This window comes from Melopsittacus undulatus, chromosome 3 (genome assembly GCF_012275295.1).
Source record: "Melopsittacus undulatus isolate bMelUnd1 chromosome 3, bMelUnd1.mat.Z, whole genome shotgun sequence".
NCBI lineage: Eukaryota > Metazoa > Chordata > Aves > Psittaciformes > Psittaculidae > Melopsittacus > Melopsittacus undulatus.
This window is the reverse complement of record NC_047529.1, coordinates 76,514,206-77,090,921: the sequence shown is the minus strand read 5'-3', so window position 1 is coordinate 77,090,921 and position 576,716 is coordinate 76,514,206. Positions and strand designations below refer to the sequence as shown.

General features: G+C 40.3%; 1 protein-coding gene across 3 annotated transcripts; it reads left to right on the top strand.

Moving 5' to 3' along the window:
- Positions 1–214,335: 214,335 nt before the first annotated feature.
- ARID1B (AT-rich interaction domain 1B) lies at positions 214,336–544,195 on the top strand. Of its 3 annotated transcripts, XM_034060376.1 has the most exons (21): positions 214,337–216,276; positions 247,398–247,592; positions 295,973–296,119; positions 315,847–315,957; positions 398,736–398,777; positions 443,869–444,112; positions 460,843–460,932; positions 476,498–476,677; positions 482,855–483,182; positions 500,799–500,944; positions 508,378–508,487; positions 509,231–509,389; positions 515,292–515,501; positions 518,893–519,097; positions 527,563–527,701; positions 528,712–528,884; positions 530,525–530,675; positions 534,039–534,135; positions 537,394–538,183; positions 538,992–539,122; positions 541,117–544,195. In XM_034060376.1, the coding sequence occupies exons 1-21, from the start codon at positions 214,513–214,515 to the stop codon at positions 542,827–542,829; spliced, it is 7,125 nt and encodes a 2,374-aa protein (XP_033916267.1). In that variant the 5' UTR covers positions 214,337–214,512; the 3' UTR covers positions 542,830–544,195. The 3 variants fall into 3 exon arrangements, with proteins under 3 accessions (XP_033916268.1, XP_033916269.1, XP_033916267.1); XM_034060377.1 differs by lacking the exon at positions 398,736–398,777 and having other exon boundaries at positions 214,336–216,276; positions 541,117–542,829; XM_034060378.1 differs by lacking the exon at positions 460,843–460,932 and having other exon boundaries at positions 214,336–216,276; positions 541,117–542,829.
- The last annotated feature ends 32,521 nt before the right edge of the window (positions 544,196–576,716 follow it).

The window sequence follows — 576,716 nt, the reverse complement described above, 5'->3', positions numbered from 1 at the left end:
AAGCTCAGGTAGGTACTAACACTTTTATCCCTTGAACATGTTTAGACAGGCTTTCAGTCCTTCATTCGTATTACTTTCAACTACTATACACAACTGTTCCAAATTTAGAAGTATCTGGAAATGTAATTAATGCTCTTTGTCCTTACTTCTAAACAGAAAAGACTAAATAAGACTACATAAGACCTAGATAACACAGAACCCTTATTTCTCAGTCACTCAGCATGTAGTTCATAAATTCCCTAAAACTACAGTTCAAGACTTTCCAGATAATGTGGAGCTTAACATATTTTCATTCTAAAGCTTCCCACTGCATAAAATTTACAAGAGCACCTAGCCCATCTATAAAATCAAGACTCTTCTAAAAGTTCCAGGTTAGATGCCACAAAATGAAGACACTCAAAACTTATTGTCAACACTGTTAAGTTTTTAGGACTTTATGCCTTCAAATTAAGTTAATGTATCTTTGTGTCTTATTATTTAGACTTCATCAAAAGTTTCTGCTATAGGAAAGCAGTTCCAAGGCTTTTAAGACTTTCTGCAAGGAACCATTCAGGAGCTAGGAGTAGGAGAAGACAAATAGAAGAGTGAGAAAATAAAATATGCAGCTGAACTCCTTCTGGGTATCTTGTGGCATCTTGTGCAGCTGAAGAAAAACAAGGCCATGTGTTGTCTTGGGAGGAAAGTTAGTCCAATGCCACCATAGGAGCTGCTGGAAACAGGCAAGCTGATAGGCTGCATTGCTGAAGTGCAGTCAGGTTCAGGATGTAAAACTGAATTCCTCATCTTTACATAGCTTGGTGTAAGATTTTTGAGTCTCTTCATCACACTCATTTTACATTATTTTATAATATCCATTATTTGGACATTATCCCAGACTGCTAATATTCAGGGTTTCTGTTGAAAGGACACTGGTGACAGTTTGTTTCATAAATTTAATTGTGAGGATGGACACAATGTCTTACTTCCCTCCACACACTGGGGATTGCCTGGTGAGGGCCAACTTGAGCCTCAGATAAAGGCCCAGTGTGTGCAGAAGGGTTTCCAGGAGCACTGTCTTGGGGCCACAGTCCTGACAATTCTTTTCTTGGCTTGTTGGTTTTCTGTTCCTATTTACCTTCCATCTCTTTCTTGGTGGCCAGAGAAACTTGAGCTCTTCACCCCAGTGAAACTGGGGAGAGGTCTATGCTCACAGAGCTTGGGGAAAACCCATTCAAACACATGATCTCAGCTTCTCTTCCAGTTTTGCCAAGCTGGGTGGTGATATAAGCATCAGTTCTAATAGCAGCTCCCGGCATTAAGCCAAGGGAAATTCAAGTGCTGTGAAAGGAAAACAGCAGCACTCCATCCAGACACTGACCAGTGAGAAAACCCACAGTCACTGGAAGCCCTTCAGCCTCCACTTGCCTCAGAGCTATTCCAAGAAGAGCACTGTCAGAGATCAGATCCAGAGTTCAAATTGTATCTTATCATAATCAAGCAACGTTATTGTGTAAATCTTATTCCAGCTCCATGTGGAAGATTAGTGGGGTAGCCAAACCCTCCCTGAAAATTTTCAGAGAATTTTGGAACATAAATGGGTCGAAAAACAAAATCTGTGTAACAGCTCACCATTTGTTCTCCACTTTTAAATTCTGCCTCAGCACACAGAGGGGAGTGACACAAAGAGATGAGGATTTGAACTCAGAGCCTCAGAGTACACCAACATTTTTTCTTGCTTGATTGTGTACTAAAACTTCCTGTAAAGTCAATAACTTCCTATGGCTTCACAGCAAAGTGGAAAGATTAAAAAAGAGCCATAGTCCTTTGAAGATGTGGAAGGCAGTAAGTGAACAGGCTGAATCCTCTTTAGATTTGAAAGTCTATGCAGTGCTAACAGTTCTGCTCTAAGGTGTCAAAATTGCCTTAAATCTTTACCTTTGTTATATCCTGCTGCTGCAGACATATAATAGAATAGACCTGACTATTCCAAACCATTTAGACAGCATCATTTTTCTTTCAACTTTTTTTGAAATGCATCTGATTAGCACCTTTTTTTATTATTATTATTTGTTTGGTTTTTAGTGTGCAAACACTTTTAATTACTTTAACGAGAACAGCATGGCAATGTAACATACAGTATGTAGAAACACACTTGAGTTTACTGTGGTTGGTAGCAACTCACAAATATGAAGTTCTAAACCAAACTAAATACTTGGCCCATTGTTAGGCTACAAACTTCCCATTATGTGGAAAGTGCAAAGTCAGGAGCCTAAGAAGGACTTAGGAGCTGAAATATTTTGCTACTGTGTGCTTGTAAAACCAGGCTGGTGCATTGGGCAGGGACTTGGTCTAGGTCTGCCCAGTAACTCAGTGCTTATAACACCAAAACTCCTCCATCTGGGAGCTGGAGACATGTCCTCAGTGGTGCAGCCCCTGGTGTTTCCAGGATAGCCGGGGAAATCTGAGAGCCTGCTACAGCAAGAGGAAATGTCCCTGGGCAGCCTGAGACCTGAACAGAAAGCACCTTCTGAAACAGTTTCTCCACCATAGTGAAGGGCTGCTAGCCCTTCCCTCATTTAAGTGCGAAGTCAAACAGGTTCATTAGGCCATCACCAAGGACCTAAACCAGCCCATTAGTTGTCAGGTTGAATAAAGGGGAATGTGAGATGGTAACTAATAACTGAGAGGTGGCCTAAGGAGTCCTTCCTTACTGCCTTTTCATGAGGAGGAGACTATCTGCTCTTCAGCCCAGACCAGAGGCTAGCCAAGCAGCTAATCAACCTCCAGGTGCAGTAGCAAGCCAGATACGCACTACGGACATTATAAGGTTTTGTTCCCTTTGGCATAATTTCTGCAGTGACAGTGTAACCACCTTTCTCTCCCCCTTGTCTACTTTTTTGTAAGGATTTTTCACAGAGCTGGTGAGCAAGGCTTTTAAACTATGCTAATATAGTTGCTATTAGTATTGATAAGAATTATTATTATACAGTCATTTGTTACATTCAAATAACAGAATGCATGGGCCCTTTCAGTAAACCAATTTTTCCCCATCACAGACGGCCTGGGCTAGTCCTACAGTTTTTCCAGCTTCCTTCTATGGCACCATAAAGAGCTATTCCAGGCTGCATAGACACATTCTTGGCACCTGGTATCTTCCTTAAGAAACCCCCACTGCCTTGTGGGAATTGTTGAATTAGTTTGAAGTATAGCCTGAGTGTTGCCCCTGTGCAGACTCCCATAAGTTTCTATCACAGATTAAACTGTGCTTTAAGCTCCAGTCAGCTAACTTAATGGAGGGCAAGGGATGGTAGATTGAAGCTCAAGTGTAGCTGACCTTCTAGCTCATAAAGCAGGGAAGACTTGACTATCCAGTGTTAACACAAACACTCCTGCTGATAGCACAGAACTGGAGCTGCTGGCGTATGGCTGCAGAGGCAGAAGATGGCTTGACTTGGAATGCTGGCAGGGACCCTCTCACTTACTGACCATCTACATCACACTGTGCAAGCACCTGAGCTGTAGAACAGAGAGGTCCCGAGAGTCAGCAAGTAAAAGTGCACTTTCTGGGCTAAATCATCACCAATTTTATCTTGTCTTTAAATGTGGAGTCATTACTTATTTATACTAAGCTTTTCTTTTTTTCTTGGTCTGAGCTTTAAGCTAACCTGTTTTGAAACAATATTCAGTGTGGCTACTCAAGCTAGCACTGCAATGAAGATGAAGCTATGGCAAAACTTGAAATGTTTTGCAGGGAGACAGTGAATGTAACAGCTCTTGTATAAGTGTAACTATGTAACATTTATTATATAAATATTTTCCTTCTAACTTTTCTCATAGGTTTCTTAAAGGAATAAGACACAGCTCATTGGATCTCTTCAGCCTCCTGTCTGTCTATTTCCCTTCCTCAGCAACTTTTATACATAGTAAAGTAACTTCAGACATATTTGAAAATTGCATAAATGTCTTTGGGACTTGGCAGGCAAGGTAAGAGAGATCTTCTTGGAAACCTAACCATGAAAGAAACTGAAATAAGAGCTCAATTCTTAACAGAAGCCAGCAGACCCAAGTCCAAAACAAGTGGGAATTCAAACTTAGTGATTTCTGCTTTTCACATAATTATTTGCTAGCATTATAATTGACACACTGTTGTGGTTTAAACCCAGCCACGCAGCTTGTTCACTCACTCCCCCACCTTTCTCCCCCAACTCCTGGAGCTCCCATGGGTTGAGATAAAAACAGTTTAATAACTAAGGCAAAACACAAACAACTGCTGCTACTACCAATAATAATAATAATGATAAAGAAAATAACAAGTGAAGAGAATATAACACCTCACCACCCGCTGACCAATAACTCACCCTGCCCTGCCTGAATGAGCACTGACCGATACCTCCTCCAACTTCCCCAGGGCACTAGCCCTTCTGGGTAACTCTCATTTACATCCCGGGCTTGACGTGCTATGGTATGGAATACCTCTGGCTAGCCTGGGTCAGGTGTCCTGCCTCTGCTTCCTCCTGGCCTCTCCTCCTCCCTGGCAGAGCATGAGGCTCAGAAAGTCCTTGGCCAGAGTAAACATTTGAGCAGTAACTAAAAACATACGTGCTATCAGCACTGTTCCCAGGCCAAAAGTCAAAACACAGCACTGCACCAGCTACCAAGAAGGAGAAAAAAATGACTGCCACTGCTGAATCCAGGACACACACATTGGGATGCATGAGGGAAGATTAGTAAGAGTTAAGCATCTTCTGAAGCACATGGAGCTGGAAAAAACAGCAAGCAGGGAGCAGGATGCAATAAATGCATACAGGTATCTAAAGCTTTCAAATAACAATGCAGGAGAGAAATTGTGATCACTGTGGCTAGTGGCTGGTCAAGTATGAACTCTTAATAGCAATCTACATAAACTTCCACACCCCTCTGTGAAGCTGTCATCTCAGTAGTGAAGCACACACGTTTCACACAAGCAGGAGAAGAGCCCAGCCTAATAGCTACTACCAGTACTAAAATTCACATCTGAAAGGGATCAGGATGACCAGATACTTCACATCCTGGTCTGAAGTCTGCTCACTTTGTGAGACACCCCTCCTTCACCCTAAAAGCATCATCTACTGTGAGGTTTAAGCAGTAAAAAAAAAGTTAAGCACTCAAATGCCACAGAAAGATGCGGTATTAAACCTTGAAAGCACAAAAAGTGACAGCTTCAACCTTCCTAGGGAAAGTTCCAGCTCCCCTCAGCTCTGTGACTTACTCCTGATATGTAGAGCCGAGCCACTCAATCCCTTCCTAGGTACTAATTTTGATTCATAATAAACCTTCAATCCTAAAAGACAACACGTTGCACATACAAATATTTTTCACCCACTTCCACTCCTCCTCACCAGATTTATTCTCTTCAAATACTTCTGCCCAAGTTCCACTCTAGACATCTGCACGCTAGCCTTGTTTTATCTGCCTGAGGTTAACTTTCTTAGTGCTCTCTAGTCTTCATGCAGTCCAGGAATATAATCAGCAACGATTTCAGGATCTCTTTGCTATAGTGGCATTTCCAGTTTCTGACTGTGGAAGAAATATTGATGTGAGTTCCTTGAAACCTCTTCCCTATGAAGTGTCAATAATTACCATCTTGGCTTACAGAAAGGAGTCTTTGGCAGGTTGCCCAGTAACATCAAACAGGTCTGTAATAATCACAAGAGCTCAGCTTTCTGTAACAGTACCTGACATGATTGTAAGAAATCACATAATTGACTTCTAGGAATTTGAAGAAAATATATATTCCTTGCTTAATTTTGATCATCAGCATAAGAACTAGCCTTTTGACACTGGGTTGCCAGAATTCAAACATAAACTATGAGTTCTCTCACTACCCATTTAACTGATATTTCAGTTATGAAAGCATGTTTTTTCAATCAGTTATATTCATAAAAATGCCCCGACCAGAGCATTCCTGTTTTAACTTTGTAGTTGTATATGATATGAAGTTTTAACCAAAGCTATACAAAACTTTCCTCAAACTCAGAGATTTTGTCTGAATGTTCTTTCCCATTTTGAGATTCACAGAAACCACAAATGCCAGAATTACATACTTGAAAAAAAAAAAAAAGGCAACTATCATCAGAATTAAATCTTATTGTAAGCCACAGGAATCATTTGATCCAAGCCATGTATGTCACTGCACACCAGTGAGAGGCACAAGAACTGTACTTAACCTGACCTCATTCAAAGGGCCAAATAGATTAACATTCACCATACCTCAATTCTTATCTATGCACCCATCAAGGCCTTAATTACATCCTTATTAAAAGTTCTTTAAATATCACCTTATTCACCCTCCCAAGGGAAAGCAGTTTATCCCACTTACTTCAGCACAATTCAGAGTAATCAGATAGGAAAATCCTGTGTTTGAGCAATCATGATTAAATCAAATTATCAAACATATGCAAGAAACTATCTCCCTCTATTTCTCAGTGTCAAAATGGCTCTGCTGTTCTTTTTATGTTTGCCTTTACTTTCTCAATGCACCTATTTTTATTTCTATATTCTCAATGTATCAGTTCCTAAGATCATAATGTAATCACTGAGTTCACAACAAATATTTGAAATTCCAAATTCAGCTTCACCAATGTGTTAGACAGGAGACCATATAATATGATAGAAACACAGAAAACAATGACATGAAGTAAAAGGATTCAATGCAGACTAGTTTACAATAACTCTATCATTTTATATGGAACTCAAATGCTAATGAGAAACAAATCTGGCCATAATCCACTGGTCACCTGGAAGGAGATTTTTTTCCACCTTAAGACCTTTCTAATGGCAGCTAGGGCAACTGATGAAAAAAAAAGAATCATAATTTTTAGACTGACCCATGAACTGTGCTATTTTATTTACAATGTTTCTTCTTTATGGTTGTTATAGTCATTCTGCACTAAATCGCAAAATTCATTCAAACTCCACAAGCACATAAAACTTGGTGTTACTAGCACTTAATCAGCCCTAAAATAGACATTACAAACCTACAGCTCAGCTAGAGAAATCAGCAAGGAACTGCAGAAAGATGCTGTGAGAAAAAGCAGGCAGAGCTGAAAACTGCTTTGTGACCCTCTGTGATGCCCCCTCCCATGGCCCTTATCAAGTAATTTCTAATCCTCTTCGCTCGGTTTATGCATCCTCCCATACACAATTCAGTAAACACACAAAAGCCCAATACGTAAATGCACAGCTGAAAACAAAGGTCTACCAGGAAGTAAGAAATCCCCAGCTGCCACAAATTATCGTTGTTTGACTGAAGTCACTTTACATTGGTGGATGAACCAACTCTGTATTTGTATTCAAGCAATCAAGTGATCCCATGATCCCACAACACTCTTTCCTATTTCTACTCATTGTATTGCTATCATATTATTGCCAAACGCTTCCTAGTAAGTACTATTGTTTATTGTAAAACATTAGTTATAACAATATCCTAATAAAATGTCTTAACAAAAGACCACTTTGGACATTCACTCATCACCTGTTAGGTTGTGAGGATTGATAGGGTGGATATACACATGCCATTCTAACTGCCACCCTTATTAGCCTGCCATGAATGCTGTGTTACATGTTGTATACACTCTCATTAGGTAAATGGTTGTCAGTGAATCCTAAAGATCAAAACAGAAGATGCAAGATACGAATCTGTTTATATACCTAACTTGGAGATCAGACACACAGGACTTTACAAGAAAACTGGTTTCCATCTAGCAGATTTGAAGTTGAATTTGTTTCTGTTATAGAGTTACAGAGATCTGAGAAAAGTATTACAGTACTTACCATGACTAGCAAACAACTTTTCTTTTTGAAATATTTTTTATCTATTAAAATATTTTGCTCCCCATCTTGTTTTCTCCCTTAGTTTTTACAAGAAAGACTCTACCCCAGTCAAGAAGGAAATGCTTTGCTGTAGTAATTAGACATTTTCCCCTAAAGCAGTTAGCATAATTGATTCTTCATATACCAGGATTACTCAGCAGGAAGCTGTACTCTAAAAGCTTTATGGTCAGAAGCAAGTGTCACAGCCTTCAACCTTTGTATTTCCTAGTCTGAGTCAACCTGTGTAATAGGAAGGAATGCACTAACAGGGACCTGCCAAATGCCAGTTATTCTGATGAAGAATCAGAGATGAAATAAATGGCTATGCCAATGTATGTGAAGCCTGTGCATTTCTCCGGTTTTTATCTGGAGCTGTGACAAGACTTGCAGTGCGTGGTACAGATGATTCCCAGCCTTTCTGGGCAGTTGTTCCTAGTCTGGTTCCTAGAGTCATAAAGATTATTTCTGAAGTCATAAAGATTATTTTCATCTCTAGAATAGATTTTTAGTTATGTCCAGGGCTGAAAGGGGACTAGGAACTCATGGGAAAAAAAAGCTTGTCTGATTCCTGACATGGAAGCACTATCTCTTAGGGTAAGGAAATCTTTCTGAACACATTCATTCCTATTTCTGTCTCTCTAACAAGAGTATCTGCAAGGAAAGCAATGTAAGTGGCCTATTCACAAGCCCAGAAGCATCTTTTAAAGGCTTCGCAAAGAAAGACTTATTAATTAATTGAGGATTTGGCAGAAGTGCAGGCACTCTTCAGGATTTGGGTACACTGTGGAGCAATGCAAACATGACATGCAGAAACACATCCATGTATAGTCTAAGAACAAACCACATTGGACCCAAATGGGAGGCCACAAAACATTTCTAGAGGTAGACCCTACAATTAAAACCTTTACTACCAAGAAGTCAGCTCCATTGAGACTCCTCAAGTCATTTCCTACCTGAATCACCCGCATCAGGGCCCATTTTATCTGTCCAACCGCTAGTCATTAGCAGTATCATTGCCTCTCCTCAGAGGTGTCCCTGCTTTCTGTTCCTCTCTCTGCTTTGGTCCAGAAACTCTCTGGGAATTTTGTCTTGAGCTCCACTTTCATCCATCATTTCCATCAGCAAGTGAAAACTACTGCTCTTAGGACTCATCTATTCACATGAGCTGTACCTAAATTATTATTTTTCTATATGTTTATTTTTTTGTAGAAACCACTATTTCTGCATAGTCCAATGACCTAGCCTTCGTACAATTCTACCAGGATAAAAAATACTTATGTGGGTTTTAGCTTATTCATGTATCTTTATCTGCAGCTCTATTTGCATGCAAAATGTGAGTGGGTGAATCCTTACTTCTGCAAGTACATCTTCTTCCACAGCACAGTCCATGGGTTTTGGGTTTTTTTTTCCCTTTTCATTTATTCATTCCTTTAAAAAAAAAATCTCCTTCTGGATACCAACTTCAGATTACCTCTGTTAATCCCATGTCAACTCCACTATTGCCACTTACCTTACACAAAATAGATTTTAACATGAGAAACAGAAATATTCATCATGCCATTTTATAACCCACCAATCACTTATTTAGACTAAAGCACTGATTTCAAAATCACAGCAAGCAACTGAAACATAATTAAACTTTCACCCCTGCAGATTTTGAGAGATATATTTCCTTTTTTAGTGTGAGGTGTCCCTGCCCATGGCAGGGGGGTTGGAACTAGATGATCTTGAGGTCCTTTCCAATCCTAACTATTCTATGATTCTATGATACTATGATTCTTTTTTTAAAAAAAAAAAGAAAAAGAAAAAGAAAGAAACAAAATCAACACCCATAGTAGGATATTTTAGTTTCATTTGAGCACGAAGAAATATTTTCTTACAAGTACTACACATGAAAGAGACAAAAATTAAGATGGAAAACAAGCTTTGTGTTGAGATTTTTATATTTGGGAGTGGGGGGGTTGCCTAACATCTTGGTATTTTTGCACACTTTATTTCATTTTCCCACTTCTGTATTAGAGTAAGAATAAAATTAACCTGCCTCTGCATTAAAGAAAAGGTTTTTTCCTTCTGGGTCCATTTGGTGGAATATATCTACCCGTCTTCCAGCACAATGGTCAGCTGCATAAATACCACTTTATCATATTTGAGCCACCTGCAACTTTTTCTCATGTTGCAGGCAGTACCAGTGGCTGAAGAGAATTGTATAATCATTCGAGAAAATAATTTTGTTACTGCTTAGAAGTGGCCTTTTCATTTCAAGATCCCTTAGCCTGAACTCACAGATAATTTAAGCACAAACCAGGTACCAAGAAACTGCTTCAAGGGTGCCTATGAGAAGTATGTTACTAAGTCCATGAGTCAAGGGCTTCCAAAGCCAGTTACAGGTATTTCCATTCTGCCCTTCATAGCCCTCCACTGATGATCTCCTCTTGGTCACTTCCCAGGCAAAAATGCATGGGTTTTTTTTTACCTTATTGCAGCTTTTAGGTGCAGAATCTATACAAACAAGGTCAGTGGTGGCCTCTGAAATTCCGAGCATCAGTTATGGCAGTAAAAACAGGAACTTTGAGCATAAACTAAATATTACTATTTGACAGAAACTAACTGTACTTAAAGAGTGCTTTCCGAGGCCTCAACCCTAATAAAGTGCTTTAAGCTCATTTGTACCAACACATGAAACCTCAGAATGCAAATTCCGTTCTTGGCCCCTCACCCTGCAGGACTTCCAGGCAATAACACAAAACCAGTGTATTGGAACCCTGTTACTGCTTACTCTGCTTCTGCGGGTGATAAAAAGAGCCAGAACTCAACTCCAAAGTAGTATTACCTCCTGATCAAGCTTTTTGAACATGAAGTTCATACATACATCTGGATGTTGCAGTTCTCTTCCCTAGGGGCATGGAACTAACTCATTTGCAAGAAGCATAAGCCTCCTTTTCCTTGAGCATGGGACATTCCTGAACAGTCAGCTAAGTGCTTGCAAGTAACACAGTTTAACTCAGCCCACTCTAATCCTCTTCAGACCTGTGCATGTTATTTCATCTCTCCTACTTTAAAAAGACCATTGAGAAGAATCCTCTGGAGCTGACTGCAGAGGTGGATCATAAAGGTAAACACTTAGGCCAAGACAAGGCTATCACCTGCCATGAGGACAGGCTGAATGCACAATAAAACATATGGATTGGATGAAACTCGACATGCTTCATTCCATATCTGATGCTCCATCCTTAACAGCATTTTTGTGCAGACACTGCCATGGACAAGTAAATCAAATACAAACCAGTTCGTGCTTATCCCCTTTCTGCCTAAATCTTGCTGTACTGTTGTGTCTCATCCTTTCCCGCTTTCACTACCTAGCATGTCTTATTGTTCTTATTTGTCAACTTATCTAATTAGTTTCGGGCCAGATCAACAGATTACTCATGATAGTAGGCTAAGCAAATCACCCAGGAATAAGTGTTTACTGGATCAAGCCCTTAGACTGTCAGCTTCTCAGAGCAGAGACTGTGCTTTATTATTCACATGCAGAATAGTCTGTACACCAAGTGTGTTATATACATAATTCATTTAAAAATAATAATGGTACACTAAGAATGAAAAACATGCCAGCAGGAAAGTTCACTGACAGCACTACCATCAGTAACTCAGAGATGCTTGCACATAATTCAGGCTTGGAAAGCCAAAAGGATGATATTTTGTTTAAGGCAAAGGAGCAAGAGTCAGAAGAGCTGCAGCACTAATCCCAGTGCTGCCACAAAAAATTTGTCAGGATAAATCTTTGGAAATATCTGTGCCCCAGATTCCCTTTCTGAAAATACAGTAACACAAAAGGGATATGTATTCTCGTACTCCTACTTGATATCCTCAAGGGTAAACAAGGACTCTGAAACAGATGCACAATATACAGCATATTAAACGTAAGTAATATGGAATTTCATAATAAAACATTTTTCAAAGTAAGGCATGATCATCTTATTGATTTTATTATTTATAAATGATGTCCCAAAATCTACAATACAGCATAAACCTATAGGAAACAGACACTTTTGCACACATATGCAGTGTATGTGTAACTGGCATGTAAGCTATGCATTGACACAGACAATTTACATTTACAGATCATGGACAGTACACTAAAACAGAAAATGGTTTATGATAAAGTGTAAACCTAGGATACTGGCCTGCCTGCTTCACCATTTAATCTAGCCTTGACCCTCCAGCAACTAAATATTCATGACTAGCATGACTTCCAGGCTTCTCTTCCACACCCAATTGTACCTAAGAGTCAGAGAATTAACCCTTTCACAAGCCAACATTTTCAGGTGGTTGTCTCATCTCCTTACTATCATGCCAGTGTCTTTTTTGTTTTATGTTGCCATGTGCACTAGCCTGGCTATTCTTCTTTTGTATTTAAAAACCTTTATGCAAATCAGGCTGGTAGCACAGCAACCTAAAGTTCTTGCTTTAATGCAGAGTATTATTCACATATAAAAATTCCATTTAAACCCCATTAAGGTTATGACATAAATCCAAACAAACTAGAAAATGCACAGTTAAGGTGGAAAAGTGACATATGTCTTCCAGTCTTTTAGCAGAAGAAAGCAGAATAAGAAACCATTAGAGTGTCACCCAGTTGGGGCTAGGCAGAGAAGAACATATGTTACCTTCCTGCCTTTTAACTGTTCATTCCATTGCATCTGGGATTGTTTTATTTTTACTTAATGCTTGTGTCCCAGTGTCAGTGGCCCTAGAAAACAGATTTTGTCTGTAAATACTTCTGAACAATATCCATTCTGTGGGACAAGACAGGCAGCCTCCTGTAAAACAGCTGTAAACTGGGGAAAAAAAAATCAGATTACCATTACACATTTTTCTGGAGGTGTTTCTGGGGGATATTAAAAACCAGTGACAGATATGACACTGTTTTGCAAGTGTCCCAATTAGCAGCACTGCTTCTAGAGTCTAGAGGCACCTACTTCCTCTCTCACGTGTTCCTCCTTTTGAATTCCTGACACTTCATAGTAATGATCTACACTGCAAGGTCTTGTGAAAGAGAAATACCAGAATTTTGTACCTACAGTACCTGAAACACTCGCAGGCACGGCTGAGCTGAAAGAATTGGTGTAGACACCACTTTCTTTTGAATAATCTCTTATTCTGCGGAGTACACCAGTGTTCCTGGGCACCTATAGCTAATGCTGCACATCCCTGCATGAGCAGACAGATCTCTCTGTTTATGCATGGATCTCTTATGCTCATGAATAAAGTGTGACCCTGTAGCCCAAAAACAATCAAAAGGGGAAAGAGGAGAGGTTTACTGAGTTTTACTTGCATTAATCAAGCTACAGATGCCATAGTAAGTTACAAAATTTCAAGCAGAATCAAGCCCAGAGCAGGCTCTTCTCTGTGTTTGTCACACAGGCTAATAATGCATAGTGGGTTGTTACTGGAAAGTGTAGGATTTATTCTTTTTCTTTGGAGTTGAATAAAACTTGATTGCAGTTTTCCTTCTTTTTGGTAATGATAAGAGTACAGAAACAAGATGGCTCAGGCAGTGAAGCTGTTATCCTGACTAGAATCCCAAAGTTTGATTTGAATTAGCCATTCGTAAGACAGACATACATATGCACACACACACAGGCACACACACAGAGCTTTGAAAGCAGTTCCATCTAGTATTTTTGGTAAGGCTGGGTCACAACTAAGAGTGGAGATATTTCATGTTCTGCATTTGTGACCTGACACATCTTCCTGTGTGTTGTCATTGAACTTTTCTGTCCTAAGCAGAACTGCTAATAATTGGGGATTCAGCAGAGCCAAGAATTAGGGTTTAAGGGTGGATGTTTTTTTTTTTAATTTAGAGTATATTTTCTTTCATTCTGCCTTGAAGAAGTTATTTTTCCCTTCCTCTGTTCTATGCAAACATTCTAGAAATTATACTTTGAATAAAATACATCATAGACTTCCATGGAAACAGCAGTCAGCATGAGAAAAGAGTGGAAAGTGCTCAAGGTAACAAGAATACCTTCTGCAGCGCCATCACAAGATAAAAGTTGAACCCTAGCAAGTACAGAAGCAGCTGACATGATAGTACAAAGCAAAACAAGATCACAATGTTTGGAAGAGGGAGGGAGGGACGGGACATATGTCCCAAAGACATCCTTTCTTGCTAATTATCAAATCCTTGACAAATGACAAACATTTAGGGTCTTTTTTGGATGGACCTTCAGGGAAGGTTGAGAGAACAGCTTAAATAGGGGGTGTCCAATGCCTTATTGGACATTTTACATTTCAGATTAATAAATAAGTGTAATTAGATGAATATCTGTGAAGGATGAGAGGTGCCTACAGGTACATACTATGCTGAAGTTTATAGGAGACACTTTTAGCCTGTGTCCTCAGAGTCCTCTTTCAAACAATGTTGAACTGCTGCCAAAATCAGGTCTTCTCTGGGTTGTGAAGAAAAATGGGTTACATATCAGATACTGAAAAATACAGATATTAAGTATATAAGGAGCTATCAGCTCTCTGGACAGATGTATTTTTCACAAGCCTTTCTTTACAAAGCAAGATTTTTTGTACTTACTGTATTCTTACTCTCTTCAACATCCAAGTGCTCAGTGACTCTTCTTCCATCTTTCCTTCTCCCATTTTAAATGTTTATGCATTCCTATCCAGAGGCTTGTCCCAAGCTCTGACACTGCAGATTTCTTTTTCACCCATGATTCCCAGCAGCACTCTTACCTCCACTCCATTTTATTCACAGCTCAGCTGCTGCAGTCATCTGTCTTTCTTTCCATGGCCCACACCTTCCCATCACAATATGTTCCTTCCTCATCAAATTTAAGATTGTTTTTTACAGTTGACATTTTCACTGTTGCTCATTCTAGGTGAGTATTTGCTACTCAAACCAAACGTTTTTTTCATTTGCTCCTTAGGTTTTCAATTCTTCCTTCTGCATCCTCAACTCTGCTCTTTATCTTTACCCAAATGTCCTCCCTTCTTGATATGTTTTACCAACAACATAGAGATGACTACAGTAAGCCAGTTTTGACCTTCCATTTGGAAGACTCAATGTGTTTAAATTATACATCTCTAAAATTTTTAAGGATATGTCTGTAGAGACAAGAACCAGACTCCTTTATTTTTCAGTGCCTGTAGCTCAAACTTCAGAATTAAAAGGATTAAGGCAGTATATTCATGCTCTCTCTAGGTACAGATAGGCTGACTTCAAAGGTTTTCAGCTCCTGCCATTCCAGCCTGGCTGTCATCCAAGCCACATGGTCAAGTTTGTCACCCCGTGAGATCTTCTACCTCAGCTTATCTTATACTTTCTCCCAAATCTGATTCAGCCCAAAGAAACTAGGTACCTTAAATATCAGGTTTCAGAGGTGGGGTGATTTTTAGCATGACTTATTTTGATTTAAATGGAGCAAGAAGCTCTTATTCACGAAGCTCAGCCAAAAGATGAAGTGGAATAAGCATGCCTGACAGAGGGACAGAGCGGTCTCTCTGGGAATGTGAGGCTCCTCAAGAAGAGGATGCTGTTTGCATGGCCTGTTGCAGTCCTCCACACCACCTCTGCATGTGAGTGGCTTTATTGACTTACCATACATCCAAGTGCAGGAGTAGTTCTATTTTTTTAAAGCAAGCAATTGCTGAGTGATTTGATCAAGGCCACAATTCAGCATGCCAGAAACAGGACTATTATAACATGCAAGTAAGACAGTCAGACTGAAAGCTTAAACTCTGGAGGGAGGAGTCACCTTTTATATATTTGAAGTGTGCACAGCATAATAGAACTCAGTCCTTGCCAGGGTCTCTGAGTCGCAGTTTAGTACAGACAAGCAAATGCTACACAGACCAATGTGCATGGGGATTTACACAGAGTTTGGGGTTTGTTTTTTTTATCTCTTGGGGTCATAAAAATTTCAAAGTTTCAACAGAATAAGGTGGGTATGCTTCTAAATGTCTCAAGCTACTTTCCTGGATCCAATCAAATAAAAACATACCCTGCCAGGAAAGGTTTCCCATATGGAAATTTTCCTTTCAGATTGTTTTGTTCCCTTTATAACTGCCAGTGACAGCATAGCATTTGAGGCATAAGGAGGAAGTTATATTCAGTAGCTATTGTGAGAGAAAATAAAGGTGGACTGAAGATGAAGAAAATATCCTGAGTAAACTTAAAATATGTATGAAATCTCTTCACCTGCGCTGACCCCAAAATTTTGCTAATTATGAGGATTAACATGCTTCCTGTACATAACAATAGGTTGCGTCAGCTGGTGGAGAGAGATGGTGTACCCACTCCAACATTAAAGTGCAGCCTACAGCTTTCTTATACATGGAGTCATGAAATAGATGCAGGTAAAAACACTAGTCTATCAGGCATAAGACATGTACAAGTCTCATGTCCAAGAAGGTACCTAAACTAAAACATATATCTTTGATAAGCTATAAAAGGAGCTTCATTTCTGTCATATCTGTTCATTTATAAAAAACTACATCAGTTGACCTTATTAGTTTCTGGATCAGCTGTTCCCACCCTCTCCACTACTTCCTTAACAGATATAAAAAATTTGTGGAAGGCATGTATGGGGTACAGTTCCTCCCGGACTACCCTCTACTTTGTATATCTCAGAGAAGGATTGATTGAGTGATAAAAAGGGTGACATAAATATGCATACATTTCCTGACAAGAAAGCTTCACAAATAGGTAGGCAAACCCTGTGTAGCCTTATCCTGCTGCCAGCTGTCCAAATATCACTTCATTTCTGAAGGACCAAGGCTCCGTATTGCTTGCTGGAACTTAGCCTCAAACACATAAAAAAAAAGTCTCAGTAAATGAAATTCAGCACACATTCTCTTGTTCTGACACTCTTTTAAGTAACACTGCCTCAGGATACATTAGTTTCATTATGTCTGTGCCTATAATAGGATCCTACAGCATGACAGCCAAAGATTGCCATTTATCCTTCCCACACTGACATGTTTCATCTTGGTTCGTGGAAAGGGTATGTTATGTGAGCCAAAGCCCTGTAATTCCAACTCATTGTCGTATCATGGACATGACATTTGGCCCTGAATCCTTCCCATGTGAGAAGGGCTATTGTACTAAGAACAAATATTGCTGTCTCCTTCAGCAAAAGTAAAGTTTCAGTTTTAGCTGAACCATTACACTTGGAAACTTTTTTTTGGGGGGGGAGGGGGGGGTATTTTGAAGAAAACTACATTTTTTATTTTTCACTTTTGAGAAGCAGGTTTTGATACAGATAAGCATCACATTGGAAAATTCTCAACAAGCTCTTCTTAGATCTAAGACATACATTTTGCAATAAGAACAAGTGATTGAGTACCAGCATATTACTGTGCACCAGTTCTGGCTTGGCTGAAACCTTAATCTTTATGATGAAGACCAAAGAATCTAGACTCAATTTCTCCATGCTCGATTTCCAAAACATTTATGAAGAGCGCTAAACTGAAGAAGAAGAAACAGAATGCTTACTCTAGACATCTGTGTTAAACACTACAGTATCTACAAAGAGATATTTAGCCCCAGCATTAACTAATTAATTAATTAATAAATTAATCCAACATTAGCATCTCTATACAAAGAGTGAAGAGATTTGGGTATCTCCAAAGAGACACTAAAAAACTTAGTGCTCACTGGGGAGTTTAATAAAGTGGTCAGTAAGAAATAGCAAGAGGGAGAATACCTGCTGTTTGTCTGAGGACATTTGGTGTCTGATTTAAGGCTACTTCAGCTAAATGCTTCCACCTAGAGTGAACCTAGACCTGAAGGCCTCCTCTAAGCACTCAGCAGTGGTGAGATATAAGGATCATGAGCTTGAAGTGGGAAATCTGCTGAGTACCTGCACTTTCTGATGACTCTTCACAGGCACCTGCACCTTTAGGGCACAAAAAGATCAGAAAAACATACTTTTAAGATTAAGCTGTTTCTTCTAATGGAAGGATTATAATATGTGGTTTTCTGAAATTTTATGGGAATGTGTTCAGTGAAGCAGTAGACTTTCTTCCTATACTGTGGGCTTGTGCTTCCTAGGATACCCTTGGCTTAATATCAACAATCCGTCACTGGAAAAAAACATTAAGACTTTAAAGTCTCTCCACCTACTTATTCAAGAGCACCACATGCATGTGAGCTACCTAGTTCAGCTTCACTGTTGAAGGGTATGTCTCTGCTCTCTGTGGAGGTGCAGCTACAGAAAACACAGCTACAGCCTAGCGAGCTCCATATAAATAGCAGAGTTTTGAGTGAAGCTACGCAGAGTACACAACGTCCAAAGACTCTATCTACTCTGGTAGGTAATCTGTGCTGAAATCCTTTCTGAAGTGATGTCTGTGAGTTACCATGTCTATGGCAGCCATGCTGGAATAGCATTACCAATCCCACCAACAGCACTGTCCCACCCAGAGGTAACTCATGTGCATGGATTCACTGGAGACACTATAATGATGATCTTCCACTCTTCTTTCTACATATTCCCTCAGTCTTTCTGGTGGGTATCAAAATGCATAACTAATGGTGTGTCATCAAAGAACATTTCAATGGGTACCAAAAGTTACGTAGTGAAGCATAGCACTCACATTCCTCTCAGATGTTTAAACACTGTTGAAGAAGACCGGGCAACTTGCATATTTTCTGCCAGCCACCCTAGCTTGGCAGAGCTTATTAAAAAATATCCCTTTTTCCTTGGAGAAGTTGGGAAAGAGTTGGCTATTCTTTTCATGGTGCACTGAGGAAACAAAGTGTCTCTTGTATGTTTATTTCAAAAATGTGAGTACCTTCATGCAAACCAACCTGTGATGCCATAGCTGATGCAAGATAAAATGAACAAAATATTAAGATCTCTGGTAAGGGAGAGGGAGATATTCTTCTGACTAAACATCACCATAAATGCAGCTACTTTTGATGAACCTCATTTTCATTGATGAGAATAATGAGGTCACAAATCATCTTACCCTGAAGACACCTAAAACCATTAAAAATAATCTCTCCCTGAAAATGCCTATTTCTCTCTGTAGAGCATAAAGGCATCCTACAGTGACTGTAATCCCTAAATGCTTACCACATAAATGTCTAAAGCTAGATGGAGGGAAACTCTATCTTAGCTCAGGTCAGCTAGCAAGAACTGCAAGTAATACTTTGACTCCCTCCCATGACTTTGTATAACTCTGTTCTCTTCCCACTGGCTCTTCAAGTGTCTGCAGATATTTCTTTTAGTCAAATAAAAAGAGAGCCTTTCTATAGCCTTTCATAATTACATCTTTGCTTATCAGTTCATCATGAGGTAACATAAAAGTATCATCTTTATTTGCTTGACCATTCATGAAATTGTGAAAGGACATAGTTGTATTTTATTATTATATTACCCTCAGGAGCAGAAAGGACTAACTCTTATGCAGACCCTGCTATCTGTACTGCTGTCAATCACACATTGGGTGAGACAGGACTCATGGTATTCTAACAGTTAAGCTGTTTCTTCTTAACCATTTATACATCACAACAGCTTGTTAACATACTGTTGTAAAGCATTAGGTAAGAATCTATATAATATCAAATACTTTGTTTCAGACACCTTGATTAAAATTTGTTTGATCATATTGATTACATTCCTAGTGAAAAGTGACAGCATGATTGAATTATATGCAATATATTGTGTCATATTGCCTGTGCAATGGAAATTACAGAAAAAAAATCGGGATAACTTGCATTTTTCCCTATGTAGTTTCTTAAATGTACTTCATCTAATCAGAATATTATACCTCACGATCCTGAAATAAACATTACAGGCTAATTTATTCTTTCCTCTTTTAGAAATGCAGGAGGATGAAGCAGGGATCTAACATGCTCCAGACAGCTATTCTGCCTCAGGAGAAGAGCATCAGTGTCTGTCTCTTAGAGGACTGACACCCCCCTGCTCAGCTCCACCACAGCTCCCACCGAGATCACTAGGTGTGAGCTGAGCTCTGGCCACATGCAAGTGAAGCAGTTGTATTACCCAGCTCCCCTTCCCAGCATCACAGTTCTCCCTGGTCATATCCTTTTCTTACGTTACGTCTGTATTTCCCCTAATTTGATAGACTGTTTTGTGGTTATATGCAGCATCATCACCTCTTCCCACCCTCCAGCAGCTCACTGTGTTCTAGCTCCAGGCTTCCTCAGCCCGTGGTTACCCTTAGTCCCACAGCACTTTCTCTCTCTGTGCCTTCACTCCCTTTTGTTGCTTCTTGCTCAGCCAGCAGAAAACATGACAGCTTTATTTGTCCAACAAGAACTAATTCTGCTTGTCCTGGCCAAGCAGATTTTTTTCTCATCTTGCTCTTGTCTCCACATATAGTAAATATTTGCATAATCTATTAAGTATGTTGGGAAATCTCAAAAGATTTGGTTCAATGCCTTTTGTATATGCACTTGAAAAGCATGGCTGTTTGTGCAAGCAGTCCAAACAGTGTGATTCTTAAGTTAATGGGCTGGAAATCTTATGAGAACAGGTTGCCTCCCAGTACAAGATTTCTCATAATTTTTGCTTCTTCTGTTGGAATGGGAGTACAATGAAAATAATCTCTTGTTTGATACCTCTTTTCAGTGTTCCAGGACAAGGGGGGGAAGAAAGTTACTCAGACTTTTCTGAGCCCTACAAAAGCATCAGTCAGTTTAAACTTCCTTTGGGTTTCAGGTTAGAACTCAGGATGGGAGATTACACCATCCAAGTCAATTCAGCTGTTCTTTTATAGCAGTGTTTACCCACTTTATTGATATGCATCAGGTATTGGTAAAATAATACACTACATACTCTGACTGACTGGCTAATAGGAATCTGTCAAACTATGAATGCTATAACAGTCACGTAATAATAACACAGCACTACACAAGGCAATAAATTATACATTTGCCACCATCCTTCACGTATTCTATACGGATCATGGAGTTATGGTTATTGGTTGCAGTGTGTATTACCAGGTCCCAGGGTCACCAGAACAGAGTTAAATGATGTAAGGGAGTAAGTAAAATGATGATCTATGTTCAAAAACAACACTAGCCTTGGTACCTATTTACTTCATGCAGTATGTTTATATACTGAGTGTGAATAATCAGGTTCCCTGAAAAAGGAGAGAAAATTGACAATGCCAGAGGCAGAACAGTGCTTTCCATTTATCAAGAATTTGGGATTGAAGACTTTATTTATTTGTGTAGCTGCTGCAGGTTGTGGGGATCGCTCAGAGTTGGCAAAGTTTCTCTCACAGATCTATAAGGCTCTGTACCCAGCAAGGTATTTATTTTCCTCACTGAAGTTCAGCTGCAACCATCATGTGGAAAGAAAGTATTCCAGGAGCTGCTGTGTGCCAATCTTAGATAACAACTGAGCCCAAAACCAAAGGTCACAATAATCCTGGCTTATTGTTACTGCTACTACTCCTACTTGAGCAAAAGGAGCAATTTCTTTCCATTTAGGCAATGCAGTATTTGTGCTTTAGTTTGAAGTATCATCCACTTACATTTTATTCATGCATCCTTTCAACTTCATTCCGTCTCCACTTTTCAGCGTATTGCATATCCGCAGATTCGGCAGACCTCTAAGACAATGCTGATATATCATAACATATACTCAAGGGAAGCACGAGGGCGGAATAAATAGTGAGTCTGTACAATCAGGGACTGCTTCCAGATTCACAAGGGAAGGTGGTTCTGGATAGGGAAAACCAAACATAATTATGCAAAGCTGTATTGCTAAAAATTCCCAATTACATAAATCAATGATATTTTATGCTGTACATGGATTTATAGACTATTCAGGATTGCCTGATACAGCCGTCAGACATGTACCGTCAGCAAGTTATGGATCTCATGGTGTCAGCAAAAAAATAAAAAAATAAGGGGGAGGGTGTTACTTTTACATCTGAGATGAAATTGTGTTGTATTTTCAAAGCAGATGTCATCTCAGGGAAAATTATGCTTAGGTAGGAGTTTTCATGTAAATAATTTTCTGCTGGGCAATCTATTGTCGTTGGGATTTTTTTAAAGTATCTATATAAGCCCAAAGGTTTCCAAGAGCAGCTATAGTTCTGGGGGAGAAAACAGGGAAGTGAAAGCAGTCTAGAACCCAAGCACCCCAACTTCAAGTATCCCTAACTCGAGATTTTGCTTGCTCTTTTACCTGTTTAGATAACGTTTAAACAGGTTAAACAAGCTATCTTCACTGTTCCTTCTGCACCCAGCTCCTCCCCAACAGATACATTATGTCTAATTACACCCCTAGAAACCATCATCAAGGCTATGTGAGAGTGACTGGACTAACTGGGTGATAGGATCCATTCTCTTTCTAGGCATTCAGTCTGCTGTGTATCTATTACACAGTGTGCTTTTAACCCTCTCTGTTTCTGCCCTGCTGTGTGTAACACTAGACACATCTCTGTACCAAATGCCAACCCAACTCACTTGTGTCCTCCCTCTGAAAACAATGAGGTGCTCAGGTGTAATTGTACAGAATTTGAACAATAATCCTGGCTTTCCCCTGAAAATGAACAGTAGTGCATGAAAGGTAATATACCCCTATTTTGCTGAGTGCAGGGCTCTGAAAGGTCACACTGAGAGAGAGAGACTGAATTGTTTGGAAAATAGCCAATTTGATTACAATGGGCAATTCTGAGCTTACAGTTTGCTTGTATCTATCCAGCCTAAAGTGGCATCATTTGCAATAACAACTGTATTGCAGAAATGCTGTGGAAGAGACCACAAGACCAATTTCTATTCTGCTGAAGTATCAGTAAGGGGACTTAAATATCGAAAGCAAGATGCAACCTATTCAATACTGTGCAATACAGACATTTAAGGCAAGTTCAGAAACATTAAATTAATATTAACATATACCTGTTAAACAGTCACAATTAACAGCAGCCTGGGGGTGAAGTGAACATTCAAAGCTACTGTCGAGTTTTGAAGGATCATTTGCATTTTTACAAGTGAAAATTCAAACCAGACAGAATCCAAGGCATTACTTTGATCTTACTGTCTAGGTCTAAGTTCCACCACACTCGTGGAACAGGAAAGCTGTGTGCTTTCCTGTTGACTCAGCCTCCAGTGGCTGATGTGACCAATTCGAATTCACACATGACAACACTGCCTTAGGTGATTCACAAATCTTCTTTGTCTTGCAAGAAATGGTGGGCTTCAAAAATCTCAGCTTCTCATGGGCAGACCCGGCCATTTGGTCAGTCTCATATGCAGACTGAAACACCATGTATCTTCTCATGACAATACTATTGGTTTTGCCTATAATCCCCTGATGTGAAGCATTGTTTAGGACCACTATAGATAAATGAGGTTTCCCATGCTCTGTTTGTTCTGGACATACTTCAGAATGTTTCTATATTTGCCTAGGGTTTGCAGTCATCTGGCAAGTCTGACACACATCCACATACAGTACATGTGCTCAGCAGGTCTGACATCTTTCAGAAATATGGTAGCCCTAATTATAGGTTCTTTCAGATGGGTTACCTACAGATTGAAGCTCCCTCTCCATTCCTTGCATATTTATAAGTATCTGATTAATGAATAACCATAGGTACTACAATAGGAACTGCAATGGATTTGCAAATGACCTGAGAAATTTAGAGACCTGCTCTAAATCCCCTAGTTTCACTGTTACAGTCTATTGTTTCAGGGGAAAAATAAAAAATAAAAAAATATTTCTTAGTACTTGATTTATGTAGGTACTTTCACCCAAACTACAGACACTGATCAAGACTGTTTGTCACTCCAGTTTTCTGGTATCTGAGCATTTTCTCTTAGTTTCATTCTTTTTTTCTGCTGTGGGTGTCTTTGATGCTTTTCATGAAAGATTCACCTACCTTAATTTCCAATGACAATAAGACAATAAAGAGTAAGGTGAAGAATTTCCACAAAGTGTTAAGGATCAGTGGCCTAGTTTTCAATTTTCAGTTCATTAAGAACTCCTCCCAGAAAAATTCATTTTGTGATGCTCTGGAGTCTTTGGTCTAGCAAAAGGCACTGGATTTAAAGAAGACTTTTCATGTGGGTCATTTAAAAACTATCATAAAATAAACAAAAAGAAAAAATATACAGAATTGTTACAAATGGAAAGCAGACTGAGCTGCAATTTTTCAGACTCTTTTTCAGCTATGGAGAGTTTTAATGCATATTTCCAGCATTTGAGCTTTTCTTTGCTACTGAAAACTGGAAGTTAAACATCACACCATGGTTCTTCACAAAGAAGTTCAAGGGGTTTGTGGGGGAAACACAAACATCTTTAACTGAGTTGCCAAATTTCTCTTTTTCATAAAGAAGTGCTAAAAATTTACTTATTTTAAGCTTTCTGAGAGAAATATCAAGACACTATTAGAAAGCAGGGCTAGGCAGCAAATAGTTTTCATATCCACAAAGTTTTGATATTTCAATTATTTTACCAGCCTCAAAAATGGAATCTCACAGAATCAGAGTATAGTGTAGATAGCAAAGAACCTCTTTTTGCAAACTGAAACAAACAAAAAAAAAGGAGTTTATTCAGTTGAAATGTTTCGTTTAACCCAGTTTCTCCTTTCTCAGTTTTCTCCTCTGTACAAGAAAGACAAGGAGCTGCTCTAGAGGGTCCAGCAGAGCACCACAAAGATAATAAGGGGTCTAGAGCATCTCTCTTATGAGGAGAGATTGAAGGAGCTGGGCCTGTTCAGCCTAGAGAAGACTGAGAGGAGATCTCATTAATGCATATGAATATCTCAAAGAAGGGTGCCAGGAGAATGGTGCCAGATTCTTTCCAGTAGTGCCCAGAGACAGTACAAGGAACAGTGGCCATAAACTAAACCAGAAGAAGTTTTACCTCAACATGAGGAAGAACTGCTTTGCATTGATGATGGCAGAGCACTGGAACAGGCTTCCTAGAGGGCTTGTGGAGTTCCCCTCTCTGGAGACATTCAAAACCCACCTGGACATGTTCCTGTGTCACCCTCTCTAGGTGGCTCTGGCTTGGCAGGGGGGTTGGACTGGATGATCTCCAAAAGTCCCTTCCAACCCTAACGATTCTGTGATTCTGCAATTCTATGCAAATTAAATTAAATTTCTAAAGAAATGTTTCTGACTGAAAGAAAAAAAAATCAATTTTTTAAATTTTTGTAAGTAGTAAAGTAGGTATTTCTTACTGCACATGTGATTTATTAACAGATAATTCGTTGAAATGAAACAGCTCATTTTCCAAATTTTTTTTTTAGCAAATCAGCATTTTTCATTGAAATAGATAACAAGTAATTCTTATCCAGTCACCCTGAAGAATGTGCCTCTACAGGTGACTTTTACCACCTACAACTTACCTTCATGTGTGTCTTAGGAAACCCTTCCACTGCTTTTTACCTAAGATACTACTGGAGCTTATGGATTTCTTGACACTTTCAAATAGTTAGAATTACCCAAACAGACCAGGAGACTATTTATTTCCTACAAATCACCTTTTTGAAATATCACGAGAAATAATGGGGAATCTCCTGATTGTAGGAGTGACATCCTCTGAATGTACAAAGTTGTATTTGTGTAGATAAAAAAAAATAAAATAAAAAAACCCAAATTCCACCATCAGCTAACTAAAGCTATTATTGCAGCTGAACTGTTCCCACATAAATGTCAAGTGGTATCACAGTTCATCTGCTCTCTCACTCACTCGCAGCACATAGTATTTCTAATGCAGGAAACACACTTCATTTTCAATCTTAAATAAAAGAAAGGAGGGCAGAAGAATAAAGCCAGCTTCTTTTCCTCCTTTTTTGTAAGTAACCTTGAATGAGAGCTGTGCAGTTTATGCCTGTGTATCTCATCAAGAATATATGTCATTTCTCTAAGTAAGCATCATATATCTCAATAGTAGGGTCAGTTACCCACCCTTACCCTCACAGTAGCTGATCTATCAAGTTAAATCACAGGCTTTTCAATATGAGTGTCAATGTAGATCTGGCATTAAAAAAACTAACCCACAGTGGGGCAGAAGAACAGTAAACAATGTAGAAAAAGATTTAACTCTTTAAGATCTCAAGTCACTAAGATCCAGAGAGGTTGATATGCAGCATATGCTCTACTGCAGAGTATATTTTAGTTCAACTGTTTTGAATTCATAGACAATTTTCCATAAACTCATCTTCCCTTCTTTTTTCACACCTCTTGAACTACATGTTGCCTTTCTTTTCTTTTTCTTCTGCAAGATCTTTACTGCTCCAGCTTCCATACAACCTCTTTCTCTATGTAAGAAGGTGACACCTTACCTGCCACAGTCATTTGTTTCCCAAAATTAAATAAGCTTAAAATACATTTCACAGAGGCTTTTTAAAACCCCAACATCTGCTAAAACAGAGAAGACTTGTAGAATTAATAAGACTTAAACTAATATTTTACTTAATCAGGAGTTTTTCTCTTGGATGTTTTTTTCCAAAAAAATCTATGTTAATTTTTTTTAATGGGAACAAATGTACAAGTTTCAAGTGGCATAGAATTTTTAGTCAGAGAAAAGGAGAGCAAGGCTTCCTGCAGCCCAGTATTAGGGGATTCACATCTGTGTAATATAGTGAGGTTCACAGCCCCATTCCAGTGACTCATGGCCTGTACAGCTTGCAATAGTTCCTGCAGAAGAGGCTGAGACCCTGTATGAGACATAGTGGGGCATAGCCAACACCATGACTTTTGGGACATTTCCCTGGGACTTCTCTGGCCCTGAGAGACAGGAGAGAAGCAGCACAGCATCACTGGGTCCCAAAGGTCTCCATCTTCTTCTTCCCCCCACCCTGGATTTTACATAGCCTTATCTGTATGCCTGTGGGTGCAGATCCAAAACTGTGGCATCCACCAAACCTCACTGAGTGTAACTCAAGAACAGCTAGTGACTCAGGTCAAAACAGGGCCAGGAGCACATTCTTAATCCAGCAATATGGATGACCATGCACCAATATCCTAGCCCAGGCTCTGGCTTTTCCCATCAGCTGGTGAGGATGAGGTCATTTCTCTGATTCAAGCATCCTGATCTTTATACGCTCTATGGTGGGTCACCCTAGACAGAAAGGGGTTCCCAGGTGCACCTTTATTAGGTGCTTTCTGGGGAGCGTCTCAAGGAACAGATACTATTTCCAAAGACTGTCTATGTGTAGCATCTCAGGCTTTTGTTTCAAAAGATTCTGACTTTATCCCATTAAAAAGGAATGAGGGGGGATGTACATACACTTGAAAACTTTAAAGAAATCTTTTCTTGGTCATATTTAGTAATGTATATGTGCACTGCAAAGCTCTTCCTCTTGTGCATTTAAAACCCAGCCTGGCTTTCTTCAAAGTCAACACCTTCCTACTGACAGCAGCTAAAGACCACTGCACTGTAAAGCTGTGCCAAGAAGCAGTCTTACTTCAATACATGGAATATAAAATGCTACTGGCTTGGCAAAAGAGATGACAACACTCAGTTCATCTCTCAGTTACAGGATATCTCCCTACTCAGGAAGATGACAAAAGATGTGCTTATATAAAAGGTACATGAATGGAACAAAAAAAAGATTATTATTTATTTCAGCCTGAAAAAGACTGGGTTTTACTGTAGGAAAAAAAAAACCACAACACTTTTTCTTCGAAAAAATGTTGAGCTTGCAACTCTCACAGTGAAACCTTTACATCATGAGCTCTACTGCTGCTCTGCAGGAGGGGCTTACCTTACCCCCTGGATGGTAAATGAGGTGGGATGTGATGGACAGTGCAGCCACAAAGAGTCCTGCAATAGGGCAACAAGGAAAGAAAAGGACCTGAGAGCAAGTACGATGAAGGGGCACATGCTAAGCCTGCTTGACATATTTCTTTATGTTAACAGTAAGTGTTCTACTGGTTTTAGTGTTTATGTCCCAAATATTAACGGTTTTCCTACAAATAATGCAAAGGTAAGCAATGCAGTATACACAGACATATGAGAGGAAATGTATTAGCTTTAGATGCCAGGCCTTCAGTGGATGGTGAATTTTCCAGCTCAGGCCCCAGATATTGGTGGTCTGCAAGCATGGCTCTGGAGAACTCCCTCTGGTCTCACTATCCTGATCATTTTTCCTTCAGGCTTCTGCATTTCGGGAAGGTGCTCTTTGGGAAGCAGACGTTCATAGCATGCTGGTTTCCAATTTATTAGTTAGAACTAAATAACTGGGCAAAAGTGTAATATGCATATAAACAAACACAATTAGAATAAAATGTGGAAGTAGCAAATTCATCTAATGATCAGGTTGATTAAATTACTTCACATAAACCAACAATTCCTTATAAGCACTGTGCAATGGTTTAGGAAGGCTGCAGTCTTATTTAGCTCTCAGCCTGGAAAATAACAGGGCTTTTATCAACTCCCAGTGCCAAGTGGCATATTTAAGTTCCAGCCAAATAGCTGGTACAGGGAGTGTCAATCGCTCCCAGGGTGAAACTAGTGTTGAGAGTGCAGCCCTGCTGCCAGCTCCAAGAGCTCGTGCAGATTATTGGTTATCTAATGCCAACCTTTTCTCTCACTGCCCTTTCCCCCTCAAAACTCCCAACAATGGATTACAGTAGATTACATTGGAGATATTTCAATATTTTAACATGACACTGCTTCTTAAATTTAATATGCAGAAGATAAATTCCGTGAAATAGCATGATTTATCATGATTCAGCTGTAGATAGTTATTGCAAAAATCATTCTTTACTCATTGTGCTATGGGGACTTTTGCTTCACATGTACGTTAGCCAAAAGCTTGCATTTAAAAAGATGCGAGAATATTGAAGTAGATGTGATCCTTAACTTACAGAGACGGGAAAACAAACAGGTGATAAAGTAGAGACATAAAATCTTAGAGAAAGGTTAAGCCAGAAAAAATATACACATAAAGATTTTTCGCTTTAAAAAATTCATTTTGAGAGCTTAATTTTTACCTGCAGTAATACCTGCCTCATGACAGAAATGGCCACGGGATATTTGGTTTGTGTTTGGTTTTTCTGGACATTAGCTTCTTTTAAGATTCTTAGCACTTCGTTTTTACCAAAATCCTTTTCCTACTGAAACTGGGATTGCAGCCACTGTGCAAGGTGTAATTTCTGAAAGTGCAAACCACACAGAAGACTGGACCCAGACATACATTACAGAGCAGAACCAGGTGCTGTCCTCTGCATGCTCCCTAGAACGGTGCTTTAACTACCCCCAGTAGCAAAAAATTGAGTTTATATGACAGAACTAGTGATACCCCATTTAACATGAACCTAGGAATCCAAAAGATAGTTGCAGAATCTGGGCAAATCACACTAGATTAATGTATATCAGTTGGTGCCTGAAATGTTCAGATCAAAGTTTTTGGGCTTTTGGTGGGCTACTTTTTCCCCTTCAGACTGACAGCAGCCACAATACGTGCAGTTTATCTTTTCAAAGCATGAGAATTAGGCTTAGACTAATTGGAAGATTTATCTGTTTTTTAAATGAAACTTGTTTGCAGTTTCATCATCCATGTGGAATCCAGAAAAGCATCAGACTATCCCATCAATTTACTTAGAAAAGAATAAATGTATAAATAGGATGACAATTTTCTCCCTTGGGACTCACACTGTCACTGAATTGTTTCTCTATTATTAATTACCTATGTAAAAATAATTCACTGTACAGCAGTATATACTCCATGCTGTAAACGACTGGATCAGGTGTCTTTCTGTTTGTCATTATGTGCACTTAAATCTCTAGGTGTCAGCAAGTGATGCTCTATGGTGCATTCACTGAGGGAAGAAAGTGAAAATCAAGTTGCAGACATCAAAGGGTTTTACAGCCTATGGTTTTTGGATGCATGCAGTAATAGGGTTAGTTCTTTTCTATTTTGTATGAAAGGCTTATTTGCAACTGCTTCTGTGCTCCAGAGGTTTGAATTGTCTTGCAAGCAGTTTGTGTGCAAGGCTGAGATGTAATATGCTAGCAGATGTCACTGACAGGTCAAGGAGCCCTTCAGATGCTGGAAGCACATAGAGCCCCTAATATAAAAGGGACAGAAAAGAAGCAAACACATTTCTTTGAGTTAGAATGTTTTCACAAACCCTTTTCTTTGTTTCACATACAAAACTCTTGACACAATTTAGTGGAGAAAAAAGTTAAGAATCTATTTTCAATATGCCAATACTCTATAGGTTTATTGTACTGACCTAATAGAAGAGAGAGGGAAGTAAAAGGACAGTTGGGAGGACTTGGGACTTTCCTCTTATCAAACCAGATTGTCATCTGCCCTTCATGTGAGCACCAGAGGGAGAGGTAAATTCATCTGCATTCACTGCACTATTAGTTCTATCCAAAAATAAATATTTTTCTTACATGTCATCTGAATATATTTTTTTAGGATCATTCAAATAATGCCACATTTTATTTGTGCCCTACAGACTTTGCCATGTGCCTTCTATCTCCACCGCTGCAATATTATTAATCCTTTAAAACTTGCAAAAGCTACGTCAAAGCGTAAATTCAGTTTCCTCAGTCCTACATCCCGAAGGGGTCTCATAATTTCAGCTCCAGTTCTGTGTAATTTCAAAGCAACTTCACTGATTCTTCCAGGAAACAGTTCCTTCACAGGCAAAATTTTCGAAAGGGTTCAGACATCCAGCCTGCCTGAAAATGCTACCAGTAATCCAGGAGAAACACTCAGAGTAGTCCTCCGAGAATGAGAGAAGTTATTTTTTCTTATAGCACTCTCCTGTATTCTCTGCAAGAATGGTGCTGTCTTTAAAGCATTCTTCAGACAAAGATGTGGCTTTGGGGAACACAGCAGTAAAAATTTGTGTTCCCATTGGGTTTTTTGTGTAGCACAGTGCACTTTTCAGCATCTTGTATATTATCTGCTCCTTGCATAAAGGAATTCTAAACTAAATTCCTTGTGGAACTCCCTCCATATAATGCAAAACTTTAATTTGTGCCCTCTGCTTCTTGCATTTGACACAAATTCAAACTGTCTTGCATAAACCATTCTTTCTATTCCCTCAAGAATTTCATAGAGCAAAATGATCTCACTTCTCAGTTTCCTGTTTCATAGAGTAGAGCTCTAATTTCTTTGGTTTATTTGGGACAACTAGTGTCCCCCAATCCCTCCATTATTATGCTGCTTCTTGCTGCATCGTTTTCTATTGCTATAAAAATTCTTTAAAATAAGGTGATCAGAAATTGGGATGATGGTGCAAGTATGGTCTCTGCAGTACTAAAGGGGGATAATTTTTCAATACTTCTAAATACAAAACCCACTACATAAAATTTGCAAAGATTTCTATAGATTTCTGCATATGTATGCACCTGTTTTAATCCTTCACCTTCAGATTTCTTCAGCTACCCATGAACTATATTTTCCTGAACTGCATTTCTGCATAGTATGATCTTTCAGAGCCTGGTCCTCTGTTATGTCCAGCACCTCATTACTTTACTTTTATCTAGGTCATTCATCTTCCCATACACACATGTAGATTCTTTGTACTGACAGCACTCCCTATTTCTGCATTATCTGCAAATATTTTTGCTTTGTAGTATTTTCATCTTTCTCAGGCCTCAAACAAGTAGTATGAATAAGAGGAACAAATCTAGTCCAGTTCTCATCCATGTAATTCTCTGCTCTTTCATTCAGATCACACCAAAACAGTGTGATCTCTCTGTAGTCTATAGTGAGACCACCCCTTAATCCACACAAACACATCACCCCCTTGCAGGAGGCTTGAAGTTTCAGTGGTGTGCAGTGCCATACTGCTGACCCCACACATTAGCCTTTTTGTGGTCTTTGCTGTTGCAAAAACATCATGAAACCTACATAAATGGAGATAAATTATATCTCCAGCTTCCTCTTGCCAGTTCTTTGTGCTCTTGCCTAAAAATATTATTAGGTTATTAAGACAGGACCATCTCTCTGTTAACCCATGTGCATCCCAATTGATCAAATTATATCTCAGTAAGAGCCCCTCAGTTCTGCTTCTGATGAGCTTTAATAGCATTTTCTCCACCAGTGCTAGCCATATTGCTGTATGCTTCTTTCTGTCATCTCTGACATGGCAAAGCAATGGCTCAGCACTAAGCAATCTATGATACATGAATAGTTCTTCTCAAAACAACACAGCATGAGGATTTCAGAAATATTCAGAACAATGGCTCAATGATAAGAGATCCAGGGTACACATTACATAAATGCCACTTTTCAGGATGGCACAGCGGGAGGATTTCAGAAACACTTAGCTCCTCCTGCTCTTTGAGGATCAGTACAACATGCCCTGTTGATAGAGCAACTCAGCCAAGAAGAGCTTCATGTAAAGGAACTCTGAATTTTAACAGGTTCATTTACACATGCACACCACTGAAACTTCCAGCCTGCTGCAAGTATTTGCCACTCATAATCTCAGTTCATAAAACCCTATAAGAATCCTCTTTCAGTGCTTGCTACTTTTCTTCTTCTCCAGGCTGGGAGCATGCACACAAAGCACTTCTTATATGAGGATACTTTGAAACAGTAAGGGATGTGATGCACATTCCCATACAGTACAAAGGAGTTTTACAGCATGCAAAAAAGAGTAAAACCAAAACCCTCTCATATCCATCCTGGAGCAAAACTGGGAGAACAAACAAAACCTCTGGCAAGGCTCTCCTGGTCGTGCGGTGGCTTTTACTGAGCTGTTCTGCCTAGCTGCACAGGAAATCTGTGCAGGCCTCCAAATTTATAGTCCTGCCATCCTTAAAGGTGAGGCATAATGAGTCGTTGTCCATCCTGGTATAACTGTTGGGGCAGTAGATTCTACCTCTGAGTGAGGCCTGTGAGTTTAGCCTGTAAATTCTGATTCCTGGGAAAAGTTGTCTGAGCCATCTGAAAATACAAAAAAAAGCCTTGATTTGGTGGAAGAAACACAAGTGATGGGGAGTTTGTAACTCAGTTGCAATGCCCACATTCTCTTTGTATGACCAGTATTTCCCTCCAACTGCAGACTGGTCCCCCAGTCTGTTGAAAAATAGATGTGGTTTGCAGTAAGTTCTAGTCAACATGCTTCAAGGGTGTTTCTTATTGAGCACAGTACTGCTTTGACTGGCCTGTTCTTGCCTGCTATCATCTCTTCTTTTGCTGTACTGCTCTCCAGGAGCCAGGAATGGCTTAAAAAAAAAAGGCACACCAGAGTAGGGTAATTTCCCCAGGCTAAATACATTCAGGATGAGTCCCTGAACAACACAGTCTGATTAAAACTGCCCTAAGAATATTGTGTGATGTGATTAATTCAGAGAGTTTCCCAATGTTTATGACGCTGGGGTCCTGCATCTGAAACATACCCCTACTTTTATCTATTCATCACAGGGGGCTTTGTCTCTGACTATTGCTTTCTCTGTGTAGGTTTTATATTTTCCTACCACTATTAGCAGCAATGTCTGCACAGTTGTATTTAAAGTTGTATCAAAGATACCCAATAATGAGAGCACACTTACAGAGAATTTCAAAGTCATCTGTAAAATATAATTTGGGGCTGAATCTCAGCAAGTGAAATCTCATCCCAGAAGCAAATTCTTTTGTAACATTTAAGGGAACTGAGGGTGAGGAAGAGAGAAAATTACTGCAAAGGTGAACAAAAAAGTGCTTTGTGGGGAAGTGAAGAGACTTCCTTCAAAGAGCTCAGAATCCCAAATATTGAAAAGAATATGTGTGCAGACTTAAATGTGACAGACATTTTTCCTTTGAAAGTCAGTTCCTGCTCAAGTTCACATTGAGTGTCAAGTGTTTGCCCTTCAAATGAGGCTGAATACTTATTTTTGAAGGCCTGCTCTTCACCCCAAGCACTGACTTTTGCTCATAATCAGTTAATTGTGCGCAAACTCCCACCTATTAAATAAACCCATAAGTAGGCTCTGAGTAGAGCGTCCTGAGGTAGTTTTCCCAATCCCCACCTCTTCTGGAGCACCCCTGCATGAGGCTAGAGTACCTGATTTATCGAAGGTTTCTGATCAAGAAGCACTTGCTGGACTGGTGTGGACAATTAAGAAATGTGAATCTCTTCCCACTGTCATTTCTGAGGGGAAAAAATTAAACGCACTACAGTTCTTCTCCCTAGATTCCTTCTAATGGTTCAAAGACTAATGATATAGTACTTGTGTGAACCCAAATATGACCCTAACAAAACCACAGTAATTACCATGAACCTGTAAGTCCTTTCCCTTACTTTTAAAGCCATGGTTTATCAGAGAGAAACAAACCAAAAAGTGTAAGCCAGATTAATAATAGGAAGAAATGGAAATGCAAAGCTAAGCACTCAGTAAAGCTACACCAAGACACAGATGAACAGATAGCTACCAAGGGCTTTTACACTTTCTATGATGGATTGACTGGAAGAAGGGAAGGTTGTAAAGGTGCATCAGTTAACAGCAGCAGCAGATGACTAAACATTGTTGGCCAAGTAGTCAACTAGACTATACTTCCCATGCAGAGTGGTGTGTAGGAGAAGGCCCTCAGCAGGAGGTACTCTACCAGCAGAGACACAGGCAACAGGGAGGCAGATGGCTGTATACAGCCATGCCCACAGCAGAAGAACAGGAGCAGCCCTACCTATGCTTACCTGAGAACAGCACTTGCTGTGATTTAGCAAAGCAGTGATTTCTACATCCTTTGCTTCCTGCAAGTGCCAAGCACATTGTTACAGCTGTCCTGGACATGGAAGCAAAACAGGAAAAATATTGCTTTCCTCAACAGGACCCTTCTCCCATGAAAAAAATACAAAAAAAAAAAAGCAAACCAGAAAAAACCCCAAACCAACCAACCAAACGAACAAAAAAAACTCCAAAAACAGAAACAACATAATAAATCCACTGGACAGACTTCCCATCAATATTGACAAAAAAAGAGCAAACTCCTGAATAGGACCATTCCAGCCATCTCAAATGCACTTCCATGCACCTTCCAGTTTAGGATTAGAGCAAGGTACCATTGTTCAAGACCAGGTTGGATGAAGCCTTGGGTGATATGGTTTAGTGTGAGGTGTCCCTGCCCATGGCAGGGGGGTTGGAACTAGATGATCTTAAGGTCCTTTCCAATCCTAACTATTTTATGATTCTATGGTTCTATGATTGCTGCAACGGATGGCAGCATTTATCAGCTCCTGGCAGCCATAGTTCTGCTATGAGCTGAATCAGGCATCAGGCTACCCCTGCCTCTTCCCCATGGAGCTGCACTCCCTTACAGCTGCCAAAACCCTTTCCACATGCAGGGAATTAAGTTTCACAGATGCCTGTGAGTTCAGTATTGCATCTATTCTGAGAAATTGATTATATCCAGGCTGAGGAGAGCAGAGCAAGGCAAAAACATATCAGGAGATGTGCCCAAGGTCACATAGCTAATCTATTGGAGAGCTTGGAATGGAGGATAGATCTGTCTGCTGTCTTCTACTCCTTTGATTAATATCCAAACCAACATGTCCTCTCTTCCGCTCTGGTCTAAATCTAACTTAATTAAACTAACTTTGGGTGTGAACATCATTAAATCAGTCGAAACCTGGCTAATATCAGATTAACTTAACACCTGCAAATGTAGAACCACCAGTCAAACAGCCATAACCCGTTTTTAAACAAAAATACACAAATCCCCACAGTAGTTCCACCAGCCTGGCTGGGTTGGTGTAGAATCACACCTCTGTAGACCAACACTTTGACAGTGCTAAGAAAAGCTGTGCACAACAGACAAGAAGGGAAGAAAAATCAGGCTATGCTTAGCAAAGCAGAACTAATACAAGAGGATGTAACTGGCAGCTCTAAATTTTCAGTTGAAGCAGTGATCTCTACAATATATGTAATATTGCAGCTGTAATTATTAGGAATTGGGATTATCTATTCAAACAGCTGAGTAGCCTAGGGAAGTAAGCCATGGAGTCTCTAATTAAACCAGCTGACCTGGTTGGAAAAAAAAGACAAACTATGGCTCTCATAAGTCCTTCTTTGGGTCTAAAATGAAAGCCACAGATTTTGAGCGAAGAGCAGACTGGGAACAATTGCTCTGAGTGTTCGACCTTCTGCAAAGCTACTCAGCAAAGTCATGCCTTGCATGTGATACTTACTGTGTAAGCACAGTTATCTGAATCTCACTGTCCCTCTGTATTCCTTCTTTTTACATTGCATAAAGCACAAAAAAATGCAACAAAGCCCCTTCTTACTAGTCTCAAACATTACCATTTCATGGTGGCTGCTTGATCTTGACCATCACCACTTAGACCTATTAGGTCAATGTTTCCTGGCTACTCTGATGTGCCTTGTGGGTTAATTACAAAGGAAGCAGTGACTGCTTTAAAGAGAAGTTCCTGTGAGGAATCCAGTGGTGAAAGGAGCCTGGCTCATAGAAGCACTTGAAAGGAAATACCAGGTGCCAAGTGCTTTGGTCTAGAGGCTCTGTTTTCCTGGCTGTGGGCAAAACATAGGAGTGAAGCCAAGAGGAGAGTCACGTCAGTACTCAGCATCATTCTTTGCTCACTCCTTTACTCTGCAAAGATCCTTGTGGGTGGAAATTACATTCCCATCAGTGATAGATACTGCCAGAATTAGCAGCAAAAAAGTCTGGTCTTGCCACCAGAGGTTCATTAGCATACAAAACGTCTCTATAAGAAAAAATTGTATCAATCACTGATGCTCTGCTCCGTTGTCTTCAGTGTTGCTGTGCTCAGGCAGAACAGTTCACCCACCCTTACTCTGAGGCAATTCGCGCTCGGATGGAAGGAGAGAACAGAGAGTGAGGTGCTGTGTAGGAAGAAAGTGCTAAAACTCTATGCAAATTACACTTTACAAGCATGAAAAACAACTAGATGGAAGGAAAAAATCAAGATAAATAGGGGGAGGAGAATGGTTAATTACCTTGCACTTTGCAAGGACTGTGTTAGCTTCAGATAGGCTCCCTTCAGTGTGGGATAGATAATTCCCAACAGTATCACCACATTGCTCTCAGAAAGATAACACTGAAAAGGGAAACCAATTTTAAGGAGAATAATGTATTTAAGAAGAGAGAGATTTCACTGTATGGTCAGTTTGAAGTGGGCAAATTAACAATTAAAAAGCCTCACATGTACCATAATCTCTGATTGTTTTATTTTAATAGCTAGCTCAGTACAGAAGATTCCCTTCAGTAGCTAGAGATCTAATTTCTGTTAATTTTGTGCAAGACTAACAGAGCCACTGCTGTTCATTTGTAACTTGTCCCCCACCCTCTTCCCTGTCGTTACTTCTTCTAGGAATATATTTCTTGAAAGCATGATGATTATCAGCAGAATTTCTCTATTAACTACAAGTTATAGAGAGTTTGCAGTCCAAACCAAAACTGCTGACCAGTTCCAAAGTGGCCAGGAAAATGCATAACAAACATGACATCAGGAAACTAACCCCTTTTCCCAGTTGTGCTCCACACCATCTCACCATCTGGAAACACTGAGGAAGATGAAAATGCTCTCACAAACCCCACACCCTGACATCAGAGCTCAGGAGGAAAAAATGCAGCTTCTCTGACTTCCTAACACAGCATCTGAGGGCCTTGCTGCCCATAACACATTTTAATAAAAATCCTTTACTTGTTTACATGCTGCCTAGCCTAAGAGGAACAGAGAGACAAAGGCAGACCTTTACAGGTGTTAGCTGCTTCAGCAGAGTTGTGTGAGTCTGAATCAAGGTGTTTACTCATGATCACACACAACATCTGTGGTGCAATGAGAAATGGAGTATCTCCTGCCAGAAGAGTAAATTAACCAGTTAATATTAAAACATCTTTCTTTTCTAATGGTGAAAGCATCTACCACAAACCTTCTGCACCAGAGGAGCAAGAGAATGCTCCAGTAGCAGAGAGACACTGGGAACAAGACATTGCTTTAGCCCATCTAAAAAGATACATATTTCTAAAGAGTTAAAAGAGGGGGAAGACCCACTGCATCTTAAAATAAATACAGAAATCTACAGATACATCTACATACACACAGTACAGTACTGCGCATTTATGAACTTGATCACCAGCAGCAGAGATGACACAGCATCTGTTTTGAAACCAGTGCCAATGGGAAAGGTAGACAAGTCTAACATTTGGTTCAGAAATGGTCCCTTCACTTTTGCAATGAGCTAAATACGTTAAACGCTAAAGGGTTAAAGGAATAATAGAACTGTATAGCTTGCTAGGCTGGTAAGAGCTAACCCATACACACAATTTTGGGGGCCTACCCTTGCTTCCCACTTTGAAACCTGACCTCACAAGACTTGCTTCTGGGTTTCAGTGCTTTAGACAATGTTAGAGCAAGACAAAGTTTTATCTGAAACTTTTTAACATGAAAAATTAATCATTTCTTGTACCTTTTTCATTCTATATTTTTTTGTGTTTGTCAAGTAAAAGAATTTTTCTGTTTTCCAGCTTTGGGACTTCTTTTTTCCTTTTTTCCTCTCAATTTTTAATCTATAGGAGCAAGGAAAATTGGCAGATAAAATTAACATTTAAAAATGCTTAAAGGTGCATGAGAAAAACAGCTAATGAACATTCAAAAGCTAAAACAAATCAGTTTTCATTTTCTTTGCACATAATTTTAAGAAGCTGACTTACATATACATATATATATATGCTGCACACATTACCTTTTTTTGGCAGCTCTGATCACAGTATGCATTCTCCAGACTAGAAAAGCATTAAACCAGAGTTTCACTACAAAGCCTGTAACTGAGGACAGAGTGTGAGCTGTATGTTTCATAGCAATCCCACTGAGAGAATTATTTTTCTCCATTCTGAACAAAAGGATGTAGTCCATATGTCCACTGTAAATGTAGTATCTTTGTGTAGTTAACGAAAATAAATATATATTATTTGCTCATTTAATTTCTCTTTCAGAATTTAGTGTCAGAGGACTAGGAAAAGCAGAAAAATAATAAAAGATGCAAAATGAGCTCAGGATCTCAAAACACTTTACAGAAGTGCATCAGAATAACTTGATCTCCTCTACAAATGAAGCTGCTGAAGCACAAAGAAGAAAAGCAGTGCACTGGAGTCAGTGACAGAGCAGAAAATACTATCCATGTTCCCAATTCCTGCCATTATTTACTGTTTATAAAACCTTCACAGACAGGGTGTTCAGGAGAAGGTGAAAGAAGCATCCTTTGGCATTTTCCCTATATGGCCGGGTATGAAAAGAAGTTATGTCTCTTGGAAACTGCTTCCACTGGAAGAAGCATTTCCAAGTTGGAAGGAACAAAATATGATTGGGAATTTCAGCCAGAACAAGAATAGTCAACAAATCCAACACTGCTACAGACTTGGGCAACATTTTGCTGGCACTTGGAGTACATGACAAGTCCCCAGTGCTCATCTACAAACACGTCAGATCCCCAAATAAGAAGAGGCATGGGTTTGCCCAAGAGCTAGGATGACTTTGGGTGACTTTGGCATGACACTTCACATCTTACAGCTCCAATTCCACATAGAAAAGCTGTGGACAATAATAATTCTCATGTTAGTGAGAATATTTTGCAATTTCCAAAGCCAAGCCCAGAAGGAGAGCCAGGTATTACTAGCACCACTTGGTAGACTAAATTTACGTGCCTGCAAGTTCAAGAACAAGCAGTGATGCCAACAAACTACCATTTTTCCAAAACTCTCCAACTTTACTGAGCTCCTCTACCTAGAGAGAAATAAATTCAGAGAAAGAAGTATTTTGGCAAACTAGGGGAGGGTAGAATGTGCCCTAGTTCATCACATCCTAGTATCTAAGACAGTCCCTGATATACAGCCTAATTATATGATCTTCAGACACCCACACTCACGGTATATCAGAATCACCTGTTTGCAATGGGCACACACATTACCGTCAATAGGGAAAGTCAGACTTGTGTATCAGGTCATGCAAAGGTTTTAAAGCATTTCTTCCATCTCATTCAGAAATCCAGATACAAAAGCCAGCTCTCAAGGACATCACTTGGCTTTGAGATACACCCAAAGGGCTATATTAAGTCCAGAAATCAATGAGTAGCTTGAACTGCATCATCAACATGCTGTAGGCTTTCTTCACCTGCGACAGCTATATTGATGATAATTTCATATTGCTTAAGTGCTTCAGACAATCATGTGTGAGAGGATGCAATAATGTGAGAATCGTTTATACAAAACTGAGGAACAGATTTCAGCATTGTAGGATATGTGGCAGGTTTTTCTCTTTGCTGATGAGTAGTGCTGCAAGCCAAACAAAGCTGTAATTCCTTCAGCTATGTTGTATATCTATGTGTCAAGTAAACGGCACTGCTGGGAGTGATGGGTGGTTGCAGCAATGTGCAACAATTCCCCCCTTGCAGGGGGCAGGAGGTAATTTTGTGTCATTCAGAAGAAAGGAGAAAAATGGGAGAAACTGAAGAGCAGAACAAGGAGATGGACTTTACCTTCCCCTGGTGCTCCCACCTCTCATGTCAAGCAGGAATTTTCCATCTCTCCCCATCTGGGGGCAGATCTTAGAACCTGAAGGGTCACAGTACAACAGGACACTTCAAGGGATGGCCTCTGGGAAGTTTCAGCTCCCTTGGAAAAGCCAGCAGGATCTGATTAACTGAAAAAGAAGGGTGAAACTCTGTGTATCACTGGTGTTAACCTTGCTCATATATTTGTATCTCCTACATTCACTTATCAGCAGGAAATCTCTCTTGCTACTCTACAAAAGAAACTTATGTCTGCTTTGTGGTATATATGGCTTACAGCACTACAATTCTTCCTCATGCAATGACATAAACTCTTCCTAAACTGTATTGTTCTATAGAATACAAGCAAGACTGTGGTGGAGGCATTTCTATATCTGTGAAGTCTGAAAGGAAAATATATATATTTTTATATCTGTGGGATTTATAAGGTACAATTTGAGAATTTCTGTCCCTTGTTACCAGTCAGGATCCTAAACACACAGATAGTAAAAGCTGAACAAGGTTCCAGTAAGGCCTACAGCCCACTCCATAGTTTTGCAAAGGATATTATATCGATTTCACTTTTAAAATCCTACTAATTTATTTTTTATAAAGATATATGTTTCCACTCTTAGCTGTAGTTCAAAGGTTTTGTTCAAGAGTTTCTAACTACAAGAGAGGATGACTAGATGAGGCGCAGAAATTCATCGAGTCACTACTTCAAAATGCTTCTGTGGTGAAAAGCTGCATCCAGCTGCTCCTCAATCCAGAATCAGGCACACTAACCTGACAAGTATATGGTGCACACAGCAGTCCCTTATTGCTCAATTTCATTTCACTGTGGTTTCTGGTTAGCAAGCAATAGTCAGGAGATGCCATTGCCCTTAACTCACTATAAGTAGCGAAGCAAATTCTCCCCTTTTTATATCTTGTTTAAAAGCAAACTCCTTCGTCTCTGATCAAACTAACTGCTCACAAGACACTTTGATCCCCAGCATGTACTCCCAACATGGGCTGAGTAATGCCAAGTTTTGTTCCCACAGACAAATCCCAACAAGCGCCACTGCACTGTCTCCAGTCTTGTCTGACAGCAGTCAGTTCAGGCAGGAGCTGAGAAAGTCATTTCATTTAACACACAGCTCTCAGCAAATGCCACCATCTGCTTTTAGATGGTTCAACAACCCCTGCATCAGGTCTGAAATTTCCCATCAAATCCTGCAGCTTCTGACAAGGGATAATTTAAGCTTTCTGCTACACCAGCTTTTACAGACTGTGATAGGCTTGCTCTAGACTCACACAAAAGTCCCCAATCACAGACCCTCATGCCCTAAATTGCGCTGACAAAGTAAGAGAGGACATGATGACCTGGGGTGATGAGCTTACCCAAGTTTGCAAAAAATGCAAGGGACAAGGCAGAGCAGGGAATATTTAACCTCGATCAGTGTTGTCCCCACCACTTCAGCCTATAGCCTCAAAACTGCATTTGGACCATGGAGAAAATGACACAGAACAGCAAAGATGCAAAAACACTATTTATGAACTTCATACTATAAATTTGCCTTCATCCTCCTGAGAGTCCTTTGTAGACTTCCTCCTTCATAGTGCTTTATTCACCTCCTCAGACTTCTCCCCACCAAGCTGCTAAGCAGGACGGAGCTGAGTACCAGTTAAACCTTGTTCCTGCAGCCTTGCTTTCTGCTGGTTCAGAACAGATGCATGGTGAAAGGATTGCTATAGCATACTTGCTAAATCACCCTCTGGACATGCCACTCAAAAAGCGTACAACAGAGGAGACACCTGATTGACCAGCATGCAACTGAACACTGATGTCATCATACTTACCTTGTGATTAATTTGTATTTATTATTTTCCTGGTATATCCACAAGCACAGTACTGATGACAACTGGTTATCACATGCAAGGGCGAGGGACAACACATTCATAGGAACTCTGACATCACTCTCCAGAAATGCTAAAGAGTGAATAATTAAAAAGATGTCTGAGCATTAATATTCTCCAGGTGAAGAAATCACATAACATGTCCAAAACTAGGCTATTGCAGCAATCCTTAGGCTTTGCAGATCAGATTGGTGTTCTAAATATGCTTATTTTCCAGCTTTGTGCTACAGACAGGTGACAATAATTGCATGATCATAGTTACAACCCAGATGTGGTTGCTTGTGGAACTTCCCAGCAGATGCAAGGGACAGTTAGAGGTATTAACTTCACCCAGCAGAGCTCTTGAAATTAGAACTGCCTTCTCTGCAGGAATTTAGAGGATATAAATATCCATAGGCAATAAGTATTTATTTCTATGCCTGCAGGTAAAAGCACATAGTAATAGTAACTGCAAAGCAATACATTTCTAATTGCAACAGATCACACCCTTCAAGGCTAGACTTTGAGATTATTTTCTGAGTCCTTAAGCATACTAAACAGTTTTTCTAGTGAGATACAGTATACTTTCAGCAATATAAAAGAAAGAAGTGTAGGATACTTGGTTAAAATCTTTTAAGATTAGATAGGGAGGTATCTCTTTCTTACACGTGCAGATACACACACATGAAAATGAGCTTTGCACTTTCACATTGCAAACAAAGTATATAAGTTCCCTCTGACAAATCTATATGAAAGAAAAACAGGTATTTGCTCAACATATTGCTGACTATGAGGCATTGCCCACTGCACATCCATTTCATCACCAAGACTGGACATGGGACAGATTTGGCCTCCTGAAGCAATGGTACACAGAGAAACAGCAACCACACCAGTGCCCACCATCATCAGGAGGGCTGAAACAAGCAAACTTTGCTGACAGCTGCATAAGGATCGGAGCCCATTGCCAGCCAGAGTTCAGATCAGAAAGTAAGTGCCAAGCCAGAGCAATTCTATTGATCCCCCCAGAAAAAAATGAGACCCAAAGCATGACTGTTAACTTGTACAAGCTGCTTTTCCGGTTTTGCAAGTTATGATATAAGCAGTCCTTTTCTTGAAAACCCCAAGAGAAAGACTCTTTGAGAAAATATTTATTTTTTCAGTTTTATCCTACAACTGTATGCCTTATGTACCTTACCAAGACTCTCATCCAGGCTATCATTTGAGGCTTTCCTTTAAGTACTTCTCTGAATTAGAAAACAAAATCCTCTTTCTCCGCTGTTTGCATCCTCCCAATTTTCCCTTCATACCACTGCTTATTTAACCAGCTTAGCTGAATACTTTTGTCCACTTTTGGTTTTTTGCACTTCTTCAAACATTTTTTCCTGAAGAACGCATTGTCTAGAAAATTGGGATCTTGTACCAGCAATTAACTAATGGACAAGCGTGACTCAAACCCAGAATACTTTAATTTGGAGCACAAGCCTAATACCATATGGTCCCCTTCTCTTCCATAACTCGAGCTCTCTCACCAGATTGTGCCTCACATGGTGGGAGATTCCTGAGGTATGAGCTTTTTTTGAGAGAATGAATGGTGAATCACAGCAATCAGAGGCAGAGCCAGGAAACAGCTTAGCTGACAGGAGAAAACAAAAATCAACTGACCTTATCTCCCGGGAAGCACTGTCAGATGTGGACTTAAAGAAGACAAAGATGATAATAGAGGCTAAAGGGTTTTTACTGCCCTACTGGCTTCTGCCTTTGCCCTCTCCTGCTCTTCCCCTACCTCCTCCTGTTCCACCCTCCCTCTGATGTCTCACACTCCCTTGTTGCACACCATTGCAGCCGCTCACTGACTCCTCTGGCTCTAAAGGTGAATTGAGCACAATGCAACAGCTCTGCAAGAGAGTTTGTATCAACAAACATATGTATATTTGATATACCACATCTTCCCACCTTGAATGCCAGTGACACAGGCAATCCCCTGTTGCATGACTGTTGCAAAGGGTTTGTTCCTGAAGAAAGGAGCAAGACAAGGCTAAACCATCCTCTTCACTTCTGACTACATGAACAGAGCAGAGTATTTTCACCAAAAATGGCTCTATATTTAAGCATATTCTTCTTACAGTAAGCGCTGGAATTTCTATGTACACACAGCACAAAATAAAGGAGCACTTTATCAAAAATCCAGTTTTCCACTTAAGGACAAATTTTCACCCAGACCTATTCAGGTCTTGTTAACAGCTTTCAGACTAGGCTTTCGGCAAATCCCCTCAGGCTGTATATGCAAGGACTCTGTTTTCCCTGCCGAGTCAAAGAGCCCAGGTGTGTCCTCCAGCCCGTGTGCATGTAGGGGCTGCTCCGCAGCTTTCAGACACCCCAGGGGACCTGTGGTGGAGAAATAAGTGCTCTTCATCTCACTGATGACATTCAGAGAAATTAAGGGGGAAAAACTGGAGGGAAAGGAGAGGCCAAATCCTCCAGCAGGTTGGGTTGGACCAGGGTAGACAGCTGATGCAGCCAAGTTGTTTCAGTACCCCCAGGAGCCTCCCTTCCCTCTGAGCAATTCCACAGAAAATGGCAGCGGCTCCCAGCATGGGCAACATCCATCATTATCATGGGGCAGTCATGTACACCCTCCTGCTTCTCCTCCACATCCTCTTGGGCAGTGGGCATTACTCTTTCCTCACCCACCATGGCAATTTGCAGATGTTAAATTATACCCAAGAGGGCCTATAAAATACAAGAGAAGACAAATAAGAATTATAGCTCAGAAATTTATATTTAAAAAAAGAAACAAACAAACCACTATAAAGGCTAAGGAATTAAAACCATGTCTTTTCCCAGGTTCCTGCTGAGCTCTAGGTGCATGCAACATTTCATGCAAATCAGATGTAATTTACTGTGTGATTTGTTTCTTCAATAAAAATGTGAGAATATGGAGAACAATAATTTTCCTACATTTTAGCTACACATTTCTCCATAAATAGCATAACTATTATAATCACTTCTTGCATGTGCTTGTAGAGTGATTGCCTCTGTGTGAAATACAGGGAGATAGAATCATAGAATACTTAGGGCTGGAAAGGACCTTAAGATCATCTAGTTCCAACCCCCTTTCCATGGGCAGGGACAATTTTGTATTATGCCCAGGATGCTTCACAGAGTTTGGTCATATTTGTGTTTGTGCACACATGCACATGCATATATGTACATTACTAATAGTGCTATATACAAGTATATGTATAGTATACTATGCATGCTGTATGAGCTGCGTGTGTGTTTGTGTGTGCATCTGTGTGCACCTGTGTTTGTGTGTATGTATCAGCCATTTTGCTCTCACTGCTCCTCATGTCTTGGTATTTCCTCAGACAATATGGTAGTGAAACAACTGGTGACAAAAATCAAGCTACAGCTGCCATGGACTTCCTGAAAGTAAAGACTTTTCCACTGCAAATGAGAGATGTTTCATCAGTTGCTATGTGGGCAGGTATTAGTTACCAAATCAAAAATACATTCACAATTAGCAATACCTGGCAAGCAAATATAACAGTGTCAATATAACATTGCAGTGTTGTTGCTACTCAATGACATTCCAAGAGATAATTCTTTTCCCATACCTCCCAGTATTGCACAATATGAGAGGTAACAAGATGGTCAGAACTGTGAGTCCTTCAGTTCAAAAAGGCCTGATGAACAGTTATTCTCTGAGGTATAAAATGGGACTGTATGGTAAATAAGGCATTGTCACAATGTCACCTTCCAAGGGGAAAAGCAAAGCATTAGATGTTTTTTCTGAAGTGTATTTTATTCAAATCACTGGTTTTTAATTACCAAAACCAAAATGCTAAATTGGGGCTTGGGATAATGCAATTCCTGCACAGAAACACTTCTGTGAATACTTTCTAGAAGAAACATTTTCTACAATGTTGTAAAAACAGGTACGAAAGAGAACAACATGCAAGGTTATGAACTGCAGAAGATGCTTATTCCATCTGTAAAATGGACCAGTAACTTTAGAGACACATGCACACATAGACAATGTATAGGTGTGAAAATAAATTTTTAGAATAAGCCTATGTGGAATATAAAAGTGAGAAAGATAGGTGGATAATTTATAGTGAACTTCTGATATTATTCTATATTAAAGTATTTTATTATAAATAATTCTGTGGCACTTACTTAGAAAACCTAGTTTGGGTGTGTGGTTTGAAGGGGGAAGTTATTCTGGTAAAGTAGAGTAGCTATTTTCCCAGCTGAATAGTAATGGGAGAATAATAAATTCTTGATTGCATTTTCTTGCTTTTTGACATTGTGTTTTAGATTTGTCATTTGTATACATACATACATAATCAGCTTTGCAATAAATTCTGTTTGGGAAACCATTTCCTGATGGTCTTGATAGATTTGCACATAGAAACATAAAGGCAGACATCAATAAGAGAGGCTTATTCAAGATGTAAAAATTAAATAAGCAACCAAAAATACCGGGTTTATTTGTGAGTGTAGCAAAAAAAAAAAAAATAATAAAAGGAGGAATTTGGAGTTAAACAATGGATATAAAACATAAAAATCCCAAGTAGCATTTGCTTTCAACACAGTATTGCAGTATACTGAAAAGGAGACCATGCTTAGGCACCGCAGGAATATTTGTAACAATGTTTTCCATCTGGGAGAAGGAGGATAATGGTAAAGAGTTAGTGTAGTGCCAGGTCTGGAAAAGAGAATCACCAGCAGTATGAATGAAGGTCTGTATATCAATCTCAATTCCTAAGGCAAATCTGCTCTTTCCTGGCTCATTCACTTCCCTTTACCCTTCTCTTTCCAGCATTGGGACCCCTCAGACACAGACACAAGAGTTGCCCTGAATCTTTAGAGCTACTCCCATTGCCTGCTGCTCACAGTGTCTGATGCTATAACCTGACCCATACTACTCATAGGTATGAGGCACACAGAAACATTGCCTGTGTCCTTCCACTGACAAGCAAGACTTTTCCACTCCTTTATTCATCATAGCTCCAGCAAGTACAGCAAGTTTGCTCTCATGCCCAAGGTTGTCCACTTGTCAAAATTCTAGCTATTTCAGACTAGCAAAAGTCTGGGTTTCTCCACATCCCTACAGAATCACATTTCTTGATTGGAATCTTGAGAAAGCTCATCCAGATAAAGTCAAAGCTTCAAGTCAAGGCTTAAGAAGCTGCTATCTGCAGAAAGCCTAACTAAGAAACTTCAGATAGACACATAACTTTCAGATGACTAATCCAAAGCTGAATGTCTTCCTAAATGCTCAGTCTCTCAACAGAAAGATTCCTGCAGCCCTTGGAGATCTATTAAGGTGCTAGGAGATGTATAAAGCCTGGTCACAGGCACTCATGGCTGCTGGGAGGTGAGACAGTGATGAGAAATCTGTCTCGCCACTCCCCTATGCCAAGCAGGTCAGCACTCCTTTTTGCCTTCTTACTCCCTCAAACTGTTTTGAGTTCAAAGCAGGGCAGGGGATATCACTCTGGTTTGTTTCTGGGACAAATCCCCAGCATCAGGCATTTTCTCCTTCGCAATACTATGCTGTCAACTATGTAGTTTAATATCACTCAGAGCAGGACAAGCCTTTCACAGCCAGGAGCTGAGTCAGCTCTTCTCCTGTTCACACATTTTACAAACAGAAGATGATTTTCTTCAGTGTCTTTGGTATTTGAAAATTTTCACAAAAGCATTTTTATATGCAGTGCCTGTGCAAAGATTTTGTTGCATGTGTCAAAAAACCTGAAATTCCAGCTCTTACAATGGCGTACCCTGCACGCTGCATCTTCATAGCCTGATTGCAACAGTATGACTGTGAATTGTATTAACCTTGACAAGGGCCAAGTCAAAATTTGCTTCCTGCCAATAATTGAAAATGTGAGCTGAAAATTCACCACTTGTTGGAACATTTATGCCAGCAAATTGGTTTTCAGGTGTATTGCTGGTTTTCAAACGCTCCGGTAACGAGGAACATATTAAACATCTAGACTGATTTATAGGAAAAGAACCCAGAACAGGTGCTGTTACCTCAGCCCAGGATTATTTGCTAGCAGAATATGAATTGAAATGTTTTATACCAAACTTGAACAGTGTATGTGACAGGACACCTGAGCCCATCTCTCTCAACACAGATCGTTTTCTTAGGAAGCAATTTCTAGGTCTCAGGCTGAACTCTTTGTTTTCTGGAAAGAAAAAAAAATCAATTTGGGGACTCCAATAGCTGGTAGACATTTTTATGATAGCTACAATGCAAGTATGTATTCCAAGAGATTTTTTTAACACTCCTGGAGTAGCAGTAAACAACTTCTTTATTGCCTGATAATGCAGAGATACTTACTTTCATCAAAATAAATCTTGAACAGGTTTCAGTACTCCTCTGAAATGAGAGGTTCAGGGGCTGGAACAGGAAGACCTTGGGAGGGAATGATACTTTATTGATTTACTTAGGTAACTATTTTCTTGGCAGTACTTAGCATGTGTGCAAAACACCTATTATGTGTTGACTGTAATTTTTTATAGCCCTCATTTAAAATGATGAAGTGGTTATTCTATGCTTGATAGGGCTTTGTACGTTTTGTAAGACAGAAGCCTGCTTCCAAACATGGCACAAGCCCTGTGAGCATTTAGCCACATCTTTTCTGCTGCCTTTCAGACTGTCTGAAGTTTGTTTTATCTCGACACACCTGAAAAAGCACCCTCTCCCTTTGTATCCCCATGAAAAGGTGTCCCCATTCCACTCACTACCTTTGCAATTAGGAATAATATAATGATAACATATCCTCTATATTATATGCACTACAAAACAAATTCCTCCATTTTCCTTCCTACAGTGGATACAGGTCCCTCTTTCCTTACAATAAACCAGAAAGAGAAGGGATTTAGGAAGCAGCCTATTTACAGCAGACATCAAAATGTCCTCTTCACCTTCCATTTTCTCCAGAAATTATCCAGAAGGAAAAACTAGTATATGTCCAGGGGAAAAAGTCCTGAAAATAACCCCTTTTTAACTCTCCAGAAGGTCTGTCAAATCTTATCTAAATAATTTATTACTCTATCCCAAATACGAGTGTCATTAACTGTCACTAACTGAAAGAGAGGATGCATGTAGACACCTTTCAGATAGGTATCTCTCTCTGTGCTGTCCCCCCTGCCTCCCGAAGCTTGGAAGGGGACAGGGCCACAAGGGAACAACCTGTTCATCTATTGTAAAGTTAATATCCTAACTCATCTTCATGATAAGCTGAATCCCCCTTGCAAGCCTTTTCCATTGGCACAAAAGGGGCATTATTTAATGAGATCATGTATTATCACCTCCTGCAGTTTAGGGCGATCTCAGACTGCACCACAGGGACAGGAGACAAGCAGGAAGTTTTGCACTTAGGATTTTGAAACCTTCCCCTGGAATGCTATTGTAGGAGTGAAGGAAACAAATCACAGGGGAGACAAAGATCCGTCCCTTGTAACAAAGGGCCTGTCACTCCACCTCTGGTATACATCAGAAGTGCAGGTCTGACATATAAAGCCTGAAATCATTCCTTATTAGTGTCAGCCAAATATGTATGACAGTTGATTGTTCATCAGCACAAAGGCATCATCCTTGTCCCCTCATCACTGGTGAGAGGGGTGCCCACCAGGCATTGGCTATTTGGGGGAAGGTCTCAGGCTGGATCTGACCAAATTGTACCTAAGGTCAGTTAGGACTGCAATCATTTTGCATCCCCTCTTTTTTTCCAGCTTTGACCACCAATGCCACCATGAAGCTGAGAAAGATTTTGAATAAATTTTCTGCATCTCCACTAAAGAAGGTTTTGAGAGGTTATGGATTACCTCTGATCATCATCACTTTTGGCTCTATGAGTGAATACTTTTCTTTGTTTACTTTCTTGGAAACAGAAGAAAGGAAACAGAATGAAGAAATCAACATATGGGTTAAACATCTGGGTAGAGGAAGAAAGAATAGATTCTGCCCTATGCTTTGCCCTATAGCCAACCAAAGTCCACTTATGATGACACCAGTGAAAATAAAAGGAACCCAATAGTGGATCAAGTAAGATCTTACTCAGTAAGTATTGTACATTGCAAATGTTATATTGGAGGATAAATCACTTGATTAATTGATTCTGGCAGCCTGGCACACTACAAAAGAAATACTAATACATATTCTACAATCCTCAGCAATTACAGTGCACTTAATCTGGATTTTTTTATATATAATATAACTGTAAAAAATAATTTGAGAGTAGAATTATTAGCAACAAGACCACAGAATTATTAGCGAGCAAGGGGAAAGAGAACTGGTTGGTAGATACCATCGTTACACAGTCAGATGTTAGTAGAGGCTCCTTGGAATTACAGCTGATAGCACAAGGTTGAAGCTGATGCTATGGATAAAGTATCAATACACAGAGGAGTAGTTTCTCTATAGACTGTTTTTATACTTCTGTTAAGCCATGTCACTCAGCCTACCAAAAATGCTCAGCTTTGTGCCAGAGGGAGATACCCAGTGAGGCTGCCCCAACTTGGCCAGCTGCCCAGCCTTGTTCCCTGGGAGCAAGGAGCACCCTTTTGTGCCTTTTGGATGCCTTTTGTGGCACTGCAGAGATAACAGGCAGATATGCCTGAACCCAAGTCTGGTGTTTAGATGTCCTCTGAACCTGCTCAACTATGTGAAGCACCTGAAACCTTGCCCTCCTGTCATTTGTGAGGGGTGAAAGAAAGACAAACCTTTGCTGCATTCTGGGATGATGGAACTCAGCATGACACCTCCAGACCTGGAAATCATCTGTTCCTCCTGCAGGAATCATATGCCCCCGTGTAGTTAAAGAGTTAATACCAACCATATGGTTGATTACAGCAATTATTACAAACACAATGTCTAATGAAGGCAAAAGTATGGTAAAATAATTAGACTTAATTATGACATTCACGTTTCAAATTCTGTTTCCTTTATCCTGTGTGAAAGACAAAAAATTCCTCCTGAAATGGAGCAAGCTTAAACTTCCTCTGCATTTCCCAAAGGGAGGGCTCCTGCAGTATTGGAGAAAACAGGGGGATGTGTTTATGAAGCCCCAGAAGGTGAGACTACATAAGGCATCCAGGCTGGGTGTTTTGGCCCATCCACACCCTTTTCTTTTTGCAGAAAAAGGACTTTTCCTCCTGTCCCAGTGCTCTCACAAATGGCTGGAAGCCCCAGATGGGTTAGAAAGGCAACAAGAAACCTGAAAAAATCCCACAGCTCCTTCAGCCCCTGTGCTATTTCACACACTGGAACCTAACTCCTCACACCAGCATTGCTCAGGAGGGTCCCTTTGGTGTTCCTTCTAATGGCAAGCATGACCTGGATCTCCAAATAGCAGCCCCTTCTTTCACTACTTGAAGATTTCCTCCTTCTCCTTCTCTTCCCTAAGCCCACGCATCTGGCCCAAGTCACTTTCAATTTACAAATAGCAGTCTCATTTTAGAAGTTTGTAACACCTACTTGCACATAAAATATTGGCTGCAAGCAGAGAGGGGAGTTTTGTGTTGGTGCATTTGTCACAGTGCTCAAAATTCCAGCTGTATCGATCTGCTCAATTCGTTTTACAGGGCTATTTTCATTAGCTAATCCTGGGGAGTTCACTGCCCTATATCTATTAAGTACACACACATACACATACACATCCAGAGTGGGAGAGGACAGATTTCATTAAAGTACACCACAGACGGGAAGGTATCCAAGTCACTTCCAATACATTATATCAGCTCAACTGGAGGTTTTCCTTAGAGTTCACACAGTTCATGGTTAAAGCTTTTCTTTTTGATGGCCTGAGTCACACACTCCAGTATGTGCTTCATGATCACTGCCTGCTAGCTGAGAAATATTTATGCTGTGTAGCTTAAACTTCAGCAGGAAAATCATTTTGACAAAATACACAGTAAGAGCACTTGGTCTGCTCTACTTTATGTCAATATGAAAGTGCTTTTCATGTGGCCTCTTGCTTTATTCACTCTAACAGCTCAGTGGGAACCTGCAAGGTTAATCAAGAACCTGTGTATGAATGGATGCTCTTCATATAACCTGAAGCCATTTCTTCTGCATAAAGTCGCCAATCATGACTTAAGAATGCTACTGTAGTTGTTTACAAACCCTGGGAACATATACAGGCACATGGCACATTGTGAGAATGAAAATAACCTAACTTGAAACCGAAATTGTTTGGCACATAACTAGCAGGCTCCAGAGCCAGTGTCTGTGGTGGTGACCCAGCACTGTCCCCCACCAAAAGGCAATCAGCTCCAGCTCACTCACTGCCTCCCTGGGCAGCAGCAGGTCCCCTGTGTCCTGCCCCTGCTCTGGTTCCCCCCTTGTGCAATCCCTGCCTTTGAGATCTGGCAGTGAGGCACAGTCACAGCACCCCTCCAGGACTGCTGGTGTGTTTCATGTCTGATAACTCTTGTCAGGTGAAAAAACCACTCAGTGCAGGCAGGATTTGAAATCAGCAATATACATACGCAGATGGGAGTCATCCTCCTTTGCAAAGTAAATTCCAGCCAACATCCAATGCTACCTGTGTCTGAATAATGTAACATCTAAAGGAAAACTTGCCAGACCATTAGTTGTTCTGTGTAACAAATCACACCCTTTTGAAACTCTCTGGGTGCCATAGCAGGGTACCATACAAACTGCAGAAATCCCATCAAGGCCCCCAGGATAGCAGGATGGAGGGGGCAGCCCAGCATTCCATGCAAGTGTTTTTCTTTTTCAATATCCTCAGTGCCACATGTGATTCTCTTTATGGTGGCATTTCTGCACAGGCAGAGTCCTGCATCTATTGCCCACCTTAGGACTTCCTTGATCTGCTGCCAAACACCATCCATCTTGCATTGCCCCCATCAGCCTCCCCAGCCCCAAAACCACCAGGCTCCTAACTAGACAGCAGTCCTGAAGCCTCATCCCCAAGGAGCTCAAAGACACTTGTCCAAATTTCCCAGTGAGGAATTCCATGAACCCTTTAAATAAATCATGTGATGAAATTGTTTTCATTATTCAAGCAATTCTGTCTAGACATGACTGGCCCCACAAATTTACCTTGCTGTGCAAGGTACTTAAAGACAGCTGTAGTACATACAGCAGGATGCTCTCCTTGGTGGGAAGATCATAGAATCATAGAATAGTTAGGGTTGGAAAGGAGCTTAAGACCATCTAATTCCAACCCCCTACCATAGGCAAGGACACCTCACACTAAACCATGTCCCGCAACAGTCTCTCCAACCTGGCCTTGAACACCACCAGGGATGGAGCATTCACAACTTCCTTGGGCAACCCGGTCCAGTGCCTCACCCCCCTCACAGTAAAGAACTTCTTCCTTATATCTAACCTAAACTTCCCCTGCTTAAGCTTGAACCTGTTACCCCTTGCAGAGGGGAAGAGCCAGCTGGGAGGGCTTTGAAGCAAATACATTTTTCCCAAAAGGTGAATTAGTGTTTCTTTTTCAAAGTGACCTCAGCTGAATAAATCATCAACTCAAGAAGGGTACAAAGACTAAGCCATGGGATTTTCAAATGCTGCTCAGGCATGTGAAATACAGAAATGCATGTGTCTGCTTATAGGATCCATAGTACTACCAACTGGGCCAATGCACATAATTGTCACCGTAAAGTGGCTAAATTTTCCAGCAACCCACAGGTAGGAACTTTTGAGGATTTATGTTTATCCTATATGTAGAAAAAATAAGTACAGTCAACTCATAATACTCATAGGGAAATGTGGACTTTTTATTCATTCATAGTACTTGAAAGACTTTGCTCTTACAAAATCCACATTCACCTAGGGCAGTTTTCAGACCATTCACAGTTATCTGAGGTTGAAGCCTTGGAAAATTGCTACAGGGCAGAGAAGGAGCGAAGATACATAGGCTCCCTAACAGCCAAGATTCTGAATTACATCACTATTCCATAAATATATTCATTTTATTCATGTTCATTCCTGAAAAAATTTACTGCACCAAAGATGTCATCTCGACTATGTATCTTAGAATTGATCATTTCCCCAATTAAGCTGTTCGGTCCTCAGACTTAAAGAGCTGTCACAGCTGCTGCAAGCTGATTTATCTCCTGATGACGGGCAGAGCTCCTGACCAAAAATTATTAATGACAGAGGTTCTTTTTTTGAAATAACCTTAACCTGAGCATATATCTTTTTAGTCACATTAATATCTGAACATATACCCCCAATACTTAGCCAGGTATTAAATGGATGTAGAATCCTAAACCTTAGTGTTTTAATACAGAGCCTTTCAAATGAAGAATAAGAGATTAATCTAGCCCCATTCTGTGCCAGGCTGAACAGCAACTGCTGCTGTTTCATAGCAAATGTGGGCACTGAACAGGGCTTTGTTTTATATCACTCTGCTTCCCAGGCAGCTCTCACACCACAGTGCCCTCAAGCTCCTCGTTGTGAGACATGACTTCCACGGATTGGTCAGGGAAAATATTACCCCCAACAGAAGGTGGCCCAAAGATGAAATGACACAAGTGCCATTCACAGGTTAAGGACAGTTACTTCTTTTTAAGCCTTCTTTATGGTTTAACACCACTCTCACTGAAGCCAACGAGGGGTTCTGGCATTGGCATTAAGTAAGGCAAGAAATGGGCGCTTCATCAGCATGGTTTTGTGACCATCACTACAACAATTGGGGCCCGTTGCACTGCACTGGACAAGAGGACTTTATTGCATTTAATTGCTTAGCAAATTTTAACATAAAATAAATGTTATTGGGACTTTGTTTATGAGTGTTGTTGCATATACAAAATGAGTTGGGTCCAGATGAACACTTGGTCAGCAAGGTCCTGACCTGGTTGAGTTTTCTTGTACCATGAAAGCATAAAAGGATACAGCACAAACTCAAATCTAATTTCTTCTGATTTGAAGGGCCCAAAAAATCTTTTGCACCTTAAAATTCCCCCTCACAAATGCCAGTGAGTGTGAGATAATTCACACATTTAGCAGAGCAGTTCTACCATATTCCAGATTAATGTCAAAACTTCCACTTAAACTTTTTTTAATTAGTTTAAAAATTCATCCAAATGTTTCAGTTTTAAACAGCTAAGCGTCTTTCTTATTATTCAGTCCTCTTATTATTCATTTTCAAAAGCCCCTCTGACACCTATCAAATCTGATAGACGGAGCAGTGATTTCTCTCAGGCAAGTGTAAATCTTACACCACTTCCCACATGATATTACTTTCCACATGTCTGATGGCTCTGGAAACAAGTAATCAAATTAATAGGACTATTTAACTTTCATTCATATCTTAGCTGCCACCACGAATTTCAACCATCAGAAGATGGTAAAATGTTAGTTTTGCTTTATTTGGAGGAGATATTCATTTTCACAACTTCTGCCTTAATAAATCCAGCAGCTTATTTCTTGGGTAAGATGGTATGATTCACACTGACAGCAATTTCAATAACCACTCCAAACCTTTGCTATTTACATTTGGTTTTGTGAACAGGTCATATTCCCAGCATTAAAAGTTTATGATGATTTAATAAGGAGATTGTAAATATAATCTACCTGGGTCTGAAAACTTCAGTGGTTAGAAAAATACAATGGGAACCAAATGCAGCAACACAGTTGCTTAGCTGATCCCCTGACTTCTTTCTTGACAATATCCATTGTTAGGGAAATATCAGAACTGTCCTCTGCCTACTGTTCTGGCTTCTCACTGCCTATTGCAGTAGGTACATTATGTCATTATTCATCTGCAAAATGCATAGTAGTCTCAGCCCAGGATACGTAAGGGATCATGTTACTTTTCAGGAATAAGCTTTGCTGTTTTCTGTTCTGCTGTGGCTCAATGGAAACAGCACAGAAAGCTGCAGGTCCAGGGCTGAGGAACCAAGGGTATGATCAGGGCAATGCAAAAGTCATCAACAAATGTATGAGTTTTCACTCAGATGAAGTGTAGTAATAGCCTGTCTTGTGCTCTGAGTCCATCTCAATTGCAGACTGAGATTTCTTAATTGAAACCACCATGAATTGCACCACTTGTTCCTCACTGCCCATTCCAAGTGAAGGGTAGATTTTCAACCTGCTCATTGCCAGTAACAGCTCTTTGCACATTCCAGTAAAATATTATGCAAGGATCTTTTCCTCCTTTCCCCTTCAGCATCCATCCACACATGCAAACCATGCCCTCAAGAAGAAAAGCAAAAAAGAAATTGTAATGGTTGCTATCTACCACACTGCTTCACACAATTGAGTGGACAGCAGCTGAAAACTGTAGTGGGTCTGTGTGACATGCACAGTAGCATGAACAAAATAACATCCCGTCAGTTTTAGGCAAATGTCCTGAAACATGTAAAGTGGATATTGGTTGTAGTGAAGACCCTGCACAGTAACTAAATAGATCAAAACTCAGCACTCAGAGCTGGAAATTGCTTGAGCTGCTATGCATTCAGTCATAATAAACTGTTTGCAAAAAAGATTATCGGTCTTGTGACATGATAGTTTGGCATTTGCAACTTAAAATTACATTGGACATTTTGCAGCTTTATGATATTGCAAATTCAGGCTTGGTTGGCTATCCATTATCATCTTACTTCTTTCAGAATTACTGCTTCCCGGGTTTCTTCTTCCTCTTGGAGATATGTGTTTCAGATTATTTTCCCTCAGATTTATTATCCTGCAGTTTTCTAGGATGAATCTCAGTTTCTATAAAAACCCCTGCCTACCTTCATAATCTCTTTAGGTACCTTTTTATTATCTCATTTTCTCTCTAGTCCTCCTAATTCAATATCCTCTGAATTTTGTAATCATGCTCTTCTCGCTTTTTTCTTTCAGATCATTAATGATGGTATTTAATACAACCTCTCCTTATACCACTCCTAAAGTACTGCATGATCATAATAATGCTTAGCTTTTAGAAAGCACAATCTATCCATAACTCAAAAAGCATTTCATATGTCAGGAAAATGTTGTTACCCCATATTACAATCAAAGTGCCTGCAAATGGTGCAGGTGCCTATGAAAGCTGGATTCCTTTCCCTCGTTTCATCTGCAGACAAGGGACAGAGACATACAAACATCTCTAGAGCCCGGTTTGGAGTGGCTAAATGAGCTGTCTATTTTGAACAGCAGCTCAGAGGGTCCCAACCTCTCTATAAGGAGTCAGGGAGATTTTGGCAAGAACCTTTGGACAAGTGACCTTGACAAAAGACAGGTGGGATTCAAACCAAACTCGATTCACCCTTTGCCAGGTGGAGCACACTGCAGGTCTCCATCCCTTCTTAGCTCAAGGGAAATTTTCTGTGTTGGAAAACAAAAAGGAACTAATTCCCCAGTCAAGTTTTGAGCAAATCCTCAGTGGTTTTCCAAGATGAAAAACTGAAATTTATACTTCCCAATTTTCAAGAAAAAGCTGTATAATCATGAACTGAACGACCCAGTTCAATATGTCTTCACAGAGCACTCTCTGTGGCTTCCTGGACCATCAGTGGCCCGCTGGCCACAGCCTTGAAAGCATTGACAGAAGCTGGTGTTTTTTGTGATCTGCTCAGTTTTGGGGAATGGAGAAAGGGAGCAGAGAAACCCCATCCGCACCCACTGGTCCAAAGGCTAGTATTATCTACTCCAGAGTTACACCAAACTGGTCAGCCCTTCAGTCTTCTTCCACACAACCTCCTGTTAAGACCCTGTGGTGAACCAATATCTCAGACAATGCCTGCCCCACAGCACAGTTATTTTATATATGACACAGCGTGGATAAAAACGGGAAGGTAGGAGGAACAAGGCACATCCATAAGCACCAGGACTTTGCAGACCAGTAAAACCAACTTTGACTCCAGTCCCTGTCACTGGAAACTAAAGAGGAGAGGTCAAAAATAACAAAAGTGAATATGTGTAGATCATAGTTGCTGGGTTTCTTTCCCACATATCCATTAGAGTCTTACCTAAATGCCTCTTTTATTTCCCATGGAATAAACTGCAAGTGCTTTTACTGTGATCTAAGAAATTTACAGGCCACTGCCACCAGACCTCCACAGAACCCAAATCTAGAAGATCCTGAACCATTATGGGGCTGTCTGGGAGTGACCATATGAATATTAGTTGCAGCCCCGGAACAGCTATACAGTCTAGCTGGAAACATGGAAAGACACATCTGCCACTGCCTTTTGACCATGTGCTTTTCCATTCCCAGCTGCTACTCTTGCCAGGCACAGAGGCACAGCTGGTTGTCATTCCCCTTGGGGCTTCGTGCCTGGCTGAGGCACACAGATAATTGTGCAGTCCCATCCTGCCTCTGCCCCTTGAGGTGAAGGTGGTTTGCTAATCTGTGAACTAATGCCACTGTTTCAAACAACCTTTTGTTCTAAGCACCCCATGTTTTCAAATGGACTGTGTGTCTGCAGCTCCCACCAAAATTCAGCTGCGCTGCCTGCTTCCAAAAGGTTGTTATGGGGGGCAATCGATCAGCTGAAGACAGCCAAAATAAGAAACCTTGTTTTGAAAGTCACAACCCAGAAGTTCTTCTCCTGAGCACTATGTTTCACTCATAGTTTTGGGGACACTGTCTCAGACAGGCAAAGGATACATTCAGAGATTAATTTGTTTCCATCAGAAGTATCCTCTGGTGGTTAATGCCTGTTGGTATCTCCTTCACATAAATGAAACAAATAGTAAGATAATATTTTCAACAGTTTTCCAGCTAAAAGAAAATTTTAAAATCCCTCAAGAGATACAAAAATCCAGTGATCATTGTTACTTTGTGCTATTTATCAGTTTGGCCATGTCCTTCGATAAGCAGTAAGCTATTACTGACTCTCCAGTGTCAGGGTCATGCTGGTTAGCAGCAGTGATGTATTACTGGTGTTTTTCAAAGGTGGAGGGAGGTTTGCCTCACTTTTTTGGTCAAATTTCACTCTGAATAATTAGATTCTGAATGCCTTAAGTATTTGGGCAAGATATTAGCTTCTTGTCATAAAACTACAATGTAATTTTTTTTGCACTGTTAAACAGCTGCTCTTATCCCTATGAAGGGTAGCTCTATGTTGCTGATTGATGAAATCAATTATCACCTCATAACCCCATCACCGTATTTATGGAGGCAATGTCTATACTACTGATAGCAAGACCATAGGATAATTTTGTCATTTACTTCATTTAACATGACCCATGCTTGCAGTTTCCCCTGTCAGAAAGTTACTATAACATTCCAAGCCTACAAGGAGCTGCAAACATGCAGGAACTCCTCTGTGTTTAGCAAAATACCCTGTACAAATACATAAAGATTAGACAAAGTTTTCATTACCTGCTATGCTAATTATACAAAAATCTATAGGGAACAAAGCTGACCAGAAACCTCTTGTGGCAGAGACATGGCTAGAGCATGGGTTCTTTCCTTCTGTAAAAACCTAGACAACCAGCTCCCACTTGCAAGAGCATAACATGGGACTAGAGGATTATCCGTCACAATTCAAACGCAATTCTCTGATAATGGTAATAGTGTTCCAGTGTTAGAAGTGATAGACTTACATAATTAGCTGCAAGTGCTATTTCTGTGTGTGCAAAATCTTTTAATTATTTCCTTTTTAATTATTTTAAATTACCTAATAACTCTTTGGCAAAGAGGGATGTATGGGAGGGAGGTAGTACGAGCCCGCCATCATTATGAAAGCTTTTCAAGAGTTCCATTATGTGCTGTGAGCATCTGACTCTTTGTAGCATGAGTCACCCACAAAGTCTTGAGCCATCAAGTAATTAAGGTTCCTTAATACAGAGTGGGAGGGGAGGAAGTAATATCATTTGTCGTTATGATCAGTCACATTCCTACAAGTATATATCATAACTGGTTTATAAATGGATTATTAGCAAATCAGATTACAGCATTAATTATTTCTCCCAACATTTCTCTTACCCATGTGCTGTGGACTTATCCACTCCCCAGTACTACTGCACCTCTCTTCCTTCTGTTTGCTTCCCCCTTTGTGACCTCACACACATACAGAATCATTTACGTAAACTCATCCAGGACTGGAAGAACCCAACAATACCTGTTATCAACATTTCAAAGTAAAAAACATTGCTGGTTGTCCCTGGAAATCTGTCTGAATAAATAGCTTCCTGGTGACCTAGGTACAATATGGTGGCCATAACCCAGTTCTGAGCAGAGCTGCAAAAGAGGAATTTACAATACAAAGCCATTTCCATGCTTGTAAGCAATCTCAGAAGAAAGGAGAATCGGCAGGCCTGAAAAGAAAGTCATCTTTTTCACCTTTAGTGTGAAAAAAAAAAAAAAGAACTGTTAGGTAAGACATGTTAGGTAACATTTTTTCATTTCTAATGAAGATGGAGCCCAAGAGAGCTTGATTATTCCAGCAAACGAAATCAAGGGCAGGACAAAGTTAAATGAGAGCTGATGAAAGGAGCAAAGTGGAAGGTCAGGAATTAAAACAACCTAAAGGAAAACACAGGTGGAATCATAGGTCAAATTTACTACACACAACCAATGAAATCTGTTATAATTTTCAACAGCACCTACAGGATTTAACAGCCCTTAAGAATTGTAATCATTGTGCCAGTTGTAAATGTTCAGAAAAAGAACATAGATTTAGATGTTTCTGGTTTGCTTCTTTTATATAACCTAAAAAATCTGTTAAGGTCATCAAGCCAAAGCCTGAAATTATACAAAACATGGAACGTAAGGCAAAGCTGCTCCCCTTTGCAGCACTGTAAAACACGACTTCTGCTACAGATTTGCCAAAGAGTAGAGGAATGATTACAGAGTAAAAAATAATGGGTTGTAAGACCACCGTTATTCTGCCACTTCTCCAGTCTTGCTTTTTTCATTTCCAGAAGAAAAAGAAATTGAGAAGATGGTGTAATCTTTGCACAGATTCCTTTGCCAGCTAGCAGGGTGTGATTAACATTACCCCAAGTATTTGCTAGGAATGGATGAAGTGTTAAAAATGTCAGGTTTAGGTCCAGCAATACTGAAGAATTTTCAACAGACTTCTTCTTAATCTCTGCTTAATCTCTCCTGATCAGGGTACACACAACCAGTTCTTCTGTTGAAGCTGTTCCCTTACCAACCACAGCGCCTCTCCCCATCACCACCAAAGCACTGCATGTGCTGGATCTGTCCTCCTCCATATTGTCCTCACCTGAACTACATTATACATACATCAAAGCAAAAAAAACCCAGCATTTTCCCAGAAATAGAATTTCATTAGAAACTCTATTTTATAGAAAATAGAATAGAAATGTACATTTCAAGGCATAGTGATTAGCAACAAAAAAAAAAGAGGCACCAAAGGAGGAACATACGCCCATGTCCAGAAACGACTCTTGGTCTCCTCTTCGTAAACCTACATCTCCAGGCTGATGAAAGTTGTCCCATGTTCAGCTCTTCCACTAGAGCTGTAGGTGAATGGAATGAAAGCCTGACACAGCTTGATGCGCCAACCCCAACCACAAGGAAAGACCCGTGGACCCCACCAAGCTGGCATTTGCTTGGCACATGGCCCAGCAGCTTGTAGAGTTCTTTGTGAGGGGCACACCACCTGCAGGAGGGTGCTCAGTGCCTCAGTTAGCCTTCATAGACATCTTGCTTATGTTTTTGAGGTCTCTGGCTGAGTGGATTCACAAGTGTCAGCAACCCACATTTACCTCTCTGGGAGAATGTGACTCAGAAGTGTAATTACATCTCCTCTCTCCCATTCCAGTTAACCTGAAGATGACAGCTGAATTTCTGCTGGCTGAAAGGCATAAGCTCATCCACAAATACTTCCAGCAACACTGGCTCTATTTGTCAGTAGACCAAAGCTTGATTCTTTTTAAATATTGCTATGGTACCATTTTAATAAGTAATTACCCACAAAGCAGAGTCATAAACCCTTCTAAAGTGAGTCGCCCTCAGTGGTACTGAAACAATAGCATATGCCTATGGTATGGGCAAATGTCTCAACTCTACTCTCTCTAAGGTGTTGCTTCACAATGTTAAACCTATAAAACTCAATCATACTCTAGCCTGGGAGAAAAAATCAGAGAAAACTCTGGAGGAGTCAATTTATTTGGAAGTTAACCAGACATATTTCAATCTCGATTGGACATCTTGAGACACAACATAAATTTTTATATAGGTTATTTGATTCTCACACCTCATAAATTAAATAGAATGATCTCTGATATATCTAATGCCTGGTGGTAAAAAAACTGTAGAAGGATGGATTTCTGGTACATTTGTTTCCAGTGCCCTGCAGTTAGGTACTTCTGGGCATCAGTTAAGGTTAATGTGAAATAAGGGGCAATGACAGGAAACAGTCTCAAGTCCCAGGCAATTTGCAAAGGAAAGCCAGCTTGCTGGGACCAGCTTGCCAGCCACTCTGCACAGGAAAAAGCTATCAGTGGGTTAGGTATTGTTGCCAGGCTCTGTTCAAAATTGTCCCAAAACCTTAGAAAACTGGAGCATTGCTTGGCAAGTTGAAAACAAACATTCCTGGGAAAAAAACTATTTTCATAACATAGCTGGATGACTAATTTATTAGGTTCATTTATCTCGAGCAAAGTTGGTCACAGCTTTCCATGTGTTTGCCATTTGACTGAGCCAATAATAAAATTTGATTTTAAGCTGCAAATGGTATGAAAATCCAAATAAATCATACCTTTCAAATGTCTCAATTGAATATAGATGGGCTAGCCATCTCAGCCCCATGGCAGTTTTTTGTGTCTTTGATTGGACAACCAGAGATGAAGTAATGCAGCATGCTACAATTCAAAATTTGACCCATGTTGACTAGCTGCATGATTCATCCAGTCAGGAAGAGAAATAATGCCACTTATGGGCTTGTGCTCCATAACTAGACACAACACTAATAGTACAAATACACTTTGCCTCCAAATATACAGTTAAAAATTGCTTTTGTTAAAACTCAAGATAAAACACGGTTGTTTTTTTTTTTTTTAATTCCCCAGATAAAACTCTCATATTCCCAGGAAGCAAACACCATCAAGTGAAGATTCATATATAATACGACTACAAATACTTATACTGATAGGGAGATTGATCTAATTCTGAAGCAGAAACGTATGATCCTCTTCTACATGAAGTATATTATAGTAGTGATACATGTAGTAGTGATACTATACAATAGCAGTGACATTATGGAGGAAGTTATACTACAATCAGAAGTGGCATATGTCTCATATGCAATAACAAGACTTACAGCTGCCATCAGCAGCCATTAAGTCATTTTGATTACCACCAGCAAGAAATTATGCCTCTGAAGTGTTTTGGCCATTTGTTCCCTTTATTTTTTTTAATCTTGTTTCTCTAAAAAAAAAAAAAGTTTCTCTGTTTTTCACTATTTTCCTTCCCCTTTCCCTTGCTTGCTTCTTTCTTCCAGCCCTTTCTTGCTTCTGAATTTCCTTCCCATTAGCAAGCCCCACTTTCTCCTTCAGCTGCTTCATTTGTTTCTCAACTCATTACCAAACTAAGCATGACCAGTCATGTTATAGTAGGCTTATTGACAGTGACAGTAGAGAACTGCATTTGTTGATTTAGGAGGTGTCTTACAGTCTTATATTTCTTTCTTGTTCCTATCTCATTTCACAAAACCTGAACATTTTGACAGCGATTTGTGTCATTAAGTCCTTTCTAACCCTAACTATTGTATGATTCTATGATTATTAGGTTTCAGAGTGAACACCCCAGTGCACTGCAAAGGAGACAAAAATGGGAAGGTATTCGTTTTCCCCAAACTGCCATTTCACAGAAGGAAGGGAGCTCTTTATCTGTTATGCTTACCTTGTTTTTAAAGGTTATCTTTGTAGCCAGGTGGGTGAGCAGCATTTTATTCCCAAAGTAAGCATGCTTTCAAGCTTTGTGTGCCATATGGCCCACAAAGAAATAAAACTCCAGCCTATGGGCAGGGTGTTCAAGACCTCTGCTCTAGGCAGCTGGGTGCAGCTCTGAATTCTGAGTGTTTCTCAGAAAATTTGTTAATTTTTATGCATTGTAATTTAATTAAGTTCCTTCTCTTGGCAACTGGTCATTGTCAGACCCCTTTCTGATCAGCAGGAGACTAATACAACCTGGGAGCTGCAGCCCAGGCAGTGGAAAACATTACAGGCACAATGGAGGGCATGTTTGCAAGGAATATCTTCTGCACTTGGACTCCATTTATTAAGTTTGCAAAGGACAACTCCTGCCAAGAAGCCAGACACTCTGACCCTGTTTGAACCTGCCTGCTGCCTGCGGAGTGGGATCTGTAGCGAGCAGGAGCGAAGGAGGGGCAGGGGCCATACTGTTGCTCCTCAGGGACTCACTGCAATATACGGGGAGTTTATGTTCACAAAATGTTTTACTTTTAAAGCCTGTATTCTTTCATCTCGTCACAGGCTATAACTTTGCTATTGAGCTATATTGCTGTGTCTAGTCAGAGTGCGTGTTTCTATGCTGGTGTCAATCATTTTTTTTTTGTACCCTTCATCAGCTGCAGCTCATGGAGTGGCAGGTGGTTCTTGCTCTCCACTCTACCGATGCTGCTTGATTTCATTATATCACTTCTTCCCCTCCTCAAACTTTATAACTTATCAACGTCTAAAGTCTCTAATAAACAGAAAATTAAAAGGGGGATGAAATGCAAACATACAAAGTTAATACGGCTTAGATTCAACACTCAGCTCATCTTAAACAAGGCTCTAGCTTTCCCAATATGACATGAAATTCAACTTATCCCATAATGTGGTTCTCATTTAAGATTTAAAGATGTTAGCATTCCACACAAGTCTGGATGATCATGCTTGGCTCTCAGACACTGCAGAGATAAGTGTCCTGCAAATAGCTAAGCTGGGTAGATTCAGATAATGTTTTCCCTAATAAAAGCAAGATCCTTCAAAACAACTGATTACCTAAATAGAGTCTTACTTTTCCAAACAAATAAAATATTTACTTACTCCTTTTACAAAAGGGGGGAGGGAAACAACATAAGAACAAAAAAAAAATCTCCATCCCTGAGATGTTTACTACTTAAAACTCCTCTTTCCAGTCTGAAAGCAGCACAGTACTGAAGAGTAAGCTTAATTTGATGTCTGCTGGACAACTTCATTTAAAACTAGGTATACCCTTACACATCTTGCTGATTAGGGACTTTATTCGGCGCATTTCACACTCCAGTGTGGAATATTTTGGCTCTCTGCAAAGTCACTTCTGGGGCTGCAGCCCCATCAGGAAAAGCTTCTTCTAACCTGGGGCTCAGCCACAGAGCTATAGTGATCAGGCTGGCAGGGGAAGGGGACATTATGGCTGGAGGTGCCTTGGCTGCGGGTGCCAGTGGGTGCCAGGGAGGATGGTGACAGTGTTTGCATGAGCATATGGCCATTAGCAGGAATAAGGTATAAAGAAGAGCCCACTAATTTTACACTCCACAAAATTGGCCAGTTGCCATCCCAGGCTCTTTGTTATTGCTAATCTGGGCTGGATTTGAACAATTTAGATGGAAGTGAAACACCGTGTCCTATAATTAGTCCAAAGAGTCTCCCAGCTCCCAATTATGTCTACTTTAGCCATTTAGTACCAACCTGTAAAATTCATACACACTTTTACCTTTGTCTGGAAAAGCAAAAGGAAAACTCAACACAGTGTTCAAACGTATAAAGGTAAAAGATAACTAATTAGGTTTATTTATATAGGACTTGAGGAAGGTTAAAAACAGTGTCATTAAGAGCGTGAATAGTTGAACACTCACACTGTTTATGATCTAGACATGGAGATATGGTGGGGAAAAAGCCCTGAGACCTGAGGTACAAGCTTGTGCCCTGGCATAGTCTCAGGGCTCGGGCAGTTTCACTTCAGCACTGGTGGCTTCCCTGCCACCATGAGTAGTGGCCTGTGGTGGCCAAACTCCCTGGGGACACCTGCAGCAGAGACATCTCCCCTGGGGCTGCCTTGCCAGAGCCACGAACCTGCGCCTATCAGGGCATGGCCAATGCTGCAGACAAAGGACAGTCATTTTCCACCTGCTGGCAGCTGTCAGCAGTACGGAGCTGAACCTCCTGAGAGTGCTGGATAAGCAGGTGGGCTCCTTAGTGAGCGCAAAAGGGGCAGGGTGTGAGAGAATTTGGTAAAGTGGAAGGAACAGGCTGGAGATCCCCCAGGGAGGTGACATAAGGTTTCCACATCTGTAATTTGCCATGGTGGTTTATTCATTACCACCAACCCCCAAAAAATTCAGTGATATCTCAACAAGCTAAAACAATGGGAATAGATAACCTTGTGTTATCTTGTGTAATTCCACTCACAACCATTCCTGGGAAGAAAGAGGTAGAGGGGAAAGACTGCAATGATAGCCCAGCTTCCCACTGTACTGCTTCCAAGGAAGTAAGGCAAAATTTAGCCACTCAGAACACATTTTTGTGCCCAGAACACGGTTTGATAAAACTAAAACACCTTCCCAGGCTTGTATACAAAATCCAGCTCATGTTCTAGAACATTATTTCAGCAACCAAAAGATAAAGAAATATGTTAATATACTGCATAAACCAGGCAGAAGGATTGTAAGTCAAAACAGCCCAACAGAACTATTTGCACTAAATAACTGATCTGTTCATTTAAAAGCATTCATTAATAAAAGGAAGCCCATTTCATTTTACTGTACTTTCTAGATCATTTTAAAAGATGATTAAAATTTTGCTCTGCTGCAACACAAATATTGCTTTTTCTTATTACAACTGAGTTCCGCTTATTAACATAAGTACGAAAAGGCTCTCGGTGTTTGTTCAGGGAAAATTATGAAAGGAATTGAAACTTCATGGAAATATTTTTTCCTAAGCAAACCAGAAAGAAAGGGGGGGGAAACTTTGGTAAAAAGAGTTATTACCAACCCTTGTTTTGTGAGAAGTAAAAAAAAAAAAAAAATAAGAAACTACTCCTTTCCTGCTGAAAACAGGCTTTCTGGGTGGAAAAAAAAAAGCAGCAAAATGTCAATGTTCACTATGTTTTAACTTTGAATAGTTCATTCAGTCCTTCATTATACTCTATGACTGCCAGCCCCTGGCCAAAGATTACAAAGACCTGCTAGGCCAATGCACATTACAGATGTTTTAAATTAGTAAATGTTTCTACCTATAAATACTACTTCTTCCTAGAGCTATAGGAAACACCAATTCTATTGTCTCTGTTTCTTTGATGAGTACTATCATCTCATAAGTGGTCTGATTTCACAAGAAATAGAGCAAGCAAAAGCAGCTTTTAAAAACATAATTCTTTTTTCCAAATAAAGTTCAGTGGCTTGCTTCACTGGTGTTCCCACAGTTTGGCATAACTCCAAGCTGTGGGATCAGTAATGGAAAGCAAAAACTTCATAAATATCAGTTAAAACAAGCTTCTATAACATTACTAGCACCATGTAAGATTATTTCATTCCCAAGCAATAACAAATATTTCTGAATGCCCAGAACAAGGCAGAGATCAGTGTTTATAGCTGCAGACTGCCTAGTTATGGAGCAGGGACAGTAACATCAGAGTTCTGAGATTATTCCTATGCCATAAATCTTTAGCATCAACTCATCATAGCAGCTAATTATTTCATTAGCAGACTATTTATGCCCACAAATATATTAACAAATCTCAACAAATCTCAAAGTCATTTGTGGATAAATAATAAGCCATAAGAGGAAAAAAATAATTAAGTTAATCAAACAAAACCAGACCTGTCAAGCAATCCAGGCTGCTGTGCTCAGGGGTCAGATTTCTTGAGACCAATGCTGTTCACACTAGTAGTGATCAGAGGCTGCCTATGCCTTTGGACATTCCAGGTTTGCTTGGATTTAAATATATCCTAGCACAGGCACACCATTCCACTCTGTGTCATTTGGTCTTGAACGGTCACTATCTTGCTCATCTTGCTCATCTTCCTATCTACTCCTCTATGAAGTCTTCATAAAAGAAGGAATAGGATGAGTTATTTTTCTGACTTCATCCTCAAGCCCAGTTATGCCTTTCAATATTGACTAAGGTTCATATAGTATTATATGATTTTTTGTTAATGTTGGCTTTGATCCAGTTATACTTATTAGACTGGTATTTGTTTAGTTTTGAACAACTGAAATAATAACTTTGTGAAATTTATCTTTCTCTAAGGTCATTTTCCTTATTAATGTGGGAGGGAAGAATTGCCTTCCTCTCTTACTATGACCTTGCACAGATTCTAAAGAGCTCAAAAGCCCCTGAGTATTGAAATTCCCTGGAATTATTTACAGCAGGCTTTGTTTGAATTTGAATGGAAGTCTAGAATAATTTTTGGTTTACTTGAATTATACCATCATAGTAGATGCACAGGACCTGGACAATCTCAAACACAGATTTGATTCAAAAGCACTCAAAACCAGAGTAAAGAACTTTGGGGAAAATATAAGGAACAGAAACAGTGACAGAAAAGACAGTAATTCCTGGCAAGTTCTCAGATCAATCATGTCCCTATTTTAGCCCTAGGTTCCAAAGGTGAATTTAAATTTCTGCTCAAAACTTTAGCATCAATACTCAGAAGTAATCATCCAAGCCCATGTGTATTTTTGTACTCTTTCAGTCTGGCAGCACAGAACCAACAGAAAAGATTTCCAACCTGCAGGTCAAACAGGTGTTAGTCAAAGTCTTTCACAAAATATGTCTCTGCATGGTTTTAGAAAAGAAAAAAGAGAAGTACTAAGGAAAAAAAAGGCAGTAGACGAGACTCAGAAAAAAACAGCACCCATAAATCTAGTAGGCAGTTTAAGCTTGCATTTACAATATTAGAACATTAACATGTTATTGACTAATAATAGTCTTCAGTGAGAGAATTTGCTAATGTGAGTATTAACAAATTATCTGTGATTATAAACACAGAGATAGGGATATCTGATTTTGAATAGCAATGTGATATTTGTTGTAATTATCTTTTGTGGCAGAGGATGCTACTGAATTACATAAATTCACATTTCAGTGTATAAAAGTAAGTTTCAAGTAACATCTACAAGCAATTAAGCACACAGCATATTAATACTACTGCAAATGTTCTTATCCTTGAAGATGAAGAGCACCGCTATGGGTTCAAGCCAGCAAGAACAGAGAGGTGGCCAGGAGTCTAGCAGGACACCTTTGCTTCTGCTTGGAAGGAGAGAAGATTTACAAGCCTGGTAGCAGTAGGACTCTCTCTGTTGCTCTGCCATGCAGACCTGGCACAGGCAGAGCACGTTTCTGAGCCTGGAATGGCTCAAGGAGTTCAGCATGCTTAGGCACACCGCAGTTCAGCCTTGACACAAAAAAATACCTAAGCTAAATTCCCCAAATTTAGGTGTGTGCAGGCACACCAGACAAAAAAAATAAGTTGCCTGAACACAGGTGCCTGGCTATGTGAGCTGTCCTAGAGCATTTGAGACATTTGTACAGGGCTGTCAGAGACAATACAGCACTCACAGAGGCTCTGCACATTTCTCAAGCAGAATACCCCACAAAGTACTAACATTACCTAACACCAATGTTACCTAACACCAACGTTACCTAACACCAGCTGCAGCAATGTAATCGCACCACTGCTGCTTTGGCTTCCACCATTGTTGGTGGAAGAGAGACACCAAGACATTCAAGAGAGTTTAGACACCTAGCATGCATGTAAACCCTTGCATGTGGTGCATCAACCAGCAGCTCAATCTCCTACACCCTGTCTCATTATAGACAACCAGTTTCTTGTTCTTGCACCCCACCATCATCTGCCTCACTGCACCTGCAGCAGCACTAGCATGTTTGACTTGATGTGCATGTGGCACATCTACAGCAAGCCTTACTTGTTAGTGTCCATATTTGGAGAAAACCAAACACTTTCCAGGGCTAAAATACCCTATAACTAATTAAGTGAATTTGAGATGTATTTCAAAGCCTATTGAGCAGAAAGCTATGCTACTAAAAAATTTAAAGGGCTGACTTAGTTCCCCTAAGGCAACACTTTCAGCTTTGAAAGAATATAACTTTTTAGTCAATAGGATCTGAAATACATCTCAAAGTTTCTTAATTAGTCAGTTGTAGCTGAATTTAACTTAAAAAAGGGGGTGACGGGGGCAGTCATTGAACAACTATGATAGGTGTGACTATGCAAAAGTGATGCTATTATGTTGTTACAGGAGGGCCTCCAGCTAGTTTATGTGTTAATTCTCTGAGTGTGTGTGTAAAGAGCTAAATGTTTTCAGACAGCTAAGAAGAGCTCAGGTTATATTTGCACCTGAGTACTTAAATGAAAACCTTACATTGTATGTCCTGAAAATCTAAATTCCAAAAACCTGCCTAATGCTACGTGCCAGATTCTCATGTGGTGTAAAGTGGCTCTTTAGCTTGCCGCACAGCTTTCCCAGTTTACATCACCTAAAAGATGTGGCTAAGTGCCAAGATGGTTAGAAAAGCAGATCCTTTTCATTTGCACATACCTCTGTACTTCCTTTGCTCAGTTACACACCAAAAACAGAAGCAACAAAGTGCTCAGAATTAAAATGTGCATTTGCCCTATTTTCCTTCTCAAAGCAACAGAAACTCTGTGAGCTAGACAGTCCTCTGAGATATCCAGATCAGTCTGGCAAATTCCTGAGGTTTGGATAATAAAATTATGAGACAATTCCCACAGGTATATTTTTCACCTTTTTAAAATCTTTTATATGCTGTATTACTTTCATGTGATGTTTCCCACAGTTCTGGTCTGATGAAACATAGAAAATTCATTGAGTAACAGCTTCCTTACAAAAGCCAGCACTGCCACACTGTACATCTGCTGAGGATGAATCTGAGAATCTGCTTTAGCACAGTACAGAAACATAAGGTGCCATTTTTGGACTCTGTGACCTAAGACTTTGAAAACTTATGTCTTGCCTGCTGGAAACTCCTCCACCATGATCTGTGTTGCAAATAAACCTTGAAAATCCCAAACCCCATTCACCAGGTATTTACATCAACATACACTAAGAATGCCTCGGTTGCATTCTCTGACTCCAACACACGTGAGCTCAGCAGAAGACCACATCTGAAAAGCCTAATGTTCCCAAAAGAGCAGAGACATGATGACAGATACGGATTATTCTACTTCTGTCAGGGGCATGCAATAGGCTATCAAAAACAAAGAAGACATAAACTCATTTCTCGAAAGACCCACACGTCCCTGCAGCCCACAGTCTGCAAGGTGCCCCATCCTGGAGGCAGTTTGCCACATTGACATGAGTGCAAGTGGTACACAAGGACATGTACAACAGAAAGGGAAACATCCCAGACTGTGCGTTGCAAAACTAGACAGAAATGTGAGCGAAGCTGCCGCTGGCTAGCTGAAAGGGGGAAGGGGGGGTGGGGGGGTGGTGGAAAGAAGTATCTCTTTCTATTCATGGTCCTGCAGCATAGCTCAGACAATTTTCTGACCAAGCCATCTCCAGGAAAAAATGAAAGTGACATAAAGCATGTGACATATTACTGCCCTCTGTGAGAGCTTGGAGATCCTCAGTCTCATATATCTTCTCTTCCTGCACAAGCAGACCTGGGTACATCATCCTCTACAGCCATCAGAGAAGGAGCAAAGCAGGTAAGAGGCAAGACAGCAAAGGTTATTGCTGACCATTGCAGTGGGGTTGCCAAGTTGGGAGGCACTAGAGGAGCAACAACAATCTCAGAGAGGTGTTTAAGAACACAACATGCTTCTAACATGGGGACAGGACATGGGGGAGAGTGTGAAAGTGAAGCGTGTTAGTGCATTTGTGCCCCAAAAAAACTGGTAGACTGATAAATGAGCTAAAAGCAAAGGAATTGCAGTACAGATACACTGGATTTCCTGCATCTGCCCCTAACTGACATGTCCAAGCGCATGTAATGCCACATCACAATTCAACTGACCAACCCATATTCTTTATTATTTTGCAAGCAATTTCACTTGTTTCTTCCTTCTTATGGTGTATTTAAACAGTTAAGAAAACTGAAGAACCTTTTCCAGTTCCCGTGTATAAGTAACTTTTTGCATTAATTTATGCCATCATTAATTATTAAATGAAGATGATCATTAAATATTACAATGAAGAATATTATCAGTATTGCATCTGTCACATGAAAAATCTACATGTATGGATTAATGTAATCTATTCATTGGTTTATGAACTCAGAGTTCCCTGGAGCTGTCACTGGTGACACAATATCCCCAAATGCTGGATTTTGTATGTGATATATATGAAAGATGTGCAAAAACAGATGTAACCAGACAGCTCTCTTTGGTTACGTACATGAGGAAGCTTCAAAGTTATTTTAGCTAAGGCTGGCAATAATTTATTCTGAATAAATTGCTTCTATATCTGTTTCAGGCAGCAACGACATAGGAAGAATGTGAACTTTTTTGTTATATCAACTCATTTTTGAGCCAAATTATGCCTCTTTTTGAGTATCCGCCATTGCAAACATAGAAGACATGTGGATCTAGATATTAGCACCTTCTAAAAGTTGGCTCAATAAAAGCTGTTTAGCACTTAAACATGGAAGCTGTTGTCAGCTACACAGATAAGTAACTCATTCTAAATTTTGGAAATGGAAATTCTGATCTGATGTATACTTCAAGCTTATTAAGGAACTATATTTTCTAGGCCACAATTCAGTTAAAATTAACTCCAACCCCCACACTGTCACAATCTACACATGACTATGGAAGTCATAAAAAATTAACTGGAAGTGGGTCCTTCTACTGTATGTGGAGGAAAATGTCCCTTGGAGCCCAGACTCCTTGTTCCAGAGAGCAATGGGACAAAGGAAACAGCTAATCACACTGCCTTAGCTTGGAAATATGATTAAAAAGAAGAATGTGTTAGACTTTATCCTAAGAAACACCTTTCTTTTGTTCTTGTAAAGCCATCAAACACTGTAACAGACAGCAATAAAAAAACACTGTCATGCGTTTATCGATTCTGTATTTTCCTCTATCCTCTAGACTTTAAAAGGGAAATTGTAAGAAGGGGGAAAGAAAACCCCACCAAACTACTCCAGTGAACATAGCTTAAATCAGATTTGAGATGCTTATTTCTGGGATATTAAACTTGAGAATCTTTAATATATCTTCTTTTTTAATCTTCTTGTTGTTTTTGTTGTTGTTGCTTCCTGAAAATCAGCTCTGCTGAACATCTTCTGGTTGTTTTGAAAATGTGGGAATTACTTGTGCTATTCCTCCCTCTATGTCTTCTATTGGTCCAAAATTCACTTATTCTCTGTGGTCTCATCAGTACTGACACCATGCTTTTTTCCTAGTCACACCAACTAGAACAGCCTTGCTGTGTTTCTCTGCCTTCAAACCTCCTCTCTGAAATACCTGTTATTTTTTCTTAGCTTAGTTCTACACCTGTTTCTTATTTTTAACTTGAGGTTAACAGAATCCTAAAAAAGTCAACAAGAACGTTGGCTTGAGCTGGACCAGGTAAATGTGAACCTAAAACTTTAGAGAAGATTATTCAAGTCTTCTAGCACATGAACTTAGTGAAAGTCAATAAATTCACAGCTGAGGTGTCAGCCAAGAGATTTCTTGTCCTCAGCAAGTCATAGTCTCAGGGTCCCAGTCTCCATCTCTGTTAGACAGGATACTGGTTTATCACTATTACAAAAAGGCGGGGTGAGGACATGTACTTTAGAATACACCTGGGCAGCTGTCTGAAAATCTAAGGTTCTTTAGTGACTGAGTGGTAACAAAAAACATTTTTCATACTATCAGTAATTTATTGACAGTTGGCTGCCAGTCTCATGCTCATTCTGCTAATTTGCTCCAGATCTTTGCACGTTTTGGTGGACAAGGGCCAGGACAGAAAACAAAAAAGAATGAAGCAAACCTCATCCCTCTTGAACCCTCTGCCCTTTCCACTCCGAACATGATCGTGCTCCTCTCTTTGCTGGGAACTGATGTTCACAGCGTGACTAAGAAAATGATTCAGTCCTGAAAGCCACCATGTGATTTAGCAAGACAAAGGGCTGACCTCCCCAGCATCAGTAGCAGCAGCAGCACCAGCCGCTCTTGAAACGTCTAAAAGGCAAATGCATTAGTATGTTCAGCCACCATGCTGGCTAATGACTAGACGTTTTTGAACATATGGAATCATTATTCCAGCATATCATCAGTGAGCTTTCCAGAAAAGCTAATTAAAAGACTCTTTAAATGCTTACCACAAAGTTGGGTTTTATCACAGTTCCTCACTTGCATTTGAAGAATTAGCAGTTTTTATCTCCCCTGCTCTCACCCCTTTTCCATTTCCGGTGATCACTAAAGATGAGTACAGCTACTTAAACAGATCTTTAATTTTTTTAATCATAATTTACCTTTCATTTTATTTCCTATGCAGAAAGATTTCATTTCCCACTAACACAAAAAGGATTTAGAATGCACTGTGACCAGTGTCTACTGATGGCTCATCTTCTGAGCTACCTTCCTTCCTATACATCTCTTCCATAACTGCTTCTGTTCTTTAATGGTTATTGCAAATGACATTAAAAGGTAATTTATAGATTGCAGGAAAGAAAGGTCATTCTCCTGGCCAATAGCTCCTAACAAGGGGTAAATTCTCTGGACAACTCTTCCTGCTGATCAGAATAATTTGCTAGGAACTGTGTAGACGACCAAAATTTCCTGCAAGAGTCATTGTAGAAACAAGATTTTTCACTTCCTTGGGAAGCAATTTTGCTTTAAGGAAGTATCTTCTCAAGTTAAAAACAACAACTTGCAAACCTGAGGCAGGTTAAAAGACTATTATCTGCTTTGTGAATCTAAACCTGGGACATCTTGGAGGAGAAAAATCTCTCAGGACTTCAAACTGTGAATGTAGCACTGCCATTGTTGTGACATTTAAGTCCATAGAAAATGTTCATAATGTGAGCTATTGAAATAAATAAATCTATCAGTGATAATTTGCATCTTCATTGTTAGGTATACTACTGCTGCTTACTTCAGCAGAAGCACACATACTTAGTTATTGAGCTTGTTGGATGCACTGGAAGACACCAGGATGGGCAACAGGGTGGATGGCAAATGTGCCTTCACCAGCATGGTCTCACTGGAAAAGGTAATCAGGATGACTGATAAAAAAAGACATTTTCCCCACCTTCCTTTAAAAAAATCAAAATTCTCCTTTGGAAATTTAAAAAAAAAAAAAAAAACCCACAATATTATTTTGATAGTTCCATAAACATATTTTGATGGGTCCTTCTACATAGCAGTAACAGCTTCTTATAACATGCAGTTTGACATGGCTACTCAGTGATGTAAAGCAAATCCCAGAGTAAAATCTGAGCTTCATGACACAGATGAGAGGTTGCGATCCCTGGGTTTCCCACAGCATGCATGTCAGCTGTAGTCGGGTAAGGACATGTAGCAGGAGGCAACCACAGCTGTGTCCCCACCACCATGTACAGGCACATGGGGCTATTTGCATTACAAGCACACCTCTGACTCTGATGGTCCTGGCTACGTGCAGTAAGCCCCATGTCCTGTGAAATAAGCCATATTAAGATACAGCACTGGCTGGCCTGCACATGGAGGAAGAGTGGTGTCATATGAGCAACACGCAGCTCTGAGGGCACTGCCATGTAACCTCAAACTGCAACTGGCATCACCTGTGGAGCCATGCTAATGAGTGAGCAATGCTCCGCAAAGGAGCTAGTCCAGCAACAGAAAATGAAATGAACAAGAAGAACACTGTCTCTCAGAGTGTCAAGAAATGTATGTACTGCTTGCACTCCTCATTCAGCTATTAGCACAGAAATAGTTTAAATATCTTGCAGCTGGATCTCTTTCATTACATTTTTAAGTGGTAATAACTTTGAGTAGTTACCTTGGAATAATAAATGACCATTAAAACATGCAAGTTTAAGTGCTTCAACAAAAAAAAAAGAAGTAATCAGCTAGCCATTTATCTAAAACAATCTCTCTACATTTTAATTTTTGATAAAAGTAATAGTTTGAGAAACACTAAACCTTCAAACAAATATATATTTAGAGTTGGAAAAAAAACCACTTTATTCTGCAGTAATGCAATTTATATGAGCAGATGTATGCACACACACTGTGCTGGTTTTGGCTGGGATAATTTTCTTCACAGTAGCTGGTATGAGGCTATGTTTTGGATCTGTGCTGAAAACAGTGTTGATAACTCAGGGATGTTTTAGATATTGCTGAGCAGTGCACAGAGTCAAGGCCTTTTCTACTTCTCACCCATTTCACCAGTGAGCAGGCTGCGGGTGCACAAGAGGCTGGGAGGGGAAATAGCCAGAACAGCTGACTCCAACTGACCAAATGGATATCCTATACCATATGGCTTCATACTTAGTATATAAAGCTGGGGGAAGAAGGAAGAGAGGGGATGTTCAGAGTTATGATATTTATCTTCTCAAGTCACCATTACCCGTGATGGAGCCCTGCTGTCCTGGAGATGGCTGAACACCTGCCTGATGATGGGAAGTGGTAAATGAATTCCCTGTTTTGCTTTGCTTGCATTAGTGGCTTTTGTTTTACCTATGAAGCCAATCCATTAATTTTACTTTCCCCCCCCCCCCCCCCCCACAATTTTCTCTCCTATCCCATGTGGCATGGGGGAGCAAGCATCTACATGGTGCTTAGTTGCTGGCTGGAGTTAAACCACAGCAATGTGCTGAAGTGTTTATGGCACTGGGGACTAAATGTGTTTAAAAAAAACCCCACAAAACGATGGCATACGTGCAGCAGAAGATTTCAAATGTATTCATCCTGTGGAATAAACATCCCTGTGTGGAGCAGCATTGCAGAAAGCTGTGCTTGGCAGATGGCAAGTAGACTGGAACATAATTCCCCCTGCCCCCAACCACATGCACTGCCTAGTAAAACAACAATGCCAGCGTCCTGCCTCCTTCCACTTCAGATGAATGCAATCACCCAGTAGAAATATCAGCATCTTTCCCACCCAAAATATCTAGCTGAAGATCATAAGATGTTTTGACAGGAAGTCAAAACAGATTTAGTACCAGTCAGAAAGTAAAACACTAGGAAACACAATCCCTTCTTCCTTTTGTTGCATCTTTGCCTAGTTTGTTTCTCCCCAGTTCTCAGTCCTGTTTGCTTTGGCTTGCTCTGTCTCCTCCTTTCTGCCCTGGTCTGTCCAGGTCAGATAGAATTCTGGAAGTTTTCTCCTCTGGAGCAAGTGTGATTGCTCTGATATATGTCCTCGCGTGATGGCCTTCACATCCCCATGATGTCAGTCACATATGCATGTATGTCACTAAAGGTGTACAGAAGATCAAACTGGTTTGCTGCTTATAACTGTGAAAGTATTACCTATTCAAGACAGATCATCTAACAAATGAATGAGCCAGAGCAACACTTTGTAATATCAATATAGATCACATGACAGGAAAAAAATGTGTAGGAAAATACAAAATTCCTCAAATCTGTATCTCGATATAGATAAACAGAATAATCTCACAGGCTCAGCAGTCAGAAAAGACATAATCAAGGGAAATTATTTTCCTTGTGGATTGTCACACATTTTTCTGACCTGTCAAATATCCAATACCTGCTGTTTTCTGATAAGTAGTGAGCACACATCCTGATAAGGAACGATGTTAAAACCTCTATTACTCTGCAATGATCTGTGTATAATATGACTTTGCCTCCCAGACCAGGAGATTTGCTCCCATGAGGAAATGGAAACATGGTGACTCACAGCTACCCAGCCAGATTTTGACATGGGTATGGGTAGCTCACTACTTTTGTAGTTCTCAGGCCAGACTTCATCCAAGCTAGTAAAATGCAAAGTTTCTTTCTTTACTAATAATGAGGTTCTCAAATGCAAATAAACATGAATATAAATAAATTAATACTGTTGAATAACCTGATAGCTTACAGGTTGGGCAGGTATCAATGCGGCTTCCTAGCTTCTGCCTTCATGGAGTTAGCACTATGTACTATTCATATAAAGCTTCCCATGTCCCTCTGAGCATTCAGTAGCCAATCAAATATTAAATTGCAAATTAAATAATGGCATAAAATATTGGAGCTAATCCAATTCATACTACCTGAGGACTGTGCTCACTAACTGCCTGGAAAAATGGGGGAAAATTAAAATAACAGGAAACCAGGTCACAGACCATGAGTGCGAGCATGGGCAAAAGGAGCAACACAGTATCTGCAACCACACAGAGATCTGGACATCTTCTTTTAGTTGCCTTTTTATCTGAGAGGTCAAGATTAAGAGACCTGTATTTCAGTGTTTATATGAGCTGTGCTACAGGCATGCTATGGGCTCGACTGAGTTAATCAAAGATAGGCACTTAGTGCCTGGAAATATGAGGGATCCAGATGGGAGTCCAGAGAGGCAGAGATCTCCTACAGGTAATGTGGTAGCCAGTAGCCAGTACTTTACCACCCTCACACAACCTATGAGATTTGGAAATGAGGATGACACTAGAGGTTAAATTCTGGTTGTACTGATTTTGGTAGCCACTCTCACTGTCTCCTGGTCAGAATTTCACCAAAAGAGCTTTAAATGAACACAACTGGCATAGTTGAGGAACTCCTTTGTTTAGTTGAATAGTAGTCACTTCTGGCATCTTTTTTCCCTTTAAGAGTAAAATGAAAGACCTTTGGCATAGTTTTTTCCTGAGTCCTTCAGCAAGAATGCCACCAACTTACTTATAGACAGAAATCACAGTCAAAGAATCAAATGTTCCCACCTCAACCCACTAATTCCCTGGAAACTCTGTAGTGGGGAGAAGGTTACATGAAACCAAGGGTCTTGGGTGTCCAGCACCTCCCAGGAACTGCCCAATTACTCCGTGTACGAGTGTGTGTGTATAAATACATATATATATATACTCACATACTGTTTTAAATACCTAGTCCAGCAAGTCTTTTGTCCTGAATGTTCTGTTAAGCACTGATTCCAACATCTGACTGCAGTCCATCATGCACCTAGGTCTGCAGCATAAGAAAGAATGGACAATCAGTAATGAAAACCTTCTATCAATGAATTTTCTGTATCTAAGAACCCCTGTGGTTAAATAAAAGTCTATCTCTAGATATGGAAGTGTGAGAGAAACTATCTGTTAGAAGCAGATACTGCATGGAGGCCCTCATCAGTTGGCAGGAACAGAGCTACTCCATGAGGCACCTGGTGGGGGCTTTTGTTTTTCATTAAGAAGAATTCCAAGGAGTTCACTCAAAGGGAAAAATGAGGAGCAATGACACTTAAAATTGAGTACACAAAGAACACAAATGCATACGCAAAAACACAGGTGAAGTACTGAATGCAAACAAGTAGAGGAGGTCATGCAGTTTAGGTGGGTCACAGTAGCCCTGATAGAGCTCCTGGCCCAAAATTACCTCCATGAGAATTTCAGGGAGAAGTTGTGCTCACAAATATATCCAATCTTCCTCATTCATCTATGCATCTTCTTCTAATCTCTTCCCTCAGTTTCCAACAAGGCTTTTTCTTCCCATTTCATTCAACAGAGAATGACCTATGCAGCCAACAATAAAATCAGATGGAGATGAAACTTATTGTTAATGATGTGGAGGCCAAATTATTATTTAACTTTTAAATATGAACAATGCTTGGCTCCAAATCTCATTTAATCTTCATGGATATCAATTATATTTTGTAATTTCTAGACCTGTGAAAATTTCATTTCTCCAAATGAGCTCAATAACTAACCCTCAGCCACTTTAAAAAAAAACCTTCTATTCTCAGATTTTTTCAATATAGATTATGAAAACATTAGTTCAATGGGATTTATATGGCCTTTTTGACATTCTTTTCTCTTTAGTTGGATTTGAAATATTATTCAAAGCTGGGGCTCTTTCCAAATGCTAAAATATTTGCTCTCTGAATAAATCACCATATGTGTGAATAGATCAGACATGGGTACATCTTTTATATAGTGGCTGTTCGTTTACAATGCTATCAGTCTTGTGTTATATTATTACTATTTTTGTCGCAGTGTGCAGTTCATTGCTGTGGATGACACTGCAATGTTTCAATGCAAAGAGACCTCTAGGAAAAGAATGCAAACATTTCTAAATCTTGTTCGTTCACCATCAAACACTTGGGAATGGGAATAGTGGAGAATAAAAAGTAAATCTTCAGGAGCACTTCTTGGAGGAGGTACTCTACAGGAAGCTCTTTATCAGCCAGGCCCCATTTGCAAGGTACATGGAGAAGAGGCCGCTTTAGGTGCCCATATTCCTACTTGAAACCTGACACAAAGACTTGCAGTGGTGATAAACAAGACCTGTACCATAAGGATTATACTCTACCCTGATGCAGCCTATTACCTCAGCAGAAGCGCAAAAGACCTGCAGCCCTAACAAATCCATGGAAGATCTTAATTCTGACCAGCTCAACCTGCCTTGCTCTGAGCAGTAAAACAAATAGCCATTGAACATCAAGCAATAGCACCAGCTTCCATAGTCTCAGCTCTTGCTGGTTCCTGGCCCTGGGTTTTGCCTCACAACATTTGACTGGGATTAACTTCCCAGTGCAGCTGTACAGCTGAATTCCCAGCCCCAAGTTCTGACACGCACTGCCTGTTTTTAAGACTTTGCAGTGGCCCCATCTGGTGCAAAGAGGCGATGACTGGTTTTTTCCATCCATGGTCTGAATGAGCAGCTCTGAGTGAATAGCCTGTGCAGCAGCTGTACAGCCTGGGCCATCTCATAGGACAGGTTTTAATTTCCCCAGTCCCTCTTCATTCCACCCTCTTGGGTATTATGTGGGTGGAGTTTTATTTCAGCCTAAATGTCTAAATCTGCTGCCCGAGACATAGGTGCAATCTGAGCCCCTTCCTGTCTTACGTGTTCAAATTGCTGCCTGCAACCACAATAGGTTTCATGGTGTTAAGGGCCACCTGTTGAAAGTGTTCAACCCATCCATTTGCATTCCCCACCGCCTGTTTTCCTGTCTGTGACTCAAGCGTCTCTCTGTGAGCCACTTGCCCAGTGTGTCGGGCTGCAATCATTGCAGTGCTGAACCTATTCAACATCTTGAAAAAGCTAATTAACTTCATAAAAAATTCATATAGGCATGCAAATACTGTGGCCCAGATAAATAATTAACTGAACTCTTCCACACCAGCACCAGCATGCTCCAAGGCTGCCCTCTCTTGCCAGGCCTGCTCAACAATTATTCAAGACATGTATCTGATGATTCTCTTCAAGGTTTAAACCTACGCAGCAGCTTAATAAACAACATACATTGCACAGTCAACATTGATTTACACATCTTCTGAAGATATGATGCATGAAATGATCAGAAAAGTCAATAATGCAAGCAAAATGTATGGGCTTGAGATAAGTAACAGAAAACAAAATCAATGCCTTCCAGCTATTATCATCATGAAGTAGAGTTCATAATAGATAACATTAAGTTTGAACAAGTTGCATCATTCCAATACCTGCAATCAGCTGTCACTTCTGACAATAATTGCCAGAATGGTATTCATATACGTATATGCTATCTCTACCTCTGGTGCTAAATGCATTTAGCTGAACAATCAAGGCAAACAATCTGACGAGCCAGATATTTTATTATTCTGACATTAAAAAAAGGAGACTGTGAAGCCCATTAATCATGACCTGTATTGCCATGTGCATACAAATATTGCACTGAAGAAAGCCAAAAAGCTTGCTACAGACATACTAAAATAAGTACCAGAGGAAGATCTGAAGTGGTTTGATGGGATCACCCTAATTTGCTAGCTCTGAGGGATAAAATTCAGCAAAAGAAGGTAGCTGAAACTGTCAGAGCACCTGAGCAGTGACTCAGTCACACAGTGCAAGCAATGCTACACGTCAGCTTTGTATCCAGAGCTGTACAATGGACTTACTTATCATATGGCTTTACATCAATGATTTCTGATAGCCCCAGGATGCAATCAATAAGAAAGCATCATAAGAGAAAGCTCTGACCACTAAGGGCTTGTCAACACATGGAAGACCTTGTGAAACACAGAAGGGTGTGAATTCAGAGTACAAAGGCTCTGGCCATTTTGGAAGATGATCATACAACACAGAGTGAAGTAAACTCACACAAGACAGTCTGAGGGCGGAAGGCATGTCTGTATGGAGAGCTGGAGTTTAACATATACATCACAATAGCCTTCAGATCTACCTTTGAAAATATTTCGCATGGTATTTCAGTAGCAGTGCATGTAACCTGTGCCACTAAGTTAAACCAGGAGGAGCTGCCTTCAGTGCACGAGAGAGGCTGCCAAACACAAGCCTATTTGTGGAAGCAATCACTCTGTCTGCTGTGCAGAGGGCTGGTAATGACAAACAGAGCCCCTTCCCTCCAGCCAGGAGGATGAATTTGGCTTCATCTAATCACAATCCAGCTTCGACCAATTGATACTTATTCAATGGCAATAAAACATACATTGTCAGTCTCAACTGAGCTCCTAACAGAGCTGTAAAATGCTCACAAAAACACAACAATGTTGTGCCTTTTTTCTGAGCAGCAGAGACACAGAGAGGGAGATGTGTTCCTCCTCCTTCCTACAAGGCAAGAGCAAAGGTAGAGCCTTGCCAGGAGGTGGTGGTGTGGGGAATCTGTATCACTGTAACAGATAATGGTATTTCTTTCTCTAAGGGAAAGAACAATAAGGGTGATGAGGTGAAGGGAGCTTTGGGGAAACTGTTGCAGTGTCCCAGCTGAATGACCATCCCAACAAATTTATTTTCTAATGGCTTTGATTTGACCCACAGACAAGAAGATGATTTCAGCTGAGTCCTGTTTTCAGGGACCCATTCATCTCCCAGAACTAAAATCCAAGTTCATAAAGCACAAACCCACAAAAGCTAAAACCAATCAGTATCTTCCTCAAACCCCTGCAAAGCCAAACCATTCAGTGCCACACAGCTCTGCAAGTAATAGTAACAAGTAACACTATGCTCAGACTGTAATTTTTCATATCCAGTGTGCTGTTGTCATACGATTTACTGTACTAGCACTGAAAGCCATTGCCCAAGCCCTGTCTCTGCACTCCTCCTGATTTACTTAAATCTTTTTACTTTTATCAGCCATAGGGAATGGGGACACTTACATGTAACAACTGACAATTTGAACAGAAAATACGGAGAAAAGCTGTGTAAAGCAAGTGGCTGAGATTATAGCTGTTGACTTCTAATATTATTTGACAGATGAGACTGCTGCAATTATCCTCTGTTCATGGCTTCCATTACTGGAACAAGAAGCACACAAAATAAGGGCAATTTCCCAAACAATATATAGGGCCACTTAACTTTGTCAAGAGCCATTTCCGCATGTGAAGTCCTCTCTGGTTAAAGATACAAGTATAATGTGCTGGCAACTTCACACAAGCATTTAGTGCGTTCCACATTAACTGCCTTTTCAGTTGTTACTTTCTTGCTCTGTTTGAACCAAATAGGATATTATTTCTAAAGATATTTGTTTAAAGAGTATTGTGCTTACTGCTGCTCCCTCTCCCAGGAGCTCTTTTTTTAAAGACGGCATTTCAGAAAGTTTACATTTTTTTCTTTTATGAGATCATTCTGGATTTTTGCTGTGTCCTGTATCCCTCCCATCATCCTGTTCCCACGCCCCATCCACCTTCCTTCACTGGAAGTGAAAGCACCAGCCCCCCACAAAGCTTCCTGCTTTCTCCTTCCTCACTCTTTCTTCCAGTGCTCTGCTCCAGAAAGTTGCCCCAAGAGTCACACTCTATATCCTGCAGCCCACAGTGTTCCCTCTGCCTTGCCCCAGCCTGTTGACACCCTATGCTGGGTCCCAGTCCCAGCCAGCACAACTGGTGATGGGGAATGCTGGCAGGGGGAAGCAGATAACATGGCCTTGCAGTTCCTCAGCAGCAAAAAAATTGTCATTCTGGGGAGGGGGAATCTTGCATGCAGGCTACTCTGTATGCCAAAATGTGAGCATACATGTCAGTGCATAAGCAGATTTCAGAAGAAAGGTGCAGGTTCAAGGTTTCCCTAAAGTAATACACAATAAAGGGAACCATCCTCTGAAGATTCCTGTGCCACATCTGGCCACTGTATCTAATCACTGGAGTGTGAAAGAAGGAATATTAGTCCTGCTTTAAGTTCAAACCTCAACAAAACCTTAGCAAGAGTCACTACTTATGTCTCCATAATATATTGTTAAGGTTGCCCCATCACTTTGACTTGTGGAGCTATTTATTGATCAAAAGGAGCTTCTTTCTCTAGGAGGAAAAAAAGCAATGTATTTTCTGAAAGCAAAGGTGAAAAAAAGAGAATGAAATAAGAGGGAATAACCTGTGGTCTAGGCAGTAGTTATTAATTCTTCCTTCCAATGCGATCTGTGCTCAACCATGGTGGGAGTGCATAATTTTCAGTAGCCTTCCCCAGCCTTTCAGACACACTCCAGTATCTTCTCCCAGATGTGGCTGGGACCTGCTGCTGCAGACACAGGTGCAAGATAGCCTACAGAAGATCACTCCACAACCACTTCAGGCTAAACTCAAGTTCCTGACCAAACTTGGCTGGTGTTGATCCTCTTCCTTAGGGGATGAAGGCATTCAACAATTTGTATGAGATTTTTTTTTCCTATTCAACGTAATTTTGAAAGTTTTCAGCCAGGAAACAGATCTGGCTTTTCCTGAGGTATTACTGAACACTTCACTTCTGCTCTACCTCATGGCAGTGAGTTTCATGGTTCAGGCAAGGGCTGAGTCACAGATGATGGGACACACCTTGACCACAGACAGCAGTACACAGTTTCTCCCCATGTCCAACAGCATGATCACTTAAGGAAGAGATCTGGTGAGGGGAAAAATACTACCACTTTCTAGGCCCACCTCGAGAAACAGTCAGATCCCTCTTCCCCAAAACACATACCTTGGCCTTCACCAAGATGCTCCACCAAAAAGCATCCTTCAGGCTCTAATGTAAAATGCTATCATATATCTCGGAATAGGGATACAGTAATTCTGACACATTTCTATGAGGTGAATAAGATTTATGTCAATATTACAGAAAAGAAACTGAATCCCAGAAGTTGATGGGAGAGAGCAGACAAGATGAGAGCATTCAAATGCCAAACTTAGAGACCTCAATATACTCCAGCTTATACCATTTTTTTTTTAATTAATGACTCATGGCATCCAGAATGCAAAGAACAAAATATGTGCTACTTATGAGATTTTTGACTTTCCCTTTTCTCCCTTCACCACACCACTACAGTTTTCCAAGGGGTGAGTTGGCTCTTTCCTGGAAAATTACCTTTGCTGGAGGGCAGGCAGATGGCAGCAACCACAGACAAGCCCAGTTCTCCTCCTTAACCATGTGTCATTCAAAAGCCTTGAAGATTGCTGTGCTGGAGACCCAAAGTCTCCTCCTAAATCTGGGTCACTGGCAGCACAAAGCCCTGCTGAAGGCACCCATGCGTGACGCAGACCCACCATGGACCATTCCTCATCCCAGGGACACATCAAGAGCCAAGTCTGTACTGCATAATTACAAGTTTGGGGCTTTGGGGATTTTTTTTATTTTCATTTCTTGTTCAGCCCCTGCAGTCTTGGTCTCTTCAGCAAGGGTGTCCTCACAAAGGCAATCCCTGTACCAGAAAGCCTCAGATTTGCCCTCAGCTCTTCCATAGGCATTGATTAGGTGTCTTTTTTCTTTTCACCTTTTAGAAAAAAAAAATGAAAAAGAAAAGGGACATGATTCAAAACTAAAATAGAACGAAACACATTGTACAAAGGATTATTTCAAGTAATTCTCCTTGAAAGCGTAACAAAGGAATGTTTCCTGGGGATTAAATGGACTGTCAGGTAATCAGAAAAGTTGTTTTAGGTTTTCCTCAAGAAGAAAAGAAGCATTTTGGATGGATTTTGTTTCTGGTGCTTTGTGACACTTAACAGCTTATTCCCTCATGTCACACCAGTTTATTTCATTATTCATAAACACGCTGAATGCCAAAATGATCTCAGAAGCTATGGAGTTCTTACACGCTCAGCCATTAAGCCCTTTTCTCCCTGTCCCATTGCAAATGCAAGAACCCAGCCCTCCTGCTATCCTTCCATGGGGATTTTTATTTTAATCACTGCTCATGCTACTACCTCACTTTTAAGGGAGGGTAGGAGTCCTGGTATTTTGCCCACTGTGCAGAACTCCGAGATGGCCTTGACAGAGAAATCACATTCAAGAGAGAATGAATTTGTCCCTGGGGTTGAAATACAGAGCACCCAAAGAATATTGCATACATACTGGGTGTAGTCCTCATTGCTCTGCAAGGTCACTGGAGTGCTAACACCAAAGCTCACTCCCACCACCAGTCCCAGGACACCCTCCTAGAGCAGGTCTGAGCCCTCTCACCTCACTCCTAGTTCACTTGCTGCTGCAGGGGACAGTGTGTCCTTTCTCAGGGTCAAAGCACAAGCTCCTATTTCCAGCACAGGGGTCTCCGACCAAACAGCCACATGCTCCTGCCAGACCTAGTCCCTAATTCTTAGGGATGTCCTAAGATGGCCCAAGTCTTTCCTCCAGGCCCAGTACCAAAAGTTACTATGAGAAAATCCTCTTCAGCTGTTCCAGCCCACAACCACACCTGCAAGCTCATCCCTCCCCTCTCACCCTTCCCAAAGCCTTCAAGAGAGCAGGTGAGGCAACCTGGGGCACAGACATCCCTCATATCCACTACCCCACATCCAGCTCCACACCTATTTTATGCCAGGTGGAAAAAATCCCCCTCCTCCACTTGGCCAGGAGCATCCAGCAGCAAAGGTTAGCACAAGTGGCTGCAGCAAAGTGAGGCAGCCTGGACCAAAGACCAAAGGGAGAAGGAGTCAGAGATGCTCACCACCTCTGCAGGAGAGATCCCTACCAGCCAGGGCATCTGACATCAGTTTCTCTGTTGGCCCAGAGCGCTGATATCCTTTTGGACTACTCAGTGCTACTGGGCTCCCAAGCAGCAAAAGACACCCACATCCATCTGTGCTTAGGCAGCCAGTTTCTGCTGTAGCAGTCAATCTTGCTTTCAAAAAGGGCATGGGAAATGGGGGTTTAAAAAACACTATGTGCCTGGAATGGGGACAGGCATGGCCACCAGACCACACTAGCTTCCCACATGGAGGCACTGCCAGGTGTGACAAATCCCAGCCTCATTTGTGTGTTGCCAACCATAAACAGCCTCCACTTTCTATAGGCTCACAGGACATGGCTCTCCACATGCATTATGCTGAGCCCACTCCAATCTGAAACTGTTGCACCTTCATGTGTGTCTTAATTTTATCTGTAAGTAAAAGAGAGGAAGATTTGACACTGCTAATGGTCCTGGATATCAATTTTTGTTGTTATTGTTATTAGTACTTTTTTAATCTAAGAACAGAGTTTTCTTTTCCATGAACTGCTTCTTTCTAAAAGAATTGTGATTCCAATTATTCAGACACCTGCTGGTGTCCCAGCAGCCCCCCTGGCAGCAGGGAACCCTCTCGGGCTGAGCAGACGAAGGAAACAAAGCCCAGAACAATGCTGTACAGGAGAAACAGTACACACACCAGAAAGACAGAGAGCACAGCAGCAAATGTGTTATTAGACTAACATCACAAGGGTGTGCTTGTTTGTTTGCTTTCCGCTTTTATACCCCAATGCTCTCTCTAGCCATGCCACTTGTTGAATTTTTCTTGATTAAGTTGAGACTTTTATTATGCAGTGTCCCAGAAGAATTACAGAGGGGAAGGAGAAAACCCAACTGCATATGGCAAAGGCGGTAAGACAGATACTGGAGTCTTCCAGCTTGAAATGACAGGCAGTACAAATAAAGCTCTTTTGTGGTTGCTTTAAGACATAGCATGTACCAGCCCCTCTCAGCAAACATATCTCAGGAAAAGCCAAAAGTAGGATCAGAAAAACACAGCAAGGGAAATTTTAAAACTGGCAGTGCAAGTATGTTCAGACACAATATGTTTGGACAGTACTGAGCACCATGAGATGTCAATTCTGACTGTGTAGTAATAATAATTTCTTTATTTTCAATTATTGTTGTTGTCATTGTTATTTTTATATAATGACAACATCTCGTAGGCCTGTCCAAGTCTGTAACTTTAAAAACAATAGCAACTACTCAAACCATCCAAGCTTCCCTCAGCTCAGTGCACAATGAATGGGATTGACCTTTCTAGCCAGATTATTTGGGATACATCTTTCAGTCTCATTTTTCTCCTTCCAGTGATGGCTGGGTTTTGTAAGAGATAGACCATCCTCAAGACAGCATCAAAGTCACTATGGCAGGATTTCTCCACCTGGAAATAGGCTTTGAGCAGACCTGTAAACCTTGTTGAAGTTTACTTTATGGTGCCAGAGCAGCACAAAACAGCTCTAGCATCTGGCCTCAGGGGTTCAATCAGTTCTGTATGAATACTCATATGATGCAGTTATCATCAGCAAAGCTCATAGCTAAGCACCTCGCTACCAAGTCTCATGGCTTTGATTTAAGGAGCTCCCAGTAATCTGGGACACTACAATTAACATATTTAATAGAGTGACTAATGGGAAAGAAAGAGGGGGGAAACCTGCATACCACAGTTTATGCTGATGCTAGGGTGGGAAAGGAACAAAATCCAGAAGTTTTGTAGTTTTTCAGACTACAGAGGGGGCACATGGAACCTGGTTAGTTTTTCCCTTTTATTCTGCACAATGTAAGAGAAAGAAAAAAAACTCATAGAAATTAATTAATACTCAATAATCTTAAACACTTTGATTTATCATTTCAAAGGTAACATATGATATTTAAAAACTCACCTCAGGACTTTATAGCAGCCTTCCAGTACCTAAACGGGTGCTACAAGAAATCTGGAAAGGGACTTTTTACAAGGGCATGTAGTGACAAGATGAGGGGTATTGCTTAAAACCAAAAGACGGCAGATTTACACTAGATATAAGAAGGAAGTTCTTCACTATGAGGGTGGTGAGGCACTGGCACAGGCTGCCTAGAAAAGCTGTGGATGCCCCATTCCTGGAAGTGTTCAAGGTCAGGGTGGACTGAGCTTTGAGCAACCTGCTCTAGTGGAAGGTGTCCCTGCTTGTAGCAGGGGAGGAGGAACCAGATGATCTTAAAGGTGCCTTCCAACCCAAACCGTTCAATGAGTTCATGATTTTGACAAGCTTACTCATCAAAAGGGAGGTGATCTGCACTTCCTGAACACCAAATCCTTCCAGGGATCTCACATGGTGGCACACAAATTATACAGATTTATTTTATATACATACCTCTGTTCTGTAGCTGTAGGAGATGGCAAATTCTGCAGCTGGGTTATTAAAAGAGGCAACAGCTAAGGGTTCAATAAAGGCATCTACAGTTGCTCAGGTAAGAAAATGGTAATGAAATAAATCTATTTTATAAACAGGATATAAAGAAAAGTAGAAGCAATCCCCTTCTGAACAGACAACCTTATTGTAATTATGATAAATCAAACACAACTGTTCTGGTCAGCTGGGGACTTACTGCATTGATTTTGCTTGGAAACCAAGATCAGCATCAGCTGGCTTGGAGAAGCAGCCAGCAGTTCGTCTGATCAATGGCCAATAATATATTACATACCATAATGCTGAGTTACGGTTATTACAGTGCTGTAACAGTTGCCAGACAAAAACTGTAGCAAGATAGCTGTATGGCTAAATACATATTTATCTTTTACAGTGTCTTTCACATGGTTGCTTAACTACCTCCAAACCAAGTCTTCTAAACCCAAGAAATAGTTTCAAATTATATGCAAATGGACACCTAAATAACCTTAATTCTGCCTTGTTTTTACTGTATACATTATACCATGTAGCACAGTCATTGCATATGGTTATTATATCCAATAAACATAAAATTATGACAAAGTCACTGTAGCAGTTATGGTGCCAGATTAGATAAAATTACTCTTTGGGCAAAGCCTTCCAGCTTTCCAATATCACGTCTTCAGTTTATCCCCCACTGGAGAGTGAAGACAAGCTGTCCTTAGAGAAGAGGTTAAGCCACGTTCAAATGACAAAGAGAAGCAGTGGTCGTTTTTGCTTAAAGCACTCTGGGGTTCTATTCCTCCTAGAAACAATAGAGGAGGGAAGAGATGTTGAGAGATGGCAAGTCTTTAAGGAATTTCCTCCAGCAGAACATGATTTTTCTGTGTTGGCAAGAAACTATTTGGCAAATAATGACTCAAAATGGAAGATGATCATATTTCATTAAGAATGTAACCTACAGACAAGAGGGGTTTTTAAGTCATTAAAATAGGTCCAACATTGGGTGTTTACAGAATATGTTTATAATGAAGCTCATTAATGGATTTACTTGTAAACTTGGACAATACATTAACTATTTAAAGGGTAAGGGTAGCACTCATCTGAGTCACTTTAGCCATGTGAGATTAAGGCACTTGGGTCAGCTGGGCCTCTGGACTCCCTCATGGAGAACAGAAAGAGCAGCTCAGCAGTAGGAAGCTGATTTATTGAACAGGATAGGGCTCTTACTTTCCAGACATGACCAGTGCCCATATGCACACCTGTTTTTCAGCAACATTAGATGAATCCCATTCCTGTTATGCAGATTATGATGTTCCCAATCCTTTGGCAGCAGAACTGGTTAAGAAATTTCCACCGCTGACCCCACCACCCCTGTTCATCCCTGCCACCACCCATCCCCAGGAAGTGTTGGTTATCCCTCTCCTTTGCACCAGCTTAGCTAACAGACATATAAAATGATCTGATTCTAAAGAAGCACTTTTTTCCTATTCCACCTATTTTTCTATGGACTTCCTGCTATAATTTATTTTTTTATTTAACAACCTCATTTTCACCAGTCCTGAACACACCAGCAGTGGAACAGGCAGAGCAGCAGAGGCAGCAGCCCTTTGTGTGGGGGAAGAGAGGGCTGAGAGAGAGTATTTTTGTCCCATTGATGAAGGATCCATAACATGGAGCTACACCCCAGTTCTCAAGAGCATGCCACATTTTCGGGTTCATTTACACAACAAAAAGGCTACATGCAATACTCAACACTGCCTAGATTACAGAACCACAGCATTGTCTTCAGAGTGAGAACAGTTTGGTCAGCCTTCTTATTCAGTGTCCCCTTATTCCTCATCTTCAAGTACAAAAATGCTTGAGAGGCAGTCCACAAATATTCCTTGTCCAATCGATCAGCCATCAATGCGATGAGCTGCCACAGTACTCTGATCTGACCTGCACCATCCCTGTCTTCTCACTGCTGTTCATCACTTTTGCAAGGCAAACCATCCCTGGGAATCTCCAACCATCCTCCATCAGAAGTCCCTAAAAGCCCAGGGGACAGGACATGCACATTCTTTTAGCATTTCTGCATTGCTGCCTTGCTCTAGTGAACACTACCCAATTTGGATTTGTGTTGACCGAAGGCCAGAGGAGAAGGCCTTCTTGTACACCCCCTTCAGTCCCCTGCTTGGGTCAGATGGCTCTCCTGTCAGCTGTGTGTGGTCTTGTCCCACAAAGTTTTATCCTAAAAATTAAGTAGAAGAGCAAAATACCTCTTTGATACCTCAATGTTAACCACAATAGAGCTACTCCAGGGATCAGCTGAGTAGACTAAGAGAGGAAAAACTTAAAGTAAAAAATAGTAAATAATCTCTCTACAGATATTTAGACACATACATACACATACAGTGAGATTTTACAACTTAATTTGCTTGTGAATGGCACTGAACTGATTCACTGTGGTTGCTACAGTACAAGTGTCCCCTAAACAGTAACTCAGCGCACAGAGAATTATGTTTATTCGTGTATCAACATTTTTGAGTTAAGATGCTTCTTTATTCCAAAGATTGTTGATTAGCCCCCTTTCAAACTCAGTATCCGCTGTCTGTGCCTTACATGAATCATGTTCCACACAGGACATTGCTGACGCTCTGTCACAAACAACCTAGGAATAAAAGATCGTCATTTCAGTTTATTTTTCCTGCATCTTGTTAAAAAACAGAATTTTGAAGAAATCTAATGCATAAATACATATTTTGTCTGATTCAATAACATATACAATTCAAATGACAGTGCATTAGAAAACCAAGGGGCTGCTGTTATTCACCAACACTTTAAATATGAGCAATTTATTTCTTTACCTCGACATTACTTAGAGGGCCAAATCAGAAAATGATGTAACATCCTTTAACTGCCTGCCCGACCTTCCTCCCAACAAGCAACCAGAAAGCTACTGACCACTCTAACACAAAATGCTCTTTAATCTTATCACTCATCACGTCTTCTGAGCAGTGAGGACAATAACAGTTTGGTATTAGCAATCTCAGCCTTTCTCAGACAGTTGGAGGCTTGCATATCTTAAATGATGTGCCTAATTAGATACAGCAGTGATTCAGCCTTCAGCTGCGGTTCTGTGGTTTTGCTTACAGTGTGCATCAGCATGCTTCACATCACCCTGTGACTGAGGTGTTTACTCTTCATCACAATCACTGTTTTCTGTCAGAACTGATACCACTGGTTTCCAAAGAATACCACTCCTTCACTTATTTGTTCAGAAGTACTTTCACTGGAAGTCATAAGTTGTCTTTGACTGAATGCTGTTCCTGTGAAAGATAATAGCTTGGAAATCTCTGTTTCTTCCAGCCCTGGACAGAAAAGTCTGCTGAGCTTTACAGAGGTGTCATGGAGGATCACTTTGGCACGCTATTCAGCCTCCATGCCCACTCACTCCTCTTAGTCATGAGGAAAGCTCCATCTCAGTGGCTGTAGGCTTGTGAGTTCTTACTTGCCATGAACTGGATGAGATTTTTTTTTTTAGGTGAAATACCTTTCAGTAGCTAGCAGCATGAACTAGAAATGAACTGCTGCTTTGGAAAGGAAAAGGTCTGTATGTCATTAACTTTGTCACCCTCTGTTGACATAACAGAATGTAAGCAAAGAAAATGTATCCTGAAGAATGAAAAAACTGAATGCTAAGTGTTTTCTCAGGCTTTATCCTTAGTAGATTAGAACAGCAAGAATATTCTCTGCCAAGCTTCAAAAGTGTGAAAGCCATGGTAGATAACACATTATATTTCCAGATTTAAAATTACACCAGTCCACAGTTAGGCATACAAGAGCCACGTCTTCAGCTGTAGCGAAAAAACACAGCTCTGCTGAAGTTAGAAGACGACACCTACTTCTATCCGCTTAGGATATTGCTCCTCAATATCAAAGCTTACTATCACTTTCACTTACCTGCCAACTGTTACATTTAGTGCTCTGTTTTCCATTGCAATTGTAGATACTTAAGGGAAGCTAGAAAACACAATTCTCTATTGGCTATGTTTTCAGCTATAGTAGGAGATGTACAGGGCCCTGAACTCAGTTCTCTGTGAATAAAAAGGCTTTTAATTCATCTTTAAGGAAACAATTAGAGATCATCCTGAGCATATAAATTAATCTGATTTTTCTTTTCCTCTAGCAAGGCTATTATATATCTCTTTTCTTTCTCTTCCAGGTTGGCTTCTATTTTCTCTCAGGTGTAACTGCAGTTTCCTAGGGCAATGAACTGAAAAAGAATCAGAAACATCTGGAGTTATCTGCAGTTCTGCCAAATAAAATGAACAAGTCTGAAGAGGACAGTTTCTCAGAATGAAAAGGGAAGCAGTGACTAATAAGGAAGTGCAATTTACAAAAAACATCTAATTGAGCCTTTTCTTACATATATCAGCCTTGTAAGTCTCCTCAACCATCTAAAAGTGCTACTTGGATTATGAAAAACAAAGATTTTTCCAGAAAGAATAAATGTTTGGCAGTTTTGTTAGCTGTTTAGAGATGAATGCAAGTTTATGGATCACTTGATAGTACCTGATAAACCGTAGGCTTCCTATCTGAGTTAACTTCCCTCAATACCTTTTTCACCAATAGAAAGAAACAGGCAAGATAGGATTCATCATACATTTAAGCAGACATCTAAATTAGCTCAGCTGATCTGCACCCTAAAAGTAGCAGTTACTCTCCCTTGACTGAAAAGGAAGCTCAGGACACCTAGCTTATCTGTAGATGTCTATGTTAAATGAGATGAGGATCACCCCTAAAGCTGTCTTGTGGAATCAAGAACCCTTTGTGTTCCTCCTTATCTTAGTTTCTCCTTGTCACTGTAAACCCCCTGGAAAGGAGGAGACCATCCACAGACAAGAGAAGCTATTGCCATCCTGTTCAAGAACTTTTCTTTAGGGTCCTTAATTAAGGGTGATAGCATAAGCATTTACCTGTTACTTGGGTGTATTCAGCTTAACTTTCTTGTTCCTGCTTCTGACCTCTTACTCTTAGTCCTCTTTCTCATCAGGTTTCTTCTTGTCCAACCTTAAATCCCATTCTCTAGGAGCCATCCTTATTCAAGTGCCTCCAAAAAAATCATTCCTACTCACTTGGTTACAGTAATCCTGAGTTAATGTGCCTGGTTCTGACAGTTACCGGAACCATGCAAGTGTGCACCTTTCTTAAACAGCAATTATGGGATCTTATCACGTACAAATTCTCCTGTCCCAAGTTTCACTCATCACAGTGAATATGGGCTAGACTCACTCTTCCTGACCATAAGTACTTGGATAAGACACCTAAAGTTAGGTGTCTAGTCACTTGAGTCAATGCAAAAACAGTCCCCTCCGTGTGGCGGGTCTTAGGTCTTGTGGCATTTTAATTGCCCCATAAAGACACCCATTGATTTCTCTAGTTACATAAAAGAACACTTGGGTGGCAATATTCCTTATTTTGGGTTACCCATTATGCACCAAAAGATAGGCAGGGTGAACCTGAGCTTATATATTTTCCTCTTTTACATCTTAACATCTTTTTAATACTTGGACATAATACAAACAACTAGAAACACAGAATTTTTAGTAGCAATATATCTTCTCTGAAGCCTATTCTCTCCTTAAGTTTGGTGATTCTTCAGCTGCTATTGATGTTAAGCGGAGTGCCACATCTGACAAAATCAGGCCTGTTGACTTTACCAATGAACCTCACCAATCATCAGTGGAAAGAAGGAAAATTGTAACAATGATAAGGAAAACAGAAATAAAGCCAGGCTTTATACCTTTACCAAAAGCTTCTAATATCATCCCTCTATTGCTACAAAAGCCAAGAGATGCTGCGAATCTGGATATACTCTCTGGAATGCAATTTTCTTTTGTTTGTTGCTACTGATTCTGCTTGAAAGTAACCAAACCACAGCATTCTCCTCTCTTGGCCTTCAAAATATGTAAAGGGTGGGTGATGGAGCTAGGCTTTTTTCAGTGATATCCAGTGGTAGGACAAGAGGCAATGGGTGTAAACTGGAGCATAGGAGGTTCCACGTTAACATCAGGAAGAACTTCTTTACTGTAAGAGTGACAGAGCACTGGAACAGGTTGCCCAGGGAGGTTGTGGAGTCTCCTACATTGGAGATATTCAAGGCCCACCTGGACAAGTTCCTGTGTGATGTACTCTAGGTTACCCTGCTCTTGCAGGGGGGTTGGACCAGATGATCTTTCGAGGTCCCTTCCAACCCTTGGGATTCTGTGATTCTGTGATTCTGTGAAAGGGAGACAGCCCAGTATGAAACCTTGAGCAGTGCTTCAAACTGCCCCTCTCCTGCTAGCTACAGAGGGATGGGTGCTAAAAACAGGAAAGGTGATCCCTAAAGGTGGAAGGGGTTCAGAGTGAGGTGGGAGGTCTTGGGGAGAAAGCCAAGCAACCTTTTGGCAGCCCCCAAGGTCTTGGGGAGCAACCTTTTAGCAGCACCTCCCTTGGTGAGCAATGCAAAGCGCATGTCAGTGGCTGCCCCATCCTGGAGCAAACTTCTAGTCAGAAGGAAGACAAACCTGATAATTTTCTCTTTTGATTTTTTGCCATTTGAGGAATGAATGAGGACACCACATGATCCATTTAGCCTAACTCACATAAACTTAGAGAAGCATGCATCTTGAATTTATAGCTTTTTCTTATCATTAGTATTTTTCCTTCAAACCTCTGCATTTCTTTGGGCCCAAGGAACAGCAAGGCCTGTCCTGCAGCTAATTTGAGGCCTGCTGATTCCCTGTGACTGCAAACAAAGTCTGTAGCTTACTGGATAAAGTGTCTTCTTTGTGTTTCAGAAATAGTCAGCACAAATCCAATTAAAAATGTTTCTTTTCTCTCAAATATTATATTGTTCGTAGAGTTTCTGTGTAAGCAGGGAACCCTGGATTACATTCCTCTCCAGGGGATCCTAAATGTTTATACAAACCACAGTAGGCAGCATTACAACACTTCCAACTTTTGCCACATGCACTTTGTCTAAACTCAAACTTGGTCAGAAATCTGTCAGACTGCAAACTGTAAAAAAGAGAAATGAAAGGAAACAGTCTTATTTTTGTTTCTTTTGAGGATGTAAATCTATTAACAGTTCTGTACATCTTTCCCCCATCAATTTAATTACAGATTAATTAATTCTTAGCAGCTTTCTAAAGCCCAGCAAAATATCATCTGACCCAAAACATTTCACAGCAGGGAAAAAAGCTGACTTAGATAAAGAGAAAAACCATCCTTTGGAAAAAATGGTGTTTAGAAGAACAGGCAAGAGTAGAAAAAGATCAGCTTTCCCTTTTCATCAGCAAACACATGTCGCTGCATGTCTCACTCATTAGATTTCACTTCTTTCCATTCCTGTGCATCATGCCCCAGACTGATCTTATCTACAAACTGGTGACACTGTATCCAAGGACTTGCCATTATATGCTTTTCCTTGCTTGAAGATATCAACATCAAAGTGGTTGAGATACAGCCATGGCTGTGGCTTTGCCATTAATGTCATGCCACAGACATGGACCTCTTTTCAAACAGGCACACAAAGTCTGAATGTGCTTGGAGCTGCAACGCAAATTATTTAGCTTGTCTCTGACAATGAGACAACTTGGTAAGAAACAGAGTGGTCTACATTAGAAACAAGCAAACCCTGGCAAAGATTACATTTGTTGTTGGCTGAGATAACTCCAGGAAGGGGCTGAGTTTGCACCCTTTTCTGTGAGTTTGTGTGTTGCTTCTACCAGGCAGGTTGGGACTGCCATCTGCTTACATTTATATTTTTATAGGGCCTTTTATCACAGGGCTCCCAAAGCACTTTACACACTTACACCTTGATTCTCTACTGTAACAGGAGGTGAGTTTAAATTAAAATAATGTGCAGGTCATAATCTAGGAACTGGGCTTTAGAGCCTCCTTTTTCACCTCTCAAGTGAGGTTGTTACAAAGCAGGTACAAAAAGCCAGAGCCAGGCATTTCAAGCCACAGTATGAAAATCAAGATATTTCTGAGAATGGAGAAAACAGACTTAGAAGATGGAAGCCATGTTTTGTATGCACAGCTGGTAAATCCCACAATGTAAAAGAAAGAGCAGCACACCTGCACCTCTGGTCATTGATGTGCAGGGGGGCAATCCTTTTTGCCATGAAATAAAGGAAACACGGCTGAAACAAGCAGCCATCTCCTTGCCCTTACATACAATTACTGGAGATGATTGCTGTGTATAACAGGGAAGCACAAGAAAGGAGAAATCTTGCAGCAAACAGCTGCCCCATTTCAGCAAGCGTGAGCTTACGCAAAAGGTCACCATGACAGTCCACCAAAGGCACAAGATGTGACATGTCCCTTCCCATATGCACAACAGGGCTTGTGTGACATTGCCGTGCTGTCTCCCCAGGGAAGGGGGCAGAAGCCAAAGCCGTGCAAAAAGTGGAACGAGGAAAGCACAGGAGTGGAGGACAGGAGTTTGTCTTTGGAAGTGCTTCCACAGGGTTAGCAAGTTAATTAGCTGCACAGCACGGGCCCAACCACCACGCCATGAAGGTTTTTTATTAAATCTGCTTGTTTCTAGACCCGCTGTTGCTAGTCCGACTGCCACTTCCCAGGCCAACCAGAGAGAGCATGGAGCTCCTTTGGGCAAAGGTGGACACCCACATGGTGGATGCTTGCAGCTGAGCTAGCCACCCTGGGCTCCTTTACAGATAATGCAGAGAAACATTTTCCTTAGGGAAACACTTCTCTCTTCCTGGAACTGATGGAAAATAGGACAAGTGATTTGCACACAACAACTGCTCATTTCACTCCACTGAAGTCAGAAGAAAGTACATTTCTCACTCCCTTCGCCCTACAGAAAAGGTCAGTGAATCCCCTCTAGTAGAGCAATTCCAAAAGGAACCATTTTTTTCTAACATAGGGACTTAAAAATCAAACTTAAAAAAAATTCTAAACCCTGTGAAAATTGGAGCTGATGACATACAAATGGGTCTTCAAGACACACAGTGATATGTACGTATGCTCACCACCAGGAAACATAAGTAACCAGTTTACACACACCAACTCTATTTCCCAGATCAAAGCAACTGATCCACAGGGAAAGGCTAAGAAGCTGAAAAAGGACTTAGAATAAGAGGTGAGAAGGCACAGGGCAAAGGAAGAGGAAAGGCAGGGAGAGCAGTGGAAAAATAGTACCAGAGACTGAAAGAAAAAAAGCAGAAGTTGTAACATTGGAGACCTGGTTCATTCCCAACTCCTCTTTCCGCTCTTGAGTTAAATATTTTCCCCATTCTCACTGACCCTCACTGCTGCTCTTTGTGGCTCACTTCATGTGCCCATTGCAGCTCAGCTCACTCCTTCACCTGCACAGACTCATTACCACCCACAGAAAAATCTTCCAAACACCAAGCTGGGGTGCATTTTGGAGCAAAGAGGGGGCCTGAAATAGCTCCTGCTGACATCCTGCTAGTGCAGATAAATAACTCGGCACTCGCTGGAGCCATGACTGGATTCCAAGTCCTCTGGCAGTTTTATGAAACTCTAGCTGTTCCTTGCCTCTGCTTTTCAAAAAGTGCACAGAAAGAAACAGCTCGTTCTGGGGCAAATGACACAATGGTGCTAAACGGCATGATTTGTTTGTTTCATCCCAGGAGGGGAGGAGGAGGGAAGGAATGTATATGTGATCTGATCCAAACCATTTTGGTGGTGGTGTTGTTTCTGCTAAACTAAAAATAAACAAAACAAAAAATCAATGGTTCAAACTGCCCTACACAAAAGAAGTTTGAGGGGGAAAGACGAGACCCCATTTCTCTCTCCAGACTCATTTGACCCTCTGACACCCCAGCCTGGGAGGAACTCACAAAACCCAGTGTTCAGAAATTAATTTAAAAAATAGCCCAGGCTGCCCTGCATGCAGAAGAAAAGCTGTTTATTTACTTTGTCTTCTCTTGCAGTGCTTGTGTCAGAGTGTGCTCTGAATTGCCCACTGACCTACATTCCCCGGGATGCAAAGCTGTGCCTGCTTGCTCTGGGGCTCACCAGCACCCCTCGCCCCTGCCCTGCGCTCCCTCTCCAACATTGCACCGCTGTTACCAGCAGCATTATGCATAAATAGATAACATCTCAGGCCACCAAAGCGTACTTTTGAATGGATAGCCAGCCAAGTGTATATTAATTAAACTTAAAAGTTCTATTTATTGCCAAACACAGGGGGATTATGCAGACAACAAGTGACGGAAAGTACTCCAAAATGTTCTCACCCCTTTAATTACTGTGCTATAGTTAGCCCAGTGAGCTGATGTATAATCAACAGTGCTGTATGCACTGTTTACAGCAAGCACTCAGGAGAAGCAAACTTCTTACTTCACAGCCTCTCCAAGCGGCTGCAACATTTGGAGGTACAGAAGGAACCGAAGCATCCTTTCATTTATCTCCTCCTCTTGAGGCTGCTTGCCTCCAGCACCCTGCCATGCACACCAATGCCAGGGGCCCTGCCGCCTGCCCATATTCCCCTTAGCAGTGCTTTCAGTCCATCACACCAAAGCTCCCATAGCACCCAACGTGTACTGAAATAAGAGAGCTGCCATCATGGAAGTTAATTACCATTGCACCATGCTTTGCTGCTGGCAGTTTTTAGAGCTGGGCATCTCAGGAGTTTGAATTTATTTTATGCTTTGGTGTTCTCTGTGCTTACAGCTCTTGCATTTCACAGGCAAGCTGAGCAGCCAAGCGAAGAAGCCAGGCAGATCTGGACCTCTCAAGAGGCTGATCCTGTTCCCCTAAGTCTGTCACTAGGTCCAAACCCTTGAATTCAGCGAGATCAGCATGAGATCCTGCAGTGTGTTGACACTTGCTTCTTCTTAAAGGCAGCTTGCAAGCACTCACCAATAGTGTATATTCTTTATTAAAAAGAAGATGAAAAAATCTGCAAAATATGGTAAAAACTTAATAGCTCAGTTTGAAACAGCCCTACTCTCACTCACACATACAACACACAAGAGTTAATAGCGCTGACCTCTGTGCTCCACTCTTTCCCTGTCTCTCAACAGCAGTAGCATATTGTTGTCTCCTGCTACTCAACCTGGCTACCTTCAGCACTGGCAGCTCATTTTCCTTCCCTGAATCTTCAACCCCCCCGTTCATTTCCAGGTGTTTTCATTGCAATAACTTGAAGAAGGAAACACATACACCCACTAGCAAACAAGCAAAAAGAAAATCTTTCATCCTATTGCGTTTTCATAATGGACCACAACCCAAACAGCAACATGCATATTCCATGCAACCCTAGGCCTGGGTTCCAGGAGTCATACCCACACCCACGTATACAAATTTTCTGGTCTGGATAACCAGAACAGTATCAGGAACTGCAGGCAAATGAAGTTATGGTAAGCATAAGAAGCAGCTGAGTAAGTCATATTACAGCATCACTAAGTCTGCCACTACTACCACCCTTCTTACAAGCAGTCTGAGGCACCTTACGCATTTAGTACCTCCTCACTCACATATGTAGTGGCTCTTGGGGCAGCATTCATGTTTAAACTTCACTAAACCAGCCCAACCCTGTTAAGTGAGACTTTCCAGGACCGCAGAGTTTCTCCCCAGCAAGGCCCACCAAGTCTGTCTTCCACAAGGCAGAGTCAGGTGTGGGTATAAATACCCCCAGCGTCATGTTTTTGGCTTCTTAGTAAGTTAGATAAGGTGTCTCTGACTGGCTACAAACATCACGTGAGGAATCACCTGCAAGGCTAGAGCTACTAGCGCACAGAGTACTTTGGCCATGATTTGTCATCAGCAAACCAACTGTCATACTCTACCTCTAAAGTCTCTGATGCTCAGACAGAGACTAGGATGTTTAAGGACTTCAGGATAATTACACAAAGGGGATTCAGCAGCTGTCCTATTCCACAAATAAAATAATACCAAAGCCTTTTGAAATGAAGATGGTCAGAATTTTTCTGACTGAAAAATATCAATTTGTGCCTTCCCACAGAGTTGCTGCTTCCTGAGCCAACACCTCATCTCTCTGGGAACTTTACTTCCGTTTTTGGAGGTAAGCACTGGGGAGCTGGTTCAGCACTCACAGTCCCTTTCCTGCAGAGCTGCCCTGGAGCCAGGGATCCTGGGAGCTGCCTACAGAGCCTGGTAGAGCCCGTGGAGCTGCTGGAAATTTCTTTGGCCTTTCTTTTGGTTTGCTTGCTTTAATACACATCACATTTCAAAACAATGGCATTTCTTTCAAATTGAAATCCCAATTTGTAGCCAGCTTTACGGTCAGTGTCTATATTGATAATCTCTGGGCCAAAGGGAAAATTTATAAGCTTCCAAATTACTTTGAGATATACTAAGAATGCCCAAAGATTAATAGCTCGCAGATCAGCAAACTGAACAACCCCAAATTAAACTGAAGTTCATGCGTATGCATGCATGTGCATGTGCCGCCTCAGAAACTGTCAGCAAATGTTCCCTGTCATAGGACCAGTATTGCATAAGTGGTATTAACATGCAGAATTCCTTTGTGTCTGCAACTGGCACAGCTTTTGCTGGACAGATGACTCATATTCGTTCTGCTCTTAATTGCTGAGTCTTTTGATGAAAATTCTTATGCTGTTCCTTCTTTCTATAATGGGCAAAAGATTAATTTTGTTGTATATGGTGACACGTTTTCACATATCCCACTACAAGGTGTTGCTGTGAGCCAGGTGGCAGTCCATCCTGCTCTGAATCTTAACTGTTTCACAGGTTTGCTAGGACTGTGTCATGAAGACACTTTGGGATGCAGAAAGAATGGCAGTTTGCCTTTTCCTTAGAGACCAGCAAACACAAGTGCTGCCCAAAGAGTTGCTATATATGTGAGTGGTGATGTACTAAATGTACTCACTTGTCTCAGGGTCGCCTGCAGTGAGGGTGGTGGTTATGGTGGATGTTATCAGCCCCAGGGTGTGAAGCTGCAGATAGCCCCAGAAGACCTTCTTCAGACATTCAGGAGATTTCACTCCCCAGGCTCTAAGCTTGCCCAATATACCAAAGACAGAAGAAGGGCTCTTCATGCCTCATGAAAATCTTGTCCCAGGCACATTCCTGGGGCCTGCAAACCCCCAGAGCTGAACCCCCTTCTGACCATCACTGTGGAGTTACTCAGGAATCTGAACATGGCCTTTAGGTCTGCAGCCCTCCTGTTTCCCCTGCTATCACTGCTCCATTTGATGTCTCGTTCCTTCACAACCCATTCCCTGCTATTTGTGTCATCTTCCACACTGTTGTATCAACCATGGCACAGTGGCCAGCTCTTTGAACAGCCACCCCCAGACTCTGGATATCACCCCTCTTCCTCAGACCATTATGGAGGTGTCACCAACTGAACACTGAGTAGGGCAACATGTGAGTCATGCAGTGTTCCAGCAGTTCCTATGTGAGTGGTGGGCACTCTACAGTCCAAATAAACAGTCTTGTGTAAATATAACACACAATAATGCTGTCACTGATTTGCAGGTAAAATAGCTAAAGCACAGCTCTGCTTGTTTTGTAAGACTGAGGGGTGGCTTGAGATATGAGTAAGTTGCTGGTTTATTTCTGGCTTCACCCCTAGGACCAATGCTCCTTGATATTGATATTTAAAGAAGCACTTTCTTCAGCATGGCTACAATCCAGGGTGTGTGGTGTGGGGTTTTTTTTCCTATGCTGGCTTCAAACAAGCTGTAGGTGTCTGGGTGGGTGGGTTGAGTGACATATTAGTGAGGAAGCTTCCTCCCCTTTCAGAGCTACATGGAGAAGTCAGAAAGGCACTGTTTGAAAAAGTGACAGGCAGATCATGTCGGACTATTGCTAATGAAAAAGGGTTTAAATACATGAAGAATCTTGAATTTGGAACTGCACTGCTACAGAGAGTGGGGTGAAGTGAACTTCACTAACCTCTATAAATACTATGTGTCTTTTAATTTCAGATTTGCTCCTCGAAAAGACGTTCAAAATGCACGCTCCCTCCTTTCAGCTCCTGGCATCCAATCAAACTAGCTACCTAACAACAAGAAGTAGGGGAAGTCTGTCCTTCATCTCCATTTAGAAGTGAAAGATTCCCCCTTACCTCCCACCCACCCCACCCCCCCAACCCTGGCTCTGAAGGTCTTCCAATTATCTCCTTTACCTGCCACATTAAAAAGTAAAGCATATGAGTTGCCAAAGATACAGAGTCTGAGGACAAGCCACTGTGGCAAAGCCATGACATTAGAACAGATGGAAAACTTCTCGGGAACAAAATGTGCACAAAAAAATGGGTTCTGGCTTTGAAGTGTATATTCACGGTGGGTGCTTTCATGTCTTTTGAAAAGCCCTAGCTCAAATCTGACCTACTTAGGCAACATTCTTATTTATGTCTCCGACTAAGGAGCTGTATATTTAGCAAATGAGAGGAAATCATCCCCCTGTCATGTTTATAGATTGGAGCAAACTTTGCTGTTTAATTCTTCAACAGATTTGTCTCCATAAAAGTGGATGTAATTTAAACACTGTTAAAAAAATCAATAAATTTCAGAAACCTAGGATAAATGCAATCATAATTTCAAATATATATATAGATATTATATATGTACAGACATACATACAGAGAAAGAAAGAGAGAACATTTACTCAGTACACTGCAGTTAACCCATATTTATTTAACTGGTTCAACAGTAATGGGTAACGCTGAGCAAAGGTGGAGAGCCCATCATAAGAGTTTGCCATTTTAATTGATGCTAAATGCTAACAATATTCCGTAAGATATCAAAGAACAGAGAAAATATTAACTCTAGGTAGGCTTTTCTGGGCTAAAATTAAATTAAAATTAAATTAAAAGATTCTTAAGTTCAAGAAATTGAAGGTGAAAGGCACCTCAGGAGGTCATCTAGTCTGTCTCCATCTCCCAAAAGCAAGATGACTTAGACCCATGTTACTCCAGACTGGTATCTGTCCAACCTCCAAGGGTAGACATTTGGTAAGTTTCCAAGCATCCTATGTCCCCTTCTTGCAATTATCACTAGTAGAAGGATCTGGCTGGCATCTAAGCTAGTCTCTCACTGAGGTTAAAGCCCATTACCCCTTGTCCTAATAGACAAAGAGGACAGAATATTTCTTTCTGCTTTTCAGTCACCTTTCAAGACTTATCATGTTCTATCTCTTGTAGCCCAAACAAGAACCCTCTGCTTTCCACCATCCTACTTGTTACTGAAAACACTCTGTCCCAGCACAGATATCAAAGTGCCCCCCTCAAAATGCCCTTGCAGTTTCCCAGTTAACGTTGGTAACTGCTCTCTGATTACAGCTTGCCAGCCAGCTCTGCGCTGACCTAAGGCAATTGTTTCCTCTCATTCTGGTTTCTCTAGGTTGCTTATGACAATGTCATATAAAACAGTATAAAAAAAAAAACCACAGTTTTTTTACTAACCACAAGGTCTGTTGCTTTGTCTCAGAAGAAAAAGAGACTGCTTTCAGATTATTTGCTCCTGACAAATGGGTGCTGGCTGTTCTGCTCATATCCTTGTTACCTTCAAGGTGCTTACAATCTATTGTTTGATTGTTTTTTCCATGTATTGGCAGATAGCTGACTTGACTGCAAATCCCTCAATTCAGCTTTTTTCTCCTTGTTATGGATATACACTATCTCTGCCCTTTTTCCATCCTCCAGAACCTCTCCTGTCCTCCATGACTTCTGGGGATAAACACTAAACTTTCCCAGATTATTTCAGCCAGTTCTCTGTCTCTCTCTACCCCGGGTTGAATTTCATGAGACCAGATGAATTAGAAAACATTTAGTTTATGTCAGTATTTTCTGATTTCATTTTTCTGTACTACAGCCTGAACTATTATCCTGTAGTTACCAGCCATATTAAGCCTCCAGTCATAGTTGAGCTTCTTAATGAACATTGATTCCAAAGCTGCTAACAGTATTCATTTCAAATAACACCACTTATTTGGGGGGAATAACCTATCCTCTCGCAACCATTTCAGGCTAAACACTTCAGAAGTAAGCTCTTAAGTTGTTTCTCCACTAGCTCAAAGGATGCCTTCACCTCCTAAATGGGAAGGGGTGCTTAGTGTTCTACAAAACCAAGCCCCCAGTTGACATTCATACTTTGACAGAAATGGGGTATCCCAAGGCAACTGATTCTTCTTGATCAGAGCTCATCTGAAAATATCATAAAACTACTTTTTTGCTGTTCCTATTGAATACAGAAGGGCCACAGTAGGGCAGAAATGGAAGTGTGTCTTCAAAACCCTGCAAAACCCCATCCACATTTGCAATGAGAGCTCCAGAGCTTTCTGCTGCAACACAACAATCTGTCCTACCTTAAACTTTGCTTAATTTTCCCACCTCACCCTCCCAAGTCATAACATCATATTTATACTTGTCTCTTTAATACCCGTTTAGAGAACACCTACAAATTCACTGATGCAATTTAAAAACCCAAAAGATACACTCTCCCTTAAAACAGATTAAAACAGTGTCAGCTCCCTTGAAGTTAATGAATGAATACTATTCCTTAGAGCTCTTTTTATTCCTTCTGATAACCTAAATGATGCTGAAACAGAAAGGGTGAAGTAACTGAAATCCAGATATGTTAGTTTCTGCTCCATTAGGAAAAGGAAAAATCAATTTGGCAAACATAAAGGAAGAAAATCAATAGAAAAAGAAATTTTATTTTCAGCTGAGGACTAAGAATATATTACAAACAATGGTGAGTGAAAATTATTCATTGATTTGTATAACACCTTTTACAAGCCCAAAAGTGCTCCAAAGAGTTATAGATTATTTAAATCTAAGGATCACTTACTGCCAAAATGCGCCTATCTCTGGGGCCGTATGCAGCTGCTACAAAATTGCACTAGCAAACACTACACCACAGCTTTAGGGCACAAATGCTTTATCTGAAGATGCATCAAGGGAAGCTGAAAATGCAGAATGGAATTAACCAGGCTGGAATATGGCCACCCTGCAACTACATTGATTTCAGTTTAAGTTTAAACTCATGGAAGACATCCATCAGCCCATTATACAAATTTTAGCTCAAAAAATCCGTAAAACGCTCTTTGTCAGAAGCTAGGATATCGTGTCAGAGGATGGGTCATTTAATGCTTGCCCTATTCCTTCTGCTCTTTCCCTGGTCACTGTCGGAAACCTGATGACATTAGGCTAGGATGGACCTTTGGTCTGACCTAGCATAGCTGTTCATAAGTCATGAGCTAATATGCTGGGCTGTGAGCTACAGCAGTGCTGAAGCTAGCACACCCTTGCATCTGCTGACTCGGCAGCAGGGCAGCCATCTCTGGCAGAAGGGCAGGTGGTTCAGCCGACAATGCAGTCTTTTGTATTCTCTAGCATGAATCACCATACTCATCCAGAGGCACGCTAAATCCTCAATGTTAAGCGCACATTAAGTTGTTTCAGGATATGGGCCACATTTATAGCACTGTCATTAGTAGCAAGGGCTTGCACTGCATAAAATTACACAAAGTACCTTCTATACCTCAAGATGTACTTAGCAAGCAAACTCCTAGAGGCAGGGAATGTACAATCTTCTGTTTCTCTAAAGCACCTTATTCAATTACAGCAATATAAAAATGATTTATAACAATCTATTAAAAATACAGCTCACATGACTTATTACTCCTGGGGTCCTGGGAATATACTGTAGGATTTGCTACTTAATTGTAAATCAGATATAGTGGCCAGTAGCTCACATTTTAGAGAAAGATGAAAACTGTGTCACTTCACCAATTGCAACTGCACCATGTCTTGGGTGATACAAGTTTCTACTACTCCAGGGGCTGTGGCAGGGTAGGTAGAAAATGTTGAAAACATTTGCCATCACTGTCATCTCCCAAGGGTGTTTCTTTCTCTCTCTGTTTTCTCTGGAAAGGCTTCTTGGGAAATTCGAAGTCCAAAATAGCAGCAATGTAAAGCAAACAGCTTGCCTGAAAGGCCATAAGATGTTCTGGAAAGAGATCCACAGATCATCTTGCACATGTAGTCCTGAGCAACCTGCATTGCACAGGACAGCCCAGAGCCCTGGGACACAGCTGAGGCTATGCAGGGGCAGAAGCACAGCATCTGCTTCATCCAACCCAGTTCAACTCAAGTCTACCTGCTCCTGTTCTAAGACCAAGGAAATGTAATAAGAAAATCTCAAATTAGAAATCTGGCCCTCTCTTATCATCTTCAGAATAGCCAAGAGCTAGTACTGAAGTCTGCAGCAGCATCAAAATCAAAACACACATCATGTACATCAGAGGCATGCTCCATATCTGACAAAGATACTCCTAATTCTCACCATGAGCAGACAGGGATGGAAACACTTTGCACCCTGGAACTGCCAAACGTTGATAAAGCATGTTGATAAAGCTGTATTCATAGGAACGCCCAGGCCAGGAACTGACCTATTTGGCCAACAAATTCTTTCCTCTTCTTTTCCTGACAGTCATATCCAGCAGCTCTTCTCATGAGCTGATAATGCTGTACCTTGAAAACAATGTCAGAGCAGATGAGGGAGGTTCACTCCTTCTTAGAAAGCCACTGGGAGCTATCACACAGCAGGATGTGGAAATCCACAACACACAGCTAATCAGAGATGCCCTCACCAGCTAAAACTAGCCAAGCACACAATGCTTGTGAAAAAAAAATATTTTCATTTCAATGCAAAATTGGGTAGCATTGATAGATATTTCTGCACATGGAAAATGGCAGGAGCTTGTAAGAATACTAAATTTGTCTTTATTCTCACACTTTCATTGTACTAACCCTCAGCTTCATCTCTTGTTTCTGTCTTCCACTGCTACTTCCCCCAGTTAATAGGCTTTGTCTCCAGGGCTGGGAAAAGTCTTAAAATCTTCCCTTCTTAAGGAAGATGAAGGGCACTACTAGAACAAAATATGTTTCTTCTGCAACAAAATCAGCAGCAATGCATTACTTCCTAGGGGTCTCCTTGCCCAGTTTCCCAGGGATTAGCACACCACAAGTGAGTGGCAGGGGTCCTCACTCAGATTTTTGCATAGGATTCCTGTGTAAATCTCCTAGTGCCTAATATTAGCTCACATTGTACCTTTGCCTCCTTTTTCAGAAAGCTTTTTCTCTTGAGACAACCTGTTCTTTGGTTATATTTGGCTGAAGCTGGCCAACTAGTCCAAAAGTCACTGAGAGGACAGCTACACACCTCACCTCACCCACAGTGCAACATAGATGCCTCATTTTCTAAGGAAATGAGGCTAAAAAACAAACAGTGAAGCCAGAATCTTCTGGTCTCTCACTCCCTAAGAATCTAACGTTCATTTTTTTTCCAACCTCCTTCTGACAGGAATTGCCTTTACCTGTATTTTGTAAAGCTTTGAGGATATTGCCAGCACCTTAATAATAAAATATCATAAAGAACCATATATCTGAATATTATTATGCAGAAAATATGTGCATGTTCACACAGACAGCAGATGTATAAAAATATTGAATATGTAATTTAAGGCTGTATTTGTGTTTAAGTATGCAGGTCAACCGTAGGGCAAAGTCTTTTTTATTACACACAAAACCCACAAGTGCAGTGGACTGAAAGAAAGCACATAAACTCCTTTAATTCTGGATGCTAAAAGGCACAAGTTCTAACTAGCGTTTGGATGGGTGATTTCCCCAGGGAACCCCAGGTGTCCTGGGCACACGCCAAGCAGTTATTGCTGAGCACTGGGGTTGAGGTTCACCTCACCTAACCTTAGCCATCTGTCTCCCTGTGGAGACTCAGGCACCTCCAGAGGGTGATACCTGGGAGGATGGAATGAATCACCCTACCTGAGTCTCACCACTGACTACAGAGGTGGCCCAGACTACTCACTTAGATAAACGTGTAATTTCTGAGTAACTGCAGTTAGATGAGATGAATGTCAGACTTGGTGAATATTAGCCCGCAAAAACCAAGTGAGTGGGAAAACCACATCACGGCTGAAAGGGAATAAGAAAGAGCAAACCATAAACCCCAAATTCACAGCTTCTACGCAGAAGCAAGAACTGGTTTATAATACCCAGAAACTTCTGCAACTGCATGAAAGGGTCTTCATAAGAACCAAATAAATATTGCTAAGGCAACTAACATGAGCATTTTAAATACGTTTTCTGACAATGAAAGTTCAAAGTATTTTCCCTATAGCTTTCAGTTATGGGAAAATGATGATTACTGCCAGAAAATGGCAGAAGAACAATTTCTATCTTAGTACTGATTTGTGTAACTACCCTTTAGCCACCATGAAAATCAGAATGAAGATCTAAAGGGAAAAAGAAAACAAATCCACACAACCTGAGCTGGACGCTGCAGCAGAAGACTCTAATTGCTCTATCCCTGCCACATTTCAGGCATAAATGGTAACACACATGACCCATTAGGCAATGGGCTTAAAAATGGTTGGTTGTCCACTCATTTCTGCAGTTAAATATGTTGGCTTTAGTGTAATTCTATTGGTTTCAAAGTTCTACTTCCTATTAGTACTATTGACCATGAGATATTGTTAGAGGTTTCTTGTGTGCTTTTTTTTTTACCTTCACTAGCTGGAACACAGCTTATCCCTATGTCCATTAAATATACATTTGAACAGCATTTCCACCTGCACTCTGTCACCTTGGGTTCTCAAGGGGTGTACCTCCACTTGGCTCTGAGCTCAAGGGCGCCCTTGATATCAGCCTGTGAGTGCCAACAGGCATGCTAATGCCCATTTGAAATAGCTTTTCCTTTGCCTCAGATGTTTCCATGCACTCAACGAATAAAAAGTCTCTGCTTCACTCCGTCTGCAGTCCTGTAGGATGACCTCACCTCATTCTGTCAGTGAGCTACAGTTGCTTTCAGGCACATCCTAGACTTTGCTTCCCTTCCTGGGGTGTGTTGTCCCCCCACTTTAAGATCCAAGTTAGCAAAAGGTTGTGTGTGTATTGATCTAAGCTTACCTTCTTGTAGGCACTCACCACATTGCTGTTAATACTGTATTTCAAAATGTCCACGTCCCCTGGAAAAGTAGAAACGCTCTGCAATTATGACCTGCTTCTGAACAAGAAAGAATGTAAATTATGAAAGGGGAACAAAAAGCTGAATATTCTGCAAATGAAACTTCAGCAGTAAAGAAAATGTGTTCATCTGCTGTCAGTAAGAGGTGTGTCTATATGGGTCACTGAAGAGGTTCTTTACCGGGAATAAGTTAAATTCAGCATCTACCATCTTGTCCTGTGGGTGAAGCATGAGATCTCAAATACGCAATACAACCCAAACTGGGTGTCATCTTTTTTAAACTTTCTTTTTTTATGAATCACTTCCAAGACTTGGGGGTAGGACATCACGACAGACAGTTCCTCAACAAAGAACTGACATGAGAACAAAAGCTATTCCTGAAGAGTTCCCAAAATAAAAGTGAGACAGATGAGTGAAGAAAAGTTGCATGGGTGTTTCTTCAAACAAGAACATGGTCAGAAAATAGATATCAGAAAATGTAGATTCATTAAAACCAGAATGCCTCACAAAATTGTCAGTTTTGCAGAAATGTGTTTTATGGAAAAAAGAAAAAGCCACAAGAAGGCTGCAATGCTGTGAATATGTCAGGTTTGGACACCTTCAGAACTAACAGTGTCAGTGTTTCATCTTAAAATGACTTCTCATTTTAAATATACTTCTATATTTTACATTCTAGTACTGTATTGCATAGCAAAACCAGCAGAGTTGAGCTAAAGTGAATCCTTTCCAGCATCCTCCTGTGTCAGGAGGAGTTTCAAAATTTGGGACTTTCATTTATATTGATCCAAGTTAAATTTCAAAATCTTTAAACTGTTTGGAAAACAGAATTCCATTCCTTGTACAACACTGTTTTAAACCTCTGCCAACACCTAAGTCAAGCTTTGGGAGATGCTACTGTCCTTCTGAAAAATGGCTCCTGCTCAGCTTCCCTATTCAATGGCATCTGGTGAGGGCTGCCTTGCCATAAATCTAGACAAAAGCTGCTAAGCAGTTATCCTGAAAAACTACAGATAGTTAAGTACTTGGCCATATCCTGGACCCTGGGCAATATCTTTCCATATAATTATTTCTGTTGTTGTCATTAGCTCCGGCACTCTTACTATTTATTACCTTAGGTATTTCAAGACTCATAAAAATGTGATCTTACACAAGGCTTAAGCAACACATGAAATAAATCAGCAGCGCTGAACATTGGCTGACACTGGATGAAACCTGGCTGGGAACAGCTGGATTGCTCTCTTGACTAAATATTTACAAAAGCCATGATTATATCACTGAGTGACACTGTGTGAATGTAACAATTTATCAATCATCCTGTTTAACTCATCCCTGCAGGAGGTGATGGCATTCTCACTTAACAATAAGTATCTACTGTATGCTAATTAACTGACTTATTTTGCAGCTAAGGTTACTTCAGGGATATGTGAGCTTTTAAATACCCATTTCCTAAGCACTGCTATTACTTCAGAGGCACAGAAAACACAAGAGTTCAGCTGGGTTATCACTCGCTCTGGTACCCGTCCAGTAACACCACTGGAGTTACTAGTGGCACACACTGGAGCAAGGGCAAGCACAAACCAGTGCAATCTTTGTTTCGTTTTGTTTTCCACGTTCCTCCTGCTGTTCCCCTGCCCAGTGCAGGGTGCCACAGGCAGTGAGTACCACAGCAGCTACCCTGCCATCTCCTCCACTGCTTCCTCCCAGTCCCAGCCAGTTTGGTCTCCTGCCCTTGCACATCCTCTCCCAAGTATTTGGTGGTACTCACAGCACTGCCTAGCAGCCATACATCCGTGCTGAAATGTCCGTGTCCCAAGGAAAAGCTTCCTGAATTTTCTCACTCCAGACTCACTAGGTTGAGCACAGCTGGGTATTCGTTCGCCCTGAAACTGCCTGAAGTTCCACCACAGGGCTCTACAACACCAAACCCAACATTGCTGACAGCATCCACATGAGTCTGGCTGAACAGATAACCTGTCCCCCTCCCAGCAATGAAGCTAGCACTGCTTTCATCAGTTGGTCAGCACTGACTGGTAATCTTGAACCTGTACCTCCCAAAAGGGTCACTAGTCACCAAATACAAGCCTACCTGCTGCAAGGAGAGAAGGGCTGGAATGTGAAGAGGTGAGCTTTGCCAAACTGTGGCATTGCCAGGGAAAGTAAGGATCAAGTTCATACAGATCAGAGCAGCAAGTGGACCGATCAGGGCATCGGAGAGGAATGTCTCCTTGATGATAAAGCCAGCACGTCACACTGATAGGAAATGTGTATTTGGGCACCAGAAACCACTACCACATGGCAGAAGCTTTTTATAAAACCTTCCACCTTCTGCTTCATGCCAGATTAACTCTCTTGCACCAGCAATGGAGTGAGCAGTTCAGCTACCTTCCTGTCTCCTTCAGATTATAGATTTTAGCACAACACAAGAGAAAACACAAATCTCCCCTCTGTCAGTCCCACAGCACAGACACTTTAAAAAGCTCTTCTTCAAAATGCCACACAGGTACATGGACAGTGCAGCAGGTTTGTGTTGATCCTGTTCAAAATGAACAAGTGGCATCCATGGCTCACCTCTAGAAACTACTTTTAAACCATGTATTTCTTTCCAGAAATCTTTGTTCATAAAGAAGAAAGTTTGGGGTGATTAAGTCTCTACTCCCTTGAGAGCTTGAGAAGAAAGTTTCCCTCATACAGATCTTAGAGGTAGATTTTTCTTCCCATTTTGTACATGTTGAGAGTCTGCATAACAGTTGTATTTTGGCCTTTGGAGACATCTGCCACCAAAGGGAAAATTTCATCTTCTTTCTACCTACAGAGAGGTTTATAAATCAGTATGCATACAGACATGGGAGCATGGGACTTGGTTGCCCTTCCTGGAGCACTTAATGGCTCAATCACAGCAAGTGCTCTTTTCAGACACACAGGAAGGGGGGAGAGAAGTTACGATAAATTTAGTTTTCTTTTGAAGTTAATAACCTCCTACAAAGGCTTTTGGTAAAACACAGACACCTTAACATTTTTTTCCCTTTCAAACAATTTTTTCCTCTATTTTTCCTCAGACGGTAGAATCTGAGGAAACCTGTCTCTTCAGAAGTAACTGCTTTGTGCAAATGACATCAGCAGACCACGAGGTTACCACTGGTAAGTTGGCACCCTGAGGAGGATTAAATGAAATCTCTTATCAGCCTACTTGCTCCTCTTCTTTTCTACATTTGGTGCCTTTTGTAATACGCAAAGCAAAGGAAATGTTTTGCTCCCCTTGATTTTTTTTTGCCTTTTTTCTTTTTTTCTCAGGAGAAGGAACAATACATTTGATTGGTTTCTCCGAAGTCTCAGCTGCTGCTTCAGGTCTGTTTGGTACCTTATTCAGTGACTTAGACCCCCTCCTCTTTCTGCCTTGCATCAAACCTTTTCTCATCCACCACTGGGTTTTCCAGAGACTTGTTTCAAGCAGTTTGTAAAGCCAAGGAAGCTTGGGTCCAAGGTCTTCCCAGGGGAAGAAGACCTCTATAAATGTGGCTAATGTTAGCTTTTACAGTATCCTGTCACAGAAAAGGTACTGCTGTCTTGAATTCAAAACCACGGTAGATGCAAACCCTTTATCAGTTTCCCAGTGTGGATATCCTGTCATAACTCCTCTTCTTCAGGCTTCTCTTAGGTCAGAAGGTTTCAGAGGCAGAGACGGCTTGAGTGGAAGGGAGATGACAGGGAAGACACAATAGGTGAATGTATGGGAAAGTGTAACACAAGGATACTCCCTTCCCTGTGCATGAGATTTCCAACAGGTGGAGTCAGTACGACTACTACCTACAGAACAGGGAACTAACCTAAAAAAAAGCTCCAAGGGAAGATGGCAAAAGGGAGGGCCTAGGGTTTGTTGCAGAACATCTGAAATTATGAACCTGACACAGCTCACTTTGCCATGGAGGCATCTCCTGGTTTACCAGCCATTAGCCCCAGGAGAGGAAATGAGAGGTAGGGACTTTCTGCATATGCTTTTAATAAGACTTATTCTCCTGCCTCAATGCATCCAGCAAAATCAAACAGTTCATTAAAGGAAGAAACCAGGAAGGGCTAAACAGTAACAAACATGACTGTCCGTGGTGAAAATAGAAAAAAAAAAAAAAAAAAGCTAAGAACAGTTTAATCATTCCTAACCAAAGCTTAGAAACAAAGATGTTAAGTCACTGAGGATCCCAAGTCTGGAGTGCAACAGGGAGGACTGGATGTCATCAGGAGGACTGGTCATATAACATCACATGCAGCTCCTCAGGGGGTGAGGGAATACGTGGATCAGGGAGAAACTGCTAGCCCAAGGCGGGGTGGAGGAGAACATCCAAAAACCTGCAAGGGAAGATCAAAGGTTAAGGAGCAGAGCTACACACACAGACCTCTATTGCTTTTACAGAAGACACACTTTCATAAACTGTGTTAAAAAAGAAAACCTGTTTGAATAAAATAATAAGAACAATGCACATTTTCTTTTGGAAGATGCTATTTCTGAGTCACTACACCCACCTGACACCACTTGACACTTGTAGAGCAGAAGATGCCTGTATCCCCATGCGCACTCTTGAGAATATCCGGCAGTCCCCGTCTGGGAGAGGCACAGAAAGCCAGCCCTGTTTTAGGAGCTGTCAGTCAGCGAAGGACAAGAAAAGGTGTCAGCCACCTTGTAAGTGTGACAAGGGGAGGAAAGTGGGCTGAGAGGAGAACGGGTAACTTCAGCACATGACAAAGACATGATAGGAAGGCACAAGGGATGAGATAGTGAAGATACTGGGTTTTGAACGTTGACTCAATTTAAAACATAGTAAGCTTGGTCAAATGTTCATCATAGTCTCTCCAAAAACTTCTACTGCTCCTGTTTATTAATTTTAATGGGATGGTATCTGCAGCTCCCAGTCAGAACCAAGGCTCCCTGACACACACAGAACAAGAGGATGGGGCCATGCCATGTATAAAATACAGAAAAGGAAGATAAGTAAGTAGCACACCAAGAACAGAACAGCAGGGTAAAACTATCTACTTGAGTTTTGGAGCCTTTGAAAGTCCAAATTTTCTTTTGAAGGAAACTACTCTGTTTCAAAAACACTGTCTTCAATCCAAACCAAGCCAAATACCACAACTGAAATTTCCCAAGCAGAAAATAAAACCCACTATAGTGTTGGTTACTGTCATGGTTTGAGCATGTTTTGAGGGTGTTTTTGTTCAAGGTTTTTTCCAGCCAGGGGGAGTCTGGGAGGAAGGAGAGACAGGACACCTGACCCAGGCTAGCCAATGAGGTATTCCATACCATAGCAGGTGATGCCCAGGATGTATACTGGGAAGGAGAAAGCTGGAGGGGTAGGGCTCTGGAGAAAAATGGAGGAGGGAGCACATGGTGCTCGGCCAGGCAGGGTGGAGTGAGTTATGGGTCGGTGGCTGGTGGGGTGTTGTATTCTTTTCACTTGCTGTTTGCTGTATCATTATTATTTGTAGTAGTGAATGGCAGTAGGGGTTTTGTGTTATGCCTTAGCAATTAAACCGTTCTTATCTCAATCCGTGGGGGCTACATTCTTTGGATTCTCCTTCCTAACTCTCCGGGAGTTGGGGGACTTGGTTTAAACCACGACAGTTACAAATACAACATCAAACCAAGCACATCTCAGATTGAATTCTGAAAAGTGTAGGTTTCAATGAATCCCTGCATCCTGGCTCCCTGAGCATTTCTATGTACCTGCATCACACATCTGCAGTTTTTAAAAACATAAAGAGACATCCCCACCTGCCTCTCCATTTTGTTGCACCTTTGTCCTCTTTATGCTCCCCCAAGAAATCATGTTTTGACACAAAATGTTGCATGAGCCCAGCCTGCCTTGAGGCTGCAAAGAAACCCAAGGATGCAACAGGAATGAAGACAACAGCGTTCCAGAGACTTCTGGGAGAGGGACATAAGACCTACTCCTAAAATTTGGCATCTGCAGTGCTCACAAGCACAGATTTTCAGCCTGCCTCTGGCAGGTTTTAGCATTTCTGATGTCAACATACATGAGGACATAAAAATGTGGGACTGATCTCCCCTAGTTGTAACTCCCTGGAAGCCCAGGCAGCTAGAAGACAGCACTAGTCACCCAGGCTCCCTTTATACTGAAACAAGGGGAACACAAAATCACAAAATGGAATTTATAAACCTTTAGAATTAGTTTTAAGCAATGTTAAGTTCAATGGCTTTGTAACAGTAGCAGTGGAAAATTACTGAGGTGCATAATACATAGAAAAGATAGAGTACAGCTAGAGAACAGACTGGCACAAGATAAATCGTTATAGTTGATGTGGTCTTAAGAAAAACAGTCTAGAAAAACAGGACACAGGGATAAGGAGTATCTGGGAATAGCAGGTGTCCAGGATAGGCTACGGGTAAACTAACTGATAAGTAGGAGGATAGGAGGATTATTATGTTTCTGGTGCTAACGAACCAATTAAACTGGTATAAGCATCTACTGCGCGTGCTTCAAAGCCTGCCAGAAGTGATGAAGATTGTTGGAAGAAGTAAACGACCCTCAGAGACCACCACCACAGTTCTGTACGCATGCGGGGAGCTTTCTGGAAAGTGATGTAATCCATACGTAGCCTCATGAATATGTATGTATGCCCAGGGACTATATGAGGATGGCTTGCGTAGCACTAGAGAGACACACGTTAGGAGGAGTTATCCCCCGTGTCTCCCGGCACTGCTATAAAGAATACCTGCTTGTCAGCTTCAAAACTTTGTTGGCAAGTTTGTTCCTGGAGTTTTCTCCGAATCAATACTCAGTGGAGAGCAAGCGATACCTCCAGAAAGATATTCGTCCCTTCCTAGGGTACCCTACCTGGGGTAGACATGATGAATCACCTTCTGAAGGGGCTCTCTCTCCAGAGTCACCCTGCCTCTGTAGAGGGGCCTCAGACCACAAGCCTGGATTTGATGCCTGTTACAAGCCAGATGAGAGGAATCACTCCTAAAGCAGCGCCAGTATCATCTAAGGATGACCCAACTCAGTCCTCTATTCCACCATGTGCTTTACCTTCCTGGCTCATTAGTTTATACCAGCTGGCAGGGAATGGGTTAGTTTACAGCACTGGGAAGTTCAGTGCCTCTACTGAAAAACTGCTTGTGCCAAAACTGAACCCCATTCTTGCAAGATTAATTACTGAGCTTTTTCTTCTAGTTACTATAATACCAAGAAGTCATATTCTGCCCCAAAACACTTCACCTATGTTTAAACCTACAAGACAGCTTCCTCATTTTAACTTGAAAGCTGTGCTAAACATGCTGGGGTTTCAGTGTAGTGTCACCATTTATTACTATATATCAGGTGCTGGCATATCCTTGTGGTAAGAAGTAAGATCATTCCCTTTTTTCTCCCATCCTTCGCCTTAAGTCTGTCACACATCTGGAAATGCTGGCAAGGGAACCAGGGTTACTGTGTTTCTTTATAGAGGTATAAGCTGCTAGGAATACATTAAATAACCCAACATAATTTTACAAGTGCTGGTTGTGTTATTTGATATTTTCCACTTCAGGGACCATCTGCTTTCCTCAAGTCCAGTAAAGTAATTATTTTTAATCTTCATGAATGCCAAAGGATTAAAAGATGAATTCAGAGATTAAGAGGCAGGTAACTGTAGTGGATATGGCACCAGAAATCCTGTCTTCCGCAGTGAGCCCTGCCAGTGAACTGCTCTGTGGCCTTGAAAAAAATCATTTCACCTCTCTTGTACTTCTGTTTTCCTGTCAATATTTTGCTTAAGTGGCTTCTGAGGCAACTCCTGTGGGTTTGTATAACGCCACCAGTATAGGATCCCGGGATCGAGCAGAGGGACACCATAGTACAAAAATGAGGACAGAAAATTGGGAAGTACAGGGGTCCGAAAGGAAGTATCTGCAAAACTTTTTTAAACCCATGATGCTCTCCCGGTGTTCAGATCTCCAGGCTCTAAAGGGGTAGCAGTTTTTTAAACGAATAAGTACCTGTTGCACATCATAATGGGGAAAATGTAGTCATCCATGTTTTTATGACTGGTCTCTATTCTGCTTGGCTTGGTTATGTTTAATACCTGTGGAGCAGGTAATTTTAATAAACAGAAAAAGAGAGAAAGGGAGAAAGTGTCAGCATGAAGCTGGGTATGGAATTATTGAGAACAGGAGTGTAAATGTGTCAAGGAAATCCCCAGTGATCCAAAAGGGAATGCAAGTAGCTTTGCAAACAGCAGAAGCAAGCTGCAATAACTGTACAGGGGTCTTAGCTTTGCAGAAAGATTTTCATTTTTCAAACTATAAATCAAAACAAATTAAATCAAGCCTACATTTCTATAGCACCTTTCATACCGGGATCCCAAGGCACTTCACACAGAAAGCAAAGCCACTCAAGTGTTTACAAATGCAGCAGGTCACCAAAGCGTGCCTTGAGCCAAGGTGTAAAGGCTGGGAGTGCAGGAGCACCAAGATCTGAGAGGTCCCTGTGCCATGGGACCAGGCTTGACATTCCCACAGGCAGGGAAAAGCCAGGCGACACCAAGCTCAATAGAGCCACAGCACACAGGTCTCTATGTGAGGTGCAAGGTACTTGTAAGCTATACATGTGTTCCAATGGCCTTGTAAAAGACAAACTCAAGCAAGATGACAACAGAGGAGCTAGCTAATGGCTCCACAAGGACAAACACAGAGACACAGCAGAGGCATTTTGTTCCTCCTCCATTCTTTATCTACAGGGTACCGCATTGGTGCAAGAAAAGGATGCCCTAAAATTGCAGCAGCGTACACAGCCTGCTGACCGCAGCCAGCAGCTCCCAGGCAGCAGCCAAGTTTTGGGGTACACAGGCTGCCACCCACACAGCCCACTTAGAAGAAGCAGCAAACTTCCCAGCCCTTCCCTGGCACTACTCCAGGAAAGGCAGCAGACTGTCGTGTCCCCTCAGCCATATTCAGACAGCAGGATGCCTGCTAGACCAGACTGGATGGAAATACAGGTGCAGCACCACCAGGGCAATGAAACCTTCAGCTGCCCTGAAACAGCTCTTGTTGCACCAAGGTAAGTAACAAAAAAGCTCTTGGGTGCAAAACCTGCAAAACCACTGAAATCCTTTCACCAGTGACTCTAGGCAGGCTCACCTTTCTAAGGTAAATTTCATCTCTGCTAATCCTATCAGTTAATATTGAAATCAAATACTATGAAGTATTTGATATGACAGTCTCCTTCTTATGAAGTCAGCGGCAGCATTTTTTATTTGCATACGATTTAATTACATTTTTATTCCAGATCTTCTATTCCGTGCATTGTGGGCAAAAGCACATGAATTCTGTATGACTGCAATGGTGGGAGAGATGATAAAACTTTGAATAATGCTGCAATGTTAAGAAATAAGGAAGATAAGTATTGCTGGTTTAGGAATGAGACTTCAGGATGATGGGTAAAGTGAATAAACTGCACAGACCCATTACTGAAAGATACAGAGCAACATTTCAGCTGCCCATATAATTTTTAAGATAGCCACAGACTCTTTCTGCAAGATACCTTGTTCACAGGCTTGATCTAATCCAACACTTAAGGAGAAAAAGTTCAAAAACAGCAGAACAGCAGGGCACCTCAATTCCAGGCAACACATACCTACGGTGTTGCTAGGCTTAATCTCTGTGTTTTCAAGAGGTGGGCTGTGGATATAGGGCTTTCTTTGCCCTGGGCTCTCCAATATGTGTGTTTGTTCTGTAACACTCATGCTCCCAGATTAAAAAGGCACACTGGAGATCATAAAGATGTTCTCCATAGTCAGAGTGGAAAACACAACATTCATAATAAAAGGAAACAGCCAAGTAAACAGTTGGATTCTGTGCATCAGTAACCATTATTTATGGTCACTGGTTGTGGAAACCATTAAGACCTCTCAGAGCCAAACGCTTATTAGCTGAAGGCATGCACACAGCATTGAAGTGCAAAGTTATATCCCAAGCCACTTGTAAATAGTAGCACATAGTGTAGAATAACTTCACTCTTTGTCGTACCAATTGCAGCCATAAACTGGGAGCTTGATGGAACAGCTGCAGGAATGCAGTGATAAGGAGAAGCCCTTAGCTGTTTTGCACACATGGGGAAGGTTTTGTGCAGACTTGGATACAAAATTCCCAGACCCAGTCACTGATGTCCTCAAATCCTGATGTATAGATTTAGTACTCAACTACCTCTTCCTTTTAAAAAGGTCTGAACTTGGTGTATGACACACGTTACTCATTTGTCTGCCACATCAGAAATTGTTAAGAGAAGTAAAATGCCACATTCTTATGTATTCAATTGATACAGTGGAAGAAGCAATAGGAAATATTTCTGATACTTTAAGTGCAGAAGATTTTTTCTTGTTCCTGAATTTTGTTCCTAGTTCACGATTTCCCAGCATTTACTGCCCATCAGTAGTTTACCCATCAGTAGGCTGGGGATAATGACAGTGCTGCTTCTTAATTACAAGTTCATGTTTTCACAGTGAGTTGAGACAAGCGGAAGGTGCTTTACGAATGTAAAATATTGATCCTTTCCCCCCCCAAGTTTGCACAAGGTCTAGAACATTATACAGTAGATAACGTGATCCTTAAGCACAGCATAAACTTCCTTCCTTTATGCGGCAAAAGGACATTTAGAAAGGCAGAGATGTGCAGACAAAACCAATTCAAACAGGGTTGCCTGCTTATGAAGAATGGGGATCAAAAGCCAATTATGGTTATTTTATCATTAAAATGTTTCAGTCATGACAATTCTTTACTTACTGGCCATTGGTCAGCACCTGTTGGATGACATGGCACAGTTAAGCTTTCTGTCTTTCTAAAATTTAAAGGGAATACATTGTCTCCTAGTCCTCCATGATCACAAGGAATGTTTGTCTCTATTATCTTGGTTAACAAGAAGGTAAACTCATATTATGCACTCTCAAGTATTTATTCTTGAAAACAACTCTTTATTCATGCCAGAACTTAGAAATATTTAAACTCAGTGCTCCAATGTGCAAAGATTTCAGTGTTACTGTTTCACTAGTGCTAGGTGCATTTCTTTCAGTGTTGAAATTGTGAATACATGGAAAGAGAAACACAGACAACAGTTTTCTTTGGATTAGCCATTTCTACAATGCACATGAAGGCTTTAAAAAATTCAGGACCAAATTTGGAAAACTGCTGCTTCCTCTGAGGAGAAGGAAAGGACTGATTAAGACATAAATCTGGAATGATTCCAATTAATGATGTAGTTAAAAGATGTAAATAGCAGATTTCTAAGTGGTAAGTGGTTTTCTTCTTCGGAAGAAAAATCACGGTCTTGCAATTTTTCAACATCAGATCAGTTTTTCTTCCCATTCTGAACACTTCACATTCCTTTTCTGGAACTATAATTTTTAGCCTTCCATAGAGACAATATCAGAAAAGTCCTCTTTTCGTGCACACAAACATTTCAAAAGTCATATTCACCAAACAGATATGTGCAAAACACAGGCAAAGCAGCACAACCCTCTAATGCAAATATATGTATACATACACAAAGAGAAATATTTCAATGCAAAAGGTAAAGGAAATACTGATTTTACACAGTAAGCTGATAGACTAAACAGTTCATGCTCATTAGTACTCATGAGCTGGTTTTGCATTGTAACTGGAGGTAGGATAATAGTAAAGGGAGAAGTAACTAGGTTACGTACTATGAGAAGTGACTTTCCACAGCATGACAGGGTTATGCAAGCCCATCAGGGCCCTTATATGCATAATTGCATGGTTGAAGCCCATGTTCAAGGAGGCTTCACCGATCTCGGTACCCAAACCTTACAGAGAAATACTATATATGTTTCAATAAATGTTTCAATAAAGGTAGATAAAGTCTCACATGTGTGGACAAGATCAGCAAGATAAGTACTTGTTCTTCATTAATAAACCACGGTAAATAATAAACTGTCCTCCACTATGTAATTATCTCAATCTCTTTTTCCATGCAATGATTTTGCCAGATGAAAGTATTTCACAGGAACTGGATTTTCCCATAGATGCTTCAGTCTTATAACAAGGAACGATTAGTCCCATATTTCTCTTTCCCTGCTTCTCATACCCCAGGACAGCTCTGTTTTTTACGCTAATGTTGGCAGAGGGGTGTGAGTAGTTCTTGTAATTCAATCATCAAGCTTTAAGACTGCTTCCCAAGACTAAATGGAAGCCAAATCTCAACGCTGCATGCATCCTATGGCCTACTGGGATCTAAATACAACTAATTTCTGCTGGCTGAACTGTAATAATGAAGACTGTGAGTGCTCAGTGATAAAATTGGGGAGGCCATATTTAAGGCAATGGAAGTTACACCCTGTGCAAAATCCTATTCCCCAGACCAAGGTGGAAATGCTGTTGCTGAATGTTGCAAGGATAAGACAGAAGAAGAGTATAATTTATGCATTATAATTGAAATCAAGGAAGCATTTCCTGCTAATGCTGTCATGCCTGCTTTGCAAGGCTAACCCTAATGACCAACAACTGTACTTTTTAATACAATTTCTGAAGCTAGTGGTAGCTAGGGAATAGTCCCATTGGAACAGACACCACACATGCCTTCCCTACATTTCTTCATGTACAATTCACAGATGATTGCTTTGCAAGACTGTGGATGCATGACTTACTTTTTCATTCTGGAAGAGTGAAGAGTCCCATAAAAGCATTTACTAATAGACTCTCTGGCAGGAAACTCCACCTCAGCACAACTCCAAGCCACTCTAAACTTTTTTTTAATCACCTAATGAAGAGTATTTCCCTTTCACTGTTGGGAATGGACAGGCAGGTTTGGAAAAAAAATAACAACTAATCTAAATCACTGTCCACAGATGTGGTTGGACTTCTTTTGGGGGTTTGGTTGGTTTTTTTCAGTAAAAAGCCTGTGTCCTTCTAGTTTAAATAGGAGACAGAGACATTTCTTTTTATTTCTGACCCAGCAAAAAGTATGATAAGGAATGTGCTAAGAAAACCATACTGTCAAGATTCAGATCAAGGTTTACAGGTGCTCTAGCTCAAGGCTGAAGCTGTTCAGGCAGCTTGTTTTCTTTGGGGATAATCACATAAAGAGCCAAAACTCATCACTATTTGCTGAAGGAAAAAGAATGGTCATTTCTTACATGTACTAGGCAGGGTAGCTTTAGGGAATGGCCTCATTCAGCTATAACTTGTACAAACCCTTAAATATCATACAAATGGAGAAAAAATTAATCAAGAACAGCCTGAGACTTCCCGCTCACCTTTCTAACACTTTCAGGATGTTACAAACAAGAGGTTTTTACTGACTGTCTGACATTGGCTGCATTTGCCTGTGCTCAGACAAGCTCTCCTTTCCACTAGTAGGGTCAGACTATGAACATACATTTAGGCACAAGAACCATCACTGGTAAGAGCCACATCCTCACATTTCCTTCCTTCTTAACATTTCAGCTTAGCCTTTTCTTGTTACTCCATCTACTTACAGCAAGAATATTAGCAAATGATGTAGCAAATCAGTGATAAAAGCCACTGGTCATTAAAATGAGGAGGCATCCTGGGTTTAAGCACTAATAAGAGGGCATTAGCACTATAATAGCTGTCACATTAGACCACATTAGTGCCACATCCAATCTGTGCAAGCCAACTCTTAGAAAACCAAATCTTTTTTGTTAATTTTTTTCATAATGTTTTTGTCTTTTAGGTTTCTTCTGACTACAAGCCTAGCTAGTCAGGCTCTTCCCTCACTCAGAGATCTTATACAGAGAAATGTGCTGGCTCCTAGCAAAGAGAATGACCTGAACAGACACACACAAAAAAAATCCTAAATCTTCCCTAGTTCTTATCTGCCTGAAAAACACATACTGAAGATTCATGGATACATCCATACTAGTGTTGACATATCATAGAAAGCAATAAGACAGCTAAAAGAAATTAGCTTTTATGTGGCTGGGTCTGCCAAGACTAAAATCTTTTCCACCTCCAGTCTCTAAGGGTCTTCCTAGAGTAAAATCCTTTTTGGATCCTAAAGTAGACTGCTTTTGATTTATTCAGTCTAGTATAAGATCCTCTTTGCTCCTGAATGTAAAGATACAGGATCAATAATTTCATCATAGCAATAATTTCTACTTCGTGTCAGATAGGAACTGTTGACAGATGATGCTCCATCTGTCACAGTATTTTACAGTAACAAGCCAAAACACAGCAAAAAAAATATTGTAAACTATACTGTTAGGAATCATTGCAACAGAGCATCTTGGGGGTTTTGTAAATAAAATTTATTATAATGAAAAACCCCAATTCAAACCTTGGATACTGGGACAGGTATAGCTATTTAGCATCTTTACACAAAGGGTTTGAAACCTAATAGTGCTTAGCAAGGCACCATTTGAAGTAAATTTACATGGACAGACAACCACATGCCTGCTGTCCTTACAGTTGGAACTGGGCAGTGCAAGCTAAAGCCCATCTAGAAGCCGTGTTATGACACTCACACTGTGTGAAGCCCTAGCTACCACTCTAGTTATATATTGAGATTCCCCTGGATTGATGTTTAAATGGAGCATTCACATAATGGCCTGTGTCTACTTATTCCAGCATGCATAGGTCCACCTGTGTTCAACGGGGTTAAGCCAACAAGTGTGTGGGGTAGGGATGGCAGGTATAGAAACAGAATAAACTTTGGAAGGGCCAGACATGGGTGATCCCTACTGGCACCCACTAGCACACACTGGTGAGGAGATCCCATGGTTCTCACCTTCGCCCTTTCTCCTCCTTTTTCCATTAGGGTGGTGATAGCCACAAGCGATTCAGCATCCAGCTCCTCTGCAAGGGTACACTCTTTAAAATATATGCCTGGCTAACCTCAGAGTGTGGCCCACTCTTTAATTTCAGTCTCATTCAAGTTTCTAACCCCCATATGCTTCCCCTTCTTTCCCAGAACATCAGAAGGTTGAAGGCAGGAAAGATGGATGATCCTGCCCTCGAACTGGCACTCATTTTCCAAGTCAGATTTCTACCACAGGCTCCCTGCTAAAGCTGTTTCTCACTAAGGCATACAGATATGGACAGAAACAAAACAAAGCTTCTGATGCAGCAAAACATACTGCAACACAACACACAAATCAATAATTTCAAATTTAAAACTTCACGCAAGTCACACAAACCAGAATCACTCAGCTTTACACAGTCCTTGGTGCAGCTCTCTGTACAAAAAGAAACAGAGCAAGACAGAAAGGCAAAAAAAAAAAAAAAAGACCTGCATAGAAAAAACATAAAATTACATTAAACTTGATTTATTTTCTGTATTTGCCTGTGTATTCTGTGCTTAATTCTGCTTTTATCACAGCTCTTCTCCTCCTTTCCACCAAGCCCACTCCAGTGGCACAGCATCCTCAAAGTTTTCTCTGTGTTTGCTGGATGAGCAAAGCCTCTTCATTTCACACATCATTTACAGCTTGCTGCTGTGATTTCAGAAAGTCAGTGGGCTTTTACCAAGCTAACAAGTGAGATAAACATTTTGTGTGTCTGCTAATTCTAAAAGTTCTGCAGATTTTCTGACAGTCGGTACCCTGAGCAGTCAGGGAAATTCAGCAGTTTCAGTTCCACTTGCACCACATGGCAAACAAGTTTGCCCAGAAGTTAGTAAATAAATCAGGAAGAAAGTGAGGGAAATAACAGACTCTTCAAAGACATATCGTATTCCTATAATGCAAACCTAATTCCTCTCAGCTTTCAATGTATTTTACATGCCTCACTAAATTTATTCATTCACTCTTTATTTGAACCAATAGATGAAAAAGTTTCTTTCTCTCTTTACTGTCAGTGAGCCAGACCTAGCCATCTTCTCCTGGCATAAGAGAGTAACTGTTCACTCAGGGACAAATACTGGATAAATGCATCCAGCTGCCCAGTGTGTCCAAGTCAAGCTTGTATTTTAAAGATCACTGGACATGAAAGACATGAGAAACTGAATGTCTTATCTGTACATGTGGAATTTTACCTGATATTCACCAAATTCATTGGGAAACCTTGTATTTATTGTAAAGTTTTAAAGCTGGAGCCCTGTATATGCATATGTAAACTGGGCAAATATGTGTACAAATAACAATACAATTTAAAAAGGTAAATTACAGATGCAAGTTAGGTGAGGTTTTTATGTATGGCTAGGTGTATGTCCAAAGCTTTTAAAAGAGTGGTTCTATTTGAACAGAGAAACAGAAAAAGCACAACTAAACAGAAAATGTGTGATTCTTTCCAGAGGGATTTTTTCATGTGAGAACACCTGAGTCCATTCTTTTGTGCAGCCAGAGATATGATCAGTTACAGTCAATATATCACCTTATATTAAAACAACAGCAACACAAGGTATAAAAAAACCACATAAACATTTTACTATCTGTTTTGTTGAGGGTTTTTTTTCCCACATCACTAGTAGCACCCTCCTATGCACAGTGAGCTTTGGCACTGCAAAATGACTAATCCCTTCTGGATTCTTAGAAAGTCGCCACCATCAAACCTCAAGATCAAGATTATTAAATGAAAGAATTACATGTCTTATTTATTAACAACAAGAGAAAAAAAAGGAACAGTGAAACATTTCAACCTACAGGCCGGCAACAGACAAGCAAAGGTCTTCATTGGCTACTTTCATTTAACTTCCTTTAACAGCATAATAACACATGATCACAGCTAACAGAATTGGCAATAAAATGGCTATTCATATTTAATCAGTATGGGAGAATAAGGACTAAAAAAAGGATGAGGGAAAAAATGGATGGATGCCTTCATTCTGGCATCGCAGTCCGGAGAGACTGGAAAGTGATGATTGTCTCATGTTCCTTATTTCACACAGCAATATGTTGTAAAGAGGATGGAACCAGTCACATATGTTCTGGTCCTGGCTGGGATACGTCTGTTTTTTACGAGCATGAAAAGAATGTTTTTCAACATTAATAAGGACTTAAGGAAATACATAGCTACATCTTCCAAACCAAACAAGAGAAAGCCAGAGTGAACAAGATGCAACCTTCTGAAGTGAAGTTATGCTTAAGGCAAAACCTCAAAAAAATGGAAGTGAGAGGCCCCCCTGCTAAACTTTAGCCTCACATACCCTTTGCCCTGGCAGTGCTCAGAGAAATACCCATACTGCTGAGGGAAATCTCTTGCATATTAACCCTCAGGAAACTAAAGATCTAATTTAGGAAAATATTTAAAATCTCAGACCTTACACGTAAGCTCAAATTTAAGCATGTGCTTAAATGTGTTCCTGAAAGATGCTGTAGTTGTGTAGCTGGTTTATTTCAGCTGTCATCAACCCTAAATAGTTACAAATTGAACCATCAGCATTTTAGTTATATCACATCAGAGCTAATTTTTAAGTTTGTCTTTCGAAGGATGCTGACTGCTGTATCTAAAGCATCCAAGGCCTTTTTCTTTTGGAGAGAAGAAATTCAGCAGATCAGGCAGAAATGCACAGGGGTCTCTGAATATTTTTGCTGTAGATTGCTGTGCAAAACCAATTACTTCATCAATTAAAAAAAAAATATGCAAAGCAGGATATTTCAAACAGGAAAATAAGTAACACTGGTTATGAGAGAAATAATCATGTTATTGTGGAATACTAATCCAAGTAAGCTTCTTTATATTCCAAAATATTGTTTTATATGTGGCATTTTTGTATTCCTTTTTGGTGCGTCTTTTAAAAGGGACCCAGTATTTAGGAATTGAACTATTAGACCTCAGCAAGGCTGTTATCTCAGTAAGAGAAGGACTCATTGCAAGCACTTGAGAAAGACAACAAAACAGTGAACTGAAAAATGCCTCCAGTGCCAAAGATATTTTTAAGATATCTTGAACAATGTTAGCAAAATTAACACTTGCAAGGAAGTAGAAAAGGAGTGAGAAGCAGGGCTCAGGCAAATGCTAATTGGGGAGGTTTTTATATTCCTGTTCAGAGAGGCAAAACAGTCTCTTGGGTAGAGCTCCCCTGGGATTCTAGAGACAGGAGCTCTCTTCCCAGCCATCACTCTCTGAATCCCCAGGTGACCCTTCACATTCAAAGCCAAGATGCTCCCTGATCTGCAGAACAAAAGCCATGAACTTTGTGGAGCACTTTGAGATATGCCATTACAAAATTCTGTGCCTGGAACAGGAATTCCAAAATCTGCAATTAGTTGTATAGGAGGGTATCACATAAAGCAGATCAGACATTTCTACCATAAGATTTTCTTTTGATATCTGTTTAAAATTTAAGTGAGCAATAATAAGGTGCTGAGCTTTGCCTCCATTACAGCCTGGAAACAGCAGGAAGTTCTAGTGCTGAGATACTGCCTCTAATTTTTCATTTTACTTTATACCAAATTACCCATATTTTATTTCTTCTAAAGGCCAATATAATAATATTTTTAAATGACATTTATATGAAACATTTTCCCTCCAGATTCTTTTCAAGGTATTCACAAGTCATACCTCGTTACATCACTGGGAGGCAAATAACTGCAATGCCCATTAAAAGGGTCTGCACTACTTCAAGAGAAGTAGCTTGCCCATATCCCCCAAAGTAGTGGCCAATGCAAAAGTAGCTTCCATATCCCTGATATCTCCAGTGAAAGTGTTTGTGCAGTGACACATGGAAAAGCTCTGTGTCTTAGGGAAAAAAAAAACCCAAAGAATTAAGAAAGTAATTGTGGGTAAATTTGGGGTTGCAACTGTTAACAGCGGATAAGAAATAAATTACAGAGGCCTTCATTTCCACCATGCAGCTGCAGCTCATCAGTGGAAGCCTTCCACATACCTCGAGGACAGACTGATGAAAAACATCACACCTTCAAAAGCAGAGAAGCTGTTACTGGGCTTCTGGTATCCCAGCTGGGCACTTGTGAAAGTGCTACCCGTAACAACATTTCTGCCGATGTAATCACTTCATGCAAAATGTACAGGTTAATTTTCCTTCCTCTTAGGGGGATCAACAGTAGGTAACTTCTGAGAGTTCATAGTGGGGCAGAGAGAGACAAATGGCAAGTTCAAATTGCAGAAGAAACACTGTATTTTATTTCCTAATGTGAATGTGGCCTAAATGGTGATTCTTAGCTTTAGTGGAAAAGGTATTTTAAAGCTTGCCTACAAAAACAGTCTGGTTGCCTCCTTCTCCCTCACATCTTTCCAGCTGCACTGAAGTTATATGTATTAGAACAAAGGTATCACATATTTCTGGATTGAAAATTAATGTGGTCCCTCTCTTACACATTAATTGCCAGGAATGGAATCAGAAAGAAATACTGAGGTGAAGTCTAGATATAAGAGTGCTTACAATAAATTTTCCTCAGCTCTTTTGGTTCCATACATAAGATTAAATGTCCCTATAACTCTTGGCTTAATATCTCAGCCAAGCCTATAGCAGTGTCATAGGTTTACAGGCTGCTGCTTCAGTTTCTACTCTTCTTCACCACCCATTAGACTTTGGGGCTCTAAAATGGCCTTTGTTCCTGCCAGCAACATCCTCCCATCATCTAGATTAAGGATTCATGCACTTCGGTTAGTGTAACGTGACTTTTATATCCAAGATAATTTTCTGTCACTTGTGCACACCTGTTATAAAGGGGAGAGTTATTTTCCAATGTCTCTGTCAAATTATTAGTGTCATCTGTAATAAACTATTCTGATTTAATTGCAGAATTTGTCTCTGTTGTACTATGGAAAAAAAAGAAACACAATAGAGAGTTAATTTAAATAGCAAAACTAATATTCACAGCAATATAAAAAATACTCCAAAGCTGAAGGTACTTTTTCAATTTGTTCCATCCAATGAGGTCATTCTTTTGAGAAGACCATTAGGCTCATAAACCTGATGCATAGAGGGCTTAACACAGGAACAAATATGAGCATTCACACATTCATAAGCAAATGGCACACCTCTGAATTACAACACAGCAAGTAACTTCACATCCCAGGAATATGCTTGAGAGACAGTATTAGCTGTTCAGCCAATACACTTTATATCAAGTGATTTGGCAAAATCAAAAGTGGTATCTGTCTGGGAAGTGGTACCTGTCTGGGAAGTGGTACAATTTACATTTAGGGTAGCAGCGTGGGGAGGTTAAAACAATGTTCTCATTGGTTGCAGTGTACTTCTCTTGCACCTTGAAGTGAAAAAACATCATTTATGCTTCTTTCTTTTTTTATTTTTCCCTTTTTTTTTCTTCCCCTCAAATGCAGCTGCCATATGTGGGGACTAGATTTAGTGTGATTCCAGCCTGATTTTTCAACACTGGTCAATTCAAGTCTCTGGTGCCTTCAACAGTAGCTGTCAAGGAGCAAATTTAGACTTTTAGAGAGTACAAAAGTGTCCTGGGTTCAGCAGTAGCAATCATTTTTTCTCCTTGGTAGCTGGTGCAGTGCTGTGTTTTGACTTTCGGGCTGAGAACAGTTGCTGATAGCAAGTATGTTTTGAGTTACTGCCCAAATGTTTGGTTTGTCCAAGGACTTTGTGAGTCTCATGCTCTGCCAGGGAAGAAAGGGAGGCCAAGAGGAAGCAGAGACAGGACACCTGATTCAAGCTGGCCAAGGAGGTATTCCATACCACAGCACGTCATGCCCGGGGAGGCAACTGGGAGTTGGCTGGAAGGGCAGGAGCTAGCTCTCTTCTGGGTCGGGCTCGTTTCGGCGGGTGGTATTGTATCCTCTCTCCTTGTTTATTTCCTCTATCATTGTTTTTATTAGTGGTAGCAGCAGTGATTTGTGTTATACCTTAGTTACTGGACTGCTCTTATCTAAACCCATGGTAGTTGCTTTCTTTGGGTCTCCTCCCCATCCCTCGGGGGGGGGGGGGGGGGGGGGGGAGGGAGGGGGAGTGAGAGGGAGACTGAGGTGGGGTTTTAAACCATGACAGAAAGTTGGACACACAATACAACTGACAAATCTCCTATTGCCTCACGTTACTGATGTGCTTGGTAGATAGCCTGAACAATGTTTTACTTTCACACACACACACTCATTTTTCAGCCCTCTGCAAATAAGAAACCATTAAGATTAAAGAACATACTAAACTGAGCACAGAGAAAGGCTTTTGAAAACACTGCCTTAACTCTTCAGTGCTCCCTTTGTTAGTAAAATGGCCATAATCCTTGCATCACATTATCTAATTTTACATAATTCCCCTCTCTACAATATCCTGTAAGACCCAGGGATGACAAGGCCTATAAAACTATATTGCTACCTATTTCTCCTATTTATGGAGTACCACTTCTGTTTGTTTCCTGTCAGGAACCCTGCTGTACAATGACATGTATAATGCATTTCTATAGAATGCTGCTGAGCAGCTCTCTTCCACTGGCTCAGTCTTACTTTGGAGGGCACAACTTGCCAGAAACCACTAAGACCCTCCATACAAACAACCAGAAATTAAGGCTCCACAGGGGAGCACATTGCTGCCTTACAGCAAGGAAATAAGAAGCAGGCCTAAGGCAGCCCAGGAACTGATCATATTTTACAGCAGTTTAGCCGGCTACCCTCACAGCAGCTTTCCTACGCTTCCTATACTTGAATTGCCACCCAGTGAAAAGGCTCACATGGCTGAGGTACAAGGTCCTTGACACATCCTGTTAGTACTGTACCACAAACCTTCAGAAGCACCACTGGGTGTCTTGTTCTTCCACCACCACCAAAGCAGTAAAGGTGTCACTTTCACACACATCAGCAGCTGAGGTTAAGTGTTATATCTGTTTAATATCTCATGTACTTTCTATCCAAGACTCTCCTCTGGTGTCAGGGGATGAACTAACTACTCACTTGTGTCTCCAATGTGTGTAAATTAGCATTTACATGATATAATTCCCCATCTGCACACACATTAAAGAGACACGTATTTCAAAGCCACTCTTCCAGGATATATATTGGTTCATACCACACAAAGTCATCGCCTCTCAGGGCAAGGAGATTTGATTTACACATGACACCACGGTGCACAGAGACATGTCAAGCTACCATGAGCTATGATACTGCCTGAAACCTCCCTGGATGTGGAGGAATGGTGCTGGCAGGTTCCTCAGAGCCTTGCACCCACAGCCTGCTTCTGGGGAAGAGTGCAGTACAAGGTCACAGCAACACATCCCTTTCAGGGCAATCCCTCCCACTGCCTTGAGTGAAATGTCTCTCTGCTTCTCCATCTATGCAGTCTACCCCCTTCCATAAGACAAGGAGTTTCCTGAACTTTGCTTTTCTGACACAGCTTTTCTGACTTGCTGTATAGGTCAGTCACCACATGTCCCCCTCTAAGTAGAGAGGTTCAATAGTCCTGTCCTGACATCTTCTTTAACAAGCAGTCTGACAGGTTATGCAGCTTCCAGTCATTTTATTGCTAGGAGCTGGGTAAAAGCTAGTGGAAGATGGTGGGCGTAACACTTCATCCTTTCATTCAGAATAAATTCAGGGAAGCCATTAAGGTTCTTTATGAAGCCAGATGTTTGAAACACTAATGATCTCCACCCCAAACATAACTACATGCCGTCTCCCAAAACAAAGACACATGTGGACAGAGAGGTTTCACAGGCAATTATGTTGTGAGGGATTGTGCGTGACAGAAACAGCAAGATCAGAAAAGCTGAGGAAGAAGACAAAAAAAGACCCTGTCACTATTCTGACAAAACAGGAAAGAATAAGCATCTGGATGAGCAGGGGCTGGGGCAGAGAGACCTGACCCTGTGTGTAAATAGATTATCTCCTGCCTGAACCCCCCATGGGTTCAAGGGAGCAGTTCCTCGTGCATTCTTTATCATAATATAAGATTTCATCAAGACCACCTGATTGCCTCATCCATCTCTTCTCCTAACAAAAGAGCAGCAGTACCCTGAACTTTTGCTAACTTCTCAGGTCAGATATATGTAACATCTAACCTAAAGGACTTTTAGCATCAGTGCTCACACACACCATCTAATGAATGAATTAAATTCACACAGTAGTTTTAGAGGTTGGGGTTTTTTTAACCACTTCACAAGCTGTGCAAACTTCCACTGTCTACCCAGCACTGCACACAGAGCTCAGAGAAAAAACAACACCTGCCCATCAAGGGCACTCACGTCCAACATGGAAACCTGTTAAGGGTTTCGTGATTCCAGCTAATTTACAGCTGTGGTACTATTTTGCATTTGCTTCCACAAAACCAGTATGCACCGAGGGATATTCACATGTAATGACCACAGTCGGTAATATGCATATGGTTACCACTTAATTCACAGATATTAATGATGTTCATATACAGTATTTTAAGGGGAAAATGCAGAGGAAAGGGGAGAAAGGGGAACTGTCATTCTGCAAACATATACTGTATAGTGTTCATTAATTACTTGTTCTTATTTGCAGTACTTCTTTTAGCCATTGGATAGATCCACTGAGATTCAAAGCCATCATATGGCCACTTTTATTCTTCCTCTTCTTACAGCTCAAGTGAGTACAGTCTTAAGAAAGCAGTGCTTTGGACCACTTGTACTGATAACAAAAGGGAGAGCACCTCCCAGCTTTTGAGTGAACCATAGACAACAACTGTTGACCACCCTTACCTCTATCTCACTGTACTAAAGCAGCCAGCTTGCAAAGCATCTCTTCTTCAGATGCCCCAAAGCACCATGTCTTTCCCAATCCCTTCCTCCCTACATTAACCATCATGCTTGGCCTTTCTGCGTTTCTTCTACTTTCTTCAAACAGCTCTTAGGAAGAGGCAGAAGACTGCTCTCCTGCATTGATCGTGACAGCAATGTCCTCAGTCTCTGACTCCACTCAGGAAAAAACCTATAATCTTTTGCCATTTTCCTCAGCTTTTAACTTCCCAAACACTGTTCCCGCCTGCACCCTGCAGTTGTGTTTGTGCATCTCCTCGCTCTGCTCACTGTCTCCTTTCCCTGACTTCCCCAGCTGCAGCAGCTTAAAAAGGGAGTATGAGATTTTGTCTGCAATTGATTTTAATTCTTTCCCTCGTGCTGCCCCTGCAGGCACTAGTTTGCCAGCCCAGCTGTGGCACTGAGCTCAATCAGTTCTCCCTCACGCACAGCCTTCCCTCAACAAGCTGTGACTGATCAGAGAGGGACAAATGCACATGTACTTTCATATTCATTTCTTTGCACGCTCCAGAGTTTTCTTACAGTATGAGGCCTATCAGAAGAAAATATCTGCTTTTTTTGTTGTTGTTTTTAAGGCAATGGTTTCCTCCGCAGCCCTGAAAGCGCAAACACCCCAGCGCTTGGCCTACTGCAGGCAACCCAGAGAGGGGCTCTGAAATGAAAGTGAAATGGATGAAAGCAGCTTAAGTGTTCAAGCAAAATGAAAATACACAATGCTTGAGAGAACAAAAAGCAATGTTAGTGGGGCAGCTGATAGATTTTTTAATACTCTTTTTGTAATAAGGCTCTACTGTGCTGCTTTAAGGGCTGAATGGGAGGAAGAAATACAAAATTCTCCTTCCCACCACCAACTTTCTAGAAGAGTCACAATGATCATGGAATCACAGAATGGTTTGGGTTGGAAAGGACCTTAAGATCATCTAGTTCCACCCCCTGCCATGTGCAGGAACACCTCACACTGAACCACGTCACCCAAGACTGTCCAGCCTGGCCTTGAACACTGCCAGGGATGGAGCATTCACAGCTTCCTTGCACAGCCTGTTCCAGTGCCTCACCACCCTCACAGCAAAGAATTTCTTGATGCACAGTGAATCTGGCTTGGACAGACATCTCAGCTTTCTTCTCTTCTAATGCTTAACATTCCCCAAGTCCTCCTGTGTCACCTAATGGGTGAGAAGGCCACGGTGCTATATCTCACCTGGTAAAACATCTAGCATGATCATCTGCAAGATCAGTCCCAGTCACTATTTATTATTGGAGCCTCTCATTTTGTGACTCCCACACTCAGCCAGATTTTAACCTGAAGATCCTTTCACACGCTCGTAGCTTCCTGCAAAGCCAAGCATCAGGAGACAGGCTGCAAGTTATGCACCACATCTCAGAGGAGTGAGATACAGTGAACACAACAAAAATGTTGGTGGTATGTATCATACCTGATACATGAGATTTTACAGTGAAATTTGAATTATCTGGAAAAGATCTAGCTGTTATAAGATTTTGAGTAACACTGAAACTGCACCAAGACCACAAAAATGTAAGCTACAGGATAAAAACCCCTGCCATTTTACAATTAAAAAATATATCTTGATTACATGAGTATTACCCATGACAGAAGGAAATGGAGGCTAATACAGAGCAAGAACTACATCCCTGAAATTCTGATCTGATTATAAGTGTAGAGCTCTGGAGCGCTTGTCAGTCAGGGACTAACCAGTGGGAGAGCAAGAACCAGGAAAGGTGCTCAGGAGAGGGATACTGCAGTCCTTTGTGAAGCCAGAACTAAGAATAAACAGCAGGACAAAGCCTGCACAACAAAACCACGTGGGAGCAGCTGAAGGATGCCATTAAAAAACTATGGATAGATGCACAGATGTCCAAAACCCACTATATGTTCTAAAACCTGATGCACAATGGAAAAGAAAGTCAAATGTCTGGTGATCCTGAAGAGAGAAGTCCAGAAAGGTGAGTGGAATAGCATAGAACTTGCTTTTCAAAACACAAATGGGATGAGTGGAGTGGTGCTGAACCTGCTTTGTGAAGAATGTACTGTCTGTAACTGGATGTAGTAATTCACTAGTAAAAGCAATTATTCTGTAGGAACTGATGATTCCACCAGAAAATGCTGGTATGACAATCCATCATGTCCCAGATCAGTCCAAGACTTGGTCTTTTGGAAGTAAATCAAGGACATTGTTTTAGTATGGCTCTGATACTGACATCACACACAGCTTTACAAGTTGCTCAGTGCTCTTATTTATTGTTAAAATAAGGAGAGATCATAGGAGTTCATGGTGCTCAGCGTGTGGCACAATGGGGTGTACGCATTCTTTCAGTGCAAACAGTGATGTCTCCAAATAATAAATAAGAACAAGTAAATAATTTTGCTACTTCATCTCTTGATCTTGTCCTACAAAGGTGATCTTACGGAGTGATCCTGCCGGACACTTACAGATCACCGTTATTAATGTGATGTACCTTATTCAGCAATTTGTCCAAAGTCTCTTAAGAACCTTAAAATCTTTAAAAAAGGGAAACAGACTTTAAGCCTTGTTATGTAGCAACTGTAGTAATCTTTCTTTATTCCTTAAATCTTACTATTTGAGAGAGAAAAAATAAGAGACATTTTGGGGGAGAGACAGCAAAAACAACAATTTGCAAATCTTCTTGTTGAAATGCATTTAAATCACAGATGCTGACATTTTACTGAAACTACACTTTTGCAATAGAGGGAATGTAGAAAAAAGGAGGGCTGACCCTTCCTGTCTTGAATGATAAATATTAAATCTACTTGAACTCTAGTAATTTACATAAGCTGAAGCAACAAACAGAAAAGGGCTGGCTGAACCTAAAAGAACTGGAACATTTCTCAGTGCTCTGGGAGCCCTTTCTCATTTCAGTGTGTCTCTGCGTCCTTGGCTATATTTTCTAGCTTTCTGAAGATGAAATACTGAAGCTATTCAGCATTTTGCTATGGTTGCAGAAGAACATGGGAGGCAAGCAAGTGAAATTACAGGAGCAGAGATGCATTCTGTTATTATGCCTAAGTTCTACTGTCATTCGCTCCAATTTCAAAGAGCAGCATTTGTAGTTAAAAGCAAAACTCACTCCAGCACTTAAAACCAATCACAAATAAACAGAAAAACATTTAGGGGAAATGCACTGTCTTTATCACAGGAGCAATTACCAGCCTTAACTGCGGGGAAGACTGATAGGTGACCCCTCAAATAAGTGGCCATAAACCTTTCATCTGCTGAGAACAGTAATGACTGCCTGGATATGAATTAATCCTATTGCATGAAACTGAATTTTATGTTTACCATTGCCTAAGAATGAAAAAAGAATGAGTCCTTGGCATGTTCATCTAAGAAAGAAACTTCTCTCACTATGAAGAACCACACAGCAAGATTATAATTATTAAAGCAAAGGACCCAGTGAGTTGTACAGCAGTTGTCATTCCCACAGCAGTAATTTACTACAGGGCACTTAAGAGGGTCAGCATGTCCCTCAGGATTGGTCTCCGAATTAGAACACATAACTTCCTGATATCTTCTGCTAAATGGTTCCCAGGCAATTGGAGCATAGGGATATTTGTGTGCTAGGGAGATAGCTGGTATGGGAGTATCAGCTTGGTATTCCCCAGCTGTGAACTGGAAGGCCTGGAATAGCAGTTGGTGGCTTGCAGGGTGAAGGAGAATGTGGTTACCTTATCGTTATCCAAACTCTTCATTATCATTCTACATTCACAGTGTACCATACAGCTCCTGCCTGTCTACAAACACCAGTCTTATTTATGACACACCATAGAGCCCCTGAAGCAAGTGAGGTACTCTGGCCCTTAGTGGTTCATGAAAAACTGTCTTGTGCCACATTAGCATGCAAAATGAATGAGGCAGGAGCGCAGCTCCAACACCTCCCCAAAATAATATGTGACAATCTAATTAAACTTTATTGTAACTATACCAGCAAGGAAACAGAATTAAGGCCAAGCAGGCAAGCTCAATTTTGTCATTTCCTTAGCCTTTGAGTGTTTGCAGTTTGATAGTCTTTTCATGTAGGGTTTTTAATAGAATTTTGTTTATTCTTTTTCGAAAATAAATTAAGTGATGAACTTCTATGTGGTTCAGCTTCTGCTAGGCCAGCACAATAGATCAAGGCAGAAACCTGACAACCTGCTGGGCAAATTCACTGCTCCTTCCATGTCCATTGGAGGAGCTCACCTTTTTTCCTCAATGTCCTACTGGTCAAAGAGAGAGATTTCCTAAGGTAGAAATGCGAGCATGGTACCAGTGTAGTTTGGCACCTAGAAAGCAGAGTCTGAGTACATAGAAAACACCCTGTGAGCACCAGCCCATAACAGTTAATTGCATCAGAAGAAGCAAGAGATACCTCAGAACCAAACATCAATCCATTCCCACAGTTGGAAGCGTAATTTTTTAATAAATCTTTGTTCTTGTACCTATCTCATCTTACACTTTCCAATTAAAAACTTGCTTCTGGGCTTGATATCAAATGCTTAAAACTGCAGCCAGAAACATAAGCAACTCAAAATAACCCCCTTAGAATGGAAACTCTTGTACATCTTTCATACTTCTATGCTTGGAGTACTCTGCCAATAAGATGCCTAAAAAGAGGGAGAGAAACTCAGGGTGGGAGTGAAGGGAAGGGGAATTAGACCAAAAAGGAATGAAAGGGATTCCCACGGGGAGCCGGCAGAAAAGCTCCAGACATTCTTGCAGTTCTAAGAGTTTGTTCCAGGTGGCAAAATAGACACTCACTCGAGGGGGACTTTTGATGAAAAAGGGCTGGGGCCCTCAGGGCATGGACCTTAGGAGACTCTCTGCATCTCTGCTGTATTGTCTGCCACGGCATATGATTAGCTTCCTGTGCTGTAGCACATTGTAAAGTACTTTATAAAGCAATGAATTACACAGCTGAAGTGGAGTAACCACATGCAAGCAAATACAACAACCATTATGCTCTCAGCAACATCCCCCACACAGCCGCGAACATTTGCATTAGTGCCAATTAATCTGAGGAGGTACAAACTCAGCGAGGCATAGGATTTGTTCTTTGGTGTGAAGGAGGAAGGGAGGGGAGAAAAATATCCTTTTGTCTTCAGAGAGGAAACATCTGTAGGAGTTTTCAAGGGCTTCGGTGACTTTGTTAAGCGTGGCGCGGGGGAGCGTGCTATTGAGTACTTTGATCTCACCAGCAGGTGACACTGCAGCAAGTGGGAGCAGCTATAAAAAGTTTGCAGCGTTCTAGGGAGAAGTCGCACAACCGGCACACAAATGTGTTGTACGCGTGTGAGTCACAGTTGCCGAGAAGTGGGAACATGCAGCACAGGCTAGTCTTTTAGTTTCAGCCTCTCCTTGTGTACTAATGCCTCCCTTGTCCCCTCGCTGCCCCCCACCACTGCTTTCAAACAGCACAGAGTCAGGAAGGGCGCCGAGTCTTTTAACCCTGCCTCACGTGGAGATGCATATGACTAAAGCAACGCCAGGGAAAACTGTTTGAACAGCCCTACCGCTCGCTGAAGTCAGCAGGAAAGCCATATCCTTTCACGTCAGCGCTGAACACCAAGAGGAACCTACCAAGCATTAAATGAGGGGGTTTTGCTTTTCCAGCTCCACATTTCAGGCATTCTCCACAAGAAAATTATGAGAGCATTTGTGAAACATGAGTTCTCCTGTGATGTGTTTATTTAACTCTATGTTAATACAAAAGAAAGCAGATTAAATACTTGAGAATTAATAACAGATTTAACTCTCTTACCTCTCTGTTGTGGCTGGAACTACCAAGAGAACTGACCCTACATAACCCTGAGCTCTAGGATGTGTGTCACTGGGGATCTATTTCAACATGAAGCTCCAGTACCACTAAAGAAAAGTCTTCCTGCAGGTGACGCACAAAAAATTGTGCACATTACACAAAAAAATTCGTACGTGCTTACTGATCAAACCTTGCTCTGCACATGAGGTCCATGGCTACTGTATACTGCTATGGGCAGAGTGAAGTGGCTGTGATTTTTTTCACTCTGTACCACTCAGGTGCAAAGAGGATATAGGCAGAGCTGCCAAGTTTTGTTCAGCTGCCTGTGTGACATATTGATTTGGTAAATGGGTTAATGGACCGATTTACCACTTTCTAGAAAATTTGCATGAAGGCTTCAGTTTTATTTCCCAGTCAAGACATCCTGCTCCAAACAGCAGCAAGGATTTGTTCCCAAATCCTTGCTGCTGCACATAAGAAAAAGGGAAGGCTGGAATCCTTCTGAGAGAATCTCAAGAGACTCTAAACACTGTTTGCAAGAGATTATGGGAGGCTGCGGGGCACTGGCAGGCACAGGCGGGTACCCATGTAGGGTTTAATGCCAGAAGCATTTGTAGCAGCTTGCACTGTCAGCCCTGCCAATGCATGGCTGCTGTACTCCAGGTGTGTTTAGTACAGAGGGAGTGAGTACCTAGTGCTAGTACCTGGCACAGTGTGGCCAAAGTCAATACCTGTAATCTTCTTGAAGCTCATGTGAATGTGTTAAAAAACAGTTGGAACATGTCAGCTCATGACAGAGGTGCCAAAAACAAGTGCTGGGCAAGAAGCATGGTCACAGGCTGTTCCGAATGGCTCCAAAGGACTGAAAGAAGCACAAGAATTCAAGGCTCAAATAGCGTTTATATAATGCTTCTACTTAAGCCAGCAAACCAAAGGACATGAATAGCCCTCCCATAACATTTTACACACATCTTTGTATGTATTTTTTTCCACTATTATCTGAACTAGAATGCTGTAGAGCATCAAAAGGATGTTCTCTTTGGAGAGCCAAAAACAGTTTTAAATCTCATCACTTGAACAGAATAACAGAATACAGTTGCAGCACTACACCCCTTCCCATGTCCACTGGAAGTGCCCATGGTTTTACTTTCATGCCTTCCCATCTTTTCATTGACAGAGCAAAATGACAAGGATGAAGAAACTCAAGCTGAATTTGCAATGAAAGCAAACACCTAGCATAAATTAGTTGAGAAGCCACATGTTTTTCATCAGGTTTTTTTTTTGATTGGGAGCTCTTTAAGACATTATTTTTGAGGACAACATGTAAAAAGCCACATGTTGCCTAACGTGTGACTCTTCTACTGAACGTGTTCCCTCATCCACTATGAGATACAGTGATGGTTGATCTACTATGAGATATAGCCAGGTTGGACAGGGCCTTGGGAACATGACCTAGTGGGAGGTGTCCCTGCCTATGGTGGGGGGTTGGAACCAGCTAATCTTAAGGTCCTTTCCAACACTAAGCATTCTATGTATGATTCTATGATACTATGATGGACTGCAAACTGTTCAGCTTCCACAAAGCAGATGTGTCTTGCAATTCCTCATATGTGCATGAAGTAGACAGGTGAGTTTATATATGCCTTATATGTTACTTAACATACATTAAACTACCAGCATTTCAAAACTGCAGTGGAGATTGCCTGCTTTTCAAGACCCAGAAAGAGAAAAAAAGCGGCAAACAGCAAAAGGGCCAAGCAGTTTTTCTCTTCATCATTCCCACTTCCTACGTGAAAGACTCACTGGTAAAATTTGTTCCTAAATTGTGGGGTTTTTGGAACAACACTCTCTAGTCACACAAGCAACACTTTATTTTTCCAAGTGTAGTTATTTAGTTTCTTCACATTTGAATTTTCGTGTCACTTCTCTTCCTCTCTGTATTTTTTTAAACAGTGTGAACACGTTCTGTAATTATTGCTGACAGCCCAATGTTTAATGGTGCTGAGTGTCTTTTATGGCACAGGCAGACATGAGTTTGGGAGACAGCTGTCTCTGCTTAAAGTTGCTGCCCCTTAATCTCTGCCTCCACAACTCAAGAAGTGGCAACTGTCCGTACCTGCAAATAGTTGAAGCAAAGCCTGTTTCCCTCCACACTACAACAGCCTTGGAAAGCCCGTGGATTTGGTTACTGCACCTCAGCTGAGGGGCACAGGGACAAATAGCTGATCAAGCAGTAACTTGTTAAACAACCACAGCTGTTTCTCAAGCAAACATCCGACCGTGCCCTCAGAGGCAGCACTGCGCATGCGGTGCTGGAAGTAAAGAGGTTTCTGAAGCCAGGAGATGCTGTGGGAACCATCCCACATTCCTCCCCTGCCCCAGCTGAAAGCCAGCCACTGCACTGTGACCGCAGCTGCTCTGCACGCTCCATCTCCCAGCCTCCTCCTCGCCTTCAGTCTTTTTTTTCCCCTGGAAGCGCCAGAAGTACCATCATGTACTTAAAGCACGGCTGAACCTTTCTCGCTGCTGTTTTAGAGGAACGCAGTCGATATGGCACACTTCCCAGCTGTTTTCACAGAAGACTGGCCCAGGCAAGCACAGCTTTAGATAGCCTGGGTGTGACTGATTACCTGCTACACAAGTCAGGAGGTGATTTGATTGGCACCAGTCCCAAGTAATGTGAAGTAACACAAAACTCATCTATCACCATGCGGTACTTACCAAGTGAACCTTCATGAAGAAAACTTGCCTGACCTGATAATGCAGCATTACCCCCAATAATTATGTGATTTAACACAAGTGCCGATTTCCCACCGATGAATGGGAGGGAGGAGGGCAATTGCATCCATCTGTGTGTGTTTGCCTGCATGTTCCCATGAAAATGTTCTCAGCTACAGCATGTCCATAAGCAGCAGCCTTGAAAGGGCATCAGGAAACTATTTTGTGTGGCAGTGCTGTGCCAATCTGTGTGTTGTCAAACTATGGTGCGGACTCTGCCAAATTGTTGTATCTTGAGATTCTTGAACTATAGCAAAAGAGGAGATGTGGAGTGTGCGAGCAACACAGTCCCTTCCTTTGGTGAACAGAAAAAACTAATCCCTTGCCGCTCTTTTATATTGCAACAAAAGGAACTAATACATTTCTGTGTTATCTGTTCCCTTGCTCTGCACTTCAGTGAAGTTAGTTTAGAGCAATTAGTGACTTTCCTGCACTATCTGAAAGAGTAGGCACTTTCTAGCCCTCATTCAGCTTACTTACCAGAATTATTTTTTTAATTAATTCCCCCATTGTATCAGCACAGCAGAAGACAGGCCTAATACTCTCACCATTTGTAAGTCAGCATATGATTTTATACAATTTATACAATGCCCTGAGAAATGAAAGCATACCTGCCAAGAGTATCCTATGCAAATGCTTTGCAGGATTTTCCTTTATGACTAAGGCCAAAAAGGACCATTGTGATCATCTTACCAGTCTCACCTACCATACAGATGTAGCTTGAGTAAAGCAAGTGTTGAGCTAACAGCTCTAATGACAGAATATCCACTGCCTCCACTGCACTCTCTTAACATTTAAAAGGCATTTCTACCTCCAGCCTGCAAAAATTGAGAGAGTTCAAGAGGTATGTTTTAAACCCTGGAAATACTTTGTGCAAGATCATCTTTGTGTGTGATACAACAGAGGAACACATCTTTGCAACGGATTCCCCACTTTCCCCCACCTCCCATCACACTTGCCTCCAACCTTGATCTGGGAAGTGTTAAATTCAAAAGTATTATAATGGGTTTCTTTGACTCAACACTGATAAAAGTTTCACAGTGAAGACAATATTCAGCTTTTAAGAAATTGCTCCTAAAATACAGAGATGTAAAATTATGCTGGTCTCTTTTCATCTGGCTTTGAATCGTTCCAGAGGATTGTATGGTAGAGATGACATTTTGCTTTTCAATCTGTGGGATTTTTCCATTACGTTCTATTTAAGTTTTTCATCAGTTTGCTATGGCTAGAACCAAACTGCAGACATTTCTCCCTTCTGAAGCAGGAAATTAATACTTTTGTTTCATAAAATTGCCAAAGGAGATGCTAGGAAGTCTTCTCAAATATGATGAAATGCCCTAATAACATATACATTTATAACTGATGTTCCATTGTGAAAATTAACATTTGGAAACAAGACCATTTTAGAAATAAAATCCAGCAAGTAGAACTCTGCAACAAATCATCTTGAAAACCCTGATACCATGAAGTGCTCAGGGCAGGGACCCCAGGCTTCTGCTGCAGCAACTCTGTAGGTAGCATGTGATGTATATTAGTACCACTCTCAGCTGTGCCTGGCCATTTAGGAGTATTATCACAATAAAAATCACCAGCACCATCACAAACCTTTTTAAAACCCATAGGCTTCACAAAGGAAAAGCTAAAAAGCTCCGTGGGTATTCAGTTTATTCAGCACAACAGCTGATAACTGATCCTGCAGTCCTTATTCAGGAAAGAATCTAAGTCCTAAGGGGAATTCAAGTGAGCTCCATTAGCTCAAATGCTCTTCACCAAATAACCAGTAACCCCAGAAGACTGAAGACAGATAAAAATGTTCCTTCCTAAACTTAGTTGCCAAATGGAGCTGGCTGAAAATTTTCAAATGGATTTTCTATGAGGGCTTAAAATCAAAGGTGTTTTCATCTGCATGGGACAACAAAATCAGATCTCCGACAAGGCAAAGAGGCATAGCAACTTTAAAAGCATTATTATTATCTTTGTCTGAAAATCTCAGTATTGTTCAAGCCATTCTGCTTCCACTGTATGGGAATGCATTTTCAGAACTTGTGTTTTGCCAGGCTTAGTGCCTGGTCCAGAAACTAAATACCACACCAGAAGCAAATAAATTATAGACATTTCTTACTGTGTTATACACAATGTATTTCTGCAATATATGGAAAGATGACAGCAACAGCACTGCAGAGCATTTAGATTCATCAGTACGGTCAGCAAGGAGGCAAAAGGAGGCTACAGTTCAAACACAAAGATACTGTGGTTAAAGTAGCATGCCTCCCGCTTTACTGCTGTACCCACTCCTGCAATTCCCAGTCATGCAAGCAAGCTGCTGATTTCACCAGCTCCAACTGAACAGGTAAAGAGCAGTCTTTCCCCAAAAGTTGTGGGATTTAGCTAGAAAGCTGTTCTTCAGAGTCTGAATGAACTTTTTTTTTCCCCCAGTGCATCATCTTCAAAGTACAAATTAGTAGCAAAAAGTCATGTAGGCCAGCTAGAGATGGGAGAATTTCTCCAGACCTTACAAGGGTGTCAAGTGCAGTTCACAGAGAGCAAAATTAATGCCACTAGAGACGGCCAGAGTTCACCTATGAGCAATTCTCTGATGGGTGATTGCTTCTTCCATTTTGCTTTTACAGGCTTTAAGGTGCATAGGTAAAATAAGATCACAGAGTGACTGAGATGTTTTTATAAGTGTGGACAAAGAAGGCAATTTTAAATCTTTTCTGAGGTGTGTATAATTACAAGTGCATTTCAGATGTTGTTAATATGCTTAGGTGCTTAGGGAAAGCAATCTTATATGAAAGATAACCTTTTAATAGATTGCTTTATTACAGCAGCACTCAGCTTCACCACTCTATTCAGGGTTGAGTTAGCTTCCCATGTTTTCTACACATTTATAACCTAGCTGTAAAAAAATAATTTCAATTGAATATTCATGCCAGCTCATAAAATTTCTATGCTAATTGGCAAAAAATACAAAACTGGTTAATCTTTTACAGGTACGAACACCTACTGGCTAAGGAATTAAAGATTTTTCATATTTCTTCTTTTTCTTTCTTTTTTTGGCACTCACCTAACTCCATAACCATTCCTCTGTAAGAAATATATTTAGCAAACGATTAGCATATATTGATTAGTTATTACACAGGAGAACTGTTATTGCAGAGATTTTTTAAAAACTTAATCAAAGCTTGCATTAGACAACAGATTGCAACAGCTCCAAAGGGACCATTAATAAAAGCTTTTTTAAAAGAATAAGTTAATTTAGTGCATATGAAAACAAGAGATCCGTGGAGTTGGCCAGGGTCAGTGATGCACAGACTTCCTATGACATTTTGCCAATACATTGCCATCCTGTACTAAGACTTTCTTACTACTTCAGTCATGAATCCTCTCCGAGTAGGCACTGCTGCTTGCCATAAACTGCATGGCACACTAGTGACACTGGACAAACAGTTTATAGAATTACATTTCTAGTATGGGAACCAACCCTTACCTTAACTGTGCAGTTATTCCTGTGTGGTGCCAAAAGACCAGCACACGTGACCACAACTTGGCTCTTAATTTTTAGCTATGACTTCAGCTGTAGCTTGGAGCCAGCTTCCCAGGACAGTTTGGCAAGCATGCATGCAGTACATCATGTAGATTTTCAGTGGTGCAGCTGCAATATTTGATAATTCAGTTCTGCAGAAACACCCTGCTCACCTCTCTCCAAAGTAGTCTGTTTAAAATCAGTCAGGCTGCTGGCACAGGTAAAGTAAGCAGGATTTCCTTCTCAAGTCCTCTGCTTTCTGATGACATAGCTTGTCTTCTGCACTGTGTCAGGGAAACAAAGCCCACAGGACTTTTTTGTGAGCTCTTAAAAGCATTTTAGGTTTTTACTTTCTCTTTTCTATTCACATTGTGCATCACCTATTTAAGAAAACATGTCCCTGATGATGATCTCAATTTCTGCACCTGTGTTTTGAAGAGTTCAATGAAGACCACCAAAATGCTACTACTTAAACACTGGCTCCTGAACATACACATGCTTCCCCTGAGATAATATCTTAAATTTCCATAAAAACAGCAGCATTACCTGCCTACACTTAAGTAAATTAAGGATGGTGATCTGTTTAATGGCAATAGTGCAGGATGGGATAAATCTTGATCCCTCTGTCATATGCATGTGCCCTGTGATTTCTGCATGGTCTGTCTCTTTTTTAATCCCCACTTCTGAGGTAAGAATGAAAGTAACGTTTCTCTATCATCTTCCAGAGCCATTGCCATGACTGATGCTGTAAAACACTATTGTGTGATGCTCAGATACAATTACAAATACCAGATAAACATATAAGAACTTCACACAGACCTTTTTTCCCCCTACCTTTTCAGCAAAGAAAGAATAAGGCAGGTACAGCCCCTTGGAGCTTGTCCTTTCAGCTCCTTGCAAATATCTAAAAGAACCACTGCTGAGTAACTTCTTGGCTTCTTTACCTCAAGAAATGGGTCACATGTGTCAATACACATACTTACCTTAGGACTTCACACTAAGGCTTTTAACATATATCATTAGTGGCATCGTAAAGTTTTCATATGAGTAATGCAACATGTTAAATGGTACTCCAAAGGATCCATTACATTTCACCAGTACAAATTCACTTGCTACACAAAGGGTTGGCATGATTAATGATCTGTTATGGTCTATTGATTAAATATTACCTGTTATAAAATTGCTTAAATACGTATTTACAAGATAAACTGGAACAGCTAACAGGCATTACAGTCTTTGTGGTAATTAATAGGAATGTTATGTAAATACACATTTAAGTGATTTATATAATAGGGATCCAAATAAACTGTTATCATCTATCATACTGTAATGAATTAGCTCCTTTAATGTAGGTAGGTATCTGACCTCTACTGGAGTATGAAAGACCTGCTTATATGTCTTGCTTGTTCTTGCCTAGCTTCAATAGAAAAACATACCCAAAAAAATATTTTGGAGAACAAAAAGAGAAAAAAAGAGTGCATTAGATATGATGGTAGTAGTTAAACAGGCCCTAAAAAGCTTGGTAGTCAGCTTGGCTAGGGAATGAATGAACATCACTTTGCTTCAACTGCACTAGCAATGATCCCATGAAGCCTGCAAGAAAGATGCACATCAGTCATATGGGACCAGAGACACAAGAGTGAGCTTGACCTACATCTTCTGAGAAGTGTGAAGACCGTGAAGCTGGGCTGGACATGGGAACTGACCTGGGCCTGGAAACTCAAGTTGATAATACTCCATGGGGCATAGCTACACTGCAGTGCTGATGCTTATAATGCCAAACCATGGGGTAGCCTGCACTGCTCTCCCTCAGCTATACCAGATACAGGTAACTCAAACAGTACTTCTCAGGAAGGGCAGGGGAGAAACCATCTTTGGACAGGGACTAAATATTTGGATTTTCAGTCCCCCTCAGAAAAAGGAAATCTGAGGAAACCATTAGACATCACAGAATAGATGCAGGAATTCCTTTTTAACTCTAGGACTTGCCTTCAATTTGTAACTGTTATAGCTAATTGTCATTCTCCAGATTCTCAATCTGCAAATAAAATACTATGTTACTTCTGCTACTTTTGGAGTGTCTTCTTCACTTCAGTTTGGGAACAGTCTAACATGCAATGAGATAAATAAACCAGGCTCTCAGTTACAGCCACAGCTCATTAGGACCACCTTTTTCTTTGCTTTGTTCACAAAAGGTATAAAGTCAGTTGCGTATTCTAAAATTTCATATTATGGCTTTTAAAGCTTTCCCCTTAAAAATGTTCTGTCAACACATACTCCAGGCAAAGCAGTCAAGCTTCCCCTAACCTCACAGAATACAGACTCAATTCATCTATTATTTAGCTTGATGAGACTGCCTTTCATATGTTACTCAACATACTGAGCAGTCACTGGGCAAAATCATGAACATTATTTCCTAATGGAAATTGGACTTGGAGGGTCATTAGATATTCTTCACGGCTACAGGTGTCACAGGCACAGGCGATGAAGCATAAGCATGTTTTGGCACAGCAGAGACACTCCACCCCCCAAGAGAGTGAACCAAGGCCCTTTACCTGCATGATAATCTGGAAGAAGACCCTGAGAAGGCCCACGTGTCTTTGGGTGTGTGATGGAGCCCTGTTGCCATTTCTGCCTAATAAGAAGAAAGGAAAGATGAGCGAACACATGACTATGTGCATCCACTATCCACTGCCCTCACTGTGTTGTGGATGCAGGAGAACAGAAGATGTCTGCTTATGTCTTAGGGCTCCAGATGCAGCTCTTGGAGCAGCTCTGACATAGATAAGGGTGGTCCTCCACACAGCCACATCTGAACTCAACTGAGCTAACCCTGGTGGGGGCAGGTTTGAGCCCTCCGCCAGTAGGCAGGCACTAATGAAATCCATTAAACTGTCAACATTTAGGGAACACTGTTTTACAAAACCACTTAAACATACCATGCAACAGACAGCTGAATTAGGCCTGTCTGCCTGTGTGGAGTCAGAAAGAGCCATGTTACTCTTCAGGGGATTGAAAACTACTTTGCAAAGCAGAACCCTCTTTTTTCATTTTATTTTTAGCAATTATTCAAATGTACTTAGAATGGACAAGTGAGTTTTTACTTCCTTCACAGTAGAAAAAAAAAAATCCTGCTATGAAAGACAACCTTCTAAAAAGAAACTAAAAACCCAAGCCACTGGTACCAAATGGACTTTGAAGAGGTGATTTGAAAGCAGGGGGAGAGACACCAGCAAACAGGGTGGAATATCTGCATGCCATTGGAGCTACATGGCAGGGTGTTCTGAGATGCACAGAAAGAGGTCAGAGCTGATCACGGGTGAAAGACTACAATATAGGCAGCCAGCATGCAGGAAAAGTGAGATCAGAAGAGAAAAGAGGATCCCAAGCCCCCCAGGCCACTGGCAGCTGCTGTGAATGTGTGTGTATGTGCCACAGACTGGCAGAAATGACAAACTGAGTCATTGGAGAGAGGCCAGAGCAGCCCGAGTCACTCTTCAAGAAACCCTGTGGGGCAAGCAGTGGTGTGCTACCAGCATGGGCTACTAAAGGAGCAATCCAGTCACCTCCTGCTTTGCTGGAGGTGAGAGACTGCGACTTGACTGGTAGGTCACTTTCAGCAGGAGATACTCAAGGTGTAGGAAATGAGTTTGAGCATAAAGGAGAAAGAAAAGGTGAAAAGAGTTCTCAATGATGACTTTACAGTTCCTGCCCAGCAGCTGCATATATGAGATCCACTGTCTGAGTATGTTAAAGAAAGTTGGTTTCCCAAAGGCTGTCTCTCTTGCAGTCCATCTTCTACTGGAGAACATATGGGGTGCTTTCAAGGAACTTCCAACAGCTCCAGGAACATTTTGGAGCATTTGCTGTATTTAGATAGATCTTTCCTTCTTGTGCTGTGCTGTTTCTGTCACTTCTCATTCATACAGAACTATATACCAAAGGAAGATGTTTGTTTTCTTCCTGTTTGGTTAATCTCATTTTTGCTTATTCCTTGACCTGGAGCCATAGTTTCCCACGCTCTCCAAACCGGACTAAGGAAGTCTCATTTTCCTGAAAGGCTTCAAATTTGAAATGATGGAGACAGAGGTGACTATTTAGACAAAGAATAGATATGATATAGAAAACACAAGACAAACATCAGTGGACTCCTCATCTTCACATTAATCTGTGTCCTGAATAAGGATGACAAGTGAAACATATTCTCCCATGATCAGGAACACCTGGTTTTCTGCAGTGAAGTTTTCAGAAGAGCGGCCATTTTGTGACATGCACATAAAGGCAGTGACCATTATACATTGGCTTTAGGCTCCACATGAGAATGACAGCCATAAACTAGCAACAGCTGATGGCCCAAGATAAAGAAAGGTTTTATAGTCATTCCCAGTCGCAAAAAGCGTTCAGTCTTACAAACCGTAACTTCTGTGACATCACTGTCATCTCCCCAAGCAACGAGCAGTGATGTCACATGACAAGTGCAGATTTAAAATAAGCAGTCAAAGCAGGTAAATGTTGGGAAAAAACACACAATCAATTTTCATGCAAATTTCCTTGGTTATAACAAATGAAGGAAGGAGGAAAGCGGAAAAATAAATGATACATCTGCACAATTGTTTCTAAATGGAATGCTTTTCAAAGCTCACCAACAGACATCACCAACTCTTTAACATTTTCCTTCCCACTAATCTGTATCCTGTCAATTTACAAGCTATTTCAAACACCACTTTCATTTAATAAAAATGTGTGCACAATGGGGAATTTATGTAAACAAGGTTTGCAAAATATCTTTGTAGGACATGCTGATAGGAGTCAGGTAAAGAATGAATTAATGAATGAACACTTTAGTAGTTTGGTGTAACTGGGATATAGCCTAATTGAAACACTAGACCTGACGCTTTACTGTATACATATCCATAGAAGTGGACTTTGACAGAGTGAAACAGGCTGAAATCAACCCTCTGGTGAAAGGCCCCACACCTCCTAGACCTTAAAAAAAATAGCTAGTTGTTATTATTATTCAACAGCAGCATCATAAAAGACTTTTCACTCAATAATCATTAACCATTTTAAAAAAAAATGTATGGATCATTATTCTTAGGATATGAGTGGAATATTACAGTCTGGGTTTTGAAAAGCATCTACTAATTCAAAATGTCTTAGCCAAGTTAACATTTAAAGCTAAAATGACCTAACTGATCACAAGGCTTCTTGGAGTACAATAGAGAAAGAAACAAAATTGGATTTTCTCCATGATGGATGAGACTAGGAATGTCCCATGGGAGATATTGCCTAGAGTTTTTCAAAAGATTTGCTTTTTGATTTCATGATGGTGGACAAAGGAAGGCTATTCAAAGAACCTGTTTCCTTTCTCTGCCTGGTTAAGCTGTCCACAAAACTACAGTGCCCCATTATTTGTGTCCCCAAACTGAGATTCTTGTGCTGGATTGAAGTCAGCCCCAGCTGACTTCAGTTAGCAGCCATTTCAACCAAAGAATCCCTTCTATAAATGTATCACGGCCACACATGATGTTCTGGAGATAAAAACTGACAAACTATACTTTTATATTACAGAGGTCAAAAGTACATTAAAAGTGCACAAATGGGTGTACTACAGGGTATTTAAGTGGTATTTAAAAACATAAAACTTGTGGGGCATTGTAGCAACTGATCAGTCATTTATAGAAATAGTTACTAGTAATTTACTAGCCCTTTAGTAACATCGTATGCATAGTGTCCTAATATAAGCTGTAGTGTATGCAGCTTCAAATTTTAAAAAATGAACATCATAAATTGTGCTCCCAGTTCCATATATAATAAGCAAAAGGTCTCATTTTCCAGATTGCTGAGTAGTCTGTAATTCACTTCACTGGGAGCCATTGTAGACTCAGCATTTTCAAAGCAGGCTAATTATTTAGTTGCCCAAACATGATATAAGAAAACCAACTCACAGCTAGCTACTCCAAAAGTGGACAAATCCTGGTTCTTCACAGGAGAAGGGAAACAAAAAACCAAGGTCTCTGAGGTCAATAGGTATGTTCTAAGGTATTATCAAGACACAGGAGCTGGCTTGGCAAATAAATTAGCTGGTTTTATTGAGCTCTATGTTGCCACAGCCAGACTACTCCTTGTACCTGCACTGTTTACAAGTCACTTCAGGTGACTCCATTCCGTTGCTGCCTGCCAGCTCAGCACACTCAGTAAGGGAGTACTAGCACCCCGAGGGGTTGCTCTTCTCAAAGGGAACTGAAACAAGAGATTACTTTTCTCCCTCCCACATCAGCTAGTGCTGTGCAGGGAGTACATGGCAGAACTTTTTAAAGACCAGAGGGGATATTACTGGTTTGTTCATCCCATCACACCTGTAAGCTGCCTTTCTAATTCACAGACAAAATACCTTCATATATAACCTGTATTACACATTTGTATGCAAATGTATTTGTCCCTAAATTGGAGAGACATTGTCTCTATTTTGGAGAGACATCAGTTTGATAGGTGGACCACTCGGTGGATAAAGAACTGGATGGATGGCTGCATGCAAAGAGTTGTGGTCAATGGCTCAATGTCCACCTGGAGACCAGTAACGAGTGGTGTCCCCCAGGGATCGGTGTTGGGATCGGTCTTGTTCAACATCTTTGTCAGTGACACGGACAGTGGGATTGAGTGTGCCCTCAGCAAGTTTGCCAATGACACCAAGCTGTGTGGTTCTGTTGATACGCTGGAGGGAAAGAATGCCATCCAGAGGGACCTTGACACGCTTGTGAGGTGGGCTGATGCCAACCTCATGAAGTTTAACCATGACAAGTGCAAGGTCCTACACCTGGGTCGGAGCAATCCCAGGCACAGCTACAGGTTGGGCAGAGAAGAGATTCAGAGCAGCCCTGAGGAGAAGGACTTGGGGGTGTTGGTCGATGGGTAAGTGAACATGAGCTGACTTCAGTGTGCACTCACAGCCCAGAAAGCCAACCCTGTCCTGGGCTGCATCAAAAGGAGCATGACCAGCACGTCAAAGGAGGTGATCCTGCCCCTCTACTCTGCTCTTGTGAGACCTCACTTGGAGTATTGTGTGCAGTTCTGGTGTCCTCAACATAAAAAGGACATGGAACTGTTAGAACAAGTCCAGAGGAGGCCACGAGGATGATCAGGGGACTCGAGCACCTCCTGTATGAAGACAGGCTGAGAAAGTTGGGGCTGTTCAGCCTGGAGAAGAGAAGGCTGCGTGGAGACCTCATAGCAGCCTTCCAGTATCTGAAGGGGGCCTACAGGGATGCTGGTGAGGGACTATTCATTAGGGACTGTAGTGATAGGACAAGGGGTAATGGGTTGAAACTTAAACAGCAGAGGTTTAGACTGGATCTAAGGAAGAAATTCTTTACTGTAAGGGTGGTGAAGCACTGGAATGGGTTGCCCAGGGAAGTTGTGAATGCTCCATCCCTGGAAGTGTTCAGGACCAGGTTGGATGAAGCCTTGGGTGATATGGTTTAGTGTGAGGTGTCCCTGCCCATGGCAGGGGGGTTGGAACTAGATGATCTGAAGGTCCTCCAACCCTAACTATTCTATGATTCTATGACTCTATGATTTGCATACAGTGATATTAGGAGGAAGAATTTGGCTCCTAAGCAAGAAAGAAGGTGTTTGCAAGGGAGAGTTTTCATAGCAAAATTCTTGAAAGCCATCAAAGGACTGAAGAAGCCAAGTCTTAGTCGTCTTCAGATTAGTCTGAAACAGTCTCAAAAGAGCTCAAATCTCAGAGAACAAAATAAGGGACAGGTTTCCAATAACACTCAGTATGCTGAGCTAATTTTAAAAGTTCCTCATTTAATTTAGTGACTGGATCAGAGTCCAGCTCCTACTGAGAGACAATACCTATCAACCAAATAATTCAGCTTGCTAACTGCTTTGCAAGATCTTCCACAAATCTAGTTCCCTTCCCTTGTGCTACAATTACTTGTGGCTATAATGACAGGTAATTTCTGGAGGAGGGAAATTCCTCAGAAGAATAGAAAGAGTTTTTTTTCCATTAAAATGCAGTCCCATTCACAAAGGTAGAAGATATCCCAAGCTGTGTCACAAATTTACCATCTGCTCACACAGCACTGAAAAATATTCAGGACATGTTTAGTGGATGAGGGACACCCACTCTGCATTTGGGGGAAGGGAAGCAAGGAGAGCTGAGACTGAATGAAATAAATTATCACATTATATTGCTTGATATTACACCTAAAGTGTCTGCTGTCTAAGAAAATTCTGATAATTCTTACTGAAGCATACACGGGGTCAGCTTTAAAGCACCCTTTAAAGTGGAAGCCCTCCCTAATGGTCTTAAGGAAAACTCAGTACAGCAAAGTTCCAGATGTTTTTCAGAGACACAGGTATTTTGTTTCCTCATTTAGTGTCTATTTTAACACTGAGAGCGCTGATTAAAGTGAGAAACAGTATACTTCCAGCAACAACTTCCATGATATCCAGTTTCCTTTCAATATCTGAAACAGTGCGGACCACTTAGTCTCCACAGTTACTCTCTCCCATGCTATCTCAGAAGGCACAAAAGCAATGCATAGAATACAGCAGCTCAGATTACTGATATTTTAGATACCTGCCAAAGTGGAGCACGTCTGACAGACTGCTCAGGAGTATGGACAGCTGGCAAACAGCATGCCAGGCTTTTAATATAGATGCCCAGAAGAAGAGTGAGCCAGCACCACACAAGTCAAGTTCCGCATGCATTTCCCTGTTTCCCTGTAAATGCAGGAGCCCTGGCACTACCCCTGAACCAGGCCTCAGTGCCATCCTCGATTATAGTCAAGATCAACCCATAATCAACATCATCTACAACACGGACATACATTCTTCTATAGGCATTGGCTTCCAAGCGAGTATTAATTTATTCTGCATTCTGTCTGGCTTTGTCTGACTTTCATTTTTATTAAAGCTAACTGCATTAGATCCACCATATTTTAAGGTAATAGTTAACCAGACAGGTGAAGTCTCACTGAATGTTGTTGTTGAACTGGCTCGCTGAGACATGAGCAACCTCAATGAAAGTATTGAGCCTTGATGAAGACAGGGAAATGCCCTTCTGCCTAACTCTGATGATGGGGAGCCTTTCTTCCATACTTTCCTGACAGTAGACCCATGCTTGCTCTGTAAAGTTGACAAGTGCTGACCGACTATTAGCAGAAAATCTCAGAAATCACTTTATGTGTTTCCAAAGCCATGACGTAAACTTAGCTCTTCATATAGGAAAAACTAGCAAGCTCTATTCAGACCCAGACAAATGGTTAGCTAGGTGCATTAAGCAAACAAGTACTAACCTAGTCTTAGTATAATTATAACTTCACCTGTTATCTCCTTGTTTAACTATTTGAAGTTATGTTTTTTCTTTCTCTTTGTGAGAGGGAACTAATCCATGGAGGTTTGAAGCCTGGTTAGTCACTGCTTTCCTGGCTTCAGTGGGGCCACTCCAGTATAAAACTAGAATAAACAAATAGGATGTCAGATTTTGGGATACTTGCATGTTTCTGAAAACATTGTCTATTTGAAGAAGACTGCCCCAGGATGACCTGGAGGAGGAATGCAATAATAAAGCCTTTTTCTTGACTATAAATATAGTATAAGCCCCTTCCATATTACATTTCATACCTGGCACAACCCATAAAATCAAACTTTGTAAAGAATCTCTCTGGAATCTGAGCCACAATTAAAAGTGTGGCTACCATGTAGACACAACATCCCTGATTCTAAACTGAGGAGACATGGATCTGACAGATGGACCACTCAGTGGATAAATAATTGGCTGTATGGTCACATTCTAGGAGTTGCAGTAAATGGCTCAAAGTCCAGGTGGAGATCAGTGATGAGTGGTGACCCTCATGGGTCAGTACTGGGACCAGTGCTGTTCAACATCTTTGTTGGCAACATGGACAGTGGGATTGAGTGCGCCCTCAGCAAGTTTGCCGATGACACCAAGCTGTGTGGTTGGGTTGATAACGCTGGAGGGAAGGAATGCCATCCAGAGGGACCTGGTCACACTTGAGAAGTGGGCCAATGCCAACCTCAAGAAGTTCAACCAAGCAAAGTGCAAGGTCCTACAACTGGGTCAGGGCAATCCTAAGCACAGATACTTGTCTGGGCAGAGACTCAAAGGAGAGCAGCCCTGAGAAGAAAGAATTGGTGGTGCTGGCTAACAAGCTCAACATGAGCCAGCAGTGTGTGCCTGCAGCCCACAAAGCTAACTCTATCCTGGGCTGCATATAAAGAAGTGTGACCAGGAGGGGGAGGGAGGTGATTCTCCACCCTCTACTCCACTCTTGTGAGACACTACCTGCAATACTGTGTTCAGGTCTGTGGCCCCCAAACGTAAGGACATGGAGATTTTGGAGTGAGTCTAGAAGAGGGCCACAAAGATGATCAGAGGGCTGGAGCACCTCTTCTGTGAAAACAGGCTGAGAGAGTTGGGCTTGTTCAGCGTGAACAAGAAAAGGCTCTGGGAAGACTTCAGAGCAGCTTCCAGTACCTAAAGAGGACCTTCCAGAAAGCTGGAGAGGGACTTTTTACAAGGGTATATTGTGACAGGACAAGGGGGAATAGCTTTAAACTGAAAGAATAAAGATTTAGGTTACATATAAGAAAAAATTCTTCACTGTTAGGGTGGTGAAACACTGGCACAGGTTGCTTAGAGAAGTTGTGGCTGCCCCATTCCTGGCAGTGTTCAAGGCCAGGTTGGATGGGGCTTTGAGCAACCTGATCTAATGGAAGATGTCCCTGCCCATGGAAGGGGCTTTGGAACAAGATGATCTTTAAGGTCCCTTCTAACCCAAAGCATTTTATGATTCTATAATTCTATGTGAAGATAAGCTAAGCCTTAATCCCAATTAAAAACAAATTTCAGAAATATATCTGAGTACTTCAGAAAGTTCTTGGGTTAGTCAAGTAAGTGGAAAAACAAAGAAGCCTCAATGGCAGACTAGTTCTGTAACAATGAATAAAAGAGGATGGAGCTGAGCTCATTCTCAGTAACTAACCCAGGGATTGAATAAATGAGGAAGATGCCACATGTGAAAATAGGATGTCAACTGACTTCCATTCTAGCTCCTCTGGCCTAGCTGCATGTCCTACTGTGGTCACTTTCTACCCACACACTTCACTTGGAGCTACATCATACAACATCATGCAACAGAGTAGGTTGGGTTTTGTAAATTCACACCTTTTAGCACATGGAAATCATTCTCCAGGAGAAGTGCACACTTCTCCTTAGATAGGTCACTTGGATAGCTTTCCACCATAGAATTGGGATGAAGGTATAATTTTCTTCATCTGAAGAGTACGTTTTTAGCTGCAAGCACTTTGGGGCAGAACCTGTTGCTTTCACAATAGTTTAACATCTTAGCAAAATGGGGGCTCTACCAGCTACTGCCATACAAATGTCCACAAGACATAAGTTTGAAAGAACTTGTTTATGTTGGCAATGACAGAACTGTCAGAATAGATACATTGAGATGAATGTCCTCTGTGTCCATAACCGTCAATTTGAAAAACAATCCTAAATGATCCTACCTGTTGACAATCAAACTCATTACTGTTGTTAACCTGAGGTTTTTGTATCTTCACTGTCCTACAAGGTTCAAAAAAAAAAATATTTTACTTAATTTTGCTGTCTTTTTTTTTTTCCTCCTTAACATACTTCACCACTTTACCATTGCTGTTGCTGCCATGCAACTGTTTGCAACGAACTTGGGTGTCAAGAGAGCTGTGGGGCTGTTGGTTTCCAGTGTCCCTTGGGCTTTCACGGGGCATAACATGCATACAGCCCTCAGACTGGTATCAAATGGCACTAAGGTTTTGGCAAGTTATCTGTCCTTGCTCAAGCTCCATTATCTCTGTAAGTACAAAGTGTTGGAACTACGGAGGCTCTCACTTTCTTCCCCTGGGCAATCACCTATACAATCAGAAGGCACATTTGCCATTACTGTTACTGTACCTTCCAGAGTGCTGACACCCACCATGTAACTCTGGAGGAAAAGAGAAAGAAAGAAAGAAAAAAGAAAGAAAAGAAAAAATCCCACTCTACAGACAATACAAAGGCTTGAAAAGCTTGAAGCTGGAACCTAAGAACCCAGGAACTGCTGAGCTATTAATTTATCTGAAATGTTTCTGCCTTACAAAAAAAAACCCATATTCCATACATACAGAAGCAAAATATTTTTCGCAAGCTTCCCAAAGGAAGGATTCTTTTTTACTCTACCTCAACGTGGCTCCTTTTGTAAAACCCACATCACAGCCTGAATTAAAGAAAATTAAAAAGACAGAACAGCTTTTTTAGTTCAAAAATACACAAGTTGTTGTTAGTAGGAGAAAAACAAATGTTTGCATTCTTGACCTTTACAGAGGTAAGACAAAAAAACAACTACTTCTTTATACTAATAGCATTCTGTGCCTGTCCCTTGTATATTTTCTTTTAAACTTGCCATTTTGCTGTTACAGCTGGGCTTGTCAGTTTTCAGCACTAATGGGTTGTGATATGGTGTCAGGGGAAGTCAACAATCAATGCTGGAAAAAAGGGCTATCACTGCTGACACAGCTAAGGACGGAAACACAATGGCCTTCGTTTGGAGAGAAACAGAAGAAAAATCCTGAGTTATATCTTGCTTTGAAGATTAGGAGAGATTTAGCCCTCTCTGACCAAGCTATCACTTTCACCCCTTCCTGCTTCACCCTATCCTCCCACTGGCCTCTAACATCTACATCTCACCCAAAAGATAGGTTTTCAGTTTAATGAAAAAAGCAAAACATTTTATAACAAAGATTTTAAAGGACCATGGTTCACATTTTTGTTTTTAGCTGTTACAGTTATTAGCTTTCAAAAAGAGGAGTTAAAAAAAGGCTGGGCTGTGCAGTGAATGCTTGTGGAGCGGCATGGCAGAAAAACCCTTTGGGATGCCTTTTCTACTGCCTAGGCGTGAATCAGACCAGTGCTGAGCCTGTCAGCTTCAGATTAACTCAACGCATGCAATAGACACGCGGTAGGTGTTAAATCAGGTGCCACAGACAGAGTTATGAAAGATAGACAGTGTTCAGAGGCATTCAAAAAGAATAATGGCAACATTATTTATTTCCATAGCTTTGTGTCAGAAAACCTCACTAGCTCTAAGTCCCTCAGAGTCCTAGAGAGGTTATGACTGTTAAAGTTTCCAGATGGGGAAACTGTGACAAGTACATTCTTTAGGATCACACCAGGATCTTTCTTACACTCACAGGTAAGAATGGAAATCAACAGACATCAGCACAAATATGTTACCTCGCTCAAAACCTTAACTGTCCAGTATTACTATAGATCTTTTCAGTGGATAGAAGGTCAATCACAGATTTTCCTCTTCCTCTAATGAAAGAGACTGAGACTGATGTAAGAAAATTCAACATCTCCAAAGGAAACGGGAATCCTTTCTCTCCCCGGCCAAGAAATCAGCTTCTCAGAGATATTTAGATATGCCTGATTCTACAGATAGTCCCAGAATATCCTTTCCAAATATAATTTGTTCTTCTAGCAAGTCATGGCCCTAAACATGGACTAACATTTACTCTTCTATTAATTAAAAAGATAATTCTGGAATCACAGTCTATCTTCACCAAATGCCAGTTGCATGTAAGGGGTTCTTCAGGCAGGAGGACACTGCAGGGTCATGGCAATAGAAGCAAAGTGAGGGGAAAGAGTGGCTAAGAACAGAAAAGAGGAAAGCCAGCAGCAGTGAAATAGTGGAAGGAATCAGGTGAAACCTCATGAGAGGCTGAGGTTTTTAAGGTGAATTGTCCCTGTGGGAGGCATTTTTTCTGCAGCTACTTTCTTTGTCACTCATCAGAAAAAAAGTAGAGCCAGGGAAAAAAAAAATACATGAATGAAAACATTTTTCAGAGTGTTTCTCCTCATCCTCATGGGTCCCTTCCAACTCAAGATACTCTGCGATTCTGTGATTCTGATTTCTACCTCTTGCACTTCTCTCTGCAAGCCTTGCTGCCAAAACCTGTCCAACCATTAAATGTTGTTTGCAGGCAATCACTAGGTGCTAAATTCACGATGGCATTAGTAAGCCATGAAGCTCTTAGAACATTCCTAGTATAGCACAGTTCTGACACCAGCCTTTAAATAACAGCAAGAAACTGCTTCTCCAAGCCACTTGTTGGCACCACTCGTTTTGGCCAGCTGCTCCAGTGAAATACGGAGCAGCACCTAGGAACATGGCTGCCATAGGAGATCCTACAGGATACAGCAGACACTAAAGCACCTCAGAAGTAATTGTGAAAACCTCCTCTCTTCTTGGGTGTCACCACTGCACCAGGAGAGTTGGGACTTAAGGACCTGACCCCAAGCCCACTGAAGTGAATGAGTCTCTGCCCACTCCAGTGGGCTTTCAGAACATACTGCTTGAAGGAGAGTGAAAAGAAAGAAATGTTAGAAGCAGTTTCAAGAACACTCTGTACTCTATGATTTTTCATAATTAAAAATAAGTAAATAAACACAAACTGATTCATAGAGTTTATTTTACCTATATAATGGGGACATGGCCAGTCTCTGATGTTCAAACCTAGATGAAGTCTGTAAAGAAAAAAGAGCATCATCGTAAAACAAAGTGCCTAACTGATAACCAAATAAGGGAAAATTGTGGTGTTTGCAAACATGAGCTTGAGAGAAGCAACAAAGCTTCACCCATTAGTATACAAGGGAAGGAAAATTACAAGAACTTTAAAGAGCATAAATAAAAAAAATATGAACATTAGAAGACAATTTTGCATTCCAGGTTAATAAGCCAAAAGCAGTCATTTCTCTCCCCATATCACTACCTAATTCATTATTGCTATCTATCAAAACACAGGGAAGGAGCATCAGTCCTGCCTGTTCTATGAAGGAAAAGGAGAAAAGGTCATGGAGCTAAATCCTATAAAACATTTTAAAGAACTGAAATTAGTCTCTTACAAAAATCCAATTGAAATTGACTTGAAGCTGAGTCCTATGACCTGGATGGAAAAAGTGGTTGAAGGACTGTAAGCAGCTGGTAATCATGGGAAGTGATATACTGAGCTGGTTTGCTGCAGAGGTATGTTTTTGGTCTCTTCTTATTTAATATCTCAATTAATGATCTGGAAAAGGAGGTAAATAGCACATTAATGAAATTCACAAATGACAATAAACCAGGAGGCTTGCAAATGTCGGAGAGGATAGCAATAATATAAATGGATACTAACAAGGTAGATATGTAGGCAGACAATAAAATGAAATGCAACTTCAAAAAATGTAGACTAGTACACTGAGGAAAAATAATCAGAAACATGGATAGGCCATGAGAAAGCAAAACCTGGAAAGCATCTGTGCAGAAAGACATCTTCAGGTGACAGTGAACAACAAACTGAATACAAGTTCTCAATGAGATATATAATTTTTAAAAACTGATGCAATTTTGGGCTGTGCATACAGGGGAATAATGTCAGAAGAAGGAAATTATTGTCTATGCATCTGGGAAGACTTCTGGTGAATACTGCATCCACTTCTAGACACCTCTGTAACAGAAGAAAGCCAGCATGCTGGAAAGGACTTCCAAGAGAAATAAACCTTGATTAGACAAGGAAGGTGTCAAGGTATATATATATGTATGGTTTCAGCTGGAACAGAGATAGATTTTCTTCTCAGTAGCTGGTACAGTGCTGTGTTTTGAATTTAAGATAAGAATAATGTTGAAAACACACTGATGTTTTAGTTGTTGCTGAGCAGTGGTCAAAGACTTTACAGCTTCTCATACTGCCCTGTCAGCAAGTAGGCTGGGGGGCAAAAGAAGCTGGAAGGAGACAGCCAGGACAGCTGATCCCAACTGACCAAAGGATATTCCATACTGTATGACATCATGCTCGGTGTATAAACTGGGGGGAAAGCTTGGCAGGGGCTGCTGCTCAGACACTGACTGGGCATCAGTGCTGAGCAACTGCATTGTGCATCTATTATTTTTATAATTATTATTTCCCCTTCCTTTTCTGTCCTATTAAACTGTCTTTATCTCAACCTATGAATTTTACTTCTTTTTCCAATTCTCTCCCTCATGTCACTGGGGGAGGGGGAGTGAGCAAATGGCCTTGTGCTGTCTGCCTGCTGCCAGGTTAAACCACGACACAAGGGAAAGAAACAACTGCCTAGAAATATATGAAAGATGAACAGAGAGAATGGACAGGAATTTCTCGGGTGCTAACATGCAGTGGTACAGCTAAATGTAATGAGATGGAAATCAACATTTGGACAAAGTATCACACACCTTCTCAGAAACCACATGATTCAGTCGAGCAGGTGATTTTCAAATGGAGAATGAAAAGTCCCATCAAACAAAGCATTTGAAACTTGAGAGGGTAAAACACTCAAAAGGCAAACTGTAGTGAACAATTGTGCACTTGCAGGAAGTTGAACTACCTGGCCTAAGAGGTAAATTCCATGTTTAAATTCCCTGATTCTGCCTGCCCCAATATTCAGCCCCATTAGTGGGTTTGCCCTGTTACTGGGTTCCTACGCACAGTGATATTTTTTCAAGGGAATGCATATCACATATACTTCAGTCCTGATACAAAGTCTGCTGTAGAATAAGAGCTAACTGACTGCATATATTGAGTATTTAAAGTACTCAAAAACAAGCAGATGTGTGACCTGCTTTCATAAAAAAAGGTACTTTTTCAGCAGACACGGGTTTTTAGTGACATGATCCTTCAGTGTATTTTGTATATTAGAAGGAAAATGTGATTACATTATTTATTTGTTTATTCATGTCTACTATCTTTCCACTTCCACATTTTCTGTACTTTAGCATCTTTATTTGTTCTCATGTAATACACTGGAACTTGTCTAGTTACAGTAGAGGTCTATTCAAAGTGAAAAAGGAAGCTTTTAATGCTGAAGTGCGCTGTCATGCTCCAAGACCCTGGTGTTAAAAGGGGAAAGAAAGACTGAAAGTAGTATGTAAGTTAAGAAATACATAGATATAATTTTCCTTTTATAGAAAAAATGTGATTTTATCAATACAGTGATCTCTGTGTGTGCACCTGTATTTATATGTACATACCTTACCAAGTTTCCCATTTTTATACCACCCTGATAAGTCTCTTTTTATGACTGTCTACCTTGGTCTTTACAAAAACTGTTTCCACATTCTTCCAAAGAGAACAAAGAGGTGAAAGGTTTTTCAGAGTTTTCCTGTCCTTCTCACTTCCCCTAGGGGTTGTTGGAGAGGAAGGAGGAAAGCTTACTGAGAAGAAAGCTCCTGGTTTTACTGTAATAAAAGGTGGCAATCTTATCATGTATAGATGCTCAAATGATGTATAGACAAAGGAGTTCGCAGTGAAGATTGCCATAGGCAAAACAGCAGATCTAATCAAAAGCTCTACATGCATGGATGTAGCGAGCTGGTGGGAAAGGAAACACTCACAGCACAGAATCTGGAATTGCCCTTCTGTCTCTCCATGGCTACTTCACTGGAGAAGCCAGAACCCTTGGTATTTTGGACAGAGAGGAGCCTAGCCATTGCACTAACTCTGATTGTGTCACAGAAAGCTGTTACTATAATAGCAGGTTTACTTCTTTTTCTTTTTTTCCTTTGTTTTTTTTCTTGAATGGGAGCACATGCAGGCAGCTACCTGTCATCAACAGTCAGTGGAATGAGGTGGTGTTTGTATGGCAAGTGCTGTAAAAATAGTTCTATTGTACAAAACAAATTACAGACCAAACACATATGTAAAAAAAAAATACAATTAACCTTTAGAACACTATCATTTTCAAAACTGTCAGACATATAAATGTATATGTGTCCTCAGGCTCTCAAAGATTACTGAAAGTCAGGACACAAACCAAGAGAAGTAAAGCTTTCTCAAGCCAAAGCTACTGCAGAGATCCTCCTTCACCTCACTGTGAGTAATGTGCTAACCTAGGTGTCCCAGAATAGTCAGAGCTATTACACAATCTGTGTGCTCCATGTTCTGAGAACAATGACTGAGAACAATGAAGCACAGCTAAATGTGCTAAGGTACTGTGGCAGACACACCTCGTCATTTTTTCTGTTAGTTTTTGTTAATTTGCCTGGGGGAGGAGGGTGTTTTTATCTAGCAACACAGGCACTGTAAACCGTACTCTTTTCTGGAACTGTCAGAAAACAGACAGTCTGTAAGTCAACGCACGGGGTTTTTTGTTTGGTGGCTGGAGTTTTTTTCTGTATGCCTCTGCCTCATGTCCTTACCTGTCTTGTCTGTTTAGACTAAATTCTTTGGGTGGCAGGACACAGTACCACAGTTTTCCTGGTGCCAAGCACAGTGGGACCCAGTTTTTACTGGCCCACGTGAACTGCCATGAAGCAACAAGCAAATAATAATAACTTACCACACATCACTGTTGCAGAACCCTGCAGAAACCAAGGGCCAGACACTCCAAGCAGATAAGCTGGCAGGAGAAAACCTGCACTGCAGGCCTCTGCCTGAGTAGGTGATAGTATTTGATTGCAGACACTTCTCCTCCTCCCAGTGTCCTCATTCTTAACAGGCAACATAAAATGCATTCCTGGGCACAGACAGCAAAACTAACCCACCAGATCCACCTCAGGTCAACACAGCAGTAACTCCCTGCTCCTCCAGCCCTTCCAGCCCCTCCAGATGTCAGTCTGAAGAGTTGTGCTGTCTGCCTGGTGCAAGACAGGCAATGGGATGTTTAATGGTCTATGCTCCTATCCGAGCCAGACATAAGCTGAAACTCTGTCTCTCCACATGCAGCTTGGGTATCTGGCAAGCCTCAGTGAGACACGCTTTCCTCTTGGCCTCCTTTCTTTCTTTCTAGGCCCAGCGTTCACATTCAAGGGAGCAGAAGAGGGGAGGGGGGAAGAAGGAGAAATGATGGAAGGGCGCACGAAACAAAGAGCTGTAGCCGGCAGAGGCCCAAGGAAACCATAGGGAAGTGAAGATACATTCTCAGAAAATGTAAAACCTGAAGAAATGTTCTTGTATGCAGCATAAAAACAGATTTGGAAAGGGTGACAGAGACTGACTAGCACTCAGTATCACATCATCTGAGGCAGGGAAGAGATACCAGGCAGGGGGCTGGGAAGCAGCAACCAGCTGCCCCATATGGTCAGCTCTTGGTAGGCAATTTGATTTTCATTTTCTCCACTCATTGTGCTCATCCCTGTGGTATCTGGATGAAAAAACATTGGTGGAAATAATAGCACAGGTTTGCCTAGGGCATTTTTAAGGGCTTGAGAGCCATTCATTCATAGACCAAACCTAGACCAGGATGGAAGCAGGTAATCTGTTTTGTTGTCTTATATGAAATGTTCCAGTGGTATTTCACAAGTATCCACATAAAAATTGAATAATTCACAACTTTCTTAGCATTCTCAGCAGATAGCTCAGCCTCCGCAGCCTCTCAGGACTCCACAGCTTCTTAGCACTAATGACTTAGCTCTACAAATATATTTACGCACACAAGTCTATGCAAGTTCCAGGTGTAATTGTGGTCTATCCCAAAAATGGTTTGAGGCAGTGAAGAGTAAGGTAAGGTGTGGGAAAGATCCCATGATTGTACCTGTTCTGAGAATAAAAGGAGCTCTTCATTCTCCTAGGCTATTAATCTGGTACCTTCCATGAGCACAAACCTGGAAGACCTAATTTAGATACATGACCTTCCATTGTCTTCCATGTGTTTGCAGGATAATAAGTGACAATGGCAGCCCAGTACATCCCATATTCTATTGCAGTTTTTCTTGCAGAAACAAGAGAATTTATTATTGTTGTCATCATCATTTTAAAATAAATGAATTACATCTAATAGAAGAAATCCTCATACAGTTACAAAATAGCCATCCTCAAGTTGTCCTGCTAACTAACACTGCCTTTCCACCAGTTTTCTCCAAAGACCACCAAAATAAAGATTATTTAATATATATGGACAAACAACTAAAAATCCAATGAAAAAAAAATTCAGCCCCTAAAGCAGGGTTGTTAGGACCTTTTTGGTGTGTCTTGTCAGACACAAAAGAAAGGACATGATACAAACTCATTGATACCACACACCTATCTGTCAATGCCAAGCCTGGCTCTGGTACCTGTTTCATTCCTCTACAGAAAAAAAACTATTTTACAATGACCAGATCTCACAGTCATGTAAATAAATAATTAAGATGGAGGGAAATTATTATATTTATCGGAACACACAAAGATGTGCCCTGAAACATTTTTGTTTAAATAAACATTGGACAAAAACTATAGGGCTAGAAAGAAGTTATTCCTTTTTCTTATTCACTGCTACTGTAATTCAGCTGCTGCTAAGGATGTTCAAACACCACGTGGTGAGACAACAAGACCTACATTTACCTAGGAGTCAGGAGATCTCCACAGCCTTAAACAAACCATCAGTGCACCTTCCCACTCTGCCTCACCATTTGAAAAGCTGCCTGTCAGTGAGTATCTGCGTGAAGCTGGTACTGTGGTTCATGCTCTGCATGGGACCTTGTAGATGCTACTGTAACACAATTAGCAGCAACAGTTCTGAATTAAGCTGGAGAAGTCTCTAGCAGTAGCTAGGGTAAGCCAAGCCAGAAGGCAACCACGGAAGAAATGGTAACTCAGTGAGAAACTGAAACTGATAGGAAGGTTTCCCATTTGGATAAAAACATGACAACCCTGGACAAGCAATGCCCCCTTTCTATGATTACAGCCAACATATACTCCTCCCAAGAATGTTCAGCCTTCCAGGGGGTGGCTCTCCTCCCTGCTCATCAACTGCAATCCCCACTTGTGCATGTGCATGTGTACACGAGCACAAGCATAGAGGAGAGGCCAGATTTTATTGTAATGTGAGGGGCGGGTGATTCAAGTCTTTGTGTAGGAAGTTGAGTCACCTCCTTCTGAGCAAAAAAAATGGTCAACACTATTGTAATTCCCTCTTTCTCACGTAAAGTATACAGAACCTTCCAGCTCCGTATTTCCTAAACAGTGAAAACATGCATGGAAAGTTTAGCTTTAAAAACGTGTGGCTGCAACAAAACAGGTTTGCCCCTTCGTGTCGGGTATCATGAATCCCTGTGGCTCAGCAGCAAGGAAGGAAAAGTGTGTGTGTGTGGGAGAACAGGTTGGCTTTTGAGGAGGGGGGCGAGTGTTTTGGGCTCATTTAGTAAGGCGCTAGTAAACAGCTCAGGCAGAAAAATGCAGCGCGGTAAGAATCTGTGTCACCCTTTGGAGCCTAGTGCTTTAAATTTGCGCGCTGTAGCTTGAAGCATTGCACAAACTCTTGGTCTGCTGACTGCCTCCCTGGAACACAAACACACCGGTGATTGGGAAAGCTGTTTTCCAGCTTGCCCTCCCTCGTTTCTGCCGGGCTGCTTTTGGTGTTTATTTATTTTTAAACAAGTCTTGTACATGAAAAAAAAAAAAAAGAAAGAAAAAGGAAACCGAACCCCAACTACACAGCATTTTTAATCAACACCTATTTCCTTCCAGGACCCTATGATCCTCTATTGATTCCCTTTAAAACGCTTTTCTTTTTCTTTGCCCCCTCTGCTGATCGAATTTCAGATCAGCCAGGATACGCAACTAACCTTCCGGCACAACTGAACCCAACTGACTCACAGAGATCAAAAGGCTTGATGCATTCATTAAAACACAGCACAGCCCAAGCAGGATCTTTAACGCAAGCTCTCCCTTTGCATTGCAATTAACGTGGGGGAGAGGAATTCTTATTATTTTTATTTTTTGCAAATGTTCTTGCTTTTGATTTTCAGGCTGGGGGGGCGGGGGCAGGAGCGGTGGGAGGGAATGAGAACAAAAGAGGGATCTTTTTACCCGAGGATGACGTCAGTTTGATTCTACTGACAACTACTGATGCACGTGGAGCAGCCGCGGGCAGATCCCCCTGCCCACCCCCTCTCTCTCTCCCTCCCTCCCGTACGGCACGTCTCTGGGATACAGGATACGCCGACAGCCCCCGGGCCGAAACACGGGACCCCTCCAACTCCATGCGCTCCCGCCCGGGCCATCAGCTGCCCGCTGCCCCACAGGCGGCGAGCAGCGGAGGGAGGGGGCGGAACAGCCCGCGGGCAGGGAGCAGGGAGAAGGCTACAGCCCAAGAATGTTGCTCGTTACCGCGGCCTCCGCGGGGAAGCGGCCACAGAAAATAGTCCCCGTGCCCCGGCTCCCTCGAGGCTCTCGCTGCCCCACTCGGGGCCCCGCCAGCCCCAGGGACTGGGGGTCGGAGTTGCCCCGACCTGCCGTGAGGGGCGGGCCGTGACCGTTGGGCCCCCGCCCGCGCGGCCTCCGGCCGGCCCGCCTCCCGCGTCCCCGTTGCGGCCTGCAGCGGGGAGAGCGCCCCGCCGGCGAGGGGCCCGGCTGCGCGCAAAACCCGGCCTGGATCCGCGCGGAGCGAGGCACCGCGCCGGGGCGCGGAGGAGGGCGCTCACCGCCGGCTTCCGCGGTGCCGTGAAGGGAAGGTGGAGGTGTCCGTGTGGAAGCACGCTCCGTCGGTTAAAGGGAGGCACGCACCCTCCCGCGGCCAGCCTGCCACTTCAGAAAGTCACGGCTGAGGCAGGACTGAGGTTTGTCCCGCTCAGCCTCTCATGGAGCGCCCCGCTTCCTCACTGGCAGGAATCTTTTGCTCACCTCACCTGTCTTGAGCACCCCCGAGTTAGGACCGCTTTCTAGGTTCAGAACTAATTGCCAGGAAGGTTTAAAAGTGAACAGAGGGATCTCTATTTTGTGTTGTGTAAAGAATCTGAACAGACTGCCCGTGGGCAGGCTGGGCCTTGCAGGCTTGAGGACTGCTGGGTACCAAAGGACAATGGTCCCCCATTGCACAGCCCCCTCCAGATACCATCTCACAGACCTTCTGTTGGGACTAGGGGGTGAGGCAGTGCCTGCTGTTTTAAGCCTTGAGCTCCTTTCTGAAAATACATGCAAGTGTTTTCCTAAATGCTGTGAAACTCGCCCAAGCCCGTGAGGATTTGGGATTGTGCACAAACCAGCCTGTCTGTCTTGACGGAGCCAAGGAGACCTGTATACATTCTGCTTGCAGGGTTTCAGGTGAGCCAGCCAAAAGCTGTTCCTCAGTAGTCACCACTACCACTCAAATCCGTGTCTCTCCAGTTTAGAGACAAAGATACCGTGCAGGACAGTGCCAAAGAGTTTGTATAAATCCACATAGATTACATCAGTCACTGTTCCTTTATCCACCAATGCCGTAACCCTGTTGTAGAAGGCCACCAAATTTGTCAGGCACAACTAACCTTTAGTGAAGCCATGCTGGCTGTCAGCAATCACGTCCTTAATGTGCATGTGCTTTAGCATAGTCTCCACTAGGACCTAGTCCATGATGCTGCCAAGCACTGAGGTGAGACTGAGTTGCCTGTGGGTCCCCAGGTCTTCCTTTTTTTCCCCTTTTTAAAAATGGGTTTTCCAGTCAGTGGGAACTTCACCAGACTTCTGTTCATTCAAATATGATGGATAATGGCTTGGCAACTTTATCTGCCAGTTCCCTCAGGACCTGCGCATGCATCTCAGCAGGTCCCATGGACTTGTGCACCTTCAGGTTCTTTAGATGGTTTCAAACCTGATCTCCTGCAGTGGGTGGTTCTTCATTCTCCCAGTCCTGCCTATGCTTTCTGTGTTTCAGGCTTTGTCGTCAGAGAACTTGCTGGAGAAGATGAGGCAAGAAAGTCACTGAGTACCTCAGCCTTCTCCATATTCCAGGTAACCAGGTCACCCATTTCCTTATGGAGAAGGGCCCACATTTCCCCTAGGCTTCCTTTTATCCCCAGTGTACCTATAGAATCTTATCTGTGTGTCCTTGATATCCCTGTCCAGATTTAATTGTCAGAGTTTTAGCATTCCTAGCCTGATCCCTGGCTGCTCAGATCGTTTCTATTTCTCCTAGGCTACCTGCCCTTGGTTCCACCCTCTAGAGGCTTCCTTTTTGTGTCTGGCTTTGTCCAGGAGCTCCTTGTTCATCCACACAGGCCTCCTGGCCTTCTTGCCTGACTTCCTCTTTGTTGGGATGCATCATTCCTGATCTTGAAGGAAGTGATCCAACTTTCTTGAGCCCCTCTTCTCTCCAGGGCTATAACCCATTGTACTCTACCAAGCAGATCCCTCAAGAGGCCAAAGTCTGCTCTCCTGAAGTCCAGGGTAGCGAGTTTGCAGCGCTCTCTCCTCATGGTCTTAAGGATCTCAAACTCCACCATTTTGTGGTCACCGTGGCTAAGGCTGCCATTGAGCTTCATATTCACCACTAGCCCCTCCTTGTTGATAAGGATAGGGTCCAGCATGGCCCCTGTCCTCCTTGGTTCCTCTGTCTCTTGGAGAAGGAAGTTATTATCAGTGCATTCCAGGAACCTCCTGGATTGCTTCTGCTCCACTGTGTGGTCCCTCCAACACATACAGAGTTGGTTGAAGTTCTCCATGAGGACCAGGGTTTGTGAACCTATCTGTCTATAGGCCACACCTGTCTGTCTATAGAGGGCCTCATCCCTCAGTTTTCAATGTTTGGTGGCCTGTAGGAGACCTCCACTGTAATATCCCTTGTCCTGACCCGTAAGTTCTGGATTGGCTCCTCATCCATCCCTAGGCAGAGCTGTGCACACCCCAGCTGGCCAGTAACGTAGAGGGTGACACCCCTTCATTGTCTCCCTTGCCTGTCCTTCCAGAAGAGCCTATACCCTTCCATGTTACCCTTCCCTGAGCCATCTTCACTTCTGTGCAATATATTTCTTCCTTTACATGTTAAATTTCATCCACTAATTGACAAGTACACATCTTACTTGGAGTTCTGCCCATTTTTGACATTGAGCATGTGGCTCATTTTGAACAAGGTGTAGCTGCGATTCACACTGGTGTGCAATTTTTACTCATTTCATAAATGTACTTCTTGTAATACCATGTTGTCAGCTCTCGTTTTTTTTTTTTTTTGGCGATGCTGATGTTCTGTGGTATAAATTCTTTAAAACTCCAGTCCTCCAAGTCAAGGAAGAATTTTGGCTTTCATCTGAAAGGAAAAAAGTCTGTTTCTGGTCCTTTTATTTGCAGCAGAATCTTATATTATGTGCTGTAGCAGCTTTGGAACCAAAAAGAGAAGAAGCATAAATGTATTATTACGACCATCATTGGTATTGTTTTATTTTAGTTCTCTCGATACTTGCATCCCTGATTCTTTATAGCCTGGCCATACTTAATATGAGACAGGGATAAATAGATTTCTGCAGCTTACACAAGCCCTTACTTCTCTGCTTGGAGGTCTCAAATATATTTTAAGTTGAGATAAATAATTGTTATTACTTACTGCTTACACTGTTTACACTTACAACTGTGACACACAAGCGTGCAGAGTTTTTCTCTGCAAAATCAAGGTGTATATCTATTCTTTGTTGCTTTGAGGGAGTGTAGTTCTGGTAGCTGAGTATATTATTCTGTCTGGATGATTATTTCTCTGTAAAAATAAGTCATTTATGATTTTTACAGGTTAGTAACTCAGTAGAAAGCTGTGTTGTACTAGGACAGGGGCCATTTTCTCTAGCTGTGTGTAGCTTTTCACAGTTTGCCATGTGAGAGAGCTTCAGGAGTTTTCAGCCCTCTTTTTTTTTCTCACATTTTTCCATGCAGAATCTACAAGTGGAACAGATGATTGTTTGGAGAGATTTACTTTGTCTTATCTTAGTTCTCCATCATTGACAAGTAGCCTGTTACATCTTTCCATACCTAATAAGCAAAATTTCCCTCACTGTTTTTTTACCATGACAACATTCATCCATGTCTTAACAGTTTTGACTCCTCACCTTGTCACAGGCAGGGTAACAATCCCCACCTGCATGCACACACTCATGCACATGCTCTTCACCTTTCAGGAGATACTTGCCATGTGGTTTCAGAGGAATGGCCATTCTTTCTCAAGGGGCTGCATTGTCAGTGTCACAGTTTGGGGTACCCTTCCATTGACTGCCTGAATCTCTCTGCAGTTATATTCCTGTTTCCTACTCCCTTGTGCCCCTAGTTTGGCTGGTTGAAATATACACCTCATCACAGCTCCAAGTTTTATGGCAGAACGAGAGGAAGGGGTAGGTTCACTCCATTGCAACCATGGCAACACTTTCCAAAGATGCAGCCTACAGTCCCTGTGAGTCTTCCAGTTTTCCATGGCAGCCTTGCTTCTAGGAAGCTTACATCGACCCCAGGAATAAGCATGTTGCAAAATGCTTAAGTTGCTATTTGGTAAATTATATCCTTACCATGTACAAAAACAGGTCAGCTTTCAACTTCCTTTAAGAACTGAGCAAAAGGGAGAGGTGAAGAGGGTTGATTTAGCTTCTGTTTCAGAAAGACCATGTCCTATTAAATCAGCCAAATTTTTTAAAAGCCAAATCTCAGTTGTGTTCTCACTCATTGTTAAAGCAGCACAAGAAAAAAAGATCCTCCTTTGTCTTTATGCTGCCTGTTTCCTGAAGATACATGATTCCTCTGAGGCTTTAGACTTGGACACCTATTGACCTAGGGAGTTCAGAGGCAAATATTTTAGTTTGCTGTCCTATTGTTCTAAGCCAATTCAAATTCAGGCAGCTCCCCAATTTTAAGAATGTTAAAGTTGTCTTTCCATGCTTTAATAGGGCTTATTAACTCATGCATTAATACAAGAAATGCCAAGAGTTTGAAGAGAAGGGTGGACTAAAACATCGTAAGCCAGAAATTATTTTGTGGATGACAGTGATGGAGAATGAAACCAAACTTTTAATAGAAGCTTATAGCCTGTAGTATTAAAGTCAATAGAAGAGCTCCCACTGCCTGCAATAGCAGTGGATGTGGACACCAATGTCTGAGATCAAACTGTAGCCTGAAATAATACTGGATTCAGCAGTAGTATGTTTTTTACAATGCCTGTATAGATATTCATTTCCCAAATTTGAGGTCTTGACCCATATTTCTATTCTGAGTTCTTTTGAGTTGAGCAATGGAAAGACATCAGACAGCCTTTCTTCTAATACGCAGTCATGCCTGTCTCATGCAGCATCAGCACCATGCCACAGGTTTGTTCCACAGATACTACTGAGGTTTATCTTTCTTTTAACCAAGTTGTATCCACCGGAGTATTTCTGAATGAAAACACTTCTATCACAGTTAAGTTGGTAACAAGGTATTTGACACAGAGCCTAAATTTTGAGCTAAACATAGCAGGAGCCCTTTAAGCTTAGTTTATCTGACTTGTTACAAACTTCTGGAAAGATTTCTTTTTGTCTCACTCAGAATTTGTAGATCACCAGTTAGTTCAAGCAGAAGATGTCTTTTCAGCTGAAGAAGCCAATGCTGTTGCTGTCAAATTAACTGGGAGGACAGTTCTTCCGTGTGCTCACACTGATTGTATGTGGGATATCTCATTATATTGGCGGCAGTTTTGTTGTTTTAAATTACAAAGTAGCTTAGTCTTCTTACAGTGTCCAGATTCAACTCATTTGTCAACATGTTGCATTTCATTATCCTCATCAGCTCATTTGTTTTTCCTGAGGGGGGAAAAAAGCTGAACCTCATTTTATTTTATAAAGTCAGTATTCTTTCCAATTGGTAGAACTTCTGTTTAGCCAGTGCTGTGAAAGGTGCCCTTTCCACTGTACATGTATCTGCTGAAAAGGACTGCTACTCCAGTCCTTTTTCCCGTAGCATCCCTTTGTCTAAGAGGAAAACGATCCACTCATAAGTCCTGGACAAACAGACATGCTCCTAAAGGAGAAATTATGCTTTCAAGATATCCCCAAGAGCTGTATCCAGCCACAGCATACAGTAGATGTTACATTTTTTGTACACTGCAGCTTTGCGAATATTTGAATACATGCCATAATTCAGTGGGAGCATAAATAACTTCCACTTAGAAGATGGATGCTGTGGTAGCAGGCCAAATGGTAAGCCTTATCAGAGCCTGCTTTTTCACTTTATCAACCACACAGCATAATATTATGCTCCTTATTTAAATCCTCCTTGCAGATGTCATACTGGGTTAATTGACAAACAGCTGGATTTGATAATGTGTATAATACGAGCATCTATTGATTCTTGTGATAGTGAGGATGTGCATGTAGTGATCATGGGGTTATAACTCTCAGCAGTGGGAGATGAGTAAGTCTGTGGGTCACAATATAAATTTAAGCTGCTGAGGGGGCCAGCATTAACTTATATGCCAGTTCAGATTGATAATTCTTTATAGGTATGGAGCATGATTGGCTGTAAAAAGAGTTGTCCTTGTACCTGAATTGTTTTAGAGCAGCAGAGCTTTATGCTGAGTTAACAGCATGCTGTTAAGAATCAGTACCAATGTAAACACAGAGAATGATGGGTTTATGTTGGCTGTTATATCATACAGTATTTCACAGTTCCTGAAATCATTTCATTTTCAACTAAGTTGCTTTGGCTTTGCCACTCTATCAGCAAAGACTGAGCAAAGTTCAGCACTGTAAATGAAATGAAACTCCGAGCTCTCCAGATAGCAAATGATGGCTCTTCTGTTGAGCTGGAATTTTGTAACAGCACTTACTAATTCCAGCTTATATAATACAAAGTAATTTGCCGTTTCACTTTTTTCTCTGAAGTTCATCATTATATTGCTAAGCTTTCATATGAACTTATGCCACTCTAAGTCAGAGGGAGCAAAAAAAGGAGGGAAATACACTGAGGGAAAGAGGAAAACAGGACAGACAAAGACTATAATAAGATGAGAATAAGGAAGGAGAAATAGGGGGCATCAGAAGAGCAAAAGATTATGGAAGGAAAGGAACAGTATATCATAGGAGAGGCGGGAACAAAACCAAGGGAGACATTACAAGTGTAGAACAAAATAGGGGAAATTAATACAGAAGATGAAAAAAAAAAGAAAAGAAACTTCTTTCATTTCTTTCCGGAATATTTTAGACTCATTGCTAGCAATCCTACTTGCTGCAATTCACTGTGTTTGCCTCCTACCTCAGAAATACACCTCTGTATAATGAGTTTCCCCTTTCATTTTGGCACCTGGCTTGCTCTTGTATAGGACTAGGCCTCCAGAGGTCACTGAGGAGAATTGGTTTCTAATAAAGCTCCTCCATACCAGAGTTCAAAAGCTCTCTCGCAATGTAGTGCACAATGAAAATTGACACCACCAAATAGCTTTAGTTTCCTTCTTTTCTTTTTCTTTCCTCTTTTTTTTTTTGATGTTATGCACTTTTTTGGGTATCTGCATATCTGCTGAATATTGAGCATACGGCGTGAAGAAGTAAGCTATAATCACATATATATACCTAAAAACTACAGTGACATAGCTTTTTTTCTAATCGTGTGAGAATAAGCAGATGTGAGAGGCTTCCTCTGTTATGAACATTTATATGAGCTGTGTGGTCAGAGGTGCTTAGCAGTGAATTTGGCTCAGGGCAAGGGAACAACAGCAGTAATTTGAGGGGTGATTTACTCCTGTTAACACTTTTCAGAATTGGCAATAAAATCAGTTCAGTGCTCTTAAAATATGAAGGGCTGTATTTTAAGCAAAATATGGAAGATATATTATCAACCTGAAAAGTGGTCAAGTGAAAAACTGTTTATTATTAATAACTAAAAGCCCATATATGTAATTCCAACAAGTGAATGATAATGAGAGGGCTGCTCCCTTTTCCTAGAAGTGATTAAGTTTTCTTTGCCTTTCTGGTTTGGCTGCTTTTAGGCTATTGCTTATGTAAAACAGAACACCTCCTAAGCCCTCGTTTACTAAACAGAGTATCTGGCTTCTGATCTCATGCTACACAAGGAGGTAAATTGTATTCTGTGTGAGGAGTTTTACATATGAGCATAATGGAAGGGGAACAAAGACACTACTCCAGAAACAACAAAGACACTAAGTTTGAGATACTTAAATTTGAATTTTTATAGTTGAAAAGTTCAATTCAAACATGGAAACAAGAAAATAGTTTTCGTTAGCCTCACAGGTATTTATTTTAGCAATTTTCATTTGGTTTTCTCCTCTCTTGGGAAACCTGTGTGGCAGAGTTTGTTGAACAGTGTGGGACAGTTCTGCTCTGAAGTGATGGAATGCTTTTCTGAGGGATCAGCTTCCAAAGGTGACAGTCAGAGGGCACAGCAGGGATGCTGACTGCGTGCTCAGTCCTGAGTTTTCTCAGACAAGAGGGGATTCTCATAGTTGTGAGCAGTCAGTGATGATGACCATATTCAGCTGTGCTATCACTATGATAGGTTGCTCAGCTGCATTGCTGTACCTCTGCTATGTGAGTGCATAGGGTGCATGGCATAGGACTTTAGGGATATCCAGTCTTTCATGCACACTGATAAATTTGTACTTTGCTTCAAGGTGTGAGAATCTCATCTTCAGTCTGCAGACCAACTCCATGCAAAAGGAATATGGCTTATTAGATGGCGGTATCCATTCAGTGGTATGTCATGAAGCAGCAAATGCCAAAGTGTCTGTATACTTGTATATGGACAGAAGCAGTTCTTCTGCAACAGCCATCAGCTGAAAAAAGGAACCAGCTCAGTCCCAGGAAATACAGACAGAAATGTAAGTGCATTGCTTCTATAGACACAGATAGTTTATCTTGTCTGTCATATTAGACCTGCTGAGAATAGCTCCAAGCAAAGTGTTGCAATACAGGAATGACTCCAAGGAGTTACTGCAGTGGCATTTGACCCATGCTGATGCATTAGAGTTAAACATGCAAGACCAAATGAGAGAAAATCCACAGACAGTAGCATATGAGACTGGACATACTGTTGAATTGTTGGACACAGTTATATGAATTATGGTAAATTATTCTCTATATATGCATGCAGACATGGGATTAGGACAGGAATGTCAGAATGAATGGAGGTGGAGATAAAATGAGAGCATGAACAATGGGGTATTCTGTTTTAGATCCTGTGCTTTGGGGGTTGGCAATGATCCTAACTCATTCCAGCCTAATACATACAGGGTCATCACCAAAACCATGTGCTAAGCACACTGAATTACTCTGTGTTTGGGCGCCTGCAAGATGTGCAGAGCTCTGCCTACTGACTGAGGGCACAGGGACAGCAATAGCTCTGAAGGAGCTGTAAGAGCCTTCTCCCTTTCTTTACAGGTGGTAGAGGTTGTGTCATACACCTGGCATTTGCCTGGCAGCCATATAGAAGGTTTTAGTACTGTATGTCACAGCAGAGAACTACCTCCTTCAAGGAGTGCCTTTTATGATATTAGCCATTGGGATGTGCCAGAAACATGCTTAGCTTAGTCAGGGGTACTGGGTGGAGCAAAGGGAAAATCAGTAACTTTTACCAGAAATTATGAGGTAATTGCCTTTTCTCTCTGGAACCAGGCACACAAGTCTCTGGCAGCAATACCTGAGAAAGCTTTATAGTGAAAAAGCATTTGTGTTTCTTCCTGAAAACAAAACAGCTGGGGGAAAAAAAAAATCAGCCAAAGATGCTTCTTCTGAGGAACTCTGTGCAAATTTGCTTGACAATTAGACACTTGGAAGGCACCTAACAGGGTTGCCTGGAACCCATTTAAGAGAAGGACAGGAGGCTGCCTATTCTTTCCATGGCTGAGGAGGGAACTGGGGCTCTATCATAGGTGATTTGCAAACATCCAAAAGAGAGCCTTCCTTGTACTCTGGGGGGCTGGAGGCCCAGTTAATATTTGGTGTGGTGCTGTGTCTCCCAGAATATATTCTTCCTAGAGAGCCGTGCCTGGTACCTGCATTGTTTTCTTCATTCATCATACACCAGGCATGCATTAGTGACAGCACCATAGGAAATTGTATTCTTCATGCTAAATTGCATATATCTACCTGTCAGAAGTCTGCATGTTGTCCCAGTAAGGGCCAAGGCTTGACTGCTTCTTAGTAGTCTGGTGCAGAAGCGCACATTACACAACTACCCTGTGTTCAAATGAGCCAATACCTCAGATAGTAGCAGTTGCAAACCAGGATGGCAGCTGTCTGCGGATATAATCACAACTGAAGACATACTGCCAGGGCTTCTGTGTCCTGGTTGCACAGCTAGGGGCAGAGCACTCAAATATTTCTAAAGCTAGATATGCAAATGCCTCTGGAATGAAGCCTTTTACAGTTCTGCTCTCATTAACCTGATTTGCATACGTAAATGACCTCTTGCCACATGATAATGAGGTCTGCTCATGCAGAGATGTTCAGCATATAAGGAGAAGGTTTTCAGTGACAGAGCATTTTGGCCAAAGCAGCTGGTACAAGGACAGGACCAAGAAAGAAGTATGGGCAGGATCCAGGGACAACAGGGCAGAGAAGCAGAAGGAAGCAAAAGAAAATCAAATGCTGCAGATGACTCCTCCAAATGCCAAGGGCATCTGCAGTTCTAGTGCCTTATTGGAGCAATTTCATAGTGGAGTCTGACATGAGAGCAGCTGGAGGACACTGACAATTGGGAAGTGACCTGTGGCATGGAGCTACATCGAAGACAGTAGGTGTCTGGCTATCATGGAACAGCAAGCACGTGGCCTGGTTTAAACCAGCACTAGCTGGTTTAAAGCAGCCTCTTCCAGCTGTTCCTGTGAGTACCATCACAAAGAGCTGGACACATGGCAATGGGTCAGACCTTCTTCAAGAGCAGTTTAATAATTTCTCTGTGATTACCTCCTTGCCATTGGCACACTCATCCAAAGGTGACACTTCTCATTTCTCATCCCTCATATGTTGCTTAGCTTCTCATCAGGGATATTTCATACCTATGCCTCACTTAGTGCATGTGGAGGCAAGACAAAGTCCTTCCTATGTTTTCCTCCTTGGATATCATGCCCCTTTTAGAGAAGAAATGACTGCTCATATCCTGAGATATCTGTCTTCCTACTTGCCATGTTTAACGCTTGATTCCTGGTCCTGCTACAGAACATTCGGCTGCTGAGGATTTGCTGACTCAGAGCTCTTCAAAACCTACCAAATCGAGCACCATCTTTATCCAGTTCAGAAAGAGGGAATGATCAGTTCCACTCAGACTTGCCCAGCTGTCTGAGGTAGGAATACAGCCCTCCTTTCTTTGAAAGGAGGAAAAGGCTGTAGAAGATGGCAGTCAATATCTGTTATAGGGGAAAAAAAATAATAATTGTGGGCTAAGTCAGGATTTGCCTGCATAAAACCTTGTATTGGTACATGGGAAGTGGTTGGTCTCTTTTTGTCACTGGAAAAATAATAGTAGCCAGTATCAAATATCCAGAGCCCTATTCATAGCTGGTAAGGCACCAAACTGAGGTTAAAAAAAAATATAGTAGGGATGCACATCACAGTCAATAAATAAGAAGCTGTGTTGGTATCTTTGTGATCTAACCAGAGTTAGCTAAATTAACTTTAAAAAGTAGTGAAGACAAAGCAACTTTTTTATTAAATAAGCCTGTAAAGGAAATTAGTTCATCTCATGACTACTTTTGGTTCACTCCCACTCATACCGAAGGGAAGATAATGCATATGGGAGACAGAGAAACTTGACACACTTGTATTTCTTTACCTGTCCACTGCTGACAGAACCATGCAGTGTGACTACAAGTAATGGTTAACTTCAAAGCACTAAAAACTGATTGTCAAACATGCCCCATCCTTTCTGCACATCAGTAGACAGTTCCTGGAGAAGCCACTGGCCCAAGCCCAACTCATCTGTGTTCCACCTTTCACAATGTGGTCATTACATGAAGGAATGATGGTGTAATCCCTCCCCATCATGTCCACCAGCATAAACATGAGATTTAATTTTACTGTAGTCACACTGTCAGTACAGTATTTCCCAGTCAATAATATCATCCAGGCCCATGATTGTCCCTTCCTAAAAAGCCTTCAGGTGTGGACCCTAATTTTCTAAGCTTACATCCCAAAGCCCTCTCAACACTGAGTGCTTTTAACAAAAGCAACAGTCTTGCATATCTATGCTAATATTAACTTGTTTGGTGGTTGTAAGGGAAGTGTTGTAATGTGCAGAATGACCTAGAAATAAGTAGCATCTGAAGAGCATAGTCTGGGCCTGGTAGCCTATTCATATAAATAAATCAGAAGGATCAAGCGGAGCATGCAGGGTCTTTTGAGTGTTTCTGTATAGCCTGTCTGAGCAGCAAGGCCTTAACCACACACTCAAGCAACCTCTGGGAGCATTCAGTCAATTTGGGCAACTAACAACCTGTCCTAAAACTGAGCCTGCAAGCATTTGCCATTCAGAAAAGGCTGTCAGCTAACTAAGCCAAAAGCTTATGGAAATTCTCTCGCTTGTAAGGTGCCATCTTTAGAACACCTTTTGTTTAACTTTAGTTTTAGTTGTTTAGTAGGCAGGCATTTTTGTAGGAGCTTTAACCAGACAAGGGGTTTATGAGGCTATTCTGAGAGAAGGCATTTAATTAATTCCAGACTTTTCCTCCTTCTTTTGTTCAGCTTAGGTATACCATCTACATACCTATCTATAACAACTGAGGTAAAAATCCTATGAGATTTCTAAGAAGTTTGGTTCATCTTTCATTAGATTGCAGCAGAACTGAACCCTATCCTCTCACTGCTAGATATTTTTTGAACTAGGCTTTTCCCAGTCTCACTGGGGTATGTATGTGAGCTGGAAAGCTTCACAATGCATTAAGATTTCATGAGGGCCTAATTCTGTTTTCTCTTACACTGCCCTGAATCTTCAGCACACGGCGCTTTCGCTTCGATGTAACATAACTGAGAATACAGCAAGTCTCTGAGTAGCCAAGCTCCACTGCATGGACCATCTAAAAAAATGGTGTTCTAACCATGCAACTTGTGATTTTTATCTTGAAGAGATAAAAGTTTAGTGTCATTACTTCATTCCTATTAGATAAGTGTTTTGGAGACAGGAAAGACATTTTGGCTTATAGTAAAAACTATTATTCCAAATGCGCTCTTTTCTTTGTTTTAACAAAAAAAAAAGACATTTTGAGATTTTTTATTTTGTATTAAATGGTCAATGTCTCTTCATTATTTTGGCAGGGCTAGGTTGCATCTGGTGTTTCTGTATGAAGTCATGTAAGCAGGCACAGAATTCTCATCTTCTTCTGCCATATGTCAGGATCTAATTGCAGATTTCGTGCTTTCATGGGAGGTACAAACTCAGAACAGAACCTAGACATCTTGTAGACCTGGGACCAGCAAGCACTTTTGCTCAACATACCATTAGTAGAAGAGTACACAAGACAAAACATAACATCATAGAATCAGTTCCCTGCCCCCGCAAATAGCTGTGAGCACCTCAGTTTCTCCTATTCCTGTCTGTAGCATACAATTTAGTCACCAGGAAAATAAGCGCTGTGGTTTTAAGTAAAGTAGCTGATGAGAAACTGAGTAAATGGAGGAGTTCTTAATTAAGTAATTAGACAAATAAGAGGGGAGAGGATTATATGATACAAAATTATGAATAGAATAGAAAAAGTAGGTCAGGAATTTCTTTTCTCCCTGTATCGTGACGCAAGAACAAAATGACATGCAATGAAGTTCAGAAGTGAGAAATTCAAAGCTAATGAGGGAATGGTTTCATGTAACCCATAATTATCTAGTGGAAGCCTTTCGCTCCTGGAAGTTGTATATGCCAAGGATTTATCAGTTTTAGCTCTGAGACTAAACTATCCAGAATTATTCGAGATAACAACAGCTTTACAAAATAAATTAAACCTTGCTTTTGGTTTTAATCCAGTCTTAACTCTGAAAGTGAACTCCTTCAGCTCTGACACCTTCCTTTGAGCTATCTGGTAACGGCCACCACCTGAGATAGGCCATTGGCACAGAGAGATCTGAGTCAGCCTGGTGATTCTTGCACTTTTATATCCATAGTAAAGTCTCTTTTATATTTGGTCTGGGGTGTTGGACAAAGTCCCATCCCAAGGACATTTACATGCTAAGCTTGCTCAAAGAGCTACAGGTCCCTGCAAATGAACATAGTAATGAACACAATTTCTCAGCAGCCCTAGGAGATATCCAGCTGAAAGAGGATTCATCCCCTGCAACAACTATCAGCATTCTCAATGAGATTTTCAGAGGCATCCATGTTACCTGTCTTGGAAAATGGGCCATGTGTCTGCTGATCTTTAAGCCCCTGGGATCCTTCTCATGTCACCAGGAGCTCAAAGATCTGAGGCCTCATTATTACTGCTGTTCCATCAGAGCAGATCTGCTGCAAATGCACATTTTTTCTGCACCTTACATATTATTCCAGACATTCAAAGCCAACTCTCTCAACCTGACCCAGGTGTATTATGGTGCATTTAAATCTGATGTAAATAATAAATTTGCTGAGGACAAGCTGCTTTATATTTTCAATCAACTTTTGGCTCATGTGTTTTAAGTGTGCTTAGGAGTTTTACACACTTTCATCAAAACCAGATGATTCAATTATTTTCTGTATTCATAGTACACCATTGCTTTGCCTGCATATTTACAGCAGCTATTAAAACAGATGAAAGTCATCATGTGCTTCAGAAGGATCAGGGTAATCACATCCACCAGTGAAACACATTAATTTTCAGCCTATTCCAGTAAGATATGCAAGAAAAATATCATCAAGAACCAAAACTATTGGATATTGTTGGTTTACCTGGAGCATGGGATTGGAGGTCCCTTAAAGCCTGGTGGCACTTCTGTTGACCAAGGTGATGACAGAGACTCCTGTCATGTTTGAACTAGAGCTACCTGGTGAAACTGACAGTGCCAGTGACAGTTCAACTGGCACGTAAACCCAGAGATTATTTCTGTGTTCCTAAATAAACATATTGTCTTCACTCCAGGAGAGAGCCTTCAAGGCTGTGCAGCTCTGGAATTTACTTGCATGCACCTTCCTGACATGGGATGCTGAAATGTTACACGGTAAAAGAATCTGCATTCTGTATTAATATGAAAACATATTGTAGTAGCTTAATAGAGGATAAAGCAGAAAAAAAAAGCTTGAATGAAAACAACTCAAGATAAATCATGTCTTGGTAAAATACTTAAGTGTTGTTAAAACACAATGCCAGGTCAGGAAACAAACAGCAGCATAAAATTAGAAGGGCTGCAGCAGCTTAAGTAGAGACTCTCACAAGAATAGCAACTGTTGGAGCTCTTCAAACTAATACAGACATCTACAGACACATCTATAAAAATGTTACTTTAGCCTGCAGGGTGTCTTGCCCTGGTCTTACAATGAAACAAATGTATGCACTGATTTCTTGATACTTCAGCAACCAGTTATCTTAATTAAGTTTGTTCCTCCTGTGAAGCAAAAATAACAACTTTGGTTACCATCTTCTGCAATATCACAGACTTTCACTGGAAAAAGCTATAGTTACAGACTCAGTTGGGAAGGTGTCTGGCTAAGCACAACTAATATACATGGTGTGTCCCTGAATCCCACTTGGAAGATGCTAAATTTATGAGACCAGGTTTTTAAGTGCAGCAGTGAAAAGATTTCAGTCACTGCATATGCCAACTAGTTTTGCATTCCACAGTGACTTTGTTTCCAAACTTTGACCACACATGTAGTTCATGTAAGGTGTTTTCATGTAAGATGGTTCGTCTAAGAATTGGTTCCAGCAATTCATTTAATTAGCAAAGTTAAATATAACTTTGTCAGTGTAAAGTGATATCGTCAGTAAAATTCAGCCTGCTCTAGAAAAAAATACATAAAGGAAACCTGCTGTAGAAAAATAATCTGTGCTTTCTGAGAGGTTATGGCAACAAAGACACAACAGAGTGGTAAATAGAGCGCCACGACCATCTTCTATAACCCTAAGGTGAATTTCTGCCTTTCTGTATCCTCCTGAGTACATATTTGGTGATAACAGCTCTGTAAAATATTTGTAGTGTCTTTGCTTTGGGCATCACTGATGTTATGTGCATAGACAACCATCTGTACCTTTTATTTCGCAGAAGGCTCAAAAAAGGTAGTGCCTCTGTTGTGAGCTGCATTACTGGTAAACAGAAGACTCTCCCAGCATTTCATTTATGATTTCTAGTCCACATAGGATTCATTCATGTTTCCAGGATACCTTGGGACTATGTCTAGCCCCAGAAAATACAGTTTCACAAAATAGCTGCTTAAGCCTGTTTCTGCCAAGGAATAGGAAGCAATTAGCACAGTTAAGTGATATAGTAAAGCCACTCTAAACTTCAAATTGTGGCTCTTGGAAGATGTCTTGGAAAGAGGATGCTTAGCAGTGAGGAAAGTGTGTGTGCACATCTAGAAAAAAATTGTTAACAATAAATTGAAAAACTTCACTAAAACATCCTTATACAGAGGCTTTCTGTGGCTGTACAGAAATGCAAACACCCATATGCATACAGGGAAAGGGAGAAATCCCACAGCAGTTTGGGGAGTTCAATTGCTCATTCCAGTGCACTGCATTCACAGTTTTAACATGAAGTAATACAGTTTTGTAGAATTGCATTTCCACCGGTGTTTCAATGTCTTCAAATGAGAGTCATCTATAAGAATATATTTCTAGTTTCTGGACATGTTTAAGGAAGATTTTTGGAGTGAAGTAAAAAGGCAAAAACTTATTTTCTCTTGTTCACATGTAAGTGAAATCAGCTTTTCTCTCAGGTGCTACAGATAATCATGAACAGCTCAAAATCTCATTGATGGGCATGGGTTGTCCATTTCAAGAAAAGATGAAACAAAGGAGAGAGAGATGAGTGGGGCACAAATGTTTTATGTTGGTTTTGTTTTTTATTTTATTGCTGGAAACTTCTGTCTCTTTACATTTTATTCTCCTGAAAAAGAGGTTGAGTTCAGTGGCTAAATCTGTCCTCTCAAGGGAGCATGCATTACTACTGCAGCAGCAGAGGTGGAGGCAGCCCAAGCCCAGAGTCAGTCTCAGGCAGTAATCAACCCTTTTCTTAAGAACCCATTTCCAACTTCTTGTTTTATAGCTATCTCATAACAAGAAAAAATAAATGAAGTTACAAGAACTTAATGATAAATTATGATTGCTCATATAAAGCCAAGACAGAAATAATTAATTACTTATTTAAAGATCTGTGTAGCTCTGTGCAGCACTGTTTATGCTAACTTACACTGTTTTAATCTCCTTTGCTCTGATTCCAGGTCTGTAGCTTTGGAGTTCCCATAGGGTTTTGTTTTCCAGCAGGATGTGGTGACAACACCCATTTTTTCCTAGCACAGAAACTTCCATCAGTCTTTGTCCTTTAGCTTTGCCCTATTGTCTTTTTATTCTGCTCATCTTTTGTACCACTGTACAAGCTTGGCAGGGTACTGGGTATATGATTTAGAGACAGCTCTGGATTCTTCCATGCTTCCTTTATTAAATGGAGCAGGATATTGAATTAGTTCATCATAACTGGCCTGGATGCAGCCTTCATTGTTAAGTTTGTCAGCTGTTCACATCTGGAGGAGTACTCCAGTGGCATTGCTTCCAGGGTCTACCAGCCCACAGGCCATGTCTTTTATTATTCAGAGGCCTCATGTCTCTGTGCCAGTTCCCCTCTCTCTGTTCCCTGGAAGCTGTTACGTAAATGCAGTCTGAGCAGGTGCCCCAAAATGGAAAAGAAAATTTTAGTTTAAGTTTCAGAGACGGTCTCTTCTGGAAAGAGGCGTGAAATCAAACAATATAAGGAACTGGTAAGCAAATGCGGCCCACCTCCCAGTGCATAAGCATTTCATTTAGCTACAAATGCTATGGCACCCCAGTAAAATGATATGATAGAAATAAAAGCCTGGCCTTTGTCCAGTATTGAATAACTGCTAGCATTAGCTTAGTGTCATGTGTGCTTAGTGACATGCAGTACACATGGATGAACACAGTCCCAGCTCTGGAGACCTACAAATCTAGCAAAGTTTCAGACTTTTTGTTTAGACATCTATGTGGTTGAGTTTGATTTAAAAGTCTTTCAGGTCTCTTTTGGGGGAGAAGAAAGGGTGTTCTTTTGTGGTGCTGGAGGGATCAGAAATATCTTGCAATTCACTATTCTTACTGTGTTTTAGTAGTTGAACTTGCATTATTAGGCAGAACATGTAATTGGGAGAGTGGCTGAGGTAACAATACAAAATCTGGATTAAAAAAAGCGCCCACTAACGACAGTGGGTGGAACGGGTGGGCAGGTCTAACAACACTGACAGTCAGAACTCTGTATGCTGTCTCTCCTACCATCTATATTCATCACCCTCATAAAATGAGTCTAGCTAGCTGTGATGACAGCTGGGCAGCCCATCCTACAAGTACAGAAGTTGCAGCTTTTTAACAACTGCACTTTCCAAGAGTCATCACAGGGCTTGCATGGGTAAGGTGCAATCTATGTCACCCATTCCTGCTAATGACCTTAAGGACTGTGCTTTCCCAGCAGAAGAAGGGAAAATTAATCTTCACCACAATTGTTCCATTTCTCAAACTTCTTTTCAGCAAAGATATAAACTGTGCCAAATATCTATCAATTTTATGATGACAAGACCATCAAACTTGTTTCATTAAACACCCTCCCCCCTCTTACAACTGTCTAAACAAGATTTTTCCATTTAGTACCCTATCAATCCAGAGTTATGATTATTCAGTAACTGAGGGGATCTCTTGTATTTAAATATTAATGTTTGTGTAGTTATTAAAGTATTTGATGATTTGTCCAGGGGCACTGTAAAATTAAATATAGCATGTCATTTATGGTAATTCAGAGGAGAATAATAAAAAATCTTTTTCATTCTGGTTTTGTGTCTGGCTCTGCATGTTACTTTTACTGCTTATTTGATAGTTTGGGGAATTGTTGGTTTTAAACCATTTTAAATGTAGGATTTCAGAGCATATCGTTAGGATCATATAAAATATTATCTTCCAAGTTATGACTTTGTATTGCTGTGTATGAACTGTTGTCTGACAGTTACACTGCTAAAGGGGAAGGCAGTTTTCCAGCAAATATTTATCATCTATTGGGTGTAGCAGTACAGTAAGCCCATAAATATTTTGGGAAGCTCACTTTGGTCCATGCTGCATTTGCTTTCAGAAATCAGCTCAGCCTACCAGAGCAGAAATGTGTATATGTAATTAGGCTTTTCAAGTTATGTATGTTTAAAGAACATTACTTAGGCACTCCACTGTGAATCCCTCATGCTATAAAGAACAAGAGAGAGAGAACAGAGAGGAGAGAGGCAGAGCAGCTTATTTGAGGCAAGCACTGGACTGGCATTTGTATGTGTACAGGTGTGCAGCTTCCTCATGGATAGGTTTCTGAGGTGGGATAATGGAAAAAATGTGCCTATGTTTGGCCCATTCTGTGAGGAAACATCTTTCTGCCCATTTGAAAACAACAAGTGATAAAAATGACTTTCATAAGGTCACTCAGAGACAGAGCCAGGAATAGAAAGCAGGCCACATAAATCCAAGTCAGAGCACTTTCTATGAGACCAAACTGGTATTTCCCACTGAAAAAAAAAAAGAAAATGAGTTAAAATCTTGAATGACTGCTTTTACTGTACAACAGAAGGGATTTGATTGAGGTCTCCTTCAGCTTTTTCATATAGGTCAGTGTAAAACGATTCTGTGGGTAGTGATGGACAGCTGTCACGGGATACATCTCTTTTCGGTAAAAAGGTGTAGCGACCTATATTATTAAAAATATTCCTAGCAGACTGAGTTAATATAATTACAGTAGAAGCACTTGCTATATTATTCACATATATATATTCATTCTAAGCCTGTTTTTAAAGCTGATCATAACTTTCTGAGTATATATGTGTGTCATGTAGCAAAATTACAACAGCTTTGTTTGCAAATTGCAAGCATACAAAAGTCAGGACATTCTGTAGTTTTTTCAGTGTATCAGTAATTCACCTGTCTTCTGAATACTCAGTACAGAAAATTGCTGTAATCCATGTTAACTGTGATGATAAGTTACTAAGTATTTTTTTTTCCATCGGCTTAGCTGGAAACACTTCACAGGAGGTTTGGGATGCTCCTCATGTAACAGCAATATAGAGAATTTCAATTCAGGATGTATATGCATGTGAGACATCCAGATTACAGTTCCAATCCAGAGACCACTGCAGGCATTGGGAAGACTCCCTTCAAGTACGTGAATTGCTTGATCAAAACTCAAATGCTTGAACTGGAAATACCACACAAACTAGGGTTACCACCTCTTTCAAAGGACAGATTAATCTGCACAGACCTCAGTGCTACCACAAAGACACTGCTTTCCATTTAAAATAGGCTTGTATATGTTTACATTACACCTTGGTACACAGTGTGGATATGCACAACTCTCATGCACATGCTGTCTGAAAGGGCTGAAATGGCAATATAGCAAAGTATCTGCAGCCTCAGGAGTGGTGTGTGGAGAGGGCTTTACCATGAGCAGTGAAGAATGGAGACCACATCAATCAGAAACAAATGTGGTATGTAAGTCTTTGCTGCTTTTTTGCGTTTCAACTGGGTCTTAAGGCACATAGACAAACACAGTGAGTGTTTTACCTGAAGCCAGAGTGAAGCTGCTCATGCACAGGACAAAAACAGCTGCAAAGCACAGAATTGGGGTCCATGTATGGAGACCACAGAAAGTGTTAGGAGACCATCCTCACAACCTCCTGTAAAATAGCCAAGAGACACATGGCTTTCATCAGAGAGTTTGAAAAACAGATGCTCTTACAGACTTAGCACTGCAACATCTTCTACCAAACAGCTCTATCAAAACATACCTGTCATCTTCTGTCTTGGCACTTCACTCCTGTCACCTCACTTCACTGTCACCACATGCATTTCTCTTCAGAACCAAACCGACTTCAGTTTCTCTCTGCAGGGTTTATCCCTGTCTCATCCATCATGACTTCATATGGCAAATTAGAATCCTTAGCTCTAACCTCATTTTTACCAAAGGTGAAATGCTTTTCATCCTATTTTCTTATGAAGGTATTCTCCCTGTGCTTCCACAGCCACATATGAAGAAGACCTTAAAAAAGTCTGCCTAGTTATTTTGTCATCCTCCTTCAAATCATACTCTTGTTGTGATGACTAAAAAATTATATGAGAATGGTTAAACAGCTGGTGTGCTATGACCACCACTTCTTATAGTAATTGTAATCCTCTCACTGTAACCTCATGATGCCTCTGTCTCTTTGTTACATCCATCTGTTGTCTCTTATTGTATACTTGTACTGCAAAATATCAGGGATAGGAACCAGCCTTTTTCACTCACACAGAGGAATGAGCTCAGTGCCTTGCACCCCAGTATCCCAGCCACCATCACTGATGGGATCCCTGACAGTTACTTCAAGCACAGTTAAATGATAATAATTGTTTTAGAAAATGGACTGGAAGAGAATTATACAGACTTTAGTGATATATCTACTCTGTTTTCACGTAAGAAATTACTGATTTAGATGCATTTATGTCACTGTATAATATTCCAGATATATAGAGATACAGCTCATATATCAGACCTTAGTGTATTGTTAAAAACTTACGGAAAGTGGTACACCATTCTATACTTTTAATATTTGGATAATAATTCTCAAGGATGTTGCAAGAATTAGATAACAAACCGGTATTTATAAAGTGCTTTGAAGATTAAAAGAGAAAGAGCTATCTAAATGTGTGGTTTTATTATTAATAATAATAAACCATATTTATTCAAACGTCAGAATCACTAAATATGCAAAATTCATGCTTTTTTTTTTAATGTAGCAGTAGAGTTCTATGCATGCCAAGAAGGACTCTGTGATGTTTATTTTGGCAGAAGTGTTTCCTCATCAGCATGCACCTCTCCTCCTGCTACTTACATGTATATAAAATGATCAGCAGGCGTTACTCAAACTTTATATCATTCTCTTTGTAGCCTCTAGAAATGTCACCATGACCAAAGGTTACCAAAGAAGTACTGTCTTCTCTGTTGTAATTAGAGCTATACTAACCCCAAGGTGTGATTCAACAGGTACAGAAGAGATCTCCTATTTCAAGAACTCCTAGGAACAGGCAGGCAAAAAGTCATCATTCCAATGACATAATTTCAAGTTTAACAATGGGGGAATGATGGCATTGCAGCATGCATCATTCTAAGCTGAGGGTAGGTGATATAAAGTTAAATGGTACAAAGAAAACAAAGCAAAACAATTTATAGCAAAGTATGCCACGTCTCCAGAGGGAATTGCCCCCTTTGAGCCCTTTCCAGCTTCTGCCTCCTGCAACCTCTGCAGCCATGGTCTTGCAGCTCAAACTCCCAGGAGAGCTGTTACTCTCAGATGGACGTGTCCCCAAAGGGCAGTGACCCAAATGAGCTGTCCCTCTGCCTCTTCCATTCTGCAGTTCGGTGTACAGGCATAGGGAAGTTCTTTGTGAAAGATGTGCTTTTCCTTATCAGCCGCATTTAAGCTCTAAAATTGGTTTAGCACCCTTGATACTTCCAAAAAAATGCATATGACCATGGTATGCTGCTATGTAACTGGGTAGCAGTTGGCATTAGCAGACATAAGTTGTCTAGACTAAAGCTCAGCGATGAAATAAGCTAATGGAAATAAAATATATTGATTAAAATTACATGTTTTGCCCTACCACCATATTATCATGACAGGAACACTGTAGTAATTTCCATCCACAAACAGGACAAACACATCTACAGAGCCATAGAGGAAGTTACAACACACATATTGGTTATGAAGAAATGAGTTGATCAAACCAAATGTTGGAGTGAGGACAGATCAAATGATGCCACATGGAAAATTACAGTTTGGAATGAAGAAGTAGTCCATTTAACAGTACATAAAGTCTCTGTAATATGCATAAAATCAGCAGCTAGCAGATGTTTTCTGATACAGTGCATCTGCATGAAGCTGGGGTGTATTCGGTTCCATTGTAATGGCAATACACAGAGCAGATATAACAGCAGACCCTCCAGACAGATGAAGGCAGCCCTGCCCTTATTTAATAATAACAGTAAGTAATAACTTGTATTAATTAGCAATCAGGAATTAATGATGGACTCAGATGCAGTTGTGGGAGGTATCATTCAAAGAAAGGAAAAGCTCTCATCCATTGGTAACAGCTAAGATAAGAAAAACAATTTCATGACAGCTCCCTGTTTGATAAGATCTTGCTGAAAATACCACCTTGGGGTTGTTAAAACTCTCTATTCACACTCTGTGGCCAAAAGCAATTTCTTTTAAATCTTGGGGAAAATTTCTTTAGCCATTTTAAGTCTGCAGAAATTTAAAAATAATATTGTGCATTTTATTTCATAGAGATGAGTTTTGAGAAAGCATCTGTCCTGAGTGTGGTGCTTGATTTAAAGAACTGATACATCACAGACATTTTTCTTTCCTGAGTTTACTTGTAAGCTTGGAGCTAGTGGAGGAAATTATTAGCCTTCTGTGGTATCCTAAGTAGCCATTCATGCCTATCCATGACACAATACAGGCCACACACAGTAGGCAGTGCAGGTTTTCACAATTTGATCTTTGTTCTTCAGTGGTTTTACCAGAAGTAATATTTAATGACTGAGAGACTTAAAATATCAGAATTAATGCTTAATTGGTCATGATTACTATAACTGATGAAAATTCTCAATATTCTGAATTATTTTAGGTCATCTGCACACTCAGGCAGAGGCCAACATACCAGCATGATGGAGGTTATCTTAAAGTCCACCAGGACTTGTGACAATTTATTTCAATTCAGCATGTGAAGACTGAAGCCAGTTGAACAAAGCACTGCAGTTAAGAGCCTGGCTTGACCAAATCCAGTCAAGAAGCAGCTGGTCTTGGACACAGTCAGGCCATGTGTCTGTGGCTTCCAAGGATTGTCTGCATTAGGGAAGGAGACTTTAAAAGCTTCTGTCATGCAAAATATAGTTCTTCCACTGCAGACTAGAGGTTGTGTATCTTAAGTCACTGTATGTAATGATTTTGAAGATTCTCAGTTATTTTCAAAGCTGTTTGTGGGACAGCTCATAGTTAGGAATCTCTTCAGTCTACACTAACATGATGTCTCAAAGCACCTTTCTGAAACAATTGTCTGCGGCAAGAATAAGAGGTGTCTGTATAGGAAGGAAGCAGAAAGCTGAATATGCAACTATGTCTCTTGAAAACACTGGAACATTCACAGATCTTCCTGCCATGGATCCACTTTTTGTCCAAGAGGCACAATGGCAATACAGTATGATAAACAAATACAATGGTAACTGAAAATAAAAATAAAATTGGGTACCTCTGTGCATAATTGTTAAAGTATATTAGATACCATGGAGGTAAATTGGATGTAGCTGCCTTAACAGATATCATGGATTAAGTTTTACCTGACAGTTTCAGAGCAATAAAGAAAAAGCAGCTTTAAAATGAGGGACACACACCCTAGAAAAGGTTGTCAGAGCTAGCAGTGAAAAATTAGTATATGTAGAAAGCTTCTTACTAACTTTTTCTGGTTTAGACAACAATCCCTCACTTCTCCAGCAGTGTCTGCAGTGTTGCCATCGTTGCACTGGCTGCCAATTGCCAAGGACTTCTTTGTTAATAGAAAATGGAATTATTTTTTTCTCAGGACTCTTTATTCTTATTGAGTGTGATTTACTGTAGTGTTATTGAGAAGGTCTCATTGTCACCTGATCATATCTTTTCACAACCAGTGAGATTACTGTCAGGGAGAAAGCTGTTCATTCCAAGCAACATTTGGTAATAAATTGATTACTGGCTGAATGCTGATACTTTACAAAAAGAGCAATCAATGAAATATCTGCCATTGCTCAGAGACTTACATTAGAAAGGCACACAAAATAACTAATAAATGATTGCACACGGTGACTGGGCTGAACTGTGAAATCAACTTGGACACACATAGGACACACAACTTAGACACACACAGGGTTTTTCACACACTTTGAAAGCCACAGTCTAAACCACAATGATTGTGTGATGACCATGTATAGTAAGTGGGCTGTTAAGCAGCATCTTGCTCAGTCTCATTTTAAGCACAGCACACTCAGTACTGTTTGCACTCACAGAGTAATAGTTATTTTTAACAATCGCTAATGAGCTGAAACATCCCACCTCCCTATTTCACATTTAGTATTCTTTTTCAGATCTACTGTTTCACTGCCTTCACAAATTCAGGAGGCCCCTGGGAGATCTCTTTCTTGTCCTACAACAATGCCTGCAGGACATGCTGCTGCTCTTCCCCTGGCACTAATTCCACTAACATCAAGGGACATGCACATGGAAATGCACCAGGATATGAACTCCACAGCAAGAGAAATAAAGATGGTGTGAAAGATCTTGTCTTACCCCTGCCTCTCTCCCTAAGCCATTGAGAGCTTTGCTCAAACAGCACCTTCACTCCTGAATCACAAAACAGGCTGTGAGACCATCTGCCACCCCCTAAACCAGGAGCCTACAAGAAGAGTTCCCTGGTGAACATCCCAGGCATGGATCCAACTGCTGTATCAGGGCACAAGAGGAAAGACACAGTCTCTATCTGCTGCTGTGAGGATTCACTTGTTTACACTTCCCTTCCTGGAAGAAAGACTGCAGAAAAATTCCCACTTCTTTTTCCTCTCCCTTTTACTCTGGAAGTTGCAGTCAACGCCTCAATGTCCAAGTGGAGACCAGTAATGCGTGGTGTCCCCCAGGGATCAGTGTCGGGACCGATCCCATTCAACATCTTTGTCGGTGACGTGGACAAGTGGGATTGAGTGTGCCCTCAGGAAGGCTCCCAACAGCACTAGTTACGTGGTTCGGTTGATATGCTGGAGGGAAGTGATGCCATCCAGAGGGACCTTGACATGCTTGTGAGGTGGGGTAAACTTAATGAAGTTTAACCATGCCAAGTGCAAGGTCCTACACCTGGGTCAGAGCAATCCCAGGCACAGCTACAGGTTGGGCAGAGAAGAGATTCAGAGCAGCCCTGTGGAGAAGGACCTGGGGGTGTTGGTTGATGAGAAAATGAACATGAGCCAGCTGCAGTGTGCACTCGCAGCCCAGAAAGCCAACTGTATCCTGGGCTGCATCAATAGGAGCATGACCAGCAGGTCGAAGGAGGTGATCCTGCCCCTCTACTCTGCTCTTGTGAGACCTCACTTGGAGTATTGTGTACAGTTCTGGTGCCCTCAACATAAAAAGGACATGGAACTGTTGGAACAAGTCCAGAGGAGGACCATGAGGATGATCAGGGGACTGGAGCACCTCCTGTATGAAGACAGGCTGAGAAAGTTGGGGCTGTTCAGCCTGGAGAAGAGAAGGCTGCGTGGAGACCTCATAGCAGCCTTCCAGTATCTGAAGGGGGGCTACGGGGATGATGAGCAGGGACTGCATTAGGGACTGTAGTGACATGCAATGGGTTTAAACAGGGGAAGTTTTAGGAAGAAGTTCTTTACTGTCGGGTGGTGAAGCACTGGAACAGGCTGCCCAGACAAGTGGTAAATGCTCCATCCCTGGCAGTGTTCAAGACCAGGTTGGACAGAGCCTTGGGTAATATGGTCTAGAGTAAGGCATCCTTGCCCATGGCAGTTTAGCACTATGATCTTAAGGTGCTTTGCAACCCAAACCATTCTATGGGTCTATGAAGCAGGTTAAGAATCTAGGTCTGGCTGGTGCAAGTGAGGCATCCTAGTCCTCTCTTGCTCCACAAACACCAGTTATCCAGGAACAAGAAAAATCCCAGTCATCATGTGCTGCCAGAAGAGGTGATTGTTGAATGAGCCAAATTCACCCCTGCTACTGTGGCCACAAAACAAGTTCCATTCTGCATTATTATTTTCAATTTATTGCTGTTAATTTCCTCCCTTTTGTTCCCCATAACAAAAAATTAAGGATGTTTACTTTTTTTAAAAGTGACATTGCCTAGTACTTGTGAGAAATGAAGCCCACAGATTCCCCTCCTCCATAGAAATGGCAAAATCCATGCTGACTTGAGCTCTGGTTCATCATTGTTCAATGTTTAATTCCCCAATTTCCATACAACAGTGTACTCACCTCGGTTTTAGTTTGGTTTTATTTTTTAACTCTGGAAAAATCAGCTGGCTAACAGCAATTCAACTGATCAGGGGAAGTTACAAAAGGTGGGAGGGCTCACCACTGAAAGGAGTAATATAGAGTGCCTGGGGAGTGACCTGCAGGGAGTACCTGCAGACTGTAATGGGAATGGCTGCAGGAGAGGCAGGAAACTAAGGAAAGCTGAAGAGTTAGTTTCAGGGTTAGCAGGAGAGGATGGATTTGAAGAGTCCTAGAATCGCAAGGCACACTCAGATACTAGGATGGGTCCTAGTAAAGAGTTTGAAGAGAGAGTACATTCAATTTCTATACAGAGCTGTTCCTAACATGCCTCTGAAAAGAGGCAAGAGCAGGGTCAAAAGGTTGATGCAGCTTTTCATAGAGTATAACTGCTTATTTTAGGCCCCGTTTCCAGAAGTGATTTAACACTCAAGTGCACGCTTTTAAACTTTAAATGGAGACACACCATTCTCCAGGAAAAGAAAACTATCAACAAGCAAGGAACTCTAGCACAAGCTCTGATTAGCAAGAACAAAGACAAGGACAATGAGTCCAGTCAAAAGTTACCTGTAAAGACACTAATGACAGAGATGTACACACAGTGAAGATGGAAATAGAGAGGAAGAACGAGAGCTAGTCCAAGGGATATTCTTGGAGAAATCTGGAATAATCTTTAAATGAGTGATATATTATTGATTGTGAGTTCTGAAAGCACAACTGAAACTGTAATAGTAATAGTACAGCTTCTTTCTTCTAAGTTTTTTCTCCCAAATGTCTGTATTGTATATTGTCCTGATACGCTAGTAGAAATGGGGCACTAAGTCAAGTGATTAACCTGGTATCATGAACACCACTGACGAACACAGACTTTGTTTGACCCCTGTACACAGGACTCCTGGTGTCCTCCTCTGTCTGTCTAGCTATGGTGCTGCAACATGATGAGAGGCACTGTCTCTCAAGCTGTTGAATATATTGCCACTCAAAGCTGTGTATTTAAAATTCTGTGAATTTTTAGTTTCTTCTGTTTTGAAGAAAACCTATCCAGCAAGGCTTTACTTCTGCTAGATAAGGATTTCTTTAAAGTATCTGCCCTGAATCCAGGAAGTGCTGAAGCAGTAGATGGTATTTTTCTCAGAAGGAGCTGAAGGTGCTGCACAAGTCTCAGTGGCTCCAGCTGAAGCGCAGTGATACAAAAACCATGTGGCACTTCCAGCTACTTGATGACAGATATTCTCTTGTGTTTGACCATACACTTACAATATATTTATTCTTAGGATTATGTCATTGAGTATGAGCTGATTTCAGGCATTAGATCATACACCTTGTCCTTCCTCAAATGCTGTTTTAACCATTTGCTGAAAGCACCAGTTGAAAGGATGATTTGACTAAGTGACTAATTTGACTGAATGCCTGTAACACTTCCAAACTATTTTTAAGCCATTTAAAAAGCTTCATCTGATAGATTTGGGCAAAAGCTGCGTAAATTGTGGGTCAGCACAAAGCAGCAATTCACAGATGGGCCTCTGTAAAAAAAAAAAACAAACCAAAAAAGCAAAAAAAAAAAACCCGACATTATTTTTGGAGGCATTTCTTCCTGTACCAACTCAAACTAGTACTATATCCTTTCTTTGCTCTCATGGATAAAATAGGCAAGAACTTAAAAAGCAAATACATCAAAAAAACCCAAACAGGTAAGAATGGGAGGTTTTCAAAGGCACAAACTGGAGTTAGGTGCCTATGTGGCCTTTCTCAGGAATTAATACTTGCATTCTCTGCATTTACCGACTATGCAAATAACATAAGCACCTGGATGAAAACCTTTGAGTGGCTCTAAGTAACAGCAGTTTGTATGTACTCCCTCATTACTGCTTTCCTTCACCTGAAATACATTTCAGCCCATTTTTAACTTGGGGTAGTCACATCCTGCTCTGCAAGGGGATATAAGCTGCCATCAGTTCAGCATCTGCACTGTTTTACATAGATGTTAATATCCAACAGCTATTTTCCATTGGCTCTCTTTGGTTTACATAACTGGAGGAGATACAGAGTAACAAAGAACAAGGCACTCCATTTAAAAACAGGCACTCCATTTCTGGCAGCGGGCAGGATAGAAAGCCTTTAATTTGAGCCTTTGAGTGTATCCGTGCGACATAAAGTACAAGTGTGAGAGGAACACTTGTAGTTATAGGGATAGTTCTGCATTATCCCTAATGGCACTGAGATGCAACAAGAAGGAAAATCTAGCACAAGCTTATTTTACTAGAGAACGTTCCCATTACAGCCAACTGCAAGTGCCATTTTGGATAAGTTGGTCCAGTGAGCCCTTCCTGGATGGCCAATTTCCATAGCAAGTGAGCAAATTTGTTGCTTGTATTGTGTATTATTTATACCACAGTTGTGCACAAAGGAATTCAGAATGGTTTTACATGCTTGTATATGCAGTAATACCAAGTGTCTGAAATGCAGAAATGTATTGTTTCACAGAAGTATCAGCGAGTAAAATTTAAGAAGTGTCTATGTTTAGGGGCTAGATAGGGAACAAGTTACAGATGGCTTTAGACAATATGGATTGTGAAGTAATTGCAGAAAATTTCTATAAATATATTAATGTCATCTGCAGAAATAAACTTCCCTGCCCAAACTGTGCAGAGAAGAATAAACAGATGTATTTAGTTGAGAGTGATATTTATTCTTTCTGAGGAGTCCTATGTATTCAAAAGGTACGGATATATCTTATATACCTCAAAAGCAGCTGTGGGGCAATTGCAGCTCTTATGTTTTTGTTTCATTGAATGCAAGATACAGGGAGCCTTTATTTTTCTATTATTTCTCATCTTCAGAAACAATATAGAGTGAAAACAGTAGATTTTGTTCTTTGTGCAAGGGAAACATGGTAAAATCCAGGCTAAGCAGACAGCTTAAAAAGCTGTGTTAGTTTTTGAAGTGATTGTTCCTCCAAAGCAAGAAACAGGTGAGAAAAAAATTGGGTCTTGACAATGCAATAAGTAGATTTCTAAAAGGTTTTTCCTTCCAGCTCAAATATTTTATGGAACTGGAGAAACACCAGGCTCCACTTGTAAAAAGAATAAAATAAGAGGATAATGGATACAACAGTAAGAAAGGTTACTTTGAGACAGTGTCAGAAGAAAGACTCAAAACAAGAAGTATCCCAAGTTGACCCATCCATTATTTTCAAGATTCCACGAGCCCATGAGCCCCCAGGTGAGGCAGTTATCTTGAACCAAAAGTGAGCAGCAATGTTAATTTACCAGTTTTATTGTTCATTCAAACCATTAATCACTACAAATAACCCTCAAAAATATGGAGGATATAAAGAAACAGGACAGGACAGAGATTGTCTCAATACACAGATGACTGCTTGCTGTTTACCTGGCACCCCAGGTCCTTGTATCAGCTGCCTCAGAGAGTAAGTGGGCTTAGATTCTTGATGCAGTTGTACAAATCAGATTTTGTTTTGGTATTGTTTCCAGCTGAAAGCCTTTTCTTTATTCTAGTGGTAGGAGACTTTCTTCCTATTAAATGCTTCAGTGGTGGATTTAAATATTTAGAGGATCCACATTACAGGAGAACTGTCTGAAAGCATCACAAAGAAAGCATTAGTTAAATCCATTAAGGATCTACTTAAGTGGAATTCCCTGCTGTTATCTACATGATAGCCATATAAAATGACACTACACAAAGAAAATGCTGGGGAAAATATTCCTCCTCACATACTGTATCTGTGAAAAATCCAGTCTTACTGAAGGATTCCTTTTTGATTGTCTTGATTTCAGCTCAGAATTTATATTCCTCAGCTGAATTAGAGTACAGGGAACAGTATGGCTTGGTTTCAGTTGTGCATTTGCCCCTCTCCTTTTTAAGTACACTCAGTTCAGACAAAATCTTTTGTTAGAGCAGAAGGTACGGAAACTCTTTGTTTTGGACACAGCACAAACCATCAAAGTTGTATTCATTGTGCAAGACACATCAGGAATACACAGAACCGTTGTGTTGTATATTTTTAAATACAGGTAAGTGGTAGCAGTATGAATAAGATGTTCTTTCTTCCAGCTCCTAGAAAAAGGCACCTGAACCAAACGAATTATAAAACTTACACCATCTTTCAGGTTGGTCTTGTTTTTACATAGGAGGAAAAGCTTGAACTCCATGAACTTGTTTTTCCATTCTCTGCAATCATGGGTTTGACACACGCCCAAGAAGGCAGTTATATTCCTCTGAATATTTCTATTCTTTATCAGTTATGTAACATTTCCTATTTTTGAATGCTCAGGAATCTCTGATACTATTTAGGCTTATGGATAAGATGAAGTCACTACAGAGAGTATATACAATGCATAAACATCCATACTGGTTGTAATATTTATATCCCTAATCTATCTGTAAATCAGTCTATAGCGTCTCCCATCATTGATTTTCTCTCTGGCCCCCATTTTGAGTATATTTTATAAAACCCAAGGGAGAAAGCTCTGTTCTCTAGTCAGAGAAGTATAGAGTTATTCTGTAGAGGCAGAGATTTTTTTCTTTCTAAGACATTAAACAAAGTCTTTTCTATTGGAAGGTGAGATACTAAGAAGTCTTGGTTCATCCGTACATATAGATGTACATAGAGAGGACCACACAAAGCCAGTAAGCCCACTTTGTCTTCCCAATTAGACTGTACCTTAGAGGTCCAATGGAGAAAAAACACCTCAGCAAATCTGTTATTTCAAGGGTCAGCAGCCTGAAGGGAAGAAACGGCACATGGTAAGTTTACCAATGGCACAAAGCAGACACAGAAGTGTGAGCCCTGGTGATTTAAGAGAAGTGTCCTTGTTAAGCAGTGACTCCTGGCTTCAGAAGTCTGAACACTGGAGAGGCTGCCATGTCCTGGGAGGGAAGATACTATCATCAGGTGTCCAGAAACCACAAGACACTGTGAGCAACAGTATGCTCTCACATTACACTCCTGTTCACACACAGAGCTACTACACTAGGACAGAATCTGGTGTCAGGTGGTATGGCTAACCCAAGGAATTACAAAATCAGAAGTCAGACCCTTCCTCAGATCAGTATTATACTAACTATGGGACTGAAAAACAACATCTGTCTGGGTCTTCTGGCACTCCAGCCATTGAGGGATATACTTCAGCAGCATTTCCTAACCTTGACATCACACACATGGAAACTTACTTTACAGAAAAAAACTCAAAACAATATTTAATTTATCAAAAGAGTGCAGAACATCGGGTTGCTACAAAAGCATCACCTGTCAAGACTGTGATAATACCTTTACAACTAAGTTCATACAACACTGGCAACACGGGACAACACTGCCCTGTGGTGCAGCAGTACCATGACTTACTTCTTTGCCTTCTCCAGAGACTTGCATCAGGAAACAAGCAAGGGCCACCAAATGGGGAATGGAACAAAGATACACCACAGTTCTCCCACACCTTGGGCGAAAAAGGTTGCATTTTTGCAGAGCTGCACAATATTCTGAGAACTCTTACTATAGATTAATAAAAGGGTCCTGCTGTATATCTACAAATTGAGCATTCAAGGTGTGATAAAACCTCTAATGACTTTCCACTGGTATTTATAACCGTTTGAAAATGTAACTTATGTGCTCTTTGTGCCCCAAATAAAAAATTGTCTTTTGCTGTTTTCTCCATTTATAGTCCTTTCAGAGTAACTGCATGATTTATAATAATTCCTACTCCTACAAGCACTTCTCTGCAGACAATAGGTTTGCCAAGGCCCACGATGTGGAACTTAAATGGCCTATCTTTCAGAGAAACACTTCTGAGTAGAGCAAAGAGGTGTATGTACAGGTACGAGGGAAAACATTGCCCAAAAAAAACCCGACCCTGGAAGGCAGTGTTACCAGATCACCAGGGGGCATGAGGCACCACACCTCCCCGCAGCTCCAGTGGCACAGGCTGCCGGGCAGCGGCAGATGATCTGGCACAACACATGCAAACTATGAAAAGAAGACAAACATCCAGCACCCGTTAAGTGCGTTAGCTTTTATTTAGCCTAACGACAGTGGGACAGGTAAGCCTTAAGCAAGCAGAGCGCGACTCAAGTGGGCAACAGGACAGGTCTGATGTGGAAGCCCCTCCTCCCTCTTCCCACAGCGTGCGGTGCGCGACATGGCTGCCGCTCCCGGCAGGCACCGCGGCCGGTCCCTCCGCCGGGCACGGGGCGCCACAGGGCCCGTCAGACGGGCGGCCACAAGATGGCGCTGGGCAGAGGGGCGCCGCGGGGCGGTCGCGTGCCCGGTCAGCTCCTGTAGCTGGCACGGCAGTTGTTTCGGTTAATTTATTGGTTTTATAAAGTGTTCTGGGCTCATTATAAATAGCACCAGATTCGGAGCAGTTCTACTGCGCTGGGTTGAATTAAAGATACATGCTTATTTACCCACGAAACTTAGAATCTCATACAAATACTTATTCACATATTAAGTGTATTATGACAGTCTGGGATCTACATTGTTCACACTCCCCAAATCTTTGTGTTAAAATGTCATTTTTTCTGCAGCAAATTTGCAACACATGAGTAGAGTAGAAGTGATACTATTTCAGCCATTGTGGCTTTTTCTTCTTTTTAGTCACCCCCTCATATGCCAGCAAAAGCAAACACAGCGGTAGCCGGGCAGCACTTTCGTCTCTAACAGAGGCTTGTGAGTGTCCCAAAACCCACACCCAGCCCTGCTACCTCAGCGAGGGGCTGTGTCGTGCTTGCAGTCCATGCCGAAGTGAGCTAGGATCTGTGGCGCTGCTGGCTGGCAGCCGTGCCTTTATCCCCTGCCTGCGTGAGCCCAAACCCCCCAGACGGGGCAAGCCAGAACGTGCAGTGGCTGAAGTGAGGACAGCAGTTCACTATTCCCCAGGCTTCTGTTCCCGCATGTGTTCATCTCCTTGAGGTGGTCGTGCAGTTTTGAACACTTCATGGAAAGAAATTTACCACTTAAGTCTTCTCCAGGCTTCCCGTGTGCCAGTGCTGTTCTTTCCGAGGAGCAAGGCACAAACTTGGAGCAGAGGTTGTAATCTTTTTACCAGTCCTCTGCTTCTCCCTGTCCTCAGGTGTGCCTGCACCCCTCACAGCTCTCACTCCTTCTGCCCCACTGCCAGTCCTCCATGTGTTCCCAGAGGAGTGAAACAAAGCACCACGATGTGGGATGCCGGTGGTGCAGGTGAGACTAGGAGCTACGGCCATGGAGGTCAGACACCGGGGTGACAGTGGGATGAGTGAAGGAAGACTCAAGAGCTATGCTGCTGGAAATAAGGAGAACAAAAGCCCTGTGTAGGGCGAGCAGCACCATCAGGCATGAATGGTACAACAGTGCAAAAGGAAGAGAGACAAGAAACAGCCAGAGCACTTTGTTTCTCAAAACCCTACATCCGTAGCTCTCCACATACACTCACTTGTTTGAAAACTACAATCACCTCCAAATTGTTTCTGAATGCCCTGAAATTCAGCTTGCATGTTCCCTAATGAGGGGAAGGTCTGAGGTGAGAGTGGTGCAGAAGCAGTGAAAGCTTTAGCATGCAGCCACTCACCATGTTGACCAGGAGAATTGCTGCTAAAGCTGTAGAAGCAGTGAATGAGAAAAGCTGTGTCAGAGTACTTGAAGGCTTCAAGAAGTTTATTGGGAGAGGGGGGAAAACACATGGAATAATGCAAAACTTTGTAAAGGTGGAGTAAAGGTTGAACAGTGGTCATGCCCTTCCAACATAGGCAACACCTAGACATAAACTGTGAAAAGCAATTTTTGTGCTTTGGAGCACCAGCTCAGTACTGAATCTGCATCTGCCAGGCTGATACTAAAGCATGCCCGTGTCCTAGGAACTCCCTGGAAATGGAGTCTGGGAGCACTGTCGAATCAAGAGTAACACCCATACTTGACACAGGCAAAGCCTGAGAGTGGGTCGCACAGTCTAATCACGGATGGCGCATCTGGCCTCTGCTTACAGACCGAAGTAGTGATGTTCCCTCCTCATTCCCTGCTCCTGGATGGAGTGCTAACTGTTATCACCCTTCACCCTTTCCTCTAGGGTCTTTTTTGAGAGCTAGTTTACACCACAAAGAATTTTTCCAGTATAGCTGTAATTACTGAAACCATGGGGTCAGTGCAATTCATTCCAGTGCCATTTTTGCCAGTATTGTTAAACCTTTGCTTCAAATGACAGGAACTATTTCAGAAAAAAAAAGCAACTCTTTTTGCTACTTATTGTTTATTCTGACTTCATTCAGCCTCATCTTTTCACACTCCTCCCTGACAAAACTATTTGGCCAACAGATTTAGCCTGAACTTCTGAAACTGTTTCTGCGCTCTCCCCTTATTAAATGCTGTCATGTATGGTACCACAAAGCTGACAGTTGCCAAGGCCAGTTGCTTGCCCTTTCTCTGGCAGCACCAACAAAACTGATTGGTTTAGCAATCACTGAGGAGAGTGCTTTGCTGCGAATACTGAAATCCAAAGCAGTTTAGTGTGGATACATCTGTACTAGCAAACCAGTATTTTCTTCTAGCAGAATAAAACCAGCTCCCACAAATGGCATAAGATGTTATTGGTAAAAATACAGTTTTACTGGTACAACTGTGTCTCTACCAGAGGCTTCTGTTGACACAGCTACGCCTGTCAGGGCTGGCATCTCTTTACAGCTATGCTAGTAGATGTCAGTCCTGTAAGCGTGATCTCGGTCTCTCAGAACACACGTTCACTGCTTTTCAGCTCACAGTGACAACTCCATCCCACAACTGTATTCAGTACAGTTACTCTTAAGACAGTAAATGCAAATGAAGATGCAAATACATGTTGTAATTCAAATCAGTGAAACAACACCCTATTCTGCCGTTCCTTCCTTGCAGCTACTTAATGCAGATTCATAAAATTTAAGGTCAGAAGATACCTTTAGGTAATACAATCTGAGGTATAACACAGGTCAAGCAATTTTATGTAATTAAACCTCTTGATTCATAGATGAGCAGTCATCTTCTAGAAACCATCTTTAGGTCAAAGATACCAAGTGAAGAAATCACCATTTTCCTTAGTGGCTTGTAACATCTGCCTCACATTACTGAATACAGAGCCATAATAAGATGTTTTGACCCCTGTGTGGGGTTTCTCTTTATGAAGTTCCTCTTCTCTCTCATCCTTTTCCTTGATCATTCTTCTACTCCTTCTAGCTGCATTATTCTAGGTAACACTTTTCCAGCAGCAGACCTACCATCACCCTTCCAGAGCAGCATATGCCATTGCATTAAGACAACCTAACAACCTTCTGGTGTCCTCTGCAGGGAGCAGGTGAACACCCTTGTGTTCAGAATCATGCTCAGTGGGTACTGTCATCTCTGTGAGCAGGGTTGAAATACTGTGAGCTGGGTAGTGTATATTTTTATTTTACATTTTCTGGTGACCAAGTGTTTATACTGCACTGATATCCATGCTCTGCAAAGGTAAAAAGCATACTTGGGCAATAACAATTCTGCATTTGTTAGGTCTGTGGATATGTCACATATATAAATCTTAGTAAGTTTATTCCAAAATACAGAGAGTAAGGATTTTGACTGATATATATTTGTAGGTACAAAGATACACGTCATACTAAATTCATATTATTAAAGCCTTTACAAGAGAATCAGCCAAGCAGAAGATGACAAGCTTAAAAGAGATACCATTGTGATTACAGAAAGACAAGAAAAACAAACAAAATTCCTCCTTACTTTAATTTTTTTCTACCCCATAAAGTGTTTATGAGTAGCTGGGTTTAACTATTCCTATCTTCACTGAAGTAATCAATAGAGGAATACCTTCATAGAGAAGCATGCGTTTTCTTCAGTTATAGCTAAACAGAACAGATTTGAACAAATTCCTAAGGATCCACTTCCATTATTAAAGAAGAGTCTGAATTTTAGCTCTGCAAATAACCAGCTGAATAGCCTGTAACTTGATTTTTATTAACATCCAGTTGTCTGTCACATACCTCAAAGTCCAAGTGTCCCTATGTATAGTATTCCTGAGTACTTGACATCAGACAGCTGGCAATATTCTCAATATGATGTATAACAAGTGACTTTATTGGGGTAATTTAGGACAGACCCTGCAGAACATGTAAAAGAGTTTTTGTCTGGGAGCTGTTTCTCCAAATCTGTCTGAGAAATGGCTTGCAATCTTACTCATCTTCACAGGTGCTTGATGCCATTGATTTACAATTTTATATTGCAATTCTAACAGGTTAGCTGAAATAGAGCATACACGTATGAAGGACATTATTGAGTCCAATATCTCCAGTTCAAGAGAATGAGATAGTTCCCTTTCCCATTTAATCATAAATGTTTCTTTAGTGGGCAATAAAGAAAAAGCAATGGCTTTATACAATCATCCCACAATGTTCTGAGATTCATTGCTAAGGAATAAGATTTGCTCAGAGAAAAAGGATTCTCTAATACAAGTAGATTTAACATCAGACTGAATAAAGGAACTCCTGAACTGGAAGTAAAGAAGCAAAAAGGGAAGTCTAGCATGTTCCACCTTTATTGTATTTCTAGGTGAAACATGAATTTGTTTTACTGAAGAGTTAAGATAAATATTCCAAATAATTGAGATCAGGTTTTTTTCTGCAGTCTTTTGAGAAAATAGGAGAGCAAAATACACAATATACTTAAAGAGTCAGCTTACTTTTAAAGTTGGTACAGACATCACCCCAGGAACAGAGAACTTGGGTTCAGGTCTGGTCCATAAAAACCGCGGTTTTCACACCTGCCAACTCATGATCCCTCTCTTTCCAAAACATACCTAGAAAGTCAGTTCCCCTTAGCTGAGTAATGAGCTGGATTTATACATCTGTAACAGAACCCACCATACTCAAGAGGCTTGCATAGTGCTTTTAATGATTCCCTTTCCTGCCTAAGTAAAGTTAGTAAGAAGTGTTTTAAACAGGAAGAAACATTGAATGGGGTGAAGTTCACAATAGTGAACTTCAAAACAGACATAAAATAGAGATCACCTAATTCATCCATATTGAACCAACCTAATTAATTAGCAGGTCTCTTCAAATACATGGCTTCATTGAGCTGCGCCAAAAAAGTCCCTGTATAAAAATCATATGCATTAAAACTAAATCAGCAAAGTGTTTAGTACTGGCCTTAGTTTTCTCCTGATGAACTTTAATTCTTTTGTCACTTGTACTTTGAAAATTCACATTCAGTGGGACCAGCCCTTCAAGAACAGCAAAAGATACAAGACAATTTTTATGCTTTTCCTTTATGTGGCCTTTCCCAGAATGACTGCTGTCCCTGGTTTCTAGCTGGTGAGAATCACCATGGATAGTGGTTCCCAAATTAGGCTCCTTTCTTCTTGGTCATATGCATAGGAAGTTTACACCCAACACAGAATGATGTGGCAGTTTAAATTTAAATGTGGTTAAATTAAAATCACATTTGTCCAGTCCTCCAGATGAGAAGAAAACATCTGTAACATGGCAAAATGATATGCACACAGTTAATTTTTTTATGAAGTCCACTGAAAACACAAAATCAAGATTAGAAAAATTTTAATAGTGTTTGTATATTACTTTTTTAAAAGGAGAGAGAACCTGGCATTTTTCTGTCCACTTACAATTTTCCTAAATCCACCAAGAGAGATAAAATATTAGGGGTGGTCTGTTTGGAATGAAAAACAAATAGCAATAGATTAATTAGCATACAAAACGAGCCTATTGTCAGTCTCTGAGTCCTTGCTGCCTCTGACTATAGCATCTGGATTTGTTAATGCAGATGACTCACATTGTTAAGTCTTTGTTAAATAACTAGATTATATTTTGGATTAATAAAATGGTTGTTCAAATTTTAATAAAATTTCTTTTTAAATTTAAGAAGAAACAGATGTTTTAAACAGACCACGTGGTAGCTGCTCAGGTCTGTCACTAAGTTTCATGGCTTAACAGGAACAAGGACTACATGTTTGTAAACATTTCCAGGATCAGGTCCTCAACTAGTAATACACAGAGATTTTTTTTAGAGCTGTGTATTTTGAAGTAGTTCACATCCAGGATGTTTAAACACTCTTTTCTTAGGCTAGTTTAGCTCTTAGCTGAAGTAGGGAGCAAGTCACAGGGGATGTTTTTCTTGATAAATACTTTGCCTTCATAATGAAGATTTGATTGTGGCTTTGACAATCAGAAATGTTGTGGCAGAGAGGATGTGAAAGTGAAGTACCCAAATTGCAGCTGGTGGTGACGTCCTGTTTGCTGAGGACAGGAGCAAGCTCAACGAGTCCATGGGGACCATGTGCTTAACTGACAGCTACTGCACCACTCCAAAGTGCAGCCTTCTGCGCTGGCTCCCTGGGAACAAAGCTGTAGCTGCCCCTTTCCAGCTGGTGTGTGGAGCATCTTCATCCAAGTTAACTTCTCCCTGTGAATCTAGACATTGCAGACTTTTCAGATGCCTCCTGTGCAAGGAGCATTGCCACCTCACACACTGAGGCAAGAACTGCCAGCTCACTTTTGCAATTTAGAAGTTCCAGTGAGGCACTGTATGAGACCAGCAGCGGTAAACAAGTCTGAGACTCTGGAGATGTACATACAGTTCAGCGTATGCTTCGCAAACATACATCCCCATGATGCTGTCCTAGTAAAATAAATAAAAAATGGTAAACTCCACACCCTTGTGCTTTTACTACATTAAGCCAGACACCCCAAAAGTGGATAAACTCCGTTCATTGACATATAACTGTCTCTACATCACCATGACCAATATTAAGGACCTAAATGGATGGACTCCCTCAGTACATAAGAAGTTGTGCTTATCAAAAGAGGTTACTGCCACCTACCAGCTATTTATTGTCCCTCTGCTGGAGTCCACTGTCTCCTTAGATCTGTTGGCTCAATTTATCCTAATCTTATTTGGGCAAATGGATCTGAGCTAATGCAGATAGTTTAAATAGTAGTGTCTGGTAACCTGGTTCATTTAATCTGAAAAGGGCTGGGGAACACACACCAGCAGATGTGAGCAGCATTAATATGTGGTAGGGGTGATGCTGACAAAAAATAAGGATGGTAACTTTTTTCACTGGCTCAGCCGGGCTTTGGAAGAGAGTGCTTGTTTATAATCTTAGGACATCTCTTTTGGCAGTAGTGCTGGCTAAGCAGGTCCTCTTCATCTCCCCGCTGCTTCCAGACCTCTTTGGTCAAACAGTAAGAAGCGGGTAACGGTCTCATACTCTCTGCCCCGTCTCCCCTTCCTGTTATGCCAGTATTACTGGTTGGGCCGTTGGGTGAGTCAGTGCAAGGATCTGGATAAAAATAAGTTTTCTTTTTTCCCCCTTGGGTTACCATGCAGCTGCATAGACTGTTGCATCAGCACCCCCAAGATTCATGCCAGGTGCTTATGGCAGTCACCTGGAGCTGCTGAAGCTGGTGTTGCAGCTGGAAGAAATGTTCATGCAGTCATGGCATTCCTCCTTTGTGCCTCATTTCCTTGATGGTAAATGGAACTGACTAGACCTCTCAGTTTATAGGAGTGCTTAAAGGGTAAATGTATCAAAGCAACAGTTCTCAAACTAGGAGGTTGCCCTCTTGGGTACCAGGTAGGGATGGAGAAAGCTCTGGAAAAATTCATCTGGCCTTTCCCACCTCTCTCCTCCCTTACTCTCTTCCAGCCTTTACAGTTCTTCCTTCCCTTCCCTGAGAGCATTCACTTTGTGTCCCCTACACAAAGTGACTGAAAGAAATTGGCACTGGGGTGAACTTTGCTGTAAATTGGAGGGTAGGATTTGTTTGGAGAGAAAGCAACAATAAGAATGATATTTATGAGTGATACAATATGACTATGCTTCAGGAGGCTAAGGCAGCTGCAAGTTGGGCTGCAGGAATTTGGGGTTGCCAAGAGAACGAACGTGCATGTACGTGTAAAAGGGTGGGGAATGAAGATAAGGTGGGGAGAGGAGGGAATTACAAACTATTACAGCAAAGGAGAAAGGTGGGGCTCTGGCTAAAAGACTCAGAACTGCTGTATTACAGATTGTGAATGGTCAAATACTACAAAGATGGGTCAGAAATAGAGTGCGTTAAGCAAAATAACATTTTTTTCATCCTTGCAAATATTGAGAATTGCATATACACTATAGTCATGGAAAAGAAATTCAGTTTGCAAAGGAAAGAAATTGTGCCATCCATGCATTTCTGGCTATACATAAAAATATCCTATGGACAAATTATTTTTCTTGGTGAAGACGGGGGGCCACAGTAATCAATTTACTTTTACAATTAATTTATCAATCAAAACCTTCATGTAGCAATCAAAACCTTTATCAGTTGCTGTTCCCAGAAGCAGCAATTGATAAATACTGTGGGCTATAAGTATGTTTGTGTTGTGATATATAAATTGTGTAACTATGCAGTGGAAAAGTTTAGGGAAGAAAACTAGGGCTTTTGTTTGTTTGTTTTTTCTTGGAAGACCTAGCATGTTTACAGCTAGGGTACTGATCTCATTTATTTTATGAATGTGAAAGCTGTGTATTGTTAGTTTGACTGTTTCGTCAATCCTGCATGCTACAACTGAGGATAGAAAGGACCTCCGACCAACGTGTAGCTAACAGCAAATATTTCTTTTGGTTTCCCACATGTATCTTGCACATCAGCAAAGAAAAGATTTGTTAAAGGCAGGAGAATGGGAAAGAAACATTATCAGAGACCTCTACGATTATTCTTATACCGAATCTTTTCAAGTTTTGTAGTTTATAAATTAACAGGACCATAAATTAATAACGTAAAGGAAGGCTGGCCTTTTCCTAAATTGCCCAAAAATGCAGTGTTATTCTCAAACAATGATATAGGATCCAGAAATATTAGTGTCAGTTTAAAAGCTCAGATTTCACTGGTGGGTAAGCCCAGAAATCAACAACCCCTACTAAGACTGCCAAGTGGAAGATTTTGTTTTGATTTAGAAAATCAGTTGGGCTCCTATCTCACCGAAGTACAGACTCAAGAGCTGTTTTTCCTAGAGACCTCAGTCCACAGAAGCACTTAATCAGGGCTTAACTTTAAGGAAGTGAGTGATCTTACTGACTTCAGTGGATGATTCACATTTGTAAAATTGAGGTATTTAAACATTCTATTCAAGTGGTCTACATCCAGCAAGGGAAAAAAATGCTGATGTCGCATTTCCATAATAAAATCATGTAAGACATTCTAGAGATAGAGATGTAATGTTTTGAAATCCTTTTGTTTACACGTTGCCAGAAGAAATGCATTAAATTGACAGGGATTAGTGGCTGCTAAAGAATGGATTTTAATTAAAAGGTAGAATGTGTCACTCTCTACATGTTTTAGGCCATGATCTGTTGGTGTAAAACATGTTTTTTTCAAAGTTCTTTATGACCAGCTAAAATAAAATTGTTATGCTCACCTCCAAGCTTTATACCTAACAGAGCCTGGCTTATCAGCTGGATATCTACTGTAATAGTTTATATATTTCATTTGTGTCTGAAGTGTCAATATTACGTAATAAAGAAAACACTACTATTTTATATTTATATGTTGACCACATAAGGGTTCTCTTAAAAGCAAAATCCCGTTACTATAGCTCCAAACACCAAGCTAAAGCATAAAGCTAAAGCTCTGAACTGGCTGCTTACTTTTCTGTGATCTGATTTATGCCTTATTGAAATCAATTAAAAGATTTGCACTGACTTCAGAATGATTTCGATTGGATGTTTAACTAGTAAAAGAAGTGAAAATTTAATAAAAGCCCACATACTTTTCTCTTTTTTCCTCATTAAATCTAATGCCAATGTAGAAGAAGGAGATTGAGAATTACAGTGAATTCGACAACTGTTTCATCAAACTGCACAGTTGAATTTAAACATAAAGCACAACAACAAAAAGGGATTTTTTTTTTGTACGCAGGGTTTTTTCAGACTCTTGTGGCTACCCAGGTCAGACGCAACAGGTTCTTGAATCTCTGACTGGATTTTTATCTCACCAAAAAAAAAATAAAAGATTTCTCCCAGTACCTCTAAAATAAGACCTTGGGGCTGTTACCATATTGGTTTGTTTTCTATATCTCTCTTTAGCATTATTCTGCGTATGATTTAAGAGACACTGCTCTAACCAAATGGAAGGATAGCTGCTGTATTGCTGGGAAAGCCACATTGCTACCATGGGATTGAGCTACCCACGGGCGGCCTGCAGGGTCTGTTCTGATGTTGTAGCCAATGGAGTAAACAAATTGCCAACAGTAAGTTTAGAAAATGATGTTGCTTATCCTGGAAAGCGATCCCAGAGTCCCAGAGTTTATAATTTGCTAGGAAAAAGGCAAAAGAAAGAAACCATGCTTGGACAACATTGGTTTATAGGAAATAATTAAATCAAAGAAACAATGGAAATGGAGCTGAAGTTGAAACCATGCACTTGCAATATCAAATATCAATGCAATCATTTTGAAGCAGATAATATGCATGGCAATTAGAGCTTTTTTACATTATATTATAATAAATTCATAATTCATGCATACAATGAGAGCTTTTGGAAAGGAGCATTTGAATTTAACAAACACTACCACTCATCATCTGAGCAAAGATGGCAAAAGGAATCTCAACATTATTTGCAATCTAAAAAAATTGAACCATGGTTGTTGCTTTGTGTTGTGCTTCCCTTGCACAGACTGCAGTGCCTTCTGTCTGCTTTAGGGTGTGGCATCTGCCATTGGGGAGGAAAAACTGGCATGTGTCGCCTTTTATAGCAGACTGATTTCATTGTGCTGAGGGCCTCTATTTTATAGCCTCTTAGTTCCAATCTTGTAGCTAAGTTGCTGAAACAAATGGGAAGAAAGGAGTCAGTAGTATAAGCTCTTCATTTTAAAGCTTCATTCTTTTCTTCTTTCCCAGGGAAAACATTTCAAAGTAAATCTTTGTTAAACTTTGCAGGCTATTTTCCTGATCAGGAGTTGTGGAGCATGTCAAGAAGTATTCCATCCACAGCCAGGGCGCTATCAGCACATCTTATTGGATTTTAGATATATTTATTTTTGCTTGAATATAAATGTCTTGAAGTATAAATGTGTAATTGATTTTATATTTTATTTTAGAGTACACATGTAAATAAATACACTCCAGGAGACATCTATATTTATATTTGCATATGAAAGACTTCAAAAAATCAACTTATGTGGCTTAATGTGTATAATTAGCGTGCATTTGAATATAGAAAGGAAGAAAATCCAGGAGAAAATGTCAAAAAGGCTCACTAACAAAGATGTAGTATTCTCTTGGCAAAAGCTGATGAATGATTTGGCATGAATTCATCTTACAGTTCTGTTATTCTCTCTCCTACAAAGATGATATACCCCTTTCTAGCAGTTTGCATAGAATTGCAATTTGTTGTTGTTACAGGCTGTAATGACCCTTGGGTATGCACCTGATTCCCCCCAGTAGAATTACTCACCATTTTTTTCTCCTGCTCTGTGTTTTCTACTAGCCATATAATATTTTTGCACTTGCAAAGGGTACCAAAAAAAAAAAAGAGAAATACAATTGTAACAGAAGTATTAGCAAGATGTACTTGACAAGCACCAAGACTTTTCAAAACTAACTCCATCATGGAAATCAGATTACTTCTGACTTTTCAGACAGAACTAAAATTAACAGACACTGAAATCACACTGTTCATACATTTATCAATAATCTTTGCATGTAATGCAACATTATAGCATGAAGCTTTTGCTTTTAAATGCCTTCACAGTGGATTCAAAAAAGCCTACCTACTCATGACAGCATCTGTCTTGATAGGCTGCGGTTTTTTTCTACCATTATTACTGAATCTCAGATTTAAATTTCCATTTTGAAATTTGAAAACATGCTTGCCTTAACAGAGCGCATAAATATATTAATTTAAAACAGCATGGTTTAGACCGTTACTATATTGAAAATGTTCACTAATATTCCAGTTTGTTATATTCATAGCCAAGTATTTAATCACCCAAATGCTTTCATTAGTTGAAGGTAGTGTGCAACTGTTACGTTTTCTTCTACTAGGGTATAATTTGTATTAAGATAGTTCTAAAAACCCCTTCAAACCATTCTGAAAGATGATTAAAAAATGTAGGTCAGCAGCAGCAGCTTTCCATTCGGAGCAAGAGTTACATGGATTACATATTTTGGGTTTTGTGTTACTATGTTTTCATGAGTGTCTTGTGTGTACTGGAAATTATATTGTTTGGGGAAACAATTATGGGACTGAAAATGCTTCACTCTCCTTGATCAGTCTCTGTTGATCTGCAAATAAGTACACAGAACATATTGAAAACGGCCTTATATATAAAAGCATCATCAGTGAAAATGACCGTTAGAATTTGGAGACAGCTGGACGATATGGACAACTGCAAAGATGCTACCGCTGCACAATTTTAGGTTAAATTTTATATTTCGTGTGCAGACGGTTATAAATCTTCTGGGGGCTGGAGGGGAGGGGGGGGAACCAAACTGGAAAGAAAACACCTAATTATTTTCCCGTGAGATGGCAAACGTTTCCCTGCCCTCGGTGCACAACGAGGTGCCTTCTGACCATGACACGTGGGGCTGGGGGCAACGTGTGGTGCCCGAAACTTTGGCGGTTCCGCCTCCTCCAGCACACCTGGGCACAGGGCACCGCGTTTGCGGCCGCCTCGTCGCCTCTGTCCCGCCGCAGCGGTCCCGCGAGGCAGCGCCGCCGGAGGCACCCCTGGCTCCTGCTCCCCTCCCCACGCCGGGGCCCGCCGGGACCCTTCTCCTTCGGGCAGCCACCGCACGATTTGGGCCTGCGGCTGCCCCCTCTGCGGCGCCCGCTGGACACGCACGCGAGTGGAACCCGGTCAGAGGCGGCGGCGGGGCCGCGCTGCCCCCGGCCGCAGCCCGCCGCGCTCCTCCGGCGGCCCGGAGCGGGAGCCGGCGCCGTGCGGAGTCCAGTCCGCGTTTTGCGAGTGCGCGGGCGCGCTCGGGGCGGAGGGGGCGATGTCTGCCGGCGCTGGCTCGCTTGCTCGCTAGCTCGCTCACTCATGCCATGCTGGGCCAGCGCGGCTCCGCCAGACGTGTGTTCACCCATATCCGGGTTAGGGAGGAAAGGAGGGGGGAAAGGGGGGGAGAAAGGGGAAAAAAAGTTTCATTTAAACCTGAACAAAAAACTTTCAACATGAAATCACACAGCGGGAACAGGCGCGGACCGTAAGGAGTTCTTACCATTTCTAATCTCAACCACGGACTCGGGGAGGGAAATTTCTGTAACTCGGTGCGTGCGGAGGGGTCCGCAGGGGATACTCTTGGCTCAGTCAAGTCCCTGCCCCGGCCGCTTCTTTTTCTGCCCCTCTCCGCGCCCTCCCCCACTTCTGCTCGCCCCCCCCCTCTGGGGGTGAGGGTCGATATTTCCTTTTTTTAGTTGTTGCTTGTTTTTTTGTTTGTTTGTTTTTAGTAGTTAGTATTATCAGCACTAATTTCTCCGGACTCGCAATGTTGCGATGATCATGGCCGCGCAGGTCGCAGCGGCTCCGGCTGGTGCTAACAACAAGAGCAAAGCCCCGAGCCTGCCGGGCGGCCTGGGCCCGGATAAGGGCCCGGGGGTGGCCGGGGCCGCCGCTACTGCCGCTCCTGGGCCGGGCCCCGCGCTGGGGGTCGTTGAAGGGAGTCCGGCCGGCGGCAGCGTGAATAATTTAGATCACCATCTCCTCCACCACCACAGTGAGCCGCTGAACATGGCCAATAACGCGGCTCCCGCCGCTGCCGCCGGTAACAACAACAACAACGCCAGCGGCGGCGGCGGCTGCTCCTCCTCAGAGCCGGCTCTGAAGGAAGGTGGAAGCTCCTCGGCGTTATCTTCATCTTCTTCGTCTCCTTCCTCCTCCTCCTCCTCCTCCTCCAACCCGGGCTCGGCTATGGAGACGGGGCTGCTCCCCAACCACAAGCTGAAGAGCGTCGGAGGCGATCACCCCGCCGCGCCGCCCCACCACCACCACCATGCCCACCACCCGCATCACCATGCCCACCACCACCATGCCCACCACCCGCACCACCACCACCATGCACTACAGCAGCAGCTAAATCAATTCCCGCCGCCGCCGCCGCAGCAGCCGCCGCCTCAGCACCATCCCGTGCAGAATAACAACAGCAGCCTCGGCGGCGGCGGCGGCGGCAGCGGCAGCAACAACAACGGCGGTGGCGGTGGCGGCGCTGCTCAGCCCAGTGCAGACATGGAGCAGCAGCAACATGGAGGAAAAGACAGTGTTTTGGGCGCTCAGGCCGAGCCCCCCCAGCAGCAGCAGCAAATGCTGAATAAAGGCGCCGACGAGGAGGAGATGCCTGGCAAGATGGGCGAGCCCATCGGCGGCCGCTACGATCACCCCGGCTTGGGACCCCTGGGCGGACAGCAGCAGCCCCAGCAGCCGCCCCCGAGCGCTGGGAGCGGCGGCGGCGGCCTCGGCGGCGGCGGGAGCGGGGGAGGCGGCGGCGGCGGCCCCTCCGCGGTGGGTGTCTCGGAGTTCAATAGCTATTATGGCAACGCTGCCCCTGCCCCTGCCAGCAGCGCTACGGCGAGCCGCGCCGGGCCTTGCTTTGATCAACATGGCGGACAACAAAGCCCCGGGATGGGGATAATGCACCCCACGGCGGCCCCCAACAGCATGGACCCCCTGCAAAACTCCCACGAAGGTTACCCCAACAGCCAGTACAACCACTACTCGGGCTACGGCCGCGGCCCCGGCGGCGGCGCGGGCGGCGGCGCGGGAGCTGTGGCGGCAGCGGGCGCCGGAGCAGGCGGCGGCGGCGGCTACGGGAGCTCCACGGCGGGCTACGGGGTGCTGAGCTCCCCGAGGCAGCCGGGCGGCGGCATGATGATGGGCCCCGGCGGCGGGGCCGGCCTCGGCAAGGCTGCTGCCGGCGCGGCGGCGGCCGCCGGCGGCTTCGCGCGGCTCTCCGGACAGAACCAGCACCCGTCCGGGGCCACCCCTACCTTGAACCAGCTGCTCACATCCCCCAGCCCCATGATGCGGAGCTACGGCAGCAGCTACACCGACTACAGCAGCCCCAGCGCCCCGCCGCCGCCGCAGCCCCAGCCCCAGGCAGCGGCGGCCGCCCCGGGAAGCCAGCAGGCAGCGGCGGGCATGGGCATGGGCAAGGACATGGGCGCCCAGTACGGAGCGGCGAACCCGGCCTGGGCAGCGGCGCAACAAAGGAGTCACCCGGCGATGAGCCCCGGGAGCACCGGTCAGGCCATCAGCAGGACCCAGGTAACCCCCGCTCCCCATCGCTGGTGGCTCCGCGCCGCTCGTGTCGGGGTCGCAGTTTCTTTATAATTCACTTTTATCTTCCTCTCCCCCCCCCCCCCCCCCCCCCCCCCAACCGCCTCTCCTTTAAAAAAAAATAAATCTTTATTTTATTTTTCTTTTTTTTTTTTTTTCTTCCGGGCCAGTTCTGCTTCTCGGTGCCTCCGCAGCAAGGGAGAGAGGCGCACAATGCGCGGCCCCGTCGGGGCCAGGGGTAGCGGAGCGCGGCTCTGGCTGCCGAAACCAGGCTGCTCTCGGACCCGCTTCATATTTTTGCTCCTCCGCTCCGCAGGCAGCAGCGGTGGGACGCGGGGCCCGGGAGCAGGCGGCTCGGGACGGGGCCGGGTTTGGTCAAGGGGCTGCCGGGCTCGGGGGATATCGTCCATTATCGTTCACGGAGCCTTTTACTGTATTTTATTTTTTTTTCTTCCTCCTGTTTTTGTCCCCGTCTCTGTTTTTAACCTGTTATTTTTTGCTCGAGCAGAACCCATTGCGCGCTCTTAGCAAAGTAGTTTGTCCCTGGCGGAGTTACCGCAGTGAGATCCGCGCAGCGCGGCCGGGATCTTCTTTTTTTTTTTCTTTCCTCCCCCCCCCCCCCTTCCCGGTGGGAAGAGCGCGCGCGCGCGTGTGTGCGCGCGTGTGCCCGCGCCTCCTTCCGCGCGGCGCGGTGAGGGGTGCCCAGGGCCGGTGACCTTACGGGGGACTCGCCCCACCAGCGTTTAGCGCGCGTGGATGCGCAGAACTACGTTTGTGTCCCCGAGCACAGGCGGAAATTCAGACGAGAGGAGAGGGGGAAGGGTGGACGGGGGAGGGGGGCAGCGAAGAAAAATAAAGAGAAGGAAAAGTCCTTGGCGTCAGTAAAAGGGGCGCGGGCAACGGGCTGGCCGTCACAGCCACACGCACCCCCGTGTACCCCCCGCCCGGTAACTTCGCCGATCGATCGATGAGTGGATGGATCGATAGACGGATAGATGGGTGCGATGATCGCGGGCGGCGGGCCACCGCGCAGCGCCTTTCCGGTGCGTTGCGGGGAGCCGGTGTTCCGGGAGGCCGGTTCCCGCTGTAGGGCCGGTGCTGAGTGAGGAGCGGCCGGGTCTCCTCCGCCAGGTTCGGAATTTGAATTGTGGAGGTAAACTGGCTGCACCGTCTCCAGACAGCTGCCTCCGAGTTGACATCTAATCTGCCATCTGATTGGCTCCCCGCTCGCCATTGGGCACCTCGCGCCGCTGATGTAAATAGAAGTGCCGAGCGGCGCAGTCACACGAACCCCCGCCGCAAATAACACCGGGCAGCCGCGCCGCCGGGCTGGGGGAGCAGTCCCTTCTCCCGCTCCGGCTCCAGCATCAGCTCCGGCCCTGCCGGCCACCGGCGCCTCCAGGGCCCAGGGCAGGCCCTCGCCTTTTCCCCCCTTCTCTTCCTTCCTCCCTCCCTCCTGCAGTTCGGTTCCATGGCGTGCTTTTGCTGGGCATTGGTTTATTTATTCTTTCAGATTATTAATTCTCAGCTAATTGGAGGCGGTAGGGGAGTACCTAGCAATAACAGGGCTTGGGTGAGGATTTGGGCTTTCAAAGTGTGCTCGTGCCTTAGAAAACGTTTTGTAATGTTGCAGCTTATGGATATTATGCAAGGGATTAGTTTCTTACTTTATTTTTTATATAAATAATCCGAATGCTAATTTCATTACATTCCTCTTACCTTGATACCTAACCTGTGCATGCCTCTTAAAAACATCATCTCGTTTGCGTGTGGCTGCTGTAGGTGAGAAGACGCCGTGTATTGTACAAAGACGGGAAAAAGGAGCCGTTCTGCCAGAGGTTGCATTTGTCTCATCTCTGCAGCGCATCCAGATATTCGGGGGGAAAATGCGCTTTTGTGTTTGAATTGTGGTTAGAAGACTTAAAGAAGCATCGGGAGTTGTTGATCTCCTTATTTTTTCTACACTAATGTGACTTCAGGCTTGAATTGTCAGTAGAAAAGTGAATTGTGTTAAATGGAGTACTGCATTAGAATTTTACGGGTTTCTTTTCCCTTCGACAAGATCTTTTTATTAAGAACTGTTAAATCTTTTAATAGCTTTTAACAACAAGGACTGACAGGAACAAATGCAGGTGTATGCTTTTGGGATCCTCAAAGGCTGGATCTTTCCATAAAGTAATAAGCAGAACCTGGAGAAAACACCGTTTAATGTGGTAATTGGTATATTAATCCTGAAAAAAATTAATGCTAGAAACCCTGGATGGGCTGAATGCGTGTGTGTTTGTCTACTTCCATCAGACCACTCCTGTCATGTTTTTAGTTTTTGTTCCGTTTCCTTTCTGTTTCTTCTAGGGAAATAAGATTTTTCTTTTTTATGAGTGTTAATCTTACCTTTTTTAATTTGCACTGGTAAAAGGGTCACTGGAAGCCATAAGGTAATGAGGCCTTATATCCTATGACCTTTAATAATTAATTTTAAAAGATTTGCATTGTCTGCTTGCTTTTAAACACAGGTAGTTTGGAATTAATGGCTTTAAAAGCTAGGAAAATTGTCAGCAGATAGACATAGTACACGTTAGTTTAGAGTACTATTTCTTTACAGCAGGAATTATTTAAAGTATTTTATTTGTATTGGAGTGAGAGTAAATTCATCATGTCCTCAGTATGACCCTTAGAAATACTTCCTTCTATTTATGGGTTTATGTGCTCTTTCACAGGTTTTTGTTTTTGTGTGTGTGTGCACCATCAGAATTAAGATAGAACTTAGAAAGAATATTCTGGCAAGGGCATAGTTTGATTTTAAGGAAAATAATAATAATTTAAAAAAAATAATTCTCATAAAGGCAAGTTGTTAGTGTTCCTTATGTTACAATATTCCTATCTAACCAGTAAGTGATTAAGGAATTTTGTTAGATTTTAAATTAATTTTTTTCATGTGTAAAATAGGTTGTGTCAAATAAAAGATAAATTCTTACATTAACTTACAGAACACTTTTTAATTTTTTTTTAATGTCCATACGTCACTCTCCATGTATGTTGTGTCATTATGTAGAGAAATTAATTGCTTTTTTGAAGAAAAAAACAGAATATTCAGTCCAGCATTTGAATGGGAGGCTTGCTTTTTTTTTTTTAAATAATTATCTGTGTGTGTACTCTGTACACGTGTATGTGCACATTAGAATATACTCACTTATGATGTATCTTTGGAAAGCAAATGATGATTTAACCCTACACCTGTAAGAAACTGTTGTACTGCTAACAGAGAACAAGGACCTTCAGTAGGCTGCAATGTCTGAGATACTCGTTAAGGAAATTGTTGCCTCAGCATGGGTAATTTCTGTAATACGCAGAACTGTAGCATCCCACTCTGACCTGACTTCTGTGTTTGTCCAGCCTATTAAATTAAGAAAATTTTGTTTCCATTTCACTTAATAACCTTATCCGGTTGTGAGACAAGATGTAAGCTTGAAAAGGAGGCCTCCTGTTTCTGAAGAAACACGTTTTCAAAGCAGATGGATATAGCTCATGCAGATATATTGATTTGATTGTGGAGGAGACATGTGATGCTGGTACAGTACCTTTCAGTTATTTTGATTATTAAGTCCTTGACAATGTACAGCTATTTAGAGTCCTGAGGCTACTTTTATGCTTCTGATTTGTCCTGCCCTTTCTTAACACATTAGCTGGCCTCTGTGTGTGTGCTTTATACACTTTGTTCTCCTTGGTGCACTCATATAGGATTTACACACACCTACAGACAAAGAGAGAACCTGGGTCTTTTCAGCAGTACCTGTATAGCAAGTGTTAGGAAAAATTCTGTCGAGCTGCTCTGAATTAATGTGCATATCAGTCGTTTGTTTTGCAGTGGAGAAACTCGGAATATGCCTGATTCTGCAGCTCTTTCCATGCCAAATAGTTAACCCGTGCTGGGAGTCCTAAGCCAGGGCTGCAGAATCGTGTCCTGTGCCTGAAGGCCATTAAACAGCTGTTAGTGTGGTGAATAGCTTCTTGATGTCTCAATGGGAGAATAAAATATATTTTTCCCTGTGTGCTTTGGAATAAACAGTTTAGTATTCACATAGCTTCTATTTAGAAGTAGCAAATAGCAATATTCTCAGTTAGTAGCATCTATATATATATTACGACCATATATTTGACACTTTGTGGTTTGGTGTTCAGTTATGGGTTTGTGTAGTAGCGCTTATGCCTACATGTTGAACAGCAGGACCCTGTGTATGAGATCCAATAAAGAAAGAGAGATGCAAACCTGTCTGCTGTATTACTGCCTCCATCGTGTACTGATTCTACAACTAAGCAGTCGATTGCTGTCTTCTTGGCATTCTGATCCAAATCTGTGGGGATGAAAAGGCATGTTATCTGTCTCTAAATTTCCTAGATACATATGTGATGTGAAATTTTTGAAATTACTAAGCATGGTCTGTTAGGTGATGCTGTTTCATTTTGAAGTAGTATCTTAGTTAAAACTAGATTAAATTTGTGCAATAAAAACATGTTTGATTAGCTATTGATCTTTTTCTTTTGCTCATCAAATATTTTATTATAGGTATTTTGACATTCTTCTTGTTAACATGAGAATGGCTGTAGTTTATTTATCCTTGTGTCCTTAAGATTGTACCTTTGTCCTGCCTAGTTACATTTCAGTACTTTTTTTCAGAATATGCCATTTATCGGGAGGCTTTGAAGATTCTCTGTGGATATGTAAAGTAGTGTTGCCACAGTCACTGTGTATGCATGCTCAAGGCTGCAGAATTTCAGTAGCATGTGTTTGTGGTAGGCTAACTTGCTAGAATATATTTTAGAATTGTGATTATTAAGGTACTTGGGGGAAAAAAAAAGTTTTTCTTTCAATTTTGGGCTATTTACATAGTGCTAAATACATGTTTTGGTAGGACTGAATGAGGACTTTAATTAAACTTAAATTAAAAGTATACCTTAGTGGTTTTCAAATTTGTTTTGAAAACTAGTAATAGAAAAGCGCTACTAAGCAGTGTTGTTTTTGTACTGCTTGGTGCTGAGAGAAGCAAATAAGTGTGATGCATGCAAGTCTTGTGGAGCCAATTGAATTAAAGTAAAATGTATTTTAAGGAAGCCTTGCCTGTTAGTAAATTTAGATACTATTTTTTAGTAAAATTGAAAGCTTTCTCTGCAGTTGATGTGTGTTTTGCCATTCAGATCATAAGGTTACCTTTTGAATTTTTCTGTTATCCAGTCGTGCTTCTTTGTGCTCCGTTTTACACACAAATGTTGATGTGCTGGCACAGAACTACAGTGCTTGTGTTGCAGGTGGGCTGCAGGACGTCTGTTGTTGTGCTTCCATTTTGGGAGTGTGGCATCCAGTGATCCACCAGGAACACAGGTTGGCTCCAAAAGGACCAAACCCATCCAGGGCGATGTTCCACTGCAGTCAAGGAGTGTTCAGGGAGGAATGTATCCCAAGATACCAACGTAATTTGTGAACAGTGCATTTTAGGGACAGTAGATGGCTAATTTATACAGGACTACTTTTAACTGTCTTTATTTGCTCAGTAACAACATTCTTTATGTTACCTTTCTAGTGTGCTGTGCACTGGAGTAAGAAATGATTCTTCTTGTTGTACAGGGTGGAGAAACTGAGGTACATAACACACACCTTCCTTTAGACAGGCACACTTTGGCAGAACTGAAAACAGTTTTTAGAAATAAATAGGGTATCAGTGCCATAAACTTCAGCTTTTGCATAAATCCAGTTTTACTGTGAACACACTCTGTTGTGGGAGAATGTAAGCTTTACAGGCCTTTATTCAGACAACTGAGAAGACAAATGACTGAGCGAAATGAGGGATTTGTCTGCTGTGTCAATATAGTCACCTTAAACTAAAGGCACCATCATCTAAAATTCAAGTATTCCTTGCACTGTTTTATCGTTGCGCATTCAATGTCATCTATATAAAGTTACTGTATTTCTCCTAGAAATTAAGCTCTGAGGAAAATTGAGTTGAACAAGTGCCCAGGAGATTTGCTGGTGTTGCAGAACTTGCCTTCTGATGAATATGATGTACAGAGAACAAGTATGTGCTGGGGGTGTGTGGGGATGCATGCGCAGTCTTCCCTGCCACCAAGTCCAGTTGTTTTATCTGGCAGATAAATTGTCTTATTTTCTAAAATGAACAAATTTGAGGCAGAAATCACAATTGTTGTTTCTTGTTTAAAGATTGCTTTTCATAGGGGAATTATTCTTACTGCAAGTATAAAGTATGTTTTAGCAAACTTCGTATTCCCTTTATAGGATGGTTATTTCATCTGAAGGCACCTGCAACTATTTAGAAAATTCTGTAACCTGAGATCATTATCCTGATTATATTATCGAAATGTTTCGTTTATGTTTATTAAAATCTGTGTGGAATCTGTGTAAAAGTTTTCAGTGGATGTGATTGAAGCAATGTTGATGTATCATGCATTTATATTCCATGTGTAGTAGAAATGTTAATTTCCTTACAAACTATCAAGCCAAATCATGAGGCTGCTGAATTTCTGAATGGGTAGTGGCTAAATTGTGGATATAAAACAGAGTTTGGTGGTTCTGCAGTGTGTGTAAGGAATTGCTTTCAGTACAGAGCTATCAAGTTGATCTACTTGCATATTACTTCTTGCATTTGAGTCATGGTGAGATTAGTAACTTATGTCAGACTGAGCATGTGTAGAAGTATGTAACCTATTTATTATTTTCCTTTCTCCAATTTCAAGAACAGTTTAGTTAATCTTTTGCACCTGAACTTGCCCAGTTGCCAAATAGTGTTCTGCATTTAGGAATTCACTGCTGTGCCCTGCCCTCTCTTCCCACCTGCACTGTGGCCTTCTCAGACTTGAAAAAGTACTGAATTCAGGTGTGTGATCTGATAACTGTTTATGAAGACATCCATCTGAGTGATAGGCCATGTTCTGCTTCTAGTTGTAGGGCTGTGTTGTTGATCTCTTCCTGCCACCCCCACATCCCCCCCAGTCTTTCTTTGACCCCTGGGGGTGGGGAAGGAATTTTCTGCCAGTCTTTTTTTCTGTTGTTTTGTTTGTCTGTTTTTAAATTAGATGTATGTGGGATTTTTGTCTGTTACTTATTTTCTTAACTTGTTTGCTAAAAAACAATAATGGAAATGTCGAAAACTTGATGTATAACTTTGTTTTTTGTTGTTTTTTTTTAGGGGATAGTGTTACTTGTGTTACTAATAGGGTCTTGTAAGTTTCTGCTTTAAACTGTTATGTGTGTGGGTTTTTTCAGTGAGAGCTTTATTTGATGCTTACTTTAGGTATCTGTTTACTCAAAAAATAAATCTTGCGTAGCAGCGGGTTCTGTTGGATGTTAGTAATTTTTTTTACCTGTATTAATTACAAAATGGTTTTGATTCTGTGGAGTTACTGAATCAACTTACCTTTTGAAGACTGTCTGGCCAGATCCACTGAACTTTTGTTGTAGTTGAATAATTAGGTTCATGGAATTAATTGCATCCCTAATAGCTGTTGTGGCAAACCCCTTTGTATTTGGTTTACCGTTGGGGTGATAGTGTATCTGCACTGGCAAAATACGCTTTTATAAGGAGGCTCTCCTGAGGGGTTTACAGGTATGGCTGTTACAGTAGAGGTAACTTGCTGAATTTTCCACAAGGGTAGATGGTTCCACAACATGTTTTGGTTGTGTTTTCAAAGCAGGAAGTGTTCTATGTTATGCAGGTAAAAGAGGGTTGTTTTACTGTGGCACAGTCCCTGGTATAGCTGGCTTTCACAGAGGAGCCTGAAGTTTGAGCATGGTTGTTTTCTGTTTGTTTTACTGAAGAAAGAAAATTGGTTCAGAAAATCCCAAAAGGAGAGATCCTGTTTTAAAACATAATTGTAGTCATGTGTGCCATTCCCAGTGTGGACATGGCTTAATTTACAGATTGATTGAAGTGGAATAGTACCTTCTTTACACAAGCAGTGAATTCAGCTATGGTAAGTAAATTACGTGACTTCAGGAAAATGGTATTAGTTGGGGATTGGTGCAGGAGTTCTGGATAGTTGTCTGCTGACTGCATCATTTAAAGGTTGCTAGTTTCACTGTTGGATGCCTCAGTTTCTCTTTGTTAAAGTAAGTATAATATTTCCCTTATTTAAAAGTACACATCAAACTCAAATAATTAATTACAGTATCATCCAGAATAAAAAGGCAGCCTAAATACTTAGTGTGAAGATATCCAGTCTGCACTGTACCTTCCTCTCTGTTTGGATGGGATCTGAGACAAGGTGTTCCCAACACTGATCATGTTATTTAGTTAGCTTGTCAGGCTTACTTGTTTGTAAGCAAGGTACTGAAACATCAGCTGTGAAAATTTCTTTTGAAAGCACAAGCACAGGATTTGTAGTTCTTAAATTTTATTCTTTTAAAGTTAAAAATAAAGATAAGGAGGTTTGTTTTGACAGCATCAAAGGAATATGCTGGTTTATTTGCAGCCTTTGATTTGGGTGGAATTTATGGAGTTCTTTTTTTTTTTTGTGTAGCAATTCATGTTGTGAATATTTTGGATATTCTGTTTATATGAGATTGTAGTATTGATGTCTTACTTTCAGGCATGATTTATGGAAAATAATTGTGCTTTTGTGATTTTTTTTTTCCTACTTTAATTTACTGTTGCTTGAAATTCCCAAGTCAAGAAAAGTGTGTTCTTTAGAGGTGTTGCTGTTTTAAGGTATTTACAGATGGTCATAGATAGAGACTATTTAAAGAAATATTTCTGGAAAAATACAGGTAGGTGCATAGGAGGCTGCTTTAGCTGTGTACAAGCAATAGCAAAATAATTTTGTTGGCAGCTTTACTCTGATTTGACAGTGCTTGTTTCCTATAAACAGAAAGGTAGACTTCTGCGAGGCAATGACTTCTTGGTGCCTTGTGTTTAGTGGTTGTGAGAAGTGCCGGTAATATATAGATAGCTGTTAGTTGGTTGTATTCTGTTTTGGGTAATTTGTTTTAAACCGGAGTTCTGCTTGATTGAGGAATTTCCAACGTGCAGAAAGGCTGAACCTGGCGATTGAGGCTTCCTCGGGGAGGGGAGGGAATGGGCTGCGTTCTGGGGCCGGTTACAAACGTGGTATTTGTAAGCGTCTGTAAAAGTTTCACACATGAAGCAAACTAGTTAGCTTGTATAGAGTCACATGATCAAAATATTTTTCCCTTTGCCTCTGCCAGAAGCTATCTATTGCTTTTCAACAATCTCGCTTGTCGGGCAGCAGGCCAGGGTGTGCGAGGCGGCCCCTTACGTGAGCTGTTCCATTCTTCACCTCCCCGGCTGGAGTGCCCTGACCTTCACATATGGAGATTAGCCATGTGCTCCCGCAATTGAAACTTGCTGCCTCAGGAAGAAAGGGGGGTAGTGGTGCTGTGGTGGTGGTTTTTTTTTTGTGTGTGTGTGTGTTTTTTTGTTTTTTTTTTTTTTTTTTTCCCCCCTCTCCCCCCTTCTTTTTATTCCTCGGGGAATTTGACAGCCATTCATCCCTGACCTGGGCAAAGGTAATGCAAGGAAATTTGACTGCAGTGGCATACGGGAGGGAATGGGAGCATGGGCCCGCAGGTGGGCTGCTGTGGGAGGTGCTGGTGAAAAAGAGAAGTTTGGGGAATATCCTTGTTTATTTCAAACGGTAGTACTTGACTGCGTGCCACTGAGCTGCCTTTCAGAGGTTTTCTCCCGTGTGACCCTCTGCCTTCACATCTCCAAAACAACAGTTGCTAGGGGTTTTCTTTAAGTGATGCTCAGTTTACATTTATTTTGGTAGTTTTTGCTAATAAAGAGGTGTTCTGTTTTTTCATCTTGTATGTTGTATTTTGATACATATATAGTTTTTTTCTTTTAAATCCTGAAGCTAGCACACATCACTTGTGCCAGGTTGGGGGGACTACCACAAAACCATTTTTCCTGCTAATAAACTGTAGGAGCTACTGTTTCAGTGATGCTTTGGGGATTTTTAACTTTCTGTAGAATACCCTTTTTGTTGTTGAGCATGTGGTATGCAAATACAGGGGAAAGTAGTGCTACAAAGTATTTTGTTGTGGTTTCTTTTTTTAAAGCATTAAAAACACATTTTGCTTTTCTAATAAACCCCATAACCAGACCTTTTAATGTTTTGATATAAATAGCAATTACACTAACTGAGCTCCAACCACAACTAAAAAAAAGGCATTTAAAATCATTCAGAAGAACAGTTCCTAACTTAATTGAGCTCTTCCTTTAAAGAGGAAGGGCTGATGGGGCAGCATCCCAGACAAACTCACTTGGGTTTTAGAACAGTCTTCTTGAAGTACTCAATGTGTCAGTGTGGTTGCCAGCATTTAAAAATAAAGAAAAAGGTTTATCCAAGAATTAATTTGGGATCTGAGGGCTACTGCAGTCTGTGCTGTCAAGAGTTTTATGTGTGAATGCTGGTGACAGTCAGAATGTTTTCTGGATGAATTGAGACCCTCAAAAAGTATTAGATTTAGGGACATGGGCTGGTTGTCTCATACATTGGGATACTACTTAGGGATTTGGTTGTTCATGAGGAACTTGCCAAATGCAGCGCTTTGTGAACAAGCAGTGGAGAAGGATTGCCTGCCCCAGGAAGATATTACATACACCCCCCCACCCCATTCCTCCTCGGGTTCTTCACAGTGCATTTTAATAATACTAGTAATAAGAATAATATGCTTTGTTATTGAGAGAGGGAGGGTGAGTGTTATTTTGCTATGGAGGGTGGTTGGCAGAATGGTGAGTGGAAGAGTAGTGGAATCCACTACTTTTTCTGGAGATACTAATGCTTTTTGTGTGTCAGCACTGTTGTGGGATATGATTGCTCAGGGCTCTTCCTCTATGTTTTATTCTGCAGGGAGTTTGAGATTTATTTGTGGATCATTTACTTCTGTCTTCTTCCCAAATTTACACTACTTTCTTGTATCCGAATGTCATCATCCTTCTTTTTGCCCCTTTGTCTTGTGATACTTCTTTTTCTTTTAAGCTCTCTTAAATTTCTCTTTTTCCAAATCATTGGAGTGATGGAAAAAACATTCCTATTGTCTTCTGCCATTTTACAGTTGCTGGAGAGTAAGTAGTGTGGTCACATATACAGGGAGAAAATAGCTTTTGAGTGACCATCATACCAATCTCTCCCTTTTGCTTGTCTTTGCTCCTTTTTTTCTACCAGGGGGTCTGCACAAAAGTTGTTGGGGAAGGAGTGACAGTGGGGAAAGTGCCTTTACCAGCCAGCTTTCTGTGTAGGCTCTTCTAATGACCCGGGGTCAAGCTGCATTAAAAAAAAAAGCCATCAAAAACGTGATCAGGCAAGCCACAAATCCTGGTGGGATTTGGCATTGTTATAGGAGGAGTCATGGAAGTAGTTACCTGTGCTTGCTCGTGCCCTATTTTTTTAGGTTCTTCTAAGTAACAGCAGAGAAAAAAGGAAACAAAGGGCACAAAACCAAGCTGGAATGTAAATGTTGATGTGCACAGTTTCTTCACTTTTTACCTGGCATGGCAGCTGTAATTAAAAATTTCTCTTTCTATATTTGCTCAAAAGATATTTGAAAAGATGTCAGCGTGGAAATTTAAGTATGGTGTTGCTGTGTATGTGTGTAGAAAAGACAGGAACTGAGAAGAAACACCGCGTAATTATCTGTATTAAGTAATGAATGTGATAGGCTAGATGCAGTCTATGCAATTTTATAGTACCTGATACTTCATTTAATACATACGTTTTTCTTTTTAATTTTCTCTATAGAGAGTAGCAAGCTGCCAGTGATGGTTGTATTCCACTGTGTCATATTTTGTTTGGGGGGGGATGTATCAAGTTAAGATGGCGAATGAAGCCTTTTTCAAACGTTGAAGTTCTGTTGGAAAATACCTTAGCAATTTGAAGAAGAACAAAAGTCAATTTCTTTTTGCATGGTAGTCTCCAAATTCTATTGCTTTGCCTCTAAGAAGACCTAGATGTTTATCTGCAATAAACTTGTTCACTAAAAAAAAAAAAAAAAAAATCTCAGATGTAGCTGTAATAGTTACTTGTCTTTTAGGTTTGAAAAATTTGGGTCTGGCTTACCCTGTTTGTTCCCTCAGTCTACTCTGGCTTTTAACATTCAGTTTACATTTTTGTTTTGCTTGGGGTTGGTGTTGTCTTGAAGAGACGAAGGAAGAAAGTAGGGGCTTTTTGTTAAAGGCTGCAGCTGGTCATGGCATCATGACAGAAGGTTCAAATAATTAGGATTTCTGATGACATTTTTGCTTTCTTAAGTCCTTTAACTCACATATGGTTGTCTGTTTTATTCGAGCAAGTTGTCTCAGCCAGGGTGCCAGAATAGATAGAAACACAGTTTTGCCTTTTCAGAAGTGGGTGTATATATCCTATTGTAGACTGAAGGAGATGATGAACATGGCTTTTTTTAATTACTGAGGGCTTTCCCCCCTCACTTCTCCCTCCTGCCTCCTCTCCCCAGAAAAATGATACTCATCTGATGCTGAGCATTCAGTAAATTTTTTGGTGGTTTTAAATTAATGCTTGGAAATAAGCAAGGAGTATTTTTTTTTTAATTGAGCTCATTCTTCAGACATTTATCAGATGATCCAAGTGGGTTTTCCTCAGAAAGGCAGCTTTTTATTCTTGGCTTTTGAGGATCAGGGACTGAAACTAAGAGCAAATCGGTAGGAGAAAGGTTGTAACACGTAAAAATATAGGAAAATGCATTGAATTAAATGGACATGTGTCTTTTGTGTAGATACCAAGCCAGAATTTCTTCAGGGAAAACTGAAGAAAACTTGAAAAACCTAATTTGTTTACCTCTGTGTTTTTCTGTAGCCTTGTGTTATGCTCCTTGACTACTCTTTTATCGAGTTCTGCATTACTAAAAAATTTTACACCAAAGAGTGACTCTAAAGATCATCTGAAGCTGATCCAAGATTTCACTTCTGCTGAAAAGATCAGTCCCACCCTTTTATCAGCTCCCTGCTGCTTCGCTTGTGTCCTAAGGTGAGTCCCATCAGCTCACTGATTTGCCTGAAAACTAATCCTGCCAAACAAAACCCGTGAATGGTTATAGCTTTCAGCCAGGTCATTGAGCTGATCTGACTTTCAGCACAGCCATTCCAGCACAGAGAGAGGTAAGGCAAGGAACAGCCTGACAAGTCCCGGTGAGGGTCAGGGCAGGACAGGCCCTTTCTGGTGGTGGTACAAGTCTGTTATCAGCATAAACTCATAATGAGACTGTATTCTTGAGTGTAAAAATCACTCTGCAGATAGACAGATATTTCATTTCTCAGTGTTTCTCTAGAGCAGAGAATCATTGTTATCTTCCTCTTAAAAAGGAAAGAAGCTGACCCAGAGTGTAAAAGAGATTTATATTTTTTTTCTCACCAAGATGATAATTATACAGAATGTACTGATTGCAGTGGCTAAATAAGCCTTCAGTAGCTTTGAAATACTAGATCTCAAGGGTGGGACTCATCTAACCATATGTATTGTAGGCATTTATACCTGATCTTTTTGTGTCTCTTTGATGTAAAGAAATAGTCATTTCTTGGTGTGAATCATCTCATCTTGAAGTAGACATGTAATGCAGGTCTGATGAATCATGCTCCTAAAGTTACATGTTTTTTCCCTTCACTCTAAGGAAGGTCTAAGCCGATAAGCTCAGGTGTTCATGTCAAAGGGCAAAGTCAAATAGACAAACCTTCCTCTTATTATCTTGCTAACCCGTTAGAACTAATGGTTTTAGTACCCATTTCCTGTTAAGCTTGATACAATTTTTTGTTCTTTTTTATGATACCTATTCAAAGTTTGTCCTGCTGCTCCTTTTCTTGATATGTTAAATTTTTGCATATTTCTTTTCAAGTGTCTTTGCACGCGTGAGGCATACTGGCGAATTTGAAAATATCAGGATGTTTCCAGAACAGTTGACCTTAATGCTTAAGTACACAGTTTCCATAGAGAGGTGCAAGCTCTGGATTTGGAAATAGGGCAGCGGTTTCATTGTGTAGATGCTGCTTCAGTCCATTGAAAACTCTTTGCCCATTGCTGGCACTTCAGCTGTGGTGAAGTGGGTGCCTCTGGACAGGAGCTGCCATAGTGGTGGTCCTTCATTCCCAGCACTGGTGCTCTTTGCAGCTTGTCAGTCCAGGGGTCTATCTGTGGGGCATCCCATAGGGCAGTGAATGTGGTGAGTGCTTTGGCAGGGCTGAGACACTGTGGTGGGCGCAGGGAGGAAGGAAGGGGCAGCTTGAGGGAGTTAATGTCTATGGGAGCAAACAAGGTGTGTTTGGACTGCTATAGATATATTCCAAAACAAAGCAACAAAACCCAACCTAATGAGGATAGATGAAATTTGTCAGAAATACAAAAGAAAACACGGGGATGCCTTGTCTTGCCAAGAGCCCTTTTTGGCAATGCAATTCTATACAAAATTATTGAAGATGAAAAAAGGTATTTTTCAAAAGAGATTTACCTGTGTGGCCTGCAAAATGGTTTCAGTAATCCTTAATTCTCTCTAGGGTCACTTAACCTTTCTTAGTAGAGTGTTTAAAATGCCCAAACTGAAACATTGTTGCTATTAATAATTTAGCTGACATCTTTGTGGCAGGGTGTCCCTGCTTTCTACTTTTTGAAGCCTGGTGTAACCACTGTTTCCGTTTGCTCTCTTTGTTTTGTAAGGGATCTTTCTGAAACAGTGACAATTTGTTTGGCTTACCCTTGGGTTCTGAGGTTGGTATCCTCTAAAAAGTTACATGTTTTCAAAAGGTTCTGAGGATGTTTCTGTAGTTTTATAGTTTGTTTATCTTCTAGCCTTCTTTCTTACATTTTGAAGTTCAACTAGTGGTATGGTTTTTAGATGTACTTTTTGCCCCCCAGTGTGTACGAGGGGCAGAAGAGGAAATCTGGCTTCCTCAAGGTTGGCTGAGATGTTTTAACTTCTATAGCAAATGAGGTGAGAATGAAATTGTCAGAAGGATAGAGACTAAATTATTGAAGCACTTGACTGTTTAAAGTAGCTGGGGATGTACTGTAAAAGGTGCGAGTCTAACAGTCAAATGTGTAAACAGCACCTTCCCTACCTGATTTCTCACCACTTGCTTTATATGATGAGAACCTAAATCAGTGTGGGAGATATTGCAGTTGTTCTGAAAGTGTTAGTTTATGATCCCTCCACCAGAAGAATAATCTATTACCATATAGGATAGCAAAGAGAAAAGCATTTTCAAGGAAGATTAATTGAAGTAATTCATCACTTCAAAATGAAGAAGGTTTATCAAACAAAAATAAAAGCTAAGTATTTTATGTGCGTCTATTGGAATTTGATAACCATTTGTTTTGCTAGAAAAATATATGTGGACTGGGCAACCAGTGCTTGTCTACACAAGGAAATTTAACGGTACAACTATGTGCTATAATTATATGCTATAATTATACCAATATAACTCCCTATGGAGACACTCTTATACCAGAATAAGAGTTTACACGTTTTATCTTACTCTGCTTCCAAAGCACGTAAGCTTAAGTGGGAAAGGGTACTCTTATACTGGAGCAAGTTTCCACACTGAGCTAGTTATATTGGTATAATTATGCATTTTTTTCCCTTCAGTGTAGACAAGTCCCTAGTGCCTTTTCAGCTTTGAACTTTAGTTAAAAATTTCTTGGTTGTGATAAGTGTCTAAGCATTTTCATAGTATATATTTATAATGGGACTTGGGTATTTAAGCCAATTACTTTGGCCAATTAACAGCATCCTGTGTTGTGGATAACAATAGGATGTAAAAAGGGATCAAAATTTATGTTCCTAGCTGCTTGGGTATATCTGCATTTTTTTTCCCCCCTTTGTGGTTTTACAAGTATCCAGTGTACAACACAACAGGTGGAGAAGTCTGTGGCTGTCTAATGAATTCTGTATCGGACACTTTTTGTCTCCTGTTTCTCATTATTCCTCGAGTTTGGTTTTTTGGTTTTTTTTTTTTTGTGCTGTGACTGTAATTGCATATATCTCTGTGGATCACAGAAAGCAGCTTCCTTGATGAAGCTGGAAAAGAAATTCTTCAAAAAATGTTAATTGTTTGGAGAATTGCTGAAATTTATTGATCTTCATCTCAAGACAGTTAGGGCCATAACTGACTTTCTAGGCACATGTTGTTGCAAGGAGTAACTCAGATTGGTTGCAGAGAGAGGAGAGGGTGCAGGTGCATGTGATGTAGTCAGAGGAAGGATGATGTTTAGAAGGTGTGTTTGGTATGGGTGATTTCTTTATTCTCGTTCAGTCAGAAGTGGGTATGTAGAGAGGTATTTACAGGGATGTTGCTTTAAGTTAGCCATCTCCTCTGGTTCTCTTTGCTGCTTAAAATACAGCATGTCTCATCCTTCACACCTCCTCCAAAAGAGGAATATGTAAACACTTCTTTACAGTGTTTTAGCAGTTTTTGCAGATATCAACACAAATTCCTTATAAACGGTTTTTCTGTTGTATCTTTTTTACTCCTTAAGAAGTGACTGGTTTGAAAACATACTATTTCATCCTCTTAATTTTATTTTGTCAATATTTCTAGTACATATGTAGTGTTATAATGTTCATGTTGTCTCATTGTGTTAGAAATTGAGATTTATGACTTCAGATGAAAAGCAAATTGCAGAAATAAAAGTCTTAAAATAAAACAGAGGTGGTGTAATAACCTCCAAATCATAGAAGAGCAAGACAAGAGGGGACATCAGGAGGTCATTTAATCCATCCCTTTGCTCCGAGACAGGATAGCACAGACCTAAACCATTCATGACAGATGTTGCTCTATCCTGTAGTAGTAGCAGACTGAGCAAAAAAGAATTATTTATACATATGCTTCCACCTGCCCTCCCAAAGCTTTGTGCCAGCTGAACTTGCCATGAAATTGGTGTGAGAGGATATGTGGATTCATAGAGGATAATTTCAAGTGTCTTTGAGATGTTTCTGGGTTTTGGAAATGTAATGTCTTCTGTCCAAGTAGTCTAATGATGTTTGTGTAGTTCTGAGTGTAATGCTAATTTCTAATTTTATCTGGTTGTCTGTTTTTCAGATGTATTCCTTCCTGAAAAGATTCTTTCTCTGTGCTAGCTTTGTAATGGGTGTCTTATCTTCTTGGGCATTGAGCAGTTTAGTTTAAAAATGTGTGGCATTTTCTTTTTATACTTGACAGTATTTTTGGTATATAAATCAGTGTCGGTTTTACTTTATTTGTTTGGTTTCTTTTTGTGTGAAAGAGCTGAGCAAAAAAAAACCACAAAACCAACTATGGGTAGGAGTGTAAAGGGAGAAGGGGAAGAATACATTCAAGAAATCATAGTAGTTGGTAGAAGAGCTGAGTTTAGCTGAAATGCCAGGTTAGATATAGTGATTAACATGGCTTTAAGAAAAGGTCTTTTCTCTTTGAAGAATAAATAATATGTACATCTCTGAATTTTACACATGGTATATGCAGTTCTTTAGTCATAAATTGAAGTTTGCAAATGAGTGTCAGATGAATAACATCTTTCTAAATTGAACAACACCTAAAACTGGAGTTGCAGATACTCTGTTGCTAAAATGAGTCTTTGGGTTTGTTTGCACTATTTTACATTTTAGTTATATCAGCTGAGAAGCACCTGTCTTTGGCCTGGTCAGAAGAGGTCATTTAGTGCCAAGTTATTTGGACAGAATGAACTCTTTTCAGCCCTCATCAGCTGCAGGAAGAGGCTGCTGTAAGTTGGAGAAAGGAAAATATTAAATGTAAATAGACTCAAATTGCTGTTGCCCTCAGAAATAGCTTACTTGGACATATGGGAAAGATTCCCTATACCTGTACTGCTTCAGTGTTTTTTAGGAAGATAGTAATTTCCTTCTCTATTTTACCTTTTAATCTGATTGGTAATTTTAGGAAGTTGGGAATGCTGTATTTTGTGTTGAGCCCAAAGGGGGATCATTAATTCTGAATATCTTATCTAATAAATGAGGGGGTTTTTTTGAGTGTTTTTGGGAAAGCTGTGTTGCTGGTTTTGCACAAAGACTGATGTGGGCTCTCCTAAGGACTGGGAAATAGGAGGTGGTCATAAAAGTGGAAAGAAACCAAGAGTTTTCAGGGAGACAGAATTTAAAAATAATGGTTTCTGCTGTGGGAGGGGGGAGGAAATTCTATGAATATGACATAGTCAGGTTTCCTGTTAAATGATAGTTTTGGGATAATTTCTACTGAAGAGTTGAAATTGGGAGTATTTCTACTGAAGTGGATAGGCTTTCCTGCTTTCATATTTCATATCTCAGACCAGATATGTCTCATATGTTGATTTTTTAATTTAAGTTTAAATGGTGTGATATTAAAGAAAATTATGGTTGCATACTGAAAACATATGCCTTCTTTGTATAGAAGCTGAAAGTTCTGGATACTAGCTATAATAAAACTGTGCATTTAATTCTGAACACCCGGGATGATATGGTGCAGAGGTTTGAATCCATGATTAATCCCGCTTCCATATTTGTGCACTTATCCATGTGCATGTGTTACATGCCTGTGTTTCTTTGTGCTGAGATGCTCTAGGATGCTTCACAGTCTGCCAGTGTTTGTGGAAGAATTTGTCCCTTCTGTAGTGATTGTGAAAAGAGTAGTGAAAACATAGCAACTTTTGCTGGTTTTGAGTGAGAAGTAGGTGAAGGAAGTAGGGTTAAAAAAAGGTTTTGACTTGGTTTAAACCCAGGTCAGAGTTTTTTTTTTCTGAGTAAACCATAGGGAAATGTGTATTTATATCCAGATATGGTTTTGGAGGTCTGGTCCACAGATTTATTTGGGAATCATTCCCAAATCTCCATGAATTTTTAAGTTTGTTTAAAACCTGTAGGTATTAAAGCTGATAATCTTTTTTAATCAGTGGAGCTTTTAATTTTCTTGCTACAATTATTGATTTTGCTTACAAATATGTTTCTATAATTACATATATGTTGATCTAAAGAGCATTTTTTTCTTGTAGAAATTAAAGTTTAAATCTGAACAGATCCCTTAATACTTTGAGGTTTTGACTTGCTATGTGTCTCTTACTATAGCTGCTACATGCATTATAGTTCTGGAATTACTCTGATGCAGGATGTTCTTGCGACCACCACTTTTACAAGGAAATTTACAACTCCCGTAATATTTGTCCTTTTAATTCTAAGATCCAGATGAAGCATAATCCCAGGAGTGTTGTTTTGCTGTTGCAATGTAATCTTTTTGAGATGATACATGATTTAGTTGGAAACAAATTAGCAACTGTGCATGCCTAAAGAAAGCAATTTAATAAACAAGATTTTTGTAAGACCTAATCAGAATTGTAAAATGATACCTGGGAATCAGTTACATGAAACAAAAGAGCTGGTGTGAATGTAGGCATGTGTGTGAATTCATGGTTTCCAATCACCTTGTTCTCTCAAGTAATACAAGGTCTTTGACCTTCAGTCTACTGGTTTTTCTAATTTATTACTTAACTATTGAATGTTTTCAATCAGTAATGAAGATTTCCACTTGTTCTGGGGGTGGATTTTAATTTTTACTTTAACTCCTGATAAAAGCTGTTTAATAGATGCTTCAAATCACCTGCTGCTGATGGTGAATTTTTATTTGTTTTTATCCTTCCCAGAAACTTAGTTCCATGCCTCTGACAGTGTCTGTGTTGATGAGGAAGATCATTATAAATGCAAAATAATCATAGGCAGATACTCATCAAAATTATGTTGCTCCATCTCTCCATCTCCACAATGTGGGTGTCTAGCCCTAGATTGTCTGTTTCTAGTTGACCCTTGGACTGAGCTGATGCTGCTGGTATGTCTCTAACTGGGGCAGTGGATTTTTATGATGTTCAACCAACATGATACAGAGGCTGTTATGGAATGATTGTAAAAAAAGGGTGAACCAGTTGGTTTCCAGGTAACTATTAATATTTTGCACTATTTACAACCAAGATTTTTCAGCTTTTACAGGAACAGTTTTAATGTAGAGAATGTTACAAGAGAAGCAGCTTCTTGGCAATTAAAGAGATGACAAGGCTTCTGTTATAGAGATGAGTTTGCTTTCCCATTAATCCTGATCCTAAATATATCCTTTAGGAATTTTGCATATATTGTCTCTAGCTACAGGCTTTTCCCTGTTTTCTTATTTAATTAAGGCCATTTCTTACCTAATTAAAAAATAGTGTTGAAAAGAAAAAATACTAGATTAGCAAGTATGCTACCTGCTGTGAGGCTAGAAACCAAAAAAAAATACAGAAATTCAGTGGTTTTCACTGCTTTTTAATGTCCAAGTCTGCTATCACTTGGTGTGAGTAGCATGACTGATTTGTCTCCTTTTCCTGAGCTGCATTTCTTCCTGGTGTGGCAGTAGAATATAACTCTTACAACTCTTTGGCAACCATTTCTCAGTGTGGGCAGAACTTTCTGAGGTTTCCTTAGTTGCCATCTCATGGTATGGCTATTGAAAAAGAAAGACAACTAACTATTTTTGTTGCTCATGGTGGAGCTTTCCATTCTGTTACCTTTTATGCTTCTTTGTGCTTGTGTTCTATCCATTCTATAAGTGGATTGATTGGTTTTTGTTTGCTCTTGTTTGTGTGGTGTGGGGTTGTTTTTATTGTTGTTTTTTAGCATTTTTCTTCCTGATTTTATTCATCATGAGCTTGCACAGCTGCAAAAAGAGACCAAATTGCATTAGATTCTTCACCAAAGGAACTTGGGCTGTGTTCCTGGAAGAGGGTGATAGAGGGCACTTTGCAGAAAAGAATGCAAAAAATCCTTGATATATCAAAAGGATATGTTTCTTAGAGTATCCGCTAGATTTTAGTGTCATCTGAACTCTTGATTTATTCTGGAACTGCATTCTGGTGAGGTCCATTACAAATGCCAGCAGTGGTATAACTCAGTTTTTTAAGAGTTGACATTTGCTTTTTTTGTAATAGTGTAATCTCAGAGCATGGCCTAGAAATTTTAAATATGTTTCATTCGGGAGTACTTGATGAAATCTAGCGCATAAGGTTGAATTTGAGAAGTTGAGGGGCTTATTTTTGGACTTCTTAGAAATAGGTCATTTTCTCAAAGGCATTAATACTGTTCCAAGTGTTCTAGCAGAAATTTAAGGTAGGGATTTTTTTGTCCTTTTTTTTTTTCTTTCTTTTAACGTTTCCAGACACCCTTTTCCATCTGAAGGTAGGTTTCTGAAAGTTCAGAATACCATGTTACAGCCTGTGATGCTGTAACAACGTTCTCCTTTTGAAAACCTTCCAGAGGGTTTCTTTTTTTTTTCATTCACCCTTAGCCTACTCATTTCTGACTTTTAGTTCTGTTCCTTGTTAATCATAACTGACATCAGTCTCCCCAAAGTCTTCTTGTCTTTTTCCTTGTTAAAAGTGCATATAATACTTGTTATTAGTAGAGTGAAAACCCAGTCACAGAAAGGTGAAGTGTTGTGCTCATGTTTGCATAGCAGGTCAGCTGCTGAGCCAGGAATAGAAGTCCTGTCTTATGACTTGGTGCCCTAACCGCTGGCGTGCACTGCCTCGCTGAAGCACTGGTCTTTTCCAAGAATGTAGTGGTGATGGAGTGTAGAAGAAGGTACAGCAAGTATAGGAGCTCTGCTTCCAACTCCGGCAGGGCTTTGAGGCTTGTACATAGCTTAAAATACTGGGGAAGGAAAAAAGCTTTCTGAAGGAGCACCTAGATAAGTTCTGTAAAGTTACGGTTTGCTGTGCTCTGTTTAAAAATAAACAACAAAAACCAATTTGAAAATAGCTTTCCAGAAGGTTGTGGATGTGGGGAAAAAAAGTTCTGTGTGTTTGAAAGTCAAACTCTGCTCTACAAATAACCTTAAGAGCAGCCTGTGATTAAATCTTTTGTATATTCAACAACAAACTCATTTTATGCAACCACAACTATGATAAAATTGAATTAAATGAACCTGCCTCTAAGAAAAGAGACTGAATAGCTGAGTAGCGCATTATTCAATGAATGGGAAACGGGGAGGCTGGCTGGAACGGCTGGGAAATGGTTTTAACATTCTGTCGGACTAAAGAGCAATTCTGTGAAATCACTGTATTTGTTTCCCCCCTACCTCCCCGCCCTCAATTTTTAAATAGCAGTGCTCTTCATACTGTCAGAATTCAGTGTTGTGACACCCCTACTCAAAAGTTATGACAGCAGTGTAATGACAGCTACTGCCTCTTGAGAATCAATCAGGCAATTAATTTTGTAAATGAAATGCTGATTATACAAAGCTTCACATGAGAGGCCCAGTGATTAAAATCAATTTAACAAATTGTTTCAGGTGGGACTTGATTAATAATTTGCCATAAATGCTGAGGATATATGACCAGCATACCTTTTTGTGTGTGTGTGTTAATATAGAACTATATATAACACTTGGAGTGGAAAAAATCTGGAGCTAACTGTATGTACTTTTGGCTTGTGACCTAGATGCAATTGGTTATACCTTTTTGCGGCTACACTGTTATCCTAGGTGTCCATAATGCCACTTTCTCAGCTAGTGCTCTTTCCAGCAATTCCATACATCTAACTTTTCTTTTTGCTAATAAAGCCAAGTAACTGAGAAAATGTATTCAGATCTACTTGAATATTTATTAGGTTTAGGAGGATTTTTCTTCAAAATTTAAAGTGGATGTAGGATATCTTTCTTGTATATTCTCCCTACCTCCCTTCTGTCCCTTACTAGTTTTCAGGACTTTCTGCGGTTTTCCCCTCCTACTCCAGTACTTCTCTGCAGGAGCCTTCCTGCAGAGAACCCCTCTTTCCATTTGAGGCTGCTCTCTGCTCCTTGCCTGATGGACACTATTTTTAGTACATCCTTTTCTGTCCATCTAACCCTGTGTTTGTATAAGAGCTGTACAAAGTAGGTGAGGGAGGTGTTTTTTTTTTTTTTTGAGTTCCAGATGGCAGCCATGCAAAGGAAGTGAAGGTGTTTACTTGTCTAGGAAGCTGAGAACCTCATTGCCAGACAAAATAGAAGTAACTGGTATTCTGGGTGGGGCTTTTCTTTCTTTAACTTGCAGTTTTCTGGGTTTATGAATGAATTTTCTCTTGTTGCACCATAGTGTTGGCTTCTGAGAAGGCCTTAGGGCTATGAGACACCCTCTGGTGAATCTAGCCTGAGAACTTTGAGATGCTGTTTTCCCTCGCTATCTGCCTTGGTCTCCTGCCACGGGTTACTATTTCCGTAGCAGAAATGGTAGACTGAGCACTGTGCCCATGTCTCACATGTTCCACTGCCAAGGCTGTTTTATTGGTGCAAAACAACTCGGGCAGGTTTTGGGTTCAGATATTGGACTGTGGATGGAAGTAGCTAAAGCATGGTCGTGATCTGGCAGAAAGTGGGAAAAGCACTGGAATCATTGACAAGTTCTGTGGGTGCAGATAGGTTTACTAGAAGACATCTTTAAGAACCCCTAAATTCTGCTGCATTAGAAATTACAGCTAACTTGCAGGGGAGTGCTTTTGCTAGGAGAGTAGAGCTTGTGTATGCTTAAGATGGTCTACTCTATATGGAGTATCCAAATTGGAGAAAACAAGTATAAAGACAGGAATATAATTCTTGAGTACTACTTGAAGAGGTTTGGAATTGGTAAAGTGGGTTATAGAAGAAGGCTGAGTGTTCAGGTGTGTTACACCTTCTGTTGACTTCAGAACAATCAGGGTGTTAACTATATGTCAGTAATTGGTAGTGACAAAGACAACTGGCAGGGTAGCAGTTCTGAGCTGTATAGTTGTGTGAGCTTCTTAGAAACATAAGATTGTTTCAGCCATCATCTGTGATAATGTGTATAGTTGCTTTTTGATGTTGTTTTAACTATTGCGTGCACTTCTAGTGGCAACTGAAGAGGTTGGTTTGGTATACTTCATTAAAAACAGGTTTCTATGCTGTGGTTGTTTGCATTTGTTCTTTCAGTAGTCATTTAGGTTTATCTATCTACAAAATAATAACTAGAGAATGGTTGACTCACTGACCTTCCAATTTTCAGGATGTGTTCAAAAGGACCCAGAAGAAAATTGGAAAACAGGCATACCTGCATACATCCTTCTCCCCCACCTTGCAGAGACACTTGCATGTATAATTACTTGCAAATGTTCTAGTGGAGTAGTAGTTGATTTTTGGTGGGGCATAGCTTTGGTTTTCTCTCTTTCTGCTTCTTAATTACTTTGTTTTGAGTGGGACTATATCTTTCTGATGTTTCCTTGCAGTTGAAATCAGACAGTATGCAGAGCCTTTAAGACAAGGAAAATTGCTGTTATTGTTAAGTCTCTGCCAGTTTATGATTCTTCATTTACTGGCCTTCATTGTAGGCTTATGTTGAACTTGGTTCTTTGTTTTTGCTTATTCCTTGTTGTGTTTGTGCAACTGACTTTTTATAATTTTAATTTTAGTAAGGTACAGACAGTAGACTTTCTGTTTAGAAAAAAACTGGAAGCATGTTTGCCAGTCACTTCTCATATTTTAATATTAATGTCAGAATTTAATGATGTACATTAATACTGTTTTAATAGTTGTTTGTGTCTTTAAATAGATATTTAAAACACATGTAAGAAGTGTTGTGTTTTGAAACTCACGCTTTTGTCGTGTAAAAACGTTGGCTGAGGAGTCCTTGTACATGTTCATACAAATGATGGCATTATCTAGGAATGGATTATCTTTTCCCCAGTTTCGTCCTCATGCCAGCTGTGTCATTGTATTGTAGTGAATACTTGTGATTATCTCTAGAGATAAATTTGTAACTTGGTGCCTGACCTAGAGCTGAGAGCTCCATGCCCATCTTTCTTGGAATGTTGGTAATGGATTGTCAGCTGTCTTTATTATGAGGTTTCAAGGCTTTGGTATTAATGAAGAGGCTTTTTTTTTTTCTTTTTTTTTTTCTTTTTTCTTAATATGGAGACAGAAGCTTTGGCTGCAGATCAATGAATAAACAAAGAGTTATTGTATTCAGTAGCTCTAGGAGTTTGAGGGCAAGCCTACTTGAGAGTGTTGAGTTCATGTTGTTTTGTTATAGGCACAAATGATGTAGCATTAGTTGTTGCAATGTGCTGTGGCTTATAGTCCATTTAAATAGCAGCATTTGCTGTTGTCAGCCAAACCAATGCTGCTTTCAATCTTTTTTGTTTAAACAAACAAAAAAGCACACTTTCACTTGAAGAGTAGTTACATCTCATATGAATACTCTTCTCCTAGTGAATTGCTCTGTCTGCCTTGTGTAGGAGCTCTCCCATCACGTCTGAATCCCACTGTGAACTTCTGAAAGTGTTTCCTACTCCTCCCTGCCTCAAGATTTCAGTTCAGTAGGGTTCTTTGTAGCATCTTTAAATGGATATTATATTTTGGGACTGTGACTGGTGGTATTCATATTCGTAAATGACTTTTATATAAAGATTTTGGTGTTAGAAGTGAAGCTTTCATTAATAACTTCATGGTATATATATAATGCATATGTAACATTAGTAATGTCCTAAAAGGAAGAACTGATACAACTTGGTCAGACTGTTGCTCAAGATACTGCAGTGTGCATACTTTCTCAGATTCAAGCAGAGACAAGGTACCTGGGAAAACACTGGTTAAATGATGAGAGAAAACAGTAGTGGTTTGGTTTGGTTTTGGTTTTTTTTTCCCTCTCATTTTAGAAAATGTAAAATTGAATGTCAGGTACTTCAGGGTGAGGTGATTTATTTGTTTTGACTAGGAGGAGAGCAGAAGTGGTGGTGATACTGAGTTTACAAGTGGGTGTAGAATATTAATTTTTCCACTTCTGCTTATGGCAGGAATGCCAAATTTTAAATGTTCTTTTTCTGTTTCCTGCTCTTTCTTTCAATATCTTGTGTAAGAGGTTCTCAGTTACTATCTGTGGGCAGTGTAGGCTTTTCTGTGTCCTACCTTAATGGTTAGGCTGTCTGTCTAAAGACCAGGGTTGAAACCTTGGCCCTATTGAAATCATTAGCAAACCTTCCGTTGGTTGTTTTAATACACTCACAAGTCACATAATAGGCAAGAGCTCTTACGAAATGCTCTGTTCTTACAAAGACTGATAGTACATGTGCAAATGAATCAGATACTGACACAAGATAGGCACTGTAATAAAGGGGTTATAAATTATAATATTACTGTGGACTGAAGCAAGGAACAAAACTGAGGTATTTTGAGGAACTGCAGATCTATGCAAAGTTTAAATGAAATGTGGCAAGTTGAAGAGGAGGTGCAGAATCAGAAGTAAGAGGCAGAATTCATTCAGGCTTGCCTCGCAGAATATGGCAGTAAAAAATAGCATGAGCAAACACTAGCTAAACTGGTAAAGGGTAATGTGTATATTGGGAGTAAAATAGCACTAGAGAAAAATTGGACCCTTCTGTAAAGGAGGAGGGGAAAGGAAACAAATGGATATTGATGACTGACAATGACACTAAAATAAAATTTTAAAAGTAATTAAAACTTTGCGGTATGGCATGTAATAAAATTACCTAAAGGCATAGAAGATGTGAGAATACACACATCATCCATTCATGGTCATACCTGCCCACTGGGTTTTAGAAGCATGTGATACAGTTACAGTGATGCTGTCATTTTCAGTAAATGCTAGAGAGCAGATGTGGAGTGGTTGGTGGTTGATCCCTACAACATGAAGAGGCTAATACTCATCATGCTCATCCTGTCACCCAAAACTTGTCTTTGAAAACAGTTGAAGCTGATGTTAAAGAAAATATGAAAGTTTAATAAATGTTAAAGGAACCTTCAGATGAGATTATAATACGTATTTATCGACTAATTCCTAACTTTTCAAAATGGGTGACAGAAACTCTTGTTATCTTGTTATAAAAAATTAAGTTCAAAGGAATGCTAAAGCTAGAAACTGCACATGCATTGAAGTTGGACAAAGTTCTAATTTAATTTTTACGCACTGTATGGGACACAGTGCTTGATGAGCAGCTGTGTATGGCTCCAGGTCTTTCTCACCATGTGCTGGTCTGAAAACAAAACTTGCTCTTTTGTTAAAGAGTTTTCAATGGTATTCATGATGGTCATATTAAATTCTAAAATCACTCTGTAGTGAAGGGATTCTTCCTTTTTTACAGACGGAAAACTGAGGTAATTCATTGCTGTAGGAAGTTTGAGTGGCCTGTCCATGGTGGAAATAGGTTAAATTTTCTGAAATACAGAGCTTCTGAAACATCTTCAAAGCACATCTCTCATCAAATTCAACAGTAGTTGCAGTTGTAGATACACAGTATAACCTGCAATTTAAATCCTATTATTTCAAGTCAGGAAATGAGGGATGTGTTAAATCTTGAAACTTTTTAGTGAAAAACTGTGACAGATGCAGGGGTAGACTCTGGTTCCACCTGAGCAACATACAGCTACCTGAATGGTAAAACCATCTTCTGCTGCGTCTACTCCTCCTAGAGTAAGTGAAACAGTCTTCTGGCACACAACAGCTCCTTCACTCCATTGCTTTTGGCTGATCTCCTAGAGCAGGCCCATCCACTGCCTCTGCAGACAAAAGCGTAACTATGTATTTAAAAACAGATACAGTTGTATCTGTGAAAGAGACTCATTTAATGTTGCAAGTGCAAACTTAATTCTAGCTGGTCTTCTGCAGTGGTAATATTTGTTAAAGCAGGGGCAGAGCTAGCTGTTTGGTTTTGTTTTGCCTTGCAGAAATATGTTGACAGCCACTGAGTCTGGTAGATGTCTTCACCTTTAGCTGCACTGCACAGATGGTTGGGATCTAATCTAATGGGAGTAAGGAATAACAGTGGTAAATTGACACCATCTATAGGGACTGGCCAGAGCAGGGATGAGATGTACTTCCTCGCTGGATGTCTTCTCCAACTGTAAAGATGATCAGAGGACTCTACTGTTTTGTTTTCTCCCCAAGACCTTGGAGGGAGGAGGAAACAGGCACCACTGACAGCTAGGGTGGATCTCTCTGGGTTGTCCCAGTAATTTACCTAGAGATACTTACTGCTCTCTGTCTCTCCCTCTCGTATTCAGTATCTCCAGTCGTTGATCCTGATGCCTGACTTGCAGTGTCCACAGTAAGTTTGGGGTATGCCTGTATCCAGTGACCAAACCCTTGGTTTCAGAGTTGTGTGGGTCACTTACAGCCCCTGGTGACTTGAGTTACAGCAGTATCTCAGGCTCTTTATCCTTCCACCTCTCTGAAATAGATGGATGTCACCTGAGGGAAAGAGGAGCAGCTGACCTGGGGGAGAATATGGGGAAGTCAGGGGACAGCAGGCTGGTGAGGAGAAGGGAAGGGAGGGTAAAGTGGCAGTGAGGCTCAGCCTCCTAATACACACAATAAAAAACCCTCCACTGCTTGGAGGTCAGTAGTCCAGAGGACAGAGACTTTTCAGCCTGTATCCATATCACCTCCTGACCTTGTTTCCTCCTCTTCCTTTCAACTTTTCGTGCCTTGCTTCTGTTTCTGATGCTTTTTTTAACCCATTGTCCCTATTCCTTTGTCCAGCATATTCGAGGCTGCTTCTGTATACCTTGTAACTCCTCTCATGAAATCTCACTGTGCTGCTCTTCCTCCCCTGCTCCTCATGGCCTGGTGACATTCTGGTGCTCCCGTGTTGCCTTCACAAGCATCCAATGTCACCCTGGCAAATTAAAATTCCCTGCCCCTCTGGTATTTAAGAGGTATTTTGAAGTGTTTTATGTAAGAACATAAACGATGTATTTTTCTGTGACCTCATTCTAAGACATAGCTGAACTGTTTCTGCTGAATTTTCCAGAGAATTTCAGCCTCAGGCATACATATGGCCTGGAAAATTTCAGCCTAAATGCTTGAAGTTTGGCAAAGTTTATATGCACCTGAAATTAGTCTTGATAATGGAAAGTGTCAGACTTTTAGCTGTGTAGCTATCTGTATTGTTTATAATTATATTTAAGTACTGGATGTGCAATAGAAAATACTACAGTCAAAATTAATTAAAATTGAACTTGGATAAATGTTGTTACTGGAGTTGAGACCTAGAACTAATACCCTGAAAAGGAAGATGATGACAGTGAACAGTGCTGTTTGGTTTCATGAGAATCTTGTGGAGGAAAGACAGGACTTGCTTTGAACAAGGATTTATATTTGAGAAGATAAATATGACAGGCGATGCAGAGAATTAACATTAAAACACAGAAATAAATGTAGATAAAGTATCTTGGTCTATAGGAGGAAATTCAAGTTGCCCTCTGGGATCCTCTAAGAAGGAATCTCTAGTCCATCTGCTAAACCTTTGTGTTGCTTTTAGTTAAAAGTGTGGTGAGAGTGCTTGATTGCCTAAAGAAAAAAAAACAAAGAAAAGAAAAATGAGAGTGTTGTTACGGGTCAGGTGGCCTGGAGTGGTTGGGGAACCATTGATTTTGAAAAGTATGGAATATAAATAGTAAATTACCCAGGGACATTTAGTGGGGGAAAAATAGAAACTTCTGATCTGGCCACAGAACAGCCAAATAATAAAGGGAAAATTGCTGAGTAATACTTGCCAAAATTAGAAATGAATGTGCAGTTTGCTATGGTGGCAAAAAAGGGCAGTCCTCTTCTGAACTGAATGGAAGTATTGTGTGAGGAGGACGTGGTTATCATTTTACCTCTTCACATGTAGTGTGTCCATGTTTGGAATATTTTATCTGACTTGGGGTGACTTTCCTGGCAAATCAGTGTTGGTAAGGGTGTGGAGAGACAGTGAAAAAGTTGGAAGGTTTTGAGTTTTTTACTTGCAGGAAGGAAAGAGTAAGAACAACATGCAGTAGTTTGTTAAGTAGCAGCTAGTTTGGAGAGCATATACTTTGTGTGTAAAAAAACAAAACAAAACAAACAAACAACCAAAAGTCACACCAGTAATAAGAATCAGATGGGAAGGGGGGAAGTGTAGTTCATTGTCATAATAACTATTGCATCAGAATCTAATAGCCAGAAAGGACTTGTTAGAGGCTGTGTTGCATAGGGGGCTTTAAAATTAAACTGGTCACAGTACAGCGTAGGAAAACATGTACAAAATGTGCTACGGGAAGGAATCCTACTCCTGGCGGGGGGGTGCGGGCTGGCTGGGTGAATTAATAGATCTTTTTATTGGGAGGAGGAGGGGGTGTGGGATATGTCTCTTTCAGGAAGATGAGATTGTGATAGGTTTTTTAAAAGCTCCTCCCCTCCCCCCTTTCTTCCATGAATATAACCGACACTCGGGAATTAAAAACTGGATATCATATTAACAATACAGCGCTGCGCTTGACGAAGTACGATATCTTTTCTGGTTCAGTTAGTCCTCAGTAATAAAACATGAGAGTAATACCGCACAATGGTTGACACCTGTCCTGAAACTGTTACAGTGCTTGGTAAGTGCTGCCAAGAAGTCTAAAAATAAAACTTCCCTCCCTTGGCTCCCCTCCCCCTCCATCAGTGGCTGCTGTTTGGATTTTCTGAGGTCTATTAAGGAGGTGAATAAACTTCCATGTGAAATGTGGGTTATGACTTGCCTTTTGATCTGGAAACTTGCTAATGCACATGATAGCAATATGAAAGTGCTGAAATACAGTGTTCTGTATGCGTTGCACTTCTTGGAAGTTTTCTTTCCTTTCCACTTTCCTTTTTCTTTCCCCCCCCCCCCCCCCCCCCCAAGGTAAGAAAACAGATGTTTTCTCAAGGTTAAATGGCTTGTCCATTACTTCACTACTTGTGTCTCTTTTGATACACACAGTTTTATGTTTAAAGATTAAAGTCAGTTATGCTAATCAGTTTACAACAGCATACTTAATTATTTCTCAAGTTTATTGTGCATTTTTTTCTGCTTTTTTGTAGGTAAGAGAACTGTGAGTTTGAGTGCAAAATTATCATTATTTTTTTTTATTAATTATTGTATTTTAAATGCACTGGAAGTCCCAAACTCTCCATTCAGACCCTCACCTAATTAATATAAGAACCAGAGTATGATACTTTGCCTGTTTGTGTGTCTAGTCAGTATTTGATGTATAGAGCATTGAAAAAATGTATGTAGAGTCTGCCTGCAGTGAATGTAACTGTTCTGACCTTTTTCTTTCCACACCTTAAAATGTTTCTTGGCTTGTGTTTAACAACAGGGCAGCCCAATGGATCCGATGGTCATGAAGAGACCCCAGTTGTACGGCATGGGCAATAACCCCCACTCTCAGGCGCAGCAGAGCAGCCCCTACCCCGGGCAGTCCTACGGCCCTCCTGGCCCCCAACGCTATCCCGTGGGAATGCAGGGCCGGGCCGCGGCAGCCATGGGAGGAATGCAGTATCCACAGCAACAGGTTTGTGGAGGATTTTTCTCTGTTACTTTGGTTTCCCTCCTCTCCTTCTCTTCCCTTCTGACACTATGGTAATAGAGGGGGTGCAAGGAGAAGAAATCAGAAATAAGTATTTCTCCCACAGAAGGAGAGTGAAAGGCTGTTTTGAAAGGACATCTATTATGTGGAGAGTGTGAATGTGTTCTGAAACCCCATAGTCAGAAAAGAGTTTAGTTTGTTGCTGGTACTTTTTGGAGAGAGGAGTATGTCAAATGCAGTCAGTTTTCCTTTTTTCTAGTTGATGGTGTTTAGCTTTGTATATTTTTTTTGTTTTTACAATTCTCTTCCTCTCTGACTTAGATACCTTTAAATGCAAGATGAAAGCTAGAGCTGACACCAGTGCAGCAAGACTAGTGTTGTCCAGTATATACAGAAGTGGTACATCTTTATATCAGCTGTCTGTTGTTGTGGTGGACTTTTTTGTGTCTTATTCCTCTTTCCCCCTTACAGAAGGAGCCTGTAGCTTTTTCTACTTTTTCCCCTTTACCAATTCTTTAGAGTCAGGATATTTATTTATTTTATATCACAGGACAAAGAAATGTGAGAGTTTCCTTTTATCTACTTGGATTTCACTGTTGATGGTGACCTTTTCTGCCTTTTTCCTGCCTTTGTAAAAAAGGTCAATTCCTATGTTCATACCATATACTAAAAAAGATACAGTGCTCTTCTGGGGGAGAGAGGGTGTGGGTATGAATAAACCCAGATTATTAAGAATTTATGTTTTACTAATTTGGTTTTTAAAATTAGGAATGTGAATATAGGCAATGGAAGCTCTCTGCTTTTTTGTGAGCACAACAGAGTAATAACTTGAGCATTAGTGGGAAAGAACATTCATTTCGTGCAACTGACTAGTTGCAATTAGCTTTTTTAATGTCATTTTTGTTAAATATAGAGAAGATAAGAAAATCTTACATTCCCTGGCAGATAGGTGTCTGGCTAATTCTTGTTATCACCCATCTACCAGGGCAGGATATTAATCAAGCGGTTAATTAAATAACAGTATCCAATATAGTAGTTGAGTGAATAGTACCAACAGTCTTCATTTTTATTGTTTTCAGTTGTTAAATAGATACTTACAAGGGAGAGGTTGTTTAGTTTAGAAATGTGAATATATTTGGTTGCTGGATTCAGATAGCAAAGTGTTTTGTCAGTCATAAAAGGAGGAGAAATTGAAAAACGGAGGCTTTATTTTTCTCTGTGTGGCTGTAGCCAAAATGAAGTTATTAAAACGTATTTTTAATTTTCAAATGAGTTCTTGTGTGCTGTGTGGAGAGGGGTGTTGAATTTTCACTGCATTTGCTAATTGCTTGATAATTGTAAATTACCCGTCAGCAGGCAGTGACCTGGCACAGTGATTGGCTGCTGGCCCTATCCGTCTTCTCACAGCATTAATGTAATTGGCTGAGCAGCAGCACAGTTCTGAGCACTAATGCTCTTTGGGGAAAAAGTGAGAGGATAATTATGACATTGAATTTTTATTGAACGGACATCACCACCTAGGCATGATTTTGTTTTGGACAGCCTCCAAAGCTTCGTGTGTTTGGTTTGTGAACCTCTAATGATCTGAATCCAGTTCTTTTCATATTGCTCATATATTACCTTTTTACAAAGGATTAAAATGCAGGAATGCAGGTTTGTAAATTGAATTGCCAACTTACCAGCTGAGTGGTAAGTTGTCTTTGGCACAGGATGCCACAGTTTGATTCCTGGCTGGGTTTTTACTCCTGTGACATGAATATTAAATAAGGAGAGCCTAGCTACACTTGTTAAAATTGGCAGTGTAGCATGTACCTACTTCTAGATATAATGTATATAAAATAAATAAGATGGCCAGAAGTTTCAGAAGATGAATCTCAGCACTTTCTGGAAATTGGAGTCCTTTACAGTGTCGCATTGAATCTTTCAAAAGCGCAAGGCACTTCCGAAAAGTCAGTGGTTTAAAAAGTACTGGGCCTTAAACACGTACACCACTCAGATTTAAGTGTTGTGCAGAGACCGCACTGGGTAGATGGATTATGAGGGTGGAAGTGCCACACTGTAGGAAGGGTGGGAAACATCAATGGGAGGGGTTGTTCTTATTTTAAGCTCTAGTCTGCTGTTGCCCAAAGATAGCTGAGGGTGTCAGTTTTTTCAGTGGATGAAATGAGCAGACTTTGTTAGACGGTGAAGATATTTGAAGAAGACCTTGAAATGTTAAGTCTGGCTCTTTGTCAGTGAGTGTTGTGGCTTGAGGTTAGAGCTATGGGACTTACTTGACAATTTAACTTCCAGGCTCTGCTGTAGGATGCTGCAAATGAAGAAATAAAGATGAAAAACAACACCCTAAATATCCAGCTAAAATTAATGGAAATGGTAGAAATTAAGATGATTGCCTAGATGTAGATAGTTGGTCTGTGTCATATTGCAGCAGAGAAAAGTGTATTCCAGCCTGCTGCCCAGAGGTGAAAGAACTCACTCCTGGGAAGGGAGGCCTCTGGCATAAGCAGTGAAAGATTGAAGAGGCTGAAAAAGTGTTATCAGTTGCAGTCATTCTGCATATCTGCAGCACAGGTGTCAAGCGTCACCTGGTAACTTGATGCTTCATACCAAACATAAGGTGCAAATAAACCCCCAAATTTTCATAATATTCTTTGTAGAATTCTCAGGATATTGAAGAGAGAATGGAAAGTATGGGATATGTTCTGTGACATGACTGCAGAGGATGCTGTGAAGAGAGAAACCAGATCTCCTGAGCATTTGAGCTTGAAACTGATCTCTCAAGAGTTACCCATGACGACCCCTAGAACAAAACACTAAGCCTTATATAAGGGACAGAATTTGGAATGTCATCTTTTTGCATTACTCACTAATACAGCTAGAGATAAAAGGGTTGAAATATATATGTAGGCATGTCGGAAAGAGGTAAAACTGTGAAGAACCTAATGGTAACCTGAGTTTTTCTTGTTCTTCTCCAACACTTGACAACAGAGATCCAGATTTATCATGTGAAGATGGGTGATAGCTTGTTGTGACAAAATGCTAAGCAATTTGAAGAATGTAGCAGCATTTTGTCAGATATTAAGGGCATGCCCAGAGAACTCAGTATGTCAAACAAATATATAAAGCATTTGGGCTGATTTAGGTAAAATTATCTTAATGGGTTAGGAGATTAAAAATCACATTATTCTGTGTAATACACATCATTACCTGTGTAAAAGGGGAAATGTAAGAAAGAAAGGTGTTAGTAAAAGAGTTATATGCTTAATTTATAGGATTGCAGACATGACAGTTTGTCTCTTTTGTCAGTAGGCATAAATATGTATGGCGAATGAATTACTCAAAAAGAGATTGTTGTTTGGAAACTTTTGAGGTTTTGTCTCTTCCCTGTCATCTTTCAGTGGGAGGGGAGGAGGTAGGGAAAGCTGGGAGGAAGATGACCTGTGCCTGTGTTGTCAGTTTTCAGCATGATTGAAACACGAGTTGCAACAAGGCCAGTGGTTGCATCCCAAGGTTTTTAAATGCTGGTCTTGCACATAAAACTTAATACTGCTATCTCATCATCTCAAGTACTCTGTCTCCTGGTTTGCATGGGATGAATGTAATTTTAGATTTATTGACACTCCTTACCCAGGACTTCACAGAGGTGGCAGTGTGTATTTAAAAACAGCAGGAAAACACATTTTCAGGTTTAATTTTTGGCTTCTAATCTCTTAGATACTTCTTGGAATTACGAAGAGGTGATGTCAAAATTGAGAATCCTAATAAGCAGGAATACTTGGCACCTGCAGACTTCAGGCTTGATTTTGCAATACATTTCACTATAGTGTGAGTAATAAGAAGTGATTATAAAGACAATAATTACCTTTTCACTTAACTTTTCCCTTTCCCATCCACCCCCTGGCTTCGGGCCTCAGTCAAACAAGTGATGGTGCCCTGTTCAGTTTCTGGCTTCAGTTCAGTTGCCCTGCCAAGTGTTTCTGTGCTTTAGTGCTGTATGCTATAGGAAAACCTGCTACTTTGTAAAAACATTCTGCTAAAACTAGAAATATCTCAGAGTACCAATTAAAAGTGTTTTGTTTTGAGGTTTTTTTTCTGCTTTTGTCTAATGGTGTTGTTTTTTCATGTTAATAGCCTGAAATAGTTTATTTTGTGCTGAATTTCATTAAGCTTAAGAATCAGCTCCTTGAAATACCCACATACAGGTTTTGAAAGTTTTCAGTAAAGTCTGAAGGCTTGGATTTATGAATATGTTTGAAAGAATTGAATGCTGTGATGTGCCTGTTTAATCAGATGATCATTGCCTAATTGATTATTTTTTTTAGCATTCATTAAAATTCCTTGTGTACTTGATGGACTGGAACAACAACTTACTGTGTAAATAGAATTTGTGTTGCTATAATGCATAATAAATTCTTTATGAAAGATAGTTGTGTGGATATGTACAATAGCCATTTCTAATAGCTGTTCAAAATGGACTGTTTCAGTACTGATCATGCAGTTGTCTTAGTGCCTTGAGCCTGCTTGCAGTAAGTCAGTTGTGAGGCTTGAGCATCTGTTCTTTCGCATTTTTTTTTTGCTACAGAAATACCATAAGATGAAAGGCTGCTAATCACTTACCCCTTTAACATTATTTATATATATATATAAATATATATATATGTTCTTGTTTTGTGGAATTCAAAAATAAGCGTTGTCAGTGTCTTCATAGTTATACGAGTGGAACTGTAAGTATCCAGAGTAACACTCTTTCCCCCTCTCTCCCCTCCCCCTCTCTCCCCTCCCCCCCCCCCTTTTTTTTAATGTACAGATTATTTCAAGGATTAAGGAAAATATGCTGATTTTTTTTTTGCCTTACATGGCAGGTTTCAACTTGGAGTAACTATCTGTTAAGGTGACAGAGTTGTAAAACCTCTGGGAATGTTCAGCAAGGTTTTTTTTTGTAATGGAAACTGCAAGTCAACCAGAACTATAGCAGCATCAATGTGATTACCTCATTTAGGAAAGGGTTTACAGTGTTCGTACTGGGTAATGTCCCGGATTGGAAACATTGAATTTAGGCCAAAGAAATCAATTGGCTGTTGGTTTGGCAGGTAGAGTTTTAAAGCGAGCAAACACAAATGTGTGTTTACTATTGGTTGATTGGCTGATTTTGTGTGTGTCACTTTCTGAAATCATGTTAATTCTAGAAGATTGATGTATGCCAAGGAAGTGAGGCTTACTGTCATGTTTTGCTTTGAACCATTAACTTAAAATGTTGTGCATACAGTGAATGCTCCTCAATGTTTGCAGATTTTTGTGCTCCTAAGCAGCTTTTAGCATGGTTGATGTTAGTATTGGTTAAGGGAGCAGACACAGAAAATAAGCATCGTTTTCATTTCTTAGCCTATTTATTTTGCAGGAACAGAGAATCAGTCAATATGATTGAGTCTCAAAAACAACCAGTGGAGGACAAAACATTGAGATGTGTTGCTTTTTCTTAAAGATGGATAGACTCATTTTGTACACACACACATAAAAAAGGATCAGCACATGCATCAGAAGTGTGTTTTTCCAGAGGTTATTTTTGTTTGATTTAACTTGTTTTGTGTGTGTGTGTTTAATTTGAGTTTGGGTTAGTGGCATTTTGGTGGGGTTTGTTTGGTGGTTGGTTTTTTTTTTGGGGGGGGGGGGTTGGTCGGTTGGGTTTTTTTTGTTGGTTTTATTTTTTTGTGTATGTGTGTTTTATTTTGGGGCTTTTGTTTTGTTTTGCTTTTTTCCTCATGGCATTTATTTGGAGCTCTCTCTAGCAGATTATGGACTTATAATTCCTGGAAAGCAGAAAGGTTGAAACTCTTAAAGATTAGTATTTTTCTAACTACTTTTTCTATTAAAACCATGTAAATACTTTGAATTAAAATAATTCTTTCGTAAAATATTATTTGAATGGCATATCTGCTGTCCTGTTGAATTTCTATAAACCTGTGGGGGAGGGGAGGAATCACTTAAGTAGAAAAACTTCCTGGAGAGTGTGAAGTTTGAATCCTTCCTTTTATGAATCAGAAAAGGGATGAGAAGTCCCAGCTGTTTGTTTTCCTTGTAAGGTCATCTTTAAGAATGGATCTTTTGATGGTCAAGTCTTGATAATTGCAAAGAAAAGTTGCTGCTCTTTGTCATGTAAAGAAATGGGATTTTTAAATTTCAGATTTGGGAAAACGCTAAATAATGTTCATGTGCAGACTGTAGGAAAATGTTTAGCATGGTTCTTTCTTTGGCTATACTAAGCCTCATTGACTAAATTGAAAAAAAGGCTGCTACTTTAGTTCATGCCAGGATAAGGCTTTATATGCTGTATTGTCTCCTTTAGAATTATCCCTCCTATTGAGTGTAATTCACTCTATAGAGGGAGGTGTGCAGAGATTACGGATAATGACGGAATCAAATTTGACATAAGTTTGAGGTCTTTATGGTAGTTTATCTCTTCATCTTAATGCTGGTCATCTGAGATTGTTTACTGAAGAAAATCCCTAAAGTAGCAGAATTGCATTATTATGGAAAATAGAAACATTTCAGTAACTTATATCATTTCTTTGAAACTGTGGAAAAAATGTATGTTGAAAAAGAAGAACTGATCCTTCAGCTGGTGAGAGAAAGCTTGGAAATGAGACATTTGTATCTGTTGAATTACTATGTACTGACATTCAGTAAATGCTAATTTTTGCATCCATCCTGGAGCGAATGGCAGTCTAGATTTGTGTAGGAACTGTGTAAGAATCATCAACGTACTATGGTGAATAAAATGTATTTTTGATACTGCTAAATGATTGTACTTCAGTTAGAATATTTAATAGCTGTAATCACATTTGTTATTCTGCTTGGAAGTGGGGGCATGAGAGAAGAAAGCATGCAAACCGTGTGTGTTCGTGTTCTGGAATAGGTTGCTGTTAAGGAAGCAGCAGTTATTTTGTTGTTAAAAACTTGGTTTGCTAGCAGTATTAGCTGTCATTCTGCACTGGAGTTTAGGCATCAAATAGATTTTGGTGATCAGAAGTGGAGAACAGAGGGGCATTCGCTGCTTTGCTAGGAAGATACAAAATCATTTACTTATGAACAGCTCATTTTACATTGCAGCAGGAGACATGAGTTTATTTACATTTGAAGTAAAATAAGCATCTTGCTTTAAGAAAAGACTACTGTATTACTTTATTCAGCAGCTGCCATATAATGACTGTGCCAGGAGGGTTTTAAAGTGTAGGTAAGGAATAATTAACTGTTACTCCTAATATTATAGTCATAGTAGTTTTCTGTTAATAATATTCATCAAAGAATAATTGACACTTGAAACTACTGAAATGACATCCAGACCCATCATGTGCACGCACGGTAAGATTTTTGTAATCATACTTTCTGTACTGTTCCCCGGGGGCAACTCAGCATGTTTTTTAATTTCTTTTTTTTTTTTTTTAATTCTTGGTATAAGTTTCTCAGAAGATACTATCAATTGTCCATAAGTCTGATTTTACTCAGAGGAAGCAAGGAGGGAATGGAGTTTGCTTTTTTTAAAACCAGGGAGTGTGTTTCCCATGGCTGAAAATAGGGCTGAAGATAAGAAAGTGAAACCTGTCTGAAATCAGTGGGAAATTTGCTGTGACTTCGGTGGAGCTAGATTTCACTTGGGGGCCATGTTGTTGGGGTGGGTGGCATGTATTTAGTTGGCAGCAGCATAGGCAGGATCAGCTTTTGAAGTCAGTCGAGAACTTCAGAATGAGACAGATCAATGCCCTTTGCTTTGGTGACCTTGGGACAGGTAGCTTTCTTCTTGGAACAATAGACCTTTCAAGAAATATTTGATATCAGTATCTCAGGATTGGACTCCTATTGCTACCAGCAGCTTTTTTTTTCCTTTATTTTTAACTAAGAATTGCTAGATTCAGTTTCAGCAAAGCTTAAGTAAAAATTAGTTCTACAGTAGCATAGTAAGTACTGCAAAAAGTCAAAAGCATTTTCCACACCTTTTTAATGTAGTTAGTCTTAAAAGACATGGGTCCCATGCAGTTTAAACAAAGCTTTTGCGGCATCCTGCTTCAGTTTTGTGTGTTTTACGACCTGAAGCATTAGGATCTTTGTGGAAGTAGAGGAGTTGTTAAAAATACATATATATATATATATATATATATATATATGTATGAAAGTATTAAAATTTTTATGTTTCAGACTATTAACATTCTCTGCAGTTAGTTTTGTCTAAAACTCTAGTTTGCTTATATATATATATATATATATAATATATATATATTACATTGATCCTTACAACTATACTAACTGGGCACATATAAAGATCCTAATGTAAATACTTTAAGCTTTTAGTGTTTGGTTATTTTTCAAGATTGATGAAAGAAAGATTTAAAAACTCAATGAGTAACTGAAAGATATAGCTTATTTTATTTTTGTAGGCTTTTATTATCCTTCTACCTTGTGTGACCCCAATTTTGGGTGCTTCTCTGGTACTTGTGCTTATTCATTGCTTTGCCTAAAATAGAACAAATGTGTTAAATGCTTGCATCCTTGCTGATAAGTATTTAATCTCTGAATCTTATAATGTGTTTTGGGGGTGGGGAAGAGGAGTAAGGAGAAAATCAGTGTCTGTTTTATTTTTCTGCATGCTCCATCCTTTTATGAATGTTGTTTCTTAGTAATGCTTTTTACATTTCTGTGGTAAGAAGGTGGCACGTAAAGGGCATAAATGCACAATACTAAAAAGTATATTTGAATCTAAGTAAATTTTGAATTCAAATATACATTTCAGAAAGTGAGTGAATTTGGCTTTGGTATATATATCAAAGGCACAAATTACACTTGCTGTTGGTTTATTTCACAGAAGAGTGATGAAGAGATTTCTGCATATTTCTTGGCAAACTGTAATATAACTTGTCTTTTGAGACAAGAGTCCAATCAAAATAAGCAAGGATTATATAGCTACTTAGGGAAGATGTTGTTTTAATTACAGAAGTTTCATTAGTTATCTTGAGTCTATGTACATACATGTGTTTGACAGCCAGTGTTTTACAGGACAGGTTAGCAAAACTGACGTTTTCTTTTCACAAGGTTCTCTCTTTCTCCAAACTGTTTTGTGCTGTGCATGTGGTCCTCAGTAAAAACAGATACGTAAGAGTCTATGTGAAGAGCAGATTGAGCCTGTGCACAGAGGAAGCAAGCAGAGCTGCTCAGCAAGGACCTTTGCTTTTTGCTCCTCCTGCCCCTTTTTGAATAACTCCACTGCTCACCTCTGCTGTCCATCCCGACTTTCCCAGCTGGCAGAACTGAAAATTGGCACGTGCGTCAGCACTCCCACCATATTGGAGAGTATTTAAAAGGATGGGTACAAATTGAGTCATTTGTGTTTTTCATTGGTTTCATTTTATTGCTGGTTGGCAAAACTGAAAAAAGTCAGCAGCTAGATATCCCTCTTCAGGTTTGGGAAGTGTGTACTTAATAGATTTATGGCCCTTTTACATTTGGAGAGCTGTTCTAGGGAGGAAACCATTATTTCTAAAATGAACCTTAAGTTCTGCAGAAAATGATACTTGAGGCCTTGCGTTCACCAAGGAAAAAATCGTACCTGATGCTGGAGAGCAGACAGGTGGGGTTTCAGTCCTCTGAGGTTATGCTGTGGGAAATTCCATGTATCCTTCTCAAATTGAGATTGTTTTATGACCTGAGTAAATTTGCAGTCTTGCAGCAAGTAGTGAAGTATAGTATTCAGTAAATGGCAAGACTGTATAGGTACTTGGCCTTTCTTTTTGATTTTACACATTACAAGAAAAATAATGTTTCCTAATATTGCTTTAGGCCTGTATTATAGGGGTTACAACAGAGCATTACCACAAAAGTAATTGAAGAATATGCAGGAAGAGATCAGATATACTTTGCATGTATTCAGTGTAGGCTTTCTTCTATCTCTCTCCTGTTCTGTCATCCCATTTTTGTCTTCAGCATGTAGAACTGACTAAAAATACATTCCTATTCTTGGTGTGCATTAAGATCCTTTATAGCAGAATAAAAACCTGTCTAAATATCAGAGCCCTGTATACGTATGAGTTACTGCACTTTTACTGTAGTTGCTCTAGACCTGCTTGCAGGAACTTTGAGACTTCTGCTTTCTGTAAAGCTTTTTTTCTTTTGACCCCTTCCCCCACTTTTTTTTTTTTTGTGTGTGGGGAATAAAGCATTTTTTAGCCCAGAGGATAAAATTAATTATTGTTATGAAACCTGGTTGTAAGACTGTTGTTTATAAGAATGTGGAAAGTTGCACACTACATGTAGTGTTCTGCTTAGTGGAGAAAACATGTTTTTACTTGAAAAGTATTTTTGAAACGTGGACCCATTTTATGTATTCCACTTCCAACCATAGACAGGAGTGACTGTTTCCTGAATCCTTTCAGGTAATAAATTTTAAATTTCCTCATAATTTTTATATTTGCTGAAAGAAAGCACAACATGCTTTGTTACATGTTAATCCTGTAGTATTGAAATGCTACAAGTGATAGGGTTTTTCTTTATATTGTGGTTTTTACTGTCTCTGAGGTGCAAAATTTTACAGCTTATTTGGCATTTTCAGTAGCATCTCTGAAAAGAGGGTGATGCAAAGCCTTAATAAGAGTTTAGTAAAAGGCATGGAAAAGAGCATGGGACTAGTAGAAAAGCAGTATCAGCTAGCACTAATTTTACAAGGAGTGATCATCCGCTTCCCGCATGTCAATAAAAATGCAGGAGAGCACCTTTCTTGACACAGGGGTTGCTGAAACATCAAGTGCTGTCTTTTTTCGTAATACTCCTGTGGATGTTTTTTTACAAAGTGGTATCTGTCAGAGCTTGAAATATTCTTGCACAGTTCCCTTTGAACAGGTAGCACAGGACAAGTTCTAGCACATAGCTGCTTGACATGGGGCCGCCTACCGCGGGGAAGGAATGCCTTGCTTACATACATCTGAGTTGATGTGCTAAGAACTTTGCCAGTCATTCTGCCGATTACATACCGGGCTGTAAATTATTACTGAACTTCCATTTTGAATCATGGTTTCTTTTCTTTTTTCTTTTTTTTTTTTCTTTACCTCCCCCCCCCCCCCCCCAAGACAATAGCAGTTGGAAATATTGAGGATGCTATTACAGTTTGTGATTAGCCTGGAGATATTTTTACAGAGAATCTAACATAAATCTGTGCATTTTTATTGCTACACTGTCTTTGGTATTGCAACGCAATATTTGCTTTCTTGTGTTGCTTTAATAGTACTGTTCATCTAGTAATGCACATGGTGGAGTATGTCAAATTACAGTTGAAAACAGATACTGTGAATGGCTCACCTGGAGGATGCAATAAGAATACTAAGACTTAATATTTTCCTTGAAGATACGCCTTTCTTTGTTATTTTTGTATGCTTGGCAATAGATTGTAGCTGATATTTGAACAGGGGTCGAGAGAAGTATAGTCTTGTTTTTGTGCACTTGCTGGAGTTCTTTATCTATGCTGTTAACATCTTGTTTTGGAAATTGAGGTATTCAGACACGGGAATGAGATACACTGTGAAAATCCCAGTTGTGCTGAAAAAGGCAGAATGAATTGGGCAATAGGGTCCCATGAAAAGGATGTGAATTCACTCTTGTCCTGTAATTTTTCCTGTGGTTGAAGTCAGTGAAGCAGTTATTGGAGCAAACAACATACAACAGTATATTTGTATGCAGTTGCCTTGAGGGATTTTTCTTGTCTTTTCTTCCTTAAGATTCCCTATCTTGGGGGAGCTTTCTCTGTTTAGCTGCAGGTGAAATGAGCCTTGCAAATATATGTCAGCTGAGGTATATGTTTGCCCATATTGATATGTTAATATTGTTAGTTACACTATATTTGCTCATGGAAGAATAATGGAAGCCTGAAACTTGTTCTGGATAGAGGTGTTATGGATGCTTTGTTGGTTTTCTGTTTGCTCTCCCTTCTGGGTGAAGAAACTGTATTGCCATATCCATTTGAAATCCTGCTTGTGTTCAGGAAGGCCACCTCTAGCCATTTTCTCTCCCATTGGTTTACATGATTTTTCGTGAACTTTGCCTAAGGTTGTGTTATTCATGTTAATTTTGCTGTTCTGGCTGCAATTTCCAACTGGAGGCACATGAGGCTCCCTGTTCGGCATAGACTGCTGCTTTCATGGGCAGCAGGAGAAGCTACTAGCCCTTCCTGCGGTGACTTGTCCCTTCGTGGAGTTAGTGGAAAACTGCAGTCATTTTGAGCTGATCTGTCTCAAAGGTCTTCCTTCTGCTTGTGAGACAGCTGAAGTAAACATACTGACAGTAGGACTCTGGAAAAAATATGGACCTGTATTGTATATAATGTATCTTGATGAAGCAGTCATTTGGGTTGGAGGTATGTTTTGGTAACAATTGAAAAAAGGATTACCATGTGAAAATAAGTGTACAAATGCAAATTTTGCGAAAAAAAGAACAAAAAAACCCCTCAACCAACCAAGCCCAAAACAAAACCCCATGTTCATAATCTTTATCCTGAATGAAGCTCGTGATGGTACGTGGCTGGCTACTGTAGTTTAGTGTCTTCGGCTGGACTTCTTGTCATATCTTTATGTATGTACCTCTACAGTACCACTGGGAAGGGAGCCTGTTATTTGGCTGGGCTCCCTCTAGTAGCCCGAGATGCAATTTGTTGTGAGGTACTTCGGCTTGGGTGGGTGGAAGATCACTGAACTGGGGCAGTGGGGATGGAGGGTGAGATTACAGGAACATATAACTACACATTGAAATCTAAGTCATGGTTTTATGAGGAAAAGTGATCAAGGTATGCAGACATGATGGGAGGGTCATCCCCCCATTTTAATTGCCTGTACTCTAAAGCTGGCAGCCAGGGTAATAAACAAGAGGAACTGAAATTTCTCATTTACAATTATAAATTTCATCTACTTGGTATTACTTGAAATCTAGTGGGAAGGTTCACAGGGTTGCAATGTTAAAATAAATGGTTATAACCTATGTAGAGAGAATTGAATGGGTAAAAGGGGAGGGAAAGTGGTACTCTATATCAAGAGTGATATTATGTGTTTCTGAATCACTGAGTACTCAAAAGCAAATGATATTAAATATTTCTGAGTTACAGTCCTGGCAGAGAAGGCAGGAGATGAGGGTACCAGCTATTTGCTACTTGCTAGGTACTGCCAAAATAAAGTAGAAGCAGGATGACCAGTCCTTTGAGATGTTACTTACAGTGGTGAGAGTGGTGGGAGCAGGGACTGAAAACCTTCTGCTGATGTTGAAGCCCTTATGAATTTCTGTTAAAAACTCTGTGTGCGTAAACACAGGTAACAATTTGTCTGTAAAAGCGGTATATCAAACATTGAGGAATTCAAAGGCAAATGAAAAGCTGGTCACAAAAGTACCATAGCTTGATTTTAATTATGTTGCATGCAGGACAAAAATTGAGCTCAAATAAGTAAGAACAGAAAATCTATCACTATCATATACGTATGTGTCTGTTACTTTCTGAGGGATAGCAACACAAAGATGGGAAGGGTCATAAGCTAAATCAGTTGGGAGGATATTTTTTTCTGTAGAAGATGCTTGGAAATGGCTTAAAGGTTTTTTGGTGGTTTTCTTTTTACTAAATGAATAATTGAGGAAGAATTTAATTCTCTCCTGCTGTTTCTGTCTCCAGCATCTGTCAGAACTTAGAACTAGAAACTTGACTTTTTGAAGCTATTTCTTGTTTTGTTTAATACGAATGTTTTGAATGTGAATCAAGTTTTTTTTTAAAGTGGTTTCCTTAGCTAATGAAGACCCGTTTTAAAAGGACTCAAATTCCTTCAACTATAAATGAGCACTAATTATGAATTGAAAAAATGATCTGGTAAGAATAAAATGTTCTGTTTACCATTTCTCCAATGTAATAAGCATGTTAAATTTCAGAACTGAATAAATACTTGTTTAAGCACATAATTGCTTAAATAAGTGTGTGGACATTTAAACAGGTTTTTTTGGTTACCAGAAAGACTTGCCAAGTTTAGTGCGAAAACTAGAGCTAATAATAAGACAGAACAAAATAGTTACCAGTCAGTGAGACTAAACCTTTCTTAAAAATAATAACGAAAATAATTAATGCAACACGAGATTAAAATATATTATTCACACTAGATTTTCATTTTTGCCAATTTAAGTGAAGATAAGACCACAGTAATGTACAATACTTTGAGTAAATCCACTGTGTTCTAGGAACTAAAATGCATGTCTCACTTATGGGATATTGCTTTCTTCTGGAAAAGCAGTGACAGAGGCAGCTTTGGAGGTCATGGTAGATAATCAGTTGAGTGCAAGTTCCTGGTGCAATCCTGCAGTTTAAAAGCTTTAATATGATATTTGGCTGAGTAAAAGAAAGTGATACTGGAAAACTGAATCTGGTTTTTGGTGCCTCAAAATGGCTAGTGGAGATAGAGCTCAGATAAAGAATTAGGACGGCTGCAATGAACGGGAGTGCATGTTTGTAAGAATTCCCACAAGCAGAATAACCTTTTAGGTTATAAGGATGTGATTCGGGTGTCTTGGCCTGAATCTGTGTACAACTGAATATGTAAAACAGAAATCTTAAAGAAGAATTTTTCAGTCTAGTGTATAAGTATATAGATAGCATGAGCTGAACTTCCACAGACAAAGAAAGCACATTGACTGAAGAATTGCGGCCATGTGCGGATGCCATGTAAGGCTTCTGTCTCCCTCAGAAATGGCAGAATACCTTCAAACAATCAAAATAACCCCAAAAGATCTGAGAATTAACTTGGTCTTTGAAGTATTGAGTGACGTGAATGTGAAATCACTTTCCTTCTGGATTATTCCAGAGTATTTGCTTTTCTTTGTTGAGTGAATTTCATGTTCCAACAATGTGGTCAGTTTATTAATCCTGTAGCACATTGTTACGCCTTTGGACACTGGGAACTCTAATTACTAAAAATAACATAATGTGGTTCTTAATTTTGCAAAATTGAATGGTTTTTGTGGAGATGGGTTGTGTATGCATGAGATTGCTTGCTACCAGGTGAGCAATTTGAAATGCGTGTAGAAGATATGAAAACACCTTCTGGAGATGGAAGGCATTCTTTCTTCTTCTAAAAAAAGCCACGTGTAAACTGTAAAAGTTCAGAAGACACAGACATGCTGTTTTGTCTCTTGCTTGGAATCATGAGCAGGACAATTACCTACGTCCTCCAGAAAAAAACTGGCAGGCTGGTCTGTGGGCTACCATGGTCTCCACAGCATGCGCAGACGTGGCTGCGGAAAGCACTAACCATCTGTAGTTTATAGGGAAGATGTCTGAAGGGGAGACTCAGGGAATGGGGTATACACAAATTTTCCTCCTCAATTTGACTTGGTCCAGTTTTGTAAAGCCTGTTTAAACTCTGAAGCTTTTCTTTCTTTGAGCTGTTCTTTTTCTTTCCCAAACGTGCCCCACTATAGGTCATTCAGAGTTTCTCAGAGGAAATAGGTCAGGCGTGGGCTTATAGGGTTTACTGCGTTTGTATGAGGGACTTTTGGAGAATTTTTTTTCATTTTACAGTGGTTAGCCATGTGTCTTGATTCTCACTGCTTATTGTGAAATCAAAAACATACAAATAAAGAAAAGTTAAGTTTACCAAATTTCCATGGGAGAATGCGTGCAAGTGTATGCATCCTAAGCACCCCTCTGTATCTGTTCTCTGTCTTGGCGTGCTTTGGGATTAAGGGTTTTAATACTGTTTGATTAACAGTTTACTTTCCACAAGGAAGCAAGTTAAACAAATTCATAAAACTATAGAGTAGATTAAACTGTCACTTAATCATATCAGTTTAGTTTGGCTCTATTAATAGCTAAAAAATTGCTTTATATTTTTTAATGCCTGGGAGCTATGTTACAGTATACTCCAGTTATTTCAGATAATAACCTCTAGTTCTTCTAGACAAGGAGTAGACAGCTATTACTAATTTTTATATAAAATATAAATCTTCACTTTAGACCTTTTTGGGGTATTTTTGAGAATAAATTAAACTTAATTCACAATTTATTACAATTTTATACGTAAGTTTTGCTTTAAATGGTTCAGTTTTCTTGCAAATTTCTGTAAGCCTAATAAAAATGTGACTGTAGTTATATATTTATGATAATTTTAGTTGTGTGAGCTTTCAGTAATGCGTGTCTGCTACATACTAATGAGCAAATGAGATAACACGTTAGAGTTGGAATATAGAAAGAATCCTGATAATTAGGGTGCTTGGGTACAAATTTTGACTCTGCTGCTGAACTGTTATGCTAATTTATTATAAAATGCGTGATACTTGCAAATAAATGATAAAATACCTGCCTGGTGCTGCATATTAGTAGCGTTTTATCCAAATAATATTTGTTGAGCAGAAATGGAGTTCTTGCAAAATATGGAAGTGAAATCCAAGTTTTAAATGTGCTGGAGTTCTAGCATGCTTTGAACAAATGTGCTTTTACACATTAGGTGGAAACACTTATGCTGTAAATGTGGCAATTAATTGCTTTTATCTTGGCACTTTGACACTCCCCCTCCCCTCCCACTTAGTAAAGTCTGGTCTTGAAGTCTTTCCTTTTCAACATCAGGTCAAAATGTGCCTTGTTGCCATCATGAGAAACTGCCCTGCATGAGGGTTCTAGGTTAATTTTCATAGTAGTGGGGGTTTGATGTATTTAATGTGAATTTATCCTTAAGATGGTAGCATCATAGGAGGAGGTCTTGAGATGAGCGGGGAAAGCATTTAAAAAATGAGGATGAGCAGGGGGAGCAGAAACCAACAGGTATGCGTAGTGGACGATATGGCCAATGCAGAGAGTCAGGTAGGTGTCTACAGAAGTGTAAGACAGTGTCCTAACAAAACTGTTGTGACTATACCAGAGAGGAACGTTGCAGTGACTATGACATGAACTGAAAGGGCCATTGTTGGGATTCATAGCCGTGCAGGCAGAGGTAATTGTTAATTTTGGTGCTGTTGCTCTGGATGAAGCATCAAGGCTTTACAGTAATTAACGTCAGGATTATTGAGGTAAGAGTGTTCGGTGGTGTATGTGGGCGCAGTTAGTTCTATGTTTTCTTTCACAGTTTACTGACATAGTATGTTCCTGTAGCCATGGAATATCAGTCTACTGGAGTGGGCATGTGTATGTCTGTAGCTTGTTGGAATAGTATATGTAAAAGCAGTTGTAGAAGTTCTGTTTAGTTTAGAGGGCAAATCATTTTTCCTTGAGAACACAGCAACTTAAGCATAAAATTCATAGTGGCTTTCATTTAGCTGTCAGTGATAGGTTGTCATTTAGTCACCTTTTAGAAGAGGTGCCAGTCCTGGAGAGATGACCAGCAGAAAAACATCTTGGCTACGCTATAGATTGAGGAGAATAGGGAAAGACACGTGTGGGCATCCCCTTCTACCAGCCATACTGGTAGTTAGTAGGTAATTCACCATGTATTTCTGTGCTTTCTCTTCATCTTGTCCCAGTTCTATTAAGTTTTGCTTTTGACATTATATATACACACCCATATATATGTGTGTGTATATATATATACACACCCACACCTGTGCATAGATATATTATATGTATGCATACATATATATGGTGGTATATCTATTTCCTGATTCAGAAACATCCTGACAGCATGGATTCCTGAGCAGTGGTAGGGCACCACTCTTAGTAACGGCACTGTTCTTGGCTCTGTCAGCTGTAGTGATGCTTTAGATGTGGCATTTGCCATGACAATTAAATGCAGACCATGTATAGCTCACAAATCCACCTCTGCCATGACCCCAGATATTGATTTATTTGATTGGACAGTTGGAAAACTATGCAGAACTATCTGTGTAGCAAGCAGCATTTTGAAAGCAGTCTTTATTAATATTAAAATAATTTATTGTGTCTTATAATGAAAATAATTTGGAGTGAATAATTTGGAGGATGTATGTGATGTTGCATAAACGCTCTAGGTATGATGGGTGTTTGAACAAATTTTATGCAGTCTGCTTATTCACTTAAATTTTTCAAAAAAAGTATCCAAAAGCTGCTTCATTTGAAAAGACAGAGTTTTCACGGCTTAGCGGGCTGCACATTTAATACCAATGAACTTCAAAGCTTTAGCCAGGACAAGTGCATGCGTCTTTGTATTGCTCCACAATTTGGTGGTTTAGCTTAGAAATAAATTGTAAATGTCAGATCTGAAGAAGAGCTTGTGCGACTGTAAATTTGTTATGTGTGGTGGTAGGATTTTTTTTTTTCCCAGCTATGTTGGTTAGCCTCGTAAGACATTCTCTCCCCCTACACACACTTCGCTTTATTTATTCCATGTGTGCTGTTATTTGTTTATTTATGTATTTATTTTTAAGTATCGTTTGCATTCCGGTCTAAATGTGCTTGAAAATTACCATCTGCTCTCCTGCTATTTAGATAGGGCATGCTACAACTGAGGTGAAGAGCTGTCACATCAAATATTTTCATTCTAGCTTTCGCACCTTTGATATCGAGTTACATAATTGCAGTGCAGGACCATTTCCAGGGATTCCTTATTTTGTTTTTAACCCTCCCGTGCCTCCCCCCAGTCTTTACTAGATTTTGCTGCCTTTTGAGAGTGTTCCCAGTACAGATGCAAGTTTGTGGGTGCTAGGAGGCAAGGGTTCAGCCCATCAAGAAGGGCCTTTCCTTTTGGTTAAATGCTAAAATGTACTAGAATAAGCAGGAATAGAAAAAAAAATATTGCGCCTATTTACAGTGTAAAATGTTTTTAAACAGATAAAACACTGGGGGGTGGGGTGGTGATGGATGCGAGGTTGGTGTCTGTGTTTTGTTTTCCTTTGGTTATTTTTTTTTTCCATTTTCCACAATTTTCTTCTCTCAAAGTGAAATCTAAACATGTCAATAACATGTGCAGAATATATTTTCCGTAAGGCTGAGGTTGACTCTAGTAGCGTTTTGGTGGTGGTTTATTTGTTTATTTTTTTTTCCTTGGGTTTTTAGTCTTTTAAGTTTAAGGACTAGGGGAGATAGAAACTACTCTCAAAATTAGAGGATTATAAAAATGAACAGATCGTCTGTATTCACATTGACAGTCACTTTGAGTTGAATGGGAATAAACTGACAGAAGATGGTGTTTGGAAATGAAACATGACAGGAAAGCAGTTAGCACAAACTGCCCAATAATTTCTCATAGTCAGGAAAAGAGAGCCATTAGAGAGCGGGGGTTGTGCCAATAAAATAGCTGTAAGATAAATTAATGGTCTTGCAGTACCAGGCAGTAAATTGGGTGCATGTCATCTGCCCCCTCCCCGCTGGTTAATTCTGTAATGAGAAATGGAATGCATGCTGATCCAGGCACCAAATTCCAAGTGTTTCTATCTCCTGTGAGGTAGAGTCTGTTGTCTACTTTTTGATCCGCTGGGGCTCTGGTGGGACAGACCTCTGTTGACTGCCCTCTGGGTGAGACCCCATGTTCTCTCTGTGGGGTAGCAGGTGGTTCCTTGGTGTGCCTCCCAAGCCATCCTCTCATTCACTTCTTCAGTGGCAGTGGTCTTCTGCATGATACGGGGACTTTTATTTCTGCTGCTGAAGTAGTGGATGCAATAAATGTAATTAGTTTTACATGGTGGTTTGGGCATTTTTTTTTGTGGCTTACACTGGGGGGATTATTGCTTTAACTGGTGACTGAGTGCATCTTCTCTAGTGCTGCTGAACACCACGGAGGCTTTAGTGGCAGGATGGTGTTGCTAAAGCCTCTTTTGCCTACGTGATGCAGGTGTCCCTCTGCTCCATCTGTCAATGCACTCCTTCAGTTGCCTGAGCTTGGAGAGTGGGATTGAGGAGCCAGGCAGTGGGACAGAGCTGAGGTCACAAAACTCAACCAAACCATATGGTGGGAGTAAAATATTTTGCTCCAGCTATAACACCCTTTTTCTTCCCCATTTAAACTTCTGGAAAAACCATGCACCAGAGATGCTTCAACTGAAGTTGCACTCTGTTAGTCATAACTGTAATGTATTGTATGAAACTATGGTGGTAGCTGTGACCTCAGGTTTGGAGAGGGTGCATATGTCTCCATGGTGTCACCCATATATGTGCATGCTTGTGTGTACCATGTGCATACTTTCTTTTACAGCAGTCTGACAATTCACTGCCTGTAAAAGCTGCTCCTGGCTCTGAAGTGCTGGACCATGGGTATAGTTGTTAACCTGGAGGGAAGAAATGTGGGGTTTGTCCTGGTTTGGTCCTATTTCCTGAGCTACACCAGGAAGTTTTATTCCTGCTCACAGGTGTTACTTCATTACTTGGGCTTGAGTTTTTCTTTCTTCTGTTGGTCAGCTGAAGGATTTTGGGGTATAGTGGGAGCCGAGTAACACCCTTTTGCTCTGAGGTTGCTGTTTCAGTATATGGTTGTGTTGAATGCATTGCTAACATCCATTCCAAAGCCAGTTATGTATTTGCAGGATCAACTTGAGATTGTTCTTTCACAGGAAACCAAGAAATTGTTCAGTGCCTTTCAGTTGGTTAATTCCCTTTTTCTGCAAGAGGAATAGAGCATGGGGGAAGTACATGTCCAGCCACTACAAGCTGGGGACTGCGCAGCAGAACTAGGTTTATGTTTTCTTAAAAACAATCCACCTCCTCTTAGCAAGGACTCATGTACTTGTGGTAATTGAATGAGCTGCAGGGTACATCGGGAATTGTAGTTTTGCAGTGTTTTGTGCTCTGAAGATTAATAATCTTACAACCCTCTGAGGGAGATAAAGAGAAGATGTTCTCTGACAAATTGTTATCTTGTATTTCAGAAATGTGCTTTGAGCACTGAGCATACCTTCAATTCATCCCTTCAATTTTTACCTTGATATCCTTAGTAATGGCAATATTTTAAACATCTAAGCTTGTCTTTATCTGTCATCCCTCTTTGTTTTCTGCAACTGTTCTGGGTTGTTTCGTAGATGTTTCACTTACAAGACAGTTGTCTCTTTCAGAAGACTGTCCCTGAAATACAAACCAGGAAAAAGCATTAAAACCACTATTGTTTGGTTTTATAACCATCTAGAGCAGGGCTCAAATGGAACAAATGCCTGCCTTTTATATTTGAAGAGTGCTGGCAATATCCTAATGATCAGGGTTTAAAGAATGATTTGTATAGTTTCTAACTTTCAGGTAATTTTTGTCTTTTGTCTGACAGTGGTTTCAGCAAGTTTTTGTTATAATTTTGTTGAGATTGTTAAATAATGGGTTTGGTTTAGCCACTGAAGTAAGTTGTCACTGAAGAGCTTAAGCAGGCTGAACACCCGCATCCAGTTAGTAGTAAGAAGGTGACCGTCTTTCTTCCTTATCCTTTACCCTCTGCATGTACACCTGGGAGCTGCAGAGGTTTTCACGGCTTGCGGAAAAACTACAAATTCTTTATTGTTTCTGTGCTTTTAACACATACTTAAAAGCCTGTATGTACAAGTCCTTAGAAAAATGTAACTTTAGACTGGTTGGCTGAACCAAAAACTCTTGCTGCCTTATTTATTTTTCCTAACACCTTTCACATCCCTCAAGGCACGTTATGACTTTGAAAACTGGATTATATATGTGCATTGACTACCCAAGTGCTTAAAAAAACTGCAGTGTGCTAGACATGTTACAATGTATTTGGAAGAAAGGAAATGGGAAAAATACTCAGCAAACTAAATTGGTAGAAGATAAACAGGCAAAACGTAATTCTGTAGAGGGAGAGTTTGTTCCAGAGTGCTGAGAGTAAGTGGTGGGCTTTGTAGCACTGTCATAGATTTGAAATGAAGATTTAATATGGTGTCTCTACTGAGGTGATAATATCTGTCAGCTTCACCAATATATTTTATATATTGTTATGAATTGCTTAATGTTTTCAGATGAACAACTAATTACTGACAAAATTCAGTGAGGATGTCTGTGTTAAATATAGATGCATATATATGTATTTAATGTCTTTTGAATGCCAGAGTTTTGGGTTTTTTTTATGCTTCTGAGATTTTCTTACGCTTTTTATGCTTTGTGTGATGCAAAATACAGCATGCATCAATCACATCGTTGTTACTTGGTATTTTGCTGGTGTTACAAATCTGAGCCAGAATAAGGGAGATAGGGGAAATGATTTCCTTAATTTTGGACAGCTTTTTGTTACTTGTAGCATGCCCATCCAGTTTGTGTCTCCTGCTTTCCCTGTTGGTCAGTACAGTGCCTTGCTAATTTTCGTGAAGCTTAGCAGAGTTTCATTGAATGGGCAGGAGACTTTTTTTTTTTTTTTTTTTTTTTTTTTTTTTTTTTTTTGTAGGAGGAGGTTTAAACTAGGAGGTTCAGTTTCCTGGTTTAATGCACTGAAATGGCCCAGCTCAGGGCCAGGCTGGTGCCGGGGCCATGCAAAAAAAAGTAGGGAGTGTGTGCTGGGAGGATGGAGAGGAAGGAGGGTGAATCTCTGGCACTTAGCAGTTGGATTGGCTTGCTTTGCTGCATTGCTACAGTCAGGATAATCTGAAAATAAGCAGTAATTTGCTAATTAAGCCTCCTATCCTTGAACAAGGCATCTTGGTGGCTCTAGCTGGGTCTGCCAAATCTTGTGGTGATGCCTGGTGCTCCTCTGTCCAGCAGTTTCATCCTGGACCTAATAAATCTCTGAAAGAAATTGGTAAGTTTCCATTATTTTCTTCTGGTTAAGAGCAGCATTTTGTCAAGATGCTTTGTCTGGCTTCTCAAACCAGATGTATTAGAAGGATGACAACTGACTGGTAACTATTATAAAATACATTAGCATAGGATTTTTCTTCGACAGTCCCGTTTGTGAGAAGTAATGAGGTCACACTGCACAAGAAGTTTTGGATTTAATTTGGCATGTTTTGGCAGCTTGTTAGAAGAGCATTGTTTGGGTAGGCGCTAATAGAGAGACTAATAAATCTTTTTTCTTTTGTGAAGAGAATGTGTTGTCAGCGCACTCTTTCCACCTTATGAACTTGGTCTCTCTGCAGGAGATCCACTCACCAAAATGCTGTCTGCTCCATCCTGCTCTTTGAAATGCTAGGGTTTTTATTTCTCCTTAGTTCTGGTAGAGTGAAGAATGTGTATAACACTGATCACAAAGGTAAATAACAAGAATAAAAACCCTACCAGTTGGCCCTATTGCTGCTGTCTTTGTAGACATTGCTTCTGTACATGAAAAAAAACCCTGCAGAAATCACTCTTAACAACACAGCTCTCCTACCAGCTATGATTGCTCCTCTGTGCATAACAGCAATAGGTAAACACAGAGTTGTTTCATTAAATTAATGTATCTATCAATTTGCTTATGTTACATGCACTAGAACCTAAGTTCCTTAAGACTGTTTGGAAAGCTTAATTATTTTTTCTTCACATCTCCTAAATAAGCCTTGACAATCTAAACATCAGGCAGACTGTTATTTGACATGAATTTGTTGTCATATTCCAGATCTGCCTTGGATTGTGGCAGAATTTATTTCATAAAATCTTTTCCTACTTCTTATTTCTCTTTTTAAATGGCATCACATCAAAATCTGTCTAAAATCTGACTCACTGATGAATTAAGTCTTCAAAAAAGACAGATGGAGAAAGCAAATGTTGTTAAAATTTTGTCTCAAGTATTATAGCTGTGCTAATAGTAACTTTTTGATCATGATTGCTGTACAAGGTTTGACTGGTTTTAAATTCATTTCTTTTGTTCTTCACTGTTTCTTAGAGGAGAGGTAGCATATAGTTATACAATACTGTTGGTTTGGCAGTATTATAACCAATACATTCTCATTGAGTTTCTCAGTTAAGCAGTATAAAATGAGAAACTCTGTCTTGTGGGAGAATAGGTGAAATAAAAATTTGAGATTCTCTACTGGAATTTTTGCTTTTCGCTTTTTTCTTTTTTATTTATTTATTTATTTATTTTTTTACTGTAAGCCTACATAATTGCTTACTGAAATTTGTGGGTATCTTTAAACAGTTATAAAACTTCTTAACTAAATCACCTTATAGATGTGACCAGTGTGGTTTCTATTAAATTCACAATTCTGTGGGGAAAAACATGGTTGAGATTTCAAGTGTGTGTGTGGGAAGTTGGTACGACTTTTGTTCTTGTGGCAATTGTTTATTAGTTTTTTCCAGACTCTGTCTTATTCTATTGATTTTTAAAGGAAAGACGGTAAGATTTTTCTCTTACCCATCCAGATAGTGTTCTCAATCAGGAATATTTCTCAACATTGATGTCCTTTTCAATTATAAAATAGTATTTGCCTTTTATAGCTGAGTATTAAATAAATTTTAAAATAGGATCAGCCTGACTGAAATAAGATCTTTTTGTCAAGATTTATGTGTGTGCATACAGAAATACTACATTTCTGAGTATGGCAAATAATACATCAAATCTGAGCTACAAAATAGAAATGTAGATGGATCCTTGCAGTGCATGTATTTTATTGTTACTTTACCAGTGATTTTTCTTTCATGTAGATTGACATAAAGACAAATATGTACTTTCTTTTAGATATTAAGCCCACTATCTCACCTGTGAGGGATTGTAAAATTATATCCCTTTAAAAGAGAATACATCAATCTACAAAAAAAATGCGTCTTTAAGACAAGGTCTTTCTTATTTCTCTGTTCCTAAGTGTATTCAGAAAAAAAGACAAAGCTACAGGATTTAAGCCAGTTTGAAGCTTGCATCAAATACAGGGATTACTCTAATTTTGCTACAAGGTTATGTAGTATGATGACATTTTTTTCACACTTCTGTTGGGGTACAGCAAACATGCAGTTGTTTTGTGCGTATCTGTTCAACAAGTTTTTTTTAAAGGGCCTACATCAAAGGATCTTACAGCAAATTTGAAAGGATGTAGAGGTTTCTATGGTACCATAAACAGTATAACAAATAATTTGTTGTAGCTTCTAAAATTGGGTCTTTGGGGTGGGGAGAAGTGTTTAATCTGCGGATATAGCTGGTAGTTCTTAATGGTAATTAGTAGCTGTTGAAGAGTTTAGGTAGAACATTAATTAAAACAATCCTATCCAAGCCTTGCAGTAATAGGCACTGACTGCCTTCTATCCATGTGGATTTTTTTTTTAATCAGGTCTATCAAACTATCATTAACTTTCTGCCTACCCTGTATTTTCAGTGCAGTTTTACATCCTAATACTTGAAACCTTCCATCTTCTGGGTGAATGCTTAAGACTTAATTTATCTTGGTACAGGACTTTGCTGTTTGTCTTTTTGGCTCTGAAAGCAGAAATACGGATCATTTTTCCATGTATACCCCTAATCTAGAAACAGCTTTATAACTGAATACCGAAGTTTATGATAAACGAACAAAATATTTTTGAAGTATAGGAATCATTGCCCTGTTAATGTGCTTTCCCCTCTGGCCACCCATTCTCCAGTCGTTCTCTTTCAGTCACTCCATTAAGTACTGCTCAGTCATCAGTTGAAAAAGCACTGAAGGTGGAGTGAATGCAATCCTGACTTTGTTGTCTTTGTTAGCTAGATGAATGATGGGGACAGCTCTTCATTTCTACAGCTGGTCACAATGGTAGAGCTCTTACCATTTCCCTCCATTACACAAATTAGGTCAGGGAGTAGAAGGTAGATGTGAGTGATCAGATACTGTCCTTAAAACCTGAAAAAAGAAATTCTTCTGGATTTTAAGTGCGTGCTGGTGAGTGTTAGATGAGCTGTATTTATTTACTGCAGGAGTTCAGATGATATTCAGGCAGGGGCTTTGCTGCCCTGGGTGTGAGATGCAGTGTGTGAGGCTTCATTCCCCTTCGAACTCAGGGTTTGGTTGAAGTCCCATCTTTGAGAAACCCTCAAGCTGTGCAGCGCAAACATTAAGCATCCAAGCTATGTTACTTTCTGACCTGAAAACATTTCCAGTTCTGTTCAAGTCTTTGGTGCCTTTGTTTTCAGGCTAATTTTGGAAAGAGAGGATACCAGTCAATTTAGTGAAATTATAACTCCATTTTCATTAACTTTTTGAGAATGATTTTTTCATTTTATTGATGTCTAGTTGCTTGCATTCTAGAGAAACGGAGTTAGAAAAGGTCTGTCAATGTTTTGGAGCACTGTAGATGGGGAGAGTATTTTTCCATGTTAAAATTATCCTAATGTCCAAGAACATCATGTTCCTCTTGGACTTGCTTTAATGTGTATCTGCCGATAGATGCCTACAGATTTATGAGCACTACATTAAAAAACTATAATAATATGTATACATTTAACTCAGTATACTTGTCTTCATGCTATGTAAGTCTCTTGTAAGTCCATATTAATTTTGTTTTATTTATTAATGAGTGCTTATTACATTTGAGTGTACTTTTCCACACTTAACCAAAGTAGGAAGGTATACTGTGGTGCCTTAGTTACCATACTTGTAAGCTATTGGAATATGGGGTGAGAGTAGTTTTCTGTCAGGTAGTGAATTTCTGTCATAGTATCTTTGAAAGACAATTGATTTCAAAAGAAATATTGGGGCGGTGGGTGGGGGTGTTTGAAAAGTTCTGTGGGTTTGGTTCCCCCTTCCTCCCAAATGTTTTTATTTTCAGTGTTTCTTTGGGTTGTGGGTTTTTTTTTTTCGCAGTTGTAAGTTATAATTTGTCTGTTCTTGGCAGCTGTAGTCAAATCTAAATATTCAAATTTTGTAACTTTTTTGGTTTTCTGTTGTGACAGACTTTGATTTTTTTTTTCTTCCTCTTTTTCCTCCATGTGTGTGTGAATTTTTTTTTTTCATTCAGAGTTGAAACCTTCCAGAAATACTCTTAATTTCTGCCATGCTTTGGTACTGCATGTTACCTGAAGAAAAGACTTCAAACTGACCCTCAGGAGTTTTTGCATCTCCCTGTCAGGTGTTGAAATCTGCATCCATATAATGAAAAATTTTAACTTCTAAGAAAGAAGTGTTATGCCCATGTATTTTGATATCCTAGATGTCAATTCCCCCCCCCGAAGAGCCTGTTAATCTTCAGCTTTACTCATCTAATTTCCTAAGCTGTTTTGAAAGCTCCTGTGTTTTAGAATTGGGCATTCTGTCTCTGTTTGCCAGCTCCCCTTAGCATGGCAGAATAGGGAGAGATAATGGCAAGGGCAGAGATGCTCTGCCTAGGGCTTGGAGGGTTTCTCTCCATTAGCTCTGCTGCCTTCTTTCTCCTTGTCTGAGGTAGAGCGGGCTTTGATGGATCTTTTAATATGAGTATCATCTTCCAGCACAGAGCATGGGAATGGATTAGCCTAGAGGGTATGAGATATGTTCTCTAAAGACAGTATTTTAAGGAGGACATCACTGACAATTTGGCTTCATATCCACTTTTCTTGTGTTTTGCCAGCACTGCTCTCTGCGTGTATTGGTAGCTTTGAAATAATTCTCTATTGTTAGTTGTTAAAGTAACTAAGTAATACATTTAATAGTCTTTGATCCATTCGCTCTTTGTCTTACCCTTTCAGGTGGCATACTACTTGCTTATATGAAGAGTAATTAGGGAAATAATTAAATGCATTTGTTTCGGGGTTTTCCTGAGTCAGAGGGGCTTTATTTCACTATTTTGGTGTACATAGTCTTGAAATAGGTTCTTAGTAATTAACTACAAAATAGAAGGTGGGAGGGTAGTAGTTGCATTGCATGTGTTCAGGTGAAAGTTCTGCTGGAATATGGTGTTCTCAGGCAAAACAAATTAAGAAATTAAAAGATACTGCTGGGATAAGCCTTAGAATAAGCTTAATCTCTGAGATAGTCTACTGGTATCTACCAGGTGACATGTGTGAGATAGTGAAAAGAAATAAAAAGTGGAAGATGGTGGTGTCATGCTGAAATTTTTAAGAAAAATAATTGGTTTGTTGTTTTTCCTAACAGCTTTTTGTTGGCCTAAAAAGTGTTGCATGTCCCCCACCTTCCAAGAAAAAACAAACCAACTTTTTGCCAGTAAAGTACAAATTCAGCTACTTGAAAAATAAATTGTGTGTGACTAAATAGCTTTTAATGAAGATTATTGTGGATTGCTGCTCTTGTTGGGTAGTTTTTTCTTGGTCGGGAAGAGACTGTCGCTGACTTCTGAGTTGCAGTAAATAATAGGGACCCTTGATCTAAACAGATACTTTGTATGGATGCCTGATGATAATCTCCCTCCTGGTTGTTTCAGTTTATTGTTGGGGAGTGCTGGAAATCCCAGTGAGGTCTCCCAAGTCTTCTGCATAGACACAATGGTAAGTGGTAGTACTGAAAGGGTAAAACAAAAGTAAGGAGGAAAAAATGCAGTACAAACAGGAAGGGACCCTGGTATTATAACATAAATCTGAAGAGACCATGTCTAGAGAGATATGCAGGATAAAAACAGAGCACAGAAAGACCAAGAAGAATTCTCTGGCAGTCAGCGGAAGGCCCCATCTCTAGCACATTCCTGAGTTGGTAGGAGCTATGTGGAGGCTGCAGCTGACTGGGTGCAGGGATGAGGGTGCCCACTTCTCCTCACCCAAGAAGTTGCCTGTAAGCATGCAGGGTCTGTTAGGTGGCTCTTTCTTGGCTTTTGCAAACCATGCTTTGGTGGGGCAGTATTTGTTATGCATGATGATGGTGAACTTCTTAGCTCGTATTTATTATCCAAAGCCTGAAAACTGCTAATGCGATTCCTCCAAATTCCAAACCTTTCCTGAAGACAGGTGTCGTTGTGTGGCTTGGGCTACTCCGTTGCCTTGCACAGGGAGGGGACAGCTCATGTGTTAAGCAGCATTTGGTAATTTATGTGGCTTGGGCTTTGGTTTGTTCACAAAAAGGGATTTCAAAAGATGGCGAATTGCCAGTTGAAATCAGCCCTATGCCCTCTTGGTGTGTGCTCATCTGCAGTTCTTTGAAGGCTTTATTTGATTTTGTTGTGTTGTTTAGGCCCAAGTTGTTCAATATAATCTTTCTCCCTTAAGCCTGGCTGAACACACTTTTTTTGTTAATATTACTGAGGTGTTTTACTGCAGCAGCAGTGGTGATTACAAGACTACTACGTTTTGGCTAACAAATGCAATAAATGTGATGAAAATCCCCCTGTGTTTTACATTTCATTGCATAACATGTTTATATAACATGTTAAACACTTCTGTCTGAAGAGCAGCTTTCCACAAAGGTAAAATGTATTTTCCATGGCACTTTTTAGAATTACTGTGGGAAAAGGTAATTCCTGCTCGCTTCTCTCCCCACATATCTAAGTCTATCATTTCCTAGTGTGTTAGGAACACGCTTTTTCTTATTTCCCCACCTCCCTTTGAAGTATAATTTTTGAGCGTGCCTTTCAGTTTTATGAGGTGAGAGGCTGTTATCCAGAGGACATGGTTTTCCTGATGCCGGGGACCTGGCAGAGGCGCTGGGCGGGAGCAGCCAGGTCCCTGCCGGAGCGTGCCGTTGCGCGAGCGCTAATTTGGCTTTTTGTATTCTTGTCCTGTCTGTTTGTGGTATTTAATGTTCTAACATCTCTCTGGTTGGGTGAACCCATATGTCATTCAAATGGGAACCTGTGCCTTGCCATTGGCCTGACAGCCGCTCAGCCGTGGAGCACAAGGATAAAATTATGAAAACTGTGTCTCTGTTCATTGGACCAGTGGAATTTACAAGCATTTCTCCTCGATGTGCCTAAACGCTATCTTGCCGTGCCTTGGCTCACACAGCAGATTTTTCTGGATTATAAGCCTTGTCAGTAGTGTGAAAGCTCACTTGTGTCTTTTTTTTTTCCCCTCTACCCTCTTTTTGTTCTCCCCCTTTATTTGTAGATGCGTAATCACAGCCAGATCACAAGTCAGCTGCCTGCTTTGGTGGTTACAAAAATAAATGTTTATGTACTTAAAAGCACAGATATTTTTGTAAAAAGCAATATTTTGCTGCTGTTTGTTTCTGTCAAGGTATTTAACATTAAATATCAGAAATGTTATTTACATGCAGATTCTGTTTACTTCAGCATTATTTATAAAGCAATACTGTGTGATAGCAAAGCCATGCCTGTAAAGTCATGGTTTTGCTTCATGTCTCCCTTTTTTTGGTATGGTGTGCATTACAGATACATAATTCAAACATAAGTGTTATTTGACATAAGGGAATAAAACTGTTTTCAGCTAATGAAAAAACCCTGTTACTGTAAACTTCAAAATCACACTGTCAAACTGGTAACATGTTTCTACTGTAGTGTCACCTTACTTTTTTTGCCTGTGGTTGAAATGTCATGGTAGTAATCAATTCATCTTATAAAACTTAGTGGAATACGCTTGCTAATGCGTGGAAGTGAAACCAAACCCTGCAATCCTGATGTATTAGTAAGGTGTAATTTTGCTCAAATAGCCTTGGCTTCTGTTTCTGTATATCTTACTCGCTTTGTGTACCTTGTCATTGGTTGAGTTTAGAAATCCAAGACAAGTTCCTCAGTAATTAAAATTATCAAGGTTCTCCTGCACCCTTATATTACCAGAAAATTTGCTGCTCTTTCTGCATACAAAGGTTGAATTTACTGTTCGAGCCTAGAAATAGTGTTGAATGTCTATGGCTCTATGTATACTGAAATACCAGAGAAAAAAATCGTTGCTGGGTTAATTATTCCTTGGTTCTCTGATAGTGAGTTTGATAGTGTCTCTCTATGTGTTATATTTCCCCCTTATTTATCAACTGAATAAAGTTAACAATAGGAAAAATGGAGGGAATGGATGGTTAGTATAATTGAAACTGGTTTTGGTTTTTTATCTGTTCTTTGGGGGTTTTTGGGTTTTTTTTTTTTTTAGAAATAGTATAGTCTGTTCTTATTTTATTGGAACTCCTTTGCTTTTGACAACAGTAGAAAGACACCTGAGAACGGCTATCAGGGGGAATTAGTTCCTGATTAGTCTTCCAGTTAATCACAAATTTCTTGTATCATAGGTTGTGTATTACCTTTTGTGACTGTCATTATCAGACAAGAAGATTGTGGAGATCCTGCTAATCTGCATTGCAAAGCTTTTTTTGGGTTTTCTGCTGTCCTCTTTGGGCTTACTGTAATAGTGTAACAGTGGGGTTATGTTTTACGTTCATGATCTATGAAAATTTTAAAACAGAAATACATATTTTCTGTTTGCAAAATTATCTGCTGCTTTGTGAGTCATTGACAGATCCGTATTTCTTGCCCCAAGGATACTGCAGGGTAAATCCCTCAGCTCATATGTTCATATGTACATCTCTGGTTACGCTGGTAGCGTTGGTCCTGTTAAGCTCAGTGGCACTACTCATATGATGGAAATTTAAAAATGCAGTTTGTGGAGTTTGAATCTGAGTAGCATGTAATGGAGATAAATAAGGAAGTGGTTGGGAAAGACGTATAGAAAAGGTTGGAGATTTTGCTGAATTTGTAGGGCTTCTTTGGAAATGTGTGCGTTTCAACTGGGACCGACTTCCTGGTTTTATTTATAATACAAACTTTAATAAATTATAAGACCTATATAGCAAGTACTTTGAATTCATGTATTTCATGAATTCAGCTGTAATGTGCTTTGTAGGGCTCTGCAAAGCTCTGCGCTGCATTGTGTGTCTACGCTGTTCATGTGCTGAATTTCTTTCCTACTCCTTTTATATTATTGCACTTGAGAGAGTTTCCACTTGCTAGTTGGAACAGAAGCTGAAGGGGATCTTTAGGAAAGCGCAGTCAAGCAGACATAATAAATTTTGAAAGGCATAAAAACCTACCTCCCAATTGAGGCAGGTAAAGATTTACAATACATCATAGAAATACTGGGGTTTTTTTTTTTTAACTTGATAGAGCCGAAATCTTCTGACTTTGCAAAGCTTTTCTTACTGCAAGGCAGTGGAAGAGCCACTTGCAATGTAGCAAGTTGTTTTCTTTTTGACTTGATGAAATAAGATTATTTGCAGATCAGTTACAGGCAACAAAGTAGAAGAGGCAATGCTTTTAAGCAGGTGCTTGTCTAAGATTTTCTCTGATGCACAGAACAGTTACACTGGATGCTAATTATTTGATTAGATGCCTTCTGGAGAGATACAGCGATACACCACAGTGTATCAGCTTGTCTTTCTTCAAGGGAGCAGGTCCTCAATAAAGTGCATCCCAGAAAGAAAAAACAATGGTGAAACAAACTAGCATTTAGTTTAAAATAGCACCTAGTAGTGTATGCCTTGTATGACTTACAGTGTGAGGTTATAAAATTTGCTGGTTTTTAAGGGTCCTCAGTTGGCTGCTGCCTTCTAAAAATCTAAGCCCCAAACCTGCCAGAAAAAACACCACTAACTGAAAATGTTAAAACTCATGTTTCTTTAAACACAAATTTCCAGGCTAAATAGAACATACATCTTTAAGTTTGAAAGCAAGTTCTTCCCTTAGATTGATAATTTAATGACACTCACCACATATTGGAGCTGTTGAGAGAATTGGATTATAAAGATTTGTAGATTGCTTTTAACAACATAGACTATTAATTTATTTTACCTTTCTAACATTTCTGTTACTTTGAAATGTTTCTTTTTAAAGAGCTGTTATATTTTATCATAAAGCATTCCTGCTTTCACTGCAAAAGGGTATTTATTACTGCCTCTCTTCTAGGTGAAATGTGATGACATAGTCTTTTCCTATCTATTTTAAATGTAGTAAAAGGAATAGGTTTTGCAAGCGTGATACTATATGGGAGGAGAGGAAGAAAACAGGTGGATGTTGGAAGTGTTTTGTAATGGGGTCTTACCTAAAAGGAGCTTCCCTTATTGTAATACAGTATAGAAATTTACTTGTCTAAGTGAAAATCACTAATTTCACCTTTTTAATCCCCAAGTTGAATACTCTTCCTTAGTGCTACATTTTTATAGACTTCTGAAAGTATTTGTGGCTACTGTGTTTGTGTGGGTTGTTTGGCTATCATTGCTGTTTTGAATGTTGATCTTAGTTTCGAATGACAAATGTTTTGCAGCTTTCTTTAGCTTACTGAATTTCTTCAAACACTGTGATCTTGGTGAGTAAATAGTAACACATGCTGTAGTTCGTTCCTTGAATTTTACAGAAAATAGATAAAATAGTCTTGATAATTTTAAAATGAGGGGATTTAGTTTATTTTTACGTCTAAATGTGAAATAAAAGCAGAGCAGAAGCTGAAGGAAGGAGTAGATTGAAAAAGCACAGATTATTTATTGGGGATTTTAATTGTTGGTTGCTTTTAATTGGCAGTGCTCCTGTTCCTCTTCCCTGCTCAACCCCCATTCCCCAATTTCTGTGCTGAACATTTAAACCGGAGGTCAGTTTGGCTCTGTGTGTTGTTTTAAAATATGCTGCAACTGGACTGCTAAATGGAACAACAGCATCAGCATAAAATGCAGAGACCATATTAGGTCTGAGAGGGGTGGAAGTGCACATGGGTTATCAAGAAATACCCAAATCAAAGTGAGCTTACTCTATAGATGTATTTTTTCATAGTGAACTAACAATGTTTTGAGCTGCAGTCCTTTTCACATCACAGAGTAATAATCCCAGTTTGTGCTGTTCATGTTTTCTCCGTTTTCTTTCTTCTAACTCCCATAGCACAGCTTTTTCAATCCAGCATTCACTGCACATGTTCCAGTCATGAGGTTACAAAGCTGACATTGCAGTCTCAGCAGAGGTTATCTCTTTAAAATTCCCTAAAATTCCCCTTTGGCACATCCAGTTTGGCAGCTGGGTTTCTGTAGGAAACTGATGGAGCCACCCCCTCCCCTTATGTCCTTTATAAAAATAGAAATCTATTAAACCTCTGGCCAGAAGGGCAGATGGGTAAATACTCCCTCCAAAGCAGACAGTGCTGCTTCCTAAGCTTTTCTCCCTAGTTTTATACTCTCCAAAAAATCAGATCTATATACTTAAAAGACAAGTAAATAGTGACAATACCTTCTTTTAAAATTAAAATGCATCTTGCCTGTTGTTCTTCAGGACATGTGAACTCTGTGCTCTGGAGGATATGTACAGGTGCTGAGAAATGTTGACCTGCTGTTTGAAATATTTTAAATAGCTATGCAACTGCAAAATCAGAAGCTTAGTTTAATCTTAGAAGCACATGTCTCAACAGTGCTGTAGCTTGTAAAGTACAACTGGTACTCAGACGATCTGCCAACCAAATGGGAGGCTTACATACCTAGCTATCAGCATAGAAAAATGATAACTAACCTAATAATAGTAAAAAAAACCAAAATGGGCATTGCCTATTCACAAAGAGGCATTACTTCCATTGAAATATATCCCTGAAATGCATTAATAATTAGTTTCTGCTTCCTGCAAGGAAGAAAGGGAGAGAGTTGTGTGTGCATCCCCCTCCCCACATCACTGCTTTTCTTTTGGTGATATTTTGGCTGAGAGCTGCAGTGACTGCTTTCCTGCTTAAAGTGGGCTAAATTTTATGGCAGAATTTAAGTGTCTGAGTTTAAGATGAACTGAAAAGCCACTGTCCTCCCTGAAAGTCAAGGAGAGAGGCTCCTTTTGTAGCTTCGCTTTGTTGTGCAGCTTTCCTGTGGTATCTGTTTCTGCGGGCTCTGCATGTACTCTCTTTTGGAGAGCTGGAAGCTACTTCGTGTATGGGGTGCTTTTTTGGAAAGTGAGAATTGTGGATTTGGATTCACAGGGTGGGGAGAGCACAGGAAAACCAAAACCAAAGACTGCAGTTCAACAGCAGCCAAAGCCAACCCAACTGGTAGCTGCAGTGCTGCTTCTCTTACATCACCTCTTGGTTCATTTGACCATGTTGAGCTGTTTCTTTGCACTAAACCAGCAGAAGGCTGTTGGTTAACTTTCTGCTATGTTAGTTTGGTGGAATGGCTCGGTAGAGGAGCAAACCAGCTATGGGAGTGTCCTGGTTTTGACTGGGCTAGAGTTAATGTGGTATTTGGTAACCAGTTGGGTTTAAACCATGACAGGGGACTGATGGGTTGGCTAAAGAGAGAAGCCAGTGGGACTTCTGGGGCAACAGATTTGGAGCTGTACACTAGCTGTCTTGGTGCTTTGGCTTCTGGAGCATCATGCAAAAGGTGAACAGTCCCCACTCTGTTCTGCTTTCTTTCCAGAAGAGTCAGTCTTACTTTTTGTGGTGCCTGCTGTGAGGAGACCCCTTCTTTCTCCATCCTCCCTGTGTGCAGAGGTGGGCACTAGGCAGTTGTGAGGCAGGACCCTGCTCAGTGGATTCAGTGAGGAGCTGGGAAGCATTTCTGCATGGAGCTTCCTGTAGATCAGTTTTGAATAGCTCCCTCCTGAGAACGTATGCTTTTTCCATCACCTTTGGAAGAGCTTAGCACTCTGTGGGCTCCTCTGGAGAACTGCAACAGCAGCTGTTATTTTGACTTGCTCTGCCTGGTGCTTGTGATCTCTCTTTGAGGACTGTGACCCCTGAATAGACTCTTCTCATGTCTTTGTTGATGGTCAACAAACCTACATGGCTATTTATGACTACATTCACCTGACACATCATGCTAAATCCTGTATGAATTGCACAGAGCATTGTATTTTCTCACTATAAGTTAACCATGTCTATTTTCTTGGGTTTATTGAGGAAAATCTTTGCTAACATGGCATCACTGTTTAACCATCTTCTTCTAGTCAGCCTAAAGCCCTTTTCTTTGTATGTTGTTTTAATGCAGTGAAGCATCTGCCTTCTTGTTATGCTTTCTATTTTTACCATTCCTGATTTCCCCACCTCTTATTTACTGATAACTTGGTATGTGTTCGACATAGGAAACAACAAAAAAATTTTGCTCTTATTCTCTTCCAGAGTTTGGGGACACACACACACACACACACATACACACACATACAACACACTCAAAACCCCACCACTCTAAACTGTTCTAAGAAACTAAACAATGCAAGAATCTACAAGTTTATTACACATCCAGGTGAAAAAGCATAATGAATTGTATGAGCACTTGCAATCCATTTCAGTGCAAAGTCAGATGGATTAAGATGGATTTCCCTTCATCGCAAGTGCAGAGAAAATTACTTACATAACAAAAAAGTGTTGACAGTCACCTCCTGCAGCCCTTTTTGGAAAAGGCTGCTTCTTAACAGTGTTTTGTAAAGGAGAAGTGAGAACACAGAGGATAACATTCAAAAAGCATGTGTGGGGAGCTGCAGTTACCTTGGGAATGAAGTGAGGAAGGTGTAGGGTCCTCACTTGTGTGGTGCAGACATCCTTAATCACCTTTCTGAACAAGCTGAAGCCTGGGCCCCTTCTGTGCTTAGCACTATAAGACAAAGGTTATCTGGGACACCTTTATTACACAAAAGCAGAATGAACTGTTCAGTTTCCTGCTTGTCTGTTACTGTTGGCAAAGTGTGCTGGAGCAGATGGATCCCACCATTTTTTACAGTCTTGTTGTCTTGGAGTAAAAAAAATTGAAGTTGACTGGCTTCTTTGTTTTTAACTGAAAGATTTCCCCGTAATGCAGCTGCTTTGTCAAAAGACACTTCTCTAGTTTGGAGGTATTGAATGCTCCTGATAGATCCTTTAAAGTGTTTTAAAGTGCGTAATTGGAGCACTTGAGCATAAAACTACAATTATACACTTGTGTGTTAATTTTGTGTACAGATAGATATTACTTCAGTCTGGCCATAAATGAGAAGGAAGCATTTTATTGTGAGTGTAAGAATTTGTTTTGTGAATGCTTTAACAAAATAGGTGTTCAGATAATAACCCCAGATGATCAGACTGGGGGCAGCAGGGGGGAAGGAATGGTTTAGGCTTTCAAGAAAGGGAAGGAACATGTATGGGTGTATTGGAGATGCTTGGGTGCTTTGAAACAATAGTAGGTATTACAAAGATTAACTGATGGCACACAATATTTGGGTTAAGATTAGTTGCAATATTGATGAAAATTCTAGTAGGTTGGTGGAATGAATGAATGAGCTTGATAGTTGATTCTTTGTAAGATTTTAAGGGGGCTATTTTCAATTAATCGAAACAGCCATTTTTGATAAATGATGTTATTACTATAAAGGTTCTTGTTTCGTTTTCTGTTCCATTTTAAGGATAATGTTACATGAATTAGATTATGTTATTTACATACTTACACTGAGCAGATGTTTCTAAGACTTATTTGTGGTAACTGATTGGAAGAATAATTTACAATAATGATCTTATTTTGAGTATAATAAAACTGTAATTCTTTAAGAGATTACAATGTACTATATAGCTTCATCCATGAATATATAAGATTGATGTCTTTGATGTTCCTGTCAGGGTTCTTTTGATGTTTCCCAGCGCTAAGTAGTAGGTCAAATTAATAGAATTGGAGTAAATCAAATATATAAACTCTGTGACTATAGGGAGAGGGGTTGAAAGTTTTCTTTTAGAAATACTTGCAGCAATATTTGAAATCATAGCTGTGTTACGGTTGTAAGATACAGCGTTCAGGCCATTATGTAAGTACCCTTATTTAAGAGCCTGTCTTGTTTTTTATCTGTTCCAAATAGGGAAAGAAAAGCCAGCACAGAAAATATTTACATCTTTCTCTTTTTTTAATTTCTGATTCTGTTTGGTCAAACTCTTCTAAAGCAGGGGTTTGGATAGGGGTTGCTTTATATTTCTTATTTTTCTAAGCAAGCGTAAGCATTGCAGAGTGTCCTTCTCTGTTGGCTGGAATGTTGGTGTTGAGGGGCTGTACCACAAAATGGGATCCTGATCTTGAGTAGTTAATGCTATGCGTCAAGGTAATAAATTATGCTGGGCTGGTAGGAACATAATCACGTTTTCTTAATCCAGTTGGTTCAGCCAGTCATTCTGTTTGCCTCAGGATTCCTTGCTTTGGGGAGTTTTTAGTGTCCAGACTAAAAGTATGATTTTGAGTCTACTATAGTAGAAGCAGCTAGCAGAATTTGGGCTGTACAAATGACTGCATTTGTCACAGAAATTGCTGAACCTAAATGATAGCTGTGGGAGGTCATGCCTTTTTCTTTTGTGTGTTGACCTCCTATGCTGTGGACACTATTTGAGGATTGAAATCCATAATGAGAACACAAGGAGCTGTAAATCTGTTCTCCTGCTGCATGTGCATGGCAAGTTTTTAATGATTAAAAGTGTGATATCCCTTGGAAAAGTGAAGGATTGGTACTAGTGGAGATGGCTTGCTGTGTGTAATGGCAACCTACTGCTCTGCCGTTTCAGCCAGGCCCAGGAGGCCAAACTGTCGGGGCTAACTGGAAAGTGTCAATCTCATCAGAGGTGTCCGGGCCAGACCAGAGAGGTTCTCTGTCTAATACTAGAAATGGGGTGTGCCCCGTGGCTGTTAACTTTGTACTAAGAGAGTGAATTGGAGTATTGAATCATAGAATTAGTTGGAAGGGACCTTAAAGCTCAACTGGTTCCAGCCCCCTTGCCATGGGCAGGGGCAGCTTCCACTAGAACAGGTTCCTCAAAGCCCTGTCCAGTCCGGCCTGGAACACTGCCAGGGACGGAGCAGCCACAGCTTCTTTGGGCAACGTGTGCAGTGCCTCACCACTCTCACAGTAAAGAACTTCTTATGTCTAATCTAGATCTCCCCTCATTCAGTTTAAAGTCATTCCCCCTTGTCCTGTCACTACATGCCCTTGTAAAAAGTCCCTCTCCAGTATTCTTGGAGGCCCCCCTTAAATACTGAAAAGGCTGCTATAAAGTCTCCCTGGAGCCTCCTATTTTTCCAGTCTGATAAACAAGTCCAGATAGATGGCATCAGTTGCACTGCCCTTATCTAGCAGCACCGTAATCCCACTGTAGAAGGCCACCAAAATTACCAGGCATGATTTGCAGTATGGCAGATTGTCTGGTATGTTTAGAGCAGCTCCACATCATTAAATCACAAAATGTTTGAGGTTGGAAGGGACCTCTGGAAGTCATCTGGTCCAGCTCTCCAGCTCAAGCAGGGCAGTGTAGGGTGGGTTGCCCAGGACCATGTCCAAACAGTGTTCATGTATCACCAAGTGTAGAAATTCCATAACTTCTCTGGGCAACCTGTCCCAGTACTCCGTTACCCTCACAGTGAAAAAGTATTTTCTGATGTTCAGAAGGGGCCTCCTGTATTTCAGTTGGAGCCTACCACTTCTGGTCCTGTCACTGGGCATCACAGAAAAGAGCCTGGCTCTGCCCCCTTTCCACTGTCCCCTCACATATCTCTATACATTGGTGAGATCCCCCTGAGCCTTCTCTTCTTCAGGCTGAACATCCCCAGCTCTCTCAGCCTCTCCTCACACGTGAGGTGCACCAGCCCATTAATCATCTTTGTGGCCCTTTGTTGAACTCTTTCCAGCATGTCCATGTCTTTCTTACAGTGGAGCTCAGAACTGGACACGAGACTCCAGGTGTGGCCTCAGTGGTGCTGAGTGGAAGCACCTCCCTTGACCTGCTGTCAGGACTTTGTCTAATGAAGCCAAGGGTACCATTATCTCTTTTTGTGAGAAGGGCACATTGCTGGCTAATGTTCAACTTGGTGTCCACCAGGACCCCAGGGTCCTTCCCTGTCAAGCTGCTTTCCCGTTGAAGAATGGCCTCCAACACATATTGGTGCCTGGGGTTGTTCCTTCCTACATGTGGAAGAGGAATAAAGAAAGGAGAAGAAAAGCAACTGCTGGGGACAGAGGGTGTGCATTGGGAAGGGTCTGTGAAGGCTAACAGTCCAGTAGAACTGAACCATTTTGGATAAGAGGAGGAGAAAGGCATGGCTTGCTGAAGAGAAGGAGGGCTTTGAATGATCTCAAATGATTTAGTTCTGAAAGACGTCTAATTTAGGAGTGGTAAAGATAGTATTAATTGAGATTGATACCTTTGGGAGGGACACGTGAATGGATTAAAAACCACCCTTCTGTCTTGGAAGAGCCTGGAAGAAAGGAGAACTCAGTCATGTGCAAGAAGTTGGGGAAGTGATGCTAAACAGGGTGTTTGTGAATTCTAGCTTTTATCAGTACTGCAATAGAAGAATAATGTTTACATTTGTTCCAGCTACCAGGATTGTGTGCCAGAAGAAATGTAGAGTGAAAGACATTTTACAAAGGGATTTTTCAGTCTCCAGTATTTAAGCGTTGGGAGTCTCTCTATGTATAAATGCATAAAAATGGAGGATTACTCATGTGGTTAGATTACCTGCTATTCAAACTCAACCCATACCTCTCATTTGTGTTCCCTGCTTTAGGAGGTTTGAACAGCATTGCAGAACTTGTCTGAAGAAAAATGATTGTAGTTCCTTAACTGTTATTTCTTTTAACCACCATTTGAGAAATAATGGTCAAAACTGTTATCAATTTCCTAGAGAATAACGAGCAAATACAGGACTTGGGGAGCAAAGACTGTTGTGTAGTCCACTCATAGATGCAGAAGTGCCCTGTAATGAATTATTTGTTATATGATTAAAACTCAGGGGCTTTTGCATTTTTCTTTAAAGGCTGCCATTTTGTAGGTGAGTTTCATGCTGTTAGTGCAGTGAGAGATGAGGTTTCAGACAGGCTTTTTGCTGGAGCTCCAACCACTGGAGATACTATAGGGATCAAGGGGATCCTCCCATTGGTTGTGGCAGTTCTGATGTGCTTTTTCTTATGTTGGTTGGTGAAATGGAGATTTATTACTTTAAGCAGATTATATGCTCCCTGTTAATTGTTTTGATCACTTTAAAGAGAAAAAAAAAGGAAGGCTGAGTATAAGAATAGATGTTATCTGACTCATCATTTAAGTGTGTGTGTATATATATACATAGGCATTATGATTTCTCACTCTTTTTAATACAATGTATCAAAATAGCTCCCCTGAAAAAAATTCTGTTTCAAATTTCCAATCTTTTCTGTGGTGCTGGTCTGAGGGGATGGATATAACAACATGGAAATCTCTTCCTAGAGATTATCATATTTTCATCCCTTAATTTGCAGAAAGGACCAAATGTTGCATTAGTTCAAACTGTAATGCACTGTGCAAATCAACACTCTCAGGCTCTTGTGTAGAAGAAATTTCTTCCTATTGTTTCTAGCCTCAGCTGTTTACCTCTCCCTTGAAACTAATTTTAGCTCATCTAAAACATGCAAATTTTTTCTTTCTGTTTGTTTGCTGTTTTTAGGGGAAGGTGGGAGTGGGACATGGTTGTGATATTGGCATAGATTTAGCGTTTACAGCAGAGGTAGTTTTCATCAATTTCTGACAAGGGAATCGAAGTGTTCTTTTTTGGAAGGAGAGATATTGCTTTTCCTTATAAATGATTGACTATTTTGTGGTAGTAGTCTTTATTTATTTGGCTCTCATCATGAAGAATAGCAAACTTATTCAAAATCTCAGAACATCAAAAATATGTCAATACATAAAACATAAGTACTATTCCATACTACAGTCTATGCAAAAAACTATGTTAATAAGATGTGAAGGTTGCACAGCTAAGAAGTCAGAAAACATAAATGATAAGATTCTAGCAGCCACATTAACTGAGCCACATTTCACATCCTCTATATTTTATGAAATGCCTTTGACAACATAAATCAGAAAGAGAAGGTGCTATATATGTGCAGCATGGCTCAGTTAATGCTGCTTTTGGAACCTTAACATCTGTATTTTCTGGCTGGAGTTTTTTAATCATGTAATCTTAGTAGGTTTTTACAGGTTTTTGGTGGCTTTTTTTTTTTGTAGTTTCTCTTTTTAAAAAAGAGAGGAGAGTTGCCTGTGCTAATAATGGGTTAGCTCATGTTGCTTTGATTTAAGCTACAGTAAAAGGCAGTAGAGAGCACCTTGTGACAGGTACATATTTGATGCCATATACATTGCACTGACAACTGGTGTAATCATGCTGCTGTGTGCTTTTTGAGGAAAAGGGGCTACAGGCATGTGTTTGAAGTCCTGTCCTTTCTGTCCTATACTTGTAGCACAGGGCATGACTGCATTGCAGACTGCAGCATATTGTAAAGATGCTTGAGCTACCTTTTTAAACAAACTGGCTTGTGTACAAGAAGCAGCCTGTCTACAAGAGTGTGGATATCCCTCTGACCTAATTCACCCTTCTTCTGAGCACAGCAAATTAGCCTAGTATGGCTTTTGGTGTGGGCTCCTTCCAATACCTGAGCTAGTTTGCAGTTCTGTGTACTGCACTGCAGTCTTCAACATAGACATGCATTTAATGACTCTGCAAAATCCGCTATCTTGCGAGTTCTGTAATGGGGATTATTGTGCTGTGACACAGAAACATGCTTTTTATCCTTTTGCTTCCTTGCTCTGGGTCACAGGGTGAACCAGAATCAGGCCCAGTGTTAATATTTTAAAGGCTCTTAATAAGGTTTTAAAGTTCATACTTCAATGTAAAGGCAAGGAGTCTAGGAAAGACAGCAACATAGGTGAACCTTGTGACCAGTGTATTGTCAAAAGGTCACAGCCAAGTGATAAGAAGTAATAGAATTTATGTAATGTATGAATAAAATGCCTTAGCATCAGGATTTCTGATTTGCCTCTGATTAATAGCCTTGACATTAACACCCAGCTTTTTACTTGGTTTCCTTTTTGATCTTTTTTTTTTTTTTTTGTCATTCAGTGAGGAGGACTTGCAGGCTTTGTTGAGGTGGTGTGTGCACAAGCACTCTGGGGCTGGACATGGTGATTTGAGCTGGGAGACCATTGTGCACCAGCTACTAAACAGTCATCCACTGGATGTGTGCCAGTGTGTTTCCCATATTATATTTCTTTCTGTTAACCAGATAAATGTACAGGTGAAGACCTGGGCTTATGTGAACTAGAAAGTTCTAAATATGAACCAATTTTTTTTTAAGTATGTGAAAGCCAGAGGGCTTGGTTTTTTTGGGGTTTTTTTTTTTTGGTATTTCTAATTTTCTATTCAAAAGTATAGAGAAACACATGGCTTGAATGTTTGAGGGAAAGTATGTTCTGGCAGAGGTCTGGGCTTGGAAATCTAAGACTGAAGCAGTAGATGTTTCAGCAAATCACAGAAGTTTTATTTGAAGGTTTGATAGGAACTGTGTGACAGCTTTCTTTATAGCTATTACTGAAGTGACCACTGTAAAATTAAAAGAATTAGAATTAAATTTGGCTGTAATGTTTTGCTGGCTGGAAGAAGGTGCTGTTGTACTTCTGGTATGAAGTACAAGATGTAGTGGGTCTTTGGGTTTGGTGTGGGATTGGGTTGTTTTTTTGTCTGTTAGTTTTTCCCTGGGAATCCCACTCATTATACATTTTGTATTGTAATTTCTAGGCAATTACAGTGTTACAATTTCTAGGAAAGTGTGATGTTACTGATTATTACATTTCTGAGGTTGGTACTGGTTTCACAATGCTCAGGTCTGTTTCACTGTTTCTCAGCAAAGTAGGACACTGTATCAGGTAGTATCAGCTTTTTGTTACTGCCACCCCTGCCTCTGGAGTTCAGCTTTTCCTCTCTCTCTAAGTAGGGCTTAAAACTAATCAGGCCAGACACACCCTTGTTCTCCTAGGTTTTTATGTCATGACACTGTGGTCCAGGGTTTCTGAACTGTGCTATTGCCTGCTGCCAACAGGATCTGCCTTACCTTTTGGGTACCAAATAGATTGAAGGGAGAGGCAATGGCTGATGTTGCTAGGACTCTCTCCATACGGTGAGCATGTCATGGTGACTGACATGTTCAGGTGGGTCCCAGAGTGACTTGGCAGAGCTTTTTGTGATGGGGGACATGTAAAGTTTCTTCCATTATTGATCAGATGTAGCCATTATGATAGTTTAGAAATGCAGTAGCTGCATATTGCTGGTATTGTTAGTGTATCTGTGCTAACACACTAATTCTGTTATATTTTAATTTTAAAAATTATTATAATGACTGTAATGCTGCCTAATGATACTTTTCCTTTGACATTAGTTATGGATTATGCATGCAAAAATTGCTTAAAATTTCCATTACTGTGAAGGTATTACCTGGACAAAGAATGTCTGCCACAAGACCCCTTGTTTAAGAAAGAATTAAAGATAATGGGCTAAGTTATAGGTTTAATTGGACTTCTCCCACCTCTTCATTCTGGCTGCCAATTTTGTTCCTCTTTTATTCTCATCCTTTCTTTATTAGCTTTCAGAGTGGTTTAATCACTGATGGCCAGTCATACTTCCCCCAAAATAATGCTATTTGTACTGTGCAAGTAAGATAGGAGGCAAAGTAATTATTACCATTTCTGTGCTTGCCTAGAAATATATTCAAACTTGGGTCCATTTCTCTCTTGAACCTTCCCAAGAATGTGTGCATTACCACAGGCAAGCTGAAGTCGCCCAAATTTCATCCCCTGTGTTGTGTGGCCGGCCACAAAGAATGTGGGTATAAGGGAGAAAGGGAGGGAGGGTTTACCTTAAGAAGAAAGAGGATGCTTGGGTCATTCACTCCAAGCATTCTAAGTAATTGGCTTCAGATTTGTTTTGTTCTGGGGAGGTTTTAATGAAGTTTGTTTTTTTTTTTTTTTTACATGCTGTTTAATAAACATTTGTCCATAAGCGGTATCTTGTGATCTCCATCACTAAAGCAGGATTAATTTGCATGTTGTTGTTTGTTATTTATTTAAATACCCACAGAAATTACACTGAGTGTTCTGCTAAGGCAGCAGTGATGGGTCTCTGTGCTGGAGAGTACAGCATCTGAAGCTACATGTAGTAGTTATTGTTGTGTTTAGGGGTGGTTTTTTGATGCTTTTTTAATTGGGAGAAAATGGAGGAAAATTCCAAGATAACTAACAGAAGTTCAGGAGAAGAGCTCAGTACTCTGTTTTACAGGAGTGCCTGGAAGCAGATTGCTAGGGAAAACACTTAAGAAAATGGAGAAGTTGTCCAGTTTCTGGCAGTCAAGGTGTTATTGCCTCTTCAGGTTGCTTATGTTGTTTCCTAAGTTATCTCACAGGACACAAATATATATTGCAAAGAGGCAGTTAGAACATAGCCATGACTTATATCAGGTCAAATCAGGGATCATGTAGCCCCCATATCCTGCCTTCAGTGGGGCTTTATTTGAATGCCTAGAGAAGAGTCAGAGCAAAGCAGGCATGTGATACTTCCCCCCAGTACTCTCCAAGCCTCCAGCCATTTTCTCTTCAGGGACTTCCTGAGCCAGATGTGGCTCTGTATATTTGGTAACCCTCAGAGGATGTATCTCTTGTGAACTTGTCCAGTCGTTCTTTGGGACCACAAAAAACTTTCAGTTTTCAAAACATCATTTGGCAAGGAATTTCAAATATCTGCTACCTCTGTGACTGGAGAGCCTATCTCTCTTGTTTTGAAGTTTGATTCTTCCAATTTAATGCTTTTGTAGATGGTTTTGTAGCTTTTTATTGCATTCAACTTCCTGGTGTCTTTTCCATACTCAAAAGGTTATAGTTTCTTCATATGGAAACTGTTCATACCTTGATAATTCTTGCACTTCTCTGGGCCTTTGTGTTTGACCTTTCCTACTAAGTCCAAGAAAATTGTAGTGAAGAGACTTTTCTTTGAAAAAGCTGTGTTGATGTTTCCTAATTCTGATCTTTATTCTTACCTGTCCTGACTTATCCTGAACAGTCATCAGTCCTTCATAAATCACTGAAATGTCTGCCTTTTTCTTTTTTTAAAGCCATACTCCAATTCTCACCAAGTCAGCTCCAGGTTAGAGACTGTATACCATCGTTAGTAATTCACCTGTTTAATTCTTGAATTTGTTTAGACCTCTGCAGTGATGCTAAATGGTCAGTTTGTTCCATGCATAGTCCCATTAGATTCAGATGCATTCATCAAGTCCCTCACAAAGGAGGACTCCAGCATGGGAACCTCCCAAGATTTTTCCATAGTGCACAATAGTGCAAAAAATGTTTCAAGCTTCTCTGTGATGACAGTGTTTTCTCTGAATCTCCTTTTATACCTCAGTCCTCACTTTGGAGCTTCAGACTCGCTGGCAGACCTCCCGCTCCTGTTGTGTTTGAAGAAATAATTCATTAGTCATTTGGTTCCCTTTTCTAGCTGTTCTTCCAGTTCTTTCTGGGCTGCCTTACTACATTTGAAGTGCCAGAGTTTATAGTCTTTTCTGTTCTCCTCATTTGCACTTGGTGTTAGCTTATTGAAGGGTGCCTTTTTGCTTCTGGAAACCTGCGATGAGCCATGCTGATGTCCTTTTGCTCTTCTCAGGTCTTTCTGAATAGGCAGTGAATATTGGTTCTGTGCTTTCCATGTGGTTGTTGTTAAGCAGCTTTGATGCTGCCAGTGAGATTTTATTTCTCGCAGCTGTCTTTTAGAGCTTCCTTTTAACAAGCTTTCTGCTTTTTATGTAGTTACACTTTTTGAAGTTAAGCACAACAGTAGTAGATTCCTTGATTTTCACGGTTCCTATAGGGCTGCTTAATTTAACTGTGTTATGGTCACTGATGCATAGGTGGTTCTGCACTTGTAGGATGTAGAAATAGGTGATTCCTGCTGCTCAGGACTGAGCCAAAAGCAGTGGATCCTCATGCAAATTCCATAACCAGCAGCTCCATGGAACAACCTTTGTCACTTATCTGGTACTTTGGTCTCTGCTTTGTAGTCCACTTGTTCAGTCTATATGGGAGGTGCTGAAAAATCTCCCTCTATTACAGTCTTGCACTGTGCCTTTGCTGATCTTGGTCGGTGTACCGCTGTCAGCGTTGCCATAGTCTGGCCATGCCTGGTGATCCCTGCACTCACTGTTCCTGATCCAGCCAAGCTCCAGACTTTTGGTGCTTGCTTTAGTGGAGTTCTGGTTTGATTTGTTTCTAAACTCTATGTAGCACATATAATGTTACTTAATCAGTAGCTGTCTTCCCCATGTAGCCTCAGATCATGCAAAATAGTGACTCACAAATTGTTTCTCTTCTACCAGAATTCTGTTACAATTACTGCTAGTGCTTCTGTTTGAGGCTTGATGTTCCAGTGATCTGGTTTTTCTCTTACCCACACCCCAGCCCTTTTGTGTAGAAGGCAATGTATTGTCTGCTTGCCTGATGATATTATAGCACACCTGTTTTAGTTTGTGTTGTAACAACCTCATTTATGCGTCAGCAGGGAGAGGGTGTCAGAAGGGGTTGCTTTGGTCACAGAAACATCTAACTGCCTGTGAAATGATAGTGAAGGAAATAAAAGTGCAGGTGAAGAGAACAAATGCAGAAGTGGAGTTACACTGCTAACCTTGGAAGTTAGCAAGAAGTAGGACTTTCAACTTCTGGCAGAAGTAATAGGAGCAGGTCAAGCTGTGATAGTAAAGTCAGCCTAGGCAGGTGTTTAAATTTGACTCTGTGTTATTATCATTATTGTTATTATTGCCTAGGAAATACTACTGTATTGTTGAATGAATGTGATAAGTTAACTTTAGGTAGAACTGGTATGTGTTTACATGTTGAGTAAACAGATTTATCAGTGTATCAGAAACTCAGGAAACAGTTCAGAGATCAAAGCATTTCAAATGTGCTCAGGTATCTGAGACATTTGCAGGCGTGTGCAGGACCAACAGAAGATTCATTCTAGAAGGGAGAAATTCTGTGTTGCATCTGTCATTCATCTGAAATGGTACTAAATACCTGTATGCAGGGAAGAGCAGAGGTGCCTAAAATTGGGGCAATATAGACACAACATTAAGCGCTCGCTGAAAGTGTGCTCTTTCAAATAGCTCAAGAAAATGTCAGTGTCTATTGATACAAGGCTTATAGAGTGAACGATGCAGAAAATTCCTCTGTTTTAATTGTCTTGCTTTGGTTATAGCTTAAATTCTTCGTGTATATGTAGGTTCTCACTTGTATGCTGATTTGTCTATTAATAGCACCTGTAAGAGGTTATTTTGTGTTGCACTTAAGTTGTGTTTTGTTTTTTAAAACAAGAATGTATCTTAGCAGGAGGAGAGGAGACTTAGGTTGAACTGAACAAAACAAAAAACTTGCCAAACCCCAATTTTTTTGTGTAAGGATTAAACACACAAATGCTAAGGATTGTGGGCAGAGCACTTCACAAAAATTAGTATTTTCTTACTTATATATATGTGTGGATTAAAAAAAAAAAAAATATATATATATATATATATACATACATACATACTTTTGGGTCAGCACACCAGACTGATTCTTCTGTTGATTTGCCTCAGTAGTGTGCCCATGGAGAGCAAACATTTAAAATAACTGCTGCTGGACATTATGGGATTGTGATGTTCAGAAGCATAGCATTTTCCTTAGTAGCTCTTCTTGAAAAAGGTAACTATACAGAGCACTTGGGCTTGCTCTCTGCTGAGGCAATCTGTATCTAAGGGCTTGCATTAACTGCTGAGTGAAAGAGTAGGATTGTTGGGTCAGTTGTATAGCTGAGGATATCACTTCTGATTGGGTGCTGTACAGATGTGATATAGCTTGATTTTTATGTCCTGCCTCAACTCATGCATTTGCTTTGCTTGGCTTTTCCAACAGATACCGCCTCAGTATGGTCAGCAAGGTGTAAGTGGCTACTGCCAGCAGGGCCAGCAGCCCTACTACAACCAGCAGCCGCAGCCTCAGCATCTGCCACCCCAGGCACAATATCTGTCACAGGCCCAGCAGAGGTATCAGGCTCAGCAGGTAAGCTCTGTCCTTCAGTACTGACAGTTACCCTGGAGCTAGGAGTGTAGAAATGATCTGTGTGAATTGAACAAAACCCACTTGATTCCTTTTTGAGAGAACAGTGTTAAAAGCAAAACTAAATAAACATGGAATCAGACAACATCCTTCTGAAAAGTCTTTAGGGATATACACACAAATACATCTGCACATGCTTTAAGGCTTTATTTTATATCTTTTTATTTTTTAATAAAGCCAGCATACATACCCCAGCAACTATTAATTCTGCTTTTAAAAAGAAGTAACAGTTTCTTGGTCTGATGTTAGTGGAGATTTTCCTTGCATTTATTTTGTTTTGTTTTTTTCTCTCGCAAGACATTGTTGAGAGCTTCTGCATCTAACACGGTTACTACTGTTTTGGTTTTTGTGCGCTTTCATTTGACGATAGATGAGTTCCAGGCATTTTGGAACTGCTTTGCCAAGGGAGCTTCTTGACAGATATTTTTAATTGAGATTACAGCTATTAATTTGAATGTTGTCAGTTTGCACATCTAGTTATTGAAACTGCATAATTCAATATCCATTGCAGATCTTGAAGTGTGCTTTATATGTTAGCCAGTAAAATTAAGCGATTCTGTTTTTAACAAAGATCAAAATGGTAGTGTATGGGTCTCTTTCCCAGAGCTTGAGAAACACCTGGATTTTAGATGCTGAACAAAATGGATGTGCATAGCTGATGCAGCTGAATGTGTAGGCTCGGTTCTATCTGCAGTCTCAGCTCTGTTAATCACAGAGAGGTGATCTGGAAATGGAAGGATGAAACTAAAGCATACTTGCCATCCTGGGAAATCTAACAAAAGTGAGTTGCTGAAGACTGGGTATTAGTGGAAGCAACAGCATTTGCTACAAATCACTGGGGAATTCTGACAGGCATAGCTGATTAACATTTTGGGATAATGCTGGTGCAATGTAAAAACCTTAGCTTCACATAAAAATAGTGTGTAAAATAAACTAACAAAAGATGCCGTAAGTAGCACTGGTGCAGAAGGCTCCCCTCCTTTGATTTTAAAATAAAGCTATAATAATTTCACTGTGTAATTACGAGTTAATTTTTCTTCATCTACATTTTAAAATTCCATTGAGAATAAACTTTTTTTCATTAAAATGCTGGGTGGTTTATGAAATAGAATTCTTAATTGTATCTATGATGTTCTCTTAAATGTCACCACTTTCCGTCTTTTGGATTATATGTAACTGCCACTTTAAAGATTGCAGTTGTGTCTTTAAATTTAATTTTCTCCCTTTTTACTTTGGCATTAAATGCTTGATTTCTCTGATTTGAAAATACTATTCATAACCATCTTGGTAAAGTCTTAGCAGATAAAGTCCTAGTAATACAGCCTATGAGAGAGAAACACAGCTGCTCCAGTGTCTACATATCAGTCTGTGAAATAGAAATGGTTGTTTTGCTGCCTTGGACACGTCATAATATTTTAAATACCATCAGTTGAATGGATTTACTATTTTAGTTAAAAAAAAATACACAAAGCATACCAACTGTGCAGGACTTAGGAAATAACAAGTTGCAGATTCTCTGTTAATACATGTTCCAATTATATCATTTGATATCATAGCCAGTAACATGAGGGTTTGTGCAATGAAGTGAGGGGTATCATAGAAGAGGATAAAGGCAAACTGAGAGTAAAGCTTTACGTATATTATAGACTTCAGAGAACTGGGATGAAGAGAAAGGCAGGGACAGATTGACAAGTAGAAGACACTAGCCTCAGTGTAGCTAAGTTTCTTTTTTGAGGATTTGAGGATACAGTGGAGGTGTGTCTAAATCCAGGCTCCAAGGGTGATAAAGGCTTCTCATAGTCAGTAGGCATTTTTGCCTGAGTCTGCAAATTCAGATGGTACATTAGGTTCTCGCCAACTCAGCCTTGAAGTTGGTAACCCTTGGTGTGAGAATCGCACCTGAAATTCTTCATGGTTTGTGAACAGCTGTTTGGTTATCTTGCTCTTCAGTAGTGGTCAGCCTCTTCAGTTTTGAACTACGATCCCCTGTTCTGAATTATACATGCTTTTCCTGGAGTGTTTGTGTGTAGATGGGACTATTTCATGTAAGTCCTTAACACTTCGGGACTTGATCCTTTTCTCCATCTCAGGATTGGTTCCGTGGTTCCTCTTCCCGTGTCTCAAGAACAGTCATGAGGTGAATACCTCCTCTTTAACATTTCTCTGTAAAACCTCACCGTGTTCTTCCTCGTTCTTTGGGAACAGCAGTTCTAGAAATCTAGAAAACAAATACCTGATGCAAGAAGTTGAAGTCTGTACTTTTGGTACTTCCACAACAGTGTTCTTTCTCTGCTGATGATGCATTGTGAAGTAGCCATCAAGTAGTAGCCAGTGTACAATACAAAAATTGATACTAGGATAACAAAGTTGTGAATGTACATCAAACTGTGCTGCTGAGACAAAAATAAAAATTAACTGTGCACATTTATACATACATGTCTCTGCTTATATTAGGCTGATTATCTTTTGAAAACAATTTAAAAAATTAGAGTTGACTTGATTAAAGTTTTAGCAAGAGGAATAGGAGTAGATAGTTGTGTAGTTTTAGGAGTTTTAAGGGCAGAGTTCACTGAATTTGACCTGTTGGGCAGCTTTACAAATGGAAAGCTCTGGAGAGATCTTACTGCTGTTTACAGCTACCATATGGAAGGATGTGGGAGAGAGCTGGGCCAAACTCATCTCAGATACACTGGAAAGATAAGAGGCAGAACGGACAGACTGGCAGAAGGGACAGACTGGCACAAGGGAAGTTGCAACTTGGTAAAAACTCAAATCAAACCAACCAACCAAAAGACCAACAAACAAAAATCAAACGAAACCAAACAAACAACAAAAACACACACAAAAAAACCCAACCAACAAAAAATCCAGACACCAAACCCAAAATTACCACTAGGGTCTTCAAACACAGGAAGGAGTCCAGGGAGACTGTAATCTTTATCCTTGGAGATGCTCAAAAATCAGCTAGACAAAGTCCCCAAACACCATGTTGTCACCAGACTTGCTTTGAACTGGAGGTTTGACTACATGACCTTTCTCTGAAGGTCTCTTCAAACCTATGTGATGCTGTGTTGCTGTGATTTAATGTTGGCTTTACGTATTCTAAATAAAACTTTAAAATAGACTCCAAAATCCTATAATACCTGTTGCAACAGTTGGTGTATCTTTCTCATTTCTTCTCTTAAAAAATATCAGTACATCCTGTTTATACAATGCTGTCAATTAGAAAACTGAGGTAGTCTCAGTCATACAATCTGTTATCCTTTCTGTCTGTAATCTTTACTTTTGCTCTTTCTTTCCAGCTTGCAAATGAATTTCCTTCATGTTTTCTGTATTTTTCATTAACCATTTTGTTGTCTTTTTATATTGATTTCGTTGCACCAGTGCTGAGTGCAAAAAGCAGAGTCATAGTTTTGTATGGTCACGACTTTGAGAAATGTATAAAGGCAATTGATGTCAGGCTCAAGAAGAGAAGCTGGCCTCTGAAGATGTTCTTGCCTCGTGCTGGCTAGCTAGAAGTGCGGCAACTTTAAGACTATTGTGTCCTGGAGAGCATGCTTGGATCATGAAACAAGAAATCAGTAGTAATATTGAATTAGTTCATGGCAGCCCCAGCTGAGGATCAGGATGTTGTTATTCTGGTTGTTTAGCAAGTACGTAACAAAAAGGTGGTCTTTGCCCCAAGGAGTGTACAGGTTATTCTATACCTGAAGGGCTGAAATCTGTGAGATGGGTGAGAGGGGTGAAGGTGTGAGATGAAGAAGTTTCATGTTCTGATTTAATCTAAATAAGCTTGTCATGGTTTGAGCATGTTTTGAGGGTGTCTCCATAACTGCCACCTTTGTGTCTGTGATTCAAGACAGAGGAGAGAGATGCCAGATTGGAGAAAGGGGGCTTCTCAGTAATTTGCCTTCTTTTGCCTATGGTATTTTCTTTATTTCCCTTGTGGATTTATGTTGGTCTACTTACTTTGGAGATTATCAAGCTGAAAGTAGTGTTTATTCTGAATGGCTGATGGACTTGTTCTTGCCACCAATTTCGTTTTATGTAAAATCCTGTAATGTGATGTGCTGGGCATTCTATTATGAGGAGAAAACTGGTATGGAATTCAGTAATGATAATGTTCTGGTTTTGATCTTTTAGACGTTATGTGGGCAAGTTTCTGCAGTTAGGTGTAACTCTTAGTGTTGTGCCTTGGAACTGGTACTCATCTTCATTTCTGACATTTTTTTTTCTTGTGGAAGTGTGAAGCCATTGCTGCTTTTCCTTGACTCACTTGAATTCCATAGGCAATCTTGTCAATAAAAGTAAACAGATAATATAATTTCTGGGCCTGTTCAGTGACTTATGAGTTTCTGTTCTTTATAGAGGGGAGGGAGGAGAATGGGATTTATTTAAATATTTGAACTCTAAATTGTTTAGATCTTTGTTAAATTGATTGCATGGTGGGCAAAAAGGGAGTTTTGTAAGAGATGATTTGATAATAATAGTGGCATAGTTTAATACAGACCCATATTGTAAGCCAGTATCAGTCATCCCTTCTTCATATCAGGAACCTGCTGTGTAGAAACCGTTAAAGGAAAAGCTTTGTTTTAAGCAAATTTATTGCAATAGCAGATTCATTGATCATTAGATATTGCCCGTAGATGTAGCTACCACTTTGGTGGTTTTGTGTTTGCTTGTTTGAGGATTTTTTTGTTTGGTTGTTTTTGTTTTGGGGGGGGGGGGGTATTTTTATTTTTTAAAAACCTTCTTTTTACCTTTACTGCTCTTTAAAAGAAAAAAAAGAGAAAGATGTGCTATACTACCACAGTGTTGCCCTTGGCAGGGTTTTTCATCTTGAAATGGCATATAAATGAATAAATGCTTCAGTTGTTTTTGCAGTTTTAAATCTTTTGCCATAAGTAGAAGTGGCATTTTGCTCAAGAATGTCATGTAATTACAAACTTAAACTGTCACCATTAAACATTATTTTGTTAAGATAGCATGATGTATATTTTTGGTTATGATGATTTCCAACTGGCTTGTAAACAGCCATGTTTATACATTTTCTTGTTTTATATAATGTGCGTTTATATGTATTGAGAGAGGATCGTGCCTTTGAAGTTTATTGTGTTATTTTGAGTTGGGACAGTATCACTTTTTGACAGATGAAATGATCTGTAAAGTAGTTATGGCCTCACTGTTAGTTAAGCAAAAATAGTGGTTTTATTCTGCACCTGCTGCTGCAATCCTGAAGCCATCCTTTGGTTTACATGTTCCTTGCAAGTTTCCAGACTAGAGTGGGATTATGCTGATCCCTTTTCTCACATGCAGGCATGAGATTTTAAAATGAAGAAAAAGTGTGGCAGGTCTTTGCAGTGGAGTATGCATGTTCACTTTTCTGGTTGGTCCTCCTGGTAACAAGTGTGCAGGGAGAGGCTGTGTGTGTTTTTTTACATCGTTTCCCTTGTGGTTACTATGATTTTTATCTGTTTAAAATGCCTTGAAGGAATAGTCAGGTAATTCAGGCTCAGTCTTTGGTCTGCTTTTATTTAAAAAGAGAAAATGTTTTATAAACAAACAACCAGACAAGACTCCTTCACTGTCAGATTTTATTGAAATGTTCTAAAACCTGACCCAAACCTTGTTTCCCTGCCCACCAAGCTATGATACCATTCCTCCAGGTTGAAAGGCATCCCGAGCAGGAAGGTGGAGTGCCTGGTGTGGGCAGTATCTCTGGTCTCAGTCTGTCTCTGTGGGCAACTTAAGCTCCCCCAAGGGTCTGCAGCTTCTCTCTGTTTCCCTGAACTGGGATCAGTGAAAGCCACATGTGTCAGGTTTTGTTCCTGAACTGGTGACAGTGGTGTAAACTAGTCTGAGTTGCAAGCCTGAGATGATGATGAGATTGTTCTTGCACAGACGTCTGTTTTTAGTCTTGAGTCAGTGCAAGGTAGGACAGATAAAACATTACCCGATTTGAAACAATCTTTGAAAATGTGAACAAAATGTGAAACTAATTAATCCGTTTTCATGTCCAAGCTGTACAACTGTCATGAAAACAGAACAAATTGTATTGTGGCAAAATGCATCACATTATTAAAGTGATTTTGGTACAATGAGGATGAAGCCTTGTTTTTAAATTCAATGTGAGCTGCTGAAGTTTTTTTAGCAGTGTAATAAGCAGCACGTTAATTAACTTTGTCAAGCTGTTTTGGGGTGTAACACTGCAAAAATACTGTTGTAAGTTAGGAATTGTTACATGCAAATACCAAATTCATTAGTAAATAATAGACAATTCTCAATGAGTCCAAATTCAAGTTGTGTACCTCAATGCAATTACCCTTTTTAATAAAATCTTCACTCTTAAGTTAGTAGAAACTGGTACAGAATTAGCAGACAACTGTACAACTGTAGTTTAGTCTCAAATCCTGCAGAATTCAGTTTAAACTTCTTAAAGAAGTAACGCATAACTTCCCACAGCTTAAAGTTGTAATAAAAATTGCTTGTCCTTCTGCCCTTTTAGCTTCTATGTGTGTAATCATCTAGCACGAGATGAGTGGTTGCACTTAATATTTGTTGTGTTATGAACCACAGGAAATCTGGGAAAGAACAAGCTTGTATGTTAATCTGACATTTGCTGCCAGCCATATAGGAAAACATTTTTTGTGGAAGTTGGCTATTACAGTGGTACGAGAACTCATAATAAAACTTAATGTTCAGAAGAGATTGTTGCCTGCCATCATCAGTGGCTGACACCACTGCTTGTTGTGTATCATAAATCCTTCAAGGCTTCTGTCATTTCAGCAAGAGGTGTCCACTGTATATTCACACAGTCTTGAAATGCTGGGCGTGTTTTAGCTTAGAAGCAAGTATTTTCTTTCCAGCATGAAGAGGTACAAGGGGGAAGTGATTTAAACCATTCAACCCTAAATTTATTGCACTAAGAGCTTTAGTTTCTGAGGTGTGCTTGTTGGTTGGCTTTTAGAAATCAGGGCTGCTTGCATGTGAGCAATGCCTAACAAGAAGGCACCTGGGTGAAAATTCTCATATGGATATACATACTCCGACAGCTTTTCCAGGATCCTTTCTGCAAGATCTGAAATTAGAGACAAGGAAAACCAACAGTATAATCTTTATAAAAAGCATATGTTTTGGTAACCTGAACCTTTTGTTGCCAGCCGACTTCAGAGAGACCAGGTAGATACCAAAAGACAGAGTACAGTCTTGATTTTTTGCATCTGTAATAAAGCTTGACTGAACTTGGGAGAAGAGGGAAGGGGAGAAGGTTTTCAGCAACTGACTTCCAAACTCACACATTTAAATCCTGGCTTCTAGACAAGCCATCGGTGACCAGCACCTCTGAAAGTTATCAGCATACCTTGTTGTATGAAGTGATTTAAAAACAAACTGTTGAAGTACTTAGGAACCACACTGATCTTGTGCATAAAGCAATATATCCTTTTTGAGCCTTTCTTAAGCACATAATATTTTCAGGAAGGGCAAACAATGTTTGAACCTGTGTAGGTTCAGTGAAAGCTTAACTAATTGAAGTCTTTGCCAGGTAGAGTTCTGCTTTTATAAAGTCTTATTTCACAATCATGTTGCTTCTGTAATCAACTGATGCTTAAGTAAGTGTTAAACATGTGGCTATTTATTTGTGTGGTGGAGGTTACTTACTTAGCTCAGGAGTTCAGTGAAACCATCCGTGACCCCTGTTGTGCTGCAGCTTCTCCCATTAGTGGGAATAGCTGATTATTGTCCATTTGGGGAATGCTCTGTTTGCTCAGCATTGCTTATATCATTCCAGGAAGTGTGTCAAGCCTTTCTCTTTTTTACTCTGTGATTTATATCTGTATTTATAAGATTATAATAGGCGCTAGCCTGTCAGACTTGGAGAATGATCTTCCAGAGCCAAGTAGCTAGCAAGAATAGTCAGGCTGAAAAAGCAAGGATAATTGTCTGTAAACTCACACCTGAGCATGAACACAAAATTGAGGGCATAGCTCAGAGCAGCACTTAACAGCAGCACTGGCTCATTTTGCTGAAGGTTTATTTGACCAAACCAAAATCAACTGCATTCAGATTTTGAGAAAACTTTCTTCTCCCTGTTACTTTAAAGCAAACATTTACAAACATGGCAATCAGTTTAGCCAAATAAGAATCTACTCCAGTTTATTAGGTCTGAAGCCTTTAAAGTTAGCATGTGTAATTACCCTTTACACATATCGGTCTTTGTAGTAACTTGGATTTGTTAAGTGATGTTACTGGGGAAGAAGTATTTTATCTTGCAAAGTGGTACTACTGTTTATGTATAAAACCTAGAAAGCTTGTTTATGTTTCTGTTGTATAATCTTCCAAAGGGCTGTCAGTGAAAGTATTTGTTTGCCTCTGTGTTGTCTTAACAATTGTGTGGCACCTTCAGTTTAAAGTTACCTCATCATAGTTAAACGTTTTCCCAGTCTGTTCGTTCTTTTGCTTTATTCATCTATTGATGGTTTTCTGCTGAAAATAAGCTTTTCTATTTGCAGTTTGAAGGAGGAATTTTGAAGGTCAGCTTTTTTCTCCTGGGAAACCAGCAAGTGCACCTCTTCAGGCATCTGCTGCTGATGGGGGTTTGATGATATCTGGCTGGATAGTCAGAGGAGATGGGTCAGAGCACACTGCAAACCTGTTTGGCAGGAATGTTCATGACCACCTGTACCCCGCTGGTTTTTAATTTTTATTCCAGTGTTTTTGTATCATTCTAGACTGAGTACACGTATCGCAGTTCTTGCGCTTATAAAATGAGCAGGGCAGTCATAAGTTTTTTCCACGTAGTGAAGTAATGTTAGCATACAATATCAAAAAGAAACTTCGTAAATTTCATCTAAATTGGAAAGAGAGAAAATTTAGTTGGTGGAAGGAAGGGAAGACCTATTTTGTTGCTTTAAGTGATCAGTTACATAGATACCGTTAGTTTGTGGATTCAGCAGGCAATATCCCATGTCAGTAACAAAAATCTGCAGAGCATTCTAGTGCAAAAGGTGAGGATGCCAAATCATGTTTTCAAAGTAGAAACTTCAGTATTTCTAAGGAAATAATCCTGAAAGGAAACATTTTTCATCTCATCTACAGAAAATATATAAGATCTGTCATGGATTTAGTATGTTATACATTGAGAAAAATCTATTTAATGAGCTTAAATACAGTAAAATACATATGCTCGAATGTATTTCTCAAAGTTCTCAAATCAGTGGTTTGGCTTTAATCCACAAAGTATTATTATTGTTGTTGTTATGATGGTGGTGATATTTAAAGTTTCTAAATTCTGATTTCTCTCAGTAGTTAAATCATAGAAGGTTAATTAAAGCAGTTCTTTATTTTGCGATTGCTTGGGAATATTAACCTCACAAAGCCTGCATTAAATCAGTGAAGTGATAGAATTGCATTTGCTTTATAAAATAACTCTGCAAGAGCAAAGACAATGCCATTTATAGTTCAGTGCCATTAATTGCTTGGCATTTAGATATTAGTGTAGGAGTCTATTAATTAACTTGATAGTAAAACCATTGGAATGCAGGCTGATAAAAACTATTTTGTTTTAGGATATTAGTGATTATAACAATTGTTGCTCTCCTTACCACTCTCCTTATTACTTGATGTTTTTTTTTTACTGTTACTGTGAGAGCAAAATTAATATCCCAGAAATAATTTTATCTGTACTTTTGAAATTTAGCAGTAAGTTAAACAGAATAGTGAGTTTATCAAAGGATACCTAATCAGGTAATAGTTATTTACTTAACGAATCACCATCAGATTAATGAATCACAGGCAAAGTTGTCTGCACAAATGTTTTAGAGTATAAAGGCATAAATCCTATTGTAAGAAAATGTTTGAAATGCAAATGTGTAGTACTGTGAATTAAGCGATGAAGTTGTAAAGTCTGAAAAGTACTAATAAATCTGAGTAGTAGGTGGGGTTTGTTTTCTGGGGTTTTTTTTTTTTTTTTTTAGTTCTCAATTTTAGTGGTCTTGTAAATTACACCTCATGGCCAGTTGCAATACAGCAGTATTCTCTTATGGCCTTTAAATTAACACACATTATTTTCCTCAGTGGCAGGAAAAATAAGTTTGATAATATTTCCTGGCATTAAATTTACCACTGTATTTTTCTTTGGCTGCCCATATTTTCTTTAATAATTGAAGATTTTCAGTGTACATATATTTAGGTTTATTTTCAGTATTTTGAATTGAGATTTTGTTGTTTAGACAATGTATTATCTGAATATAGGTCAGCATATATTTTATAGGTATTCATTATCCTTTCCAGTGTTTCCCTTTTACTGCATTTCTTTCTTACTGTAGCAGGATTTAGAATAGGTTTTGGAGCATGCAGCTAAAACCTTACAGGGTGTTTTAGTTGTTGCAATCAAATATGGAAAACAAAGAGTGAAATACCAAATCAAATTAAATATGATACCACCTGAAAAACACGTTTACCTTTACCTGTTGGCAAAACTGCTTGGTGTTTTTGTTGTGGGAGAGAGAACAACTGTTGGTCTTGGTAAGCTCTCCCTAAATAAACCAAGCTCTGCAAGAGCACAGCCTCTCTTTTCATGTCTTCCTCGTGCTTCTCCGTGATACCCAATACAGGTGCTTGGCAGTCTTCCACATGCATGGGTTTAGGTAGAAAATGAAATAACTAGCTGTATGTGTTTTGGTTTTGGGGGTCTGCCTGCAGAATTCATAAAGATTGTGCTCTTTCACCATCACAAGAAAGGTGAGGTTTATTGTTGCTTCATTACCTAGCAACCCCTTACCAGCTTTTAATGAAAGACACTGGTTTTTCATTGCTATATTAAAGGGTAGTCATTGACCTGGTCTCAGAGCTTTAAGTTTTCATCACTTATTTCATTTGTTCTCCACCCTCCTCCCACCACTCCTGGTACCAGCCCAGCTGGGAATACTTTCTTTTGACAAAAATACCCCAACAACCGACCCAGAAGTGTTTGTGGTGTTGGTGATGAAGACTTTTTCTGTCTCAAAGATTAAAGGAATCATTTACCACAGTTGGTTTAAATTCTCGTATTGTGCAGTCTGTTGAATTGCCTCTGTTGGTGAGAGCTTCCTTCTGCAAATTATTGTTCTGTTCTGCAAATTATTGTTCTCTTTCCATTTTTTGGACAAAGGTATTTTTCCATGTGGTGGCTGCATTTAAAGATTGCTGCACAGATACTGTCTTCGCAGACCACAGAGCATGTTAATTCAGCTAATTCTCTTGTCTCCAGGAGCCCCTAATGTAACATGCTAACCCTCTCATGTACTGAAAAATTAGGTTAACCAAAACAGTAGAGACCAGCTGAGAAGGCCACCTTTACCAGAATTGGTAGAGACTTCTTTATATCTGAGCCTCAATTCTTTCTCCTGTGATTATGCTGTTGATAAAATAGTAGGTAAGCGTCATGTCAGTGATTTCAATAAAAATGTCATTTCCACCTCTGTGGTGGGTTATTAGGGAATAAGTTAACAGGGTTCACTGGGCTGTGATATAAATGTTGTCTGTACCGTAGCATAGCTTTGTATTTGGGAAGGGGGAAGAGAGAGCAAACAGACCCCCAAAACAAACCTCACCATTTTGCTTAGGGTTTTTCTGTTGTTTTACTTTTTTAATGTGACCTCAGTGGTGTTTTGGGTGTTGCTTGCAACCTTTCCTCACAGATCTGTGGATTTTTGTGAGCCTTTAGATGCCGTCCTGGCTTTTACCTTGAAGCACAGTTACAGACGTTCCCCTAAGAAAACACTGAAGAAATGTTTCCCAGTCTCAAGTGAGGAAGTCTCATCCTTGGGTACCTAGCCCGATTAGCCTAGAGGTAGCAGCTGCTCTCAGTCCAGCTTTTCTCTTTATTCTGTAAGCTGGCTTCAGGCTTTCAGCTCTGCTGTAAGCTGCGGGCAGTGCGCTGACCTCGTTTCTGCCAGCGAGCCGTATGCTTGGGAGAGCTTCCGCGGCGGCAGCAGGCAGTCTGGGGCAGGCTGCTGCCCTCGGGGCCACAGAGCCCCCAGCTCCCCGACTGCAGCAGCTGAGCTGAAAGAAATGGCAGGTTTTAAATCCTGCCCCTCTCCTGTGCCTGGTTGGGTTTAGCCATTTCTTCGGGGTGCAGAGCTGTTCCTCAGCCCAGCTTCACGTCACAGGTTGGCTGAAGAGGTGCGTTCCTCATGGAGTTTTAGGAAGGACTAGTGTGGCAGGGCAGGACGCTGGATGGCACAGAATCTGTAAGTCATCACATTAACATAGTAGTCTGTCCCAGGTGACTGTAGAGAGTAGGACATGTGAAAACTGTTAGGGATCTTTTTTTCTTTCTTTCTATATAGCTTTGTCAGTGAAAGGATGGGCAGGGAGAGGAAGGAGTGGGTGTAGAAAATGAAAGCATAGTTGGACTGCCTGGCCTTCTAGGGATTTTTAGGAAAAGTCCAAAAAGCTCTTATAAGCATGGGAAGATTCATGAAAATAAAATGCTTGGTCTACCCCTCATTTCCAAGTTCTGTTTCTCAGATTACCTCTTCAGGTTCTCTCTCATCTCTTCATTCACACTGGAACTTTACATCTGTAGAACAAAGAAGCTACCTTTTTTGCCTGTAAATGAAGAACCGACAGCTGTTTATCAGGCTGTGCAATGTGCAACAGTCACATTTTAATACAAACATCAAACTGGCCTATTTTTTTTTTATGTGGCATGTTACAAGTGTGAGAGAAGAAAACTAGAAGAAATATCTTGTTTCTGATTAAATCCACTATTGAGATGCTCTGTGATCCATGGAATGCAATAGCACTGGAAAGAGAATAGCAAGATAAGGGTTTCCGAGAATGATTTCATCTTGGAGCTTTTCCTGCATCACTTGCTTAACGTGGCTCCTGGAGGCCATATAGATGAGACACATGTGAAAAGGGGCTGGAGTGTTTAGGAAGAGAGACCCTTCTGTCTAGTTACTTGGCTCAGATTACGTGATATGTGACTAGAAGCTACCCTGTCCAAACAATGTTCTTCCTGTAAGATGGGGGGGGGTGTTTGGCCCTAACTGCATTTGAAATACTTTCAGAGCATTCTGCAGGGCAAAACCTTCCATAGTATGAGTTTCTAATAATTTCCTGTGAGTCTTGATGGACACAGCCTCAATAATGTATTTGCTTACCTGAGTTAACTATCTTTAGCATCAACTGCTGCCTGCTATGCAAAGTATATTTTTTCTTCCCCCTCTGGTGTCTTAAGACATAATTTAATGTCAGTCTGTGAACCTTTGGATCCTGACGGGAGAAAATGGTGTTCTCATTGTTAGAGTTGTTGTTTTGTTTTTAATTGAAGAGATCCAGGTAATAGTAAATTTTATAATGAAACTGTAGGTGTCTTGGAAAAGAAGTTATGAATAGCACTGAAGAAAATGATGAGATGTCTTACTGACAATGACTGGTTTACACCTGAGGCATCCAAACTGACAGGTGTTCTCCAGATTTCTCGAGGTACACAGTATTTGTCTCTGAGGAGTTAGGTATGATTTCTCTATGATGAATTTCCTCCTTTTGGAAAGAGAAAGGACTACTTCACTTTGCTGTTTCTCTGAAGCACTAGATGCCCTTTAGAACATGTACCAAAGATGAAAACTGAGATGACTTGGTAAGGCAAAGTATCATCCTTGGTTTTGAGGGCACAGTCATGCTGTGGCTTGACGGTGGGAAAATGATAACCACCTTGAAAGAAGAGCAGTCATTGCTTGCCAGTCCCACTGGAGAAACAGTCAACAAATAGCATCAGCACATGGAGGTAGACGCCAGCCTGTTGCTTGCTGTACCTCAGGACAGCTGCTTTTCTTATCTCCATTCAGGTTTTGTGGTGGTGTAAGGGCTTGGCTTGAAATGATTCACATATTCTGGTTGTAGCAGGGTTTATTCACTTCACATAAACACAGACTAGCATGGTTAAGAGGATTATCAGACTGCACTGGTAATCCACCTCCGGTGGTTAGCACTCTCTTCTTATATTGTTGGCATAATAGGTGCTGGGACCTACAAAACAGTATTTTCTCGTAGTCACCTGTTCCCTCTGCGCAGCAAGAGTCTTGCTTTGTGCACAGTGCTCTCCACCTGCAAGATACCAGCTTCCTTTTCTTCAGGGCTTTAGGGTTTTTATTTGTTTTGGCTTTCTCAACTTCTGATTCATAACATTAGAGGCACATTTATACGTATTTATTTTCTTGACCCAGGATCTTCTGCAGGAGTCCATCTGCATCCTGCATGAACTCTGCAGACCATCTGCCCAGGATTCAAGCAAACCTCTCTGCTCTTTTGTCCTTAGTGGATGATTCCCTACAGGGCTGCATTCTGTTGGCTGCTTGCATGAGACTCAGTGTTGCCTGTGCCCCTGGGCATAACATTTTTTCTGAGTGCAGCCTTACCTACAATAGTCTTCTAACAGGTTGGCTGTCCTTTGTTGTCAGTTTTGTGCTGACGGTATACAACTGGGGAGATGACATGTTAGATGTTATGGTTGGGCTAGAAGCTGTCTGTGTAGCGACACGGCACCATTTTGGTAAGGTTTTGTTGTTGTTGCAGGATTTTTTTTACATTATTTTTATTTTTTCATTGCAGCTTTTTACTGTAGAAGGTTAAAAGAAGGGAAATGTGTTGATACCTACGTGTTTACACAGAATAAACAGATACTTGGTTAAGTGGTAACAAGAAATGTCCTATAGCTCTTAACATATTTGCTTTCTTTCTGTTCCACAGTATCCCTTCAGAGATGAGTAAAATAATCTTGTATTGTAGGGCTGTGTGCTCTTCTTGGCTGCTGTACTGGGTCCTGACTTCCATTCTCAAGTGGTCTGGGGGGGGGGAAATTAACGTTTGCTTTCAATTTTGCTGTTGTCACATTGCTGTAGAATTCACTGTTCTCACACTTGAAGTCTTCTAAGGATCAACCAAGTGAATCAAGAACACGAGCTAAAATAGTTTTTAATGAGTTTTTCAAATTGAAGTCTAGTGTATTATTTACCTTCTATTTAATCATTATGGTGCTTATCTTCGTGGGTGGTCATGTTATCCCTCTGAAATTTGCTGCAGTAGAAGTGGATGAAGCCTGAATGATATTTCTCACCCAGCCCTTCTTTAAATGTGGTTTTCCTCCAAACATTAATGCTTTTACTATGCTTTCATTTTCCATTAAAAATAATTTAAACTATTTAATAGTTAGATCTTATCTTCTTCAGCAAAACTAATAACAAATGTGTATTTCATCCACATGGTTTCAAGGATTATCAGCATGATATTTATTCAGGTTTGCAGAGAACATGTAAATGTGGACAGGCTCACTTGTTTGAAACTAGGTCCAGCTAGAGGATGAAAGCATGACACTGATTAACATTGTACATCAAAAGGGAAAATGTTGTCCATCTGTGGCCTACTCCAAAGTGGTTGCAATGCAGTTGACTTGGGCTGCAGCTTGGTGGCTGTTGAAGCCAGGCTTGTGGCTGGCTGCCATTGAAGGAATGAGGTTTCCTCCCTCTATGCTCACCCAGCCCTTCCAGAGGCCAACTCTGCCAAGTAATAAAGCTGGAGGGAAAGGGGTTACTGTTCTTCCAGTTTTAAGTTGCACCATTTCAAAAAGTGGGCTAATAAAGACCACTATAGAAACTAAGGGGGAGGGGGGTGTCCAACTATGTGACTTGTGGGAGGCAGAAGCAAGGAGCCTTTGACTTTTTTGTAGGCTGATACATCTCCTTGATCGGTTTAAACCTCCATGGTAGTGAAATCCCACAGCAGAATTAGAGACTAGAAGTTTATGAGTACAGTAACAGAGAATAAGGGGGAAGAATATACCTGGTTTCCTTCTTCACTCCTCAGGCTACACAATTCTCAAGCTCCATATACTGCAGTTTGCACAGCAAGCTAAAGGTGTATACGAAACAGGGGTGGAGAAATAGTTTTGGCTCTGTGGATGATAAGCAGTTGGTAGTTATTATTACCCAATTCGAATATGGATTGATTTCTGAGCAGCTTATGCAATACATAGGTTTTAGGCTGTGTATACATAAGTAATATGTAGGCATAGTTTTTTCTTTTTTTTGCCTACCTTCTTTCACAGCATAAATGTTTCTTGCAAAGCCTCAGAAGTCTAAACTTCAGCTATTTTGAGTACATGTTTATGACTTGCTGATTATTTGTCCCTCTGCCTTTTCTAAAATCTGATGGGGGAAACCCTGATTTTAGTTATTTTACAACTTTGTTGACAGTTTGTGCTATAACAGCTATGATATGATTGGGTTTGTGCCAAGTTGGGAAGTTCTGAGTGGAAACTTGTAGCCGCCTGTTTATAAAAGGCTTGGATTTCTCTCTTACACACATGCTCTTCTTCTGTGAGGGGAAGGATTCTCAGTGATTCATAAAAATTCATAAGCTTTGCTTTGAAAGCTGATGACATTTGATGGATGAAATATTGGGAATCAAAAGAAAATAATCAAGGATCCTGGGAGAAAATTGTGCCACAGCATCAGTGGGGGACTTCTCAGCCATGACTGTCGCACAACACGTGGTAACATGCCTCTCTTCCCCTTATGTTCCCTCTGTTCAGCCCTCAATAAATCCATTCCTAGAGGCTAGAAAGAAAAACGACCTTTCAAACCTGAAAGTGAGAATTGCCAATTCCATGCATTTCTTCAGTGACAGACAATTTACCCTAATACTTCTGTCCTTATTTCTTACTTATAAAAATCTGTTGTATCTATTCTGTAATATGCTGTATGTTGAGAGAATTTCCTAGTGCAGAACTGAAGAAAGGCAGTAGGGATTTTCTCTCCTCTGTTTTTCAGTGAAAATTATACTAAGCACTGTTTTGGTTACAAAGCCAACCTCTTAGTGAAATATGCTATTATTTAATCATCATTATGTTTAGTATATAAATGGGCTGCTTTTACTGGACAATGCATATGTATAAACACATAGAATTATACACACAGCCCCATGCATATTTCATCTGGGAGATTCGCATGCCTGCAACTCACTGAGAGCAAACTGACTCTACTTCTCAAGAGCCGCCTTCCAAGTTTCCACTGACCCAAGTAGCTTAAACGGCTTTATGGAGAATATAAGGAGGTGTATGTGTCCCTGGCAGGGGGTTTGGAACTAAGTGATCTTTAAGATCCCTTCCATATGTAAGGGTATGATTCTATGTGATCTCAATCCCATTTGGAGTCTGACAGGTATCTGCATCATAACTAACACGGATGTCTTGCAGTACTTGTTTCCAGACCTCACCTAGAATTAAGCAAATGGATACGATTATTTCACATCACTATGTGAAAGCACTATGGAGATGGTGCATTTAAAAAGAAAAAGGATATCGTCACTGGGGTTTTTAGTGTGCTCTTCATTGTGTGGAGAAACATTTCATGGATGGTCTTCAAATACTCAGGTAAAAGTAAGTTCCATTCAACGTGCAGTATTTCTCATGAGGAAGTGTGCTTTCTCTTCCCTCTCTTGCTCCACAGTCCCCCTGGAAATTTCAGTAGGAAGTGCGATTAAAATCTTGCAAGTGTGTGGGGAAAAACCATGCTTGGTGCTTTGTAAGGAATTAATGGCTCTTGATTTTTCACAATATAAAACATGTTTTGCTTCCCAGCAAAATCCTGTCATGTCTTGTTCCTGAGGAAAAAGGCACAATTGCCTTTATAAAATGACATCTCCTAAACTGAATATTCCATTTATCCTTTTTCACCAATTTCAGTGTTTGTGAGTGTTCTGTTGCTGTTTGAACAAGTGGTTCTTGTTTAGGGTATTTCTGTAAGAATTGGGAAGAAGTGAGCAGAGTGCTGAGCTGGAAGTTGCAGTCTGGGGCTGCTGGGTGTATTACAGATGCCTGCGCAGTGACAGCCCTGAGCGTGCGCGCGTGTGCGTGTGCGTTTTGAAATAAAAAGGAAAGCAGAGGTTTGCTCATTTGTTTGCCTATTGTGAAGCTGTCCTGCACCTTTCTACTCCTTTGTACTGGGGTGAAGGCTGCTGAATGGGGGCCTTGTTCCATTTGTTGATTTTAAACCTCACTGTTAATCCACAGGAACCTGCTGGTGTGCGCAGCAGGAGAGCTGTGTGACAAGTGGAAATCTGGGCGGGGGGGAGCGCGGGGGGTCACAGGGGATAATAATCATTCAGCCATCAGCCTTTGTCACCCTTAAGCCTAATTGTTACCCTCTGCTGGTAACCACATTGAAATGCTGGCCTTTTAAGTGTTTCTTGATTTTACTTGGCACAGGCTTAGGGATAGGATCGTTTATTGCTGGGTTTACATCGTATCAGGTTTGCAAGGGTTTGTTTTATTAGCCGCATTGAATTTTCTACATCCCTTAAAATAATTCAGGAGAGCCCAAAGAGGTGGAAGGGGCTGGATGGAAACAGTACGGTTGTTAAACAAATTTCCCTCTCTCAGGAGCTGGGATAAAAGGAGAGACAGAAAGCTTTCCTGCTCTGCAGGCCAGCTCCCTCACGGAGTCTGTGCATGAGCAATAAGTGTCGGTCTGGATGCTGAGCTGTCTGAACAGTCTTTGGTAAAGCAGAGCAAAGCAACGTTCACGCTGCAGTGGGGTGGGCAGGGGTTGCTTTCCCTGCCCTGTCTTTGCACCAGGAAAGCGTGTGTTCCTTCAGCTGCGTGTCAAAAACTGAAGGTGTGGGGGCGGCTGAAGCACACCGAACTGGGAGTAAACTTGGGAGGGGGAGGAGAGAATTAAACCGTTTAAAAACAACAGAGAAAAACCTTTTAAGGTGAGATATCTTTTCTAGCAGTCAGGAACTGGTTCTTCAACTTTCCCTGCCAGTTACACATGCTGAAGTCAGTAGTGTGTTTTCTGTTGTTTTCCTTGAAGAAGCTAGTGTAGAAGCTGCTGCAGTAGCTAAAATGAAGCCTGAATCTAAGGCTTTGCGATGGGCAAGTGTGACGTAAGCTTGTGTTGTGGGTTGTGGGATATCAAAGGAGAGGTTGTTTAATTGCTCTCCCCACCCCTGTGGTGGGTATTGTGTTAGGCCATTACCTATGACTGCTTGGGCTTCTTGCTGTAGGGAGGGAGGTAAGTCAGCTTACCACAAAGCTGGTGTTGGCTTTGCATCTACACTTTCCTTCTAATCTGTCAGATGCAGCATGCCTCCAGCAGAAGCAGCAACTGCGTTGTGTGCTGTGACCTGACAGCTAGTGTTTGAAAGTTGTGTCAGTTGTAGTGATGATGAACCTAGGGTTGTTGCAGGAGTCTGATTATGTAGCATGATTACAATCTTATTTTCAAGTCCAGTCTTCCACCTGGCTCAGTACTTCCATCAAATGCGTGAGACTATATCTCAGTAGGATGAATGTTCTGACCACCTAGTACTTGCTACTCTTACAGTAAATGGGGGTCATTTATTTAGCAGGCTTGTTTTTGTGTGTTTCCCCATCTTCCAGTGGTATGGTTCTATGCTTGTCAGCATGTTTCTCAGCTCCCTGCATTTCTTTATAAACAGTGCAGGTCGCAGTGGTAGCTGTGAGGGCTTGATAATTCCATCAAAACTGTTTAATAAAAACTTCTGATCAAAAGAAAAAATACAACCCATCAGCATTCAGCTGTTGTATTTTCACCCTTCTGTGATGTGGATTTAATTGTAATTACTGAGTCAAGTTAATAATTCTGTTACAACTGTTGTTTCAGGACATGTCTCAGGAAGGCTATGGAACCAGATCTCAGCCCCCTATGGCCCCAGGAAAGCCTAACCATGAAGACTTGAATCTAATCCAGCAAGAAAGACCATCGAGTTTACCAGTAAGAAACTAATGTTTGTTTCAGTATTTTAAAATTAAAGCAGTTTATGTAGCATTTCATTATATCTAGGATGAGCAGATGATAAATACTGAAAGAAGAAATATTGAACAAGGTTGATCATAAACTGTTTTTAAACATGATGAGAACAGACAGCTTGTGTATAAGTGGACCTCGCTTAGGCTTGTTATGGTTCAAAATAGCATTATTTATGCACATGCATGTTTTGTTCTTGTGAACTTATGTATTTGCATAGAGGAAATAGATTGACTTTTTTAGCTCTAGGAATTCTGTACTTGCACAAAATAATCTGTTGAGGAAGAGACTTTTTTTCTGCGTCCTTTTCAAGGATTTCAGTAGATTCTGGTTTAGAATACTGCCACCAGGAGTTACTTACTCCAAATCCTGAGCATCAGTAATGAGTTTGACATGCTAATTCGGCTACTGTCTATTACTGCAGAAGTGTAGAAGTGATACTTGGGCAAGGTTGATCTTTTGGTTAGCAGATTATTTTGGACTAACATTTCTTTGTTTTTTTGAGCTCTGTGCATTTGTGCTGTGGGGAAAACAGCACAAATTAATATACTTTGCAAAGACACTGCAGGTACTTGCACTTCTGAGTATCTTATTTCATTATAATGGAGAAAGTACTCCTTAGCCTTGTGTCTGTGTGCCCTTCGTGGTTTGGGGATTTTCTTGTTGGTAGTAATCCAGCATGAATTTAAACCAACTGGAATATGTTCATTTGAATGATGAAATTTTTTTATAAACTGTATGACCACTGGCTTAGAATAATGTATCAGTCATACAGAATACTTTCTGCAGTCCATTATGTATGTATTCATCTGTAGCTATCAGAGAGATCTCTATGAAGCGTTTACCTTACTAAGACACTAACAGGTCTGGTAGTATGTAATGTAGTTTATCTCTGGTACATACAGTGATTGTCAATCACTAAAAATAGGTCAGTAAACATCTACACAGCATTTTAAAATTATTTCGTTGACATGTAGGAGAGTATATGTGCCACAAGTACTTTATATGACATTTGAGACATGCGTGTTGCAGGAGAAGCTATGGATCTGCTGTAAGAAGAGATACCCGTTTGCTTTGAACCTTGTATTGATTCGACAGTCTTTCAGGAAACCTTTTTTAAAAATACTAGTTTCTCTGAACAGGTCTCAAAAATGTATGTTGGCAGCTGCCTTAAAAATAGTAGCTACTGTGGACATTGAACTGTTTTGGCGACAGCTATGTACTTTAAAAAGCAGTGACATTAAAAGAGACGTTTTACCTCCCCCAGTTTTTCATGAGCAGTGTTCATTAGGGTAGAGAGAAGTGAATTTATTTATCAATTAATGTTCTACTAATTTGCCTGTGGTTTTCTTGAACAATTGTCCTACTTTTAATCCATGCTCTGTCCTACCTCCATCATCATGATACCTAAGCAGAGTATTGGGTATTATCTGTGTCTCTAAGTGTTTGGTATATTTAGTAGCTCATTATTATTATAGGAATGAGTAAGCTGGTAGTATTAACAATGAATGTTAACTATTTTGGCCTCACTTCTTAAACTCTAAGTTAGTCCCAAATGCTGTTATTGGGACATCTCATCACTGAAAAGCTTCGATATGTAATCAGAAAGCACTTCATGTACACAAAACCCCTGCTGTTTGGATATGGAAGGGAATGGGAAGTATTAACCATTTTGTATTTTGTTTTGGGTTTGAGTGTGTTGTTTGGTTGGTTTTCTGTTTGTTTTTCAAATTTAAAAACATCTGCAATCCTTCATATGTGGCAATAAGACTTTTTTTGATAGTGTGATCATGTTTACCATCATCTTACATCTAAGGAAAATGTCTTAGAAATTAGAAGCGATCCATATGTTCAGAGTATGGTGAAACAAGGTAGATGCTTTAATATAGCTCTGAGAGGTATGGATGGTGTGACTGTATGAAAATGGTAGTTTTTCTCTGGGGCAAGAGAGTTCAGATTTAAACTGCTACAAAAACCTGTGATCACTATCCCTTGTTTAGTATCCCTAATTATAGTGCCATTTTGGGATACTAAATATGGCTTCTTAAGTTTGTTTTCAAGGTAATGCTGTTCTTCAGGCTAGTAGTCAGTAAGTTGCCTTTGTACAGCGAACCTTGAAATGATAGTGGTGTTATGCTTTTAATAAAATCTAGTTATGTTTTGTTTCATGGTATTCTGGTATTTATACAATATGCCCGTTATCTTTTTATTTCTTAAGGGCATTGTGTAAAATCACAGCAGCTACATAGCAAGCTTACATGAGCGTCTAAAAACAACAAAAGAGATGTAATACTAAATGGTGAATGGTGTTCTCTGATGTGGCTTTGAAAAGAGTTTTCCTTTGATGGATTTGAAGAAGAGCTGGCCACTTTCTGCAGCACTGAATGCTGGCTTGTGTCGTCCTTTGGGGGACTTTTTTCAGCAGGTTTGTGTCACAGTAAGCGCAGCTGAACAGCTCAATAGTTGTTCCGTTTCCTTCACACATTGTATATAGAAGTCCTGGCATGAATGTTCCCATAAAGTTCAAAGCGGACAAATTTGTAATGCGGGTTGGTAACAAATGGCTACAAACAAAATATGGCTTTATTAGCTACTTCTAATGGCCTGTCAGATTCTATACAATGCTTGCTTTCCTTCTCCTAACTGCTCTGATATCTGGAGGGTTTGACCTGTGGGTCTCCGACCATGTGGAGTCACTGAGAGCCCAAATGAAAAGTTGCACAGAATAGTGCTCCGAGCACTTTTGTTGGGGTCACAATTAGAAGGAAATCTCAAGCTTTTGAGAAAACATGGGAGTTAGGTACTCTGTGAGGAAAAGGAAGTCATAAACAGAAACTGTTCCCTGTTAGAGTGGAGGTATAAAGAGGGGGAGAGGCTTGAATGAAATTGTCTGGAGAACAGCTACTACAGAATATATTTATTGAGACTTAAGGGATAATAGCAAAATACACATTTCTGCTGCTGTGAGAAAGCTAGAGCACAGTTACAGGAAAAAGCTTCCAAATGATATATCTGCAGATTTGTTGTTGCAGTAAAGGAGCTTGTGTCAGCAGTAGGCTGTGTGTGTCTGCGAAAACTAATCCTTTATTTTGTCTTTAATGAATAATTTTGTAAATGTTGGATTTTTGTTCACATTAAATTGTGTTGATAGAATGAAGAGCAGAAAACATAAATTAATTTTTTTTATTGGCATGAGTGTGAAAGTCATTTTGGATAGGCAGTGGTGTTTTTGCTATTAATTTCTTTGAATAAGGTATTTTTTTTTGGTCCTATATCAGGTGTGCTTGTTGTCAAATGGCCTACCTGAGGTTGCCAAGCTTTTGAAACACAGGTTTCTGCTAATTTTTTGTTTTGCAACCTATAGGTAAAGTTCTGTGGCTGCCTGAGCTGTTGTAAGCCCTGGGCAGCTGCAGTCCTGCCGTGTGCCCCACAGCATGCTGGCTGTGCCCTCCCACATCTTCCACTGTCATTCCTGGGACCAGCCAGTGCATTTGACGTGGGGAGTTGAACCAGCTGAGAAATAGCCACTCACTTTATTTCTGGGTTAGTTTTTGACTGAATCATGTAATTGCATGGATGCCACTGGTACCTCAGACAAGGAGATGGGAATCAGAATCTGTGAAGGGAAAGGAGACAGTAGGGACTGCAGCAGCTTTGATTTTAGCCACATTCTGAAAGACTGTATGATCTTCCTGGAAGGGTTTAAGATGCTGTCATCCTGTCAACTGAGACACGATGGCACAGCAGATCCCAGTGTTCACAGTTGGGCCCTGCAGTAGTCACAGAGCCACAAACAGACACAAGATACTTCACTTCTTTTTGTAAGGTTTCTGCCAGTTAACATTCTGAGCTGTTTAATTCAGTCAGTGAGTGCAAGCCCAGAGGCATAAGCATGCACGGCTGGAGGCCACTGGGGAGTTGGGCTTGTGGCAGCCCTCATCTGCATCAGTGTAAACTGTAGGGATATAGTGTCCTTAGTCTTATAACTTAACTCAGGTTCATCTTGTGTTTACTGGAGGTCATGCAGTGTTGAAGGGGGAAGGTGGTTTCTGGAGCTGAGGAAATTGGTGCTTTACCTGGTCACTCAGAATTCTGAGTTCATGGATTAATTCTGTGATATCACTTATTCACTGGGTCGTCTCACAAAGACAGAGAGGTTCTAAGGAAAACAAAATGGTAGCCAATAGTGGATGTAGAATGCCACTCGTACCTTGTGCCATGACTTGAGAAGTTTGATTGTGGTTCTGCAGTGTCTATAGTTGTATGAACTTCAGTGTCAGGTGGGTCTCAAATACTGCGTGTTGTTGCTTGGACAGATAAACTTTTTAAGTTGCCAGTTGCCTTGTTTCATTATGCTTAGTCCTGTGGAAAACAGTACATCTGCAATCCCTTCCTGATTTTATTAGCTGCTTCACAGTTCTGTTTTACCTCATTTTAATGAGCCTCTAAAGGATGTTTCGAGTGCTTCACACTCATTCCTCTGGTTGACACACCTTTTTCATTGTAGAAAGAGGGTATTAAATTAGATTTCAGAGGATATCTGTTGAGAACTACTAGTGAACTAAATGCAAGATTAGGTATACTTGTCTCACAGAACAACATCCTTTCAGATGTATCTTGATATGTGCAGGCTGTAAGGAAAATATATAGGATGATTGGGAATCCACATTCCTTGTTTCACTTCTAAAACATGAATTAGCTTGGAAAGTCATCTTGAGCAGCAGCACTCCCTGAACAAATGCCTTTAATGGGTGAAGTCTTAATAGAGCAGGAAAACAGCTTCCAGCAGTATTTGAGAAACTGTGGTTGACAGCAGGAGATACCTCTTTTCTTAGCAGTTAAACTACTGGGACCAGGGACTCTGGTGACATTTATACAGAGCTTAGTCTAGTAAGCCCTAATCATGATGAGGGTTGTGGTCAGTACCAGCATGTAAATATTAATCATCACTTTCACCCCTCTGGTAAGGACGAATCAGGTTAGAAAAAAAAATAACAAACCAAACCAAAACAAAAAGCTTGATCTAACTTTAACTGATGTTTTAAAATCCAGAATATTATTTCTGATTTGACGGGGGGGAAAAATAATCTGTAAATGGATTCTTGGTAACTCTTGGGAGGCAAATGCAGTTGCCAGTTGACAGATGCATGTGTAGTACATGATAGCAATTCTGTCCTGTAGTTATTTGCTTCTATTCATGTCTCTGTTGAAAATAACTGGGAGTATGTTAAACCATGAACAAGAAGGAAATACGAGTATGTAATACTTGTGAATTAAATTTTCCATCATTTTTACATCAAGTAGGATAAGACTGGTGTGCCTCTTTCCCACTTTCTTTTTTCTGCAGTGTTGTAAAATAACTGAATGATCTTGTTTTCCTTTGTTTGGGTCAAGAAATTCTAGCTGAAAATTGTTACTCTGTGAAAGAAGATTATTGACTCAACAAGCCTTCAATTTTCAGTGAATAACACTCCCACCATCTAGCTTCAGGAACATGTGGTGCATGCATTCTATTTTAAAGTACAGACTGTAATTTAAAACTGAGGCAGTTTGATGCCCCACTGAACTTTGTTTAAGCCTGGAATAAAAGGAAAAAAGCTTCAAGTTGCAAAGAAGTGACTAAGCTTTCTCAAAGGCTTTTCTTAGCCATTGGAATTGGAAAAAGTTGCTATTTTTTCCGAGTAATTTTAATTCTAGAACAAATGCATTGGCATTTGGGGTTGGGTGGTTGGGTTTTTTTGTTTAGTTGGTTTTTGTTTGTTTTGGGATTTTTTTGGTTTTTGTTTTTTTGTTTGGGGTTTCTTTGTTGGTTTTTATTAGGGGTTTTTGGGAGGGATTGTTTTTGGGTTTTTTTTTCTTAATTGCCATTCTATGTAATACGCCTGTACTAGATCAAGTTTCCTACAATGCATACGTATAGTGGTACCAAGTACATGTATTTCAGTTTGTTTCTGAGGTGCAGAACATGCTCCATTGTTGGTGCCAGTGGACATAGACTCTGTGTGTGTGGGCTCCTGTTTGTGTCTTGGTGTCCATCAGAATAGTGGGTCAAATCCAGTGTAAGCCACTGCAGCGCCACTGACATCAATGATGTTGTCAGGGGGACGCACTTACACTTTGTGTGTTGTTGAAAATCTCAGCCTGCATGCTCATGCATGTTTTACATCTGGCTTCAGTGAAGCCAGGATTTCATGTGGTAATCAAACTTGATTCATTGTCTGAGAGTCAACTTGTACATTCAGTTTAAGTCCTATTTCTAGAGAAAAGTACAGTTAAAAGTAATGCAGAGCAGCCATGGGCATATTTTCCATGTAGTATTAAACTGAAACATTGAAACCAAAACTGTTGATTCTTCAATTAAATATTCTTGCTATTAAAATTAAAATGTGCAATGTGAAGAGAAGGTCCTGTTGTTAGTCATTTGTGTTTTGTACTTTCCAGGATTACTTGGTTTTGCTTGATTGATTGATCACATTTATTTAAAAAACAGTGCTAGGTGATTATTGAAGTATAAAAACTAATTTCACTAAGTACTATAAAAAAGATGTTTGGCTCTTCCATCACCTTATGTTTTCAAAATACTTTACAATGTTTACATTAGCCCTGTAATAACCAGATTACTAACATAGGATCTAAGAAAATTTACAAATGAAAAAAAGGAATACTTAGTCTGGCCTGTACATGAAACTTACATGGAAAACGTGCTAAGGGATTATAGATCCCAGTAGTGGTTAAAGTTGCAAAAACTTGTGATTAAATGGGCCAATGTTGTCCTAAGTGGAATATTAAAGTATTAGTGTTTTTTTTTTTCCTTTTGAAGCCATGAGGAGTTGCACTAACATACGTTATACCTCCAAATACCAGGACAATGTTGGTGTTGATTCAAGAATTAAAGAAAATAGATTTAATTTGGGTGGTTGAAGAATTTTTATTCCATTGCCATTGTTTTCCTGCCCTGCCCTGAGGTTCCTGCCTCCATAGGTGGGGCAACTAACCTGCGCTTGTGATAGCCCCTGAACCAGGGAAGCTTGCAGCGTGAAGTGAGGGGCAAGCTGAAAGCCCCCAGGGTTACTTTAATATGCAAGACCATAAACTGTGGTAGCATGGGTGCCTCTGCATGCATGGCTCAGATGTACCTGCTGCAGGGGCAGTAACTGCACTAGCTGCCCCTTCAGTCAGCCTGAATTCCCAGGTCGGTGCTTTTCAGTTCTGCATTTGGGAATCTTAACTAGAATGGTAGGGGGTTTAATTTGGAGATTAATCTTCAGTTTTGAACATTTTACACAATGTGTGTGCATGGATATAGTGTGTATAAAAGAATGCTTATCTTATCTGCTTGGTTATTTGTAAATTTTGAGTTGATGGCTTACTATAAATTCCAAAGCTTAATACATCCACTGGTGCCTATCTTTGTTCATGCCTGTGTGAAAATTTGGATTACGACGCAGAAAGTAAGACAACAGAGAATTAGTCTCTTGAATACCATTTCAGGAAGGACCTGGGACACTGTAAATGTTTTCTTTTATTTTTACCCCAAGCATTCCTATAAGATAGGATTTTTTTTTTAATTCCCCAGAATGACTCCTTGTGCTCATCAACCCTTGTGAAGTGTGACCTCAGCTTCATAACCTTGACTAAACACAGTAACTCATTCCAACTAGCAACTTCTGAAGCCTAGCAATAGATAGCTTTTCTGTATCTTCCTCCATCCATTCCTGTCTGCTGAGAACATGTTGGCTTCTCATGCTATTGTTCCAACTTTCATGGTAAAAAAAAAGCGCCAAACTTACCAGTCTTTGATGTGAAGGTCACTTGGAGTGGTCTTGGTCAGCTCCCTATTTCTGTGTAAGCAGATGTTTATGCAGTCACGGTCAATAGTGTGAACATTAGGTCATGTTTCACAGTGCTTTGTCTGATTGTTTATGGTATCTATAATTGCTTGGGATTTTAGGTACCAAGAGGTTGCAAATAGGAAGTGTTTGTAATGTATTGTTCGTTTTGTAGTACTACATATGAATCCAAACAAAGTCAGTCCTGTGTGAGGCTATTCATGTTTTTCTTTTTCTTTTTTTTTTTTTTGAGGTTTGAAACAGGTTTTTAAATTTCTCTCAAATGTGTTTTCTTGAAGTCAAATGTCTTGTAATGCTTAAGCCTCTGAAACCTTCCTTCCTTTACTGGAGCCATACATCTTAGATTCACTATGAAGTATTCCCTTGAAGACAGTGATTCATGGTGGCTTTTTATAGAATCTGTGCTATATTGTGCTGTATGTGAGAAGTGCTTCTGAAGTGTGTTGCATGTAAATAGGCTTCCATTATCAATTTACCTTTAAAAATCTACATGCACATGCACTAGATGAGAGGGGTTTCTGCATTTATCTTTGGAAGGTGTACCGTACTTTTAATTCACTGCATCAGTTTTCCTTAACATCATGCAGATTATTCTGTGCCATTTCCCACACAATTCCAGACATAGTTCTGCTCTCACAGGAGTTTATAACAAGGGTCCTGTTTGAATCAGCAATGTAATTGCAGGGGCTGAAGCATCATGGTGTGTTTGAAATTAAGATAGAAAAGTTGATGACATCAGGAAAAGGGTACTTTCAGTTCCCAATATTAGGCTTTTGGTCTCTTTCCTTCCATGTAAACAATTGCAGATGACCCTTTTAATCATCTTAACCTGTGAAATGAAACTTACAGTGTTACATTAGACCTGAATTTTGATGCACATTTGAATAATTGCATTAGTATAGGGAAATACACCATTCTGGGTCATTTACTTCACATCATAGTTAAGTGGCATGAATTTATAACTGAATGTGTGGTGTTGGTGTTGGGTATGGTTTTGTTGTTTCCCCTTCAAGGCAGAATTTCACTTAATAGTTTGAAGTTATCATTTTGGGAAGTAATATAAAGATAATAACGCATGAGAGTTTGTATGTTTGCATGTAGTAATACGTTATGCATCAGTAAGCTTTAGTAAGGTTTGCTGAATACACAGTAGTGGACCTAGTTAAGGGAACAAAGCTTGTTCCCATGCCATAGCATAAGGTGTAGACTCCCATGTATGTTTATAGTATCATAGATGATGAATTTTTTCCAATGCATTCTGCACAGGTTATTAAAGAGATATAAAACATTATTATTTTTGTTTCTTAAACTGCAGACTATGCAACTGCCAGTGCTTGTTTCTGAAAAGTATGGAAGTAAAGGAACTGGAAGTGATTTGAGATTTTTAGACTTGGTTGTTAAAAATCAAGTTAGTTAGCAAGCTTGTATAGGTAGATAAAATGGTGTATAGATTAAGTACATATATTGGCCCTAGTGAACTAATTGTTTATGGCATGGGATTAAAACTTAATGCAGACTGTTACCTTTCCATTTTAGGCTTTTATGGTGAATGGAAAGCCTTGCCAGTTTTTTTGTATGATACTGCAGTGGAGATGGAAGAAAAACTCCAGATTATCTCTTATTCAATTTACAGACTATGTCAAGATTTTAATAATAGGGCTTAATGAAAGCATCATAAAACCCTTACTTTTTCCATCCTGTTTATTGTATTATTAGACACCTACGTGAAAGTAGGAAAAAAATAAAGTTGTTCAGAACAATTTTCTACTCAGTTCCCAGGATTTATTGAAGCAAGGCTCTAGAATTTAAAAACCTATTTGGTGGTGGGTTTTTTTTTTTTGTTAATTGCTTTGGTTGTTGTGGATTTGGTTGGTTTTTTTTGGGGGGGGGTGTGGGGGGGTATTTTTTTTTTTTTTGGTTTTTGGGTTTTTTTTAGTATCTCATGGTTGTGGCTTCATTTGGTTTTTCTCATAGTCTGTTTTCTCTCCCATTTTCATTGCTTTGTTTTGTTTGTGCCTTTAAAGAAGACTTGGGAAGACGGCATATACATACACACACTGCTGGTGTTTTTAAATGACTGCTCATTTTTCCTGCATGGCTCGTTAGACATTTTGCCCCACTGGAAATCACAGTAGCGGTCTTTTTGATCCTATTCTGATGGATAACAAAATATAGGAGTTTTTTAGGCTCTGAAAGTCTTTGGCTACTTCTGGCCCAAGGGTTATTCCAGTGCTTAGGCCACAGCTAGGTGTGTGAGGGGCCTTTTGGGGAACCTACAGAGTTGTCTTTCTCCTCTGCAAAGAAACAGAGGTCAGATACCAGATCCTATGAAACACTGAGAAATGCACCCATACACACACTCACGTACAAATATTTTAGCTCTTTAATTTTTGCTGGTTAGAACCAGTGATTTCTAGCGCCTGCTTCTTAATGCTTGTATTAAGAATAGTACCGGTCAGATTGAAGTCAATCCTATAAATCCTTTACCTTAGTTTTGCCAGGAAAACAAACTTTCCCCTCCTGTATAATAATTTTGATCACTTGACCTCCATTTCCATGGAGATGTGATCAGAGGGTTATAGTCAGCTAGCCATGCAGGCCAAGAACTATCTTTTGTCACTTACGGTGTGCAATGAAACTACAGATTTGAAGAGTAATTAAAGGACTTACAGACTGACATGTTTTTCCTCTGCCACCCACATCCATAAAAAATGTAACTTGGAAACAAAACACGTGATCAGCTAAGCAAAGGTGGGGGGTTTTTTGTTTGTTGGCTTGGGTTTTTTTTAAGTTTGTTTAAAAGAAAACAACAACAAAAAAGTCTTCAGTGTTTAAAATTACTACTTTTCCAGCAATCCAAGACACTCTGTATACCCTTCCATGTATATTTGTATTTCACACAGATTCCTGATTCGTGCATGCTTAGTTTAGATAACACGGACTGTTTTGTCAAAACCTGAATTTGTAGCCCACAGAACAAATACATTTGTAATTAAACAAGTGCAGATTAGGCAGCTAATGCTCCTCCAGGGTCAGTCTAAGGTTATTAATTCAGGGTCTCCTAAGATTTGGCTCATGCTTGTGAGCAGTAGGTAACTCCCAGTCTTACCAGGGTGTCTGACAAAACCTGACAGCGAGTGCTGGACTGCATTGTGCCTTGAGCTGGGAGAGCATAGTTCAGGGACATGGTGTGGTGATGTGTGCTGCTCGCCCAGCAGTGCCCATGGCCCAGTCAGCTAAAGGGCTGACGTAATCTTTGACTGAAGCGCGTGCATGGCTGCTGTGCTTATGTTAGCTGGCTAACTAGTATGCTTTGTACTGCTGCCTGTGAGGTTTTGGTCTCTGACCACTCTGTCAGATGGGAAGGTGCCTTTCTGGTAAGGATACAAAAGCTTGTGACACTTAATGACCTGGCAAGAGGGGAGCAAAGTGTCTGTTTCTGCAGGACAGCGTTAGGTTTCCTTCAGATCAGGTTATAGATGTAATACCATTTAGATTATATGTATCTCTCTGTACATGTTAACAGAAAAAAAAGTACATTTAAAGGTGTTGAGTTGCTCAGGGATCCGTCTTTTTGGCAGCGTTTCTGTCTCCTGTCTAAGGGGTTTGCAGGGTAACCCAGCTGTAGTAAACCAAAAGGGACTATATTACTTTTATGTTGGTTTTGGCACACAGCTGTGATGCTGTGGGGAACATGGCACCTGAGAGAATTGCTCTCCCTCCGAAAGACATGGTGAAGCAGATTTAAAAACCAGAATGCATCTGCACTTGAATTCACGGCTTCCTGGGCAGCATACCATACTATTGCTACACTACAATGCCTGCTCTATAGATTGATTTCTAAGTGGATATTTTTGTCATGCCTAATAAGAAAGAGCATATTGATGAGACAACAGTGTGTAACCTAACAGCTGTTTTTTCTGCACTACTGTTACTCTTAATTGCCAGTATCCACACAGTGGCAAAACTTGAAAGTGAGCTTTCGCCTTCCCTGTGAGGGTTTTCTCCACTGAACCAATCTTGCAAGTATCCCATCCTCTTTTCATGTAGGGTGAAAAAGTGAGGACTTCTGCTGTTGTTGTTGAAAAAGTGAAAACGACTTCTGTTGTTGTTGTTGGAATGACTGTGTAAAATTAAAAGTGTGTTGATTTAGCAAGCTCAGATTCTTCCTCTTGGCTGCGACAAGGGGCTCGGCCTCCTGGGCCGCCTGCTGACCGCATGGAGCGGAGCCTGGCAAAGGCAGCGGTAGGAGCTCTCCGAAGAGGTTCGCCGAGGGGCAGCGTGCGGCCATCCTGTTCCGCGGACCTGACAGAGGAGGAGGGCGGTGGGCGCCGTTCCCGTCAGCAGGCCCGGGGGTCTGCGCCTTCCCTCAGGCGGGGGGCGGCGGGGGACTCCCCTGGGGCCGGGCGGGCGGAGGTTCAGGCCGCCTCGAACCCGTCCTGGGCATTCTTATAATTGATCATCAGCTGCCAGCGCCCGGGCAGAGAGCTCTCACCGCTCCCTCTGGCTGCTGGAAGTCTGAAATTACATCTTTGTCTTTGAAGTCGGGCGCACTGTTAGCGTCGCCATGGCGACGGGGCGGGTAATGGCCTCCGCCGAGCGGAGGCTGGTATTTAGCGCTGAGCGCAGCTCTGCACAAGGCCTCGCTCTCCAGAGCGGTTACTGAGCTGTCCCCTGTTAGAAAATGTTTAAAAACTGCGTTTTTACATGGCATTACCAGATTAATAGTCATGGTTATTTCTTTTTAACTGCAAGGATAAAAGCATTATTCCATTAAATGGGTAGCTTTTTTCCCTCTCCTTTGGTTTATGCATTATTAACACAAGCTTTCCTGTTTTGCTTGTAACATTTTATAGGCTCTTTCAAACATGTAGTCAGATTTGCTCTGCTGCGCTTTTATTTTTCAGGACTTAACCCTTTCTCTCCTTGATCATGTCTTAAAAAACTTAAAGACAAGCCTCTAGCAGTTCTGATTGCTCCTGTTTAATGTGTTAAAAAACAGAAGATGGCAGCTTTCCTCCCCCTCCCCCCCCTTTTTTCCTTTTTTTTTTTCGTACTATTTTTTGAAGGATTCTACTTTTTTTTAAGCATTCTTGAAAGCTATGCAGATGGGTCTGTTCTTGTCATTTAATTGAAGCAAATGCTGAAGTCAGCACATGTGGGCCTTGATAGAGCTGGGAAGGGTCTGAGTTGAGGAAGTATTTTGGTCTTTAGTTTTAATTCACATGCTTATCTTCCCTCCTGTCCCTAGTGTTGCCACCCTACTCTCTGTACATGAAGCATTTTGTTGGCAGCCTTCTAAAGTGGTTCCCCTTGTGTTTGAAAGACAGGAGACCAAAAGATACGAAACGATCATGGGGACACGGTATTTACCTCCATTGCCTTGCTCTTTAACATGGAGCCAGTGAAATACATCTAAACAAGTAGAAGTATTGTTAGAAATGCAAGCTGCAGGCTTTGTTTCACTTTTGCAGTGCTCTAAAATACAGCTTTCATTTTAGTCTCTAGTAGGAGGCATACACCCAAGTGCAGTCAAGTGCTGTGGATACAGGGATTCAGTCATCCCTGCTGACACAAATGTTCTGTCTATTAAAAACTTGGAGGCTAACAAGCAAACCTGGAATTCATATTTCTCTTCAGCCTCCCCACCACTCCACTTCCACCCTCCCCTTGCCCCTTGCTTCCCCCCCCCCCCCCCCCGTGAGTTGGTTGTTATGGGGTGTTTACTGGCACCTTTATCTCTTTGTATCTGTCACAGATCCTGCTTTTCTAAACGTTTCCAAGGACACTCAGGAAAAGGCAGATGCTCCTCTTTTTTTTTGTCCCTTTTAAATTGATGTCCTGTAGAAATGTTGATGTAAATGTGGGATGGACTTTTGGCTTCTGGACAGTGGACCAAATCTTTGAGATGTATTTTACCTATCCAACTGTTCCGTAGACCACACTCAGGTCTCTGAGCGGGGAGATGGTGTCTACAGGGCTCTTGCTCTCCCCCCACATCTGTGTCTAGCACTCAGTGTCTCAAAGCTCTGGGTTTGTTCCTGTATGCGACTTTTCCCTTGTGTGACTCCCACAGACACCTTTGGTAAACAGTGCTGCTTCTGAAACTCTAGTGAAATACATTTCCTACCACAGGGAGTAGCCAGGATGCATGAAAAATGGATAGTCAACCCATCTCTGTGACCACCTGAGACCAGCATGAGGCCCATCTGTACTCTTGGTCAACAGCAGCTGGAGGCTGTGTTTCAGCCCAGCTTGGAGTTAGTGTGTTGTAGCGTTGGTGAATGTGGCAATAACCTACTTTTATTTTGCATTATATAGGTGGTTTTAAAAATGATGTTTAAATGTATACATATATTTTTAAAAGGAGTCTTAGCAAATCTGCTCCACGTGTGGGTACAGTATTGTACAACTGCATGTATTAAATAGGCCATACTAGAGGTTTACTCTCATCTCCTGGTTTTGTGGATATGAATTTCATCCTTTGAGTTGCAGTCTCCTTAAATCTGCAAATTCTGGGAAAATGAAACAAAACAGTTTACATTCCATGAATAAGAAATTAATAATTGCTTATAAAACAGGCGTATCTTTATCTACACAGGGCTTTTTAAAGTTGCTGCTTAATCTTTTTTCTTTTTTAATCACTAAATAAACATGTCTCAGCAGTTGCTGCATGTGAAACCAAAACCTGGATGTGGACAAAAAGCAAACACACTACACTAATTTTCATTAGCATATCCTATCTCCTAGAACATTTATTTTTTTCATCTCCTTGTAAATTGATTTTTCACGTGCTTGTGACTGATATTTGAACTGTGTGTTTGTAGTAACTGATTTATGTAAAAGCTGGTCCTGGATCTCCCAACATGAATATATTATGGAGGTGACCTACTGGGTCCATCGTTAAGGTTGCACAGTTTTCACTTAAAACGATGTTTAAATCCCTTAATTAAACATTAAAACTCCCATGAATTCTCAAACATAGACTGTTTCAATAAAGAGGATAAACTTTAATTATTTTAGGTACTCAGTGTTTTTCTTAGCTCTGTATTTGCAGAATTCAGAACAACTTAAAATTATTCCTTCCATGTTTTTTTTCCAGAGTTCCTAGTATTTTCACTTTGTTCTTTTTAGAAATCTTTTGGCTAAGCCTTTCATTTCTGTAAGTTGTTGTATCTGTTGAATTCGTACAACTATGACAATCTACATAAAAGAACTCAACCAAAACCAGTTCATCTTTAATTATAATAGGGCATAATACAGAAGACACAGAAGACGTATGCTGAGAAGGCTCTGTATATTGTATTAGTTTTTGACATGGGAGTCAGTGTATTGGTTATTTATAGCTGATACCAGTCTTTTGACACCAATGATTTGGAATGAAAAGGCTAGAGAGCCTATTCAAAGAAATACCATGTGGAAACAAAATCTGGACTCACATTTAAACACCAGTAACATCTCTTCTGTACAGGTGGCTATTTCTGAATAATGAACAACAGCTATGAAGGTCCCAAAAGTGCGTGTAAACTTCCTTCTGCTTTTCCCTATCTCCTTATTCTTTGAGGATCTGTTTCAAATTTTGTTGATATCAGTCTTTTCACTGATTGCAGTGTGCTCTGGCTTGGGCCGTGCTGAAAAACAATATATTTGCATATCATACCCAAATGAAGAAAATGAAGAAATGGTTTCCTTTAGAAACCAGTGTTACCTCTATCTGTATTCAGACTCCTTAGTGTACAAATAGAGACAAAGTAGAGAAGAAACCCCTACCCCTCATCAGCTTAGGGTCTATGGAAAGTCTTTTGTTCAAGTGGTTTTGGTCAGGATCTGTGTTTTCCTGTCATTTATGGCTGACTGCCACTGTAGTCAGGTGTGCTTATCAGTTCAGATCTCTTAAGCATTGATACACCAACAGCTACTGTTTCTTAAGTATTTTTGAAAAAATTCTTTTTGTGTTAGCAGCTACTAGGCTTTATAAAAATGCTTACTACTTTGTATGTGAAAGCATTGTTTTGGAATGTTCTTTCATTTTGGAATAGGCAAGCACTATATCCTGAGATTGCATACCAATACCACAAAAATTCAGAATGATCTATTAATATGAAGAATTGCCTACTGCTTTAGGCATTGGATGAAAAGCAAAAATGACAGGAAGTTCTTGTCTCCAACGCACGAGTGGGTTCTCAAGCTCTTCCAGAGTAGGGATTCATATGCTGGAAATGAAAAGGCTTTTTGCACATGCACAGTGCGAGGTTCATGTGGAAAAGCATGTGAACAGAAGCTGCTGGGCCTGAAATGCTCCTTTGTTGGTGGTGATCTTGCATTTTGCTGACTCAACTGTGTGTGTACTTGAGCAGTCTAAAAACAAAAGCATAGTGGAGAGGAATACATGAGGGCAGCAACTAGTGAAATAATATGGAGAGTCTAATTTGTATGGGTTGGAATCTAATATTACTATATTAGTGGTAATTTTATGATTTGGGGGTGTGGAGGGCTTGCTAGCCTGTGCACACTCTATTCCTTTTTTTTTTTCCCCCAAGGGTATGTGTGTGTATAATGTTAAAAAAGCCCTAGATTCGAGCACAGTGTATACATTGTGGCAGCAAGGGGTTAAAGAGATGTAATTATGCGTTCTTCAGTAAGTGTTCATCAGTCAGCAGTACAGCTAGCTGTACAGGAAGCTCTGGGGGGGAGATGACAGGGAGAATATGGAGAGAAGGTCAGATCTGAGGATTCTCCTAGGGTTTTCTTGTGTTTGCTTTTCCTTTGTGGCTTACTCTACTCTCTCCTGGTAGAAACAGAAGAAAGCATTATGGCCTGTTGGTTCCTCTGACTGATAATCCACACTTAATCACTTTGCTTTGTGGTAGAGGTGAATTTATGGGTTTAGTTTTTGAAGGAGTTCTGAGCTCTCCTAGTACTTGCCATGGTCCTTGTATGTTATTGCCAGGAGTGTATTGCAACCCTGTGAACATTGAACATTTCAATAAGCACTGTTTCTCAGCTGTTGTTCACTCATTCTGTTTGAGAGGATTTTAATTTCCAGCAAATCAATCTGCTGGATATAGTTTGTTTTGCATCTTTTTTGGTGATTTGGATGGATGGATGGATGGAAGCTCTTGTGGAGTCAATATTTCAGGCTGATCTGACTGGTAGAGGTAGGCTTTCATCACTGCTGATGAAGCCTTTGAGGATCAAGGGGAAAGAGTAGGGTGGTTCCCCCCCATTCCTTATAGTTGCATTGTTGGAACAAGAGGTTGTGGGGTTTTAAAACAGCTGCAGTAACAAAGCAGAACATGTAAAATAGGTAGAATACCTGGAATGTGCGCTACCCCGTTACTTCCACCCTCTGAGTTAGCCTGAGGTCTGACTTGCTGAGTCATTCAGTGCACCAGAGCCTTCTTTTTTTTATTGAACAAATTTAATTTGCAGTTGGATTTCAACATAACAGCAAAGCATTTCTAGGAGATATTTGTGTGTTTGGTAACAGTGGTCTGAAAGGTGGGGGTTTTTCTCCCCCCTTTTTCTTTCACATGATACAGTTTTCATTTTTTTTACAGTGTACTTTCCCTGTTTAATTAAATGGGGAGAACTGTAGAAGAGTAAATAAATGGGATTTCTTCCATCATCTTTCCTTGAAACAAGAGAAGATCTAACAGACACACACATGAATGCACACCCCCACTGACTCCCTGAATCTCCAAATAGCTCTTCTTTTGGGATAAAGTTCTTTAGCTTTGCCATTGACCTTATGGGGATGGGGTCTTGTGATTCCCTTAGAGAGTGAGGAGGGTGCGTTTGTCGGTTTACATGCTGGTGCAGAGTTCCTGGCAATAATAGCCTTTATGTTAAGTGAGTTAATTGCATGGGTCTTCTGAAATGCAGCATTAGGGAACAGTCTACCCCTAAGGACAACTGAAATCTTTCCTCCCACCCTTGTTAAAAGCCAGTTTAAAGCTATTGATTTCTTTCCCTGCAAAAATAAGTTAACTCCCATCATACTTCTCTCTGTCTCTTATCTTTCTTTTTTTCCCTGTGTTTTTATCATTTTAACTGTGCAAAATTCTGAAAGGGTTGCTGTGAGCAGGAAGGGTAGTCTGATAAGTGTACTTCCTAAAGCTTTTGGCCTTTCAGGGTTCCTCTTATGGTAAGGTTGAACTGTGCCAATAACTTGGATTGAGACGACAAGGGAGTAGTGTGCAATACTTTCTGCTTCCGATAGCTCTTTGTTGATCTAAGAGAGAGCACTTAGAGAGTGGTAGGTCATTTATGTGATTATGAAGAGCACTTGGTTCTCTCTTATTCAAGATGGAAAAATAATAGTTTTTGAATAAGAGGTCGCTGTCAAGATGACATTGAATGTGACTTCTCTTCCCTCTTCATTCCCTCCCCCCCTAGAAGAAAAGCAGCACTGAACAACCCAGGATAGGGCTGGATTTTTCCAAATCCATGTGACTTTCTCTCTTTTTCTGTTCTTTGTTCATTTTATTTCTCACCATTTCCTCTGTGTGTAATGTTTATGTTTCTTGATGGTGCCTGGATATTTATGGTAACTGGAAATTTAAAAATAAATGTCATACATGTAGGGCTCTATGTGTTGTTTAATGTCTTGTTTTTCCACTTTGCAGAATTAGCTGTGAATGTGTGATGTGGTATCTGCTTGGGTGACAGATGTCCATTCCTGAATGATGCTGTGTTCCCTTTGTGCTTTATTTATGGAGTGATTTGCTTCTAAAATAATCTCTTAATCTTTTCCAAACTACATTTCTGTATGTGCTCTTTTTACATATGCCATCATTTAGGGTACCAGACTAAAACCTGAAATTACTCCTAAAAGCTTTGTTTCTAAAGCTAATAATTGTGATATAACACTGTCATTTTTGGTTTGATGTGTCCTTTCAGAACTAGGTTAAATGTGTAGTTTGTTTTTGCTCTGGTGGTTTTTTTGTTTGTTTCCTGTAGCACTGCTGTAATGAAATTGTATTTTAATTTCATTCACTTATCAAATGAAAAGACAACACTAACTTGTCCTTTTTTATCTTAGGTTTGCTTTTATACCTCAGAAAAGGAGCTATATCCCCAAATTAGGATGCAGTTGCCCAGAGTACAAGACATAATATATTTTCTGAAAATAATTAACAGTTACTCTAGGGTTAATTTACTTAAAGCAGCATTGAACATCGGCAAACCCTGTTTCCTCACAGGTTTCCTTTCAGTAAACTTTACTAAATGTGGTTTCAGCTGGGTATGGGGATGAGCAGTGGAATGTGTATCATTCCTTACAGCAGGGAAGACCTTTTCAGATTCTCTTAACTGCAGTCTAAATAAAGTGCTGTATAAAGTGTGTTGAGATTTTTCGGGTGTTTGCCCGTTGAGATACTGAAAATAGCTGGACTTCTGAAATTCTGGTTTTTGGAAAACCAAAACAAAAACAGTTGAGGGAAAGACTGGAATATTTTGTGTTTCTTCCTAAACTGTTTTTTTACATAGTTTTCTTTTTAAATGTTGGTATTAGCAATGAGCAGTAATGTGAATTTCCAATTAAGATACCTCAGAGTTAAATAGGAAGTGCTGAGAACTTCCGGGATTTATTGGTCAACCATCTAAAACTCAGGAAAATTGTGTGCAAGGCTGAAAAAGCATAGTGATACCATTGATATTCGATGAGCAGACTGTGGAAACTTCTGGAAGTTGGACTTGGCTTCTCACAGAAAGTAATCTTGCTTAACTTTAGTCTTGGATGCAGAATTTGTTTGGACAGTTGTATTTCATGAAAGCAAGCTCAGGATCAGTCCGGAGTATAGATGATGAGTATTGAACAAAGGCTCTATCAGCTGAACTCTTCCGGAGGGCACTTGCTGTGCTTCAGCCCCCAGAATCTGCAGATTTTCTGGAAGCTTGCTTGATTCATCTTAGGACCTCTATAGAAATGTGGCCTTGAGCTCTCAGTGGCCAATCAAGCTGCGTGATGCTGGAGTAGAACTATGGTGACATTGCAGTTGGTATCAGGAGCAGGCTTTTGAAGCAACTCTCTGGTTAAACCCTATTGCCATTCTTTGGTTCACATTACCTAGCAGGCAAGGAGCACGTTAGTGTCCTTTTTCGCATGAAACTAAAATGAAAACTGTGCCCCTGGAGCCTGCCTCATGCACTGCAGCTGCTAGCAGGTGCTCAGTCCCTGGGGTGGACTGGCATTCATCCCCCGAGTAGGAGTATGGCATAGGTGTTGGGTGCTCAGCACCAAGCTGCGCTGCCTGTGCTGCTTCTTACAGAGCTGCACCACTAGCTCTGACAGCATAGCCCTCCCTTTCAATTTGAGATGCTGCTGGGCCGCATCTGGATGTTTTACATAAGGTCTGGATCCAGAGTCCTTTGAAGTCTTTGAATGACTTCCATTGACTTTAATAGGCTTTGTGGCAGGCCCTAATGATTTGGTTGTGATGTGAAAAGGGATGTTCAGAGATTTTTCTATAATGAGAAAATGTTACCTTTTAAAGAAGAGAGTTCAAATAGTCTGATCAGTTCTCAAGTGGAAGTGAGCTTCTTGCTATCTTCTGGAATCCTTTTGTCCCTGTCAAGAAAAATGTCAGAAAATTAGTGCTCATTGCTCAAGTTAGGTCCAAGGTTGAAATTAGCAGAGGAGTTTTGGGTCATGGATTGAACTACGCTGACAAGCAGTGGAGGGATTTGCACAGTGCAACTGTCTGCTTCTCTCAAAATTGTGTTCTAAGCGCCTCATTCTTACTAACAGTCACTTTGCTCACAGTTTTGAAGTAAAAGAGAAGAGTGGAAGAAAAAACCCAACTAATGTTCTCATTCACACTAACACTATTCTGAGATAAGTGATACCATAGATCTAAAACTAGCACTGATTAAAAAATCTCAAGTTTGTTTTTAAAGGTGAGCATGGAATACAAGGTATTTCTCTGTCCTACTAATTGAGTAACAAAACTATCCTTTCCATTTCCTTGTATCTCACACATGCTGCTTCTCTCTTTTCCAGAACAGTTTCTCAAATTATTTTTTTTGTGTGCAATTAAATCTTTTTATCACATACAGTGTTGTTTGATCAGTATCCAGAACAGCTTTTCTTTTCCTGCTTCCCCAGAGTACTTTCATGTGAGGTAGGAAATCAACTTACTGCTTTAACAAATTAGTGTGGATGGCTTGGATCTGTTGAACTTCTGCTTCTTTATTTAATGTATTATTTTGTTTACTTGGTCTTCATCTTCCATAAATTATAAAAATATGTACTCTTTTTTTTTTTTCTTTCTTTCCAAAAGAGGTTTATACTATTAAGAATGATGTTTAAACGATCTAGGAACAAAGCGTAGCTCCATTTCATCATTGGACATGGGGATCTAGGAGAATGTGCATTTACAATTGTATGTAATTGTGTGTGTCATCCTGTAATGGTTTGTCTTAATATTTTTATTTTTACATGTGCGTGGAAGAGTTCCTGAATTTGCACTGGGGCTGATTTATCACAGTTATCAGTGGTTTACATCTGTGTAATTACTTTGAAATCATTGAACTTACGCCGATACAAAATTGCTGTAGTGGTGAATTAGGGTCATGCTTTTGATGGTGCTTTTTATTCTGGTTGAAATATTCTACTGATCCAGGTGAGGATGAAATGTTGGACTAAGCTGTGAGATGTTTCCCTGATTGGGTTCATGCTGGTTATCTGTCAGCACTTCCGTTCTTAGGAGCTCTGTTTACTGCAGTGATTTCTGTGTGCCTTGGAAATGCAAAGGATTGGGGAGAAAAGTCAAAATCCCTTGCTTTCCTGGTATTTATGCACTAGCTGTAGCTGAACAAAGTGGTCCTGAGGGTCTCACACTGTATTGTTGTAAAGGCATTATTCTGTCCTTTGGTTTGGCTTTACTAAAGGAGGAAAAAAAAAAAAAGAAAACCAGCAAAACAAAACCACCAAATACAAATATCTTCTTTAAACTCTTCTCATTTTTCCTATCTGCTTTGAAGCAATGGATTAGCCTGTTAAAAGAAAAAGCATAGGCTGGTGTTTCCAGAAGGTGGTTTGTGTTATCAGGAGGTGGAGGGTGCCGGTGGTATTCAGAATAAATAAATAAAATGCATTGTTAGGACACGCCTGTGGTTGTGTCTCTGTCAGCCTTTCACAATCTCTGTGTTCCTCTCATCTCTGAAATACAGGCCTTGGAAGTGATGGAAGACCAGCTGATAGTCCTCAAATAAGCCATCCCCGTGTACTGTCCTTTTGTTTCATTTTCAAAACCTCCTCTATCGGAGGGAAGCAGTCGCAGAGTCTGCATGCTGTCATGCAGATCTAAAGAACATCGTTTGATGCCGGGGCCTGGTGTTACCATGGTCTCGGCTATGGGGTTTATCCGCTCATCCCAGGACCTCTGGCTTCCCTGGCTGGGAGTCCTCAGGGTGCTCCCAGCCTGACATCAGGAGCCTGTGTGGCTGGAAGGGGTGCCGCACCACTGCTGAATCAGCTTTTCCCCTCTTCCCTTCAAGATTAGGAAAGCAGGTGTTAAGTCTCATTTTGAGAATTTATTGTTATCTGTTGCTGACGCTTTAGAGACCACTCTGCTTACCCGCCTAATAGCCAAATGCAAGCTAATAGTCTGTACACGCCATTGAAGCCTAAAATCCTGCTAATTCCTTCCTCTAATGAATAATCCCTGATCTCTGTATGTGCCTTGACTACGGAAGGACTGATTATGAAATTCATTGTAAGGAAAATTTCACAATTTCTGTGCATGGGTTTTGTAAATAAATGATGTCTGCATGTATACCATGTACCAAAGTATAGCTTTCATGTATTAAGTTAAACACCCCCAAAGAAATTTAGTTAAAATAAACGGGATTGTAAAACATTTCTCTTGCTCAGTGGATTAATCGCTCATAGTTTAGGGAATAGGTTGCCTGTTCTGTATGAAAGGTCGTTCATTCTAACCCTTAGGAGAGACATCTTACATTGTGCTGGTGAGTAAATTTGTTAACAGCTTTGAAGAAAGAAGCTTCTTCCCATTGCAGAGCAGGAGGTGGGATTCTGCGCTGGGTCCTGGGGGCCCCTGTGCTGTGGCTGGAGAGCCTCCTATTCTCCCTGGCATGTAGTTCAGAGGAAGTGTACTGGAAATGTACAGGGATGGTAAAGCTGGTTCTCTGGGTTTGAAGAACGCTTGTAAGAAACAAGTCTAGTGATCTTTTCATTTCAAATCTGCAAAAAAAAAGAAAGAGGAAAATATCTAAGCAACCGAAGTATTGGGGTAGAGATGTTGCATAAATTATAATGAGCACCAGAGGACACAGGATGTGTTCATTCCCAAGCTGCATGATTATTTCGTGTTGCGAAGGGTTAGCTTTTCAATTGCAAAGCTTAATCACTTTTCAAATGAATATTTCATAACAGTTATTTTTTCATCAAATATACAACGGCATGCTTATTTTGTGCCTCATGTGGTAGACATTAGCTTTCAGCAGCTTTACATTCCTTTTATTTCCCCTCATCTCCTATTTTTGTTTTCAGCAGTGGATGGGCAAGAAAATACTTGTGAATGTTTCCTGATGAGTGGCTGATCTTGTGGCTGAAAGCTAGGAAGAACTTAGAAGTTTCAGTAATACTAGTCCCAAATTCTTCAAGACTTTCTAATTTATTTCACATTGAGTGCAGCTTATGTGACATTTAAAATATTTTAAGCTTAATTTAAAATGAAAACTCAACTCTGCCACTACTAATAAACCCTGTTTAGTTATACACCACAACTGCAGTACCCCCTTACTACTATTTGTTCCCAAGTGATGAAAACTGTTATAAAAACACAAGGGTTTGATTACCCTTAGTACAGCTTCTTTTTGCTGGAAGAGTCAGGCAAGGGGGATCTAGACAGTTGTGTGTATACCTCTACAGTGATCCTATGGGTGTCTGAGAATTGTCCTGGCTTAGGGCAAATTCTGGATAGCAACAAGGTTGTGCAGTTGCTGTGTTACACACCCTTCAAACCCTCAACTGGGGGATTTTCTGTAGCACTGCTGCCTTTGCTCATGACTGTTTCCTGGATCTCCTGAGTGCTCTGGAAGATAGATGAAAATGAAACAAACTTGGAGACTTTAAAATATACTAATGGGCCAGACTGGCTTGAAAACTGGGGAAAAGCTGACCTTAAGGCACCCGTACTTCTTTTTCTGTTCTTTAACTCAAGAATTTTTTTGGTACTCACCTGACCAGTCTGTTCAAAATTAAAATGTAGGCAATAAAAGAAATATTTATAAAAATATCAAGTGTTGTTTTGACTAGACGGACTACTTTCTTTTCTCGTCTTGTTATTTTGTTCTCATACTTCACAATATATTTCACAGTGTACTTTGAAGCCTACAGAATACAGTATTTGTCTTTTTGCCTTCAAAACAAAAGTAATACGTCTCTAAAACTCATTTAATCACATATATAAGGCACAAGATAAGTCTCATGAGTAATGCAATGCACTCTGCCTGTGCCTACATACCCTACACCAGTGTTATGAATGTAAAAGCTGTACTCTTTCTAGAAGGAGCATTTTAGGGGATTTTCCAGCCCTGTGCTGGCCTATATTAGACAATGTTCGAATTGCAGCATACTGAAATCTTTCAAATCTTGGGCAGGGAGTTTAATGGTAGTCATATCAAGGAGTTATCTGTTGTGTTTGTCCTTTATCCTGTCATATATAGCAATGCCGTATTTGCCAGGATGGCCTACATGTTTGTGTGCTTTTTAGTCAAGTGAAGGATCCTCATGACACAGTTGCTCTTGTGTTCCTGAGTAGGAGCCACTTTCTTCTGTCCTTTGTCCATGTAGTTGAAGTTGATTATGGGACTGTTTAAAAAAAAACAAAAAAAACTTCTTTTTTTTCCTGTTGTTCTGGTTATGATTAATATAGAAACCCAGGAATGACTGACTACATCCTGAACGGCATAAAGTCCATACTGTTAAACTTCATTATGGTATGCCTGCTTAGAAATGTCTTCTTTCTCTCTGATTTACAGAATATGTTGTAACAGCAACTTCCCTTGTCTTTCTATGCATGTAGGAAAATCAATATTTTACAAGCTAAATCTGCATATGAGCTATAATTTTCTTCCTGAATGTTATGATGCCCTCTAGTTCTCTAGTTTGTTTTTATTTTACAGCCATTTTTGAAATCTTTGATTGTCTATACAGTTGAATGGTTTCTGAATGTGAAATACAGATCTCTCAGATGCCTGAAACATGAATACATTTTCAATCAAGCACATAAGAGGTATGATAAAGGCTTAGAAATTACTGACTCTTTCAACTTCTTGTTACGTCACTGGTGGTCACAAGCTGCAATGCCGTAATACACCGTTAGTGCACACTGTCACATGGAGGATTCTGGTTTCTTCAGAATTTCAGGTTCTTTAGTGAATAAAATAGTCTGCAGAAACAGCTGCCTTGCTGTTTGGAATTAGGTAGTGTTGGGTTGCTGCTGTTAGTACCCTGATGATATAAACAACATAGAGTTAATCTGTATGACCTAAGAGGAAGGGAGCTGACCTCACAAACATCAGCAAATTTCTTCTCACAACAGTCCTGGGAGGTAGGAAGTTGTATTATTACTATCCCTGCTGAGTATCTGTGGCACAGAAAGATTAATTGATTTGCCCAAGGTCATGGAGGAAGTGAGAGGCAGAGGTGGAATTGCATCCAGATATTCTGCATCCTGGTCAGATGCCTTAATCACAGGACCATAACCCCTTAATATTTGTGATTTTGCTTGCTTAACTAGGTGCTGTTTGTATGGTATCTTAAAAGCCTCTTGGTTTTTTTTTTTTTTTTTTTTTTGTTTTTTTACAATCCTTACCCAGTGTGCATTTTCTCCTGAATAGAAACTTGGTGAAAAGGATTTTTAGGGACTTCAGATTTAAGTGCCATCTGTTCTTTCATATATATAATAATTCTGAGATTATAGGTAGTTGTGCTTTGTTTCATTGAGTAAATCAGACTGCTGAAAATGCAATATAAGTAAAATATGTTGCCTTTTTTTTTAATTAATATATTTCCCCCCAATGTTTTAGTGGGTGAGAATTCATCACAATAAAGGATTAAACTGTCAAAAGAATATTAGCCGTTAGTGGTGTGTTGATTCATTATATGCCTTCATGTGTTTGGAGTCATTGTGCTTCACAGTGAGCAGGAGATGGGGCTGTTCAGGGGGAGCACCGTTGTGACCATTAGCAGTTGATTAAAAGGGAAGGATATGCAGTGAGGAGCTGCTCATAAATTATGTCATTCCAGCTGGAGTTTATCTGCGTAAAAGGAGCTGTCAGCATCCTTATTTGTTCGTTCAGCATCTGAAAAGAGCACGTAGTCAAAAAGCATTAGGTAGTAGTCTGTAATAAGTGTCTGCACACACTTGTCTTGTATATACTATAGGTACTAATGGACTATTCATAGGGGACTTCATCCTGCTGTGAGCCCTGTGAAGGAAGAAGGTGCAGAGCAGCTGGTGGGACTGGCCCACGTGCTGTCCTGCCCCCAAGGTCTAGCTGCTTGTAGGACTGTACAGGAGATGCCATCTTTCTTGTCCAGATAGTGAATGATTTGGCCAGGGGGAAATCTGCATTCAGGCTTTGCAGCTCGTGGTCAAAGTGGGTTTTCAATCACTAGCCCAAGGCATGCACTTAATATATAGAGTGCCTTGATGTGGTGCCCTGCTTTGCCACAGACACGTTTCAACCTCAAAGGCATCTCCTTAGCTCTATAGATGTTAGAGAACAATAACGTCAAATGATTTTTTTTCTTCCCCTTCATTCAGTATTTATATTCGGTTTCCCTTTACACTAAAAAGAAAGTACTGAAAAGTTACATGAAGTGAATTCAAGTCAAAGGTTTTTAACGTATGTGAAGGAAATGAAGCTTAGATTTCAAGCAGTGATCAATGAAGTATAGTATTGTATGATCATTACCGAGCAATAAAGCAGGAAAGGAATTATCACAAGGATGTATATGCCATTCATCATACCCTTTTAATACCTCTCTTTCTTGCTTGCTTTCTTTTTATTGTCTCCTATGTTTTATATTCTTTGATCCTATATTTGGGGACGAAGTTCCCTCCTCCTCTCTGACATTTTCACCTACTGTTATACAGTGCCAGCTTAGAAGAGTACTTCAGGGGAAGAAAGTCTATATGCTGTGTGCTTTAAAACTTTGAATAGAATTAAAATACCTTACGCTTCAGGTTTTGCAAATTTTGTGAGAACTACTGCTATGTTGCTTTTATTCTGAGCACTGTCTGAGCCTGACTGAAAAAGTCAGTGGCTTTGCTGAAAAGTGAATGTATTGAAAACTGAAATAAAATACCAGCATCGTGTTTTTTACTCTAGCTTTGCTGCAGGTGAAAAATTTCACAGTATCAAAACACACTGTACCTTACTTGCTATGGGCGGACAACAGTGGGAGGCATCAGGGTTTCTTTAGTTCTGTTTTCTTTGTGCCCTGATCAGTGACCAACATCACCAAATGTTTATCCCTGTATAACATACAACAGTAATTAACTACCAGTGAGTTGTTGTGTATGTGAAGATGCTTGAGAGCCCAAGATGAAAGAAGCAGCTCTATAAATGTCTTCTAACAGCCTTTGAGGCCAGCCTTTCTCAAATTTTGGCATGCCTTGCTCAGATCCGATGTTGGTGTTGTCCAGTGAAACTGGGCATCAGTCCCTGAAGTGATCCATCATGTCAGTCCTTCTGCAGAGGCAGTGTGGTTAATAATAATAATCAATTTAGGACTTGCAGCATAATCTTAAGCAATGCAAACCAAAACGTATATTATTAAAGTTTCTGTTTGACAGCGAGCAAATGCACAGGCTCATTCTCAGAAGGAAGGGTGACTCAGCTGTATTCTTGAATTGATGCATCAGGCTTCAGTGACTTCCTAAGATCTGACAACAGGTCTATTAAGGAGAAAAGATAGTAATTTATAATGTCTGGGATAAATCAGTACTTACTGTTATACCCCAAAAGGCTTTTTTTCTAATTATTTTTTTTGTGTGGTAAGTAGCATTTAAGAGATATTTACAGCATCATTTCAAATGAACAGAACTTTGAGGAATCTGCCTTGAAATGTTCTTAATTAAGATGCAAGGAAATTTATCTCAGTGCACTATGTAGATATTAATCAGCGTAGTTGGAAAATGGGAACATACATGATTAGTGGTAGTATTTTACCTTCAAACCTTGAAAATGGCTAAAAATGAAACACTCTTAAATCCCTGGTCACCCCAAAACAATGTAACACACCATTTTGACTCTCTAATTACCAAGCCTAATTTGTTAATTTCAAAGGGGAGCATAGCAGCCTATAAAGGCTCACAGGGCGCTTTCGAAAAGAGCAATGTGGTATAATTAAAATGATCAAGTGGATCTAATTCGGGGGGGGGGGGGGGGGAAGGGGATGTCTTCTCTCGTAAGGTTACTTCAAATTGAATTGGAGTTGGCATATATAGCCTTTAATGAGGTAACATCCCCAGATAAAACATCTGACTTGCTGTTTATTTTAGTCTACATTTATTTGCAGGCTTTTATAGTGAGAGAGCTCTGTCTAATGGCCCTACCAACCCGAGTGCTGCTTCCACCGTAGTAACTGGCCTGCTGCACAGCTTTGGGGAGAGCATTACACTCTCAATGGTGAAATTGGTTTATGTATGTTTCTGATGCATCCATCACTGTGACAATTATGCTTGAGAAAAAGCAAAATGTAGAAGTGATGCTCCTTGTATGCCTTTCTGTGGGTAACAGTGGTGAAAGCATTAAAGAGGCCATTTCCTTCCACTGTTTGCCTCCACAGGATAGCTGTGTCATAGCCAGAGTTAAGCTTCAGTTGGATTTTGGACAGAATTTTCCTAGTAAATACTTCCCAGGTATATCTTATTGGACTAATACAGATATGAGCTCCCAGTGGGCACTCATGTTCCAAAATGTTACTGTTCATTTAGGGACTGATAGTGCCTGCCTTGGGGTAGGTCTTGGGGGTGGGTTTGGCTTTTTCTTGGTTGTTTGCAGAGTAAGGGGGTTAAATGAGTATGCTTCATTCTGGGCTTTAAACTGCTGTATTGATATAGTTCTGTTCTGTGTTAAGAAGATGTCTACCTAATCTGGATGCCATCCTAATCAAAAAACTTCTGACTACAGTAGGAGGTTTCTTGTTTTGTTTTAACTCTTCTGGGTAGCCCTGTAGTAATAAAGCCATATGAATACTCAGCTTATTATCCATATTCCTCAGTGTGCCACAAAGGCATTATGGAACCTTATGTTTTAAAATAAAACATTCTGTGAAGAGGATGAAGTTGCTAAAGAGCCTTGATGGTGAATGCCCATTGCAGGGGGACGAGGAGAGAGGAAAGAGTGACTACCAGAGGGATGAAGTTTGGGGACAGCAGTGCAAATCTTCTCCTGGTGGAGTGGGTAAGCTGGAATTAATAGATATTTCAGCTCAGAGGAGACAGAATCAAGTACCTGACAGGTACTTCTTTCGTAGCTTAGTGGTGGTTTTGTATGGAGACGCAATAATAATTCTGCGACCAGTTGGTATCACGTGGGAAAGCAGAGGTTAATGTTTCAAAGGAGGAGGAGAAGCTGTTTGTACGCAAGTGACATTGAAAGGATATATGAATATTTTAATACCCGTGGTCAAGGCTAGTGGGTTGTACTACATGCACATGTTCCATTTTGGCTGGACCCCTTCTGAGCACCAGTTCTCTGGACTGTGGAAACACAGCAGAGGTCTACATTAACAAGTACATTATAATGCTCCTCTCTGCCCTTTGTCATGTATGTAGTAAAACTTCTATAAATGAAGGTTCCAGAAAGAATTTGGTAATGATACATGGCCTCTCACTGTGATCATCTTAGCAAGCCACTGTTGCCTGTGATATCTGACATGATTGTAAACTAATACTGTATTTCTCATGCCAGTCGGCAAATGCATATCAGCAGAATTACCAACGTATGCAGAGGTTTTAGGATTGTTCCTAATACTTTTTGTTTCTGTTGATCTTGAACAACATACGCAGCATTTGCAACAGAAAACGTATCAAGAGTAAGCATGAGAAGGAACCCTCCTGCTTATGTGTTTTTTTTTTTTTTTTCCTTTCTTGGCTTGCTTTTATTGTATCATACTCAAGAAAGACACAGTTAAAGACACAGTGACTCTGTCTACAGCATTCTGAAATAATTGCTTTCTCATTACTTAATAAAAAGCTGAAATAGGAAGCTGTGGTAAAACAAAAGTAAGGTGGGGGAGAATGTTAATAAATATATCTAATATGCTAGTCCTGCATCCACCAGCTATTTACTAGAAGCCTTTGATGTCCAGTGTTCTCAAAACTGTTTGTATAGAATGTTTGAAAAGACAAGGAAAGTACAAATTATGAAACAGAAGTATAAAATATGTCTTTATAATTCAGTAGATAGGGTGGATTCATAATTTGGATTTATTATAAATCCATCAGTGGATTTATAATTTGGCCATCGATCTGTAATTCACTGTAATTATTTTGCACATTCTGCATTTTTCCATTGCTTGTGTGCAATTTTGTATAGGTAATAAAAAGAATGATGTTCACAACTCTGCTTCTTAGTGGTATAAAGCCTGTACTTGTTGATGGGAAAAATGCCGTGTAAGACAAGTGGATTATACTAACATTTGAAAATCTTTTTGTTTCTTTAACATGTCTAGCAACTACTGAGCCAAGTGTGTAGAAGCCTTTACCCTCCTAGGTCAGATTCCAGCAAAGCCGTGTTGCTTTTATAGAATAATGCCATACGGCAAACTGACTCAGCTTTAAGCACTGCATATGGTCCCGAGGGGAGAAATTACCCATCCAAATGACGAGTGGATGGCAGGCAGGCAAGTTAGGATGTAGCTGCAGCGTGCTCATATTCTGTTTCACTAGGGCTGCAAACATTGAAAATAGCTGCTTGGTGTATTTGAATTTGATCCTCATAACAGTAAGGAGCATGAGGGGATTGGAAATAAAATAAGAACAATAGCTATTTCTCTTTACGCTGCTTCTGTAAAGTACTTCTGATACATAGAAGGGAATTAATGTCTTTTGGCATGGTTTATTTCATTTTCCAGAGTGGATCTGGTAAGTGAATGGGAATCGAACACAATTATAATAGCCCATTTCTCTTTCCTAAATAAAGTTTGGTATGCTCATATTAACTCATGTCAGTAGTTGCTTAGTTCACATGAGTAAAAGTCAGTTTATAATAGCTAGGAATTTGACTTTATTTTTTCATGCTGGAGGTTTTCTTGGGAGCCTACAGCAGTAAAGAATCCTGGTTGGGTTTCAGTCCACGTGAAATGAGTAGAATAGCAGAAAGTGAGTTTACATATTCCGTGCTTTGAAAGAAACAAGAAGTAAATACCAGGCACTAAGTCCAAAACAGAGAGAACATTTTTTTGGGGGGGGGAAAATCAGCTATTTTGTTAATTTGACAAATCTATAACATGTACTGTAACTACTATGAAATTTGAGTAAACCCTGTAATGTTGTTTGATAAATTCATTAGCTAAAGTGCATTAGTGGTAGTGCCTTGTGGTCTCATAGTGCTCAAATACTATCGCTTGTTCTACCTTTTTGGTTGTTTTTTTAAATAATTCTTTGACCTTCTTACTGGACAGTTACAATCTGGGTGAGCTGGCAAGGTGCTTACTGGTTGTGTCTGAAGGAAGCTGTGCTTCAGTGAGTGGCAAAGTCAGCGCAGTTGCTGAAGGACTGAGGCTGGAGTTGGGGAGCTCAGTAGGGAAATAAGACTTAAGGTGTGAAGAAGGCGATGGAGGGCTGCTGAGATCTGCAAAGTTTGGTAGCTGAGAGTCCTCCATCTAATCTGGGTGGATTTTCTCTCACTGGCTGGTCCTTTGCAGCTGTCTGTGGGCCAGGGTGCAGGAAGCCTGCTCCCCAGTGCTGGGGTTTGAGAGCTCTCCAGCTCCCCTGCTGAAGTGCACCCCTGCCCCATCCTTGCAGTAAACCCTCGTGAAGCCATGAGATGGATTGTGCCGTGTTTTCTCTTGTCACAGGCATGATCAAGTCTTTCAAGCGATCTTTGCTCAGAAGAGCAGTTTATTGAAGAATTAATACGCCGCTTTGTTTTGCTTGCATGCATTTTAATTTCCTGTGCATCCAGTCTTGATTTTTATAACCAGGAGCGCTGACAAGTGAAACCCTTGGGTTCAGTTGGATGTAGAGCAGCGTGGGCTCCTCCCAAAACCTTGGAAAGTATAAAAGCAGTAGAGTACTCTCAATACTCTTCTAGGCTTCTAGGAATTTCTCTGGATGTGTGAAGAGTGTTGAAATGTTTAAGAATTTACATCACCTATTGAGGGGCAGTACATAACATACTATTGCCTTGCTTTTTTTACTAGAAAAACACCTTCTGCATTCCATGTGTAGTATGATCTCCTGAAATCCTGAAACTAACTGAGATTGAAGAGCTTTCAATTTCTAAAGATTTATACTACAAGGAGAATTTGTAGGTATTGCAGGGAATAACCCTGGATTCAGTGGCAAGCTGAGCCATTGGCATCTTCATAGTCTTGAGTAAATAACCAAACCATCCTGGAAACCTTGTGAAGAAATGGAACTAATTGAAAAAAATACTGTGTGTTTGAACCAGCTTTCTCAGTTTTCAATATTTGTGACCTTTTACTCAAGTTTCGTATGCTGTATTTTCCAGTGAAATGAGCAAATATCTAAAATAACACCATCATATGCAAAATAGATTATTTTTTAATTGACCTAGTCAGATAAATGTTTATTTTAATAAGCAGAATCTTCCAGCTACTCAAGGATCAAACCTAGGCTGTAATAATCATTCGATACCCTTTTTTCTCCTCCCCAAGTTACACGCTGTGTGGTTCTTTCAAGTGCTCATGGTACATATTATTGTGACTGCAAAGTATTTAGATCCTCTCCACATCTGTTGTTGCATTGACCTCCTGTATTATCTGTACCCGTTTCTCTTTTGTGAAAAAATACTCCGTTCTCTAATTTCAGCTCAGCACCAGCTTGACGTAGTGTATTTTCTGCTTACTGAACTAAGGCTAAAAGCTGATAAGAGAAGTCTTCAAAATCCTGTTTTAGACTGAGTACTAGATTATATGCTTGAAAGGAAGTGAATAGGTGTCTTTTACCGATGACAACTAGGACAGATGGAATTCACTTTCTAGGCTAACCTAATTTTTCAGGTTGCTTTCAAAAAAGCATTGCACTTGCAACCATTCAAAACTATTACTGACCAAATCTGTGGAAAGTATTTGTGTAAAGCCAAAACAATAAATAAAAATTAAAAACTAAACTAATGCTATTGGATTTTTATATTTATTTATCCTTAAATTGATTTCAAACCTGCCTCATTGGAACCTAAGAACATCTCTAGACTTGAGTATTTTATTTACATTTTAGACAGATTGTGGAGGGAGAAGATAGAGGCTTTCTATATAAATTGCAAAATGAAATGGAGGAATTTGTTAGTTTGGTTTAATATCCGCGTTGGAAACTTGTATGTTTTTAATGTCCAAGCATTTTAAGGTTCTGTTGGCTTACTTAATATCCAGGACAAATGCTTTCATGGAGTCATAGAGTACTTAAATCTTGTGCGTACTGGTTACTACTACAAACACTGGGTGAATGGTAACTCCTCTTTCACACCTTGAGATCAGGCTTGTAATTGTCACAGCTTTTTATTTGGGTGTTCCTATGTGCAGTCAGGACACACCTAATAAAGATTATTTTTGAGGGTATGAGGGGTTGTGTGTGCTTGATTTACATACTCCCACATTGCTGACAGTCTGGGTACAGTTAGCATTGCACAAAATGCATTTTCTGTTTTTTGAAGAGGCACTGCCATATCTTTCTGGAAAGGGCTGAGGATTATTGGGTCAGTGCTTCTGTGTGTCTGTCTTCTTCCTCATCAGCAGTGGGAACTGGAAGAAGGCTATTAATGTCTCTATACTATAGATAGTATTTTGACCTCTTCTCTAAGGCTGGTAACAGTGTTTTAAAAATCCAGCAAAACTGGTCTTTTTTAGGAAAGCTTGAAATTATTAAGCTTATTCCTGAGGTGTCTTGCATAAGCAATAAAGCTAGGTTAATGTATGCTTTCAGGGAAGATCCATCCTGGAAAGCACAGCTTTCGCTACATGTAATCTCATGTCTTCTCATTATCTTCTGACAATCTTGCATTGTTGATGTGTCTGTCTGATTTCTACTCTACCCTACCCTACTATGTGGTATTTATCTTAAAGGTGTTCACACAAATGCTGGACAATTGTGCTGCCAGACCTGCTCCTTCAGATGATTTCTAGTACGTGTTGCCTAGATGATGGGATCTTGAGCAGATTGCTTTTATTGATGGTCAAGAGAATTAGGGGCCTGATTGTCTGAGCCTTGTGGTAGATGCACAAGAAAGTTCTTGTGTGTCTGTAGAGGGCTTATTTATTGTCACTGTTAGTAATTCCCTTTTGAACAGGCATTATGTCTGTTCACTGAAACACAGGCGTGCTTTTCTGCTCTTCACCTCCTGAGCTTTCTGAGCTGGTGGCTCCTGTGGAGACTTGGTACCTTTGTCTCAGTGTTATAATAAGGAAGGCAAAATAGTGCCTGTGCTTGAGTAAGCGACTTCTTTGCAGTGGTCATGATACAGTTCTTGAGAGAGGAAAATGCTTTTATGTAAAATGCTCTTCTTGCCAGTAGACTGAGAGAAAAATGTACCTTGAAAAATACATTTCTGGTGTATATGGTTTCTGTTTAGCTGACCACAGATTTCAGTTTGGGTGGCTGAAGAGCTGGTTTGAGCTAAAGAATTACATAGTGTCTTCTAAGCCTATCAGGAATCTCTGCCTTGACATCTGCAAGTTCATGGCTGCTCAGAGGCTCTTGCTCACCCTGAAGCAGGGATTGTGTGGACATCCTCTCACTCAGCAGGGTCATAGTGTGTCTGCACAAGTAAACCACGCAGGGGTCTGAGATCTTTCCTAAATTGGATTGCTTCTCTGTATTGGATAGATTTGAACCTTTCTGTTCCAGGAAAAGAATAACATCAAATTAGGTAATCACCTCAACTAAAATGTATCTGTTTAGATGATAGCATGTTTGGAAGAGACAGTCTCCTTCCACCCCACAAAACTACACATCTGGAAGGCCAACAGGAAAGGGGGCTGATTATGAAGCCGTAAGCAAGATCCATATTTCCACTAGCAATTTAAGTAGGTTGGCTGTTGAACTTGTTTACGAATATAGAAAGATGGAAAGGCCACAAGTGCTAGTAAAATCCCTTTTTCTTTATTGACCTCTTGGGAAAAAAGGTATAATAGGTACTGTTATGTTTCAGTCAAAAGACAGTCCTCCCATGCTGTGTTTTAATCCTGGTGAAGAGCTCTGACACAACCCTATGTGTACAGGGGCTATAAGGCAAACTTAACTAGAATGCTTAAGTAAGAGGGGCATGACCCAAACAAAAAACCAACCCAAACAAAAACGCTTTTTAGGAAAAAAAAAATCAGAATTTGTTATTTAAATAGATAGCTCTGTGTCAGTAGCACCCAGGCTGCTGGGTCTCCCCTAATACTGTTAACATAAAATACCTATCAGCTGCATCTACTTGTCTCCTTTAGGCTGGAAAAATGGAGGATTTGTATTAAAAATAAAAATAAAATAATAATAAAACCCCAGAGACGTTTCCACTGGATGATCTGTGTGTATATTCTAAGAGCACTTGTTAGTGCTGACATTTCCCTGTATGAATATTTTATGCGGGCATTCTACAGTGGCCAGCACTTGACTTTGCTTTCCTGTAGTTAGTACATTTTATGTGTTCTCCTCAAATTGTTATTTTTCCCAAGATAGGAGGAAGAACAATACAGTTGGTGGGTGCTCCAGCAGTTGGCTTTCCGGTGAAACTGTGAAGGGTTGTTAAGACCTGAGTGTAATCCATGTAGCTGTTTTGCTGTTCCCAGCCTCTATATATTTTTAGGCTGTGGCTCTGTAAATTCCATCTAGGCAGTCTCACTCAGAGGTAGGGCATGAAAAAACCTTCTTACCAAATACTTTTTTTTTCCTCCAGATTACCATTTCTATCCATACAAGGACCTTTTCTTGTGGTCAGCAAAACACTGTGAATTTGTGCTAATGCGTGTTGTGCCTTTTGTGTTTCCAGATTTTAAGCTGTGGGGTATTTTTAGAGTGAAGAGGTGGACAAAAACTTTTGTCTCCCATTCAAATAGAGAAGTGCAGCATATGGTTTCACTGGTTACAGATTTACCATAGGAAGAGGTAGGTAGGACTAGCAGACCAGTGCTGGCATTCTCCTAAATATTTAGAAAAACTGCAGAAAGGAGGAAGAAACCTGAAATTTCTGAGTAGTTGTGACAATTTATGTAAGGAAATTTAAACTTCAGAAATATAAGGAAACACATGCATGTTTGCTAGAGACAGTATAACCCTAGAAGAGCCAGAACTAAATCTTTGAAGTCTAATTGCAAGGCAGTCTTCTCCCATTTAACTGATATTTAAACATTGGCTAACATGAATCTTTGCCATTTAACTGACATTAACAACCTTGGTTAACTTGGTTTTGAGCTTTTGATTTTATGGTTTGTTTGTTTTATGTTAATTTCACTTTAGTGCTTGGATCCTTGTAAAGTAGGGTTTTTTCCTTTTCAAAAACAAACATCAAACATCCAGAATATCTGTTTTGTTTTAATATTTAAACATTTACACACATCTTGGGCATAATTGTATATGCATTTTATAGCATGAAAAAGTGAACCATATTGATTGTAAATTCTGAACATCTGCACTGCAAACCAAAACCATACTTTTTTGTGCACCTTGCTTTTTCTAAGTTTTTCTTATCATACTTTAAATATTTCATTTTTATTAATTGCTGGCTTTACTTTTGGCTTATCCCACACCTTTTTTAAATTTTTTTATTGTATTCCTTTAAACCTTTTTTTTTTTCTCTGCATCTGTTCTCTGCATCGATAACTTGTTTGGAATAAACCAACCTTAAAACAGGGTTTTTGACCCTAAGTCTATCACCGCTACTATCACATTGGTGCAGTGAGCAGCATGCGGTTGCTGAGGGGTTCTGCTGGAGCAGAATGGCTTCTTCAGTATCTGTGTTTTCCCTGTTCCTGCACGCAGACACACCACTTTTGCAGAAGGCATAATCTTGTGATGGGTTTCTACATCTGCAGTTACTATGAATGTACACACAGCCACCATTGGTACTTTGTGCTGTCACTGTAGCCCTCAGCAGAGGAGGGTAAATGGCTCCTGGTGCATAGAAACTTGTTCACATGCGTGTGTTTTGCTTTCTAGAGCTGGTCACTGGAATTTAGTTACGTGGCTTCTAATTGTCATTGGAATAGAGAAAGCGAAAAGTGCTCTCTGCCCTGAATGCCATGTACCACATGTACTGCATTAACATCAATCAGCTGTTAATGATAGTGGCAGCTACATTTCAGATGCATTAGAGTACCACTGGCAGAAGGTTCCCCCCCACACACACACGAGTAGGTATTCTAGTATTCTGTAAAGTAGTCCATATGTTTACTTTTTCTGGTTTTAGCAAGCTTTGAGATTGTCACAGTATTTTAAACAACTGGGAAAGTGTTCATTCACTGCGAAGGAAACGACTGCACATAAAGCTTCTTCACATCAGCAGCAACATTCTGCTGCCTCAGGACACTTGGGTATGGTGCTCATCATGCTGTCCAGTGGGAAGAAATGTTCCAAAATTCACCAAGCAGAAGGAACTAAACACAACCTCACTTCTTTTCTCTGTCCAGTCATTGTCTTTTATCCATCAGTAAACTCAACTGCAGTTGAATTTCTGATTATATATGTGCATTTTCATTCAATCTTTTACCAATTGTTCTTCACCCAGGATTTTTTGGGGGGGGGTATTTTTGCTGATCATAGGAACGGATTGTTGTGTATAGCTGTATTTACAAGACACAGTGAACTTGCAGAGAGAGAGAACATCGGTGTGCTGCCACTGCTCATTTGTTGTACAGTTTTGGTTGTGATGGAACATCTGATCACACAACAGAGCAGCTTCAGAGCTGCCTGAAGACATTTCATTCTCTGTCATTTCTCTTCCTTGTGATCTTCCACAAGCTTATTATATTAAAATGACACAAAAACCATGTTCTGAGCCATTTAGACATTCTATCATGAGGACATCGTGTTTGGACATGTTGAATTTAGCTGTTGCAGCAGAAGAATCATGGAAGCAAAGGACCACTGTAGGCAGCTGGATCATACAAACCTTTTCATAGATTGATTGTGCTTAGTCTCAAAACTGGCTGCCTCACCTGCACCTGCTATGCTCTGTTTGGATAGCTGCTCTAGTATTTGCCCAAACTCATCTTGTCTGTGTTTTTGCTTTTGTTGTTGTACATTTGTCTTTGAAGTAGACTATCTGCAGCTTTCACTGTAAGCTATTGTCTGACAACATTAATTAGGCTTCTGTAACAAGTAGGAATTAGAGCGCATCTGGACTAGAGAGCATTTTAAGTGATGCAACTGTGTTGGTCAACTCTGAATGTTTTGATGTGTTGATGGGTGAGAGGTACTGTGTTTTTTTGTTCCTCTGTTCTTGTGTTCGCACGGAAGGCATGTGTTCCCTCTCTGCTGAATTTGTTGGCCATACTTGCTAGTGCTGCTGTAGGACTTAACTGGGTCAGTGTACTACAAACAAAAATTAGATGGCGTGAAAGTGGATATACAGATATCTCATGCACTTAATTCCACTCCTCCTCCACAAATCCAAACCAATCCTCCCAAACTCTTACATTTGAAGTTATTTACTTGGCAATATTAATAAATTCCTTCAATGTTCCCTATGTTGAAGACTTTAAAGAGTGAGTTACTGAGATCTGCAGATAACACATTTCTTCAGAAATCACTTAGACAAGGGCATTGAGTTCAGTCGCATATCAGAAACTATATTTATAAATGACACATAGCACTCATAAATGTTTATAAAACACGAGGTTCAGGCTTAACTGATGGAGTCCCACAAGTGCAAGTGTGGAATCGTAATCACTGTTTACCTTCTTTAACTGGTCTCTGTCTGGTCTGGAGGGTTTGTCTAGTAATTAAGTCTTTAAAACAAATCTCACTGAATAAGGAAGAACAAAAGGGTCTTGAGAGTGCCTGTATCTTTGTGTTTCTTGGTACAGAATTGTCCATGTTTCAGCACTGAAATAATGCATAGTTTAGAGGGAACACCACTGTTGAGTTTTTTTGTTTGGTTGGTTTTGTGATGAACTCTTTTTTTTTCTCCTGTTGAAAACAATTTTTGAAATATTATTTCTTTGTATAAATTCAGAATTTTCAAATGCTGTTCACTTATGCTTTACATGCCTGTGGTTTTATTTACTTAAGTGTTGCTTTTGATTTTGAACATAGCATGAAGAATTGTGCTGTTTCTGGTCTAAGATTTGGAGTTCAATACATTCTTTACTCCTTTATCTTGATTTTATGCTTACTAGAAATCCTTGATGAGAAATAGGTTTTATTTTTCAGGAGACACAGGGTAAGTTTTTTGTATTTATTTTGATGTAATTTGCTGAAGCAATGTCCATTTGTCTTTAAAAGTACTACTGGCCACTTGTGATGATGGAGTTGGACACTGCCTGAATAGATTTGTAGGCTTGTTTTCCATATATTGAAGACAGTTATTTAATTTAATTTTTGGAAAACGCTGCATAAGAAAGCTGTCCTCAGCATGTACTATATTAAAGTACAAAAATCACTGTGTTAAAATGTAAATAAAATAGCCAGTTTTGAGCTGGATGAACAATTTATAAACTGTTCGAGACATCTTGACTCAATGAAAGTTCAAACAAGCTACATTGCAGTACTTGTTACTAGCTTTTTTTTTTCCTTAATGTTATATTTTGACTTTTATGCACTAAATAAGTTTTTAGTTTGCAGCTGCATTAGCTGATTTGGGACTGTATTTTTGGGATCACTGGCAGAAATCAAGTCCTGATGTAAAGATTTCTTGGTTGTTAATAACGTCGATTTTGAGTTCTGATAGGTATTCACCTCTGAAAATATAAATTAAAGTTAATACTCCCAATGTGCACAAGCTTAATACGTGTAAATAAAATTTTAGATGCTTTGTTTGCTCAGAGGTAGGCAGCTTGAGTTGCAGAATTTTTCTACTGTGGAGCAGCTTTAGACTCAGGTTGGAATATGGTGGGGGTTTTTGATGTGACACCCCTTTCAAAAAGCGAGAGGGGGAGCATTGAGGTTTTTATGTATCAGGCTCACAAGTTGTAGCATTTACTTCTAAATACTGTTCACATTTGTGGTCAAAGAAAAAGAAGTGAACTGCAGACTTGTGAGATGCAATATGAGAGAAATGATGTATATTGATGTGTAGTGTCTGGTTCAGAGTCCCTTGCAATGAATGCAAAGGTTTCCATTGACTCCACTAGGCTTTTATCTGCCTATACAACAATCTGTTAAGAGAGCTTCTTTCTTAAATAGAAGAAATGTGATTTGCTTTTTTTATGCTATGCATAAGTACACTTCAGTGTGGCACAGTCAAGAGTAAAGTGTTTTTTTTTTTCCCCTGACAGTAATTAGGTATTTCCCTTCTTAGACAGTTTTCCATCCCTGTGATTTTAAAGGATGTTTAACTTTCATTAATACAATTGCAACAATAACAATTGTCAGTGGGTTTGGTCTTGTTGCAACCCTTTGCCTTGCATAAAATACCAAGTGTAATTCTGAAGTAGGTGCATGCTTCATGACCTAGGAGTCAAATAGACCTTATCTGCCTGTCTGAAACATGGAAGCTCCAGTTCCTGCTGTATCCAGTTGGGGTATGCCTTTTTTTCCCCCAGTATCTATGAATCTTATACATACAGTATAAGATTTTCCCCCCAGTATCTATGAATCTTACACAGATAGGCCAGGAGAAATTAAATCAGTTTGAATTCATCTCTACAGTTTATAGTCTTTTCTGTGTTTTGTGTATCTCTTACTACTGTCCTGATGGATGCTTTTTAGTGCCAGCAGAGAATTCAGTTCTGGTGGGAACAAGTGTCATCTGTTAGAAATCCTACCAACTGCACATTCAGACAAAAATGAAGCACTTTGCCACAAGCAGCCTTCCTGCAGTAAACCAGCTCTCTCTGCCAGGGCAGCTCACTCGGTGTTGCTTAACCTAAGCAGCGTCCCAAACTGGGTGTGTGTATTTTTAAATGCCTGTTGGCCCCTTTTGCGGTCTTTTGTGTCCGCTTCCCTGTCGGCGAGTGCGGGGTGAGCAGCAGGCCGGCGCGAGGCCACGCAGGCTGTAGCAGGAGGCTTCTCCAGTGGGCTCCCATCTGTCAGGGCTGTGCTCTGATAAAGCTTGTGGCAGCTGGCTCAGCTCACCACTAATCCATTCATCCCGGCTGTGGATCAGAAGGTGGCCTGTCGCTTCCCGGAGGCCTATGGACCTTGGAGAGTTGCTGTAGCCTCTGAGTGGTCCCACTGGACCTGCCAGCAAGTACAATGTTAGGGCACATGCAACTTGAGTGAGGGGCATGTGTGATGGCTGTAGGGCATTGTGCAGGGGACAAAGCCAGTCGCTCTCCTCCCAACTGACCTGTTGTGCCTTCATCAGCAACAGTGTGTTCACAGTTGATGTGCTAGCTGCGGGTGGAAGATCGCTATTAATGTGTTACTTAGGAAGGAGTTGTGAAGTCCTGAAATATTTTCTTGCATATCGTGCAACTCGGCACGCACAGACCGCCAAGCAGAGTCAGCCGCTCAGAGCTCCAGATGGCACCGACGACTGTGAGAGACCACGGGTGTATGTGATCTGTCCTACTGCTTTTTGGTGTAGGCGTATTATTGCTGTTACAAATAATTGATGAGTATAGTGGTTATTTAAAACCATGTAGTAGTAGTTGTGTTTCCCTCCCTGACCAAGGCTACATAGCTTGTTAACTAACAAAAGTATCGAGATAATTCCTGCCCTAAGAATTTATAGCCTTTTCTGCACAAAATCTGTCTTTGAGCCTGGAAGGTCTGAGAGGAGTTTTGCTGAGAATGGGAGATGGAGCAGAAGAGCAAAGTTCAGAGAGAGAACAGAAATAGAAAGATGATGGTGGAGCATACATGTGGCAGAGCACTGTAAGAGCTGAAACACTGTAAAATGGGCCAGCAAGGAAGACCTTGTAGGTGACAGATGTGAGTCTTCAATTGTCTGTTAGAAGTAGTAGTTCTTTCTTATATTAAAGAGGATCTGGATATTTCAGGGATGCTTGTGAAACCTGGGATGGCCACATGTTCATTTTTTGTTCATTTATCTAAACAATAAAAACAGAACATGTAGGCAGGAGTGATTGGCTGGCTTGTCCCCTGTCACGGTTCCCTAGTCAGTAGAAGCAGCACACCCTCAGCTACCTCAGGTCTCTTCCAACTGTGTCAATAGATTTGTAGCTTTCCTATTTATTTGATGATGTCTCTAAAAAAAAAAAAAAAGCAAGCTAAATCCTGGAAGTCACGAGGTAATTAAAAAACAAGTGTCTGTGAGTTTAATAGAATCCTGATCTAAGGATTGGTGTCTGTTGCAGCAAACACCTTTGGGGAGGTCCAGAAGCAAAATGGACACACTGCTACTGCTTGAATTGATTCCCCAGTTGATGGTTGACATGACCTTCAGTGCGTATGACATGTTAGGAGATGCTGGACACAGCAATTTAAACTGACACGGAGGATGCAGCATAAAGAAAACAAAACAAAAACTGCTCAGGGCTCTGTCACAAGCTTTTTACACCAAAGTTTTGTGGCGGAAAGTTGCAGAGGCTACAAGAAAAGCAGTAACATATTCAAAACTATCTTCTTTTGAACTGAGAGGTTCAGCTGAATTCCCTTAAAAACACATTTAGACGAACACATATGCAGGAACACAGAATAAATGGATTTTGTTCCCCTTTGTTATGATGAGACCACTCCTCAGAAGGTGTACGTTAAATGAAGCATTGTTCTGAAATCCTCAGAAAGGAAGGCTCAATAGCAGAGAAAACAGAGCAAGCAATGCAAAATCCTGAAGCAAAAGCTTAGTTAGGAAAATCACACTCAGAACTGAGTGGACAGGCCTCCGTGATTCTGTAGCTCTGCTGATAAACCCAGCTCTGGTTTACTTCAAACATGAAAATCTGTCTAAAGTAGCTACACTGCAGTCCAGCCTTACATGAACAGTTAAACTCTCAATACCTTAAATACACTGTGGAAACATGGATAGATGAAACCGAATGTTAGATAAAATTGGATTTGGCATAGTAAATTTATATAGACTTTTCAGGCCTGTGCTATTTCTGTGGGACTCTGTTCTGTTTTGAATCTAATTTTAGTTTGGAGAACTCATTTGCTTTCCTTTTTCACATCCATATGTGCTCATATGGTGAATTTATAGTCTTTTTACTAGGTTTTCATTATGTTAACTCTAATTATTGTAGCACTATGGAAGCAGTGCCGTAGTTCATACTGAGATAGAAGCTCTTGCATTTAATCAGTGAAAGTATTTTTTGTTTAGGTTCAGCATTGTGATATCAGGAATTAGGAGGTTAAAGTTAATAATTTTGGGGGGTATGTAAATGAATGCAAAAGGAAGGCATGGTAAAAATCTAGTAATAACAATTTTCTGTGTTAATCAAATTATTTAGAATTTACTGAAATTTGCTGAAAGCCAAAGTGAGGCATTAAATAGAATTTATATGAATGAATATGCTCTGCAGATGCTGAAAGACACTAGTTAAGTAATAAAGAAGTTTTAAAACAACTGAAAATAGCATCCTAAAAGTACAGGTTACCCTGTTCCCTTTCAGTGATTTGATGGCTCACAGTACTTCTTTTCATACATGTGCATCAGTTCTTTCCCATTGGGTTTGTCCATGTGCCTATTTGTCATGATTTTCTATCCTTTAAGGTGAGACTGGAATGGGAACAGCAGCTTTTACTTGGGTATCAATGCCAAGGATTAGATTTCAAGTGCTCTGTGAAATGCCGTGTTCTGCGGAGAGTCTGTTAGGAAAAGGACAGCATTTATACAGCTACATCTTGACAGTTAGGTGTTTCTCTAAAAATGCTGGCTACTTCCTTTTTTCTCCAGTTGTCTTCCTGGCACAGCAGTGATCCCCTCCCCAAGGCATCAGTCTTTGGTGTGAAACACTCTGTCCAAGAGTCATAGATCTCTCTTGGACAGGTGACAGAAGATTGTAAGCAGCTCTCCCAGGAACACATGGAAGAAGTTACTGGAGGTGGGGTTAGCACTGGGAGGGGATGAACACTGGAGAGCACCAGGAAAGGTTCAGGAGGAAGGCTGCTGGGGTGGATGAGGGAGAATGGGAATGTTTGGGGCTTTGATGAAGCCCAAAGGGCTTCCTGGGGAGAAGTGTTTGAGCCAAGATCAAGCAGCAGCAGCAGTTTGTTTAGAAAAAGTGGATGGTGAAGAGGGAGGTGAGGACATGGAAAGATGTAGTGAAGCATGTTCACTGCTCTCGCTGATGGAGGAGAGACGGGAGATGAGGTGTTACTTGATTAAGTTGTCAGATACTTTTGTTTTCCATATTGTAGAAGAATAAATAGTGAGTCTGTTCTTGAGGACTTCTGTACAATTGCTTTCTAATATTGGATAATTCTTCACAGTCTCTGGCCTCACAGACATCTCTGCAAAATCTCCCCCAGTTGTGCTACCCACCAGCACTTGCATCCCAGAGCTTTTATCGAGTTGTTTTGTGACTTGCCATAAGCCAGCCACAGGGCCTGGTGGTGGTGGTTGCCTGCCCCAGTGTTCCCACCAAATGCCATGCGATGAAGACTGATTTTGATGAGAAAATGACCATGTGCTTGCAGTTTGCACCAAGGCAGAAGGCAGCATTTGTCACGTATTTTGTAGTGGTATTTTGTTGCTCCCATGTTTCTGTGGGTTATTTTTACAGTTCAACTCTGGAACATGCTACGAATGAACATTTGTGTTCAGTGCACTTGTGAGCCACCATGGCAGTCTTTTTCTACCAGTACAGTCACTCCTTCCTCAGTATACGAATAAAAAGTCTTTATAATCAGCTTTCCTTTTGCAATGAAGAAGCAGTTGCAGGGAAATAAACCATAATTGCATAATTTGGTGGGCAGGGTTTGACCTGAGCTTAGAGGTTTAAATGACTAGAAAAAGCTACCTATTGCCGCATTTGTTTGTTTGTTAATTAAAAGTGTTTGAATGGAAGATGTATCAGATCCTGCTGCATCATTAACAAAATGTTTTTAACCTGAAGTAGAACAGGCAACATAAATGGACGAAGAGAGGCAGAAACAGCAAGTCTTTCAAGGAAGTCGCTCAGGACTACTGTTGTTTATTGATATTTAAAAGGAAACTGATACAGGAGAAATAGATTCAGATTTCAGCCTGAGGCTGAAACACAGATCTTTTGACCGTTCACAACTTTTTAGGAGGATCCATTTGTGTCTGCAGTATGCCTTTGAGGAAGGACAGACAGAGTGAAGTTGTATGTATCATTTCTATATTACCTTAAAAACAATAATAGTTTGTCTGTAGACGTATAGGCAGCCATATTGTGTTCTGGAAGTAATGCTTGCAATTTGGGTTGTATGTTTCTAGGTTCTGTTTTATGATCTTAGCTTGTTTTTCCCCATGCTTTTTTCTCTGCCACCTTCTTACCTTTCCACCTCTCCTCTTACCCTTAACAAAAAGGGAAAAAGAAAAAAGAAGAAATCAACCCAGGGAATGCAGCTAATTTGCTAATGCTTGTACATTCACTCTGAAATAAACATCATGACAAGGTCAGCAACACACAGAGGCATGCTGCTTGGGACAGATGAGGAACCTTTAAGCTATAATCACAGAAGATCGTAGACTTGTTACTTTATTCTGCACATAGCATGTTGTGTTACCTCCCTCTGAACAGAACCTCCTTGCATTCAGTTCCCTTGATTGGAAGGTCGTGCCGTTACTTAGGAACTTTTTCTCAGTTCCAGCTTAAGCACAGCTATTCCTGGGAGTTTTTACCCATTTCTGCTTCTGCCTGATTGCCCTTTCTCTTATTTAGCTGTCTTTCCCATCCTGTTTACCTTCCGAATGTTTTAATTTAGGTAGTGTATTTTACTGTAACCTTTTTTTTAGGCTTCACCTGTAACTAATGAGGTACATAAAACACACCAGTCTAATTTTTCTGCAGGTTAGGAGTAAGCTCTCTGTACAGCAGTAGTTTTGGAAAACATTCATAACAGAACATCCCGTATTTCAGAACTGGTCAACTTATGTCATTCTTTTTGCTGTCCTTGATTATTATGTTGTTATCTATAGTATATGATTTCCAAACTGTTAAAATTTGTTGTACCTTGAAAAGTAATATGGATCAAATGTGAATAAATAAGTTCTCCCTTCTCCTGCAGTGATAGTTAAGTGCACACCAATTTTATCACTGGGAACCAAGTTTTTCAGGAAGCACATACAATCTCAGACTCATGGGTCCAGCATACCAGTATCAGAAATTAATCTATATGTGTTGTCTCCTCAATTCTTTTTTACTGCTGTTTGTTATTTCCTTGGAGATACTTTACATAAATAGTAAATACCTTACTGATGCTAGGTTGCCCTAATTTCCATACACTGTGAAGTGTGTGAGATACCTAAACAATGTATTTCACGGAACTGAAGAGAAATAGCAGATTTAAACCTGTTTTCTTATTCAGAAATGCACTGTAATTCACAAGTTCAAGTCTGAGATAGTGACCCTGGCTGCTCTAGTTCTTGGCTTTTGAGGTAAAAGGCAGGTTCATGTCTTTTCATCTTGCAGTTTCTGGTTTCATACAGCTGTGAGAACATCCTGTGGATACTTTCTTTGTCTTATTGTGGGAAAGACCATTTCTAATTCCAAAATATCTCCTTGTCTAGTACAGTAAGCACCTTAACAAAACTGTTCCTAGCTCAGGGAAGTTCGCTATCCACTTTATCTGAACAACTGTTTGATCAAAGACTCTTACAGCCTTTCTGTAGCAGCATTTTATGCCTTAAGAGGGGGGGGGGGGTATAACACGACAGGTATAAAACGCAACAGGTAAGTTCCGTCCAGGCTTTAAAGGTCATTGTAGAGAACCTGGATTCAGTGGCTCAAAGGTCTTTGTGCAGCAGCACAGTTTTTAGACCATGTGCTGTTTGTGTTGTGTCCTGACTTTTTTTCCAATCAGTATGTTTCTGTTCAGCCCTTTGAAACCATGCAGCTTCAGAAGTGGATGTGAAACCTGAAATCCTAGGTTTAGACTATTTCCTGATTCGTGAGGAACAGTCGGTTCCCTTAGCATGCAGAGACATCTCAGTTTGTGGACAACTGGTTCATGTCCCAGCAAGGATATCTGATTCTTCAAGGCTGGACAGCCCTAACACTGGAAACCCTTCCTCTCCATCTGACTTTTGTTGTGATAAATACTTAATTTTTAATGAGGGAGTGTGTTTTGTCTGTAAGCACACAGGGCTGAGGGAGTAGAATTTTCTTATCCCTGCCCATGATGACAGAACCACATGAAGGGAACAGACTTTCCTAGCTTATTTTAAAAATTATCTTGTTTATGTGGTGATGGGTAAAACCACCTCCATGTAATTTCTTTTAGTTCTCTTTGGTCTGACCTTCAATCCAGAAGGATCTGTTTCTTCTTTTACCTTACTGCGAAGGTGATGTTCCTTCTGCAGCCGCTTTTTCTGGGAAGGTGGAAGAAATCCAGGCCTTTATTGGTGATCCTTCCCGCACAGTGTTCTGGCTGGACAAAGGTGCTACTGTAGCAAATTTAAGTTTCTCTGCAAGGTGGCTTTTTTAATTCCTCTTAAACCCGGCTGTCAACCTGCATGCTTTAAGCCAAACCACTTCTGGTGCCAAGGCCTCTTTTTACATCATCGATATCAAAAGGTTCATTCTTCCTATAGTGATGAAGCTGATCAGTCCCTGAGGAGGGACTATTCATTAGGGACTGTAGTGATAGGACAAGGGGTAACGGGTTGAAACTTAAACAGCAGAGGTTTAGACTGGATATAAGGAATAAATTCTTTACTGTTAGGGTGGTGAGGTACTGGAATGGGTTGCCCAGGGAGGTAGTGAATGCTCCATCCCTGGCAGTGTTCAAGACCAGGTTGGATGAAGCCTTGGGTGATATGGTTTAGTGTGAGGTGTCCCTGCCCATGGCAGGGGGGTTGGAACTAGATGATCTTGAGGTCCTTTCCAATCCTAACTATTCTATGATTCTATGATACTAGCATATAATGAAAAGACAAAGAGTATGACCATATCTGCATGGAGACTGTTCAGCTGGATAATTAGACGCATTAAAGACTCACACAAAACTGTCGGGGTGGAGTTCCTGTCTGTCACCAGAGCATGCTCATGTCACTGTTCTGGCCTCACTGAGGAGTACCACCATTCCTGATGTCCTTGAAATGCACACCTGGACCACTGTCTGAAACCTCATGGAGCTCAGCTCCTGCTGGACACACAGGGAGTTCTGGGAAAAAGGTCCTGCAGTAGTTCCTCACTTAAAAGATTCTGGGACCGCTACCAGATTTGTGTGTGTGTGAGTGAGGCTTATTCCCAGACCTCTCTGCATTTGCCCATCATGTATATAAACAGGGTTTGAAAATAGGTATTATTTACTGGTAATTGATGTCCTTCATAACACACAGCCCTCATGAATATTCAAAGTTTGCATTCCTCCTCTTTTCCCTTTCCTCTCCTGCCTGGAAGTCCTTTCGGAGCTCCTGTCTTTGGGATAGTGCATGATTAAAAACTAGCTTGGCACAGGGCATGCTCCAGCTTAGATGTACAGGAGAGCAAGGCTGTGGGAGGACCACATTGGTATGCCAGACAGGTACTGGTACAGGGCACCTGTTCCTGAGTGACGGTATATATATGGACCTGTTGTGGGAGTGAACCTATGAGCTATAGATATCAAAGAACTGGAGTGGCAAAATACAACCTCTCTTTTCCTCTTGAAATCTCTCTGTTCTTTGTCTCCTGTTATTTTCAGTGAAGTTTTTCTACATTCAGATTTTAGTTCAGGCAAATCTGTTATTGGTTGTTAAAATATTCAGCTGATTTTACAACAAGGTTCTCTCCTGTTCAGAAACATCATCCCAGTTACTCCAACATGCCTAGCCATGTTTTTAAGCTTCGCTCATGTTCTTCTAAATGAAAATGTCACACTTCCTTTTCTAGCGAACTTGTGAAACTGGTCAAACTAGACTGACACAGCAGCATAATACTACACTCACTACTTCTTTAGCTTTGTAGACAAAATGCAACCCTAACAATGCCCTTGTCTGGCTCGGGGTACATCAAAGCATGTGCTTTCTTGTAGGATAAATGATGTACAAATCTAACTCACCTTGATGTGTCCTCCCTGTCTTTTTCTTTGTCTCTTTTCTTCCCTCCCTCTCTTCTTTTTTTCTGCTGTCCCCCATCTCTTTTGAAAATAGTGGAGACAAGTTCAAAGTGATGAGACTCTCTTCTACCATGTGGAGTGAATAAAGACTGATAGCTGGCAGAATGAAGGGAGAGCTCAAGTATTGATGCTGAGATGGCAGATCTTTTTTCTCTTCTTCTTCTTCTCCGTCCTGCAAAACATGGGAGGAGATAGCCCATTTTGGGAAAAAAAATCCTAGTATAGGTCACTGGAGACCCAGTGTACTCTGGAGTACTTTGGGATCTTCAGATTTGTGGCATTTTTACTAGTGATATTTACACAGTTTTCCTTTCTGACTGCTTGACCCAGGAAGGTGAAGGTCAGAGGACCAATTATCATCTGCAGCCCCCTCATTTCCCATTTAATATGATAGAGCAGAGCAATTCCAGGACTTCAAAGACTGGTACTACCCCATTCTCAACAATATATATGTAATTTTTTAGTAAGCTGTTGTCTTCTACTCTCTCCAGGATAGTTAATGTACACTCATGTTCCCCTTTTTCCTCTCCCACCCAGCAATACGTTCCATACATGTCCATTTGTGTAACACAGTAGTACCATAGAAAGAAGTATTATTAGTGGTGCAGTGATAAAATAGGCGAAGATGGCCCTTCTAATTACAAATATAGAATCATAGAATAGTTAGGGTTGGAAAGGACCTTAAGATCATCTAGTACCAACCCCCCTGCCATGGGCATTCTTTGTAAACTTAAGTATTTAGGAATGTCAAAAGTTGCTTATTTAGTTGATGTATAAGTATAGAGATGAGTGTTTCTAACAATATAAAAATGTGAGAAGGGAAGGAGTAAAAGGAAGTGTCTGAGGACAGGCTCCAGAACAAGTCTGAGTAGAGCAGTGACTTCTCACATGTAGCGAACAAAATGGCGATGACAGGGACACAGTTTGCTTTGAATTGCCTGATTCACAAATGAAGAATGACCATAACAAAATATCTGTTAGGGTTATGAAGCCTCCTACGCATACATTCCTCATGTAGGCAGAAAAAAGGTAGATTTTTGCCTGACATCACACTGCTCAAAAAACCAAAGCAAACCAAAAAAGGAGGGGTAGATAGGAAGTGTATTGAATGGCAAAAATAGTTTATTTATGTATTTAAAGCATATGCAGAAAATATTCTGCCCCTCTTCCCTGTTCCATTTTCACTTCAGGGTAATAGTAAATAAAAAAAATCCCAAGCTTTCAGTCCCATGTTTTAGTTTATTAAAATTTGTAGAAGCTTACTAGTATTTCTTGCTGTTTGTCTCATGTTCCCAGGGCTGGCCTGTTTATCCCCAGGAAGAGGTGGGAGTGTCTCTTGGGATGCTAGCCTCACAGCCTGAGTCTGGGAACAAAGTCATCTAACACAGCACTCCTAAATTAAAAGAAGGGTTACTGGTTGGTGGTTATGGAAATCTGTTTAGGTGAAGATATACTAGAGAATCTAAATTTAATTTGGAACTTATTATGAGCAGGCGCGATAGCACTAATACTCAGGGTGTCTGACATTTCCTACTGTAGGAGCCTGTTTTAAGTTGCTTACAGATAGTTTTTAGGAAGTGCTGAAAACTCAGAAATGCAGCTCAACTTTTTTAAGGAATGAATTTAAAGAAAAATGGTTTTAGTCATATTAAAAAAACCCACACCACAACCTGTTCTCTTGAAACATTTGGTTTTAGCAGAAATTTAAAACAGAACTGCTGCTGTGCTTGGCGTACAGGGTAGGTCACTTACCGTTGCCATGAATCATAGAATAGTTAGGGTTGGAAAGGACCTTAAGATCATCTAGTTCCAAACCCCTCTGCCATGGGCAGGGACACCTCACACTAAACCATATCACCCAAGGCTTCATCCAGCCTGGCCTTGAACACTGCCGTGAAGCTGCCCATGTAACCTGTACTTGGCAGATCAGAGTTTGTAATGCCACCTGCTTGGCCCAGGAGCATAGCTAAATTCCTTAAAAGAGCCTCTCAGCATCATGCTCTCATCTCTGCTAGCAACAATGGGCTGTGCCTGGCAATGAAGAAAGCAGGCTGCTCTCAAAGCAGAGGTGACACTCAAGATCTGAGCCAAGGATGTGGCACAAGAACAGGTCCTTAGCAGCTGCAGGAAGGGAGTGAAACCCCATTGTGGGGGTAAAAAGACAGGATGACTGGCTGGAGGAATGGACAGAAGTAGAAGGAAGAAACCTGAGGTCTAATGAGGAGCCTTGGAAAGGTTAGAGCTGTGCCATTGTAGGGCAGAAGTGTGCAGGAGATGAGGGCTGGAGGTGATGATGCTGGTGGTAGCGCAGACTGGATGCAGAGAAAGAGTTGGGGTGATGCTGTGTGAGGGCATGGGGAGCACAGGGCCTAGGTCGCCAGGGATGGGGCCATAAGAAGAGCAGAGACTGGGAGATACAGAGACAGAAATCAGAAGTGAAGATTCTGGGTCTGCTGTGAGTAAGACCAGGAGTTGCACAAGAGAAAGGTAGCAGGAGCAGGACATGAACAAATGGGTGACGACAGGGAAAGAAGACCACATCTGAGTTGACATCAGCAACCTCAATTTTCACATCTTAGCTTTTGATCCTATTTTCGTGACCTAATAAAATGTTTTAACATACAGGGCTTTGTACAGAAGGGTGTTAAAAATATCTGACCTTGGAAGAACACAGAATATCCTTACTGTAGGAGCATTTGTAAAAGCAGAGCCTGTATTTTATGAAGTACATACTTCAACATCCGTGACCTCAAGTGCTCCTATTCTAAACACTCACGACACATCCTGAGATTTGTATATATATTTTTAGAGAGAAGGGTTCATTGAAATAAGCTGACTGCAATTTGAAGCAAATGTATATGGAATTATTCCTCATGAGACTTGTACATCATTTTTATGGTGCAAAACTTCAGGCTTGGTTGGCTGTTTCTATGAAGGTACTTGTAAACTGGTGTGGAGGCTTAAGTTACAATGAACAAGGTTACCAAAAAGACTTTCTGAAGGTGGGAAAGCTGGGGGTTCAACGTGATTACTAGATTTAACTGGTACTGTTTTCAAAGCTAGCTATGAATCTTACTTGATAAAATGCTCCTCCAGATTTCAGTATGACTTTGGAATATAAAGGAGTCTTTTGTAAAAGAGGTAGGATTTCATGCAAGCATTTTTCCCTTCCTTCCAAATGTTAATACAGCTCCTTTGGCTTCTTAATAAAAATTTTAAATATCTTTAATATTCCACTGATAGGCTGTTATTCACAGTGAGAACCAAATTAATGTGCTCCTGAAAGCTTATTGAAGCAAATACTTATATCAGGAATGAATTTGGGCTCAAGGGTTAACTGCTGTCTCTTGTTAACAGCTGTTATATAGAGCAAAGGGAGAAAACTCGATCAGTTTTTGACTACAGCCTTTTATATAGGAAAAAACTCTTTGCCTTTTTATAGGTACATTTTTTTTTAACCTTTAAGGTACCTGACTTTAAAGGGAATATCCAAATGTCTCTCTGTGGAGACTTAAAACAGCCTTTGTGGAAGTACTGTGAGTGGTGCTAACAACAATGGTTTCTGGCAATTGCAAAAAGGGATCTGACCAATTTTAGCAAAACAGTGGCATTAAAAGCCACCGAGGTTGCTTTTGAAATGGTGTTTCAGTCTGAACTGAGTTAAAGTGATGTTTTAAGAAACAGTTTTGCACCTCGCTGGAAATGACAGACAGCTGCTAGACGAGGTAATGATCTGTCTTCATGTTTGATGCCTTCTTTTATCAGTCTAAGGCTTTTCACTGAGTCAGATCTATCGATTAGCATTAGTTTACTTCTCAGGAAGCCTGCTTTGCATTGAAATGTCATGGGATTAGGATACTAAATGCATGCCATGCTACAGCTTGAACTCTGTCTAATGCTGCCCGGTAAATTACATGTTTGCTGAGTGTTTAGCAAGGGTAATAGCTTTGCAGTCCCCCAAAATGTTAAATGAGGTCATTTTTGTCTTCTGTGAACAAATACTGGGTGAGAAAATAACAGGGTCATGCGGTAGATACTCTGTGCTCTGCTTTGCTTTATGAAGTATAAGTTTACAGAGTTACAGAGTGAGTGGAACTCCAGAAAGTTTGGGGCAAAAATCTCTGCTTCACAGTAACTGGTGTGTCTATATTCAAAGGAATGATAATAGAAGAGTGGGAAGAGAAAGATTATGTACATCATTACTAGTAATGAAATTAACTTACCTCTTAAAAAAAACCCAAACAACAAAACCAAACCAAACCTAAAAAGGTAAAATAAAAGAACACACTGAAGCAATTCTGGGAGACAAGAATTTGGTTGAATGCAATGTTTAAAATCCTAGGGGGCTTGCTTTGTTTTTCCTGTTTTGCTTGCAGGGTTCCAGGTGCACCACTCTAAATATATATGGTCACTTTGCAAGCAGAAGCTTAAATATCATACTACTCAGTAATTATGCTAACTGCATTGATGGAGGTTAGGAGAAAGCTAATTACCTTGGGTAGGAAGAAGATAGTCTGGGTATGTTGAACAGGATTTTAAACAACCCATTATTTTATAGTTGTTTAAACTTCTTCAGTATGTGTTGAAAATCTAGAATTTTCTACAATTGCCTGGAAAATTTACTGTTGCCTGAAAGACTGGAATGTAAATGTCGATTTTCAGTGATCTAATCTGATACTTCTTGTTTTACTGTATTGTAATTCTTGTGTATTTTCCCAGACAGTTCCCACCCTTTACTCCCTTTCTGTGTTTTCTCTTGCTTCTTTTTCCAGACAAGTTGTTATACTTCACCATGCTGTGATAAACATTAGTAGATGGGGTTTATGCCTAATACCTACTTTCTGCACTACTTGTAAATAAGAAACTGGCATTTTTCTAACATTTTAGTTTCTTCCATGTTAAAAAAACCGAATATATTTTGTTTATTTAGTCATTTTAAGAGATACTTGAAGATACACTGTAGATGGTATTGACTCCTCAAGATTTCTGGTACTGTCAGATTGCACCCCCCACTCCTCCAATCACTGGGATTACAGTTAGGAACAATTCAGAACACAGGTTCAAAAAATAAAAAGGCAATTTATGATAAAGTGGCTCTTTAAAACAACATGGCAGTATCCTGTGTGTGCAGTCTGTCTTCTACGTGTTTGTACCTTTTAAGCCATTTCCAGGAGCAGTGCTGTGTGCTGCATAAATGCACGGTAATTACTGTACAAAAAAAATGTTTGCTTCTGTTTAATACCTATTTTTAAATAACAAAGGACGTAGTGTTACTTAGCTCAGAAGTAACATCATCTGAGAAGGGTGGCCATTAAATTTCAAAGAGAAGATGTGATCAAAATAGGGGATAATCAGGGAGGGGAGATCATCTCATCATGACTCTTGAAAGAAGATGCATCCCATTCTGTGTATTTGTAGAGAAAATGAACTGCGAATGCTGAAATTTCCTAACAGTTTTAAAGTAGAGCTAATGTGTGGCATGCCTTGGCAAGCTGTATCTTGCCAATTTTTCTTCATCCCCTAAAGCATATGCCTTGCTTGCATAACCAGTTTTTTAGCCACATGGATTCAGTGTTCCACGCTGCACGGAGGCTGTGCGAATTTATCGCTAATACTAAAAGAACATTCATGTTAAGTTGTTTTGAATAGCAAATTTGATCTAAAAAAATTTGAAAGAAATCCTAGATATTACTTTAAAAATAAAGACCTGATCTGGTGAGCAGTGTGGGTATGCCACTGCGTGTGTCACCCAGCTCTATGTTCATCAGCTCTGTGTTCTCACAAAGCGTGATCTTTCTATTGTGGTGGAATTCCCTCCACCTCTCCAGCGGGTACTAAATGGTCTTTACCTTGGCCAGAGTACCGAAGGCCATATGGCCCTGTAATATTTTGTTAATGCACTTCCAAATCCCAGTAAAAGCCCTTCTTTCCAGCTATGCCAGTATCTTGCCTGAATTAAATTTTAGTTCCTTGAAAGAAAATGTAATCAGCCTTCCCAGCAGCTGTGAGAATTGTGCTATGCTGATTAGATGTGACACATAGAAGAAAAACTGCTCTAGCAAGTGGTATTTGTGATTCAGTAGGTGACACTCTTCTCTCTCAGCCCGTACTGAATCAATGCCCTAGCAGTGTACCAGGGGACAGGATAGCTTCTGCTGGCCCTGTTGTTCAGAGATGTAAAACTAAAGTCCTGGCTGCTTGTAGTCATGACAGGTTCCATAATAAACTAAAATAGAAGATAGGAGGTGGCCCCAGCATCTGAGTTTGAGTTATTGATGAATATTGTAATGGATAATGGGTCGGTATGGTTCTCTTTATTCCTTCTGCATGTTGCACACAGTAACTCTGTGGTGCTACACTCCAGGAAGGAGCTCCCACTATAGCACACCTGGTAGTAGAGATGTATTATGCTGCTTCCAAGCAGTGTGTTGATAACTAGGCTATCCCGTGCATCCAGGAAGGCAACTTGGATTTTTGTGTTTAAGGAAGGGGTTGCATAGCTTACTTTGGGGCTGGACAGTGGTTGCCATTTTTAAGGAATCAAGGGTGACAGTTTTCTTAAGTACTGAGAGTCCTAGGTGCAACAGCTGATTTTTCCTATAACATTACCTTTGACTGAAGTTCTTGATATCCTTATTTATTCATCTGTAGCAAATGTGCGTAAGAAATGAATGTGAGCCAAAGTCATGAAGGACTGATTGATAAAATGGTGTTTACAGAAACAGGAACTATTCTGAAAATCCTTTCTCATGTACTTTAAAATTGATAATAGACTGCATGAACTTAAGAATTTCCATTCAGTTGCATAGAGTGCCACAAACCTCTGTTTTGGGTTAGGTTTGGGATTTTTTGACTGGAAAATGTGAAGTGTGAGAATGCTACTGGTGTTAAGATATTCAGAATCTGTGTACTGAAGTACAGCTGATAGTATTTGCAGAATGGCAAGAGAGCTGAATTATGTATTTTTTAGGAAGCTATTAATCTTCCTGGGGAATACCATATGCAAACAGGAATACTTCTAAAATTAAGCAAAATGTACATGCTGTGTACTCAAGAGGGGAAGACTAGTATGAGGTCAAAGCGTGTATAATAGCAGAAAGATTCTCACAGAAGATTACATTCTCACATATTACAACATTTGACTATCTCAAAAATTAAAGCCTGTTTTGGTACATTTAATACAGAGCATATGTGACTTACAGTAAGTCTGTAGGAGTTTCTTTAGAAATGCAGTTTAGTAGTGTCTTAATGTACTTGCATATCCGTGGACATTACTCCTTTCTCTCCCACAACTTAAACCCACTGGATTTTTTTCTACCAGTGGAGGATGAGTGGACTGTTTATCCTGAACCCGTCACTGTGGGGGTTTTTGAGCTAGGCTTAAATCAGCCAAACAACACAAGAGGCATTTGTTGAGCTGGATTTCCCCCCTCCCCCCCCCCCCCCCCCCCCCCCCTTTTAAATGTATTCTTGCAGAGACCTAACAGTAGTTTGCAATGAAAGATTGAACATTAAACCAGGGTGAGCCATGGTGAGTGCAGTGATCTCCCCCTGAACTCTGATTCCACAATCATGGAGGGTTTTCAGACCTTTTCAGTTTCTGATGTAACTTCTGAAAGGTGTTCTAGTAAGATTTTCAGATTTTGTCAAATCTGACTATAATGGAGGCATGGAAAGAGGTAACAAGCAGAGAGAGAGGAGGGAAAGGAGAAAGAAGATGATTTTTGCTTTCACGTGAGCCAAAACGGACAGTTAAATGGTTCTACCCATGCCCATATTGAAGTTGTGTTTATTAAAATGTACAAAGAGGAAAGAACCCAAGTACGTCTTCTTTTTTCTTCCATTTGCACACATGCTTGCATCTGAGTTTATTACCATGGTCGCAGTATTGGTTGCTTCCTAGTAAGTGACTGAATAAAAGCATGGTTGCTCTCCCCAGATCAATTTGAAGTCCTAAATTGCTGTCTAATTCTGAACAACATGCATGCAGTACCCACCCTCTTGTCCATGAGAATTACCATGTATTTCAGATGCAGCCAAGCTTCCCATCAGTTTAGTTAAAACAGCTTGTGCAAATTTATCTAAACCAAGCGTATGTAGAAGCGTGTGCATGTGTGAAAATGAAAAATCTTTTCTCTGAGCAGCTAATCCTCAGTGGTGGGGGACAAAGCACGGTTTCTGCTGGTTTTCCTATGAAAAATAATCAGCGGTGTTTTCCTATAGGCCACTTTCCAAATGCTGGGAAAGAAAGGAAACATCATATTCTTTCCCCTACTGTCTCTTCTCTTCCAGTATGTTGTTATTGCTGCTGCTGTTAACAAGTACAAATAACAATGTTATATTATTTCATTGCCTTGGCTTTTTAGGAAATCTGCAAATTATGAATAATCTCTGTTCTTGAGCATTAAAAAATAAACAACAACAAGAAAAGCAAGCAACCCAACAAAAAAATCCAAACCCCCAGCAAGCAAACAAAACATTCAGCTTGGTTATCTGTAAATTGCTCTGTTTTTTCATGGCCTGAAGAAGGCCCCAAGGCTAACACCACTTATGAGCTAACTTTCCACTTGCAATATGTCTTTCAAGCCTGTCTCCCTATTCTCTTTTCATTTTCTTGCCTATTTGTGATGCAACACAACTGTAGAGTTGACTTCTTTAGGGGCTGCTGTGTGGGAGACACCAAGGTGAGAATTTTTTTTCTGTTGCATTATTTTTTGAAGTTACTGGAGTAAGGAATTAAGCCTTCCAAAAACCAGTCTGATAAGGGAGAAAAAGCTTTGGCCTTTTTCATGTGATTTTTGGAACACTGAGGATCTAGAAGCCAACGCATAGCAAGACACTGATTTGTGCCGGCTCCTTTGTGCAGGATACCCAGGACTGAAGGTTAGAGCAAGTGCTCTCCTGAGCCCTCAGCCCAGCAGCTAATATGCATTACCAGGACTAGTTCCATAGAAGTTGGTCTGTAGCAGCTATAGGTACAGTAATTGATTTAATTATTGCTGTACAACAGAAAGGGTAGAATAGGGCAGGTTTTGGGGCATAGAGATTATCAGAATATTAAACGATTTAGGGAAACAGTTCTTTGAAAAACATTTTTGTCTTTTTCTGTTTGTGATTAAGCATACAACTTTTAATATATCCCTGGTTATAGGAATATATTTTCTAACAAATGCTGCTGAAAAGTGCAGTCTTCCTTCAATTTTTCTTTCTTCATTTTCTTCCTCTTATTAATAGACTATCTTACTAGGTGCTACATACTGGTCACTTACATGCACCAGCTGGGGGATGTATGTGCAGTGAAAGTTGAGATGTTGATGACTTGCAGCAAACTGGATCATTAGCAGACTCTTCCTTCCTTGTTTTAATCCTCTTCTAGATGCTTGTGTGAAAACAGAGGAAGAAAACACAAAATTTTCTTCAGACTTTATTCAGTGAAGCACTGTAACTGCAAGAGCCATTGGGAGGGGGGAGGAGAGCGTATGTGCGTGCACATGCATACACCAAAACAGCTGGAAAAGAAAAATGGAAAATTCATATCATCAAGTCTTGCAAAGCTGTATTCCATTGCTCTGATACATACCAAAGTATAAAAGCAGTGCCAGGTATTAAGAGATTTAATAACATTCATGTGCTGCATCTCACTTTGAAAATACCACTTATTTTAAACGTAACAGTTTTTGCGAATAATTCTGAAGATTAGTTTTCCTGTTTTATATGATCTGGTCAGCTTTCATATATTTGTGGTCTTTTTGATTAGTTGGAAATAAGCATTTTCCTGTATTATGCAAACAAAATCTGTTTTTATACAGAAGTACATTAAGGCCATGACATACAAACTATCTTAGAAAGTGTGGTGTTTATTTACTGTTTTTTGTGAAAGGCAGCAAATGTGTAGTAGTGCAGCCATCCTAATTTTTCCATGCTGCAGAGGTGCAGTACAGTGTGGAGGTGCGTTTGTGTGCTGGGATATGCACACTCTGCAGGCTACAGCTCATTACTAAAAACGATGCTATCTCCATTGTAAAACTGTGGATCTCATTTTGCTTGCTAGGTTTTTGTAATTTTGCCTTTGTGACAGGGAGGTGTGGATGGTTTTTCAGTAAGGTAATGTGGTCTGACACAGTTGGTACTGAGACATGCAACACAAGTTTTAGCTCATGACAAGTGAAGGTTTGTACATCATGTTAACTGAGGTCTGTTGAGGAGATCTACAGGGGGGTAGTGAAGGGTTGTGTGTGCACATAAAGCAAGCTATTCAACTAATAACCTAACATTGGCTACCATTTGTGTTCTGAACGAGCTCAGAATCTGCATTGAAACATGGTTGCAGCAAGGCTAGGGAACAAAATCAAGCCAGGCCAAATGGAGTTAATTCCTGTAATTGAGACTCAGAGCCTTGTATTTGTAATGTTAGTGTCAGCTGCCTTTTGTGAAGACAAGTAAATTACATGCCCTGTGGAACAGAGATGATTTTCCACTGAAAGGTAGTTTGTGAGATCCAAAGCCAAATTTAATGTAAATCTCCTTCACCTTTGTAGTCATCATCTTTTCCTGCCTAAAATACCCTCCGACTCGTGAAGTGCTTTGAACGGTAGTTTCTGTTAAAGAAATACATTAAGAAATTATTTTTATATGCATATATATAGACACACAGATGCTAATGCTGTGGAGGTGAGAAGACATCTGCCTGATAGCTCTGAGCTGTCATAGTTGGATTTGATTAGCACTGTTTCTGTAGTAGGCTGTCTTGTATTTTACTCTTGTTTTGAAGAGCTTGTCTTCCTTATTAGCCCAAGAAGTCTGGACCTCCAGTCCATTAGTTATTTTACACCTTTAAAATAGGATTAGGTTAAGGTCATTGTCTTCATACTGAGCAAGCCTCCTTAAAGTTAGGCAACATAGAGAACCAGAGCAAGTATTCTTTTCTCCCTATTTAATTTGACCTATCAAATTAAGAAGCTATTGCAGTTCCAATGGATGGAAGTGTTACTGGTATGGGGGAGTGAAGTTACAATAAAAATCATTTTTTAACAGTTTATAACAACTTCTCTGATACAACATCTCTCAGTGATGAATGACTGATCAACCTATGCTTTTTTTTTTCTCAGTAAGATGATGTTAATGGCTGCACTTTGTCTGAGGGGCCTTTTTTTCTCTGAAAAAAAACTTATTTTGTAAAGGGAATTAAATATTGGCAGACATTTCAAATTTTGGTAATACTTTAAGAGGTATTTACATTACCTAATGCTGAATTCAGATTTTGGGAAATACTATGATTTAAATGGAGTAATTGTATTTTGTACTTAGCTGATTAGTGCATGTTTAACCAAGGTATACCCAACAACCATTCTTCTGGTAAAGCAAGTGTGAATTAATCAATGTAACCAGTTCTAGCAGTCATTCATTCCTTCTCCCAAGGCAAAAGTTAAGACGCTTGTTTTATCTCAAATGCAAAAGTGACTTAACCTTTCAAACTGTGCTTTCCAAGACTGAAAGGCCAGCTTTTCAATAAGAGGCTTCTTGGACACAGACTGTCCAACAAAGACTGTACTCTTCACACCCTTCCCCCAACTTGTTGGCATGTGTTTAGGGCTCTCTTGGCTTATAGCAGCATCAAAGCCTAGGGGTACAGTTCTGGTGTTTGTAATTGTTGCTCTGTCCCAACTCAGAAAAGGAAATGAGTGGTAAGTGCAGAAACTGCTGCACTTGGAATCCTCTGATTCCCAGCTACCATCTGCACAGAGACAGGTCACCTGCTCAGAAAAGGTATCATTATATGTGTGTATATATGTGTGTTTATGTGTGTATATATGTACCAGCATGAGTATCTGGTTGCCTTATAAGGGATGTTTCTGAGGGAAGAATATTGACTGCTTTAGGAGTCTTGTTCATGTTCTTGGACTCTGGGACCCCATGTGCATGTGCAGAATTCCCATCTTGAGGTGCTTTTTTCTGAAATACCTGTGAAGTCAGTCCTACTTATGTCTCTTCCAAAACAAGGTAGCATTCTGAAGGTAAACAAAAAGAGACAAGTTATAGGTATCTGTGCTGTGCAGGATATTACAGATGCCAGAAAAGTACATGGGTTCAAAATAGAGGTTGGACAAATTAGTAGAAGAAAAAATCCACCAAATGCTACTTATTGCAAAGATGTGTGACCTCTGGTTCATCAAGTCTTGAATTACAAATCACTGAAGATTGGGAATATATCTTAAATGGATGTATATAGGCAAATAAACCACATTTTTCAGCTTGGTGGGTGGCTGAAATTCTGAGTGAACCCATATGCAAGCACAGAAAGCCAGAAAATTTTATTTCCTCAGCAGTATCTGCAGAGGAACAAAACAAACATGACCTTGTTTCAGGTTGCTCTGCCCAGTATTCTGGATTACTTGCTTGAGCTGAAAAGAAGTGGGCCTCTGTTAAGTTTGCTCAGGTTGCACTTGCTCTCCCTCTCTGCCTGGAACTCACAAGTAGAGATTTTTTTCTGTGCTAATTCACCCCACCCTCCAGAGATCACTAAGGGATCCATGCAATCTCTTAGGCTCTGGCTGAGTAGGTCCTTCAGTGAAATGTCAGTATCAGCCTTAATTTCTGTATTACTCATCTGTTATAGCCAGTGTCCACATACCCTGTTATTTTTACAGAGAAGCTGATAGTTATCTTCATACCTACATAGTCCTGGCCAAAAGGAAAGGAGAGACCCATGGCCTTGTGGTGGACCATTAATTAAATAGTTTTCAGGACAAGGTAGCTTCTAGGACACAAACTAAGTCTTCCTCTGAGGCCATGTCAGAACTCCATTTGAGCTCCACAGCTTATCAGCTCATATTCTCCTCTAAGGGCTTGGTGCCTCCTATTGTGTCTTACATGTTTTGTGATTAAAAAAAAAGCAAAAAACAAAACAAACCAACTGAAAATGCTAGCACGAGCACCCCCTCATCTTGCTGGACCTGCCACTAGACGGTTAGGAAAGTGGGAAAGCATGTGATGGCCCAGGCACTCTCCACCATAGCTCAGGTGATGCAGCATGTTTTCTCTCTCTAGGTCTCTTTTTTTACATAGTACCTAGAGGGTTGAGGTTCTTTCCATGTTTACCATGTTTTTCATCCTGTTAGAGCCTGGCTGATTGGTGCGGGTTTGTGGAGAGCAGTGCTACAAACTCCCATGGACTAATCCCCTTTTAGGTAATCCTCCTTTTTAGGTAAATGGCATTTTGTGGGAAGTACAATCTGGAGCTCGTGTGGAGAGGCATATAAAGGAGATGGAAAGGTTATTTACTCATAGCCATTCTGCATCTAAGGTGTGTTGTTACTCTATATCTTCACAAGCCTTCCTGTCACCCTCTTGGAGAACCTTAGAAAAAAATTTCTCAGGTTAGGAACTGAAGGGGAGGAGCACACACCCCTGATTTCGTAGCCAAATGCAGAGCATGCGGAGGGGGTCATGTTTATCTCCCTCCTCTGCAGATACTGCTGAGAAAATAAAATTCTTAGGTTCTCTGTGCTTGCATATGTTTTCACTCACAATGAGAATGTACACATCGGCAGTATTTATACAGGAACAGTTACCTGTAACTGTAAAACACAGTTAAAAACAATTATTGAAGAATTTTATGCTTGAACATTTTCAAATAAAAGCCATGTTTATGAAAGGTTGTGGGGAACCTAATGAAGGATGTTTCATTCTGATGGAATAAATTAGCTTTGTTACAGGTTTCTTGTTTCAGAAATTGGTCCCATTGTGCTATCGAGCATGTAGAGCTCTGTTTGTAAATCTCTTGATGCATGGTAGAAGATGAGAACTTCAGTAGGTTGCAGAATCCCTAAGCTGAAGCTTCTCTGGCTTTCCTTGTACTGATTTGGGTGCCTGGCTTTTGTACAGTATTAAAACAATCCCAATTTTCTAGTACATGAAGAAGATTCACTTCCTCCAGTGACCATGAATTCTTACTTTTGCTCGTATCTACTGTAACAGGTTGCTTTTCAGAGAAACCTCATTAGGGAGTCTGTGTAGTCTATAGGAGATTTCCCTTGCATACAGTGGATTGGTGTGATCAGCAAGTAAACTGTTTTTGTTCTGGGGGTATTTCCCACCACCATGGTGAACAGCAGCAATGAAACCAGGTCAGACTTAGGAGAAGGAAATATCCAGGAGCAGAGGCAATTTGCCTCAATGGTGACCAAGGCTGTATCTGCCTAACCTATCTATCTACTGCTGTCTGCTGATCATTCATTACTAAAGACTTTTGATACCTAAACTGAATAGTAAGTAATCCATTTCTGTGTGTTTCTCATGTTTCCTCGTTACCCATAACTTCATCCGAGGTAGGTTTTCAATGTTCCGTATGGTGAAACAAGTATATTTGCTTTTTTCCCCCAAGAATTGTTGTCCCGTCTATTAGTTATTAGTTTCTCCACTAGAAGCAGCACCATGCCTTTCAAACAGCCTTCTCCTGACATGGGTTGCATTTGGAGGACTGCATTAACTGGCTTAGTCTCCTGTTTCAATCTTGCTTTATTAAGTTGATGATATTGGGACTGACACTCTGCTAATGACAATTTCATTTAGTGGTAAAAGGAAGGGAATGGAAGGCAGCACTCATCTAATCACACAGGCATTCATCTGGGTTGGCTTTCACATGCTCCGTATTTTCATGCGTTTTAAGAGGATTGGACCAGTATGTCAAATATTTATGCATATAGACCTTATTTTCTCTTTCAAGTGTTAGTTCCACAGCGTGCAAAGAGATGTGAATAATTCCTATGAGGCAGTACAGGCTGTCTTAGAACTTTCTAAAAGCATTTTTTAGAGCTTTGTGATTGTGTGTGTTAAATGTTGCTGTTGGATCTTGGAAGATTTGGAAACAGAGATTTAGTTACCAGCAAGGGAATTTTCTTGCTTTTCTAGAGTTTTGGAAAGCTTATTTTCAAGGAATTGGGGTCACTTTCTGCTTAACAGGCACTGAAAAGGATAGCATTTGTTTTTTATGCTTCGTATCTCATAATGGTCTTGTTGGCAGTTCCAGAAAATCATACATACAAAGCATTAGTGTTTCATTTGAAAAGGTTGTAAGCCAATATAGTCTACATATTAGATGTTTGGTTTTTCAAGTGTAAACAGACCATTTGCTTTCTGTACATGAGCTAGAGTTGCATGATTTTTTTCAGTTGTTGTTCCAGCCCACATAGTACAAGACTGAGAAAATAATCTTCTTCTGCCTTATTTAAAGTCACATCTGCTGCTTACATGTCACTCTAAATGAACTTACACCTGCTCATATTAAAGTACAGATAAAGTGCAGGTACTCGAAGATGGTGGCCATTCATTTGTGGTCTGTCCGTCCCCCCCCCCCCCCTCGGGCCTCCATCAGAGCAGCTTACTGGATTTTTCATCCCCAGTCTCTCTCAGTTCCTCTGACTCTTTGTTTTGTTCTGGATTTTTCCTTTTCTTTCCCCCCAGCCTTTAATACTGATTGTGAGTTGCCGACAGTGTTAGAGAGCCTACAGAGGCATATGAAGTGGCATACCGTCATTCCTACAGAGCTTCCCAAAGCTGTTCCGGGGGATCCAAGTGCTGTGCACTGTGCCTTTAAAGGGCTTGTCATCAAAGAGCAGCATTCTTAGCAAGTTAACTATCATGATGTAATATGATGAGGATGAGATAATTTGGGTTTTTCAAACAATTTAGCAGATCAAGGTAACCCTTAGGTTCTAGTGATTTCAGTTCTGTTACACTATTTCAGAGCAACATGATTGTGGCTAGAAATCTTCCCTTACTTTGGCCATCCGGAACAGAGTGCACAACTCGCCCTTGCTTGCCTGTTCCCTGACTGCAACAGGGCTGGGACAAGATTCCTGGAAGAAACCCATGAATTGTCTCCTGCAATCTCTATGCCTAGGAGGCTTGCTAACAGCAAGGAGCTCTAGTACTTTTAAAGCCAATGCAGCGGATTTTTCCCTGCATAAAGGAGCCTAGATGAAGCTAAAGATAGTACTTAACGATTACAGGCAGGGTGTTGGGTTCACGTCTTTTTGGTGAACACGGCAGAAGGAGCTACTGTTGCTGTTGCTGCCCTGCATGGGGGTGAGGCAGAGGCAGAAGCCAGCCTCCTCCGGGAAGCCTTGCTGTGTGCTTCCTCCCCAGGCACTGGAGCCTTGTGAGTGCTGCAGGGTTTTCATGGGAGGGAGGGTAAGGGGCAAGAGGAGATGAGGATGAATCAGGGATGTTTTTTGTTTCTTGGATAATTTAAGAAAACGAACAACAACAAAACAACCTTTCAGCCTCCACATTCCAGTGCTTGTAGGGGGGCATTTTTTAGCTCTTGTAAAATGGAGGGGGAAGAGATGTGAGAATAATGATCTAAGCATCTACTACAGGTTCACAAACTAGAAGGCATATAAAAAGAATCCAGAGTTGTTTCCTGAAAGTTTCATGTTTTGTAAAGCTTTTTTCCGTGTTTTGAGCCAAAACACGGGATTTTTGAGTGCTTCCGCTTGGTGAAAGTGACTCCAGCTCTGGCAGAAGGCAAGAAACAGGATTATTTTTGGCATTTCTCAATTTATTTTTTTTTCTCTAATACTGCTCGTTAGAGCCATCCCTGTGCCTTGCTCAAACTTACATAAAAGTTGATTTCAAACTGTGGGAAAACCAGCCCATGGACAGTCAGAAATAACAGCAGCTTCAGTGAGGTACATATACACATGCAGTCCTCACCCAGTTTGATTTTCCTCTGCTTTAAAGTAGCAGTGATTCCCCCCCCCCCCCCCCCCTAATTCCTTTATTAGAAAAAGTGCATTAATTGTGATTAATTAAATGTTTGGTGTCAGTTCTGACCATTTGTAAATGTAGGCATTGTATTCTGTTGAGGTTGGGACTTGGTTATATTTTTTTTCCACAGCAATAACTAGAACCAATCTAAGTATCAGATTCAAATAGAGCTTTGAATGTTTTTAACGCAGTTATCACACAAGTTCTATAGCACTAAATACCATTGCCCAATAAAATCATTTTCCCTTTCTAGTCTCTCAATATTTAATGGTAAGAAATTACACCAGCATTTGGTTGTAACAGCCATAAGTTGGGGTTTGGTTTTTTTCCTGTTTTAGAGATACCACCAGAATTTTCAAACTTAGGTCAAATTTAGATGCGTAATGGCCTAATTTTCAGAGATGTGAAATTAATTGAAAAATGTGAGTGCTTATTTCTGAAAATTAGGCCAATTATTTCAGTGACTAAATATGAACATAGGTACACCTAATAGGCAATCAAATTCAAAAAAATTGTAACATTAGCTTTCATATCTGAGAATCAATTGCTTGCCTACAGTGGTCTCAAGTGCTGAACACCAGTGAAATTAATTTGTGGTGGTGTGTGCACAGGAAAATGTTTGGACATTTTAAAAATAAACAGCTACAAGGGATTAGAGTTTTATCTGACACTTGTAGTATCAGAACAAAGAGCGCGAATGTTTATCTTCCACCTTTGCTTATTACAGTCAATTAGTACTTTATTTACCGAACTTGGCAAAAGTCTCTCCATGTGCATTTTGTCTGGTCTCTTTCTTTTTCCCATCCTTGTCGGAACAGCAGCAGTTCCCACCCTCTGTCCTCCCTTCAATCTTTAATTTCTAGCTCCTAGGGGGGGTTATTGGGGGCGGCTAGAGCAGGGGAGCGGAAGGGCTGTGCTCGTTTGTTAACGTGGAACATTTGCTCTTGCCTGGCACGTCCTTGTTGGCTCCGGGTTTGCTCCCTACAGCCTTTTACGTTTAATTAATTTCCGTGTCTTTCCACGACGCAGGAAGCAGAGGCCTTACAAAATTTAATGTGAAGGCGAACCTGTGTATCGAAGGCCCCTTCAGAAGAGCGGGGAACGGGGGTGACGGGTATACCAGGCGGCCGAGGCTGAGGGGGGTGGTGGTTGCTGCCTCGCGGGCGCCTCCCCGCTTGGGCCCCTCGCTGCCCGCCCGCCGCCCGCTGCCCTCCCCGCTCCCGCTCTGCTCCCCCGCCGGCTCTGGCCGGGCCGGCCTGCGTGTCAGCGGCGGAGTTAATCATTCATCGGCACGGGGAGTTTATCTATTTTTATTAGTTGCCAGGGACGGGTTTTTGAACGGGGATTCGGGAAATGTGAGGGAGAGAGGGACAACCCCCTCCTGTTCAGATGCGCTCATCCCCCTGCGAAGTGTTATCGCGCTGGAAATCTGCCGGCGATTTAAATAATTGGGGTGGTTTAAATTAACCGTTTACCTTTCGAGGAGCCAGCCCCCCTCCCTCGCCCCCCACCTCGGGGGTGGAGAAGCTGAAGGGGACGCCCGCGGAGGGCGAAGAGTGAAAATCCAGCACGCAGTACCAGCGAAGTGCGAGGACTTACTTAAGCGGGGCTTTTTATTTTTATTTAAGTTGGCAGGATTAAGAGGGATTTTTGGCAAACTACGTGAGGCACCCCTTGACAGTTCTAAGCCCTCGCGCTACAGCCGCGCGACTACAAAGGTTGAACTTAAATTAGAAGAAAAACTAAACCAAACAACCGACATGGAGAAGAGGGATTGCGACACCCGGAGCAGCCTTGGGAAACCGAGCCCCAGCAGCTTCCCGGCAGGCCCCGCGCTGCGCTGCGCCGCGGCCTGCCCCTCCCCCGCCAGCTCCGCAGGCTCCGCTGCGGCGCGGCCTCGACTCGGCTCAGCTCAGCACAGCTCAGCACAGCACAGCACAGCTCTGCTCTCCGCCTCCTCCCCCGCACGTAGGCGCTTGGAAAAAAAAAAAAAAAGAAAAAAAAGAAAAAGGAGGAATTAAAAAAAAAGGCCCTTCCAGCCTGACTAGAAAATCAGCCTTGTTTCCTCAGAAACCGCAGCTGTTGCGAGCAGAAAACACGTCAGGCTGGCCCTCCAACACGCACAGATGTGTCTTTGTAAATCCACATAAACGCCGAGGAGGATTGCGTGCTGAGGGCAGGCACCCTCCCCGCCGAGGACGGGGCCGAAGCAAATGGCAGGCGGCTTCTCTTTCCCGAAGGCCGCCCTCCACCTCCTCCCTCTCTCCCCCGCCGCTCCCTCTCCCCGGCTTCCAGTGGCCCTGGTTTAATTCCTCAGAGAGGCTTAACGCGCCCTGAAACCTGGGGGCGGCCTAAATACGGAAACTTTAGAACTAGCGGGGAGAAGCCCGCCCGTTCTGCTCCTCACAGGGCGGCCTCGCCCCGGCCTGCGGGGCTGCCTGCCTGCCCTTAGGGCCTTAGTTTCTTAGTTTCTTTTTATTCTCTCCCCCCCCCCCCCCCCCCTTTTTTTTTTTTTTTTAGATCGTGTGTTAAACGGGTAGGCACCAAAGATGCTGTTTTTTCTGACAGGACTCAGTGGGAGGAACGCGAAGGGGGTAGTCTGTGCTGACCTCGGAGAAAGCTTAAAATAAAACGCTGCATTAAAATGTACTGTAAGGCAAGGAGCGTTGTTTATCATGCCCTCGCCGGCTGTAACTCCACCTTCAACTCCTTTTTCTTCGTTTCCATCTCTTTCCTCCCGTCCTCTTTCCCCACACTCGCACTCTCTTTTTAATATAACTTTCAGGCTGGATGAGTTGCAACTCGTTCTGCGTAATTAAAATGAGTGGATGATGGTTGAAAAGGGATGGAAAACGAGGCCGGGGGGGCGGCGGGAGGAAGCCGGGAGGGCTGGGGCGCTCCTGCCGCCGCCGCTGCTGCTGCTGAAGCAGACAAAAACAGGTCTGGTCGCGCGGCGGCGGGGGAGGGGCGCGCGGGCCGCCATTGGCGCGCGGCGGGGCGCGGGCGCAGGGACCGCGCCGGCAGTGCGCGGCCATTTGTCTCGCCGCCGCCCGCCTCAGCCCTACTGGCGGGAAGGGGCCGCTCGGGCCCTGTCGGCTGGTTTTTTGGGGTGTTTTCTTCTATTTTGTTAATTGTAGCCACTTCCAAACGAGGCTCGCAAGCCTCCCCCAGCCCACAGTTGTTTACTTCCTTGTCTTCACAATGGGTTTACAGAATTGTTTTACATTATTTTGGTACTTCCTGCTCGTGATGGCTTACTCGGAAAAATATTTCTTCCCTTTAACAAAGCCCGGCGTATCCCGGGCAGTACGAGTTATATACGGAAAGAGCTAACCTACTTAAGTGCTTATTTTTGTTTGACAGTTCAGTTAGGAGCTGGCCCAACCGACTTTTAATCCACTTTTCTAGGGTACGGTTCCAGGGACAGAGCTGCAGTTGTCCCTGTGGCCACAGCAGCCGCTAACGTGCGATCTGAGGCTTGGGTTGCTTTTCACTCTGCATATGATTCTGTCTATATTAATAAGAGGCAGCTGAATATGTGAGCACGTAACTGTCAGGGTTCTCTCAAACGCACAGGACCAGCCTGGTGCAGGGAACCAGGCAAGCAAGGAAGAGGCCGAACCTGTGTAGGCATATGCACATACCTTTGTTACTTTGGGGAGAGACTGAACTGGGTTATTAATTAACGTAACAGCGTTTGAAAAGACAAAAATTGCGTGTTTCAAACTTCAAATGTATCTAATTAGGCTTGAAGTTAGGGCTGATGCTTTTTACGCTTGTTTATGGTAAGAAAAATTGAAGGATTTTATCGCTTGGGCAGAGTGATTTAGTTGGTGTTCAAGCAGCTCTTTATGCCAGGAAGCCATTGCTTGCTAGCGCGGAAACAAGTTTATAACTGAGCTCTACCAAATACCTTTTTTTTTCTTTTTTTTTTTTTTCAAAAAAGACGCAAAACAAACACAACAAAACCAAACACACCCCCACACACACAAACACAAAATAAAAAAAAACCCCTAAACGTAAAAAATGTGACTCTCCTTTTCTTACCTCCCGATGTGCTGTATTCCTCCCATCCACCACCACCCGTCCACCCCAGCTTTTAATGAGTAGGAGAGACAGAAGTTGTGACAGGGCAGGTACTGATTAGTTGCTGTCAGTCTGCCCAGATTAACACCTATTTTTAGGTTTTTGAACCTCTTGAGTAATACTAGTTAAATTGACACAGGTTAATAAGTTGGGGTCCACAGAGCCTCTTAACTGTTCGCTGTGAAATTTGAATTAAAGAGGCAGTCTCACTTTGTCAAAACGATGAAAAGGGTTTGTATGCCAAACATTTACCGCGTGTCTGTGTTTGTGTGCATGCGTGTACACAGCACATAGGTCTGGAAAACAAAAATTGAAATGGGTCACTTTTCTCCTTGTCCTCCCCCCATTTTATCATTACACTGTTACACTGACACCCACTGGTAAAAGTTGATCTGAGAATCATGATTGTAAATTGAGCCTCTTGATGAAAAGGCAGCTATTACTTGGAATAACTAAAAAATAAGGAGCCAAGGTAGCTTCTTCCCACCCCTGGGGGGAAGGAGGGAAACCGTGGCAACGTCCTTAAGTTTGAGGAGTTAGTGTGTGGATGTTCCAAGCTTAAGAAGGGAGGCTGCAGTGATTTTCCCTAAAAAGCATAACATACAAATGACTGCATTGCAAGCGTTTTATTTCTAGATATTTATATACATAGGGACAGACAACCGGCTGGCACAGAGGCGAACAGACGCAAGTGATTAGTGTGTTAATAACTGTTGTGTTTAAAGCCATTTCCCAGGTAAAACAACTTGAAGAAAACCAGAAATAATGGTCATGCTAGAGATACATTTGTGTGGGCACTGACCTGATTGTATCAAAGAAAAGATGAATGCCAGGGCTGTGCAAGTCTTATTTAGTCTGTTTACCATTTAATTTAAACTTGTCAGTGGTCTTGAAAGCCACTTGTGTTGGAGAAACAGGGCTTATTTTATTGAAATCTACCACAGCACCAAAATCTGGTTTATGCGAGTGTTGTTCCATAGCCCTGCCTAGCACACGAACAATACCACACAATTATGCTGTTTCAGCCTCTGAAATAGGCTTTCTTCCAAAACACCCTCCCCTTATATTATTAGATGTGTTCTATTGAAAATCTTCCTGTGTTTATGTTGTTTGGGCAGCAGTAGCTTGGATTTCCCCTGTCTAGACTAAAATTGTATCCAGTGGAGATGCATGGGACAGCTGTTTGTAAACTCAAGAGTGAGACATAACAAATGAGCTGCAGTAAAACCTGTCCATGACTGTTTGCTTATAAATGCAGTGAATATTCTTTGTTTTAAGGGAGAAGGGGAACCTTTGTAGAAATAAATACAGAAACAAAATGGACTCCACAAAACATGAAAGTGTTGAAAAGACCTGCCAGGGCTGCACAGTTCAGAAATTAAAACTCCAGCCTTTCACCTTTGAGATTGTAGTTCAAGTCTTTCCTTACATTCTGAGTAAAATGAGCTTAAAAGAAGTATAAAAAGCAGTCTCTGGGGTTGCTGACTTGCTTTTATAATTGGTGCAGATGCTGTAATTGGAAAACAGGGTGAGGGCTGGGATTTAGTTCTTCAGGAAAAGTCACAAGAAAAATCTTTACTCAGTTACTTGCTGTATCCTCTTTTCAGGCTAACTTGTGCAATATATATGCGTGTAAAGAAATCTTTACAGAAACATTTATTGAAGTTGACGATTTATACAAGGTTCTTGTGCCTGAAGATGTACTTCTGCACTGAATATTACCTTATATGCACACCATCGGGCAGAAATGCTAAGTTTGGAAAACTGCACAAGGCTGTTAGCAATTGATTTGTTTTGCTGTTTTACTTTGAATAATAATAAAAACATGAATAGGGGGCTTACTCTGAAATTGAGACAGGCTGGAAAATAATGGTAGTTTGTATTCTGTAATTATCCAGAAGCACCCTTGTAGACCCAGAATAAAACTCACAGAACAGGCATAAAGCCTGTTAAATTCATTCATAAAATGAAGAATCAGAGTTTGTGAGGAGGTGGCATGTCAATAGCCTGCCACATCTATTCTCCTCTCCTCCTTCCCCGAGTGTAGTCTTGTTCTGTTTGCGTGGAGAAACTACAGCAAATAAGGGGGAGGTTGGGGGGGAGAACACTTATAGTTCATATTGCAGTATTCAAATAAAATACTAAAACCACTATAAACAGTTTTATAGTCATTGTTTATGGACTCTAGAATTTTTAATATTCCAACATGTAATTGAATTCTGAAGCCAAGATTCTGCAATTAATCAGGCTTTTGTAAGTGAGCTCCTATTTGCTAGAGGTAACTTTGAGAAGAATTCGGACTTAAATTGTTGGTTTGTTTGTTTATGGGTACAACAGAAAAGTGAATGCTGAAGCAGTCTGCAAAATGATACATTGTGCACTTCCTTGGGTGAGCTAAAGTCCTCGTTTGTGTAAGTAGTTCAAGCATTTGAGAAACCCAGTTGTTCGATCCTATATGCAATTTCTGACTTTGTGCATGTGAATTGTGGAATGTGCGTATTCAGAGGACCTGTTTTCAAGGCCTGCGTTCAATATCTCTATTACAGTAGATAACTCAAGTGAAATGGAAAAGACACAAACACTTCATCACGTTAATCTAGGTTTTGATTATTATGTGCCCTACTTGGGACCGAAATGTCTCTTAGGGATGTTTGTATTTTTGTCTATGTTATTGAAATGTTCAGGAGAAGCTGGACTAGGTTTGAGAGCCAGTTTTTCCTTTAGTACTGAGGAGACATATGTCTGTTGTGGGCTGCAAGAGTGTGGAGGAGTTATGGCACTGACTGGAGCACTTGTTCTTTGCCAGTCAACTCTTAAATCCTGATAACAGAAGGGTCAAAAACTGGCTGGCTGTGACATCTGAATAATTTTTAAAGCAGTTAGTCCAGTCAGAGTGTTTATCAATCTTTTTACTTCGTGGGGAGTTGGTAGGGATGCAGCCTAAAATAATTTAAGAGAAAAGCTCAGGTCAGTGGCAAAATCGTTTAATTTGGCTGAGTCTTGTTCCACAGATTTACCTTTCCAAGTTGCGGTATGAAATACAGAGCATTACCCAGGGGATTCCTTCTGTGTGGCTGTTTGGCAGGAGTATTGATACTTTGTCGTGCAGAACTATCCCTTCCAAACCTCTGTTCTGAATCCGTCAATGCCCAGGTGATGCCGAAGTGAATTGCCCAGGCATCGTCAGTGTAAGCTACCTTCTGTATATAGCATGATACTGATTTGGAAGAAGGGGATGTCAGGAAGAGCTTTCTATGTTCTTGGGAAGGTAGGGACTCGGTTCTGAGTGCCTGTTACATCCCTACTGGCAATTGCCTACGACATTTCCCCACGTAATTTGCAGTTGCATGGACTGACTGTGGTTCTGCTGTTGATCGTATCATGCTCCTATGGCAACAGCAGTAATTTAGCTGAGTATGCAATAACAGACATGCACTTAGTATGTTTTAATCATCTTTAGAGAAATATGTTTCAGCCTTTTTTTTTTGTATAGAGGTGTAGGCTTCTCTTTCTTTTAATTTATGCTTATTTCCTTTCTGATCAATTTTTTTTCTTGATATAAGATGAAAAGGATCATTTTTGTGTTAACCAGTTTTCTCAAAATCATGCTTTAGAAAGGCCTGTTTCACCACTGCTATGAGGGAAAGTGGAGAGGGAGAGCATAGATAAAATAATCTGATTTTACTCAGCTCAGAACTTCATGAGCAAGTAGAACCATATACAGTCTAGAAAAAAGTTGATCAGAACATAAGCTTTACATAGGGTAGGTTTTCTGGTGACAAATTTGTTTTGCTTATTCATGTTTTTATTCTCAAAAGTACCACTTTTTTTTCTTTTTTTTCTTTTCTCTTTTTCTAGATAGTGCAAAAGGAAAACCAGTCCTTCAAGGGCGGGCGGGAGTATTGTGGAGATTGGGCTAAATTACAAAAAAAGTGCTCAGAAAGGTGTTCTTTTTTCCTGTTATTTTTGAGATTCAGCAAGGTTGCATAAGTAACTCATCCCATTAAAACTACAAATTAATGCAGTTCATGGCTGGAAGTGATTGTGAGACACAGGAAGGGTTTTGAAGCTAGAACTGTGTTTCTGAAACAGAGTGGTCCCTACCTTATGTGCTTCCTCACTTAAAAAAAAAAAAATCTTTTTAACCCACATAACCCAAAATAGCATTATCTAAGATGCAGGAAGCATTTTTCCCCTGAGCACAATAGGAATATATTGCATCTTTTGAAAACAGTTTCTGTTTCTCAAACACATTTTCTTTTTCAGCATAGATAATTAACGCCTTCTTCACAGTGCTTGGTGCCCTTGATACATCTGTTACCTTTGACAGATCCTTTCTGTTTGCCACCTCTTCCTAATATGCTTCCAATATTTTCAGCACAAAATAGCTTAGTATCTTTGATGTTGGTTGTATACGGGCTCAATTAAATGAGAAAGCTGCTGACAGAATGGTGTAGGGTTGAAACTTGAAGCTTTTGTTTCTGTAAAGATTTTGTCCTTGGTCACTTATCTTCAATTTTTGCTGTGAATTGTTTGAGTTCTTTTAGGCAAGATTGTTTAGACTTGCAGTTTTTAGCTAGGGCTGTATTTGTTTTTGCTTTCACAGGTGGTATGTGCAGTAATTAGGTTGAGAGATATCTATGCTCTGTGGTCTTAAACAGCAAAAACCTTTGCTGCTGGTGAGGGTGGCTTTAAAACATGCCTTTCTGGAACTGTCTGGAATATATGAAAGCATTATAGCACTGCAGCTGCTCAGTACCAGCCTCTAGTTGCTGGTGGATGGTATCTTGTACTTAAACTAAACAACCTGACTTTGCCTGAAAAGGGCTACCAAGGGTTTTTGAGTGGGCCCTGGGTTGCTGAGCTTTGGCATTGGGAACTTCCAGCCCTGTGGGTGAAGGGCAGTGGTGATTTAATCCTTGGTGTGTTCTGTAGCAGGGCTCCACAGCCTTGCAGTGTGGTAGCGCACAAAGGCAGCTGCTGTAGAGACCCTTTAGTAGTGGACTTTGGTAGACAAGGTTTTATGATTCCCAGTTTGGAAGCGGGGAATTAAAATGAAATCACGGTACTGGAACAAGAGAGTGAGAACTACAAACAGATTAGAAAAGATGCAGACACACAATACCTAAATAAAAGGCTTACCAGTGGCAGTAATTGTTACTGCTTATGTCACATGGTATAATGACAGTTTTTCAGGATTTTCCATATACTAGAATGAGTGAGGATGAAAGGTTGGAATTTTGTTTTTACATCTTCCACTCTTTTCTTAAGGAAAATTAAATAGTGACTGCTCTGAGATTTCAATGCTAGTACATCATTTTGATATCTACAAATACCAAAAGCTAATTTACAGTGCAGCTACTCTGTTTCATGCAGCGTTCGGGTGTGAAAGAACTAATTGTATGTTACTCATCTTTGCATACATACATATGAAAAACAGTATGACAGAAAAATACAAAAGAATTTGAAATACGTGTTTACAGAGGGAAAACAAGGGTATATGTATATGTGTATCTATATATTGCATCTGTTTCATCTTCTAATGACAAGAGCAGATGAACATGTTACTGTCGTGAATTTGCAGTTGAGTATCTGTTTATATGGTACCTACGGGGGCATAAGTTATCAGAGAATTGCAAGGGATGGGAGCGTACTCACAGATAAGTCTCAGGTTCCCCTGCAGTGAGTGTGTGCTGAGCAGAGATGTAAACAATCTCCAGTGTCAATTTATCTGGGATTTGTAGCGGTTGTTTCCTGATGCAGACCTAAATACATATGTGCCTTTCTGTCTTTCTGAGGTTACAGGATTTGCGCCATTGCCCCATAGGACACAACTTTTTTTCTCCCGAGTTGCTTCTAATATATGTAATTCTGTTGCAAGTATTATATCTCAGAAGGATGATGCTTATTGCTTTTAGTTAGCTAATATCTAGAGTCTTAATTTTTTTGCTTCTTAGGGATTGGCCTTGTTCCCAGGATTTTGCAAAATATTTGCAGTGGGAGACTAAACCAGCAGCAGGTTAGTTAATAGCGCATCCAGCAATGTGTGTTGGGCACAGTGCTGAAGATATGAATGATTTTTTGTGGTGTTGTAAATCAGCTTTGCCAAAAACACTGGCATATAAGAAAAAGTTTAAGAATATGAGCAGGACCAATCTGTTCCACTAAATAGCTTTTAAGAACATGAGGCATCATTGTGTTATATCTCAAACACTGGCTGACCAAGTACAGAGCTGCTTCAGCAAGCTGTGTCCTTGAGCCACTGTGTTGTCTGTACATGCTAATAAGGAGAATGAGGAGAATTAATAAGCAATTTGAGCTGCAGCATAGCTTCTTGAAACATCTTTTCAAACCTTTTTAAAGCCATGTAGCACACAAAGTTATTCTTGCATTTAAAAAGAGATCATTTTGTTACTTAATTCGTATTTTTTGAGCTAAAAGTTGCAGCTTCAAAAATTAAAGCATTGATCTTTGTTATTGCTAGGCCTGGTGAGCTAAGAGATACATGACTGATAGCACAAAGAACAAGCAAAATAAATTAAAGGGAAAGTCTAAGAAAAAGTGGATGCCTGATTTGCTGAATAATTGCCCTGAATTGGATCACGTTGTATCCACTTTATACATAGGTCAGAGGGGAAGGGAAGCCTGGCATTTGCTTAACCACAAGGCCTTGAGTAAGTAGCTTCAATAGACTTTGTATAGAAAGTGAGGAAATCTCTGCTGATCTATCCTTAATTAATGAGATTTATATTGTGTGACTCTCTTGCCTTTATTTTGGGCATAGATTACAAAGGTGTGTCTTTGGTGTATTGGATTGCCCAGTCCTCGCTTGCTATAGACCCAAAACGTAGCCTGAAGTTACACATGTGGTTGTTGCTAAAGATAAAACCAGTGGCAGATAAGAGGGTAAGGGAAAGAAAGGACGTCACAGTTACCAAAGTTTATTCCTACAGTTCTGCATGCATTAAGAGCTGTGTATGCCTTCAGTAAGTCCTTGAAGGATTGTGGGTCATGTAGGTTTGTCTTTGTTCCAGCCAGAAGGACAACCATCTTCTACTATTGCCAAATCCTAAATTACTTTAAAGGGAAGGCAAAGGGAGGAGATACTAGAGGTAGATAGGCTGGATTTCATAAAGATGCAAGTGACTTTAGCCATATTCATGATAAAAGTAAACTTTTTAGGACTTCGAAAAATGGAATCTGGATTAATTTCCTGTAAGCTTTGTTTAAAAATTAGTTCAGAGGTGGTGGAGTGTGGGTGGGTGGGCTGATCGGAAAACCTGAAAAGCTGCAAATCTGCACTAGAAAAAGATTACAGAGGGTGTATTGGCACCAAATACCACAGCATCCTCTGTGTTTCACAGTATCTGGGCTATTTCCTATAGACAAGACTGGTGTGTGGAGATAGTAGTGGGACTTGCATTTGCATTGCCCGACACCTGAACTGAGTCCCATTTGTAAGTTGTGATTTCAGACCCCTCCCCTTCAATCTCCTACAAAGTTCTGTGTAACTCAGAGGGCAGACAGTTTGATTATGAACTGGGCAGTGTGATGCGTTTTGTCTTATCGTGATTGAGCACAACATGCACCCCAGACAGTGAGAAGGTGATTTGTCAGTCAGTCAGGAGACACCACCTCTATTTCCTCACTCTTTTTGGATTTTGTTGTCGTGGGGAAAAGAGTCCTATATGATCTGACTAATCTTAACCAAACAGGGAAAACAAAAGTATTGCAAAATGTAAGTATTAACATATCAATTTATTTTGTGTTGAGCATCTTTTTAAAGTGCCAGGGGCATGCCTTTATAGTAAGCAGGCAGTTGGCAAAAGCCCTCTAGGTATCAGAGAAGCCCTGTGCTATAATTTTCCTAGAAAAATAATGTCAAACCAAATGATAATAAAAAGCCTATAAAATCTGGAGCCAGCTGGGTAAATTCTTGTGTGTGAAGCATGGTAACTGTCAATGCCCATGCAGAACATTTTGTCTTGATCAGAGCTGCTCCAGTCTACTGCGTTCCTAGCCAGAGTAGCTGTAACCCCCTCACCTGCCAGCTGCAAATAGCCGCTCCATTAGATGAACTCTGAGGAGCCTCGACCCAAGACAGAGAGCAGCATTAAGTGTGTGTTGTACTGGGAGCTTTTGCCTAGGTAGTTAAATGCGGATCGATGATCCTTTTCAGCATTAGTGTTAACAGGCTATTATACGGGAACTGGCATGCATCAGAAATAATTATTAGTGCTTATTTTCAGATTCCCCCCAAAAAGATGGAGAGGGGCTCTGTGACCCATGTCTTTTGCAAGTCAGTTACTTTTGTCCTTGCATACTTGCTATTTCATATTCTGTTGTTTGAGTAACAGTCTTAGGTATTAAGCATAGCTGTAATTTGTCGTGTTAACGGTATTCCACTTACTGCAGCTCTTGCTCAGTTCCAGCTAATCCTATCTCAAACAAAGTCTTGATGAGACAAGGAGGAGCTGGACTGAGCTGAGAACCAAATCAATGCTGAGTATGGCTTTGGAGAAGACCAAGTGATAATAATTCCTTGTGTCATCTGATCACTAGGTTGTACAACTCTATTCCAAAAAGGTATTGTTCAGCATTGCTCTTCAAGGTTTTGATCTATGTTTCAACTTCTTTCCTCTTTGATGAAGGTAAAAATAACTCTGTGCACAATTTACTGTAAGTCCCTTGGTTGCAATGCAATATTGTTTGTCGAATTGGAGCTGTGTGAGTCCTTTATTGAAAAGCAAAACAAAAATACTGAGGAATTCTCATTACTCCTGACAAGAATAGACTCAGGGCTACTCCCAGGCTTGTTTCAGGGTACTCCACATGTTACTCATCAGGGATTCTCCAGGCTGACATGAGCATATTTATGAATTCTTCCATCTTGTAAAAGAAGAAAAACTTTAAATGCTGTTTCATTCTACTCTTACATTATGGTATGTAAGCAGTAGTGGTTTTGGCCACAGCTGCCCATTTTGGAGATCATCTAGGTTGTGTGGGGAGATAGCAGGTTCATCTTGTCAGGTGTTGGGGAAGACCTGCAGGGTTTTGGGGCACCATCCTGGCCAGTTCATGATCCCTGAAGTGCGTCATCTGGAGCAGGAGCCAGGAACAGGCTCTGGGAGGGGTCAGGTGCCCAGGCAGAACAGGCATGCTCCAGATGTCGAGATACTTCTGCACCACTGGGTGCATCTCATCTAAGTGATCCACAGCATATGATTAATACACATGTTGTCTAGAATATTACCCCGTCATTTACCCGTTACCACTTACAGTAGCCTTCTAGCCCAGAATTGTAGAACACTGTAGTATGGTTTGGGTTTGTTGATTAGAAGTGAAAAGGCTGTTAGATTCTTCAGGTAAACTGGGGGAAACACCAATTAACAGTGATTAAAACTTGCTTTTCCTTAGAAATAAAATACAGGGCAGACAGACCCATTTAGTTGTAACACTGCTGTGAGGAGTGGAAAGTGGACTGAAGCAAAGATTCAGAGCAGTGCCTAGGGGAAAGCTACTGTATCTGGTATAATCAGATACATATATGTGAAATCAGCAGTGCTTCATGTAAGAACTAAGTCTGCTTTTTTTAATGGTGCAGTGAATTTTTCAGTATGAAAGAAAAACATTCCCCACCCAAAATAATATATTTACATATGTCCTGTCAGAGCAGACAACTAAAATAGGAAATGTTTAACTGCCACAAATAAGCATATAAGAAGTTCTTAATTAATGTCTAATTATCTCGAAGCAATAACGAATCTCTTGTTCATTTTGTTGTTTATTGGAATGGAAGTGATACATCTTGAAGACGACAAAAGAGAATGATGGTGCTTGCCTGATTCTTACTAAATTTTTCTGTCTGGGGTGCTGTGGGTGCTGATTGAAGTACACTCTCATTCCCACTAGAGGGGGGTCCTCTCAGCCTAGGTTGTAATGCATTTTGGCTTGTCTTTTTTTATTTAACTCGAGGAAAAATTCACGTTGTCCTACATCTTGTTTCAGTACTTTCTGTTGAGTATCTTACTGTGTCACCAATTACTTGTTTCTTACTGATCTTAACTGCCTTTTATACAAAGAGTTAAAAACCAAAATGAGTGGACTGACACACTGGTAAACACAGTAGTAACAAAGAATACAGAGGGTGTTTTATTTCATTGTCTGCAAGGTGAGGGCAAGTATTTAGCACAGAAGTGGTGTGATCACTCTTGGAAAACAGAAGTGGCATTATCAGACCTGTTCAATAACTTTTTTTAATTAGAATTATCTCCACCGATAGCTGCACTCTGAGCCATTTTATTGTCTCCGTGAGCCTTATGTTCTAAGCATGAAAGAAAATATTTCTATATGTAAAGCAGACTAAATGTATAGTTTTTACATCAGCTTAAATTTGTGCTGTGCTCTTTGATGTCACAATTTGTTCCTCTTCTCAGTTTCTCGGTGAAAAGGAGGATTGAGTTTTGTAAATGCTCTGGTTGTTGTGCCACACTAATTCACGTGTTTTGAAACTGTGGCAATTGTGAGCATTCTCTGGGCCTTGAGCGAGCAGGAGCTTAGCACAGCCTGTTTGCTGACAATATCCCTGTACTCTACTGTGAAGGTCCCCACATGGTGAGGTGGCTGCTCTGCAGATGAGGCTGAGCATGGATGCCAAACAAAGGATACCCTGCGTGATCTCTGCTGGGTCACTGCAAGAGTTCTGTGCTGTCTGCAGTGTGCTCCTGCAATGGGGAGCATTGAGAGAGTGCAGGTCAGAGGGCAGGCAGCTGTGGGCTGGCCTGGTGAGGCCATCAGCCCAGCTGGGACCGCTTGGGAAGGAGAGGAAGAGAAAGGAACAGTAGTGTAAGGGAAGGTGGACTGGAGCTGGCGAGAAGTTTGCTTCCTGGGGTCAAGGACGGAGGCAGAGAAGGACCCAGTGTCACAGAGAAGGCTCCAGTTTTCCTAATGAATCTCCCCGACTGAAATGTAGCAGAGTAATAAGCATTAATGGGTCTGGAGGTAGCTTCTAGGGTATGTGACAGGCACATACTGGATAAAGAAAACTGAGTTTCCAAGAAGATTGTTCGTGTTTTGGGATCTGCCTAGTTACAGTAGCTGGATGTTGTACTAAAACAGTAAGCTTAGTGGAAATGAGCATTCACAGTTTAGATGGGTACTGTATTAACCCTAACTGGACTGCTTCTGGTAGTGGAATTACTTTTTCCAAAGGCCACTTGTTCGCCTGAGCAAGGTACTGTGTTGGGACAGGCAGTCACACAGTTATTTCCAATCCAGTGGCTGATTATTCTCTTTTTGGCCCTGGGCAAGTCACTTAACCCTCTGTCTGTTTCTTCGTCTGTAAAATATATTATGGATATTTATCAGTCTCACCAGGACTGATTGTTTAATATTTATAAAGTGCCTAAAGGATTAGAAGCTTAATATAAGTAGCTAATACATATCATTTTAGATTGATTTTATTTACTTGATTTTTTTCCCCTACCTTCTATTGAATGAGATGCTATTTTGTAGCCTCTTGCTGCTGTTCCTAATCAGCTGGACAGGTCACATTTGAGTAACGTCAGGTTCATTTTCTTCTTTTATTCCTAGTTCCTATAAATACTTTATCTCCTTCCTCCTTTTTTTCCCTCCCTTTTTTAATTTAGAGATGAAGAGATACCAGATGTTGCTAGATCATGACATAAATATATTTAAGTGCTCCCATCATTGTTAGTTTATCTGCCTTTCCATTATAAACTCTCTTGTTCAGGGGTTTATAACTCTGGCATTATAACGTGCTTCAGGCTGAAACTTGACATTCATTTTTTACCTCTTGATTTGCTTTAAATCCTTCACTCTTCTTAAGTAAAACTGGAGATTAGATACATTAGTTATAGTTATACTAGTTGTATAAATCATGATGCAGCAGTAGGCATTTTAAACAGGATGTAAATCAGAGAAATGGAGAATTTCCTCATTGTTAAACCGTGTGCCTGGGATTAGGAATCTGGGATTCTTTTCCTAAGTGTGTCCCTGGCTTGGCACATGACTGCTAAGGAATTACTTAACCTCTTTCCACCTTGATCTTTTGTCTGTATATTGGGATGATGACATTTCTTACTTCAGTGGTGTATTGGGAAGCTTAATTAATTAGAATTCATAAAAGAACCGAGATTCTCAGGTGAAAGGTGATGAAGTGTGAAGTATTTTTAAAGAGTCTTAACAAAAAATCAGTGTGCCTGCTCTTCTGCGTCTGTTGCCTATTGTCCCAGATCAATGCTTAGAGCTGTGCGGTCTGTGGCTTTACGTCAGTTATGCTGAGAAACCTTCTGTGTGTCGTGAGGGATGCTCTCTGAGTTTCTTCTCATCAGGATTTCTGTTGTCAGCTGTTAGTTTGGCATATCCTATCATATGCAGGCTTCCTAGGGTTGACCAAGACTGGCATCTTCATTTGCAGATCTCTTCTTTGCCTGGACTGTGGTGCTGTGCTCAGGGAGAGAGAGGGTTTTGGTGGTGGCTAAATGTGAAATGATCTTTTTCCTTATAATTTCAGGTTGAAGTCTTGGCCTCCGAGGATGCTACATTTGGACACAAGGTGTGTAGTTTGATGCAGTTTTGTTACGTAGGTCCCATCAGTTTGAACTGTTGGATGTGTTGTCACAGAAGATGACAATTTTCAACCTGAGAATTCAGGACCCTGTAACTTACAGCCATTAATTCTTTCCCTTATGTGTGGTAATCTGACAATGACACATAAGACTGTCTCAATGCTGTTGCTTGGTATAAAACCCGTGAGGAATTTTACCTGCGGAAGCCCATGGAATGTCCGCTTTGTAGTAATTTTGGATATTGGCCTGGTCCAAATGCTGGATTTGTTCTTGTTCCTTAGATTTGCAGCTCAAAAGTTGTAGCTGTTATCTGTTTTGCAGTCTGCTGAGTAAGCCACTTTGTTGATGGTCCTTTTTCACAGTGCATCTCAAGTAGAAAGTAGTACATTGAACAGCTGCATCACCCTGTGTTCAATTGTAGATCAATGTATGGCACACAGTGTGTGTGTTGGAGAGGCCGCTTTAAACCTACTCTGCTAAATAGATGGGCTGTATCCTAGTTATTGCTCAAGTTTCTTTGGCCAGTGAGCATTATGGTGACGACCACAGTTTTAATTGAGCACTAATCACAGATGATTTTAAGCAAGGCAGATTGTGTGTAGGCTATATCTGCTTAGCTAGCAGGAGAATGGGGAGGGGAAGAAGGGGATTGTAGGAACAGTAGGCCAAATCATGACAATGAAGAGTTTCCTGCTGCTGAAGGCCCACATGCTGTGATACTACTGCAGGTGAGAAAATAGCAGTAAAATAGCAGTGAGAAAATACTGTTAAGGTAAAAAAAAAATCTCCAGTTTTATACAGAATATGAAAAAAATAAACACCAGACAAAACTTAAATATTCATGATGCTAAAATTTACATTGCGTCTGTATTGTACATTTTTATGTTGATTTCTGATAAAGTGATTTAAATAAATTGTTAGAAAACAGAACTATTCCAATATTATTTGAAGTATTTAGCATATGGTAGTCTGCAGTATTTTCTGAGGTTTATTTAATACCCAGCCTGCCTACAGAATATTTCCTGAATATTTAATAAACTTGGAGGGTCAGCTCTTGTGAACTCATCTTCATAATCCTTCAGACTAGGCGGGTAAACAGAAATGTTGCTGAAGCCATTGTAGCCAATCACTCTCGCAACAAAAGCACTGTGGAGGAAGCTTCTTACTTGCTTCATGGCTAGACTTCCAAGCTGGTTTTCAGTCTTTGAGTCATCTTGATGGACATCCTTTGAACCTCCTTTTCATTATTAAAAGTTTTAATAATTTCTAGTACTAGGCTTCAGGTTTACAGAACTGAATTGTTACGCTTGCCAACATCATCCTCCAGAGTCTCAAGCAACTTTTCTGTAAGATTAAGCTTCAGAATAAACGAGGTCTTCTTACTCCCTTGAACAGTAGCTTAATGTTACATAGTGAGCTATGTATGTCTAAGGATGTCATGTACTTTTTATCAGTCAAGGAGAAAGGTAAATGTTCATCCCGAATGTGTTAATTCCAGAATTTATCTTAGCTGTCTAGGCATGCTGTGAAAGCACTTTCTTTCCTCCTCTCCCTTAAGAAATGCTTCCTTTACTGTCTGTCTCAATGACAAATAAATATTAGTGTCTCTGTTACATCAAGTGTCTTTGTTAGATTAACAAATGAGTTTGTATGCCCATGGAGAGTATGTATGAGCACCATTTTTTAATGAAAAATAATTTTAGTTTTGTAAATCATAAAGTAAGTTGGTATGGTGAATACCAGGTAATACAGATGAGAAGGATGTGAGGTTGAAAGTTTCCATTATATGCTTTCCTTGATCCCAGCTTTTAGCCTGCATTTTCCTCCAGGTCTGTTGGAGGCTGTTGAAGGGGCTGTCCTTGTGGGTTTGGGTGTAGCATATACTTCGATTTGAGACATTGTAGGTCCTCTCTACATGCATAAGCAGAAGCATAATTTGCTGTAGGGGATGAATCTTCTTTTGACTGTATCACTTCCATCTGTCCTTAGACACTTATCATTTAGTTTTAGGATTGTTGACAGGTTGTGTTGCCTGTAGATACTAGAACACTGGTTTAAAAACAGAATATTTCTAGACTGCTGAAAGAGCTTACAATGTTATTTGTTAGTCGTAAATTCTGCATGATTTTAGTCTCATGGTAAATATGCGATCTGGCAACAAATGGGGCTGTTTCCCAGGAAAGCACTCTGAACAGACGGCAGAACATTGTTCAGCTTTTCTGTGGTTATTGTCAGTGAAGTGAAGGTCTGGCTGGTGTAGTCTACCCCTAGGATAGTTGAGTCTTTGGTGATGATAAGTGCATGTAGAAATCAGCTACAGGATGCTTTTGACGCAAGATACACATATTGATTTGGACTAAATAATTTCTGGTTTAGAAAAGAAAATTAAAAGCAAAAATAGTTTTGCACTGTCAAAATGCCCAGGGAAGAGGCACCTTGAAGTACCAAATCTTATCTGCTAAGCACAAAACAGGTGGAAATTCCAGACCATTAGCAAAAGTCCTTCAAAAATGTTCACTCCACCTCACCTTTTTAATGAGAAAACAGTCTTCCCAGAACAAAGATAGAATAAATGTAAGGCATTTATTGGAGTAAAAATGAGATTTTAATATGAACTTCTCTTTTTTTTTTGTTGATTCTTTTGGTATTCTTTAATGGACCATGAAAATGCAAAGCAGCTTTTCTATCCGTTTTAAAGTTGTGGTTTTATAAGTAAAAAGATACACAACTTTGACAGCATTGCTGTCTAAACCTTTCCTTTGCTTGAGTAATAGGAAGCAAAACCATTCAGCTTTCTTTGCAACTAATTTTACAGAAGGAGGAAGCTGTTAGTGTGCTGTAACAGCTTTTTTGAAGATGGTACATGTGGTGTTCAGTTTCATTTACACATTCATTGGTGTGTGTGTTTGTATGCGTGTTTGTTTCATAAAGAAAAGGAAAAACCTAAACATCTAGCTTCTGACTGATCCTTCGGCTTCAATATTTAGAAGGACTGTGATATATGCATGGTGGTTTATGGAGAGATGTAGGGGAAATGACCACCTAGCAAGTCACAGCTGATGGGTGATCTGGGACAGGCGTAACAGTTATGCCTGGTTCATTCAAATTATGCTGAGTATAAACTTACATATATAATAAGTTTCTTGAAAAACATCATTGCCAAGAAAGTAACACAGAGTAAGAGTGAGTAGATGAAGTGGTATCTGCCCGAGTCTGCAGCCAACACACAGGAATGTATTTCAAAGTTGGAAACTCCTTCAGTCCCATTAATCTTATTAAAGCCTAATGGTGATGTGTAAAAGACTAACAGTACCGATTTATTTTGTGTTTATTTTAGCAGGAATAGGAAGATAGATCTTAGCAGATGGGATCAGTGTTCCCAGATGGTACAAAAAATTAGGAGGGATACAAAGATGTGAAAAAAGAAAAAAAGAATAAGGTGCATAGAGCAGAAATAAAAGGTTTAACCATTTTGAATTATGCTGATTTAAACATGAAAGCAATGAACAAATAAAAATAACAGCATCTTGAGGATTTTTAAATCCTCCTTTAGAGATTCAGATGCTCAGTTTCCATAAGAGCATTTTAATCCCTGAGGTAGAATTGAAAATCTTAGTTTGAAAGGTTGGTTATTATATAAAGATATAACCCACATTTTATTGTTGTAAGAGCCTCATATTGGCATCAGTTGGAGTTACAGTGTCAAATGCAGTAGCACGTACTCCATACAGACTACAAATGGTGTTTGGCCCTATCTAGAGAACAAGTTGCTTGGCTTTTTAAATATTTGTGCTTGGGTTTACTCTCTCTCCTTTCTTTCCCCTTCCCTAAGGCTTTTACTGTCAGCATCTACTTGACCCAAATAACGTAGGGTAGAGGAGGCTTCATTCAGTTAAGCAGGGTGAGATCACCTCGTCCACATGTCTCAACCTGTCTGTGGACATGTAAAATGCCAGAAGCTCTGTTTGCAGAGACGGCCGCAGAGCCCGCCTACTGCAGCTAATGCCGAGATGCAGTGATCCCAGCTTAGTGCAGCATTAATATAAATAAGTTTGTTAATGGCAGTCCAGCAGCTACATGTCAGAAGGCTCACAACTTTGTGCAACAGGAAAAGAGACACTTATGTTCCCACAGTGGGGGAGCTCCACCAAGAACAGGACTCTCTTATTTGGTAGTGAGCTTTAATCCTTCCATTGTGTGTCGTTTTAAGCTGTGTTGTGATGTAATTGGCTTAATCATTACTATTATGTTGCTTTGCACAAGTTAAGATTGTAATTTGACATATGGAAATGAATGGCAACTGAATTAGTGATTTGCAGGTGTCATTTAAAAACAGGGCAGGGAAGAAAGCCTTTCATATTTTGCAAGCAGCATGTTTGCTAATGTATAGAGGCAGAACTAACTACACAACTGCATCTCATGCTGCCTTGAAGTAGGAGCGAGCCTCACCTGTTCGTTTCTGGGACTGTGCTGCTTGAGTTGAGAAAAGAATCATTCCCGATGGGTATATTCACTGTAGGAGTGATTTTACGTTTCCTTTGCAGAAGGCAAACACAGGAGAAAAGCTTTCTCTTTGATTGAGAAATCAGCATAATGGAGACACAGCTCTATTAGAGAAATGCAGCAGGGGTGGCATTTCTGATGTGGCTCTGTCTGCGTGGTGGAGTGTTCAGCATTGTTCGTGGAACCAGATGTATTTTCTGATACAGTATAAAGTGATGACCTTGTCTCCATAATTCAGTAGCTCTGGAAGTTGTTGAAAGAATCTATTCCTTAGTCTTTCTGTGTTGCTGGCATGCATTCTTTTAATGTTCTTTCTCTGATACAGGATACATCGTTTTGAGACTCAAATGTACTTAAGACCTAAAATATTTTTTTTTTTACCTCCCAAACATGCTACTTCTACTTGAGTTTATTAAGTTGGGGTTGGGTATTTTGTTTATTTCATTTGATTTTCTGATTGGTGTTTTTTGTTTTGTTCTTTGGGGGGGGGGGAGGGGGGCTTGTGTGGTTTGTTTCTTGCTTTCCTCCACCTTGCAAATGCTGCTTTATTGCAAGACTCAGCACATCACGGTGCATCTTCCATAGGCCACTTATTTTCACAGTCCAGATAACAGAAGTTCAGATCCTGAGGGGAGATTCAGCTGCACAAGGTAGCTACGTGCCAGCTTCCTGGTTTGAAGCATAGAACACTGAAGAGAATACATGGCTGACTGAGAATTACAACAGTGCAAATCTAGAAGGAAACTGTTGTTCTAGCCGTATCTGTAACACGGAAGCCTTGATGTAGGAGATTGAGATGCCATTTGAGAAAATTAAGAAAGCATGTTCTCAAGAGATTTTTTTTCCTAAATTTTATTATCACTGTTTTTATTTGTATTAGCTTGATTGCAACAAAACAGTACTTACTTCTTGGAAAGAGGAAGAAAAGAAGCCATTGAAGGAGAAAAAAAGTAGGCATTAAAAATTGTTTTCTTTTACCGCACGCCTTGCTTAAGCCTGCTTTCTTTTGTTGAAGACTCTAAGCAGCCTCTGCTTCTGCCATCTGGTGGTTTCTAATAAAAGTTGCGTCTTCAAAGCCAAATTAAATTGTTTTAAAGCCAATTAATCCTTTTCAGAAGAGGATGTTTTCAAGTGTCTGAATTATCTCTGTCTTGATATGTTGACACTTGGAGTGTCTATGTGTGTGCTTAGTATATGGGAAAATACAGAGAAATGAGCCCTCATTTACATCTGTCTCTGCGCTGTTGACTTAGGTAGGAATCTGGGGGTTGTAAATAAGGTTTTGGTTTTGTTTCAGCTTAGAAGAAATAGATATTCATATTAGCCTCCAGTGACTTCTGTGTTGCTGCTCAGAGCAGAGTTAGGATTACATGTTTCCCCAGTTCTGTTGTTTTCTTTGTGGAATTGTTTCACCTGAAGTGTTCAGATGACTGAAAGAATTTCCCAACCTTCTTTCATTGAGTCATTTTTAAAGCTGTGTTTTAAGATTGCTGAAGTCTTACAAGTGCCCTCTGCACTGGCTGTTTTCTGAGAGTAGAGAATGGCATTATAGCAAGGAACAATATTCTTAGGGACCTCTTAGAGCTGTGTCAAAGTGTTTTGAAGTAGTTACGTTAAGTAACAGCAACTTGAACATGTTTTTGCCTAGACCTTTGCATATCACTGCAATGTTATTTGGAAAATTCAGGAACATGAAAAAGCAAGCAACTGTGATAATGTTTCAGAAATTTCATTTATGTAATCAATAGTTCTTAATATCTGGTGAATTTTATCTCAATAAATAGAGTTCTTCTCCATCCATTGTGCAGTTCCTACTTTGCAGTCCAGCTTTGTCCTGAGAACTGTGGGCTGTACAGGAGTGTATCTAACCACCTTGGGTAGGTAGGGTGAAATCAGTACAAGAGTGCAGTACCCCATCGAAATCTATTCTAAACAGCTCGTGCTTTTTGTGGTGCCCCACTCCTCATACCTCACTCCTGCTTCTCATGGAGAGAGGATTTTAAAGTTCCCTGGGGGGATGGAAAAAAAGTGAGAGCTTCTTAGAGTTTCTGATGCCTCCTTGTGCAGTGGAGGTGGATCTGGACAATTTTAAAACCATCTTGCATGAAGAAGAAAAGACAAAATGATACACAGAATAGGAAGAAGGGTTGGATGTTAGCCAAGAGCCCCCAGATGTGAGAACATCAGGACACGCTGGATAAGTGGCATAGTAATAGTGGGTTTTTTTCTTCCTTCTACCCTGTAGTCCACACTCCTGAACTATAGTCTCAGGAAAGACAAGACCAGACAACATGAAGGAGCTGTCTCATGAGGCAGTGTCCTTGTTGAGGGTACAGCATGTCAGTGTTTCTTGGATATTCTCTTGTTTCTTCTGCCAGTGACCCAAATGTATCAGATGCTCCTTGTCAGCATGAAGCATTTCACGATGCTAGCAGAATAAATACTGATGGCCGCAGGATTAGATTTTTAGGCACACGAGTATGTGGTAACATTTGTTTTACAAACCTCCCGAGCCTCTGTGGCAAGCTGGTGTGAGTTCAGCTGGTGAACATCAGCCTTCCTTAGCACCTTTGAATATCACTGTCCTGTGTTTTGCCCAGCACCTATGGATTAGTGCTAAAAAAGTGTAGCCTGCTGGCTTTTCTCTGGCATCATCTCTGCTTTTGGTCATAAATAAACATGATGAACAGCCTTCATCTTCAGTACTGAACAGTTTCTGTTATTAAGGTGTTGATATGGCCACACTTTGGGTTTTCAGATGAGTTTAAAGCTTCCACCACCTTTCTGAGGGCATGAAGGGGCAGAAATCAGTGTGCAGTTTTCAGAAACAGATGTGTATGGCAGCTATTATGTATTTCCTCAACTGATGCCTTTAAGTAAGAAGGCTTGGCAACTGGGTTTGCTTTTCTGATTCATGAGTAGTGTCCCTCTTTGGCCAGTTCTATGCCAATTTTAGGTTGCCACTTTTTTGAAATTGGCTACTACAACCTTGAATTGTCCAGCTTTTGTGGCAGCAGCCGTAGCAGTCCATACTTCCCTTGCTTTCGTTTTGGAAGAGATGATCTGTAGTGTGGTTTGCGCTTTCCAAGCTCCTTAGAAATGCCAGAAGAGTACAAAGTTTGATGCTTTCATGGTGGGAATGTGCACCACCTTCAGGGTTTGACTGAACCCACAACCCACCACTTCACACCAGTAACTAAGATGTGGTGATAGCAGTTACCACAAAAAAGAAAAAAAGAAAAAAAAAAACCCAACTTATTTTCTCAGCCTTCCTTCTGTAACTGCATTTTTAACTGGTGGGTGCATTTTGTGCAGCCTGACCCTGGTGTGCCCGAGCTGACTGCCAGCATCTGGCTCAGGGTTCTCCTTCCCTCAACTCTTAACATGTAACCAGGGTGATGCTTGCCTGATGCGGTGGGTCCTTTACAGTTCTGTGTGGCCTCTGATTTGTACTGCTGGTTTGAACTTTGAGGGAGTATCAGATCTACCAAGAAGTGATCTAACAATTGGAACACAATGTTTGCTTGTAAATACCTGCAGGTTTTAAATAAATGTTGAGGCAGGTGGTCTCTTTGTTTGGGGGTGGGAAGAGGGCAGGACAGAGCATTTGCAAATAGTTTGCTGTTCCTTCGTGATTAGGAGAGCAGGTTAGACCAGATTTCTTTTTCTTCTGTAGATTTTACCTGATTGCACAACTGGTGGGACCAGAACTGCTCCCTCCAGCAACCAGCCCCACCTTGCTACAGGAAGTGTGTTCCGATTGATATTGTGACTTAAAAAACAAGAAAGAAACCACAGATATTTACATTTTTTTAAAAACTACTGTTCATTTGTTTGGGTTTTTGTTTTGTTTTGTTTTCTTTTTTTTGCACAGAGTTCTTTTCAGCATTAAATACATGTATAGAAAAAGATTCAGATTTCTGCTATGTGGCTGCTTCCCTTGATTGCATAGTTGGCTTGTTAAAACTAGTGCCAGGGTTGAAGAATAAGAATTGCAAAGAGGAACGTGAGAAAGTTGTTGGGAAGACAGATGCGATTTAAGTTTTCGTTTCCCCCTTTTTTCTCTGCGGTAGGGTCAGGTGTGTATCATGCTTCTGAGCTGTGCTTTGCTGGAAAAAGGGCTGTTGACATGTGGCAGATTTCAAAAAAGAAACAATGACAATAATACGGAATCTCAGGCTTTTTACTGAACATACATTTCTTTTACAGAAAACACCGTTTTGTAACTTTGATGCTTCAATTATTCCATTGTTCAGTTTTTAAGAATTTCTTCTTGTGTGACAGGGTTTTCTAGTGAATTGGGATTTTGACGGATAATTTTATTATATTAGGAGGACACTGGGAAATCTTGTTTTTCAAGATCCTTTCTTTGATTTTCTTTGTGAATGGATCTTAATATTTTCTAATACTGGAAGATCAAGATTACAGATGGTTTCACCATGATTTTCCTGCTGTTGCAACGCTTTAAATTGTTTAACATTATACACACGTGAACTATTGTGATATATTTCTAATGTGGCAATCATTATGTGTTTTATGATTTTACGACTAAATCCTTGGTACTACCTGAAATAGAAAGCAGACAGATTTACAGTCTCTCTAGTAAAATTTGCCTTAACATTTTAATCTTAAGCAAAATAAGCATCGTTTGTACTGTTCAATTTAATGTGACTGTCTGTTTTCATTCCACTGGCTGATTCCTCCCCCTCCCTTTATCAAGATCTATTTGAATCTCCCTGAGCCTCCTGTGAAACTTCATCACAGTGTTATTCCTTGTGTCAGAACCGATGTACCTATTACCTCGTAAATATAATCTGTATCTAGAGTAGTTTTATAACTTCAGTCCTTGTGCAAGGGCTGTGCTCCAGTGGATTGGTGTCCGCCTTAGAAACACCATGGGAAGGGCAGTTAGAATGCATACTAATTTAAAAATTAATAAATGTATTTTGAGAAATGTGTTAACTGCTGTTTATGAAAGGAAGCATTGAAGTGAATCATGTGGAACTGGCTTTTGTCACATCTAAGTAACTAAATATCATTATAGCACATACGATTGTGTGCAAAACCTTCACAGTAATGTAGGTATGGCTGTTTATATGCTTATTAACTTGTACTTTTTTAGCTGTGATGTGTGCAGAATGCTGCTGATGTCAGAGTGGTTAAGCTGCTCCAAATAGTACTCAGGGAAGGAATTGTATTAGCTGAAGCTTTCTTGGTTTGGTTTGGGTCTTTTAAGCAAGATTTTATTTTTTAATTTTTACCAGTGGTGCTGCAGAAAAGGATCGTGAATGAGAAATCTGAGGATGCTGGGCTTGGAAATGGCATGAAATTAAGGAAAGTCATTAGGATTTGAACTGGTGTCTTCATTGGAACAAATGTCTAATATGGGCATGATACTCCTAGGATCCTGTGTGTTGCCTGGCTTATTTATACAGAGGTCTGAAAGTGAGACGAAGAAGTTCAAACTTGATACAGTGAGCAAGGGGAAGCTAATGGAGCACATTAAAAATGCAAGCTGACCTAGATATACTGTTGAATGGTGCCATGTGGTGTGCAGCTTTATATGGCAGGCTGCAGCATCTTGTTGACCAGAACAAAGGTGAAAATACTGCCCTGTACTGTTCACAAACCCAAAGAAAAGATTGAAGAATTGGGCCATCCTGTTCTTACAGGTGGCGTTAAGAAAAACACCAGTTTTTCACTATGAAAGCAGCTATTGATTTCTGTTAAATGTATACAACGTTTGTTTTAAAAAAAAAAACCCTACAGGAACTACTTCTGGGAAATGATCAATGTTCATGTCCCATTGCTATCAGTGTGAGTGTACTTTCTGCTGTTTCCTACCTAAGCTACATGTACACAGGACCCTGGCAGATGGAAAGGAAGCCATAGTATTATACCAGCAGTTAGTTGACCAGGTCTGAGTTCTTTCTGGAATATGATGAAATTCAGTATGGTAGAGGGTAGCAGAATCCTGTCATTAGTTTCATGCTACTTTTAATTCCAGATTAATTTTGAAGAAGTATTTTAAGAGGTGTCAAAGTATCAGAAAATGTTCATATATTATTTTCCAGATAATTAATATTAAAATAGCTTTTAGGTGCTGTTTGAAACTTGATGGAAAGTCATTCATTTTTGTATTGAGACAGTTTCAACTTGGAATTATTATCTTTGTTTATTTATAAATACCAAAAAAAAAGCTTACAGAGGAAATGTTGAGTTCCTACCATCCTTGCATTTATTTGCCTTAGCCTCTGTTTGGACTATGTAAGTGCAGGCATATATGATTGGTATATTATATATTTTTATAAGACAAGGAGATTTAAAATTGATTTTTTAGGGCTGTAAGTTATAATGTGTTTTCAGTTGGTACTATAATAATAAAAAAGGCTTGCATGTACCTGTGATGCATTTGATTCCTCCCTGCAGTGACTCATTGTGGATCTCTCACAGCTAAGTGCTTGTTCCTTGTGATCAGAGGAAAATGCTACACACCTTCTGCTTCGTGCCTATTAAATTCAAGTTTCTATTGTAGGCAGCATTACACAGCTATCTCAGAGAATTAAAGGAGAAAAAAATACCCGCAACAGTAACTGAAGTGGAAATTTTAAAAGCCGCTTTGTTCCCCCTCAGCCCTAATGTCAATGTTCAGGGCATTTCCGTTTTTGTGCTTGCCTCTTCCAAATACACAAATTTTTCCTGATGAAATTAGGATGGTACCCTGATGAAATTAGTGACCATAATCTGTTCCCTCTTCTGGAACCTAAATGATGGATACCAACCTTTTTTTAGTCATGTTATGCTAAACATAGCATATAGTTCCTTTATCTGGACCTGTATTTTGAGTTGAAGAAGGGATTGTTTTCTCTAATTTTGTTACTCTTCCCCCCCCTCACCTTTTTCATTCCCTGAGGGAATGGTCTGGAGAACAAAGTGTCCATGTTCCTGGGAACAGAAATAGATTGTTCCATTCATAATTTAGTGATCTATTTCTGTTTGGCAAAGTTAAGCATATGCTTAACTTCAGGTCTGTGATTAAATCTCACTGACTCCAGTATGACTTAAATGCCTTGTGAAACTGTGGCTTTTATTCCCATCTCACCATAGCACCATTCCTTCTGTCACTGCTCTTTTTTTCCTCTTTTTTCCCCCTCCTCAGCCGTGCTGCAAGTTGACTGTGCTTAGTGTCAGCAGTTTATGTTCTGCATGTTTAATGAAGGCCATGGCTCAGCTCAGCATAGCCCTTCCCCTTACGCTAACAGAATTTTGATAAATGAGATTTCCTTGTGTGGAGAGCTGAGAAGGGGCTTTGACGGGAAAAGGCAGGGCATGAAATCGGCAGGTGTCAGGGTGTGCAAATTACAGGCATTTTAAACCAAAAACAAAATAAAGAACTTGTTATGACTGTCTTCAAAATGTGTATATTCCTGTGAAGCACAAAAAGGATTTAACAATATACAAGCAAACCAGAACAAAATTCAGTAAGCAGTAATCTGAATCAATATATTTCTACATTCCTTTTTGGTCCATATTCCCTACGACCTCAATTGTCAAAGTATGCTGTAAAAGCAATTGGATTACGATAATCATTGCTGAATGTAGCACACGGAAATACATTTCAGTTGTGGTTTATATCCTGTGTTGATGCAGACCATTAGAAATTCTCCATTTTATGCCCACTCAAGTTACTGACTGCAGTAGAATAACAGAGGGAACCAGTTGCACAGATGAAAGGAAACTGCCAGCAGATATTGGAAAAAAACATTTCAACTGAGGAACATTTTTATGATCCTTCCTTCATTTTCAGTTCCATTTTCATTTTTCTGATACTGCTCACTACATTCCCTCCTCAACCCCTGCTCTTTCAGTCTTCCTCCTTCATGCAGATTTAGCTCGTTCAGTGACCAATTTCCTATTCAGACTATATTGCTGTGTAATTTAAAAGAATCTTTCCATGTGCTTGTGTGTGCCAATGAGGTATTAGATTGTTGAAATAACATCAGACTCTTCACTGGAGATTATAATCTGACACAAATGATTGAAGGCCAGAAATAGATCCTGCAGACCTAAAACTGGAGCTATTTTATTACCTCATCTAACATTTCATGGAAGTTTCTGCAGCTGTAGTGGATTAGAGATGAATTGTTTTTGTTGGAAAGATGAAGAGAAAGGACAGTTGGTATGGTTATAATAATTAATAAATAACACAGTTAATTACTGTGCTGGCTCTCCAGTATGTTCAGAGATTAATTTAAATCAGTCTAGGCTCGCTTCTATTAAAATACTCAGAACTGTATTTTTATACACAGAGAAATGTAATATATATATATACACAAACGTGTGTATTTAAATATATAATTTTATTTCTTATATATTGGTTTAGTTGATTGGTTTTTTTCTCTTTGGTTCTGCATGGCTTGAAAGCAGGGATAATTACAGGTCTGATTTTTTTAGAGGTTGGTTTGTACCATACATGTGAACTAAAACTTTCGGTAATGTCCACAAAGAGGTCCTTGGGATTTTTGGCTCACCTCGAGCCACCCTCCTTTCCTCCTGCCAGCCAGGTGCTGGTGGGGCCCCTACACACTTTGGACAAGCTTAGCGTTGCACATGGGCACTCACTGGCATCTTCTGGTGTACAAATTGTCTCTTATAGAGGATATATTTTTTTAATTATTAAGACATACTCTTCATTCAAATTCTGTCGCGTCCCAAATTTGCGTATGTATGTATGTGTATATATATATATATATATATATAAAGTAATCTAACAGTTTTTTCTTGTTTCCTAAAACATCTTCAGATGTTTTACAGCAAAGCAGTTGCAGTTGCACAGGCACAGGTAGTGACTTCCAACAGTAGCTGTAGACCTTAGGCTATATTGTACTTTCTCCATATTTTACAGTGTAACTTGTAATACAGCCTTTTCAAATGCTGAATTCCAGTCTCTTAGCCCCCCTTGATCACAAAGAGTATTTACAGACTTCTCTGGGAGGTGCTGGTGACTGGATGGCAGTCAGGCAACATTCATAATTCCTGTAAATTGCAGCCAGAAAAGGCTTTTCCACAGCATATGATCAGGCCTTTGGGGCCATTGGACAACTGTGATTGCAGGTGTCCCTGATCTTGGGTTTGTTGTGTTCAGGGCAGAAGAGTTCGGGAAGGGGCACAGAAGATCTGGGTGTGAGTGCAGCACTCCCTGTGCTGTGCATGGGTAATGTGCTACAGTCATATCCCCATCAGATATAAATGGTCCTAAACAAAGAAAACCTGTGTTAAAAGGCAAAAAGAAAACAATATCCATTCTGCATTTTGGAGTTAAATGCTGTTTATTTTGCCTTAAAATGTAGGCAGGTGAAGAATGGTTACATTTTTTTAATCCCTCATCACTAAACCCCGATAAGTAAGGCCCAGCAAGGTTTCCTTTCACTAGCTGTGATTTACTTCCTTCAGACTAGCAGGCAGAATTAAACCTTCAGTCCAGAAGATTAATGTTTCAAAAGTATGTAATACATTATTTCTTGCAGGAATTCCTAAAATACTATATTATCTTGTGAAATAATTACAAGTAATTGTGAACAACAGTTTATATGGTATCACCTGTTATTTGTTTTGGGTTTTTTTTCCCTGCTGCAGTTTCTTTTTGTTGATCTTTACCATGAATATAAGCTTTATGAAAAAGCATTGCTCACTAAGATTTGGAGATTAGTTTATGGTATTTTACCGTGATGTAAAGTAATTATACTCTAAACTCTGACAGACAATGTAATTTAGAGATTGCATTCCATACATACCCTTCCATCGTGTTCTGGCAAAGACTGCCATTCTGCTAAATCTGATAAAATATAAATATCAAATCCCAAATGTGCACGCGCATGAAAAACAACCATACCAAGGATGCCTGTCACTTCGTGGTGTTGGCCAGCATCTTGGGTGCTTTACCTTCACACTATCAGAATGTAAATTAGTATGTGATGAACTGCAGCGCTAACCTTACTCCTGGGGGAGTGCTGTCTTCTCCAAGCACAGCATGCACTCTGTGGGCTGAGTGCCACACTGAGCAGTATGCTCCTGCTTAACCTCAAATATGTCAACAGCCCTCAATTAGAGGGCTTTTTCAAATGCGGAGTTACATGGAGCCTGAAGTCTCACCAGAACTGGGAGCTGCAGTGTGCAAAATCTGAACTGAACTTTTGGTGAGACCCAGATGATCACTGTAGAAGAAAAGGGCAGGCTTCTGGTTTTTCCACTGGCACATCTTTAAGGATGGATTTTTCCTTTTAGGAAAAAAAAAGCCTATGAGGTCTACACTGATTTCCAGATCTTTCCCCTGGTTAAAATTGTCTCCTCTTATTTTAGTCTCGTACTTCCAATTTTGTTCTGCAAAGTTATTTGAGTTCATCATGTTCTAATTTAGAACTGAAAGACAGTTTTTGCTACACTCTGATACGTACAATCACTGTACCACGGTCTCCTTGCATACTTCAGAGGCTCAGACTGTCTCATTCCAGGGCTTGCTTCCCTCAAGGCTCGTCTCTTCTCCACGTTTTGATAAGGAGATGAAAGGTGCAGAGAAGGGCTGCTGTTGAATGGAAGGAAGTTCATTTTCTTGATCTTTTGATTTATCCTCTTATCTAGATATAGAATATTTTACACCTAAATATTTTAGTAACTTAGAGGGAAGAATTGTGAAGTAATACATTTTTCTAAATTTAATTTTCAAAATGCCAGCAATCTCACTGTATTCTGGACATACAACCACACAGTGCAGAGCTGGAGTGAGCCACTCAACTACGTAAATTTATTGAACACTAGTCAGTAGATGGAAGTGTACGTATTTGCGTATGTACACTTGTATATGGATGGCACTTGGTCTAGAAGAGAGTGGAATTGTTTCACTGGAAACATGTTCAGTAAAAGTGAATATGACCATTCTGACATCCAGGCTAATCGGTTTAATAGCCAAAGAAAGAAAAAAAAAGAAAACAAAAGCAAGAAGCACCCCCAAATAACAGGAAATAAGGTTTGAATGCAGTCCTACCTGTTAATATTTCAAAGTTACAGCTCCCCACTGTACAGTAAAGTTTATGCTAGGAAGTGCATGTGGAAAAGCTAAGTTGGGTTTCTGTCAATTTTCAGACTTCTTTATGCATACACTCTGATTTTTCATGTTTTCATTGGGAAGATCTTGCTAATTTTTTTTAATCTTGTTCTGACCAAGTTATTTTTAGAGCTGTACGTGCTCAATTGGAAGTAACAAAATCAAAGGTTTCCAGTACCTTGGGTCAATTGTGTTGCATATCAGCAGTATGGACAGCAGAAATAGTGAACTCTTCAGTGGAAATAAAGTAAGCCTGCGATTGTCACTGTAGGTTGCCCATAGCTCTGCTTGTTGCTTACGTGTCACTGCTGAGCTCTAAGATAGAGTGTAATACATTTAGGAAGAGTATTGCAGGTGCCAGTCTTCAGAGTTTCAAAAGGGTTGTGCAAATTTGAGGTGCATCTCTCTGTCCCAAAGGTGGCACGAGTCATAGCTGAGCAAAGGAAAAAAGCTCCCATTTTCCAGTCATTGTGCAGCAGTGGAAAGACAGGTTTTTAAAGGGAATTTTGAAAGTTAGTTTGATATTTGAAATATATTCAGAATCAGAATGTAGTGTTTCTGGGTTTCAAAGTGGTTTATAGTAATTTTTATGCGTGTTTCCTTAGTAAATTGCCATCAAGGGACAGTTATTAAAATTATTAAAAAACACAGGATTGTTTGTTAAATTGGTTTCTATTCTTACACCCATGTGATCTTTCAAATCAGGAAGAAAGCAGTATTTTAAAACAGAAGCTGTTTTAAAGGGCATCTATGTTAGCATTTTTGTTCTGTAGTAGTATATCATCAATCCCTGACTAAAAAATACTTGTTAGTACCTGGAACTATTCTGCAGGGAATTCTAAGCTAGCTGGTGGTGTTGAGCAGGTGTCTAATTCCAAAATACTATTCAGACATTATCCAGGTTTTGAAATATTTCTCAGAGAGAGACTCAAAAGCTGTTTTTAATAATTCCGTTTAGAGGGAACCCTCTCTGTGACCACTTTCTGAATTCAGTTACTTTATGAATTTGTCTTGTTTCTTTAACACTGTTTATGGAAGAAAACCATGGAATTTTCTCTAACCTGTCTTTAAGATGGTGTAAGTTATTTAATAAGATGGGTTTTGAAAGTTGTAGGTAACCAAAGATTGTGTCGTTTTCTTGATATTGTACATATACTAAGAAATTAAATAAGCGCAAGTTCCTGCTTCTGTTCGTGCATATATAGCAAAGAAATGAGAATAGTTGTGTGTAGAACTGATTGCTTTCCGTATATTTAGAGTAATTCTTGTGATAAAGGGAGCTGTAATCCCATTTCTGAGACCATGAATGTTTTTCTTACAGTCTTCCAAGCAGTAACTAAAATTCAGAGTATTACACTCTCGAATAAGAACTCAGGACAACTGTATTTTCTCTTGGATGGAAAATGCTGTTACTTTGGAGATACTTGTATCCCCATGTCATAGGTGTGGTTATGCTGAAAGATCCATGGAATAAATGAGGCATCGTTTCTGTTAATGGTAGAATCCAGCTAGTGTAGGAAATCTGCTAAATTAAAAGAGGCTAACCTTCCTGTCAGATTTGAGGATTTTGGAGCTGAAACATAATGCATATTTTTCATGCTCTACTCCTATACTCAAGAAAGAAGGAAAAAGGAAATGGGAAAACAACATTCTAGAGAAAACATGAGAAGACATTTATCCTCCCACCTTTGTCTCAGTGCTTCTTTTTCAGTCTGGAAAAGCAGTGACTGAGTGTTGCTGCGATGTTACATCTGTGCAATTTATCAAAGCTTATGGGATTTTAACTTGGGTTACAGAAGGCTCATTAGTCGTCAAGTCAATTGAACATAGGTCATAATTATTACGCTATTAGAGCATTATTGAAAAAGATAAATAAGTGTTCAGGCTGTGAGATCTGTTGGAATAAAAGTATTTTAATAAAAATGTCAGGGTTTTAACATTCTTCAAGTTCTACAAAACATATGCAAACCTGGCTTCCAAATAAATGATGATAAAAGTTCAGTGATAAAGGGATACTGCTGCCCAACTTGTTACAAAATAAGTCAGTGCAGTTGGAAGGAAGTGGGACTGTATTTCTGTCGGTTTCTCTAGGACAGTCCTTGGTGAGGAAGTGAAGAATTTGCATACAGGAGAGAATTGCTGTGTGACTAACCTTTACAAATCTTCATACTTTCAATAGTCTTTAAGTTGTAGTTTGAGTAGTAGGTTCTGGTTTCCTACTCACCACTTACTCCAGAGAATACATCTTCTCATCAGTTCTTGGACTTATCTCACATGGCTTTTCTGCCAACCGTTCTTTTGCATTCAAACACCGTGGTAATGTCCATTACCAGCAGAGTAATGTTCAAAGCCTTATTTACAGAATTCTTCATCGTTGCTGTAGAGCTAAGGTTGGTGATAAACTCATGCTTTCCCTCCTCCCCACATGTTTTTTTTCTCTGACTACAATGTTGTATAGTTTACGTCTCTCTATTTTTATCGTTTGGCAGACAGGCATTGTCCAAGAGTATGAGAATGTGTCTCATAATGTGCAAGGCAGCTGCAGCATGTCACATTTGCACTTTCTAAGCATCAACACAGAATTTCCTTTGCTGGATAGAAATTTGCATGCAGATTGAAGGCATTAAAACACTGTGTCTCTAGGAAATCTTGGAGGAACTTGATCCATTTGTTGCTTACGCAATTGTGGTCATGAAAGAGAAAATGTTGTTTCCAGAATTTAGTTGTTCCGCATAGTGGAAATTTAGAAATTTCTATTTAAACTTTGTCATTCTGGATGTTGGTGAAGAAGATTGTATAGCATATCCCCCTTCCATTTGAAGTTCTGGGACCTTGTCTTATCAGCTGCTGTTTGCAGAGCCTTTCATATTCCCTATGGGAATTGCTTATTTGCATGTGATTTTGGAGGTTGTTATTAGATTAATTACCCTTTTCTCAAAATTATTAACTACAGTATGTGTCTGGATGTGCCATCAGGTAGGTAATATGCAGAACTTAGTCCAAGATTATTATGATACTATGTAATGAGCCTGCTTTTTATTTGCTTCCTTGGATCAGCTGAGATTGGTCACAGTATAACATGATGCTGTAGGATTTGCGTTATGTGATTTAAAGGATCATCTCAGCATTCTTTAGATTAGGTACCTACCAAGAGGCAATGTTATTGCAGAAGGTGTTAACTACCCCTTAGCTACTTACCAGAAGCCACCAACCTTACAACATGGAAGTATACTATAGTAGTCCAGCCAATCCCAGATTATATGGATTCAGTTTGTTGGAGCATCTGGGTGCAAGTTTACTTTCTCTTACCATGATTTTTCTGTATAAGCAGCAGAGCAGCAAGGTAGACAAGTAGAACAGTGCTAACCAGACCCAGAAAGGTCTGTTAAAATGGGGCTGTAAAAAGCCTTTCATCCCTGTACATGAAGCAAATGAACAAGGATGCTTGCACCTCAAAATACCTCATCAGGTCCTGGGAAGAGAAGACTTCCTGGGAAGGCTTTTTGTCTCAGGCTGCCAAATCCTTGGCTTTTTGGCTTTGCCAGATGTATCCATTAAGAATTTAGGGAGACTTGCATACTTCTGCAAAATTGGATTTGGTCTTAACTTGCTTTTTCACAGAGAAGTTTTTAATTTCATAAAGCTGGATGTTGGTGTTCAGGAGAACAGGAAGATAAAAAGGTAGAACAAAAGCAGGGCAGATGCATTTCTTAGTGCAGGGTGATGTGAAGGGCAGTTTTGGCAAGGCTTGTTCAGTGACGCTGTGCTTCTCTTATATTGCAGAAATGAAGAAACCTCAATAGCTATTGAACACTTTTTATGAGCAGTAAATACACTGCAGAAAGAAAAGCAATGTCTGCAGGGCTTTATAAAGGTTCCTGTAACAGCATCTAACTTAGTGGTTTTTTCAACATAACCTGTTATGACCTAGCTGCCTGGCCTTCATTCACTTTGCTGGGATTTATACAGACCAGGAGGAGTGAAATCAGCAATTGCAGGAGGGGAATTAAAAAAAAAAACAGTTGGGTTTTTTTTTTTCCCTAAGTCTTTCTTTCGTTTCTAAGCCAAGATTTAAAGCCAATTTTTAATGGCTTTTTTTTCCCCCCGTTGATTGGCTTCTCCCCAAGTCACATAATTTTCAGTGAATCTGTTGAGAGTACAGTGCCTGACATTATAAGGGGTAATAAGTTGGAATCTGGAAAGAGTCCTCCATATATTATTTGTATGAAGTAAGCAGGCTTGGAAGGCGATGCAGCAGAGAAACAGCGGGCTTTTAAAAAGAGTGACAATTACTATTATTTCTAGAGCTACTCTATACTTTTTTTTAAGGAAAAGTGAGAATGAAGATGAAAGGAGTTGGAAGGGTACAATTGGTATGCCTTTTGCTCTGCGGCTCTTAGAAGAGACGGGCTTTGGCCCTGGGAAGCTGCTCAGTGGCACAGAAGAAAAAAGCGACGTGGAAAGCTGAATAATTGCCATGTCTTTGTGGACTCTCAGCTCCTTTGAGGGGAAGGAAACACAGATCCTCCACCAGCTTTTCCAGTGTCAAAGAGCCTTGAGCCTCACTTTTCCCTTCTTACTTGTGCTGTGGCTGCAGCAGCTTGTGCGTGGAAGGTGCAGATCAGCAGCGTAGGTCTTATGGGAGATGTGGGGTAAGGAAGGTATTTGTCTTTGTCCTGTAAATACTCAAGCTTTTGTTCTTCCCTCCTCAGTTTTGCAGCAGCAGCAGCAGTTTAATACCAAATTGTTTGCATAGTTTTACTGTATGGAGCAGTGTTGGCATGCAGAGCTGTATGATGAGACATTATACAAGATTAATTTAATTTTTAAAAGAAGTTCATATCTTGTCCGGCCCTGTTTTGGGAAGCAAGGATAGGAAGATCACCAATGATAAAATGTATCTCAGGTAACTCTGTTGATGACAAAGAAATTACACTGGGGTAGAAATTTGAAAGTGGTTTAGTGAAAACAGTTATTGGAGCAAAGAGGTTAAGAAGATGAAACATTAAAAGCTATTTTAAAATGATGATGTGTTCTGGCTAAAATAGTTAGTAAGGTCTCAGCCATTTAGGATAAGGAGATGAAAGCAGCCCCCTCCCTTCAGGCTGGAATGGTTATGTAGCTTGCCTAAACTTTTCTTCCAGAAAGTCTTGATTTTCCTCATTTTGTACTGTCTAACCTTACGGTGGGTAGAATTTGTGATAATGCATAATCCTAACCAAACAGAAGAAATGCACTACACTGCTGGTCTGGTATTCAGTTACATTTCATTCTGTCTTTGGGGTTGAAGTAGTAAATATGCACAACCTGAGTCAGCTGCCAGTGATGATGACAGCAGAAGTTTAGTACATCTCACAATTTCAAAGAGGAGAATTTGGCTGTTGGTTTTCAGAAAACTTCCTACACATTTGTAGTACATTTGGAAGTTTCAACTGTGCTGAAGGAAATTTTTCTTTTAAATGCATATCCTCATTTCCCAGGGCACTTTTCATGCCCTAAACTTCCTGCTGTTAAGAAGATCCCAGTCTGCATGGAACTGATGCAGTCCTGCTCTGTAGGATAAGCAGATCTCAGGAGCACATGTGGGCCTGGATGGTCCCACCACCATTTGAGGGTAGCTCCTCCATCAGAGCACAGTTCTCAGTCCCAGAGCAGAGAGGTCTCAGAGCAGGTAGCTCACCTGAGATTAATCCTGCACCACCAGTTTGAGAGCTGCTGTGAGAGGATGCATCCAGGAGCCGGTTAGTCTTAAACTGGCGCAATGGCCATGGAGAATTCCTGTTGATACTTTCATTTTCTCAGATTGAGCCCAGGAGACAGCAACCTGATGTTAATTTACTTGTGTTTCTTTGTTTAACAAACAAAACATTTATTTTATGTTCAAATATATGTGTAGGTTTTTAATCTAGATGTACTCAACAGACAACAAATAAAAATTATGCTTTGTGGGCATCTCGCTAGTGTTGAAAAACAGAAGGCTAATGTCTGCAGTAAGTAGCACCATCTAAAGCCGTACCTAACTGCGTTAGATCTCATAAATCCTTTATACTTAAAGGAAAAGAAACTCTGCTTGCTCTAACATGAAATGTAAAACTTTCTACCTCAAGCAACAAACCCGTCTGTCAAAGCTAGTCTGTAAAGCAGAGCCCCGCTGGATGATCTGAAGGGCAGAAAACAGCTGTGATGTATTACAGGCTTGCATTTGTTAGCAAATAGTCTTTGGGTAATATTTATCAGTGTGCATGGTCTTCCTTTAAGAAAACCAAAACGAGTTGCCTGTGAGAAGTTTAGCCCCAAAGAACAAGTTTGAAAAGGCAGAAGGAAATGGAGACCTGCCAAGCTTGTTGGCTGGAGCCATGGACAAGAGCAAGGCCTGTCTGAACTGCCACTCAGTTTTTATTCTGTGAGTTTGCAGGGTTGGTGATTAGAGTGGCTTTCGCCCAATTATGCTGTGATTATTCCGCTGCACTGTAATTGACTGGGGAGATATGCTAATACCTGTCATTTGGGATGATAAAAGATGAGCGGAGGACGCAATGCATTATTTAGCTGGCTGTGTGATAGATGAGGGATGCGCAGAGTGCTTTAATTGCTGAGAAGAGAGGTTAAGCTGAACGAACGGATGAATTAGAAATGAGTTTTTTTATGGCTTGTGGAAAAGTGAAATAAAGGGAAATGTGCTTTAAAACTGTAGCAGCAGATAGAAGCAAACACAACAAGATGAGATCTTTTAGGCAGCTTACTCTCTTAATTTAAATATGTAAGACAAAACATGATTTAGTGCTCAGTAAATAATGATAACAATAATGGTAAGAAATGGTTGGTGAGTTCATATCCTTGCCCAGAAAATCATTGTAAAAGGATGTTTTTATTTGAGGTGATATTTGGTGATTTGGAACCTTTTAAATTTCTGCTGCAGTTCAGACCTTTAAAACCCCATTTCTAAGGGCTCTGGTACCACTGCTGAATAGTGTGTTTTGTGTGCATAGGTCAGATATAGATTTACATAAATAATACCACACACATATATACATATATATACACACACGCAAAATCTCTCGAGTATACGTGTTATACAGTTAATAAGTGCACAGAGAAGTGAGATAAAATGAATATTCATAGTGATTGGAGGAGTGTAGAGATACAATTAGCAAGAGTATACAAATAATTCACAAGTGACAAAGCTCTTACCCTTTGGGTGGGAAGGTCATTAGAAAATGTATCTTCTTTTTAAAAAGATTACCCAGTGAAAAACAATGGAGGCAACCAGTAATTTCCCCATTGTGTCCTTTGCATTTCTAATGCACAAACCATTGTCTGTGGTTTAGAAAAACATTTAGGTCTGTTCCATGAAGGCATGTATGGATAGGTTTTTGGGAAGGACTTCCAATTTGTAGTTAGGAAAATAAGGTGTCTGTAGTGTGATGGAACTTTTATGAAATGAAGGAATTGATCTCCCGTGGGGTTGACGTCCCCAAACCTGTCTAACTGCTGGGAGGTTGCTGCTTCTCCATTGCAGTATAGCTTTTTTTCCCAGAAGATGCTGGTTCTTGAGCCATTATTATTGAATGATAATGGATTTGTCTAGAATATCCTGCCTCATGAGCTGGATGCAAGCTTGAGATGGATGCAGTGCTCTGCTGTGGAAGTAGATTCTGCAGGGCCCAACCACTCTCCCAAATATAATTGTCACCTTGTTCTTTCTGCCATTCACTGAAACTTCTTTATGGCTGCTTTTCATCATCTTACTTGGGGACTGGCAACTTCTTTTACAGTTGTGCAGCCCATTGTTAACTTATTTTTTTTTTCTACAAGTTATTTTTGAAAGAGCAGTTTATAAGGCAGTTTGCTGCTTTTATGGAGCAATTTATATCGCGGTGTGCTGGTTAATATAATTTTTGTAAAAGGACCACTTGGATTTCGCAATGTGAGTGCTTCTGGTCGCACCTTGGCTTCTTTCCATTAGTTGAATGGATGCAGCTCTCAGAAAAGCTGTGCATCTTTGAAGAAAGAAGCAGTAAAATACTGTAATGTTATTGTTTTATGGAGTATTATATAGAAAATCTGACTTTTAAGAATCCCATATTAACCATTTTTAAAGTTGATATATGAGAAAGTTTATTCTACGTGACTAGTGTAGTAACATATTTAATGTAAAAAGAAGTGCATTTTCCCACTCAAAGAGAGATCCAGGCAGTTTTGCTTCTTGAGGTGGGATACCCCAGATGACAGCTGGTGTTAGGGAGCATGGCCAATGCTGGCACACTGCTGGGGTATATAACAATATCCAGCCAGAGCCAGTGGGATATAACATTGCAATAGCCTGGTCTAATGCAGTGTAAGCCATGGTTCTAGTCCAGCAGGACATAGACAAGGACAAAGAGGTTATGGCAAGGGGCAAAGTTGCTGCCTGCTCACCATGGGACCCAGATGGGAGCAGGTTCCTCCAGCAGGCACACAGAAGCAGCAGGGTGGATCCGCACTGGCGTCTGCTTGGGATCCGGTAGCTTCTGACATAACAAATACCTATCCCTCTGCTGGTTTTGTGGTTTGTGGCCTTCCATAGTTTTTTCTCACTCCCGGGTTTGTGATGGACCCTTGCAATTTAGAAGAGAATGAGGGCCAGCCCTGCTTGTTTGCAGATAGCATTAGCACCCTGGGAAATTATCTTATCCAACTGTGTGTTTGCAGTCAGCTATTCATCTCCTTCTGTGTAAGTTTGTGTAAATACAATGGGGATAAGGCTACTAACTTTTTTCAGTCTTTTCTAGTCCAAATTCCCTACAAAGCACTATCTTCACTATTATGCCATGTACAAAGCATCCAGTGACTTTCAGCATGTTGTAACTATGAAATCAGCATGCAGCTTAGAGGATTTTCATACTCCTTGAATAATAAATTTTAACCTCCCTAGGAAAATAAAAATCACTTATGATACAACAGCAAATACTGCTGAGAGCAAGCCATTTTTCCAGTACTCTGCTTTGCCACTTAAAAGATTTGTCCTCATTATATGTATTGGGTATATATGTGTGTGGATATGTTTACATAGCATGTAAATATGTGTAAATAAATGTGTAACACATGTAAAATGTGTTACGTGGACACAGACTCCATGGAGTTAATTTCTGTACTGCATCATGATGCAGATGCCTGTCTATCAGAGAATTTTGGCTTATGTTGCTGAGCCCTAAGATGTACCTGCAGTAAGTATAGATGGGAAGCTTAACTTAAAACAAAGCTCAATACACCTGAAAGAAACACCTTGCTTATGATCAGCAGAAATGAATTATAGGAAGGAGCAGAGTGTTAGTTCGTAATAGTTAATCTTTGTTATTTTTCTTTCAGTACATAATATTAGGTCAGTTGGAAAATATTAGTCCTCAGTTGTCGCTTGGCTTAGTGCTATTTCTCTACTTGTAAGGATCTACAATTTAAATTCTGAGGCAAAAATAACTTACTTTGTTACTGATAAAAGATAAAACCTATTTGACTGACGTTGTTGGAAATAAGCGATAAGAAACTTTAACAGATCTATCAATCAAAACAGCAGTTTTATTTCTTGTATTACTGGCTCCTGAGGCTTTTGCTGCACCACGTGAGAGGTAATTTCTTACCGTAGGCTTTTCTTACTGTGCACTTGATGTACTTCTGGAGTGGGCGGTGAAAACTGTACATTTTATTTTGTTTTCAGTGTTTCAGTCATAAGGTTTTGATGATCTCAGCTTGTTCCTTTAGCAGTTATGTCTGGGTATGATCTAAGGAATCTTAGAAACCCACTAAGGTAATAGGAAACTGAGGTCAGGGGTGAGCAGAGTAATTTTTTAGACTTAAAAACACTGGGGGCAGGAGGGGGGCAAAACTGCTGTTATAATGCTTTATAAAAGCAAACTAACAACAAATCTTGAGAAATTCAAAGCATCCTTTCCTTTTCATAGTTTTCCATCAGGGCTCTATGTACATTTTGCAGTGCTGCTCTAGGCTCCGTTTGTGAAGTGCCTTCCGGATTATGTGAGTGATGCTTGTGCTGGTTTTTGATCCCTAGATCAATCCCAGTGATGGGAGTTTATTGAAGCCTCCAGTGGGTGAAACATGGGACAAGGCAGCGGAAGCTCCTTTGATAGTGCCTGGGTAGCTTGTTAAAAGTAGCAGTGTCATCCAGAAGAAGCTATTTGGGAACCACAGAGTGTGGTGCTGGAGAGAGCACTTCCCTTGACTCATCTGTCACAAACATGGAGCTGGTTGAGATTTTTATTCAGAAAGAAGGGAATTCCTTCTTCACCCCATTTCCCTCCATCTCTCCTTCCTCTCTCTCTCTCCTCCCCCCCCCCCCCATAATTTTAAATAGCATTGGCCCAGAGCCTTCCAACTTTGAATTTCAAATTATTTAGCTATATAAAAATGAATAGACACTGCTATGTCTAAAGCTAGGCACATGGTTCAAGGGCTTTATTTGGACAGAAACCTCTGTGTCCATGTAACTTCATGTAAATATGTGTGCACGCACACACACACACACACAATATATACACACAATAACAGTTTTCCTATCCCCAGTGGAAAAAGGCTTTTTGTGTTTCATGAAAGAAAAAAAGTAATATAAAGTGTAAGAGGCTAAGCCCAATGTCTGTGACAGAGATGTTCTTGTGAGTTGATAAGAGCAACTGTGAGTTAGAAAGAAATGTATTCGGAGAGTAAAAAAAACCCACAACTGAACAAACATTTGTTTCTGCCTAACAGTACCACGTAAAGATCTGAATTTAGAGGCCAGTCTAGTATCTTTCTGTTCAGTGGGAGAGCAAAACTGAGTGGCTCTGCATCATACTTTTTAAATAATGTATTTGTTGTTCTCTGTCCAGCATATTTCAAAGGTTACTAAGTAATTTGGTATTTACCAAATAATGCCCATGACCAGTAGTTGCTGAGTCATGATACAAAGTTAGTATTTTGGTGGGAGATTGAAGGGGACTATGACCAGCATTATGTTTTCAGCTTTAAAAAAGATGTTCTGGCATTTTGAAGCAAACGAGCTGGGGCTGGGGAGCAGAAAATGCTGCTGTTTGGAGGGCTGAAATGTTGAGTTCTCACTTACTTTAAATGTTCCAAAGGTAATAAAACACTTTCTAGGAGTCTAAATGAGATATAATGAATTTGATTTTAGGGGGAGGGGAATTCATTTCTGTGGTTGTTGCTTAATCAACATCTACTCTGCCACTTCACATCAGCTTCTGTCCTTTCCAAGTGAATTAGTTCTTTGGGCAGCACGTTAAGAGGAAGTGTATTGTTCTTGGCAGGGCACTTGAATTTCTAATTACTAGATTCCTGCCTTAATTGCAATTACCTGGACACCCAGGCAGGGTGAACTTTTGGAAAAGAATGTAATTAGTGCAGAAGAAACCTTGCTGCCAACTGCTTGTCTGGATATCTACACTAAGCAGAACCTTGATAAGTTCACATCTCTACAGACAAGCTATCCGTCCATTGAGATTCTGTCCAAATGTTGTGCAGGTCTGATGCAGTGTGTGTGATTATAGTGTGTTCTGAGACCCAGTGTGAGGTTAAAGACAGCTATTGGCCTTTCCGTTTCAACCTGAGTTTAGGGAGCAAGAAGGACCATTCTGAGAGAATTTTCTTCATTTTTTTATAGGTGGTAACCAATAAGGAGTTCATCAGATGCAGAATTTTTGTAAATAAATGGCAATAGCAACTTGTGGTCTGTGTAAGATAAATGAGGTGCACAAAGTAATTTAATTCAAGTAAAATAAACAATTTAGATAATTCCTTTTCAATAAGCCATTCTTTACATAAAACTACAAAGGCAAAATGTTGCCAGCCCAGAAGAAATCATGCAAAACCACGCTTTTGAGCTGAAGTAGAGCCATAGTGAGGGTAGCTGTGAATACAGGTTGTAGCATATCCTGATTTATAAGCTGAAATCATTTGGTTTAAGGGCCTCCAGAAATGTTTGCTGCATCAGGCTTTTATTGTCAGCTCCCTTGTGTTGACTCACAGGAAAATTAAATGTAATTGATGAAAAAGAAGAGAAAAGAAATTAAAGAATTACTGCATTTAAAAGAATTACTGCAAAACATCTTTCTGTAATTGCAGCCTTTTAGTAATTCAGCTTTCAAATAGTGTTGCTGATGAGGAAATTGAAAAACTTCTGTGTTAAACATTTCTTGAACTGCAGTTTGAGTGCTTGGGGGGCTTTGTTTCTTTCCTTCATCCCTTTTAATAGAAAAACCCCAAATCGTTACAGAAACATAGGTGTGATAGATCCCTATTAGGGAACAGACAGACTTTGTCGCCTTGGTGGTAGCCAGTTGTGTACCGGTGTAACTTACTGGTGGAAAACAAGAGAAGTTCTCAGATAAGTGCCTTCTGTTTGTATAGAGGGAGTTATAAAACTGCTTTGTTCTTTCAAAAATGCAGTTAAGAGCACTTCAAATGAGCTGCTTAAATGCTAGGCTTCCTGAGCTCACATCACAGTGAAAGGGTTGTGGTGGGAAGGGTGGTGGTGGTATAAAACTCTTCCAGTTGCTTTGAAATAACACAGGGGTAAAGGAGATGAAGGAGGTGGGCTGATGAAGCCCTGGTGAATAGTTAACTGGTTTAAATTCAATTACTGGGGTGTTCAAGTCGTTAACAAGTACATCAATATGGTTTTTATTAACAAAAGTTTTCCTGTCACATATGGTGTGCTTGGCAGCAAGAGCTTGCTCTCAGCCAGCCTGACTGCATAGACAAATCTTGTTCAATCAGATCCCAGGGGTTGCTGCCCATCCCTCACTTTTGCCAAAGCAGAGGTGACAATACTAAAGGCTTCGGGAGGTAGTTCATGAGATTCAAGGTCAGCAAGTTTGATGGGCTCAGTACTGAGGGACTTACATAGCTTTTAGATTTTGAATTTGTGAAGAACAAATGCTTTAAAAAGTTTGGCTATCACAGTGTTTTCATTATAATTTTTTCTCTCCCCTCCCTGTTTAAATTTGGCTATCCTCAGTCTTAACACTCACAATTTTTTTTTTCTTTTTTCCCAGACATACATTGTTTTAGAAAGTCACATTAGTGAGTTTTGGGGATTTTTATGCTCTTTCCGTTCTTTCTGGTTTAGCCAAAATATATATTTATGTGCCTCTTGTGCTAGAAAATATTACATACATATTAGTATTGGGCAGAAGAATGGAGAGTCATACTCCTGCATACAGGCAGACAAAACTTTCATTGACAAATTGTGATATTTAGGTGCTAATTTTGAAACATTATAAAGAAGTTTCTTCAGGCTCTTTGGAACTCTTGGAAAATGTTCCATGTAAAGGTAAATGAAGTCACAGATTCCAAAAAGTGAAAGTGGATCTGGGTAATCTTTTACTTCTTAGTTATAGCAGGTCTTAATATTTCTGGTTAGAGTCACAGTGTGGTTAATATCGAAGACTCAGATGTATCAAAAGCTTACCTGGAATCGAGTAGTGAATCCCTTTGACTTACCAATTGCTCAGAGTGAGCAAAAGGCCAGCCCCTCTGAGGATGAATGAGGATTGTTTGTGCTAGGATGACTGCTGGTTCTGTACCTTGGCTAGAGTATGTCTCTCAACACATGTATCTTTGTGGTGCTAAAGTGAAAAGAATAGACATTATGATTTGCACTTTGCTTCCTTTTGTTTTGAATTCAAAGGCCATCCCTAATTGATGGAGGTTTCCTTTACGATGCACTTATTTTCAAATCCATCATGCAGCACTTGTGCTGCCCCTTGCCTTCGTGGATGAGCTGGTCTTTGACCCAGAACTGGTAAATGAACCCTGCAGGGAAATCATTAGAGAATTGGAACGGTTGCGGTGGAGGGGACAAGGGTCAAACCATTACTTCCCCATAGGGCTGCCAACTTAAATTGGACTTCTTGCTTTTTTGGAAGCAGGTCAAGTGTCAGGGATGGCTGAAGTGGTCAGGTACAAACGAATATAGATCATGGACTCAGTTCAGTGGTTTTAGCTTAAAAAATTAAGGCTAGGCAGCCTGGTTTTAGTCTAATGATGCCTTCTCTGCTTCTGTCCTCTCTTCTACCTTTAAAAAACAAAATTAAAATCCTGAGAAGTCAATGGGAGCCAACACTCTGACATTGATGTGCTGTTTGTGATTTTTTTTGGTACATTCATAATTTTTTAGAGTAGTTGGTTCAACCTTTTTAGTCTTTCCTTGCAGTTTTCTTTGATTGAAAAATAACAAATGATATTTTGTAACATGAAAATACCTCCATAATTCTTAAGAGAAATATGCCTCCTGCTCTTTTTCCCTTCCTTGACTGTTCTTTGCATAATTTTTTCACTCTCTTAAAAAATGTAAAATGACCTTTTTCAGGCTTTACAAAATAAATGTTTCCTGCTCCTGAAGGAAAAACTCCGCAGTAGTGCGTCTATGGCAATGAAATGTATAGTGCTGAATATGGGAAAGTATTTAATTTAGAAATCTGAAGTCCTTGAAACATTTTTATAATGTTTTATACAACTCCAGATGTGTAACTATGTAAAATAAGCTTAAGATACCAAAAATGGCAAAAAGCCATGGGTATCGTGCTGCTGAAATATGACCACAAACACTGAAGAACAAAAAACATTGTTTTGTACTAAAAAAAAAAGGGTAAAAAAAGTGTCTCTGAAACCTGAAGGTCTTTTCACTGCGACTTCAAAGTGCCACAGAGACCCCTTAGAAACATCCTCCTAGGCTCTAATGCTGTCCATAGCTCACAGCAGTTAGTAGGTCTAAGTCTGACTTGTGTAGGGATTTTCTCCAGTTCTGAAATAATTAATGAGATGCAAGAATTAACACAAGTGCAGGTTTGAGTGAGTGGGTTGAAACCCAGCTCTGCTTTTGAAATTGGTGGCAGAGGAGTGTTTCTAGGGAAGTAAATACGCTTTGATCATAGAATCATAGAATAGTTTGGTTTGGAAAGGACCTTAAGATCATCTAGTTCCAACCCCCTGCCATGGGTAGGGACACCTCACACTAAAGGGAAGATAAATTAATTGCAATGTGTCTGATAGGTAAATGTCTTAAAAATATTAATAAGAAAACACTGAGGAAAAAATATGTAAATACTACTTTGACTGGGCTGTCCTGCCTCAGAAACACCCATACTTGAGATGCACAAGTCAAGAAGACATGGCAGGAGTCAAGGTGAAGCTGTTCACCGTCTCCAAGCACAGAGGGACAGACTGTGAGATCATGTGAGGAGAGCTGCGCTAGGTCGCAGATGGCCTCCTTCAGTGGCCTCTGACTCACAAAGTGGGCTGTCTTCCCAGTTCGGTTCTCTTACGTCTTACTCTGTGGGTAAGGAGGAACAAAAATGTTCATTTTCATGTGTTTATCCTTTGAATATAGTTTATTACGGGACACACACACACCCCTTTCCCTCTTAGTTTACACATTCATTTTCTGGAGGGTTCTTGTACCTATGATTTATCAGTAAGAAGGAAGAGAGAAAAATTGAGTAAGAAATTGTATTTTATCAGACAAAATTCCCTTTCTGTGGGGTGTCTGGTGGGTTTTCATGCTGCCTGCTGCTGGGATGACATCTTCTGAGTCACTACAGCCCTGAGCACTCTGGCAGTGGAGAACAGACACCCTGCTCCTCAGCTGGTGAGACTCTTGGGCCCTACCATGCTGAGCTCCCTCCCCACATCCAGCAGTGCTGCAGGCCTCCTGCCCCGCAACTAGAAATGAACATATGCGGTGAAGTGAGGGTTGGTGAAGGAGCTGCTGGCCAAGATGGTGCCAGTGCAGGAGCTGAAGGCCCAAATCAAGATGGTGGGGAGTCAGGGGAACTGAGTACAGAGAACAGGCTAGAAATAGAGAAGCATCTCCATTTCTGTACTTGGAGAGGGGATTACAGCCTGTCTTGTGTCCTAACAGCACCTTGCCTACAGATCAAGAGAGACTGACCAGCTGGAAACTGTTATTTTTTACTCCAGCTCCTTCTGCAGCTCTTTCCTCTCATGCAGGCTGGAGATGAGCAGCACATAGTTGCTGGTGTGTGGACAGAAAGAGGGTTCCCCAGCACCTTCAGTGTTGTGTCTGATAGAAGCTAGCTGAATAGGGCCAGCAGTTTGGAACATGGCTCCATGTGTTCCAGCTGGCTGAAGCAAGAGGCTGCTCTCCCTGTGTCGGGGTGGGCTGTGTGGAGAAGGCTCCCACAGCACAGCTGGCGGCCTGTTGCTCAGAGTGCAAACCCTACCTAAGCATGGAGGCAAAAGAGAGCAAGCTGGCAGCCCCTAAAAGTTAAATAGGGAGATTTTTCATTCACAAGGGCTGATCCAACAGCTCCTGATGTTGATAATGATGAATGGTGTGTAATGAAGGGCTGTGCAGCTGAGAGAAACAGTTCTTTGAACATGGCGTTTCCTCTGTAGCACATCAGGACTAACAACCTGAGTTCCTTTGATAGGAGGTGCTTGGATGGGAAGCAAGCTGGAAGGAGAGTGATTATCCCTGGCTTCTTCAAGAAAACACACAAGGCAGCGGGGCTTTTGCTTGTCAGTCGTGCAGTTTGCTTTAAAAAGTGAGAATTTGAGACAGCACGGGTTATAGTAACAATAACATTGGTCAAAATGTAGGTGGTTAGAAAGGTAGACACAACTGTTTCATGAACCAGCACTTCAGAGTTCAGTACAGTTCACAGGAGGGGGCTGAGTTTGGGGTGGTTTTTGTCAGGTGAGTAACTATGTTCTCTGCCACCTCTGTCATGTTAGGAGGAATGGTGTCTGAGCAGTGTTCTTCCTGCTACCAGGCATCCCCATACAATTTGTATTTAATGGTGGCATTTCCAAGGTGTGACCTTTGAGCTGTCTTCACATCTTTACGGTTTTTTATTCCGAAGTTAAAACTATTCTGGAGATGGCATTGCTGATCTCTAAATTTTACCTAATATTCTGAAAAGCAGTATATATGCAACTTGAAATCAGTATTTAATCTGTGTCTAGTTTTATACAGCTCACTTTTCACTCATATAGGTATGAATAGGGATAGGTAGAGAAATGAGGCGTTTTTGCTTAACTGTTTGTTAACTTTGGACGGGAGATGAAGGACCAGCATTTTCGATCTTAAGAACTTTTCCCTCCTTTCTTTGCACATTTGTACCCCTGGAGTTATGGGTACTGTCCACTCTGTGTTTCAAAATCCAGTAAGAAAAGAAAGTTAACACTAAATGTCATTTTATAATTGTACTAATGATCACACAGCTGTGCTTTCCTAGTTGCATAGCACTCGTCAGGATCGGTTTAGTTGCTCAGCCTCATTTCCTGCCCAGTTGTAATTCTGGTGACCATTATTACAGTAGGAAGGCTGTCCTCACGCGTTGTGGCCACAGTCTTGACAGAGGCCAGAACGGTGTACCAGAGGCCAGTGTAGAAGGATGCTGCAGCTCTGGCTTAGCTGCATATAAGCTTTTAGTGAGTTCAGGAAGCTCATGTGGTGCATATGGACAGGACAGCTGCAGAAAGCACAAGCAGCTTATGCACATATGCCCCTGTGTGCATAAAAAGTAGTAAAAAAATAGTAACTTAGGTGTGCCTTTCTTTCTTAAGAAACGTTGTCTTTATTTATGAGCATGTGAAATTCTGAGGAGGAGCTCTTACACTTAAATGAACCTGCGAGCAGCCCATAGAAAAGCAAGTGCCTGCAGCGCTAATAATGAGAACTGACAAGGCAATCCTGCTGTGTTTATTTATGACCTTCTGCCTTTGTTAGCTCTTGTGAGAAATTCCTCTCTAACCATAACAATATTGCTGGAGCTTGGCACTGCACTGAGGAATCCTACAGCGCCCCGAGGCCGCTCACTGGCACGGGTACAGCTCACAACAGATTGGCATGGTTGTTGAAATTTTCATATGTTTTCCTTTCATTTACTTCTTTACTTGATTCATAAGGCTGTCTGTTTCTTTGGTACATTTGTTTGTTCTGACAAGCACCCTTCAAAGTATTTTGTGACTTTGTGAAGATCCCAACTTACTGATTTGATTTTTTCCCCTTTTTTTTGGTGGTCTGTCCAATGAATAACTCAAAGGATGAAATGAGCTTTGGTTTGATAGTCCCATCAGGTAGATCTTAGAAGTTATGAGATACGTAGGGCTTTTTAAAAAAAAAGGAGTGTATAAATGCTGCCTCAATTTGTAGTTGTCAGCATAAAGACTGAGAACACGGGACTGGAACAAATGCTCAGACACCACTGAACAAAGCAGCAATGACCTTACAAGCCACACAGAAAAATTTTCATCAGTGTAAGAACCACATTCTTCTTGAGCTGTAGTGCTTATGAACTGTGCCGTGATGGAGCTTGCTGTTTTCCCATCTTCCTCTCACACACATTCCCCAGAAGACCGTTCAGCCCTGCTCCCTAAGCTGTGTTAGGTATCTCAGCCACTAATTTAGATGGTGGAGAATGAGCAATAGTGCTGCACCTGTAGGTCTGTCAGGGCTGAAGTATCTTTTTGTTTCATCTTGCAAGGACCAGGGTGCCACTGTTGACAAGTCCTGCAGTTCTTTGGGTGATGTGTATGACATGGCTTTTCCTTGGGGGAACAGCAGCAGCAGGAGAGGAGGGCAAAGGAACACTGCCTTACAGGATCCTGGCAGACACTTTTTCATAGAATCATAGAGAAGCTTCTGGATGAAGCCCATTTTTTCCAGCTCTGTCACAATACCCAACATGTTTTTGCACACCGTGTATGAGCATACTCAAAATGTAATGCTACTAGAATAGAAATTAGTGGGGGAAAAAGTTACCTTTCATTCTCTTTACAAATATTTCATACAAGTGGCTTCCAAATCCACTGTGTCTGTGGGCTGTGGTACAGCAATGGTGCTTGCTGAAGGGAGCTACAGCAGGGGGACAGCCTGTCAGGTGATGGGGAAGGACCACTGACATCTCAGGTGAAGGGCTGGGTAAAGCACCATTGCACAAGAGGGCAAATGAGAGCACCCCACTCAGTAAGGCTCTACTGAGTGTCCACGCGTTGTGGTGCGTGGAGCTGCAGTTGCATTTGTGCAGATCATAATTGCTGTACACTGATCGTTCTGCCCCTGCTCTCTTGGAATTTTTCTCAGAACATTTTTACTAGCATCACACTGAATTGGTAGTTCTGTGCAATACGAACCTCCTCCTGTCAAGCCAAGGAAGATTTTTCAGGAACAACCTACTGAAAGCTTTGTCTAAAAGAATTGGGGACTCCCTGTCTTCTCTATGCTAAGAAAAAGCTGCAACTTTGAAGCATGCTCAGGCACTCAAAAGCTCATGAAAATCTGGCTTTTGCAGCTCATTGTGGAAATATTTCCTTTCTGTGATACATTGATTAAAGGAATAGTAATAACTGGTATATTGTTTTTTCTGTAGGCTGCATAGACTGCATGGTTTAGCGCTTCTGTAGTGACTCTTCCACATTTCTGCTAATTTGTTGGATTTCAGGAGTGCACCTAAAATTATGAACCTGTTGGAGAAAGACTAACTTAATGGACTCAACGATCAGGACAGCAATGTCATCATCTTAGTTTCAAGATACCTGTTCCCACCCCAAAAGCAGTTCATAAGCTTGGCTGGGACAGCATACTCAGCAGTAGACAGGGGAAGGTACTGGCCTTTCTTAAAGCTTAACTGGAGCACTACAAGTTACCCTTCTTACTAGGGTAATCAAGACATTATTTCAGAAAGAATCTGAGGCCAGGACACTTTTCTAGGGTTTCAAAAGCCTTTGCAAATTTATATAGAGACTTCTGAAACACAAATCTGTCAAAGCCTTATCATCTCAAAATATCATGTTCCCTTGCTGCTCAATTATTTTGCACAATAGTGTGCCCAACCAGCAGTGAATTACTGTGAGATGTGAATTCCAGAACTTTAGGCAATGAGGGAGTCTGGTTCTAGCTGGCATGTGTGAGAAACAATCTGAAAGTTTGGTTTCTGCTTTATTACCATCTTGGATTTCCCAGCTTTTTCCCAGGTTACTGGAAAATGAAAAGGTGGGAGGGGTTGAGTGAACAGCTCTTGAAGCATAATTGTTTGGTTTTGCTGCTGTGGCCCATAAACCTCAGAAAGGATCAAGCAGTTTGTGTGCATGGTGGGGGATGTGGAGCAAAGTAGAGCCAGAGCTATCACAGCCCCATTTGTGCTTTACTGGTTGTCAAACTGTGAGCCACTGGGGTTGTGTTGTGTTAAAGTGAAACAGAGAGGAAGGAGGATGAGAGAGTCTTGTGTGATGCTGACAGAATGAGTCTGCAGTGACAAAGGAAGCTGAATTTACTGCAGTAAATATTATAACGCTCATTTCTGTCTGATAGCCAAGTATAACACTGTGTATCCAGTTCGTCCAAATTCTGTTAAATAGAAACTAATTAATTAATGAATACTGTTCTCTGAGGCAAGTCACCTTACTCCATTCCTTTAAAAGGAAGCCTTTCTAACATGTATCACTCATTTTGCTGTATTCATTTTTCTGTTCCTTTCAGCTTTTGATTCAAGGGGAAGAGATGGAAAGTTATGGGAGCACCTGTGTTTTTGAAGTTTAAGATGTGTCTGTGGCTTATTTAACATCTCATTGAATTGTGGTATTTGGTTACAGGGTGCTGTGGGAGTGAGAAGAAAGAGACACAGTATGATGCATGCACAAGCCCTGAGCTAATGAAAAACTATATTTTGTAGATCCTTATTCCCACGGTAACCTGCTGGGACATCCTTTTATCAAACCATAACTCTACAAGGGATATTAATATGCCAAAAAGAATTTTAAAAAGGCAAGTGCTGTAGATCAAGAGCTTTTAAACCTTGGACATACAAGTGTATAGGTTCAGCAGTTGTTTAAGTTGCTGTGATCCACACATTGGTAGCCTTGGGAAGTTGGAATCAAGTTGCCTAATTTACTGTGGGAGGAAAAGATCTGCGTTCAGTGATCAGTGGGCAATTGATTGTTGAATCAACACTTTTTCTGTTCTCTCAACTGCAGTCTACAAAGCACATGGTATTCTAGGTCCAAACTTTTTAACATCATAGCTAATGCCTTCTGAATACAGTGTGGGGTAGTCTGAAAAGCACATGTGGAAAGGTGTTAATTAATAGTTGCAAAATAGGTGTGTTATGACTCAAAGTATGTCTGTAGTAGTAAACAGTGAGGTACATTAATCTGTGTTAGGTCGTGTGGTCATGTTTAAAGAGTTTCTCCTACATGATCTACCCTGCATAGACCTATTGAGAATCTCTGCCCTGCAATCACATGTGGGCGTCCTGTGGGATAGGCATGGTGTGAGTTTTACCACATTTCATGTTACAGTATTCTGAAGTGGTGTTTGCTCCTTTTTGCTTGAGCCACACCTGCAAAATCTCAGGGTTTTTAATAGATGGACTGTGTCTGAATACACGTTCTGCAAGTTTCCAAAAGTATGGTAGCCAGATTAAACAGAATAAAGGAGTAAGCAGTAAGTTCTAATATGTATTGCTGCTGCTCCTGCTAAAATTTTAGACATCTTTCAGATCTGCTGACCCATATACTGGTTTTGGTAATGTCTTATTCTTTGTCGTATGCTTTGTTCAAATCCATGTTTGTCTTTCTTGTGATTCAGTACTCCTCTCCTTGCTTGTTTGGTTGGATTTATTTCTACATCACCTGCGAAAGCAGAACAAGCAAATAATGAGAGGGAGAACAGCAGGAGCTGGTATTTTCTTCGTGGTTGGTGATACTAGATTCAACATGGCCAGAAGCACAGCCAGGAAAGAAGGCTGGGCTGGCAAGCAGGGGATCTGCCCATTGGCCCTTCAAATTCTGAGCTTGCTGCAGAGAGGGAGGAGGATAGCAATCCCCAAAATAACAAGCTGCAGCGAGCTTGGAAGTTTCTGGATCAGTGCATGTTTTCCTTCATTCTGTCAGCTTCATCTCTGCTTTATCCTGCCAGTTCAGTCTGTCTTCTCCCTGAGGAGGTAGCTGTAGGATGCATGATCTAGAAAATGGTTGCAATCCAAAGAGACTCTAAAGAAGGAAATCGTTATGTCTCACCTCATTGTTCTTTATATGAAAAATCTTTAACATTTCATGTTTGGAATGGTTAGGATTGGCACTGAGGAAACTACGGATGGGAAGTACGAGTGTGACAAAATTTCATTAGGATGCTGTTACAATCACAACTTTTCTTCCTTTTTCTAGGGTAAATTTGTTGTGGTTTTCTTTGGTTTGGTTTTAAATGTTGATGATTTATTGATGATAAATAGATGATGCTGTAGCTACAAGAATTGTTGGCTGTTATTTTTTCTTTGCTGCTCTACTGAAGAAACAAGTGGTTCCTAAGGGTTCACGGCTTTTTTGAGTTTAAATTGTGTTCTCAGTAATTCTACATGCTAAGCATTCTGCTTCAGAGATAAACAGTGAAGTTCCTGTATTGAGAGGTGCTGTGTTATTGTTTTTCTGTTCTGGAGGTTTATTGTTTATTTTTGATATAAAAAAGTATTTTTTTCAGACAAGCTTATGTGTCTTACCTGTTTACAGTCCTTGTTAGACTTTGTCAATTTGCTTTGATAGCACAAGGGCCTAGTATTTATTGCTTCATATACCAGAGTCAATGTTTGTAAACTGGTGACTTTTTGTTATGCCATTAGGAAGTTTCTTGATGCAGCTGGAGAACTTGGGAGACCTCTTCCCATTAACTGTCAGGAGCTGCATACCCTGTAATGAGTGGCACTGGGCATGAGCATGGAGGTGTGCAGTGGTCTGGGCTGTCCTCTGAGGCCTCTAAGCTAAGGTGTCAGTTTTGAATTTCTAATTGCCCCATGTTGGTTTTGCTGTAAAGCTCTCAACTGGACAAGCAAATAAGGTCCCATTGTGGATCAGCTTAGGTACAGAAGTGTGACTGTATCCATCTTAGCAACTTCTCATTCTGTGTCTTAACAGATACATGCACAGCATGTTCTATTCTTGGGCACCTGTATCCACAGGTCAGCAGTTTTTATTTTTAGTTAAGGTAGTCCTACAAACGCAGATCCTTGTTAAACAGATGCTTGTTAAACAAATGTAGTAAGAAATTACTCTTTCTTTAAATGAAGTGGGAACTGAATGCTGCAGTAAGATGCCATATCCAGCAGAACAAAACTGCATTCGTTGTTAGGGTGGCAGTCTGCCTAGGCAGCCAGGAAGGCCACTAGCATTCCTGGCATTTTTTAAGACTGGGAATGAATTTTGTATCCAAATTACAAGTAAGAACTGTCCAAAATAGTCATTTGCTTAGCAATTACTGTGACTCGAGTCTGTTTTTCAAAGTTGGCTTTTTGTAGGTAATTTCTGGAAGACCAGTGTAATTCCAGCATCCAGGATAGGTTGAAAAGATGGCAAGCAGAGCACTGGCACTGCATTGCTTGCTTACACTTTTTCTCCATTGTGTGACTGAATATAGGGCTTTGGGGAAAAAGATTTACATCCTCAGGGACTTCTCTGTGAAACTTCTTGGAGAAAGTGATACTGGTTGGAGTCCTTGCAACACAGTTCAGCAACTGAGTTATTTTGGGGAGCATGTGAGGCCTGCAGAATGAAGGGAACGTGTTTCCCCAGCAAGTGGTGCTTTGTCACTAAACTTAGTGCAAGAAGTTAGTGGGTTTATCATACACTTAGAAATTCCTTCATCTAGAGTACTGCATGAATAAGTTCAGCACATACAGGTTAAAGTTAAAACCATTAAAACCTCTAGTTAAGTGGACTAAAATAAGACCAACAAGTACCATGAATAACAAAAAAGTGCCTCTACCCAACTATATTGTCTTGCAAGTAAGTTTTTGGTATGAAACAAATCCTCTCCCTAAAAAAGCACATTCTGAGGAGAAGTTGTGCCTGTCAATAAAAATCAAGCTTTTTCCTCAAAGAGGTGTTTGAAATGGAAGTAATCTCTGCTTTTCCTTCTTCAGACCTTGAATTAGCAAGACTCCGAGAACAAACCCTGTTTTCTGTCCCCAAAATCATTTCACTAAGGGCACTTTGGCAAAAATGTAGCAGCAGCCTTGCTGTCTCCTGTTCAAGAAGAATTTTTTTAAGGATGTGCATTAGGTACATTTGGTGTGCTTACTGAGGGTTGCAACGTAGCTGGCGCGGAAGGAAGACACCCATGTAGGGGGTAGCAGCCTTAGAGAATGAAAGCATTTTGCCTGTGGCCTCTGTCATTGCTGTGCTCCTGTTTTCTTCCAGTTGCACAGGCCATGGGAGGCTGTTAGCTCGCTCGCTGCCTCGACAATGTGACCAGCAGGGCTTTTGGAAGACTTCTTGAAACATGCTATTATAGGCTGCTTTGTGATGAAAAGAGGTCTTACAAATATCTTGAAATTTAAACAGGGCTATTGTGGGTTTTCCCTTTGTGTGTGTATGTGTGTTTGTCAGCCAAATCATTTGTTCAAAGTTAATCTCAATTACAGAGCATATTGTTCATAATCCCCCATGGCTCCAAAACAATAGCAGAGTGTATGTCTGCTTGAATATATATTTACATACTTACATGTAAAGTATATTTGCATGTATATATAATTCTGCTTCTAAGGTGGTGATTCATGTTAAAGAGATGGATATTTTGTGCAGGATCCTGTCTTTTGGGCAGCACCATCTTCCATCCTAATAAAAATACTGCAGGAAGGCCTGAATGGAGTAAGCAGCACTTTGATGCTGCAGCCAGTCAGTTGCTGCAGTTCCTCCATGTAATGCTGGGATTCATGCTAGCAAATGGATGGTAGTCTTGGGTTTTCAGCTTCTTGGAGACAGGGAGATTTTGTGTGTCTTTAATTTTAATATCTATAGAATACCTCTGCTTTTCTTCTAGTCCCTGAGCATAAAGGAGCCAATAAGCGATAGCTGGAAAGTTGAAATAAATCCCAAGTTGTATATGCTCCACGCAGTCCCTGCTAGAGAGCCCCAAAGTACAGTAACCTGTCAGTGAACACAGAGTGTAATTCAGCGGTGCAGGAGCTCAGCTAGCTTTCGATTTTTGCTGATTTCAGAGAAGGTGAGCATCATTTTTCAACTGTAGGTTTTTAGCAAGGGATCACTTTAGTGAAACTTTGGTTTATGTCTGCTGAGACACACCTGAGCAAAAGCAGCAACCGGGCAAAGTGTTTACAGTGTAAATTTTTGCTCTGTGGTGAATGCTTTAATCTTGTCACACTCTGGGTGTAAACTCTGGTGGTGGTATTACAGAGTTACTCTAGTCTTCTTTCTGGCTGTTTATTGGATCTGGGGGTATTCCTTGAGTAAGTTTATTATTATATTATATATGGGTGTTTGCTTTGGTTTTTTTCTTGCCCTGCGTTTGTAAGTAACTTTGGGTTTCCTGGCTCTACATAAGCAGTTTACTTCTCTCTACCCCTTGCTGCCTGCATTGCAGTAGTAAATTGGTGTGCTGTTTCAAGAGCATCTCTCCTGTCAGTCTGATAAGATCATACCACCAGGAAGGCATAACATTATAATCCCAAGCACAATGTGATCCTGTTCATTTTAGCTCTTGTACTTGTCAGTAGGATAAGAATAAAGGTTGTGCATGGGTGGAAGGTGAGGCTGGAAGTGAAGACAGTCAGAGATAAAACACTTTGCTAAAAGAGATAGATCTTGCACAGGGACATTTCAGTTTGTAATCAAGGTATTATCTAGAAATTAACTTTGAAAGCTGGCTGGGGTGTCCTGCATAATACAGGATGTAAAGCTGACACAGAGAATACAGAACACTAATACGGATTTGTGACAGGGGAAAATATTGCTTTCATTTTTTCTTAGATTTGGTGTACTTTGAGTCATACCAATACCATGGGCAAGAATAACAAAATTACTCTAGAAACAGATCTGCAAGAAACAAGAGATTTCTGATAATTCCAGACTTCTTACATTTTAGCGGAAGAAAAGAGTACTTTCCAGAAAAAGCCTCTGAAAAGAGGCAAAATTTAAGGCATGCCTTAGGGTATGAGGACTTCAGCCCCTTAAAAGAATCCCAGCAATTACCTAACCTGCCAACTTTCCAACAAGATAAATGGAAGCACTGTAGCTTGAAGGTGCCTTGGTTTGAATGAGATGCAGTAAGTAAGGTCTCTCTGTTCTTTACAGGCATCATAGATCTGATAGTACTTATAAAAGAAGAATAGAGTTGGTGCCCTGCTGACTAAATTGTCCTCTAGAGGAGTATTAGTTACAGAGCTTCTTTGTTAACTAGGCTATCTGCTTAAACCACTGTGAATTTCTCTTATTAGTAGGCTTTTTAATAGCTTTACATATGGATATGCTAAGTAAATGCAAGAATATCCACGTAATTTAGGTATATAATTGTGTATGTGTACAGTATTTTATATATAAATAAATGTTTGTGATGTGGAAATTGCACACAACTTCATTACTGTTCCGTTGAACTGAGGTAAAAGCAAGCATTAAAATACTTATAATAGCAGAACAGTAAGTCGACTTCTGCTCTTTCTGTCCAGGTGCTTCACATAAGGTCTTTCTTCTCTTCTGTAATTTCCCAATTAGCTTTTGTGGATAACAGAGGTGTTCCTAAAGCCTTTGTATGCTGGAAGTTTCCCAGTTGCTTGCCTTCTCAGGATTTTTACCTTAGAGGACTAGTAAGGCCACAAAGCATGTGTTAACAAAAAATACAAAGTAATGATCTGCAAACCGTGCTGCGCAGAAGGGCTGATATTTCTCATTTTAGCTCTCTGTAACACAAGATAAAGGCTGTGCAGCACAGCCCAGGCATCTAGACAGCTATAGCTTTCATGCTGTCCTGACAGCAACCTCATTATGAGCTTTCTTGATGGGTCTGATGAATGAATGCTACCATAGCATCCTCGGCAGCTGAGTTGATGACGAAGTTCCCCAGCACAGGGAGGACACCCCAGTGCTTATGCTGAGCACGCATGGGGGACACAAGGTACCACGGGTGCCATGGGCCAGCCTGGCTGCTCCCACTGCATGTGCTGGGGGGGGTGGGGTGTTGGTGTGGCCTCGCTATTTAAATAGCATTCCTCTTCCACTTTTGTGAAGAAGTTGCCTCAGATTGGTGAGAAAACCCCTGGAAGGCAGACACTTGAAAAAACACCTGGGACTCCTCCAACACTCCATCCCCACAGGAGACTGTAGAAGTCAGATGTGATCTGATGGAAGAAGTGAACTTCATTCCTGTCCCCATATTATTCTCCGCATGCAGGTTCAGCAAGCTGGAGAGATACTGTAGAGAGTGGTCAGGTTTTGCCTTGGTCTCTGAACAAGAAATAATTTTGTCATGGACAGTGCTAACCACTTCATGGCTTTTCATTATTTCAGCATATTTGTTTTTCAAGTACTTTGTGCCTTGCTGAAACAAATGAAAGCTTTAATACACACCCCCTTTCTTACTCTAAATGTAAACCCCTGTGTTTTCTATATCTTTTCTCAGCTGGATACCAATCTGGGTTTTTTATGCAGAATTTATATTCTTTTAGAATAGGCTCTATTCTGCTACATTTGGTTTTCAAGGGTTTATGTATGCTTTTCAGCAGCATTTGTTTTATCAGCATTTCCTGCAGCATTTGTTGCATATCACAACACCAGTGGTTTGATTCCATTTAGAAGAATACCGTATTATGTATGGAAAGCAGTAATTGCTTGCCTGTTTGCCAAATACATTCTACTGTGAAAAATCCCTAGCATTGCTCTGTACAGCATCAAGCGGTGTTATTTCTTTTTCACGTTTTCTACAGTTAATAGTTTTGAAAAAGAAAATAGTTTACTGCCCATTTCACAATTAAATTTCCCTTTGTGAGGATCTAGAACTCTACTCTGAGTGAATGCAGAGTCCACACAGTCTGAAGTTTCTAACTTAATTGTTGCTTTTCATGTGCTTGTCAGAAAAAAAACAAAATTAACCTGCGGTGAGAGCTGTTCTTGAAGTATTACTGGAAATTCATTGGAAATCAGGTCTGTGAGGTGTCTTGCAGAGAGATAAGCTGAGTGAATTGTATTACTACCTTTATGCAAGAGGAGGAATAACATGTAATGTTCTAGGTGTTTTCTAATGAGTTTTCCTGGTGTTTAAATTGTTAATACTACTTTTTCCATGACTTGGATGACTGTCTGTCGTAGGGGAGACTGTCTGTGAACTTTCCACATGACGTAACTAGTCAGCATCACACGACTCTTACTCAAAACACACTTTGCATTTTGTCCAATTTCTGTAGCTTTTATAAACACATTTATCTTTTGTTATGAAAATTAGGCAGCAGTAAGGCTTTGCTTACTGAGCTTTTTGCTCAGGGAGAGCCCAGTTCTTCTCAGTCCATGACTGACTTCTACTCAGACAACTGGTACCATTGTCTATGGTGCAACCACTTGCATGAGCCAGGCAAGTGAAGTCGAAGTGAAGCAGCCAAAGTAATACACCATGTCATCCCAGTTATTGAAAGCCTCAAAGGTCATTTAATGACTTGTTTTATACATGTGGTAGCTCTGTGCCTCTTGCTTGCACCTTAATTCACTAATAGAAATAGTAATGTGCTCCTTAACCTGTGCCTTGCCAGTAATCACAGAAGCACAGCTATGTTTGTGACTTTTCATTTTATATGAGATTTTTCTGTGATTGCTTAAGAATTTCTCTGATAGTTAAGGGGAGCACACTTGCTTTGTCCTGGCATTCTCAGTTTTTCATACCTGATTTTACAGTGATTTAAAAAAACAAAGTACTCCCACAGTTCCAGAGACCAGTATAACTCATGTGTTACAGCTTTAGGGAGTATGCACAGCAATCTGTAGCTAGAATTCAGATGTGCTTTGACCTACAAAGGAAGTTTCTCATGGAAAATGCAGCAGTTATGTACTGAAATGGAGCAATTGTTTAGCACTGTGTTCAAGCAGAATGGAAGAGAAACTGAGCTGTACGCTAGTGCTTGATGGAAATAGAGAAGAGGCCTTCCCTGCTTGTAGATGGCCAACAGGTCCTGAGCTGCTGCTGAGGGCTGGGCCTCTGCTTGTGTCTGTTCTGCAGACTGAAAGAGCTGCATATTTTACACCCTTCTCTCGTTTTGGTTATGGTTTAAAGAGTGAAGCATATAAGCTGTGAGTGTTAATAGTAGCAAACCCCAAAATGAAATACTGTGTGAAAGTGAAACTGATGTATCATTTTCATTAGTTTTAGTATTGTCAGGCAGAATTTGTGGAATTAATTTTGAAAGCTTAATCCAGATGGAAAAGGTTAAATTCAGTGTTGAGTGAATTTGGTTCCAATTCATTTGTTGCCCTTGCTTGTTCTTTTCTTGAAAGGATTAGAGTTTAATTGGAGAATTGTGTATACTATCCTTGTTTTCTGCCATCATTTAACTCTGTGAACCAACATTAAAAGACAACCTCTCAGTTACCTGCTGCAAATAAGTAAACAAACGGACCTGGTAGCCATGCCAGCTCTCAAGTCCTGTGTCCTGAGTATTATATGAGTTCATAGGAGTACTTACATTCTTTTTCCTCAGGATTTATCTGGATCCATTGACGACTTGCCGACTGGAACCGAAGCAACCCTGAGCTCAGCCGTTAGCGCATCAGGCTCTACGAGCAGCCAAGGGGAGCAGAGCAACCCTGCACAGTCTCCGTTCTCCCCTCATGCTTCTCCACATCTCTCTGGCATCCCTGGGGGCCCATCGCCTTCCCCTGTAGGCTCACCTGTTGGAAGTAACCAGTCGAGATCTGGTCCCATTTCTCCAGCAAGTATTCCAGGTAAGTTTGGTCATAATTTTTGTATTTGGTTTGTGTGTCATCTATCTGTCACATGTTTCTCTGTATTATTTACAGGGTCCGTTTTTCAGTTGTACTGTGTATTTCTGGTAGGTTTGGGTCTTTGACTTGTGTAATGGTTTCAGACCCACAAGACAAGGTAGAGATTTTCCAACCCTGTATTGTGATAATGTGATTTTGGACAGGAATAGAGAATACTGCATGAGATGTTTCTTAGTACTGAAAAGGTCAACAAGTTACTAGGAATCTAGCTTCACCAGTAATAATTGAAATGCCAGTGGCATGCTTGCCACTTGCTCTCTTGTGCCACATAGTGTGACACACAGTCATTCATGTACTTTCAGAAAATTGTGGAAATCTCTCAAGACTCTCAGAATTAAAAGCAGGCATGCATTTACTCCAGTTCTTACCTTGTCCCCACCCATCTTGCATGTTATTTACAGGGGGTCAGGCAGCAATGTGCACTTGGTATTTCAGATGAGTTTATTCTCTTTCTGATGCCCAAGTTTTTGATTGTTTTCTGACATTTTGAATACGAGGGAAATTCTTAAGAGCAGGAGAATGCTGACATTAGCCCAGAGATAACATCAGTTGCTGACAAAACCACGAAAAATCAACATGGAGCTCAGTTAAAAGAAACAAAAGCAATGATGCCTTTTCATTAGATGTGCTGTAAACCAAATGCAGGTTAAAATTCAGTGAGTTGCGTGTGTTTTGGTATTCAGAACAAAAGTATCTGTGTGAAGTGTAGGCGCCTGTTTGTATACAGAGGTTAAACTAGATAAGCAAAGGGGAGTAAGCTCAGTGCACACAGGAATGTTGCGTACTAAATGTGGTCTGAGCATGTCGAGCCCTGATGCTTCATGTGTGCCCTGCAGTTATTTCTTCCCTTTCCAGCAACTCTGACTGGCAGCATGTGCTCAGGTGAGTCAGGAAAAGCAGGGACAGCAGCAGGACTGGAATATTTGCATTATGTGCAATATGGTAGCTTTGTGTATGCAGCATATTTTACAGTACATGGTGAAGCCCATCCATTTTGTCAACTGGAGTCCCACCTAGCTGGAAAGGTAACATTTTCCCACAGTCAGCTTCAGGCAAGTAAATGGATTGGCATTTTAGCAGCCTGATTGCTGAATAGGGAAAGAAAGTTATGACATTGAAAATAGCTTTATTGTAGCCATGATAGATAAGGATAAATAAGAACAGAACAGATTGTAGGGAGATTTAATAACTTTTATGAAACCAGTTGATCCCTGTGAGGTAAAAATAAAAGGGGAGTGGGACCATAGGTCAGGGTCAGAGTCACTTCCTCTCTTCAGATGAGCCCAAAAGCTCATTTTTGTGACTAGCCTAGTGAAAAGTACTGCCTCCTCATACAAACCATTGCCACCATTTTGCATGTTTTTTTCTGGTCTGCTGCAGTAACACAAAAGCAACTCTTCCTCAGGAAGAATTTTTATGAATGGCACTAAATCAAAACCACACACTGCTTCTGTCCCAGCGTGGGTGAGCTCCTGCTCTCTGCAGCTCTGTTGATAAAGGTGAACTCCCAAGCCTGAGCTCTCTCCAGAGGGGAGCCAGGCAGCTGCAGGAGCATCGCTGCTGCTGCTGCCACCATGGTTCTCAGGCTACAAAATGACATGAACAAAGCTGCTCTTTAAAACTCTGCAACTAGTGGGACACCGCCAGGTGCTGCGGCTTTCAAGCTGTATGAATTCAACTGTGCTTTCACCTAAGTGTATTCCTGCTGTTGTGCTTCATTGCTAGGATTGGGGTAGTTTTTTTCAGCAGCCATATTTACGAGACCCTATAAAGAAGTTACACGGAGCTTGTTTGTATTTCTGCGGCTGTTTGTACTGTTCAGGTTGTGGCCGTTTTTAAACAGATTGTGTGCTACAGCATTGCCTTCAATAATTTTGCTCGCTGCTATTTTCCTCTCCGTTCTCACCCTACCCTTGTTTGTTCTGACCTCATTCCTCTCCTATTACCTCCTGCGATGTTGTGCCACAGCTTCTCCATGTGACATAGATTGGCTCTTTCAATCATTCTCTCTCCAGCAAGTCATTGTAAAATGAGCAGCTGTTGTGTTGCTGATAGCTATGGCTAGAGAAAGCCAAAATGTTGCAGGGGGTTCTTGGTGGGAAGGCCGTTAAAATGAAGGTGTTGCTTTTCCAGGGTTTACTGGAAGAGAAGCATCCTTTTCCCAATGCCTCCTTCCTCACAACGAAATTGAAGACTGATTTAACATCAAAAGGGCAGACAAACAAACAGCCCCCTATTAAACCTCCCAAATGGCTGATTCTATTTCCACTGCCTGTTTAAGCTGACTCCCCATCCCACTGCAAGCCTGCCGCCCTTCATTGCTTTCTGCCACACGCCACAGATTTCACGGGAATGGACTGGCACAGGCGGCACTGACATTGGCACGTCCCTAGCTCAGTGGGCATTTCCTTCCTGTGCTCTCTGAAATACTGGACGGATATATTGTGTGGTAAGTGGCACACACATATATGGCCTTTGTTTCCTTTCGCTTGACTGGAATAGACCAGGGAGATTAACCCCTACGAGCAGAAAAAGTAACTTAGATGGGTTTTGTTCAGAAAAAGTTTTCTCTCAGAAGGGTAACACTTCTTTTTCACACGCCCTTTCCTCCAGTCTTTTATGAAATCATAGTCTTTTATGATTTGGGGGGATTCAGAATGACATTCTGGTTTGTGTTAAGTAAATTATTATTCTCCTTTGCCAGAAATTCTGGTCTCTTTATTTTGTAGCCATCTTCATAATTAGGGTACATGTTCTTCCAAAGAATGAGATGCGATGCACTGCACTGCTTTAGGTCTTGAACTGTGCCTGATTCAACCCTAAACCATTAGTGGAAGCTGATGCAGCACATCATCAAAATGCACTGCTGTTGCCAGAAGATTTAGTGGCTGTTAATTTCACTTTTCTGTCTTTTTTTTTTTCCCCTTTCCCTCCTGCTCCAACCATTCCAGTTTACTAACAAAGCAAAAATGTAAATAAGCTAAACTCCCCTTTCTCCCCCCATCCCCAGTTTTGATCTCACTGGCCAAAGGCTTTTGTCAGCTCTTTCTCCCTTGCAGTGTAAGCAGCAAAAATTTTTAATATTTAGAGTTCTGTGGAAGACTGCTGATAGGCCAGGAATCCCTTAACCCATGATGGACAAGCAGGTTTTGTATGAGTTAATAAGTTCTATTATATGTAAACCTCTGCAGGGATTTTTATCTGTACGGAAGAGAAGGATATCCTATATTAATAATTCAGCAAATACTGTCTTTAGAAATATGTAATAGGATTTTTTTTCCCACACAGATCAGTATTTTGACTTGTGCTCTTAATGCCTTTGAGCTCATTCACTTTCTGAACAAACAAGCTTATTTTCACTCTGTTAAGCATCAACTGCATTGTTGGTTTTATTGCAATTGTATTGATGTCTTTTTACACCAAGGAGCTCAGATACAGCTGGAGTTACAACTTTTAGGAAGAAATCCATGTGTGGATACTCTCACTGAGGAATGTTATTGCTGTTCATCTTAATTTATGCTAACCAGTGGTCAGCACCCTTCTCTTGATTAAAAATAACCCACATCTTTAATTCTAGTATATGAGTCAATGGATGTGTTCCATTCAGTGATCAGCTCTATTCTTTTCAATTCTGGAGGTCTTCCCCTCCGGTATTGATCAGCTAGCTAGCTTGAAATCCAGGACCTGTCAGCATTATAGCTACAGCTAGCGTTCTATTTAAAAAAGAGCAGGAAGGGAATGGGATACCCAGAGAGATCTGTAACAGGACACCTGGCCTTGCTGTTCATGTTAGTCAATGTGTGGACAGACTAGAGTGATTAAAATGCTAAGAGAAGAAAAAAATAAGCAATAGTCTGTCATAGTCCAAAAGGATATTTTAATGCAGAAATCTGAATAGAAGTGATGCTTTCATTCATGCCTTATAAAAGGAGAAGCCTGAGTTGAACTGCTTCCAGAAGTGGCTGCAGTTAAGACAAGCCAATCAGACGAGTCATATTTTAAACAAGAATTTGGAAAAATTATTTGCTCAGGATTGAGTTGTTCCAGATGCTCACTCCATTGACCACCACTACTGGTAGGTTTTATGGCATGGACTTTTCAAACATTATCTGAAGAAGGGAAGGCTGCCATATGAAAGTGACCTGTGCTGTTCAACATCTTTGTCGATGACATGGACAGTGGGATTGAGTGCACCCTCAGCAAGTTTGATGGCAACACCAAGCTCTGTGGTGCAGTTGACACACTAGAGGGAAGAGGTGCCATCCAGAGGGACCATGACAGGCTGGAGACATAGGCCAGTGTGAACTCATGAAGTTCAACAAGGCCAAGTGCAAGTTTCTGACCTGGGTCTAGGCAATCCCAAGCACAAATGCAGGCTGGGCACAAAATGGATTGAGAGCAGCTGTAAGGAGAGAGACTTGGGCGTGTTGGCTGATGAGAAGACCAACATGACCCAGCAGCGTGTGGTCGCAGCCCAGAAAGCCACCCATATGCTGGGCTGCATAGGTAAGTGTGAAGAAGTGTCAAGGTAGATGATTCTTACCCTCTGCTCTGCTCTTGTGAGACTACACCTGCGGTACTGCATTCAGCTCTGGGGCTTCAACAAAAGAAGGACATGGACCTGCTTGAGTGAGTCCAGAGGAGGGCCCCAAAGATGATCAGAGGGCTGGAGCACCTCTCCTATGAAGGCAGATTGAGAGAGTTGGGATTGTTTAGCCTGGAGAAGAGAAGGCTCCGGAACAACCTTCTAGCAGCCTTCCAGTACCTAAAGGGGGCTTACAAGAAAGATGGAAAGGGCATGTAGGGCTGGACAAGGGAGAGTATCTTTAACCGAAAGAGGGGAGATTTAGATTAGGTATAAGAAGTTCTTTACTGTGAGGGTAGTGATGTGCTGGCACAGGTTGCCCAAGAGAGGCTGTGGCTGCCCCATCCCTGGGCAGTGTTCAAGGCCAGGTTGTATGGGGCTTTGAGCAACCTGGTCTAGTGGAAGGTGTCCCTGCCTATCACAGGGGGGTGAACTAGATGGTGTTTAAGATCCTTTTTAACCCAAACCATTCTGTAATTCTGTGAATTAATTTTTTGGTTGTTGTTTTACAGATATCCTTAAATAATTGCAAAACAAGGAAGGGGATTATATCCTTGTAAAATGGATATGATTTCCCTGTCTAGAAAAATTATTTTAACACATCTATCAATATTTCCCCCTTGGCTTCTCCGGAGGCAAAAATCTTGCAACAGCTTGTTGCAGGGAAGATGCATGCTGTTCATTGGCATCCGGACCAGAAAAAATCAAAACACAAAATGCCATTGACGTAGCTATGTTCTTAATCACTGTTAGTGCACAACATTCAGTTGTATTCAGCAGTTTTGCAAAATCTAGAATGCTTACAAATTAAATACATGAAGGTTTCACATAGCAGTAGTTTAAAACGTCTTCTTTTGAAGGTTGTGCACATTTAGAATTTTTCTGTCTTTTTGAAAAGAGGAAAAGTAAGCAAATTGTAAGGCACTCTAGCTTGAGGCATTCCTTCTAGCATATGGAGGATCTAACCTGTGATACCCATTAGAATTCAGCCCAGGTCACAACTGATGAATAATCTGTTGTCTCACGGCTTTGTGAAATAACTAGATAGTCTCAGCCTAGTTTCCTGAGGAAAGCCCATACTACAGAAGGAGCTATCAAAATTGTTATCATACTTGCAGCCTGGCCAGAGAGATCAGGAAGGTGTCCTTCCCTGCAGAGGTGGTCTTCGGAGAACAGGTGCAGGAGATTAAATGAGACAGAGACACACTGTTCAAGTTCCTCCTGTTAGTTTTGCTTGATGACAGAGGGTTTCATATTCCAGGGCCATCAAGTGGCTGTTTTTCATCAGCTCTAAGGTAAACATCAGACAGAAAAACCACAAGTCACCAAAGCCAGCGTGTCCTGGGTGGTTATTTTTCAGGGGTAGTTTTTAGTTTTCAGTTTTAAGTGGTTTCATTTGCTTAATATCTGGTTTATCAGTATTTGTATTTCATGGTCACACATTTCAGTTTCAATATTTTAATTGCTGTTTAAGCCAGTGATGAACATTCTGACCCATGGAGTGAACATCCTGCACGGTCTGACAAGCATGGCACTGAGGGTTGTCCAGCACCCTACAAAGGCTTCATACAAACCACCCCTAGACAGCCAGGTTGGCAGCACTCACATCCCCATAGCTGTGCTCTGCTCCCTGTCTGGTTTGTTCTCTTTGTTGATTCTTGCCAGGCCTGTTTTCACCATCCTGGCCGTTGTCAAGCAGCCAGCATGGTGGGCATCTGCTGCTGTGCACGCCATGGCAGCACTCCTACAGCAGGCCGCTTCTTGTAGCCCTGTGAGTCACTGGTAGCCCTTGTGGTGCTGGTACAGATCCACCTGGAGTATGATGGCTCTTGAAATCCAGTTAAAATCTGCGTAATCATGCACTTGCTCTGGTTCACATAACAAAATTCAAACCACAGCGCCAAGATATGACAGATATGTTTGTTGTTTAGCTGTATACTCTAAGACCAGCCTTGGACAATTATTGTTTACATTTCATCATTAAACTGCATTTCTTTCTGGCTTTTTTGCTCAGGCCACTTACATAAAAAAGTTAATACAGTGTGTATTTGGGTTTGACCGTTTGGGGTTTTTATTGTGTCATTATTTGGCTACACAAACAGAGATTCTCTGTCCTTTGTGTTGCCAAATAGGGTATTAATTTGCATATTGCAAAAATTAAAAGGTTGTCTTTCACTCCCTTGTCCTTTGCAGTACTTATCAGTGATTGACGAGTGAATGGGAGAAGTCTCTCACATTTGCATCAGTATGTTTTTGTTGTTGTTGATAGATGGTTGTTATACCTAGATAAAATAGAACATAAATGTCCTAAGCAGTTTGGTTTCTGTGATGGGATAGGCTGTTGCAGCTTCCAGTTTTTCAGTGGATTCTGTATCACTGTCATTAGAGATATTTAAAGCTGCCTTCACGCTTCATAGTTACTATCAGGGTTGACTAGATGGATATGTGGTGTGTCCCTCCTTAGTAGAAAGAACCCAAGCAACTGTAAATATGGCTTGAATTAGTAATAGGCCAGCTAGGAATTAGCCATTTAGCTTCAAAAGAATACTTCAACTATCTCCAGATAATGTTTTTCTTTTTTTTTTAACGATGGAAAGCAAGACACTCAGTCTCCTCCTTAGAGACGAAATTTGTGCAGGTTGAGCCAGTGGCTTGAAAGATTCAAACAGCCCTTTGACAGCTTTGCTCCATAGTTAGATATGGAAGTCAAATTGTGAAGTGAGTTCTTAGAAAGTAAACACATAAGAACAACTCACTCTAGTAGTGAGCTTTTCTGTTTGTTCCCTGTCTCCAGATAACAGTGGACTCCAATTATTGTGATGTGTTGATTGATTACAGCCGTTAAGTTTCTTAGTAATCAGTTTCATCACTTATTCTCAATTCATGCTTGCACCTTTGATTTCTCTTCCACAACAGGGTGATGTGGGCTGTCGTTGACTAATGAATAACAGAATTGGTTTCGGCGTGAGACAAACGGAATGCCGACACCAATCCCAAAATGCATTAATCTTTAATAATCCACATCTGCATGTTTATAAATGATATAACCAGGGGTTGCTAACGTTAATATTCCCCCTTCCAAACAGAAGCTGACATAGAAGTTGGTGTTTGCAAACTGCATGAGAAACACGTGGCAGCTCATAGCGTGTGTGACCTTGTGGAGGGAGCTCACCAGATGAAAGTTCTCTGTTGATTAAAAATACATGAAGAATTGCTCTGCTTCTGCACCAGTCTTTGGAGCTTATCATTGTTGGGCAAGATGAAATATGGCATGATAGATATTGTCTTCTAGGATGATCAGACCCATCAAATGGGTTTTGGAAGCAGGTTTGCTTCAAGATGCTTTTATCCTTTTATGCATTCAACTTGCCCTTTTTTCCACAATCGCTGAGAACCACTGAGATGGGGCTCTGTAATATGTAATAACACAATAAGAAAAACTAGATGATCTAAGAGTTGTTCCTTTTGAGGATAGCATTAATGAGAGCACATACATTTTGCTGTTGAAACACCCATTAATATCAGGCAGTGGACTGGTATGAGAAGCAGCAGGTAGGACTAACAAAACAGTTCATTGCCACATATCAGCACTGCTCCAATTTCCACCTGCTTGCCTGAACTTGAGAGCTGGGAGGAGCAGGGAGGAGTGAAACACCATCAGTGCTGGTCTTTCAAGTTAATGCCACCTGATGATGAGTATTTAGCCTCAGCAATTCTTACGTGTAGCTGGATCAAGGGGAAGAAATGCAGCTAAGAATCAGCAGTTTCAGTTCACATTCACTCTTTGGCATTTTGTATGTTTTCACACTGAAATACTATACATGAAAGATGGTGTATGGTTTTCTTAGAATTTGTTAATCGTGTTAAATTTAGGAGTTAAGGTTTTTATTAGGTGGCAAATACTAGAAGTGTATGTCTGCTACACTGGTTGTGCTTCTGAGGCTCTTTAAACAGTAGATGCAATGAAAAACAGCTTAGAGAAAAACTTGTAGTTACAAATGTAGTCTAGAGAATGAACATTGATAATGAAAAATTCTTCCTTTTGGAACTTATTGGCTCTCTAAATGGAATTCTAAAGTTTTATGTTTCAAGTGCGTGGCAGGGTAGGTTTCATTTCTGGAAGGAAGAAGTGAGCCAAAAATAAGGAAGAAATACTGCCCCGTCCTTTGTTAAGAGGTTTTAGATATTTAGCACTTGAATCAATTGAATTTTATATTCTGGTTAATTGACATTTTCTAAAGAAATTGAGAACAATTTTTTTCTAATCGAAGCATATGCTTTTTGCATTAATAAACATGTAATGTCATGTCCCAAGTAATTACAAATTATTAAATCCATGCAACCCTTTGCAATCTTCTACTTCACTGTAAATGCAAGCAAAACTGTCGTTTCTATGAAAGGCTTAAAGGACATAGAGAAAAAATAACATATGATTACAGGGTTTGGATCTTTCCCTAAAGAACACAGGCACTTTTTTCAGCGGTTTGCACAAATTTAAGAAAATACAACTTACAAAATCTAAAAGCAATTCAGAGGCCCTGTAGAGGTGTGAGAGAAAGCGCTGGGCAAGCTGCGGCCGCAGCCTCTCCCAACCCCTCTCATCCAAATTCACGCTGTCGCTTTGGAGGGACGTGGTGGCACAAAGTGCAAAACATGTGGAGGGGCGGTTAAATGAGACTTTTGAGAGGAAAAAGAAGAATTAAGTCAGTGGCTGGGCTTTGAAGAGGTCTGTCTAGTGCGAGCAGCGAGCAAGTGGGGAAGAAAGGAGCAAGCGCCTCATCTAATCTTTCTCCTGGGGACCCAGGTGGACAAATTGGCAACCCTGTTCACAGCCCTCCCCCCCCTCCTTTGTAGCATAAGAACTGCTAATCGGATCCATGCTGCTGCAACTGTGGTTAGTTATTAACAGAATAAAAGCAGATTTCTTCAAAAGAACGGGTTGGGGAAAACGGCTATACAAAATTGCAAGGTTGTTAGAATCTTAAATGCACAGCAGTCGGTTTTTCCCTATTCTGAATTAGGCGATGAATACGGCCTTTCATCTGTCACTGTGCCCATTTCTTCAGAAGGCAGCCAAACATTAAGCTTCTCAAACACACAAAAAAAGGAAAAAAAATTGTTTGAAAGAGGAAAAATATTGGGGAGCAGGAAGAATAGGAAAATGAGAAGGAGAAACCAGGTTTTGTTTTTATTAATTTGGCTTGGTGAGGGAAATATGAGCTTGCCTGCTCTATTCAGTTCCTGCATGCCAGCCGCTGTGAGCCACCATTTCTGAATGCGGGGATTAGAAAAGATTTAACTGGTTGCTATCCTCGGCTGTGCCATTCTGGATCGGCCTCCAACAGAAATACCCTGGGGCTGGGAACTCTCCTGAGTTTAATGGATGTAATGCATTAAATGAACATGGAGTTAGGCAGAGGAGAAAGAAAAAGAATTTGATCCCCCAAAATGAAACTTCTCATAACTGTGAAGTGAAATTACAGGTCTGAGAAGGGCGTTACGGAGGATAGAGAAGCAGTGGTGCCTAGATTTAGACTGACTTACACCTTTACCTATAAATAAATAAATGAATAAATTATGTATCCTTAATTTTGAGGAGCTCTGTACCTTTCCTGGTTTGCAGCAGGATTATGAAATTTGTTAGAGAGGAATAGTTGTCAGGCAGACAGGTGCATGCTGTGGCCTACTGGAAACCCATTCAGTCTTTGGGTGAGTCACAGCCTTTCGAAGATCTCCACTGACAGCTTCCTTTGGGCTTGTTGCCAAAATCTCAGGATTAAAATGCTGTGGTGTTTCACATCAGTCCTAATGCAGAGGTGACTTCTGGATGGAGCATGGATGAAACAGACTCTCTTTGCCTCTTTGCTGTTGCTCCTCACCCTTCCCCTCCTGAGCAAAGTGATCGTTCGCCTTGGGGGGGCAGTATATTTGGTTTCCTGCCTTTTGCCACTCAAGCCTGTTGTCAATTTAGGCAGTACTAACAGTTCACTTTACACTCCTGAGGATTTCTTAGTACCTAACTCAGAGGTTACACAACATGAAAACAAACCTGGGTTGTCTAATTTGGCAGACCCCAGTTTCAGCTACTTAATTCTTTTTTTTCAAAAAAAGTCCAGAATATAATGAATTATTCTGTCGTGAGGGTGACATTTGGATGGTGTTCCATAAGTGATACCTTGGGACTACATGCTGAATAATGAGCATGAAACAAAATATTGAATAGCTACCTCATCCAGTCAGTGTCAACGTTGCTTTGAATTAAATGTTGTATCATGTCAAACAAGTAGCTTCTGGTTGTGAAATTAAGATGTTTATGCTATAGCATGTATGCAGAGAAAAGTCAGACTAGGGTTCTTCAGGCTCAGTGTTGCATCTTTTAATGGGGATTTGAGAGCAGTTTAGCACTTACATTACAAAGACATCCCTGGAACTCACTCACAACTCTGTCTTGATATGGTAACACAAATATGAAAAAGAAGATGGAGTGTAACTTTCAAGGATTAGCAGTCTGAGTATTATACTTTCATGAGGAGTGGGTTTTTACCTTTTGTTGATTTTGTGTGGATTGTGAGTGATACTCGTGTGTGTTTGGGAATCTTAAATCTTCGGAGCATGATGCATTTGTTTTAAGAGGTAATATGGAAAATCACAGCCAGGCTGAACAACAATCTTGATAGCTTTTGGGAATGTATAGCATCCGTAAGTCTGGCTTGACAATCTTCATGTTACAGCAGAAGAAGTCAGCCACTTGCAATCTCGCCTTCAGCAGCCACACAGCCATCCACCAAAAGCATCCCAAGGTGGGAGGGCTCCAGGCTTAGTACAAAGCTCCCAGGTTGGAGAGACGGAAAGCATCTCAGTGAGCACCAGGCAGCAGTGGATTACCAGTTTTGCTGTTGCTAGCAAGGAGTTATTAGCTGCAGTGTGCAGACCCAGAAGGCTTGGTTTGAGCACACTTGACTCTGTGTAACCCCCCCCCCAGAGTGGTTCAGCACAGCCACGGCTGCTGTATCTGGAAGGGTCCACATGTTGCTGACCTTCTAAAGCATCTGTGCTCAGGTTGCTGTATAGATACAAAGAAGTTTTTAATATTTTGTGTCTTCATTTGAGGGACATATAGGATATACAGGAAACCCTTGTTTTTTACTCAAAGGGTAATTTGAAAATACTGTTGTTAGAACAGGAAGCTTGGCTACAATACATAGATTAAGGAAGAAAATAATCTTAATGGGTCATAGGCTTTGTAAGATGATAGAGATAACACAAACCACATGACCAGTTTCCCTTTACGCCACCTATAGAAAAGTTTTTCTTTTGAGGTCCTTTGCACCTCACTTCCAATTTCCTGAAAAGCTCATTTAAAACAATCCCATATAGAAGCCTCTTTATGATCTTTAATTTCTGATGTAGGGATCTGAGACCCAGAATGTCCCTTCTGGTCTGTGAGCCTTTACTATCACGTAAGACTGGTTTTTATCAGATTTCATCTTAATCACTGGGTTTCCTGGACCTCATTATTCCTAAAAGGAAGTTGTTTAAAATTCTAGTAATGGGTTGATTATCATCCAAAACATAGTGCTCTTTTTCCTCTCCGATATTTAGCTACAAAAACAATTTTAAAAAAGAAGTCACAAAATCACAGCTTTAGTTTTTGCCATGCTAAGTAATACTCTCTGAGCCTCCTGTCATGTCATGCTGGTAGATGTTCTTGGTTCCCATTCCAGTTAGACAAACCCAGAAAGTATAATGCTCTGTGAATACTCTCTAGTGATACGTCAGCAATGGTGTTATGTTGCTTTACCTCTACTGGAAACAATTCTCCTAATTCATCCTAATAATAAATTTATTTGATTTAGGGTGACATCAAATGCTTATCTATAACCGTCTGTAGGTTATAATGATTTGTAGATCAACCAATATGGTCAGATTTCCCTTCCTTTTGTTCTCCCATTTCTAACTGATAATCCTACAGCTTTTCAGTTAGGAAAGGCTTATTTCTGGTCTGGGAATGTAATGTTTGCATTTCTGTTACTCCCACCCAAAAGCTAGTACAGATAGTATCTTAGATAGTATTTTGATCATCTTCTATATTGACTAAGATTCCCTACTTAATAATCAACCGATGTTATTAATCCAGTTCTAGCTCTTTAATTCCTAAATTAGGGTCAGAACTGTCCCAGAGACAACTCTGGCTTTTCCTCCAGCCTGATGTTCTCCTTTAAATACAGGCTGTGATAAGTCCTTCTCCCTGCTGTTTCCCAGTTCCTCACACATCTTAAAATTCCTGTGCTGATACCCCTCCTTAACTAGCAATGTCCCAGGGAGAACCTGTTACCAATGGAGCGCTTTCTTGATTCAGTTGTTCAGGCACAATTCTGTGAACTATTGTCCAGCAGGTACAGGGTGCTGCTGCTGAGCATCCTGAAGTGTCATCACAGTGATGGGAGCAGAGAGCCCTCAGCATGTTTCAAAACGTTATTCATTTGGGCTGTAATTCATTGTAAGGACCCCTCCTCACCAGGATATCAAAGGTCAATTCTTTCTTTCTATGTTGGCTCTAAGGAATTTACTTTTTACACTTTTAACCGCAGATTTCATGGCTGTAGTCATAATGCAATTGCCATTTAGTACTTTTCTCAGTCCATCTTTTCCAAAGGTGCAGTGCAGTCTCCTCAAACTCTGTTTATTTCAAGCATAGATTTTCAGTCTCATGCAAAATGTTTAAAAGCATTTCTAACAGAATTTTAAAAATAGAAATCCAGCTTACAATTTTTAAATTTTCCCACCTCTTCAACTGACTTTTTTTGTTTAATAGCAGACTTGGTATTAGGCTGCTTGTTTTGATAGTTTTAACGACTAATTTTACAAGATAGCCATACAAATTTGAACACAATTTTGCTCCTCTGTTAAAATCTAGGTGAAAGAATTCGTGTGGCAGCATCTATCCTTTTAACATGCATTACTGTATTGGCTGTGATTTTGCATAATAAAAATATTGCAAAACATGCATAGTATTCACTTTGCAGAAGTTTTGGCAGGTGGAGCATCTCACCACCGTGGCAACAATGCTATACAAAATATGCGAAAAGGTCATTCCTGTTTAAACTTTGGTGTGTGTATTATTGGGAGGCATTAGTCTATCCGTGGAAAAAAAAAAAAAGTTTGGTTTTTTTCCTGTCTTAAATAGCTGTAGAATTCATGTTTAAAAAGAAAAGTGGTTATTTTTTTCTTCAGTAGCAGTATTCCTTCCCTAATAAAATACGAAAGTCTGATCATGTATTATTTAATGTGTCTTCCAAGAATCCCAACTACAATACCAGTTGAAAGAGAGAAGGATTAATATCATTTAAAGGAAAGAAGTGGAAAATCTTTAAGGTCATTTTTTAAAAAGCATGGCAGACAGGATCTTCAAAGGTTTTGAAGGTTCTGTCATCAGCTCCCAGTCAATAGGAGTTAGATACCCAAATTAAGAGTTCGGTTCAAAGTCTTCAAAGGTATTTGGGTGCTTAACCTCCTTTTACCTTTCAGATCACTTATAAGGATAAAATAGCAGTTCATCTGAAAACTTTTGGTGCAGTACTTTCATGTCCAGCACCTGGGTAATTTGTAGAATGCACTGATAAATGATAATGGTACTTCTTCAGTTTTGTAAGATGTGTAGAGCTGATCCTGTTGACCAAATTGTTTTCCTTTGTAAAACAAAATTTTGGTTTTAAATTTTAATACAGAAAAAAACCCCAAAACAAAACACCAGAACTAAACTTTAAAAGATGAACTGATGAAATAGCATTAATGTTTGTGGAGGCTGAATGTGGCAGTGAATTTGCTAAACTCCTGAGTCTGTATTCCGTAAGTATGCAGAAGAAAATGATTTCTTTGTAGCAGGTCATACCTGCGCTGTCCTAGGCTTTGACTTTCCTGCTCCATTCTTGCATATCTGCCTGTACAGGATAAGGCTCCTGCCAGATAACTGAAGTTATTATCAATGTAAAAAATTAAATACCATGTATAAATGTATTCAAAATATGTTGCCTAGCATAGATCTTCCATGCACTATTAATCTCCCTCAAAGTTTGCCAAGCCTCTATCTAAAGGGAGATCCCACTGGGAGCAGTGTGGTGCAGTCAGGACTACCCCTGCCTTTATATTACTTTTTAAAGTATTTGTAAAAATCTTCCATGGTTCAGATGTACTTGAAGTATTCTGTATGATAGCAGTGCCTCGGGCATACACAATGGAAGTGGCAATGCCCCGTGTTAACATGGAATTGCTGTTTGTTTACAGTCTTGAGTCACTGAATCCTTCCTGTCAAGCAGAAAGCGTTCATTATAATGCAGGCACTTAACGTCTCCACCGCCTGCTCTTGCATGACATCAAAACATAAGCCGGAATATTATTGTCATATGCCTTAGAGTTCGTGAATGGGCCGTGGATCCCAAAGCCTCAGGCGCTGAGTGGCATGTTTGGTCTTTTGGAGGAGCAATTCTGCCTCTAGTCCAGCATTTGCATCTCTGAGACAGTTGTCACAGCTGCTCCCGGTAATGTTGACTGTCATGTTTTTTAGTGCAAATGCACCTCATCTGAATAGCTAGGCAGTGGTTACACTCCACATTTTATGGATTTTCATTTTGTTCTTTTATCAATCTAGAGGTTGTGCTGAGAGCCAGTTGCTTTGAGACTGGGAAGTGGATGGAGCAGAGCAGACACATTTGCTTTCCTGCCTTTTTGTCGAACTTGGGGCCCTTTATCACTCTACAGAAAGAGCAGCCCCCCTGTCAGTCAGCTTCCAGCACCGGGACTGGCCACAGGATTCTTGCTCCTGCCACTGTGGAGGGGCAGCTGCTGAGCAGGAGGAAATGAGTCTCAGCAGGCACAAATCTATTGCCTGTGTTTTTGTTCTTTCCATTTCTTCCAAACGGAAAACAATCTGAGCAGTTTCTGAGAACGAGGGATATAAATCTGTCTGCTGCTATTTATAACGTGCTTGTCACTACAGTGTCTAAATTCTTAAAGTATACATTCACTGCCTAACCTGAGGTGGTCTTCCAGCCAGTTGGGTTGTCAGGAGGAAGCGTGCCCCAGACCAGCAGCAAAGGGAAGCCCAGGAGACATCCAGGTCTCATTCTTACCCCTGCTCATGCTGCAGCAGGTTGGCTGTCAGGCACCAGGCCATTGGGGTGTTGTGCAGTGAGAGGGTGGTAATGTGGACCTCCCTGCTTGACGTGGTGCTGAATGGTGACTGGGAGGAGTGACTTGCATCAATGTAATAAACATCTGCTTTACTATCTAGTAATATTGAGAGGTAACATTTGATGCCCTGAGCCTCACCGGCAGCACTGTGTGCTCTTCTTCTTTGGGTGGGTGGACAGCAGGGGATAAACTGTATAGGTGTCTTTTGAACTAGGTCATAAAAAGGTTCTGTCTGTTCTGGATGGATACTTAACAAGCAAATATATTCACTTTCCTTTTATTTGTAATAAGATACCCCTTTTCTGTCTGATCTCTTTCAAACGTGTTTCACTTTCACCCCATGTACCTGTGTATTATTCTTTATTCCCATATTCTACATGGACATTCAAATAATATTTAAACCACCAATTCATTGAAATACTTTTTAAACTGTTGTTGTTAGTCATTTTTGTATTGACTGAATTTTTCATTGGTAATATTGTTGGCAGCAGTCCATGTCTGCCTGGCTGGAGGCCAGTTTAAGCTCAGCAGGATGAGCCCTATTGTTCAGCAGACTTGGATTTTGTTAAAGTCTCTAACAGAAATATGTGTCAAGAGATTTGCAGCTATAAATTGGATCATGTTGGTGAGGTTGGGAACTCGCTCAATACGAAATTGAACATTTCGCCATGCCTGTTGCTAAATATGTTTATGTATGTTTCCTCCATGGGTTTCCAAAAAAAAAAAGGGAAAAAAAAAGAAGAAAAAAAGCTAGACCTGTTGAGCTCTGTCTCTGCCTTATATAGCTGGTGTTTTTCTTTGATGTTGAGTGGTTGAAAAATGCAGCAAGGCTTGGTTTTGTGCATTGCAATGTTAAAAGGAAGTCTGTTTTCCCTTTTTTCTCTGTGTGTTGCAGGCAGTCAGATGCCACCGCAGCCTCCTGGCAGCCAGTCAGAATCCAGCTCCCACCCTGCCTTGAGCCAGTCACCAATGCCACAGGACCGAGGTTTGTTAGGTGTGGGGGCTTTTTTAGCTGGTGCCAAATGCAGCTTTCGTTTAAGTCACACATTAGCAATGTGAGATTTCCTGGTATTTCTTTTCTTTTCCCAGGAAAAATAATGACAATCCTCATTGTAAAAGGCTCAAGGGGTTTCCTTCTCTGGGGAGAGAGCAATTGAATAGCAGGTTTTACCAAAATGTAATTGGAAAAAAAGCTTTCTTAAAATACAGTGAATTCCCAGAGTATAAAGGCAGTTTGCTGTAAATACTTGTGTCATGTCTTAGAGAATTCAACATTTGGTTGTCTATCTTAGAATTAAGGTATACGGAAATAGTGTTAGCTATGAGCACTGCAGTTTTATTACTGTACTCAAAATCCTCATCTGTAATATCTTTGCATGGGCACAATAGCTAGTTCTCTAGCCAGTTCTAGGATAAAAAAATCTTTAAATATAAAGGGAAATCAACTATTTAGGTCAGATGGTTCAAAGATTTGGAAATCTTGCAAGGGAAAACCTTTCAGGCAACAGCACTGTTCTAAAAAGGGTGCTTCCTAGCAAGTGCTTACAAAAATAAACAGAGCTGCTTTTTCTTTCTTAATGTTACTATTTATAAACTGTAAGCTCTTCTCCTTTTGCCTCCTTCCTCCCTAGCTTAGGGAAGATAGTTGTCATAGCTTTGTTGTGTGACCATACATACGATCAACTGCTGTAAACTGGGCTTTCTGTCCATGCAGTGGTTAACATGTGCCAGTGACGAGCTTGCAAAACAGACACATGATAACTGTGATAAACATTGAGTTATTTATGAAATGCCCCTCCTGAAATGTCTTGGTACCAGAAATACTCCAAGTAGCACCATATGGGGATACCATAAATACTGGAAGTTTTCTCACAGTGAAACAAGTTGAACTCACAGATTGACAAATTTCTGGGATAGCATCCAGGAGGAACTAAGAGGACTCACAGAGAAATGAGTCTCAATTTTTGCTGATTTTCTGTGTTGGATGTCCCCTCCTCCAGGAATGCTGATTAATGAGAACATGAAATACAGAATTCCACACTCAATTTGTTCATTTTATTTCCTTTTCAGTCATTCTTTGTACATAGTCAGTTGTTGGTGCAGGAACCTGTTTTCCCCTCAGAAAGTTTTTAGAGTAACATACATCTTTAGTGAAATCAAAATTGCCTCAGCACTTGGTACAAATATATAATGCTTTGTGGGATAGAATGTCACAAGGCAGTGGGAATGGATCAGATTAGAGGCTTTGAACACCCAAGCATCTCAGAAAGAAGTGTACGTTTTCTGGCAGAACTGGGGGTTCTTGGCACAAAATGTTACATTGCCCTGTAATAATTATTTCTGCAGTGTGTGTTCTTCACCTGGCTTTGGGGGACAAGTTAGGCAGGTTTGATGGAGCTGAAAGGCTTGAACCTCTCTCCATTGCTGCTGTAGAACAAAACTGGGGGTCATTGTGTGGTCAGGAGAGGCAGAGGGGTATTCAAAAGTAGAACAAAGACAGCTGCCATAACTGGGAAGTAAAATTTAGAGATTTAGTGTGGTTCTTCCTCTGTGCAGAGGAGTGTGTATGAGAATTGCGGCTATGTTCTTAGAGAAAACGTGTTTGGGAATGTTGTAGTTTTTGTTCTCTTCATATGCAAAATCCAGTGTAATGTGCATGATCCATGTGAACCAGCTTGTACTAGAAGCCTATTTGTTTCATGCAGCAGATATGAAATATGTAACTAGCTAGGTCATATTGATTTTGCAGAACATGTTCCCCAAAGCTTCTCTAAAGTCTGTGCTATGCTCGCATGAACATGCATGCATTCCCTTTTGTGCCCTGTCATTGATTAGAGGCTCCTTTGAAATGGAAAACTTCACCTTTTAAAAAGGCTGCTACATTAGTTGATTCCTTTGCTTGCTTGAACTACTTTCCACTGAACTTGAAGAAAGGAAGAAGGGGGAATGATGGGGAGTCAAAGGGAAGGTGCTTGTCACTTATTGATAAAAAACTGAGCAGAAAATGTTGCTGCTAAGGACACCTGATCCATAGGCATCTGTTAAAGTAATTTAAACTCTTGGCTTACTGATACATTGTCTCCCCAAAAAGAAAAGGGGGGAAAAAAAGGGGAAAAGAAAACTAAAACAAACAAACAAAAAAAAAACCCACCCCAGAGACCCTTCTTAGGATAAGGTAACGTTTCGTTTAGCACTTCATATAACAGTTCTTTCCTTGTTTAGAGAGAGAACCGAATGAACAAGACTACTAATGATTTCTGAAGCAGAATCCTCTGCTCTTAATATTGAAAAAAAATATTATTTACCAGATATTGTGAAGCTTAATTGACAGGTGGAGTGTGAGCTGTAGCACTTTTGGATGCTAAGCCACTACCTTGAACCATTAAGTTTACATGTATTTATTTTATTATGAGAGTGTTTGATTATATTTTACCATATTTTCCATGGTTACTCAGTACCCAGCTGGGATTTTCATGTTTGCCTGCCTAAGACTATACATCCCCTGTCACACAGTGAAGCATGAAGCAAAAAGCCTATTTGTACATGTACATTCTGCGTATGGGAAGAGGAGAGTGGTAACGTGTATATACAGTAATGAGAATTTCTTGGGGATTGGGTTTTTTGTGCTCTCCAGCTTGCTTCTTATACAGCTTATTTCATATTCTCTGTAATGAGCATAAAAATGCTTACTTTTAAAAAAGAATTTGAAAATGTTTCATGTCCTTCTCAACCTGTAGGACATTTGGACCTGAGTCAGCATGCTATTCTAGGCAACCCATGTCTGTTCTCATCCCAGAATCGGTAACTGGCCACTGTTGTTTGAAGCCAAATCAATGAAACTTCTTCAGTTCTACCAATACTGACTGTCTACTTTGGCAATAAGAAATTGCATGTACTTTTATGTACATAACCTGTGTCTCAGCTTCTATGAGTGGGTTACTTGAAGTATACGCCTTAATGGACTGTTGGTGCCAGAATGCTAAGGAGATGGCTAGGCTGTGCAGCGCTGGGATCAGAAGTCTCCTGGAGAAGCAGGAGTGGCCATGGCTGCTCACCTACATGTGTTTTCAGCTGCTGGTGAATCCCAGCAATTACCATTACTTGGAGATACCACATGAAAATGTAATCACAGACAATAAAGCTCATCACTGAAACCTGCTGTGCTCGGGGGGGAAAAGGGTTGCATGTTTTGCAGTTTGCTTCTGATACGGTTCCTCCAGACTTTTCTTTACTATGATAAAAAGTAGGGGTTCATTTTTTGTATTTATTGAAGTCAAGGCTTTTTATAAACTTCAGTTACATCAGCTCCCAGAGGTCGGGCAGTAGTGATGCCACAGCTGTTATAACCATTTGGCAACTAACTGAGGTAGAGTCACTTGACTATATTCAGCTGTATATACTTACCTCATCTGTTTGGGTTTTGAAGCCATGCTTTGAGGATGTGCTTAGTAGCCAGAACTGCTCAGTCGGTTAGAAGTTACTTGTATTCATCAAGCAGAAAACCAGCATATCCAAATTGACCCCGAATGAGTTTCCTGAAACTGCAGCATGAAAAAGAATCCTTCCATCCTGGCCATTAGCTTATACTCCCACTCTTACTTTTGGAACCTAACAGAGATGTCTGTCTGCATATCTGAATACTCACCTATGCAGATACTAATAGGAGAATGTGTGTCACAATAATGTTGCAACAGGCATTTTTTACCCCCACACAGATGAATAGTTCCTTACCTAATTAAAAAAAAAAGTAGAAAACTTAACTACTTCTAAGTAGTGCTTTTCATGCTTATGCAGTTGGACATGTACATGTCAGGTTTCAGTCTTATGTTAAAATAGTGAATCGGGAGCTCCTGAAAACCATTGAATTTAATAGAAGCAGTTAATAACTTTAGGTTATTACTCTAGCAAGCACTCTCATAATGGGGATACTTAAAGAAGCCTTATTTATTAGTGCAAATGTATATGGGTCAGAATTAATTTTTTAAAAATCTTTAATTGTTTTCCCCTTACAATTTTCACAGCGGTATGTAGTTAAATATTCATGATAATGCTGATGATATGCTAAAGGTCTGAAATAGATCTGGAGTCTCAAAATCAACACAGGTTATTTAACCCTTTTCATCTAATGCACCACTGGGGACTTGCTCAGTGAAATCTCAGAGCACTGGAATAATTAGAAGATAGTAATGAGGATTTAATTAGTCCTTGAGATATGCTGAAATAGGACCACTGAGAACTTTTCTGTTTGGACATGGACTGCAAGCAGAATTGATGCCGTTGCAGCTGCTATGATGTGCTGGAAAATGTATTCCATTGCTGGAGGCAGTTTTCATGGCAGCATTCTGTGCCTGTCAGATCTATGTGGAAAGTGCCCCGAGTAAGCACCTCCAAAATAGTTGAATAGTAGCCTTCCTCTTCTCCATCACCTCCTCTCAGTACCTTTTCTGTTTCCTTTTTTATGTTATTCTTTCCGTTCTAGCTTTATTTCTTTTATAGTTGACATGATCCAGCTTTTGAGGATTGTTGTACACTTGTATGCTCTATTAAAAACATAGACAGGGACACGGAGTTAGAAACTGCAGGCTTGTAGGAGTACAGGTGTTATACTAAGCAAAATTTGGATCTTTTTGGCGCAACTGCTCATAAGGTTTATCCTCAGATCTAGTTCTTATTTAGTAATAGATCTTCACAGAATTATATTTATCAGTTGCTGCAATGTAGTAAATTTAAATAGCTTTTTTGGCATCCAAGATGTTATCCAGCAAGAAGGCAGTAACAGATGGGATGTGAGCAGGCATTTTGATGTTCTCTTTGTGCTTCCCTATAAACACTGAGTAGCAACTGAATTCCTGTAACTGCAATTTCCTAATTTACCCATTAGATTTCATATCAGTATTTTTCTCCCCTTTAAGTTTTCTGGGCATGCTTATTTACACGCAGTCATCACATAAATCCCACTGTCATATATTTTATTCTAACAAAATAGAAATGTTTTTGCTTGCGTGGAAGACACAGAATGCCAATCGGATGTTTTGCGCCTACAATTCCTGATGAGATTTATGGCTTAATACTGACATATGATGGTAGAGATTTGTTTCCCTGAAATCTATTTTCTTCATGCGAAACCAGAAGGAAGAAAATAGATCAAAGAATTCTTGTTGCAACAAAAAAGATACTGTAATTTTCTTTTAGATCTTAAAAAGTCTTTTTTCCCTGAGAATGTTTTTTGCTCTCATTTGGGGGTTCAGGATCTATTCAGAGCACTGAGGAGCTAGAGAGTAAAATGATTCTTGTCATTAAAATTCTTCTGCTTGCCATGTTAACGATGACACCACTTAAGGTTAAATCAGACTTGGTAATAAGTTTACTTGATGTAGACTGAAGTGTTTCAGGCTCTTGAAGAAAGATGGTTGAGACATGCACTGAGTGCAAAGCCACAGGTATGTTTGAGTGCCTCTTCTGCACGTAGCATTCTCCAAATGGGTCAGTGCGGAGGAGCCAAGCTCCAGGTGGTGCACAGGAACACCGTGTCAGGCCAGGAGGAAATCGTTATGCCCAGAAAACTGGGATTAGAGAAACTGGGCCCTCAACAGCTAAAAAAGTGTATCATGTAAGAGGGAAAAGCAGGTTTCAGTTGAAACTGTCACACTAGCTCAGTATAACGTATCTTTTTCATCACAAAGACATGACTAAATAGGACATGATAAATAGGACATGTTGCATAGGAACATGCAGAGCTGCTCTGTATGTGAAAGCAGAGACATGCAGTAGAATTGTGTACTAAACTTCTTTGGTGACTCAAAAAGTTAATTTCTCAGTTTAGTGAACGCTAAATTTATCAAGTCTTTAGAAAGGATCAGGCCGTCATTGCTTTTTACCACTTCGGTTTTATTTGCTTGTAGAAGTGGAAGTGCACAGAAATGTAGTGTTGGCGTGATAAACAGGTTTTTTAAATGTATACACAGTCTACATTCTTCTTTGCTATAGTGCTTCATTTGCACTATACTCTTCTTTGCTATTTCAATTGCAGTGGCACCCAAGACCACTATCTTTCTACCTGTTTTTATTGTACTACATTATGTAGCAATGCACAGCAAAAAAAGCTTACAATGTGTCTACTTCGACTAGCAGTCAGAATCTTTGGGATAAATGGTTACTGGTTTTCACTCTGCGCTGTGGGAGTGAATAGTTTTGTGTCTGTCTCAAGCATTACAGGAAGACCTGCTTTTCTTGCCCAGAAGTATTAGTAATGATGTTACTCTGCCAAATCAGGTTAATTCTTAAAGCAGTCAGTTGCCATTTCAGGGTGCTGGTTTCAGACTGTATTTGGATTTCAAACATTTATCAGCCAGTCTCAGTGTTGGGTTGATCTGATTAGTTGTGGCCTACACTAGATATACAGCAGTATTGACCATCTGCAAGAAGGAGGAAAGGGTATGATTTACATATGATAAGCCGTGCTGGGAGAAAGCAAGACTGCAGAAGTAGAATTTGAAGTAAATAATAATATCTGGACAATCAAACCCATGGTCAGGTCACCCAAGCAAAGAAACTCTGTGTGCTAGCAGCTGGTCATTGCTTTCTTCTTCCTGATGTTAAATCTTGTTATACTTGGGGATGAATCTTTATTCCATTTTTTAAACTAAATTGGGGATTCTCTTTTTGAAATTAGGAAGCAGAATTGAATTATTGTGAGAGTTTATATAGTTGCCAGCAGAGAGACTTCTCAATAGAAAAGTTTCCACTGACTTCGTTAGGCAGCCATCAGATTCCATGCCTCTGGGTTCTGGGAGCAAGAAAAGCCACAAGAAGTCATAAAGAACTTGAAAGTGACAGTTGATGTTGCTGTCATCATGCTCAATGTAAAGTTACTGGGTACGATCCCCACCTCTGGGACGGCTTCCCATCATGGTCTGTAAACTCCACTGATGGGAGCCATCAGTGGTTTTCCTGTTCACCAGCACCATCATTTCGAGGATACTCTGTTCCATCAGTACCTAAGTTAGCCTTTGTGAGAAGCTTCTCTAAAAATACAGAACTTCTAATATTAGACCCTTTGTGTCATTTATAGTTAACATATAAGGCAGTGAGCTGAAATCTATATAATGTATATATTAATAGATAACACTGGATAGTTCCTTCTATCTCAGAATCCCAAAAGGCTGCAGAATAATCACTCATCAGGGAACAGCTGCAAATCCAGGAAGGAAAAAATCAGTCCAATCATAAATCACGGTAAAATACGACCGAAAAAATACTGTTATTTATTCTATATGTGCACAAGACAGGAAAGACACATTGTGTGTATTTTAGTCTTGTCCACAAAATCCATATATATCTCATGGTATTCAATATATTTACTTCATGAAAAGGAAGATCTGAGTTGATCCATGGAACCTTTGAACAGGAGTCTCTAGGGAGGGTAAATCTTTCAAACCTGAAATTTAGACCATTAAGCCTGCAGGCCTTTCACATTACACATTGAAAAATGCTGTTCCTTCTTTGCTCTTCTCTGTGATTTTCCTAAGGATGCATGTTATTAGGGAAACTTAGACAAATGTTGACTATATAAAGCAGACGGACTCCTCAGTTTTCTAATGTTACTGTTCAGATTCATTCCAGCAGCTCAAGATACCTACTGAAATTGAGGATTTGCTTCAGGGACAGTCAGGAGGGTAAGGTGAGGAGCTTTTGTGCTTGCGAGTCACCATTCCCAGATTTTCCAAGCACCACAGTCAAAGCATCTTAAGTTATGTTACAGTAACAAATTATATATAAGATGGTGGATGAGCAATGTTTTTTTTGTTCTGTCTATGCACCTCCACAAATGTCTTTCTTTGCCCTCAGTGTAGGACTTAAAATTTACATCAGAAAGCATTATGCAAGGTTTACATTAGGAAAGGCTGGATATTTCTTCCCCAGCTACCATCTGGGTAATCTGTCTGATCCTTCCCCAGATTCTAATTTATCAATGATAGATTATATGAATTTCAAGGCTAGGCAGTAGCAGAGGGAGTTTTAGGGGTGGGAAGAATTTAAACATTATTGCATGCTATACATAGACTGGGTTTTGTAATATCAGAGAGGGAAGCAGAAGAGATTCAGCCAGTTAACCTAATAGCACAGCTGGTAAAACACTAGGGGGTCTGGGTTAAAACCTTAGCTAGGTCATTAGTTTCCATCTTCCCCAAAGCTATTCACATTGTGAAGAGAAGCAGTCAGACAAATAAACAGTGAGGAGAGTGTAAGATATATATTAAAGCATAGTAAAAAATACTTCTAAAGAAAAAATAAAACAATTTCAGCTCTATTTCTTAAAGCAGAACCTTGGTCCTTTTGTGGAAAGGCAAAATACTGTAGTGATCTTTGCAGAAAGCCTCAGTTTTGCTGTGGTGGTGTTTTCCATAACTGCTGTTACACATAAGCAAAGAAACATCCTTTGTTGAATGGGTGTGAAGAAATACAGTGGCTGTTCTGCAGGTGCCAACATGAAAATAAATCATCCAGGTACAAAAGGAAAGTGTGTCACTGGTACTCTGGCCCAGAGAACTTCAGATGTTTTTAGTAGCACCCTGATGGAATTGGAGAAGATGACAGGGTTTATGTGGGCTGAAAAAAGAGCTCAATATGGAAGTTAGATTTTTGTCATGGTTAATGGGGAAACAATAAAGAACTTTCTCCTAAAAACTTTTGGGGGCTTTTTTAAATTAAAGAGGTTGTGATTGGAGAAAGAAATGAGGATTTTAGAATTTTTCTGTTAGGTTTTATAAGAATAAAAATCATTATCAAGGTTATTATCCTTCCTGTTAGAGGCAAAAGAATAATCCTCTTAATTTTTCCTGTGTCATTGTTCTTACTACATTTTTTATGCTCCTGTCCTTCAGTTGTCCAAGCTGCTTGTCAGCAGAAGTGTTCGCTTGGTGCCAGGGATATTGTGTTTTCGATACCTAAGTACTGCTCTTGTCATCTAACAGGTTCATACCAGAGCCATCCGAAGACGCTGTATTGGTGCAGTGCTGTAGCTTAGTGGTGCTAAACATGGGTCAGATCTTGTTTGCCATCTGTTTGTAAAGGTGTTTTATTTATTATTTCTTTTACCTGCCTATTAATTGCACAGGAATGTTGAGAATTAGTATTTGTATCATCTAAACGAGGTTGACACTGCAAGCTGATCTACGCATGCTCACCAGCCCTGTAGTGTATATTACCAAGTTGAATGTTCCATGTATGACAAACATAGTTTCATATGTGCTGTTACTAGTCCAGATGCACATGTTTTTAGTAAAGCTGTCTTCTGGAAAGTGAGAGTAGGAACTGAGATATCTTGAACATAAAGGAATCTTGTGCCTGCTTGTTCTAGAGGCCAGTTTTCATGTGCTACCCACATGGTTTCACTTGGGTTATATTGTGGTACTTCAGTCAAACCTTCCCCAGTATCTTCACTGCTGTTACTTGTTTAGACTTGCATAATTTTTTTGTCTGCTTATATTTTTTCCAGTATCTAAATCTCTCACTGTGTCCTTCTTAATGTAGATTTTTGGTAACACCTTAACGGGAGTACCATGCCAGTGACTGTAAGTAGCTTACGGCCACATAACACTGGCCTCTCAAAGTAATGGCACAACTGTATTTTCTAAGATCCTACAGTCCATAAGGTACTCATTCCCTGGTCTGATGACACCATTTGAAGACGTTAGTTCTAGTACTATCAGCAGTCTCTACAGACAACCTGGTTGCATACTTAGGGTCCTGGTATCTCAGGCTTATGCAAGAGTAACCAACTATTTTGATGACTAGAACACTTCATTAGTATGTGAATGTTATTCTGTTGGATGTTTCCTTTCGCTGCTCTGAGGTGCTGACTGTGGACATGTTCAGTTGGGCAAAAACCCACACATAGTTCACCAGTCCGAACACTTCCTAAGCTGTCCTTTCCATTTGAGATGGGTGGGATAGTGAGAATTTCAGTCTAACTGTGATCTTCCTGAGCATCCTGCCATGCTAACAGGTTGCCAAATTTTATTATATTCATTGCACAGAATAGTGGGGTTTTTTGTTTAGCTTTATCCTGTCACTTCTTGTCTCAGTGTTGTTTACCCATGGATGAGCTCCGTGGAGTCACCGCTTTAGATCCATCTCAGTTGTTGTATTCTCTGGTGAAAATCCTGAGATAGTGAATACAACCCAAATGGCTGTCTGCAGAAGGAAAGTCTGCCAAAATTTGTCATGGGTGTGCAAATATTTGCTCTTTTTTCACTAGGGTGCTAACCCAGTGCCTTGCTAACGTACCAAGCAGTGGAAGTTTGTGTGATTCTACACACACACATTTTTCCTCTGTAGGTAGTGGAAAATAATTCTTCTCACATATTTATCTTTTTAACTGAATTGTAAGTAGAGAATTTTACATTCTTTTTCTCTAATTATTTGATGATTAGTGAATGCATCCAATCTTTTTCTGCTCTTCTTATTCCATGATTTTTCAGAGTAATAAGCCGATCTAGCCCCTTCTTTAGCCTCTGCTCTTGAACAAGGAGAACTTCCTTATATACTCAGAATATACTCAGAACTGAGTTCCTCAGTTGTTCTGGTCCCATGCTCTGTCAGTAAGTTTGCCTCTCTAGAAAGAGTGGTAGCCTGATGTATTTTTGTCTTACGTAAGTTCTTTTTTACAAAGTACCATTGTAGGTTTTATCATTCCTCATTTTTTGTTTATCAAATATGTAATTTAATAGTGATCTCCTATCACTGTAAAATCCAAAGTTTTCCTGAGCTTAAAATGAGTTAAGTGTTCCATGTGTTTTCAGGTTTAATTCATTCATGAAAATCAATGCAGTACTCCTGGCTAAATCAAAAGACCTCCACGGGTTAAGCATGTGCCAGTAGGCAGTTGCTGTCCATCCATGCAATATCTTGTTCTTCACAGTCATTTCCTTTGTGTTTGAGTTCTTGCTTTCCTGGAAGGGTTTTGGGGTATTTTTCTTTTCACATTCAAGCTAAGACTTTAAAATAGCAAAAGAATCCATCTGAGATTTTACAGCAACACTCAACACATGAAAGTGGGTGTCTTTCATGGTTAGTGCTAAGGAGATACAGCATTCAAGAAACAGTTGATTTTGTATTGGGCAGTGTGCAAATGTTATTAAGACAACCTTAGTGCATAATTTCATGAAGCTCTAGTAATTTACTGTTGTTAGTCTAATCTGCATATGCACATATGCATAAGGGGAAAAAGATGATTTTAAATGTTTTTACAAAGGCATAATAAATGCTATTACCTATATGATGTACATTACCAGATGTTAGTACTGTGCAGGACAACAGAAACTTCATATTTGTCTTTTCCTTTATCAAAGGAGCAGAAACTTCTATCATAAGCATTACCCATTTTATATTTTTCCTCTATATTTTACTGAAAAGGAAGAAGAAAAATATGCTGCTGTCTGACCAATTTTAAACTTTGTATGGATTTTTATTTTAGTTACGATGTACAAATTGTTAAGAATATGCTACTGTTTCATTTAGAACTAAAAAAATTCAAAGATGGTGCTACAACATTAAATTGGGTTGTAATAAAAACAACCATTCTTTAGGAACATAAATGTAGCATAAAAAGTAACTAAAAAGGAAGATAGTATTTCTGGCAGACTCACTTTATTCAGCTGCTCCTGAAATAGCTTAGTTTGCCAAAATCCACTCAAGTGTTTTTCCAGTAAGTAATCCCTTGTTGTGATGGAAAGTAAAGCATCATCTGTACCTCTTTTATCACTAATGCTAAAGGAAAGGAGTAGATTTGTTCACTGGTGAGCATGTTGTTATTGCAATTTTTAATGTCTTAACTCACAGCTTGCTCTTAACAGTTTATTTAAATGACAAAACCACCACCTTGTTGTAACAGAGGTTGACGTGTCAGATGCCCTCTGTTGAATCACTCCACTGCCTTTACTCCAGGACAACCCTAATGTAATCCTACTTCCCTTCTTTACAAAAGCAAACTTTATCTTAGATCTGATTTTCTGGAAAGAAAATATGTTTCTTTTTGTATCAGTTACAAATGAAGTTGAACGCTAGGGAAAATGTGTATAAATAAGGAAAAATGAATGTATGCCAGCTGCTCTCTTTCATTTCTAATATGATTTCTAGAATTGATGCTGTTTTCTCTTTATGATGCAAGAATGTTAACGCCTTGACCAGGAACCCTTTTTCTAAGACAGCCGAGTGTTCTGCAGATATTCGAAACACTTCAGGCTCATGCACTGATCTCTGAACATGCACTGGACTTTCTCAGAGCTAGGAGGAGGATAGACTCCCCTGTTGTAGCAGAATCAAGATCACAGTAGGGTCCTGATCTTACCTTCTCCTCCACATAGCATCTGTAGCTGAAATGACTCCTCTCTGAGAGCTGTCTGACACCTTCTGGGATGATGAAACTTATGCCTCAAGTCAAAAGCTGTTAAGGAGTCTGTTCCGTTCTTGCTGTTAATCAACATTTCCCCAAACTAAGGCCAGAGTGTGAGTTTGAGTAGTATCACAAGTTACCTCTGCTGATGAATTACTGGCGTCCCACAACATAGGTTTGGCTGATGCCTTTGAGCACTCCCTAAGCCATAGCTCACATGGATAAGGCAGCACAAGAGGCTGTGCGCAGAAGTCATACAGATAGGACTATCAGGATTGAATGGGAAGGTCTAGCTGGATGGACATGGATGGATGCTCCCTTCAGGAGCCCTTCTGACAGCAGTAGAGCTGGCTAAAACTGGTGTTCTACTTGTTCTTCATTAGCCCTTAGTCCATGTTCTCTGTTACATTCAACAACCAGCAGTCTCTTTGTCACTACTAGAAATCACTACAACCAGTACAAATGATAGCTTTTCAATGCGTCATCCATCCTTGTGGTGTTAAGAAAAGTACTGCCTGTGATCATAACTGGGCTGAAAAACCTTTAGCACTAACACAGTGTTTGGAAAATTTTCTTGTGTAGGTGCTAAGGCCCGTGGTGAACAGAAAACCCTCAGTTCTGTACTAGGTACTGTCTTTATAATAAAAACTTGGTGTGACCAGTACAGAATTTTTCATTTAAATGGATCCCATGAGTGTGACACATATGGTATACGTGTGTCAGGGATGCAAACATTTATTTCATACAGATGCACAATTGTATTAGGTTCCTAAATTAGTTACAAAAGACACCGGCTTTGCAATAAGGTTTGTGTGCATAGTGGAACCATTTTAGAAATCGAGGTGTCTGTTTCAAAATAAAGCTAAGTGGAGAAAGTCATACAAGCTTCCTTTGCACAAGTGTGGAGTTTTCCAGTCAGGACAGGCCAGTTTCCAAGCCATTTCACCCTCAGCTCTTTGCCATGCTGCATGCCGATGTGTGTGGCCCGGCTTCCTCCAGAGCCAGTGCCAGGCTCTAACTTGGCAGTTTCAGGTGTGATCAAATCCTTTGTCTTGGGGCTTGCACAAAGACCAGAAGAACTCTGTACATATGTTGTCAAACATTGCAGTTGGTAATTTTAGTATGTTATGGTTGAGCTGATCATAGCACAAAAGAACTGGGCACAAGGGTGTGCAAGATCATCTCAACTCCTGGTTTTTCTCCTTACAACCTGCAGCATTGAGCTTGTTGCCTCTCTGACAGGGAATTAGTGGATGGGTAAGTGTGCTATGTAGCAAGAGTTTGTGGAGGGCTCAAAAACTGCTTATAGGTGTTTGGACTTAAAGCCTGATCTCTGTTAAAGTACACACCGCCTTTCATTTCTACATCGCAGAACCTGTTTGTCACCAGTGAAGAAGCGGGGAGGCTGACCCACAGAAACGTTGGGAGGTCATTCACCCAGTGTCACCTACTGTGTCAGTGACAGCAGTGCTAGGATGAGAAACTTACTCTTTTGAGTTCAGGGCGTGTTGGTTGGGGCTGTGGTTCCCACAGAGAGACCCCTGAGGGCAGCTGCCTGGTTGTGGGAGCTATAGCACCTCAGCGTTTTCAGTTGTGTATTTGATCACGTATCTTTGTGTTGCTCATAAAAAATTACCACTCTCCATGAACCAGATCTGTGTGATGTGTGATGCTGACCTATAGGAGGACAACCTGACCTTTTGGGAGAGTCATTCTTCAGCCACCTCACCTTCTCCTGTCACCCATTTGTGTCTGTCTTCACAACTTGTCTTTGCCTCTCTCCCCTTTTTGCTTTCTTTCTTCCCTTCAGCAGCTTCCAGTTCTCCGCTCACTGTCAGGGGGTTTTGCTCTTACCTTTCCTCTGTTCCCTCCCTCAGGTAAAGAAAGGTGTAACTAAGGCTGCCAGGCCAGGTGTCTTTTGCCTTTCAGCTTCACACCTTCCCACACGCACACCACTAAAATTAATGGAAGGGAGTGGAAACAGGCACCTTACATAAATAATGCTTCAGCTCTCTGTGGCCTCCAAGCACAGGTGCCTGATCTAGTTGCAGGATGGGCCAAAGTGCAGACTTGCTCATGCATGTTCGCCCCTTGGAACCAGCACACCGTGCCTCCTGCCTCAATCAGGCAGGGGTCAGCCACTGGCAGCACAGCAAACACTGGCTTTCAGTACGCTCACGTTTGGCCTCACAGAAATGTGAAGATGAGATCCAGTGTGCAAGCAGAACAGAAGAGAAAGCTTGTTTCCTCCAGAAACAAAGAAAAATAAAAAATCCTTGCTGTCCACTCAGCACATCCTCTTCAATACTGAAAGCAGTGCTAAAATCTTTCAAGGTAAAACGTGTCAAAAGCAGCATCCCTGCATAGACATTTCATGGGCAGCATTAAAGGATTTTTCCCAGTTTGTGAAAACTTACAAAACCCTGCCACAGAATGCACCTCTCATTTAACAGGTTTAGTACTCTTCCTTTCTATGAAGCTTCTAGATTGTATAGCATCTCACTAGGTCTTTTGCTGCAGGTTTTGAACCTTAAATTAAATTGGGATTCATCAATATATTTACAAAAGGAGAAAAAGAGAGAATGCAATACAGGTGTGCTGGCGACAGACCAGAAGAAGGACCGAGAGCACAACTACATACCACAGCTACTATTTTTTTCTGGCTGGTGCAATTGGTCTTCATGTAAAGGGAAATTTTAGCTCTGAAGAGTTTGTAAGCAATAGGAGTATTTACAGTGGATTTCTACACGCTGGAGTTAATGCATTTGGTTAGCAACATACAATTTTGGAAGGTAGGATACTCCCACCATAAGTCATCAGGCAAATTCCGTACTACTTACTAGGTAATGTAAATCACTGCTTTTTTTTTTTTTCCCCTGAAGATGTGTTTCATTTTAAAACTAGCAGCAATTTGTACCTAAACAGAAGTTACAAGTACAGTTTTCTGAACCTTGTATACAGGTTGGGTTGTTGAGACAGCTTTGCTGAGTTGGAGGTGCATTTATTTCTGTTTATATGAGCAATAGCGGTTTTCTGGACATTTTTAGTCTGAAAATACCTGAAGAGGGTTGGGTTTTTTTAATATCAAAGGTTATTTAAATTAAGAACAGTTACCTGAATATTAATTTTTGCTTTGATGCTTTTTTCCCCTCAGGTTTTATGGCAGGCATTCAGAGGAACCCCCAGATGTCACAGTATGGACCTCAGCAAACTGGACCTTCCATGTCACCACACCCATCACCTGGAGGCCAAGTGCATCCTGGAATTGGTAGCTTTCAGCAGAGTAATTCAAGTGGTACTTATGGGCCTCAGATGAGCCAGTATGGACCACAAGGTAAAAGGCTTGCTGGTAATACACGTGGTAGTTTATATGTACATATATATCAAAGTATATATATGTATTGTCTTTGTAGGTAGGTATATGATTTCTTAAAAGCAAAATAAGAAAATAAGCAAACACAACACTCTCCCTAAAATAAAACTATCATCCAGAGGTGGAGCTGCACCTTGTGGAAGAAGCTGCTTCTGTTATTAGCCTCTTTCTCTGTATAAAAATAGGGATTTTAAATTGGGCAAGGAAGTAATGAATCTGTTGTATTGCAAGGGCCATTTGTTTAAGAGATCGAGCATGTCATCTCTGCAATGAGGCCACATTTGACCAAGCATGGAATAAGGGTCACACCACCTATCCCAAAATAGGACTTCTTTTCTTAAATGAAATCCAGTGAAGGCCAATATGAAACTGTGTGGTGACTGTGAGGGTTGAAGTCTTCTAACAAGCATAATAGTACAGCGGCTACTGTGGAAATATAATATTGAGCTCTAATGCATACAGTTTGTGAATCTTAATAGTTAAGATTTCCTACAGACTGAGAGAGACAGTTCCTTTTATTTTGCTTGTTTGATGGAATTGTTGGAGGATTAAACCAAAAATAGAATACACGGTTTCTGCCCCTGGACAACCGTAAACTTGTCTACTGTTTTGCTTTCAGTGGATAACCTTTATCAAATATGAATCTCTTTAGGGGTTTAATGAAGTTGAAGTCAAGCCATGGAATATATAAGGGATGGTATTTTCTTTAGAGGTTCATGAATAAGCTTTTCTTTGCAGCAAAGAACAATAGTAGTTAAGTGCTAACTACTGTTTCTTTCTTACTTAAAATTCTCAAAAAGGACTGGAGCCAGAAGCTGGAGATTCTGTAAGGGCTTTATGGCTTGCCCATGCTAGTAAGGATGGTGACTTTAGTCTCCAGTTTTTGAGATCTAGTTCTGATGTTTGTTTGCAGGGACCTTCACTGCCCTGCGTGATGTTCCTTTCTGTTTCATCTCTGGGTAGCGTTTGTTGTAGTGTTCTGAGCACAGGGCTACACGCCAAGATTTCCCAGTTTCTAATTTTGGCTCTGCCTTTTACATCATCTTTCAACATAGGCAAGTAGATTAATTTCTCTGCTTCGCCTTCCTTAACTGTAAAATGGGGCTAGTAGTGCCTTATAGCCATGTGTGAAGATTAATTGCCTAACTCTAGTTGACTGGTGCTTTCCTTTTATTTGGAAGGCATTTTGTGGCCATAAAATGCTGTCCAAGTGCTTATTTTTATCTGCACAGCGAGCAGCTAGCTTAACTGGTAAAAATCCAGTGAATTTATGGTGTGATATCCTGACTTCCAGCTGTACCACTGCTGCTGAGATTCTGAACCATGGGAATAGTGGGTGTCAAGTGTAGTAAAACATTAGCCATCCACACTGATTGAATGGAAAGGGTTTTGTACTAAATCAATGCATTTAAGTAACACGCTGAATGCTACTTTCGTTTTTGCTTGAGTTCAGCAGTTCTTTTCCTCCCTCTGTAGATGAAAGTGCCTATGTAATGATTTTATGGGTCACGGTCAGGAAGAAACATCTATTAAAAAGTGAACTTGAGGGGCAGGAAGAAAATGAGCATCATTGTCATTAACAGACCGTTTCAGAAGGGTCTGGTGAATAGTGTGATGGATGAAAAGCATGTTCTTCTGCCAGCTCGTGGAGAATACTGGTGATCCTGTGCACTGGTCATCATAAAATTAGGGCCTTGCAGACTTTCAGCTCTACAGGTAGCAATTAGAGCAGAAGGATACTACATTTTCACCAGGCTGATGTGACCATTAATAAAATCTGGGGATGGAGATGGTGATATTTCGAAGTCCTGTATTTACCTGGAATATAGTAATGTTACACTATTTACCTTTTATTACCAGAATAACAAATATATTAAAAAATACCTCGGTTGCAACCAAGTTCTTAAATTATTAAATTAAATAATAGTCAAGGATTTTATTTGCTTTCCATGTCCTGTTCACATGGGCGTTCTTCCAGAATATTGTTAAGCACAGGCTGAGTTTGACAGGACTACTTGTATTTTTATGTATATGTCATAAAAATACGAGTATTCAGCTTTCAGTGTCCTTTCTCTGCAGTGGAATTGCACACCATAATAAAGACTACACCAGTAAGTTTGGGTTGGAGGAATTAGCCTCCAGTTCACCAGAGCAGAATGATCCATTTCATGCATATGGTTGATTTATTTGGTTTTCATGTGTTCACATGACACTTAGATCTATAATAAGAGTAGAATATATTTTCCCAGGAAGCAGTTCTGTACTGGGGACCTAGTCCGATCCTTTGAAACCATTCCCTACAAAAATAAAGAATGGTTTTGGCTCCACACTTCTGTGTCTGTGATACAGCATGCAGTTACAGAACATTAGTTTTAATTTTGTATTAAATCCCAGTATTTGCCTGTACCCAGATAAAAAAAAAAGAAAAAAGAGAGAGAGAATGGAAGTTGTTACTGAAAGAAACAGTCTCTTTGGTTTGTATTTGGACAGCACCTAGCTTGGGGGCTAATGAAGCTTTGGTCTGTTACCCTGGCATAAAACTGCTGCCACAGCAAAATGTCCTTTAAATGCACTCTGGAGAGCAGTCAGATGCTATAGTCAGTTTGGTCTTTTAAGACCAGGGAAGAAAAAAACTTCCTGTGGATCAGTAAAACATGTCAGAAATGCATCCCATCTCCCTAAATTTTCCTACTTGATTCAGCAGAAAAACTGCTCTGTTTGGGTATAACAGAGAAGCCACAAGCTCAGAATTTCACAGTAGGTTAAACCCCCTTTTCTTTGTGGTGAGGTAACATGGTTTGTGCTTTGTAACTTTCAGTGCTGGACTCATTTCACAAAAGCACTTTGCTACTTAGGTCCCACTGATTTTAATCCTAGATTTTAGTTGAAGTGGTAGTATCTTAAGGATGAGATGCCGTAAATATCTCAGCCCACACATACAACAGCTTGTGGAGTTAAGACTTAAATACCAACTCTATTTGCCAGAGTCTCCTAGGTAAAATAGTCTTGGTGGAATTCAGAACAATGCATTTAAATGTTCTGTATGAGAAAAACTGATGGGTAAGTGCACGTGTTAAAAATTCTAAAATGACTTTAAGATGCTATTTTTAATACTGTGAATTTGACCCATTCCTGTAGAGAGCAAAATTAACAGGTAGTTCTCAAATTTCCCTCTTTTCAGCTTGCCTGGAAATGGCAAGATATCAGAGCACTTTGTTCAGCAGACCTGGACAAAGTGGACCAGAGTTTCAGCAGGAAGTATGAACATCTGTCTTTGGCAGGTTGTTATTAGGCTTTTTTATATTTTATCTTCATTACCCTTTTTTTTCACTTTCTTCACAGTTCCAGTTACTGCTTTGTTTTTTTTTTCTCATGTGTTTGAGATGTTATCTCTCTGGGTTCTGCTCTGCCAAGGGAGAGTTGGAATCAAAAATCCCTCGGATATGGAGGGGAGGAGTTGTTCAGCAGTATTGTACAGCCGCTGTTGCCAGGCTTGTACCCACTTGAAAAGTGTGGGCCTTTGGACTTGGCTGCCTGACACGTCCAGCTGATGTGGGCTGGCCTAGCATCTGCTGCATTCATTGTGTTTAATGCTGCATCCATCTGCTTTCTGTCAAAGCCACTGCCAACAAATTACTAATCTATTAGAGAAACATGGAAATAAGATTGCACTCCTTATTCCTGGCAATTCCTCTTGTATTTTGCTTGGCTTTTATTTTGCCCTTTTTGGGGTTGGTTTTTGTTTGTTTTTTTGTTGTTTTTTTTTTGTGGTCTGGGAAAGGTATAAGAATAGCTGGTGCTTGAAATATTGAGGAAATGCTTAGGGAAAAAAAGAAACATGGAAAAAACATTGAAACTTCCTTACTGAAAAGATACCACTTCCCTGTGCTCTTGGCTGTGTATCCCTGGAGATGAATGATTAGGAGCTATTTTAACTGAGCCACATATTTTTATGGAGAAGATTCCACTGTTTTTTCAGTGTTGTGCTGACACTGGAAAAGCCAAAGCATGAAAGAAGAGATTCTTTGTCCCAATTCAGACTAGCATCAAAACAGCAATAGTATTTAGCATTGGTGTTTGCTCCTCCAAGCATGCTGCTGAATCGTACTTTATAGACCCTAAATGACAAAACAAATTGGCTTTATGTAAATCGGACTGACAGTAGCTCCCAGTGGTTATGGCTATCAAGTCTGCTAGTCTAGGGAAGGAATTTACTTCACTTTGGGAATCAGTATTGCTAATAGCATGTGCATAAAATGTATTAACTGGCTGTGTGTAATCTTCAAGTGCACATATACGCTATCGTGCACATTTTTCTTGCACAAAACAACTAGAAAATCAGAGCAACACCCAAGTTGTGTGTTACACCTTTAACACTGAGCAGAGCAGTATGAAACTAGTCAACCCTTCAGTTTGTGGTCACATACACTGAATCAGAAGTGTAGTCTCAGCAACCAAAACTCTGACTAGGGGCAATGGCTCACTGAACAGAAAATAGTCAGCTGCCAGAGGCCAAGCCTAGAGGAGGAAAAGTGACAGGGCAGTCTGAAGTCAGCATAAAGCTGAATCTGGAGCCTTTCATCTCTGTTGGACCACATATTGGGGATATTTCTGTCAAGATCCTGAGGCAGAAACTTGGTTTCTGACACAGAAGAGAATTGTTGCTTCATTTCCTTGCAAAACTTACGTCTTATGTGTTCTTGCTGAGGAGAACTTGCAACAGAATGAATTGGTTACTGGGTAGGGAGGAGAGGAGAGTTAGCCACAGCACAGCAGCAGGACGGTATGAATTAATTATATGTGCATTCAGATGGCGGATGAATATATTTATTCTAAATACAAACAGGAGTTGCATGCCACCAACTCCACTGCCTGGTGGCTGAGGCCTGAGGAGAGACGTGGTTGATCTCCATGTTCAGAGAAAGAGTCCAAGGACTGCTGCCTTTGAACGACCGTGGGAATATCTGAGAGTAGTCAGGGAACTCTGCTCTGTGGCATCCCACAGGGAGGGAACGGGTTGTGTTTCCACTAATCTGCATGAGATGGAAATAAAGACAAGTCAAAACTGATGACTGAAGTAGTGTAATGTGATCCGTTTCCTAAAATACTTTCTATCATATCTTTACTGGGTTTTTTTCCTTCCTCTTTCTCATGCTGCTTGGGTTTGTTTCTAACACTGAATAGTGTACACTCACTTCTTGACCTTTCAACATGTTAGGGAAATCAGCACTCAAATGAGTTAAACTGCTGCAAGTGGAGCAGTTTGTCCCAGTGACAACATAGATTGGGATCAGCCGCATTTTCATGCCATCCCTCATAAGGCAGCTATTCATATTAGCATCCTTGTAATATTGCTGATTACTCCGGGAATGCTAGTTTTCCCGGAGGAGGTGTGCTGTAAGCTACCATCCCTTCTGCTGGCATAGTTAAACCTTGAACTTACCAGGAAGGTAGGGTAGGGCAGGAAGGAGCAGAAATGTTTCTCGGGGTCTGGCACCCATCTTCACTGGTCCATGCCAAAGCACCTCTGACACAAATGGGCAGAGCAGTTAGGAGCAAGAAGCCAGTGAGAATAGCCTGTTGCTGAAATTGCAGGAAGATAAAGAATGAGAACATGAAATTACAAAAACAAGATGCTCCCTTGAGCTTATGTAATGGGTTTCTTACATGCCATGTATCTCTTTACTGCGTAAGGCGGTTTTGTACTCTGTGCTATGTTGTTAACCCTCTAAAGGCTGTGTTTTTCTGTCTTTCCTCTCATCCCATGACATATAATAGGCAGAAAATGTTCAAGAGTACATTAAAATCAGGTTCATAGGGTCATTAAGGTTGTTAGGGTGCTGAGGAATTGTTCTTGGCTGACCTTCTTTTCAAATCAGGGTCAGATAGAAAATCAGAGCAGGTTACTCGTGGCATTATCCAACTGGGTCCTGAAAATCTCTAAAGAGGGAGTCTGCACAAGCTCTTTGGGCAGCTTGTTCCACTGTCTGTACTCATGGTGAAAAAGTTCTGACTTTGAGGCCAGCGGGGCTCACTTTAGTTCACATGTGTAAGTTCTGCAGCTACTTGCTTCCGCAATAGATACATTTGCTCAAAAGTATGATGTTTTTCTCTGTGTTTTTTTATCATTTTGTTCAGGAAACTACTCCAGACCACCAACGTACAGCGGCGTGCCCAACACAAGTTACAGTGGCCCAGGACCCGGCATGGGTATAAATGCCAACAGTCAGATGCATGGACAGGGGCCAAGCCAGCCTTGTGGTACTATGCCCCTGGGACGGATGCCATCAGCTGGGATGCAAAGCAGACCATTTCCTGGAAACATGAGCAGTATGACCCCCAATTCTCCTGGCATGTCTCAGCAGGGGGGCCCTGGGATGGGCCCACCCATGCCAACTGTGAACCGTAAGGCACAGGAGGCGGCTGCTGCAGTGATGCAGGCTGCTGCAAACTCCGCTCAGAGCAGGTATGCGTCCAGGTGAAAGGAGTTTAAATGCACAGGAATGTTTTTTCTTGACATTTCTGAAGTAGCAGCACTGTAGAGGTGTCAGCATATGCATTTATACAGTTGTATCAGTGTTCTTATCTCTGGGAGGAGATAAGGTGTGGGAAGAATACTTTTTCTTTCAGTGTAAGCAGAAAATATGCTATCATGTGTTTGAATTATCCTCTCAAAAAGCAGCTGTGACAGTGGAGATGGTGACCACTTCCAGTTTGGTTCTTGGCATTGTAGGCTTTAGGAAAAGGCCCAGGTTTGCAGTGAATTAGGAGTTGAAAACAACCCCTCTGCAACTTAATTAGGTGGATATATATTTTCTGTCTCCAGTAGGGAGAGAGCAAATGTGTCCTTGGCTACTTGCCCCTGACAGAGAGTAGGAAAGCTGATGAAGCTGCCCATAAGATTTTGCATTTACTGATCACATTGTGAGCAGCAGTGCTAATGGCAGTTCTCTTCTATGGGATGGCATGCAGAGGGGAAGAGGAGGGCAGGCTGAGGGGATCAGCTGGAGGGGAAGAGCAAAAGGAGGCCTGAGAGAAATCTCTAGTTGCCTGGAGTTGATAACTGCCACTTATGCATCCATAAGAGAGAACTTATACACAGGATTGTAGAGATTGGAGCCATCATCTGTCATCTTGTCTCCCCTTTGGGCACCATAACTGCATGTTGCCATTTGTGTATGGGTTTTTGGCAAAGACACTTTTCTGTTCATGGTTATTCCTAAGATGCCTGAATACTTGCAATGAAATCATATTTTCTGGGAATTTTTTCAGATGAAGTAATTTCCACATTTCTCTGGACTTAAATAATTCCTGATGTGTTTATTATCTTTATCTGTTACAAGAAATTCCATTACATTTGAAAATTATACAAAGCTGCTTGCACTGTTCTGGTGAGCATGTTTGTGTGTATGTATTAAGCATCTTGCATTTATTGATGCATATGCATACAGAGATGCACATATATGCATACAGGTATTTATCATTCCAGACCAGTGTTTGCAGACTCTAGAGTTGCTCTAATTCCAAGATACAATATAAAACTAGAAATAGGAAGCTAATGTGTCGCTGTTGCTTTTTTGTTCTGTGAGGTTGGAAAGCAGGTGGCTTCTCATGATAAGCAGTAGAAAACTTCTAAAACAGCAACAGTAAATCTAGTGTACTGCCTGTTCTTGTTCAGTAAAATAGAACCATCCTTCCTTAAAATAGACTGTACTCTGGCAGATACCTGTGAACTAGCATGCTCTTGCTTGTGTTGGTGTTTAAACAGACCTGTCTAGTAGTATTTACAAAAGTCTGCTACTGTCTGTCTGGTTTAGGCTATTAATTGATGGGACAGGCACAAAGGAATCAATGGGCCATCACTGCAGCTGCAGGAATACTTTCTTTATATTCATAATAAAAGGAAAAGCTTATGTTTGTTGGTCTTGACAGCAAGAAAAGACTTTGTGTTAAGTGGAATGTATTTAGGTTTGATTCAACTTACACCTTGGGCATAGTGTGTGGCATTTGATCAAAAACTAGGTTAGATGATTACAACTTCCATCTCACACCTTCCTCCCAAGTCAGTTTTGTAACAGTGCTTTTGGTTTCTAGCTTTGCCTAGGGAAAACTGCAGCATTTCCATCGCATACTGTCCATTCCAGTGCTCCAGCACCTGTGGAATGTCTGAGCAGTCATGAAATCTCTATTGCAAATACTGGCAAAAGGGCTATTTATAAACTGCAAATTGAGAGAAACCTGTCACACCCCTCTGATGCCAGGGGGCTGCAAGCACACTGTTTTCCTCTTTGATCTCAAGTCAGCTGTAGGGTTGAAAGCATAATGGCTTTTGCCTATTCCTGCAAGACCTCCATACTTGCATAGGGAAGGAATGTACTTGACAATGATTCATATTTGTGATACAGAGCAAATCCAAAGAGGCTGTTCTTTTGTTCTGCTTTAGGCCACCATACGTTAGGCACCTGCTGATCCCAGCCAGTCTGGGGCTGGCAGATGCCCCATGTTTTCTTCACAGCACCCCAGCTATGGCAGCACTCAGGCTCCCTTGATGCACCAGCCTGACCAGTATGGGTAGGTAGCAATGTAAACTAGACCTTGTCAGGGTTTTTTATTAATGAACATGCCATCTGGCTGCTGAAGGAATATAAAAAATCATGTGAAACATACACAAATACTTTCATCATAGAGGAGATGGAAAGTTTTTGTTTCCTTTTTACTAACGCCACTGTTACAATAGGATGAAAATCTGCACGTCACTCACTGTCATACCTGCATGGGTTTTGAATTGGCTCCATTTCCTGCCTGAGTGGGAAATGAAGAACTTTGTCACTGAGAAGGAATCATCCCTCCTCCCCCTTTTATAGAAATTGTCTTTCTCCCCTCATTGTTAGTGTTCTCGTCTCGCAGTGGTGCTGTACAACCCCATTGTCTTGACCTGGTGCTGGTATTGTCATTGCTGCCTGGGCAGTGAGCTGCAACCCTCAAAGTATGCTCCCATTCTGGGAGGTGGTGTACTGCAGGAATGATGGCAGGGTTTCTTAATGGCATCTTCAAGAAAGTTCTGTTACACTGTAATTGAGCATGCACTTTTGAAAAATTTCAGTTAGTTGCTAATATAATTTTTAGGAGCACCAAGTGTCTGGTGCAAAACATTCACCTGAAATGCAGCTACTCTTTTCTCACCAGTCCTTCACACTGTGATTTCTGTAACCATATCATAAAACGCTGGGACTATGTATCTGCTGTGGCTCCCAGCCTGTTTCTCCCTGACAACCAAGTCCAGCTTCACCTGAGATTCAGGTTTCATGGGTTTCCCTGCCATCATGTTATTTCAGTTTTTACCTGCATAGGAAGACTATAATACCCAAATTACTGCTGCCTTCATGCTTATTAACTAGTTTTAACTACCAGTTTTCTCTAGCTGCTTTTGTTTGAATTTTTTCCTTATCATTTTTATATATATATGTGAAAAAGTACAAACAAAGAAAATTAGAATGCAAATCTACTGGTTCTCCTGTTCAAAAAGCAGAAATTATTGAAATGGCAGAACACTTGCACCATACTATTTTATCTGACTGGAAAGACATCCACTCTTTCAATGCCAAAGTGCATGAATAGTGTCCAGCCTTGTTCCTTGAATGTCTTGAGTTTCTAAGATTCTGCTGTGGGGTTCAAAATCTGTTGGATATTTATTACTATAAAATACACTTTTCTGTAGACCTACAAAGAAAATGAAATGGTTGTGTCAGAGTCAAGATTACACAGTAGTATTTCTGTACAAGTTGGTTGTGATTCCCTTCAAGGTCAGTTTGTTGAATCAGTAACCAAGTGTCAATAAGGGACAGAAATTTATCTTCAGCTGTTAATCCACAGGATCTATCCTTTACCAGCTCTGGAGTCTCATTTAGACATTGAAAGCTAGTTTGCCTCTGCCTTGCCAAGCCACACTAAGCAGCTGTGTAAAATGAATTTAAATGGCATACATTAGAGTAAAATCACTTCCACTGGGGCAGAAAATCAATGTTCGTTAACCAGAGCTGGATGATGAGGATCTGAGTGTCAGCCAGTTATACCTAGGTATCATCCTCAGTGCAGACCACCATCCTTTTAATTAGAGAAGATAAAATCATATAAATAAAAGTGTGGCTGAGGAAGATACTAGGTTTACACCATTAGAATTAGCCTTTGAGCTCACCTTGAGGCCTGCTCTATGTTAAGCTTAGATTGATTTCTACAGCTACATATTTTCGCTGTAACGTAAAATCTGAAGATGTTCTAGTCTACCTTTTGCACACAGGCCAGTGTTTCCCAGATGATATGTAGCACGTCACACTAAAGAAAAGAAAGGTGTTTTTAAGACCTTTTCATTAAACCAGCACTATCTCTGGTTTCAGGTTACCCAAGATGCTTAAGCAGGATTTGGATAACAGTTTACAGCAGGCAATGCTAAATAACTCTAATACCTTGTATAGTTATTATGCTTATTTTCAAGAAGGCCGTGTGAAGGAACTGCAAAACCGTGTTTTCCTTTTTATATCTGTCTTGGTCTTATCACACCTATTGTCTGATAAGGACTGTATGTTGAAGACCTAAAATAGCCACTGCTGGGTTCTGCTCCTGAAGGTTAGAACCCAGTGGAGGCCTCTGAGGACCAGGTGGTTCCAAAAAAGAACAAGTCTTTCGTCACACTGTAGTTCTTACAAGTGATAGGTAAGTGTGTGTGTACAGACCTGCAACACGGTAAGCCTGCAGTAAAAGCAAAAAAACTTAAGTAAATGAGGTAGCATATTCCTCATTGATATGAAAGGCAGCAGGTTTAGCCAGTATCTTACAGTACCAGCCAGGTTTGAGTTCCTCAGTTCATACATGCCCAACTTTAATTTTTTCAGGGCTATGTTTCACTGTCTGTGAGCTTTTGTTTTCTACAGCAAGTGTCCAGTATACACTTTTGAAAATTTATTATTAGGTTGACACCTGAAGTCAACAGATGTTTTTAGAGCTAGATGCTCATCGTCATCATTTTCAGCATCTGCCGTGCTCGCAGTGAGTGTCATCTGAGCATGTCATCTTAACAGTTGATGGTGTGACTGTAGTATGTGGAAAGGTAAAAACATATTTGTGAAAAAGCTGGCTTATGTACTGTTAGCAGCGTGGCCTTGGGAAGACGTAGTTTAGTACTATGTGGTTGTAAAGTACACATCCAGCTGGATGCTAAAATGAGCCTCTTGCTGGTGTAACTACAGTTATCGATACCTGAACTAATTACTGTAAAATGAGTTTCAGTGTGCCTACATGAGGAGCAATCCTAGCTTTGAAGGCAGCGTCTTTGACCTCAGTGTACTGTACCTTAATATGATTCTCGGAATTGCATGTTGCAGTTTTGTAAATTAAAGCAATTTTTTTTTATAGATTGAATTTAGAATTCAGTGTCATTGATTTTAGAGTAGGCAATTTAGGCATAGTAGTTTATTAAACTGAGGAATTGGGATCCAGCTTAGCTATTTGCAGCCTCTGGCCATTTTAAATCCTGGTCATTGGGTTTCTAAATTGAGGTGGATATTTACATTATTGTCCACTGATCCCCATGCCACCTGGGAACTGGTGTTCAGTCACTACAGTAATGTGGGTGTTACATTGCTTTGACATACTTCTAGGCACTCTAGAACATGGTTCTGGTTCTGAACTGCTTAGCAGCCGGTTAGATACCACAGCCTCATTGTGGTGAGGTCAGAAGAATTCAGGTAGGTTTTCATTCAGCCCTAGAACTAATCCATATAAGCTGACTGATATTAGAGAATTTCTGTTGTACAGAGAAACAGGTACAATTTGTGTAAATAAGCTTGAAATGTGGGTTCTAGGTATCTTCTTTTTAGTCTGTGAGTGTGTATACATGCACATGCACACTTCCGCATATACAGGCAGACAAACCTTTCATCAGCATTTCTCCCCTGCTAGATATGTATAATTCATACTCCATGTTGCTGGTGCCAGCAAAGCACTTTTTCTGTATTATTTTCTCCAACAGCAGGGTAATGTAGCACTGCTGATGGACTAGAAGGTACTGGTGAGGAAATATAGTAATGGACATGGTGCATTAAAATGTCAAAAGGAAAAAGAACGAGGCGGAAATGGGGAATAAATTTTTTAAAAAGAATAATAGTATAAATAAAACCCAGAACTCTTTTAGGCATTTTACATCCTAGAGCCTGTCAATTTCTATGCAGTATTTTCCAGTCTGGCCCTTTTGATCTTGAAACTTGGGTTTAAAATTCTAATTGAGATTTTAAAAGCTGTGGTTATGTAGCAGAAGACTTCAAGTGCTACAGTAAAACTACAGTCTTTAATCCCTGGAGAGAGTATGTATTTTCCATTGTTTTACCTTTTCCCCTTAAGCATGGAGGTGTTCTTCTCTGCTGGGAAGTGCAGTGGAGTGCAGGAAGGTTAAGTACTCATTCAAGTTTCTTTGCTTATTCAAACCAGGCTGCTTCCAGATGAAAGGCTGCCAGCTGTGAAATCCCCGAAGTAAACTAGGCTAAGATAGGACTGGTAGCCATAATTGGAGCCAGTGCAGGGGTACGTTATCTGTTGCCTTTGAAATAAGCTCCTAGCAGAACTGCTGTTCTTGACAGGTCTTTTATTCAATATTCAGTCAGAGGGAAGGAGTTACTCCTGTTTGAATTCAGGCCATTCACAATTCTCCAGTCTCAAGGTGTCTCATCATTTTGTCTCCACCCTGCTCCTCCCAACATGCCCAGACTTTAGATTTCCTTTAGGAATCCTAGATCACCCTGCTTTGCTTTGTTTGCACTGTTTGAATATCCAGGCAGTACATTCAGTTCATGAAACTACTTTTGGCTTCCGAAATACAGAAAAAAAGGCACGTATGGTTTCAGCTGGATCAAGTGGTATTGCTTCTTGGCCTAAATGGCTGTATAATGTTTCTGTGAACTCCAAATAGCTGCTGTGCTTGCTCCACCTGAGGCTGGAGGCATTTCAGTAACAGGTGGAATATTTTCTCTCTGAGCTAAGTTTCTGTGTTATTTGAGGGGTTAAAATTCCAAGTATTAATGCTTACTGTAACTAATTTCTAAGGGAGCTATTAACCAGTATTGACATCTTTTTCTTCGAAAGGACCCATGCTTCTTTCTGCTTCATGAGAAATAGTCATTTATGTCAAACTGGTTTTTGTTTGTTTGTTTGTTTTTCTAAAATGGCACTTCCTTTTCCTTATGTTTTGCTTTTTAAAGGAGAACCATATATGGCTTTTCTACAGTGTATTAGGAAGGGTGAAGTACAGATTAGATTATATGTATTTTTTATAGTAAAGGGAGAGCTGGCAGTCACACTTTGTGATTATTTTTTTTTCAATGGGGATGCATTTTGTAGATCAGCTCAAAATTGCTGATAAAATCATGTAAGGATTGGAAGAAAGTTTACATGCTGAGCTAACTGAAGCCATTTCTTGTAGGAGACTAAGAAAAATATATTTTTATCTGGAACTTTGTTTTACTAAAAGGTAAATCCATCATTCTGGAGCCCTGGATGTCACCATGCTGCAGAGCTCGTGCAGGCAACCAGCGATTTGGGGAGGCATTTTTTCCTTTCTTTGTTCCTCATCAATCAAGTAGACTGCTGTATGTTGTTCATGCCATTAGAAATTCACCACAGACCTCAAGAGTCCTACTCCTTTCCTTCTTCAGAGAGTAACCATTCTTAAATTGTGAAAGGAGGAGCATGTTGGGAAGGAAGGGTGATTTTCAGAGTCATGAATGAGAATTTTTGTTCATCTTAGAGACACTTCAATTATTACTGTGTCAGGATTTTTTTTTGTCTTGATTTGGTTATTTAGGAGAACTGTTGCCCTCTAAAGAAGTGCTCATGGTTTTGATGCCAAACTGCAGTGTAGGACTCTGTGTAGTGTATTAACATTCCACCTCAGAGTCAGATGTTATGTAGAAATTCTCTGCCTCAAAAGGTGATCTTTAGGGCATTAAGAATGCAGTACTTCATTAATTGTTACTGTATAATACTAAAGAAAAAGGGAGGACTTTAAATTGAGTATTCTTTCTTGGAATGGCAAGAAAAAGTATTTTCACACTGCCTGTCTTTTTGCCTATTAGCTGGAAGATCTACTAGTTTAAATCACAGCACTAGTCACAAAAAAAAAAAAAAGGAAAAAAAATCCACCACCACAATAAGAGCAGCAAAACAATCCCAAAGCCCAGGAAAATAGCCATCTGTTTAATGGGACTCATGAAGAAAGCTAATTCCATGACTGCTCTATGTGATTAAAATGTCAAAAGGAAAAAGAACAAGGCAGAAATGGGGAATACATTTTTTTTAAAGGAATAATAGTATAAATAAAACCCAGAACTCTTTTAGGTGTTTTACATCCTAGAGCCTGCCAATTTCTATGCAGTATTTTCCAGTCTGGCCCTTTTGATCTTGAAACTTGGGTTTAAAATTCTGATTGTTACTAGACATATAAGTAACCTTGCAAGAATCATATTAAATAGTAACATAACAGCAATAAGATTTTTTCAGCAGTGGCCTGCAGTCCCACTAGCACATTTAATATCTGTTGCAGTTGTCACAGTAGGTTTCAGGCATCCTCTGAGCCAAAGATGAAGAAAAGAGCCATCTGAAACCATGCTGACCTATGCACCACATTGATCTTATGAAACTGTCTGGAGTGCCAAAGTGCCGAGACCAATGGTAATAATGGCAGTAATAATATTGATAAACATATAACAGCTTCAGGCTGTTGGGCAAAGATAGGTAAGATAAAATGTGTCTGTTGGGAAATCCCTCTGGAGAACTTCTTGGCCATGCTGCTGCACATACACAGTTGCATTCAGTGTGCTGTCAGCCAGATGACATTTTACTATGAAAAGATACACTGAAGAGCTGGCATGAAACGATCGGGATTTTGTTAGATTTTCAGTTGCTTGCCAGCACAGTGAGCTCCATGGAGCTGCAGCGGTGCTCAGAAATGATGTGGGGATGTGACTGAATATGGTATGACCTTGGTGAAAGGCAGCAGGAGATCCACATCCGCAGGTAGAAGAGCTTAGGGGTTGAGCCTCTTCCAAGGCAGTGCTCTACCTTAGGACATCGCATAAGTGAAACGCACAGTGTCCTTAGCTTCCTGTAGCTTTTTAGCACCACGCTTTGGTGACCTCCCTTCTGTTCATATGCTGGGAACAGACTCTTACCCACTTACAAGTGATCATTCTGGGAGAGAGTTCATAGGGCCTTCCGACTTTTTAATAGAGCTATTTATAAACATGCACAAAAATAGAAGGTGCATAGTGAGCAAGTCATATGAGTCATTCCCATTTTGATATCAAGTCACACCAGGCTAAAATCACCCTTCTTGGCATTCCAGTTCAGATTGACAGCATCATGCCATACAGGGCAAATTTCTTTTTTTGCTACAAACCCAGTTCATGCATTCTCCTGCTTGCCAGACAGATTACTGCAACACTCTTTCACCCATCACACTCCACTTGGGCTAAGAAATGTAACTCCTCCGTGCTCAGATATTATGTTTGATAGGGACAGTACACAAGTAGCTGCTGTTAGAGCTGCTGTTTAAATCCACATTGTCAGGAAGGTAAGCAGGGGTCACTAAGAGTAGAGATTCGATGGTATTACGAGCCATTTGACTTGGCCTACTTTTCAGTAGTCCAGTGTTTTCTGTCACACTGCATTATTTTGTATTTATCCAGTAGAGGTTGCTGCTCGACCCCCAACAGGTTGCACTGAGTACAAAGGGCTTAGTTTGTTCTTACACAAATAAATCAGGTACAGAGGTCTGGTTGCACTTGTAGGAATGCTGTGCAATAAAGGCTTTTCATGGAATCCTTGTGGGTTTGAAGACTGGTGACCAAATGCTGTGGTCACCATGAAATTCAGACAAAAAAACCTTCCATTAACACAATAGGAGCTTTATAAAAACAAAATTAAATCACTGCAACGTAAAAAAAATAAACAAACAAAAACAAAACCCACTACGGTATTTCACTAAATATCCTTGGTTTTCAGTCATGCACCCTTGTATCATTAGGATCAAATGAAGTTAAGGATTTATTTTTCTGCAGGCTTGTGCAGTGTTTTCAACTGTATTCAACTACTTTGTTGAATTCTTCATTATTATTCTTGGATCTCTTCCTCAGTTTTTGTTATCTGTAAAATGGGATAGGGAGATTTATTCTGATCTCAGCATGCATTCCACAGTACAAAATGCTCTGTAGTTGTATTGTTATTAGCATCAGTGCTCTTGAATACTCATGTGTCTCTTACGTTGCTCTTCCAGTGTGCGATGTAGTGTGACACTCCTACATTTTATTGGGCTTTAAATGACAACCAAGTATGTAGCCCATCAGGCAGATGTTTTCACTGGAAATATGGTTAGTGTGGTTGACAGTAGCATGTAAACAGTAAATTTTTGTGGCTGCATTTCTGAGGGGCTAAGCATTGAATCAGCCTGGTGGTGGGAACATCTAGTTTTTAAGTTTCTTTTCCCTCCTTGGTTGTTTCTTAGTGAAATCTAAGTCATGGTGATGGTGCTAAAGGCACAAGTATTTGCATAATCAGAAGAAAAAGAAAATATTTAGAAAGGCTATTTATGTTATTCTTCCAAAAAGTATCTTGCACAGTAATTTTTAGATCAGCCAAATAACGAAAGCAAGTAGTGTGATCGGTCAGATTGCAGTGGATTACAAGGTGATGTGCACTGTCACATAATTGTGATGCTAGGAAGTTACTCCCCATTTTTAGCATTGCCATTTAGGCCTAGTCATTGGGAAGAGCAATTTGGTGTTGGGTCTGTGTGCCTGATGTGAGCAGACATGAACACACACCCCAGTACAAGTATGGATGCTTTTTCATTTATGTTTCCTAGTGTTTTGTCAGTATTGGTGCATTTCAGAAGTTTGGCCTCCCCTTTTCATGCATGAACACACACACAAGTAAAACATTTTATTTTTCCTTCTAGGCTGAAAAATGGAAAAACTCTCATGGCAGACCTGGCACCTGTCACACCACCAGCTTTCGTGGTTGGTTTTTAAAACTCTGTTATTATAAGTGGTGAGCTTCCCCACTGAACAGAGGAAATGTAAAATCCAGGCTAGTACACTTATAGTAGCAGGTGACAAGAGGGGGATGCTTTTCTTTCACATATAGTGATGTTGAACTTGTTTTATTTACATGGGAACTGCCCTTAATGCCATTTCATATCTGCTCCAGCAAATATTCAGATTTCATGTGTCTTGGCCTTTGCTAACAGCGCTGACGTGCCAGTGAACATTCCAGTTCAAGCAAAGTAAGCAATGTTGGGGTTTATTTTCCCTTTCTCCCTTCTCCCTCCTCCAGTTCTCCCATATCCCCTGACAACAGAAACAGTTTCACTTCTCCAAGGAAGCCCATAATGTAGCAAGAAGAAAAATCTATAACAAAAGAGCATATGTATCTGCCTGCACATGTTTATGTGTAAATTCTCCAGGGAGAAAGCATTCACGGGTCTCACTCCTGAATTACTCTCATTATAATAACCCATTTGGTGTCAAAGTATGACAGATTATAAGCGCTTAAGGCTAGTCCCAGCTCAAGACAGATTTAAATAAAGTACTTCTGGTTATTGTGCAGGTCACTGTGTTTAAATAACAACCCCCCAAATCATACTTTGACATTTAAAAGAGAGAGGAAATATTGTCATGCTGCAGACCTGGCACAGATAAGCACAGGGCAATTTGGTCAGTACACTGTGATTTGTGAGTGCAGCCTAACACAGTCATTTTCACAGTTTGTAATCAAGTAGCCACCTTAGCAGTGTGTCAGCATTAAAAAAAATGTTCCTTTTAAAATGTTTACACAAATTACTCCCCTGAGGTGCTGCAGTGCACTCACTGCAAAACTGACGTAGGTTAAAGATCTGGAGCAGAAATGGCAAACTTCCATGAGCTTGGAGGCTCATGGCTTTTCTTATCTCCAGCCAATTGCTCAGGTGGCCAGGCCACAGTAACAGGATAATTTTTCAGCTCCAGTGCCTAGAGTAACTGGGAGAAATCCCTGTGTTGCGTGAGTGCTGTGGCAGGTGTCAGGAAGCATAATGCAGATATGCCTAAATAATAATTGGTGCAAGCTTGCAGTCACCAAGATGAGTGAGGTGTGACTTGGTGGCAGCTCTTCCCTCCCTGGGCTGAGTGACCCATCCTGGCTCCCATCATTGCAGCACTGCTCTTTCAGCATCACCCTGCTGTGCCATGCTGCTTGGACTGGGAGCTCGCCTAGCCCCTGGCCAAGGTGGCCTCCTTGGAGCCTGTCGTGGCCTCACAGCACCCTGCTTTTGAGGCTTCCCTGTGATCCTTTCCCTTCCTTCAGCAAACCTGTCTGAAAAGCTCTCCATGTTCTCCCTGTAAGGACCTTCCCTGTGTTCACCCTGAAGGTAGCAGTGCTCTTTATGTTCCTCCCTGCTCCTCCTGCACCTAAAAGCCTTTGGCATTTTGTGAGGATGCTTCCAGCAACTTGTTCATTCTTCATTTCCATCTACTCTTCCCTCCATTTTCATCTTTTCTGCCTCAAACTGTCCTCAACTCCAGCCTTTCTAGACTCTCCACCTCTGAACCCTTCTGTTCCCTATGTTTCCGTTCTCAACTTGCTCCTGTGCTCAGATTGCCACAGGTTTCATTGCAGAAGCTGGATCATTTTTTGTGACTGTATGAATGGCTTTGCTCCAGTGTTACAGATTTAGATCAAAAGGCAAGCACAGAGTGTCAGATGCGTGCCACGAAATCCACAGAAAGTTACAGACTGTGATCACTCTGCACGCAGTAGAAACCTGAGCTTTGACAAGTTTCCATAGGAAAAGTTGTGTTTTCATTCCTCATCCTGCTGAGAAGCACAATCCACTTTTATCATTGTCCATATCTAAAAATGACACCTACATCTGAATTTAATTTTGTAGTTAGCTCAGATTTCTTCAAATCTGAGGAAAATGACAGTTAAAACCTTCCTTCATCAGATGGCAATGCTGAGGAGGTACTAAATCACATAGCAGCAAGCATTAAACACAGGGGCTGCAGAGTGTAGCAGCTGGAGACAACACACTAACCTGCTGGTCATTTCAGGTCCAGCTAAAGGGAAACATCTCAGTGTAAGAGATGCTGCTTGGCAGCTGAGATCACCCCTATTGCCTATCTTTTTTCTTACAATTTCTTTGTTCTGCTTTTTAACAATGACCAGATCTCACATGTCATCTCCTCTCTTTAAATACATGGACTTCTGCATTAGCTCAGAAGACACAATTAGATCTGATGCTACTTGTTTTGCAGAGAAAAGAGATTAAGTGCAGATTAAGCTTTGGGTAGACTGCAAATGAAGGAAAACAAAAGAGCAGAACAGGACCTTCTTAAAGGGAATGTTTTGAATTTGTCCAATTGTATTTTGTACCCAATAGTACTCCAGACTAACAACAGCACAATGAAGCTGTTTAGGATCATAGAGTCATTCAGGATGGAAGAAGCCTCAAGAGGTCTCTGGTCCAACCTCCTTCTCAACAAGCTCAGCTGAGAGTTTAGATCTTTATCCAGTTGGCTCTTGAAAACCTGAAAGGACAGAGATTGCACAACTCCTCTGGTGCCTGACTTTTTTCACTGGGAAAAGGGCTTCTTTACATCAGTCTGAACTGGTCAGGTTTTAACTCCTGCCCACTGTGTCTCATCCTCCCACCAAACACCACTGTGAAGACCCTGGTTTCATCCTCTTGCTGACCTTCTTGTTGATGCTGAGAACTGCTGTTAGGTTCCTCCTGAAAGCAGTCTCTGCCCCAGGCTGAACTAGCCCCTTGTCCTTCAGCCTCTCCAGGGTGAGTGCTCAAACCCTGACCATCTAAGTGCTCCTCTGCTAAGCTCGCTCCATTATATTGTCATTTTTCCTTTACAGATGCTTGGGGATCCAAAGTGGACATGATACTCTAGATGGAGTCTAATGAGTGCAGAGTAAGGATGAGATGATCAGTTCCCTCTGTCTCCTGCCTTGCTCCTGTTCACACAGCCCAGGATGTTGCTGGCCCTCTTTGCTGCCAGGGCACTCTGCTGATTCCCTGTCTGCCAAGATGCCCAGGGGCTTTTCAGCAAAGCTGTTCCCCTAGTCAGGCCCCTGTCAGCACTGCTGCAATGGTCTTGTCCTTCCCAGGTGCAGGACCTTGCACTTGTCCCTGTTGACTTTCATAAGGTTCCTGTCAGCACATTCCTCCAGCCTGTCTAGGTTCCCCTGGGTGGCAGCCCTTTCCTCGAGCATAACAACAGGCTCTGGCATTGCGCAAGTGCTGTGAGTTACTAAATTGTCAGCAGGGTAAATAAACCACAGAAAACAAGCAGAGTCCCCCTTCCCTTCACATTTTTAATCTCTTCCATTTGCTGTATACTTGGACATCTAGTTGTAGCAGTAGAGCAGAAAAAAAGAATGTGTACAGTATAGTGCAGTACAGTGTTTACATTGATAGCATAATCCTAAATTTGTACTGGACCAGCTGATTTTTCTTCTAAATGGGGAAAAATACGTGATCTGGGATCACAGTATTGGAGGAGTTAGAGCTGGAAAATACCTGACAGGTTATCTAATTAATATGTAATGCAGGGTTTCCTCAACCAGTACATTTTCTAATGTGTTGTCCGTGTGCAGAAGTGTTAGGTACTGGGTTTTCTTTATTGCCTTAGAGGGTAACTGCATCTCATCTCAAAGACATTTTTTCCCTATATTCAACACAAGTGTTTCTTTTCTTAATTTCTTCCTAGTATTCCTAATTATTGCTTGTGTCATCCCAGCCATTGGTGTTTTTGTGGTAAATACTGTAAAACTGAATGCTTAACTAGGTTTGTTCTCCTATAGAATTCATAGTGGTCAGTTGAATGTTTGCCATTAGATATCACTATGTGTACAGCAGACTTTAAAAGACTTGGATTTTATTTATTCCTCCAGAAAAATGGAGGAGGGAACTGGGAGATGTAGGAGTCTGGTAGTATGCTTCTTAAATAGTATGTTGGATATGCCTTTACTAAAAGCAGCACAGAAGGAAACATAAGATTTTTTACTTAACTCCAACAACCAACAGATGATGCTGTGACCTTAAGCATATATAAATATGTTTAGCAGCTGCTGTGTAACATATTTATACGTGTTTAGTGACCTGGAGGTTAATAAAAATGAGTTTGGTGATCTCAGCTCAGTTCTTAATGGACTCCACTTCATATTACAGCACTGATGCAGCACAATTTGTCACAGTCAGCAGTCTTTACTCTAAGGAGGCCCACTGTGGAGTGAGAATTAAGGACTGAAGTAATACCTGATTATTTCTCCCTAAAGAAACTTTCCATTCCAAGCCATCATAGAGCAGAATAATACATGGAGGAGCTCTGTACTGTGCACTACACCCAGTCTCAGGATAAAATGTTCACTCTTCGGGATATGGCTTTTCAGTATTAGTGCTTTAGCTCATGTGTGCTGAGGTCAGTACTTTGACAAGGGATCAGGAAAGGACAGAGTTCTGCCAGTGATGGTGCTGAGTCTTTTCACTTGCTGGTTCCTTTCCAGAGATGCAGACCTGTGGCCATTCCAAGTGCAGCATTACATGAGTGGATGAAAGGGAAAGGTACTGCCTTGCCAGATGAAATTTCGGAATTAGGTTTCGCTGTTCAGGTCTTTCTGAGTACTGAAGCAATCTTTTTTAGACTTCAGTTGTTTTCTTGCTCTCCTGACCAAAGCTTTCTTTTATTTAATTTCTACTCTCCATCTAAACTGGAAGTAGTTTCCTACTTTTTGATTTAAAGCTGTCGTACAGCAGTACGCTTTCATGAGCTACAATTGAGATTGATGTCCGTGGTGGGTAACATGAAATAGGTTGTACCTCAATTTGAGACAATGAACAGCCCCACAGTTTAGAAGATACACATGCTATAGGAAGTAATAGTATTGAAATATTAGGAGGTAAGGACCAATTTCAACTTACCTGCAAGTTGCATATCTCCTGTGTATTTTTAAAGCAAAAGAAGGACATTGGAGAGTTAGATACCTGTAGAGACTTCTGTTTTTTCCAGAATCTCAGCCTTACTCCATTAAGGAACCTCTCAAAATCTATTACTTCTTTTTTAAAGTGTAGAAATGCATTAGTGTGTTCTCTTCATCTTCACTAGTAACTTTACCCAGCAACAGAAAGAATCTCTCTTTTCCAGCCTAGAAGTAAGTTTTCATTTAGCTGCATTTGTTGAAATACAGCCATTTTCAGCTAAAAAGAGGTGGGTGGGGATGTTTAAGATACAGTATTTACATAAGAAAAGCTAGATTGTGTGACTGAAATCTTTTAAAGTTGTTGCAAAATGTTCGTGCTGCTTTTGTTTCCCTTTGTAATTTTCCCTTGGAGCATTGCTCCACTGTGCATTTTAAATCTTTTCCCTCCACTACTCATTGCAAGCTTCATCAGGGAAATGACATTGTATGGCAGTTGTCTCCTTCATATCAAAAGAAAGGCTTTGCCTCTTTGCAAGAATGAAGTTTGCCTTCAGAGAGCAAAGGACAAAACTGACTTGGAAAAAGATGCTTTATTTAGATAACGCGTTCTCTTTTCCTTTGAAGAAATTCACAGTGCGTCAAGAAAAATTAGGCCAAGTAGTGCTTTAATGGTCTTCCTCCTGTATCTCCTAAAAAAGAAATCTGTTTCTACCACTGCATTAAGAATCTGCCATGAGTTTGGAGAAGACAAGAAGCCATTGAAGTTGTTCAGGGTTGTTGGTTTGGGGCTTGTTTGCTTTGCTTGAATACTGTATAATAGTGAAAAACAGAATTGATACCAAAACCCCATCTTGGTGCCAGGACCTGCAGCTTTCCCTGCCTGTAGGATAAAACTAAATGCTTTGGTTTTTGTGAGGAGAAAAAAGCTGACAGGTACGAAAACTATGCAAAGGGGTGGCAGCTTCCTTTCTTGTCTCCCTTATTTGGAAAACCAGCATAAATTTACAAGAGGTACATTGAAGAAACAGGTCTTAGTTTTGTGTTTTCCTATAGGCTATGAATATATAGGTAAGTATATTTTTGCCTGTGTTTTTGTATGATTTTATTTGTATATCCATGCAGACATATGTGCAGTCTTCAGCTATACCAAGAAAAGGTATAAGTATATAAGATATATATAAAACTGTATTATGGATTAAAAGAATAAAAGGTTATTTTTGAAGTTGAATCATGCATTACATCATGTTATTCTGCTTACTTGGATTATTTTCTTCCTTGTGCGTCAGTTTGTAGAATTTGATAAACCAAGTACAAAGCATACCTAGATACTTTTTACAACTTGAGAGTAGGTAAGGTTTAGCCTTCAAAAATATTTGGTCTGAAGATCTTCGCATCTGAAGACATGGAGAATTAGGTAAGGGCTTCATTTAGGGCAGTTTTTCAGACAAATTGAAGTCTCAGTCATGAAAGCATTGTAGTTTTCAAAACCAAAGTAGTTCTGCTGTGCTGAGGTTTCTTGTTGCACCAGAGTGTAGTATGTATGTGGCTTTTTGTAAGATCGGGCATAGATGTCATGTACAAAAGATGAGCATTGTATTCAATGCGATAACATTAGATAGAGAAATCTGAAACAGTCTACGGTACCCATTATTCTTCTGGTCATTTCACTGTTTCTTAAGCTGTGTCAGGTAAGGATTTCTATCACATAATCAAAATGGCAATTTGCTGGATTTTTTTTGGTGCCAATGCTAGGTTCTGATTTTGACTCCTGATCACATTTGCTGTTTACTCATAGGATAAATAATATGAATTGTGTATTTCTGCTGATTGGTTGTGACATATAAAGACACCGTAGACATCTCTTGAAATTTTGGTCAGTCAAATTCTGTCTCAGATACACAGTAACTAATTCAAGACTAATTCAGAGCTCCCCCATGTTGATAAAATGAACTAGTTGTGTGCCTTGTTCTTAGCTATTGGCAAACAATAGGAGATGTACTCTGTGACAAACCACAGCATCTTCAGCAATGAGGTACTTAATGAGAGATGGTCTGTGTGCTCTTTCTTCTTGCAGGCAAGGCAATTTTCCTGCCATGAATCAGAGCGGTATTATGGGATCCAGCTCCCCCTACACTCAGCCGATGAACAACAGCTCTGGCTTGATGAACCCGCAGGCTCCACCCTACAGCATGGCACCTAACATGGTGAACAGTTCAACAGGTAATGGTGGGTAATCTTTCAGCAGTGGCTTTCCTTCACAGATCTCCTTACCACTATCAGCCCTGGGCTGGTGTCAGAGGGATGGCCTTCTTCATTCAGTTCACCCCAGCTGGGTAGTTTGGAGTGGCTTGAAACTGGGCTAAAGTATTCTCATTTTTTTGTACAGTAGCTCATACATTTTTCATTAAGTCCTTTTGTGCAGCATGTAGATGAGTACAATGTTTTGAACAGTTCCAGCAACACTCGGACCCAGTTTGATGTAGGTGTTGATTAGCAAGTATATGCATATTTGTGTGTATGTGTCTGCAAGAGAGGGAAGGATAAAAACCTCATCTTTTAAGAGGCTGCTGTAGCTTTTCAGTGTCTTACTTGCCAAGATTGCAATTTCAGATATTTAATGTGGTACTGGTTTAAAAAAAGAGATGTGCACCTGTTCTGACTTGAAGATGCTCTAAGCTGAACACTTAAAATAATTGCTCTGTTCTGAAAACATAGGCCATATTTACTGTTTCTAAAATTCATATAACCATACGTAGGGTTTCTTCATTTACTTATTTAAATATCAGTATATGAAATTTAATTATAGCTGCCTTTTGGGAAAAAAATAACCAAAACACAAACCACGAAACATTCAGTGTAGGTGCTGAATTTACCCTTCATGTCATGAATTGTGAATTTAGCATTGTTTGCAGCTTTGTGTGTGACTGTGAAGACAGGTGAATGCCTTCTGTGCAAATGTGCTACATAGTCTGTTTTCAGCTTGAACTCCTAACAGTTATCCTCCATCAAGATAATACTTCAGTAAAGATCAATTCTTCGATTAGGGTGGGTTTGGATGGAGTTTTAATGACCTTGAAGTGGATCCTTTCAAATACTTATTCCAGTCATGGAATTTCTGTGCATGCTTTACTGATTACATTAGCCCTTTTTGAAATGTTGGAGGTTTTGAAGTTTTTCTGAAGCTCATAGGTTGTGCCAGGATGATTTGACATTGTTCCTTAGTTGGTTTCATTTCTACTTTTGTTTATTTCTCTAGAGATACATTACAATTTAAATTGGATCTTGACAAGAACCTGTTTTCAGTATCATCCTCTCTGCCCTGCATAGCCCATTTCATGCCTTCATCTCTTGCCTTCTTTCCTGACTTTCCTTCCTGTCAGTTTTACTTGTCACTATTTTCTGTGCAGAAAATGGCCACTGTGAGAATCTAGTGCGTAGTATGTCTAGAAGTTTGCTTTCCTCTATATAGGAGTTCGTGAGCCACCTAACAGTGTCAGTTTTCAACAGTATTGTGTTACAGTTTTGGTAAGCAGAAGAAACAGGAAGGAAGCTGTTAATCAGTAAGATTTTTTTAAAAAATAAAGAAAAACAAAACAACAAAAAAAGGGGGGCTTTTTCCAGTGCTGGCTTGGAAGCCATTGGTTAATCCAGACAGCACACTTCACCATCTGGATGAAGAGGGAAAAGCTATTCAAAAGACCATTAGATAATAGCTTGCTTTTCCCCCACTAGAGCTGTCCCAGGTAATATTATGTTTTGTTTGTGTACTTACATGTTTTGTCTGGCTTGCTGAAATAAAATTACTTCTGAGCATTGAAACTGTGCTATAAATTCTGTTTTGCTATTAGCAGAAGTAATTTTTCCCTCTTTTTCTTTGGCCCCCAGAGCTGCAAAAATAACCAACAGCAAGCAGATGGCAGAGTGCCCTGCCTAAGAAGATTTATGTATTCCTAAGGAATAACCAGTTTAAAGGAAGATTCACAGAGGTTTTTTGTTCAGATAATTCAACCATTCGTTATTTCATACAGTGGAAATCTGTTCAATGCAAGGCCATTTATCCTAGCAGTCTTTTGTATGGGGTAGTCATACTCTTTTTATTGTGTTATGCATTCTGAAATATTGGATTTTTAATAATTTAACCATTTATCAGGGTTTTTTTTCTGCCAGTGCATTTGTGAGGTTTTCTTTTGTTCCAGTTTTATTAATTCAAAGATTACCCAATGGAAAGTAAGTATGAGATGAACTGGAGGAGTGCACCTCTTTTTGTCTGTGTGTGAGCAGACATGCATCTGTATTGCTTTATGCAACCAGCGTCCAAGAGCACACACACAGGACAGCAGGGCAAAAGAGAAAATTATGTATGAGTATACTGCTGGGGGCACATGCAGTGGGATTGCTATACTTCCCCCTATCCTGACTCGTCCTTCTGCTTAGGTAAAAGAAATGAAAGGCTGAGCTTGAGGCAAGTGTAAATACAGTACTTCAATATGGTAGTGCCTTGAGTTGAGGAAGCGCTTCAGGGTCAGCTCCAGCCTTGCATTTGATAAGGTGCATTTGATGAGGTGGAGAACTTGCTGGTGATACCTGCTTACGGGCTTTGTGTCACAGCATTTTCTGTGACACAGACCAGTTCTGCTATCTGGCTCTTGATCCTTCCCACACACTCTGTGTAAAGTCAGCAATAAGCCAGGGTTCAGTCAATGTTTAGGGCCGAAACCAAATGCAACTGAGTGGCTGCTGGTAGGGTGAAACGTGGGCATTAGTTAACTTCCTTTCATACGCTGAACATGAGCAACTGTGATTTCGGTTAGAGGCAAATGAAAACCTAAGGTAAGCAATCTGTAGAAGTTGGTTTCTTGATTGTCTGGATTTTGGAGGGTGCAGTTGTGTTGCCCAGTTTGAGGGAGGAAGGTAGGTTTTGGTTATATTCATTTTAATCAAAGTGCACATTTAATTAAATGCACATCAAATACATGGTTTTACTCTAAAATGGAGGAGGATTTCTGATGCTGATGGGATTGTTTTCATATGGTTGTGGAGCTTCAGTACAGCTAACACTGGTTTTGCCACACATTTTAGTAGTATTTATATCTCCTTGTTACCAGTTGATTATTACTTTTTTTTTTCTAATTAATGTCACAATTGAAAGGAAAATCATGTTGCAGTTGTGCGTCCTGGAACTACTTCAGAAGTGACTGTGGATCAAATAACACATCACCAGCTTCTGCTGACGTAGAGCAGTTTAGGAACACAGAATTTATAAGATCAAAGAAGACAGATCCTTCTGATAGAGTATCCCCTCCATAACTATAACAAAAGCTTCAAGAAAAAGTGACAGGATTCCTTCACAATTATGGAACGAACTGCCATTCAGAAAAATTTTATGTACTGCCCTTTTGTTATGTGAGTTCACATTTCCTATGTGTATTTTATATTTTTTTCCTCCTATTTTTAAAATTCAGGCTTTAAAACCACATAGAATGAAAGGAAGCTTACAAAACTTACAAAAATAAAATCTCTCTTTCATGCTGTAGACCTTGTTAGCTCTAGTGAAAATTATCCTTAAAAAGAAGTAATATGGAGTTCAGATCTGTCAGATTTCCATATTGTGCTTACACTGAAACTGGCACTCATGATCTCTGCTACCTCTGAAGGTGAGCAAAACAATAAAAGGGCATTAATCTCCTTACTGCCACAAGGATCCTTTCCTAATTTCACTGTAATTTCTGTTCTACTGAAACCTTCCATTCTCTGGGAATTATTATTCCCAACGAATTTTTAACATCGGAATACTTTACATAAAACATGAAGTTCTAGGAAAAGTTATTTGAATAAAAGAAGTTAAAAGTATGTTCTTAAAACAACATTAAAAATAGAGGCAACACCTTTTCACATATATATTTGACTTTGTATTTATTTGGATGAATCTCTGATAGAAAAGCAATCATTTATGAATGTGAAGCTTTTTTTTTTAGAAGTCTTAATTGTTTTTCTCTGCTTAGTTACATTTTTCTGAAAAATGGAAACCTCATTTATTTCACTGTTTTCTGGCTCTAACACTTATGAGCTGTTATATACTGTGTATTTAAATATACTTTCTGGAGGATTCCAGCAGCTGGTAGCAGTTGAGATACCCCATCACCCATACTCCAAGCAAGTGATGACCATGATCCAGTGGTCATTGTGTGATTACAAATCAAGTCATAGATGCCCTAGTCCCAGACCCAAACAAGCCTTAGTAGGCAGAAAGGAGGTGCAGTGCTGAGGTCCTTGGTGGCTCACTCATCCCTTCCAGAGAAGTTACCTGAGCATCCTGGGCTGTGCTTTTCCCCAGAGGTGCAGTCATTCATGGCAGGACATGAGGCAATGCTGTTGTCACTGTTCCATTTTTCCTGTAGACATAAAAACAGTAGGGATCCTCTTTTCCAACTCCACATGAACCAAAAGCTTGCTGCTTTTTCTTTTCCTTCCTCTCTTCCTGGAAGAGAGGAAGGAATATCTTACAAAGGATGTAATATTCTGTTTTGCAGAGTGTGATTTGTTACTGCACTAGCAATAAAGCGAAAAACAATGTTTGTGTATTGCTGCTCCTACAGTATTTCACCCTCTTCTGGGACTGATAGAGCAGCCTTTAGCAAGAAAGAATACTTTGCTGCAGTTTTGCTCATGTCAATATCTGCTTTTGAGCACATTAAATTCAGTGTGGAATAGTTAATTTAGGACCTTGACCCGTACTTGCTTTTTGAAATCATTCTAGCTCTTAAATTCTTATAATAAGCCAGAGGCTACTACTTGAATCCTGTTCATGGTACACTACAACACCTTCTGAGTCAAGATTTCCCTGTCATCCTCCTCTCTAAAATGTTTTATCCTTTGGTCTGCACTTCACACAGAGAATTATTAGTAGCTGTGTAGAAAGAGACCGTGTCTTATTTTAGCAGTTTTATGACAATAACAGTATTTCACTGCTCAAAAAGGGTCAAAACAATGTTCTTGCTTTGCTAAAAGAAGTGAAGGAATGTCTGTTTGCAAACCACTGGAGAGTGCATTTGCAAGAAGTTATGAAACAGCATTTCAACAGTAGGTGTGGAAACATTTTAAGAAAAGCTATAGGGAAAGTAGACAACCTTGCGATTTGCTAGTAAAATCCTTGCACTTCTCTTTTAGGTAGGTAGAAAGGACGTAGATGAAGTAAACATTTTAGAGCAAAAAGTGAAATGGATTTTGGGAAGCTTTATTATTTTTTTCATAATTGTCTCCACTTATACACTTGTATGTGCCAATAAGAAATAGTCAAAAGCCAAAATGAATTGTATTTTTAAATTTCTAAACATGATTAATACAGTCAGAATATGTGTGGTGATTTTCAAACTAGGGTTACTTGCCCTTTATATGAAGTGTTAACTTAAACCTCTCTGAAAAGGAGCTTTTATAAAGGCATTCTGATAGAAACAGGACTGCCAGGAGTGGGCACAATTACTGTATTCTTTGTAATAGAAAGACCATGTGCCAACCTAGATTAACAGTGAGATAGCAGAGGATTTCAACATGCAGAATTCTGGTGAAGAAGCGTGATTGTTAACTTTGCTTTGTTTGACCTCTCTAAAATTGCTTTAGAGGGGAAGGGTCATCTTTGGTTGCTTTGAAACTAAAACTCAGACTTTTTTTTTAGCGCTTTCACAGCATGAAATGTGTTAACTGTTAAAATGGATTTTGTATAACGGTTCTGCATCCCAGTTTGAAACCAGACTGTGGCATGCATTTGACCATTTTGCACATATATTTTAGAAAAAAACTCTAAAAAGAAAAATAACTTGTTTAACTGTCAAATTCATATCTAAAATGTGTTAGGTTGCCTTTCTTCACTTCATAATGGTCACAAGCTGCCCCAACTCCTCAAACAGAGTATAAGGGCAAAATGCATACAAATCAAATGCTGGCTTCCCAGTGTCTTATTACTTATCTGTTTTGTTGAGGTTTCACACACATACATAAAAATAACAGCATTTTTAGCTGATCCCAATAGATTTTTCTCTGCAGCTGCATCACTTCAAAAAGGCTTTTTGTTCCAATTCTTGAATCTTAAGTATTGCAAGTTTGTTGGGCTGGTTTTTTTTCAATCTCAATTATGATTTATGTGTTGTGATGACTTTAAGGGCTTGATTGGGCTACAAATGTTCTTTGAAAAAAACAAGATGTGCCCGTGAAAAACACAGGCAGTTCAAAGCTGAATATTGAGCATACAGTTGTAAACTCACATGGCACATGGTTGGGTAGGTTTTTTTGGCAGACCCGTAGTCTCAACCTGCAGTGATGCTAAAGATATTAGCAAATTAGCACTGCAGAGCTTGCCAGTGTATTCGCCAGAGTCCTGCTCAAGCTCTCACTGCTGTAATTAAAACTAATTATTTTCTAAAACATAGTAATACATGAATATGTGCAGTAATCATTTTGTAGTGGGCAATCTGTGAAGTATTTTTAAAGCTTCTTTATCCCTTCCTATCTTTGGCTTGCTACGCAGTGTGCCTGCTGCCTAATGCAAGCCAGCATTGTCATTTTGCAGAGGGGCGCACAAGTCTGGTAATGACCAGATTTATTTATTTGCTTCAACAGTGATGCTTTGCTGATTCTTAAAATTTGTAAGTTTGGAATGTTGGTTTTTTTCCCTTTTTATTGCCTTGTAGGTTATTCTGTTCTATGTTTTCCTTACCTTCTTTGAAAGAAAGGTATGAGGGAGAGAAAAAAGGGAGAGAAAGGGAGCATAATCCAGTCTTTCGCAAATGCTGTGCACGTGGCTTTCTGCAGGGAAAGAATCGCCTCATGTCTTGCTGTTGTTCTCTGGTTATTTGCATTGATTCAGTGTCATGGCACCTCCTAGCATCTGGTCTACGCAGTATTTTGTGCCTATTTGTCTGAATGTTTCTTGCATCTTTCTAGAAATCCAGGAACCCAGCAGCTCTGCAGCAATAATCCTATACATAGCACTAGCATCTTCAAATAAAACCCCCTTTATCTCCCCACACTCCTGGGAAGCAACTACATGCGGTTATCAAAGAAAGACATTTGTGTGTTCATTATAGTCCCACCTCATTTTGGCAGGAAGGGAATAAGTTGAGTGCTGGTTCTCCAACAGAGCAGAGTTTACAGCTTATAGTTCTGTAGTTAAGAATCACAGTGGCTGAGCCATTCATACTGAAGTCAGTAGGGGCAGGAATTATCTGCTGGCCACCAACTTTCATACAAATGTAATTGGGAAAGAGCCTTTTTCTCAGATTCAACATGGCGAGCAAAATGCACATCTTTTTTATTTACATTTTTCTGTTGCTAAAGGACTGCAGTAGTTATTAATAGGCTGTTCTGTTAAAACGTAGTGGTCAAATGTGGAGACAGCTGAAGGCTACCAGCAGCATGAAGAATGAATTTTGCTCTGTAAAGTGTTTGTTGTTGCATGGTTTTTGTATTCTCCCCTCCTTCATTCTCCTCTATTTCCTCACTTCAACTGAAGAGGTTTCCAGGTTTCCAGATGCTAGAATAACAGGATGGAGGTGGGATAACCCCTGCTTCATGTGGTGCCACAGTCTTCAGTAGGAAGCATTTTTTTCCTACAAAACCAGACGTAGTCATGCTTAACTGTTTCTCCTGTTTTCGATTAGCACCTATGGGTCTTGCAGATATGATGACATCCGGTGAGTCCAAACTACCCCTTCCTCTCAAAGCAGATGGCAAAGAAGAAGGACCCCCCCAACCCGAGAGCAAGTCAAAGGTATTTACAGTCTCCGCACGTGGTGTTGGTTCAGCCCGCAAAAGTCTGCTGTGTTGTCTCTCATCTTCTGGTTTTGGCCTACCCACTTCTGTTCTTTCCTGCATGCCTTTCCATTCACGTGCAACCTCTCTGTTTGTTTCTTTTCTTGTATTTTTTTCCAATTTTCCTTCACTATGTGGATCTGAAAGTTACTAGTTCTCACGGCATTTTAACTTGCGGGGGCAAAGCAACCCAAGCCAAAAGTTGCGTGGGGATTCAGCTGTGCCAGGTGGGTGGGAAAGAAGGGTCTTGCCTGGTTTTGATACTTGCAGCCATTTTTCTCTGCCTTCAGTTATAGCTTCCTGTTTTGGCCGCCTCAGCAGGAGCAACATACTTTAATATTTTGCTTTCCTACCTTATTTGTTAAAATAAGGTGAACGGCTTGTTTTTTTTTCTTGCTTTCATAAGGGGAAACCCATGCTTAGCATTCCATGTGAGCTTGAAATAAGCATGGTGGCTTAGTGACTTTAGCCAAGCATCCAGCAAACTTTCCAAATTATACTAATTAACAATGTTGTTCTTATACCTTTTATATATATATAAATATATTTATATATGTGTGTGTTTTCTGTATGTGTCTCTCTGTTTATATATATTTTATATATAACAATTGGTCAGTCTGTTAAACTGGATGTATTTTTTTGGTTTTAATAAAGTTTGCCCTGCCTTTGTCATACTATTTTTTTTTTATTCCTCTACCACAGGATAGCTACAGCTCTCAGGGTATTTCTCAGCCCCCAACCCCAGGCAACCTGCCAGTCCCTTCCCCAATGTCCCCAAGCTCTGCTAGCATCTCCTCATTTCATGGAGATGAAAGTGATAGCATTAGCAGCCCAGGCTGGCCAAAGACTCCATCAAGCCCTGTAAGTGGCTCTGTTTTTTTGGTTTTTGTTTATTTTTTTGTAATTAAATATACTTTAATGCTTGCTTGTTTGTTTCGTAAATTCCTTTTATTCATTATTTATCCACTAAACAGTTTTCTTTCTTTATAACACTGGGTACAAATTCTGCTCTCGGACACATGACTGTAAGTTCCACTGTCTGGCTTCAGTGGGGCCTGAGCATGCTTATCCCAGGGCAAAATTTGTCCCAAGAGTACTTTGAAATAAGAAAGAGTAAAATTGTGTGCATCATGCAAGTGTGCTGTGTGGTAATACAGCAGTTGTTGTGAAGAAAACATCCTTCCTGTAATGCATCAGCTTTCAAGCATGCTGAATGTGTTGTTAAGGACAATTCCATTTCTGTTCCTGGGCCCAAACTCCTTCACACAACTGACTTCACTCTGGTTGCTGCTTGTCTTTGCTAGGATTATTTAAGAAAAAAAAAAAAAAAAACAAAACAAAATGAGAAATCTCCACCGTTGAATATCCATCAAAGTTCAAATTGTAGACTTGGCACTGCAAAAACGCTGCCAGGTCTATTTTTAAAACATTTTTAAGTGTGTATTTGAAAATACAGGCAAAAGTCTTGAAACAAAATAATTTCTGATTTGCTTCATTCAGTTACTTTGAAATAACCCAGATTGTGGGTAGGAAAACCTGATGTGTATATGTTTTTAAAAAGCTATTTTTAGATGAATAATGTTTAGTCATCCTCATGCAGGTTGTAAAGAAGAACCTGAGAGACATGTGTGGAGCTAAAAATGAGTTTCGTGATTATACGTATCTATATGTACAGAAATAGAAAATGCATATGCATATATAGGCAAGAGAATGCAGACATAAGCTGATATGGCCTATGGGGAGCAAATGTCCACTTGGTCATTTTTGCTTTGTTGTTTTTTGAATTAGAAAAATATATTTTGTTCTTCTTTCCTTTCATTTTTCCAAAAGTCATAATGATCACAACTTCTCTGTAAAAAAATACTGAAATATAATCTGGTGAGGAATATTAAGGGTTTTTTACAATGTTAATGTGCACTTAAATTAGCAACAATTCTTCGACAACAACTTAATTTTCACAAAGTGGTATGTTGAAGACTTTCAGGGCAAACAGAGGAAGGCTAATTGGAGGGAAAAAGGTCCACCCATCCAAAAACCAGACATCTGGTGAATCCCCTGAGCAAAGGGGCAGCATGGCATGAAATGCACCACCTTAATGTTTCGATATTTATTGGCAGCAACTTTGAGTCTCAGAAGGCAGCTGGTGTTACTTGTTCCCACAAAGTCTCATCTTTTTCTTAACAGCATTTCTGAAAGTGTGGTAGCAAAAGCTCTGATATTTTTCTTTGTAGTAGTGTTTTGGGTATTGTTTGGTTGGGCAGTTTTCTGGAGGAAAGCCAGGAGTTACTGCACAGGCTGTCGCAACACAAGTTCTTCTTCTACAAGGCTACCAAATGATACCAAATGATAATACATTCCTGCGCTCATTGCATAAACTGAGTAACAAACTGTGAAGTCATCATGAACATGGAGTTTTTTCCCTGTAAATACATCAAAGTACAGCATTAGAAAAAATAAATGAGGGAAGTTTATGCTTTCAGTTTCTTTTGAATGCCCTTCTGTCCAAATGCTGCTGCATATTTAGCTTCAGTTAGCTTCTTGGTACACAGATATGGATAAATGCACTGCTTTGGAATGATAGAAAAGTAAGTCCTGTAAGTTAGTTGATCCCTTTTTACCTATGAAGGCCAGGGTATTGGATAACTTCGTTGACTTCAGCAGCAGCCTGACATAGACTGGAATGATTGATTCCAAGCATTTTGTTACACTTGAAAACGGCCTGAATTTGTTCATTAAATGCTAAAGCTGCTTCATGTGCTACAACTTTTCCATTACAGCAGAGGATAAAAGCAGGGGTCTGTAATTCACTTCACAGTATCCCTGTGATCCTAAAGTGGATCCTCTCTTTCACTAGTTTTATATGGAAGTGAGGTATGAGAAAATGTGGAGAAGGAATCGTTGAGCATTATGTTTTGAGGGCTCTTCAGGTACATCGGTAAAAGGACACTTCTGCTATGCTAATTTTGCACATAATGTGAATCTCTGACAGTGGCAAGGTGGCTTTAAAATTCTTCAGAAGAGAAATTTCAAGTGTGTGTGTGAACTATGCAGGGTCACTGCAACATGAATAAAACAGTAGGTTATGAAAAACCCATGAAATGCTACTCACTGTCTGTAGGTACCCATGAACATGACAGTGAATACACCTGAATAGAACCATATCTCCACAGTGCTAGCTGTGAGGGGTCTGCAGAGTCCTTCAGGAGGAAAATATGACAAAGGTTTGTGTCCTGCAAAAGCTTCTGCCAGTGATTTGGCTTTTTGCTGCCTGTGTATGCACACTCTGTTCTGTAGTAAAACAGGTCTGTGTAATAAATGTAATATTGGCAAATTCTTTGTTGAAGCGGGGGAAATGAACAGAAGATAGTTCTATAAATATAGGTGCTTAAAGATACGTACAGAAACAACTATCCGCTGCCTTAATGTGAAAAGAACTCCTACAGAAATTTGTGTTTGCTCTGAAGGATTCTGCAGACTCACCATACAAGGGTGTGCATATAAAACAGTTTTAATAGGTGGTAGGGGTATTAAAAACAAAGTATGGTGTTGGACAGATTTAATATCTGAATTGGCTTTACTATCCACATACTTTGGTGAGTTTTTTTAGATCACACATTTAAAAATGGCAAGTTGTACCATGTTAGAAGAGTGCTCAGGATCAAGGGCAGAGTAGAATAGAACTAAATTGGTAAAGGTGTGTGCCACAGGCTCGCACTAGCATTCTTTTATCACCCAAATTATCAGCAGACTACAGAATAGCTCATAGTCTGTATTCTTCCAGCATTGTCTAGCACATAGTTTAGTTAACAATCTCTTAATGGGATCATTTTGTAAAAACCCCTTATTTTCTGAGGGTTAACATGTACCTATAGGCAAATTCAGGCTTCCAGCTGAACCTTCCCATGTGGAACTGAAGTTCATTTGTGTGTAGACTAGCTTGCACACATCTGTCATTTTTATATGTTTACATTTATGAAAACAGAAAAGGGAAAAAGATCTTCACTCTTGAGGAACAGCATTCTCCCCTCCAGTGCATTCTTCTAAAGTTAACATTTCATTTTAGAAGAAAATTGCACCCATTTTACAAAGCATGACAGCCTGAAAGCTCACACAGTAAGGAACACTTCTTACCTTCTGTAAGCTGTGAAAAGTTTTCAGATTATACTGTCATTTTAAAGCCTACTGCCACACTGCTGAAAAGCAGCATCATTTGAGCTGTATAGCAGAAAAACCCAGAATGAGAAATTCTTAACTGTTTCCGTTCTGCCCTGAATCTGATTTGAAAAAGAGAATTTTACCATATAAAAATAAAGATGTAAAACCAGTAAATCTGAATATTCTTAATCAGAAACTACCATAAAAGTGAAACAGGAACTGTTTTGTTGCCTCCTATGTTAGAATATAAGCACGTAGAAAAATTGATGGGTAAAAGCTGAAATTCCCCACCTTCATTTTTATTAGAGTTCCGTGGCATCATAAATGTCAGATTAAAATTAATGCTAATCAGCAGCAGATTGTTCTTAGTGCAGTTGGTAGTGGAGTAGCTCCATTTTATTCAGCTCTTCAAGCTTGTGTGCTCATACATCCATTCTCACTACAATATCAGGTTAGTAGCAACATGACTTGCCTACTTCCCTCGTTCCACTTACCCCCCAAAAATTCTTTGGCAAAGTATATTTGCTGAAGAGAGTTAAATGGGTCTTCTGTAACATCCAGATACATTGGAAGTGATACTTTCAGTAAACTGATTGCCATTACAGAATCAGTTTGTACTTTCATTGCATAATCTGCAAGACTCATGTCAGAGTACTTTCCTGCCAGCCACTTAGTATTAATACAGCAAATTCAGCCCTGACTCTGACTTCAGTAGGTGTTGTAACACAACTGAGTCTGGCTTAAGTAAATTCAGGAGTGCATGTCATTTCTAAGTAAGAAAGGTAATAATGTCTGTCTGCAGGAAGGACTACTGTAGGGGAGTTACAGTATCAGAAAGCAAGGCAGAAAACTTTACAGGAGGCTGTTTATTTAATTAAAATGAATGTCCATTCACTGGAAAGAACAGCAATAGCTCATGGAACTGCTGGGTCACCCCCCCCCCCCTTGGCTTCAGGTCTCTTTTCTCCTGGCTCTCCTCCAGCATTGCCAAGTTTCAGCTAATGGCTGGAGGGAGATAGAGAGCCTGTCATATTTTCCGGGCTAACATGCAAGATGAATGGTGGCAATGTTTTTAAAATCATTGGCAGACGGATGCTACCCTGCCGCATCTTTGTACTGTTGAGTGCCAGTCCTCACCAGCACTATGCAGGAACACGGACCAAGTGGGTGGTTCTCTCGCATCTGTGGGGTACAACTAGGGTCTTCTTCAGGGATGTTCAACTAGAAGTAAGTTCCTGTTTTCGTCAGAATAGTGCTGTCTCCTGCTCAAATAAGGAAAAGGAAAAGAGTGATTGACTAGATGAGTTTAAAGTGTCTACTGCAATCAACAACAAAGTTTAGAATTTCACTATACAGATATGCTTTCCTTCATAAATCTGGCTCCTTTCCTGAAGCTTTATATCAATCTTTTTTCTCTAGTGTTTAATTCTGAACCACTTCTATCTCCCACTGCTGATCAAATCACTTCACCTTCTGCAAGGAGGGGGGTCTTCCTGCAACAGCAGCAGCCCCTCTGTGCTGTCTGATAAAAGGCAGCTCAGTTAGTGTGTAGTCCATCCACACATGGCACAGAGCCCAGCTCACAGGGTCATACTGCACAGAAAAGATAGTGTGAGAAGGTAAAGCTTGTGTATCGGCCTCAGTGTTTTCTGCCATATCCACATAGAGAAGGAAAGGGCATGAAGAGTTTTCATCAGCTGTGAAGACCAAATAGCAGCAGGAAAAGGGGTTTCCTTTTGCATTTTTGCCTCATGAGACAGAATTCTCCTCTTCCACCTCTTTCACTTTTCCTAGTGGTGATTCAGCTCTGATTGCTGTGCATCCCTCATTTTCAGCAGGTCTTAATACACACTCTCTTTGCTAGGTAGGACATGTGAGATTAATGTCTTATGTCTGTTTTCAAGGGAGGAGAGTAGCACCTACTGGGGCATTTTTGTCTCAGAAAGCTAACTGGCAGTTCACACATAGCATAGCCACCAGTCTCCTTGTATTGTAGGCATTTGGTCATCTGGCTTTTTGGCCAGCAGTGGTGTGACAGGGTAGGAAAGCATAACCATTTGTGACTCTGAGAGTACTCCTCAGTGTACTGCCATCAATCACACTTTAGGCTACTTTTCTGCAATGCCTGTTCTGGAGGAACACTTTCAGGCTTTCTAGCCCCTTTTGGCATCCAAAGATTAAATGGTTGATTTGATTTGGTTTTAGGATTATGTGAACTTGTGTGGGACAATCTTATTCTTAATTTTACTCAAATTATTGCTTGCAAAACACTTTGAAACAAGTGGGTGAGATTCACTGTGTGAGAGCTACCACCTCTTAAAATGACATGAGGCAGCATCAGAAACTTGCCTTCTGGGATTCAAAGTTCCAATCAGTGAAAGAAATATGAAAATGGGGAGTTTGGGCCCTTTGTTTTAGAAGCTGAATTTTCCATATATGGACAGAATGTACTGTTTGTGCCTGAACTAGTAGCCTTCATTCCTGACTGTTGTGTGATAGCTTTAGTTTGTTTGACATCTTCTCTTTTTCAGTGTTGTGAGTTTCTTACTTTCTTTTCCCTCCCCCTCCCACCCTTCCCCCAACTCTTTTCTTTCTTCTTGCGGTTTAGAAATCAAGTTCCTCTACCACAACTGGAGAGAAGATCACTAAAGTCTATGAGCTGGGAAATGAGCCAGAGCGCAAGATGTGGGTCGATCGGTACCTCACCTTCATGGAGGAGAGGGGCACGCCCGTGGCCAGCCTGCCGGCTGTGGGCAAGAAGCCCCTGGACCTGTTCAGGCTCTACGTCTGTGTCAAAGAGATTGGAGGTTTAGCACAGGTGAGAAGTGGTGCTTGAAAGTGAACCTCTTGAAAACTTGATGCACACTCTCTTTTCTAGAGTGTTTCCTGCTGGTTACACCATTACCTTTTCAGCCCTGAAAACATTGTTGAAGAAAATAGTTTTGTGCTTTCATATTTGCTTTTAATATTTGTGCTTTAATATTTGGAGTTCATCTTGTCTGTGTAATTGGCCTAAAACTCTGCAGTTTGAATCAAAATTGGCCATTGCTGTAGACAGATGAAATTTTTACCTGTTCAGGGGAATCCAGTAACTCCACTAAAAGAAAAAAAAGAGGAAAAGGCCATTGGATCAAAGTTACAAGTAAGTAACAGATGATAAAGCTAAAAGGAAAAGGAGATTTTTAAGTCCATCCTTCCCAGATAGGGATACTACCTCTAGGACAAATAATTGATCTCTCAAAAGAGATGTCAGATACATTCTTGAAACAGTCCTTCATCCCAAACCTTTCATCTCTGAGTGTCTCTGTATGGTACGTTTGTTTCTAAGACATGGACTGTGCTTTCCCTGTGTTTGGAAAATGCTTACAGGACATTTTGGGTTGCCTTACAAACATAATGATTACAAGGAAAAGGTGAATTACTGAACCAAGATGAAAAATGAAAGCGAGAAGACCTGAGAATAAGAAATGGGAGAGAGAAGCTTTGTTTTTTGTTTGCAGCAGTTAACTGGAAGTTTTACAAAGGGATGTTTGGAAATTAATTGTGAGTTCTGTAAGACTGATCACCTCAGAGCAAAACGTTTCATTGTCTTGCACCATCAGAAGGGAAAGCAGGAGAAAACAGTCAGTATTTGCAGCCTTAGATTTAGTATTTGAAGTCATCTGTCCTTGCCTAATGTTCTTACAAAGCATCCCTGGCATCTAGGGGATCACTCTGACTAGATGCTAGAAGGTACTGTGAAGTGTTGAGACCCATAATTTTTGTGGATTCAAGAACATTTGTAGATGATCAGTGCTTCGCAGGATGAGGTCCTAAGCATAGCTATATAGATAAATACATATATGCAATGTTTAATATAAAATAGGTAATATTGAATATTCAAATAGATATGATTTTACACTAATTACAAAATTTGAACTTAAAAATATGGCAAATTAGATCCTCAGAAACAGAGCACATTTTAATAATCTGTATGGTTAGTTCAAGAAGGAAATGTCCAACATCAGTTAGCATTGTTCTCAATGCTTTTTTTAATTGTACACAGTATTAGTACATAAGATTTGACTACTGCATTAGATCATTGGCCCTTCAAGTGCAGAGATTTCAACTATTCCTGTTATTAAAGGTAGGCAGAGAAACGTAACATAGTTCACCTTGCCAGCTGTTAAGTGCTGTATATGGGTAAGAGATGTTATCCTGACATTTTTAGCGATCAGCTCATGCCCCCCAGCATCATAAAGATTTGATTACTTTTAGCTCAGAAACTTTATTACAGATAAATTGTATCATGCAGCTGCTCTGCCTCATACAGCATGATTGTGCCCATAGTATGATTCTTAGCATCAAAAATTAGGCAAGATGGGGGGCAGATGGGATATTCTAGAGAGTCATTCATGTTTGCTTATTATTTTGGGACACTTGGTGTTGATTTGCAATGACAGGCATTATGCTTTGCCAAAGAGTAGATGGTGTTCATTTAGACTGATTTTTGAAAGAGCTTGAGTTACAAATGTGTGTTCTTCGGTACTGGTAAAAATTGATCCTTAAAATAGAGGCTCCTGGTTTTGCGTGTGTGCCCTCATGAATGATAATTACTACTAGTGAGAGGCACAGAGCTTTCCTTGCTGAGGTTTATTGAAAGGCACCTGTGTCCTGCTCTCCTAAAAAGCTGTTGCTCCAACTGCTGCACTCCACATCTCGTAATTCTGCCTGGGAAGAGACAGGGAGCGGAGCTGTGCAGCAGCGATGCATATTCTGTGAACAGTTGCAATTGATGGGGTCCTAACATGAACAGACCAGCTGTTGGCAGTCTTCTTTTAAATGCCAATATACTGGGCATTTAGGCATGAATGTTTCTGTTTGCATTATGCAATGTGTTCATTACGCACCACTTAGCTGCAAGCCAGTAGGCACAAAGGGCTGTATAGCTGCATTTCAAGCCTCAACAAGGGCAGTTTATGAAAATCTCATCTCCTTTAACTCCTGGATTCTCGCAGGGTGTACCAGGGAAATAAAAACCTGGTTGCTATCAATGCTATCCTCTAAAGATCTTCACTGAGTGGCAGCAGTTATGGTGTTATTAAACATTGAAAGAAATGTCAAAAATGTTTCCTTTGCTAGCACACAGGCTTAGGAACAGTATGGCTAACGATAACCTATGTAGTTATATAAGTGAAGTTGGAGTCATTAAAATCTGGGGCCTCAGGGCAAGTAGTAGTCATCATGGAATCAGAATTCATCCCCAGCAGAAGCTGAGATGCTTAGACCTTTAAAGTTCATTTATTTCAGTGCCACTCCCCTCCTTGGATGACACTTAGCAATTGCACAACTGGTTGAATGAACTCTGGGACATCAGGTATTACAGCAAAAATACTGTCTGCCTGAGTGGTACCTCCGAGTGAGCAAGAGGCATCATCCAGGATGACAAATGAACTTCACTGTTATTACAGATCAGCTGTGTTTGAGGAACTCTTGAGCAGAGTCTCTCAATATTCTCAGCCGTACACTGCAAACAAGACTCGCAGCGGAGTTGTGCAGTCAGCATTGTAATACAGAGTATTGCTGGACTAGCCCTGTGTGTTTGAAGTCTGCTGTAATTAATTAAGGGCCTCACTTCACTCTGCCTCTCATCTAGCCAAAGGATCATTGATCTGTCCCTGCAAGAAGCCCTAAGGAGAAAGGACCTGAACCAGGAATTGCAGGATGAGCTGTTTGACAGCTGGTGGCTATTTTGGAGAAAAATTTATTTTTCATATCAGTGCTCAAGCACTTAAATTGCAGAATAATGCTCTTACTGCTTTCTAAATAGTTTTTAAAAGCTGCTTTTTAATTGGAATATGGTGGGTGTGGGTGGGTGTCAGAGACGGGGAGAACAAGCATGAATTTGCTTGGAGATGGATTGCTAACTGAAAAGCAAAGGCTAGAAGAGTGCGAGGCATTTAAAAGATGCACCATGCATAAGACTCTCCACAAGCAAAGCATTTTATGTTGCTATCAGCAGGTTCCTTAATGGTTTTATAACTGTAAATGCTGTCTGTGCATTACTTCGTGTGGGAGTAATGAGCATTAGTTAAAAAAAGAAAACAAAAAAAATACAAAGCAAGACATTAAGTGCCTTTTTATTCCCCTCTTTTCCCCCCCTTTTTCGTCTCCTGACTTAAACAAACCACATTGCTGCAAACCGACGATCCTGCCATTTATTTTGCTAGGTTAATAAAAACAAGAAGTGGCGTGAGCTGGCAACCACCTTGAACGTTGGCACTTCGAGCAGCGCAGCCAGCTCCCTGAAAAAACAATACATTCAGTACCTGTTTGCCTTCGAGTGCAAGATTGAGCGAGGGGAGGAGCCCCCTCCAGAAGTCTTCAGCACTGGAGATACTAAAAAACAACCTAAGATTCAGCCGCCATCTCCTGGTAAGTCAAAAAAACTGCAGCCTCTTACACAATCGGTTTCTGAATGCAGAAGGTACGAGGTTGCAGTTTACATATTTAGAAGCGTGTCTTGCTAATGCTGGACAAACAGCAAGGATAAGTATGTTATTGGCATCTTGTTTTCAAACTTAGAGCTAGCTCTTGTGTCAAGTGTCAACTTTGAAGGGCCATCTGCAGTCGTGTGTCTGGTTTGTCATTGCTTGCTCTAACATACAAAGACGTGCACCAGCATACCATTAATATTCAGTTACACTGGCACAGTAGAAGGAATAGGATTCTGCATGGGCCTGTGCAGTAAGATGGGAGGCAGTTGATACTAAATGGATCACCCATTTGCCTATAAAGATCAGGTTTAGGTACTTGCCCTTCTTTTGCTATGACAGAAACAGTATATTCAACACAACTGTTGGTCAGTAAAGCTTCAGTTAGAGTCAGAATGGCAGATGATGGACTGATGACGTGTGGGTCTCTAATATAGCTCATGTTGGTTGTGTGGCAGGTAGAGAGAGTGTGGTGTATCCCCAATGCCAGACCTCATAGCTGGGAGGCACGCTCTCTACTCTTTTGTTGCTAATCCTGTATGTCAGCTAAGTCATTAGCATCACTGTCTTTATCCTCTCATCTGAAAAATCTGAACTGAAATCACTTTATTTTGGCTGTTCTTTATGCATTTATGGTGTGGTGTTTGAAACCACACTGTTTTCTTTCTAAATTTAACTTAGGTCTTTAAAGATTTGATAGTCATGATTGATACTCAAGGCAAGACAGGCATAGTACTAGTCTATGATGTTGCCTTCTGGACTACCCATGGAAGATGAAAAAAAATTGCTTTGTTGTGATGGTTATTAGGCTTTTCTGACCAACAAAATAATTTGACAAGATTTGTAAACTACCTTCACAATTACTGTTACACAGACCACCTTCTGCTACTGCGAAGAGAAGATAATTCCTGAAATGTTTACAGCAGTTCCCTACAGTAAGTTTTAGAAGGCAGTTTTAGGAAAGTATTAAATAACTTAATTTCTGTTAGTGCAGTTCACTGGCTGAAAATGGGAATTGGCAAGTCAGGGACCAGCAAGCTCTGCAGGCAGTTTGCAGGCTGTCTGGATCCAGTATCCTATTGTGGATACTAGAAAATTGCAGAAACCTTTATAATCACATAATACAGTTCTAGGCTTTACAAGATCATTTCTTATGATAGTACTTTGTCAGTGCAGAAAACAATAACAGCAATAAGGTTTAAGTCTTTTTCAGCCTGATGTATGCAGAGTAAGGATTCAGGGAAGTGTTTAGTTAAAATCTGCCTAGGTATGGCTATTTAATAACTTAAGTATTTCCCCCACCTTGTTAACACTAAGGATTATCAGGGACCCTACCACTGATTATTTAATAGAGAAGATACCGAGGTTACTTTGCAATGCAAGTTTAGAAGGTGCAGAAGAATATTTGGTACTGGAAGTGAAGCCTATAGTCCGAATACTTATCTGTCTGAAATGAGCATAAGTGTCCTGAATGTGCACTACTGCAAAAAATAAAAGATGCTGGACATGCCTGTCACCTCCTGAGAAGGCTGGTAAGGGGAGCTGACACTGTTAAACTTGTTAAGGAGGTTGAAGAGGAAATTCAGCTGTTCCTAAAATTAAACAGCAGTACTAAAACTGAAAGAGTATGTTGCTTTACTCTCTCCTCCCTTGCCCCTCTCCATGCAACACTGCTCTCAGTAGTTGCTTTAGGGATGATCACCACAAATTAGCTGAATTTTGAGGTGAAGAATCATTATTTAAATATATAAACCTGAAACAAAGGAATAAAATTATCAGACATACCACTTCTACAGAGTTCTTTTGCATCATGAGGCTACAGATGAAAATGGCAAACTCCAAGTTTAAATTTATCATAACATTCAAGCAAGCTGTCTACGAGGAGAACTGAAACTATTTTTCTAAAATAAAAACACAGCAGGACATAGAGACTAGAAGAGGGGGAAGCAAGCAAAGATCTCAAGGTTTGTTTTGTTGGCAAGAAAAGAGCTCGTGTCACTGAATGGGACTGCACTTCTGTATGGAGAAAGGCTTTCCCAGTGTGTATCAGCTTTAGTACATGAAATCCCGCTGAGGTATAGATGCTGCAGAGAGTACAAGCCTGTTCTCTTTAATAGTCAGCTTTTTTTCTTGCTCCTTTTCCTTTAGTATATACCAACATTAACATTTTAACTGCACAAAAGAAGTAGAGTTGTAGATGTACTTTAGTTAATCTGTTACTCTGGCATTCAGAGGGAACAGGAGCCCAATACAACAAGAAACAGTAGCCTCCAAAGGTCCTTGCTTTAACCATTAGCCTCTGTTGTGCAGTTAGCTCAATGGAGGCAGAGCCACTTTGAAGCCAAATCCATTCATGGAGAACTAGGTACAGTATTAGGGCTGAAGTTAATTCTGATAAAAAAGCAAGGGGACTTGTCTCAGAGGGGAGGGTGTTGTATTTTTTCCAGTTCTAACCAGCTGATGCTATGAAGTTAATTAGTTACGAGAGTTTAAAATGAGTTATGAGAATTTGAAAATCACCTGATATTCATAAGACTTTTAAAACAAAATATTTCAATTGCTCATAAGAACACATTGCTGCCTTAGTACAGAGAATGCAGTTGCTATGTAGATGTAGTTCCCAGGTAGATGTTATTCAAGGTGGAAGCAGGCTGAGGAACAGTTTAGACAGCTTAGAAGCACAGTTCTTCCAGATGTCTCACATCCAAGGGATATTTGTATGACTGCCTTACAGAAGACCTTTAGAATGTAGTCGTACCAGTACTAGGAAGTGCAGCTCAACAACTGTATTGAGGAGACTGCTGTAAGAAGAACCCAGTCAGGGAAAGGATGAGATGTGTAAGTCAAATGTATGGGATGGCAAGGCATTGGTATGTGCTTTTGTAGAGCTGCCAGGGTGAGGTGAGGGCCTGAATGTGTTTTCGGGTGGTTTGCACTGCTCTGAGGCTGTGCAAGTTGGAGACATGTTGTGGTAGGCTGAGGCCTTTGTATTATAACTTAAATATGTCTGGGTCAGCAACCAGCAGCAGATACCTGGTGACAGGATAGTTATTAGAGGATGCCTGTTGGCCTTATGTCCTGATTACTGCGTCCGTGGCAAGGTCCATGTCAACTGTTCACTGCTCTTATGAAGCACAGACAACCCCTTAAAGAGAGAGAGGCATTGCAGATCCTTATATTTCTAGGACCTCAGTGCTTTCCAGAAGTGGGTGCAAAGACAAAGTGCTCTTCCTGTCATGCGTGTTTGATAGCTCTGACTAAAATACGCACAAATTATGTGGCAAATTCTAAATTGAAAGAAATTCTGGGGGCATTACACTAAGTACTAATGGGTGCCAGAGAAATTTCAAAAGAGTGTCAGCACGGAGGAGTTATTTTCCATTGCTGTGCTGTGGCACTGTAGATTCTCAGCTGCAGTATGTGGTTATGTATGCATGACTCTAAAAATTACAGGCGGAGTGTTTATCCTGTACTGAATGAACAGAATGGCCACAGTGGTACAGCTGAGGATGCTCCTGAGTAACACTCAGCAGCTGGCCCTGATGTCAGCAGAGATTTCATTACAGCAAACCTGGAAAATTGTGTGCCTGTGTTTGAAAGAGGGAGCGAGAGCACGCCAAGAGAGTGTGTTCCCTGCGTTTCCTTGGCAGCACAGAAACAAGACTTGGGGAGGGGAATGGTGGGGGGGGACACGACACAGCCATTCAGTGAGTGCATCTGTAACCAAACCCATCGTCTCTGCCTGCGGGTGGCTGACTGAAGTGCTATTATTAGCAGGCAGGTGATGTCATGGGAGCGTGTCATGAGGCCAGCCAGGGAATCCCCATGGAAGATGGATGGGCAAGGGGTTGGGAAGGGTGGAAGGGGGGACAGAGAGTGGTGTCCCCTTTCCCTGCATCCGTGCCCACCCAGGGGAGCCCTGCTGCAGCAAGCAGCCCCCAACCCAGCCTAACTGGGGCACTGGGCTCGTGCTGTGTAAATTATCTTCCCAGCGTGGTGGCTGGCTGTTCACTCTGAAGTATGTGAATGTACTTAACCTTCAGTAACCTTTCCATTGTTTACTTTAGAGTATACATTTGTAGCTTCTGGCAAAAGGTAGGGATATCCTAGAGAGCACGTCAGGCCTCATATTAATGGAGTTTTAAGAAGCTGCATTCTTCTTTCTTTTTTTTTTTTTCCTAAAGGGAAAAAAATGCTGGCAAGAGAAAGACGTTTGCTCTTTTTTTTTTTTTTTAACTGCATATTCTGTTCTGGTAAATAAAGTGTCTTTCCCGAAAACCGTACTTTCAGGAAGAGTGGGCTTTGCGTGGAGGCTGTGCAAGAAGCCACACGGGTGCTATAAGTTCCTGCTGCTGAGAATAATATGTGCCATTGAGTGACCTGTGGAAGTGTGTAGGACCCCACCTTCTCACTGACAAAGATGTTCATCTTATTTCATTTGGGGTGGATTTTCTGTTGTTAAAACATGTTCTTACAAATCTGTTATGATGACACTTGAAAGATGAGTATTACTTAGATGTGGATGTGGGATGAAGAATTCAGTAGCTATGTATACACAGGTTGTTTCAGGGGCATCCCCAAATCAGCTGCAGAATCATGTAAGCAGAGATTACCTGTTCTGAAAGAACACTGTTGTTTGTCTTCCTTCTTAGTTCTTTGTTTAATACTGAAGCTTATGAAGCACTTCTAAAGCTGACATTTCTATTTCAGAATGTCCACTATCAAAGTTAAACATGTACCATCATAAAAACCCTGCAAGGATAGGTGTAGAAATTTCAGTGAGCAGCTTAGCAAATGTAAAATATAAGGTAAAATATGAAAAAAGCATATGGTACTTTCTGCAGAGAGGAGTGCTGTTTTTGTACTCTTTAACTAGAAAACATTGCTAATGGCAATGTGTGTAAAATGTATGTGTGAGAAAACATAGCTAGTTTGCATTTAATGTGTGTGCATGCAGATACCTGTGTGCACATGCTCTTATCCAAAAACTGTTTGAAGTGTATTGCTCTGATGCAAAGTCAAGTGCTGAAAAGATAGGAAATGCCAAAAGTGAGATACAATCTTTGCAACCTTAATTATGTTTCCTTGTGCATATACAGTTCAATATACTCTTAATTACACAGTCACATTGAAAATTTTTCCATTAAATGTTTGTGTCATTCAGTGCATGGAGTAGACAGTGCTCAGTGAATGAGGGACTATTCAGTATTCTGTTATCCTCACTTGTGCCACTGATTTCAACCAGACTCAGAGATTTGAGTTTACTCCTTAGTTTTTCTTGTCTTCACTACAGATGTAATTGAGACCTTCAACAAGCATTAATCAGCCTTTGCAATACTCCTCTGAGAGGGAAAGTAGTATGATTCCCATTCTACAGAAGAGGAACTGGGCTTCCAAAAAATTCACAACATAACAAACCCTGTTACCCTGCCTTTGCTTACCAACCTCCCTCCACTTGTAACTGTGAGAGCTTGTGCAGGGTAGCTTCCTGGCTATAGGTTCTTATGCTCAGCTCCACATTGAAAACTGCCCAGATCAAGCCAGGAGCTGAATTACTGTGGGAGTCCGTGCACCCGTAGCCTGAAATAAGTAGAAACAGGATCTTCAGAGAACCAAGCAGTAAGCTTATAGCAAGTTAATAATCTCCACGTAGAGACAGGTATTTTTTCACATTTATTTAACCAAATCAAAATAAACACTGGAACAGCAAGGGTACTTTCCCTGTCACAGGCACATTTACAGCATTTATCACCAAGTCTCTTCTTCAGATAATGAAGGGACCACTGGTGCTGTGTGTGAAAAAGGTGACCAAATACATACTTGGCTTGGAAGACCCACAGGAAACTATTTCTCTTCTGGGGACAAGAAAAGAGGACTATATATTTTCAAAGGCATATTTTTAGAAAAAAAAAAACTGGCCAGTTGCAGCTGAAAATTGTGAAAATAAAATTAGGTTGAGGGGAATTGACTGAAGTTTGGCAAAGGTACCAAAAATCACATCCCAGAAGAGAAAGTTAAGTTGGTTTAAAGATTGTATCTGCTTTGCTAACAGTAACCATTAAGAGTACACACACCTTATTCTTTCTCAAGGAATGTGCTGTCTACATTTATGTTATTTCTGAAATAAAGATGAACTATTCAATGGCCTGTTGAGTGTATGGCAGTTTCTTGTAGGACATATTCACGTTCAGGCCCCTCTCGGTAGCTGACGGCCCAGTCCAGAGATTGACACACTTGCAGTCCCTATCCTGTGTAAGTCTCCCTGGCTCAATGGTAGCAGTACCAGAAGTTGCACTTCTCATGATAGCATTTGCCTTCCATTTTTACATCTGGTTTAGTCATTTAGAAAGAGGCAGGGCAAAAATAGCCATAACCACCATAACCTATAACCATCACAAAGCACAGGCAGGATAGGGAAGAAGTTAATTGCTGGTTAGTAGTCCACCATAAGAGAAATACACGGTTAAGCAGTCTCATATTTTACAGTAAATATAGGGGTACACTCAGATGTTTACTTACGTGGCTCTAATCTAACAAGATGTGACAACATGTGGCTTAACTCAGAAATGCTCTCAAGCTTTTTAGAAGTAATCTAGAATCATGTTTAAAGCTCAAGGGCAGGATTATGATCCTGGCTCATGGAGGCATCATATATACAACGGGCTCACTTTATGTGAACACAATTTTACTTTCATATGGATTTGTTTTATTATATCACTAAAGCCTTCAGTCACTCTGTAGCATTAGTTGTTGCAATTGTTGTTACTGTATTAATGCAATCAGAGAGCTTTTCTTAAACTTTTTTTGAACCTCATTACTATGCAAGCATATTCCAAAAATGCCTTGGAGATCTGAGGACAAGAACAATGTGGTCTGCACAATGTGGATTTTACATATGCACTTGCTACTGAAACTGATTGCCAGATAGTGGAACATGTGTTACAGATATAAATGAAACACATATAAAAAAGGTGTTCTTCAGTTAAAAACAAGCTCTGCCTGTCAAGATGATGAGTGTTCTAGGATTCTGAGTCAATTATAAACTACTCTCTCTTTCACATACAGAAGAAAAGACCATACTGCTTGTTCCAGTTTTCCCTCTAACAGTAATTTATAAAGTTTTGTTAATTGGTTCTTGAATGTAGATAATCAGGCACTATAAAATGCCTACATGACAGTTCATAAAGAAGGACCTCTCAAGCCAAAGCCATGTCTTTCTCAGCCTATTAGATGTGTGATTTTTTTTCTGTTGGTAATTTTTTTTCCCCAATTGCATCTACAGATTTGAATCTTACAAGTTCTCCCGGGGTGGAATTTCTGCAACAAGGGGAGTCAGATCCAAGGTTTAAACGTTGCTACTAATTCCCACTTAACCACCTTCTAAATAAGAAAACTGCTATGTCAGGTCTTTGGGGCTGGGAGTATTTCTCCTCAGTAGTTACATGAAGATAATAACTTCAGTGTCTACTTTAAAAGACTGGTCTGGACTTATTTTATCATTAGTTTGTATGATGTATCATCTAGTGCCCTTATTACTGCTAAGTCTCATTGGAATAAAACAGTACAAGCTTTTCTATGCTTGTCATATCAAGAATAGAGCTATTTACCATGGTGAAGGAAGACAATAGTGCAGGTACTCTGAGATCTCAACATAGAAGTTTTTGAAGATGAAATAGATGCTTTGCAGAATTGACCTGGTCCTGTGACATACACTCTAAAATGACCTTAACTACAGATGTCTGTTGCTATTTTTACAGTTTTATTAGGAGTGTTAGCCATAGCCTCCTGCTCAAATTCTTTCAGTGATCACTTTCTTCTTATCCCAGATTGCCTTTTACTTTTACTATTTACTATTTACTTAAATACAATCTTTTGCCATGCTGTCTCAAAGATGGCATAGGGTTGCAGTATGCCAGTAATTGTTTGCCATGTTTCACCATGGCGATGTCTGCCTTTAGTGGTAAATGATGAATTTATATTATTATAGCAGTTTAAATTTGTGAGGAAAAGCTTCTGGATGAAATTTGCCCTGTAAATGTATGTGTTGTGGTAGTGATTATGTGAAGAAGCAGTGCCGAAGAACAACCTTCATTTACTCTGTTGGAAACTATGGACAGTTAACTTTGTATCTCTGACCACTGATTTAAAGGATCTTTCATCTAGGTGATGATTTCTGTTCATGTTTCTTCAGGCAGCAGATTAAATTCATGGTTCCAGGAAAGATGATGACTATTACTACACAGCATATTCTGGTATCAGAGGATTTTGGGGAAGTTCTAAAATACTGAGATGTATGTTATAAGCATACTTACGGATGAAAGAACCAGTTTCTCTACTTTATAATTATTTTTTCCACAGGAATTTGGCTGCTACCTTTTAATATTTCCTGTTTCTTTAATTTTCCAGCAAATTCTGGTTCCTTGCAAGGCCCACAGACTCCACAGTCTACTGGTAGTAATTCCATGACAGAAGTGCCAGGCGATTTGAAGCCCCCAACACCAGCATCAACACCTCATGGACAGATGACACCTATGCAGGGTGGCAGGTATGAAAAGAGCTTTGTCTCATTTTTCAGTTAGGCTGCAGTTCTACAGCAGTTCAAGCCAGTCTTTCCCAACTGTTAGGGCACTCATCTGATGCTGCGGAGAACTAGTCAGAGTCTTAAAAGTGGCAGGGAGAGAGGGAAGGGGATGAAGGATTAGGAGCTGCATTAGCCTTCTGAATACTAGAGAAGGATCAGACAAGCACCAGTGCAAAGGGGTGCACGTGAATATATGAAGAGTGCAGAGGAAGGTGGAATGCAGCAGCACCGTCTTAGAATCACAGCCTTCCTTTACTTGTTTACCCTGAACTCCTCTGGTATAAAGGTCATGCTCAGGAAGGACTAATGTGTGGTTTTAAGGTGTTACTTAAATTCAAATTATGAAAAACATATATAATAACAGTTGTTGAGATAGCAGAGGATTCAGCTGGATGGACTAAGAGATCCCTTTTGGTTCTATGTCCTGTAAGTCACAGAGACAGACTTAATCTGAGGTGAAGCCTTCCCAACATTCATTAAGGATCCATATCCCACTGAAGTCCAACAAAAAGGCTCTTGTTGACTTCAGCAGGAATGTACTGAAGCTCTGAACTATGTACAGTCACTCCAAACATACTTAGGTTCTATTTCTCTCCATCTGTGATACTTCAGGAAGGATAACAAGAATCTTTTTTAGTAATCCTTAATTCAGATTGAGTTTTCTTTCACTATTTAAAAACAAGCAAAACAGCTTAGTGAAATTTCAGAAATATTTAGACTTTTCTATGAGTAACAGGAACACACACAGCTGAATTAGCTTTTAAAACCCTTTAGGGTTTCTTGTCTGGGGGAAAAGTGGGTAGATTTTTTTTAATGATTGGGTAGTGTGAAAGTATTTTGCATCTTCCTCAGATGTATCCTTCACTCATCACTGCCACAGCATTATGGGCTAGGTGTATAATAGTCCAGTCTGTTTTCACAGTTGTTACAAATAGATGATGATATTAATGTCTCCTTTTTTTTTCATCTGCTAGAAACAGCGCAGTTAGTGTGCATGATCCCTTTTCTGATGTAAGTGATTCAGCATTCCCAAAGCGAAACTCCATGACACCAAATGCACCATACCAGCAGGGAATAAACATGCCAGATATGATGGGAAGGATGCCATATGAGCCGAATAAAGATCCTTTCGGTGGAATGAGAAAAGGTATTTTCTATGTGGGAGCTTAAGTATTCTTCCCTACTTCTATGTAATCAAGATGTTCTAGTCATCAAAATGAGCTCTTTACTGATTTTGCTATTGGTAAAATGGCATTCTTGTAGCAAAAAGAGAGGTGTAGCACAATTGTGTTTCATTCTGGTCTGGTCATATTTTTCCCTCTCAGAGTCACACTGTTTATTTTAGACTTAACAGAATCCTAAAAATGCTTGTAGGAATACATTTCAGAAAATGACGTAAATTCATAAGGTTAGATTTTGTGCAGCACCATAGGTTTCTTGAAGGTGGTTAGCCACCCTGCAAATCCAATGCTGGCCTTCAGTGTTAGCATATGAAGTGGTCAAGGAACATGCCTGGTTGTAATAGGGCTGAACTTGGAAATCAGTGTGTGGAACTGAGCCAGTCTCCTAATGCTCTCTGTCTCAGTTTATGTATTTTCAGAATAGGAAAGCTAATTTTTTTCTCACTTGAGCAGGCCCTGACAAAAGGTAATGAACACACTCAACATTTGTTTATTTTTAGAAAGCAAAAATTAAAATCATTGTCAAACCTGACTCTTGGCCTTTTGGCCACTTAACCTACAGATGGATATTGTAAAACATGCTTAAAATGAATCAATCTTGCATGCTTCTTATATAGGAAAGTGGGTGGAAAGAACACAAGTAGGGTTCACAATGTTGAAAAGAGAAGAACAGATGGAGGAGATGAAATTAAGAAAGTGGAAACTGAAAGGGAGCAAAAGGGAGAAATGGGAAGAGGAGGTCCAGAAATCAGGGGAAGAAATATACGTGATGAAATGGGGAGATGCTTTAAAAGAGATAGTTAACCTGACGTGAATTTCTTTAAAGTTTCCCTTTAAATTCTTTCACCTGGGCTGTGGATACTAGCATAACACAGCTGGAGGAAGGGAAAAACCTTTCTGACTGCGATTCACTTCAGGTTTTATATCCGTGTAAGATTAAGTGGGTTTATTGTACTTTGTTATATGTTTATCCTATCAAAATAGAAATGTCTGTGTTCTGTATCTACTATGAGGGACTAAAGGATAGAGTCTCTTCCTGTATTTGCTTGGGGATTTATATCTGATAATAGTTGTCAATGTGCCTTTTCTTAGACCCATAGAATATGCCCATCCTGTTCAATAAGCTACATCAGGATACAGCATGTTTTCCATAATTAAATTATGGTGTACATGTGTGTATGCAGGCTTTATGGGAAAAAAAGAGCCTGATTTTGGCAGCTTTGTAATCCAGACTAGGAGATTTGCTTTAGTCTGTTTTGTAAGGTTTGTGTTTTCATTCATATTTAGCATTGTTTGGAGTGAAAAGAACAAGAGCAAGTTGATCTACAGATGTGAAAACTACAGAAGAAGCTGCCTGGTGCCTGATGAGCTCAGGTCCATAGGATGAGCTTACTTTCCTCGCTTGCAGCTCCTTACTATTATAACCATGATGTTGGTAGTGGTGCTGCTTCATGTGTTTTCATCAGACCCTGAAGAGCTTGTCAGATACCAACTAATTCTCCTTGGCAGTGTTAAGGATCTGAACATTATTTTAAAATACATCATTTAATAGAAAGATCTCTTCAAGCACCCAGAATAATATATTTAATTTGCCTTACTGTTGCAGTGCCTGGAAGCAATGAGCCTTTCATGACCCCTGGACAAATGCCTAATAGTGGAATACAAGATATGTATAACCAGAGTCCATCTGGAGGAATGTCCAACATGAGCATGAGCCAGCGACAGCAGTTCTCTTATGGAAGTGGCTATGACAGGAGGTGAGTCAATTTACAAGAAAAAGCAAAGCCCATTAGCAAAAATGATCCTTTCCTTGTTTTCCCATTACACCTTGCAGAGAACATAGCAGCTTACATTTCCTACAGCATTTTACTAATTCACTGGGAGTTAAACCACTGGTAATGACCAAGTCTAGCTGTTCACAGGAAGTAATAAGGAAGAATTGTCACACCTTAGAAGTCACTCAAGCTGCAGTAGATCAGCATGTGGGTGTGTTTTGACAGCTACCTTTAGCTGGTGGCTGGGCTGGGCATATGTGATGGTATCAACTGGCACTGGAGTTAGTTTTCTGGCCATGTTTTCACCTAACCAGCTGTTGGTGAGCGTTTTATGAAAACAAAAATGCACAGCCTAAATGTCTGGTTTGTGGTCCCTTAGTGAATTCCCTTTGGAGAGTCTGGAGTCTGTTGTCTGAGCTGTAAGGACACCAGGACCCTCACAGGTTTGTCTTTCAGTGAAGTACACAAAATAAATTTGTCCCTCTTTTGTTTATCCCAGGAAAGTCTTTGGGGTAAAAGAAAAAAAAAAAAAAGGTAAAATCACCAATGTCTAAGCAGTGATACAGCAAGCAGAATGGTTTGGCAGTGTTTGGACTACATGAAGTATTCCAGTAGGTTTTGCAGCTCTGTCTGTGTTCCTACTTATACTTTCATTAGACTGTGTACTTTCTATTTGCTTCTTGTTTCCTGAAGGTAGCCAAAGTGGTGCAGTGTGTGTCTTTTAAGTCTAACAGTGGAGTAGTTTTCAGTCAGTAGTTTGTCAGTAGATGTGGAGGGTAACACAAGTATAATCATGTTGTTCAATAGGTCATGTTGCTGGGGAGTCAGTGAGAGTAAGGGTCCCAGTGGAAGGTGGTAAGTCAAGAGAATGCTTTCTTTAAGGGGCATATCTTATTTTGTTGGCAGTCTTGGAGAGTAAGTGCTTTTTACAGAATGAGGTTTCCTTCGTCATTTTTCAGGTTGGATCACAGGCTGGGTCCTGAAGGCATTATGGGACTACCTGGTAGTCCACCAACATGGTGCCTTCAAGGAGTGACCCAAGCATGTACTCTCCTAATTGGTACCCTGGCAAGCAAAGGTGAACACTGATTTCTCTGTAGTATCTACAATAACCAGCCAACCAGTGTTACCAGTGTTTGTGAGAGCACATAGACAGAATGTGTGGCCTCTTGGTTTGCCTTATTTAGAGTTTTACCACTGATTCAGTTTTTTGGAGTGGCAGAGACATGGATGAATCTGTTGACTTTCTGTAGCCATAGAATCAGAGATTAGATAAGGAGTTAGTTGCATATCTCCCTGCCAACACTGAACTAGAACATATTTTATAGGCCCAAGTTCTCCAGAGCATCATTAAATGACACTAGTTCCAAAGTTTCCACAACTTCACCTGCCTTGTGGTTATTCTGTGGCTAACAAATTGAACATTTAGGAAGTGTTCCCTTATGTATGACATATATGTACCTTTCTTAGTTTTATATTATTGCATGTACCATCTTGGACAACTGTAGACAATTCTCATCAGTTGTATTGGGTTTTTAACTGGCATTAGGTAATTTAGAATCATAGAATAGTCAGGGTCGGAAAGTACCTTAAGATCATCAAGTTCCAACCCCCCTGCCATGGGCATGGACACCTCACACTAAACCGTATTACCCAAGGCTTCATCCAACCTGGTCTTGAACACTGCCAGGGATGGAGCATTCACAACCTCCCTGGGCAACCCATTCCAGTACCTCACCACCCTTACAGTAAAGAATTTCTTCCTTATATCCAGTCTAAACCTCTGCTGTTTAAGTTTCAACCTGTTACCCCTTGTCCTATCACTACAGTCCCTAATGAGGAGTCCCTCCCCAGCTTCCCTGTAGGCCCCCTTCAGATACTGGAAGGCTGCTATGAGGTCTCCACGCAGCCTTCTCCAGGCTGAACAGCCCCAACTTCCTCAGCCTGTCTTCATACGGGAGGTCCTCCAGTCCCCTCATGGGGGACTCGTCCTCGTGGCCCTCCTCTGGACTTGTTCTAACAGTACCATGTCCTTTTTATGTTGAGGACACCAGAACTGCACACAATACTCCAAGTGAGGTCTCCTGAGAGCAGAGTAGAGGAGCAGGATCACCTCTTTCAACCTGCTGGTCACGCTCCTTTTGATGCAGCCCAGGATACGGTTGGCTTTCTGGGCTGTGAGTGCACACTGCTGGCTCATGTTCATTTTCTCATCGACCAACACCCCCAAGTCCTCTGCAGGGCTGCTTTGCCCAATCAGTAGCTGTGCCTGGGATTGCTCCGACCCAGGTGTAGGATTTCTCTCCATCCTCATCATAGTTTAGGAGATACTGAACAGCTATTGCTTTCACTCTGGTCAGCTCCAAAAAATGTGAGTTTTCTATGCCTTTGGAAAAATTAGGTCACATTAGTTCTTTTAACGTGTCAGTTTCTCCAGTCCTCTGTTTCTGTGACACTCTGTGATATGTTGCTTCCATAATTATACTCAAATTATAGATGTGTTCTTACTGGTAGTGAGTGTACAGAGAGGAATTACTGACATTGTGGTGTGCAGTACAACTGGTATTTATCAGTCTTAATACTTTTCAAGTACTTCATTTCAGCAACCTAAATTTCATTCAGATGTGCTAAAAATATTGCAGTTGCACTGTAATGCTCCTCAGAGGTCTTACATGCCACAGGTAAGTTTCCAAGTGCAACACAGCTCTACCTTTTATGTGTATGTTTCATTATGTAGCTTTAATTAAAAAATAACATGAACATCAGCAAAATTAAAAGTACTGGTTTTACTCAGTAAGGATGTATTTAAATGTTACATATTGTAATTAAATTTGTACTCATTTTCTGTCACTAGCGTCAAGACTAAAATTACAATTTCACTTCAAATCAACAGTTAACTATTGATTATACTCTTAAATAATCCAGAAAGTAGCTTGGTTGGTGACTTGCTTGGTAATTCTTGTTAAAACACAAGAATTTTGACTTGCAATCTTTGAGATGCACATAAGATATTTTTCCACCTAAGATGCATTCCCAGTGCTGCAGCAGCCTGTCTTACTTCTTTGCTGACCATACCCTGTTCCCATTCATGACTGCTATCTCTAAATCTCTCGTGCATCTTCACTGCTCCTCCTTTCTTCTATCTGTCTGCTTTATCTCCTCTCTTCCACAAACAGCTCCAGCAGAGCTTGTTACATCAGGCTCAGTACCATACCTCACTGTACCTTCACTTTAGTTCCACATGGCAAATACCTTCAAGGTGCAAGATCATCAGAGCACTTTGCTTTTCCTGGAGTCTTGGAAATTCCAACAGCTCTAAGTGTTGATTTGAATGCTTCATTTTAGGCATGAACCATATGGGCAGCAGTATCCAGGACAAGGACCTCCCTCAGGACAGCCACCATATGGAGGACATCAACCTGGAATGTATCCACAGCAGCAGGTAGGAGAGGGGAAAACAGCTATATTTGTAACATTTGTTTAATAAATGTCACCCCAAAATTCTGTATACATTCAAGTATTTGCCTATACAATACATGTCTTTTAACACAGAGGAGCACTGTAGCTCTGGTCTAAATCACACCCCATATAGACAAGCAGTGTATGTACAACTATAGAAAAATATGTTCATTACACTGGAAGAGTGTAAATTTTAACGGATGTTCTATGGCTTTGCATGTGTATCAAGTGATTGTCCCAAGTTAATAACCAGCAAACTGGGAAAGTCTAATTCATAGGATAGTAAAGTGATGCTGCCTCAACTCCAGAAAAAAACAGGAAGGCTGCTTGGCTGCTAGATTGAAGGGTCTTAACCTAATATCATGCAGCCAAGTGAACCCAGCAGAAAACTGGAACAAGTTAAAATATGCACTACTCTCAATTATTTACAGTGCTCTGGTAGGTGATATGAGATACCTATCTTTAATACGGATCAGATGGCACATTTCCCCACATGTTGTCTCTAGTAATAATGTGGTAAAAACACATGAGAGAACATTATTAATGTTAAAAATAGTTTTAACCATTTGTGCATTCCAGTCACCCTAACCATGTAATGACTTTGAAAATACAAAATTTATTCATTAATAGGTTTTTTTGTGAGGTGTAACATTAGTGCCTTGCGGGCAAAACCCCATCTTAGCAGTCAATAACAAAACTACACTGACTTCAACAGGATCAGAGTTTCATCCTGCATGTTATTAATTGATTTCTAGTCATACAATAACTAGAATTGAAGCTAGCTTCCAAAATAGAAAGCATTTCCTTACAATATAAGCAAGTTTTCAGCCAATTTCAGATAGCCAGTTTGGGTAGAGTTTTACTAGGAAATTTAGGGGGTGAGGGAAGAGACACCACTAAAAGAGGAGATCTTAGTTTGCACTGCACTGGAAATGTATATAAATTCCAATTTCAGAATTTCTTGCTTATGTCTTTGGTTCATGACATCTCTAAAATAGCATAATCAAAAAACTGTTTTGTTGTCCTTTATGATGGTCATATGCTAGCAGTCTAGTTGATTTAATGGGGGAATTGCAAAGATCTGTAACAGAGCAGTTTACGATATTCCGTGCTAACATATGCAGGGAATATATTAACTACATGTTCATTTAAGCAAGAAGACAGCTAGAATTTGTAAAAGTGTATTTGGCCCTGTCCTTAATGCTGTCTATATGCCTTGTACAATGACTGGAATGCAAAATCCATTAATGCAAAAAAAGCAGTTAAGAATTAAGGGCAAAGATCCTGGCTGGCCTCAGCCTCTCCCTCCAACTCCCAAAGGATTCCACTTCCTCATTCAGCTAGAGATTAGGTTTCCACTAGGTTATTTTCACTTTCCTAAATCTCAATTTATAGTAGTACAGGAAGAATGTGAAAAGGTCCTTTTGAATCTTCATCTACAACCTAAAGGCTAGGACGTGATCTGGGATGAAGGTGCTTAGAGCACTCCTGGGGTTAATGAAGCACTTTGAGACAGGTTTTTCAATTCCTGTATCACATGCTCATACCTCGAGTGCTATTAGGCAGCAGGTTTCCAGTGCTGGTATCTTTTTGTCTTCTGTGAGGTCTCAGAATTCTACATCCCCACTGGAGAGAGACACGTTGTGCAGCCCCAGCCTCTTGCCAAACCTTTACACAGAAGGGGGAGTTCAGGTGCATCACTGTCCTAAGCCTTGGGTACTCTTAGGCGTGTTGCCACTACATATACAGAAGCATTGAACTGCTTTTAAGAAGGCACATGCTTCATTCCCAGTGTCTACTTTAAGCACTGAGTCACTGTGACAAAACAAACACCATCTTTTTAGGTGTGGCAACTGCCAAGTGAGTTTTTAATGTATAAATTGGCCCCAAGGGTGGAATTTACTTCAGCAAGTAGTTTATGTAAGGCTGAAAATAGGTATTTCTCAGATAGCCAGATAGCTCTATAGCAAGTTAGTTTAAAGAAAAAAATATTTTCATGCAATGCAGTAGTTGTGGGTTTATGTGCAGCAAAGTTGGAAGATGAGTTTATGAATCCCAGAGCTGTTTTAACTGACCCATATTTAATACATACAGAATTTTATCTGATCTTAACTCCAGCACATTAGTATACATTGTGCAGTGTGACTGAGCTACAGTTTCCAGGGGAGCTGTAACTCTGAATTTGCCATAGATCATATATTCAAGAATCACCCATTTAATTCACATATTTTGCTTCAGAGCACTCAGTGTGGTTTGAACTGAGGAACAGACTCCCACAGGAACAAAGGACCACTGCAAACCTTACCACGTTCCCCTCAAACTGCAATGTCTTTTTTAGTTCTACCATCTTAAACATATTTAAACATATGTATTTAAACATAAGTACATACAGCTTATATGATTTAAAAACAGCTCACTTCACACAACATTCCCCACTTGAGAGGGTGAGAAACAAAGAGAGAATAGACCATAGGTGGCAGCTGTTAGTTACATTGCTTAATTCATTACTGATCAGGGTAAGAACCTGCATAAACTGGAGCAGAACACTTGGATGTGACCATTTGCTGTAATAATCACAGAGTAAATTAAATGTGATTAGGATGATTTGGGAAGAGGGATGGTTGCCCAAACAGGACCGTGTTCTTGGGAATTACACAGAGTAGCAAATGCAAAAGAATGTTTTCTCCTACTAATAAATTGACTGTGTGTTGCCTACGCCCTGTTCTAAGATCCAGCATTTCAGACATGCATGCCTGCAGCATATCTTACTATTTTAAGAGTTTATTCACTGCTTGTCTCTTGAAAAGATTCACTGAGTGGTTTTGAATTTTTTTAATATTTTTTTTAGTAGATCAAGCATAAAAAAAAAGTGAAAATATTTTAGTTGGTGAGGACCGTTGCCTTTTCATACATGTCTGAAATGACCAGTGAAATTTAACCTGTCAGAAAGGAAAGGAAAGGGAAGGAAAAGGGAGGAAATGAGAGCAAGCATAAGAAAATTTAGCCCAAAGATAAATTTCTCTTTAGTATTAAGTTATAAGTGCAGCTAAACAGAGACATAAAAAGAAACCACTGGATCAAGCCAAACCATAGCACTGTGTGCCTGCCTCTGGAATCAGCATGAACCCCTAGCACAGACTAAGCGCCTTCAGCTTTTTAAGTGAGCTTTCAGCCAGTGTATCTGTATTGAGAATGGAGTAAAAGTGACACATCTTCTCTCCACATTATTTTTTTTTTCCAGAACTACAAGCGACACATGGATGGCATGTATGGGCCTCCAGCCAAACGCCATGAAGGGGATATGTATAACATGCAGTATGGCAACCAGCAACAGGAAATGTATAACCAGTACAGCAACGCTTACACGGGACCTGACAGGAGGCCCATGCAGGGACAGTATCCATATCCATATAACAGGGAGAGGATGCAGGGCCCAGGACAAATGCAGCAGCATGGAATACCTCCCCAGATGATTGGTGGCCCCATGCAGTCATCATCTTCCAGTGAAGGTCCTCAGCAGAACATGTGGCCAACACGAAATGATATGCCTTACCCTTACCAGAATAGGCAAGGTCCAGGAGGCCCTGCACAGGCCCCACCATATCCAGGGATGAATCGCAATGATGATATGATGGTACCTGACCAGAGGATAAACCACGAGAGTCAGTGGCCTTCTCATGTCAACCAACGTCAGCCTTCTTATATGTCATCCTCAGCCTCCATGCAGCCTATCACTAGAACTCCTCAGTCATCCTACCAGACGCCACCCTCTATGCCAAACCACATCTCTAGAGCTCCAAGTCCAGCATCCTTTCAGCGCTCTTTAGAAAACCGTATGTCTCCAAGCAAGTCTCCTTTTCTACCCTCCATGAAGATGCAAAAGGTTATACCCACAGTTCCAGTGTCTCAGGTCACAGGACCTCCACCCCAGCCACCGCCAATTAGGCGAGAAATTACCTTCCCTCCAGGCTCTGTAGAAGCATCCCAACCAGTCTTAAAACCAAGACGAAAGATTACCTCAAAAGATATTGGTAAGAATCAAAAGCCAAATGCTAAAACAAGTTGGGAGAAAGGGACTTCAATTTTGATTTTACATTTTCTTTTGAGAAATTTTAGTAACTATAATGTGATTGTCTTCAAAAGAAATGTATGTATTGGGGAGGATGATAGGTAAAACTCATCCCAGTCAATCTGACATGAAATGAAAGCAGTATTTTAAAGAGAGATCTGAGGTCTCCAGAAATGCATGAAAAATTAAGCTTGCCTCAGATTTCCAAATGATATGTGTTGAAATGCCCTTAAAAAGGTTTGTTAAATCACCAGTACAAAATTTAGCTGAGCAAAGCTTTCTGTGTTTGTGTTCCACGGAAGCTCATGCTGTTTTACTGTGTAGTTATAGTCTGTGCCTCCCTTAAGGGGCTCAATTATCCATTCCATATTATTTGTCATGTTTGTTTCTCCCCATTCATTCCCAAGCATCTTCCTGAGTTCCTGTTACATTGCATATATTCAAGTTCTCATACTTCCAAGTTCCCACACTCCTAACAGAGTATTTGGCTTTTATGTACCAGTTATTTGGTTTAGTCAGTTTCTCTAAGTTTGCATGATTCTTTTGACTTCAGCAAAGTCAGGAAGAACGGCTTGTCACGCTCCAGAATGAAGGCTGAGCAGCAGTTACAGAAAAGCTGAACAGGCCTAAGTGGCAAAAGCAGGTCTTACCTGGTGTTTTAGTAACTATTTCATTTAAATTCTGCATCCTCAGAATGTCACATTTTAATCTTTTGGAATTCATTAATGTCTCCGGGGATGCACTGTTTTACTTCTCCTTTCTTCCTCCAGTAACTCCTGAGGCCTGGAGAGTGATGATGTCTCTTAAATCTGGTCTTTTGGCTGAAAGTACCTGGGCGCTAGACACTATTAATATTCTTCTGTATGATGACAGCACTGTTGCTACTTTCAACCTCTCTCAGGTAGGTGGCAAAGCAGTTTGCTTCACAACTTTCCAAGGAAGGAAAACTGAAATAAGATACCTACAAAAATGCAGAAGTCCTTTAAAATTTATTATAATTAACATTAAATTGAGTATTTTGAAAATTCTCTTTTTTTTATGATTGGTAACAGCAACAAGAGATAGCTTTAGGTCAAATATGGGAAATAATGAGCCTGAAAGAAGGGTATCCCTTGTAGAAAGGAGCATGTAAGAATGTAGGAATTTTAGCACTGACAGAAGACTAATGTGTAAATTCACTCTCATGATAGTACAAAGACAATCCCAGAAAACAGTATGTTGGTAATCATGTGTTTCGATAATAGGCTTTGCAAAACTATTTAAAATGCATTTGAAGTTGTCTTTTGGTGACTACTTGTCTTACTCAGAAGTTCCATACTAGGCTGTGGGATTTTTTTAATTGCTTATTTTCTGTTTGGTTTCTTCTTCCAGTAAATTAATTTTGCCCAGAAATATCAGATGGGCAATATAAAGGCTAAAATCCACTGTCCATCCTCAGGATGCAAGTAACACAGGATTTAACAGTGTGTGCTTTGCCTGACTACCTCCCAGCATTTTTCAGCCCTGCTCTAATCATTGGCGTGTTAGGTGGTAGTAATAGATGGCATGCTGATAGTGCACATCATCTAAAATTTGTACAAATTAAATATTCAGTTTCTCTGCTCCATTCATTCCTTGGTTACTAATAGTGTAACTCATCTTTTTTAAAATATAATGACCTTTTTTTAAATACAGACACAAATGGTACATTTCATCCCGCCTAACTTTAGAACTAGGGATATCTATAGCATGATTCATCTCATGCTGAAGTAGAGATCTAAAATAGGTCAGATGAATCATACCCTAGAAATGGCCTGTAAAAGACCATTGATTATAAAAGGAATCTAGACAATTAGGTTAGGTGTCTAACTGTTGCAGGTGTTTGAAGTGAAATGAGGTGAACCTCCTCTGAAATCTGTTAGAAACTGCATTTTAATGCACCCTGTGCAAGTTGCACAGAATACCAGGCATATTTTAAATACAGGGGTTTTATTATTTTTACCTTGGGGTCTGTTTCCAGTGGCAGTCAGGACTCTGGATGATGACTGATAATTCCTGCAGTTCATAGGCACCAGTTTGTTCTTCATTCTTCGAGGGCTTGGCAGTTGTAAGAGAATACAGGACAGACAAAAGGATAGATTTTGCTGAAAACCTATTAGCCCATGATTTTAAACATCACCACCACAATAAGTCAGACATTGGGCTGAATACATCGTAACAACAAAGAACTTTTAATAATAAAGCCACTGAGGGTAAATTAATACCAAGTCCAATTGCTGCCTTTCCATAAGAAAGTGATTACAATTAATTAAAAGAATGGAACCTAAATGAAGACTGTTTCTGATGGGTGACTTAAAGCACCAGGCTCCAGTAACAATTTTTAAGTATTGCCAAGCAAAAATGGAACTGTTCCAATAGAGACAGGGTATTAATCTAGGACATTGGTACTTAGACTCTGAACTGCAGATTCCTACAGGACAGTTGGTTTTGGAGACTGAGACACAAAGGAGGAGAGAAAGAATTGTAAACTTCAGGCATCTAATAAAAGTACAAGTCAGAAAAACTATGTGAGTTAGAAAGTTCAATACTCTGTGCAGAACATGAAGAGTTGGCAGTCACTTCCAGAGGACAGAACAGCTAGGACAGATGCCTACTGTAGCTTAAAGGAGACATATGAATAAAATTCTGCACTTCTCATACCTGTAACAGTTCAAGCAAAAGGAGCCATGATAGTTAGACACTACATACTGTTTGGACAGATGCTAGAAGAATTTTTCCTTTGATTAACTTCTGCCATACAGGACCTAGCCACAAGTCCATAGCAGTAAGAGTCTGGAAATATTCACAGGTGTATGCATCAATGTTCCTAATAAAATTCCTTTTATCTGATTTTTATGTTCTTTCTTCTCCCCTCAGTTGTCTGGATTTCTTGAGCTTTTAGTAGAATATTTTAGAAAATGCCTGATTGACATTTTTGGAATCCTCATGGAATATGAAGTGGGAGATCCAGGACACAAAGCACTTGATCACAAAGCAGCCAAGAAGGATGATAGCCAGTCCTTGGCAGAGGATACTGGAAAAGAGGAGAACGACGAATGTATTGACTATTTTGATGAAGACGAGGAGGAAGGGGAAGATGAAAAGGTAGAAGGGGAAGAAAAGAGCATTGTTTTTTCCACTCCTGGTGCCATTGCTGATCCAAGTGAGAGGCCAAAACAAGCCAGTAAATTTGACAAGCTGCCAATAAAGATTGTAAAGAAAAATAATCTATTTGTTGTTGACCGATCTGACAAACTTGGACGTGTTCAGGAATTTGATAGTGGACTTCTCCACTGGCAGCTTGGTGGTGGGGACACAACTGAGCATATCCAGACTCACTTTGAAAGCAAGATGGAGATTCCTCCGCGCAGGAAAGTCCCTCCTCCCTTGAACTCTCCAAGCAAAAAGAAGGACCTAGAGGGGAAAGGTGAATCTGAGGAACAACAAGAAAAAAGTATAACAGCAACCATTGACGACGTCCTCTCGGCTCGGCCAGGAGCATTGCCTGAAGACTCAAACTCTGGTTCCCAAACAGAAAGCAGTAAATTTCCTTTTGGGATCCATCAAGCCAAAAGCCACCGGAATATTAAACTTCTAGAGGATGAGCCAAGGAGCCGGGATGAGACTCCTCTATGCACCATAACTCACTGGCAAGACTCCTTGGCCAAACGCTGCATCTGTGTGTCAAATATCGTCCGTAGCTTGTCTTTTGTGCCTGGCAATGACACCGAAATGTCCAAACATCCAGGCTTGGTGCTGATCCTGGGAAAGTTGATCCTTCTTCACCATGAGCATCCAGAAAGAAAGCGAGCACCGCAGACTTACGAGAAAGAGGAAGAGGAGGACAAAGGGGTGGCCTGCAGCAAGGATGAGTGGTGGTGGGACTGCCTCGAGGTCTTGAGGGATAATACATTGGTCACATTAGCCAACATTTCTGGGCAGCTAGACTTGTCTGCTTACACAGAAAGCATCTGTTTGCCAATTTTGGATGGCTTGCTGCACTGGATGGTGTGCCCGTCTGCAGAGGCACAGGATCCTTTTCCAACTGTGGGGCCCAACTCAGTTCTTTCGCCTCAGAGACTTGTGCTGGAGACCCTGTGTAAGCTCAGTATCCAGGACAATAATGTGGACCTTATCTTGGCCACCCCCCCATTCAGTCGTCAGGAGAAACTCTACGCTACTTTAGTTAGGTACGTTGGGGACCGCAAAAACCCGGTCTGCCGAGAAATGTCCATGGCGCTCTTATCGAACCTTGCCCAGGGGGACACATTAGCAGCAAGGGCAATAGCTGTGCAGAAGGGAAGCATCGGAAACTTGATAAGCTTCCTGGAGGATGGGGTCACTATGGCCCAGTACCAGCAGAGCCAGCATAACCTCATGCACATGCAGCCTCCACCTCTGGAGCCACCTAGCGTAGACATGATGTGCAGGGCAGCCAAGGCCTTGCTGGCTATGGCTAGAGTGGACGAGAACCGCTCAGAGTTCCTTTTGCACGAGGGTCGTTTGCTGGATATCTCAATATCTGCTGTCCTGAACTCTCTGGTTGCATCTGTCATCTGTGATGTACTTTTTCAGATTGGGCAGTTATGACATAAGTGAGAAGCCAAGCATGTGTGAGTGGAGATTAGAGGGTCACATATAACTGGCTGTTTTCTGTTCTTGTTTATCCAACGTAGGAAGGAAAAAAAAAAAGAATCTTTGCTCCTCTGCCCCATTCACTATTTACCAATTGGGAATTAAAGAAATTATTAATTTGAACAGTTATGAAATTAATATTTGCTGTCTATGTGTATAAGTACATCTTTTTATTTTTTTTAACCAAAGTTGCTGTCTAGTACATTCAAAGGTCACACTTTTTTTTTCCATAGATTATCCTTTTCAATGTTCTTTTCCATGTTTGTATTGCATATTTTTTGGGAAGCGAACTAGTGACTTTTTAAAAAAAAATGTTATGGCAAACCATTGTATGATGGAAAAAAATCTCACCACTTTGAAACAAAAAGGTGAAAAATAACCAACATACCAAGTTCCTGTGTGTTTTATTTTTTCAAATAAGGAAAAAATAAAAAAAAACTTGTATACCATCACCCAAAGCTCTGTGCAATAGAAGATTCTAGTGATGTAGGTGTAGGGGATCAAGGAGGGCGTCAGTCAGTAGTCAGAATACAAAACGATACTGGTTTCTCCTCAGGAGAAATGGTTACATTAGGCTAGGAGCAAAACAAAACAAGAAAGTCAAGTTAAAAGATTTTTCAGCAAAACCTGATGATAAACATCAATTGCTTCCTCACCAGAACTGTCTTGTCTACATCTGTTTTTTTGACCTTCCACAATGACAGTTCTTCACAATTCCTTTAATCATTTTTTAAAATATTTTTTTATTGCCTAAGGGCCGTGATGTATATAGAAGTTGTACATTAAACATACCCTCATTTTTTTTTTTTTAGTACAAAGTTTTTAGTTTCTTTTTCATGATGTGGTATCTACAAAGTGATAGTAGAATTACTTTTTCTTTCATTTGGGCCATATCTCCAAAAAATAATTAAAAAAAAAAGAAAAAAGAAAAAAACCCAACACAGAAAACCAACAACTGAGGGTAATGTACAAGTTTCTGTATGTATAAAGTCATGCTCTATTTCGGGAGAGCAGCCGATCACAATTTGCTTTATAAATCAAGGTGTGGAAATGGTTACGTATGGATTGATTTAAGAAAATGGTTACCAGTCTACAGACAAAAAATATATACAGGAAAAAAAGAAGAAACACAACTTCAAAGATTTTTCAGTGACAAGAATCTGCATTTGTATTTCAAGATAATGTAGTTAAAAAAGAAAAAAACTTGATGTAAATTCCTCCTTTTCCTCTGGCTTAATGAATTTCATTTATTCAGTATAAAATCTTTATATGTTCCACATGTTAAGAATAAATGTACATTAAATCTTGTTAAGCACTGTGATGGGTGTTCTTGAATAATGTTCTAGTTGCAGTGTGGGATATCGGAAAGCAAACTAATTACAAGAAAGAGCAATAATGATTATTCTCTTTCCCCTACTTTATTATTATAACCTTAAAAAATACTACGCTATTGTATTGCAGCAACTTGCTCTCCTTTTAGAAAAGCCTTCTCGCAGCACAGAGAAGTGTTTTTAATTCTTATTTATAAAACCACGGAGCCTCAAAGGGGAAGACATGGCTGGGAAATGATAGTTCTGACTATGCAGGTATCCAGTCTCCATGCTGTGTTTGTGGGACTGAAGGTGGATGTTAGAAAAAGTGACAAAAGATTTTGTTAAAGCAATAACCAACTTGAAGAAATTGATCTGTATTCACTACCTGTAATTCTCTCTGTTGGTTAAAGGTGCAAATACCCCAGTGATGTGGGTATTTAGAATAAACACCCACCCACTTCTCGATACTGTATGTGTCATTGCATACTTACATGGCCTCTCATCCTCGGAGTCCCCCATTAAAGTGGATCAGGCTTTAATAGAGCACATCCATCGTTATAATTGGTGGGAGATGGCCATTTCAGTTTCAGGAATTATCTGGTTTCGGATACAGCCACTCTTACCTGGTGATATCTTGTTGCTGAATATTGTTCAAGCACTAATTTTTGCTATTTCATCTTGGATCATTGACTTTGTTAGTGTGATCATAAAAAGCTAATAATAATCAATTTTCTTGGAATTGCCACATAATTACACTGTTAGTGGATATAATCCTCCCCTCTCCAGTAACAATACGGAGCTACTTGAAAATTACAACCCCCTTTGGCAAACTGCCCATCTTGTTCATATAGATTGCTGTAGCATTAATATATGTAAGAGAATTTCAGAGACAGGTAGAGCACATACAATTATAAGCCAAGTTTGAAACGTGACTCCCTAGTGCCATGAAAAGTAATTTCTCCTTTTAGCTTTCCTTATTCAGTAGTTTCTCCACTCCCACATCACCTGCTGCAGTGGGCTGTCTTTCTCTGGCATATCACTGCATTCAGAAACACATGGTGAATTATAACCCACTTGTAACTCTCATCACAGAAGGAGGCATATTTCAGGGATGATTTTGACAGCTTAATACTGGGCAGTGTGGAAGTAGCATCCCCTGCTAAACTTATTTCTTACTAACATTTTACTGCTTGGTATTACGCATGGATACAATCAAGCTGTTAAATAAACCCTCTGCTGAGCAATGCCCTTTTCTTGTCAAGGACAGAAAAGGACATCTATTCTCTTCTCAGCATTCAGACCCAGAGTCCTCTGGGGAAACTACACTGGTGGCAAAACACTCTGAGCTGTCAGAGGCAACATTTTAATGTTATTCAGGACTGCTCTGAGCCTGGTCAAACAACACAGTGAAGGGAAAAAACCCACCGTGCTAGCCAGCCAGCAACATCATGTCTGTATGTGTGTACCATTGCTGCCACTTTTCCAGTTGGACCAAGAGCTAGCTGGGGAGCTGGAGGAGTGGAAGGGAAAGGTTAATAACACAGAATCTGCCTCAGCATGATTTTATGGTGTTAAAGTAGGAGTAAATGATTTAAATCGCTGGATGGTATTGCAGCACATTTATCAGAAGAAAGGTGAAGCATAAGAACACCAATTCCCTCTGTTGTCTATGTATGATTTCACTTCTCCCACAATGTTCTCTTAAACCTTTAGAGAAGACCTGCTTGTGAGGTTTGTGAACTTGGCATGTTCTGACTGAATCCTGAACAAGCTTGAGCTGCTGTTGGCATTGTTCCTACAAGGAGTATTTTGGGTTTCAGTTAAAACAAAAAATATACATTTTTGCGCTGATGTGATCACAAGATACTCTGTACTGAAGCTCAAGCTAATACCAACAAAGAGGTGTAATATTTGAAACTCCTAAAACTGCAATGAGTTATTTAGAGGAAAGCAGCCAATGTGTACTTTAGGCAATAATCAAACACAATAACTAATATACCTATATATCAATAACCTGCTGTTTGTCTGGCAGGCCCAAGCAGCTAACTGCTTATAGACTGAAAGAGCAGCAATGAGCTCCATGGAATCCCTGAATCTTACTGACTTTTAGAATTACTGCAGGAATTAAAAGATACCTATCCCCTCTGGCAGGAAAAAAATGAATTTTTTTTTCTTGTTAACGTAATCTCATACACTATTCTTTCTAAAAAAAACAACCAAACAAAAACCAAACAACACAACATACAGCAGGTACATTTTCAACCACCCAAAAGAAAGGATGCAGAAGAAAAATATATGCACATGCTTAAAGGCCTCTGCAGTTTCTCTTTCATCATCCTTTACTGTTTTACACCACGATCAGTGAACTCTCTGCCATACATCACTACTGTGAAACTCTTACCTTTTTTTGGCCTGGATACAGCCAGAAGAAAAATGTACTTAAGAGGAATACTGTTGTAAAAGCATACACTGGTGTTCCATATTAATGATTCCTATACAGCACTTTCACAGTACAATGCAAGATATACTCCTTATTTTACAAAAAAAAAAAAACGAAAACACCTCTCAGTAATAAAGAATTGAGTGTAGCTGTCATTTATGATGGAAACAGTTCTATGCAAAAAGATCCAGCTATTGCAGGGGGTAGGTTTGTTTCAACAAGTGTTTTAACCCATGTTGTTGTGCTTCACTCTCCTGCTGAAGCTGCTGCTCAATATTACTTAGTAGCAAAGAAAAAAAAATACTATCATCTTCTCAGTTCCCTCCTGTACAAGAGGAAGAATTGTAAGCATCCATAGTGCAGATGCCTAAGCTAACTTGAAACTGAACTGGAATATGAGAACTGAGCTGAGGTGGCACATAGCCAGTTCACCCTCTCAAGAAGCTGTGTGTAGGTTCCTTACTCTGCAAATAGTAGTACTGGTGTACCTAAGAAATAATACGCACCTATTGCCCAAACACTGTAACAATACTGTCACAAAAGTCCATCCCTTCTGTGTTTGAAATAGGAGCACACTCTTGAATTTTGAGATGAGTTGTTCAAGAGGGGGATGACAACTACTAGTTTTATCTCCATTAACCTGGTAACATCAAATATGTGGAAACCACATTGGCACACAAACCACAAAGCAGTCTCTGCTCCAAAAAGCTTCCTTTGATCTCATGAAGAAGTAACTGCAGGTGGAGACAGACAGGAGAAAATAGAAACAAAAGCAAAAGTAAACTGAAAAAGCAGGTACCACTCTTGCAGAAGAGTAGGATTATGAAGACTTAGGCCATGGCCCCACACCACCTGCAAATTTAATTTTCCTCAGGATAATTTGTGAAATTTCTGGGGCTCCCCCCTTCTGTTTTCTCATTATGAAATCTTACACTTCCCATGCCCAATTAATTTCCTTCCCTCACAAAGATTTTCTTTTTTAAGGATTACTGAGTCTGAAAGAAGGAGAGAGCAAAGTACTGAGGGAGGAAAGGGAGAAACGACATGGCCATTTGGAAAGAGGCAGAACGTGAAAACAGAGCTGAAAGAAAAACATCCTATGTTGCTGCTGCATTGCTCTATTTTTACATTTGGGCCGCTACAGAGAAATTAATAATTAAACCAAGCAGGGAAATTTGCCATGTCATTGGTGGTTGGTATAAAGAAAAAGGAAGTAAAAAGATTTTAAGAGGCAGGAAGAGCAAGAAAAGGGAAGGCAAAGATGAGCCTAAACATGCAGACTGGTAAATACAATTTTCACTTAATTTCATTTACTTTTCAAATCCCCAAGATGGCAGGAATTGGGAAGGATTAATATTGTCTTTACTGTTAAATTCACCCCAGTTGTTTATTTGTGCACTGTCAGAAATGGCCTGTGGAAGTCTGGCCTTCCTTTCTGTGTTTGTCAGTAGTTGTGGGTACAGGAGACAGCTGTTCTGGGCTGCATACCAAATCCAGCTATTCACATGCCTAAATGACTTAATTTGTGCTTCCAATTACTTATTCTAACAATTTCATTTCAATGCTGTTGTGCAGTGTAAAAAAACATAGGTTTACACTTCACATTGGTTTTAACTGGCCTAAACTAGTGAGATGGAGGAGCAAGATCTTCATCCGATGCCTTCAACAGAGCTGCATCATCTTATCCTGCATTTGTTAATTTACTTGGTCTGTCATTACTTAGTATATATTGCATTTCCATTAATTAGGGATAGTTATTTACATTGAAAGGGTGATGGGGTGAAATTGCCTAGCTAGCAGAGCAAATCCCTAATGACTCAGGTATCTCTGCAATGTTTATTCAGGTTGGCAAAGAGACTCCTGAAGGACAAAACATTCTGAATTTTTCTCCTCTATGGAGTGTTTTAAAATGGTGACTTTATATATTATCATGCCAGGGAAAAAGAAAAAAAATATTATTGAACATGAAAAACTGTTAAAACACATGCTTAGCAGTTCTATGTATACATATGCAGCTGAGATGAATGAAGAAAAATAACTAAATCTTTAGTACATGTTTTACTGTCAAATTATAACACAACTGCAAAATCAGCTATTAAATCTCTTTTCCTCTAAGAGTTCGAAAAGAAACAATGTGCCACTGGGTGCATTGCCACCATTAAAGCTTACAATGGACTCCTTTTAGAAAATTTATATATATATGCATATATATATATACATATATGAAAGATGAAGCTCTGTACAGAATGAATAACAGCAACTGAGAGATAGTGATGTTTAAGTACAAGATTTCTTCAGTGGTACTAGCACTATACATTTTATATACAGTCAGGGAAGACAGACTTAAAACAAGTTACTTGTTATCAAAATCCTGTACCCACCTAAAACATGTATTTCCTTATATTTCCATTTTATATAGTCATGCATCTTTCCCTGCTATGGCTCATAAAAAGGTAGTGTAGGAGAAGTTATTCTTCTCATTTGTTCTATTTTTTTTCTCTCCCAATATTTACTTTCTAAGCCTCTCATGTTGCTTCCTTCCTTTCCCCTAAGCATTAGTACAAATACAGAGTCCTGTTTTTTTAATAATTGAATAGCCTGGGTTTTGTCTATTACTGATACCTTTAGTATCTAAAGGGGATTTCCTCACTGTGCTGGATAGGATCACCAATTCTTGAGACAGCAGAATCTCCTGAGCATTCTTACCCTGCAGGGAAAAGTGCCTACAATGGACTCCCAGTCTTAACAGTGTAAGTGGCTCAGATGTGTCAAGCAGAGGTAAAGAAAAGAAAAAGACTTTGATTTACACATTTGACATTTCTGCACCTCTTCAAAAGACAAGTATTTTACTTATGGTCAGTCAGCAACTACAACTTCCTCAGCTTTTCTATTCTAAAGGGTCTTTTGGGTAAAGGAAGTCTTCTTTAAATAGCAGAAAACCGCTTGTTTGAAAGCACTTAGATGAATGACCACTGCACCCTGTGAAAATAGCATTATGACCTCCATAATGTCAGCTCTGCCACAACTCACTCTATCTCAGGCTCCTCAGCATTACTTATGAGCCTAGCATTAGCATATGTCAACCTTCCACAACATGCATATCTGATCTAGGAAAGCAACTCAAAGAACCAAAACATTGACTACTGGGCAATCAGATGAGATATAGTTTGTTGCTTATGTATGCCATAAAGAAGAAAATATGCCAATCTATAATGTGTAGCTATAGGTCATATCCATTAAACACCTTCTTTTAGACAGGACACTTTTAAGCTAATATCATTAGTTTATCTTCAGCTGTGACCTTACCTGAATAGGTCACCATTGCTGGCCTGTGCCTCCTAGAAGTTATCACCTCCCTGCAAATACAGCACCACTGCTGCTATGGTACTGTTTCTCACCAAGTCCAGGCAAAGCAGGTTAAGCACTTAATGCATTCAGGTGTTCAGTTTGCTTGATTTTCCACCCAGAAGAGTTTGACAGCTGCTATGACCATACACTCACACAGTTATTCACCCATTACACTACCAACAACGATTTGTTTGGCTGCAAACTCTCCAGGAGTCAGCTGATTTACCTCTCGGAGCATCTCAAAATGCAGTTTATGAGAGCACTGACATGGACAAGGAATCAGCCTGACTGCACAAAGCACAGCACAGCATCTTGCCCCAGGTACAGACAGAAGGTGTGGTACTGGGACAATAAACACAGGCTGAAAGGGCACCACAAAATATCCTGATAAATCAGCAAGGAGATTGGACAACTGCTATTAAATTCCTCTAAAAGCCAGTCTGATCTGTACTCTGTTTGCTTGGGTTTCAATGTCTGGATCTGCTGTTTGCAAAGTTCTACCATAAGCACTGAAGACAGGCTCTTTATCACCACTTCGTCTTGAGCAGCAACTGACTGATCCTTCACAAATGTACCCCAGCACCTGAAAGCCAAGTGTGTGGCTTTGGGCAGCAGTGCCATCACTGAGTAGGCTCCAAAGTGAACCAACGATCTCCTAACGTGTGTGAATTTGACATTTCCTCTCCATCAGCAGCACTTTTTTGCCTTGGCACTGAAAGTGTTGAAAAGCCTTGAAGAGGGGTTGTTCCCAGTTTTAAATTTTTAATTATTTAGCAGTCAGTGAGGAGGGATAAGACAAGGATACACGGAAAAAAGCCCCCACAGGCCCTACTGGTTGGACACGAGGACCCATTCTCTCTTGGTTTCTCCCAGATGTTTCTTTAAGCCCTGCTCCAGCCCCATGCCTGCCTCTCCACATCCCGGCAGCTTCCATCCCCTCCACACTCACCCTCTCCGGCAAGAACCCCTCCTGCCCGGCTGCTCTGACTGACTCACCCCAGGCCCGCCCCGCGACTGCCCTCGTGCCGCTGGAGCCTGCTGCCTTCCAGAATGTTCTCGCCCCTCGGCGGGTCCCTGTGGTGGAACCCGGCGGGGCAGAGCCGCCGTCCCACACGAAGCGCCCCCATCCGCCCGCAGGGCAGTGCTTTGTTAAGGACGCCTTTTAGGGAGCCCCAGTTCCCCCCAGGCTGGCCTTTCAGCTGCAAACACATCAATTACCAGAAACCCAAATTTATTGTTTGAACTGGTGTCCTGGTTTGAGCAGTAGCAGTCATTTTTCTTCTTCTTGGTAGCTGGTGCAGTGCTGTGTTTTGACTTTTGGCCTGCAAACGGTTGCTGATAGCAAGTATGTTTTGAGTTACTGCTCAAATGTTTGGTTTGTCCAAGGCCTTTTTCTGAGCTCATGCTCTGCAGGGGAAGGAAGGAGGCTGGGAGGAAGGAGAGACAGGACACCTGACCCAGGCTAGCCAAAGAGGTATTCCATACCATAGCACGTCATACCCAGGAGGTAACCGGGAGAGACCCGGAAGGGCTGGAGCTCTGGGGGGATGGAAGAGGTATCGGTCAGTGCTCAGTCGGGCAGGGTGGAGTGAGTTATGGGTTGGTGGCTGGTGAGGTGTTGTATTCTCTTCACTTGTTTTTTGCTTTACCATTATTATCTATAGTAGTAGTGGCAGTGGTGATTTGTGTTATGCCTTAGCTATTAAACCGTTCTTATCTTAACCCGTGGGGGCTACATTCTTTGGATTCTCCTTCCCAACTCTCCAGGGGTCAGGGGAGCAAGGGGGGAGGAGTGAACGAGCTGTGCAGGTTTGGTTTTAAACCACAACAACTGGTACTTAGCTTTAATGCTTTTTCAATACTTGTCATTTGAAATCAAGTCATAAAACTCTTTACACCTGCTATTTAAATTAACTTTAATCCAAAGCCTTACCAGAGTCAATATTTAGCAAAATTCTGCAATCTGCCCCAATCTATTTACATAGGGAATACAGGGGGTGCGCTGCTGAGGTGAACCAGGGGCAGCCATCCTGAAGTGGGCAACATCCTGCTGAGGAGCTCCAACAGGTGCACCACGGAATTTCCTAATGCACAGGTACCATGCAACCCTTATCTGCCTTTTTAATTAGATGCTATCAGTCAAATACCTTTGGTGATTTCCTGAAAGGTCAGTCTTACTTTTATCTTTCCGCTTGCTGAGGACAGAATGAAGGGGGTTGGAACTAGATGATCTTGAGGTCCTTTCCAATCCTAACTATTCTATGATTCTATGAAGTTAAGGGGATAATGTTTGGTGCAATCAAAATGGGGAGATGGGTTTGAAAGCCTATGTATATATTGGAATATTTTTTTTCTGTTTCACTAGCATGTGTTTATGTGAGTGCTCTATTTATGGCCAAAGCTGTTGTCATCAGTCTTTGGTAACCCAGCAATTAATATACTATATTGAACTTACACATGTACAAGATCAGCTGTCGTAATTGAAAAACAAAATATTTTAGGTCATATTGGAAGAAATATGAGTAGTAGTCATTCACTAAAAGAACCACTTTATCATCCTTAAACTATTAAAAATGTCAGTCTTCACCTCATGTTTGTAAGTATCTGGTAATACATAATTTTTAAGACCCTTTAGTGGTGTGATGATATATTATAGATACACCCCTTCATGTTAATGGAATAGGAAGCTGAAAAAAAGTATCTTCTGCTCCAAAATCTTTGCCTGATAAAGTGACTGATAACATTTATTTATGCAACACTAAAGATCAAACAATGATTTTGCTATAGTGAATTATGAAGAATGCAAGCAGAACAATTACCGGAGCGTACATTTTCATTTTCTCATTAGTTTGCAGGCAGTGGTGTTTACTGGTGTTAGTATCAGCATTATCCACTGTAGAAAAGTCACATTTAAAAATGCATGATATAGTACTGTATCTTTGCATTTTTTGAACAATCTTTTTATTTGCAATTTCAGTTGCAATAAGACCCACTCCGCCTTTGCCTTCATAATAACAAATTGTTGCAGTATGTTATGGTATGACTAGATGAAAAAGCAGACTGGCCAACTTCTATGTGAATGTCATCTTCAACAGCTTAATTTGAGACCACAAACTGTCATGGATCTGTCTTCACACCTCACACTGAAGTTTTGCTTAGATGTTTCATTCCAGCCATAAGGCTCTGTAGTGACTGGCCTGCCTCATAATGCCCTTTGCCAGGCATTAAAAGCACTTTGAGCCTTTCCCTAGCTTTTCCTTTCTCTAACCTGAAGAGTTGGCAAAAGTTTAAAGAACTACAGGGCACATGCTGGTCTGTGGCTTGACAGCTACTAGTAACTCTTACAATGCTACTTGTATTGTTAAATATGTTAACTTAAACCACCCTTGGAAGCGGCATCACCACTGAAGCTGTGGGTTCTTTGGACTTTGAATTGGGTAACACATCCTTCACATTAAGAGAACTTCCTTATTTCATCAATTCATCATGCAGTAAAAGAAGGCTGAAACAAACTTATGCAGAGTAACAGTAAGCAAAAATAAGTACATTGAGTTCTCAGTACAGAAATTTCAATAACTGAGAGTGTTATAATTTGAAGTGGGAGTTCTATGATTCTAAGTTTCCCCTGTTTCCCATATTTCAGAGAGTATTTTCAATTTTTGAAGCAAACCTGTATAAAGGTAGGAAGTTGTTTTGTTAAGACACAGATGACAAGGGCATTTGTTATTTTGAAACACTGATAAGTAAGAGTACATTGCTTAAGTGCTGAATCATAATAGGTAACTTATTTATAACACAGTATTAACTGGTATTTAATATAAAGCAGATGTGAAATTAATCAGAATAATAGTTTACATCATTTTGTCAAAACTAAAGATTTCAAAGGTATTAAACATAATCAAACAAAACAAATTCAGCTCGTTCATAATGTTTTCCCTAATAAAAATATTTCAAAGCAATAATTTTTTGCAAAATTTAAGTGCAGTGAAAGTTCAGTCCCCAATTGAGAAAACACAAATTTTCATCCAGAAAAAAAGCGTGTTGGCTAGCTCTCAGCAGGGATGGGAATAAAAAAAAGAGATAAAGGACAGCATGCTGGAGCTTATGAAACACCCTGATATTGGTGCTCCCTAAACAATGATAAATGTTACTTCAAGCAAAGAAAAGCAAATGAACATTACAGTGCTCTCAATAGAACTAAGCACGATATTGCCAAGGCATCTCCATTTTTCTACAGGTTTCTCGTCAGCTCTGTGAATTGTACAAGTCACGTTAGCATAGCAGCAGGTAACCAGCCATACCTTTGCTTCACCTGCTTACAGCCTTAGAGAATTCAGAGCTTTACAGTTCCCTGCTGGCAAAGGCTCTTTGTCTTATTGGCACATTAACTCAGTTTTGGCCTGCCATATATTTTAGTCTGACAACATTCGTATAGCCATAAAATCAGTCAGTAGCCTCTGATTCTACTAAAGTTGTACTAAAATGTACAACATGCTATTACAAATCTTCTGATCTGCCACTGCCTTTTAGTTAGGCTGCAGGAACTCACCTTCACAGTCAAAGGTTGCATAGAAACTTGTGTACATCCATCCCCTACACTGGTCTGGAAGCTCTTGCAAGGCAGCTACCTACTGTTTTGCTCTGAAGCTGTAACACATGGGAAAAATACCTGACTGCTCCCCAGAGCCTAGGCACCTGCAGCAGGTGAATCACATTGTAGTGAGCCAGCACAGTCTCAATCAGCATCAGGTGCATCACATTTTAGTGAACCAGCACAGTCTCAATTGGCATCAGCTGTTCCATTAACAGAAAGAAATTATCCCAGAGGGCTTGTAGCTATTGGGTAGAATTTCTGGCTGCACAGGTGATTGTGGAAAATTTGTGAACTGAGAGCAAATATATACAAGCTTTTCCTACACTGCTCCTGAAAGGACTTGTCCTACAAAGTTGTAGAGGATGAAAGAGAGAGTCTTTCCCCCCCCCTTTAAATTTGTTGCAGGTTGTTTGAAAGGTTAGTCTGTTTAATTTGAGTGAAATTTCTTCTCTAGTTAGTTTGTGTTGCCAAAGAAACAAATGATTTGGAGGTACAGAATGGGGCCTGGTAAATGGTGAAGAACAAAGTAATATTGTGATAGGTTGTTGCAGACTTAAAAGACACCTGAGGACGGCATGAAGCATATAATGAAGTCATGTAACTGTAAGTAGAATTCAAGCATATCTTTAAACATATGATGAACTTTAAAAGGCTTCCTGAATATTTGTATTGCATGGGAACTTAAGCAGAAAAAGAATTCATAGCACTTTTGTACCATCCTTCTGCTTACAGGTAATGTCTATGGCCAGGAGGCACTGGCTTTCAAAGACACTTGCTGAATGTAGTTCTAATGATGTGAAATAATGAAACAGCAAAGTTATGTTGGTAAGGGTTGTTTTTTTTTTTTCAGTCACTGTTTCTGGGACTTTCGCAGACTTTTTAGAGTACCTATGTTAAAAGTGTAGAAAGTAGCACTCTCAGTGTGGACTGCATGCTCCTAGTTTCTTCTTATTTTTCATTGAAATTCAAACAAACACAGCCTTAATTTGATAAGATACCATACAAACTAAAACTGAGAGAGGGAAAATCCTTTGAACCACAGCAGAGAGGTCACATTATTTTTGTCTTTGGTTTAAGAAGAAAAAATGAATCCCTTTAAAAAGGGAAAGTAATGTTGAAGGAAAACATTTCAGTCCAACAGGCTTTATATTTTTTCAACAGCATAAAAATTAAGTTTTCAAAGTCTTTTTGTTCTCATTGAGTAGTGCATTACATTTGTTTAAATAACTAAATGTATAAATAATAAACATTTTGTAAATCTTCACCTGAAATAGTGATATTGAAGGAAAGCCTTTGAAGTGTGGGTAGTTCCCCCTCATGGCCTCCTCCTCTCAGTCTTCTTCAGGTTTTGCAGAATGCTTTGCTGGGTCCTCAGAGATACCTTTTGGTCTATTAAAGATTTTGGTTAAAGTAAAGAAAAATGTTTAAATGTTTTAACTGAGTTTTTGGGGCAGCATTAAGTTAAAACTGCTTAATTTCAGTTTCCTGGACTTTCACTGATCTGTTACTTAAGCTTCAAAGTTCAGTTCACTGAACAGCTATTCATAATTTATAGCTCAGCTGAGGACCCCTTTCCCTTATTTGCGTTTTAGTTCTCAGGCAAGTGGAAAAGGCAGATGTTATGAGCATAGTGTACATGTATGTACTGTCTGTGAAAAATGCACTGAGGCAAGCTGTTTAAGCCTGACTGTTATGTTAGTGGGCCTCTGCTCTGGAAAGCTCACCTGGAGATGTCTGAAAGGTACTTGACACGTTTGGAAGCTCAACCACTTTAAAGCATTACATGTGTTGCATCTAGAACGCTTTATGAAAATCCTGACATCCTGGGGATATATTTATCCACAGAGCAAAGTCTCATCATAAAAGTTTCTGTGTTTACCAGTAAACATACGTCAATCACAACAGTGAAGAGTCAGTCTGTGGATTAAAAGTGAATTCACATGTCTTTATTTTTCCTAAATTTTCTGAAACCATTGGCAGCCTGACAAAATGGGACTAGGGCACAGAGGTGAAGGGAAATTATGAGATGCAAGCTCCTGTTGTTCAGGAACTAGGTTCCAATCATAAAGCTCTTGATTCTTGGGAGTAGGGCAGATGCCTGTGCAAAGCCCCATCTAAGTTAATGGGATTCTGTACTGGTCGATGAACCTGCCTTCATATATCAACATCACAGGATCAGAGCCTGAAATTTCTCTTGGAGAAAATAGTTGAGTTGCTCTGTAATGCTAACGCTTTCTAGTCACTGCTTTCTAAGCCTAACATGATCAAACTAGTGGAAAAAGATACTCTGGGCTATTAAACCTTATCTACCCAGGCCCAATGACCTGTGCTTTCTTACACTCGTGCAAATACCAGCAAGCTGAGCTTTAATTGTTTCTAATCCAATAAATAATAAAAAGAGCAAGATTTTTTTGTTTGTTTAAGAGTGTCAATTTAGGAAGGCTTTTAAAGATAGTGTTTATAGGAAAGCGCAAATGCATAGCATGTTAGCATTACTGATTAGTTTAAAACATTGAGTACAATAATTCATTATTTTAATTAGTTTTCTAAATTGCTGGCAAAAATAACAGAAAGATGCTGTCTGTGGTGAGGTAAATGCTTCTTGTAATCATTTTGGATTTTGCTCTAACCTTTAATGAATTTATTCTTGTAATGGCAAGAACATTATTTTTATTCCCACACTTAGGTTAGAGAAGCTCACGCGAAAGAGCAAGGCACCTGGGAACTCAACAGAGTTTTGCTTTGACAAATGACCTCATTGACCACCTTGACAAACACTGACTGTACTGACCAATCTTGCACACAGCTCTGATTTAAGCCATCACTACATAGAAATTTCCTGTTGCTGCCCCTTTCTTATAGCTCTGCTGGGGAGCTGTTTGTGTGAGCTCTGCCTTGCACAATAAAATGAGCCAGGAAAACTCATGCTGCATGTTTTAACAGATTACACTAGCTTGTCTGATTCTGTCTGAATCAGATGACCCAAGCTGTCATACAGACTGCTGCAGGAGCAGCAGAATGTCAGTGATCCTTCCAGATGAGGCAGTTGACATACATTGCCAGCCCTGGTGACTGGTGCATCATGAGAGAGAAGTTCTCTCCCACCTATTTGTTCTAACCTTCTCGTCCCTTCCCTGCTAACCTTTAAATACCATTAACACTGCCTGCTTCCCTGAGCTAGAAATCCTCAAAACTGGACCCCATGTACTCCTTTTGCAAAGCAGTAATGGTTTTGCCCACTCCTCTATTTCCAGTGAATGCGTTCCATGTGAAGGTGACACTGTGTTAAATACTGTCCTAATGATTCTTTCAAGCATTTCCTAGTGGTTGCCAAAGTTACACTTCCTGAGAGTGCAGTGTAACATTAGGTTACATCATGCCTTCCCCAGACTGTGTGCTCATATACTGCATAACCTGCAGCCATATTTCATCAGAAGGGTAGGCAGGATTTTTCTGAAGGAGACACAGGTGTCCAGGTAACTTGGAAATGAAAGAGGCCTTGGTGAGAGAAGTTTCCCCATCGCCTGTGGGAGGAGAAAGATAATCACTGAAAGGGGCACTGAGTCAGCTGAAGTGGGAAGTGGAAGCAGCAGTGAGTGTGACCCCTATTTTGATCTGAAAAGAGTGGATGTGCATTTTTGGACTTGGAGCATCTTCAGTAAACCACCACATCACATGCATTTATAGAACACTGTACACTGCTCACACTTTCTCTGAATATCAGTCCTTTGGTCACCAAGCAGACTTACCCAGCACAGGGGTAACAGAAGGGAGAGATTTTGGTACTATGTGAACTTGTGCTTTCCAGCAGCAGTACACCACTTCCCTTCCTGGTCTTGTGACTGGACACCAATATATCACCCTTACACACCACAGTGCCTTCACACATGTCTTGAAAGGTGTGAAAAAGGAGACAGAACATGTGGAAGTGAGTGACAGAGAGAGGTCAGTCCCTGAGACTCCCTTTTTGTAAAAGTACAGGCTTCATTTTGAAGGAGTGAGGCAGGGAGTACTTTGCTCTGATGATAAGCAAACTCTGAAATAGTTTTGTGATACGCAGAATGATAGTGTAATTAACATTGGTCTTACTGCAAATTCACTGAAGTGTTTGCTAGGTTTCCCAATGGCTGCTTTGTGACAAAGCTGATGGTGCAGGGAAAAATCTTGATATTCGTTTGTGCATTCACATAAGTACCAAATTAAAGCCAGCTATTCCATGAATTTTCTCAGTTTAAATACAGTGTTGTAATTTTAAGGTTTCTTTTTTTTTAATCTTATAAAAAATTATTGGTTTTCATTAGTAAGTGGTTCTCATATTGAAAAAAATATTGGTTTGGATATAAGTACAAATTTCAAAGAGGCCTCTGAGCTTTGGGGTCAGTGGTGCAAGAGAGAGAGAGAAGTCTTCAGGGAAGGGGAGAGCAGACTTATGATACTGGGGAAAGAACACAGCTATTATGGCTGGGGAGAAATAGGCAGAAAAATTTGTGCATGAGAAAGAAATCTGGTTTAATATTGGTCCTGTTGGGTTTGCCATGTGTTAAATCTCTGGAGTGTGAGGAATTGTCTCTAGATGAAAGCTTTTCTTGTAGAAGCTCAGGGTAGACATAACAGTGAAGCAGCTACTTACTAACATTTTTGCAAAAACTGGGTGTCCTAGCAAGTAGGCGCACACAGCAAAAGCATTGATTTATATTTCCTATCCCACACATGAGTTCCCTCCCTTGTTTCCCCATTGGCTGGGTACTCCAAGGTTTACAGCCTGTCCGATGCATATAATCTACATGCTAACTATTCTGCCTCTGTTTATATCTCCCCTTACTCAATTTGGATCCCCCTTCCTCTGATTTATTTATCTTTTTATGATGTGATTTCATAACTCTCTGGCATGCATGTGGTACCCCAACTTACTGTTTAACTACAGAACTAGTTTGCACCAACTTAGTTTCATAGGTTGTCCAAAGATGGCATTCTTTTTAACCACAGAGTGTGTCTGTCACCCAAATATAGCATTGTCTTTAACCACAGAGTGTGCCTAAGTCATGGTATTTCAAACCCTTTGTTTCGTTCACTTGGTGTCTTAGAACCATCCCAGTATTGCAAAGCCCCATCCCCAATATGCGAAAGTAATACTGTTTCACGTGGAGTGCTGGCTTTTTCCTATGCTGTTTAGTGCAATGTCAATGATTGTTAAAAAACTGAATCTCTGATTGTCCTGCTAGGTCTCCCCTTCTCACCTAAGTTTCTGCTCTTTGAACTTCTGCCCTGGCTTCCTGCCTACCCTGTTTATCCAGCTCATGTTTTAATGCCTGTAGGTGATTCTTGCCCTTCACTGATAGCATGGAGACAGTAAATTTTGTATTTCCCTTTCTTGCTTATTCATGACTTTGCTCAGGCCTTCTGACAGTGCTTCAGAACAAACAGTAATGGTACAATTCATTACAAGTCTTGAAAACAAAGCATGTCAAAAATTAAATCAGTGCAAATAGTCTTTCTGTGAGAATAACTCTCCTCACCTCAGAGCTATTTTCAGCCTTTCTTTGTATTTATTGGCTTTTGGGTTATCTTTTCCTTCGTTCCACTGTTACTTTTCCCTCTCATAATGTTCCATTATTCTTGTACTGTGTTTTGCCCTAATTTAGGACAGTAGTCTGAGAGTCTCAATACAGATGTTCAGGTGTGGTACCAGAGAGCAGAACTTACTTGAGAGTACTTATTGCAATGTGTTAGGGTGTACTGCATGAAAATAAATTTTGCTTTGCTTGTTGCAAACTATGTCAGTATTAAGGGTTAGCAACACTGCAATTACTTCGCTGCAGTGTGAATTTCTCTTGTATTCCAGATCCTACAGGATCAAGGGGCAAGGACCCATGTCTTGTTACTGGATAGTAAAATACCATGTGCACATCTGTTAGGTGTAAGTAGTAGATGACAACCCTTCCCTGACTTTTTCCCTCACTAACTAGGATTGGTCTGTATCTATAGGCAAGTGTGTCTTTTTTGGTCTCTGTATGGTGACAGAACTACTCATCATTTTGGTTCACTAACCTTCATAATACTCAAGGAGACGTTTGGAAACAGAAGTGCATTTCTAAGCATACATAGCATATCATTACTCTTAAACTGATTTCACAGGCATTTGTAAAGTGTGGTATCACAAATGCTCTGCTGAGGCGCAGTGTTAGAAGAGAAGAAAGATTTTTCATTGGCATTAATTTGAGGAGAAATGGGAGTCATGGGAATGGAAGAGCAGTAAGAAAACAAGAGGATGATCTTAGAGGCTGCAAATAGATCAGCCTTATGAAAGGCTGAGAGGAGAATATAGTCCTTCCGAATTTGAAGGAATAATCTGAAAACAGCCTTTAGACATTTAGAGATCACAAATGCATAGACAGTAGTCAATAGGAAACTGGAATTTGCTGGTTAGTATTACACAAACTTGCTATTTTTCATTTGATGGAGCTCTAGAAAAAGCTCTGATGATAACCACCATCTGTCCTAAATCATTTAGCAACAGTTCCTGATTCAGTACCACCTGAGCACGAAGAAATGAAATACTGTCTTTAAGAATGTGTGGCTCCTAATGCTTCATTTGCACTCTTCTCAGGTCTCAAATCTAGTAACAGAGCTCCAGGAAATCTTGAATTTAAAATATCTGACTGCACTGAGCTTTGCACTTGGCTAATCAAGTCAAACATTGTCTGCTAATCAGATTTACAGGTGTGGGCCTGTCAGGATGTGGGGATAGGCCATGGAAACATGCAGAGAGATTCAGATAGCTGCCCAGCAGTATCTGGAATGACAATCTGACCGAGAGAGCTGAATAGTGGATTCCTAGGCTTAAAGCATACTGCTACAGGGATTGAATGAATTATCTGTATTTTCTTCAACATACTGTGCTTCTGACGAGTGGCGTTTTAAAAAATCTGTTCCTTGAAAAAAACTACCTTCAAGTAGTCCATATTCTTGGATAATCTGAGCTTCCAAGTAAAACGCCCAAAAGCAGAGGCAAAAGCAAAGAATTGTTGCTAAGGGAGGAAGAGATTATGAGGGGATTGACAATGAAGACACTGTTAAAGAACCACTCTGGGATAAACTTCCCATTGTACTACTTACTCACAGACATATTACCTACATAGATACCAACCAGGGTATAGGGATTTTACAGATAACTTGGGAGCTATAAGTGTGACAGCATAATAGCTAGTTTCCATATAGATATTTCCATGCTTTTTCCTGCTATAGGTCCTCCTTCTAGCTGTATCTCATAAGTACAAGAGTTTTCTGCCAACAGAATTTATTTTGGTTGTGTGTTTTGAACACTTAATTGGAGTTTGGCCTAATGATGATGCAATTGTATCCAAAAAGAAGTTACTGTAAAACTTCCTGAAAGCAAATCAAGGCATATTTACATCAAAATGGTGCATAGCATAGTGCCCCAACTCAGACTCCATCTATAGTTGCCTTTGATCATACTGTACATTCAAGTATGTATATTTGAATAACTACACATTAAATATATCCTGTGTAGTCTGAGAAGCAGTGTGACACCTGCGGAGGAGGAAGATAACAAGTTAGTGCTTTAGGATGCTGATCCAAGAGGAGTAACACAAATGTAGCTTAATCTGTTAGTCATTGAAAAGCAGTTCTGCCCATGAGCAAAATAATTAGATACGGTTCTGGGTAAACAGGATTTCTAGAATGTGCTCCTGAGTGTAGCTGTGATTCTGCTAGATGGACAAACTTCACAGGTGAGAGAGAGTGAGACACCTCCTCCATATTTACCAAAGGTATAAAGGGTTTAACTGTGCCTATGTAGAATAGCATGGCCCATAGTCTATCACATGTTACTTTATGCTTTCATTCAGTATGGAGTTGTTTTTCCTACAATAAAAAGGTGTTCTTACTCTCAGACCTGATGACAGCATTTAAATAGTGAATTCTTCCAGAACAGTCTGTCGGCAACCCAAGAAGCTAACTACATGTAGAGACAAGTGTCTGCTAGCATGGAGATCAAGAGGTAAAGATGGACACAGGTCAAAATACATTCCCTTTGCTCTCCCACTTCAAGTCTAGTTCACCACTAGCAGAAGCTGCCCTCTGTATATAGTCTGCAAGAAGGTTATTCTACTGCTAACTGCAATATCTGAACATTACTATTTTCCAGATTAAACAGAGCCCATGCTTTGCTCTGTGGAATCATTTTATGGAGATTTTTTACGTAAAGAATTTAGTCCACTGGGATCTGAGACATTTCAGTATCTCCTTCAGGAAAACTATAGATTACAAGTTTAATTGAGAAAGACTGACTATACACTGATCTCAAGACTTATTAATTACCTTTCTCCTTTTGTAATTAACAAACTCTGAAATATTTTATACAGTAGGTGTTTGCCCTCAATTCCAATGAAAGAATATATTTTCTGGGGACAGGAATAAAAAATATATTTAAAGACACTAATACAATCTGGTAACATGGTTAATATCATCTATTGGATCATTAGATATAAATTTGTAAGAATCATTTTTGTGTGTTTGAGGAAGTTTGTAGAAAGGTAGAGGTTGATACTGCCTACTTCATATTTCTCCACAGCACTGGGGCAGTGGAAGGGGGAAAATTGAGGAAACCTGATTTCTTTTCCATACATAAATTATACAGAGTGCAGATTCACTGCTTTTTCCAGTTTCTGACACAATGGGGGAGAGACCTATATGGATTTGTGGGTAATGATCAGTTCTTATTTCAAAGCAAATATACTCTGTCTAATATAGAAAAGGTGTGACTCATTTTGAATATTCATGACCAACTATGCCCTGCCTTCTAGTTTCTGCATCTCTATTAATTTAGTAATGTTACAAAAGTGGTGAGGGCTTGATTCGATCTGTGATGGCTAAGTAATCCTCACTAGATTAGTAATAAGACATGGCTAATTTATGATCAAGAATTACTATGGACACTGTTAAAATAATACTTTGTAGAAATGTTTGACTTGACTATATTAACTGTAATTGCAGCTGGCTAAACTTCTTTGAGGGCTAAAATTTCCTTATAATATCTTTCCTTTGTGATGGTTGGTTGTCCATTTTGATGCTCAGTAATGGCATTGTTTGTGAGTTTCTGCATTTTTTTGCCAGCAATCCATTCACAGTTTGCACAGATTCCCCTTTCTTTTTCTGAAAAGAGATTCACTAGATACAAATTCCCCACAGTTACAGTTTGCCTCTTGAGGCTGTGAACATGAAGGTCATTTGTGGAATATGTGTTGCCAGTCTCAGAAAGTCTTTTCTCCTTGTTTGGAAAGGGAGATAAAAAAGAAGAAATATGAAATATATGGAACATGAATATAAACTCCAAAGTACCTATTTCCTGAACTAATATATGACACTGAACAACTGTAATTTACTGTAAATAGCTGAATCTTAAAGTGTTCACTGCACAAAATGGAAGTGCAAAGTCAAAAAAAAATCCTGCATGACTTGGACCTTGGATGGAATCATGGTGGCTTTAAAATAACTTTTTTTCCCCAAGCTGTATCTTGTGACATCAAGTAGTCAGCTTTCTTTTAGAAAGCCAACTTTTTCATCTTGCAGTTGGTAAAAGAATGTGAAAACCAAATCCCTACTTCACTAAAAGACTTGCCCCAAATTGTTACTATTTCTTTAACCTAATAATATGTAATGCAGTCTCGTAGTTCCTTGGAACCCAGCTTAATGCCTCTGGATTTTTTTTTAATTGCTTGTTGTTTGCTTTGCTTTTGTTTTCTTTGCTGTTTGATAGTTCAGTTGGGTAGAAATAATCTTATTAATTTAGTGAGCTTAGCTCAAGGGGTCAAGCAATGGGAGAGCAGAGTAAGTACTTGTGGTTATATCTTAAGAGTTTTCCTAAATATAAATGATATCAGCACAAATTTATACTTTAACTCAAGCAGTGTTACTTACTGAGAGTCTCCATCTCTGCAAGGATCCTTTACCCTTTTACAAAAGGTTGGAGGCCCAAGAGGTGGAGCAGACAATCATTCACAAACCCCCATTTTTGGATATATGATTGCGAGTGAGTGGGAAGTGTGGGGGTGCACATCACAGATGGATGTTCATGTTATCCTATGGAGCTGCTAGGCTGGTGGTCATCCCCAGTGCTGGGCAGTTAACCATGATTTAGGCTATTCCTCATGTCTATGTGCCGATGTCATGGGCCACTGATTCCTGAAATACAGAGGTGCCAGTGTGCTACCCTTACCTGAGTAGCAGTGTAGGAAATATGGAGGAAAATGGCATGAGTGAGCAAAGTTAGGGGAATGACTTCCAGGTGTGAAATAGCTGCACTGGGATGGTTATGTCTGGGAAGCAATGAAGATAGTGACAATCCAAATCTGCAAACTTGAGAGACACAGGGAAGCAGATAAGGAATTGTTGCTTTTTCCAACACAAGAAATGCTGCTACTGGAACTAACAAATGGCTGTTTGAAAGTAACAAGAGATACTTTGTTAAAAAAAAAAAAGTTTTCATTTGGATCTATCCCTCATATAGAACTCAGAAGTTTAGATGAGTTCCAAAAGCAATTAGCTAGATTCCTTCAAGAGGAGTTTGTGATGCTACCTCTGGCTTTAAAAGCACCTGTGTTCTTATATTATGCTCTAGGCATCTGCTGCTAAGAGCACTGCGTGCTAGACAGATTTCTGTTACGTTTTCTCAGCGCTGCTCCTCTTGAGGTGCAATTGTAGCTTGCAGTTCAGATACAAGATTGCAGGGTGATGGTAACTACAACCTCGCAGGGTTTGACATAGGCTGCCGAACCCATCAGGGATCCTGCATAATACTTGGCAGCCAAAAGCTCTTATCTGTAGGGGTTGCAGCTAAGCATCTGAATTGTAGTGCGCCCTAGTGAATTCAACAGGCAAGTTCAGGCAGATCTAGCCAGGGAGAGTATAACTGGCCTACTTCTGTGCCAGAGGCTGTAGCCACTATCGCAGGGGCAGCAGAATAGCATGTGTGCCTGCATCTCAGCCAGCTCAATTCGCAGTTTGCCCCTGTAGCACAAACTTTCAGTAACGGTGCTGAGATGGGCTGAAGCACAAGCATGCCATGCGTTCTACAGTAGTCCCTAACAAAGAGGTGAACCCAGACAGACACTGGAAATAACACCCTGAATTGCCACGGCTAGATCTATCAGACTTCATTTGTCAGCTTCTTTAGAATGGATGACCTTGGAACAGTGCTTGATATAGAAAAGATCATTACTGATGCAGAAATTCAATGTTGCCTCTGCTGTGGCTTAGAAAGTTCTGACTGCCCCAGGTAAAGGGCTAAATCTTCAGATTGTAGGGACCCATATTTGTTTTCTGTTGGATGCTGACTTAACCTTTAAGTAGCGTGCTGCTTTTCTTTGTATGTTGCCATCTTTCACAGGGAAGAATGTAGAATAGCTTTTTCAAAAATCTAGATATATTTAAACTACTCACTGACCATCTTGTGCATACCAACCAGCCATAGGGGTTTTTACCACGTGATATCTGGGAGCAGGCTACTAATGTCTGTAGATTGTACTGTAAGCAGCATGTGTGCCTTCATTTCTCTTGCACTTCATCAGTTTTCATCTGATTCTGGTAGGAATCTATAATGTAAAAATTCCTCATGGATTGGTATTTTATTTGAGAGATGAACAGTGCCAGAGCTTCACTACAGAAGTGACTGTATATCTTTTCAGAATAATACCACTTTTTTGTGACACAGATTTCGGAAGAGTCTCAAAGTTAACAAACCTTTTAAATACTTATTAGTAGCCATATTACAGATCAGTATCTGTAAGAAGGTGACAGGTTATTATCTCTCCTATCTGGCTGAGCACCAAAACACTGTTAGACATGTATGATGCAATGGAGACACTTTCATACCAGTTTTGTTTCCAAGAAAGGCAGTCATTGCTCAGCTGATGGTATTTCTGCTTCCTAAACTATTCTGTAGGGAGTGGGGGAAGCACTGGTTATGTCTGCACAAAGCCAAATGTCCTCATTTCCTCAGTTGTCAGCCTCCCTGTTTCAGAACCCAAGCAATCAGCTGAGTGCATCCTGGTGGGCAATTCCTTCATTCCCATCTTCCTGTATCCCAAATAAGTATAATGATAACCTACCCACAGAATACTCAGTCAATCCATAGAAATGTGTTATTACCTGCTCAGTATTTACTTTGTTATTGTAAAAGAGATTACATTAAATTTACAGCACTTGATGATAATTTGTGCAACTAATTAAAAACTGGGGTGGGTTGAACTGCTTTTTTAAAAGTTTAATCAGTCACAAATGCTACCTCCATTCATGAAAGCAAATGCTAAACTAAATTGCTTCTGATAATTTATGTTTTAAAATAATAAAAAGCCCAAAGAAGTTAAGTATCAACTTAATGTTAACTTTGAGTATAAAACAGTTTGATGAAACCAGGAAGCAATTAAAACATACTGTTTTATAGAGTCCTTTATAGCAAGATAGTTTTTATAGGTCTACGTCTGCTTTTTCTGGAGGGTGAGCCACAGTTCAGGTTTGCCCAGGAAATAACAAATGGTATTAAGAACACATCAAAAGTGCAGCTGTTTTCATGAGGTGTTTGATGGTGGTCTTTGTGTGGAGAAGGGAGTGTATAAATCCAACATCCAGGGCCTCCAATATACTCCAGTGTATACATACTTTTCATGCGCACCAGCTTATCCAGAGTGTCCTTGCACAGAGAGTATGATTTTGAAATACTGTATCAAAGCTAGGTCTTGCCCTTGTCAACGAGTGCTTAGAGATGTGCTTTTCTTTACTACTAAAAAATTAAATAATTATCAGCCATGCTTCTCAAGAGACACATAAGAATAATGATAAATCTGGTTATGCTAATAAATATGAAAATCACATATAAGCAGCAGGACCAATATAATTCCTTTTTATTTTTCCCCTTTAATACATAACTTTTATCCATGTAGGAAGACAGTGTTTTCTATGAATTTATATTTTTGGTGTATGCATTTCTTGATGAGACCCCTGCAGGAACAAAAGGTCTTTGAAAGGAAATCATATATGGTATCATAGGTGGATACCATATTGCTGTGCTGGAAAGTGTCAGTGGCTGCTGGCAAGTAAGCCTGTGATATCTAGGCCATGGCAGCTCTAACTAAATATGTGCTAAACACCCTCAATTCTGGGTAAAGGGGAGGCTTGGTTATTTATACAAATGAAACAGCTGGAAAAAGCAGGAGTTCTCTTCAGTAGCAAAAAGCTTCATGTTGTGGCCTGATTCACATTTAGGCTGTGCATCATGAATTCTCCAACTACAGGTAACAATACAAGGTGCTTGTTTGGCTTTAATGGGGAAGAGAAGAAAGGAGAATACTTCCTGGGGCACAGAACAGACTGGAAAGAAAAACTTGGCAATTGTGAGTGTAAATATTGCCTATCTTTGGTCTATGTTTGGAGGTACAAGGTTAAATGTGTTTTCAATAAAACAGTAAAACTGCATCAGGGAGCAGACCTGACTGCATCACTCATTTCTCCTTTTAACAAAAGTGTTTCTTGGCTTCCTTTCACTGCCAGCACTAACATGTCCCTTGCACCAAGCAGCATATGCAAATGGCAGAGCTTACTTACACATTTTCAGGCAATGAAAGTGTGTATCTGAATAAATTGTGTTAAAATTAATTAGAAATGCGTCTGCTGCTAGCAGTTAGTCACTCAACATGATATTTTTGGGGAGCCCCTAACAATCTTCACACAGAGGTTTTCCACGTTTTCCCTACAATTAAAGCTTACTGAGTACAATGCATTGTTCATAGCTGAAACCTTTGGCAGAGAAAATATGGAAGGTAAAGTGTCTTATTTGTTGGTATATGCTCCAGAAGTTTCCTCCTGCAGAGGCTGGCACATCAGATCCATAAAAAAAAAAAAAAAAGAATCCTCTCTCAAATCATTGCTATCTCCTGGGTTTTGGGTTTGAGTTTTTTTTAGTTTTGGGGGTTTTTTTTGTTTGGTTGATTGTGTTTTTTCACACCTGCCTGAACACTTAGAATGATTTTTTTTTTCCAAAATTATTGTCATCACCCATTTTTCTCCATGTGGTGTGGATAACAGTCCTTCCTAACAAAGATCAGTCACTCTCCCCGTTTGCTCCTTGTTGATGATTCTCTCCAGCACATGATGGCAAAAGCCACTGTTATCCTTCCTGGAAGCAACTTTACTTTGCTGCCATTACTTTGAGGGTGGGAAAAAAAAAATCGAATAGGGTGACTAGAAGGAAACGTAGGAGGCAGTAGTCATCTTGGAAACATCTTTTGGCAAGAAAGCTCTTGAGCTTTTCTGCATAGAAAAACTTATGAAGGTGAAAACTTAAAGCTAGGACACCAAAATTATACTCTGTTTTCTTCCACAGTGACAACCTAAACAAGGAATAAAAGACACAACTCTTAAAAAAATATGAAATTACAGACTGATTTAATCCTATGTCTTTGATATACGTTACACTTTATTAGCAGTATGTGCTATGAGGCTTGATTCTTTCTGTGTTGATTGTGAATTATTTTATATTTTGAGTTTGAAAGTTCTATATTAAACAGTGTAGCCCTGTGCTATTAGATATTGCAATTTGCTTTTCTTCCCTAGGTACATTAAATTAAGAGCTGCCTAATTTTCATTTAAACCACCGTTTTTTTCCTGCCTCCTTTTTTAGCAGATTGCTGTCATAACCAGACCTGCAAAGAATATGTCACATGTGGACCTTAGTCAAAGCTACTATGAGCTTCTGCAGAGGGATTCAGATAAAATTAGTAACAGTAGAGCAAATTATGTAGTAAAGTTTACTGAGCAACTGAACCTTCTTTCTGTATTTATTCTCAAAAGTAGTCCAATTGTTATAGAACAGGATATGTAAAAATCCCTGCATGGTAAACATTTTCTATTTTTTTTTGTTTCACACTTGAGGTAACCAGACCTAATGTAAACCATTTTATGATGACACTTATTTTCGCTTCAGTTCCCACACTGAAGGACAGGCTCCATCTATTATTACCAGGACTTTTTGGTTTGTTTTTTTGTTTTTCCTCTCTTTAAAGTAATACCAATTTCAGAATTCCACACATCTATTATTTAAAATTATAAACGTGGAAAAACCTTTCAGTTTCTTTACTTTCCTGAATACATTTTTGCGGCCTATGTTGCAGCAGAATCTAAATATGTGGCTTTAAATGGCCATCCCTATCCTTCCCTAATAAACATCCCAAACAGCATTCAGTGAGATTGTCAAAACCTGCTAGAAGACTTGTTCCTTCTAATTTCCACAATTCATAATCTATGATAACCTAACATTACCAAGATAATGATGTGAACTAAATCTTGCCAACTGAGTTGTAAATGAAACAGATGCTACTATTCTCCATCTTACTTACAGGGACAACAGGAAGGCAGAGGACAGTAAGAGCAATGTCTCTCTTTGCAGTCTGCCTGTTTGCAATGAATCATCCTCAGCAGAGGCCACAAAGGCTGAACAGGTGTCAGCATAACCTGTTATCCCCATAAGCTCCCTTCACTCCTCCCTAACAAATTCACTCTGTAAGAAGAGAATGAAGGACAAAAATAAATGAAAAATGAAAAGTCAGGACAAGTGGAAGGAGGGGAAAATATTAGAAAGAAAGACCAAGTATATGGATTAAAAGAGGTGTGGTAGAAATATTTTTTTCCTAACAGTGTAAAGTAATAAGATTTAGTTAAGTACAATCAATTAAAGTTTTTCTATTTTTAAATATAAGAATTAGTTCTTAATGTTATGAGCTTTACATCTCCAACTGGATTGAAGGCATTTTTCAAACATGAAGGAAAAGAATGACCTTTTACAGCCCACTGGCATGACATTGCCAATGCTGGCTTGTCCTAAGAATGTGTCCTATTGATTTTAATGGCACTACTCAGATGAAAAGGTTTATATAAGTGAATGCAGGTTTGCATATCTGATTTTTAAATTTAAAAAGAGCATAATGAGACAAACAATGAAGCAATTTAATGAGCATTATAAAGTACTTTAATATTTTTTCCCTAATCTCATATTGTAAGGGTAAGAAAGGAATCATCTGCTCTGCTAGGAATTTCAAACATCCTTTTAAAATAAAAGATAGGCTGCTGCCTAGATTAAAGACTTTTCATACAAGCCAGAAGGTTCAATGATCAATTCATCTTGAGGATTTTGGAAAATATTTGTTTGCTTCTTAGATTTTTATATGCCAGCTTTTCATCTTTCTGTTTTAATTCCCAACCCAGTTAAATAAAATAATTAAAATACTTATGTATGTTTTAATAACAGCTAGAAGCATTTTTTTTTCTTGTAAGAAAATGTTGTCCCTGATATCCTCCTTATGGGAACAAAAAGCAAAGGAGAAATTACAGCAGCTATGGATCAGTTCTGTGGTTTCGATAATTTAATCCATTTTCCCCTGGTTGCTCTCTCTGTTTGGCACCCTCATAACAACTCATTTGGCATGTGGCTTTGCAGTCAATCTTGTATTTTTCCTCTGCCCTCTCCTCCTTCCCAGTATCATATACTTAAAAGGAGTTCAGATTCCAAGAAGTGTTTTGCCAGGTGTACAATCCAAAGACTCATCTTTTAATCTCTGACATTCACATGATCCCAATTCTGCAGATGAAAAGGTATTTAATTCTTTTATTGCACGGACAAAGCAATGAATATTATTGTAGGGTTAGTAACTCTAAGTGGCTATGCTGATGAGCTCAATTCTTTGGAAGGGGATAATAGGGTAATAATACACAAAGGACTAATGTTAGTTATGTCTCTCTGGTATTCTGATGATTGCACCCTGTTCTAAAGTAGTTTCATGCAAAGCCACCAAAGAAAAAATACCTGTAGTCATCAACTGCACAGATGAGGAAAACATCCACGGCAGTGTCAGTCATTTTAATGAGCTCACAGGAGGAGGGAAAGTGGAAGAACAAATTAAAAACAACAGTATTTTTCTCCCTTCCCCCAAAAAGAAGAAAGTGAGAATAGTTGCAATTTCATTTGCTTTTAAAGCACAGCACTTGGGTAATAAACATCCTTTGCAAATGTGCTGAGCAAACACCTCCACATTCATCAATATGCTGGAGCTGTTTATTGCCTCATAAACTTGGAAGCAAGTGATATTGTCTCTTAAATCAATGGCTGCATGGACATCCTAGGTACTGTAGGAGAACAGTACATCCAGACAATGCTGATACTTAAATTAATGGTTCTAGTAATGACTGAAAGGTGCTTCGTCACTACCAAAGAAGTTAGACATGGAGTAAAAGTATGCCTAGGACACAATGTGTATATGTTGTGATAAGGAAGTGTGTGTGTATCTCATTACAGTTTTTATTGCTTTGGCATTAAAACTTACTACTCCGTGCAGCTTTGATTTAAATGCAGGTTGGGCTGCCAGTACTAATAGGGTCAAACTTGGTTTAAGCCTAGTTTATGCACAAGCCTAGTTTCTAAATGTATAGAGAAGATGGCTTGGCTTGTGAAACTGTTAGCTTTATCAAATTCAAACCAGATAAAAGAGCCAATAATAATCTGAATTCCATAGCATCCATTATCTGAAAATGATTTATAAACACTATGGAATTAGCTGACATCACACTGTAAATTTCTCATCTGCAATGTCTCAAGCTGATCTTATTTTCTTTTTATCTGAAAGGAGAATACGCAGCTGGCAAGTATTGCTCCTGATCTGCAACTGTTAGTGTTTAGGGTAGGAAGTCAATGTAGGACATGTGCCAAGGATCAAGGAAGGGCTGACTGATCAAGGACTGTGGTTTGTTTTCTGTGTATTTGCAGTGTCTATATTGCAACTAATTGCTTCCTGAGCAACAGTAACTTTAATTGCAGTGGTGAAATGCAGTGTAATGTGAATTAGACTTCCATGTAAACTAGCCATCTGACTATATACCATGGGTGCCAAGCAGATGTGAGTAGTTTATGTTGCTCTTCATGCTGTTGAGGAAACTAATTTAGGAGTAGTATAGGCACATTTACACTTGCTGCTGTCACATCTTTTCAAGGCAGTCATCCATGGTGCTAAAGCATTCCCTCTTTTGCAGAGAAACAGCACAAAGTTAGCAAAGGAAAAAATATTCCTTCTCAGCTCCTTCTCATTTTTTACCCTGGAATGATTTAGAAATACTAATGAAATACTAACATTACACTATAGTGGATATTTCCCATCTGCAGATTGTTCCAGGCAGATCTTACCTTGTGTATCTAAAGGGAGAGTGCTGCTCTATTTGAAGTCATTTAGACATATTTATTTCTGAAGTATTTTCTCCTGGTAAGTTGCATTTCTGAAGATCTTATGCAGGTACTTAGTGTCAGAACTTTAACTTCTACAAGTAATAATGTACTGCTGCTGATGTCCCAGGAGAGTGCTTGTATGAACTCTTTATCAGGCCTATACACAATTTGATTTCAATCTTTAACTTTTGTTAAGTCCTTTTTTAATTGGCCATGTCCATTGGAGCATTAGAATTGTTTTCTAGTTAGCAAAATTATTCCTTTTGTTAGGGTAGCTTAAGATCTGAGTGGGCTTTCTTTAAACTATGCAAAGCAATAATCTGTTTTCATTAAGTAAAACTGTTAGCTGAAAAAGGTAAATATTTTGCTAAAATTCAGACCTCCCAGAATACAGCTTAAAAATAAAATAAAATTGTAATTTCTTACTGAAGTCCACAGTTGCCCAGTTCAGATTTCAGATTTTTTTCAATGACATCATTACTAGCATTCAAGCAGTGCTCAGAAAGAGTGTAGGCAGCTGAATAGCCTGATAGCAGTGTCTTCCATATTGTTAAGGGGTAATAGTGAGCAGAAAACTAAGCATGCATATGTAACATAACACAGTTTCAATGAAGCGTAGCAAAATTTCAGGCTTCATGTGCAAAAGCTGTGCATCACTGAGCCCTGTTTTAATAGCCCTCTGTGTAATTCTTTTGTAGCCTGGCTTGAATATTAGGTATGCATTTGATTTATCATGTTGCTGGACTGCAGCTGATAAACTAAAGCAAATCCAGAGGAGAATAAGATGATGAACTAGCACAGGAAAAGTAACAGTCAAGTATAGGCAACTTAATGAAAGAGTAACTGAGGTGAAATGTAACAAGTTGTAAATGTTTATAGGATGTAAATGCTAAGGAGAGAGAAAAATTACCTTATTGTAAAGCAAAGACAAAATTGGGACAAAGACGTTAGGAATAATGGAGTATACTCCCAGAAGGAGTAGCAGAAGACCTACCCCCTGGGAATATAAACGAATTTTAACAAGGCCATAGAAGATTAGTATCAAATACTGTTCTCTGCTTCAAGGATTTGGTTTTGGTGATGTAACAGCTTCTCCCTCTTGCTGCCTCTCAGGGAATGAAATTAGTGCTTTATTAGTGCTTTCTCACTACAGAGAATAAAATAATAAATTTCTATTGCCTAGTGAAGCAGCAGTCTAATATTTGTATTTCTGCTTGAAGAAGCACTGCAAGATTTTTAACAGGTGAAATACAATTTTTCACATGAGAATAGCTGCCCCTAGTGTTGCCTTCTCGTCCTGGAGAAGGCAGTTTCCAGACAGACTTCAGGTGAGTGCTATAAATGCTGAATATTTAAGAAGTGCACATGTTCCATACTTCTTGAAAACAAAATATGTTTCCTAGCTACAAAGTGAACAGATGAAAACCCATAACAATACTGTGCCAAGTTCCCAAGCGCAAACACAAGATATGTTTTTCTTTCCAAAGACACATTCTTAGTCTTCCCTACCATGGTCCTAAGTTCAGCTGACTTGGAAGCAGTAACCTTTGTTTTGCCTGCAGTGACTGAATTCTCATTACCTGTATCCTCCTTTTGAGCTCATAGGCAGTCCCTGACAACTTTGATTCTCATCTGTTACTTTTACAGTCCCACTGGATATACTTTCTCCTCCACTCTTTCAGTCCTCATCCTTTCATGATTTTGCTCTACCTGTAGTTACTCCATCGCTCCTGGCCTAATAGAATGGTTAGGTTTGGAAATGACCTTAAGATCATCTAGCTCCAATCCCATGGCAATGAGCAGGGATACCTCCCACTAGACAAGGGCCCTGTCCCACCTGGCCTTGAACCCTGGCAAGGACGGAGCATTCGCAACTTCCTTGGGCAGCCTGTTCCAAGGCCTGCAGTATCCCTCAGCTTTCTGTATTTTCTGCTCTGGTGGGGTTTTTTAAGCCATCTAAATCAGATGCATTCACACAGACAGCATTCAGTCAGTTCCCTTTTAACTGAAAACTAGCTGCACTTAGCCCCAAAGAAGTTAAATGGATATAGTGCCTCTGACTTCAGTGAGGACAGGATTTTAGGCTTACACTCCTCACATTTCTTGACTGTCCCAAAAGAGGGAAATTATGAAGACACTAGGCAGTACAAATACAGTGATTTGTGCCATGCAAAATGTTGTCTGGTTATAGGACTGTTACTTACTTGGCTTTTCAGTAATGGCAGAATACTTTGGCAGGCTTTCTGCTAAGGTTAACAAAACTTAGATAAATAAGAGCTTGGTGAGCTCAGATACTTTATCTTTTCATAATGTGTCTCACTATATCTGTGTATTTAGCCAGAAGAATGTTGGCCATGTTCCTGTCTCATTTCTAAATGTTGGAAAGTTAATTGTAATCAAGGTACTTCTTTTTAAGAGGATTGATTTTAAGTTCAAATGGAAGTCTCTACTTCCAGCTTCAGGTCCTTCAAAACTGAAGGAATGTTGAATTTAGGAATAAAAGAAGTAGCACTATTTTTCCCCCCCCCAGTACTCTTCTTTATGGAAATCTTCCTTTCCTTCCTCTTCATAGTTTTTACTCTTCCTCATGGTTGAAGGCTCTGTTGACATTTGGCTTTATTTTCTTCATTCTTGATCCCTGATTTCTCCTTTTGCTGGCCATAGCGACCATCATTTTATCTCTCTAACCTTGAAGGACAGATTTAGGAGGAAGAACAGAGATGACAGATGTTCAGTAGAAAAACTGAAAAAGGGTGGTTGTAAATTAATCAGAGCAAGAGGAGAACAAGAGACTGTTAAACTAAAGTGGTTAAGAAGACTCAAAGAAAAAGGAATAAAAAAAACCTAAAGGAAGGAAGCAAAGAGGAAAATAAACAAGCAAAAAAAAGGAAGAAGCAATAAAAATGGGGGCTATGATAAACATTTATATAGAAATGGTCAGACTTTATGCAGAAGGAAAACAAATCCCAGAAAGCTTAGGAAAATCATAAAACTCCCTTAGTTGGGAAGAGAAATGGGGCAGGAGGAAAGAAAGAGGTAAGGAAATAAAAGTTGGAAGTTGCCTCATTGCATTGTGTTTCAGATTTTGATTGCAATTTTACATACACAAGATCCATACAAGATAATAGGCACGTATAAAACCATAAAAGGTTTACTATTTATGCAAACCACACATAATTTTGTCCCTGATTCAACACAGCACTCAAGCACTGGCTTAATTCCCATAAAGTCAAGCAAAACTAAGTATTTTACTCAAAATGAGCCCAGTTCCCCCCAGATTATTTATTCAAGAGGTGTTGGTTGAATACTCTGCACTGAGGGTTCAGGATTTGCCTTATTCAAACAAAAGAGCCATCTCAAGGCTTCTCAGTGATTTTAGTAAAAGAAGTAGATGGGAAAGGGCTTGAAGGGAAGGGTAGAGCTGGGCTGGATAGTTAAGGGTACAATTTGCTGCTCATGTAGCCCCAGGGTGGGGGGGGGGCTTCTTTCTCCCAGCAGCACATTTTATGCCAGTGTCTGCTTGATCACCAATCTTGTTATGCAAAGCTCTGACATAGTTGAAGTCAATGACATTTTCTTGCTATGTGGTGTCCCCACCCATCTGTTGCTATAGACCAGCCCTATGCAGTGCTAGTGCCTTGGTTTCCTCTGCGCATCCATCCAGCTTTTGTTGCATGAGCCAACAGAAGAACTGTACACGAGGTCTGACAATTCCACAGAGCACTTACTGTGCTAACAAAATATTAAAGTTCACTGTATCCTTATCCACACAGCACTGAGTTTTGTTTTTGTCCTTATAGCAGTTCTAGTTCCTTCTTTACCCAATAACCTGCCAAGAAGGTCACCCAGTAGTCCATCTCTGCA

Coding starts and splice junctions, on each gene's coding strand:
- ARID1B (XM_034060376.1), top strand. CDS start 214,513: ATGATCATGGCCGCGCAGGTCGCAGCGGCTCCGGCTGGTGCTAACAAC. Junction 247,593..295,972: donor TGCAGTATCCACAGCAACAG/GTTTGTGGAGGA, acceptor CTTTTCCAACAG/ATACCGCCTCAGTATGGTCA. Junction 519,098..527,562: donor GATTCAGCCGCCATCTCCTG/GTAAGTCAAAAA, acceptor TTAATTTTCCAG/CAAATTCTGGTTCCTTGCAA.